The sequence below is a fragment of the Macrotis lagotis genome, chromosome X (assembly GCF_037893015.1).
Source record: "Macrotis lagotis isolate mMagLag1 chromosome X, bilby.v1.9.chrom.fasta, whole genome shotgun sequence".
NCBI classification, from domain to species: Eukaryota; Metazoa; Chordata; class Mammalia; order Peramelemorphia; family Peramelidae; genus Macrotis; species Macrotis lagotis.
In genome coordinates, this window is record NC_133666.1 from 636,265,440 (window position 1) to 636,764,785 (window position 499,346).

At 40.3% G+C, this 499,346-nt stretch overlaps 11 protein-coding genes, 2 long non-coding RNA genes and 1 pseudogene across 38 annotated transcripts; 8 read left to right on the forward strand and 6 right to left on the reverse strand.

Annotated features, from left to right (window-relative positions):
- The first annotated feature begins 34,444 nt into the window (after positions 1–34,444).
- Positions 34,445–163,832, forward strand: PIP5K1C (phosphatidylinositol-4-phosphate 5-kinase type 1 gamma). Of its 14 annotated transcripts, none has more exons than XM_074204135.1 (19): positions 34,449–34,658; positions 99,570–99,601; positions 113,512–113,601; positions 115,457–115,587; positions 117,470–117,587; positions 124,283–124,435; positions 128,469–128,768; positions 129,420–129,625; positions 136,258–136,341; positions 137,083–137,131; positions 145,204–145,288; positions 147,867–148,028; positions 152,760–152,898; positions 153,133–153,165; positions 155,768–155,872; positions 157,616–157,748; positions 160,042–160,119; positions 161,804–161,865; positions 162,522–163,393. In XM_074204135.1, exons 1-18 carry the CDS (start codon positions 34,553–34,555, stop codon positions 161,855–161,857), a joined length of 2,058 nt encoding a protein of 685 aa, XP_074060236.1. In that variant the 5' UTR covers positions 34,449–34,552; the 3' UTR covers positions 161,858–161,865; positions 162,522–163,393. The 14 variants fall into 14 exon arrangements, 13 of the variants coding, with proteins under 13 accessions (XP_074060234.1, XP_074060228.1, XP_074060236.1 ...); XM_074204128.1 differs by adding exons at positions 100,182–100,762; positions 111,250–111,335 and having other exon boundaries at positions 34,625–34,658; positions 160,042–163,393; XM_074204130.1 differs by lacking the exon at positions 34,449–34,658 and adding exons at positions 34,962–35,112; positions 100,182–100,762; positions 111,250–111,335 and having other exon boundaries at positions 160,042–163,393.
- On the reverse strand, positions 156,827–176,300 carry LOC141500724 (uncharacterized). Its single transcript, XR_012472015.1, has 2 exons — positions 175,952–176,300; positions 156,827–159,510 (listed from the first exon to the last, which is right to left on the reverse strand). It is a non-coding gene; the product is annotated as an uncharacterized LOC141500724 (long non-coding RNA).
- Positions 176,301–177,722: 1,422 nt separating this feature from the next.
- Positions 177,723–198,923, forward strand: CACTIN (cactin, spliceosome C complex subunit). Its single transcript, XM_074204140.1, has 10 exons — positions 177,723–178,012; positions 185,592–186,081; positions 188,031–188,126; positions 188,283–188,428; positions 189,526–189,688; positions 190,523–190,637; positions 192,294–192,486; positions 193,841–193,963; positions 194,530–194,813; positions 195,746–198,923. Exons 1-10 carry the CDS (start codon positions 177,780–177,782, stop codon positions 196,234–196,236), a joined length of 2,334 nt encoding a protein of 777 aa, XP_074060241.1. The 5' UTR covers positions 177,723–177,779; the 3' UTR covers positions 196,237–198,923.
- On the forward strand, positions 197,778–206,376 carry LOC141499504 (junctional adhesion molecule A pseudogene; annotated as a pseudogene).
- A 3,962-nt stretch (positions 206,377–210,338) lies between these two features.
- LOC141500730 (uncharacterized) lies at positions 210,339–237,022 on the reverse strand. The gene is made up of 3 exons (XR_012472018.1): positions 236,796–237,022; positions 232,108–232,390; positions 210,339–230,976 (listed from the first exon to the last, which is right to left on the reverse strand). It is a non-coding gene; the product is annotated as an uncharacterized LOC141500730 (long non-coding RNA).
- On the forward strand, positions 236,604–282,853 carry TBXA2R (thromboxane A2 receptor). 2 transcript variants are annotated; one of them, XM_074204144.1, is made up of 3 exons: positions 236,604–236,686; positions 264,411–265,341; positions 271,876–282,853. In XM_074204144.1, exons 2-3 carry the CDS (start codon positions 264,505–264,507, stop codon positions 272,143–272,145), a joined length of 1,107 nt encoding a protein of 368 aa, XP_074060245.1. In that variant the 5' UTR covers positions 236,604–236,686; positions 264,411–264,504; the 3' UTR covers positions 272,146–282,853. The 2 variants fall into 2 exon arrangements, with proteins under 2 accessions (XP_074060245.1, XP_074060246.1); XM_074204145.1 differs by lacking the exon at positions 236,604–236,686 and adding an exon at positions 261,126–261,207.
- On the reverse strand, positions 272,638–283,615 carry GIPC3 (GIPC PDZ domain containing family member 3). Of its 3 annotated transcripts, XM_074204143.1 has the most exons (6): positions 283,364–283,615; positions 280,074–280,259; positions 278,213–278,393; positions 276,802–276,914; positions 276,536–276,617; positions 275,890–276,136 (listed from the first exon to the last, which is right to left on the reverse strand). In XM_074204143.1, the coding sequence occupies exons 1-6, from the start codon at positions 283,613–283,615 to the stop codon at positions 275,985–275,987; spliced, it is 966 nt and encodes a 321-aa protein (XP_074060244.1). In that variant the 3' UTR covers positions 275,890–275,984. The 3 variants fall into 3 exon arrangements, with proteins under 3 accessions (XP_074060242.1, XP_074060243.1, XP_074060244.1); XM_074204141.1 differs by having other exon boundaries at positions 272,638–276,136; positions 276,523–276,617; positions 280,074–283,452; XM_074204142.1 differs by lacking the exons at positions 278,213–278,393; positions 280,074–280,259; positions 283,364–283,615 and having other exon boundaries at positions 272,638–276,136; positions 276,523–276,617; positions 276,802–277,165.
- An 861-nt stretch (positions 283,616–284,476) lies between these two features.
- HMG20B (high mobility group 20B) lies at positions 284,477–291,046 on the reverse strand. 3 transcript variants are annotated; one of them, XM_074204147.1, is made up of 10 exons: positions 290,901–290,989; positions 290,413–290,489; positions 289,432–289,564; positions 289,123–289,326; positions 288,649–288,769; positions 288,463–288,509; positions 288,125–288,197; positions 286,001–286,216; positions 285,705–285,837; positions 284,477–285,355 (listed from the first exon to the last, which is right to left on the reverse strand). In XM_074204147.1, exons 2-10 carry the CDS (start codon positions 290,448–290,450, stop codon positions 285,343–285,345), a joined length of 978 nt encoding a protein of 325 aa, XP_074060248.1. In that variant the 5' UTR covers positions 290,451–290,489; positions 290,901–290,989; the 3' UTR covers positions 284,477–285,342. The 3 variants fall into 3 exon arrangements, with proteins under 3 accessions (XP_074060248.1, XP_074060247.1, XP_074060249.1); XM_074204146.1 differs by having other exon boundaries at positions 289,432–289,576; XM_074204148.1 differs by lacking the exon at positions 289,432–289,564 and having other exon boundaries at positions 290,901–291,046.
- A 50,357-nt stretch (positions 291,047–341,403) lies between these two features.
- On the forward strand, positions 341,404–352,976 carry MFSD12 (major facilitator superfamily domain containing 12). 2 transcript variants are annotated; one of them, XM_074204149.1, is made up of 10 exons: positions 341,406–341,975; positions 347,561–347,771; positions 348,940–349,078; positions 349,650–349,835; positions 350,079–350,171; positions 350,505–350,597; positions 351,165–351,335; positions 351,439–351,533; positions 351,733–351,863; positions 352,668–352,976. In XM_074204149.1, exons 1-10 carry the CDS (start codon positions 341,711–341,713, stop codon positions 352,745–352,747), a joined length of 1,464 nt encoding a protein of 487 aa, XP_074060250.1. In that variant the 5' UTR covers positions 341,406–341,710; the 3' UTR covers positions 352,748–352,976. The 2 variants fall into 2 exon arrangements, with proteins under 2 accessions (XP_074060251.1, XP_074060250.1); XM_074204150.1 differs by lacking the exon at positions 351,733–351,863 and having other exon boundaries at positions 341,404–341,975; positions 352,668–352,756.
- A 1,789-nt stretch (positions 352,977–354,765) lies between these two features.
- TEKTIP1 (tektin bundle interacting protein 1) lies at positions 354,766–358,215 on the reverse strand. 2 transcript variants are annotated; one of them, XM_074204151.1, is made up of 4 exons: positions 358,074–358,215; positions 355,612–355,805; positions 355,237–355,362; positions 354,766–354,958 (listed from the first exon to the last, which is right to left on the reverse strand). In XM_074204151.1, exons 1-4 carry the CDS (start codon positions 358,148–358,150, stop codon positions 354,783–354,785), a joined length of 573 nt encoding a protein of 190 aa, XP_074060252.1. In that variant the 5' UTR covers positions 358,151–358,215; the 3' UTR covers positions 354,766–354,782. The 2 variants fall into 2 exon arrangements, with proteins under 2 accessions (XP_074060252.1, XP_074060253.1); XM_074204152.1 differs by having other exon boundaries at positions 358,112–358,172.
- Positions 358,216–373,030: 14,815 nt separating this feature from the next.
- Positions 373,031–465,619, reverse strand: FZR1 (fizzy and cell division cycle 20 related 1). Of its 5 annotated transcripts, XM_074204157.1 has the most exons (15): positions 446,756–446,871; positions 446,582–446,660; positions 409,739–409,882; positions 404,076–404,201; positions 403,611–403,674; positions 403,137–403,264; positions 397,865–397,947; positions 392,778–392,961; positions 391,209–391,274; positions 389,762–389,864; positions 386,476–386,660; positions 384,087–384,320; positions 383,127–383,231; positions 380,102–380,194; positions 373,031–376,669 (listed from the first exon to the last, which is right to left on the reverse strand). In XM_074204157.1, exons 3-15 carry the CDS (start codon positions 409,805–409,807, stop codon positions 376,628–376,630), a joined length of 1,482 nt encoding a protein of 493 aa, XP_074060258.1. In that variant the 5' UTR covers positions 409,808–409,882; positions 446,582–446,660; positions 446,756–446,871; the 3' UTR covers positions 373,031–376,627. The 5 variants fall into 5 exon arrangements, with proteins under 5 accessions (XP_074060258.1, XP_074060259.1, XP_074060256.1 ...); XM_074204158.1 differs by lacking the exons at positions 446,582–446,660; positions 446,756–446,871 and adding an exon at positions 465,519–465,619; XM_074204155.1 differs by lacking the exons at positions 446,582–446,660; positions 446,756–446,871 and adding an exon at positions 448,110–448,296.
- A 6,576-nt stretch (positions 465,620–472,195) lies between these two features.
- DOHH (deoxyhypusine hydroxylase) lies at positions 472,196–481,534 on the forward strand. Of its 2 annotated transcripts, none has more exons than XM_074204160.1 (5): positions 472,196–472,283; positions 477,039–477,371; positions 477,804–477,880; positions 479,465–479,702; positions 480,357–481,534. In XM_074204160.1, exons 2-5 carry the CDS (start codon positions 477,098–477,100, stop codon positions 480,692–480,694), a joined length of 927 nt encoding a protein of 308 aa, XP_074060261.1. In that variant the 5' UTR covers positions 472,196–472,283; positions 477,039–477,097; the 3' UTR covers positions 480,695–481,534. The 2 variants fall into 2 exon arrangements, with proteins under 2 accessions (XP_074060261.1, XP_074060262.1); XM_074204161.1 differs by having other exon boundaries at positions 472,236–472,311.
- Positions 481,535–481,658: 124 nt separating this feature from the next.
- SMIM44 (small integral membrane protein 44) lies at positions 481,659–486,655 on the forward strand. The gene is made up of 2 exons (XM_074204162.1): positions 481,659–482,562; positions 483,508–486,655. Exons 1-2 carry the CDS (start codon positions 482,346–482,348, stop codon positions 483,765–483,767), a joined length of 477 nt encoding a protein of 158 aa, XP_074060263.1. The 5' UTR covers positions 481,659–482,345; the 3' UTR covers positions 483,768–486,655.
- Positions 486,656–486,786: 131 nt separating this feature from the next.
- SMIM24 (small integral membrane protein 24) lies at positions 486,787–489,933 on the forward strand. Its single transcript, XM_074204163.1, has 4 exons — positions 486,787–486,953; positions 487,185–487,296; positions 487,620–487,688; positions 489,140–489,933. Exons 1-4 carry the CDS (start codon positions 486,887–486,889, stop codon positions 489,243–489,245), a joined length of 354 nt encoding a protein of 117 aa, XP_074060264.1. The 5' UTR covers positions 486,787–486,886; the 3' UTR covers positions 489,246–489,933.
- Positions 489,934–499,346: the final 9,413 nt, after the last annotated feature.

A 499,346-nucleotide genomic window follows, 5' to 3' on the forward strand; every position in this document is an offset into this window, starting at 1 on the left:
AGCTAGGTGGTACAGTGGATAGAGCACCAGTCCTGGAGTCAGGAGGACCTGAGTTCAAATGTGACCTCAGACACTTAATAATTACCTAGCTGTGTGGCCTTGGGCAAGTCACTTAATCCCACTGCCTTGAAAAAAACAAACAAAAAAAAGAATATAGACAATTCTCTCTTTATGTAAGTGGACAGTTTCACAGACCTCTATTTAAAGTGATTTTTTGCATGATGTTAATAAGCCCTAACCCTGTCTTTCATTTAGCCCTTATAACAAAGACACAAAATATCTTAATGCAAATCATAAAATATACTAAAACTTTTGCTGTTATTCAGACACGCCTGACTTTTCATGACCAATATTGAGTTTTCTTGGCAAAGATATTGGAATGGTGTGCCATTTCCTTCTCAGCTCATTTTACAGATGAGAAAACTGAGACAAACAAGTAAGGATGATGAGTTTTCCTGACTCCAGGTCCAATTCTTTATACAGCTACCCATCTAAAATGCAGGAATTTTAAGTACTGTTTCATGATAATAAATAAAATTATAAAATGAAAGATAAAGTTAATGACAAAGTATGCACAGTACTGTATGATAAAATTAACATAGGTATCTAATATGTTGCTCCTTCCCCACCCACTGCTCCTAGCTTTTATCACTTGCTGCACAACTTTATGAAGTTATAGAGAGATATTTGGACAGTGGCTCTCTTTTTTTTCCTCAGATATCTGATGATAGCAAGAAATAATATCCTCAACTAATCTTGGTTTTTTAAAAAAATCTTGAAGCATTTGTATCCGTATTTTCAATACAAGAAAAAATTCACTCAAATGAAGAAATACTTCTGTTGTTTTTTTTGTGAAATTTTTTGGTTCAACCTCTGGTTCTGAAGCTTCCCTTTCTTCTGTAATCTTTGCAGCCAGCAGTTCATTCAGAGATTCAATTAATAATTCTTTGTCCAGTGACAGAATCAACTCCTCCAAGTCATGCTCACCTCTCAAGGTCCAATTCTTGTGCTAATTTTACATTCTTGTTACTCCTTTCATTTCTGTAAAATCCACACAACAGAACAAATTATGAGCACATTTTTTTTCTCATCTTACATGTTTCTGTTACATCTTCCTATGCCTTAGTAATATTCCAGATCACATAGTAAATATTATAGGACTTCCAGAAATCTCTCAACATCAACTATCATCTGCATCCAAAACTGCAACTTTATCTGGGCAAATGTAATGCCTAAATAATACACCTTGAAATTCACGATCACTCCTTGATCCATAGATTGTAATAATCAGGTAGCCTTAAGGGAAAAGTAAACCACTTTTACATTTTCATTAAAATCATCCAGAAGTAGAGGGTGACCTGGGGCACCAAAACAAGTAGAATTTTGAAAGGGATTCCATTATCATTACAAAACTTTTCAACAATATATAATCCACTGTTCAATGGATTATGATAAGGGTTAGCTATGCCTGAGTGTTCCCAAAATAATTCACAGATTGTTGCCTTGCTGATTCCTTTCAATGTACTGGGATTTTCTTAATGATCAGGTTTGAATTTCTAAGTAACACATGCATTCCCTCTAAGAACAAGAATAACTCTATTTTTTGAAACTCTATGCCCTAGCATACTTTTTTTTTCTTTGTGGAGATGTAGGTGGTATTCTTTGACAAAATAGGCTACTTTTATTTACATTAAAGATTTGTTCTGACAAGTAGGGACCTTCATCTATTATTTTTTGCAGAATTCTGGGAACTTCTTTGCTGCTTGAATAACTGCACTCACAGCCTTTCCTCGCTTAAACTTTATGAAATCTTGTACAATTTTTATATCAAATTGGAATGCTAATTTCTTTCAGAATGCTTTATGTAAAGTAGAATTTGAATAATGCAAATTTACACAAAGCTCAAATTGTATGATAAATTCAGGTTCAAAGCTAAGCTGCTTGTCTTTTCTTTTTTTGAGTACTGTCCTCTGTGAGTGAGTCAACAACCATATTTTCCTTTCCTTTTCCTTTTTTTTTTGGCAACCCTATCACTAACCTGTCACCTGTCCCCAAATGAAAAAAAAAGAAAAACAAAATTCTTGCAATACAATGCAAAACAAATTTTCACATTAGCTATGCCTGAAAATACATGTTTGATCTTGCACCTCCTTCAGGAGACTGGTAAAATGCTTTATAATTGATGCTGTGAAATCTGCTTTGCCACTGTATCCTAAGTACCTGGTGTCCTTTCCATCTAACTTTTACTTAAACCTTCTAAATGTGAATATCAGAGATCTGTCTGGACATTCCTGGATCTCCTAACAAGAAAGCTCATAGAAGTGGATTTGCCTAAACAAACGCAGATGTCCTAGGATGGAGGTACTCTTCTTTCCCTACCACTTTTCACTGGCTGCTAACTGGAACAGAGTGCATCTTTAAAACTGATGAGCCTGCTCCAGTCTCTTTCTCCTCATGCTTTCTTCTATGCCCATCCATCTTTAGATCTCAGTCCAACTGCCACAGTATGAAATAAACCAGTGAGAAGGAAAAGATTTCTTTCCCCTACTTATCTGCTTTTACCCCACCTTAAGGAGGTCTTTCTTCTGTGTTGCTTGACCTTCTCTGTATCTAGATGTTCCTTTCATTCATTAATATACCATACTTTGTTCAGACAATCCCCCAAAATGTCATTTATTCATACACCATAATTCTCAAGCTATCCAAGTTCTTTGCTATAACAAAAAGTGTCGAGTCCGGAGGAGGGAACCTAGGCTGACATCAATATGATGCATAAGCTGGTTCGTTTATTGATCACATACTTTTATACTCTACATTTACGTAACCAATTACATAAGCATTTTAGCAAGCATTTTTTTCACATGCATACCTTGTGCATGTCTTAGGTGATTGTTTTGAGAACCAAACAGTGTTCTGCTAAACAGAGAGAAGATTGTTTTGAGAACCAAACAGTGATTTGATAAACAAAGTGAAGAAGGTAATTATCTCAGAATGCGCTATCTATCTGAGCCTGGGAATATACCTCCTTAGCTCAGACATGCAGCTACTCCCTTATCTAAGCTCTGAAGTACATCTTGCTGGTTAAAGCACATAACTATTTCTGTGTTAACCCTTCATAGCTCTTAGCCTGGAACACATATGACACAACAAAAAAGAGCTTTTATAATATTTTTGGACCTATGGGTCTATTTACTCTTTCTTTACTCTTTATGGTATGAACCAAGTAACTTTATCACTAGGTCAAAGGATATTTATAGCTTAGTGAAATTATTGTAATAGTTCCAGATTATTTTCTAAAATGGGTGTTCCAGTTTGTGGTTCCAGGAACATTACATTAATTTGCCTGTTTTCTTGTATGCTCTACAACAATTTTCATTATTTGTTTTTGTCATCTTTGCCAATACAATTAATCAAATAGAAAATTTAGGTGGTTTTCATTTGCTTTACTCTAATTATTAATGATTTGAAGTAATTTTCATGTGACTGTTGATAACTTGAATTTCTTCCTTTGAGAGTTTTTGTTCATATGCTTTGACCATTTATCAAGTGGAGACTGGTTCTTTTTCTTAATTATTTGTATCAGTTCCTTATATACCTTGAATATAAGACTTTATCAGAGAAACTTTCTGCTCCAATTATCTTATTCCTTCCTAATTTGAAGTATATTGAATATATTCTTTAAAAATTTATTTTATATAATCAAAATCATTCATTTTTCTTCAATTATCCTATCTCTTATCTGGCTATGAATTCTTCCATTAATAAAATTTTTGAAACCAATAAAATTGATAAACCTCTGGTCAATCTGATTTAAAAAAAAGAAAGAAGAAAACCAAATTGCTAGTATCATAAATGAAAAAGGTAAACTCACCACCAATGAGAAGTAAATTAAAGTAATAATTCAGAATTATTTTGCCCAACTCTATGCCAATAAATTTGACAATCTAAGTGAAATGGGTGAATATTTACAAAAATATAAGTGGTCCAGGTTAAATGAAGAGGAAATTAAAAACTTAAACAACCCTATCTCAGAAAAAGAAATTCAACAAGCCCTCACTGAACTCCCTAAGAAAAAATCTCCAGGGTCTGATGGACTCACAAGTGAATTCTACCAAACATTTAAGGAAGAATTGGTTCCAATTCTATATATAAACTCTTTGGAAAAATAAGGGAAGACAGAACTCTGCCTCACTCTTTCTATGACACCAACATGGTGCTGATACCTAAATCAAGAAGAGTTAAAAAAGAGAAAGAAAATTATAGACTTATCTCCCTGATGAATATAGATGCAAAAATCTTAAATAAAATCTTAGCAAAACAATTACAAGTTATCACTGAGATAATACATTATGACTAAGTAGGATTTATCTCATGAATACAGGTTGGTTCAATATTAGGAAAACCATTAGTATAATTAATTATATTAACAACAAACCTATCAGAAATTATATGATTATATTGATAGATGCTGAAAAAGTTTTTAACAAAATACAGCACCCATTCCTACTAAAAACATTAGAAAGTATAAGAATAAATAGATTATTCCTTAGAATAATAAGAAGTATCTATCTGAAACCATCAACAAGCATTATATTCATTGGGGAGAGATTAAAGGCATTCCCAATAAGATCAGGGGTGAAAGAAGGATGCACATTATCACCACTACTATTCAATATCCTATTAGAAATGTTAGCTTCAGAAATAAGAGAAGATAAATTGAAGGAATTAGAATTGGGAAGGAAGAGACAATACTCACTCTTTGCAGATGACATGATGGTATATCTAGTGAATCCCAAGAAATCATCCAAAAAACTACTGGAAACAATTAGCAATTTTAGCAAAGTTGCAGAATATAAAATATATAAATCCTCATGAGTCCTCAGCTTTTCTATATATGAATAGCAAAGTACAGGAGGAAGAGCTAGAACCATTCAAAGTAATATCAGACAATATAAAATGCCTGGGAGTCTATTTGCCAAGACAGACTCAGAAACTTTTTGAAAACAATTGCAAAACACTTCTCACACAAATAAAATCAGATTTAAATAACTAGGCAAACATCAACTGCTCATGGATAGGTCAAGTTAATATAATAAAACTTACAATTCTACCGAAACTAAAACTACTCATTTAATGCCCTACCAATCAAAATCCAAAAAATTATTTTAATGAGTTAGAAAAAGTTCTAAGAAAAAGTTCTAAGTAAATTCATACGGAGAAATAAAAAGTCAAGAATTTCCAGGGATTCAATGAAAAAAAGTGCAAAAAAAGATGGCTTAACCCTACCTGATCTAAAATTATATTATAAAGCATCAGTCATCAGAACCGTTTGGTATTGGCTAAGAAATAGAGTGGTGGATCAGTGGAATAGACTAGATGCAATAGCAGGAAATGATTATAGTAATCTGCTGTTTGATAAATCCAAAGAGTCCAACTGTTGGGATAAAAACTTTCTCTTTGATAAAAACTGCTGGGAAAATTAGAAGTTAGTATGGAAGAAACTTAGATTAGACCAACACCTCACACCCTATACCAAGATAAGATCAAAATGGATACAGAATTTAGACATAAAAAAAATATTATAAGCAAACTAGAAGATCAAGGACTAGTTTACCTGTCAGATCTATGGAAAGGGAAGCAGTTTATGACTAAGGAAGAGATGGAGAACATCACTAAAAACAAACTAGATGATTTTGATTGCATTGAATTAAAAAGCTTTTGCACAGACAAAACCACTGTAACCAAGATCAAAAGAAATGTAGTAAACTGGGAAACAATCTTTTTTTTTTTAGTTTTTTGCAAAGCAAATGGGGTTAAGTGGCTTGCCCAAGGCTACACTGTTGGGAGCCAGGGTCTCTAAGCTGTTTGACACAGTAGCAAGAAGACTCAAGGCAGTCACACTGCCTGATGGAACAACATTTCCTTCTTCAATATATATAGGGATTCCATGTATACCCATATTTATAGGTCTATTATTGATTGCAAAACTTACTCATCCTAATAGTGGAATGACTATAAAGGAAGGATTTCAGAGAAATTCCTTGAATAAAACAGATTGTGAACTCTGTCCAAATTCAACAGGACTGCCTCTCCCTGAGACATACAAAAGGCTTCAACATTATGAAATCTTTGGAAGATACAGCACTGGGAGTTCCAGGGAGATGTCAGAATATATACAAGGAAACCAGATACAAGATAGGTCAGATAGAATTCCAGGGAAATTAGCAGTTTTGCCCCCCCTTATCATACACAGGAATATATGATGAAGATGGTGAAAGAATAGTTAGTATAGGTAACCAATATGTGAACTCTAACAGCCTTAGTTTATTGGGAAAGAATAAAAAGTCATAGAAACCGTAGCATCTACCAACAAGGGCTGAAAGGAAAATTGGTTATTGAAGGAGTCAACGGATGGGTGGACAAACATAACTACCCTCACCATAGGTTATCAAGGGAGCATATCGAAAAACATTACATATGCGGTACAAAAACATAAAAGCATTCCATTAAACCAATTATATCAAAGATTATTATAAGGAAAGTTCTGTTTAATTAATAACTTTACTATGTAGCAACAAACTAGGCAACAGGCAGGTTGAGGTCATCACAGTCTGAACAGGGACAAGAAAATTAACTAGATGATTGATAATCACACTTGTAACCACTACATGATCAAACTTGTAACCATATGAACTATATAATTAGTGATGAAAGTTGTGTACTTTTGTAACCAAGGAAATGATTTTAGTTTGCTTGTTTCATATGATTTTGAGACTATAAAAATAAATCTAAGCAGCGGACAGTCAGTCAACCTGCTCCTGCCTCTACCCACTTGTTGACTCAACTCATTTCGCGGACTCTATCCCTCCTGTCAGGTTCCAAGGACCCCGTGGAGGCAGGACCCCCGCAAACTGGTGGATCAGTGGAATAGACTAGGTACAATAGCAGGAAATGATTATAGTAATCTGCTGTTTGATAAATCCAAAGAGTCCAACTACTGGGATAAAAACTTTCTCTTCAATAAAAACTGCTGGGAAAATTGGAAGTTAGTATGGAAGAAACTTAGATTAGACCAACACCTCACACCCTATACCAAGATAAGATCAAAATGGATACAGAATTTAGACATAAAAAAAATATTATAAGCAAACTAGAAGATCAAGGACTAGTTTACCTGTCAGATCTATGGAAAGGGAAGCAGTTTATGACTAAGGAAGAGATGGAGAACATCACTAAAAACAAACTAGATGATTTTGACTACATTGAATTAAAAAGCTTTTGCACAGACAAAACCACTGTAACTAAGATCAAAAGAAATATAGTAAATTGGGAAACAATCCTTTTTTTTAGGTTTTTGCAAGGAAAATGTAGTTAAGTGGCTTGCCCAAGGCCACACAGCTAGATAATTATTAAGTGTCTGAGACCGGATTTGAACCCAGGTACTCCTGACTCCAAGGTCGGTGCTTTATCCACTACACCACCTAGCCACCCAGTAAACAATCTTTATAACTAATGTTTCTAACAAATGACTTATTTCTAAAATATATAGAGAACTGAGTCAAATTAAAAAAAAAAAAGCTGTTTCCCCAGTTGACAAATGATCAAAGGATATGCAAAGGCAATTTACAGATGAGATCAAAGCAATCTATAGTCATATGAAAAATTGCTCTAAATCATTACTTATTAGAGAAATACAAATTAAAGCTTCTTTGAGGTACTACCTCACACCTCTCAGACTGGCCAATATGACTAGAAAGGACAATGATCATTGTTGGAAGGGTTGTGGGAAATCTGGGCCACTAATAATACATTGTTGGTGGAGCTGTGAACTCATCCAATCTTTCTGGAGAACAATCTGAAATTATGCCCAAAGGGCAATAAAAATGTGCATACCCTTTGATTCAGAAATACCACTACTAGGTCTATACCCTGAAGAGATGAGGAAAAAGGGTAAAAACATCACTTGTACAAAAATATTTATAGCAGCCCTGTTTGTGGTGGCAAAGAATTGGAAATCAAGTAAATGGCCTTCAATTGGGGAATGACTTAGCAAACTGTAATATATGTATGTCATGGAACACTATTGTTCTATTAGAAACCAGGAGGGACGGGATTTCAGGGAAGCCTGGAGGGATTTGCATGAACTGATGCTGAGTGAGATGAGCAGAACCAGAAAAACACTGCACACCCTAACAGCAACATGGGGGCAATGGTCAAACTTGATGGACTCACTCATTCCATCACTGCAACAATCAGGGACAATTTAAGGCTGTCTGTATCCAGAGAAAGAACTGTGGAGTTTGAACAAAGACCAAGGACTATTACCTTTAATTTAGAAAAAAAACTGATATCTTATTGTCTGATCTTGCTATCTCTTATACTTTATGTTTCTTCCTTAAGGATTTGATTTCTCTCTCATCACATTCAATTTGGATCAATGTAAAGACAATATAAAGACAGGCAAATTGCCTTCAGTGGGGGATGGGGAAGTAAGATTAGGGGAAAAATTGCAAAACTTAAAATAAATAAAATTTAAAAATAAAGGTCAAGATTGAATAAGAAAAAATAATAATAGTTGTGAAAGATTTTTCCTTCCTTGCTTCTGTAATTTGTTTATAATACAGTTTTATATACATAAATATTTACATGTATATTTATATATATATACATATATATATATATATATATATATATATGTATGTATGTATACCCATGTTAAGGAAAGTTCTATTTTTCCTAGAGGTAGCTAGGTGGCACAATGGATAGAGTGCCAGGACTGGAGTGACAAAGATTCATCTTTCTGAGTTCAAATCTGGCTTCAGATATTTATGAGTTGCGTGATCCTTGGTAAGTCACTTAACCCTGCTTGCCTCATCTGTAAGATGAACTGGAGAAGCAAATGGCAAGCTACTCCAGTATCCTTGCCAAGAAAACACTAGATGGGATCACAAAGTCTTACCTGTTCAAAAAAATGACTGAATAATAAACATTTATTCCTAAATATTAGTTGTATTATTTTTAATAAATGGTTCTTAATGGGAAGCTAGGTGGTGCAGTGGATAGAACTCTGGCTGTGTATCACATCCCACATCTTGAGTTCATCACTTTTGGCAAGAGGTGAGTAACAAGCTTCATCACCACTTGCTGTCTGAAATCACAGCCATTGCATTCATCAGAGAGCTCAAGTCTTTCAAAATTGTTTTTGTTTTGTCAACCAGATTGGAACTAGTTTCTAACCAGTGGGTGGCCAGAGTCAAACAAAGCAGGTGAGAGACAGGAGGATCAGGGATCAAACAGAAGTTTGATTTCAAATTGAGGAAAATGTTTGCAAGCAGAGGCCCACTTACCTTAAAAGGAGAGTTTGTCCTTGTAGCAAGAGTAGGGCTTTTATTCCTGAAAAGCACAAAACAGTGGGACCACAACATAGTCATTCTAGGTCTTGAGTAAACAATTTACATAGTTGGTATTTCTTGGGACAATACAGGCATTCTTGAGTCCTGTTAGAACAGTCTCTAAGTTATTAAAATTGTTGAGCTTTGTAATTGTCTCAATTCATTAGGGTCATTAAACTTTGAGATCATTCAGCTGAATTCAGAACCAAAGCTAGTGTGGATAGGAAGAGGAGTGAAGCACCTGGTTTAGTTCACTTAGTCTGTCAGGAGATTTAATTGATCACTTTCTGCTGAAGCATGTTGGCTGCAGTACCAGCTCCTCTGGGATCCCATGGGAAATAGGGATCAAAGCAAAATAAAAATTATATGATTTTGCCAGAAGGTGAGATCATCCAGAAGGTAAGCACAAAGATTGTTGTTATGCCAGCCTCAGGACACAGCTTGCTCTCTGGGCCTTAGCTCTAGAAAATGGTATCTCCTAATATCTTGACATTTTCCCCTTTTGGCCAAAGGGAGAAAATGAAGGGTAGCCTGATGGTAAATAAAAGGAGAGGCAGATATAAGCCAGGATTCCATGAAAGGCCAGTTGAGCCAGGATAACATATTGCCCAAAGAGTTAGTTCCTTGAGAAGATCTATAGAGGAAACATTTCCCAGGTATCATTGCTAGTCTTTGCTTGCATGTAAGCAGAAGGGGGGCGGGGGCAAGAATATACACTTGAATCAGGGCCTTACTGGTTGGGCACATAACAAAAGGGAAAAGGAAAAAATACAAAAACAGTATATTTAGTCCTTCTCCAGAATCCTGACACAGCTATCTCTTCTTTTTTCTTTTCCTTTTTTTTTTTAGGTTTTTTGCAAGGCAACGGGGGTTAAGTGGCTTGCCCAAGGCTACACAGCTAGGTAATTATTAAGTGTCTAAGGCCAGATTTGAACTCAGGTACTCCTGACTCCAGGGCTGATGCTCTATCAACTGTGCCACCTAGCTGTCCCCTGGCACAGCTATATCAAATGGGTGTGAACTTCTTCTGGCTCTGAACTACACAAACCTTGAGGTCTCTGAGGGCTATACTATCCATTCAGGAGCAAGGGCTTATTTCAGATGATCCAGGTATCACACCCACAAATTTGATAACAGTAGAAATAAATAGACAGATCTGGTAAGGGCCTTTAGAGAAAACTCCTTGGATCAATCTTTGAATCTGAGTTTCTGGTCAGCATAACATAGGTTCTTATTTTTAAATCTCCAAATAATGCATAGAGGTAGTCCAGTTTCCCAGTCTCACAAGGCTAAATTCAAACAATGAAATAAAGTCAGGTACAAATCTAACTGCTTAGAGGGCTCACAATGGACTAGTTTTGAGAAGGGTAATCAAGGTAACTAAGACAACTTTAACACAAACCATACAAAAAAGTACAAGTATCACCAATGTTAATTTACATCAAGTCTTTTTTGTATCCTTGTAACTCATTCTCAATATTCATCAAACCAGCACATTTTGAGTCCCAGAGTCTCACATAGTTATGTGGTCCTTAGATATCTTTTCTTGGACAATATATTTATTCTCAACTCTAAAAAAGGATTCTGCTTCTCTGGTTTCAAATCTAAAGGTTCCCAGATAATTCTGCTAGTTAATATCATTTAAATTTAGTTCTCCAATCTTGACATTGCAGAGAATTGGTGGAGCCACCCAGAAGAAGACTCCGGGCAGCTGCACCCTGAACACTCATCCCAAGAAAGATAAGGGAGTGGAGGGAGATGACTGAGGTCTGTCCTCTGTCCCTGGGACAGGACTCTATAGATTTAACCATATTCAGACCCTGGCACAGTCTAGGCCCCCATAAAGCAGGCCCCCCCATAGCCCTAGGGCAGAAGGGTACACTAGTGGTAATTCAACAGACCAGGAGAATAGTCAGAGCCTCATATACTGAGGTCCTTGTAGGAGTGTTCCAATAACACTCAAAAGCTCAGGTACCACTCCAAAACCAGGCACAGGCTGGGGAAATGAGTAAACAGAAAAAAAAGGAACCTGAACACAGACAGTTACTTTGGCCCCATGGAGAATCAAAATACTCAATCTGAAGATGAGAAAGTTCAAGCTTCTGCAGCTAAAGACTCCAAGAAATATAGATGATGGGCTCAGGCTATGACAGAGCTCAAAAAAGATTTTGAAAATCATGTAAGGGCGATAGAATAAAGTTTGAGAAATGAATTTAGAGAGATGCAGGGAAAACATGAAAACCAAATCAACACCTTAATCATGGAGATCCAAATAATGCTGAAGAAAATAACATGTTAAAAACCAGCTTAGTTCAAATGGATAAAACAGTTCAAAAAGTTATTGAAGAGAAGAATGCTTTAAAAAGCAGAATTAACCAGATGGAAAAGGAGATAAGAAAGCTCTCTGAGGAAAATAAATCCTTTAGATTTAGAATGGAACTAAAGGAAGCTAATAATTTTGTGAGAACTGAAGACACAATAATACAACACCAAAAGAATGAAAAACTAGAAGAAAGTGAAATATCTCATTGAAAAAACAACAGCTCTGGAAAAAACAGATCTAGAAAAGATCATTTAAAAATTATTGGGCTACCTGAAAGTCATGATCAGGAAAAGAGCCTTGACCTCATTTTTAAAGAATTTCTACAGGAAAATTGCCCTGATATCCTAGAAGCAGAGGGTAAAATAGAAACTGAGAGAATCCACCAATCTCCCCTGGAAAGAGATTTAAAAAACCCAGGAATATTATAGCCAAGTTCCACAACTCCCAAGTCAAAAAGAAAATATTACAAGCAGCCAGAAGGACACAATTCAAATATTGTGGAGCTACAGTCAGTATGACCCAAGACTTAGCAGCATCAACTTTAAGGGTTCTTAGGGCTTGGAATATAATTTTCCGGAAGGCAAAAGAGCTTGGAATGCAACCAAGAATCAACTACTCAGCAAAACTGAACATCCTCTTTGAGGGGGAAAGATGGATTTTCAATGAAACAGGAGAATTTCAAGTGTTCCTGTTGAAACAACCAGAGCTGAACAGAAAGTACAGGACTCAGCATAGAGAGGGTGGACGAGAAGGGTAAATTATGAGGGATTTTATGATGATGAACTGTGTGTATTCTTGCATGGAAAGATGATATTGATAATATTCATATAAACCTTCTCATTTAATAGAATAAGTAGAAAGAGCCTTTATAGACGAGGCATAGGAGAGAGACAAATGTGAAGATATGATATATGGTAAAAATGGAGTCAGTGGGTGAAAGGGAAATGTACTGGGAGTAAGAGAAAGGAGAGGTAGAATAGGCTAAGATATTTCATATAAAAGATATTGCATATAACTTTTGCAATGGTATGGAAGGGGGAGGAAGGTGAAAGGGAATGAGGGGTCCTTCATTCTCATTGGAAATGTCTTCGAGAGGAAACAGCATACACACTCAATAGTGTATAGACATCCAGAAGAAAAAGGAGAGAAGGGGGGCAGGGGGAGGGGAGAGGGGATGTGGGTAATAGAGGAGAGGATAGTCAGATATTATTTTTTGCAAGGTAGTGGGATTAGGTGGTCTGTCCAGGACCATGGGGCCAGGTGGTTGCTGGTCTCTGGGGATGTGAGCTTAGGGCCTCTTGGCCCCAGGGCCGGTGCTCTGTCCACTCTGACACTCAGCTGCCCCACAAGGACATTTTTGAAGAGGGACAGAGTGAAAGAAGAGAGAAAATATAATAGATGGTAGTGGGGAGGAATGGATGGAGGGAATTACAATCAGCAACTGTGGAAAAATATGGAAGTAACTTCTATGGTGAACTTATGATAAAAAATGTGATCCTCCTGAGGCAAAGCTGATAGTATCAGAACACAGCTGAAACATATTTTTTTCTCTTTCTTTTACTTTATTTCTCATGAGGTTTTTTATTTTTGCAGGGGAGGGGTATTATGTTTACTCTTAAACAATAATATTTTAGTAATGTGTAAATAAATTAAAGAAAATTTTTAAAAAATAAATGTCAACAACAAAAAAGAAATTGCAGAAAATTTCAGTTTATAAATCATTTACTGTTTCTATCCCAATCTAAATCCTGTACCCAGTAAAAGAATTTTAAAAATTTATGAACTGCTTTTTTGTTTTTTTAGACAGCACCAGATAGAGTTGATAATCACTGCAAGACCAGAAATGTTAGACAAAACTTTTTAATCTGGATGCTATGGCCTCTCAGATTTCACAATGCAAGAGAATTTAAAAATACAATAATAACAACAAACAATAAACTTCAGATGAAATCTATTGCAATTCCAAATTATCACATATAAAAATGATTGATCTTATTACCTTTGACATTTTTAAAGCTACTTTAGAGTTATCAGGTATGAACAATTACATTCAATTAAATAATAATAATAAAGTGTTTTGTATCTGCCAGTCACTGTATTAAGCACTTTACAACCGTTATATCATTTTGCTCTTCACAACAAACCTGGAAGTGAATTCCATTATTATTATTTTTCTCTTTCTTTGGGGAAAATTGAGATAACTTGCCTGAGATTAAATAGCTAAAATGTTCTACAACCAGAACAAAGAAGAAACTGGCTGCCACTCCCCCAACCTCATACCATCACACAAGGTACTGCCAGTGGCACCAGGATCTTCCCAGATAGCAATTGAGCTGGACTTGCCTATAAGGAGACACTGACTGGGCTTGGGCGGGCGAGGAGAGAAGGGTGGGGAGGAGTAGGGGACACTGGTTGCAGAATCCTGGGGACTAGGTGGCTGGTGGCAAGATTTTCCCATTGGCAGCAATTCTTTGCACCAGGCCAAAGTGGATGCTGGCTGTGGGACTTGGCTCCTCCACAAAGGTTTTTGGGACCAGGTGCTTCTGGGGCTAAGATCATTTGCAGCTGCTAAGGCTAATGAGTGATGCCCCCAGAGTTGCCTAGAAAGGTAGGCTGTAACATTCCTCAGAACATAGGGTTGTTGGGACCACTTCCAGTTTGGGGCTCTGTTGTAGCTGCTGCCCCACCCCCTCCATCAGGTGAAGCAAAACAAAATTCAAGTTTCCCTACATTTTTAACTGAGATGAGAGGGATTATCAGAGGGACATGAGATGTTTTATTAATAATCCCCACAAGTGAGATACACTTATGATTCTGAGGTGAATGGGGAAGGTAGAAGTGTTTAAAACTGAGAGTGTAGCGCCAGTGTCAATAAAGGTGGACATCTCTTGCCCCTGTATGAGCATTGAGACATCCCCAGCATGGGGATTATAGGTATGGTCTCACTATTCTCCTTCTTGTGCTTCTCTTCTTTTGGCCATCCCTCCCCAGAGTTGTGTCATGCTGAATGATTGGGGTTGTGGGAAGGGTTCCTCAATGCTTTCTAGGGTGATTTCACATTATCAGCATTTACCCTAATCTTCACTGAACTCTTGTCTTTCAATGGCCATGTATTTTTTTACAGTAAAAACAGACTCCTAGTTTAAAGGGATCATGTTTTCTTTTCCTAAAGATGCAAAAGGGATTCAGGAAAAGGTGGATTGTTGTAAGGAAAATTTTGTTTTTCACATCACTAATTTCTTACTAATTTCATCTTCCTCTGCTAGAGTGACTACTAGCATGATGTGGTCTCTAGGGGACCACATTGCCCATCAGAAAAAGTCAGTTTAATTTGTTTAGCAATGGACTAAATTGTATAAAAACTGAAATGTCAAGAAAGAGTTAACAAAAGGTTGTTATAAAGTACCAACCATTCACCTATTTTTTGCTCCTTCTTCACATTTCTCTTTCTTCACTACTTCCAAAGTAACTGCCTTCCTTCTTTGTCCTAGAACAATGAGGTTATTAATTGACATTCACTTTAAAAAATTTTAGAATTCAACTCTTATTTTTCTGTAAAACAAATTCTACTTACTAAGTACTTTAGAAGGGAGTGAGTTTCTGAAATTATTCCCAAACACTCAGGAGTTATCCCCTGCAATCTTAAAAATGATAAATCTTCAAACTCCTAAATCTGTGAAGATGTTTTTAACAGTTCTACACCTTTGATTCCCTGTCTTTATTTCTGTAATTCCACCATAGTCAAAGTTGAACTGAGAACTAGGGCAAAGTGACTTATAGGGGTTTTTTTCATCTTTTATTATAATTTAATCTACCACAGAAAGCCTAAAGTGGGGTTTACTCCTGCTTACAGGGACAATTGTCACAAGAATGAAAGTTCATTAATCTTTCCTAGTGTTCTAAACTCTCTAGCTATAGTCTTTTGAGGTTTTTCTTAATTGATGAATTTTAAATCTTTCAAGGTATAGAATCCAGCTCACAACCTAGACATAACATCAGACAGAAACATTTTACAAAGACAGAAATAGAGACAAAATGACACGACAGACACAAATGATTCGGCTGAGGCACTCGGGTTACCAAGACATGCATTTAAGCACACAGTTGAAATTTTACACATGGAGAGGTCCTAATTTTAGAGGAGTATGCAGAGAGGTCATTTAACAGAGGTATGTGCATTTTAAGAAAGGATATCCTTACCAGATCTGAGATAAATGGGGTCAAGGAAGGGTCCCTAGAGTTTTTCTCACAAAGAACACTGAGCTCAACTAAGAAAGAGCTCAAAGGATTGGAGCAGGGACTAGATCAAAATACTCACCAGACAAGATGGTAGGGAGGGAGTATTGGACTCTGGAGAAATAAATCTCTGGTGGTGCTAGTCTATTCCCACTGGTACCAGAGAGTTCAATAACCCAGTTCTATGCCAGTCCCACTGCTGACATCAATTTAAATGTCAACCAAACCAGAACCTGTCTCTCATCTGTGGGTGACCAGAGTTGAACAAAGCAATTTAGAGACAGAAGAGTGAGGAATCAAACAGGAGTTATATTTTGAAGTGAGGAAAATGCTTGCAAGCAGAAGTCCACCTTCGTGAGAAGGAACGTTTGTGGCTTGCGGCAAGGATAGGGCTTTTATTCTTTTTTTAAATTTATTTTTATTAAAGATATTATTTGAGTTTTACAATTTTCCCCCCAATCTTACTTCCCTCCTCCCACCCCCCATCCCCCATGGAAAGAAATCTGTCAGTCTTTATGTTGTTTCCATGTTGTACCTTAATCCAAAATGGGTGTGATGAGAGATAAATCGTATCCTTAAAGAAGAGACCAGAAGTCTAAGAGGTAACAGGATCAGACAATAAGATATCTGTTTTTTTCTAAATTAAAGGGAATAGTCCTTGAGCTTTGTTCAAACTTCACAGCTCCTTATCTGGATACAGATGGCACTCTCCTTTGCAGACAGCCCAAAATTGCTCCCAATTGTTGCACTGATGGAATGAGTGAGTCCTTCAAGGTTGATCATCACTCCCATGTTGCTGCTAGGGTATACAGTGTTTTTCTGGTTCTGCTCATCTCACTCAGCATCAGTTCATGCAAATCCCTCCAGGCTTCCCTGAAATCTCATCCCTCCTGGTTTCTAATAGAACAATAGTGTTCCATGACATATATATATATATACCACAGTTTGATAAGCCATTCCCCAACTGAAGGACATTTACTTGATTTCCAATTCTTTGCCACCACAAACAGGGCTGCTATAAATATTTTTGTACAAGTAATGTTTTTACCCTTTTTCATCATCTCTTCAGGGTATAGACCCAGTAGTGGTATTGCTGGGTCAAAGAGTATGCACATTTTTGTTGCCCTTTGGGCTTAGTTCCAAATAGCTCTCCAGAAGGGTTGGATGTAGGGCTTTTATTCTTGATAATCACAAAAAGGTGGAACAACAACATAGTCACTTTTTTTCATATTTTTTTTATTTTTACAAGGAAATGGGGTTAAGTGACTTGCCCAAGGTCACACAGGTAGGTAATTATTAAGTATCTGATACTGGATTTGAACTCAGGTCCTCCCATCTCCAGGGTTGGTGTTCTATTCATCTTGCCACCCAACATAGTTATTCTTAAGTCTTGAAGAAACAGTTTCCACAATTGGCATCTCTTATTACAAGCATTCCTAGGTCCTGTGGGAACTGTTTTTAAAATACCATCCACATCCAGAGAAAGAATTATGGAATCTGAATGCAGACCAAAGCATACTATTTTCAATTTTTAAAAATATGTTTTTTCCTTTTTTATTTTTTCCCTTTGCTATGATACTTCTACATGACTAATATGGATATACATTTAACATAGTTGTATATATATAACCTATATCATATTACTGGCTGACAAGAGGAGGAAGTAGGAAGAAAAATGTGAAGCTCAAAATCTTACAAAACTGAATGTTGAAAAATATATTTATATGTAATTGGAAAAAAATTAAAAATCACTTAAAAAAGGGAAAGAAAAAAGAATTGCTGAACCTTGTGATTGTCTCAAGTCATTAGGGTTTTTGAGTTTTGTGATTGTTCAATGGGGTACAGAACCAGAATTATCATGATGGAAACAGGAGTGAAGTACCTGGTTCAGTTCATTTAGCCTTCCAGGAGATCTAAATGATCTCTTTCTGCTGTAGCATAACAGCTACAGTACCAGTTCCCTTGGAATCCCCTAAGAAATATGGATCAAAGCAATACAAAAATTATATTTTGCCAGTAAGATCATCTGGAGGGTGAGTGCAAAGGATTGTGGTTTTTGCCAAACTCAAAATACATATTGCTTGCTGGGTCTCAGTTCTAGGAAACAGAGTGTCTCCTAATATCTTAACAATCTTAACATTATTCCTATTGTATAAATGGTTCTGCTTGCTTTATTCTGAATCAGTTTTTACAGGTATTCTCAGGTTTCTCTGAAATTGCTTCATTGCTTTTCATAGTGTAATAATATTCCATTATATAAATATATTATAACTTGTTTAATATCCTCCAATAGATGGGCATTTCCAAAATTGCTAGTTCTTTAGTCTACAGAAAAGTTGCTATTGTGTAAATACATGTATGCACATATACATATGCATGTTTGTACCTAAGGGTTCTTTAACTTTTTATTTGATCTCTTTGGAGGATAGGCCTAGTAGAGGTATAGCTGGGTTATAGGGTATGTACACTTTAATGCTTTAGGGGTCATTGTTCCAAATGGCTTTCCAGAATGATTGGATCAATGCACAGTTCCATCAATTGTGTACTAGTATACTTTTCTTGCTGTAGGTCCTCCAAAAACTCTCATTTTCCCTTTTTGTCATTTTTACTAATCTGATAGGTGTGAGATAGAACATCAGAGTTGTTTAAATGTACATTTCTTCAATTTTTAATGACAGGCATGTTTTCATATGTTTGTTGGTAACTTGAAATTCTTCCTTTGAAAAATGCCTTCAAAAAAAGCCACAAGCCACAAACTTTCCTTCTCACGAAGGCGGACTTCTGCTTGAATTTTCCTCACTTCGAAATATAACTTCTGTTTAATTCCTCACTCTCCTGTCTCTAGATTGTTTTGTTCAGCTCTGGTCACCCACAGATTAGAGGCAGGTTCTGGTTTGATTGACACTTAAATTGATGTCAGCAGTGGGACTGGCATAGAACTAGGTCGTTGAATTCTCTGGTACCAGTGGGAATGGATTAGCACCACCAGAGATTTATTTCTCTAGAAATAAATAATAAAAGATTCAAAACAATGTAATGTCCATAAATTGGGGAATGGCTAATTGAATTATGACACATAATCATATATGATCATTACTGCACTGTAAGAAATGGTGAATATGAGTAATTTAAAGAAATTTAAACTTCTGTTAGAGTTAGCAGAAGCAAGAAAAAATGTGCATGTACCATAGTTCCCCATGTATTATATGTACCCTTTTTGAAAAATTTGGGGTCTAAAAACTGGGAGTGTCTTATACAGTGTTTATAGATTTTTTTACTTGCATTTACAGCTTTTTTGTGCTTGTCTTTGCATTCATTGTTTCTCATTTATTAACTGTATATTAGGTTACATTTTACTACATTCTGTTCAGAAATGACTCAAAAAAGATTTTCATATAGTGCTGAATTCAAGTGAAAGGTGATCCAATTTGCAAAAGTGAATGTAAATCATGCTGCTGAACATGAGGTTGGTCCTCCTCCAACTGAGAAAACTATCCCAGTCTGGCTACAGGAAGAAGAAACCCTATGAGGGGTGAGCAAAATGTCCTGTTTAGAGAGGGAATTGAAGCTATGGATTGAAGAGCAAAGTGCAATTGGAATTCATATGTCCACAAAGATGGTTTAGCATGAGGCAAGAAGAACTGATGAAAAAGAAGTTACTGATTTCAAAGGACACAATTGGTACTTCAGGTTCATGAAATGGAATAGATCAAGCATATTTCCATGTACTAGGCTTGTCCAGGGAATGCTTGAGGTCAACCAGGCACACAGGCAGGGAAGTAGTCAGAGCCTCTCCTAAGACAGTGATACATCATCAAACACAAATGAGGGCAAGCTATGGATGAGAGTTTTGAGAATGATGAGGAGTTATATGAATTTTTTGATGAATAAAACAAGTTCAATAAGTTGATATAATACATTTTTCCTCAAATTTTGGGCCCCCAAATTAAGGTGCATCATGGTATGTAACACACACACACACACACACACACGAAAAACCAGTGGTGGGATTCTGCCATTTTGCAAGAGTTCATCAGAACCAATACCTAATTTTATGTTGAGTTCAGTGAACTGATTATTAAAATGGCTTGTAATCAGAGTTCTAAGGTGGGCACCTAGGCAACCACTCAATGTGGAAATCACAAATTTATATTCCTTATACTTTTATATTTACCTGCACAACAACATTTTCTAAGCACCCATATTTATTTATTCATTTCTTAAAACTCATACTTGATGAAATACATTTTAATTCCTTCATTTTTGTTACTTCAGTAAACAAAGATATAAAAAGTTCCAAACAACAGGGGGGTGACAAGCTTCTCATGTTTCCTCTGTGTTTTGCCCCCAAATCCCCCGCCTTCCCAAGATATTGTTCCTTGAAAGATAAATAAATAAATAAAATAAAAAATAAAAATAATAAATAAAATAAATAAAAAAACCAATAAGAAGATGGGACACAATTGAACTAATAGGAATATAGATTTCAAGGGCTATCTTATCAAGGGTTAACCTTTTCAAGGGTTATCACCCATGTCAAAAGTCATGGAAGAAGAAGAAAAAAAGAGGATAGAGTTGGTTTTGCATACATTCCATCACTGGCTGCTGTGGTCACATGCCTGCTTTCACTACATAAGGATACCTTTGCTTACTGTGGATAATATAACAATCTAGTTTAATATACTCCTATTGTTCTTATTTGAATATCAAATGCATGAAATATTAAACTACTTTTCAGTATACTTAAAACAGTAATTAGGGCAGGGAATTAGTTAATTTGAATCCTACCACTGCACACAAAATAAATCCAAAGAAGGAAAAAAATAGCACTTAGGTAGTGCTATGGAGTTGGACCTAGAATCAAGAAAAACTGAGTTCAAATTCTGTCTCAGGCCCTTACTGTGTGACCCTCAGCAAGTCATTTAATGTTCTCATCTACAAAATGGAGATAATAAATGCAATTATCTCCCAGAGTTGTTATGAGATTATACATTTAAAGGATTTTGCAAACCTAAAAGTCTTACACAAATGTCAGCTTTTAAGAAAATTATATTTTAATGACTAAACTTGTCCCCAAAGATTTAATAAAATGTGCCTCCCGCCCTTCACTGAGGAGGTGGAGGGACTATGATTATTGAATATCATATATGCAGTCAGTTGTCATGTTGGTTAGTTTTGTTCAAGTACTTTTTTGTTCTATTTAATTTTTAATCTTTTTTACAAAGATGACCCACTGGATGGGTTGGGAAGGAGTAATGTATTCAAAATTAAAGAGATAGAAAACAAAAATTAATCAAATGAAAGTTATATCAAAAAAGTAAAAATAACTTGGTCAAATATTTGACTATTTTATGCATATATATAAATTAGAATGGATATATATAAGCTCTATATATTTGAATCAGTTCATCATATATCTTGGATATGAGATCTTTTGTTTGTTTGGGAAGAAGTCTGAGTTGTAATGGGACAGTGTTCCTCAGACCAGAGGAGCCCAGGGATGGTGTCCGCAGCTCTCCTGCACCAGAACTCTCCCCCCAGCCCTGTCCGCAAGCTCCCGGGGGACAGCCCCAACACCAGTGCCTCTGCTCCCTAGTTGACTCAAGCCACTGCCGTCTAGCCCCACCACTGATCCAGCAGGTCCAGCTCTCAGGCCCTCAAACTCCCCGTTCCAATTCAGCTGTTAATCTTGTTGATCCAGGGCTGATCCTCCCTCTGAGCCCAGACTCACCAGCCCAAATTTGGCCAAAGCTAATCCTGAGGTAGATGTTCTTTCTCCTGGCTTTTCTTTCTGGGTTTTGTGGGTTGGATTTCTTTTAAGAGGTTTGTTTCATGTGATAGAGACTTTAGCACAGTGCCTGTCTTCTCTCCGCCATCTTGGCTGCCGGATATGAGATCTTTTGTCAGTGAAATATTCTGAAAAGATTTTTTCCAGTTTATATCCATCCTAATTTTAATCCTAATTTGGTTTGAGAAGAGTTAAAATTTAATCAAAAATTTCCATTTTATTTTATGTGATCTCCATCCTTTGGTCATGAATATTTCGCATATCCACAGATCAGAAAGTAATTTCTTTCTTGCTCTTTTTTTGTTCACTTTTGCTCACTTTTCTCACTTGCTTTTTTTGCTCATATTTTATGTCTAAACCATGAATTCATGAAGTCTATCTTGGCATAAGGTATGAGATGGTGTATACTAATTTCTACCATAATATTCCAAGATCTCTTTACAATAGCAACTATTAAGTCTTATATAATCCTGGCTCTCTGGTACCTGAAACTATTTTTGGCTGCTTGCAGTATTTTTCTTTGACTTAAAAGCTCTGAATTTGGGTTATGACATTCCCAGGCAGTTTTATTTGAAGGTTTCTTTAAAGAGATAACCAGTGAATTTCCCCCCACCCCATTTTTACCTTACCTTCTCATTATAATAGATCAAGGCATCTGGAATTCATAGCTGAGGAGTTATTCTTTCTGTATGAGAGTGGACCCTGCCATTGTTCTTCCATTTTAAAGCCCTGAGGTCACTTGTTTCAGTTCTCTTAGAAATACAAAGTCATAATATACCTTTAGCAGTTTTCCCTCCCATAGAAAGAGTTTATCAGTTCTCAGAACCTTGGCTAGAATGGATTCCCTCTAGAGTCTAGCATCTATAAGATTACTTGCCTCAGAAGTTAATTGTTTAGGAAGACAAAACAGTTTTAGCTCTAAGTTCTAGCTTGAGTATCCTAAGATTTGAAACTATTGCTTTAACCTCTATATCCTGTTTACTGATTTGAGATTAGAAATTCCTTGTGTCTCACTGTTTAATTCCCTATGGTAAATTTCACCCAGTCGGCATTAGTTTAGAGAAGTCAACCTTTTTTGTGTGTCATAGGCAATCTATGCAATCCAATGAAGTCTATAGATCTTTTTTTTTCAAAATAATATTTAAAGGCATAAATACATGTTTACAAAGGAAGCAATTAAATTTAAATACAATTAATCAATATATTTTTAAAGTTCACAGAACCTATGTTAAATACTCTTGTTTAGAATTAGCTTTTCAAACAAAAGTCAAGGACTCTCTGGGTTTAGTTTAACCATCAAACCTAACCCCAATTTCTCAACTGCAAGATTCTTTTTTGGTCTCCCATAAAAATGAGAGAAAAATAACAGAAAACCAAACCTGCGAGCAAATTCATTGTCTGTTTTTTTCTTACTATATATGTAGTTCTCTTTACTCAAACTTTGCATAAGTTAGATATTGTGGATTATTTCCCTTACTCTACTTTTTTGCCTGGAATTGAAGTCAAGGTTCAAATCCTACCTCTGACACTTACTAGATACATCAACCAATCATCTAATCTTTCTAAATTAAACATAGAATAAGCTATGGAATTAATATGGGAATAAAATGGGAATAATAATACCAGTGATAGCTATCTCACAGGGTGTGAAGACAAAAATGAGATAATGCATGTAAAGCAATTTTTGAAGATTAAAGCATCATAGAAATTTCTATTATTTACCCTACCTCTCAAGATTGTTGTGGGAATCAAATAAGGTAACACATAAAGTACTTTACAAATCTTAAAATTGATATATAAATGCTATCATCATAATTATTATTACTGGACAAATGTTATAGTGAAGTTATACCCAGCAACTCCTTTTGCTCCTTGAGTTGGTCTCAACTTTGTTTCTTCTGAAACTGTGAATTTCTAAGATTCCCATAGCAAGGAAAATTATCTCCAATTTACAAATTAGGAAACTGAGGATCATAATATTTGTGACTCACCCAGGGTCACAGAGAGAGAGAGAGAATGAAACAATTGTTACTGAAATTTGCAGCTCTTACCTTTTACTCCAGTGCTCTTTGAGTCATTACATCCCTTGAACCCTCCAGTTAATTAATCAAAGCAACTATGAAACTGCTATTACTTCCAAGAACTGAGGGTAAAAAGACAAAAATGAAACCACCTCTACCCTCAAGTTCACAGTTTGCTGGGAGATACAAGTACAAGTAAATAGAAAATTAGGGGTGGCTAGGTGGTGTAGTGGATAAAGCACCGCCCTTGGAGTCAGGAGTACCTGGGTTCAAATCTGGTCTCAGACACTTAATAATTACCTAGCTGTGTGGCCTTGGGCAAGCCACTTAACCCCATTTGCCTTGCAAAACAAACTTAAAAAAAAACAAGTAAATAGAAGACTAGTAGATGGAGTTGAGGGTGTAGCACTAGCAGGTGAAGGGATCCGGAAAAAGCTTCCAGTAGAAAACCTTAAACTGAGTTTGGAAGGAAACAAGATTCTAAAAGGCAGAAGAGGGAAGTATGGGACAAGCATCTCCAAAGAATGGAGGGAAGGTTAAGTGCTCTGTGTGTGTGAAGAAGAGCAAGAACAGTCTGGTCAGACAACAGAGTACAAGGAAAGGAATAAAGTCTAATAAGGATGGAAAGACAAGTTTGGGCCAGGTTTTTAAGGGTTTTATAAAAGCAAGCCAGTTAGAAAACATTTACCAGTCCCTGTGCTAAGTGCTGGGGATGCAAAGCAAGATAAAATACAATCTTTGTCCCTGAGGGCTCACAATTTAATGGGGGAGACCATATATAACTATGTACAAACAAGTTGTATACAGGATAAATTGTAAATAATCAACTGAGGAAAGGCACTAAATTGAAGAGAGAATGAGAAAGGCTTCCTATAAATCGAATTTTAGCCCAGACTTGAAGTCCGAGGAGTCAGGGAGTAGAGATGAGGAGAGAGTGCATTCCTTGAATAGTAAACATTGGAGAAAATAAGGAACCACTAGAATTTGTTGAGAAGGGGAATCACAGGATCAGATTGAAGCTTTAGAAGAATCACAGTGTGAAGGACTTGTTAGGGACTGTTGTGTATGGGAGCATTGTAAATTATCTTCACCTGGTGTCCTTGAGCAACAGAGTCTTGTTTTACTAAGAGAGTGGGAGTGGATTAGAGATTAGAGACTGGGAGGTATTTAAGCACTAGCATTTGGTTCAATAAACAGAGACCTTGGAGAACTTGTCATCCCTGTCATCCCTATCTCCCTTGTCTCCCACCCCTCCAACCCTCACTTGGGGAAAAAATTGAGGGAGTCCAGAAAGGGATTCAACAAGGACTAACTGGTGTGAGAAGAGAAACTAAGTAGATAAACCAAGTAGGACATTATTACAAGTCAAATGAAGGACATGAAAAATTTGAATAAGAGTGGTTATTATGTGGGCAGAGGTATATCATTATGGTAAAATTGGAAATAAGAGGCAGAGCCAAGATGGCGGCACGAAGGCAGCATTTCCCGAGAACTCTGACCCCCAAACCCCCAAAAAACAAAGAATGGCTCTAGTCAAAATTTAGAGGGGCAGAACCCACAGAAAGACTGAGTCCAAGACAACTTAGAAGTTCTGAGGGAAAGATGTGTTTCACCAGGACTGGGGGGTTGAGAAAAAAGCCCAGCACAGTCCAGAGATCATCGGCAACAGCTTGAAGGGGCAGTGAGAGAACTCTGCAGCACCTGGGTGGGTGTGGAGCAAGGATCACGGCCTCAGAATCTGCAGCAAGAATCGAGAATCAAGAGAAAGCAACCTGCACTTCCAGAGACTGTAAGGGAAGTCTGCAGAGATTTCTCTGCTCTCCCTGGGGTAGGACTCTGCTGTTTTCTTACACTCACATATTGCCTTTTGGACTTCTATACTAAGATAGCTGGATCCCTCCTCATAGCCCCAGGGCAGAGGGCAGTGCTGTGGCCAACTACATATCAAAGCACAGGCTAGAGCATAAGACCTTGGAAGAATAAAGGTCCCAATGAGGTGTCCCAAAAGCCCCCCCAAAGCCTTGAAAGTGCTGTAAATAAGTCTTGGGCTGAGGAAATGAGTAAACAACAGAAAAAGAAGGATCTGACCATAGAGAATTTCTTTACTCCCATGGAAGATCAAAACACATACTCAGATGATGACAAAATTGAAGCTTCCATATCCAAGACCTCCAAGAGAAGTAGAAAATGGGCTCAGACTATGGATGAGCTCAAAAAGACTTTGAAAAGCAATTAAGGGAGATGGAAGAAAAATTGGGAGGAAAAATTAGAGCAATGCAGAAAAATCATGAAAACCAATTCAAAAGCTTGATGATATACAAAAAAATACTGAAGAAAATAATATGTTAAAAACCAGTTTAGGCCTAATGGAAAAAGCAAAACAAAAGGCAAATGAGGAGAAGAATGCCTTAAAAAAGCAGAATTGGCCAGCTGGAAAAGGACATAAAAAAGCTCTCTGAAGAAAATAACTCCTTCAAATGCAAAATGGAACTAAAGGAAGCTGATGACTTTTTAAGAAATCAGGAAAAAATAAAACTCTTCCAAAAAAGCCAAAAACTAGAAGAAAATGTGAAATATCTCATTGGAAAAAACAACCAACCTTGAAAACAGATCCAGAAGAAATAATTTAAAAATTATTGGACTACCTGAAAGCCACAACCAGGAGAAGAGCCTAGACTTCATTTTTCAAGAAATAATACAGCAAAATTGCCCTGAGATCCTAGAAGCTGAGGGTAAAATGGAAATTGAGAGAATTCACCAGTCACCCCCTGAAAGGGATTGCAAAAGAAAAACTTCCAGGAATATTATAGCCGAATTCCAAAATGTCCAAATCAAAGAGAAAATTCTAAAAGCTGCCAGAAACAGACAATTCAACTACTGAGTCTCCATAGTCAGGATTGCACAGGATCTGGCAGCATCTACATTAAGGGCTTGTAGGGATTGGAATATGATATTCCAGAAGGCAAAAGATCTTGGTTTACAACCAAGAATCAACTACCCAGCAAAACTGAACATCCTCTTTCAGGGGAAAAGATGGATTTTCAATGAAACAGGGGACTTTCAAACTTTCCTATCCAGATGACTGGAGCTGAACAAAAAGTTTGATCTCCAAGTACAGGACTCTGGTGAACCATAGAGGGAGTGGAAGAGAGGGACTAACTATGAGGAACTTGATGATGCTGAACTGTTTGTATTCCTGCATGGGAAGAAGATATTGATAACTCATATGAACTTTCTCATTTATAAGAGCTGTTAGGAGCATATATAGACAGGACATAGGAAGGAGCAGAATATGATGGTATGATGTGGTAAAGGGATGGAGTCAATGGGTGATGGGGGAAAGTACTGGGATGAAGGAAAAGGAGTTGATGAAGAAGAAGCTGAGAGATTTCACATAAGAATCAACAAAAAGCTTTTTTTCAATGGAGTGGAGATGGGGGAAGGCAAGGGGGAATGAGCGAGCCTTCATTCTCATTGGAAATGGCTCAGGGAGGAAATGGCATACACACTTAACAGGGTGAGGAAATTTGTCTTGCCCTGGAGAAGGATAGGAGGAAAGGGATGGGATGAGGGGGAATGGGGGGAGGGAAGGGGGGGAATAGGTGATAGAAGAGAGGGAAGATCGAGGGAGAGGGTACTTAGATGCAACACACTTTTGGACAGAGCCAGAATGAAAGGAGAGAGAGAACAGAATAAATGAGAGTAGGGAGAAATAGAGTGGAGGTACAGCTAGTAATAGCAACTGAGGGAAAAATATTGAAGCAACTTCTCTGGTGGACTTATGATAAAGAAAGCAACTCACCCCAGAGACAGAACCATTGAAACCTGAACACAGACTGAAGTACATTTTTTTTTCTCTCTGTCTATTCTTGAGGTTTCCCATCTTCTGGGGGGGGGGTCATGTTTATTCTTAGATTTACTCTTATAACATTCAATTTACATCAGTGTGTGGCATGGAAACAATGTAGACACTGTCAGACAGCCTTCTGTGGGAGGGGAAGAGAGGAGAGGGGGAAAAATTGTAGAATTCAGAGCCTTGCCAAAAATGATGGGTACATATTACTATTGTATATAATTGGAAAACAAATAAATGTTAAAATAAAAATTTTAAAAAATCAAGCAAAAAAAGGAATGGGAAATAAGATTTAGCAACTGATTGAAAAGTTAATCTCCAAGTTACAGTCGACCTAACAGAGACAAATCAATAACACTGGGTTTCTCTTAGTATATGTCTATTATAATGTAGATGTGTATGTTTACCAAAATTATATATCTAAGTACCCTCAACAAAAATAAGGAAGTTTATTATAGTGTGTGGGAGGTGTGTTAAAGTTTCCTAACTTTTGAAATACCCCAAGAATTGTAAAGGATCTCCAATGTATCATCTCTAAAGCTCTCTGCTAAGTAGCCAAGCAGTGAACTTGGATCCAGGTCTCCCCAGCACCTTATGAGGTCATTCAGACAACTCTGTTAGATAATTCCTATATGTTGGAATGTCTTGTTTTATCCATTTCAAGTCTAGTTCTTTTTACATGATATCCTCAGCTATTTGAAGACAAGGAGGCAGACTTAGTTTCATGAATCTGTCCTTAAGTCTTGTCTTTGCTTCATATTTTACTTGTATGATTATATGGGAGAGTCTGGTCTCTCTCTATTTCATGTCTCTCCTGACACCAGTCATTTCTCAGTTCCTCTAGAAAGTCTCAAAGTTATAGGTATCAGTGGAGTAGTCTAACATGCCAAGAGTTTCCTACAAAGCTAAAATCAATACTATTCTCTCTTCTCAAAAAAACATGTTTCCATTGTTTTCTCTTCACGCTCCCTCATATATACACACACACACACCATGTACCTGCATGCATGTACACACATGCAATGCTCATACATAGACACATAGAACATGTATATTTCCTGGGTCCAGGCCAGTTATATCTTCCCTCAGAATTCAAGGGGATAATCAAAAGGATTTGGCTGTCTTTTCTGTGATCAGCAACTCCCTACTCATCACCTTTGTTCCCCCATTGTCAGGTTCCATTAAACCATGTAAAACTGGGCAGTTTTTATAAAGTGATAACATTGTCACCAACCCAATACCTGAGGGACAGAGGCATACTTTGCCCTATATCATCCCACTCTCTAGTGGGTTCAATGTAGTTTCAAGATTGAGACAAATTTAAGTCAATAAGCATTTACTTAGCAACTATCATGTGCAAGGAAAGGAAAAAGACAATCCTTGGTCTCAATGGAGCGGAGGTGGGGAAGGCAAGGGGGGAATGAGTGAGCCTTCATTCGCATTGGAAATGGCTCAGGGAGGAAATGACATACACACTTAATAGGGTGAGGAAATCTATCTTGCCCTGGAGAAGGATGGGAGGAGAGGGATGGGATGAGGGGGAAGGGGGGAGGGAAGCTTGAGGGATACATGATACAGGATAAATTGGGGGTAATCAATAGAGTGGAAGTATCTATATCTAGATACTATTTAGGGGGTTCTGGAGAGAATTCTTGCAGGAGGTGGAATTTTAGATGCCTCGAAACAAGCCAGGAAAGCTGGGAGGTAGAGATGAGGAAGGAGAGAGAATCAGGCATGGGGACATCCAGTAAAAAGGCTGTCAGGAGATGGAGTGTCTTGCTTAAGGAACAGCAAGGAAAACAGTGTTCCTGAATTGTAGAGTATGTGTAGAGTAAGGTTTAAGACTGGAAAGGAAGATAATGGTGAGCCAAGTTGTGAAGGGCTTTGAATATCAGAGGATTTTATATTTGATTCTGGTATTGATGAGTCATTGGATTTGTTGAATGGGAGTAGAGGGAATAAGATCAGATTTGCCTTAAAGATCAATTTAATCTGAGCCACATTTATAATAAGTCATTCCCCAACTGATAAATCAAACTATCTAAACATTCAGTTTTTATTAGAAATCAAAGTTACCAAGTCACATGAAAAAAATGTTCTAAGTCACTATTGACTAGAGAAATGAAATTTAAAACAACTCTGAAGTACCACCTCACAACTATGAGATTGCTTTAACATAAAAGAAAATGATAAATACTGGAGGGATATGGGAAATATATATGCATAATGTGTTATTGATAGAGTTGTGAAGTGACCTAATCATTCTAGAGAACAATTCAGAACTATGCACAAAGATCTATAAAGCTGTGTTTACCCCTTAACTCGGCAATATCACCATTAAGTCTGTATCCCAAAGAGAACAAAGTAAAGAGGGAATGATCTGTATGCAAAAATATTTATAGTAATTCTTTTTGTGGTAGCAAATAATTGGAAATTAAAGGGATACCCATCAGCTGGGAAATGCCTGAACAAGTTGTGGTAAATGATGGTGATATATCACAAGCTATATCCCAAGGAGATCATAAAAAAGGAACAAGACCTACCTGAACAAAAATATTTATACCAACTTTTGCAGTGACAAAGAACTGGGAATTTTGAGAATTCCCATCAAGAGGAGGATAGCTAAACAAATTGTGGTATGAATGTAATAGAGTACTATTATTCTATAAAAATTGATGAGCAGGTGGATTTCAAAAAAACCTGCTAAGATTAATATAAACTGTCACTGAGTGAAGTGAGCAGAACCAGGAGAACATTGTATACAGTAAGAGAACCAATGGGTGATGATTAACTATGATACTTAGCTATTCTTAGCAATACAGCAATCAAAGACAATTCTAAAAGACTTGTGATAGAAAATGCTATAAAGAACTATAGAGTCTAAATGCACATAGAAGCATACTATTTTTCACTTTTAAAAAAATTTTTTCTTTCTCCTAGTTTTTCCCTTTTGTTCTGATCCTTCTTTCACAGCATAAATATGGAGATATGTTTGACATCATTGCACATGTATAATATATTAGAGCGCTTGTTATCTTGGGGAGAGGAAAGGAAGAACAATTTGGACATCAAAATCTTATAAAAATTAATGCTGAAAATTATCTTTACATTTAATTGGATTTTTTTTAAATGGCAAGCATGAAGCTATCAAAAAAATCTGGGAAAACTTATACGAGTTGATACAAAGTGAAATGAGTAGAACCCAATGAGCATTGTACACAGGAATGGCAATATTGTAGAAATGTAAAAGATTTGGCTACTTTGATCTCTCCTACAATCCAAGACAATTCCAAAAGATTCATGAAAAATTATGGCCACCTCCAGAAAGGAGATCTGATTAACTCTTGAGTGCAGATTGAAAAACACTTTTTTGGTTTTATTTTTCTAATTATGTTAAGAGAATTTTCAACATTCATTTGTAAAGTTTTCTCTCCCTCCCCAGAATAGCAAGTAATCTAATATGGGTTACACATATATAATTGTGTTACATATGTTTCCATATTAGTCATGCTATTTCACTGTTTCTTGTTTTCTATTTTTTTTTTTTGGCAACACAACTAATTTGATTTTGCATGATTTCACATACATAATTGATATCATTGCTTGTTTTCTCAATAGGAGAAGAAAAAAGAGAGAATTTGAAATTTTGGAACTTTGAATGTTAAAAATAAAGGTGACCAATTTGGCAGTGAAGGATGAACTGGAGAGCAGAGAGAGACTTAAAGCAAGGAGACCAACCAAAAGGTTATGGTATGAGTTCCTGTACAATGGTAATGGCAGTATCAGAGAGTGGAGGGTAGAGTGTAAGAGATGCTACAGTGCATTCCAATACTATTCCCTTAGGTCACTCCTTGCTCCCTAGACATGTACATATTGTAAAACCTGACCTGGGCGCGGCTAGGTGGCATAGTGGATAAAGCACCAGCCCTGGAGTCAGGAGTACCTGGGTTCAAATCTGGTCTCAGACACTTAATATTTACCTAGCTGTGTGGCCTTGGGCAAGCCACTTAACCCCATTTGCCTTGCAAAAACCTTAAAAAAAAACTGACCTAGACTCAAGCCTTCTGAATTCTGGTGGCTTCCTCTCCAGATTTCCCAAAAGCCTGAGAGATGACTGTCACCTCAAAGAACCTCCCATTTACCAAGTAGCTAGTAAACCAAACCTAGTTCTAGGACTAAGCTTGAGGTCCCTATGGGGTACATCTCCCTAGCATTGTTCCACATGGATAACTGAGCAAACTGCTGATGTCTGTGAATATGCACCCTAATTACATATAGAAACACACTCAAAAGTTCTTGGCTAGAAGCATCCTCAATGATTATGCAGTCAAAACTCATTTCATAGTGCCCAACACCATAGAACTAGCAAGTAGCTGGATGAGAATTTTAGCCCATCCGTTAACTATGCCTGGATTGTTCAACATTTTTATACAGGACTTGGATAAAGGGTCTAAAGGCTCAAATTTGCAGGTGACACAAAAATGAGATAACACACTGGATAATTTTTTGGGGGGAAGCCTAAGTTGAAAAATGTTAAATAGTGTTTCTTTTTACTTCACTTTTGAGGTAAATTATTTTATTCAGAATATGGTCTCAAAAATCTAGATTGCTCTTTTAAGAAAATACCTAGCACTTAGAATTTTTATTACTTTATTTCAATTTAAGGAACTTCTTTCCTTTCCTTTCTTCCTTCTCTCCTTCCACTTATATATTATTCAAAATCTAGTTCAAATGATTTTTTGCTTTTCCCCAACCTTTGTCCCTGATTCTTTTTTCTTAGTGTTAGTATGCCTTTTATGTTACTCATAAATTAAACTGTGATTAGTTCTAGATTTTATCTTAATTTTTTTCCCCTTTACTCCCCTTCCTTTAAAAAATTCAGTTTCATTTATTTATAGTTTTACCTATTACTATAGCTGTATACATATGTTTTAAATATGGATGTGCATCTATATACATATATGTTTAGTGTAGAGATGAGGTTAATTTCTTAACCTTATCTCCACAAAGGTAGAGCTGGACTGGATGAAGGATTCAATTTTAGAATAGAGTCACTGACTGGACTAGTTTGTCTATTTTTAGGGTCAAGGCAGTGATGAGATTCAGCCAGTTCATTGGTTAGGCAGATTTGATACCTAATTTTTTGTTTAGTGAACCTAAGGATCTTCCCATATCCCCTCCAGTATTTATCATTTTTCTTTTCTGTTATGTTAAGCAATCTCATAGTTGTGAAGTGGTACTTCAGTTATTTTAAATTTCATTTCTTTAGTCAATAGATTTAGAACACTGTTTTTTTCATGTGACTTGATAACTTTGATTTCTAATAAAAACTGAATGTTTAGATTGTTTGGTTTGGTTTAATTTGAATCCTACCACTAAGCCAAGGCAAAGGGTCAGAGTTTTGGGGAAAGAAATAGGGTTTGGAAATGATTTATAATTTAGTATAGAAATTTAGGTAAACGTTAATAAAAGGGATTATTATTAATATTAGGGGGAATGATGGGGTGGCTAGGTGGCATGGTGGACAGAGCACTGGCCCTGGAGTCAGGAGGACCTGAGTTCAAATCCGACCTCAGACACTTAATAGTTACATAGCTGTGTGGCCTTGGGCAAGCCACTTAACATTACCTTGTTAAAAAAAAAAAAAAAGAAAAAACATTAGGGAGTGATCATCTTAATATCCCAAAAGTGTTTTAGGAATGATTTGAGAAATATTTTAAGAATACAATCAATTCAATTGAAGAGAATTTCTTAAATGTCAATGTAAAGTCATATGCTTGCATTTTCAAAAATAATCTTCCCAGGGAGGCTTAGACAGAAATAAATATGGAAAAAAAAAAAGATGGGGAGGAGGGGGTACAGTTAATTGAGAGCTCCTTATGCGAGTCAAATGACAGCCAAAAAAAAAAAACCAATCTGACTTTAGATTGCCACAAAAAAGGTCAACCATTCAAGACTAGGAAGTGACAATCCTCCTGGCTTAGACCAAGGTCAGGCCATATCAGGTGTATTGGGTATGTCTAGACCTGGTCATATCTTTCTTTTTAGAAAGGACATCAGTGATCTGGAGGGCATTTAGAGAAAAGCAAATAGGAAAGTGACCTTGAAGTCCTGAAGCCTAGAAGAAAGGACCAAGGATGGCCCTGAAGAGCCAGCTGTCACATGGATGAGACTTTGGACTTGCTCTCTCTGGCCAATAAAGACAGAGCTAGGAGCCTGGGTGGACTTCAGAAAGCGAAGGGTCAAGGAGAACTTCCTAACACCAGATGAAGGGAATAAAGTGGTCCTGGAGCCGGATCCACACTCCAATCCAAGGTCTGCGACCTTGGGCAAGTCCCAGAAGCCCTGCCTCAGTTTCCTCTTCTGTAAAATGGAAACCACACCTATCTCCCAAGGGTCTTGGGTGGATTCAGCGTGAGATGTTTGTAGAAAACCCTTTAAGCTCTAAAGCACCATTAAACCACCGCACCCAGACTTCGGGGCCGCCCTGGACACATGCGGGCTGTCATGGGGCCTCTGGCATCACTGGGCTGAGGGCCGCTCCTGCCAACTCTGGAGTTTCTTTCCAGCCTACTGGACGGCCGGCGCCCCTGTGCCTGCGCTCCCCCCCGGCTCGCCCCAGGGGGCGCTCTCCCGCCCTCGACGTGGAGACGTCAGCCCGCCCCGCCCCGCTCCCAATCTCTCCCCCGGTTGGCCGGCAGCGAGGGCGCGTGACCAAGGCCGGCGCGGCCCCGCCCCCTCCCCGCTGCCTCTCTCCCTCCTCCCCTCCGCACCCCTCCCTCCCCCTCCCTCCTCTCCCTCCCGGCGCTTGTTGTTCCGCGGCGGCGGCGGCGGCGGCGGCGGCGAGGGCCGATCCCTTCCCTCCGCCCGGGAGCCGGCAGGGCCTGGCGGGGTTCCCCCCGCGCCGGCCCCCGCCTCGCCTCGGGCCCGTCGGCGGCGATGGAGCTGGAGGTGCGGGACGAGGCGGAGAGAGCCGAGGCGGGGGCCGTCCCTCCGGAGGCGGCGTGGGCCGTGGAGAGCGGGGCGGCGGCGCCCTCGGCGACAGGTAACGGCCCGCGGCTGCTCCCCGCCCCCTCCCCGGCCCGCGGGGCCCGCCCGCCGCCCCCTCGCGCCCCCTGCCCGCCGCTCCGCTGGAGCCGCCCTGGGGTCGGGGGGGGGCAGGGCCGAGAAGAGCCGGGGCCTCGGGCCTCGGGCCCCCGCCCGCGGGGCGGCGTGATGGAGCATCGCCCCGTGACTGCCCCTCCCCGGGGCCTCCCGGGCCATCCAGGGCCCAGGCAGATGGAGGCACGGCGGGCGGGCGGGCGGGCGGGCGGCTCGGGCTCCGGATCCTGCCCGCCGGGCGGCCAGATCACTGCCTCGGAACCGGCGTTCTGCTCCGTAAAACGGCGTTAAACAATACTTGCACTGCCCATCCCAGACCAGGCTGTGAGCAGCCCTCGGGGCCTCAGTTTCCCCGTCTGCAAAATGAGGGTGCTGGAGGAGGAGCGCTGAGCGGGCAGGTGGGGGACTTCTCTCCTGGTACTGCTTAAACTCCAGTCACTGCCCCCCACGTACCCCCTCATCTCCTCAGGCTCATCCTGGAGAGACTAGATCTTTCCTACCATGGTAGTGGGTGGTGGGTAAGCGGCATCCTGCCTTCTTCCCCCAGGGAAGGGCTTCTGAGCAGGACTCCCGCTTGATTCTTGATGAAAGGGCTCAGAACTGAAGCTTTAGAGTGGGAAAATTCTAGATATTCAGTGTGCTCCCAAAGCAACCTTTCCAGACTCTCAAAATAGGGACAGAACATCTTCTTTTCTCCGATAGTAATTTTACCAGTAGGGTGGGAATGTTAGGAAAATGCAGAGAGGGCTCAAAAGATGTAGGTATTCTCATTTCTTCCACAGTGTTTGCCCCCATTGAAACGTTTATTTACTTGGGAAATGAAGGAAATGTATGTGTTCCTCACTTCATCGTGAAGTGGAAGGAATACTGGAATTGAACTTGAGAGATGTGGATTTGAATCCAGGTTCCACTTTCTTGCTGAGCTTTACTTATTTGTGCTGTCTGTAACATAGAGTTGAGGCTTACCCAAAGGCGGTTTGCTTCATAAATCTCCCGGTGATAACGGAAATGTAAATTGTTATTGTCAATCTATTTAAGAAATAAGAGGCAGGCGAGAGGAGCCCCATGTGACTTTCCTTTCTCGCAGGTTTCATTGAGCAGTGTGAACACGAATGGGATTGCAAAGAACTAAGCAAGGCCCCTTCTTGTCCATCCTTCATCTTCCACCTGTATGTAATTCCCTCTGGCTAATCTTCACAAAGCCAAAAAAAGCAGGAGACTTGCCAGGACACGAGAAACGGGTTGTTAAAAAAACATTTTATTTTAGAAGTTCATTGGGCCCTCAGATTGAAAGACCGATAAGATTAAGTACAAGCCCTGACTGTTGGGAAGCGTGAAATTAGATAGGCCTGGACCCAAAGGTTACAAGAACTTGGTAAAATTGAGCTGAATGGACTGAGTCACTCACAGTTCAGGAGCCTTTTACTGTTTCCTGGATCTGACCTGGGAATAAGCCTTCCTTTAGAGATTCTGTCATGGTACCAGTGTGATTGGAGGATCATTCAAACTGGTGGATTTGGGGAGGGAGGGGGAATGATGTTTGGAGTTGTTGGTGGATTTAAAGGCTTTCATGATGAAAATTCCTAGGACCAAGGAGTTGATTGTGGTTTCTAGGATTACTTAAGGATTAGCACTGTGGTCAGTGGAGTTCTTTCTTCTTCCCTCTCACCCCTCCCAGTCCTCCCCCTCCCCACACACTTTTAATGGGCAGACTGATGACTTCAAAATTTTTTTTACACCTTAGAAAAAAGTCACTAGCTGGGATAGATCACTGACATCCCCCCTAACTTTTGCAAAATCTTTTGTCCAAAGAACCAGAGTCAGAAGGGGAATAGAAAATTATCCAGTTGACACCTCTCTCCATTTTTGGAGGCGAACAAACCCAGGCCCAAGTAAGGGGGAAGTGATTTATTTGCATAAGGTCACAGCAAATTTAGTAGCACTTATGACACTAGAATTCAGATCTCCTAAGTCACCAGACTTTCCATTTCACCAGAATGCCTTTTTAAAGATTATTTCATACATTCAAAAATTTCTTTCCTAAGCTCCCTGCTGGGACAGTGTGGTATGGTAGAAAGAACATTCAATTTATTGTCAGGAAAGCAGGGTATAAATCTCTTAGCCTTTGTGACCTTGGTCACATTTAAGTTTTCTAAGCTTTAATTTCCTCATTTATAAAATAGGTATAATAGTACTTAAATATATGACCTAACCTGGACTTTTTAAGTTTACCTTGTAAACTGTAATGTTACCTATATTGTAACTATAACTCAGAAGGCTTAAATTTGGGGAGAATGACATCTTTTGAAATTCCCTGAAGGACTGGTTTTCTTGTCCTCAGTTTCATTAGGATTAGAGGGTATCTAGGTCAAATACAAGCTCTCCAGCTCTCTTGTTTGGGAGGAGCCCAATCTGAGCTTTAGACCACCAGCAACTGTTTCTCAGTCACCTGCCTAACTAACTCATGCCAGGTCCTGACAGAGTCTGCTCAGTCCAAAGCGACTGATCCCTACTGGTCTTCCCCCTCCCTCCCATCTCCCCCACAGAAAACCAAGGAAAAATATGAAACAAAACCAGGAACTGGTCATGTGAACAAGCCTCCTGGAGCCTGTAGTCCCAATCCTTCAATGATTGGCAAACTCTCTGACCCCTGACCACTTGTCTTGGACTTCAGACTACCTTTGTATCTGCTCATACCTTGTAATGTTTTTCCTTCTTGTCTACTCTTGATCTCCTCTACGTCTCCTCTGTACATTAGTGCCCTCATTTGTAAAGTGGATAAATAAATGATCTCTAAGCCCTTTGTAGCCCTGATACTTAGTGATTCTATAAAATCTGTGCCTGCTTTGTTTTCAGAATGTCTACCCTATTAGTGACTTCTAGTCTTTACCCTATTATGCTATTACTTGGCTGAATTGAACTGCTTTATACCTTGCCCTTATTTGACCTATATCAGATCTAGTACTGACAGTTCCTCTTGGATCAATTTGTTGGAAAAAATGACTGCTTCCCCCCCCCCCCCCCAATCTTGTGCAGTTAGTTTCTAATCATTTTCTGAGTCAGGGACTCATTGAATAGGAAAGGTTTATACATGTGTTTACCAGCCTTTTTGTCAAAGTTAATACTAGGAAAATAATGGAGTTTCAGAGTAGAATGTTTGAATCATAGACTGTCAGAGCAGGAAGGATTGGTCCTTAGAAGTCATCTAGTCAAACTTCTTCATTTTACTAATATGGAACCTTAAACTCAAAGAAGGGTCACTTTTTCTTGCTCTCAAGATTATATAGTAACTTAATGGGAGAGTCAAAACTAAACTTAAGTTTCCTCTATATTAAACTGTTTGATTTCTTGCTTATATATTAACTAAGCTTTGGTTTTATTTTTAATAGCTTTTGGTAAGAAGTCTATAAAAATTTTCTATACTGTGTTCTGATTTGTGAGACTTTTCCCCCCATTTAACTTAAATTTAGGAATTACTGATCCTTTTTTAAGTAGCCTTTTTGAGGACAAATGGAAGAAGTTGACTTTGGTCTTGGGACTGCAGAATGGAAGCATGGGGACTGCTCAAACTGATCTTCCACTTGGGAAGCTTTGTTTAGGCTCTATCTGGAACAAGTCCTTACTACTTCAGTTCACTGTCATTATTATCCACCCTTCAAATCTCAGATATAGAACTATCTGTTTAGATGTGTTTCCCCAGATTCTGCCAAGCTAGAAGTCCATTCTTCAGCTGATCTTATATTACTCCATACACAGTATCATTAGATATAATGAAGTGGTGATTTGGACAGAGCCCTGGGCCTGGAGTGAGGAAGACCTATGTTCATATATGCTCTCAAACACTTAATGACTTTGGACAAATAACTTCTCTGCCTGCCTCATTTTCTCAGCTCTAAAATCGCAGTAATAATGAAACAAACCTGCCTCATTTGTAAGGGCTAAAGGAGGTAATATTTGCAAAGCACTTGGCAGACTGATTAATAAATACTTCTTCCCATCTTTTAATCAGTACTCATAACTGACACTAAATTTGACATTTTCAAGGGGTTTTGCACAATTTAAGTGTTTGCACCTCCGAATAATTCTTTAAGGTTTGTATCACAAGGATGGCATATTGGATAGAGTGCTGGCCTTGAAGTCAGGAAAACCTAGGGAATAGTCCCGCTTCTGACATGTAGCAAATCAAAGACCATTTTTGTACCCAAATTTCCTCATCTGGAGAACAAAATAATAATAGCACCTACCTCACAAAATGGTTTTGAGGATTAAATGAGATCAGTTATGCAAAATATTTGGCAAAATTTAAAAGTACTATCAAAATGTCAGCTATTATCAATCTCCTTTTATGGAAGAGGATGAGGATGAGGAAACTGAGGCTAATTAGAGATTAAATGACTTGCCCAGAGTTACACTGCTAGTGTCAGAGATGAGTTTAAATCCAGGTTTTTGTCTTTGTGTCCCCTTTGTCCAGGACAATATCTTGCACCTGGTTGGTACTTAAATATTTGTTGAATTTTGATATTTTATTTTGTACCACTTCTCTATGTGTTTTAGCCGTCTACTAAATTATAGGCAGGCACTGTACATAGTGACCACATCTTTAGTCCATCTTTGTTGACCACGAATAGATTTGTGCATGTGAACTGTTCTAGACCCCATGTAGGTCCAAGTAGAAACAATTTTATTATGCCGGTTTTTATATCTATACTTCTCTACATGGTGATGATAATCAAGGATTGACTTGTATTTAGCAATGGATTTTAAGTTTATTTTTATAGCTATAAGAAAATCTAGCAGTTATTTAAATTTAGCCTCTTCATTACAGAGGGGAAAATGAAGACCAAGGGAGACAGAGTGACTTGTCCAAGATCATCAAGTTCTGATAGGTAGCAGGGTAAAATCCTTCATTCTTTCCACAGCATTGTAGGCATACACTTACAGCATATGTTTATCTACAGATAATTGTAATATAGTGCAGAATATCATAGAAGTAAGTGCAGGGGCATCTAGGTGGCATAGTGGATAGAGCACTGGCCCTGGAGTCAGGAGGACACTTAATAATTGCCTAGCTGTGTGAGCTTGGGCAACTCACTTAATCCCATTGCCTTAAATAAATAAATAAGAAATAAATAAAATTTAAAAAGAATTAAGTGCAAAACAAGGTTTTGGGAAACGACAACTCACCTTCAGAAATCAGGAAAAAGCTTCATGGAGGGGATAACACCTGAATTTAGTTTAATTCAAATATTTATTAAATACTTAAGAGCAAGGTCAGTAGTGTTATGGATAAGAGAGGCCTCTTTAGAAGCAGGAAGACCTGGGTTCAAGTTCTACCTTGACATCTATAAGATATATGATTCTGGGCTGGTCATTTAATCTCTCCCTATCCCAGGCAGCTCAGTAAAATGAAAAACAAGTGCCTTTCCACATGTCAGAGAAAGTTACCTCATCATCTGAAGTTCCCTACTCTAATGAAATTAAATCCTTTCTCTCCCACCCTGCAGTGCACTGTGGTAGGTTCTGCAGATACAAACAGAAGAGCAAACATAAAGTAAATATACAGTTATCCCTTCCACATCAGAGGGGGTTAGTACAATCTGGAAAATAAACATAAAATTTTTTTTGGTTCCTTTGTACCAAAGAAGAAGTCTGATTTTTTTCTTTTTCTTTTATGACTGTTTACAATTCCTTATTAAACAAGGTTATACATATATATATATATATATATATATATATATATATATATATATATATATATTTTATGCATTTCTAAGTTTCTAAACCTTTTCAATGTCATCTGCTGGCCTTTTGTGTGTCTTTTTCTGTGGCTTCTGCAAAACTCGCCAAAATTTCCCACTTAATTTCATATATAAGCCAACTCAACTTATTGAAACTGTGATGGGGAAAGTTGCAAAGGGATAACTGAGAAGTCATTTCAGGGGAGTTAGAATGATTACAAAGGAGAACCATAAAAGGGTGCTTGTAGGAATCACTGAGTTATTCCTTGACAAAAACCAGGGGATAGAGAAATAGAGAGGAGGGAGGAGGAGGGAGGGAATTTCAGTCATGGGAAATCCCTTAGGAAAAGGCTTCAAGATAGAAGAGAAATATCTGAGATGGGGAATGTTGGGAGCACACCAGCTCAGCTGTGGAGAAGGAGATTTTGACTGGAAGATAAAATATGTGAAGGGGAAGTATCAAAGCTTGCAAGGAGAGGTTGAAGCCTGATTGGGGAAGCCTTTGAATGTCAGTCAGTCCATCAGTAAGAATTTAGTGCCAAAGTAAGTTTACATTTTATCCACTTTGCAATGGTGAACCATTCTAAGTTTTTAAGAAGTGACATGATCAGAGACTGTCAGGAGAATTACCTAGGTGGCCTTTGCAAGAGTGACTTTGGGCATATGAGAGTAAGAAGATGGGGAGACAAGTTAGGATGCTAGTAAAATAGCCCAGGCAAAAGGCAGAGGACCCAATGTCAGAACACACGCACACACACACATATGTACATATATGTATGTAAGAAATGAACACAAGTAGGAAACCAATTATAATTGCATGTTTGTTTGAGAATCTAGCATTGAATGTTTTTTTGGTATTTTTAAAGTAAATGGATCTGGTGCAAATTTTTTTGTGTAAACTCACAACTAAAAATAACTCAAAGATGGAGAAGCAGTTAGAGAATGTGAACCAAAACTATTAGTAGCCACAGGAAAAATTGCTCCAACTTATTTAGAAGAAAAAGGAACTCTAAGTCTTGACCTCACATCCAGCAAAATTCACAAGAAATGAAAACAATCATTGTTTAGGGACGGGGAGAAGGTTGTGGAAAGATAGAAAGGCTTTCCCCACTGTTGTTCTTTTTTTTTTAAGGTTTTTGCAAGGCAATGGGGTTAAGTGGCTTGCCCAAGGCCACACAGCTAGGTAATTGTGTTTGAGGTCAGATTTGAACTCAGGTACTCCTGACTCCAGGGCCGGTGCTCTATCCACTGCACTGTTGTTGTTCTGCAAATTGATCCAGTCATTTTGAAACAAGTTCAGAAGTATGCTTATAAAATAACTAAAATGTCCATAGTCTTGGACCCAGAGATCTCATAATAATGTGGTTAGTTGCCACATTGGTCATAAATTCATAAAGTACTTCTTGTAACAGTAAAGAAGGGGGGGGCAGGAGAGGAGGTAAAAGTGTGCTGACTGAAGAATGGCTAAATAAATTGTGATACATTAATATTCTACTGTAATAAACAAAATGTGAAGAATACTGAGAAGCATGAAAGATATTCTATGAACTGATACAGAATGAAGTAAGCAGACCAGGAAAGCAGTATACACAATGACTACAACAAACCAGTGGAGAGAAAACTCCAAAGCTGAGCATTGTGCAATTATAATAACCAAGCTTATCCCTGAAGAAGAAGGGAGAAAATACTCTCCTCTCCCTTCTTTGCAAGCTTGGGGTATCAAGCCTGTACCATATGTTGCACATACTATCACAATGAGTCATATATTGGTTAGTTTTGCAGAAGTACTTCCCCATCCCCCCAGTCTCTGTTTCTTGGCCCTCTCCATTGGAGAGAAAGGAGGGATATAGTTGTATTAGAGAGTCATATAAAAACAAACGATAACATGACTTTTTTTAAGGATTCAGGATCTGAATTGGTATGACTGTATAGATAGATAGATAGATAAACATAGATAAACATAGATATATCTAATTGATAACTCTGTGATAGGTCTTGGAAAAAATGGCTTTCCTGAGGTTGTTCAAGTTAGTGTTTGCACAGCCCATGGCCCTTTCTGCTATATGATTAAATCTTAGAAAATGTGGGCTGCTCTTGATTGTGGTGGTTACCTTAATCAGCAATACCTCATGACTAGCTCTTTAAGTACTTTTGATCCAAAAATCTTAGAGCTGGATAATAATGATGATGACTGTAGGTTTGCACAGTAAACCATTTGACCCTCACAATAGTCCTGTGAAGTAGTTCATATCAGACTTTCTGCTGTTCAGAAAACTGACTCAGAAAAATATTAAGTGACTAGTCCACTGTCATATAGATATGTAGTAATTCAACCAAGTCTTGAATCCTGATCTAGTAATTCCAAACAGTATTTTTCCCCTGCACTTTTTCTGGGTTTAGTGTTCCAGATGATAAAGGAAACACTTGTTTTTTCCACATCTCACTCATAAGTAGGGAGTTTGGGTTCATTCATTAATCTCCTATATACAAAGATCATTGTGTTAGGCACTGGAGGAACTGGAAAGTTTAAATAAGATATGGTCCCTACTCATATGAACCTAACAGTCTAACAGGGGAGTCAGAGTTAGACACAAATAACTTTAATATATGATATTGTATGATAAGTTCACTAGAGAATTGTGAAACAAGTATTACAAGGTCCAGAGGGAGCTCTTATGTCAGAGTCTTGTCATTTGATGCCATAAGAAAGAAGTTTTTGGGTTTTTTTTTTTTTTTACAGTTTAAAAATCCTAGACCAGGGTTCTTGTCCCAGCCATGCCAAAAACTTATGTGACTGTGGCCCAATCATTTTATACTTCCATCTCTGTTTCTCCCAGAGACAGTGTGATGTTATGGAATGAGTACAGTATGGTGAGTTAATAGACCTGGGTCCATGTCCTGGAGTTAATAGACCTGGCTCCTTCTATCCATCTCATTTTCTTGCACCTTCTTCCCTTCCACAGACTCTGGTCAGTGATAATGACTCTAGTCACTGCGATTCAGTGTCACTGGTTCCTTCCATAAGGCATTTCATCTCCCAACTCTGAGGTTTTCATTAATGGTCTTCTGTGCCTAGAACTCTCTCCTTCCTTCTACCCACCTTGTTGACTTCCCTCCCTTCCTTCAAGTCCTCCCTTCCTCAGGAAGCCTACCTTATCTTAGGGCCTTCCCTTTTGAGACTACCCATTTCTTATCCTCAGAGGGCTGTTTAGTTGGCAGATCCCCAGGTGCCAGTCAGTGCAGCAGATGAAGACCAGTCAAGCCATGAATAAGCCTTTTCCCCAGGTATTTGCCTGGAGAACATGGCTAGGTCATCACACTGTATCATCCTACTTTCTTTTAGCCACAGTGGTGTTATCCTGAGTTGGTCAGTCATTTTAATAACAATTTGATAGCACTTTAAGGAAGTGTTTCTTAATTTACAAAAAAACTTTATGAAAAGATGCAACTTGTTTTCCCTCAGGTCTATCAGAACACATTATCTGACTCTTTTCTCTACACTTCTCAAATTCTATCTTGTGCCACCTTTATTTCTGTCTGTCTATGTCTTACCTTCCCATTAGATTTTAAACTACTTGAGGAGCTGTTTCTTTGGGTTCCTAGGCTTGAATGCAGGGTCATCCAGTTACTAAGTACTTTTTTTTTTTTTTGCCAAGGGGGTTGGGGAGTTCTGTACAACTGAAATTGTGATTTCTGTGATACAGAAAACCCCACCACCAATGCAGATTGTTAATTGATTCCCTGAAACTTATAGTCTTTGTTGCCTGGGGCACTAAGAAATGTTTGCCCAAAGTCTAACAGCTTATACCTGTCATAAAAAGAACTTGAATCCAAATTTTCTTGACTTGGAGGCTGACTCTGTCCACCACTTCTAAGCATATGCTTCAGAAAAGTTAGAGAGGTAAAGTTTTGTTTTACCAGAGCCACTCAGCCAGTAAGTAATAGATTTAGGGCTCAACCCCAAGCTTTTTGACTCTAAATCTAGAGTACATTCTTTCTCCCTTCTATAAATCTAGTGTTCTTTGCATTTTACTCTACTGCCTCTACCTGATAGGCGCTTATTAATGTTTGACATTATACATACTGTACTTGACATAGGAAATAGAAAGATGAGTAAGATATGATCTCTACTCTTCAGGAATGCATAGTATAGGAAATAAGACATGTGCACAGAGAAATAAGCTCTACAAATAATCGTTTGTGTTTTAAGGATAGTACATAACATAACAAAATTATGTTAGAGATAACTTCCTTTTGGTAGGATCAGAGAAGGCTTCTTAAAAGAGGCATCATTTGACTTGGTTTTGATGAAGATATAGAATGTCTGCAGGAGAAAATCATTCTAGCTTTAGAGCAAAGCATTAGAGATGTTCTGGGGAGCAACAATTAGTCTTATTTGGCTTGAGCATATATAACTTTGAGAAAGGCTGAGAGAATAGACTGAAAGATAGGGAGGTATAAGGCCCTTGAATGCCAGGATAAGAAGTTGATATTTTATTTGCTAAGGAAGGAGCTGGCTTTTGAGCAAGGGAATGATGTATATGAAAATAAAATCTGTGCATACTTGTCTCTTCCTGAAGTTTAGAAGAAATGTGTCTATGTTGAACAAATATAATTTCCTGGAACACAGCCATTATGGTTAAAAGTACACTATTATTCTTCTCTCCCCCACCAGTATTTTAATAATATAAAATCAGTATCTCTGCTTAAGGCAGAGAATCTAGACCCTTGACTTGAAAGGGGGGCTAACAGACCCTGATTACAATGAACTTCTCACCACTGTGATTGCTATGATGATGAGTGAGAACAATGAGGTTTCTGGGAACACTCCAGGGCTACAGTTTCTGGGATCTCCTCCATTTTAGAAAAAAATGTATCTTCATGGCCAATCAAACCAGAACAGCACAACCATCGACCTTCTCTAGAAGAGCAGTGTAAAATAATAGAAAAGCCAAGAAGGGAGATTCACTTACTCATCTGGAAAAAGAAATCCTGGTTCAGATAGGGGTATTTGCTCAAGTTGTTAGGAGCTTCCAAATGGCTGCCAGGGCTGGCTCACCCACCTCTACCCTGTAGAGGATTGTTCCTGATGCCTATTGATGCTGCCACTGCAGGCCTCTTTACAGGTGTGTGTGTCTGGCGGGGCGGGGCAGGGGGGGGGGGAGATAGCAGAAAAAAATCATTATGGTCTGAAGAAGGGCAGCTTAGGAGGAGAAACAGTAGGAAAAGGGGAGGGTGGTTTTCCTTTTTCTGCTAGACATTTCAGTCAAGATAAATGATGGCTGCAGTCTTTGCAGGGGCAAAATAGTTTGAGAGACATCAGCACCAGTGAAGGACACACAGAATCTCACTGGAGTTGTGTGAATTACAGAACAGTTTCACTTTGTCTGTAGAAGATTCATATGGTCTTCCTTAACTCGGTGCATATAGAAATGACCATTCAACAAACACTGAAGAATCTACTATGTGCTGGGCATCGGTGTTACAAAACCCATTCTTTCCCTCAGGAAGCATAGTTGGTGAAACTTATTGATGAGGCCAGGACCTCAGATAAAGCCCCACTAGGAATGAGTTAACTTTTTCCTTTTTTTGGTGTTTTTTTTAGGTGTTTGCAAGGCAAATGGGGTTAAGTGACTTGCCCAAGGCCACACAGCTAGGTAATTATTAAGTGTCTGAGGCCGGATTTGAACCCAGGTACTCCTGACTCCAAGGCCAATGCTCTATCCACTGCGCCACCTAGCCGCCCCTAATGAGTTAACTTTTGACAGCGTTCTGGTAAGCATTTTCAGGCTAGCCTTTTACCATTTTATATGTGTATAGTATATACGTATATGTACGTACACACACACACACACACACACACACACACACACAGAGAGAGAGAGAGAGAGAGAGAGAGAGAATGAGAGTCCTCATTTGTGGGAAAGATCTAGGTCTCTTTAGGAGTCTAGTTCCATGTGCTTCTAGTTCCTTCAAGGAACTCATGATCTGATTTCATTTTTCTTTCCAAGAGTTTGTGCCTAATACAGTACTGAGTGTGGACATTGTGGATATAGCATACATTTTTGCATTGAATTGATACAGCAAACCGGATGTAACTCTCCACCAAATTAAAATTATGATGTCTCTTCTCCAAAGAAAGAGTGGAAAATATGTATCTGCCTCCATAAAATGAGAGGCGGTGGGGCGGCTAGGTGGCACAGTGGATAGAGCACTGGCTCTGGAGTCAGGAGTACCTGGGTTCAAATCCGGCCTCAGACACTTAATAATTACCTAGCTGTGTGGCCTTGGGCAAGCCACTTAACCCCATTTGCCTTGCAAGAAAAAAAAATCTTAAAAAAAAAGGTGGAATGGACTCTGCCTTAGAAGGGTAATGAGTTTACTGTCCCTGGGTGACTGCTTCTCAGGGATACTGTATAAATATCTTTTGTATAAAAGATATTCCTTCACCAGTCTGGATTGAAGTAGAAGACTTATGATTCTGTTCCCCTAGTCCTGACCAATGGAGCTCATAGTCAACAATAATTGTTACCTCCTTGGCCTGTGCCCATCTCCCAAGGAATGACCAGAAAGGTCAGTTGAAGATGCTGATGAAAACACAACTGAACAAATGCAAAGCAATTAAATGATGCTTGCCATTTCAGAATCTAGTTTTAAGACTTCTGAAATTAAAAATACATCTGGGAAGAAAATTGGGCCAAGAAACTTAGCACATTGGTCTTAAAACAGCTTGTGATCTTCAGAGAGGGACTTGTAGTGCTGAATGTTCCTGCAGCTACTATAAGAGCCTCTAGCTCAGTGTGTCTGGAAGACTTTTAGTTCAAGAGTTGCATTGTCATCATACAAATGCTAGCTGGATGGATTTGATTTGAAATGGGTTCCAAGGTCAAGAGTGATAGATGTTCTTGCCCACAAGTGACTCAACAGTCTGGGCAGAGGAAACAAAATATACATACCATTTGTTAAGCACCTGCATTAAGCTAGGAATTGAAAACAATGTAAGAACAGAGGTAAGATATATAGTTAAAATATTTTAGTATTGAAAGAGGTCATCAATACAGCCCCTTCACCTGATAAATAGTTGAAAACCTAGGTTCAAGTATGACCTCTGAAACTTGATAGCTCAGTCATAAAAAATAACTCATATTTGCATGGTGCCATGTGGCTTATAAAAACTACTTCCTTACAGCAACCCAGTAAGGAAGATAGTTCCAAGTCTGATCCAATTTTATTAATGAAGGAAACTGTAGCTTAGAGAGAAAATGACAAAACCAGGGCTCCAACTCTACCCTCTCCAAGTTCAGTATCTTTTTCATTACATCATACGGTTTCCTTGTCTCTAAATCTTGATTTCCTTATCTGTCAAATACAGTTAACTTATATTTTCCACCTCACAAGAATTTTGTGAAGTAAATATATATAAAGTATAAAGGCCACAGAAATAATAATGATAGTGAACATTTATGTATCACTATGTACCAGGCACTATGCTGATAAATACTTTGGTATTTCACTTAATCCTCACAAAAAACCTAGGAGGAAGGTACTATTGTTATTCTTACTTTTCAGTTGAGGCAGATAGAGGTTAAGTGATTTGACCAGGGTTACAAGAAAAATACTCTAACTCACTATTGATTAGAGGAAAAAACAAGTCTTATCCACTGAGTCAACTAGACTCCCAAATATGAAGCAGTAGTGATTTATCATCATCACTTCCATTATCATCCCTTATCCACTTGAAGAATTCCAGTGACAGGGAACTAAGCACTTACTAAGGTTATCTGTGCCACTGCTGGACAAGTTGTCTGGGATACAACAACAAGTGAACATGTCATGGATATACCTATAGATATAAATAATAGGGCTGATACCCTAATGTGCATGAGTATGAGAAAATAGTAGTTCAAAGGAGGTAGACACCTTTTTTGATATTTTAAGCCTTCCATTTTCTGTTTCCTCTTCTCCTGTTTTGATCTAAGTTCATCTTATCTCTTTATTTGGATTAAATGTTAATTGATGACTTATTTACATCAGTTATTTCTGGAAATAATACTCACCCTCCCTCAGAATGCATGCATGCATGCATAAGGAATTGAGGAAAGTATGTTTTTTCATTTTGGGGGGCTCATATTACAATTTTACAAAACTTGCCTTCATTGACATACCCTTTTTCTTTACATTTTTGGAGTCTTCTATATTTTCCTGGTTCTATTTCACTGTGCATCAGTTCATACAAGGATACAAGCCTTCCTGTTTTCCTCTGAAGTTTCTTAAATTTACTATGGTATAATCATCCTTTACATCTAACATAATTTGTGCAGCATTCCCTGATCTATGGGTACTTACTGATTTCTGATTTTTGCTATCACAAACAATTTTTCTGTGAATATTTTGATTTATGCATTTGGGATCTTTTCTTTGATTTCTTTAGGCTCCAAATTGCTATCTCTATGTTAAAGACTATTCAGCGATTTTCCTTTTGTTGTACTCACTTTCCAGAATGGTTGAACCAATTCATATCTCCCTCAAGAATGATAAGGTATCTTCTCTTTCTATGATCCCTCCAACATGAAATTAATTCCATTTCTGACCTTTTACCATCTCATACTCCCCTTTTCACACATCTTCAGTGGCTCCCATTGTCTATATTTCGTGGTAAGGAGAGTTTTCTGTGAGCTGGGGTACTAAGGGAAGACTTTCTAGAAAGAATATAAAACTAGGGCACAGGAATTTTGGGATATTTATAGGTGAAGAGGATAAAGGCAAACAGGGAAACATAATGAGAAAAGACTCAGAGCCAGGAAAATTGAGACCTAGAGTGATTATCCAAGAGTAGTCTGTATTCTGGATAGTCCACTTCCACCTTCCACTATTGCTACCACTCACTTTTAACCACCTCCCTCCTCATATATTCCTTCCCATTCTCCATGTTCTTCTTATTCTTCCCACCTGCCCATTCATTGACTGAGGTCTATTAGGCACCAGGAATATTGAGAAATAGAAATCCTACACACAAAGGATTTAATCTAGTGGGGATATAAAACATAGACCTAAAATATTGTAGGAAGTAGTATGGACTGATTATCCAGTGAGTATTTTAGGAAATGAATGGCTTAATAGTTAAGGGATTGCTGAGTTAAGTAATTACTATAGATTAATGGTGAAAATACAGGACTAGGTTGTCACAAGCCTGCAAGCTGTCCTTTACAAATAGCACTGCTATGATGCTCTCAGCAGTTTTCACTATTAAAGGAAGCATTTCCAGAAATGGTGGTTAAGGATGGGTGGGGGAGGAGGGGATATTTGGTTAAGAATATTCTTCCTGATCACAATGTCTCATGCTCCTTCAAATCTTTGTGAAAAGGTCCTAATCCCATCATCAGGCATGGATTCCTGCCGTTAGGCAGGTGTGGTTTCCCAATTTATGTAGGCCTGCTCATCAGGATTTGAGTCAGCATGTGGGCAGATGAGCAGAGGGAAGAGCCAGAAAATTCACAATGTTCCTTTTACACATTATTACTTTGATTCAGCTTGGATGAGTTTGTGGGAATACCCCATTTGCTATCAAAGTTCATTTTTTGTTTTTTGAAATGTCCCAAGTCTCAGAGTTTCATTGATACCTAGAATTTAAGTTTTAAGGAACCCCAGAGGTCATCTAGCCCAACCTCTACCAGAATCCTAAACTCTCTTTGAAACATTATTAACATGTGATTATACAACCTTTGCCTTGAATGCCTCTATCAATGGGAAGATTATTCCTTCTGGAGACAGAACATTCTAGGGTTTCATAAGCAGTAGTTAGAAAGTTCTTATTCTATTGGGAGTGTCTTTTGGCTGCCTCAATTTCCATGGCAGTGCTCTATCCTGCATCTACTTATAAACAAGTGAGACTTAATCTCTCCACCTCAGTTGCTTTTCCTGGATCATCATTCATTTTCTATGTCACTCACTTGTCTGATTTTGAGTGATTTGTCTCTCTAGACCTCAATTCTTTTGCTCTTTAAGAGAAGATTCAGTGTCTTCTGAGGTTTCTTCTAGTTATATATTCGTTGTCATAATGATCTTTCCATAAGCATTAGAAATTTCAATTTAATCCAGTAAAATATACTAAGACCTTGCCATGTGGTAATACTATGGAATTTGGGAGGTTTGCAAGGAAGAAAAATTATATGTTTATTATAGATTATTATAGACTAATAGGAGATATGACATGTATATAAGTAAGCATGATACAAGGTATAATTGGATAAAGAGATTTAAACAGGATTTATAAGAAAGTTTAAGGAGAATAAATCACTTTCACTTGGGGGGATGTCAAAGAATTCTTTGAAATTATTGATTCCTGAATAAGCTTTTGGAAAAAGAGAAATTTCACAGGGTAGCAGACAAATTAGGCTGAGCTAAATAACAGAGGGCTACAATATTGGGAAAGAGCTAGTAAGTACTCTAGTTTAGCTAAAAATAGAGAGTGCCTGAAGGGGAATCAGATTAAGCTGAAAGGATAAGTTGGGACCAAATCAGAGAACATTGAATGCCAGCTTAAGGAATTTGCATTTTTGTCTATAAAAGATGCAACCAGGAATTAAGCCTGGCCAATTTAACAAGGTTAAATAGTAAGCATTTGTTTGGTACTTTGCTTAGTTCTTCCTTTGGAAGATATAAACATATCCATGATTTATGGCATTTCTTTGATAGGTCATAGAAAATGTGAAGTCCATGCATCTCAGTAGCCCCTCTTTCCAGTTCTACCATCAAATAATGACAACTGTAGAGAAGCAATAGAGGATCCTTTTAACCTCTTGTTCTCAGGAGAGGAACAAAGTAATGGTGGCAGCTGGACAGAGAAGGTAGGAAGTTTCCAGAAAGAGAACCAGGTGAACCTGGGAAGAAATAGTTGGGTAAATTAAAAAAAAAATTTTAAAAATTCTGAAGTTCTCAGAGAAAACTATGAGTGGAAGCATGTTTTTATAAAATCTCACCTTCTTGTTTGAACTTAGTCAATGTAATAATCTCAGAAATTTGTGGTTCTGGGCCATAGGCTACAATATTCTAAAGGTACTCAGGAACCTCTGATTTTGAGCAGGGATATGGCCTGGTCAGATCAATGCATCAAGAAAATTAATTTGGAGAGGTTCAAGATAGAGAAGAATCTATTTAACATTACAGTGTCCCAGTTGCTAACATTTGTGCAACTCAAAATGGGAATTTTTTTTTTTTACAAACAATCAATGCCATTAGAATTAGAAAGATAAAATAAAATGGGAAAGATTTCTCCTATAAAGACCTAATATCCAAGATATATAGGAGTTGATGCAAATATGTAAGAAGAGTTTCCCCACTACTACCATCACTATCCCAATAGATAAATGGTCAAAGGATCTGAGCAAGCAGATCATTAAAAATGCAAGCTGTTAGGGGGCAGCTAGGTGGTGCAGTGGATAGAGCACCAGTCCTGGAGTCAGGAGCACCTGAGTTCAAATGCCCCCTCAGACACTTAGTAATTACCTAGCTGTGTGACCTTGGGCAAGTCACTTAACCCTATTGCCTTGCCAAAAAAAAATACATTCCCCCAAACTCAATTTTGAACACATGATCAAAATCAGTAAAGAGAAATGCAAATAAAAAGAACTCTGAGGTCTATATTATACCCATCAGATTAGCAAAAATGTCTAAAGAGGAAAATCACAAATCCTAGAAGGAAACTGCATGCATGTGGTGGAGAGCCTATATAAATTGATCTAATCCTTTAGAAAATAAGGTAAAATGATGCCTAATAGAAATCACTAAATGCAGCATGTCCTTTGACCAAGTGATCTCACTTTTGAACCAAGTATGTCATCCAAAGAGAACAAAGTCAGAGGGAAAAGAATGATCAGGACATAAATATTATGAAATATAAAGATTGGAAGCAAAGTAGGTACCCATCAATGGGAGTGATAACTGAACCAAATTATGATATATGAATGTAATGGAAGACTATATACTAAGTGATAAAAGGGAAAGATTCAGATAAACCTGGCATAAGACTTGTCTGAACTGATGCAAAGTGAAATGGTGGCTTACAACACTGAAAAGAAAGATTATTTTAAAGATTTAACTTGGGGGTGACTAGGTGGTACAGTGGATAGAGCACCAGCCCTGGAGTTCAGTACCTGAGTTCAAATTCGACCTCACACACTTCATAATTACCTAGCTGTGTGACCTTGGGCAAGTCACTTAACCCCATTTGCCTTGCAAAAGCCTTTAAAAAAAAAGACTTAAGTGGGATCAACGTAGTTGCTAAACCACACTCTAGAACTGAGGTGTCAAACTCATGACCAACACAATTCCCATGTATAGCCTTAACCAGTTTAAAATGTAATCAGAAGGGGCAACTAGGTGGTCCAGTGGATAGAGCACTGGCCCTGGAGTCAGGAGTACCTGAGTTCAAATCCGGCCTCAGGCATTTAATAATTACCTAGCTGTGTGGCCTTGGGCAAGCCACTTAACCCCATTGCCTTGCAAAAACCTAAAAAATTTAATTAGAAAACATTTAACAAAATTTTAAAAAATATAATACAAGGTAATGTTAATTTGTGGTTTTCTTTTTTTCTTTTTTAACATTTAAATTTTTATTTATTCTTATTTTATACAAATAATTTTTTATACATTACTAAAATATTCTTGTTTAAGAGTAAACATAATACCCCCTCCCCCCAAAAAATATAAACCCACATGAGCAATAAAGGGGAGAGAAAAAATTTAAAATTAAAATTAATAATAATAATAATAATAGTAGGCATGACCAGGTGGCGCAGTAGATGAAGCACCAGCCCTGGAGCCAGGAGCACCCAAGCCCAAATCCGGCCCCAGACACCCAACGGTCACCCAGCTGTGTGACCTTGTGCAAGCCACCCCAACCCCATTGCCCTGCAAAAACCAAAAAAAAAAGACCCAAAATAAAATAAAATAATAATAATAATAGGGGTGGCCAGGTGACAGACAGAGCACTGGCCCTTTAGCCAGGAGCACCTGGGTCCAAATCCGGCCTCAGACATCCAACGATCACCCAGCTATGCGGCCCCAGGCAGGCCATCCAGCCCCATTTGCCCTGCAACCCCCCCAAAAAAATAATAATAATAAATGTGCTGTAGTCTGTGTTCCAACACCACCAGCTCTGTCACAGGTGAATCACATTCTTTATGATAATTCCATTACAAAAGTTACTTCTATATTTTTCGATCATTGCCATTGCTGATCGCAACTCCCTCCATTCGTACTTCTCTACTACCATGTACTATATTTTCTCTCTCCTCTCACTCTGTCTCTGCTGTAGGGTAGCTAAGTGGTGCAGCAGACACATCCCTGGCCCTGGGACCAAGAGGCCCTGAGCCCACATACCACCCCTTAACACCCAGCATCCAGCCAGCCCTATGATCCCGAAAAGGCCATCCAATCCAAGCCCTTTGCAAGAAGTGAAAAAGAAAATGTGTTATATCTGACCACTCTACCCCCATGGTCCATCACACACATCCTTCCCTTCCCCCATCCCCCTTCTCTCCTTCTTACTCCAGATGTCTATACCCCATTGAGTATATATGCTGTTTCCTCTCCTAGCCACCTCTGATGAGAGCAAAGATTCCCACATCCTAGAAAAGGACGTTCAGTTTTGCTGGGTAGTTCATTCTCGGTTGCATTCTAAGCTTTTTGCCTTCCAGAATATTATATTCCAAGCCCTACAAGCTTTTAATGTAGTTGCTGCTAAGTCCTGTGTGATCCTGACTGTAGTTCCATGATATTTGAATTGTGTCTTTCTGTCTGCTTGTAATATTTTCTCTTTGACTTGGGAGTTCTGGAACTTGACTATAATATTCCTGGGGGTTGGTTTTTTTTGGATCTCTTTCTTGGGGAGATCGGTGGATTCTCTCCATTTCTATTTTGCCCTCTGCTTCTAGGATATCAGGGCAATTTTCCTGTAGTAATTCTTTGAAAATGATGTCAAGGCTCTTTTCCTGGTCATGACTTTCAGGTATCCCAATAATTTTTAAATTATCTTTTCTAAATCTATTTTCCATATCAGTTGTTTTTTCAATGAGATATTTCCCATTTTCTTCTAATTTTTCATTCTTTTGGTTTTGAAGTATTGTGTCCTGATTTCTCGTAAAATCAGCAACCTCCCTCAGTTCTGTTCTTTGTCTGAAGGATTTGTTTTCCTCAGATAGCTTTCTTATCTCATTTTCCATCTGGCCAATTTTGCTTTTTAAAGCATTCTTCTCCTCAACAACTTTTTGAACTGTTTCATCCATTTGACCTATGCTGGTTTTTAACATGTTATTTTCTCCAACATTTTTTTTTTGGATCTTCTTGACTAAGCTGCTGACCTCTTTTTCATGTTTTTCCTGCATCTCTCTCATTTCTTTTCCCAATTTGTCTTCCATCTCCCTCACTTGATTTTCAAAAGTCTTTTTTGAGCTCTGTCATAGCCTGAGCCCAATTTCTGTTTTTCTTAGCATCTTTATATACAGGAGCTTGTACTTCCTCATCTTCAGATTGAATGTTTTGATCCTTCTTGGGATCACAGACAAAGTATTTCTCAATGGTGTTCCTCCTTTTTCTCTGCTTACTCATTTCTCTAGCCTGTGCCTGGTTTTGCAGTGCTTCCTGAGCTTTTGAGTATTAGTGGGACACCCCCACGAGGCTCTCCGTATGTGAGGCTCTGTCTTCCCTCCTGGTCTGTGAATGACCACAAGCACACCCCTCTGCCACAGCTGAGGTGGGGGGGCCCTGCTGTTCTATAGGGGGCCTAGATTGCAATCAGGATCTGAATGTGTTCAGAGCCCCAGAGTCCTGTTCCAGGGACAGAGGACAGAGCTCGGCAATCTCGCTACACTCCCCTACCTAGGCTCAGCACTCATGCCCTGGGGACTCCTGCTTACCGGCTCTGCCCGCTTCCAGTTCCTGGATCTGGGCTGCTGCAACCATGTTGCTCGCTGTGTGCCCTGAGGGCTGGGCTTCATGTGCTCACTCTGGCAGAGGTCCCCTGCTGTTCCCTCAAGTTGTGCCTGGTGCTCCCCGGGGTGTACATCAGGAAACTGCCCTCACTGCTTTGAGCTGCGGCTCCCAGTACCCTGGGGCTGCCTCCAGGAGACTGAAGTTCCTTCGCTCTGACGGGCGGCCCCTCCAACCCCACGGAGCAGAGCCTTTCCGCTCTTTTCCAGGTTACCTTGGGTTGGAGAACTGCCTCACTGGGTCCCTCTGGATTCTGTCTCTCGAAAATGTAGGTAGAGTCCTTAGTAATACTTTAAAAAACAAACTACTATATGTAATAATAGTAATAATAATAAACAGTTCTTTTTCTTATGAGAAAATGTTCATATTTGTTGATATTTGTCAATTTGTAATAATAAAAGGAAATGAAAAAATTTTTTATGATTTTGTGACAACATAGAATCATGGAATTCAAACAGGAAAGGTACTTTAAAGATCATAAGTATACTTGTATTATTTTAAAAATAAATACAACTTGATTTGGGGAAGGAGGCAATAGCTCCAGGGATCATTAGGAAAGGCCTCATAAGGAGAAAGTGGTATTTAATTTGAGTTTTGAAGGGACCTAGGGGTTCTAAAAGGTAGTATCCAGACTTGAGAAAACAGCTTGAACAAAGTAGGTGGAAGCTGGGTTCTGGAGAACCTTGAATGAAAAGCAAATACATGTATATTTTAATCCTAGAGGCAATGGAAAGCCACTGAAAGTTTTTGAACAGGTGAGTGACATGGAAGATTATTTTGGCACCTCTGTGGAAGATGGGAAGATAGAAGGGAGGGGCTAGTTTAAATGGGAAAGTAATGTGTTCCATTTTTTAACATATTGAGTTTGCTGTGCTATGACTGTAGAAAGATATCCCAAAGTATCTGATCATATGTGACTGGAGTTTAAGAAAGATTGAAGTTGGGTACCTAGAATTAGGAATCATCTGTGTACAACTGGTATTTGAGCTGATCTCCTCCCATTGATGGATTCACCAAATTAGAAATGGAGAATAATAGCCTTGGAGAGGGTATAGCAGCAGCAATAACAATTTGGTGCCCATATCTAATTCATAGTTCATGCTCTTGGGCAGTTTGTATTCTAGTAGACTAGAAGCCTGGCTCACTGAGGTGATAAGTGGTAGAACCAGAATTTCAGGGCAAATCTTCTGCCTTCAAATTCTAGTGTTTCTTCTATTGTCCTACCTTTTATGTTCCAAGGATGAACTTGCAATCCAATTTCCCTTCTGGGTACTCATAGGAACCCAAAAGCAAGGAGAGTTTGGTTCCAGTATCACTTGTTTCCCTTTAAAAAACAAACCAAAACCAATATTAAAAGTTATTTTCAATAACTAAAATAGGCAGTTTAATTTGGTTTGGTTCAAATTACCTGAGATTCCCAGTACTGAGAGCCAAGGAGGCCATGAATACAAAGAAGCAAAAAATGAAGAGATAGTTCTGACATATCCTACATGTTGACAACTTCCCAAGTGCTCCATGTCAAAATTAAAAATAAATCCCCTTCTGCCCACTCAATGTCTTAGTTATAACAAGCTTCTAAACTGTGTGGAAGACTGGAATAAGCATTTCAGTATAACCAGGGCACCAAGTCCAAAACTTTGCCTCTTCCACTTGCTAGTGTTCTGTCCTTAGTGCAAGTCACTTTCTCTCTCAGTGCCTCAGGGTTCTCATCTGTAAACCAGTAATGATAATTCTGTTACTTCTATCACAGGAATGCTGAAAGTTCTTTTTAAACCTTAGAGAACTACATAAATGTGAACTCTTATATCCACGGGGCTCTGATTCTATAATCATGTTCTTCATCTTTGAAATGGAATTGATTTAAGTGATCTTTACTGTCCCTTCTAGCTTTAAATCAAAAGATCCTTTGCCTTACGAACAAGGTATGAATAAAAGCATAGCTGTCCCTGCCCTAACACCCATAATACTTTGCTGAACCCTTGAACACCATATACAAAAAGCACTACTATTTATTTTTATCAAGTTGAACTGCATATGGGTTAGAAAGCATAATGCTTTTCTGCCTTTTAGAGGCCAGAGTTATGAGAATCACTGATTTAAGTAATTCATTGATGCTGCCTTTTGGGAGCTATTTCAGGTTGCTAAGTTAGAATTCCTGGTAAACAGTATTAGAGTTTATTTTTTAAAGAATTTTAATTCTTACAAGTTGATGTAGAAATATTTGGGGGAATGAATGTTCCTGAAAAGAACTTTTCAAAGGAGAAAGCCCCTGATTTTCTGGAAACCCCTATTCTGGAAACTGGCACATCTCATTTCATTGTTTTTCTTAAGCTATTCAAATTGAATATTGGAGTTGAAGGGCACATCAGAATATAGAAGATTATCAGAGTGAGCAGAAACTCTAAAAAAGTCATTTAGTTGAATCTTCTATTTTTATATGGCCAGAAGAAAAAGTTCTCTTTCAAGTAATAATCTCCATGTCTAAAGCCTCCAAGGTTTCCCCACTAAAAGCTTTCCTTAAAGACAGATGATATTTGAAAGATAGTTTTCAACTAATAGCATAGATTAATTAAAAGACAGTCTCTGTAAAAGATTACTTTGGTCTTGTATGCTTAGTGCTCATTTTGCTAATCACTTCTAAGTGTGAATTACTGACATTAACATACCACTTGAAAGGCTATGAAGGACTTTGCAATACATCACCTTGGATCCTCACAGCTCTATAAGAGAAGAACTGGACAGAATTCTCTGGAGTCAAAATGACTTGTAATTGGATACTAACTCACTTCTGAGCTCTGGGACAGTAGGTGAAGCATTTCATCTCCTCTTGAGGGTTAGTTCAGAGATGAAATAATATCTGAATACTAAGCTTAACATACAATAGTTAATCATTTTATTAGTAGTGGTATGTTCATTTTACAGATCAAGAAGTTCAACTTCTGTGCCCATGGTCTCACATCTAGTTTTTGTCAACTTGGTGGTACAGTGGACAGATCACTGGGCCTGGAGTGGGAGTACCCAAGTTCATCAAAAGATGCTCTTTTAATGTGTGCATTGCTTTCTCTTCTCTTTGTCCTCTGACTTTGAGATCTTATCTGCTTCTCTAGGTTCCAGGCATACACAGATGACAGCTCCCAGAGGATTTCTTCCTTCTAAATATCCTGGATACATTGTAAATTAAGCATGTCCAAAGGAGGATTCATCATCCTTTCCCCTAAATCTGCCCCTCCTCCAAGCTGCCCTATTTCTGGAGAAGGCACAGCCATTCTCCCATCACTCCTGTTTGAAATCGCCTTAAATCCTTCTCCTTCCTCATCCTCTATTTCCAGGTAATTGCTGAGTGGGCCTACCTTCACAATATAGTCACTTAATTCCTACCTCTTCACACACACAACTATGGCCAAAGTTCACTTCTTGCACTGGACTCCCCTCATTGAGATTTATTTTCCTATGGTTTTGTCTAATCCATCTTCCTTCCACAAAAAATGCCAGTAACATGTTTTTAAGTTCTGATCCAGATTAAAACTCTTTAGTGGCTCTCTCTTCAAGGACAGCATACCAAGTCTTTACCTTTCAGTTAAGGCATTTTAATAGTTGTAGGCATACTTTTCGGATTTATTTCATGCTACTCCCCTTTATAAACTCTACCAGCCAGACTGAGCCCCTGCCATTTAATACTCTCATTACCGTCTCCAGACCTAAATTATACTACGCTTGTCTTCAACACCTCTCAGAATCTTTGTCCTCCATCTAAATTCAACTTGATTGACAGCTTTTTGTAAAGTTGTTAGTGTTTTCTCCCTCTTCAGTTTTCCTCATACTATGATGCATTGGCAGGTGAATCAAAAAGCATTAGAGTTCATTTTTACATCTTGTAGAAAAGCTGAAGTAATAACAGGGCAGAGTTAGATCCCAAGCATCATTTCTTCCCTGTTTTTTCCTCCAGACCTATATCTAGACTCAAGCTTATATAGTTCCACTTCAAAGTTCCTCTCCTCTTTTCAAACTGAGTATTCCCAGGAGCTGCAATTCATGACTTGAATTAATAGAATTGAATTTGAATACCCAAAGCCCTATATGTTATTAGGCTGCACTTTCTCCAAACCTGGTTTAATCCATGACTCCCCATATTCCTCCCCCAATGTCCTCTTCACACTTGCAAGGAGTACTTCCACCTCTACAGACTTCTGTTCATTTCCAACCTTCATTTGAGGAAGCATTCTCAGTAGCCACTCATTCTGAAGCTTCATTCAGCATATGACTGTATCTGGACATTACCCTGAGGCACATATATTCTGAACTCCCTCCTCTGTGTTTCCTTCCCTGCCCCCTTCAGCTTGTTTTTATATATTTCCTCCCATTAAATGTAAGCTCCTTGAGGACAGAGATTGTATTTGTATGCCCATTTGTTTACCACAATGTCTGGCACATAATAAGCTCTTAATCTGTCTATCTGATTTCAAGTCCTAGTGTTATGAAGCTTAGGTTTCTTTCATTTTTTTTCCTCTAGGAATAGACCCCCAAAGAGCAACAGACTGGACAGCAAGATAATGAACTTTCATCTATTTCCAGAGTAATATAAGACCCTTGAATATTATCGGTCATGCTGTTGAAGCAAAATGGGGAAGTTAGGATAGGGTTTGGGTTTCAGTATCACTTCCTGGTTGTTATAGCTTTTATATTCAATCCTCTTTGTAGTTAATATTTTTTATTGGTTCTCTGAGGCAGTCTTTCTCTCATTGAACTCGTAGTTATGTAACTCATACCCAAAGCTAAAGCATCTTTAGAAGGTGAGCATTGTAATTTCATTTAACCTGAGATTTTATCAAGATTATGAATAGCCTTGTAAATTAAACCAACTCATTTAACTATTAGAAAACATATGTTCTATGAAATATCAGGAGTATCCCCTAGCGAATCATTACTCTTCTAAGACAGGAAAGAAAGAGTTAGGGATGGGTATTGAAGGGAGGACAGTATGTCTACAAGTGTTGTGTGGGTATTTCTCCTTCAATACAGATTGTACAGCATTTATACCTTTTCAGTCAGTCAGACAGATGTTGTCCTGAGTGTTAGGAATACAAAGAAAAGCAAAAGAAAGTCCTTGGGTTTAAGAAGCTCACAATCCAATATGTACAGACAAGCTCTATACATTTAAATAGGAAGTAATTAACAGAGAGAAAACACTAGAATTAAAAGGGATTGGAGAAAGGTTCATGTAGAAGGATTTGAAGGAAGCAAAGGATAGAGCTGAGAAGGGAGAGCATTCCAGGCATGGGAGACAGTAAGAAAAAATGCCAAGAGCCAAGTGATGGAGTGTCTTGTTCATAGAAACATGAAGGCCAGGGTCACTGGATCCAAAAGTACATGTTAAGGAGTAAATTTTAAGAAGACCAGAAAGGATAAGGGGGAGGGAGTCTGGTTATTGAAAGGCTTTGAATGACAGAGTATGTTTAATCACAGAGGTAATAGTAAGCCACCAGCATTTATTGAGGAGAAGAGTGGTTGAACCTGCACTTAGGAAAATCACTTTGGTAGCTAAGCAGAGGATGGATTGAAAGAGAAATTGATGTGAGACAGGTAGACCCTCCACCCCAACAGGCTATGGCAGTAATCTAGGTGTGAGATGATAAAGGCTTGCACTCGAGTGGTGGCAGGGTCAGAGGAAAGAAGGGAGTGTATTAGAGATATGTTGCAAAGGTGATATCAATAGGCCTGGGTAGCATATTGCATATGGAGAGTGAGCATAACAACTTGGTTGGGAGAGGAGGGAGTGTGTGTGTGGTGGTGCCCTCAGCAGTAATTGGGAAGTTGACAGGGGGGAGATTTAAAAAGGGAAAGATAATGAGTTCTGTTTTGAACCTGTTGAGTTTAAAATGTCTAGTTAAAGATGCCTGAAAGACAGACAGAGATACTAGGTTGGAGGTTAGCAGAGAGGTGAGGGTTGGTTAAGTAGATTTGTGTGTCTTCAGCATAAGAATTGTTTTGAATGGGAAAAAAAGTCATCACCTGGTAGCTAACCTACTGTTTTAATGAGTCTGTTAGTCTGATCCTTGCACAACAGACACCAAGTCTTTAAAGCTTTCCCTACTTTCTCAGCTTGACCTGTTGGGACAGGCACTCCACTAAAATAACATTTCAGAATTGAAGAGTCAAATATTAACCCCAAAGAAGAAATGAAGAAATGTATCAGCCTTCTTTTCATTGAGGAGGTTCTGGCAGAGGACTGTGGATGTACAATGTTGTATAGATAATTACTGGGTCAGTTGGTTTTACTTAACTCTTTTTTTCTTTGTTTCATGAGAACCTTGAGTTAAGGGGGAAGCATTTTATCTGGAAGTTACTGAGATGTTTTTTGAAAATGTTTCAGTCACTTCCACATTTTGAGAAGATATCAGAAGAGAAAGCTAATGGTGAATCCAAATTGTTAAAATGAAGTTTCCTAATGATCATGTGCTGAAGTGTAGAGTGGACTAGCACAATAAACATGCTCCCAATATTTTTCCTCTCAGATTTGGACATCAGTTAGTGACCTCACCCTCCATGAGTTGGGGAGAGCAAGTTCTTGATTTCCATCCACAGTGAGGAATGTAGGATAGTTATGAGAAAGTGAAGTTGACTAAGGGATTCATACTAAATCTGTACTTTTGAAAAGTAAGGTTGTTAATAGGAGGGTAGGGCAAGACAGTAAGATGACATTTCCTCATAGAATCATAAAATGTTGAATCTGGAAGAGAGCTTTAAGATTGCTGTTCTAAAGAATTTGATTATCCAGGAACTTTCCCTGTGTATATCAGTATTCTATTGTGTTTTGTTTTTCCCTACATTGATTTTTATTTTATTGATTAAGGTTTAAGATAACAACCGACTGGTCATCAGTGGGGCTATATCCTTGAGAACAACTTCTGGAAACACTCTTATCCTCTCTGGAATACCTGGGGCAGAGGACATGGGATCCTAATAATCAGTGGTCAGGACCCTAATGCCCTTGAATTTCCAAGTTTCTCTCGTGTATGGAAGATGCTAAAATGCATCTCACTTAGACATAAGCTTAGGACAGCATATTATGCACTCTGGACATAGCTGAGATTTGACTGAATGGCCATAGTTCATTAATTGTAAAAAAAAAAAAAAAAGTAGATAAGTATGTATGAACCCTTGCCTTCTTACAGTTACTTTGAAAGATAACTTGTAGAAAAGGGGAACTGACTTCCCACTCATGGGAAGTCCTTCCATGCAGGCAAATAGAAGGGGAAATTATAGAGATCAGTGGTAAGGTGAATCAAAAAGTAACTAGATAATTGTACTTTTCTAGTTCTCTTATGCCTTGGGATTTTGCATATTTGCCTCTCTTTGCTAAATATATATACATATATATATATATTATACATATATATACATACATACACACACACACACACACACACACACACACACACACACACACATGTATATCACTTCTACCCCCAAGAGAGAAGCCAGGGGCCTTAAAATCCAGTAAGGTCTTAACAAGAACTTAACACAGAATAAAACAAGAAGCATGTTTCTTATTATTTTTCCATCTTAAATCTCACATCTTGCAATTTGGACTATCTCTGAATGATATGATTTCTTAGTCTCCAAAGAATAATAGTATGACTCCACAAGTTCCATCAGAGCATCAGGTAGTAGTACCAAGGACAGCAGTTTTTGAACAGATACAAATGATAGTGGTCTGTTGTCTCTGGGATGCAACAAGATCTCTAAAGAACTGTCAGATCTAATAGCCATTACTCATGGGTGATGATTCATATGGGGGATAAATGATACTACCAAAATGAACCAAAAAGTATTACTAAGGATTTTAAAAAAGTGATCAAAAATCTAAAAACATTGGGGTCACAAGTGGTATTTTTTAGCAAGGCAGATGGGGTTAAGTGGCTTGCCCAAGGCCACACAGCTAAGTAATTATTAAGTGTCTGAGACCGGATTTGAACCCAGGTACTCCTGACTCCAAGGCCAGTGCTTTATCCACTATGCCACCTAGCCGCCCCCCCACTACACCACCTAGCCGCCCCCTACAAGTGGTATTGTCTCTATTAACTACTGTTTAAAGGTAATTTGTAAAATAAAAGACATGGGAAGGGAGGAACTGGCTAACAAGATGATTGTCTAAAAAATGGGATTTGAATTTTTTTGAACAAAGAATTAAAATATAGGAATGATGGACCTTTGATAAAGTACTGAATGAATCTGATAAAGACTGGTAAAAATGTATTTGCTTGGTGCTTTATCACTCTAATCCAGAAAAACTTAAAATGAAAGTGGAGGAGGAGGGAGAAAATTAACTGCCACAATCCAATTCTCAGTCCCCATCCTCCTTGATTTCTCTGACATTTTTAATAGCAAACCCTCCTGTATGTTGTCTTCTCCCTTCTTTCTGTGAAACTACTCTCTCCTAGTTTTCTCATCTCTGACTGCTTGTCAGACTCCTTTGCACAGTCATCATTCATCTACTGCCCTCTTAGTGTGGATATTACCCAGAACTCTGCCTTTTCTTTCTTTCTCTGCACGTTTCTCTTTGAGATCTCATAAATAGTGTCATTTTTTACATAGAAAACAAGTTTAATACCACAGAGATGTAAAAGCAAGAGAGCAAAAGGAGACTTTTTTTAAAAAAGTAATTCATAGGAGATAGTATCCAAGAATAGAACCAGTAACAAAGCCCATGGTTTTAAAGATCCATGTTTACAAAGAGAAGTTATGTTGTAGATATACCACCTGGATGAAAGGACAATTTAGGTGGGAAGTCTCTGGGAGAAGCCATAAATCTCAGATAGCAGTATGCTGTTGTAATGATAGGGTTTCAAACTATATAGATGTGTGATGGAATGTGCTCTTTCTTTTTTCTATGTCTTTCTGTGTATGTGTAATCTACTGAAGATATAAATAGAACTTTATACATAAATCTGGTATTCATCTGCACAGACATGATCATTGAAACCTGTGAGCTAATATGGTCACAGAGTCCATGGGGAAGATTTCAGAGGGTCTGTAAATCTATAGGAAAAAAGATATGTCTTTATTTTCTTTAACCTATTCTGAAAGGGAATCCTCAGGTTTCACCAGACCACTGAAAGTGTCCATAATAATTAAAATACAAAGAACTGGTATAGATAGAAAAGAGAGAGAGCCTAAGACTGAACTTAAATAAGATAATATTTATAAATTGCTTCACATGTTTTAAAGTGACATTTAAATGTCACATGTTATCATTTTGTGAAATCAGAAGACAGATAATTTCCAACTAAGAAATGGAAGTTGGGGGCGGCTAGGTGACGTAGTGGATAAAGCACCGGCCCTGGAGTAAGGAGTACCTGGGTTCAAATCCAGTCTCAGACACTTAATAATTACCTAGCTGTGTGGCCTTGGGCAACCCACTTCACCCCATTTGCCTTGCAAAAAAACCTAAAAAAAATGGAAGTTGTAGGATCATATGAACCTTGTCATAAGACTTTTAATAGATGCTAAGGACAAACAAAAGGTTTTTGTTCTTTAAGCTATGTTAGGGGCTAGGACCACATGCATTGATGATATTACTTGTATTTTGTTTCTCTTATTTAAAAAAATGATCATTATATTGGGGAAAATAGAACAAAAATGTTTAGTAATGACTAGAAACTCAAGTAAATCTGGAGAGATGATTCAGCAACCTTTATCTAATCTACTATCAATGACTTTTCTCACCAGGCCTGAAGAACCTATATCCTATGGTTTGAAAAGACTTATGATTGAAAATTTTTAGAAACAAAGAGAAGTGCCTGTTGGGACTAAAGAAATGCAAATGCAAACCCCATTTTTTTAATAAAGGAAGGAAATAGAATCCATAAAAATTGTAAACTAGTGATCTATTCCAAGTAAAATTCTTGAACATTATTTAGGGTATGCTTTGTTAAAACTTAAAAGAGCAATAGCCATTAAAATCCAGCATGGTTTCATCAAACACAGGTCCTCAAACTTACCCAATTTCCTTTTTGACAGGGTTACTAGATTGATAAATCAAGAGGCAAATATTGTAGACAAAACTCAGACAAAAATCTCATGCTGTACTTTTGAATAAGATGGAGGGATGTGATCTTGATGATGATAACAATCTGTTTCAGAACTGGTTGAATGAACAGACCCAAATAAGTCATTAGTGGAATTCCACAGGGATCTTTTGGATGACCTGTGATCAGCACTTTAAATTGATAACTGAATTGAATCATTTCAATCAAAACTTAAAAGACATGCTTTTCAAATTTGAAGATGATGAGATTTGAAAAGATAGTTCGTACCATTGAGAAATAGACGTAAGATCCAGAAAACGGTCGGCAGGCTAGAATGAGAGGCCTAATTAAATATGATGAAATTTGATATGTATTAATGTAAAGTTCTTTACTTGGGTTCAAAAAATCAATTTCAAAGCCAAAAGGGCTATAAAATTGTTCATATCCTTTGATTTAGTGATATCAAAGAGATCACAGAAAAGAGAAAAGGACCCACACATACCAAAAATTTTTATAGCAGTTCTTTTTGTGGTGTCAAAGAATTATGAATTGAGGGAATGTCCATCAATTGCAGAAGGACCGAACAAACTGTGGAATATGAATGTAATAGAAACTGTTGTGCTATAAGAAATAATGAGCAGATGGATTTCAGAAAAAACGTGACTTACATGATCTGATGCTAAATGAAGTGAGCAGAACCAGGGGAACATTGTACCCTATATTGGTAGCATTGTGCAATGGACTTATGATGGACTTAGCTCTTCTCAGCAATACAATGATCTAAGACAATTCTAAAAGATTCTTGATGGAAAATGCTATCCACATCCAGAGAAAGAACTATGGAATCCAAATGCAAATCAAAGCATACTCTTTCCACATTTTGGGAGTTTTTTTTCTTTCTCATGATTTTTCCCTTTTGTTCTTTCACAACATGACTAATGTGGAAATATGATTGTATTTTATATATCAGATTGCTAGCTTGGAGGGGGGGGAGGAGGAAGAAAAATTTGGAACTCAAAATCTTATAAAAGTGAATTAACTAGGAGCTGAGGGAGGGGAGTAAAGAGAAACTGCGAGCCTGGTCCTCTGCCCCTGGAACAGGACTCTGGGGCTCTGACCACATTCAGATCCTGATCGCAGTCTAGGCCCCCCCATAGAACAGCAGGGCCCCCCCACCTCAGCCCCGTGGCAAAGGGAGGTGCTTATGGTCATTCACAGACCAGGAGGGAGGACAGAGCATCACACGCTGAGATCCTTGTGGGAGTGTTCCAAAAGCTCAGGAAGCACCCCCAAACCAGGCCCAGGCTGGGAAAATGAGCAAGCAGAGAAACAAAAGGAAGACTATTGAGAAATATTTTGCAAATGAGCCCAAGAAGGATCAAAATACTCAGTCTGAAGATGAGGAAGCACAAGCTCCTGCATCTAAAGACTCCAGGAAAAACAGAAATTGGGCTCAGGCTATGACATAGCTCAAAAAAGACTTTGAAAATCAAATGAGGGAGTTGGAAGAAAAACTGGGAAAAGAAAGGAGAGAGATGCAGGAAAAACATGAAAATGAAGTCAGCAGCTTAGTCAAGGAAATCCAAAAAAATGCTAAAGAAAATAGCATGCTAAAAACAAGCTTAGGTCAAATGGATAAAACAGTTCAAAAAGTTATTGAGGAGAAGAATGCTTTAAAAAGCAAAATTGGCCAAATGGAAAAAGAGATAAGAAAACTCTCAGAGGAGAACAAATCCTTCAGACAAAGAATAGAATTCAGGGAGATTGGTGAATTTACCAGAAATCAGGAATCAATACTTCAAAACAAAAAAAAAAAGAAAAATTAGACGAAAATGTGAAATATCTCATTGAAAAAACAACTGATATGGAAAACAGACTTAGGAAAGATAATTTAAAAATTATTGGAATACCTGAAAGTCATGATCAGGAAAAGAGCCTTGACATCATTTTCAAAGAATTACTACAGGAAAATTGCCCTGATATTCTAGAAGCAGAGGGCAAAATAGAAATGGAGAGAATCCACCCATCCCCCAGAGAAAGAGATCCCAAAAAACCAACCCCTAGGAATATTATAGCCAAGTTCCAGAACTCCCAAGTCAAAGAGAAAATATTACAAGCAGCCAGAAGGACACAGTTCAGATATTGTGGAGCTGCAGTCAGGATCACACAGGACTTAGCAGCAACTACATTGGAAGCTCGTAGGGCTTGGAATATAATATACCGGATGGCAAAAGAGCTTAGAATGCAGCCGAGAATCAACTACCCAGCAAGGCTGAATGTCCTCTTCCAGGGAAAAAGATGGACTTTCAATGAACCAGGGGAATTTCAAATGTTCCTTTTGGAATGGCCAGAGCTGAATAGAAGGTTTGATCTTCAGATACAGGACTCAGGTGAAGCATGGAGATTGGAGGAGAGGGGGGAAATATGAGGGACTTAATGAGGATGAACTGCATGTATTCCTGCATAGAAAAATGACACTGATAATACTCATGTGAACCTTCTCAGTTAATAGAGCAGGTAGAGAGAGCTTTTATAGTTGAAGCACAGGAGAAAGCTGAATTCGAAGATAAAATATGGTGTAAAAATGGAGTCAATAGAAAAAAAGGGAAATGGAATGGGAGAAAGAAAAAGGAGAGGGGGAATAGTCCAAGATATTTCACATAAGATTTTTTTATTACAATGAGCTATTGCAATGATATGGAAAGGGGGAGGCAAGGGGGTATGAGGGAAACTTTGCTCTCATCAGAGGTGGCTAGGAGAGGAAACAGCATATATACTCAATGGGGTATAGACATCTGGAGTAAGAAGGAGGGGGGATCAGGGGGAAGGGGTGGGGATGTTAATGAAGGAGGAGAGGATGGACCATGGGGGGAGAGTGCTCAGATATAACACATTTTCTTGCAAGGGGCTGGGATTGGAAGGCCTGCCCAGGACCATAGGGCCAGGTAGATTCTGGGCCTAAGGGGTGGTATGGGAGCTCAGGGCTTCTTGGCCCCAGGACCAGGGATCTGTATGCTGATCCAGTCAACGACCCTACAGCAGAGTCAGAGTGAAAGGAGAGAGAAAATGCAGTACATGGTAGTGGAGAAATAAGAAAGGAGGGAGTTGCGATCAGCAATGGCACCGGTGGAAAAATATGGAAGTAACTTTTGTGATGGACTTATCATAAAGAATGAGATCCACCCATGACAGAGTTGTTGGTGTTGGAACAAAGACTCAAGCACATTTTTTGTTATTATTATTTGGGGGAGGTGCAGGGCAAGTGGGGCTGGATGGCCTGCTTGGGGCCACATAGCAGGGTGATCTTTGGGTGTCTGGGGCCGGATTTGGACCCAGGTGCTCCTGGCTCAAGGGCCAATGCTCTGTCTGCCACCCAGCCACCCCTACTATTATTACTATTTTATTCTATTTTGGGTCTTTTTTTCTTTTCTTTTTTGGGGGGGGGTTTGCAGGGCAGCGTGGATCGGGTGGCTTGCATGTCACACAGTTGGGTGATTGTTGGGTTTAGGAGGCTGGATATGGGCTCGGGTGCTCATGGCTCCAGGGCTGTTGCTTTGTCCATTGCGCCACCTGGCCATACCTACAATTATTACTATTATTTTTTTATTTTAATTTTTTTCTCTCCCCTTTACTTTTTTCGCCCAAGCAAGTCTATCTATATTTTATTAATGTAAAAAAATTGTACAAAATGAGAATAAAAAAAATAAATTTAAAAAGAAAAAAGTGAATTAACTATATTTATATTTATTTTTATATTCTATATTTATTTGCATATATTTAAACTTATTAAAGTGAAGTAAATTATAATTGCATATATTGGGAAAAATGACTTAAATCAGGGGAAGAATAAAAAATAAAAATAAAATTCACAACTATAGGATAGAGAAAATATGACTAGATAATTTCTGTGGTAAAAGATCTGGAGTTTCATGGTTTGCAGATTCAATAAGAGTTAGCAATGTGATTTGTCAGCCAAAAAAAAACTAATATTTCCTAGCCTACATTAAGAGAGGCAAGGCATCCAGAATGAGGAAGATAAGCACATACCAGTATCCTCTATCCTAAGCCAACCACATCAGGACCTTGAACATCACCTCTTAGGAAAGACCAATAAGATAGAGCATGTCCAAAAGAAGATAAAAAGGCTAGAGAACAGAGGATCTTATATAAAAAGAAAATAGACTTGGAGCTGGAAGAGACCTTAGGAGTGATAAGAGTCTAGTTTCCTCATTTTACAAATGGGGATACTGAAACCCACAGACTTTCAGCGAGTTGCCCAAGTTTTCATGTCTGAGGCAAGTTATAAGCCTAGTTACAATCAGTGCTCTGTCCACCAGTGTTATGCTGCCTCTCATCATGCATGCAAACATCAGTTGAAGGAACTGGAGAAGAGAATTCTTTTTTTTTTTTTTTTTTTTTTTTTTTTAGGTTTTGGCAGGGCAAACAGGGTTAAGTGGCTTGCCCAAGGCCACACAGCTAAGGTAATTATTAAGTGTCTCAGACTGGATTTGAACCCAGGTACTCCTGACTCCAGGGCCAGTGCTTTATCCACTGCGCCACCCAGCTGCCCTAAGAAGAGAATTTTTAAGAGTTTTATGATAGCTGCCTTCAGATATTTGAAGGACTGTCATGTAAGAAGGAGTTTGGCCCCAGAGACAGGACTAAGTGTTTTCATACTATAAAGAGAATGGCAAGGGACTCTCTTAGCAGAGTCCAACTGGTGATGAAAATCCACATCTGTTTTATAGGCAAGAAGGGCCCACTGAGTTTTATATTTTCTGAAAGTGTTGATAATTATCATTGTTTTTACCCTGTTATGAATGAGTTAGTGCTTGTCTTTATTTGAGCATATCAAATTCTGACCTTCCTGAATCTGCTGCTGGCAGATCAGCCAGGCTTTTAAAATGATTGATGCCTTTCTAGAGCTGTCCAGACACCCAGAATTGGTCAGCTTTTTAAGGGTGGGGCTAGGAAGATGGTGGAGTGTGTAAAAACTCAGTTCTGGATTCACTCTCCCATCTCATTCTTAGACTAACAGGTAAAATCCCAAAAGCTTCTCCCCTAAAAGTTCAGGAGTAAATTTGAAGGTTGAGGAGGGATTTCCAGTACTGTTGTTCACAGTCTCCTATAGTTTTCTCTTCCACTGGCCCACACCATTGATTATCAGTTGATATCAATTAGCTAACTGGATTAATTGGTTTTTTAAAATGAAATAGTTGGTACAAATATGCCTCCCAGAACTGAGGGCAAACTCTCCTTTTCACAGATCTAGGAGAAAATGTCCACAATGCTATTAGTCACTGCTATTCAGGGAATAATACTCTTTAATATCTCAGCTGGGAAAGCCCCAAATCTTCCTAGAGGAATTTGATGGCAGATGGAGGCCGAGACTTTCTTTCTTCCCTGCCCTTCCCCCCCCCCCAAATAGTTCCCCTCTCAGGGACTTAACAAGTGATCTCACCAATAGAATCTTGGATTTCAAAGTAGCATACTGTTTTCACTTACATCATGGATTGATTCAGTAGAGGTAGGCCTCATGCCTCTGATCAATTAGAAATTTCTGTATTCTGTGGGGGTGGGGTCTCTTTCCTTCTGTATTCATCTACATGCACACTGGTATGTTTTGCCTGCCTATGGCTTCTGACAGCTCGTATTGGCATGCCCTTTAAGGTTTCCAAAGTACTTTCCTTTTCCTCAAGAAAGTTTTTGAATTAAATAGAACATGTATTGTCTCCATTTTACATGGAGGTTTTGAGGTTTTTTTAACCTACCTCCTAACCAGACTTTATCTCTTCCACAGCACACAATAACAATCTCCTTCCTGACCTCTATCTTGCCCCACCCGTTGTTGGTGGTGAGAAAGCACCTATGAATGTAGATCTCCTCTGTACCACATACCTCTACTTTCCAAGCTCTTTTTTGCAAAACCTAGCCACTTCTGACTTGCTTGTGGTTTTGTTTAGTATTCTGTTTTTATTGTTTAGTTATACATGATTCTTCATGACCCTGTGAACCATAGAATACAAACACCGTCCATGGGGTTTTCTTGGAAAAGACATTGGAGTGATTTGCCATTTTCTTGTCCAGTAGATTAAGACAAACAGAAGTGACTTGCCCAGGATCACACAGGTAGTGAGTATCAGAGTTTGGAATTTAACTCAAGTCTTCCTGACTCTAAGCTCAATGTTCTATCCCCTGAGCAGTCCAGCTGCCTTCACTTTGTTGTTTAGTATTGATGTTAGCTTAAATGTGTAGAATCCGTGTCCTGAAAGAAAGCTGCATTTTGAGTCTGAAGACTGAGGTTTGAATCCTGACCTTTATATGTCTTAGGCATTATTTTAATTGGACAGATGATGGAACTGTGACATTTTTACTTTGCTTATCTTACTGATTTCTATGAGAAACGTAGATTGTAAACTTGAAAGACTGATCATTCTATTGTATGGGGGACTGAGTATCCCTCCTTGTTGAAGAAGATGATGGTGGTGATTGTGATGTTTTGTACCTGTTTCTCATAAGAACTCGGAGCACTTATCTCATATCATCACTTTGCAATGTATCTGAAGTGATTGAGATTAGGGGGTGGGAGGACTTATTGAGGTGATTATTTCCATTTTACATGAGGCCTGAGGGGTCTAGAGTTTGAGTGAATTGCTTGTGGCAAAGTTGACCTGCCCTTAAGCTGAACAGGGAAAAGAGGCCAGCTTTATCTTGGCATTGTGGTCAGGAACAGCATGGCAAAATCCAAAGAGCATTGACCTCTGAGTCTTCAGACCTGGAAGAGGTTTTAGAGCTCTTCTAAATAGTCCACAGGCATCAGAGAACCAGAGATTTGGAGCCAGAAGAGGTCTTGGGGGTCATCTGCTGAAATAACCTCATTTCACAGATGAGCAAAGGCCTTAAGCATCTGAAAGATTTGCCCAAGGTCACACAGATAGTAGAATAGAATAAGGATTTGAAACCAAGTCCTCCTACTCCAAACATAATCATTTTCTAATTTTTGTGTCCACATTCTGACTCTGTCATTTATTAGCTATGTGTGCAAGTGACTTTGCATCCTTTAAACCTTGGTTTTCTCATCTATAAATTAAGAATAATGTCTGTTTTATCTCTCAAAGTTGATGTGAGGATTAGCCCTTAGTATGCTAAAACTAGCATTATAAGCCATTACTCAGGGCTATGCCTACAGTGCCTACACATAGTAGCTGCTTAATAAATATTAAATGGGCTTTTATCTGGTTTAATAATAATTCACATATCTTTAACAAGCATAAGCAAAGAGCTGGGGGGAAAAAACTTTGAGACCACCCCATAGTCCAGTTAATACAAAGAGGAAAGTTTTGCATCTGCTGTGTGTGTAGTCAGAGGTATCCCATTCAATCTTACCTCTGGTGCTTGGGCAAATCACTTTAGCTGCCCTTGATTTCACCTGCCCTACACAAAATCAGGGAATTGGACAGGATAGTCTCTATGACCCTATAGAAGAGCACATGGAGACCTAGAAAAGAAAAATGAATTACTCAGTCACATACTAGAACACTTTGTTTGGCAATGCTTTTCTCATAAACTCATTTTACAAGTGAAGAAAATGGTCAGCTAGTAAGCAACAGAGTTGTTATTATCTATTTTCAATTGGTCCATCTCAGCAACAAGACAATCCTACTCCCATGTACCTGATGCTCTATACCACTCACCACAACAGCTGATCCAAACATTTTCTTCTTTCCTAGAGCTTTTCATGACAGTCTTTCCCCTTCTCATCTGAGGATCTTACCATGTATTTAACCAAAAAAAAAAAATTGAGGCCTTGAGTTCCTTCTTCTCTCATTCTCTTTCCATATTTCCCTGACATCATTCCCCACTATTTCCTTCCCTATCTTTCCCTATCTATTGATTCCTTCTCTGCTGCCTGAAAATATATTTAAGGTTCCCAGTCCTTGTAAAAGACCTTCCCTATATCTTAAACTCATGACTAAATTTGACTGTTCTGTTCTCCCTTCTCATTCTGTACTTTAATAATTGGTGATCTCATCAACTCCTATAGGTTCAGTTATCATTTTTATGCAAATGACCCCCAGATATATATATATATATATGTATGCATATACACATGCATATATGACTGTGTATATATCTATATATATACACATATATGTGTCTATCTACACACACACACACACACACACACACACACACACACACACGGCTATTGACTGTCCACAGTCACTTCAAACTTACCATGTCCAAAACAATTATCCTTTCCCAAAAAATTCTTCCCTGTTCTGAATTGCCCTATTACTGTACAAGACACCACTATTCTTCCATTTACTCAGGTTTGCAATTTTGGCACTACCCGTTTATTCCTCATTCTCACCCCACATAACCAATTCTTTACCAAATTTTATCATTTTTGTCTCCTAACAACTCTGGTGTATGTCCCCTTCTCTGTATCTACCCCAATCCCCACCCTCTTTCACTAAGCCCTCATCATTTTTCATCTGGACTACTTCCATTAGCTTCCTGATTGGTTTCCTCTTTAAATCTCTTCCCCTCCAGTCTATCTGCCTGTCACACAATGACTAAAGTAATTTATTTTCCTAAAGTATGGGTCTGATCAAGTTATGCCTGCCCCAAATAAACTGAGTGACTAATTTTTAATTATCTTTAGGAGCAACTCCTTTTTTGACACTTAAAGGTCTCCTTCCAATCTGTCCAGTTTTCTTACACATTCCTCTTCTCCATTAATCTATATAGTTCATCCATACTGGCCTATTTGACTTTATTAACCCTCTCTTTGTCTGTGTTCTGGCTGTCCCCTATTCCAAGGCTTCCCCTTGCCTCTTGGAATCTCAGATTTGTTTGAAGATTCCTCTCAACTTTCTGGAGTAGATAATCCTTGATTCTTTACTCCTATGCCTTCCAATTGGCTAGTGTCTTCTCCTCTAAGGGTTTTACTAATCTTACATATACATATACATACACATACATATACCCAAGGATAATGATTCCTTTATAAAAATGTAAGGTCCTTGAAGATAGGGATTTAAAAAGCAAACACCAAAAAAAAAAAATTTCATTTGTATTCCTGTCACCTTGCATAATATCTGGCACAGTCAGTGCTTAATGAATTTAAAGCAGATTGATTGCTTTATAGAAATGTCTATTATTAGGAGTTTATAAGATGACAATTTTTTCTTTTGGATTCTAAAATGAATAGATGACAAAGCATTTCTTTAGTGTTTATTACGTTCAAAGCTCTGTGTTAGATTCTAAAGGCTATAATCTGGTATAGTCCATAACCCACTAGGCTCCACTATGACCCAGTACCCTAACCCTAGTTTTGTCACCAATTAGCTTTTTTTTTTTTTTTTTTTTTTTTTTGCTATCTCAGAATCTTTAGAGGTGGAAGGAATCTCTAACTCTTATTTCACAAATGAAATCTTGAAGGCCAGCTTGCAGAGCTAGGTATAGAATCCAGATCTCATTGAGTGTGGCTGCTTGTAAGCAAGTGCTTTTAAACTTTCCATCTTTCAAGCCAGAAATCACAGTTTGTTTACATTTCTTCTTACTTCCCATCACCTAACCCAGGCAACCCTAGCCCTGGGCACCCAGCTATTAAGTTCACACTTGGCATGGCTGTCAGTTGGCAGCTGGGCCCCTGAGTCACTGAGATTGAACTAGACTTAGTCAGCTCAGTAGGAGCAGTGAGTGAGTTGGCTTTCTAGCCTGGGATCTGTTCTCCCTGGCCCCATTTCCAAATCCCTCAGCAGCTTTGTCCCTGGGAGGAAAATCCTCCCTCTCTTCTCTCTATTCCCCACTCTCCCTCCCTTCACGCTGAGCCTCCTGACAAGTGCATGGTTCTGACAATAGAGGATAGGGTGGATGCAGGCTTCCATAAAATGTAACCTAGACCAGGAGGCAACTTTGAAGAGATTTTGCTACGTAGAGAGGTTGCCTCACCAGTTTCCCTTGCCCCATTCACCCAGAGCCTAGACTTTCTAGGGAAGCACTTTGTATTATGAGAATCCATCAACACAGTTGGACTGTTATTTCTCATCACTAGGAATAATGGTTTAATCAGTTCATTTCATAATCCCACCATACTTTCATGCCTTCACTTGCCTGGGTCTTTATAATAGCTATGCTTTAGAGAACCTCATGCCCCCCACCTCCTTTCCCTGAAGATCTTCTCTCTGTGTCTCCTAGATGCCAATGAACTTTTCAGGTTGTTCATTTACTATCCTTATCATATGTAGCTCTGTTTAGGCAGCTACTAGGTCTAGTACTCCAGTTCAGACTCAGCCTGATCCTGGACAACTCTCTTCACCTCTGCCTCAATTTCCTCAACTGTAAATGAAGATAATAACAGCACATATCTCACAGGGATGTTGTGAGTAAGCAAATGAAATGTAAGCATTCTCAGCACAATGCCTGGCACATAGTAGCACTATTTAAATAACTATTCCTTTCCCTTTAATATTTATAGAACATTTGACTACCAGCTGCTTTGTGAAGCAGAGAATCTCAGTAGTGTCTCCTTTTTACAAGTAGGTAAACTGAGGCTTAGTTACCCATGCACTAAGTACTGGAATTTGGACATGTACCCAGGATCCCTGACCCCAGGTTCCACACAGTCTTTTGGAGTTTGCTTTTTCAAGTTGAGAAGCTGGCATGGGAAGTACAGCATACAGTCAGGGAGTTCACCTGGGTGACTTCTATGATCAGAATACCCTCCTCCTTCCTCTCAATTTCTACATATTTTTCAAGTCTGAACCTTCCATCCCAACCCTCTGCCCAGGGCTCCGAAATCCCTGATCTTGACTCTGTTAAGTAAACTAACAGACTACATAAACAGCAGAACCTGCAGTTCTGGGTCATCACTTTATTCTGTCACTGTGTCTCAGGTTTGGTGTCTATGGTCTGTAAGGTCTGTGGCATCTTGTCCTTGCCATCGTAAGTTCACATCAGTTCACCATGCCTCTCTAAAGTGCCCCCCTCCCCCACTCAGAAACCATTAGAGAAGAGCATCTTTGAGTATTGGGTGGCATTATACTGATGAGATCTAAGGAGCTCCAGAGAGAGCTAGTGCTCAGAACTGCAGGAACCAGAAGGAGAAGGGAAGTCTTTGTCAGCTGGACCTTGGAGGTCCTCAGAAAAGGAGGGAAGGGGAAAGGCGGCCAGTTCTCAGAGAGAGTGTATTTTTCATTATCTGAACTTTGACAGATGCACAGAGGAGGGCAGAAAATGAATGAGCTTGAAGCTGTCACTTTTCTGAGATATCATGTCTTCTCTTTAATGGCAGAAAGGAGTTGTTTGTGCTCAGGGTATTAGTCACCTGGGCCTGCCTCCTGGCAGCACCACCTACCTAAATATAAACTTGATATATGAGGTGCTGTTTGGCCAGATACTGTGAGCTTTTGATTGACTGACTGCCTTGACTTTTTTTCCCTTATGTCTCTGCCAGCAGAAGGAAAACTAAAACCTAGCTTTTGCTGGAAGCTTCTATTTCACAAGATCCTCTTGCTGGCTATTTTTAAAACTTAATTTCCTAGAAGTTGCATGGCTCATTCAGGAATATAATTAATTGGTCCTACTTTAGAAAGATGCATCCGAATAAGCTAATGACTCAGCTAAAAAGTATCAGAATTGGGACTTGAATTCAAGTTTCCTGACTCCCAAACCAGTGCTTTCCTTCCCCCCCCCAAAAAATGATCTGTCTTTGCTTTCTTAAACATTGCTATCATTTCCCAATACCCCTTTTCCATAAATAACAAAGAAATATAGTTTAGTAGCACTTTATCATTTCTGACATGGGCCTCATTCCATGCCAAATTCTACCAGTTTTCTACATCAAGGATGGAAATAAATTTTATCAGTTGTCTAAAGTCAGGATCAGGGGCAGCTAGGTAGCGTAGTGGGGGGCGGCTAGGTGGTGTAGTGGATAAAGCACTGGCCCTGGAGTCAGGAGTACGTACCTAGGTTCAAATCATACAAATCCGGTCTCATATGCTTAATAATTACCTAGTTGTGTGGCCTTGGGCAAGCCACTTAACCCCGTTTGCCTTACAAAAAAACCTAAAAAAAAAAACCTAAAGTCAGGATTGGTCAATGGATCATAGATTTATGGCTAAAAGGGACCTTTGAGGTCTTCTAAGACCAAATCCTTTGTGTTATAAATGAAAAAAGTAATGTCCAAAAAGTTTGTGACTTGCCCAAAATTCAGCATGTAATAAATGACAAAGCTTGACATATTAACTAATTAGGATTAGGAGTAGAAGTATTTTAGCCTGAAGAAGTATATGATAATCAGTGTCTTCAAATATATGTATGAATAACTGTCAGAGGAATAGGCTTATAGATTTTATTCTACTCAATCCCAAAAGTCTAAAGAACCAGGAGCAATGGGTGGAAATGCCTGAGATTATAAATTTAGCTCTGGAAAGAATTGTAAAGGTCCTCAAATCCAACCTCCCACCTCTCCCTTGTGCAGATGAGTATACTGAGGCAAATAACTTCGTATCTGAAATAGGATTTGAACCCAGGTCCTACTCACTCTCACTCCTGTGCCCTCTCCACTACAGTATGCTTTCTGGAGACAGATTTTGGCCCAGTCTAAGAACTTCTTAATAATCAATGCTGCAATGGAATGGATTGAATATGGGGATGATAATAACACTTGATAAAGTTTGCAGAGTGCTTATCTACATGTTCTGTCCAACAAGCTTGTGAGATTGGAACTTAAAGTATTATTGTTCCCTTATTACAAATAAGAAAACTGACAATGCAGCAAAAGAAAACACAGACCCAAAAAAATCCTAAGGAAAAAAAGTAATTTCAGTCTGCAATCAGTATATCAGATCTTTATCTAGAGGTGGATAATATTTTTCATTATAACTCTTCAGAATATTCTTGGGACAGTGTTACTCCCTGGAACCCTGAGATTCTGTTTATCTACATGTCTGCTCAATTCATGTCAACAGACATGAGTCAAGGCATTGTGTTAGATGGGAGGGATACAAAAATTAGAAAGTCCTGCCCTCAAGTATCTTCTAATACAATGGGGGGGGGGTGTAAAGGATGATACAAAATGGGGGAATATAAAGCAATAGATAAAAGCCAAGTAGACTGAGGTTCAAGTTTCACCCCTGTCATGTATTAACTATGATCTGGGCCAAGTCACTTAATCTCTTAGTACCCCAGGCAACTCTAGAGATTTACATAGGAAGAGGGATTTCCTTTCCGTAGTTCTCTTCACCAATATATCTCAGACTGAACTAAAAGATACAAAGTGGAGTGCAATAGGGACAATGGAGAATTGGGCAAAATTCCATGAGAAATATGATCAGTTTCACCCAGGAGCACATTATAGAATCTTCATGAAGGAGATTATGTCTGAGTTGTGCCTTGAAGAAAAGTACTACAGGTAGAGAGGGCAGGAACTTATTCCCACTGAGGAGAAAGACAAGGAGCAAAGGAACAGGGAAGGCAGAACTAGAAGAGGGGAGAAAGAGTAAAACAAATTTCAATGAAACATAGATTATATCCCAAACAGAGAAATGTGCAATAATACTAGAAAGAAAGGAATTTTGGCTTTGTGCATTAGTACCTCCAAATATAGCTGGAACTCGTGAAGATACATAGAAAAATGTAGTGGGTAAAGCACTGAAATTGGAAAGAAAGACTTGGGTTCAAGTCTTGGTTCTGTCACTGGCTGGAGAGTGTAGTGCATGGTGCACTGGAGATAGAGTTAGGAAACTTGATTTAACATCTCATCTCAGTCAGGAAAATGCATAAAAGTAACACTTGTACAAAAATATTCATAGCAGCCCTGTTTGAATGGCTGAACAAACTGTTGTGTGTGTGTGTGTGTGTGTGTGTGCGTGCGTGTGTGTGTGTGTATATACATATATTATATATATGTATGTTATCGAACATTATTGTTCTATTAGAAACCAGGAGGAATGGGAAATTCAGAGAATCCTGGAAGGATTTGCATGAACTGATGCTGAGTGAGATGAGCAGAACCAGAAGAACATTGTGCACCCTCCAGCAACATGGGGGTGATAAGCAACCTTGATGGACTTGCTAGTTTCATCAGGGACAATTTTGGGGTATCTATCCAAAGAAAGAATTGTGGAGTTTAAACAAAGACCAAAGACTATTACCTTTAATTTTTATAAAAAGTATCTTATTATGTAATTTTGCTATCTCTTATGTTTTATTTTCCCTTAAGGATATGATTTCAATCTCAACAAATTCAATTTTTTATAAGATATAGCATGGAAACAATGTAAAGACTATCAGACTGCCTTCTGTGGGGGGTGCGGGGAGGGAAGCAAGATTGGGAAAATTGTAAAATTCAAAAAAACAGAATCTTATCTCAGGCACTCTTAATTTCTGGGAGCATATCACTGAGCAAATCTGGGAGAGTCACTTAACTTTCTCTCATCCTCAATGTCCTCATCTGTAAAGTCTTAGAAACTGTCCCATGGTACTGAGAAGGGGGTGGGGAGAAATGAGAAGGGTAAGGGAGGATTATTTTCCATCCTTGATCCCTTCCCAACTTTCTTCTTTTCAGATTCCCTTCTATCCTAGCCATGATTTAACGCGAAGCATGAACAGATTGTCATAAAATCTCAGTCTGTAAAACTTCTAAAGATTACCTAGTTCAGCCTCTTCCTTTTACATAAAAAAAAAAAAACAGAGCCAGAACTTAGATAAATGTACAGTTAACAAGCAGATCTGTGGACTATATCTTCATCCCCACTCTAGCATTTTCCACTTTCTTATTCCTTAGAACTGTCACACAGGATTATTATGTGATGTTTTAACTTCTCCAAGCCTGTTTTCCCCATGAACATGAAACTAAAAACACTTAATTCCTGTGTTAATCTTGAGATGAGAAGAATTAATGACAGTATCTGTGACATGCATTGAGTTCCCAGAAAGAAGGAGCCAGATAAATACAAGGTGGTGTTCCTAATTATAATCATCTCTGTTTTCAAAGCCTTCATGGTTCATTATGCTTTGTTAATTGTGCTTCTCTAAAGCTGGTACAGCATCTTTTCCATCATGAGAGTCATTGTGTTGTAGTAGAAAGAACTGAATTTGGAGTCAGATGACCTTGGTTTGCATCCCAGCTCCAGAATATGTGAACTGCTTAGTCTTAAGTAAATCTCTTTTCTCTGAGCCTCAGGTCCTAATCCATAATTTGGGAATGATATTTATGCTAACCACATAATAGAATTATTGTATGAAAAGAAACTTTTAAATTTCAAAACTTACAGAGATGTAGTTTTTCACTTTTTTCTTCAGTTGCGAAAAAACACCACCATCAAGAAGGAAGTAGTCAGTGAGTTTCTATTCTAAGAACTGTTACCTTGAGCAGGAGTTCTTAACCTGATATCCTCAAATAATGTCCCCCTCCTAAGGAATCCATGAATGGATTTCAAGGGGTCCATGAAATTGGATGGAGAAAAAATACATTTTTTTTTTACTAACATTGAACTGAAATGCTCTATTTCTTTCTGTTATGAATTTTTTAAAAAATAGTCTGAGAGGGATCAGAGGTCCAATGACACAGAAAAAGTTAAATAAGCACCTGGCCTAGAGGCCCCTCTGTTTGAAAAGCCATGGACTTTGAATTAGGAAACCTGGATTTGAATCCTAGCTCAATTACCAGCTCATTGTGTGACCTTGTGCAAGCTAATTTTCTTCCCTAAGCCCTTTACCTCTCTTTACCGAACCCTATAAAAATTATAAGATTTGTCTAAATGATATTTAAAAACATTTCTATCCAGACAGTATTTTAGATCCCTTCTAAATTAAATTCTATGATTATTCTCTTATCAAATTTATTTGTATTGATTTTTTTCAGCTGCCATAGCTTGTTAAAGAAGCTATAGTCCTCCAGAAAAAAGTTCATGTAATACATCTGAAAAGATTTGTGTCAAAAATGAGATTTTAGGCAGCTAGGTGGTACAGTAGATAGTGTATCAGCTCTGGGGTCAGGAAGACCTGAATTCAAATCCAATTTCAGGTACTTTATGCTTACTGTGTAAGTCACTTAACCCTATTGCCTTGCAAAAACAAACAAAAATAGCCTTCAAATCTATCCTTGGAAACTTCTTACACTGAAAGTGCCACATGGTATGTGGGCACTTATTATTAGGTTAACATCTATTACTAGCATTGTTTTGCAGTTTAACCCATCAAAGTTGTTTAAACATGGAGCACATGCCTCAGGAGACAGTGAGCTGTCTTCAAGTAGAAGTTACTGACACTGTTTCCTCCTTTAGGTGAGAATAAAGCAAGATAGAAACAAAAGAGAACTAGGCAAATTCTCCAAGAAATTTTTAAAAGTAGAAAGCATGTAGAGTCAGATTATGGAATTCCTTGAGAAGGAGATGACATTTGAGTAAAAGTAGAATACACGAGGATTGAGGGAACACCTATTTCAAGGATGGGAGATGGCAAGAACAAAGATACAGAGAGAACAGCCCTTATATTGGTGGCTGGACAGAGCTAAAGTTGACAATACCGCTATGAAAATTTTTGCCTTTGTGGGATTCTCCACAGTAAACAAGAGAAGTTCACTTAACTTACTGGAACTCAGCCATGAATAAAGGAAATGTCCTAGTCACAGGCCTAGAGAAGGTGGCCCATTTAAATGCATTCTCACTTAGTCATTCCGTATGGTCTACAAAAAAATCAATTTATTTTTAAGATGAATTTCAGCACATCATATGGAAACTGGCATATAGAGTTATGATAATAAATGTTTGAATATTTGTACTTTTATGTCCTAGTCCAGATGGCCTCTGACCACATTTTGGTGTTCAGTCAGCAGTTTCCTTCATCTGCATTTTTTTTTAGGGTTTTGCAAGGCAAACGAGGTTAAGTGGCTTGCCCAAGGCCACACAGCTAGGTAATTTTTAAGTGTCTGAGGTCAGATTTGAACTCAGGTACTCCTGACTCCAGGGCTGGTGCTTTATCCTTTGCGCCCCATCTGCATTATTTTTTAAAGGAAATTTCTTTTGATTTACAAAGTGCCTTTTTCACTTCCCTAAGCTAGATGATTTAGGTATTTTTAATCCATGTTTTACAAATAAGAATCAAAGTCACATGGTTAATTAATGGTATCCTGTATACTCATCTCAGATCTTTGAACCCCTAATTCAAGGGTCTTTATACCCTACCATATGGCCCCTCCATCAGAATCTCTCCTCACCAACCTTCTTCTTACATTTGTACGTGCAGCTCTCTTCCTCTCCCCACCTTACACTCTCCAAAAAACCAGAAATGTTTGGCAAAAATAGGAACCAAAAGTCTCTGATAGGGAGCCAGAGGGAAATGATATATGTCAAGGGAAGGAAATACATTGTGTGTGTGTGTGTGTGTGTGTGTGTGTGTGTGTTAAAAACAGAAAACTGAAGTAGCAATCTCTAATTATGTGACTGCCTAAAGAATGAATTCTGGTTCCATAAGAATATAGAAGGAAGATAATGGGGAAATTTGGGATTTGAGTCCTGTGTCTACACACATGACCTTGAGCAAGTAACTTAACTTTGTTTTAGCCATCTTCTCCTCTAGGAAGTAGGAATAATAATACTTGTATTCCTTTTCTCCCAGGCTTGTTGTAAGGGTCACATAAAGTAACAGCATTGTAGAATAAAGAGATATAAAGCCAGGAGAACCCTTTGAAGTCATGTAGTTTCAGCTCTTCAATTTCTATTTTAAATGATTCATTTAAAGTCTCACAGGTAGTAAATGGTAGAGATGGTATTCCAACCCAGGTCCTTTGACTCAAAACCTAGCACTCTTTTCATTCCACACTACCTCTTCCTGTTTATACTTTGTACCCATGAAGCACCAAACAATGTAGGCCATAATTACTATTGATAACAAAGAATTCAGTGTGCATGGACATATAATCCTATGAATTGAAATTTATATAGATACAGAATCCATATGAGTATCTAAAAATATGCATTTGTACTTTCAGGTGCATCTGATTTACATCTTCCAGAGATGGTAGCTTTTTTGATGGAGTACCCTTAGTCCCCCCCACCTGTCTTGGTTTCCTACTCCCCTCCCCACCCAGGTCCACTCCCATTAAGGGTGCTAGAGTTGCAGGTTCTAACCTAGAGTTGTGGCATATGTTGGACCATGGTCAGCCATGAGCAGAGCCCTCAGAAGTTGGTTATTGGGAATTCCCCACTGATAGAAGAGTGCCTTGCAAAAGCCTAAAAAAAAAAATCAGAGCTGATTAGTAGATAAACTAGGTAGAAGAAAATAAACATAGCAGCCCAGGACATCAACTGGTGAGTAAGAATTACTTAAATTCCTGGGAAAACTGAAAAAAAAAACCTTTCATGATAAGTGATAGTTGGATAAAACTGACTATTTTGTTAAGTCTCTTTAGTTCAGACTTCCTTCCTCCTCTCTCTCCCTTTCCTTCCCTTCCCACCCTAAGTGAAAATATTGAATTGTTCTCTTTTTAAAAAGCCAAAGAAAATATTTTGTTAAGTTCTAGCCTAGTCCAAATGGTCACTGGCCATTCTCTAATACTCAGTTGAGAAGGCTCCTCTCTCTCCTTCATGCCTTGTGTTCACAAATAATTCCACATCAGTTAATAGAAGCATAGAATCTTAGAGCCGGAAGATACTTAGCAGACATTTAGTCGGAAATCTTGACTGCATAGTAACACCCTCTACTCTACTGCTCAAAAGTATTCAACTTCTGCTTGAACATCTCCAGTGAAGGGCAACTGAATTTCCTTTTGAGGTAGCCCACTGTTCTTTTGGACAATCGTAGTTGTCTTTTTTTAATTTGTTACGTCAGTTTGAATTCTGCCTTCTCAGGACTTCCTCTCTTTGCTGTCCTCAGGGGCCAAGCAAAACAAGTCCAGTTCCTTATCCACATGTTAACTCCCTTAACACTTCATGAAAGCTCTCATATTCTCATTTTTTTTAACTTTAAGCTAAATATTATTCAATTTCTTCCTGTATGTAATGTTTTTGAATCTTCTCCCAGTTTTTATGGTCTTGTAAGGGTCACAACAACACTAACTCTTAGGATCCCATAACAAAACCCTTGCAAGTTTTAGCAAGGCTAGAACTATCATTGATTACTCTTCAGCCCAGGGCATAAGCTTACCCTTCAGATGGTTTGAAGCCTAGACCACAGACCGGTTATATGTATCCTCAGGAATACATATAGCATCACACGGAACACAAGCACAGACATACTGGGTAAGCTACCCAGCTAATCAGTCTCATCTGGGCAAAGCAGCTTTATTTTAGGGGGGCTCAATTGCTTCTTTTGCTCTTTCCAGTTAGCTCAGACTACTTTGTTTCAGAAACACCCATAAGCCTGGGCTAGCTGATTTCATTCTCTAACCTGTCAGTGATAACAGAATCACAAATTCAGAAACAACTCTTATCCTTGACAGTTCCTTATCCTTATTCTTTTGGGTATGTCTGTGTCAGTGTTTGTAAGACCCTGTTTGTATCAGTTCACATTCTTAGTTTTCTGATTATATAAATTGGTCACAGGCATCCTCAGTGAGGGAGAGAAAATAATGCCTTTTCAGGGCTATTGGCAACAGCTATTGTCCTTAGGCATCACAAGTCAATTATATTGCCTTCCTAATTACATTAGCAGATTTCTCCTTTATATATTCCAGTTTATCAATGGCCTTCCTAAAATGTGGTATACAGAATTGAACAAGCTACTCCAGATGAATGATCAGAGTAGAGCAAAGTAGACTATCACCTCTCTCCCTGTAGACATCCTACTATGTGTCTGTTAATACAATCTAAAATTGGATTTGCTTTTTGGCTGCCAAGTTGCACTTTTAACTTTTGTATCTGCAGGCCACTAAAATCCCCTAGATCTTTTTCACATTCCTTATTTTCTAGCCTATTTGTCACCATCTTATACTTGTATAGCTGATTTTTATGGACCCAAGAGTAAGACTTGAGATTTAAACTTAATTTTATTGTGTTATCTTATCATGTATGGCCCATTATTCTAAGGATGTCAAAAACTTAGAATTTATCTTACTTAATTTATGAATCCCCCCAAAAAAGAAAACTTGTGCAGTGAAGAAAAAACCACTAGGCTTGGAGCACCTAGATTTAAATTAAGCTATTTCCTGTGGGCACTAAAGAGTCATTAGATGGGTTTGGGACATGGATGTTATCTTTTTTTTTAATTGATATTTTATTTTTCTAATTTCATGTTATGAAAGTTTTTCAACATTCATCCACATGCATTTGCATATTTTTAAGTTACATAATTTCTTTCTACCCTCCCTTCCTATCCCCTTCCCCTCAGCAGCCAAAGGTCTGGTGAATATTGTATATACATTTGTGTTTAAAATGTTTATAGATGAGTCATTTTCTAAATGAGGAAAAGAAAGAAAATGATGAGATAGGAAAGAAAAAGCATAAGAAAAAATTTTTTCAAGTGAATGCTGGGGGTGGCTAGGTGGCATAGTGGATAAAGCACGGCCCTGGAGTCAGGAGTACCTGGGTTCAAATCTGGTCTCAGACACTTAATAATTACCTAGCTGTGTGGCCTTGGCAAGCCACTTAACCCCATTGCCTTGCAAAAAACTAAAAAAAAAGTGAATGCCGTGTTCATTCAGATTCTGTAAGGGTTTGGGGGTTTTGTTTTGTTTTTCTTCCTCTGGATGTGGATAAATTTTTAAAAAGTGAATGCTGTGTTCATTCACATTCTGTAGGGTTTTTTGGTTTGGATTTTCTTCCTCTGGATGTAGATAGCATTGTCTCCTAGGATTGTCCCAGCTCTCTGAACTGCTGGGAGGAGCTGCATCCATCAAGGTTAATCAGCTCACAATGTTGCTGTTAATGTGTATAGTGTTCTTTTGATTCTGCTCCCTTTGCTCAATATCAGTTCCTGTAATTCCCCCCATGCTTTTCTAGAGTTTGACCATTCATGGTTTCTTATAAAACAATTATTTTCCATAACATTCATATACCATAACTTGTTCAGCAATGCCCCAATTAATGAGTATTCCTTCAATTTCTAATTCTTTGCCACTGCAAAAGAGCTGCTATGAATATTTTGGAACATGTGGAACTTTTCCCATTTTTTATTATTTCTTCTGGATATAGGTCTAGTATTGGTATTGTTGGTTTAAAGGGTATGATCAGTTTTATTGCTCTTTGGGCATAGTTCCAGATTGTTCTCCAGAATGGTTGGATCAGTTCACAACTCCACCAACAATACATTAATGTCCCAATCCTCCAACAACCTCTACTACATTGATTGTTTTCCCTTTTTGTCATCTTAGCCAATCTGATAAGTATGAGCTGGAGCCTCATAGGTATTTTAATTTGCATTTCTCTAATCAATAATGATTTGGAGTATTTTTTCATATGACGATGATTTTAATTTCTTCATTTGAAAACTATTCATATCCTTTGACCATTTATCAATTGGGGAATGACTTCTAACCTTATAAATTTGATGCATTTCTCTATATATTTTAGGAATTACACCTTTATCAGAACCCATGGGGATTATCTTGAAAACTATTCGGGTGAAGGAAAACTACCCTGACTAGCCAGATATGTGAAGCATTATCTTCTAATGATCTGTGTCTCTGGTCTTACTAGAGTTTGAGAACCTGAACTGAGATTTTCCTAACCCTTCCCAAATTTGTCCTTCTGTTCCTGACTTGGCTTTTTCTAACAGAATAGCACTTCCTTTCCACTCCCTGTTTCACCACAAATCCTTAACGATGTTCCCACTGTCAGAATTATAATTCATCCCTGATTCCTAATCACTTCTTTGCTTGACCATTTGACATTTAGTGTAGCTAGGACTTCTGAAGAAGGTAGGAGTTGAGTTTTTAAAGGAATCCAGTATTTAGTTAGTTAGTATTCAGTTAGTATTCAGGTGAGGAGGGAGAGCATTCTAGACTTGGGAGTCATGTTCCAGTCTTCATCTGACTGGTTTTTATGATAATCCCTTTGTCCCCAAACCCACCTAACTTATCTATAGGGTTCTAACTAGATTTGTGAATTTTAGAACATTTAATGACTGGCTCAAGACTGGGAACAACATAACAGTGACTGAGTCATATTATGAATTGGCTCACCTAAGTGTTAAGATAAAGGGGGGAAATTTGAAGCCTCATCTTATGAAGAGGGTCGCAACTAAATACCTAGTTTTTCAGAATGGTTTATTGGATTAGCTGATATTTGGAGTCTCTCCTCCTGTCCCTGCTGCTTTAAATGTTTGAGACTTTACTTTTTTCTTCTTGAATACTCTGTTGTCTAATAAAAACCAAGGAGGTTGAGAATTCTGAAATTAGTTTTAGTGTTTTCTACAGATCTTGTTGCCACAAAATGCTTCCCTTCTTCTTTACTCCTCCATTCCACCCCTCCTGAGATTTCAGTTTAACAGGATTATGATTAATAGTTTGAAGTATCTGAAAAATCATCTGGTTTAGACTTCTCATTTTACAGATGAAGCAACTGAGGTGGGAGGGATGAGATGACACACCTGACAGCCACATACAGTAGATGGTAAGAGCAGCCCTTAACTATGCATCTATCACTCTTTCTCTCCAGTCAGTGCTGACTCCAGTCATTTGAATCTTTGGCTAAAAGAAGATCATTCAAATTTTTAAAATTTCACATATTGGGGCATCTAGCACAAGATAAAAAGCAGACATGGGGCCCTGTACAGGAGACATGTCCAGGTAGCAGCATAGCAACAAAGAGATGCAAGAAACAAGTAGGCAAATGTGGTCATAGAAACTGAGTAACAGATTTGAATTTTTTAAAATTCACATATTATTTATTTGATCTTATCAATACAATGAAGGTATTTTTATAACATGATATATAGCATCAGTCCTTCTTTTCTTGTTAATCTGAGTAAATTTCAGCTATAGAATACTCCCCAAATGCTTTCATGAATTATCTACATGGGAAAAAAATCTGTGTTCACAATGGTGAACAGTGAATTAGGTTTGAAATCTTATTGGAAGGGCATGAAACTAAGTTGTTTCTAGGATAAGATATGTGGTTTTCAGGCAAAATGTTAAAGAAGAGTTGGATAAAGCAATTGATCTGCACAAAAAGGTGTATGCTGTTGCAAATCTGGTTCAACTGGCCAGAAAAAGCCAAGGAAGACAAAGCAAACTAAAAACCCAGGTGAGCACTAGATTTTAAGGATAGCTACAATATCTAGTCCCATTTCTTCCTGGGGTCCCAATTTTCTTACAGGATGTAAACTCAAGGTTACCAGTTCCTTGTCTTGTGCATACCTGGTGCCATTTTATGTTATAATGCTCTTAAAAAGACATCCTTGGGGCAGCTAGGTGGTGCAGTGGATAAGGCACCGGCCCTGGAGTCAGGAGTACCTGGGTTCAAATCTGGTCTCTCACACACTTAATAATTACCTAGCTGTATGGCCTTGGGCAAGCTGTTTAAGCCCATTGCCTTACCCAAAAAAAAAGACATCCTTTCCTCTCCCTACCACTATATATTTCTCATATATCTGGTGGAATAAAGAGGCCTAATAACAGAATCTTATAATGATTCCTTTTATCTTATGTGTATTACCTAATTATTCTCTAATATAGGTTTTCCAGGGATTGTTTTGAATTTCTAGATTATTTAAGACTCCTAATTTCTCTGAAATGGCAACATAGGAGTTTGGGAAACAGAGTACAAAAAGCTTCTAATTCTCCCAGTCTAATTTACTTCAGATTACTTCCTCTTCTGATTATTGATTCCTATCCTTTAAAATGACAGGATTGGAGCAAATAATCTCTAAAATCCCTTCTCGCTCTGAAATTGTCTGATCATATATACATATCTATCTATATACACATATAAATATATGTTAGTACAATATTTCTGGAATGAACAACAGGATATAATAAAAGACCAGACTTGGAATCAGGAGAACTGTATTTGATTTCTGGCATTACCATTCATATATTAATATCCTGAGGCCTGGTTTTCCTTATCCATAAAATTGATATGTTACTTACAGTTCACAGCATTATTATAAGGGAAAGGTCTTTGTAAAATTTAAAAGTTATAAGAATAGAAGTGATTTTAATTTGTATCATAGGCTGGCCCTATATAAGGATATGGATAAACTTTTTTTTTTTTTGTCAAGGCAGTGGGGTTAAGTGATTTGCCCAAGATCTCACACAGCCAAGTAAGTATTAAGTGTTTGAAACCGAATTTGAACTCAATTCCTCAGTTACTCCAGGACTGGTACTCTATTCACTGTAACACCTAGCTGCCCCCATGGGTAAACTTTTAAAGGTTCTTTTTGTCTGTATTTCCATCCTAGAGACAATTTGGGATATTACTCACCATGTTATCACTAATTCTCCCCAGCACATGGCTCACAAGGTTCAAAGAATGAACACTTTTATTTAGTAGTCAAATAAACGAAGGATTTGCAACTAAACTTATAGAAAATAATGACTCATCTTTGAATAATATTTCACCGGAGATGTTTGTAGCCTTAATTACATTCATGGCCTAGGTAGGGATTCTTAGCGCACAGCAGTTCTTCTGTGGCCTTGTGTAGGCTTTCTACCTCATAGCAGTTCCTCCTTGGCCCTTGACTAGCACATTGCTGTTCCCACAGCTTTCCATAATTCCCAGTAGATGGTGTCAGTTATTCTGTTTCCTGGGGAACTGGCTCTGTCTTGTGCCTTGTGGGGATGAGCATTTAGAGCATTTGTCATTGCAGACTGTGTTGGCTGAAGGTACAGCTTAGTAGTCCTCCTTTGTACTATGGTTTAAATTTCTGAATTCAGAGGTCTTCCATGTTTCAGGAAGATGCTATTCATCTCTCCCAAGTTGTTCACCATCCCCAATACTAGTTTGGATCAGGGTGCATTTCATTCTAATATTCTTTCTCTCCTAGTGTACTTCTTGCCCACAGTAATGCTTCCCACAACTGTAAGAAGCCTACTAGGGTCCTTGTCTCCCTCCTGTTCCTTATGTTCTAACTAGCTCTAAGACTATCTATCAAAGTAAAATTAAGGCCTGCCATTAACACCATGTTAGGACATTGATTATGTCTTCTTGTCAGGGTGTGAATGAGTTCCTTTCCTCAGTTAAAGATGATTGATTTGCTCATGACTATTGTAGAGTTGTAACCCTAGGACTTAAGCATTAAAATGGTAGTCTCAGCTCCATTACAATACTGCACTAATCACAGAAACCAATTTGAGAGAAGCTATTTTCAGAAAGAAGACTTGAATCACTGGGGAGGGGGGAAGATACAAATCTCCTTAGTCTTCCTCTGGGAACTCCAGACCCCCAGAGATGAATGTATTGAAGAAGTAGTGGCCGATGTTCTTGGACCCAGTCACAGTAGGCATGGAGAGATAATGCCTTTCAGCCTAAAGGCAGCAATGTAATGACAAGATTTATTCTACTCAGACAATTTGAAAGACGGAAGGTGAGTTTCTAACCAGCAAAGTTCCTGAACCAAGTCTCATAAAAATGAGGGTAAACATGTGATCCCAGAACTGAAGGAGCAACAAGGGACAAGGGATAAGGTCTTACCCTTCCTTCCTACTGCAAGTTATGCTGACTGTGTAGATCTAATGGGAAAGGATTGACTCTAGCAATGTCAAGTGCATCTCCCTTCAAATTTGGAGAAATAGGGAGGTATTGCTCCCTAGAGGGAAAAATGATTATTTTGGATTGCATGTGTGAGTGGGGGGGGGTAACCTTTTTCTTTTTTTTTTTTAGGTAAAGGATACTATATTTAATATATATGATATATATATATGATATATATATATATATATATATTATGCCAAGTTTTTGTATGGGAATTGATAAGGAGCTATTACCTTTTCTAGAGAGACCAACAGATAAATTCTAAGGTTCCTCCCAAAAGAAGTAACTGAGTGAGAACATGAACCAGACAGTGATTTATGTGGAAATCCTCCCCAACACAGAAAGAATTCAGTCTGTCAGCTCAGATTTGGGGATTCTGGTTCACAAGTTACATTGAATTTGTCTGAGGCACCTTCCCTTGATACTCAGAATATTGAGATTATATTGTAACAAGTCAAATCATTTCCCTCCTCTCCTTTGTCCAAAACATGTTTTTTAATATATCTTTGGAATAAATAGGAAATCATAATTCTATTTATAATAATTCCATTTGCAGAGTGTATTAGGACCTGGCATCAGGAAGATCATGGTTTAAATTTTGCCTCATACACTAGTTGTGTTGACATCAGGCAAGTCACTTTGCCTCTCTCTGTTGAAGTTGCCACATTTTAAAAATGGGGGTGAGGGGGTGGAGCCAAGATGGCAACAAGAGTGGATCGTGGCTTAGGCGCTCTCTCATAAATCTTTGAAACTAAGGACTTTAAATTTTCGAGACACAGAACCCACAGAGGGACCCAATGAGGCAGTTCTCCTACTCAAGGTAACCTGGAAAAGAGCAGAAAGGCTCTGCTCCCTGGGGTTGGAGGGGTGGCCCACCAGAGGGTTGGCCCGCCAGAGCAAAAGAACTTCAGCCCCCTGGAGGCAGCCCCAGGGCGCTGGGAGCCGCAGCTCACAGTAGCAGGGGAGTTTCCTGAGCTAATGCCCTGGGGAGCACCGGGAACAAATTGGGGGAACAGCGGAGGGGACCTCTGCCAGAGCCAGCATATGAAGCCCAGCCCTCAGGGCACACAGCCAGCAGCCCAGATCCAGGAACAGAAGCAGGTGGAGCCAGTAAGCAGGAGCCCCCAGGGCATGAGCCCATTGAACCTAGGGAGGGGAGTGAAGAGAGAGACTGCTGAGCTCTGCCCCTGGAACAGGACTCTGGGGCTTTGACCACATTCAGACCCTGATCACAGTCTAGGCCCCACAGTAGAACAGCAGGGCCCCCCCCCCCACCTCAGTCCCGTGGCAGAGGTGGGGCGCATATGGTCATTCACACACCAGGAGGGAGGACAGAGCCTCACACACTGAGACACTTGTGGGAGTGTCCCAAAAGCTCAGGAAGCACCCCCAAAACAGGCTTAGGCTGGGAAAGTGAGCAAGCATAGAAAAAAGAGGAACACCATTGAGAAATACATTATCTGTGATCCCAAGAAGGATCAATATACTCAGTCTGAAGATGAGGAAGCATGATGAGGAAGCATAAGTTCCTGCATCTAAAGACTCCAAGAAAAACAGAAATTGGGCTCAGGCTATGACAGAGCTCAAAAAAGACTTTGAAAATCAAATGAGGGAGTTGGAAGAAAAACTGGGAAAAGAAAGGAGAGAGATGCAGGAAAAACATGAAAATGAAGTCAGCAGCTTAGTCAAGGAAATCCAAAAAAACGCTGAAGAAAATAGCATGCTAAAAACCAGCTTAAGTCAAATGGATAAAACAGTTCACAAAGTTATTGAGGAGAAGAATGCTTTAAAAACCAAAATGGGCCAGATGGAAAAAAGAGATAAGAAAACTCTCTGAGGAAAACAAATCCTTCAGACAAAGAATAGAACTCAGGGAGATTGATGAATTTACAGGAAATCAGGACTCATTACTTCAAAACCAAAAAAATGCAAAATTAGAAGAAAACGTGAAACATCTCATTGAAAAAAACAACTGATATGGAAAACAGATTTAGGAAAGATAATTTAAAATTTTTTGGAATACCTGAGAGTCATGATCAGGAAAAGAGCCTTGACATCATTTTCAAAGAATTACTACAGGAAAATTGCCCAGATATCCTAGAAGCAGGGGGCAAAATAGAAATGAAGAGAATCCATTGATCCTCCCAAGAAAGAGATCCCAAAAAACCAACCCCTAGGAATATTATAGCCAAGTTCCAGAACTCCCAAGTCAAAGAGAAGATATTATAAGCAGCCAGAAGGACACAATTCAAATATCGTGGAGCTGCAGTCAGGATCACACAGGACTTAGCAGCAACTACATTGGAAGCTCGTAGGGCTTGGAATACAATATACCGGAAGGCAAGAGAGCTTAGAATGCAGCCAAGAATGAACTACCCAGCAAGGCTGAATGTCCTCTTCCAGGGAAAAAGATGGACTTTCAATGAACCAGGGGAATTTCAAATGTTCCTTTTGGAATGGCCAGAGCTGAACAGAAGGTTTGATCTTCAAATACAGGACTCAGGTGAAGCATAGAGATTGGAGGAGGAGAAAATATGAGGAACTTAATGATGATGAACTATATGTATTCCTGCATATAAAAATGACACTGATCATACTCATATGAACCTTCTCAGTTAATAGAGCAGGTAGAAGGAGCTTTTATAGTTGAAGCACAGGAGAAAGATGAATTTGAAGATAAAATATGGTGTAAAAATAGAGTCAATAGAAAAAAGGGAAATGTAATGGGAGAAAGAAAAAGGAGAGGGGGAATAGGCCAAGATATTTCATATTTTTCTTTATTACAATGAGCTATTGCAATGATATGGAAGGGGGGAAGGCAAGGGGGAATGAGGGTATCTTTGCTTTCATCAGAGGTGGCTAGGAGAGGAAACAGCATATATACTCAATGGGGTATAGGCATCTGGAGTAAGAAGGAGGGGAGGGACAGGGGGAAGTGGGGGGTGTTAGTGATGGAGGAGAGGATGGACCATGGGGGGAGAGTGGTCAGATATAACACATTTTCTTTTTTACTTCTTGCAAGGGGCTGGGATTGGAAGGCCTGTCCTAGACCACAGGGCCAGGTGGATGCTGGGCCTAAAGGGTGGTAGGGGGGGCTCGGGACCTCTTGGCCCCAGGACCAGGGATCTGTCTGCTGCGCTACTCAACTACCCTACAGCAGAGTCAGAGTGAAAGGAAAGAAAATATACTACATTGTAGTGGAGAAATACGAGGAGGGAGTTGCGATCAGCAATGGCAACCGTGGAAAAATATGGAAGTAACTTTTGTTATGGACTTATCATAAAGAATGCGATCCATCCGTGACAGAGTTGTTGGTGTTGGAACACAGACTGAAGCACAGTTTTTATTATTATTTTTTTTAGGGGGGTGCATGGCAAATGGGGCTGGGTGGCCTGCCTGGGGCCGCATAGCAGGGTGGTCATTGGGTGTCTGAGGCCGGATTTGGACCCGGGTGCTCCTGGCTCAAGGGCCAGTGCTCTGTCCACCACCCCAATATTTATTTATTTATTCTCATTTTGTACAAATAATTTTTTATACATTAATAAAATATTCTTGTTTAAGAGTAAACAAAATATCCCCTCCCCAAAAAAAATATAGACTCACTTGAGCGATAAAGGGGAGAGAAAAAAAATTAAAATTAAAAAAATGGGGGTGATACATTAACAACAACATTGTGAGATGATCAACATTAATGCAGCTCCTCTCAGCAGTTCAGAGAGCAGGACAACCCTGAGAGCCCTGTTATGGACAGTGCCATCCACATCCAAAGCATGGGAAAAAACCCCCACAGAATCTGAATATAAACTCTTGTTTTTAAAAGGTCTCTCATGTTTTACCTTCTTATCTCAAGGTTTTCTTTCTTTTCCCTTAGTTCCAATTCCTCTTATTTAAAATGATTAATATGTAAATATGTTAAACACAAATGTATATGTACAACTTTTACTAGACTGTTACCATCAAGAGCAAGTGGGAGGGAGGGGAGGGTAGTAGAAAAATGTGTAACTTAGGAGTTTACAAATGGGTGAATGTTGAGAAACTCAAAAAAATAATTTAAATAATAAAAAATAGCACCTTGATGAACTGTGAGTTCTCCCTGAGGGCTCAGATTATTTTGCTTATACTTATATCCCTAGTGCTTACTTGCCATGACTAGAATATAGGAAGCCCTTAATAGATGTTTTTTCATTCCTTCGTTCACCTCACAGGATGGTATTAAGAATCTAATGAGATAATTTGCATAAAATATTTTTCAACTCTTAGAGTCTTATGTTAATGGTGGTTGTGGTGGTGGCGGTAGTAATATCACATACTATATAGATATGTTAAAATTTTGTAAGATAGATTTTATATCTTACATAGTTGCTGTACCTGGTATCTGGGTTTGTTTTTGTTTTTGTTTTTGTTTTTGTTTTTGTTTTTTTTGCTTATTCTCTAGGGTTTATTGAATTAGCCATTATGTTATTTGAGAAGAAAGGCACTTGCTACTAGAAAAGGCTAGCTACAGAAGGTGAATTTGAGCTGTCTTAAAAAATCTGGAGAAAACAAGAGACTGAGGTAAAAGAATGAGAGAATTCCTAGAATTGGGGAGCAGGCCAGGAAAAATCATGGAGACTGAAGTAGAGTGTACTGGGCAAGAAATAGCAGATAGATCAGGAAGGACAGATGAAAGAGCCCACTGTGTGTGTGTTGTTCAAGACAATTCAACAAATATTTATTAAGAGCTTCTTAAGTACATGGCACTGTGCTAGATGCTGAAGATACCAAAACAAAATAAAAAACAGTCCCTCCTCTCAAGGAGGTTACATTCTCCTAAAGGCATATAGCATTTATCCAGAAAGGTATAAGATCATTTGAGAAGGAAGCAAGAAAGTGTCAGCTGAGTTGAACCCTGAAGCAAGAATGCTAATAGCTGGAGGAGGTGAGGAGGAATTAGTCCAAAATCGGAATGGGATGCCTCAAGAGATGGTTGATTCCCTGCTTATTAAGTGAACATTTTTGGATATGTTATACAGAAGATAATTTTCTTCAGATATAAATTGGACAAGAAGGCCTCTTAGGTCCCATCCAACTCTGAATTCTATAATAATCTCATCCACCTTCTACAAGATTCTAAGTTCCATGAAAGTAAGGAATTTGACTTAACCTAAACTTTTCTCCCATACTGTTCTGTACAAAGATGCTTAAATATATTGAAATAGATGATCTTCTACATAGGTCATTTGATTAAAGCTAATCTTACAATTCAAATAATGAAAACCTGCATTTTCTGCTCTTTGTAGGTACACACTACAAATAGCTCAGGCATGAGACAGAAACTAACACAGCCCCTCTGGGCAACTACTTTAGCTGCTGCCTTCCTGCCCCCACATCTTTTCTGCACTACCATGGTTCTGGTGTGTTCTCTGGTGCTGATTTAGCCAGGATTATGTGTCTTGTCCCTGAGATTTTTTTAAGGTTTTTTTTGCAAGACAAATGGGGGTTAAGTGGCTTGCCCAAGGACACACAGCTGGATAATTATTAAGTGTCTGAGGTCGGGTTTGAACTCAGGTACTCCTGACTCCAGGGCCAGTGCTCTAGTCACTTAATCACCTAGCTGCCCCAGCCCGAGATTTTTTGTTAGACTAAGCTGACTAACCCCAAAATAGCTATTTTCACAATCTCCCTAGCTTTAGTCTCCAAAAAGGTCTCTGTGATTAGAGATAGGTAACTGAACCCAAGGTTGGGGGTGAAGGGGACCTCCTGGGGAAACTGATGCCCAAGTTATGATCTGAGGCAACAAAAAGTTGTTTTCCTGTATCAAACTCTAGTATACGGTGAGAGAAGCAGCAGTCCAAATCTAAGAAAGTGAGCATGGGCAGTCACAGAGAGCACCCTGTTAAGTAGCGATTGTGAAACAGTGTCATCTCATTTAACTTCTCTTTTATGTGGGCAATGCCCTTTTCATGTACCTTCTTCTTTCACTCTTTCATGCATCAACATTACTTTGGTCCTAGGTATCTAGCTTATGAGAAGACTGGAATTCTGTGTAAGATAGTAAATTCCCTGTCTCTGGGAAATTAGAATGGTGGAGGTGTTGTAAAAGGTGATAAATACAGTCAGTCAACAAGCATTTGTTAATCATTTTCTCTGTGATAAGTGCTTAGGATAAAAAAAGGCAAAAATATGAACCCTACCCTTGAGGAATTATCATTCTTCTAATAGAGAAGAGAGCATGCAAATAACTATATGTAAAAGAAATGTACTATGTAAATGGAAGGTAATTTTTAAAGAGAACACTAACAAGGGGACAAGGGAAGGGAGTACCTGGGAAGACCTTTTGGCAAATGGTGGGATTTTAGCTACCTCCTGAAAGAAGCAATGGAAGCAAGGTAGTGAGGAAGTAGAGCATTCTTGGTATGAGGAGCATCCAGGGTCAAAGACAGGTGATGGGGGAGTAAATGTAAGCAGCCTGGAAAGATAGAAGAGGTCAGATTTTGAAGGGCTGTTAAGTCATTTTATATTAGATCTTAGCTATAAGAGAGAGATACTGCAATTTGTTGAGTGGAGGAGGAGGTGATATGGTCAGATCTGGGCCTTAGGAAGAGCACTTTGGCCCTGAGTGGAGGATGGATAGATTGGGGAGAGACACAGGAACAGAGGTACATCAGAGCTGGTGAAAGTAGACATGATCAAACTTGGCAATTGTCAGAAATCAGTAAGTAAACTACAATCTGTTTTTCTGTACTGGTAACCTGAGAATGATCTTTCTAGTTTTAAATAAAGTTTTCTTGTACTTAAAAACATTAGAAAAATCAATCTCTAGCTCCAGGGAAGATAGAGAACCAAGTATAGTTTGTCAACCCCTAGTTTAGATTATGTGGAATGAGCAAGAGAGTGAGTTAAGAATGGTACCAAAGTTGTAAGCCTGGGTGACCAGGAAGATAGTGGTGTCCTTGAATGTAATAGAGAAATTTGGAAGAGGAAAGAGTTTTGGGGAAAAGATAATGAATTCTGTTTTGAACTTGTTGCATTTTAGAGTCTACAAAATATCCAATCAGGATATCTTAAAGAAACTTGATAATTGAAGATCTGAACTCAGGAGAGGGATTAGATAGATACAGAAATAGTTATAGATATATAGCTATGTAAATCATCAGCATAGAGATGAGAAATGAATCTATGGGAACTGATGTTCTGGATAAGATAGTATAAGCATAATAATATAATGAGAGAAGAGGGTCCAAGATAGAGCTTTGGAGGAGTGATCACACATGTAGGAGGAGAATGAGGAGAGAACAGTATCATAAAAACCTAAAAAAGAAGAGGTTGAGCAAAAGCATCAAAGGTTGTTGAGAAGTCAAGAAGGATGAGGATTGAGAGAAGACCATTAAATTTAAATTAAATTAAAAGATCAAACTTTGGAGATAGCAGTTTTAATTAAGTTAATAAACTTGGAAGCCATGTCGCAGGGAATTCAAAATCCATTGAGAGAAGTGGAGGTAGCAAATGTAAATGACTTGCTCAAGAATTTAACCAGGGCAGGGAAGAGCTACCAGATATGGTTGAATTTTGTTTTTGTTTTTAAGATATAGCTTTGAACATGTTTGTAAGCAGGTAAAGCATGTTTGTAAGAAAAGAGGCAAATAGATAGGGAGAGATTGAAGATTAGAGAAAGAGGACTAAAAAGGGGAACAACCTAGATAAATATGAGTTGGTCTTTGAAGTCTTTTCCAACTCTGATATTCTGATAGGTACTACCCATAATAATAATCATATATTAGTTAAGTTTATTGACAAGTGTTAGTACTATTATCCAAGACTTTTTGCCACTTTCACTAGTAACTATTAAATAACATCTTTAAAGTAACATCTTTATAAATTAAAGCTTGCTTTGTACCTGTTCACCAGGGAAATGTGGGTTATTTTAGTGATGAATAAAATAGGTAGATAAATTAATAGAGCAAATTTTTTTTCCAAAAGTAATTTTTTATTCCTCAGTTTTTTCTCATGTCCATAAATCTTCCCAGTAAGGTACAGCCTCAAGATACAGAAAGGAGTAAATTATCATTTTACTACAAATCACACATAAGCTGTGGACAAACAATGTTCTACATAACTCTGAAAAGCATGAGTTCTGGGAAAGGAGGCTGGGAGTCCTTGGTACTTCTACCCTCCAGTACCATTTCTGACTTGCTCTGTGACCTTAAAAAAGTCATTCAAGTCTCTCTGAAACAGGTAGAAACCTTGGTATCTGTCAGTGTTTCAAAGAAACAGATGATAATGAATGAAACAAAGGCATTTTGAGCTTTATTAGGAAGTGTGGAAATAGTAGTACCCTACAGATAGATAGAAAGTAATTTCAAGAATGGTCTTGGATGCCTTATACATCTTTCTTTATAACTCCTAAGTGGGTAGAGGGAAGAGTCACTACAGGGAAATGTAGTTCAAGTCTGATTTGCTTTTTTTTTTTCTCCTTCAGGTCTGACACAGAAGAAGTCAACTGTAAGTGAGGTGAGTTACACCCCAGATTATACTCCAAAGTTGGGAAGACTTAGAGCAAGGTGGACCTGGCATTAGGCTACAAGTCAAAAAAGACCAGATTGGACCCCACTTCTATCATGACAATCTGATTCTGTGTTCTGGGTTTCAGCCACATTTTGGATGTCATCATCCAATGCCTTTCCCACCTTATCAAGCTATTGTGAACAAGCTCCATATTGCTTCTCAGGAGACTTGTGTTCTTGTCCTGCTTCTAACATTGACTTACTCTCTGCCTTCAAGGAAATCATTTCCCCTCTCTGTACCTTTCTTCCTTTATAAAGTGGGAATAATGACCCCTCTTTTCAATTTTAGAGAAATAACTTCAACTCTATAAATCTCAGTTTCATCTTTTGTAAAATGAAGTTGAGTTAGATGGTCTTTAAGGTTCTTGCAGTTCTAAATCCTGTGGTCCTTTTTGCTCACTTAGAGATGTTACTTAAATGAGCAGTGATCTTGTCAGTTTGGGTACTCTGCTAGTACAGATCAAAACCCTTTTATGCATTCTCATCCCTTATAATCCTTGTCTATTTCTTTCCATAAACCAACACAGGATCCTCCCAATGATATTATCAGGATAAAATTAGGTGATGCATGTGACCATGCTTGGAAATACTGAAAATACAAGGAGGTCACAGAAGCAATGGAAAGTCAGGAAGGACAGAATTGAACCAAAAAGTCACCACACACCACACCAGCTTCCTCGAGGCCCCAAGGAGGATAATTCTGGATCAGAAGTATGAGTCTATACATGAGAAGCAATACAGTTTAAATAAGTCAAGAGGCAGGGGAAGGTCCAATGTAAATTTCAGATGCCAGGAAAATGAAGAGGCCCAAAGCTGGGCCATGATTGAAAATTCAGCTGGACAACTCTCTTCCATATCTGCCTTTACCAGGAGTTCTTAACCTTTGGCAGCCTACGTATCCTTTCCCAGAAAAAAATGTTTGGATGCCTGCATTCATAATCAAAGGAAATGCTAAATTCTAATTAATAAAAATGTAGGTGTAATTTTTTTCCCATCCAAGTTCACAGATCCCTTGAAATCTACCCACAGTCCCACTGGGGATCTGTGAACCCCATCTGAGGACTCCTGCTCTAGAAGGACTTTGAAAATCATGGTTCTCCTATCTCAGGTGAGAATGGAGGTATCACCCTAAAGCTTTTAGGTATGTGGGTATAATAAACCCTCCATTAACTTCGGGGAGATAAGGCTATATCTATCATTTTTTACTCCAGCATGATCCTACTTACCCAAAAATGTATTTGAGAAGGATTCATTCAGGGCCGTGTTGTTTAATATGGCTAAAGAAGAAATTGGTAAAACTCTGAATGAATTCAGAGGTTCAGATTTGACCCTAGTTCCTTTGTCTTATTCAACTAAGTCTTATTCAACTTTTTCTCAGACAGGAGCAAAGGAGGAGAAACAAAGGAGTATGATTTAGCAGGAGTTTAAGTTATAGAAGTAAGGAATGAGAGAGATAGCAAATGATCTCCATTTTCTCTGTAAAAGCAAGTGAACGGGGGCGGCTAGGTGGTGCAGTAGGTAGAGCACTGGCCTTGGAGTCAAGAGTACCTGAGTTCAAGTCCAGCCTCAGAAATTTAATAATTACCTTGCCTTGGGCAAGCCACTTAACCCCATTTGCCTTGCAAAAACTAAAAAAAAAAAAAAATAGGCAAGTGAAGGGGAAATTAGGTGGCACAATGGATAGAGCACCAGCCATGGAATCAGGAGGACCTGAGTCACTTAATCCCATCATTGCCTTGCCCCCCCCAAAAAAATTTAAAAACAAAAAAGTGGGTGAAGTACTCTCTTAAGAAGGGATAATATTAAAAAGTTTGAGTAGTTTGAAATAGTTTTTTTTTGAGAAATGTGAGTTAGAGAAAAATCAAAGGATTTTCAAGAAGTAAGAGTCCAGCTGAGATTGATAACAAATTTACAGTGGACCAAATTGTTTTGGTTGTGTGACCACTTTCTAACTATATTGAGCTACTAGCTAAATATGCCACTAACTTATCTGGACATATTCCCAGAAAAGTGGCAATCCCATGATAAAATTCATTATCACTGATGACCACAGACATTGGAGGGTTATTGAAGATTCTAAGAATCCTTGGATTTACCCAAGTGGGTCCTTAGCTTGGATAAAAGACCCAACATACTAGTTAATGTAATTCCCAAATAGATCTCCCAGAATTCTTGAGCAACTATATAAATTATCCTGAATAATTTTTTTTGCCTCCCTTGCTGAACTATCTCACATTGCCTTTGCTGATGCATGAAAAATATAGATGCTCAGCTGAAGACTTCTCCCCTCTACTGAGCCTGGACAAGGAGAGTCTTCCTGCCTGAACAGTAGACAGAGCCCCATTCCCATTGCTACCATATCAATTCTGCAAAATCTAGCAATGCACTTATCTAGCTATAATTTTTTTTGAAGCTAGTAGGTACAAAGAACATAATCCAACTTCCTGAACAGAACTTAGACTTAAACAGGCAGTTTAAAATGTACAAGATAGAGAACTTAAACCAGCTCAAAAGAAGTATTCACCTTACTTGATGGAAGTTTAATTTGGAATGTTTTGAAGTTCTTCCAGATTTTTGTGGACCATCTGGACTATGACAGGACTTTGATCTCCCTCCATATTCTCACAGTTCTTTCTCTTACATAATGTAGTATGTTTTGGCTGCTCACAGTTTCTCTGCAAAGGGTAAACCTTTTTCATTTGCTTGGGAATGGAAGAAAAGTTGCCTATTTGAGATAGAAGAGCTTCCACTGCCACATTTGAGATAACTGTTTCCAGTTTGAGGGCCAAGGCAAACAAACTGTCTTTTCAGCTACTTGGAGTTAGTTTCCCCAAAAACCTTTTGAGTAAATCAGTGAGGGGCCTAATCAATACTGAAAAAGGTGATTGGGATAAAGAATTATTCATGGGTGACCAACCTCCCCTCCCTGTCTCCTCTACCTTCCCCCAGCTTCTTTTTGGTTATTTGCTACAGTCTCTCCTATTTATTTACTGCTTCTGCTCCAGCTCAGATCTCTTCTCCTCTTCCTCCTAAATAGTCTTTCTGCTTCATCTTGTGCCTCCTGCCCATCCTCCACACAACTTCCAAAGTGATATTCCTAAAACACAGCTCCAGCCATGGAGCATATGCTCTTCTTATACTCCAGTGGTTTCCTGTTGTCTGTAGTATCATTGGACCAGAAATTCAGAGGTTAAAGGTCATTGAGTTCAATCAATTCCTTCATTTTATAGCTGAACAACCTGAGTCTGAAAGAGGTTGAAATGACTTATCCAAAGTCACACAACTGGTAAGTGTTCAAGGCAGGACTCAATCTCAGGTCTTCCTGACTCCCAAGTCCAGTCATCTGTAGACTGCACCAGTCCACCTCTCTAATATGAACCCTCCTATTTGACATTTAAAGCCCATTATAAACTTTAGTCCAGTTTACCAGGCACAGGACTCCCCTTCCTGTGGAAGTCTTCAGTCCAGCCAAGCTGATCTTCTTTCTTCACAAAAGACATTCTATCCTGTCTCCTTGCCTTTGTACAGACTCTCTCCAATGGAAAATGTGTTCCCTTATCGCATCTACTCTTAAAATCCATAATTTTCTTCAAAGCTCAACTCAACTCCTGTTTCTCCCACCTGCCACTGCTAGTCACTTCCTCCTTAGAATTACCTTGTACTTTTATGATTAAGGATCACAGATCTAGAACTAAAAGAAATTTCAAGAGACCATCTTGCCCAACTCCCATTTTTCAGATGAGGAAACTTAAGACCCACAGAGATTATGACTAGTCCAGGTTTATGCAAGTAATTAAAGAGACGCTGGTAGATAGGCACACACACATATCCATATACATAGAAAGCATATATTTTGTTATTCTTATGTGCGGACATGTTGTTCCCCCTGAATGAATCTAAGTTTCTTGAGGACAAGGTCTGTTTTATGTTTAATTTCATATTCCTAGCACCTGGTGCAGTGTTTGTCTTGTAGTAAGCACTTAATAAATGCTTTTTAACTAATGAATGTCCTCTTTTTAAAATTTTTTTTATTTAAGGCAATGGAGTTAAGTGACTTGCCCAAGGTCACACAGCTAGGCAATTACTAAGTGTCTGAGGTCAAATTTGAACTCAGGTCCTCCTGACTCTGGAGCTGGTGCTATATTCACCACGCCACCTAGCTACCCCTGAATGTCCTCTTTATAGCACTCTCCACTTTTAATATATCCATGTTCCTTTGCCTATCACAGAATTTAAGTAATTTCTGCCTAAATCTGTTTCTCCCCAGCTTTAATGAATTAAACTTTAGTAAAATAAATTTTCATGTAAGGTGACATACTGGGAAGACAGCCAAAATATCATCATCAACATAGGTAATATTTAAACATACATTTGTACATTAACATTATATATAACTCTTTAAAGTTTGGAAAGTACTTTAACATATCACATTTATTATGTATTATTAATGTGATTTCATAGATCCAGTCATGTGTAATAAGTTGTTGGTTACTAGAAATATAATGTTCCAAGGACAAGAATTGAAGCCAAGAGGGAAGATCTAGATCAGAAGTATGAGTCCTTTCCAAAGATTCAGCCAAATTCAGGAAATACACAAATGCAGTGCGGTAGAATGGAAATAATCAGGGACTTGGAGAAAGAAAATCTAAAATTCAAATTCTTCCATTTACTGGGTGACCTTGAGCAATTCATTATTATAGATTTGGATAGAAATTTCAGATAATAGAAGAATGATTAGGTCTAAATTTAAAAATAAATCTGAGAAAAATTTGTCACACTTGACATTTTGTGAACTCCCATATGTTTTTATACTTAGATTTGCCTTTCCTTCCTGCTTCCTTTAAGAGAACTCTAGTTAGACAGTACTCATCCAATATTGCACTTAGGGGAAGTGACTAGTTCTAACCAACAATTGCCCAGGAAAGCCCAAATAAATGGATAAGATTCAGTACTGTCTCAAAAAAGAAATTTTCCCTTCCCTGGTTACCCTGACTTAGGAAGTGATGATCATCACTGACATCAGGAGTTGCAGGCAATATTACCATTTCCTATTTCCTGAGTGAGGAATGACATTTTCTGAGGAAAAAAGACTTAAAACCATGAGGTCCTGGAACTGTATCCCTCTCCCTATCCTTCTCATTGTGAAGACTATCTCTGAAAATTTCAGCATACCCCATGTCCTCACCTTCAACTCCTGCCTTGGCTTCTCTGTCTTGTGGCAGTGACCCCTGGCTCTGGATCATAGAAGAAAGAAGTTGGGCATTGATTTTTCCTCCTCCTTCCACTATCAAGTGAGAGGAAATAAATCAGAAAATATCCCTTCCCTCAATCGTACCAGGCAACACCTAGCCTGACATTTTAACCTTCCACCCATATTATGGGATGATTTCATGAACTCTTTAAAATACTTAGTAAATTTTTATATATTGATAAATATATCCTTTAGATATATCTGTAATTTTAACTCTGGGGAATACTGCTTCAGAATTCAAATTCCCTGCCTTCTCATTCTGCATTCTTCACTATGTATGTCCTCCTACAAATCCTTCAGGTTGATCTACCCGGTGTTTTGGGGTCTTCCTCTTAGTAGTGTATGAGTAGCAAGGGAGCATAAAGACTTTTTTCTTTCATTAAGCCTCACTCTCTGCATAACCAACCCACTTTTTCTGGGTTGACATATTTCTGAAAATGTTTACTCTGCTTCTTCCAGGCTCTCCTTCATTGTTAATGTCAAAGCCTGCTTCTGCTATCCTTAGCTTTTCCATTGCCCTTGGCTCATCTGTAGCCTTTACTTTTTGTCTGCTGTGGTGGACCATAAATTATATGATTGTAGCTTCACTGGAAGAATTTTGATGTTTGTATAAGGGCCTCTGTTTCAGAGGGAAGCTTGGGGTCGTTAAAAGCAGCTTGTTCTTCCTGCTGTTCAGGTCTGGGAATAACTCCATTGTCTATATATAGTATCTATCCTGTGTCCTGATGGACCATATCAGTAGGTTGTCTGTATCTCAGCTGAGTTTGGACTATATATTTTTTCTCATCCTCCTACTTTTTCCTGTTAGGCTAACTTCTAAAGTGATTTTGAATCTTAATAGGAAATTGTGTAGTGTTCCTGAATTTAATACAATCATTATAGGTTCATTTGCAAGCAGGAGAATCTAAAAGACATCACTATCTACAGGTAATTCTTCTATTTTGACTCTGTACTAGAAGTCTTCAGTGAAAGGGATGAATATTGTTAATCATAAATATATCTCTTCTGTTCTTTGTTATTTATAATCGCAGAGTGTTATCAAACACAGCTATATTACATCTTTCAAGGAATACTCTATTATTCTGTCATGGAATAACTGATTATATAAGTACTTAAAAAAAAATTCAAGTCACTAGGCAAAAATCTTGACCTCTGGGTTTCTGCCTCTTTGGGCTTTAATTTCATCTATCAAATGAGGTTAAAGTATTTACTAAGATATCCTCAAGTTCCAATATTATGTTTATAGCTCCTTTCCTATTCTGACTTTCTATAAGTTTATAATATGCATATAAAACCAAGGAGAGACCTTCATTCTTTCAAAATATCTTTGAGACATCTTGATTAAGGGTAGAGACAGCATATGAGATTGGTCCCTGCTTTTTAAGAATTTACAGATCATTTCAGGGTAAAGCATAAAAAGGGTCAGACCGAAATGATCAGGAATGGGGGCTTGAATTAGATTTGGAAAATAGGTTGTTCTTTCCAAACAGTAATGAAAGATGAACTTTCAAGTGATAGGAATTTTATGATTAGAGATAAAACTATCCCTAACTCCCCTGTGTCCAGATATTAAAACCATCTTCCTTCTCTACTTAATCCTATACCCAGAAGTGAGAGTCATCTTTTGAAGTGGCATTTTATTTTCTCATTTTCCTGCTCAGAGGCTTGACCTGGAGGCTAATCTCATTCCTTACCAGCAACCCATCTCCTTAACTTCAAGTCTGAATCTAGATACTCTGTGTTACCCAAAGCATCTACCAGTTTTCAGAATTCAACTGTTTCTAACCTCCTTATATCACCAAAGGAGCCAACCCCAGACAGGCCTAACTGCCTTCTTTACCTAACAAGAAACATTTGCTGAGCACTCACAAGACATTGTGCCCAGCCTATTGGGGTGGGCTGGGGGAAGGTGAAGGAGGAATACAAAAGTGGCTCCTAACACATTTTTATAGTACTTTACACTTTAAAAAACACTTTTTCACAGTAGCCCAGTGAGGGTGTAAGATAGTTGAAAAATTGCTGGACTTGAATCTGGGAGACACAGGATGTCTACTTGAATCCTTGACTCTCTCATTTGCTACCTATATAACTGAACATGTTATTTAACTTTTTTGAGCCACTTTCTTCATCTACCAAAATGAAAGGGTTGGAACAAATCCCTTCAGGTCCTTTCCCTCCTTAGAGCTATGAGCATGTAATCAGGTAGCATAAGTTTTGCTATCTTCATTTTACACATTAAAAAGGCTCAGAGAGGTTGCAACTCTCCAAGAGACATCCAACTAGCAAGTATTAGAGTAAATGCCCAAACTTGTTTGAAAAGGGATCAAAATTCACACAGATGCTCAGACACCCTCCCTTCCTCCCTCCCTCCCTCCCTCCCTCCCTCTTGACATCTCTACAACCTGCAGACAGCCCCACATCCTGAAAAAAGCTTCACTTGATCCTTCCATCCTCACTATTATCCTATATTTTTTCTGCCTTGAAAGGTCACCTACAGTAACTGCCTCTGTCTTCTCTTTTCTTACCCTTAATCCCTTATTAATTTATTTCTGACCTTATCATTCCGCCAAAACTGCTCTTTCAAAGTTACTAGTGATCCCTTTAGTTGCCAAATACAATGGCCTTTTCTCAATCTTCATTCTTCTCGACAGCAGCATTTGATACTGCTAATCACTCTCTTCCTTGACACTGTCTTCTTCCCAGGTTTTCATGACAGTGGTCTTGTCCTACCTATTAGTCTGCTCCTCTGTCTCTTTTGCAAGATCCTCACCTAGATCGTGTCCTCTAACTGTAGGTTTTCTCCTGGGCTCTCTTCTTTTCCTATACTATGTTACTTGGTGTTCTCATCAGCTCAATTACCATCTCTATGGTAATGATTCTCAAGTCTACTGTTCCTGTCTCAAACTCTCTGCTGACCTCTAGTCTCTCATCTCCAGCTGCCTTTCAGACATCTCAAACTGGATTTCCAAATCGACATCTTAAGCATAATATGTCCAAAACAGAACTCATTATCTTTTCCCCAACCTCCCCACACCCCTCTCCATCTACCCCGTCACCATAGAAGGCAACACCACCCTCTCCATCCCTCAGCTCACAACCTAGAAGTCATCCTAGATTCCTCACTATCTCTATCCCCCTCTATCCAATTTTTTGCCAAGGCCTATTAATTTCCCTTTGCAGTATGCCTAGAATATGTCCCCTTCTCTCATACCCAGGAACCATTAAAGGCTGTTGAAGTAGAGGAGTGATGTCATCCAGAGGTATGTTTTCAGAATTTAAATACAGTAGCTAGATTAGAGGAGGAAAGGTTTGCTGCAGCCTCTAAATCTTGATATGTCATTTTCCTAAACTAGAGTCTCATCCTTCTTCCTCACTCCCACATAGTGTAGCATGTAAATTCTAATCAAGTTCATCTCATCCCTGAAGTGTTCCCAAAATGTTCTCACTGCTAATGGTTCAGTGGATAGACCCTGTACCCAATCTGCCATGATACACTTATTAACTAGATGATGCAGAACAAGTCATTGTCTCAAATTTCCTTACCTAAATGGGGAGAAAAATAGCACCTCCCTCCCAAAATGATCGTGAGACTCAAACAAGAAAACAGTTATAAAAGCATTCATTACAGTGCTTGGCTCATCATGGACAGTCAGTGACTGTCCTTCCTTCCTCCTTTCCTTCCTATTTTTCTTTCTTCTGCCTTTCTTCCCTTCCTCTGTCTCATCAAATCATCATTTAATACTGTAATAAATTACTAGCAGTAGAAATGAAGCTCTGTTATAAATAAGAAAGTGCCATATTTCAGACCCAGGGGCCTGAGTTTGAATCATGGTTCCACAATTACCTGATAGAATCTCAAAATTGGAAAGGGCTTTTAGAGGCCATCTAGTCCAATCTGTACCTGATCAAGAATTTCCTGGACAGTAAGTCTGACAAATGTGTATTCAGTCCTTGCTGGACTTCTCATGGAGGTAACTGCCACCTTTGGAGGGAGTCGGGTCCTCTTGAATAGTGTCAATTTTTTAAACTGTTTCCTGGCATCCTTTTGGGGGCCAGGCAGAATAAATCTAATCCCTCTTCCAAATGTCAGTCTTTTCAGATACTTTAGGGCAGCTCTCTTTTCTCTCCAAATCTGCTTCTCTCTGGAGAAAATATCCCTACTTCCTTCAGACACCCGTAGTTAATTATGGTATGATCCTGAGGCCTTTCAAACCCTATTCACTCTCCTTTGGGTATATTCCAGCTTATCAGTATCTTTCCTAAATGTGATATCTAGACCTGAACACAGAACCACATATGTGGTCTGCCCAGAGCAGAGAGTAGAGCAGAACCGTAACTTCTCTAGTCCTGTGCTTTACCTTAATGCTGCCTAGGATCAGATTTTTTTTCACTGCAGTGTCATAGTACTAACTGCTATGTCAGTATTAACATACTGAATTTGCAGTCCGCTAAAATCTCTAACTTTATCTATCTAGCCATACTTCTTCCATTTTATACTACTATAAAGTTAAATATTTTTATCTTATGAAAGAACTCTTCTAACTCAAATTATCAAAATAACTTTATAGTTACCTTTCCTCAAGTCCATCTTAATGGTTTTATTCAATAGCCTATAATATTAGTCTGTTGAGATTTTCTTGGATCTAACATGTTAACTATCCTTCCTAGCTTTATATCATGTGTAAATTTGATGAGTACCACTGATGACTATAACCAAAGAACTGACCAAAAATTTAAAGAATCTAGTCCCAAACACAGATCCCTAGATTATACCAATAGAAAACTCTTTTCAGTTTTACCCAAAATCATTAATGACTTCTCTTCAACTTTCAACCAGTTCCTTTATAGGATTAATGGATAATTATTCTGTACTTGTATTCTTTTGGCCAGGATTAGAAATGGATCAAGAGGTATAGAGGCAGTGTGGCATGTTGGAATCAGGAGACCTGAATTTGAATCCCAACTCCAGTTCTTACTTGTGTAACTGATAAAATATGTATTAGAAAATGACAATACTTGTTGCATATAGACTCCTTAAAATAACCACATGGCTACCAGGTTAAGAACTATCTGATCTCTCCATAATTCTAGTGATCAAATAAGATGAAATTTAATTAGAGGTAAATATAAACCACATCTGTGATTTTTTTTTTAAATCAGTGTTAATGCAGAATATAGGAGGTATAGCTAGACATCAGTTCATGTGGAAGACTAGGGAATTTTAGTGGCCACTGTATGGTGCAATAGATAGAGCTCTAGGGCTGGAGTGCAGAAAACCGAGTTCAAATCCAGTCTCAGCCATTTATTTACAAGTTGTGTTACCCTAGGTAAATCAGACCCTCAGTTTCTTTAACTACAGAAATGAGGTGAATTGCACCTACCTCCCAGGTTTTTGTGAAGATCAAATGAGACAATATTTGTAAAGGCCTGGCACATAGTGCCATATAAATGCTTATTTTGCTATCATTATTATTATTATTAGTAGTAGTAGTAGTAGTATTTTAGACTTTAAACTTCATATGAATCAACAATGTGACATGTCAGTCAGAAAACAAAATTCTTAACCTACATTAAAGAGAAGTAGAGTATCAAGTGTAAAAGGAATACAAGTCTCACTGCTTCTCTGCCTTACATACTTCTTGTGAAAAGACATTGATAGGGGTGGCTAGGTGCCACAGTGGATAGAGCACCTGCCCTGGAGTCAGGAGTACCTGAGTTCAAATCCAATCTCAGACATTTAATAATTACCTAGCTGTGTGGCCTTGAGCAAGCCACTTCATCCCATTTGCCTTGCAAAAGCCTTAAAAAAAAAGACATTGATAAACTAAATGACATCCTATGAAAGGCCACCGTGAGAGTGAGTAGACTCACAACCAGGACATAAAAGGATAAGTTAAAGGAACCACAAAATATTTTATTGTGGAAAAAGAAGGCTTAGCCATGCTTATGTATTTGAAAGGCTGTCACTCAGAAGAGGGATTAGACTTGTTTTGTTAAGCCTTAAAGGACAGAACTGGGAGCAGTGGGGGAAGTTGCCAAGATACAGATGTTATCTTGATATAAGAAAAACCTTGCCAGCAGTTAGGATTGCCCAATAGTTGAATGAACTACCTCAAGAAATTGAAATTCAAAAAAACATGAGATTTCCCCATCATTTAGAGGTTTGTAAGGCAGAAGCTGACTGATTGCTTAGTAGAGATGTTCTAAAGAAGGATTCATGATTGTGGGTAGACATGGATTCAGTGACTTCCAATGCTAAGATTCTGTGATTGAGTCTAATTATTATATAGAGTGATCCATAAATGTGTGAAAGACTTAATAATTGTGTTTGTTCTCCCTAGCAGACTAGCCTTAGAGTCAGAAATCAGGGTTTAAGCCCATCACTAGCTGTGTGATGCTGAGCAAGTCAGTTAACTTCTCAGTGCTCTGGGTAAGTTGCAGAGGTGTTTACCTGCCTCATTAAAAGGGGGGGGTCTCTATGCCTGTGTTTTAAATCTAACCCCTGACTGTGCTGTCTGTGTGACCCTAGACAAGTTACTTAACTTCTCAAAGATTCAGGCCACTCCCTAAGACAGTAAGTTAAAGAGTAAAGTTGTCATTGTGCTATGGTAGAGAAAATGTCCTCACAGAGAGTTTCTCATGCCAAAAAAGGGGTGCAGGAAGGAACACTGAAGGGATAAATAGGTAGTCATATTGTAGATAGAGTACCAGCCTTATGAGTCAGAAAGATCTGTGTTCCAGTTCTGCTATCTGCCATGTGTCCATGGGCAAGTCACTTAGCCTCTCAGTGCCCTAATCAGTTTTTAAACCCAGTCACTGATAAAATCAAATATCAAAACTCTTGTGTATATAGATATACAATGATAAGAAGTCACATTCAGACTTTATAGAAACCAGTTTTGAGAGGTTGGGCAAGGAGATACATTAGAAAAAATGTGGTATATATTGACCTACCATGATTCTCAACAAGTTTCACCATAGTGGTAGACAAATCAATTAGATTAGGCTAGGATTCGAGACCTCCAGCACACAGATTGCTATGTTTCTCTTTGGCAGTGCTGCCAGAGGCTAACAAGGAATAATTACAACACCATTTGGAATTGAGCCAACCCTTCCCCCACAACAGAGTTTTCTGATGCCTCTTCTGACAATTGGTTCAGTTAAACACATATTCTGTGTGACATAATTATCCCCCCAGAACTCTCATCTTTTCACTCTTTTCTATTTCTGTCAAAGGCTCTACTATTCTTCCATTCCTTCAAGTTTATAACCTGGACTCCTCACTTATTCCATATAGTCATTCAGAGGCTCTCTGATGCTTTCTCTCTGCTTACATTGCTACCTCGGTTCCATTACCTCTTTCCTAGACTATTGCAGTGGTCTCCTCATTGGTCTCCCTACCTCCAGGCTTTCAACTCCAGTGGGTCCTCCACACTGTTGTGAAAGGCATTCCTTTAGTACAGGTCTGGCCTAGTCATTTCTCTACCCAACACACTGTGGTACCTCATTTCCCAAGTCAGACAGAAACTTCTCTGACATGTAATGCTAAGCTCTTCATCACCTGGCTCATTGTACATGATTCCCTGTCCAGTACTCTGTGACCTAGTCCCCCTTACTGACTTGCTTATTCATGGCCAATGTGTTCCTCTTGGGTAACGCTCCATCTCCCTTCATCACCCCTTTGCCTTCACTGCCCTGGGTTTGGAATTCTTTCCCTTCTTACCTGCACCTCAGCACCACCTTCTCCAGGAAGTCTTTCCTGATTTTAAACTACAGAGTTTAACTCCTTTGTATCGATTTGTTTTTGTTCTCTTTATATTTATTCTGCATTTATTTCTGTATGTATCTGTCATCTCCTTGGTAGAATGGTGACTCCTTCAGAGTAAAGCTTGTATAATTTAATTTTATACACAGTTCCCAGCATAATGTCTAACACATAATATGTGCTTAATAAATGATTGCTAATTGATTGATGGTGTGTATGTACATACATACACACATACACACACACATTCTATGATGTATTCCTTTACTAAACTTAATGTTCCATTTTCATCTTAACTTTATCTCCTAGCACTTAACCTATTGCTTGGCACACAGTAGGCATTTGATAATTATTTCTTTGAATTCAATTCTAGGACATTTCCAATCTGCAATCTACTCCGGAGGAGTTGGCAGCCTTTTCTGCTAAGAATGTTGCATGATCCTATTTTCAGGGGCATGTGGGCTGGTCATCTATCATCATACCATCTCCATACTGCTTTCGAGAGTATCTGCCTCCCATGATCTCCTCCCAAATTTAGACAGAGCAACACTTTACTCCCACCCACCCCCTACCAAGAAGAATCAGGAGGGCCTGCCCCTCTTTTGAGATTTGGCACAAAACCCTGCTTTTCCTGCTTATGAGAATTGGTGTTTCCTCATCCTTTGAGTCAGTAGTACTCTATCATCAAAATTTTAATTTCCAGCAAATCAAAAAATAAAAAATAGGCATCTGAACATGTTCTTTGGAGAAGTTCAAATCAGTCACTGCCTTCACTGCCTTGTGCCAAGATAATTTTTCAATGACTTTTAACATGTTCCTCTTCCTTCTTCTCCTTTTCCAGTCCCCAATGTTATCTGCACAATCCAGTGGACATGGGAAGAAGCTAGGTCATCGGGGAGTTGATGCTTCTGGAGAAACCACCTACAAAAAGGTTCTACAGCAGATTTGTATTCATTGACTTGGTGGGAATTGGGTATGAAGTTTGTCCAGATGAGAAATTGAAAAAAAAATGAATGATAAAGAGACAGATCAAATTATCAAAAAAGGAGATAATCATTCCTCTCCTCTGCTCTGATCAGATGCCTTTCTAAGGATTAGGTCCAGTTCTGGGAAGCACATTTTAGGAAAGGGGTAAACAGTCTGAATCATGATCAGAGGAAAGCAATCAGAAGGGTGAGAGGGATAGTAGGCCATGTGAAAATCAGTTTCAGGATCCAGGAAGATTAGTTTGAGAATAGAACACTTCAGAGGGCATATAGTAGAAGTGAAATACTTTGTGTAGAAGAGGGATTAGAAAACACTGGAAAAAAAGGCAGACTTTGACTCGAAATGAGGAAAAACTCCCCAATAATTAGAACTTTTCAAAAGTGGAATGGACTGCTTCATGAACTAATGTTTTCTGTTTCTGAGAATCCTCAAGCAAATGTAGATGACTAGTTGTTGGGAATGCTATATGGATGGTTCCTGCTTGCTTAGGGATAAGGGTTAGACCAAAGAACTTCCAAGGTTCCTTCTGACTTTAAGATAATAAAATTCTATGGGAAAAAATGCTGAGGATTGATGATGCACAGGCTCAGAGTAATCAATATAGTCTCTAGAAATAAACTTCCTTAGTTCTATCAAAGAGAGACACTGGATGTAACCAAGATCATGAAAACTCAGTAATACAAATATGTTTCTCAGGAAGACACTATGGCAATAAAGAAGGGACTTGAAGTCAGAAGACTCAGTTTCAAATTCCACCTTCACTATTAAACACTCTGTAATACCAAATCCTTTTCCCTCTCAGAGTCTCCCTGTCCTTCTTTTTTGTAAAATAAAGAAAATACTTAAACTGTCTAGCTCCTGAGTTGTGAGGAGAGTTTTTAAATAAATTGTAAAGGGCTACAGAAGGAAGAATTGAGTAAAATCATAGAGTCCTTTTTAATTCTGAACCTTAAATAAAAGGGATTGCTGATACAGACAAACCAGGAATTCAACATTTAGTCCTTGAGTTCAGGCAGAACTATGATAGGATTTCAGATTTCTAAGTGTCTTTCAAATATGTCTTTGAGTTTCATTTTAGTATAAGATGATTAATTACCTAAAATCTATCTGGTCTCCTAAGTGTATCAGTTTAAGCTTTTGGAGGGGGAACGATAAGGGAAAGGTGATCAGCTTTATCCACTCTTGGATTCTAGCGGCATTGATTGTGAAATCTTTATTATCATATAATGATAATTAAGGACTTGCTAATGATTTTAAGTGGTCTCAGGGCTCTGCAAGCTTATTATCTAACTACTAGACACTAAAAGGAAGAACCAAAGGATAAAGAACCTTGACCTGGCAATCAGGAGACATGGGGTGTGTACCCAGGCCTTAATTTTACTTAAACAAATCAAGTTTTCCTCTCTAGATGCCTTAGTTATCCTTTCTATAATTGTCTCATAAAGATATTAAGGAAAAAGTGAAATGCATAATATAATACTCAGAAATGGAAAATTTTTGAAGTGCCTTACACTGTTGGAGGTAGTGGCAGGGGGGTGGGGTGGAGAATCAAAGCTATATTGATTAAAATCCGCAAATTATTTTAAAATGTCTCCAGGTATAAATACAAATATAGACTATAGAAACCAAGGTAGTTTGAGTTAGCATCGAAATTGGACTCATACTAATTTGTAGTTGGCAGAGTTGAGTTCACTTTATCTCCCCAAGTTCTCCTATGAAACAAGAGAATTAGGGTTGACCAACTCAGGATTGTGAGATTGTAAGAAATAAGAGGTAATGACTGTTGTGCTTTCCCACAGACCACCTCTTCTACTCTTCGGGGAGCCATCCAGTTAGGAATTGGCTACACTGTAGGTAACCTGAGCTCCAAACCAGAGAGAGATGTCCTCATGCAAGATTTTTATGTGGTGGAGAGCATCTTTTTCCCCAGGTATAGCTCTGGGACATATATGTTTGTCGGGCTGAAAGGGGAGAGGAAGTCAAGAGATCCCCTAAGCTGCATTGCTTAGTAGATAGACACAATGATTAAAACATAAAAAACATCCCCCGCATTCAGTCTCACAGATCAGGGATGATCTGCAGGTTTATACTTCTCATCTTAAAGGAAGGACAGTTTTGAGACCGAGCCTCTGAGATCCTTTTAAGCTTTGTGGCCATAGAGGCTCTTGTTTACTTATCTCAAGCAATAATGAGATATCCAGTATGCTTCAACCCCCTCATGCCTTCTTGGATCACCTTCTAGGAAAAGACTTAGACCAGACCTAAGTGCTGTATGTGCATGGATGCTTTGCCAAAAACATCAGAGAATAATAAAGAAGCTACCCATCCCAGCCCTCAGTGGCTCATTCCTACTTCAAAGACCTAGAATAGTAGCTTTCTCTGAAAACCTAGTTTTCAATGGCTCCTTATTGCCTATAACATAGCATACAAAATCCTCAGACTGGTGTTTACAGCCCTGCACATTTTGGCTCACATATACCTTCCCTGACTTATTGTTTATATTATCTTTCTTTCCCATGAGAAGCAGTATCTATGGTGGATGAAGAGCTAGTCTCAAAGCCAGTGAGACCTGGATTCAAGTCCCACCTCTGAAACCTATCTGCTGTGTGACCCTGGGCAAGTCACTTAACCTCTCACTACTTTAGGCAACTCCCTTAAGCTGCAGAAAAGGGGTTTTACCTACATTGGCAGAGGCTATTTTCTCAACCAGGAGCTACCTATAAACAATGATATAATAGGTCCAGTCTCTCTCTTTCTCCCTTGTCACACACTCCATTTGAAATAGACTTGCATTGTTGGCTGTTCCTTGGGTATGATATTCAACTTTTTCTTAAGTTTTTGCATAAGGGTGCTTCATTTCTGCAATGCATTCCTTCTCCCTTCTGCTTTGTAACAATCCTGGTGGACTTCAGAGCCTATCTTCCATGTCATCTCCTACATCAGTCCTTTCCTGTCTTCCTTCACTGTTCAACTCTGATCCCCTGCCCTCTTGGAATTACTTCTTTTATTTACTGTTTATTTTCTTACATAAGACATTATATCACAAGACCTAAGCTAATATTCTAGCTTTACCATTTGTTGCTTCTGTGACCATTGGCCACTTACTTAACCTCTTACTTTCCATTTGTATAAAATGAGGATATTGAACTAGATGATTTCTGGGGTCCCTTCCAGCTCTAAATCTATTACTTCTCAGGAGAATAAATTTTTTGAGAACAGGAACTATTTGGTTTTTGTCTGTATATCCCTAGTGTCTGTCATGTAATAGGCAGCAAATAAATGCTTTTGTTGGACTGGATTGGAAGGCCTAGAATACTTTTACTTTCATAATTATTCAAATTAAGACCATTCTGACATTAAAATGAGACCTCTTCCCCACTGCTTCATAAAATACAGACCCTACAGACAACATTATTCCTTTATTCCTGGCATCATTCATTTCTCTAGCTTTGTATGTTGGGCAAGTTATTTCTCCTTTTTAGACCTCAGTTTCTCCATTTGCAAACAGGAAAGATGGATCTGATCTGAGGTTCATCTGAGCCATAAACATTCAATGTTCTAATACATTTTTTCACTTTTAAGAGATTATCTAGTTATGAAATTCCATAATCTTTAGATCATTCCCATTTCAAATATTCTAGGATATGATTCCCATTTTTGTAATGATTGTATGATTTTCTTAAATTATCATACATATTTTGAGTGGCTTTTTCCTTGAAACTGAGAGAATATCAGAATTTGAATAAGAGTAAAAAGTAGATAACCTTAATGCCATTTCACACACATTTCTATCTTGCATCCTTTCCAAACAGCGAAGGAAGTAACCTCACTCCTGCCCATCACTACGCTGACTTCAGATTCAAAACCTATGCACCTGTGGCTTTTCGGTATTTCCGAGAGCTCTTTGGTATTCGTCCTGACGACTATTTGGTAGGTAATGCATACTTGGGATTTTTCTTTTGTTTTTGCATGACACTGTTATGGTTTGACTCCATCTTGGTTATTTCTGAGCTGGTTGTTTTTTCCCTAACTGGTTTATCCCAGTTTATTGGTGGTAAAGTACTTAGAATATGGTCTAGCAGATCATTTTTAATGCATGGTAACCAGGTGCCAAACAGATCTGAGGAAAATTGTAAAGTTAGATACTTCATTAATCATCTGATGTCATATCCTATAGGATATAGCTTGGACTAGCCAAAAATTCAGTTGGAAAAAAATCCATTTATTCCATTCTTATGCCTCTACTTGATAGATCACCAATATTTACTGTATACTTGGACAAGTCTTTTCATAAAAATCAAAGAATCTCAGAGTTGGAAGGGACCTAAGAGTTAATTTACTCCCACTCCTGCCACAAGAATGAGTCTCATCTTATTTCAAAAGTTGGGGATCTGTTACTCCATTTTTGGTGGAAAGTTTCTGCTTATTGTTTCTAATTCTATCTATAAACACACAAATCTGATCTTTTCCATTTAGCAACCAAATATCTTAAGTCAGCAAAATTTTTTCTCCCTACCCCTGCAATTGTTCACTTCTTTGGACCTCAGTTTCCTCAACTGTAAAATAAAGGAAATTAATGAATTAAATTATTCCAAGGATCTCATCACCTCACATGTGAATTAGTGCAGTAGTTTGGGTCTGCCTTTCTCAAATATCTCCCCACTCCAATCCATCCTCCAGCCATTAAAGTGATTTTCCTAAAGTGAAGGTCCAATCATGTCATAGCTTCCACCCCCCACACCCCCACTGGATATGGATAAACTCCAGTGCATTCCTGTTGCCTCTAGGAGCAAATGCAAAATGTTTTGTGTACTATTCAAAGCCCTACATAATCTAGCCCCTTCCTACCTCTAAAGTCTTCTTACACATTCCTCCCTGACATATTCTCTTTGATCTCATGACACTGGCCTAATGGCATTTTCACAAGGTCTGTTCCTTGTGCCCTGGCATTTTCTCTGTCTCCATGCCTGGAATCCTCTTCCTCCTCCACTCTCATTTACTGACTCTGTAAGTACCAATAAAACACCATTTTCTACGGAAAACCTTCCCCAAGCCTCTTAATTCCAGGGTCTTACTGTGTTAATTATTTACTATGTATGCTGTATTTAGCTTGTTTAGTTTTATATATTTGTTTGCATATTGTCTCCTTCATTAGAATGTAAGCTCCTTGAGAGCAGGAGCCACCTTTGCCTTGTTTTATGTTCCCAGCACTTAGCACAGGTTCAGCATATAGTTCACTCTCAATAAATTTCGATTGAGGAGTGGCTAGGTGGCGCAGTGGATAAAGCACCGGCACTGGAGTCAGGAGTACCTGGGTTCACATCCGATCTCAGACACTTAATAATTACCTAGCTGTGTGGCCTTGGGCAAGCCACTTAACCCCATTTGCCTTGCAAAAATAAAAATAAAAAAATAAATTTTGATTGATTCTTAACCTTTTCTGTGATATGGATCCCTTTGGCAATATAAATGGCAAAACTTGTGAACCCTTTCTCAGAATAATTTTCCTAAGTAATTGAAGGAAATACTAAATTCAATTAGAGGTTAGTGAAAATGAAGGTGAATTAAATATGAAATGATTCTTTCCCAACCAAATTCATAATTTTCCTGAAATCTATCCATGGACCTTCAGTTAAGAACCCTTGATTTAGATTATTTTCAGCTTTTGTGACCTTAGGTTTTTTGTTTTTGTTTTTGTTTTTGTTTTGGAGGGGGGGGTTGCAAGGCAGTGGGGTTTAAGTGGCTTGCCCAAGGCCACACAACTAGGTAATTATTAAGTATCTGAGGCCAGATTTGAACTCAGGTACTCCTGACTCCAGGGCCGGTGTTCTATCCACTGCATCACCTAGCCACCTTTGTGACCTTAGATTTTGAGGGCTTTTCAAGCTGTTGTGCCTGAGACTCTTATCACCTCTCACCTTTCCTATTAATTCCCCTTTTTTTTTTCTTCCTGATATTCCTCTACTCCCTTTTACTGGTCCCTACTCAATTATCTGCCCTAACCATTCTTTTTTTTTTTTAAGGTTTTTGCAAGGCAGATGGGTTTAAGTGGCTTGCCCAAGGCCACACAGCTAGGTAGTTATTAAGTGTCTGAGGCCGGATTTGAACTCAGGTACTCCTGACTCCAGAGCCAATGCTCTATCCACTGTGCCACCTAGCTGCCCCCTATGCCCCACCCATTCTTGACAGAAATATTAAAGTTGATCTGTTGCATTTGAATTGAACAACTGTTCCTGGTCAGCCTGTAATGAAGACTTCACCATATCACTTTGAAAAGGTTTCCAATTCATTCCTCCTTATGTCTCCATAGCTTTCATTCCCTCTTTCCCCTTACCAATTTTTAATAAATTTATTGTTCCAACTACATGCAAATACAGTTTTTGGTTTTTTGTAAGATTTTGAATTACACATTTTTCTACCTTCCTCTCTTTCCTCTCTCCTCCCTTTGACAGCTCCTTTTGTCAATTTTTTAATCAATACAATATGAAGGATGAGATAAGAATATAGCAGTAATCATGTTAAAGAAAAGAAGGCTGATGGGTGGCTGGGTGGTATGGTGGATAAAGCACCGGCCCTAGAGTCAGGAGTACCTGGGTTCAAATCTGGTCTCAGACACTTATAATTACTTAGCCATGTGGCCTTGGGCAAGCCACTTAACCCCATTTGCCTTGCAAAAACCAAAAAAAAAAAAAAAAAGGCTGACATGTGGGTGGGTGGATAATAAGGATAAATATATTTTACAGACACACACACACACACACACACAGAGTGGGGAGTGTGAATGTGCAGATGGCTTGACCAGTAGCTTGATCCTGGAATGGGGGGCCACCTTCCCCACTAAGTGTCCTTATAGGTTCTTTCAAGTTAACTTATAATTCCAGTTTCTTTGCAGAGAGGTTGGGAATTATGCTATCAAACACTCATTATTACAGGATTTGGTTTATTCACATTTTTCTTTGGTGGGGAGGGGATAGATAGAGGAAAGAATATTCAGAAATTATTGAGATATTCAAACAACATATATCAAGAAATCTTTTTTTTAAAAGTACATAGTACCTCAGCTTAGGAAAAGTTGGGACACATCACAGCAACTGTTGAAAGATGGCAGTGCACTAAGAGCTTCTTGGAAGATAGATGCCTCAGAAGAATGGCACAAACTCCTCCTCTAATGCTGTGCGGTAAGAAGGAAAGAACTCTTAAAATTGAAAGGCTCCTTGAGCCATGGAGTCAGGATCATCAGTGGTAAGCAGAAGACTGCTATCTAACCTGCTTCTGCTTCTTCACTTTTCAGCAGATCCCTGTAGTATACCACTAGCCAAGTTCTGGGATCTTCTACCCCATTCATCCAATGGGATATGAAGAATCCTGTTTAGGCTCAGAGAAAGTATTTGGCACAAGAAGGAAAGATAAGAGCTGCCTGCCTTACCATAGAAGAAGGGGAAAACTTGTTACCCCAAAAATGCTGTTTCATATAACAAATGTGGGTGTGCATAAAAACCAGACTTGATCAGGACTAAGACTCTAAAGAACAAAGCCAAGTCTCACATAATAGCTGAGTTAGAGAAGAAGAGAGTATGTGTCCCATCTGTGTTGTATGAAAGACTAGTTGCCATTTTGATGATAGTGGTTACAAATTTGGGGGGAAGACATACGCCTTCCTGCCTCAGAAAGGTCACCACTCTGATTCGCAACCCTTCTCTTGTCAGCTTCTGCCCGCCCCAGCATACATCTCTTTAATGATGCATGAGATAATTAAGTACATAAAACCCTAGCTTGTTAATCCATGTAGTACTGTGAGTTGTTTTCAGTGCAAACCAAGACATATTTAATGAATTGTGTGAATTGAGTCCTTGGCATTTATTCTTTTCTTTCCCTTTAAGTAATTTTCCAAATTTAGTTCCTAATCCTCTGGCCATCCTGGTCTCTTGTCAGTTTGGTGACATATGGATGAATTGTTCATTCCTAATCTTCCTCTCCATCCATATCATTTTATTTATACATTGAACTAAGAGAGTTTGCTGCATATGTATTTCTTTGGACCAGGGAATCTAAGAAAAATTTTGGACTAAAGCCTAAGACATATCCAGAGGTAGTCCAACTCTTGGGGCCCAAGAAGGTACAAGAAGGCTGCTGTCTTTTGGGTAGCATTGTTGCCTTAGAGCCAATTAAACTTAGCATAACTTCTAATGTGAACTTAGGAGATTTTGTGACTGGAGATATGGAAGAAATTGGGAGTCTCGGGAATAACCCTACCTCTTTCCTCCCTCCAGGATGCTAACAGCTAAGCTTATTTCCTATAAGGATTTCTAAAGGAAAGGATTAAAAAGGTCTTTCAGGCATCTCTACTAAGAATATTATCCTGGTAGCCTTTTTTTTGATAGTAATTAGAGATGACTCTCTTTAAATGAGTTGGATTAGATCCCCTTCAGACTCTAATGTTTGGTATTCAAGGGTTCTTAAAGTTCTGACATTCTATGATTCTGTTAGCTGGAAAGATTGGCTGTTAGAGTCCATGGATTCAGGGTATTCCAAAAGTGTAAAGCTTAAAAAAGGAGCAAGCCAGGTTTCTCTAACCCATTTAGGAAAGGCTCTGCCCAAATATAGACAAATTTCAGAGGACCTTTGCTACCCCTAATGCTGTTGGCACTGCCTTCTAAAGAAAGGAAAAAGAAACTTTTGTCCAAAGGGAAAAAGAACTTTACTTCTTTTTCCTAAGTAGTTCTATTGCTATTCATACTTTTTTTATGCTCATCAAAAATATAGAGAACATTACACAATTGTTTCCTTTCCATTACTTTCCCACATTTGTTATGAATTATTCATTCATTTATTCTTTTATCAGTTATTTTAAGGCACCTACCCTACACAAAGAGCAAGTCAGAGCAAGAAGATAGACAATAGTTATAGTACACTCTAGCAAGAAGGATAAGGCAGATTCTTCTGTACTACTGTATAGTAAATATACATTTGGCATACAATAACTTTGTTGCAATATAGTCTTTAAGAGAATTGGAACCAGGGCCCAGAAAACCTGAGTTCAAATGCAGTTCTAACCCTGATAGTGATGTAAGCATGGACAAGTTATCTAGCCACTGTGATCTCAAGATGGAGATAATGAGAGGCCCTAGATTACAATGTCATTACAAGAATCAAATCAGTCAAGAAGTACATATCAAGGGGCAGCTTGGTGACAAAGTGGATAGAACACTGGCCCAGCAGTCAGGAGGATCCAAGTTCAAATCCAGCCTCAGAAATACACTTAATCCTTACTTAGCCTTATGACCTTTGGCAAGTCACTTAACCCCATTGCCTTGTAAAAAAATCCAAAAAAAAAGTATATTTCAAGGACCCACTACGTGCTAAGTTGGAGGGATACAAATACACAAAGATGTATATATAGATCTTGTAACGAGAGCAAGTAATAACCAATCAACAACAAAAAGAGGACATGAAGAAAGAATATGAGGAAACCCCCAGCATGTTGGGTAAAATTTCAGTTTCATCTTTATGGGAAGATATAACAAAAATAGTGACAATTAGATGGCATTGTCAGAGTGCCAGGAAGACTCATCTTTCTGAATTAAAATCAGATTCAGATGCTTATGTGACCTTGGAGAAGTCACTTCACCCTGTTTGCTTCAATTTCCTCATCTATAAAATGAGCTGGAGAAGAAAATGGGCAAACCAGTCCAATATCTTTACCAAGACGGGGCAACTAGGTGGCACAGTGAATAGAGCACTGGCCTTGGAGTCAGGAGTACCTGGGTTCAAATCCTACCTCAGATACTTGATAATTACCTAGCCGTGTGGCCTTGGGCAAGCCACTTAACCCCATTGCCTTGAAAAATCTAAAAAAAAAAAAAAAACCCAATGTCTTTACCAAGAAAACCCCAAATGGGATCACAGAGTCAGACATGACTGAAATTAATAACAAAAAATGGCAAAAATGACACTGAATGAATGGGTTATGGTCATTGTACCTATATCCATGAGATGACAGAGTCATTGAAGAATTGACATTTATGCAAATTTTATTTAAAAAATAATATTATTGGCATACTTTTTTTCAAAATCCATGTTTTCATCAGTATAGATACCCTCCATCTAATTATATCGTGACTGCCTCACAACTATTTTGTGAACAGTTCACTGAATTTCTGTTCCCAAAAATTAATATGTGTTAATGAACCTGCCCAAACTTGAACTTGTACTTGATCAATAGGCTCTTAGATGAAGTCTACAGGACCTCAGGATCAACTGGATGCTGTGGTAAGGCATGAGAGTGGGACTTTAGTGAAAGACTGGACCTTAAATGATCTCTGGGGGCTCTTCTAATTCTGATAACTTTGGATTTTATGAGGTATATATGTATGTATAATAGTACACTAATGATTGATTAATTAATAACTGTTAATAACCATAGTATTCACTCGTTATTTTAGAACCTTAAAAACCCAAGTAAAAGATTTGCCTTTTAGAACATTTGCAGTGTTTTTTACAGGACCACTCTAAACATGGTTTCAGATGGAGTGTACCCACTTTTCTCATTTTCATTCCTGTCATCTAACAAGGGATTCCTTCCAGTTCTGCCACCTGTGACTTTTCCATTTCTCTTTGCTTTCTAGTATTCCTTGTGCAATGAACCACTGATTGAACTTTCCAACCCAGGTGCAAGTGGCTCCCTCTTCTATGTCACTAGTGATGATGAGTTCATCATTAAGACTGTGATGCACAAAGAAGCAGAGTTCCTGCAGAAGCTGCTTCCTGGTTATTACATGGTATGCTTCCCCCCCCCCCTTTTTTTTCATCAACAGCAATAATAACAGTAAATGATTACTGAATGCTTAATGTTTGAGTTTGAAGAATACTGGGGATCAAGAGAGAAGCCAGAAAACTTTCCATAGCCATGAAAAAATGTTCTAAATACACATTAAAAAAAATTCTGAGTTATTCACTGTGTTCCTATCAGATTGCCAAAGTTGGAGGAAAAAAGGAAAATGAGAAAGGAGAAAGGAGCTGTGGGAAAAGTTATATTACTGTTGGTAGAGCTGTGAATACTGTTCCAGTCACTCTAAAAAGAAATTTAGAACTATACCCTCCCAAAAGCTCTTAAACTGTGCATATCCTTTGACCCAGCAGTACTGCTACTTTTCTATATCCTAAACATATAAAAGAAAAAGGGGAAAGACTCACATGTACAATAATACTGACAGCAGCTCTTTTTTTGTGGTGGAAGACAATTGGAAACTAAAAGGAAGAAGGAGTGCCCATCTAATAGGGAATAGCTGAACAAGTTATAGTATCTTTTTGTGGTGGAAATACTATTGTGCTATAGAAAGTATAAAGGGGATGGACTCAGAGAAACCTGGGAAGAATTGTATGAACTGATGTACAAGGAAGTGAGCAGAAGCAGAACAATTTATATAATAACACCAATATTATAAAGACAAACAACTTTGAAAGACTTAGACATTATGGTCAACATAATGACCCCACAATTCTAGAAGACTCAAGATGAAACATGCTACCCACCTCTTTCTAGCTAGAGGTAAGAGTTCATTTAAATGGGGAACACAGGGGAAGAGGGAGGGAGGAAAGCAAATGGAGTCAATGCAAGAATTTATTTTTGTTTGATTATACATGTTTGAAACAGGTTTAGTTCTTCTTGCTTTATCAATGAAAAGAGGAGAAGAGATGTGAGGGAGAAAATTTGGACCTAAAAGTAAAACTTAAAATATGTTTTAAAATAAAAAGGAGAGAAAAACTGGAAACACAGTGTTAAGAGTTAGGATTTCTGAGCTCTGAACTAGGCTCTACTGCAAAATCACTGTCCCTTTCCATCCCAGTTACTTTATCTGTAAAAGATAGAGGAGGAGAAACTACAGATGGTTTCCAGTAGCACTTCTCCACTAACATTCTCTGATCCTATCCTCCAACTAGAGGAAAAAACATTTCCCTTTGTCCCAGCTTTCTCTGTAATAGAATGACATCAGCTAGAGGAACTTTCAACTAAGTTAAAAGCCCCATTCAAAAACCTATGCTTTCTTAGGCATCCTATCACTGAGATGAGCTGACGCATAAATTAGAGGCTTCTTGGTCGATAGGAATGTTCAAGCAGAGAATGAATGACCCCCTTCAGGGATGCTACTGAAGGGCATTCCTGTACTATTTGGGAGGATTGACTAGATGATCTCTATCTATAAAAATTATAATACAGCAAGACTTCCTACCCAAAATAAGGGCACTATATTGGACAGTGGAGTAAAATAGGCAAGGTGACAATCACAGTCATTATTACAGAGAGAGCTTGGAGGCTTCTGGGGTCTGTAGCGGTATAGTCAGTTCTAGAATTATCCCCTTAGTACCAAATGTGTGTTTGCTAAGTCTGATTTTTGCATGTAAATAAGCACATTCCAATTCTTGGTAAGACCAAACCAACCTTGTAGATAAAGAATTAAGAGGCTACAAATGTGCAAAAATGCTCACTAGCCTACTTTCTTTGTTCTGAGGAAATGTGTGAAGAAATTGACTTGTCACTTGATAAGTCATAGTTTCTATTTTTGTTTAAAATTCTTTCTCTCAGATCTATTTCTGACTTGACTATTAATTTGCATGATGAACTTAATTGGAAAAGTAACTTAAGAATCATTAGGGTTGGAAGAAACCTAGGTTTGGAGTGCATCCAGTCCAACCACTGCCTACTTAGATTCCCCTCTACTGCATGTTCTGATATATGGTTTTTCAGCCTTCTTGTAAGATGCTCAAATCTCATGACGTTTCCCAGATCACCAATTCCATCATCAGACATGTTTTATTGATAGAAAATGTGGCCTCTTATCGAAACAAAATTCTGTGTTCTTTCACTCCTGTTATAGTAAGAAACAAGCAGAAATTTATTCTTCCCAGCTAGCTCTTCAAATATTTGAAAACTATAATTTCTTAGGTTTTCTCTTCCCCATTTTAAGCATTCCTGTTTCCTTCTTCATAATGATTTCTAATCCTCTCTCCATCCTGGTAGTGCTTCTCTAAAGCCACACCATCTTGTCCATGTGCTTCTTAAAGTGTGATATCCAGAAATGAACCCCATTCTCATCTACTTGAATAAGGAGACCCTTTGCCACTCTTCACAGAGACCTATATCCTTAATGGAAACCAAAACATAGTCCTCTTTTGTCTGTAGGTGTATGCATGGACTTATACTGGTTGCTATATGATAATTATTTCATTGAGCATCATATGCTCAGGTGTCAAATGACAGTCACCAGAGCAAGGAAGTTTACAGTAAACAAAGGCTTCCAGCAGTGACTGCTGTTCTGTAAGGATCAGAAAATTCATCTGTAAAGAGAGAACTACGGCAGCTTTCCTAAAAGAAGAACAGTGATCATGAAATTGGGCCTGCTTTTCCCTCTGCTTCTTTGGAATTGACATATTCGTTTGCTCCCAGATCCATTCTAGGAAGTTTTTTGGTTTCCTGAAATCTAATTTAATAAACAGACTTTTGTCCTCCTGCCCAGTGGGAGAGTCACCTTAGGAAAATGCCAGATAGATAACTTGATTCTTTTCCATGAAAGATAAACTCTTAACTTGTTTTTTGATTTGCCCAGAAATGTCAATTGAAGTCTTTGATTTTTGCGAGCATTGGAGTAGGAGAAGAAAAGCTGGTAATCATTATCTTCGAAACAACTGTGTAACTTGGGCAAGTCACTTAATTCCTCTAAACCTCAGTTGACTAAGGAGATAACACAAACACAATTTTTGAGAGATTTAAATAAAATTTAAAAGATATTTGCAAACCTTAAAATACTACATAAACTTAATTTGTTACTACTATCATAACAACCTCAATTAGAGAACTTCACACTAAAATCTCATGTATTACTACTAGTAGTAACTCTCATTTCTATCAGTCTTTTAAGGTTTCACAACAATCCTCTGTTGTGGATAAGTGTAATAGAAGAATGATCTCATTTTATAGATAAGAACCCAAGAAAAGAAGTTTGGTCATTTGCTTAAGGTCCATCACTAGGAAGTCTCCACTAGGAGTCCATTCCAAGTGTCCTGACTCCAAGTCTCAAGTTCTTTCTGCTACTTCAGGCTGCTTCAAATTTAAAAAATTTTTAATCATCTTTTCTGGAGAGTTCAGCAATGGCATAACAGATTGTCTTGAAGTGTTGTGAGCTGCTCATTGCTTGAGATATTCAAGTGGAGGCTGATTGACCACCTGTTAGAGATGCGATCAAAGAGTTTCTTCTTTCTCATGGAAAAATAGGCCAGATCAGACTCAAATGGAAATGGGGGGACGGCACCAAACCATCCAAAAACTCAAGTGTAGACCAGTAATGTAGGTCTTCTTTGAGGATTAAGTTTCTAATGTCCCTCTCAACTCCCATATTCTCTAGAACAAGATCAGCAGACCAAAATTACAGAGCATAGGCTTCTTGGAACAGATGTATTGGAGTTAGAAGAATGGATGTTTGTCTGCATTTAAAATCACATGACCAAAGAGGACATAGACAATCTATTCTCTGGTGGACCCCAGTTTGGTGTAGGCAATAATAACAGTAGTTAGTATTTATAGAGTGCTTTAACTAGTTTACAGAATAATTTCTATAAGCTATCTCATTTAATCCTCACTAAGACCCTGTGAGGATTTTAAAGACAAGGCAATTGAAACTGAAGAAATTTAACAGACTTGCCCAGGATCACACATCCAGTAAGTGACTGAGAGTAGTTTTGAACTCAGGTCTTCATGATTCTAAGCTCAGTTTTTTTTCCATTTCCTTTTTAACAATATGATTTTCTTCCTCCCAGAATTTAAACCAGAATCCTCGGACCCTGCTGCCTAAGTTTTATGGGCTATACTGTGTTCAGTCTGGAGGGAAGAACATCCGGGTGGTGGTAATGAACAACATCCTTCCCCGCTTAGTAAAGATGCACCTCAAGTTTGACTTAAAGGGCTCTACATACAAGCGACGGGCAAGCAAGAAAGAAAAGGAGAAGTCCATCCCCACCTATAAGGACCTGGACTTTATGCAGGACATGCCTGAGGGCCTGATGCTGGATGCTGACACTTTCAATGCCCTGGTGAAAACTCTGCAGAGAGACTGTTTGGTAAGGGTAAGGGCCCCTAAGAGGGTAAGTTTCTGTGAGTGAGAGCAAGCTACCCTGGTCCTGGGGTGGGAGGATGGCACTAGCTCTGTTCCAGGGAAGGGTAATATCATGGCAGGAAAGAGAAGGCATTATCCCATGAGCCCTTATTCCATGAAAGAAGGGAGCATAGACTGTGGGCAGAAAAATGAGACTGCATAGGCTCTGACTTCAGAAGAATGAATTGTATGAATCTAGTGCCAAGAATTCCAGAATATCAGGGCTTCTCAGATGTCTTCCCAAGCTACAGGTTCATAGATGTGCTAGATATTTTTAAAAATCCAAATTTAGACCTGGGGATTTCCTTGTAGAGGAGGACTGGATCATCTCTTGTAAAAATACTTTACAATATTCCTAACACATCTTAGAAATAATCTTGCAAAAAGAGATGCAGTATATCATCTGAGATTGCAGGATGGAGTTCAGTTTTGCTTAGTAATTAGTGTTTACTACAAAAGTAAGATTTTTGTGATAACTAAGAATTCACAGGTTTTTAATGACAAGAGGTCAAGAAAGCTTAGTCAGAGTCTGACTAGGTTTGACCCAATTCTGGGGGTTGGGAGGGGTTGGGTGTGTTTCTATTTTTTTTCTTTTATCTTCCATGCTGGCATGTAGGTATTGGAGAGTTTTAAGATCATGGATTACAGCCTATTGCTGGGGGTACATAACATTGACCAGCAGGAACGGGAAAGACAAACAGAGGGAGCCCAGAGCACATCAGATGAGAAGCGTCCAGTTGGCCAGAAGGCCCTCTACTCTACAGCTATGGAATCTATCCAGGGTGGGGCTGCCCGGGGAGAATCTATAGACACTGATGACACGTAAGTGATGAGTTTGATCAAAGTTCACTGATCAACCTTGAAGAAGGCTCTCATAGGACAGTTACTGGGTCACCTTTCTCTTCAGGGAACATTTTCTTGCTATCCTTTATCTGCCACTGCCTCCTACTCATTTCCACCCCAGGTTTGATAACATCATACTGGGGTGAGAGGAAAACGCAGATGCCTTATCATGCCCATGCTGTTCTTTACCTTCCAAAAGCAGTAAAAGAGTGGCCTCAGAAGACCTGCTCTCCATTTAGCAGTCCAGTATTTTAGTCCAAATTAGAACCATAGTCATATCCCTTCATTAAATAAGTTATTGATCTCTCATTGTGTAGTCTCCATATGGTTCTAAGGAAGATTTAGAGAACAAGAATAAGATCTGTTTCCTAGATGCATTCACTCAGCATCAGTTCAGCAAACATTCTTAAACACTTACTATGGACACAACATTGTGCTGAGCTCTTGGGGAAATAGAGTATTTGGATAAAACAGTTTCTGCCCTTGTGGACTTTAGTCTAGCTTCAGGAATTAAACACAAATAATTATACAATTTTACATGACAAGTAAGTTAGAAAACTGTGCAACAAATTGCTATGAAGTCTAAACGAAATATCTTCACAGAAGAGAAGGATCAGAGAAGGTCTCACAAAGGATGTGATAGTTGATATTTGAATTAGGATTTTAATATATGCATAGAAATTCAACAGCAGAGAAGGAGGAAAATATTTCAGGCATAAGGAGTTATATGAGTGCAAAGGCACAGAAATAGTAAAATCAGAATATTTGGAAGACAGAGTAGTCCAGTTTGACTGAAGTATAGAGATGTATAGTAAAACCTGCTAATTTCAGTTCTTTGATGGCTTCATAATTTCATTAATTCTTGAGTAGTCCCATTCTCTCAACTTGCACTCTTGGGTGGAGACTCCAGAGGAACTTCTACTCCCACACATGCTTATGGTTAACTCTTCAAATCTTTCCCTGAACACTATGGGACACAAGCACCTACCAGCATTCTTCCCATTAATAGTCATCCAGTAGACTCAGGACTTAGCAAAGTCATTTACTCAGAAGAGCAAGAATAGTAGTTACATAACATTTCCTTTCCATAATGTTGGGGCACACTCAGAAAGAGAAGACTTAACCTTAAAGTTGTTGAGAAGTAGACATGTCAGGTGCACAAAAACAGCTCATAGAACTGAAATTCCTGATAATTCTTTCTTTTTTAGAGCCTTCACAAAGCTCCCCTGGGGTTCAGCATCTCTACTCAATAGGTTGCTCATCTGGGTTCCCAGTGTCTGCTCCTTTCCACAATCTAACTCTTCTCTGCTAGCATGGGATGCAGGCCTTGAAACTGTCACTTTGTATTGATCTAGGATATATTTCTCTGCTCTCCACTAGTGTTATTTTGCCTCTTACTAGTTCTCTTCCCTTCAGAATTATGTAGACAATAAAATTCCTTCCTTTCCTCCTGCTCAAGTTTTCTCCAACTTGGAGTCTCTCTCTCAAATCCTGACTCTTTAAGTTCATCCAGAACATAGCTATTTAAAACTTCCGAGTCATGGCCAATTTATTTATTTAGCCAATCACATCATTCCTTTTTTTTAACAGTTAATTTAACACCTCATTAACACCTTGTGGCTACATTCTAGAGACATTCTGTGATTTCATCAACTGAATTGGGAGGGTGGGAATCATATTCCCTCTTCTTATATATATTTTCTCATCTCATGTGATTCTTGTCCATATATGGAAATGCATCCTCCATATAGAACCTACCAAATGCACTGGAGGTCTTTTTCTCTGTCCTTAATATCTCATGGATACCAGTGTAATATTTGTGGAATTGTTTCTGAGAACTTTAGAGAGACTCATCACCAAGCTGACTGCAAGATAATAAATTTTTCACTCACAGCAATTCCCAGAAACTCATCTAAGTTACAGAAATATCATAAGTTACAAAAGAATCCCCATCTGTATCAATACTAAGATTAGCCAAACCAATGGCATTTTTGGCCCTTGAGTCATAGCTTTGTAATCAATAAATTATAAACATTGTAGTATCCTATGGTTTCTACACTTCTTCATTGATTATGACTGTGAAGATGTGACTGGCTATAGAAAATATCAGCCTCTTGTTCTCTAATTCTTTTCATCAAGGACACCCTTTTTCAACTAGGTGGTCTAGTGGATATAGTGCTTGATGTGGAGACAGGAAAGCCTAATTTTAGATCTTGCCTCAGACATTTACTAACTGTGTGACCTGGGCAAATTTCTTGGTCACTCTATGCCTAAAGTAGGTTATCTGTCAAAATGGGGTAACAATAGTTCCTACCTCCTAAGGTTGCTGAGAGGATCAAATGAGAGAATATTTGTAAAGTGTTTTGCAAACTTTAACAGACTGTATAAATGCTAGCAGTTATTATTATATACAGAGGCCCTTCTCAGAAGATTCTATAGCAATAAGGGTGTAGGTTAGGACTAAACTAAATTTTATTTGATCAATTTTTTGTGGGATGAAATAATATCAGTCATGAACTTGTTGATTCTTTTGGAATGTTTCTACTTTTAGATATCCTGAAAATCAGCCTCTGGAACCCTTAAGTTGTATAGCTTCCAACACAGGTTTCTTCTTTGTATTAGTCAGATATAACCATTTTTACTCACTTCAGTTTCATTGATGCTATCTCTACAACCTCATATTAGCACATTGGATACTGAGGTATTAATGTTCAAATGTGATGTCACAGAGTTATCGGTGATAATCTCAGAATCATAGAATTTTACAGTTAGAAGGGACCTTACCATATAACTTACCATGTAACTAGTTTAGCCCTTACCCAAAAAATAACCCCTATTCTAACATAACCATTGAGTAGTCATCTAGCCTCTGCTTGAAGACTTTCAATGACGGGTAACTGGCTGTCTTCTTTGGCAGTCCAGTCCACTTTTAAATAGCTTTAATTTAATAATATGTATCACTGTCTGAACATCCTATGTTGCATGTTTTTTATTTTACTTCAGTCTACAGTGTTCTTAAGTTAATACAGTTTAGCTGAGTCTCAAATTTAATTTTTTGTAGGCCTATTTTCTCCTTCACTGTTTGTATCAATTTTTAAGCAGTTTATAATAGATATTCTCTTTGACTGCCATGACCCTCCTTCTAAAGGGGATCCCAGCTCCTCTGATCACTAATCTTAAAAATAGCATATTTGAGTCATTTTCTTTATTTTTATCCAGCTCCCATGTTTTCAGAGTACCAGTCAGCTAAATGAATTGGCCTGTTTTAATTACAAACTATGTCTTCCCATCTTTTGCTGAATTGATGTTCACTTTGACCTCTGCTCTAACCAGTTAAAGATTTGTCTACATAGTCTAACTTAGATTACTTCCATGGCAGTGAGCGGTTCTTTCCTCTCAGAAGTCAATTTTATTTTATGTGCATTCCACATGTCTAAAACCTTCCAGTTCCATTCACCATTTATTAAATATCTACTATATGCAAGATCTTCAAAGACAAAACTTAAAATTGTCCTTGCCTCATGGATCTGATATTACACTGCTTAAAGAACATCTTTTGTGTTACACAGGAATCATGTTTCCAAAGAATCCCAAAACCATTGACCTCTTTGAATTCTTAATTCTTACCTATTGTTCCAATATATCCTCTCTTTGCATTGAAATCTCCAGATATTAAGGTTAAAGCTGACTTGAATCTTGTCATATTTTTCATACAAAGTCTCTACTATTTCATCCTTTGCAACAAATGTTGTCCTTTATGCTATAATTATCTTTATAGAGGTCATAAGTTCATCATGTTCACCATATGAATGACTGGCCAAGATGACCAAATGTCCTTCAGTTAAATAAGAAAACCACTCTAGTCCTTTATGAAGTATTGTGAAGAAAATCTTGTGTGTCCTCTTTCTTTGTCTTCTGGTGTCATTGACAAGAATGTCTTCTGATAGTGCAGCAACTTGCTAGGCAAGGATCTCACAAATAGAGTACCAACATGCACAATACCAGTGATTTGGTCAGAAATCTAAAAATTGATTCTTAGCACCCTTTGCCCTTTTTCTGCCACCGTCACTGGGAAATCAGAAGAGGACTACTTGGGCCTGAGTTATTGGTGTTTGTATCTTATTTCCTGAATTGCTAATGGTCATTTGTCTATGGTGATATGTTAGTCTGTTGCCAAGACCATCTTTGAAACCCTTTTAACTTAACCAGTCAGAGCTTGTGCTCCAGTGACATAACTTTTAAGAATTTTTGTCTACTTCTCTATCACATGAGGTGTCCGATTAGAGCTTCTTATATGAAAGGAGGATAGTGGCAATTTGTGAAGGACTTTGAATTCCAGGCAAAGGAATTTAAATTTCTCAGTGGCAAATTAGGAACCACTTAGTTTCTGATCAGACTGTAACATGACCAGATCTATATATGAGAAAGATTATTCCGGCAGCATGATTGAGGGAATGAAGAAAGGAAGATGTTAGGAAGTTATTGCAACAGGCTCATAATAAGGACTTGTACTAGGGTAGTAATAATAGGACTAGAGATTCTGCTAAGCTGAAATTGACAGGATTGTCTAACAGACTGGATATTAGGACAGAGTCTTAACCCTAAGGTTATCTATCCTCAGGGAGTTTACAGTCTAGTAAGAGGTAGGGGACATATACTCATGAAATTTAATAATAAATATGAGAGTTAAATGTTCACAAGGGCAAAATAAAATTAATTATCAGATGAATAATACAGACAGTTATGAGTTTTTGAGGTAGGCTTAGTGGTGTGATTCCCAAACAATCAGTTGCTTTTTCATTTCCTTTATAGTGCTATGACCTCACATAGCTATATGATTTTGCAATAGAAGTTGAGAAGAGAAAAATCAATATGGGCTAGGATGGTTAAGGAAAGTTTCATATAGGTCATGGGACTTGAATTGAGCTTTGAAGGATTTGGATTGTCAGAAAAGAGAAAAGACATTACAGACAGGAGGAGTGGTGTTAACAAAAACATAGAAATGAGAATAGCTTATTAGAGTAACAAGGAGACTAGTTTGGCTAGAGTGGAAATTCTTACAGAGAAAAGTGAGAGATAAGACTGGAAAATCAAACTGATATCAGATTGTAGAGGAGCTTTGAATGCCAGACTAAGAAACTTGGACTTTATCCTGCTTGATTCTTGAGTAGTAGAAGTGCATGTAAATTAAGATTCCTTCTTTATAGTGGCAGAAAGTAAAAGTCTATTCTCTAAGCCAGCTGGCATTGGAGCCAGACTTTCCATAATACATCTAAAAAGTATCAAGGAACATCAGTCTACTTCCCTACTGTATTGACTATTGTTAGAAACCTAGATCTATTCAATAGAACATTAAAATCACACTAGGACCAGAAGTTGCTGTGTGGGAGGAGATCCCCCAGGGGCAACATATCTGGTCTTTAGACTGTTTTGGCATTTATAGGATTTGGCCCAGGTGCAGACCTCCAGCAAGAGAATAGCAGAGTCGCAGGTGAGGACTACAGTGCATGGGGTCACTTGTGTGCAAGGTGAGCTTAACTGGCCCTGGACTCCTGAACAGTATTGAATCACTGATTCTGGACACCAACTAACATTGCAGTGTGCTGTGTTTATTACTGGCAAAGGGTGTGATAGTATCTTAGATGGCGGCAGCCAGCTTAACCAGGATCTGGCACATTTGGGGAGCTGGAAAATTTGATAATGGTCATATTCTTTGGAGAAATAAATATTATACAGCTCTTCCTAGCATCTTGAATTATAGTTGTTAATTGGGTAATAATTCTAATAGTAGAGGAAGGGCCTTAAGTAGGACCTTCATTTTCTAGAATGAACTTAGTCAAGCTTTTCACTGATCAGAATGTTGCAATGTAATTATAAAAATAAAACTGATCCTGGAAAGCATGTAGAACTCAAATTCATTGTTTCATAGCATTTGTGTGTCTGTGAGAGACAGAGAGAGACACACACACACATATACAGTCAATGAATAGGTCACTGTTACTCTCTGAGACTCAGTTACCTTACTTAGAACCTGAGGATGTTGGTTGGACTCAATGATTTCTAAGGTCACTTCCTACTCTCAGGAATCTGTGACTTTAGGTTTTATGTTGAGCCTCTCCAAGAACCAATTTCCTCATCTGTCAAACAAGGGCAGTTTTTGCTCATACCATCTGAAAGGACTGTTGTGGTGATCAAACAGGATATTAGATCTCAGTTGCAGAGTCTGCCATTCTCACTTTGGAAATGTTGGCAGATAGAACAATGTGGGAAGAGCCATTTATGGTAGATCGTGAGGAATCAGGAATACAACAGATTAATTTTCTGAGGCTTGGACCAAAACACCTTAGATAAATTTATCCCTTGTCCTCTACTTTCCTGCTGATAGGATCCTTGCTTTCCCAGGTGGCTCTGCTAGGAAGAATGAAGTAGTTTTTAGATCTGATTTCATTTATCAGCTTCTAAACCTGCTGTCCTCTTTGGCCTTACCTCTCATCAAGGAGTTTGCTTTCCTTAAATGCAGCTGTCTGATTTGTAGTTATTCTTAGAACTCTAGAGTCACCTGTTTCCTGCACTAGCTGCAGTGGCCACTGATAATCTACCTCTTTCTCCAGGATGGGTGGGATCCCAGCAGTGAATGGTCGTGGGGAACGTCTACTGCTTCATATAGGAATAATTGACATCCTTCAATCTTACAGGTAGGTGTTGGGGCTCAGTTTTCTTTGAATTATGATATCAGGGACCAAGTCAAACCCAAATGGATGGGTTTGTTAGAAGGAAATTAGAATTTAAATCAGATCCGTGCTTAACCTTTATTTTTAAAAACAGTTTCTTTTTAGTTATTAGCATTTTTAAAAAACAGATTAATTTTCTAAATTCAGAATCCTTCTACATAGTATAATGATCTTTCTTCTGGATCTCTAAAGCAAGAGTAGTCAGCCTTTCAAAAGAAGCAGATCAAGAGAGGTGAGGAAGGCAACCTTATTTGTTGTTGAGATGAAACAAATGGGACAGTAACAACCATGCACCAGATCTCACAAGAAAGTCAGGAATGAATAGGTGAAGAAGAATGGTAGGTACCATGCCACCTCTTTGAATGACCAACTAATAGCAGCCCAAGAAATGGGTTGATGTTAATAATGGGTCTTAGGTGTCATTCATGTGTCTAAAAGTCAGCCTTCAATTCCAAACTCCTCTCTAAAATAAAACCAACTTCCATCCTTGACAAAGGAAAAAGAAACATTCTATGTGCACAGCTGCCTGTTTATTTAATGATTTTTTTTTACTTTCTTCCCCAAGAAAAGATTAAATTTGGCCTGAGCTAGGGAAGTTATGTAAACAATTAGAAATAGAGATATTTTGTTTCTAGAAGATAACTAGTATAAGGGTCTAGCTACACCTAGTGTATTTCTCTGATATCATTGACAATTTTTCTTTAGATTCATCAAGAAGCTGGAGCACACATGGAAGGCTCTTGTCCATGATGGGGTGAGTTTACAGGAAACTCATCTTGGTAATACAGGTGACAGTATGCCCTGGACCTCTGGGTTTAGGATCTCTGCTCCATCTCAATTTACTCTTCAACCTGTGGACCAAAACATATTGTTTTCACTTTTTAAAATTTTTTTTCTGGTGTTTCTTTCTCATGTTATTTCCCTTTAGTTCTGATTCTTCTTTCAAAACAGAACTAATTTGGAAATATGTTAAACATGATTATAAATGTATAGCCTAGGGGCGGCTAGGTGGCGCAGTGGATAGAGCACCAGCCCTGGAGTCAGGAGTCCCTGGGTTCAAATCCGGTGTCAGACACTTAATAATTACCTAGTTGTGTGGCTTTGGGCAAGCCACCTAACCCCATTGCCTAGCAAAAACCTAAAAAGATAAAAAATTAAATGTATGGCCTATATAATTACTGTTGTCAAAGGGAGGGGGGAGGGAAGGGAGTTAGAAAAATGTAGAACTCAAAACTTTATAAAAAAGATGAATGTTGAAAACTATCTTCACATGTAATTGGAAAAATGAAGTAACATTAAAATTTTTTGCTTTTCAGCCTAGAAAAATTAGAACAATCTCTCAATACAAGTGGATCTTAGCTTCTCCATACCTTTTGTTTCCTCTCCTTAATTTGTGATAACTCCCACTTGTTCATGCTGCCTTGTCTGACAAAGTTCCATCCTTCAAACCTGCTTTTCCTATGCAAGGACACCGTGGTTAGGACTTTCCCCCCATCAAACTTATTCTCACCTATCTATGTTTCAAAAAACTAGATAAAGAAGCCAAGAAAGCTTTATTTTAAGAGAGAAATTCATCCAGTAGAGCATTACAGAGTAGGGGGATGAGGATAATGGGAGGTCTAGAAATCATATCATATAACATTTGATTGGAAAAGGGGACAGACTTTCACTATATTGTTCCATGGAGCAGAAATAGAACCAGTAAGGGAGAAGTTATAGGAAAATAGATGTTGGCTCAGTAGAAGAAAGAATTTCCTAACAATTATAACTGCCCAGCAGTTGAATAGACTGTGTTATGTGTTATGAGGTAACAAACAACAAACCCTATGACTAGAGAATTCAGGAAAAGTCTGGATGACCACCTCTCTGGAATTTTGTTGAGGGAATTCCTGCATGGAATAGGAGGTTGAACTGGATGCCATCTATATTCTCATCTAACTTTTAAACTCTAAGATTCTTTCTTTATATCATAAGATAATCATAAGATAATTACAACATTATGAGTTAATGGGTTATCCCTTTCATTGGTATTTATATTTTCACAGATTATTAGAACTGGAAGGGACCTTTGAGATGATAAAGTCACAGAATCTCAGAGTTGGAAGGGCCATCTGAGGTCATCTTGTCAAATCTATACTTGAGCAAGAATCCTCTCTACAACATCCCCAATAAAGTGATCAACTGTCTGTCACATGAAGACCTCTAGTAAGGGAACACTATACCTCCTGAGGCATTCCATTCTACTTTTGGACAACAGTGTTATTTATAGGATCATAGATGATAGGAATTCTTCTTTCACAGAAAACTTCAATCAACCCAAGTTGTATTGCCCATCCATTGTTTCGAATTCTGATAACATTTTTTTAAGCGACCATCCTTCAAATGCTTTAAAACAACTTCACTGCCCCCCCTTTTTTTAAGACAAAAATCAATTCCATTAACTGATTTTCCATGGCATAGTCTCAGCATTTCTCATAATCCTCGTTGCCCTCTTTTCAGACACTTCAACTTATCAATTTCCTTCTTCAAATAGGGTTCCCAGAACTGCACAAAATTCTCTTAAATGTTGTCTGAGCAGGGCAGAGTAGAATGGCACAAAAGTAGTCATTTCTGTTGTGGACACTAGGTTTCCCTTAATACAATCTCAGAATGACCTGGAATTTTTCATTAATGTGTCTCAATGTTAATTTATATTGAGATTACAGCGCACTAACATTTTTATGAACTATACTATCTAATAATATTTCTCCCATTTTGCACTTTTAAAGTTGATTTATATAAATTCAAGCATAGGATGGTAGCTATATAATGTCTAATCTCCTTATTTTATATATCAGAAACCAAATCTGAGAGAGGAGAATGGTACAATGACTAAGTAGCAGAGGTGTTGCTAGGATACTGGTTTCTTGAGTTCTAATCTAGTGCTCTTGAATAATGAATTTAATAGACCATTCATTCAGCACTTAATATGTGCAAGGTCCTTTGTTGATTGCTGGGAATACATATGAAAGCTAGACAGTACCTCCCCTCAAGCTGTTTACATTTTTCTGGTGGAAGACAACACATAAAGGGGAGCTATAAAAGGGATGCAGAGTTTAATAAAACTGAAGTGCAGATGGCATGGTTTGAAGATGGCTAATTAAGGGAAAACTTGATTCCAGGTAAAAAGTTCAAAGTTCACTTGCAGAGCCTTGGGTGGAGCAAAGATCTGAAGCCAAGACTGTGAACACAATGGCTGCAGTGCAGGTGCCATGGTTTGGAAAAAAGCAGGGAAAGGACTTCCCTTAATCTTGGACCAAAGGAGTGAATTTCCTCCTAGTTACAAGATTTCAGACATTAGCAGTAGTCTAATACAGTATTTTTCAGTACCTAAAATCCCTATGTGGGTAGCTCATATTTGAGGCATCCATCTCTGTCCTTTGTGACCTGTACTGTTTACAGGAATATAGAAATAAGAAATACAGGTTCCTTACTCAAAGAAGATTAATTCACCAGGACAGAATGCACATGTTCAAATATGTCATTTACCTGTTCAGAAATTTTCATTAGTTCCCTTTTACCTCTAAAACAAAATACAATCTTCTTACCCTAAAGTTTGAGGTTCTCCATGGTTTATCACTTATTTTCCAAGAACTCTTTGTTCTAGCCAGACTAGACTAGTAGCTATTCCTTAAACTTAGCCTTCCATCTTCCAACTCTGTGTAGTTCCACTAACCACACTGAGATCTAGAATGCGCCTGCTCATTCCCTTTCAGAATCTTTGCCTTCCTTCAAGGTTCAGTCCTCCACTGACCCCTTCTCCTCTTCAAATTTAAGTTGCATTTTTAATTTGTATAAAATATGAGTTCCTCAAAAGAAGAAACTGGTTCTGTCCCTATAGCCTAGCATGAGATCTTACAGCAGATGCTCAGGAATTGTTCAGTTGAATGGAGCATTAAAGGAGAACTAGCAACTTTGAGATGGTGAAAAGCCTGCTAGTTTTGAAGTAAATCAAAGGCTCTGAGTTCTATAATCCTGGCTGTGTTTCTAGATAATGTTGTGGCCTTGGGCAAGAGAGTTCATCTATTGCCTCATTGGTAAAAATGAGAGACTTGATCTAGATGATTTCTAAGGTCCCTTCCCATTCCAAATCTCAAAGTCTTGGCTCTAATCCTCACTAACTGTAATTGCATTCATTTACTTAACCTTTTTTGAGACTGTTTCCTCATCAGAAAATAGAGATAATAAGTGCTGCTACAGAGCCAGGTGGAGACAAACATTGACTGGAGTTTGATCACATGACTCTAAATTTCAGACTATTAAATCTTTGTGATCTGTTGGTTCACAGATGCTAGTTACTTAAGAAAAAACAGGGTCAGGAAACCCTCACTGAAGCCATGTGAGCCACCCAAGGGCTCTGTACTTGACTCTGTAAACTTGTTCTGTAACCTCATCTAAACTTTTCTCAATCTTATTTTTCTCCTCAGAATATTTTAGTCTTTAGGCCCCATCATCTACCACATAGGAATATTTTGTGATTCAAATGATGTAACATACAAGAAACTTTAATTGATGGGCAAATATTTCAGCAAATTCAGGCAGCTATATCTTAGACTGACCAAATAACCTCTGAAGAACCTTTGATAGGCCGCACAGCTGGGTGATTGTTGGGTGTCTGAGGCTGGATTTGGACCCAGGTGCTCCTGGCTCCAGGGCCAGTGCTCTGTCCGCTGCGCCACCTGGCCATACCTACAATTATTATTTTTTTTTATTTTAATTTTTTCTCTCCCCTTTACTTTATCACTTATGCAGGTCTATATTTTCTTAGGGGGAGGGGGTATTATGTTTACTCTTAAACAAGAATATTTTAGTAATGTATAAAAAATTATTTGTACAAAATAAGAATAAATAAGGAAATTTAAAAAAAAGACTTAAGGATCACATAAAAAAAAGAACCTTTGATAGAGTATCAGTTAAGAATCCCCTCCCTAGCTCTGTGGATACTTAACCTCTTCCTGAGCATCTATACTTTCAAGGAGCTCACTACCTTCAGAGGCAGTAATACTATTGTCAAACAAAAAAAAAGTAATAATACGGATTTTGAAAACTACTCATGGAATCAGAACTGTGTTCACTTCTTAGCTCAGCATCATAGAATCTAAGTTGGAATGGATTTCTGAGACTGTAGAGTCCAATCCATACCTGAATAAGAACCTCCTTGTATATTCTGATACATTGTCATCAAGCTTTGCTTGAAGACTGTAGGGAAATCTTTTACCTCCTGTGGTATCCCATTGCATTTGTGACTACCTCCAATTGTTAGAAGTTTTCCCTTCAGTTAGCCTAAAATTAGCTCTTTGGAACTTCCAGCCATTGTTTCTAGTTCTGCTTCTTGAAACAAATAGAAGAAACCTAATCCTTCTTCCACAAAAGCTTAAAGACATAGGTCCTGCAATTTTTTTTTGTAACAAATCCAGTTTGTTCAATCCTTACTAACATAACATTAATCCTAGACATTCCTTTTGTATGATCTTTGAATTATCATTGTTCTTTTAAAAATGAGGGAGCCTGGAGTGGCTAGGTGGCACAGGCCCTGGAGTTAGGAGTACCTGAGTTCAAATCTGGGCTCAGACACTTAATAATTACCTAGCTGTGTAGCCTTTGGGCAAGCCACTTAACCCCATTTGCCTTGCAAAAACCTAAAAAAAAAATGAGGGAGCCACAAGTGAATCCAGTAATAATCTAGATGTCTGACTGGGGCAGACTATGGTAGAATTGCCACATTTCTATTCCTGAGCTTATTTCTTTCAATGAAACCAAAAAGTGAATCAGCTTTCTTGTCAGCTACATCACACTGTTGATTCAGACTGAAGATTTTTAGTCTTTTTCAGATGAACTGCTTTCTAATCATACCTCCTCCAGTTTAGACTTGTGAAGTTGATTTTTAGAATACAAGTTTAAGACTAAATGTGATCCCCATAAAATTTTCTCTTGATTCATTCCCAGTACTCTAACCTATCAAGATCTTTTTGAATCCTTACTGTTAATCCAGGGTGTTCTCTATCCTCCCACCCTTAGCTTTGTGATAGGTCCAGATTTGATAAATATTTTACATTCTTTCTCCACATCATTATTACAAAAAATATTGTTTCCCCTATGCCAAACCTGAAACCTCCATTGAAGATCACTATTATATGTAGACATTAATGACTATCAGGTATATCCATTCAATTAGTCCCAGATCTACCCACTATCAACAGCACTTTCTCTGCCCACCAGTCTAACAACCCCATAAGAAAAGAAAGTTGGTCTAGCATGACCTTCCCTTGATGAAACTAGGATGATTCTTTATGATAACTGCATCTTTTCCAGGATTTTTGCTCACCAGTACTAAGGTTAATAGCTTTTCTAGAAATCGGAGTCCAGCTCACTGAGCTATAGTTTGTAGACCTTATTCTCTTTCCCTTTTCTTTTAATTAAAGCAAGTACTTGCCTGTCTCCAGTCCATGAAATCTGTGATCTGTCAGAAATTTCTGGTAATGTCTCAGCATTCATATCTACTAGTTCTTATAATTCATCTGTTTCAGTTGACTTGAATTCATAATGGGCAGCTAGCCATATGTTTTCTGCCTCCTTATAATTGGTATCAGTTTGCTTTTAGCCAATCTTTTTCTTCTTCTAACCCAAAGATCATTCTCCTTGGCTAAGAAGATAGAAGCAAATTAAAAGTTTAGTGGCTCTTTCTTAATTATATCTATCATCCATTATTCTTTCTACCCCAAGTAGTAGTAGTCCTATTCTTTCCTTGATCCTTCCTCCAGTTTCCTTAATAGCCTTCACTCATTCTTAGTTCTAGCAATCCTAACACTGTTCTCATAAGATTGAGCCATACTTGATTATTTTTCACTTATTCTCTCATCCTTGTTTCTATCATATGTATTTTTTATCGTTCTTCATTAATTGCATAATTCTGAGTTAATTGGGTAATTCTTTATATCTTTTTCTTTGTTCACTTTAGAGATCTTGTTATAATTATTCTTCTGTGTCTCTGATGACTTCTCCTATAAAATTTTAGTCCAAACCTTTGAAATCTGCTCTTCCCAAATATAGCATTCATGTTAGGTTATTTACAGTTTTGCGCCCTTCTATCAAGAATTATAAGCTAAGTAGTTACTTTCTTCCCAAGATTCTTATAATTTCTGTTCCATCATCCAGTTCTTATTGGTAAGAATAAGATCTAGCTAAGAAATTAACTTCTTGGGGTGGCTAGGTGGCACAGTGGATAGAGCAACCAGCCCTGGAGTCAGGAGTACCTGAGTTCAAATCTGGCCTCAGACACTTAATAATTACCTAGTTGTGTGGCCTTGGGCAAGCCACTTAATCAAATTGCCTTGCCGAAAGAAAGGAAGGGAGGGAGGGAGGGAGGGAGGGAGGGAGAGAGAGAGAGAGAGAGAGAGAGAGAGAGAGAGAGAGAGAGAGAGAGAGAGAAATTACCTTCTTGGTCCTTTTGCCTTTTGAAGAATGAAATTATCAAAAAAAATTGTCATTGATTCATGATGAAAAATAATGCCCACCTCTAGAAAGAGAACTGAAGAACATTTAAATGCAGATTGGATCTTTTTTCCCCACTTTGTTGGGGGGGGGGTTGTAACATGGCTAATAGAGAAATATGTTTTGGATGATCTCACATAGATATATTTCCTTTTTTTTCAATGGAGCAGTCTGGAGGAAGATAATTTGGAATTAAAAGTTTCAAAATTAACATAAAAAGCTATCATTAACTATCTGTGTGATCTTGAACAAGTTGTTTTTCTTTTCTAGGAATTTCTTTTCTCTAAAATTAAATTAAACTTAAAATTAAAAAATTGAAAAGTTGAACTGAATTCCCATCTACCCCTGAAAAATCTTTTGATCACATTTCCATATAAACTCCCCAGAAGAAAGAGCAAAGACATAGAAGTCAACATGTAGCAAACATTACTGGAAGAAGTGGCTTTGAGATATAAAACAGAATTTGGAGATAAATTAGAATATGATATCATCCCTCAACATTGGTTACTATGTATCCTAAGTCCTCCCCCCTCCATTTCTCCCCCCCCCAAAATAAAACTGCAGGAAAAAGCATTTATATAGTCAGACTAATCATGAACACTAAAAGGTAGGTTTCCTCTGAGTTACTGAAATCATCACCATCATTGTCTTAAGGTAAAAACTGGAACAATTTCCAAGGAAAATTATTATTACTATTGAATTAGAGAGGGATTAGTTGGGGTGGCAAAATTTCACAGTACCAGGCTCCTCTTCCTGACTTCAAATCCACCCTTAGACACTTAAAACAGCAAGTCACTTAACCCTCTTTTGCCTCAGTTCCCTCATCTGTCAAATGAGTGAAGAAGGAATGACAAACCACTCCAGAATCTTTGTCAAAAAAGAAAACCTGATTAGGTCATAAGGACTAAAACAAGAGAACAGCAAAAGAAAGAGTTATGGCACGGATGGGCTCCAATGAGCTAGTCATTTGAAATAGAGATCAGATCAAAGGATCATAGAATTTAGAGCTGGAAGTTACTATAAGGATTCTCTAATCTACAACTCCATTGTTAGCACTCATTTTAGAAATAAAAACAAAACTCAAAGACTTATCTTGGGTCACACGGGCAATAAATAATAAAGTAGATATTTAAACCTAAATCTATAGAAGCAAGAGCTTATTCTACTCTGTTACAATGTAAAATATGGTTTCAACAATCTTATTTTTTTCTTTCTCCCCATCCCATTTACCCCACCTCCATTTTCCTTTCCTGTCATTTTTAATGTGAACTATTCTCTACTTATTTCCATTTCTAGGACACTGTCTCTGTGCACCGTCCTAGCTTCTATGCTGAGAGATTTTTCAAGTTTATGAGCAACACAGTCTTTCGGAAGAACTCCTGTGAGTATGTCTCAGCATGTGGGCAAAAATGTCTGACCTGGATCCTTGCCACAGGTGCTAGGAGTTTTGGTAAAACAAAAAAAGAAAGAAATTTGAAAGTAGGGAGTCTATGTCAGAGGAAAAGGAAAACTATTTTTCCCCATAAGAATATGTCCCCAGGAAATGGGGATGAAAAAATAACAGGCATGAAGTTTGAAACTTAATAAGAGTCCCTATAGATAAACAGAAGACAATTTTAAAAGGTACATTGCGTAAAAGAAAATTATGACCCTATTCTTTGCTAAAACTAGTCCCTCTATTTGTGGACTCCTCCCATCTCCTCCTAGAATTTGCTTCTTTTACCATCCTTTTTTTGATCTGCTCATACACCAGCTCTTTCCCTGTTGATTACAAACATTGTCAAGTCTCCTCCATCGTTAACTAACACTAGCTACTGCCATCCCCTCAAGTTACCATTTTAAAGCCATTTTCCCATCAGAGCCAAGTACTTCGAGAAATTCACCTCCACTCATTACCTCCACTCCTCTTCTGACCTCACCCCTCAGCTCTGCTATCTTTAAGATTATCAGTGACCTCTCAGTTGAACAATCCAATGACTTTTTGATCCCCATCCTTGTTGACCTCTCAATTTTCTGGGATACCGTAGTCTTTTTGGCTTTTTGGTTTTGGCTACTTTATCCTGATTTTATTCCTGCTTGCCGAACTATTCCTTCTAAGCCTAATTGTATTTTTTGTTTTGCTTCCTAACCACAGGTAGTCCCCAAAAGCCTTGTCCTGAACCTTCTATTCTCTATATTCTTGTTCATTTGGCAATCTCATTAACTCTCATGAATCAGTGCCCATCTCGATGCAGATGACTCCCAAATCTATTAACTCAGACCTATTCTTTCTCACATCATGAAATCATCAACTGATTTCTGAACATTTCTACCTGAATATCCCCTAGGCATATCAAAATCTATATATCTTAAACTGTCCCCAAACCTTCCCTTCCTCCAAGTCTCCAATTTCTGTTGAGGGCACAACCAGGAACCCATATTTTCCAACTCATCCTCATCATTCCCCCTTTTTTCTCCCTCCCCACCTTTCCTTATTTAATCGGTTGTGTAGTCTTATCAGTTATATCTCCACTACACTTCTTCCATCCATTTCCTCTCTGTTTGCCTCTGTCCCTCAATTGTAAAATGGGGATAACAACAGCACCCTTCTGGCAGGCTTGTGGGGAGAATTGAGACAGTATTTGTACAAAGTGCCTGGCATAAAGGAGGTGCTCTTCTTCTTCCTCCCTATATGGGAGGTCTCCTAGTTCAGATCTCCCTTACCTCTTGACTAGACTATTCCAAGAGTTTTCCTAATTAGTTTCCTGTTTCCAATTTCTCCCTTCTCATCAGTTTTCCATACAGCTACCAAAGTCATCTTTCTAAAATAAAACAGGCCATCTTATAAAGTACTACTGTCCTTATAAAGTAAAGAAGTCTTCAGGCAAAAGCTATGTGACAATGTATGTGTATGTTGTACACAGGATTCATATTTCAGCTATGGGTTGGTTTAGATGACCTTTAATATCTCTTCCAGCTCTGAGAGTTGTGTCTATATGTATCTTTATATCTTATATGCAAACATATAGCATCATACAAAGAAAAAAACAGCTCAAAAAAAAGATAATATTAGTCTCTAGGTGCTAATTACCAAATGAATGCAGCAGATAAGGATTGCAAGAGTTTAGAGGAAAAGGAAATAGGAACAGATTAAGAATATAGGGGTTGTGAGGCACACACACACCTTTATAATTATAAGGGGGATCCCTACAATATATGAAAATATTAATTTATAAAAGATCACCTAATACAAGATGTTTTTATATATATTTATATCTCACAATTGAATTGATTTTAAAATGTGTGAAGGTTTTTTGTTTTATTAAAAGAAATCTGTAAATGTAAAAATGGAACTCGAGAGTCTCTCTAACTTGGAGGCCCTAGGGCAGTCTCCCCTTCTGCTTCTGGAGCATTAAAATACAAGTGAGTTGGTCAAAGGAGGCTTCATGGAGAAGATTGGGTTGTGACCTGGACATTGGTGGATAGGGAAGAATTAAATTATAATGATTCGTACTTATATATGAATTAAGATTTATGCATTTTAATTTGCAATTTACTTAATTCAAAATGCTTCCCTTCTTCATAGCCTTGTAAAGCAGGTAATGAAAGTATTATTAATAACATTTTACAGAATAGGAAATTGAGATTCAAAGAGATAAAATTGCTTTGTTGAGGCCACTCAGTCAGAACTTGAATTGAAACCAGTCTTAATTTCAAGAGCAGCACCTTGTTGCTTTTTCTCAGGTAAGGGAATATGACACCTGAGGATCTCAGATTAGGTAAATGATACTGAAATTGATAAACACAGTGGAGAATATTAAAGAAAAAAACTTGAAGATTGCATAGATCACATTAAGGGAGAAGAATTAGAGATGAGATAGAAAAGGTGATTTTATTTTTGTTTTTAAAAAGAAGGATTTTTTATTAGACTTAGTATCCTGACTTTTCTTCCTGCTGTGTCTCATCTTTCTCCAATCAAGCTCTGAAATCGTCACCTTCAAAAAAAGGTAGAACTACTTTGCTGGCAACCAAGCCTTCTGGACCAACAGCTGCCTTCTCTGCCAGCCAGCTTCCTAGTGACAGGGAGGAAACGCAGTATGACCTACGTGGAGCCCGGAGTTATCCCACGCTGGAAGATGAAGGTATTATCTTCGTTCCCTGGCATAGAGGGGACCGTGTCTTCCAGAACCCTCCCCTGGACCTTTCCAATTGGATCAAGTCAAACTAGGAGAGATTCAGCACTGTGCACAACCTTGCCCAGATCTGGCCAAAGAATCACAGAATCTAACAGCTGGTAGGGTCTCCAGCAGCTTAGTCCAACCTGTATGTGAAAATAATCCCCACCAGGACATAACTGTCAAGTGGTCATCTGACCTCAGCTTGAACAGCTTCAGGGAAGGGGAACTTAACTATCTTTGAGGGCAGCCCAGTCTACTTTGAGACAGCTCCAAAAGTCCCTAGAGAACACTTAGTTCCCCTGTTACTTATTTTGCTTTTATTAAACACTGACCATGTGCATGTTGTTGTGTGGTGAAAACACCAAGGTGAAATAAGGCAGCCCTTGCCAGCATTCAGGGAGCTCCCGGGCTAGTTGAGGAAAGGGGAGAATTTGCATAAATAAGTATATAATAAAAAAGCATAAAGGGAGGGTCTGTGGACAACACAAACAACTTGCATTTCTGAAAGAAAGGGTCTCTATGTACTTTTCCTCACAACAACTCTGCAAGATAAGTAATATTTTTTGAAAGCACTTTTTGAACATAGTGTATTCTGGGGACAGCTAGGTGGCATAGTGGATAGAGCACTGGCCCTGGATTCAGGAGGACCTGTGTTCAAATTTGAACTCAGACACATAATAATTGCCTAGCTGTGTGACCTTGGGCAAGTCACTTAACCCCATTACCTTAAATAAATAAAATTTTTAAAAAAAGAAAATAGTGTATTCTTTCCATTTTACAGTGGTAAGTGGGCTTGGTGGGGTTTTAAGATGCTTGTCCAAGTTCACACAGCTAAAGGAGTGAAAGACAGGTATCTCTTAACTCCCAAGTCCAGTCCTACTGTATTAGGCTAAGGAGAGAGCTCTTTCATTTGGCGGGCTCCCAGGAAGCATTTATAAAGATGGGAGCACCTGAATTGGGCCTTCAAAGAAGGGAGAAATTTCAATAAGTAGAGATGGAGAGGCATCATTCTAATTCATTCCAGGCATTCCTGAGCAAACAAAAAGAGATGGAAGAGAGCTGAATGAGAATGGAAGACCACACATAGTATACATAAAGACAGAGCATTGTGAGAAAGCCAGACAGAATTTACAAGCCAATATGGAAGACCTTCAGTGCCAGGATGAGAAGCCTATTTTCTTACAGGATGCTTTAATTCTACATAGAGTATAAATTTTAGAATAGAGGAGTGAAATAATAACAGCAATTTTGGGAAGGTTAGTCAAGTAGTAATGTAAATGATGGATTATAGGAAAGAGATTAGAAGGAAGGGAACCACTTAGGAAGTTATTCCATTATTACAGGTAAGAGATGATTAGGCATAATAAAAGAAAAAAGTGCCAGATGCAGGGGAGGGCAATAAACATAGAGGAAGTAGAATTGAACAGACTTTAGTAGGTGATTGGTTGTGTTGGGTGAGAAAGAAAGAGAAGCCAGAAGTTTCTCAAAGCTGTCAACTTTATGTTATCGAAAGAATGATAATGCCATCGAAAGAAGTAGAGAAGTTGGAGGAGAAAGCAAATTTAGGAGGAAAGATTAAGCTCAGTTTTGGTCCTGTTAAGTAGGAAGTGTCCCACAGACTGACTAAAATGTTAGATTCTTTCTCAAAGATGAGATTGGGGACTAGAAATACAAATTTAGGAGTCGTCTGCTTTAAAATTATAATTGCAGATAGGATGAGATGACCAGTAGAGAGAAGAGAAAGAAAAAGTCCAGAAGCACAGATAGGAGAAACTTCCCCAATTACTGGGCAAGAGGAAATTACTGGCCTATTGAAAAGAGTTCTGGAATTGAGACCAGAAGACCTGGATTCAAAAACTTAGATTTGGCACTTAACTACTTGCAGGCCATTGAGCAAAGTACTTCACTTCTTTGGACGTCAATCAGATTCCTCACTTCTTGAGGGGGTTGGACTATAATCTATAATTAGATGATCTCTCAGGTGCCCTCTAACATGTAATCTTAGGATAGCAAAAGAAATGGAAACTGAGTCAGGTCACAAAAGAAGAAGCTTCAAATGCTAAAGTAAAGTCAAAGAATAAGGACTATATTTGGTGATAAGTTCATTAAACACCATGGGAAAAATAAATTCAGTGTTAGAGTGGAGTCAAGACTGCCAGATTGCAAAAGAATGAGGAGTGGTTAGTGGTAAAGAAATGGCCACAAGTATAGACAGATCTTTTTAGAAGCCTAACATTAGATGAAGAAGAAAAGATGGAGTCACAAAATTTTTTAATGGTTTTTGATGAAATAGTAGCTATTTTATTACAAATAGTGATGAGTAAACCTCGATCAGGTTTGTCCCAGTTAAGACATCCCAGTTATCTTCCTGAAATTAAGACTTCCTTCAGGATATTTCCATCAGTCACCTTGAATCCAGCTTTCCTTTGGTTCATGGAAATGTTGCCTTGACTCTTTGAATAGTCTGTAGATAAATGTGAAAATTTGTCTTGCTTGAAACTGAATTTCTCTAGGACAATAGTTTGGTTTTTCTTGGTTCTTTAAAAGTAAGAGGGGGAAGTGAGAGGAAAAGAAAATTGATTTTAATTGAAAAAATAAAATTTAATTTAAAATAAAGCTTTTTAAGGGAGATTTCTTTTTTTACTAAACTAGAGACCTAGGCAGGTTTTCAGGCTGACCAAAAGGATCCAGTAGAGGAGAAAGGACTGAGGATACTTGAGGGAGCTGATAATTAAAAGAACAAAATTCTGTGGGAGAGCTTGAATCAGTGGCACCAGGGAAGGGAGGCCTCCTTTCAGACTAGAAAGGAAAGAATTTCTGGGAATATATATCACGGAAACTAACCTAGGATAGCCTCTGTGTTCTTGGGAAAGCAGATTGAAAGGAAGAGAAGAGGGTGAATTGAAGACATTGAAAAAGGGTTTGGAGTCCAGTCTTTGTGGAGAATATGATACAGAGTCAATGAGAGATATTTTCAAATTACCATGCTACAGTAGGAGCCCAATTAAGGTTAGGATAAATATGCAGTGATCTAATCACCAAAATAGAAAATCTGAAGGAAGATCATATTTGGGGAGAAATCTTGTAGCCATTTCAACAAATATTTATGAAGCACTTATTGGATACAAGTTGCACTGTGTTTTTTCAAGAAATATAATGAAGGTTATAAAGTATCACCTTTTACACATGAGATCTTTCCTGATTTTATCAGCTGATAGAGCCTCTCCCCCCCCCCCAAAAAAAGTTAGCTCATATTTATATATGCACATATTGCCTTCTCCAGTAGAATGTGAGCTTGAGGGTAGGGACTACTTCACTTTTTGCTTTTGGATCCATAGTGTCAGACACTATGGATAGGTGCTCAGAAGATGTTTCTTTAATTGAAATGAGGGGGGGGGAAAGCAGCTAGATGGTACAGAAAATTGGGGAGAAATCTTTTTGACATTTGACATTTTGACAAACAGGATATAGTTATGTGAGAGAGAGAGAGAGAGAGAGAGAGAGAGAGAGAGAGAGAGAGAGAGAGATAGTGTTTGTAGATGCATGAGAATGGAATTTAAGATAGATCATATAAGGTACTGGAAGATGCAAGAAATGAAATTGATCTTAGCAGGGAATAAGGGCTCCTCTTCATGAAAGAGCAGTTAAAAGATTAAAAAAACAGGAGCATATCAGGAAAAATGAGATACCTTTCTTTAGTTCTTTATGCTTCAGTTTTCTTATCTGGAAAATTGGCTTAATGATACTAGTAACTTCTACCTCATAGAGTTGTAAATTTCCACCATTTTATTTCTCTTCTATCATTCTGATAAGCATCATTAGATCTTGTCACAAAATTTTAACTATAAATTTGTGGTACATAATCTCAGTGGAGTGCTCATGGCAGTATAGTAACCTTTCTCTATTGACTTCCTATCTCGTTGCCTGTAGCAATTTTATCAACAGTACTCTCTCCTTGAAGCCTCAGCTCTTTCTTCTCCTTGTAGTAGAAGATTTAGTTGCCTATTGCTAACAAAGAATAAAACACCTACCATACTCTCAACACTGAAGCTATCTAACAGCTGACATTTCTATAATGCTTTATGACTAAAAAGTGTTTTATGGACATTTTCTCATTTCTTCTCACAACTCTGTGAGGTAGAAGTTTAAAAAAGAAGTAACTTTTTTATCTTTTCTCTGAAAAAAGGAGTCTAAGAAATCAATAGTGCAAAAAAATAGTTTAGGAAACGAAAGGGGCAGAGACTGAGGGAAGGGATCGGGGAAGGTCTCTTAGAAGAGATTGGAATTGAAAGATAGAGAACAGTGAAGGGATAGATGAATTACATAGGGAGAATAATATGAACAAAGTCAAGAAATCTGAGATCTAGCCAGAAGGCATGAGTAAAGTAGCCAGAAGACACTAGAGTGGTGAGTACATGTAGAGGGGCAGTGAGAGATGAGATTAACTAATGGAAGCTATACTGTGAAAAGCCTTGAATGGCAGGCTGAAATAATTGACCTTCTTTCTCCTCTAGGCAATCAAGGGAGTGTGGGGATATAGGAGTATTGACGGGGGTGAAGAGGGAGAGTTGTTAAAAATTTTGGAAATGCATTCTTGACAACTTGAGAGGAGAAGATAAAGAAACTTTAGTGAACCTACTTTATTGGATAGTAATTTCTTTTTTTTCTTCTTCTGGTTGGCTATGATCCCTGCAGGCAGACCTGATCTACTGCCCTGTACTCCCCCATCATTTGAAGAAGCAACCACAGCATCCATAGCTACAACCTTGTCATCTACATCCCTCTCCATCCCTGAACGATCTCCTTCTGAGACCTCTGAGCATCCCCGATACAGGTAAGGGCACCTTACTTAACTAACCCATGAGATGACTGGTGGCTCTAACAGCTTCCGCCAAGGACAGAACATGAAGAATCTATCCTACTTCCCCATGTGGTCAAACCCAATGCACACAAATCACATAGTGAACCCTGTTCTGTGAGAAAACAAGCAATTATACACTGGTGGCTAGGGCGGGAAACCAGGAAACTTGTGGACAAGATGAATGGATTTGTGGATCTGTCTTCACAGGCGCCGCACACACTCCTCTGGACATGATACCCGGTAAGATCCCTGGTCACCCTTGTAACAAATTCCCTAAATGTTGAAGCTCAGATGTTGACTTCTCCATAAGAGTTGGGAATGATAGTTCTTAGCAGTCCTGATCAGTTTGTCTGCCTGTCTGTCAATTTGTTTACCTGACAATCACCTGTCATGTGACCTTTTTGGAGTGGGAGGTTGGGGGAGGCACCTCGGAGGCCAGTATTGACATTCCCAAACTAATTTATACCTCTATAGGAATATCCTCTGCAACAGTTCTAGCAAGTTTCCTCCAGCCTTTGTTTAAAGACCTCCTCTGTGACACAGTCATTACACTTGCGAATAGCTCTTGCTGTTAAAAAAAAAAAAAAAAAAAAACTTTCCTGTCATCAAGCCCAGATCCCTAGGGCACTCCAGTGGAGGAGACCTTCCAAGTTGATATCAAACCATTGATTGCTCTTTAGATCCAGTCATTCAATAAATTCTAAATCCTTTTATCTAGCTCATATCTCTATATTTTCTATAAAAATTTCTATAAAAATTTAACAAGACAAGAGACATGTAGCATTCTTTGCTGAAATCTAGGTAAACCAAACCAATCTCAGTAACAGAGTGTCAAAAAAAGAAATTTCATTGGTCAGGCATGACCTATTTCTTGATGAAACTCCTTTTGATCCCTGTTTCATTTTCTACTTGTTCAGGAACTATTCTTTCAATAATGCAACTCTAGAATTTTCTGAAGAATCAAAATCTAGTTCATTGATCTAAAATTTGAGAAATCATCATCTTCCCTTTTTTGAAAGTTGAAATATTTGCCTCTCTTCCATTCTACACTATTTCTCAAAGATCTCAGGCAGGAGCTCAGAAATCTGTCTCATCTTCTAGTTCTTTCAGTGCCTAAGCATGGTTATCTGTGTCTGTCTTGAACTCTGCCAGATCAGATAGATGTTGTTTTATTATCTCCTTACTCATCTTGGGTATTAAATCCCCATGAGCCCTATTCAATCCATTATTTCCAGATCAAGATCATTCTTTGCATAAAAAAAAATCTCTTCTATATCCACCCATCACTAACCATCAGTCACTCCAGGGAGCAGGCTCATCTCTTCCTTAATCACTATCATGTCTGGAGGAGAGATTAAAAAACAAAAAAATCTAAACCTTTTGCTATCCTTAGCTTTCCTTTCCAGCATCAGCTCATCCTGAGTTTTGGCATTACTGATATATTCCTAACCAACTTTTCCATGCTTTTATGTTCAACTGCTCTTATTGCCCTGTTGTCCTTGTCTCTCACTATGTGTCTGTCTGTCTGTCTGTCTCTGTCTCTCTCTGTCTCTCTCTCTCTCTCTCTCTCTCTCTTGTTTTTTTAAGGAAGGAGAGGAAATTGGAGTTGAGTGACTTGCCCAGGATCACACAAAAAGTGCCTGAGGTTCTATGTAAACTCACTTCCTCCTGACTCCAAGGCCAATGTTATTTTAACATTTAAATTGGTGGGCAGCTAGGTGGCACAGTGGATACAACACTGGCCCTGGAGTCAGGAGTACCTGACTTCAAATCTGGCCTCAGACACTTAAGGATTACCTAGCTGTGTGGCCTTGGGCAAGTCACTTAACCCCATTGCCTTAAATAAATAAAATAAATGTACAAAAAAATTATGTTGGTTATTGAATTGTCTATGTGGCCATATTACACTTTTCAGTTAAATCTCCTTACAGGTTATTTAGCAAATGTAACTATGCCAAGTGTTTTCCCACCTCTTTATTCTGTAGTTTAAGTTCTAAGGATTCTTTTGGTTCTGCCATTTCAATTGCTTGGGTTCTGGTAGAAAGTCCACCATGATGTAAACCATACAGATGAACTACATTCTAACTTCTCTTAGGAGACATGTATCATTTTGTCATTCATTCATTTTTCTTAACTGTTTCAGTCCATTTTTATTCACTAACTATACCACCTAGTTGGGATAATAAATCGATAAAGCATAGCAGGATTTTCTACATCATCCTAACTTTCTTTGTTCAAATTTCAGAAGTTTTCTCCCATTTAGAGATTTACCCACCTTATCCCTGCAATTTATGATTTTGTCATAAAGTCATATCCTTCAGTCTCTTTCCTTCAAGACCAAAAAACTCAAAATCTCTCAGGTTCTTCTCATATAGTCTCCTGCATCAATCTTTTTATTTTTCTAATTCCTATCTGATCTTTTGGACATACAGTGACTTGGGTCCTAAGAATCTCTTTTCAGGAACTAACTAAATCTTTAGTATGGTCTATTATTAACTTCAGTCAAGGGCTCTAGTGATTATAGTTCAGCTAACTGTTTTTCTAGGACAGCTTGCCTTCTGAGAGAACCTCTGTGACCCATTCAGGCAGGTGTACTTTCACCAAATCAAGGCAAATTCCTCCATTTGCAGGGAAGAAAGGTTTCTCACTTCTCATAAGGAGTAATCCGTAGGTCCAGATACCATCCAAAAAGACTGAAGTTTTGGAACCCTGAAAGAAAAGGGGAGTGGCTCATAGAGATGGTATCCCTGGAGGAAAGAGGATAAGTCCCCTTCACTGGGTTTTGTTATGGATACCCACATGGGAGAAAACCTGAAAATTTCGTCTCTCACTGGCCTTCCAGATCCCATGATGAGGTCCACGTGGAAGAGGATCTGCAGCAGATTACCGTTGAAGTTGAGCCCCAATGTACTGTTGATGTCATGGCTCCCAAAGAAGAGGCTAAAGGGTAAATATTGGTCTATACAAGGAACTGGCCAAAAGCCAATGACTCTGCAGTGGTAAGACAGTAGTAGGAAACTTTTATTCCCACTGCTTGAAAACTGAATGGTCTTATTCACTAGCAGTTACTCCGGATACTAGGGACCTTCCTAATCCTATTATCCTTTATGACTACATCCCAGATAGGATTCTCCCTCAAGTGAGAGAGTGAGAGAGGCATGGGATTCAACAGGATTCAGCATCCAGAGTAGAGTTCTTTTTAAAGAAAGAACTTAGAGTTCCCCACTTCAGTATTGTTAGCTTTTTGACTAACAACTGAAAGGTTACATTGAAGAAGGTAATAGATTAATTGTCAGTAGGGTCTTACTTTTCATTTCCCCTTTCTTGGCATAGATACTAGAGTGATTTGTTATTTCCTTCTCTGACTTATTTTCCAGATGATGATACTTAGGCAAACAGGGTTAACAGAGTCAAGTGACTTGCCCCCAGAGTCACACCACCAGGAAGTTTCTGAGGCCAAATTTATCCTCTGGTCTTCCTGACTCAAGGCCTGTGCCACCTAGTTGCCCAAACTCTGTTCACACTTAAAAGCATTATATTAGGAGAAAGGCTGCATAGATTGAAAAGCGCTACTATTTTCATATCTGTAAACATATTCATCCCACCTCTGTGTTGTGAGAAAAGTAAGCACTATATAAATGTATTACTATTCATTGGCTATCTTAAGTATTTCTCAAAGTGTGGTCTGTAGACCCCTGGGGGTCTCTGAGACTCAGGGAATCGAAAGGGCAAAACTATTCTCATATTTACATCATGACATTATTTGCCTGTTACCTATCTGTATGAGGCCAGACTTTCTTCATGTACTTCAGTCACAACAGTTTTCTTACTAGGTTTTTTGTCTGTTTGTTTTAAGTGAGTTAATAGTTTTTAAAATGTCCATTTTAATTTTTAATGAGTATAAAGCAGTCCTAGGACTAAAAAGTTTGAGAACCTCTACTTTAACCTAATACCCTCTGTTGTCCATTTCTAGATGCTTTTTTTTTTTAATCTTAAAATTTGGGGTTAGCAAAATTTTGTGCCATTTACTGCATGATAAAAAAGGTAAAACAAATTTGATCCCTAGTTCAACAACTATTAATAAGAATTCAGATACATCTTACACATTCCATTCCTCACACATTCCCATTTGTCTCTCACAATAAACCTTTGAAAATGTGTTAGGCTTATTATTCCCATTTTACAGATGAGAATAATGGGGCTCAAAGGAGTAGGGATATATTCAGAGTCACACAGTTTAGTAAGTGACAATACTTGGACTTGAAACCTAAATTTTTCTGTCCCTCCTTCTCTGCTCCCCTGAATCTCCTGAGCCCCTCGTGTATCCTTGGTATGACATTAGGCACTGCCTTACCAAAGAATTCCAAATCCCCTACCTTCCTTCAGGGAGTTACTGGCTAGTTGAAGGGATGAGGCTTAATACTTATAGAAATAATTAGATTCTAAGTGAGTGATCTGCTAAGCCCCAGTGGGGCTTCAGAGAGCTTGGATGAGATGTTGTTACAAGAGGTGGGACTATCAAAAAGGATGGGGAAGTATAGAGATGGGGAACAATAGGAGTAAAGTTTGAAAATGCAAGGAGATAGCCTCCTGTGCTCTTTTTCAAACCAGAATTCCTGAGTCAGATCAATCTCCCCCTTTCCTGTCCATGCCCTAATCTACCAGTCATATTTCCCACCCTTGTATACAGAGAAGAGGCTTCTTCTGCCTGCATTATGGTCACACCCCCAGCTACCGTGGAAGTGGAAACCACCAGCCAGGCCTCAGAGCCAGCCAGCCAGGCCTCAGATGAAGATGAGGCCCCTGTCACAGACATCTATTTTGTAAGTCTCCAATGTGTCTCCCTCCAGGGGCCAGGCTTGTTTACTCCTCTGCCCCCATCCCATAGTCAGGAAAGGTGGTTTTAGAAGGCAGTTTTAAATCCCCTGGATATCTGTCCCCTCCCATAATAAACATCATCAATTGTTTAAAGTCCCACAGCAAAGGGGAACCACCTAAGAGTACTCTCCAAGGCTAAAAGCCTAGCTGTTTCCCCACCACGTATTGATTATCGAATAATAGTTCTGAAAACATATGCATAAGACCAGAGCCTGGTGCTGGTATTAAAAGTTCAAATGCAACATGGTACCTTGTCAGTGAAAAAGGGCCTAATTGCCCCAGACAGTAAAAGTATTGTCCAGATTGATTCTCACTGATGGATGGTACATTGGGGCATGGTTGGGTACTCTGGCCAAAGCTGAGCCAGATTCATGTTGTCATATCATTCTGAAAAGGATGGGTGCAGCATTGAATGACCATGCTCATTTTTCTTGAGTAAATGAGTGACAAGCCAGGTTGGCAAATATGAAGCACTGAGTACTCTGAGCCATCCAACTCCAATGTTTTGAGGACCTATATACATTTCTATGAGTCTGAAGATATAAAACAGTTGTGAGACTGCTAACTGACCTTGGAAAAAAAGTGAATACACTTAAATATAGTTGGGTAAAATTGGGTAAAAAAATGAAGGGGCTGGTGTGGGGGAGGAGAAAAGGAGGGAGGTTCAGGAAGAAATGGGTGGGACTCTGGGGGTGGAGTAATATGCTTCAACTAAAAGATCTTGAACTATCAGTCATATTATGCTGCTGAAATTCAGCCACAGTTCATTACCTTCAGGATGTCTTAGGCTGTGGCATGGTGAACTGATTCTCAGCAAGGCCCTTGACCAATTCTGTTCCCTTTCCTGCAGGCAGATGCATTAGAGGATACGGAGGAAGCCTAGTTCTGAGACCAAGGGAGTAGGTGAGGTGGTCTCTGGGTGGCAGGAGAGGACTGGGGTACCCCAGGGCTAGGTTCCTTTGGGCAATTCCTCACAACTACTGAACACCTTACTGAGAATTTGGGGGTTGGGGTGTCCAAGGGAATGGGACTGCTCTTGGGAATCCAGCCCTGGGCTTGAACAGGATTTTTTTATAAAAGGGAGGCTATCTGTCCAAAGCTGCCCCCTGTCATCCCGGCCCGTCTGGAGTTTTCCATATTCATCTCTGCATTCCTCCGTGGGCCCAGCATACTGGGCCTATGCCTCCATGGCCAAGATCAGAGTCTCACCACCAGGAGAGCCCATGGTCTCCATGAGCCAGAGGCCTCCCCACATCCTGCTTGTCCTTCTAGGCCCACCTCTTCCTCTCGTCCACGTGTGGCTCGTCTGTTGCTGAGGAATGCTTACCTACTGGAGAGGAAAACAGCTTAGTCTCTGAAGCTTCGCTTTTGTGTAGTTTTTTCCAAGCATGCCCTTTTATTACCTCCTGCTGCTTCTTCCTAATGCTCCCCCCCCCCCCCCGTGTTCTTTCTTTCTCTGGGAGCTGAGGAGGGGCAGGGGCAGCTGACCACACTTTTTAAGTTGCCTGGGTCTTCTTTCCTGGCTAGAATGGGCCTTGGTAGCTCCCATTTGACTTTCTCTGAAGGGCTGCTCCTCCACTTCCACCCTGAGAAGCAAAGAATGAAGCTCTTAACTCTGTATTCATTCCACTCTGCTAGGCTCTCATTTTCATCCTCGTGATTCTTTTTTCCTCTTGAGCAATGGTCTTATGTTTGGTGTAAAGCATCCTGTGTTTGAGAGAGAGAGAGAGAGAGAGAGAGAGTGTGTGTGTTTACAGCCGGATTGGGGTAGCAGGGGTGACTTGGGGGGATAGGAAATTCCTAGCAGAGTGATAAAAACATTTGGAATTTCTTTAGCATTTTCTCAAAATAACCTTTAAAAGGTAGGTAGGTAGGTAGGTAGGTAGGTAGGTAGATAGGTAGGAAGGAAAAGGTACTTGTTTGCCAAGAAGCTAGTTAACAGAAAGCCCCACAGAGAAGGCAGAAAATGGAGCCTCCACAGGATTTTTGCTTTGAAATCAAATCAATGTATCCAAGGATGTGCAGGGCACAGGTATTCTCTTCCAGCTAGGTGGGGAAAAGGCTGAGCTCATGGCTCTACTGTTTCCATTATCAGTTCTGTCAACCAGCTAATCCCTTGGCACCTCCACCCTCCTAGCCTTTCAGTTGCTTTTCACCTCCTTGAGTAATTAATTTATTTTCACTCCATCCTTTCTCCTCTGTTTCCTTCCTCCCCTCCTTTGCCCTGCCGCCATCCAGTTCAAGGATGGGAGGTACTGGATTTACTCTCCCCACCATCGCCGACTCCGGGCCATCGTGCTGTCCCCCTCCAGGACTGTAAGTGAACCCAGCCTTAGCTTGGACACACCAGATCAAGCTGACCCTAACTCAGCCAGTTTCCATTTTAACCATTTGGTATTCTTGCTGCCTATTGATACCAATGTCCCCTATTCTCCAAGAAGTTCTAAATGGACTGAAAATGGACTAGAAAATAGTACCTTGCCTGTTTTGAAAGGCAGAATACATACGATTAAAAGATTAATTTTATCATTCCTGAATTTTAAAATGAGCCTTCCATCCCCCAGAAATGACTAAAAAATTAACCTTTTTAGTAATTTTTTTCCTCAAAAGTACTTCACATCTTTCCCCATAACACTTGTAAAATAAATGGGAGCAGGTCTCAGTAGCCTTATTTTTTTCACATAAAGAAACTGAAGCCTAGGCTCCTCCAGGATACACAAGTCCATGATGGAACCTGGACCAGTCAGAACATATATTTCAAGAGCAATTATTTTTTCACTTAGATCTTAATTCTCCTCTGTAGATGAACCATTTAAATGAGGATAATTTACAACAGGATTCAAGAAGAGGAACTGCTTATAGTTATGTCTTTTTCATCAAGTTAGGAACTATTTACTGATATTTTTTGTCTGCAAGGCCCTCTGAAAGAGTCAGACCTGCTCCCGTCCCCCATATTCTTTACAGTCTAGGGGAAGAGAAAATAAGTATAAGTGAAAACTGAAATAGCAGTAACCAAAAACACCCAATAAATATGCACATGAGATTATTTGCCAAGTAGATGGAAAAGATGGAGAGATTGGTGTGAGTTAAAGCTGGTCAGAGAAGTTGTCCTGGAGGAGGTCCGTGTGGGTTGGTTCTTGAAGGATGAGCAGGATTTAGATAGGTTCCCAGACTGTCAGAGCTGGGAAAGCAACATTAGAGATCACCTAGTCCAATCCCCTCATTTTACAGGTGAGGAAACTGAGGCCCCGCAAGTTTCAATGACATGTCCAAAGTCACACAGTAAGTGGCAGAACCAGAGCTCATAGCCAGATTTTCTAAATTAAGTCTCTTTTTATGATAGTGTATACAGTAGTGGTGGGCATAAGAAGAAGCAGGAGCAAAAAATACAGAGCTGGGAAGGCAGCAATCAATATCTACAGCCAGATTGGGGTAGCTGAGGTGACTTGAGGGTATAGGAAATTCCTAGCAGAATAATAAAAACACTTGGAATTTCTTTAGCATTTTCTCAAAATAACCTTTAAAAGGTAGGTAGGAAGGAAAAACTTCAGTTTGGCTGAAGCTAAACTGTGAAAGAAGAGAAGAAATTTTCATTTGATCCTGATTATAATGAAATGAGTTTGTGACTTCAGATCTTCTCCTTCCCCAACTAACTTATTAAAGAAATGAAGAATGGAGAGCTGGAAGAGAAAATTTGTATAAGTCCTTCAATATCTGACAGGATATTTTGCACCCTATTCTGGCTCTCAAATGAAGTACATGATGTAATGCAAGACTCCTAGATCTAGAGGAGGTTGTGTAGGTTTTTAAAAAGTATTATCAACAATCCAGCCCATGATGTTGGGAGAAATACAAGGACCTGAACCACTTTCAAAATAATAGTAGTCACCATTTACATAGAACATAAAAGTTTCCAAAGAACTTTAATATTTATTATCTCATTTGAAGTACCACAACCCTGTGTGGTATGTACCTCAGTTAATATTGTCCCCATTTACAGATGAGGAAACAGGCTCAGAGAGATCAGCTGGCTTATTCATGCTGCAACAACTAATGTTGAAGGTAGGATGCAAACCCAGGTGTCTTGTTCAGTACCTGCCCTTTCCATTACATTGAAGCTGAAACCCCTGCACCAAGAGGCAAAACACTGCTGCTCTTGGCTGACTACCTCTAGGCAGGAACAGACTCGGCTCTCATAGAACTTTTCTTCTCTAAGCCTGCTCCCAAGCTAGTGGGGGCAACTACCTCTCCCATCATATCCCTCTCACCATATGTAAGGAAACTAATCATTGCTGAGCTAAAGGCTAGGGCATACCTGGAGAACCAGGGGAAGAAGAGGAGTTGGAATTTACATGGGGTAGAGAAGTCACCTGAAACTTGAACTTTTTCCTCATTCCATCTGGGTATGGCTCAGAAGAGCAAAGAGGGACTCCCACAACCCCACTGGAAGCCCAGCTTCCCTGTTTTCAAAGCAGGATTGGTGGGAAGGCTGAGATCAACAGATTGGCAGGGATTCCTTGGGAACTATGTTTAAACTGTGTTATTAGCTGTCCTGAAAGGTCTCTGGCACTCAGCATTACTCACCAGACCCAAAACAGCCAAAGTCCATTCCGTTTTATCTCCTGCTAGATTCCCTAAGTGTTTAAGCCAACACCAGAACACTAGCTTTCCTTTTGCCTTCAACCTTCAATTAACAGGACCTCCCTCCCATTCCCCAGGAAAGCAGTTGAAGTAGAATCAATAGCTTGTTGGACCTGACATACCTCTTAATTAAATACAAGTTATTACCTCCTGATTAAGAAGTAGAAGAGAAATCCCTGGTCTGTAGCCTGGTCTCACTACAGGTACAGTTGGGCACTCTGAGGAGGGCTCTTTAAAATTAAAAACAATTTCTCTTTGTTACCTTCCTTTTTGTCTCTAGTCTCTCTGTCCACCTGCTGTCCCATGCATTGAGTTAACTAACTGCTTCCTTTTGCATACTCCCCAAATTAACCAAATCTACCCTGCAAATCTGTGCCTCCCCCACCTCTGCTCTAGACAATTTCCACTCTCTTCCCCATCCCCATTCCTCCCACTCCCTGTTAGCCTGGCATTATCAGTGGATTCACTTGATATCCCAGTGCATCTATTTCCACAGCATTAAAGGTACTGAGTCATTTAAATAGACAGTAACTTCTCCAGCAGGCAGCACTGCCCTTCCTTGGCCCATTCTGTTCAAGGCTAAGCTTCCTCTAGAACTGTTCCAGGGCTAGGGACTCAGGTATGTATCAGCGCCGTCCCTTGGAAAGGGGTCATACCTATTAACATGGTGAGAAAGATCCCAAGAATGCAAACTCTTCAGAGAAAGCTGTTCTTTGCCTTCCGGTATACTTGTTCTTACTCTCGCATTTCCTACTCTTTTATTTTCTCCTTTTTTTTCCCTTTTCTCCTTTTTTTCTCTCTCCCTTGCTCCCTCTGCTCTGCTGCTGCTCCTCTTGCATCTCCCCCACCGTCTCTGACAGCCCACTGATGAGAGGAGCTGGGTTTACTCCCCACTCCACTATAACACGAAAGTCCACTCAGTCTCTGATGATGAAAGCGATACAGTAAGTGTACCATAAAAGTACCCTGGTGGGTTAGCAGGGAATTTGGGGCTGTCTGGCCTGCATCTTGGATCTTGGCCTCTTGCAGCCACTGACCATGTTCTCTTTGTGGGTGGAGACCTTTGGCCATCTCCCTGGTCAGCTGACCCCAAGAGTTTTCCTGGCTCTAAACAGCAACTGCTGGGCACTTTGAAGCTGGGATTAGACCAATATGATCCCCACATTCCTTCGGGAGAGGGAGGCCATGAAACTGTAGATTTGTTCTATCCATAACCCCTCCCAATGGGTTAGGAATATGTGGATAGGAGCCTTTGTTTCCCTCTTCACACTTTTTCCCTTTTTACTCTTTGCAGTAATTTCTATGCAGATGTGAAGCCTGAAGCCAAGCCTAGTCCCCTCTCCAGGTTGCCGTGTTACCCTTGTGTTGATCTCCTGCCCATTGGGGCTGGCCATGAGGGAGTTTGCCGACTCGCTACAGCACAGGACCTCCTCCGCCAACATGCATCCCACTGAAACCCTGCCTGAGCCTTCTGTCCTTGTCCTTTCTTCCCACTGACCAACTCAATCGTGACCATCCTGGGACCAATGGCAACTGACTGAAAAACTCAATTCCCTAGCCCAGAATGCCCAGAAGAAAAGAAATCAGTGGGGTGAAATCGAAATGAAGGCAGTTTTCCCCCTGGGCACTCCTGTAAACTACCTATGAGTGTGTGATACTGTGAACCTTTTTAATTTTTAAATCATGTATTTATTTTGGGTCTTGAATCTTTACACACAGACACAGCAGCACAAACGTGCTTTTTTTAAATCTGATTAATTGCACTTTCAGTTCCTCTCTGTACTACATGTTTATCATGAGATCACATGAAACCTCACTGGAGTTCTTGAGAGGGCAATTCACCTTGGCTTGGTGGGTGGGTGGGTATCGGTATTTGTTTGGTCAGGGGAAAAACAGGGTCCCCCGCTGTGGCACCTCTATCTGAAATCTGTGCTCCAAGCCTCTGGACTACCTGAGTTGTCAGTGACCTGTAAAGTGAGTTGGGTCATTGACATAGGAAAGAGGAAAGGAATTGTTACTGTTTTTTCCTCATCTCTACAGTATCACCCCCCCCCCCATCTTCCTCAACATTGTGAGAATGCTCTCTGTGTCAAGACATTGCTGTCCTTATCTTAGTATGGATTGCTTAGCCCCTGCTGGAGCACAGTGAGTCGCCCTCTGCATGGCATGGGCCTTCTAACAGGCATCCTGAAAAAGGAATTCCCCCCCCCCAATATCTCTGATGTGCCCCAGAGCAGGTATGCAAATTACTGCTGTCCCATCTCTGGGAGTCAAGTCTGGATGTCACACCACCCACCCCATCCCCAATTCCACATGGAGAGAAGAGACACATCCTCTCTGATCATGTGAGCAAAACAATCAGGTGACTACCCATCAGCAATCAGCCACCAACTTCATTTACATCCTTTGGACAGATTGTCACTTTTTGAAGGCCCTGCTGGCTCCTGCTCTTAGCTAGAAGTAGCATGGGGAAGAAGGAGAGGCTTTGGCATCATGTTCTCCTCCAGAATGACAGTGTGGCCCCCTGCTTTTTAGAAGTAGGAGCCTGACACGAGCTGGATGCCTTGATCTGAAGGTAAGGACTCACTCAGCTTTGGTGGAAGCTCTTGGTAGCCATGGGGTGTGGCAAGATTAAGAGCTCTGCCTTTGGATTTGGAAATGGATTCATGCCCCCTTTCTCTTCCTGCAGATTTGGTTCCACTGGCCAGAAGGGAAACATTTTGACATCACCTACTGGCTCAAAGATCATTATTTTTGAAAGTGCTGCTCTTGAAATATTGATGTGTTCTACCTGGTGCTCCTGAGGTGTGACATTCCCTAGGGGACTGACCAAGGGCTCAGAGAGTCCTCATGTCTCCCTCACCTCTTTATGGCCCAAAGTGGCTACTCCTCTGAGAGGTATGGAGCCTATTCCTTTTACTCAGAGCTAAGAATTATGAACATCTTAATATAAATATGACAAATTATTTGGATTCCAGAAGAGACAAAGGCAGTGTTGGGAAATTTTTCCATTAGATATTCAAGCAGTGGCTTCACCAAAATTAAAGCCATTCTAGAAGGGAAAGGGGTGGGCAATAGCAAGGAAATCAGGCCATTGTGCCTTAGAAACTTGATAGGGCAGTTTGTAACTAAAAAAAGGCCTAACTGTTGAAATGGCTGCATGAATCAGCATCAAGCCAGGCTTTAATCCACTTTGATATTCAGAACTTCCAGAGACAGTTTTTCACCCTTAAAACCATGCCAAAAACCCTTCCTACTCTGCCACATTTCCACCCAATTCTGCCATTTTTCCACCCAATTGCATATGTCTCTGGCAGGTAAATCAGTTGACTTAATTTATTAAGGACAGAACTCAAAAGCTTTATCCAGCTTGTATGCAAGATTTCATGACATCCCACACCTACTAGACCTGGCAGGGAGGGAAGCAACTGGTCCCTCACTGGTCTAGATTAGCCCTGCTTTGAGATTCTTTATCTACAGAAACAACTTAAACTAGGTCTTAATGAGTGATTTTGTTATTTTTGATGGTGGGGTTAAATACACAAAAAAACCAATTACTGTATAGATTAAAAGAAAGAGAGCATTCTTTGGGAAAGGGGGAGTAAAGGAAGAGTGAGCACTGCCAGCCACATAAAAGAAAATCTACTAGTGCAGCAACATCAATTAGAATGCGTTTTTTTTAATCCTACATTAGAGTTATGTTAGAAGCCTGACATTCCATACCAGTCTTTCCAAGTTGAAAAGAAGCTGATTTGATAAATCCCCCTTGCCGAGTCCCAACTCCCCTCTAGCTATTGAATAGCATAGTGTATAAGTACTTATAAGCTTTTTAATCCTCCATTAGCTTTCTGTCACCTGTGCTGCACTATTTGATTGAACTAATCATCAACATCTTGGAGAAATTAACCTAAAAAACAAGGTTTGGGGAGTGAACATTGTCAGGCTGGAGATAGAGGGTCCCTTCAGAAGGGAGAGGCTAGAATTACCCTTTTCTGGATCTCTTTTGAAGAGGCTTTTCCAAGTCAAGTGTTGTGGCTTGTAAACACTGTAAGACTTCTCCTTCCATTGTTTGTCTTCTGCCACTTTGCAGAATCTGAAGAGTGTAGTTTCCTTTCCTCCAGACCTATTACTCTTTCCACAATGCCCCCAATACCCAATGTATCCTTTAAATCTGGTCTCATCACTATTACCATATACACCCTAATAAACAAGAGGACTCAAAATCCTGTCCGAGCCCCTTTTGGAGGTTGATTTAAATATAAATCCCCATTCCCCTTCCACCCATCTCCAACTTTCTCATTATCCCAAAAAACTATGATCTTAGCTCATGTTCAGGGAAGCCCCATTGATCATGTCATAGCAGTTAGGCCTTGACATGAGCTACAGGGTGAGGAAAGGTGCTTTGAAGTCAGGGTCTCCTAGTATACATTCATCAAATTATCATGGAAGGGCAAGGAATTGGAACTAAGAATTTTTCATTGAAAGAATAATGGGAAAAATTCAGTTTAAGCCTTTGAAAATTTCTCCTGAATGAGGGGGGTGGACAGCCTTGTATCTCTAGGTTTCAAGGCAGCTGAAAGTCCTGCTCTTGAGTTACCTCTGCTAACCCTCTATACTGTTTGCACAGTTAACCTCTGTCACAAGAAAAACCAACTGACCTCATTTTGTAACTGGAAGCTTACTTTGAGTTCTATTGAGTTGAGTACTGCATTTACATAAGCTTATTTTCCATCTCCCCCTCCACCAAAGGAGACCTTGGTGATATGTGGTGGGGTGGAGAAGGTAGCTGATTTGCATTTACTACTCTAATCTACATTCAGGAAGGAAAAGATACCCATTCCCCTTTCTGAAAAAAAAAAGATTCAGTGGGCCTGGGCCCACTTAGAGGTAGTTGGGCATCTTATACTTAAAATGGTGCATACTGGGTTAAAACCCCCTGAGGCTCTGAGGAGTGATGCACCTGGACCAGCATAGATATGAATGTTGCACCCCAGTTTAACATATCCTACAAGGGTCTTTTGTACAAATTGAAAAGGATACTGTATCTGTGAGGGATTGAACAGAAATGCTTAATGATTACATTATGGAATCCCACTAAGGGCCTTAATCACCATGATACAGCGCCCCATCCAGAACACACAAGTAGGTGTCGCCACCTGGGCCACACCCCCTATCGATGATGGTCCACATTTGAGGCCAGTGAACCACTAAAGCAGTATTCCCCAAAGAGCAGCCCCAAGTGGAGCCTCTAAACATCTCAGGAGTTGAATCTAAACCACCCCCCAAGTTTTCCCCATAAAAATGGAGTCATCCACATGGAGGTGGTAAATCCTGATTGTGTCCAATCCCAATTCAGAATGGCCCTAGTTTTCCCTAGTGTCTCTCCTCTGATTTGTTGTGTATTGCCTTCACTCTGCACCCTTCTCCCAAAGGGAAGAAAAGGAGTTCTTGTGGCAAGGGAGGAGCAAGAATGATGGACTAAGGGCTCCATAGGACTCAGAACATCCAGTTTGCCCAAGCTTCACTTTAGATACCCTGGGTCCTGTCCTGTCCTTCAGAAAAGCAAAATCTTTAACTCAGGCCTACCAGGTTTCTGATTCTGGAAGTGTCCAGTTGACGCAAGAATAAAAATATCTGAAGTCCATGTCATTTCTTGAGTCTTACTCTGAGTATCATGTTAACAAATGTAAGTAGGAATGTAGTTTATTATATATGGGGGGAGGGGATGGGGATAGAAAAAATCCAAACTTCTGTTTAGTCATGTTTTTATTTTTGCTTTAAGACATGAAGGCCCCTTTTTTGAAGCCCCCTTTCCCCAGAGAGCTGTAAATTGATGCTAATTGTTCTTTTCTCAGTTGGCAGCATTAATTTAAGTCTTCATTGAGGAGAGGGAGAAAAGGCAAGACCTATTTATAATGTCCAGCGGATGAATTGCCTTACCCCAATAAGGATGACTCCTGAACCCCTGATTGTTATCCCTTGAGTGTAAAACTCTGTATATACTCTCCTGAATGACATGTATCCCTCTCCTCACCTGTTTTGTCTCTAGTGGCTGCTAAGAAAGTGGATGGTATATGAATTCTTGTACTGTATCAAAGGCATTTCTCTGATATCATTTAGGCTGCAATCCTTCTCCTGAACCTAGACAACCCATCTTTAGCTAATGCAATCCACCTGGTCACTGATGGAGCCTCTTCCACTCTACTGTTTGTCACTGCAGACTTGCAGCTTGTGTCCTGCTCCCCCCCCCCCCCTTACTCCTGTTTGTTCTCTCTACAGTAGCTCCTTGTTGGCCTTCTGGTGGCAAAATTGCATTGATGTCTGACTGATCCAGTCTCACAGCGTAACTGATTTAAACAAAAAAACCTTGTGTGTCTTAATCCTCCAAGAGGGTTCTCATGTACTCAGTCCCCCTTTTGTCTGGTATTTGACAATCGAGGCGTGGCCTCCTCTTTCACGCTGTCTCTCCAACCCAGAACAGTGAATTCTTATGTAGACCCTTGCCACCACTGCTGACACAAAATAACACTTGTATGCAATCCCTTGTCCTGACCTTTCCCCACCTCTTTTTACTTTGAAAAGGTGATCTCTAATAAATAAGGTGACAAAGCACTGGCCTCTGTCTCATGTATGTGTCTTAAATTTCTGGCACAAGCTTTCCTAATCTGCAGGTATGAGTGGAGGCATCACATCTCGTTTTATTTTTTTGAACCTATTTGAAAGTACATTCAGAGAGAATATGATACCTGGAATGAAAGAGTTTAGAGCCTAGAATGGGCAAAGTGAAAGAGACCTTCGATGCAGACATATCGAACTGAGGAAAGCCTTACTTGGAGATGATTTTACCAAAGGAGAGATAGCAGGGAGGATAGGGGGGGGGACATCTCAAGAAGCTTGTGAGAGATGAGATTATGAAGAAACCGGTACTGACTATATCCATGCCCAAGACATACCTCTGCCATGCACTAGCCCTGTGATGTTGACAATGCACATAACCTCTTGGGGACTCTGTTTCTTCCTCTTTAAAATGGGAGTAATAAGATGCTCTGTCATGAAAGAATATACAAAAAGCTCTTTGTGTTTTCAATTCCAACTTCATTTGACTCTCACACCATTCCTTCGCCCCCTCCAAGATTTATAAAGTGGTTATGCTCACTTGACAGATGCAGGGAGAAAGGGAATAAGTGCTGCTAGAGTACCCAATACTGCTAGAAGCTTTATAAGTATCTCATTGCTCTTATCCCCACTCTACAGTTGGGATCACTGAGGCAGTGATAGGCAGGTTAGATTTGAATTCAGATCTGAATGACTCCAGGCCCAACTTTCTCCATTGCACAGCCCTGAACCCTAGACTTCCAGCACGGGACCCTTAACCACTTGAAGTAGGGAATATAAAGATGAGTGAGGTCCCTGATCGGGGGGCTTCTAGTCTAGAGAGCTAACTAGCCAGCCACAATCCAAGGCAACATCAGTGAGTGCTGTCTGGAATGGGGCAGGAGGAAAGAAGTGCCCTGATGGCCTGGATTGACTTCACTGGGAATTGTTGGGTTTACAAGGCCTTCAGCAGGGGCAGCTAGGTGGCACAGTTGATAGAGCACCGGCCCTGGGGTCAGGAGGACCCAAGTTCAAACCTGGCCTCAGACAATAATTACCTAGCTGTGTGGCCTTGGGCAAGTCACTGAACCCCATTGCCTTACAAAAACTTAAAAAAACGGGCATCAGCAGAGGCAAGAATGCATCTAGTATATTTAAAATTTGAGAATGAAGTCCTACCACTAAGGTAGCTTGTAGGAAAACTGGAAAGTGAAGCTAAGAAAGGGATGGAGGGTGGGGGAGAAGAACAGGATTCTAATGTGAGACCAAAAGAAGTGAGAGCCCCTGGTTTGAGAGAGACTGAAAGGGAAGGAATTAGGGACAAGGATAGGTCAGGAGATAGTTGTTACTAGCAATGTTTCAATTCAGCAAAAGCCTGTTCTCTAATGTACCTACTATATACAGCTCCTAGGAAAGTATGCTAGAAAAGACAGTTCAGGAAAGATCTCTTCCCCTCTTTGTGGAGTCCAAAAGGGGGGGTGAAAGTCAGTCCCCCGACAGTGATTACCTTATTTGAAACCCTTTCAGAGATTGTATTTTAAAAGCACCTAATTAACATGCTCATGTATCCTCCGCCTTTAACACCAGTTTTGTTTTCCATCTGGGTCCTATACCCACTACCATTCTTGAGGAGCTCAATGACCTTGTAGCCTACATTGAAGTCTCAAGTTTATCTATCCCTTTGGTACTTCCTTTCTAGGACACAGTGAACTCAAGGTTCTTGAGACAGTGAAAACAGGATTAAAACTGACAAAAGCTGGTAGTTTGGGGAGGGGGGAGTATAAGGGTCTCCCCAAATCATAAGTAGAGGCAGCAGAGTCCTGGCAACAGCACCTAACTAACAAAGCTATCAGGGACCATATCTGTTTATCCATCACATTACCTCTCTGGGCCTCAGTTTTCTCATCTATAAAAGTGGTTTGGACTAAATGGCCTCTAAGGTCACTTCCAGATCCAAATTTATGCTCTTAAAAATATAGAATATTGCATGCTCTGTTCACTGTGGCCATTGATTTCATAATTTTTCATGTTATTTGTCACTAGGTTTGGGATTAGAAGGATGTGACTAATGATATTTATGAACAGTATACAGCAATAAAGTTCTGACAAATTTAATAGTTAAATAAAACCACAGATGGCAGCTTTGACCTTCAGTGACCTTTCCCTGTAAAGCCTTCTCTAGCCTGGCCCCGAACTGCTCTGAGATGAAGGCTTTCCCCACCAGGGGGCAGGTATTCTGGTGTCTCCCCTATCACATCCCCAAATGAATATGCCACATCAGAAGGCACTGGTAGTGTGGCTTGTTCTGGGGGTCAAAACTGCTCACTACACTAAGGAGCCAAAGACTCAAGAGAGCTAGAAAAGGTGAGAGTCCTTAAAGATCATCAAGTTTACAGAAGACATATACTGATGTAACTAGTTGATTTGGAATTCCCTTTTTTCCTGTCTTGTTCCCCCCACCCCAATCCCCCATTTGCTTGTAAGGACAGTTATGCCCCAGAAAGGTTCCTTCAGTTACATAAAATTCTGTTTGTGAAATGACATCATTGCCCCATTCATAATTCTTGTCTTGTTAGGGTTCTTCCAATTGGTAGACTGAACTTTCAGAGCTCTTGATTTTGAGAAGTGGAAGGATCTCAATTTTGGATATTGTCATGTTTTCACTGTTTTATTTTATTTTGGTTTTTTGTTATTTTTTTGTCTTTATGTTTGTTTTTTAAAATAAAGCTGTATAAAGCTTGTGGCTTAAACAGAATAAATTTCTAAATTTAAAAAAAAATTTTAAAGTTTACAGAAGACAGAATAAAATAAAAGATGCTTCTGATTGGGGATATGGAGGAGGAAAAATCTTTTGGGAGATATATAGGAAATTGATCCAAACATAATCACATATTTATTAAGGAAATGGAAATGGTTGGTTCTTGTCCTCTGTTATCGAAGACCAAAATGACATCACTAAGTAAAATGGAAATGGAAATAGGAAACAAAACAATCCCTACATGTAAGATGTTTACATGTTAATGAAGGAGAAAAGAATATATTAAATATATCTTTTTATTTATTTTTTAGAATTTAGAATAGGCAAATGGGGTTAAGTGGTTTGCCCAAGGCCACACAGCTAGGTAATTAATAAGTGTCTGAGCTCAGATTTGAACTCAGGTACTCCTGACTCCAGGGCCGGTGCTCTATCCACTGCACCACCTAGCTGCCCCTATTAAATATATTTTTAATCATTTTTCAGTCCTATGTGATTCTTTGTGATGCCATTTGGGGTTTTCTTGGCACAGCACACTATTACTTCACCTTGCTGCCTAATTTACAGCATTAATATAAACTGAATAATTATTAATATATACAAAGTAGTTATATTGTGTGAGAGGGCATTAATAAGCAGTTGGGTTCAGAAAAGGCTTCATGCAGAAGATATTGCTTGAGCTATATCTTAAGAGAGGGACTCTTGAGTCAGAACTCAAGACGATGAAGATCTGCATTTGGGGCAAGGGATAAAGGCAGAGAGTGGGGAAATAATGTCATTTGGGAGGAACAGAGAGAAAGCCAGTTTAGCTGAACTGCAGAATAAGGGGGTGGGGGATGAGTAATGTTTAGAAATATGTAAGAATAAAAGCATTCCCCAATGTATACAGATGATCTCCAAAGCATATGGCAGGCAGTTTTGAAAGGAAGAAATATGAAATAATAATATGAAAAAATGGTCCAAAACAAATAACATTCCTAATGTCATTAGGAATTCCTAATAAAAGGAATAAAAATTCCTAATAAAATAATGTTACTAAAATTCCTAATGAAATATAAAGTAACTCTGGGGTTTTACTGCATATATATGCACATAATACATATATGTGTGTATAGAAAGAGCTATATAGATCTATATACATATATAATACACATATATATCATATTGGCAAAGATAACAAAAGATGTTGAAATAATTGGACTTTTGTTTTAAATCTATGAATCAATGACTATGAACGCTGCATACTCTGGTGGTTGTATCTTTATATTTTGGTTAACTGTTTCAAAGAAGATTCACTGAGGTTGGGTCAAGTAATAAGAATGATAAACAATAGTGGAAGTGCTATGGGGAAAAGGCATATTACTACACTGTTGGCAGAGCTGTAAACTGATTCAACAATTCAGAAAAACAATTTGGAATTATATTACAAAATCTGGAATTATGTTAGGAAAATCACTAACAACAAATATGAAGAATTCAAGGACTTGTTCAAAATATATAACAATAATGTTAATAATAATAATAATAGTTTGTCCCTCATTTTTGAGAAGACATCGAAAGACCTCAGGGAGGTGGTGCCATGACAAGCACATGAATTGGATTAGTGAGTGGGGTGGCTGAACTAAGTCACCAGCCTCGCTTTCCCCTCCAGAGCCATCTGGGTCTAGTGGCCAAATATGGATCAGGATGACTAGAGATGGCCCTGGATGTGAGGCAGTCAGGGTTAAATGACTTGCCCAAAATCACACAGCTAGCAAGTATCAAGTATCTGAGGTCACATTTGAACTCAGGTCCTCCTGACTTCAGGGCAGATGCGTCAAAAAGATAAAACAATCAAAAAATAAAAAATTTGTAAACTATTAATACATAAAAGGATGTTTTAAATCGTAAGAGAATTGGTCTAACCATTATGAAAACCAATCTTGAATAATAATAATAATAATAATAGCTAGTCTAATGCAACATTTTAAGATTTGCAAAATATTTTTATCCTCACTATACTGCTGAAGAGTAGGTGCTATTATCTCCATTTGTAGAAAAAGAATGACTCACATGTCCATAACCTTTGACCCAGAGATTTCACTACTGGGCATATAACTCAAAGAGAAAGATTTGATATACAAAGTTTTTGAAACATCAAAGAGAGAAAACAAAGTAAATGACCAAGGAATGGCTAAAGAAATTGTGATACATAAATGTAATATAATGAATATGATGACTACAAAGAAGCATGAAAAGACATGATTTAACACAGAGTGAAGCAGGCAGAACCAAGAAAACAGTAAAACCTGAGTGCAAAATCCAACAATCAAAAGGCCTCCAAATTACGACCAAGTTTGATTCTGAAGGGGATATGAGATGATTGTGTTTGATCATTTGCAGAGGTGAGGAGTTATGAGTGTATATCACTATCTACAACATCAAATTTCTTCAATATTGGTTACTTTCACCTTAATATTTTTTCCTTTCCTTTTTATTTTTTTATTACAAAAGACAGTCTCTAGGAAGAAATTGGGGAATGGATGGTTACAGTGAAAAATGTGAGTCATGTAAAAACAGCTTGTTTTAGGGGCAGCTAGGTGGCGTAGTGGATAAAGCACCAGCCCTGGAGTCAGGACTACCTGGGTTCAAATCTGGTCTTGTGGCCTTGGGCAAGCCACTTAACCCTGTTTGCCTTGCAAAAAACTAAAAAAAAGGAAAAAAGCTTGTTTTTTAAAAGGAATTCTGGAGAACTTGGGAAAATGGTTGTAGAGCAAAGTAAAAAGAATAATGAAGAAAATAATTTACACAATGGCTGCCATAACATTGGAGAAAACATCAGAACTCTCATCAATGCAACCATTAATAACTGACAGCCAAGATTTCCTCTTCCTCCAAGGAGGAGTGGACTAAGTGCAATCATACATTTTCAGATATAGCCAAAGTGTGGATTTATGAAAGGCAGGTCCTAAACCCAAGTCTTTGCTTTCTTAATTTAATTCAACAAGATTTATTAAGCACTTACTATATTCATGCACTGGGTGAGGCCCCAAGGATACAAAGACAAAAAAGAAAAAAAAATTCCTGCCCTTGAGCAGGGGTACAATATTTACACTATGTTATTTGTTCTGTCCTCTCTGACTCTTCCTGACTAGGGCGATCAGGAAGGCTTCACGTTGGAAATGAAACCTGAGTTAAGCCTCAAAAGATACTAAGTCAGTCAACAGATATCTATCAAGTGTCTATTGTGGGCTCTATCAAGTGCCAGAGATAAAAAGAAAGGCAAAATATAATCCCTACCCTCATGGAACTCAGTCTAATGAGGAAGACAACATACCAAAAAACTATGGACAAACAAGACATAAAAAGGATATGGGGGTGGGGCTTAGGGGGTTGACTCTCTAGCTAAATACCCCTCCACACACACTAGTGAAGTTCTCAACTTAGAGAAATATTAATAAATGTGCTTATTAACCTAAAAAAGATATAGCTGAACAAATTGTGGTATATGTACATTGTGGAACATTATTCTATTAGAAATCAGGAGGGATGGGATTTCAGAGAAGCCTGGAAAGACTTGCATGAACTGATGCTGAGCAAAATGAGCAAAACTAGAAGGACATTGTATACCCTAACAGGGGGTGATGATCAATCTTAATGGATTTGCTCATTTCATCAGCACGATAATCAGGGACAATTGTAGGGGATCTTCGACGGAGAATACCAAAACTGTGGAGTTTAAACAAAGACCAAAGACTAATACCTTCAATTTTTAAAAAAGTTGTCTTATGTCCCACATAATTTTGCTATCTCTAATATTTCAGTTTTGCCTCAAGGATATGATTTTTCTCTCAACACATTCAATTTTGAACAATGTATAGCATGGAAACACAAAATGATATAAACAGGATAAAATACAAATAATCAAGAGGGAAGGCACTAGTTCCAAAATCAGAAAAGGCTTCTGGTAGAAAGTTAAGAATCCCTAAAAAGTTAAGGATTCTAAGAGTCTGAGTTTAGAAGAGAGTGGGCATCAACCTTGAGGGAACAGACTATGTAAAGCTGAGAGATGCAATACTAAGCTTAGAAAAGTTTCATGGGAATAAATGCATGAAGGGGAGTTGCCGGGTTTTTATTTACAACGCCGGCTTCTTAATGCTAGTCCGTCCTCTTACTCACCAGTCCAACGCGTGGTGAGTCTTCGGGGTACCTCCGGCCCCCACTCTTTGATGGGGGAAGAACCAGACAGAGCGCCTGAGGTGGGTAATGAGTCTTTATTCTTCTGTGATCACATTCCCGCTCCTCCCCACCTCTCAGCAGACACTTTTATCCCTCCTGTCCTCCCTCCCATGAACTCTTAAACAATGAGGGGCCGAGTTCTGTAACATTCCTTTATAAGGGGATTATTTTATCCCTTCTGTCCTCCCTCCCATGAACTCTTAAACAATGAGGGGCCGAGTTCTGTAACATTCCTTTATAAGGGGATTATGTTTCCCCCGCTAAGTGACCACCAAGCCTCTTCCCCCCGCCCCCAACAGGGAGTAATGTGAAATTGATCTAGAAAGTAAGTTGAAATTGGAGAGGATTTAAGTACAAAGTAAAGATGTTTACATTTTATCCTAAAAGGAATAGAGAAATGGATAGTATAGGGATTTAAGAACTAAAGATGTTTATATTTTATCCTAGAAGGATTAGAGAAATGACTAGTAGTGGGATATAGGTGCTAAAGATATTTGTAATTTATCCTGGAAGGAACTGAGAAATGGATGGTACAGGGATTTAAGTACCACATTTCCCTATGTATAAGACATACCTTAATGTTGGGGCCTGAAATTTGGGGGGAAAAAATGTATTACATGTTATTGAAGTCAAATTTTATTCATCATGAAATTCAAGGACCTTGCGCTCATAGCTTTCAGGAATCTTTTGGGCAAATCTGGTGTGTGTACTCAGGCTCGGTCCATTCTGGTTCATGAACCTAAAACACTAATTGTGTCCTTCTTTGAAATCAGTTACTTCTTTTTCATCAGCAATTTTTGCCTCATGCTGAACTATCTTTGTAAACATAGCAATTCCAATGGCCCTTTGCTCTTCAATCCAACTCTAAATCAGGCCATTTTGCTGACTTGCTTCTCATGGCCTTCTTCTGCTGCGGCCTTTTCAGTAGTTTTTTCTTCCGATAGCCAGACTCGGATTGTTTTCTCAGTTGGAGGAATGATTATCAAATTGGCGTTGAGCAGCATGATCTCCAGTCACTTCTGCAAACTGGATCACTTTCCACTTGAATTCAGCACTGTAGGAAAATCTTTTCTGAGCCATTTCTGAACAGAACATGGCAAAAACGTAACCTAATGTACCGCTAACAAAAGCGAAACGATGAACGCAAAGACAACAAGCAGGAAAAAGCTGGAAATGAGAGTAAAAAAGTCTATAATCATTGAATAGAATGTTCCCAGTCTTTAGTCCCCAACTTTTTGGGAAAGGGGTATGTCTTATGGGGAAGAACCAAAGCGGCCACCGCGCTATTTTTTTTTTTGGTCTTTATATGCCCGGCCCTCAGAAGCGGGGAGGAACAGTTTCTACAGGAGAAAATAAGTTTTGTTTCAGAAGTCCGAGAAACGGCCTGGCCATGGACGTGGGCTTGCGCGGTTGTCATTCAAGGGAACTCTCCGGGGCCTCCGGCGTAAAGGGCTGTCCGAGATATTGCCTGAGGAAAGTCAACCGCGCAGAGAAGGCGACTCGGTCACGCCGGCCCTTAACTAGGGAAAAACGGAGACCAGTGAGAGGTGTGGAAAAGAAGAAGGGTGTTTCTCCTTTTTTGAAGGCACGTTTGCGTTGGTTGGGTTTTGTTGTTTTTTTTTTAGTTTATTTGTGTGTTTGGTTTTTTTTTGAACGGGCTCCTCCTGGGGCAGTCGCAGTCTGCGCCGGGCACAGAAGAAGGCCCCCGCCCATCCGGGGCTTCCTGCTCGGGGCGCGCGGCGGGTAATGGTTGCATGCGGGTTGGCTGATGGGTCGGAGCGGGTCGGGTTCGCTGTCGCGTTCGTGCTCGCGCTCGCGCTCCCCGGCCTCCCGAAGCCGGAGGCGGCGGCGGAGTAGAAGCGGAAGCCGGACCCGGAGTCGGAGCCTCAGTCGCGATGGACGACGGCGACGCGGAGACAGCGAGAGGCGGAAGGGGCGGCGGCGGCGGAGCCGGAGCCGGGGCCGAAGGAGCCGGGAGCCGAGCCGGGAGCGGAGAGTGGAGTGAGGAGACCGGCCGGGCCGGGGCGGGGTGGGGGCGCGGCGGGGGCGGCGGAGGCAGCAGGAACGGGGTTCCAGTCCGGCCTCGGACCCAGCCCCGAAGCCCGGACGGGGGTGGGGGTGGGGGTGGGGGTGCTTCTGCTGGGAAACCACCGCAGAGGCAGCCTGGAACTCTTTGTTCGATAGAAAGTCTCAGGTTGCTTCTTTACACTTTTTTTTTCCTTAAACATTTTATTTATTTTTCCAATTACATGCAATCTTTTTTTTTCAAGTTTTTGAGTTTTAAATTTTTCTCCGTTCCCTGGCAGAAAGCAATCTAAGTTATATATGTATGTCATATGCAATATAGACATATATAACTATGCTAAACGTAGATCCACATCAGTTATGTTGTGAAAGAAGACTCACATCCAAACAGAAAAAAGACGGAATAGCGAGTCCAACTTCTTTATACTTTCACTCATTGCTTCTGCCCCTCCCCCACGAGTCATGCAAGTCTGATCAGTCTTCCTCGTGACAGCCTTGCAACCATCTGGACATTATTAGTCCTCCTTCCCCATCCTCACCAAATGGATGTCCCTTCTAGATGTGACTAGAACCTCAAAGAACCCAGAATGAACAAGTATTTTTGGAAGCTACGTGGTACACTGGCTCAGAATCAGAGGGCAGAAAGGTAGAAAATGTGGACAGTGACATTGGAATTCATGGGCTCTTTGAGTCTCAGTTTCCTCATCTATACAGTTAGACTAGATAGGCTTCTAGCTATGAGCCTGTGACTTCCAGATCTCTATATCCAGCCCAGCTCTCTACCCTGTATTTCATTCTCACCTTATTACTTGTCTGCTCAACACTCACCTGGATAGTCCCTAGGTTAGGACTATGAATATCTGTTGCTCCAAACCCACAACTTTTCCTAACGAACCTGTTCCTGTTTCTTGGAGTGCTTGGCTCCATCATCCTCATTTTCACCCTAGTTCACAACCTTGTAGTTTTCTCGACTGTTCCCCCCTCCCTAGTTCAAGGCATTGTCTCAACCTGGATATTCTGATGTCTGATTTTGAGCATTACACAGGCCAGGGAGATAAGGGAACCTGAGTCACAACTGAGTATGGTCCAGGCTCTCTTCTGACATGATATCTTATTCTGATTTGGAAGAAAATGGAAATTTTCATTTAGTAGAGACAGAATAGCAGAATGGATAGAGAGCCAGTCTTGAAGCTAGGAATGCCTGTGTTTAAGTCTGAACTCTTAACAAATACTGGATATATGACCCTGAATAAGTGACTTAAATTTTTCAGAGCCCTAGGCAGTTTTCTAAGACTTCAGAGAAAAGGTACTGACTGACCTGTTTTGGTAGAGGGAAAGAATAACTTCACTTGGAAGTTTCCTGTATTATGAATCCTCAATCTGGTAAATATTTGGAGGAGAATAATCTCTTTGAACCTACTCAAGTACACACAGCAGTGGGATCACTGAAGTAAAAGTCAAGAAACTTGACTTCTTTTGCTAACTTTGGCACTAACATACTTTGTGATAGGCAAGTGACTTCCTGGTTCCTGGATGTTGGAAAGGACTGCTCAGCATCCCAGATAAGCTATCATTCAGTCTTTCTTTGAAGGTCTGTAGGAGAGTACAACATTTTCCCTAACATCAGGTCAACATTTGTCTCCTAGTGATCTCTGCCTGTTTTTCCCTAGTTCTTCCTTCTGGAGCTGTATAGAACAAACCTAATCTCCTTTAAATATGTCAGGTTTTTCAAGTTTTGGAAGATTCACTGTGGCGACACTCCCAAGTCTCCTTTACTTCAAGCCAAACATTCCCACTTCCTACAGCTGATTCTCATGTGTCATGATTTAGGACCCTTCATCATTCTAGTTGCCCTTCTACCTTTCTTGGTTCTATAGTCACCAGTATTCTTCTTAAGCTTTGGTGCCCATGGCTGAATCCAGTACTACAGACTAGCACCTCCCTAATCCTAGGTACTCTGCTTCTCAGGGTAACCCACATCACACTGATGACATACTGAATTTTCAGTCTACCAAGAACCTCAGATAAACAATTACCTAGTATGCCTCTTCCATCTTGTACTTGTAAAGGGCAGCTAGTAGGCTCTGTGGATAGAGCACTGTCTTAATCAGAAGGACTGTTTGAATCTAGCTTCAGACATCATTGCCTTGCAAAAGGAAACAAACAAACAAAAAAGAAATCAAGAGCAACCTGACTGTAGAAAATCATGTAAACATTTGCATGAACTGATGCTGAGTGAAGTGAGCAGAACCAGAAGAATATTATATACACTAATAGCAACATTATGAAATAATCAATTGTGATGGACACAGCTCCTCTCAGCAATTCAGTGATCAGCTGAATCAAGGACAACCCCATTAAGGAAAATGTCATCCACATCCAGAGGAAAAAAGCTATGGATAATGAATGCAGAGAAAATCATTCCATGTTCACTTTTAAAAACGTGTTTTTTTTCTTTCTTAGTTCTTCTTTCAGAACTTGACTAATATAGAAATATGTTAAACTAAATTTTACATGTACAACTTATATCAGACTGTTTGATGCCATGGGGAAAGGGACAGGAAGGGAGGGTGGTGGAACTCAAAAGCTTGCAAAAAGGATGAATGTTGAAAATCATCTTTGCATATAATTGGAAAATAAATGAATAAATTAGAAAAAAAAGAATAAATGTAAATTTACATTTCAGCTTAAAAAAATATCTTTCCAAGTAATAATGGTTGTCCTTTGTTCTTGAAGAAAACCATGACATCAGGGAGGTGATGATAAGACTTGGATTTGAGTGAAGTGGGGCTGTGCTAAGTCACCAGCCTTACTTTCTCCTCCAGTGGCCAGATATAGATCAAATGGTCCTGGATGTGAGGAGTCAGGGTTAAATGACTTGCCCAAGGTCACACAGCTAGGTAATAAGTGTCTGGGGTTGGATTTGAACTCAGGTCATCCTGACTCCAGGGCTAGTACTCTATCCACTGCACTGTCTAGCTGCCCTGCTCTTGATTTCTTACAAAACAATAGTACTCCATAACCTTCATTGATCATAGTTTGTTTAGCTATTCTCTAATTGATTGACATCTCAATTTCCAATTCTTTGCTATTACAAAAAGAGCTCCTATAAATGTTTTTTTATTTATGGTTCTTTTACCCTTTTTTATGATCTCTTTGGGATATAGACCTTGTAGAGGTTTTGCTGGATCAAAGAGTGTGCATGATTTTAATGCCCTTTTTGCAGAGTTCCAAATTACTGTACAGAATGGTTAGATCAGTTCACAATTCCACCAACAGTGAAGTAGTGTCCCAGTTGTCCCACATCTTTTCCAACATTGATCATTTTTCTTTTTTGTTATTTTAGCCAATCTTTTTAGTTGTGAGATGGTACCTCAGAGTTGCTTTAATTTGCATTTCTCTAATCAATAACGCTTTAGAGTATATTTTCATATGACTATAGATAATTTTGATTTCTACATCTGAAAACTGCCTGTTCATATTCTTTGGCCATTTATCAGTTGGGGAATGACTTGCAGTCTTATAAATTTGCCTCAGTTCTTTATATATTTTGGAAATAAATCCTTTATCATAAATACTTCCTTTAAAAATCATTTCCCAGGGAAAAGATGGATTTTCACCGAAACAGGGAAATTTCAAATGTTCCTGTTGAAACCACCAGAGCTGAACAGAAAGTTTGATCTTTAAGTATAGGATTCAGATGAAGCATAGAGAGGAGGGTGGGTGAGAAGGGAAATATGAGGGATTTAATGATGATGAACTTTGTGTGTTCCTGCATGGGAAGGTGAAACTGATAATACTCATATGAACCTTCTCATTTGTTAGAGCAGTTAAAAGGAGCATATGTAGACAAAGCACAGGAGAGAGCTGAAGGTATAATGTATTGTAAAAATGGAGTCAATAAAGGGACGGCTAGGTGGCGTAGTGGATAAAGCACCAGCCCTGGAGTCAGGAGTACCTGGGTTCAGATCTGGTCTCAGACACTTAATAATTACCTAGCTGTGTGGCCTTGGGCAAGCCACTTAACCCCATTTGCCTTGCAAAAACCTAAAAAAAAAAATGGAGTTAATGGGTGAAAGGGAAATGTACTGGAAGTAAGAGAAAGGAGAGGTGGAATAGGCTAAGATATTTCCTGTGAAAGAGCCAAGAAATAGTTTTTGCAGTAGTATAGAAGGGGGGAAGGTGAGGGGGAATGAGGGAGTCTTCATTCTCATCAGAAATGGCTCAGAGAGGAAGCAGCATACATACTCAATAGGGTATAGAAATCTAGAAGAAAAAAAGGATAGAAAGGGGTCAGGGGGAGGGGGATTTAAGTGATAGAGGAGAGGGTAGCTCATGGGAGAGGATAGTCAGATATAACACTTTTGTTTTAAACCTTGTGAGATGGTGGGATTGGGTAGCCTATCCAGGACCTGGGGCTGGGTGGTTGCTGGGTTTCTGGGGTGAGATGTAGGCTTGGGGGCCTCCTGGACCCAGGGCCAATACTCTGTCCACTGTTCCACTCAGCTACCCCACAGCACATTTTTGAAGAGGGACAGAGTGAAAGGAGAGAGAAAATATAATAAATGGTAGTGGGGAGGAATGGATGGAGGGAATTACAATCAGCAACAGCAACTGTAGAAAAATATGGAAGTAACTTCTCTGATAGATTTATAAAGAATGTGAGCCACCCCAAAGACAGAGCTGCTGATGGTATCAAAACACAGACTGAATCACATTTTTTTTCCTCTTTCATTTTATTTCTCATGAGGTTTTATATTTTTTTGTGAGAGGGGATTGTTTACTCTTACAACAAGAATATTTTAGTAATGTGTAAATAAATAAAGACAATAAATGTAAAAAATATCATTTCCCATCTTTCTGCAGTCTACATTTATTCTTACTAAATTTCAACTTAATAGATTCAACCTAATATCCTATACTGCCAGAATCTCTTTGGATTCTGACTTGTCATCCAACATGTTAACCTCCCCTCCTGATTTTGTCATTTTCAGGTTTGATAAGTATATCACCTTTAACTTTATCCAAGTCATTGATAAACTACACAGCATAGGGCTCAGGTCCCTGAGTATTTCAGTTTGAGATCTCCCAAGTACACTTGCCAAAAAAGGCTTTTATGGAGAACTCCTAGGGCAAGTGCTCATGGGGAATAGGGGGAGAGGAGGTGTCAAAAAAGCGATATAAGGACACTCTGAAGGTCTCTTTTAAGAACTTTGTAATTGATTGTGCAGAGTGGGAGACACTGGCAGAGGTTTTGTGCCCTATGAGCAAGGCGGAATTGAAACTATTCAAAAGAAACATGAGATTTGAAAGTTTAGAGAACCCACCCCAGGTGTTCACATGATCTATTTGTGCCTAAGCTGTAACAGAGCATTCCAAGCTTGAATTGATCTGATCAGCCACAGTTGGACACATTGCAGCTTGCCTATAACATAATGATGTTATTTTGGTCTTCTTAAATAATGAAGGAAAAGTACCAACCAACCAAGTTGACGGCACATTGTTAATGACTACTCTTTGGATCTGATTTTGCCTCTGATTTTAAAATCCACCTAATTATACTTCCATCTAGCCCATTTCTCTTCATTTTGACCACAAGTGTAGCACGAGATATTTTGCCTAATGTTTTTCTAAAATCCATGCAGACCAGCATTCCCCTGATCTATCAGTTCAGTCAAGAATTCGCCAACTTTAATAGTAATTCTAGAATTTTGACAAGAATCAGAAGTAAGCTCACTGGCCAGTAATATGCAGAATATACTCTTCCCTTTCTTTTTTTTACAAGGCAAATGGGGTTAAGTGGCTTGCCCAAGGCCACACAGCTAGGTAATTATTAAGTGTTTGAGACTGGATTTGAACCTAGGTACTCCTGACTCTAAGACCAGTGCTTTAGACACTGCGCCAACCTAGCCCCCCCATTCTCTTCCCTTTTGTGAAATTAGAAATGCCTCTGCTCTTCTTCATTTCTTAAGTACATTTTCTGCTCTCTATGATCTACCCCTCAGTAATCTAGCAGAAATGTCTACCAGTCTTTCAGTGTATTCCATGATACAGTTTTTATCTAGGCCCATTTAGTAAAGAGTAGGAGGTAGGTACTCTTATTCTCTCTGTTGCCTTGAGTTTATTAGCCATTTTAGTCTTCCTGAGTGGAGAAAAGGAAAATAAATGAGTCTGTCATTGATTAGACTCCTTTGATTATCCTCTTTTCCTCAATATCACTTTTAAAATACTCTTAATTATTGTGATTTCTTTGATCATTTGCATCTGTCAATTCACAGTACCTCCTTTGAATCCTTCCTGTGACACAAAAAATTAAAAATAACCAATAAGAAACCTTGTCTGGCAATGTATATGATGTTTTGTCCTTGTAGTGTTCCATCTATCTACTGCGAGAGTGACCATAAAGGATTGGCCCTCTGTCTCACATGCAGCATCAGAGGCACAATTTGAGCCCATCTCCTTGGACTCCAAAACCTCTTGCCTCTGTTACCCCCATTGCCCCTACTTTCTTTAAGGATGAAGTTCTTAAGAAAAATCAAAAAAATTGTTTACCACCCTACTTTGGGCAGAGAACTTTTACAGACAACCAGGTAATTGAAGCTGTCTGCCTTGTGATCTTTTTAACCAAACATTTATTTCCTTTCTGTCCAAGTGGTCTATAATCTATACCAAGGCTGTCCAACCTTACTTTTAAAAGTTTTTATTGAAACAACAGACAATATATTTTGATTTGCTTTAGTGAGAGCTCTGTGGTAGCTCAGCTTCATTTACTAAAGCATTTAGTAAACCTACAGGTGGGCCACAGAAAATCACCCTGCAGGCCACATTTTGGACAACTTTGAGCTAAACAATGACAGTATCTCTTTGGGTTTTTTTTTAAGGTTTTTGCAAGGCAATGGGGTTAAGTGCCTTGCCCAAGGCCACATGGCTAGGTAATTATTAAGTGTCTGAGACCGGATTTGAACACAGGTACTCCTGACTCCAGGGCCAGTGCTCTATCCACTGTGCCACCTAGCCACTCCTCTCTTCAGTTTTTAACTGTAGATCTATACCCAGTTATACTTTGTCATGCTTCCTCTTGTTCCCATATTTCTTATAAGAGTTTATCTTTTTAATGTCCGGTGTTGCTCTGCCCTTACTTTCACTAATCCTTTTCTTTTTAATTAAGAGATACGTATTAAAAACTCTATTCTAGGCATGATTCTCATTCCCCTAAATCTCTGTCATATTTCATAGTTCAAATATGACTCCTTGTAATAGTAATAATAATAATAAATTCATTGTTTATTTTTGCATTCTTTTTTTTTTTAAGTTGAGTTCCAAATTCTCTCCCTCCTTCACCACCTTTCCTATCCACTGAGAAGGCAAGAAATATAGGATTTGACTAGATAATGGTTAATTATCCTTATAATTTTCTCTGACATTCTTTGATCTGTGAACAATGTGGGAAGTTTCTCCCTGGCCTACCAGCTTTATGTCATACAACCTCAACTTGAATAGATAGTAAAACCCTTAGTATAGTTCATAGTGAAAGATACTTTTATTTATTCCACAGATCAGATTCTGAGGAAGAGCGACATAGGAGGAAATCAAAGAAAAATCAGTCCTCTGAAAGGGACCGTAGAAGCCCAAGGAAGTCACGACCCCGATCCCGGGAGCCTTCCCAGTCAGATTGTGGGAGTGAACCAAGGAGGGATCACAAGAGCAGACATAGGAGGAGACATCATGATTACAGATCATCTCCCTCCTCGGTGTCTTCTTTGTCACCATCACCACTCCGCTCACAGAGCCCTCAAGAGGCCCTGGAAAAGAAATTGAGCCTCCAGGAACGACGGCAGCTAAAGGAAGAGAAAAAACAGCAAGAAGAGTTGATGAAGGCCTTTGAGACACCTGAGGAGAAACGGGCTCGGAGACTGGCAAAGAAGGAGGCCAAAGAACGGAAGAAGAGGGAAAAGATGGGCTGGGGTGAAGAGTACATGGGCTACACCAATACTGACAATCCCTTTGGAGACAATAATCTGCTAGGAACTTTCATATGGAACAAGGTGAGAGGGATAGGATGTGTAACAGTGCTACTGGGTAAGGGTAGCAAATCAGACCATCTTCATAGTGAGCAGAAACCCAGAGATCATCACATTGAATAACCTATTTGATCAAGTAAGGTAATTGTGGCTCAGAATGGGCAACCAATCAATAAGCATTTATTAAACATTTTCTCTGGGCACACAAATACAAAAATTAAATAATTCTTGCCTTCCAGAAATTGACATTTTATGAGAAATATCTTCCAAGGCTACATTTACAGTCATTGATGGTAGACAATAGCCTGACTCCCAGTCCATGATTCTTTGTGCTTTATTTTAATGGTTCATTTCTGGTCTTTTAACTCCTCCATGTGTCTTTAACCATTTTGTCAGTTGCTTCACTCTTTATATTCTTCCTTCAAAAATCTTTTTTTTGGGTGGGGGGGGCAAGGCAAGGGGATTAAGTGACTTGCCCAGGGTCACACAGCCAGGCAATTAGGCAGAATTTGAACTCGGGTCCTCCTGATTCCAGGGCCAGTTCTCTATCCATTTCACCAACTAGCTGCCCCCTTCCTTCAAAATCTTTTGCATCCTCCCCCACAGGATTCCATAGACAGGGGGAACTTCTAATCATCTAAACTAACTCCACCAACAAGTAGAAATTCATCCTGTACTTAACAATTACAAACGATTTACTCACTACCTCTCTAGGCAATCTAATCTGGTTTTTTTTTATTTTAAAATTTTATTTATTTAAGGCAGTGGCTTTAAGTGACTTACCCATAGTCACTCAGCTAGGCAATTATTAAGTGTCTGAGGCCAGATTTGAACTCAGGTTCTCCTGATTCCAGGGCTGGTTCTCTATGCACTATACCTCCTAGCTGACCAACCTAATCTGTTTTTAAATAGTTCTGATTGTTTATCAGGCTGAAACTTCCCTGTAATATCCAACTAGCCCTTATCCTATCCAGCAAAATAATCCTAATAATCTCCACAAAAGATCTTAAGATTCTTCAGTGAAGGGAGGCTATGTGGCGCAGTGGATAAAGCACTTGCCCTGGAGTCAGGGGTACCTGGGTTCAAGTCGAGTCTCAGACACTTAATAATTACCTAGCTGCATGGCCTTGGGCAAGCCACTTAACCCCGTTTGCCTTGCAAAAACCTAAAAAAAAAAAAGATTCTTCAGTGAATGAACATTTATTAAGTATTTATAAGCACTGGGGATGAAAATATTAAAAGAAAAACACCCCTCCACCCCTCCCTGCTTTCAAGGAGCATCTCTTAGGAGAAAGCAGCTCATGGAAGCTTTGATAGTAGGCATCAGGGGACAGTGAGCTGATGCACAGGACACACCTTTTCACTACTGATTTGGTTACTATGCCCAGAGCATAGAGAGGGTAAGAAGAACAACCAGGGCAGTTCCCATGTAGGGATCAGGAAGTGCTAAGTTTTTTGGTTTAGAAAGGTTTCGTGAAAGCATCTTCTTTTAGAAAATCAGTATAATATAGCATAAAGGTTCTCATCCTTGTGCTCTCAGACCCCCAAGGAGTCCATGTACAGATTGTAGAGGGTCCATGAACTTGGAAGGGAAAAGTGGTACTTCATTATATCTTTATTTCCATATACTTGGAAGAAGCTCTGGTGTAATAAAAGGAACATCAGGATTCTTAAAACCCGCTTGGGCACATTATCATGAGACCTTAAAGTTTCCTGCAAATAAACAAACAAACAAAAATTTTTAAGTTTTCTCTTTTATAAAATCTAGCTTTAGTTGATCTACAAAGGTTACTTCCAACTCCAGGTTCTAGGATCCTACAATCAGCAGAATGTAATAAAAAACTAAGAGGACATGAAAATCTCTCACTCCAAATTGCTCTTTTCTCTCCTGGTGAATTTGCATAAGGCAGTGATGAGGGTCCTTTGCAGATACTGAACTGGAATTCAGCTGGTCATGTGTTTGCCTTTTCCAGGCACTAGAGAAGAAGGGGATCAGCCACCTGGAAGAGAAGGAGCTGAAGGAGAGAAACAAGAGAATCCAAGAAGACAATCGACTCGAACTGCAGAAGGTAGGAGTTCAGCCAAGCCCTACTGCCAAGGCCAGGCCCAGTGTCTTGGCCCTCAGGGACCCCCCCCCCCCTTTCTGAATTTCCTTACTAATAGCTTATTTTCTCCCCTCAGCTCTGCCACCCCACCCTAATGATGGTTCCCTCTCCATTTTGCAGGTGAAGCAGCTGCGTTTGGAACGAGAGAGGGAGAAAGCCATGCGAGAACAAGAGCTAGAGATGTTGCAGAGAGAGAAGGAGGCAGAGCACTTCAAAACATGGGAGGAACAGGAAGACAACTTCCACCTTCAACAAGCCAAACTTCGGTGTGTGCTTAGGAGCCCAGGAGGGAAGGAAAATGTCTGAAGCATTGTGTCAATGGGTGGGACCTGGGCTGGGCTATGGCTTTGAGTACTAAGCTCCATTATTCCTGGAGTTACCATATCAGAAATAAAGTATATTGAGTAATTGAGAGAAAGAGAGGAATTTTGTCCTTAGCAAAATGGGAAGTACTCCAAAACCAGCTCAAATATACTAGTAATGAAAACAGGGTCACCACAGGCTAATCAAAGATACAAGCCTAAGAGGGATTAAGCAAAGCACTTTGAAGCCCCATCTTGGTATGTGAGCTCATTGTCCAAGATTACAGAATTGAGGGACGTTTTCTCACCCATTTGGGAGAATTCGAAGGCAGCTGAATTTGTGGGCTTTTCTCTTCCCTACTTTTCCCCCTTACTGTCTTTACATTGAGGGAAAGTATTTTCTTTTTGTGTGTGTGTGTGCTTTTCTTTTTTTTTTTTGCAAGGCAAATGGGGTAAAGTGGCTTGCCCAAGGCCACACGGCTAGGTAATTATTAAGTGTCTGAGACGGATTTGAATCCAGGTACTCCTGACTCCAGGGCCAGTGCTTTAGCCACTGGGCCACCTAGCTTCCCCAGGAAAAGTATTTAAGTTTCTGGAGGCAAGAAAGGAAGAGCAGATAGCCTAATACTTAGCCACCTCCATGAACTTTGGCCCCAAGCATTGACCAGCTTGTGTATCCTCTTACCACAGCTTACCAATAGTCAGTGAGTCCTAGGATGATTATGTCAGTGACACATACCAAGTTTAACAGGCCATACAAACAGCTCAACATTGTTTTAGTGCTTGAAGGTTAACAAGTTCTTGGCTCACAGTACCTCTCTGAGATAGCTGGTACATTTTGTAGATATGGGAGCTGTTGTCCAGTAAGGTTGAGTGACTTACCTCTGACCATCTGACTAGAAAAGATTGACACTGGGTTCTGTTGATGGACCTCTTTATCCCACAGGTTCTCTTACCATGTACATACATATGCTCTGAAGACTCGGACCATAGCCAGACACCATACTCAGATCTCCTAGGCTGTAACCACTGAAAAGCTAACTCACTCCTTTGCTTTTTAGTTCTAAAATCCGCATAAGGGATGGACGAGCCAAGCCTATTGATCTCTTAGCCAAATACATCAGTGCAGAGGATGATGACCTAGCTGTGGAGATGCATGAGCCCTACACCTTCCTCAATGGTCTCACAGTGTCAGACATGGAAGACCTTCTGGAAGACATACAGGTATTCACTATCACTGCCCGGCTGAGCTCCTCTCAAAGCAGATTTCCTCACTTGCCCAGGGACCCATCTTTGCCAAAAACAAAGCATCCAGCTGGGGAAAAGTCCCTCGTTCACCCAATTTGTGACTTTATCCTCTCTGCCAGTCTCTCTGCCCCCATTCATATACTGTATTCTCCTGGCTCTACCCTTTTACTCACATTATTCCCTAGATTGAGAATGCCTTACCCTCCCTCTCTTCCTCTGGTTTCTGCCTTACTTTTACCCTTCAGATACTGCCTTCCCAGATAGATCTCCCCATTCAGAAGGGGTCTTTTCTTCCATCTCTTATTCATTGTTGCTTTATAGTGACCACTTAATACATATTTGGGTCGTAATAGGGTATATGCTGGAATATAAGCTCTAGCAAAACCGTGACAAAGACAATACTAATTTTTTAGCTTCTGCCTGCAGCCTAGCATTAAACTATGTACGTGTATTGAGCCATTAATAAATGGCTGATTATTTATAGATAAACAGACGGATGGACAGATGACTTTGGCAAGATAGTTAATGTCTCTAGGCCTGTTTCCTCTCAATAAACTGAGCAGATCAAACTAAATCATCTCTGAGATTGGTGCCTATTCTCACTCCTGTAAACCTAGAAAGCTGTGGCTCTTGTGGACTTTACAAAACTTCCTTATCCTTTAAAGGCCAACTGAATATCCACCTTTTCCAGGAAAGGTTTTCCTCTTTGACTTGCTTTCCTTTCATTCTTCCAAGATTAGACAGTAAGCCCCTTCCTAGGTGATGCTTGGCAGTTCCTCGGAGTCTGCATCTTTGTTCTTGTAATTGTAGGTTTACATGGAATTGGAACAAGGCAAGAATGTAGATTTTTGGAGAGATATGACCATCATTACAGAGGATGAGATCTCCAAACTCCGAAAGCTTGAGGCTTCTGGAAAGGGGCCAGGTAACTATTGGGTCCACAGACTTAAAGGCACTGATCAATCATTCAGGGAGGCAGTAGGAGAGAAGGAGTTTCCCCAGGATTGCTTTTTGTTTTAAGCAAGGGTGTAGAAAAAAGCTTGGGATAGGAAGGCAGGCAACCCAGGTCTCCATCCCAGTCCTACAGGATTTATGATGCAATTCAGGGAAAGTCCCTTCTCCTATGTAAGCTGGGATTACCTACACACACACACACACATGCACGCATGCACGCACGCAGGTGCGCAATAGGAAAACAAAGGCATTGCACTGGATTATCTTATCTTGAAGGTTCTTTCTAGCTCGCTATTTTTAAGCTGAAGAGTAGCATTGAAATGGCATTGACCCATATTGTTGCGATTTCTCCTTATGGCCACTGGGGGGAGCTGCTAGGACAGGTTTTATTCTGAATTCACTTCATTGATACAGTCATGCAGTAAACATTTATTAAGTGTCTACTATGGACCATTGTGCTAAGTGCTTAGGATGCCTTTGAGAAGCTTACAATCTAACTAACAGATTTATGAGAACCGGAAGCATTCTTAAAGATCTAGTTCAACCCTGTCTTTTTACAGATGAGGACACTGAGTCCCAGAGAGGTCAAGTGACTTAATCAAGATGTAATTAACAGAAGAGCTTGAACTAAAACTTGAGTCTCTTACTTTCAAGTTCAGTGAGCAATGAATTGAGAGACTGGGAACCTGTGTTCTCATTCTGCCTCTGCCACATATTACCTATGTCACTTGGGTAAGTTTCTTAACCCTGCTGGGCCTGTTTCCTCATCTGTAAAAAAAGAGAAGGTTGGACTAGTTGCTATCTAAAGTCCCACATATTGTCCGCTAGAGCACATATCCAGATGTAGCTTGACTATCTACTGAGTAAAAACAAAAATGGTTCCAGTTCCAGGTGACTGATACAGATGATACTAAAAACAATCCCTGCCCTTAAAGCACTTACATCCTATCAGGGGAACAACTTTTTCACAAATAAATAAAATCAAAACATGCAGTCAACAAGCCAGTCAACAAATGCTTATTAAGAACCTACTATATAGAGAGCCAGGCATTTTATTAAGTGATACAAAGAAAAGTAAAAGATGGTCTTAGCTCTCAAGAAGCTCACAAATGATTCCCAGGAAGTCATTTGAATAGAAATAGTAGTTTAACTGAGTGGAACTCTTGAGATCATCAAAAATCATAGCCTAGAGAGAAGAAAGAGGTCCCAAGACAGCCAAGAAGACTTAAAAGGAGTGGCCTTCTCATCACAAGAACCCAGAAAAGAATCTTCTTTAGCAAAGGATGGTTGGCAGAGTCATGCTGAAGTGAGGCTAAGAATGGAGAGGCTTAAGTAAAGGCCATTGTGTGTGGTTACTTAGAGATGGGCATTCTTTGTACCCCAATCAGATGATAGGAATTGTGAACAACAAATTTTATGAAAAAAGAATGATCAAAGATAAAAATGGAGAGCTTTTCATGTTTGTGGGCCTGAGGAGACTGGCACTGGTGGAGTATGGGTGGTTACCTATTAGGGGAGCGAGGGAAGTATTGAATACAAGGAGAGAAGAATCCCAGGGTACTACTAGCAAAGTCTGAAGTCTGCAAAGCTCCAACTTACAGATAGGCTTCTCCTCCTTTCTCCACAGGTGAGCGCCGAGAAGGGGTAAATGCTTCTGTTAGTTCTGATGTACAATCAGTATTCAGAGGAAAGACCTACAGTCAGCTTCAGGTGATCTTCCAGGGCATTGAGGGCAAGATCCGGGCAGGGGGCCCCAACCTGGATATTGGCTACTGGGAGAGTCTGCTGCAGCAACTGAAAGGACACATGGCCAGAGCCAGGTGAGGGACTGGGGGTAGAAGGAGTTGGGGACAAGGAGGAGGCAGAAGCAGGCAAGCCTCTGAGCACAATTTGGCAAATTCTTCTGAGATTTGGGGGCAAAATACTGAAAAACCTCTTCTGATCCTGCTTTCCCCTACATTAGTCAACAGAGATAGTATCTCTTAGCTCCTTTCAAGATAAATCAAAATGCATAAAATTGCTTTGAATCCTTTGAAAAGCATTCTGGAACTTCAGGGGTGGGATTAACCCAAACTACTGGTCAGTAGGATCATAGAGCTCAGAGGAACCTTAGAGGTGATCTGCTCTAACAAAGCTGAGACTTAAGAGAGAAGTGACCCGCCCAGGACTACATAGGTAGAACCAGAAGTCAGACCTGAGAAAAATAGCTCCTGTGCTACTTCACTGTCCTCAGACCCATCACCTTTGGTACCACTGTAACAAGTTTCTGTCCCTTATCTCACACTCTCCCCACAAATGTTCCAACAAGATTGGGCTCTAGGTAGAGCCTCTACTGCCCCATTCCTGCTCCCATCCACACCTGAGCATCCTCTTCTCTTTGTTCATTGATCTCCTGCCTGTCCTTCCAATCCTAGCTCCCAGCATCTCCTCAGTGGCCATCTAGCACTGGAAAAGTGCTCCAGGATGAAGCAACCTGGCCTCCCTTGTTTGGGTTCTGATTGCAAGGATTAGTTTCCTTACATTGTGCTGAAATGTCTAATTTCTGTCCATTGTTTCTAATTCTGGCTTCTCCAGACAAACTGAATAAATCTAATTCCTCTTCCAGGGATGACCTTTAAATACTTGAAGAGGTCAGTTGTGTCCTTCTGCCCCTGCCTGCCCCTTTCTCATCACGTGACATGAATAATTATGAGATTGGCCATCTTCCCAGGACATGTACCCAGGATACAATGAAGGTGCCCCCCAAGATTGTCTGACCTCCAAGAACACTTTTCTCTGTATCTCTCTCATGCACTGAAATAGAATATGTGATAGATACTACAGATGTCTACATTTGGGTCTCATCCCTCACTAGGCACTATGCTCATTGAAATGATGTCTTCCCCCAGTATCCAACACAGCCTTTTTTGCGCACTAGATGCTGAATTAGAATTTGAATTTACATTATTCTACATGCTAGGAGCCTTAGTAAGTTCCCATTCCATGCTGAGCTAATTATGTTGCCATTGAACTTCTTGACCCACTAATTCGGGTTTTCTTTTTACCTGTGCATGATCCCTGGACAGCTTTCAGTCACACCTGAGAAGATAAAGTTCCTCAGGACAGAATTTGAACAGAAGAAAAGTCTATTATAGTGCATGCAGAGGAATCACCCTCTGGCCTCCTATTTTTCAGGCTCCGTGAGCGTCACCAGGATGTACTCCGGCAGAAATTGTACAAGCTGAAACAGGAGCAAGGTGTTGAGAGCGAACCCCTATTCCCCATCATCAAGAAAGAGTCATCATCTCCTAGCGAAAGGTATGTGTTCCCTGAGACACCAGGGTTTTTCTTCTGTAGGAAGAGGTGGAATATATAAAGGCTTTATTATTTCTTTTCCCTGTTTATCCAACAAGTCACCCATGACTTGGGCTGTAGGGAAGGGGACACAAGATACTCAGAATATTCACTCTGAGTTGTTTGAATGCCTTTTTTTTTCTGTCCCATGCCTGTTTGTTATCTAGGAGGAGAGACTCTGAGACTTAATCTCAGGTCCCCTGAGTTTTTCCCACAGGATTTGATTTGTTCCCCTGAGAAGGGAACCAATCTAAGAAGAGAACTAGACACAAAAGAGGTCAGAGAAATTCCTAACTGATGGACCAGGGGGTCACTCAGGAAAGGTGAGGTAGTTTGGAGCTTTTAAATGGGCCAACACGGAGAGTCACCACAGTCTCTCCCAAACTCCTCTGTGTCTTCTTCCACCAGAATCTAAGACCTGGATGAGGGTTACTGTGCTGCAGTCACCAAGAAGTTTCTGTATGAAGTTCCATGCAGGTCACAGGGGGTTAACTTTAGACGCTCACTTACCTCACCCCTTCTACCTCTAGGTCAGAGCCTGAAGAACGAGGTCAGACGCAACAGGGTCCTTCTACCTCTGGTACCTTAAAGGAGCCAGAAGCTCAAGGAGAGGCCAGAGCTGAGGGCGAGGGTGAGGGGGAAGCAGTACTGACGGAGGAAGACTTGATCCAGCAGAGCCTAGATGACTATGATGCTGGCAAGTACAGCCCCAGGTTGCTCACCACTCATGAACTGCCCTTTGATGCTCATGTGGTGGAATCAGAAGAAGACCTTCAACGCCTGTTGCTTTCTCGCCAACAGCTGCAGGTCACAGGTATGTGAAGCATGCACTGACACAGCCACCTTCTTATATCCTTCTCGTGCCCCATTTTTCCAAAAGAAGAAATGGCCAAACCAATGAGTGGAAGAATTTAGAACCCAAACATTTCCCATGCCAAGCCTCCTTCCCCTGCAAAATGCCTATCCCCACAGTTGCCCACTGGGTTGGTGAATGCTAAATCCAGTGGGAATTTCTAGCAGCATGTCCCAGGTTTTTCATTCCATGACACCTCTGTGAATCTGGTGGGATCCTCTCCTTCACTCTTAAGTCTCCCTCTCTCCTGTCATCTTTGTATTCTACTTACTCTCAGTTGTGTTAGGCAGTATCTTACCAAGCATTACTCTGGGGTTTTGTGGGGAGCTAGGTGTCACAGTGGACAGAAATAGGACCCGGGCCTGGAGTCAGGAAGACTCATCTTCCTGAATTCAAATCTGTCTCAAACATTTACTATCTTGAGTGATCCTGGGCAAGTCACCTAACTCTGTTCGCCTTAGATCCTCATCTGAAAAATGAAATGGAAAAGGAAAAGGCAAATCTAGTAACTGCCACGAAAAATGGGGTTGTGGAGATAGATATGACTGATGACTCAATAGCTGGGGTTCTGTGCCACCTGGCAGTATCATAGTAAGATTGGAGCACTGCGGCATTAGCATGGTCGTTCCCTGGACTGTGGCACTAGTCAGGATCCTTCTAACCACACAGTGGGTCGGTAATAAATTAGAATTTTATGAAAAATTTAGCAGAGATTTAGAGATTTATTTTAGTCAGAGATGCACATACTACCAACAGAAAGGGGTGTAAATGGTGAGAGTGTCCTGTTAATTAGGTAAGAAAGATCAAGCCAAGCTTTTCCTTTCCCAATTTTAAAGCATGCTTACAGACTTTGAGCAAGCCCCATAATTCTTTACCTTCCCTGTTTGCCATAGGAGATGCCAGTGAGAGTGCAGAAGACATCTTCTTTCACCGGGCCAAGGAGGGCATGGGAGCAGATGAGGCACAGTTCAGTGTGGAAATGCCCCTTACAGGCAAGGCGTATCTGTGGGCAGACAAATACCGACCCCGCAAGCCTCGCTTCTTCAACCATGTCCACACAGGCTTCGAGTGGAACAAGTACAACCAGACCCACTATGACTTTGATAACCCTCCACCAAAGATTGTGCAAGGTTACAAGTTTAATATCTTTTACCCAGACCTGATAGACAAGAGTTCAACACCTAAATACTTCCTGGAGGCATGCCAGGACAATAAGGACTTTGCTATCCTACGCTTCCATGCCGGCCCTCCATATGAGGACATTGCCTTCAAGATTGTGAACCGGGAATGGGAGTATTCACATCGCCATGGCTTCCGCTGTCAGTTTGCCAATGGCATCTTCCAGCTTTGGTTCCACTTTAAGCGCTACCGCTATCGGCGGTAGGGGTGCGCCTGTGCCCAAACTGTAGTCTCTGAATGAGGCCAAGGAGACAGACATGTTCTTTGTTGCCCCTGCATTACAGTTCTCATCTCTTTGTTCCTAGGGTGGGACACGAAGGTCTGTGTTCTTTGCCTTGTGCCTCTTTTTTTGAAATACTTCTTTGTACTTAAGTCTGATGTCAGCGTTCCTTCAGGACTACTTTCAACTAAATAAAAGCAATTTTGGAGTAAAAGGTCCATAGGATACCTACTGCCAGCATCTTATTGTCAGAATTTCGGTCTGCCACTAGGTGGCAGCTTAAACTCCTAGATGGCTACATCTGCTCCATCAACAATTTTACTGAAGCCTTTTTTTTTTTTTATTGCTAGTCTGTACTACTGGGGAAACAGGGAAAGGGGGAAACCACGCAAAATGGGGGAAGCATGAAATGGGAGAGCAGGAAGAACTTTTAAGAAAGAATTCAGTATTAGAAGTCTCAGCCCACAAATACCAGTGCTGTAAAGGACTTTGGAGAGGGGTGAAGCTGGGGAGACAAATCCCCAAGGAGTCCATGAATAGATTCTGGGAGTCTGTGAACTCAGATGGAATAGAAGGAAATATTGCATCCTTATTTTCACTGGCCTCTTACCTGAAATTTAGTGTATCTGACAATTATCAAAAACACTGTTCTAAGAGGGGTCCACAGGCCTCCCCAGACTGCCAAAGGAGTTTGACACAAAAAGGTTAAGAACCCCTACCTAGATGTTTAGTCCAATCGCCATATTTTTTACAAATGGGGAAATTGAGGCTCAAATCAAATTAATGTTAGATCAGGGGCTAAAACCAGGACTCCCAGTTCCCAGGTCTTTGTTCTTCCTACTATGTCATGCTTTGTCTTTTTTTGTAGCATTCGTGATCTAGTTAAACAGCAAACATTTTGTCATTTTTATAGGATACATTGAGTTCTCTAGGTGGACAGAAAAGGAGAAATTCAGAGTTGGAATAGTCAAGGAAGGCTTTGAATTGGACCTTGAAAGATGAGTAGAATAGAATAAGGAAATGTTATTTGGAGCCATTCTTACAGGATTCTGTTTGTACTGAAAGCACTTCAGGATGCTTTGTGGTGCAATACTTGATGAGGAAGATAACAAAATATGGTGGAAAGGATACTGGAGACCCAGGAGTCTTAGAATCTAGCCCTGCTTCTATCTTTCATTTGCTGTGAGACTTTGGGCAAGTTACTTTCTGTCTCTGGGCTTCATCTTCATCTGAGTGATCTCTAAAATTCCTTCCTATCAATAAACATTTATTAAGCCCAGATACTGTGCCTCAGTACTGAGGATACAAAAAGAAGTAAGACAACCCCTTCCCTCAAGGAGCTGACATTCTAAAGTTGACAACAAGGAAACAAATAATACAAAGCAAGTTATAGACAGAATATATAGGAATTGATTTAAAAAGGAAAGGCACTGAAATTGAGTTAGAAAGTAGGATTTTAATTGGAACTTAAAGGAAGCCAAAGAGGTCAGTAGTCAGGAAGCAGAGAGAATGCCAGAAGTCGAGAGATGGAGCCTCTTGACCAACCAGGAAGCCATTGTCACTGGATAGAAGATGATGTGGTAGGAAGCAGGGTAGAAGGAAACTGGAAAGGTAGGCAGGACTGGTTATGAAAGGTTTTGAATGTCAAAATAGTGTATAACTGACAAAAGTTCCGGACATTTTCCAATTAGTATTGGTCATAGTTCTGGGCAGTTAGTACCACTTCTCAGGGAAATAAACGCCTTCAGTTTATTCTGTATTGTAGTGGAAGCTTTTATTTCTCCCATGCTTTTTTTATTTTTTTAGGTTTTTGCAAGGCAAATGGGATTGAGTGTCTTGCCCAAGGCCACACAGCTAGGTAATTATTAAGTGTCTGAGCTCGGATTTGAACTCAGGTCCTCCTGACTCCAGGGCCAGTGCTCTATCCACTGGGCAACCTAGTCACTGCTTTCCCATGCTTTTTTAAGGATGTATCAGGATTTCTAGAGTGACACTCTGCCCACCTTATCTATATTGTTCATCATCATTATTATATTTGTTTATTTTTAGACCGAGTGTCCCTATTTATCCCAACTAGAAGGGTAGCAACCACTCATAGACCCAACCTTACAGGAGACCTGACCACCAAGTTCCATTTCTGCTCCAAGCCCAGGCCTCCCTGGGGTCCCTGACCAACTTAGCTTGTACAGCTCAGAAGGACCAAATCCTGTCTTCCCAGAAGCAGGAATTAGAGGCATATGTCATCACACCCAGCAATTGCTCATTTTATGGACTTCAACTTTTACTGGAGACCTCATTTTTTTTTAGTTTTTTTTTTGCAAGGCAAATGGGGTTAAATGACTTGCCCAAGGCCACACAGCTAAGTAATTATTAAGTGTCTGAGACTGGATTTGAACTCAGGTACTCTTGACTTCAGGGCCGGTGCTCTATCCACTGCGCCACCTTGCTGCCCCTGGAGACCTCATTCTTGAAACTAGGCCCAAGGGGGACCCTCAGTAAGTTGAATAAGTGAATATCAGCTGACCCTCAATCATCGGCCGAGTTGACCAGGGACGACTGCTCTGATTCTCTAGGGGAGGTAGGGTCTAGGTCAATCTAAGTCTGGTTTCCCAAGAGAGGCATCTCCAAGGAAAATCAGTCAGTGCTTAGCTTTCAACTTTGTTATCCCATTCTACTGTTTATCATTAGAAAGTTCTTGAAAAGCACTTTTTGATATTTTGATATTTTAGCTATAGAATCTGTAATTTTATCCATCTGTTAGCAAGTGGCTAGGTGTGGTTTTCAAAGTTGCTAAGGCCAAACCAGTAATAGGTCTCTCTTATATTTAACTAACTACGAATTCATCTCTAGTTAGCACTCCACTAACAATCTGATAATTCAGAGTTGTTACTAAGAAGCATTAGAGGAAGACTTACTTAGAGGAGAAAATGTTTCCTACTTAAATATTTAAGCCTATTTTTTCTTTTTTCTGTTATCTCTGGCCTAAGAGAACTCAGAGTCAAGTTGAGTCTAGGTTAACTTGTGAATGAGACTAAAAATTATATGTATGTACATGGCCTTGCATAGAAGTGATCCATGAGTTAGCCCTCCAGGAAATCAGTTAAATTTGGCATAGTTCTAAGTTACGCACGTCTCTCAGTCAGAAGTCTATTATAAAGAGAAAATGATAAAAAAAAAAAAAAAAATACAACTTAGCCAGTAAAATGAAGGCAGCTATTCACAAAAGCCAGGCAGCAGAAGTCAAGAGGAACAAGAAAGCAACTATTTTTAACCCCTCCCCAAAATGGTTAACCACTCCCCCCATTATTCCTGAAGCCCTCACCTCAAATTTGTGAATTCCTCTGACAACCTCCATTTTGAAGTAAGCATCCGAGCTCGCCATGCTCACTCCCTCACTGTCTCTTGGCTCTGCATCTCTCTGGGGATGACCACACTGATCTGACCTTGTATTTTCTCCTTCCCTGTTTTTCAGCTCTCTTCATTGTTTTGTCTTCCCCTGTTGGAATGTAAGCAAATTGAGGACAGGGCCTGTCATTTTGCTTGTATTTATATTCCCATGGTTTTAGCTCAGTGCTGTGGGTGCTTATTAAATCCAGTTTGTGAATGCCTATTTAAGTGGTCAATCCAATAGTTCTGCATACAGAACCTAGTATTGGGCCCTGCCATTTTGGAGAAAGGGCTTTAGTTTGCATAAAGCTCTTTACAAATGCTTGCTGACTAACCAAGCCTAAAGGATAGGTATAGTTAAGTGGAGAGAATGGCAAGAGACAAGATAATCATAGGCTAGATTCCTGGGAGTAGGGTGAAGCCAAGGCAATCTGAGAAAGAGTTGAAGATTGCTTCCCTTATGTGTTATTGGCCTTTTATGGCAATGTACCCTTCCCAACTAGGTGGTGCAAGTGACAAGAACCCTAGCCTTGAAGTCAGGAAGATGAATTCAAATGTGACCTCAGACACTTGCCACTTTACCTATGTGACCTTGGGCAAGTCACTTAACCCTGATTGCCTCACATCCAGGGCCATCTCCAGTCATCCAGATTTCTATCTGACCACTGGATCCAGATGACTCTGGAGGAGAAAGTGAGGCTGGTGACAACACAGCAGCCCCTCACCCAAATCTAATTCACATGCTTGTCATGGCATCTCCTCCCTGATGTCATGGTCTTTTTCAAAAACAAAGAACAAACATCAACATCATCACTTTTCCCAGAAATATATTTCTATACTACTTTGTCATTTATGAAATACTTTTCTCACATAACCCCTGAGATTAGATAATCAAGAACCCTGAAACCCAATATTATAGAGGATACAGAATCTAATCTTTCAATGAGATTTTTAAAGAATCTACAATGTGCTCAGCACCATATTAAGCACTGGAATCCAAAACCAAACATCAGACAGTCCCAGTCCTCTCACGGAACTGGCATTCTATCAGAGAAAATATAAACATAAACGTACAAACACAGAAGAAATATGAGGTAATGTAGTGAGGACTGAGGATGGTCCTAACCACAGGGGAATGAGGAAAAGGTTTAATAAAGAATGTAGCCCTCAAGCTGAGTTTGAAAAGAACTGAGTTTCTAAGAGGAAGAGATAAGTAAAAGGACCTTTCCAGCTACAGGGACTACCAGCACATAAAGGAGATGAAGAACCATGTGTGAGATACTGTAGAGTACATGAAGGGGAGCAAAGTGAAACAAGATTAGAAATATAGGGACTGATCAGAGGGGGGTTGTGAGGAGAGGAGTAGATCAATTCTTCCATTTTGGTCAGGATCAAGTCCAAAACAGCAATCAATACCATTTACTACTTCCTTTATCTTTTAAAGGATTAAATTGTCATTAAAGAAAATCTCAAATTGATCAATTATTCTGCTTTGGGCAAAATTTTTTAAAAAGCAGAAAAAGAATGTATCTGGATAAATCCCCCCTTAACTGCTATAGTATGCTTGTATATCAGATTGTGATCTCTTTTCCAAATTCCTCATCTAATAATAACAATAATAATCAACATTTATATAGGGTTTACTACCTACTAAGTACTTTATAAGTATTATCTCATTGATCCATACAACAACCCTGGTTGGTAGTTACTATTAATTAAGGAAATTACAGCAAACAGGATGTGTCCAGGGTCACAGTTAGTAAATGTCTTAGGCTGAAAGGTATCTTAGAGGTCAACTGTGGAAGAATCCTAAATACTTGCAATAAAGGGGAAGTCATTACTTCCCATTCCACTTTGCAATGGTTCTAATCTATGGTCCTGGCCCATGGTAGATACTTAAAGGAACTAGTTTGACCAACTGGCAAGTTGTGACCATTAAATCTTGCTTCTTCACAACTTCTGCCCATTGTTCCTATTTCTCTCCCTTTGGGGCCAAGCAAAACAACGCTGACCCTTTTTCCCTCTTGATAATACTTTGAAGTACTAGAAACTAGAAAATATCTCCAGGCTAAGTATCCCTGGTTCCCTCAACTGAATGATTTTGGCATAGCCTATACTCCCACTATCATGGCTACTCTCTTCTGGATGTTCGCCATCATGTCATCTTTCCTGATGCTTTTCCTTCATTCTCTTTTTTTTTAAGGTTTTTGCAAGGCAAATGGGGTTAAGTGGCTTGCCCAAGGACACACAGCTAGGTAATTATTAAGTGTCTGAGACCAGATTTGAACCCAGGTACTCCTGACTCCAAGGCCAGTGCTTTGTCCACTACGTCACCTAGCTGCCCCTTTTCCTTCATTCTCCAAGAAGACCATGACATCGGAGGGAAGTGATGCCATGAGGAGCATGTGAATTGAATTTAAGTGAGGGGGTGCTGTGCTAAGTCACCAGCCGCACTTTCTCCTCCAGAGTCATCTGAGTCCAGTGACCAGCTATAAATCAGAATGAGTGGAGATGGCTCTGGACATAGGGCAATCAGGATTAAGTGATTTGCCCAAGATTACACAGTGTCTGAGGTCAGATTTGAACTCAGGTTCTTCTGACTTCGGGAACAGTGCTCTATCCACTATGCCCTGGACTGAATACAGTAAGATGCAATCTGCTAATGACAGAAAAGAAGAAAATTATTATCTTACACTTTCTAGGTACTAGGCATTTTTTGATGCAACATAGGATGTGGGGCTGTCACATCACACAATTAACCTAGATTGAACTGGAAGTTCACTAAAAACTTCCATGTTTTTATCTCAGAAACCATTGTCTCTCCATTCCTCACCCAACTTTATTTGTGAACTTAACATCTTTCTCTATTCCATCTTCTCCATTCATCATTCTAGGCAGTTGAGATCTATTTGGTTGTAGACTCTACAATCCAACTTGTTAACTATCCTCCAAAAATCATGATTAATTAAACAAATTTGTTGATGAGAAAGAGAAATAACAGGGGCAAAGAAATCCCTAGTAGACTTCACTCCTCCCCCTTCTATTGACTCATTAAAAACTACTCTGGCTATAGTCATCCAACCAGTTCCAAATCCTCCTAACATATTATCACCTATTTCTTACCATCTTATTAATTAATAGTCCATGAAAGACTTTTGCCAAAGATTTGCTGAAACTAAGTACACCATGTCTTTGCATTCCACTGATCTAGCACTCTACCTTTTCAAGAAAAAAAAATGAAGTTAGTCTGGCATTACCTGTTTTTGATAAAATCACATTGGTTTTTAGTGATCGTTGTCTTTTTTTCCTATGATAATCACAAGGTAAGTTGTTAGAAATAAACTCCAAACCCTTTTTCCAAAGTGGGGTAACCTGACTCCTAATAATTAGATAGCCTGGGAGATAGAAAAATTATTTATTTTGCATTTCCTGCAGGAAACTGGTACTCCCCCAGTGAGGAATACACCAAATAGCAACAATGTCCAGTCTTGTATATGGTTTGGAAAGTCTTTTCCTCTCCCTTCAGAGCCAGGATAGGTCATAGTCATTAGGGGTAAAATCTAATCAATATGCCCACCCCTTAATATGTTCCCCCTCCCTCATCATAAGAGACATGCTATGTTAATGAACCTCAATCATCAGAGGGTGTATAAGTTAATATGCATGAAGTTTATTAAGCATATGTGCTTGAGACATAAGAGACCCCCAGTTGACCCCCATCCAGTTTGAGCTGCTTTAGGTATAGGCACCTTCAAGTCGGGCTTAAAGAATTCTACCATGATTGGCCGGGGTCATTTTTGTTTTACCTTTCTTTTTATCCTGTTCCCACGTTACTGCATGTTTGCTTGTGCCATTTGGCCTAATCAATCACCCAGAGACCCCTACCTTTGTGATATACTGTTCTGACTGTTACCTGTGCCTGTGGAAATCTAACATTCAGCAATTTCTTACAAATTCCCCCAATTTTAATAAGAATTTGGTTTCCACACTTTACTAGTGATTTCTTCCTCAAATCACTTTAGCATTAATTCATAATCCTCATCACTGGTAATACCATTGGCTCTTTCTATCAAAATCTTTATCTCTTGGTTGGTGATGTTCTCTACTACTGCCTATAATCTTTTGAGTCTGTTGAGGATATTAATGGAAATTCGATAATCTCAACTCTCCTTCCTGGCAATAGGCAGGCAATAAACATGAGGTTTATCTACAAAGAGGGGGCGTAAGAATGGGTGACACACTTACAGACCCAAGGGAAAAGCTACAGATATTAAAAAGGGGCCGTCCCCTTTGATTAAATAACCCATACACATAGAAGCAAGATAATTTCTGGTCCAATTTTTCTTTCTTCTGGAGACATTTGATGTCCTTCTTTATCTTCAGAATCTGCTCCCAAAAAGTCTTCTCCAGTTCAAGTGACTTATAGAGTTCTTCTTTTCTGGTTAAAAATAATTCTTAACATAACATTTTAATCAAATCAAAATTCATATTTCCATCACTGGAAAATAAAATTCTGGCGCTTCTTAGATCATGATAATTTACATTTTGACTTACTCACTAACATGTTGATATATACAGAAAATTTAGTTACAAATAAGAATTGACATTTTTGCTTTTGACATTATCTTACTTCTTTTGATCATCCATTTGGAAGATGCTACTGCACTCTACCAAAATTAACTTCCAAAATTGTTTCACTACAAAAGTGAATTCACTGAAAATTGGTAGATTAACTTGAGCTTGTAACATTTACATTTGATAATCATTTCAGAACAAAAAGTGATCAGTAAGTGATTTACAAATAAAACTGTCTTAACATTTACTGTTATTAAAATCATGACTTAAACATCCTTAACTAAAAATGAATTTTTCTTCTCAAAATATTTCTAAATATGCCATGAGTTAATCTTCTGATATGCTCTGTTGACTCACTTTCCTTTCCTTAAAACAACTCAAAAGTTTCTTATTGTTTTACTTACATGTCCCTTTAGCATTAATAGGAATTGTCATAGGAATAAATTGCTGACAATAGATTTCAAGACTATATAAAAGCCTCCCTGGCTATTAGAATACAGATCACTGTAGGCCAAATGACCTAAAATTTCTACATCTGATTTTAACATTAATCACCTGAATTGATTATGGTAGTTTACTATAAAGATCTGAGACATAAAAGGAAAAATTTATTCATATATATATATATATGTATATATATATGTATATATATATATATACATATATATATATATATATATATATAATTTTAAATTCAGTTTCCAAGCACAGATCATGTGGGTAGTCAAATGCCTTGAGCCAGATTTTAAATCTGCTAGATGAGATATTTGGGGAAACTGAGTCAGAAAGAGTTCAACATCAGATAACACTGAAAAGCCACCTTTTCAACTCTTATCCCAATGAGCCTGTCGCATGTAGGATTCAAACCCCCATTGGGTTTTCTAGTTTCAAAAGAACATTGGTCCAACAGCATTTCCTTTGCTGATCATAGCTAGTGTCAGTCGCAGAATAGAAAGTCAATTCAATAGTCCCATAAAATCTTAAATAGCAAACACTAATCAGAACTTCAAGTAAATTCAGTTCACAAGAATTAAATGCAAATTATAATCTCACATCAGAAATAAGAGATTATTACAGAAAAATATCGTATTTCATCCATGTTACACAGGCGATTTTACTTCAAAGCAAACAATAGATTTGAGATATATAACCACAATAATCCCAATTTATATAGAGAACTGGAAATTTTTTTTATAAAAACAACTCTTTACAGTAAATCTGTTTAATTATTAACCATGCTTAAAATAGATATAAATACAAATCACTGTCAGAATTCTTTCAAACCATTAGAACATCTTAGGGGACTTTAAATTTTCAACATATGCTATTAATTTCAAATATAATAAAATAATAGTAGGAACAACCATATTTATTAACTATAACCTTTTCATTATTATATTATATTATACATAAGCCCACAGATCTATAGCAAGTTCAATACCGTGTTTAGGAATTTCAGGGGCACAGAAGTTGGGGAAGGGGTTCCTCATAGGTTCTGGGCAGCTTGGCCTGAGCCAGTGATCAGAAGATCAGATCGGATCAGAATTGGAATCTGGATTGGGATGGCAGAGTGGGTTGGGCAGAGGCACCTTCTACTTTTTTTTTTTAACAGCGGCGACCCTATGTTGCCCAGTATTAAGCTATGTCTCAGTTTCTACACCTATAGGAGAAGTTAGAGTAAGCGCAAATGAACCTGCCACACTGCCATATCACTATAGTGGCTTCTCTGTGCCCCAAGTGGAGTGGAAGTTTTTTCAAGGAAGCACAACCAGACTGGTTTGCTACAACAAGATTACTGTTTCCTACAAAGGCCAGGTATGCTTCTCTCTGGCTGTGACCCGACTTATCTCTATTCTGTGACCCAAAAGGATACGGGGACATATATACATATGGTCACTGAAAGTGGTGGAGAAGAGTATGGAGAGGTCAGAATGAAGCACATTGTGTTAGTGCCACCTTCAAAGCCCAAAGGCAACATTCCATCTTCAGCTACCATTGGGCAGTGAGTTGCACTGACTTGCTCTAAAGAGGATGGTTCTCCACCAACTGAGTACAAATAGTTCAGGGATAGGATTCTGCTGCCTCCAGACTCCCAAGAAGACTCATATCTTCAGCAATTCTTCCTATGCCTGCAACTCTAAGACAGGAGGACTGATATTTTAACTTCCATCAACTTTTTTTTAAGGTTTTTTTAATTTGGGATTTGTAAAGTAATAAATCTCTTAATCATTCAATCTTACAGCAAAAAATAAATCTTTAAAACTCTTTACATGCAATAAATCCCAAATACCAAACAACTTCTAAATACTACCTTCCTTGAGCTCAAGGGTGCTTACAAAAGGAAGGATCTGTTAGTTTAAAATAGGAAGAGCATATCTAACTAAATTATTCTTATAACAAATGACAAAGTTTATCAAGGCCTAAAGATTTACCTAAATACAATTTTTCTTTGGCACTAGGAATTTCCACCTTAATTTATATAAGCATAATCTTATATGAAACAAATTAACCAATTAAATTACATACCACTCCCCATCCTCTGCAAGAATATTGCCAAAATTTAACAACATTGATACTCTTACAACAGGGCTAGACTTTCTATTTTATTCTCATTGTAAAACCCTCAAAGTGACCTCCTTCTAAGAACCCAATGCAGAAATGAGGAAATTAAAGAACTAAAAATTAATTGACCTTATCTCAAGAACCTGAAAAATGGGATAAGGGTAGGGGTGTATTGCCTTAAGGAATGTAAGCCACATGATCAGAGCAGAGGGGACAACTTAAATATTTTCTCCTGTCCAATTTTCCTCTACTATATTCCCCAATAACTTACATTGACAAATTCACAATTTTTCATATAGACTAACAACTTTAAATCAAATTACTTTCAAAAACTGATTTTAAAAAGTGACATCACATGATTAACCCATTCATTAGCAATTAAGTTAATTAAAATTACCAAAATCAGTTGGCTTACATTTTTCTAAATGTTCATCCAAACTTATAAGAATAGTCTCAATTTAATTAAAAGGTCAATAGCAAGATTGTATAAATGATACTAGATTTCAATTTAGCATTTTTTTAAACCCAGGAGATTTTCCTTTCAAAAAGTTTCAAGTCTCTCAGTCCCCTATTTTTACTAACAAGCTTCTAACATACATACAGTGGCTTATACTGCTATAGACATGCACAAGTGGGTCTCTGGCCACCCTGACTGAGAAAACTGGACTTTTAAATTTCTCTGAAATTAAGCCAATTAAGATTGATCTGAAAAAACCCAATAAGGGTCCTAACTTTAGCAACAGATAGCATTGATTTATGATCAACACCACAAGTTTAAATCCCCAAATCCTCAAATTTATTTGAGAATCTATTCTTTATTATTAATCTGAACTGTTATATTTACCATTTTTTAATATTATATCATAGTCAAAATTATACATTTTATAAATTTGAAACCTTCTCAAGTTCACATTTTCAGATGACACTGAGGATCAGCTCATATAGTCATCCAAATGAAGAGATGATAAAAAGATCAATTGCTTTTATGTCAAATACCTCACAGCCACATGACCCCAAAACATGGGTCTTTGTTTTCTCCTTACAGGAAAATAACCTTTTAAAAAAACAAGAAAAATAACTTAAATCATCTTTCTTTGTGTAATATATAAATTTCCTAATGCTAAATCTCAAATATTTACCCTGATAGGGTAAACTATAATTTGGTATTGGAGCTTATACCTGAGAGAGGCCTTGAGATATAGAAATACAAAACTGGAAAAATTTCTAAGATATAAACTTATGAAAATTGCTTCCTACTCATCTGTGTCTGCATGGATGTAGATGTCTTTCCTTATCTAAGTTCCTGCCTCTTTCCCAGACTAGTCCCTAAAAGAGATTTGCCTTCTCCCCTTTGATCTCAACTACAAACTTCCAGAGGGTCAGCTTGTTCCCCCAAACCTTTCCTCTGGAAAAACAACAGACTAAAGATTCTAACATCAAAACAATTGTTATTTCAACTCATCCTGTTCTCCCCAGGACAGGGAGAACCTATGCTGAACCTATGCTGACTGTCTCATCTAAATACTATCAAATAAAGAAGTCCTTAACTCCTGATACATATATTCCTCTCTTCTTTACAAGAACAGTTTTTTAAATTATTCCTAGTTACCAAACTATTTGCAATTTTTCATTAGTATTATTATTAACTGATTGATCACAGACTGACCAAAAAAAACCCCACTTCATTCCACAGTATCCTGTTGAAGTTAAATCATTACATTTTTTTTTTAATACTCTAGCATGGGAGGCAGCTAGGTGGCACAGTGGATAGAACACCATCTCTGAAGTAGGGAGGATCTGAGTTCAAATACAATCTCAGACACTTAATAATTGCCTAGTTGTGTGACCTTGGGCAAGTCACCTAATCCCATTATCTTGCCAAAAAAAACTAAAATAAAATATTCTAGCATGGGTTAGACCCTAAAATCTTAAAATCAGATGATAATCTGCAACTAATTATCAATTCACATCCGTCTCTCAAAAGCCCAAAGGAGTAAAAGGAGGATTCACATTTCAGACCACTGGCTCTAGTTAAGATTGAGTCACAGTCACACCTAGATTCACAATCAGAGCCTGGGTTCAACATTCAATATTTCTGGGGTTCATTATTTCCCTGATAATTATTACTAGAGATTTACTTTTACCTCAAAAATTAACACATCTCAGTACAATTTAACTCAGTTCACTTCTGGATTTCATCATCCCAGAGAGAATACATAACAACTTTTTCTCTCATGTAATTTTTCAGACTTACTCATACCTTCCTCACATGCCCCAAACCATCCCCTTTCTCCCTAAATTCTGCCTTTCTTATAGTTCAGAGAAAACCCCCAACTTTCACACTTTCCATTCCTTCTTTTTTTTTTTTTTTTGTAAGGCAATGGGGTTAAGTGGCTTGCCCAAGGCCACCCAGCTAGGTAATTATTAAGTGTCTGAGATCCAATTTGAACTCAGGTACTCGTGACTCCAGGGCCGGTGCTCTATCCACTGCGCCACCTAGCCGCCCCTTCCATTCCTTCTTCTAACCCTTTCCAAGCTCTGCTCCATTCCCTTAAAATCCTTTTTACAAATTTCCTCTCTATTTTTAATGTACCACTTCACCCTATTTCAGAGTTGATTATTTTTCTGATTTTAGTGCCCAGTGTTCTCTGACCAGATCCAACGACTTATTACAAATTTGCTTTTACAGTTATAGAAACCTATTACCAGTACATGACTTCATTTGTCACAGCACCACATCTTTCTCTTAATTGTCACAATTAAAATATCCCCTTAAAAGATAAAAACATCAGCTAGTGAATATGGTTTTAACCTCTTAAACTATTTACAACCCAGCAACCGTACATTTTCAAATTACTTCATGAGTTCCGGTAGCAAGAATTCCACTCTTCACTGCCCACTTTTCCAGTCAAAACGCATTTTAACTTTGAGAAACGGTCCTCACCAATCCCCCCCCCCGCCCCTCCTCCCGTCCCTCCCCCAGCACAGCAGAATAGGGAGGGGCAGGGGCAGGGGAATATTATATATTATATCATAATCAAAATTATACATTTTATAAATCTGAAACCTTCTCAAGTTCACACTTTCAGATGACACTGAAAAATAGTCCCCTATTTTTACTAACAAGCTTCTAACAGACATACAGTGGCTTATACTGCTATAGACATGCCTGCCCGGGGGGAGGGGAGGGGAGGGGAGGGGGAGGGGAGGGGAGGGGAGGGGAGGGGAGGGGAGGGGAGGGGAGGGGAGGGGAGGGGAGGGGGGAGACTTCCCTCCACACCCAGCCTCCTCTAGGCTCAGAGAGAACTACAGCTTTTCTTTCTCTTCTCTCCCCAAGGGGCGGGCAGTCTCCCTCCAGTCTGTCCCCAAGCTCCCAGAGTTTAAAACTTTAAAAAACACACAATTTTGGGGGGTTTCATTTTAAAATTGTTTTAAAACAATTTTATTATTTATTAGTATATAAAAAATTTAATTGTTTTAAAAAATATTTTTAAAAGAAAAGAAGGGAGAATTAATTCTCCAGCCCCGTCCCCCCCCCCCCCCCCCGCTGGAAAATTAGGAAACCAAAAAAAAAATTGGCCAATCAGAGCACAGACAGCTGGAAACAGCTAATCCAGACACCGAGACAGGACAAAGACCTACAATTTAAGTCCTGGAGCCAATCCTCCCCCGTGCTCCGTGCACAGGACCCCGAATCTGGGTTCCGGGGTACCTTCCCTGGGGAGGCTCTTTGGGGGAATGCTTGGGAGGCAACCCCCCCTCGCTTTAGGTCTCTTAGGATGTTTAGTAGACTGCACCTGCAACAACCCGTTCGAGCTGGGCTCCCCGGGATGGGGACTTGGACCTGACACTCTAGTCCCCAAGCTTCCTGCCTTGGAGGACCTCGCACCATGGGTTTTCATCGTTCAATCACTCTATCTGGCCAACACCGAGATCTCCGGAACCTTAGAGATCCTCTGGGGGCCCGTCAAAAAGAAAACAGGGGCTGCTTGAATTCCTCCTGTTTCTGGTGGGGGCAGGATATTGTGAATCCCGAGGAGCCCGCGAATTGTTAGAAATGAACCCCCAAATTCCCTTCTCAAAGTGGGGTGATCTGGCTCCTGAAAATGAAAGGCTGGAGAGACAGAAGAATTACTTATTTATCTTATATTTCCTGCAGGAAATGTGAAGAGTACAATGACTAGCAGCATGTGCAGTCTTATATATGGTTTGGAAAGCCTTTTCCCCTCCCTTCAAAGCCAAGATAGGTCCTAGTCATCAGGGGTACATCCGTCCTATATATCACCCCTTAATATATTCTGCCTCCCTCAATCATAAGGCACCAGTTATGTTAATGAGCCTCATTCATCACAGAGGGTAAGTTAATGTGCATGAAGCTTATTAAGCATGTGTGCTTGTGACAGGTCAGAGACACCCCCCCCCCTTGACTCCCATCCCAGTTTGAGCTGGTTTAGGCACAGGTGCCTTCTAGTCATGCTTAAAGAAGTCTGCCTGTTCCATTATTGGTCAGGGTCATTTTTGTTTTACCTTTCCTTTCCCCTTACTTCCACATTCCTGCATGGATGCTTGTGCCATCTGACCCAGGTGTAATTGTGATGTTCTGTTCTAAGTTACCTGTGGCTCTCACCAAATGAAATATCCTGTGGAAACCTGACACTCAGCAATTTCTCATACAATGAATGCAAATAGCAATTGTTTTGGGTTTTTGTCTTTTTTTTTCTGGCTAGAAACTCTGAGGGTTTTCCCTTCATATTCTTTTTGGGAAGGCAAACTAGGCCACCTTACATAAACCTAGCCTTTAATCACTGAGTGAAGCATTGCCTCAGATAAACTGAGACTGGGAAAGACCTTGGCTTAAAAAGGTCAAGACCTCCCAAATCATCTTGTCAATAAACTTCCATGGAAGGTGTAGGAAAGAGTGAGCCTGGTGACTTTGAATAGTCCTGACTCACTTAAATCCAATTCACTTCCAAGTCTTAGATCCAATTAAATTCCAAGCCAAGACATCACCTTTCTGGTGTTATTGGCCCTCCTCAAGAAGTAAAAATAAGGGGCAGTTAGGTGCTGCAAGTGGATAGAACCAGCCCTGGAGTCAGGAGAATCTGAGTTCAAATTTGACCTCAAATACTTAGCTATGTGACTTTGGGCAAGTCACTTAACCCCATTGGCTTGCAAAAGCTCCGCCCCCCCAAAAAAGATGGAAGAACAATACTTACCATCTCATAATGTGTTCTAATATTTTGCTAGGATCAAGGCAAGCTTACTTGTCACGTTTTCAAAATGCATTTTAAAGAGGAGGAAATCATTTGTCTTTTTCTTTTTTTTCAGTTAATATTATATTTCCCCACCCACCCATTACATGTAAAGGTAGTTTTCAACATTCATTTTTGTAAGATTTTGAGTTCCAAATTTTGCTCCCTGTCTCTCTTCCTTCCCACCTTCCCCAAGATAAGTATTCTGATATAGGTTAAACATGTACACTAATATTTTCCCCCAATTACATGCAAAGATACTTTTCAGCATTCACCTTTTGCAAGCTTTTGAGTTCCACATTTTTCTACCACTCTCCCTTTCTTTCCCCCTCCCCATGTCAGCAAGTATTCTGATATAGGTTGTACAATTGTGTTTAACGTGTTTATGTTTAACATATTTCCATATTAGTCATGTTGTGAAAGAAGAATTAGAGCTACAAGGGAAAAAACATAAAAGAAGCTTTAAAAAATGAACATACTATGCTTTTCTCTGCATACAGACTCCATAGTTTTTTCCTCTGGCTATGGATGGCATTTTCCATAAAGGTTTCTGGGAATTGTCTTTATGTTCATCATGGTTGGTTTCCTCAGGATGTTGTTGTTAATGTGTACCATTTTCTGGTTCTGCTCACTTCACTCAGCATCAATTCATGTAAGTCTTTCCAGGCTTTTCTGAAGTCCACCCATTCATCCTTTCTTACAGATCAATAGAACTCCATCACATTCATATTCCATAGCTTGTCTAGTCATTCCCCATTTGATGGTCATTCCCTCAGTTTCCAATTCCTTGTACCACAAAAAGAGATGCTATAAATACTTTTGTACACATGAGTCTTTTTACTCCTTTCTTATCATCTCCTTAGGATACAGACCTAGTAGTGGTATTTCCAGATCAAAGAGTATGAACAGTTTTATAACCCTTTGAGCATAGTTTCAAATTATTCTCTAGAATGGTGATCCGTTCACAATTCCACCAACAATTAATGTGCCAGTTTTCCCATATCCCCTCCAACATTTATCATTTTCCTTTTCTGTCATTTAACCAACCTGATAAGTATGAAGTATACTTTAGATGTATTTCAATTTGCATTTCTCTAATCAATAATGATTTAGAGCATTTTATATGACCATAGATAGCCTTAATTTCTTCACCTCAAAACTGCCCATTTATATCCTTTAACCATTTATCATTTGGGGAATAACCTGTATTTGTATAAATTTTACTCACTTCTCTATATATTTTAGAAATGAGTACTTTATCAGAAACACTAGCTGTAAACATTGTTTCCCAGCTTTCTGTTTTCCTTTTAATCTTGGTTGCATCGGTTTTGTTTGTGCAAAAACCATTTTAGACTTCTCTTTTAGGTCCTGGAGTCCCTCTTACATTCCTGAAGATCTCTCAGAGGTCAGCTACAGCAGTTCAGCAATCATACCTTCTACTTTCAGTATATGAAGAAGTAATTTGTCTGGAACTCTATTTCCTTACATTGAGCTTCCACTCCCTACTGCTAAGTTTTATTCTATCATTCTCCTTGGGAAAGAAACAGTAAAAACTTAGGGTTGAGTAGTTCAAACTTCTACTACCATAATATCATACATCTAAGTGGTCATATTTCTTCTTTGATGCCTCAAACTAACTTTGTTTTAGTCCTTAGAATTCATCACTACCTTCCATATTCCTGACTTTATTCTTAAAGGAACATGTTAGTATTCTTCTGCTGTAATTTGTCTTTCCTTCTTACATTATTGTTGTATTATTGCTGTTGTTGGTGTGGTTGTTATTCAGTCACATCCAACTCTGTGTGATGCTATTTGGCATTTTCTTCACATCCAACTCTGTGTGATACTATTTGGCATTTTCTTGGCAAAGACACCAGAGTGGTTTGCCATTTCCTTCTAAACAGGATTAAGTGACTTGCCTAGGGTCACACAACTAGTTAGTGTTTGAACTCAGGAGCATAATTCTTCCTGATTTCAAGCCTAGAACTCTACCCTAGCTGCCTTCTCTCTTACAGACAAGTCCTTTTTAATATCTGAGTTGGTTGATGGGTTTCGTGTGAATTGCTGTTAGTCTTTTTAGCCAACTTCTTCTTTTCCTCATCGGAATAATTTTAACTTGCATCTTCAGAATTTCATTCTCAAGAGCTTCTTATGCCCCTTGAGTTGACTGCAAGAATGACCTCCTTTTGCTTTCTCTGAACCTCTTGAAATCTGTTCTCACAAAATCTAAAATGTCTAAGACGTTAGCTCAGTTTTTTCCTTTAAAAATAATTATTTCAGGGGCAGCTAGGTGGCGTAGTGAATAAAGCACCGGCCTTGGAGTCAGGAGTACCTGGGTTCAAATCCGGCCTCAGACACTTAATAATTACCTAGCTGTGTGGCCTTGGGCAAGCCACTTAACCCCATTTGCCTTGCAAAAACTAAAAAAAAATAATTATTTCAAAAAAAATAATTATTTCACAAAGGGGTCATATGCCTCTCTATCAAGGCCCTTGTCATTTTTACTTATCAGTTCTTCTGTTTGGGTTAGTATCAGGTCCAGAATAGCAATACTACTTGTCATATTTTCCACCTTTAAAAGATTAAATTGTCATTATAGAAAACCATAAATTTATCAGCTATTCTGCTTTTGGAAAGAAAAAAAAGGGACAGCAGAAGATATGTGGATTGTTTAAGTTCCCTGTGGCTCCTATAGTAGGTTTGCACTTCAAATTTGTGATCTCTTTTCCAAATTCCCCATATAATAATAATAATAATAATTAATAATAGCTAACAATTACATAGTGTCTATTACATGCTTGCTAAGCTCTTTATAATTATTATCTCATTTATGCCCATAACAATCCCAGGAGGCAAGTACTATTATTATTTCCTTTTTTACAGATAAGAAACCTAAGACCTAGGGTCACACAGCTGATAAGTATCTGTAATTGGATTTGAACTCAGGTATTCTTGACCCCAATTCCAGTGCTCTATACCCTATGGCTCCCCTTGGTCATTCTTCTGTCTAGCTGGTGTCTAATATGCAACACTGGGGATAGGGACTGAGCCTGTGATTTCACTGGTATAAGGGGATTCCCAGGTGAGCTACCAAGGAAGGTCAGCACCTTTTCTGCAATGCATGGCCTTAGAGAGTTGGAAAGAGCATTGAGATGTTAAGGTCATACCTCAAGACTTGAACCCCACTCTCTGACTCCAGAACCTACAGTCCATCTGTGATATCATTCTGCCTCCCCTTCTGTTGGACTATAAAGACTACAAGGATGGGATCAGAGGAGAACAAATGTGCCATCCATGGAGAGTTGGGAAGCCTTCAATACCACAAGAGTAAACAGGCAACAGCAGAAAAACGATATGACTCTTGGAGCACCAGAAAATACTTAGCTCATCTAGTGATGTAGGGGAGGGTCTCTTAGAATTGGGTTAATATTCCATCTCTCTGGAAATCCCCAGCCGTGGATTCCTAGTCATCCCAGATCCTAGCTTGATTGTCCGTGGAGTCAACTTTGAGTCAGGTGAGACTGTTATTGTCGTTCTTATTACCATTGTGTTGTTATATTACAAATGAAGTTAACACTATTAATGATAACAATAGCCTTTGTAGAGTGTTTTAAGGTTTGCAAAACACTTTATAAATATTATATCATTTTATCCTCACATCAAACCTGGGAGGATGAGGAAACTGTAGCAAATAGGGTCAAATGACTTGCCCAGGGTCACACAGGGAGAAAGTTTGCAAACTCAAGTTATTCTGATTCCAACTTTATCGCTCTAATCATCGTACCACCTGAGCATTAATTACACAGAATACAGATTGAATGTCCTGGACACTGTGGAGTTCAGTCTTTATATTTCTCTTGGATTCTGACAACTTGTTGTTCAGTCATTTATTTGGTTCTGACTCTTCATGACTCTTTGGACTAGAATGCATCAATGCTTGTCCATGGCATTTTCTTGGCAAAGATACTGAAGTAGCTTGTTATTTCGTTCTCCATTGGATTAAGGAAAGCAGAGGTTAAGTGACTTGTCCAGGGTCACACACCTAGTAAGCATCTACAGCTGGATTTGAACTCAGACCTTCCTGACTCCAGGTCCAGTGCTCAATCCACTGAGACACTTAACTACCTCTTGACAATAGTTAAGTCCTTTCCAAAACTGTACTTGACACTTTGATAAACACAATTCTCTTTCACTTGTAGAAAATCATTATTAAGTCAATTAGATTAACCCACCATATAAACTAGCTGAAGGCATCCCTAGTTGTAGGCTTTGTCCTTCAATGGGGATGAGAGAAAAAAATACCTGGCTAGAATTCCCTCATTGATCAAATGGAACACTGGAACAGTACCAGCAGCCCCTCTGCAACTAGTGAACATATTGAAAAGTCAATAAAATTGTTTTCTCCCCATCTCCTTTTGGAATTTGAAGCCCCTTCTATTAAATTCTCAGGTCTCTTATGAACCCAGTCAATACAGCTGGGTAACTTCCTCTAGTGATGTTCAGAATATAGCTATAAGCTCAGAAAGTTGTCTCTGAGATAAAATAGCTCTAGAATGATCAATATGGTGCAGTGGGAAACTCACTGGTCTAAGTCAAGAGAAGGGAGGAACTTGGACAAATCTCTTTCACTCTCCAGGCTTCTTCCATCAAATTAAATGGTTAGGTTAGATAGTCTGGTCTCTTCCATTAGAATGTCACTTCTTTGAGAACAGAGATGCCTTGCTTTTCTAATTTTATCTCCAGTGTTTAGCACAATACCTCACACATAGGATCGAATAAAACTATCCATTCCTCCATTACTTTGTTCATTCTTCCATCTCCAAGATTCTGGTTCCATTGATGTTATAAGCAACCCAGAGACATAGTAGAATCTGGGATGACTACCTAGGAATAATATTCCATTGAGGATTGCCAGAATATTAGCCCAGGCCCTGGGAAGTTGGTAAGACTGTAGAGCCTGCTTCTGATGATTATATTGGGCGGGTCTCAGAAAGACCTTGGAGCATGTATAGATGTTCTGTAACTGGTTGCACTCAGTGGTTAGAAGTCTTTGAATTGGCTATGCAGGAGAAATTAGGGGTGCCTTCCAAAAGACACCAATGACCAGAGCCCAGGTCATTCTATTGGGCCATTCACTCCTGTTTTGACTCCTTGGCTAATAGTTTCCAGAGACAGATGTCATAATGGCAGAGGCTTTAGACCTTCTGTCCTACTGAGGCAGATATGGGGTCCTTGTTCTTTTCTGGTTTACATGGAGATTTAACTGGAGGCTCTGACCTTGTGAATTTTGAAAAGTTAAGAGAGTATGCTTCTGGGAGTTCATGCCAGCCTCAGCAGTTATCTCAGTATGGAAGTGTTGAGGACCAAGGAAGGAGTGACCTTCAAGACTCAGCTGAGCAATTAGTTGGGTATTCATCTCAGTCATGCCACATTTGGATGTAGAACCAATTCCAGGGCATCAATGTTACATAGCAACTGTGCTAAGATTGAGTGTATTCCCCCCAGAGTTGTTATTACTATGAGTTTGAAGTAAAATTTCTTCATAAAAAGCTAATCAACGAGAAGTGCTTAAATGGAACTGGGATGTTAGTTATTGATACTATTTAACAATGGGAGGATCCTAACCAATGGCTTTCAATGGCTTCTGTTGCCTGTAGAATGAAATGTAATTTTATCCTGATTTCCAAAGTTCTTTTCATCTTTCCAGTTTTCTCTCCCATGACCTTCCTTTATATATTACTAGATATTTCACTAAAATTAGAATTCAATATCTGAGCACTAGAACAGGTTTTCCTCCTTTCCTCATAGTTAAACACTCTTCATTTCTGCCTTTTATATTTCTTCACTTCCTCAAAACTCAGCTTTGGTGCCTTCCAGGAATAAGGAGGTGATTGAGCCTCTCCCTGTACCCTTCTCTGGCCAGATCATATACAGCTGAAGTTCGGGCCAACACAGATTAAGAACATTGATACGCTGGAGCATTTCTAGAAAAAGATGACTAGCTTGAGGTAGGGCTTGAGTTCTTATTGAGTCATTTCAGTCATATATAACTCTAAGTGACCCTATTTGAGGTTTTCTTGGCAGAGATAGTGTAGTCTTTTGCCATTTCCTTCTCCAGCTCATTTGACAGGTGAGGAAACTAAGGCAAATAGGGTTAAGTGAGGATCGCACAACTAGGAAGTATCTGATTTCTAGAATTGTACTTAGGTCCTCCTAAATCCAAGGCTGGGGCACTATCCACTGTATCACCATCTTGCAATGGTTAGACTGGAGAAGAAAAACTTGGGGAAGAAGAGAGAAGTGTTTAAGAACTGCTGATATCATGCAATAACAAATAGAAATCTCTCCATTGTGTTAATGGTCACTGAGTGGCACCAACTTCCTGGAGGGGGAAGATTCACATGCTTTGTAGAGGTCTTAATATAACTGATATGGCACAAAGGTCCTGAGTTGGGAGGGGACATCCCTCTTGGCTTAATATCCAGCTCCATCCTGCAAGGCATATTACTTGACAGACAAACCAGAAGGAGCTTTTTCAGATCCCACCTTCTGATAGTGGAATTATATAAGAATTCCTCTCGAAAATTCTATTTTGGGGTTAAGTCTTCTAGCCGGCCCCATGCACATCTGCATAATCAGCAAGTTTAGAAAAATCTTAATATTTGTGTATGTTAATCTAATTCTATTTAGTCTTTCATGAGACTAAACTCTTGAGGCTAATGTTTGTCCCTTATTAGGACAAACACTGGAGATTAACTTCATGTTATTTTAATTCTTTACTAGATGGCCACATTTATGGAGGTTGTCAGTATTTAAAGGGCTATCATATGGAAGAGGGATCCAAGTTATTTATTGACCACAAAAGAGAGAAATAGGCATGATTCGAGGAAAATCTTTCTAACAATTAGCATTGTTCCAGAATAGAATGGATTGAGTCAAGAAAGGGTGAACTCACCCTCACTGGAAGTCTCAATGAGATAACCATGGGTGGAGTATGTTATGATGGAGATTCCTTTTGAAAATGGTTTGAACTCTAAGGCCTGTGAGTTCTCTTCTAATTTAAAGTTCCATAATTAGATTCCCTTCAAATGAATGGTCATTTTTTTAAAAAATATTTTTTTTCCAATTACACATAGCTTTCAACATTCATTTTTGGTAAGATTTTAAGTTCCATATTTTTCTACCCATCTCCCTTCTCTCTCCTCTCCCCTACAACAGGGAGTAATCTAACATAAGTCATACATATACAATCATGTTTAACATATTTCCATACTAGTCATACTGTGAAAAAAGATCAGAGCAAAAAGGAAAAAAATGAGAAAGAAAAAAGCATAAAACAATTTTTTAAATGAAAATAGTATACCTTAATCTACATTCAGATTCCACAGCTCTTTCTCTGGATGTGGACGACATTTTGGTTGACCACTTTTTACATAGGTTAGACTAGCAAAAGACCTTCATGAACCAAAGATGGTAGAAGTGGTTTGTAGACCTCTGAGTGGCAGGAAGGAAAAGGAGCTTACCTGGAGAAGACCAAGGTCAAGTGGTGGCCACTTTGGCTGCTATAGAAGTCCTGGCTGGCCCTTGAGGGAGAGCAATTACCTTTGGGAGTTGAAGTCTGAGTTAGGCAAAAGGTCTTTGTATATGTACATACATGTATTATTTTATTCTACATGTGTATACTTTTTGCAGATGGTAAAGCTGAAGTCAACAGAAATGGGGAGTGTCCAGTAGGCGTGTGTGTGTGTGTGTGTGTGTGTGTGTGTGTTTGGGAGAGGAGGTTGAGCTGTAGATGAGGAAAAGAGGAAATTGTTGGTGGATTCTGATGTGGGAATTGAGTAGTGGTAACAGTAAAGCCAGGATTTTTCTAATGAGCCTTTTCCTGTTCTTAGTAAGAACCCTGTGTCCTTCCAGCAGGAGGCCAGACCCTTCTCCCCAGGAGGCTGCCTGTTTTTCCTTGTTATGGACATTCTGTTGGCTTGGGAAAAGAACAACAGATGACAGCCCCATCCTGCTCTCCCACCTCAGCTCCATGGAGAGGCTGACTGTTGTGGGTGCTGTCCCAATCCAAAGGTGTAAAAGGTAAGACTCTGTTCCCCTTGGAGAGGGCAAAACTTGGCTTGCTGGAAGCCTAATGCTTCCAGCCCTTCCTAATCCATGCCGTTAGCCATGAGGATACCCCAGGGAGTCTTCCTGTTCAGCTACCTCTTCCCCATCTGTGGCTTCACTACCACTAATAATAGCTCAATTTCCTTTCACAACCCCCAAGATACAGGAAGAATAAAAAACCACAGCTGTATGGACATCCTGAATTCTGTTCTAATTTCAGATAATGTGACCTTTAGAAAAGTCTAAAAACAATGTGACTACATGATCCACAAGGTACCATATCCACCTTTTAATCCCCTGTATCACTATTATCTTTAAGAAATTGGAATTTTTTCCAAGGCCTCTTCCTGAAGCAAAGAAATGAAGATGATAAGGAATGATCTAACAGAAAGAGACAGAACATTCTAAGACACATGCATGTCCTCAAATCCTTCCCTCTTTTACATATCAATATCTTTGGTGATGGCAGATGGCCAGGAGTCTCAGGACCCCACATTCTATGAAAAATTGAAAGTGATGGCTACCTAAAGGGTAGAAGTGTGTTGTGGAGAGACTGAAATCCATTAAAACTAAGAAGGCCCAGGGCATCTATAGGGCTGGACACCTGATGACAGAGTTATAGGAATACAGGGATGAGTTATAAAAGATGGGCAAAAAGGGATGTATTTTAGGGAATACCCATATCACAATCATAGCTCCATTGGAGCTCCTCAATTTTTTTAAAAAAATTTTCCAATTACATGTAAAGATAGTTTTCAACATTCATTTTTTTTAAATTTTGAGTTCTACATTTTTCTCCCTCCCTCCCTTCCTTCTTTCCCCCTCCCCTTGACAGTGAGTAATCTGTTATAGATTATACATATACAATCATGTTAAAAATATTTCTGTATTAGTCATAGTGTGAAAAAAGAATCAGAACAAAAGCAGAAAAAACTATGAGGAGAAAAAATATAAAACTGATTTTTAAAAAATGAAAATAGCATACTATGGTCAGCATTCATATCCATAGTTCTTTCTCTGGATGTGGATAGTATTTTCCATCACAAAGCATTTTAGAATTGTCTTTGATCATTATGCCAATACAAAAGGCTTAATCTATCATAGTGGATCATCACACAGTGTTAGCAAGTGGAAAAACTGAGATCAACTAAAGTGACAATCATGAAGTTATGCAGCATGTACCTTAGAGAAATGGGTCTTGAGGCATAGCATCCTCACTTCAAGTCTAACTCCCTACCCATGTGTCTCCAGAAGGGACACATAACAGCAGAAATGGAGGCAGTCTTCCAGTAAATTGGGAAGGAGAGAGAAGAAATCAAGGAAGAAGAACCGAAAAGAAACCATAGTTTTTTCCCCCTTTGTCCCTTGGTGTTGATGCTCACACCGGTGCTGCCCTGGAAAGGTCAGAGTGTCCCTAATCTTGGGATTTGGTTTCAGATGGTAGCCACATGAATAAATCATCACAGAACCACAGATTCTTGAATCTGAAGGAAAGCCCTCCACAGTCCAACCCTTAGGAAAAAAGCTTCCAACAAGCAGAAAAGCCCATGTCCAATGACCTAAGTATCCTCTGATGTTGCCTCCTGACCCACTGGGATCTCATGGAGCAAAAACAGAATTAACATTTAGAGTTCAGGAACAGATAGGTGGTACAGTGGATAGAGCACTTACCCTGAAGTCAGGAGGACCCAAGTTCAAATGTAACCTCAAACATTAATAATTACCTAGTTGTGTGACCTTAGGCAAGTCACTTCACCCCATTGCCTTGCAAAAAAAACCCAAAACAAACAAACAAAACATGAAGAATTCACTGAAAAATCAATAAATATTTGCTATCCACTTCTGTGCAAGGAACAGAGTTCCTCAGTGAATTTAGAAAGAAAAATACAAAGAGGATAGCTAGGTGGCACAGTGGATAGAGCACCGGCCCTGGAGTCAGTGGTACCTGAGTTCAAATCCGACCTCAGACATTTAATAATTACCTATCTGTGTGGCCTTGGGCAAGCCACTCAACCTCATTGCCTTGCAAAATCCTAAAGAAAAGAAAAAAAAAGAAAGAAAAGCACAAAACAGCCTCAAGCATCAAGAAGCTTCCACTCTTCTGGTATATACAACTTGCAAACAGGTAAGTAATTATAAGATCATTTGAGTTGAGCAATGGTATTAACAATGAGGAGAAAGAGGAAAGATTTCCCACAATAAACAGCGTAAGATCTGAGTCTTGAAGAAAACCAATGATTCTAAGAACAAGGTGACCCAGTGGATAAAAGACAGGACCCAGAGTCAGGGAGATTTGTATTCAAATCCAGCCTCAGACTCTTACTAGTGGTGTGAGTCTCAGTAAATCACTTAACCCAGTTTGCCTCAGTTTCCTCATCTGTAAAATTAGCTAGAGAAGGAAATGGCCAATTACTCCAGTAGCTTTGCTAAGAAAACCCCAAATGAGGGTCAAAGAGAGTCAGATGCTACTGAAATGACTGAACAAGGATTTTGCAAGGTAAAAAAGATTCAGGAAAAGTTCTCAAAGCATTAAACAACAATTATGCAAAAGGAGAAGGAATGTTGAGTTCAGGGATCAGTATTAGGAGAACACATAATGCTTGAAAGACAGCAATATGAAATGTCTGAAAAGTGGGTTAAAGTTATCTTTGTGGCCAGAGTGCTGGCATTGAAGGTTTTGAAGCAGAGGAAAATGGTGTCAGAGGAAAACTTTGACAGCTGGGTCCCATTGGTACTCCTTGGAACTGAGGATCCAGGAACCTCAGCATCCTACAAGCTAGCTGCAGCCTTGACCTTCCCAGCTCACTCATACCCTCTGCCCCGGGGCCCTTTTAATTTGATCATAGAGCAAAGAACTCCAAATCTCCATGTAAGGAAGTGCTCCAGTCAGCCATCTCTTCATTTCCCCTCTGGTTGAACTTTTCTGGATTTTTCCTACCTTCACTCTTCCTCTTCTCCTCAACTCTCCTCCCTTTTTCAACTTACCTTTATGTGTGGTCTTCCTCTGTTAGAGTGAAAGCTCCTTGAAGACAAGGATTGGCTCTCTTTTTCTTATTTTTTATCTCCAGCACTTAGCACGGTGGTTGGTGCTTAATAAATACATTTATTTATTAAACAGCTAAGTGGCACAATGGGCATGAAATGAGAAAGACTCATCTTCCTGAGTTTAAATCTGGCCTCAGTCACTTGCTAGTTGTGTGACCCTAAGCAAGTCACTTAACGCTGTTATCCTAAGTTTTCTCTTGAGCCATATGAGCTGGAGAAGGAAATGGTAAAATCACCCCAGAATCTTTGCCAAGAATAATCCAAATGGGGTCATGGAGATTTAGACATGACTTAAACGAACAAAAACAAATGTTTATTGACTGACTCACTGGAAGATGGATTGGAAAGTGGAGAGACTGAAAGCAGAAAACCTATTAATAATGGTTTAAATAGTCCAAAAAAGAGGTGACAAAAGTCTAAACTGGAGTGGCAGCCATGTGAACAGAGAGAAAAGGTCAACTGTAAGAAAACTGTGGGGGTAGAATTATCAGGGCTTGGCAACTGATTGGAGATGGAGATGAAGTCTTGGTTTTAAATCTGGATTTCTGTAAAGAGGATAATGTCTTCAGTAGAATTAGGGAACTTTGGAGCAGAAGTGGGTTTAAATGGGAAGAAAACTGAATTCTATTTTGGACATACTGAACGTAGTTCAAGTGAGATGCTAATGGGAGTAACCTATTGATGATATGGGACTGGCATTCAAAAGAGAAATGAAATTTGGAGCTACATTTGTGTATATTTTTGTGCATGAATGCATATATTTGAATGTATGTATAAAAGTGTATATTATATGTGTATGTGAATACATGCACATGTATTATTGGATTCAAGTAACATATTGACATCCTTCCCAAATTTTCCATGGTTCTGCTCCAGCTCCCCCCACCCTCTCAACTGAGAAACTTGCTGCATTGAAGTCATTCTTGGAATTCATCCTCTTTCCCACATATCACAACGGTCAGAGGCCTTCTACCACTATTTCTTTCTTCACTCCTCTCTCACAAGAAGAAATGTTATTTCTTCTTGCCAATGGAAAAATGGAATGCCGAAGTGATACCCTTCCACCAGAGATTGCCCCCTTAATTATACCAGCTTGAACTAATGTTCAATTATTCCTTGTCTACTGGCTGCTTCTGTTTTCCTTGAAACATTTCAATCTCCCCCAGGCTCAAAAGAAATGCTTACTTGGTCAATCCATCCTCACTAATTTTCATTTCTTTTCTCTCCCCCCTTTGGTGACTTAACTACTTGAGAAGAATTTCTAAAATAGGTGTGTACTCTTCCTTTCTTCTAACTCTCTTCTTAACTCAAGAGAAACTTTTGTGGAGGAGTGTCTTAGACCTGGAGTTAGAAAGACCTGAGTTCAAATGTGACCTCTGAAACTTACTGCTGTGTAACCACAGATACATCACCAAATGTGTGGCTGCCTCAGTTTCCTCCACTATAACATGAGAATAATAAAGTACCTACCTCACAAATCAATTATTCATCTTCATATTCTCAGGCTCTCCTCCTACCTCTTTGACTACCTCTCAATTTCTTTTGCTAGATCTTCCTTTAAGTCACAAGTTAATCATAGGTATCACCCAGCATTGTTCAAGACCCTCTTTTCTTTTCCATTTGAATTTTTTTTCACTTAGAGATCTCATCAGTTCCTATTGTTTAAATGATCATTTCTATACTAATGAATCTTAGGTCTACTTATCCAGCCCTAACTTCTCTTCCATCTTCAATTGTCTATTAGACATTTTTTTTTAGCCATAGCACATCTTCACAAAGGCTTTTCTTTTTTGTTTTTGGGGGGAGTTTTTGCAAGATAATGGGGTTAAGTGACTTGCCCAAAGTCACACAGCTAGGTAATTATTAAGTGTCTGAGACCAGATTTGAACTCAAGTCCTTTTGACTCAAGGGCCAGTGCTCTATCCACTGCACCACCTTGCTGCCCCTAGACGTCTTGAACTGTTTATGTGTCCCATGGGCTTCTTAACCTCAACATTCCGATGATGAACTGTGAATGACTTAACTATTCTCAATGATTCTCAAAACAATGATCCAAGACAATTCCAAGGGCTTGGCAATAAACATGACGAAATAAACAATAAACAATAAATAAACGAAACAATAAATAAACAAAATAAACAATAAACATGATGAAAAATGCTATCCATCTCTAGAAAAAGAACTACTGGAGTCTAAATACAGATATAAGTATACTATTTTTCCACTTCCTGTAATTTTTTTTCAATTTTTTCTTTGAATCTGTGTCCTTTTTCACAACATGGCTAATATGATTGAACATGTATTACCTATATCAGATTGCTCAGGAAGAGACAGAATGGGGGAGGGAGGGAGAAAATTTCAAACTAAAAAAAAATTTCTAAATGAATGTTACAAATTGTAACCAAAGAAAAAAATAAAATATCATTAAAAAAACTCAAGATACCCAAGTGAACTCTTTTTTCCTCTCAAACTTTCCCTTCTTCCTAATTTCTCTATAACTATCAAAGGTACCATCAGGCTTATAACCTAAGTGTCATTCTTAACTCTTCACCCCCCATTCCAATCAGTTACAAAGTCCTACCATTTATACCTTTGTACCATCTATCTTCTACATACAACTCCCTTCCTCTGACAATGCTCCCCACCCCAATACAGGTTCTTATCACCTAATAGCCTGCTGGTTGATATTCCTGCTACAAATCTCTTCCCAAGTCAATCCATCCTCCATTCAACTGTCAAAGAAACCTTAAATAGAGGTCTGACCAAGTCTCCCCCACCCACCCATTCATTCAATTCCAGAGGTTTCCTATTTCCTATGCTCCTGTAGAAGCAAATAGACAATCATCTTTTTGGCATTCAGAGCCCTTTACGTCCTGACCCCCTTCCCACTTTGCATTATTCCAGCTTCCTCCCTCATACACATCCCCCCCTACACATACATATACTCTGCATTTCAGTGACAATGGAGTCCTTGGTTTTCCACATACAAGATATCTGTCACCCATCTCCAGACATCTTCACTGATTGTTCTCCCTGTCTGGAATTCTTTCTTTCCACCTCTCCACCTTCTGACTTTCCTCTTGTCTCCCTAACATCCCACTTTCCCAGTCCTCCTCTATCTTAGTGCCTTCCTTCTGACACTATACCCGATTTATCCTCTATTTATCTTGTTTGTACATAGCTGTCTTCCTCATCAGAATGGGGGATACTCAAGAAGGAAGAACCATCTTTTACCTTTCTTTGAATCCCTAATTGGGGCTACACAATGTCAGATAGTAGATGCTTAATAAATATCAACAAACTATCTGACAAGTTAAATGAAATCCCAAAATAAAAGCATACCATATAAGGATCTTTTGAAAAACTGGGAATGTTTAGTCTGGAAGGAGAAGGCTAAAGGGTCACATGATCATTGTCTTTAAATATCTGAAGGACTGTCATGGAAAAGAGGCATTTGAATTTGTCTGATTGGCTCCAAATGGAAGAACTCAGGACAATGGATAGAAGTTGCAGAAAGGAAGGTTTTTGGTTCAACATAGCAAAAAACTTCCTAACAATTAAAGCTGTCCAAAAGTAGAATGTGTTGCTTGGCTAAGTAACGAAATATTCAAGAAGGGACCAGATAATGAGTTCCTCACGTCCAAAAGCATCTCAGGAGAGGCTCAACCTGTAAAAGGATACTAAAGGTGGGCTTTCTATTCAGGAAATGAAGTGGACTGGATGCCCTCTTCCAGTCCCTTGCAAACATTCTGCTTTCAACGAGGTCCTCTTAGTCTGGTTGGGGGTGACTGACCTCAAGAGTAAGAATCCACTTTAATGTAGTTCTTGAAATTTTTTCAAAGTGTCTTCTCTACCAACCCATAAGATAGGAAATACATACTTTCTCAACTCTATTTTACAGCGAATCTAGACCTTAAATTAAATAACTTACCTAGGATCATCAAGTTAGTTGGTATTTGTGGTGGTATAGGAATTACTGGGTGTCATTTCTCCTAGACCAGAATTCTAACCAATACAAGACAGGGTGGGGTCAGAGAGGAAGATAATTCAATAGGTTTGAGCAGAAGAAAGCGGTCAGGGCAGGGTTCATTGGGAATGTGGGGTGTGAGCCAAACTGTAGGATAGAGAAGATTGAAAAGTAAGTATAGAGGAAAATAGCAGCAGCCAAGGTCAGGAGGGGGCAATGAGGCCAGAGTGTGAGTAATCAGGACTGGGATTATAAATCTTTTCTCTAATTCACAAATTGTTTGTTCTTGAAGAAGACCATGACAGCATGGAGGTGATACCATGATAGGCAACTGAATTGGATTTGAGTGAAGGGGCGTGTGCTAAGTCACCAGCCTCACTTTCTCCTCCAGAGTCATCTGTGTCCAGTGGTCAGATATGAATCAGAGCAACTGGAAATGGCCTGAATATGAGGCAATCAGGGTTAAGTAACTTGCCCAAGGTCACACAGCTAATGAGAGTCAAGTGTCTAAGGCTGGATTTGAACTCAAGTCCTCCTAACTCCAGGGCAGGTGTCTACCCATTGTACCACATAGCTCCCTAATTCACAAGTAGTGCAAGGATGAATGTGTGATTCTTTCTCTCTCCTCCCTGCCCTTCTCACCCAGGTGTTTGTGGAAACTGCCCTAGATTATTCGTAAAACCATACCTGGCTGCCCAGGAGGGAACTTAAAGACAATTAGTAGGAGAAGAGACTGGGCCCCTGGAACCCCTAAATTTAGCAATAAATACTAATAGAGAAAAGCTACTGAAACTGATGAGAGAGAAATCAAGAAAATGTAATAAGCCACCAATAAACCATTAAAAATACAACGACCTACCTGTAAGGTACTAGGGGCAGTGTTCCCTCTAGCCCCATGAGGAACCTTTTTTACCTGAGGCCTGGAGAATGCAAAAGTGTGTATGTATAAAAGTTATTTCAGAAAACAGAGGCTCTCTGGTGTTAATGATGTGTTCCAAGATTAAAAACTCACTTGGCTTTCCCAGACACTCTTGAAGCTCTCAAATCCCAAGGGCACAACCACTTGAGCCAGGCTCAGATCAGAGAGCAATGCTTCCTTAAGTGATAGACCACCCGGATCTCCTGGGAGGAAGGCTGCTCACTTTCTCCTGAAATCTTAGTTCAACTGCTCAGGTTTTTTTTTAGCCTTGTGAACCAATGAGCTTATACAGGGAGCTTGTGGCAAATCTCTGACTTGAATCTGGGATTTGGACTACAACCCAACAGAGATGGGGCAAATGGAGAAATGAGACAACTTGTTCAAGGTCCCAGAGCAAATCAAGACCAGAACCCAAAACTACTAACTCCTAACTCAGGTTATTTTGGATAGAATCAAGGGGCAGGACCATTGGTAGCATTCAAGGTGTATGTGTCCTACCATCATCACTAGTTGCCGGGGCAGAGGTCAGTAGGGACGGTTGAGATACCCAAATATCTCTACCCAGGTAGAGGGAAGCCAATACTAGCCATAGCCTTATGGGAAGTTGACTTTTCAGTGAACTTCCCAAGCTGTTTAAAAACACAGAATGACAGAAGACCAAAGTCCATCTTAGAGAGTATCTAGTCCAAATCCCTTATTTCACAGAGTAAGGAAATCGAAAAGGAGAAAGTTCCAAACATGGCTCTTTCCACTATACCACATTTTACCTCCTCCCCACCCAGGATAATAATTATAATAGAATATAGCTAGCATCCATAAGTCACTTTAAGGTCTGCAAAATTTTTTATATATGTTTTGTTTTGTTATTACATAGGTACTAAGTTATAAAATAGAATGTTGGGCCTATCTCATAGATTGTGAACATCAACTGAGATTATATTTGTAAATGATGATTGGAGTATAATTGTGATTGGAGTATAATCTGTACTCCATAAATATTTATTCCCTTCTCCCTTTTTGACATGGGCTATCTCATCTAGGCCTTATAATTGTATGGCGGTATTATCATTTGTTATTGATATTGTTATTATATTATTATTATTATTGTTGTTGTTATTTCCATTTTATAACAGAAAGAAATGAGGCAGACAGGGTCCCAAAATGAGGAAATGTTTGAAGCAGAATTTGAACTTGGGTCTTTCTGACTCCAAGCCAAGCTCTATCTATTATGTCACTTAGCTGCCAAACAGATTTTGGGAATCCCCAAAAAGTTACAGGTGACTGAAGCAAGAAATGGAAAGAGAGGCTCCCTGATAGAATAAAGAAAGACCCAGAGCGCCTAGGTAGTGCAGCAGAGTACCAGCCCCAGAGTCAGGAGTACCTGGGTTCAAATCCAGTCTCAGACACTTAATAATTAATTACCTAGCTGTGCGGCCTTGGGCAAGCCACTTAACCCCATTTGCCTTGCAAAAAAAAAATAAAAGAAATACCCAAGAGCACATAGTGGGGTTGGGAGACTGGGGAGTGGGGTTGAGCTCCCAGGCTTCCATGACTTGCTAAAATGTAGTTGGATTAATTTGAAAGAACAAACTTCAAGGAGGAAATGAAGGAGGAGGAGGCAGGAATATCATGATTCCTAATAATCCTAAACCATAATCATGATTTCTAATAGTCCTAAACCTCTCATTCATCCAACCTAGATTTCTATCTCCACCCCTGACAACCTCACCCTCTGATTCATCCCAAAGCAACAGAATCTATCATTTCTCTGGAGGAAGGCTAGGGCCAAAGTTTCTGGAATGAGCCCAGTGGAAGCAGGAGGGAGTCAGAGCCAGAGGAGCCAGAAAGGTTTAAATGGGTCTTGCTCAGGTGGAACCTAGACTTTCCCAACAACCAATCATCTAGGTTGACTAGGATTTGGATTTTCTGTCTCCCTCAATGATGGGAACCAGGCACAATTATGGGGTTTTTTTCCAACCAGCTCATAAATGAAGGCCAAGATATTACTCAGCCATGCCACACAACAAGTCGGTGGCATACACAACTGTGTCTGGAACCTGAGCCAGGGTTCCATCTCCCACATCATTTTATTTTCCCTGCCTTTTCTTTATCCCTCCCCTTGGTTCCTGAAATGGGATGACATCTCTGATCTCTTTCCCCTCTGGTATCTGTGTGTTCACAAATAGTTGGCAGCTTTCCCTCCTCCATACACCCTTCCACCCCCACCCCAACTCTCCTGCCAATAGACCTGTTAGGTTGATCCTTCCTTACTGCCTGCTCCCACACAATATACCCCTCATCCCCCTTAGAGAGAAGTTTTGTGGATTGGAGGGACAGTGAGGAGAGAAGAGGGGGCGACCATGGTCTGGGGAAATTTAACTTCATTTACAAAACTCTGAATAGGTGGAAGACTGAGTCACAAACCAAGGCTGAGCCTCTGACTCTGACCTTTGACTTAGTGACAATCAAGAACCCAGAATGAGCCAGGAAGACTGGATTAGAGAATATAAATGACTCAATGAAGTAAACTTGCACTGTTAGGAGACAGCTCAGATCATGGTCTTCCAGGGATAGATCAGGAATGCCGTCTTCCTCTACCAAGCTTGAATGAGTCTTCAGACTGCCCCCTACCACAAGATGACTTTGGAAGGAGGGGGCTGCTGTCTTCAAGGAGCTGAAGGAAGGGCTGCCCTTCTCTCTTGTTCGGATGAGCCTCAGAGGTTAAAACTAGGAGAAGTAGAAGGTATTCCCCTGGAAACTGATTTCTTCGAAATGAAGAGAATGGCTTCTCCATGAAAGCATCCCATCACTAAAATGGCAGCCTTGGGAGGTGATGAGTTCACCATCTCTGGGGAGTTTCAAATGGAAGGCAAGGTGATAGATCAACAGGAGAGCTGGTTGGAGAGGATCTATAGCATAAAAAGATTTTGACTCTAGAAAGTTGAGCTCAAATCTAACTCTTCTTTTTAGTCAAGTCTTATTTCCCTACTCTAGACCTCAGTTTCCTCATCTGTAAAATGAGTGGGTAGGGAGACTCTCTAAGTTATCTTCTGGCTCCAACACAGACTCTGTGATAGGCAGAACATACTCACCCACCTCCTGAATTTGAATCAATTCAGAATTCCTAGCTTCTTAAGATTTTGGAGTTCTTGAGGTAGAAGGATGAACTGATGGACCATTCAATCAATCAATAAGCATTTATAAAATGCCTACTACGTACCAGGGGAAAGAAAAGCAAAAAGCCCCATAAACTCCTGGCCTCCATATTCTAATCTAGTTCCCAAGCCCCAACTCCCTAGAATAAGTGGGGTGTGGGGAAGGAGACATGGCAAAAACTCCAGGCTAACTCTCTATGAGCCAAACCCTTTGGGGAAACAGCCAGATCTTTTTTATTCATTTCCCACCAAAGAGAGCAGCCCACCCACCCTCAAAGAAGCCAGGACCACAGATAATGCCTTATTAACAGTAGTAGGGTTCCAGGGATCAGGATTTTCCCAGGAGGAAATTTTCCCTTTTGACAGGAGGCAGTGACATCAGTCAAAGACTTGTTTTGCAGCCTCAAACTGCCTCCTAAGCCTTCCAGTCAGTGGGCTCCCTCTCCCCCCTTCTGCAAGAAACCTCAGCCAAGTCTGGCCTGTCAGAGCCACCCAGATCATCAATAATGTCAGGGGCCTCAAGGGATGGGAGCCAGGAAGTTTTTCTGCTCTGTGAGCCAGCCTCCTCCAAGCTCCCAGCACTGCTTCTGAAGCTCCTGCTGAAAAGTAGAAAATCAGGGGTTCCTCAATTCAGGGCTAAATGTTTAACAACTAGCTCTCAAAAAATCTCATTTTTTTTTTACTTTTAACTTTAATCTGAAATATTAATGTTTTCTCCATCACCTTCTTAAATCTATTCAATCAGCAAAATAATAAATCAAGTACTAATTTTGTAATGTTTGCTGATTTCCACAGTGTGACTGTTCCCACTGAAAATTTAGCAATCTGCTCTCAGAGCCACTACCAGCTGGTTGCTGCCCACCCCTACCTCTTCTAAAAAATTACCTTAATCTTGGCCTCATCTCTTCCCCTCTTCAGGCTTCCATTTTCAGGAGCTGGTCTTTGGGTATTGGAGAAAGTCCCAGAGCAAAATGACTAGCAAGGGGAGGCCCTTTGAAGATTGTTGAGGAAACTGTCCTGAGGGAGTGGAGTTTACCTTGGAGTCAGTGTAATTCAGGGGAATACTCCAGAGACTGAGAGTCAGAGGATGCAGATTGGAGTCCTGGCTGGGCCACAATCTTGTTCACGGTGTAAGACACTTAACCTCTCTGGGACTCAGTTTGCTCATCTGCAAAATGGAGAGGAAGGGATGAGAGAAGAATGGTATTAGGTGACTTCTAAGGACCCTTCTAGCTCTAAACCTATAAACTGAAAGTATGGATAGAAATGTTTTTGCTAATCAAAAAAAAATAGCAAGTTTTTTTTTTAAAAAAAAAGAAATATTTTTGTTTTTCTCTAAGGAAAAAATGTCCAGGGCAGCTAGGTGGCATAGTAGATAGAGCACCAGCCTTGGAGTCAGGGGAAACTGAGTTCAAATCTGGCTTTAGCCACTTCATAATTACCTAGTTGTATGATCTTGGGCAAGTCACTTAACCCCATTGCCTTGCCACCCCCCTCCCCCCAAAAAGAAAAATCTTCCAAGAAATCTAGGTTGTCTCAAAGTGGTTAGGCAGCTAGGGTAGGTAGTGATTCCCTTAGCACTGATGAGCTTTACATAGAAGCTAGACAATGAACTTGAAATACTTTGGCTAAATAATGACAAAACAGGACTCACTGGGAAAGACCCTGTTTTGGGAAAAGATTGAAGGGACAGCAGAGGATGAGATGCATAGAGAGTGTCTTAGAAATAACAAACTTGAACTTGGACAAACTTCAAGAGATTGTAGAGGATAGAAGGGCCTGGAGTACCAAAATAGTTTGAGTGAGAAATGAGAGTGCCCTGAACTGGGGTGATGGATTGCTATGAAGTGGAAAGAAGGGGACACTTACAAGAGATGTGATGGTGTTAGAATCAACATAACTGGTCAGCTAATTTCATCGTGGAAGGGGGAGAGGGGAGAGTCAATAATGAAGCCAAGGTTGTAAACTTGAGGGACTGGAAGGACAATGATGCCCTGAGCACAAATGGAAATGTTTGAAAACAGAGTAGGTTTGGAGAAAGGAAAGGAAAAGTCTGTTTTTGACATGTTGAGTTTGGGATACTTATGGGATAGCTAATTGGAGGTGCCTGACAGAGGACTAGAGTTCAGGAGAAAGACTGGAACTGGATATATACAACTGGAAGCCATCTACATAAAGATAATAGTACCTCTAGGAAGGAAGGTCAGAAATAATCACAGAGAAGCAGGATTGCTTCAAAAGTTATATGTTGATTTAATAAAGATTTTAAGAGAAAAGTGAGTTGTACATAATGGATTCATGATTTCATGTACAATCCTTGTTCTGTTTTACTAGATGTGTAGAAATGCTCATTTTACATGATGTTTGTTAAATTTGGAAGAATTAAACAATTAAATAGATTTGGAATTGATGAGATTTCTCAGAGTACAGTTGTAGAAGAAAGAAAGCAAAAGAATTTAGGGAGATGCCCACAGTAAGGGAGATGCAACACAGAATCCTAGGAAGTAATGGTGAAAGAGTTCAAAAGAGTGAATAACACGTAAGGAGTAGCCAGGAGAAGAGGATGATCCATAATGTCCAAAGCAGGGAAGAGGTCAGGAAGGATACTTACTGAGAAAAAATTGTCATCTAATTTAGAAAAGACATCATAACCTCATAAATTAAGAACGAGAATGGAAGTCATTGAGTTTAGAGATGGGGGAACAGGGAAGGAATTAGTAAATGGAAAAAAGACAGAATACTAGAAATAAAAGGGAGGGCAAGCTAGTAGAGGAGACAGGAGGAGATGAGAACAAGGACCTGGACAAGAAGGACCACTGGGGCATTGCTTTTCTATGCAACCATCTGCCTCTCCTAACCTGACCTGAAACTTGGGCTAGTCATCACCCCAGGCTGCACTCCTCAAGCGTGGGCCTCCCCAAAGAGCTTCCTGTTGTTGAGGTTTTATCTCCCGGATGCACCAGGCACCCCCATGTACCAGGTTCCTGCCTGGATCCAAGCCCAATCCTATACCCTTAGTGAGTAGACCCAAGAAGAAGAGATGGGCATATGCAATTGGGGCTGCAAGGGAGGGGTGAGGCCAAGAGAGGGTTCCCCTCCCATCAACCTGATTCTCCCTGGGAAACTTCCTATGTGTCCCTCAAGCTGAACTAGAATGTTAACCCTAGGGAGCCGGAGTGGGTGGCTGGAGCTGAGGAAGGAACCCTGGGAACCTTGTTCTCCCAGAGGGACCCAGGATGCAAACAGGTCTCTGAAGGGACTGAGAAATTCCCCTTTCTCCTATGGGAGTTGAAGAGTCCAGGTCCCAGATGAAGCTTGGATAGGCATAGCAAAGAAAGCTACTCTAGTCCACCCTACTCCTGTCCCAAACCTGAGTCAAGGAATAATAATGTTCTGTCCTTCCTTGTTGAAGAAGACCATGGCATCAGGGAGGTGATGCCGTGGCAAGCATGTGAACTGGGTGTGAATGAAGGGCTACTATGCTAAGTTCCAGCCTCACTTTCTCCTCTGAAGCCACCTGGGTCCAGTGGCCAGACATGAAAATCAGGACAACTGGAGATGGCCCTGGAGGTGAGGCAGTCAGGGCTAAGTGACCTGCCTAAGATCACACAGCTGGTAAGAGGCAAGTCAAGAGTCAAGTTGAACCCCCGCTCTCCGGAATTCAGGCTTTATCCACTGGGCCACTTAGCTGCCGGGGTCAAGGGACAGCTGGTTGGTGAAAGGCTAATCCTGGGGTGCCATCTCTGACCTTTGGTGGCTTGCATGCATGGTCAAGGTGACGTAAAGCCATCCTAGACTGAGCTATTTCTCTATTCTCTTTTCCCTTCTTGACCATTTCTGATAACCCTATTGCCTTCCTTAGAGAAGGCTGCTTCCAGAAGATTCCAGGAGATGGAATCTTTTATCTTCCCTCTTGCCCAGTCCTGGCTGCCCCAGTGTCCCCTCTTCTACATGCCCCACCTCATTCTAGTCAGTGCCCTTCTGCTCAAGAAGGGGGAGAGGGAGAAGGAGGGGCAATAATTTTACCTTCTTCAGAGGACATTCTACCTGCATTTCATTAGCCAGGGTCCCACATTCCTGGGTTCTCTATCTGGTTCTCACCTGAGGAGTTCTAAGGAATGGGTGGGAACAAGAGAGAAGGATAAATTACTTTCCTACTCAGGAGTCTGAAAGGTCTCTCGATCTAAGGATCCCCCCTGTTGGACTGAAACAGATACATAAACCTGAAGAGAAGATGGACCCTCAGGGAAATTGAGGCAAGCACAAAGGAGCAGGATTATGTAGACCCTTGTATACTGTAGAAGTTTAACAAGTGTTTATCGAGAGAGAGAGAGAGAGAGAGAGAGAGAGAGAGAGACCAAAGCAAAGACACAGATATAAAACCAGTGAAAGACAGAGACTAAGAGAAATTAAGAGATAAAGATAGAGGAACAGAAGCAAAAAACCAATACCCCTTCCCCTCTCAGCACAATTAGACAGGAAGGGGCTATTTATAACTCTCCCTACCCCTACCAACCGCTGGGAAGACGGAAACGACCCCTATTAACCTATGGGAGTACCCCTCCCTGCCAAGGCCAGGGGGTCTGTGATGGGGACTCTCCCCACCCAGACCCCATGAATACCACCCCACATCAAACACCAGTGTCCTCTTATTTCTATATGACCCAGCTGCCTAGCTTCTTAGGACAGCTCCCTACTAGCACCCCAAGCCCAAAGGAAGCACAACAAAGGTGAGGGGTAGGGGAAGTTGGTTAACTACGGATGCTTTTAAGGAAACTTCCTCCAAGTCACTCCTGCAGCCCCCTCTCATGAACTCCTGTGAGCAGCCCCCAACATCTTAGGCACAGCCCTGACCCCTCTTTTCCCCTTCCTTCCCTCCTCCTGTTGGCCCTATCAGTAGTAAACTCAGCCTGACTCCAGGAATGAGAGAACTATTTTTAAGCTTGTCCTGGCTCCATAGACCATCTCGGGCAATGGAATCTTTTTTTTCTGGGTTCCTGGGCCCTATTCCATCTGTCTGTTTAGTTAGCAGCCCCTCCCCTGGAATTTCCACCTCAGTTTCTCTGGGCCCCGGAGTATTTCATTTACAGGAAGAGATAACAAGGAACTAATTAGGCGTGAGAGCTTTTAACCCCATCTTCCTCTCCTCTCTCCCCACCCCCTGAACTGTGTCAGGTCCCCCCCACCCCAAAAACTGGCCATCTGCTTTTCCTGACTGACCCCTGACCCTGTCCAGAGAAAGGCTCCTGCGCCTGAAGGGGTTAACCCCCACAGCCCTCCTCCCCTTCTCCTCCCAGCTCCCTCTCTGTCTGTCTCTGTGTCTGTCTCTTCAACACTTTCAGTCATATCCGCCTTCGGGGGCACAGCTCCCCCAGCTCACACATCTCCAGACTGTGAAGATCTTTCTGATTTTCCCAGGCTCTCTCAGTCTGCCCTGGCCAGGCTCTCCAGATCCCCGCTCCAGGTGAGTGAGTTTCAGGTCCCAGGTTGAAGCTGATTTTCTCTCTCGGGATTTGCTGCCCCACCCCGACAACCCCCTCCCCTATTTGCCATTCTCTTCCCCATCCACCCACCTTTGGCTCCCCACTAGCACCACTATCATCGAAGGCAGTAGGATCTCCTGGCTGGACCGGTGTGGGCTAGAAGCTGCTCCCACCAGGACCCACCTCTAGGTCCAAGACGCCTGGCCCCTAGTCTAGCCTTTTATGGAAGAGATAGGAGAGGAAATTAAATCTATTGCCTGGGAAATGGGGGGTAAGGGAGAAGATGAGGTGGTCAATGACCCATGGAGGCTGCCCCGGGGATAGGCCTGGGCAGGGCTGATTCGAAACCTCTTGGGGAAATACAGAAACACCAGCTGCTCTGGCTTATTACATAGGCTGATTGGAATCATATGTAGGTTGGGTGTGACTGTGAACAATTGTATGAGGCAGAATTATGCTTGTGTACAATTTGTGGGACTGCAAGGGAATGGTCCATGTGAGATGGATGGCGGAGCATGATACCCAGTATCTATAATTGTAAAATTGTGTGACCATGTAGGATTGTGTGATGCGGTGGCTGTATCTGTGGGACAGTTTGTGGTTGTGTATCACTGAATGCCATTGTGTCCTGTGTCACTTGTCTACTGCCTGTGGCTAAATGTGGGACCCTTTTGTGGTTCACCCATCCATCACTTGCCATGCCTTCTTGAGTGTATGTTCTGAGATGGAGGGTAGGTGAGCATCTGGATATGTATACATGGGTCTTAGGACAAACAGTCGTATCAGTGAGATGAGCCCAGGGAACAAACTTTTAGATGGTCTACATGGTTCAGCTATCATTTTGTGTTTTATATCACATTTCCTCCATACAATGAAAATCCATTGGGGAAATAATTGAGTAGACATGTATGCCTACACATATACACAGGTGTATAGCTGTGTCCAATATGGATAGGCATCCAGGTGGATGCTCCATAACCAGGGTGCCTAGACATTGACTACCTGCTTCACAAACAGTATGAGTACCAAGGAAGTTAATGAGGTATAAGGTGGGGCTGTCGGCAGGGACAGGAAATAGGATTCCCCTCATCAGTCAGTGAACCCCAAAGGACCAACAGCTCCAGGTTCTCACAGAGCTGGAGCTGCTAGGGATCTCTGAGGTCAACTGGCCCCATGTTCTTATTTTACAGAAAAGGTAACTGAGGCTCACAGGTTAAGGGATTTTCCCACAGCCACAGAAGTAGTAAGTGAAAAGAGGCAGGCACTAAGGAATAAATAATAATAATAATAAAAACATCATGTGGCATTTATATATCATTTTAAGGTTTACCATTCGCTGTATGTATTGTCTAATTTGGATAGTCAATCAGAATTTATTAGCCCTTCTAATTGGATTCTGGTCCTTTTGGTGGACCCTGAGTGAAAGACAGAGATGAGACTCAGAAGACCTGTTTCATTGTAACTGGGGAGAAAAAAATTCATACTTAGAAAGTTTAGAACAACAAAGGATTAAAGCTGAGCAGGGTCTTAAAAACATAAAATGTCAGAGCTGATGGAGCATTAGAACAAGCAATGACAGAGACAAGAGCAACCTTAATAAATGACAAGTTTGGAAGGGACCTTAGAACATATAAAGTCAGAGATAGGAAGAACCATAAAACCCAGAATGTAATAGCTGAACAAGGTTTTAGAAGAAAATCTAGTTTAATCCTTTCAATCAAAAGTGAAAGTGAGGTTCAGAGAAAGGAAGTGACCTGCCAGAGATCACACCCGAAAGTTGAACTTGAGATTGACCTATGCCAATCCAGAAGTAACTGGGAAGTCCTTAAATTCTAATTGTAAGGTAAGGCCCACAAGTGCTCAGAGGAAGAAGAGAGGAGGGAAAGACAAGTTGAAGTCATAAGGAAAGGCTTCTGAGACAGAAGAGGTTTCAACTACTCAATGAAGGATAATTATGGTTTAGCTAGGAGGAAGAATGTTCCAGACAGGGGAAAGATGGAAGGAAGCCCTTTTTGTCTGTTGAAAATCTATAATGGTGGAAGGTGAACAGGTGGGAGTGGATGGTAAGTTTAGAGGACAGGGATCAGAGTGCATTACCAGTAAAGTAGGCTGTAGGTTTTTTCCTTTTTTAAAAAAATTTTTTAAAAGATTTTATTTATTTTGAATTTTACAATTTTTCCCCTAATCTTACTTTCCTCCCCCCCACCCCCCACAGAAGGTAATTTGCCAGTCTTTGCATTGTTTCCATGGTGATCCAAATTGATCCAAATTGAATGTGATGAAAGAGAAATCATATCCTTAAGGAAGAAACATAAAGTATAAGAGATAGAAAGATCAGACAATAAGATATCAGGTATTTTTCCAAATTAAAGGTAATAGTCCTTGGTCTTTGTTAAAACTCCACAGTTCTGGGGCAGCTTAGGTGGCACAGTGGATAGAGCACCAGCCCTGGAGTCAGGAGTACCTGGGTTCAAATCCGGTCTCAGACACTTAATAATTACCTAGCTGTGTGGCCTTGGGCAAGCCACTTAACCCCATTTGCCTTGCAAAAAAAAAACAAACAACTCCACAATTCTTTCTCTGGATACAGATGGTATTCTCTGTTGCAGACAGCCCCAAATTGTCCCTGATTGTTGCACTGATGGAATGAGCAAGTCCATCAAGGAATAGGCTATAGTTTCCATATGGGGGGAAATTTCCCAACCTCATAAATAGTAAAAACCTCAAAAAAAGACTCTCTTCCTCCATCTGCCCCTACCTAGCTAGAGTCTAAGGAAAAAAATGTTATTGGTAGTATTGCAGAGCTCTAAGGCCTTTTTTAGCTCCAAAGTTATAGGATTGTCCTTCTCTTCTGGTTCTTGGCATTTGGATTCCCTTGTCAGATGGTGACTCCTTGTTCCAACTCCTTCCCCGGAGAATAGTGCCTCTGTGAGTCTATGGTTCTGGAATCACAGAATCTCAGAGCTAGTTAGAGAACTTAGAGGACTATTGGTCCAAACCCCTACCTGAGAGAATCCTCTCCACAGCCTCCTGTCCCCATCTGTAGTTCCGCTTAAACAAACAATTCAATTAATTTAAAATTCATTTCAAATATTCCTTGGTAAAAACCCAAGGCAATTAAAAGAAACCAAGAAAATAAAAGCCATTAGTAGGACCTTTAAATGCAGCTGTAGACAAGGTCAACTCCACTTCTGCTAGTGGTTTACAACCTCAGCACGAAGTAATTATCTGATACTACACCACAGACACACAGCATGGGTTCTTAACCATTTCCAGTGACCTGGACCCTTAGGCAATCAATCTGGTGAAGCCTAACAGCTCCTCAAATATTTTTAGAGTATGAGGTACATAGGAAACCAGGTATATTGAATTGCAGTTGTCAAATATTTTTCAATTCTCAGACCTCAAGTTAAGAACCTCTGTAAGTTGATGGGAAATTCATTACCACATGTAACAGTCCCATTGCACCTTGAGACACAATTAACTGGTAGGAAGTTCTTTCATATATGGAATAGAACTCTACCTCGATTGGACCTAATTGTTCCCCCAAGGGCCAGGAAGAGCAAAAAGGTATGTCATGGAAAATATCTTTTAAAAGATATCTGAATAGTGCAATCGTGTGACTGCTAAATATCCCCCAAGGATCTTGGACGTACTTTCTAGTTCCCTTCCCCATTCTAGTCATTGTCCTCTGGAAACTTCTAGTTAGTCAAGGGCCCTCCTACAATGGGGTCCTGGAAACTGGACCCCGTGCTCCAGATAGGATCTGACAAGGGTAAAGGAAAAGGGAACTTCTCCCTCCTTTGTTCTGTTGCCTCAGATACAGTCTAAAGTGGAAGCTAAATGTTCGTTAAGCACAGACAAACACATTCTCAGCAGCTGGCTACTTAAGTCGCTTTGTAAAAGATCAAATCCAAAAATGGTCTTCAGTCCCTTGTGGTCTCCTTGTATTTCTTGATGATGGTGGCAAAGTCGAGGAAAAGGGAGCAGAAGTTGAAAAAACTCTTATTTTTAGTTGACCTGCTAATTGTTGGCACAGAAGATGTGATATCTATAGCCAACAAGTTGATCTGCTCTGGGAGCATCTAAACTCAGTAGTTATAAATGAAAATAGAGGATTTAAAGACATTGTAGTAAAAAATAATAGCTGAAATGTATATATCATTGCAAGGTTTGCAGAGGGCCTTACACACATTACTTCATTTGGTCTAAAAAACAATCTGGTAAGGTAGGTACTGTTATCCCCACTTTGCCCAGGGTCATACAACCATTGTGTCTGAAGTAGGAGGTAAACCTAAGTCTTGCTGATGCCAAGTTTGGCCTACTCTACTATGTAGTAAATTGGAAAGGTGGTTCTCAGACTCTCTTCAGAAAAGGCAAGTAAAGAGCTCAACAAAGTTGATTTCAACACGGGCCTTAGGAAAATGAGAAATAGCCTTTCATGAAATATTGGCAATGCTTCTGATGAAAAGGGTCTACCTTATAATCCATTCACCAACATCTGTTGTAAAAGATTAAAAGAAAAAAGAAAAATCCACAAGAAATTAGACAAGATCTTCCAAAGTAAGTCACCACATATTTGGATATGCCGTAACTCCAATTTAAAGGTGGGCACAGAAATGGAAAAGAAAAAATATATGGGAAAAGATGATCAGGTTGAGAAAGTGTTGGCTAAAGGCTTGTAGTTTAGTCAGAGTTCATATATTTATAGCATAAGTATTTTCTTCAGGAAAAGATTCAAAAGATATAGGTCATGGTGAGAATCAACTAACAACATAAAAAGTAAAAGTTATTTAATCTTAAAAGACAGGAAAGTTCTACTAGAGTAATTTCTGCTCAGTTGTCTATACACAGTCAGATTATTATCTGGCTAAAAACAAAAGCCAAAGTTCACTACAAATTAGGAGAAATAGTGCTTGAAATTCCAACAGTTCCAAGCCACCATATTTAAACAAGCTAAAAAATAGGAAATGGATAAAAGTAAAGACATTACCAACTCAGTAGAGAAGTTTAATCAATGTTAAGCAATTGCTACAATGAAGAGATCAAATGAGCCCAGAAACTTCTCCATTCAAAAAACAGCTGATAGCTTAAAATCCTGGACACCAAGGACAACACCCGATTATAATAAAAACTTTCACCAAACATTGTGGAAGATAATGGAAAATTAGAAAGTTTCAATTTACACAGTAGCTTGCAAAAATTGTGACATATGACTCTAAGAGAAAGTGGAAATGGCATTTAAGAAATGAAAACAGAAAAAAGCTGCACTTGACTGAATAAACACAGAAGAAATCCCCACTAAAGACAATACAAATTTAAACATACAGGAATTATACAAAGACCATATAAAATTAGCATTTCCATACATGAAGTAGATCAGAAGAAAAAGATTGTACAAGAATCTGCAAATCACTAAAATGTACAACTTGTTTTTCCTTTCAAGGAAAGAATAAATTCAACTGTAGCAATGTATTCCTACTTCTGTTTCCTTTTAGCCTCTCTTTTCTCCTTTATACATTTTTAAAAATGCTTCATTGATTCTCTTCCCCCCTTTCTTTCCTTCCTTCTTTTTTTCTTTTTTTTCCCCTCCACACCTCCACATCTAACACTAATCTTCCTATTCTTCCCACACTGCTCAAAAAACTGGGGGACTCTTTTAAAGTTATATACACTCAAAACAAATCCCTACCGTGGTCTTGTTAGAAGATGTATGACTCCTTTTGCACCTTGAGTCAACACCTCTCTGTCAGGAAATGGGTAATGAGCTTAATATTCAATCCTCTAGAATAATGTTTGATCATTTATCAGAGTTCTTGGGTTCTTTAGAATTTGTCTTTAGAATATGGCTGTTATTGAGTAAATTGTTCTCCAGGTTCTGCTCACTTTTACTCTGCCATGGTTCATTCAAATCCTCCCAGATTTCTTAGAAACTGTACCTTTAGTAAGCTTCCATTACATTCATTTGGCCAGTCATTCTCCAGTTGAAGGGACCGTCCTAGTCTCCATTTCTTTGAAATAATAAAAAGAATTCTATAAATATTTTTGTAGAGATGTTTTTTTTTTATTTTTTGGTCTTTGGAGTTAAATGAAGTAACAATATAGGGTCAAAGGGTACATACAATTTAGTAGCTTTTTAATTATCCATAGTCCAGATGGTTTGCCTGTTTTCCTACAGCCCTTTCAACAATAGTCAGAGTTCCTTTAATTTTCATTTCTCAATTTATTAATAATTTGGACATTTTTTCATGTGACTGTTGATAAATTTTATTTCTTCCTTTGAGATACTCTTATATCTTTCAACCATTTATTTATTTGTAAATAGTTATCTTTATATGTTGTTTGTTCATTTGTTCTTGAAGAGGACCAATGACATCATGAGGGTAATGTCTTGACTTTAATGTGCCTTGGATTTAAATGAGGCAGTACTGTACAAAGTTATCAGCCTCACCTCTCCATCGACTCCCTACATATTTTGGATATGAGGCCTTTATCAGTGAAATTTGCTGCAAAGATTTTCCCCCAGGTTTACTGTTTCCTTTCTAATTTTAAGACTATTTATTTTGTTTGTGAAAAAATTTTTTTCAATTACATGTCATAAAAACTGTTTTTTTTTTATCTCCTGTGGTTCTCTCTCTTATTTGGGCATGAATTCTTTCCTTAACTACAGGTATGAAAGACAGTCCTTTCCTTGTTTCTCTAATTAGTTTTATGATAGGACCTTTTATATCTAGGTCATGTATCTATTAAGAGTTTATCTTAGTATATTGTGTTTATCTCAGTATCTTATATGAGATATTAGGTTATAACTAATTTCTGGTAGACAGCTTTCCAGTTTCCAAGGAACTTTGTCAAATAACAAGTTCTTATCCCAGTAGTTGGAGTCTTTAAGTTTATCAACACAATGATAATATATTAATTGTTCATTTATTTCCATATGTCTTATACCTATTCTGTTTCACGATCGACCTCATTTTGTTTTAATCGGTATTAAATAGTTTTGATGATTACTGCTTGAGTAGTATTGTTTGAGATCTGACGCCCTTCCTTATTACTTTTTCATTGTTCGCCTTGAGACTATTTGTCTTTTGTCCATTATCATTTCTTCTAGCACTCTAAAGTAATTCCTTAGTAATTTGATTGGTATAGCACTCAATAAGTAAATTAACTGTTTATTCTATTGACAGGATAAATACATGAATAATTACTCAACTCTAGTTTGGCCTATCTTTAATCCTGCAAAAGTACATAGAGTTAATTTCTACACGTGTCTTTATAGGTTGACTTCCAGATATTTTGCACATTCTGTAGTTATCTAAATGGAATTTATCTTTTCCTACTTAATTTTGTTGGTAATAAGTTGGTTGAGGAATTGGCTTATTTTATAATTTACAACTTTACTAAGGATATTGTTTCAACTGATTTTTAGTTGACTGTGGTTTCCTAGATAAACCATCATATCTGCAAAAAAAACTTTCTTTTTTGTGTATGTTTATTCATACACTTTATTTTTCTTGCCTTATTGCTATAGCAAGTATTTCTAAAACTCTGTAATAATAATAGTGATAAACAGACATCTACATTTTATTTTTGATGGTACTGGAAAGACCTTTAGCCTTTCTCTGTTTTATGTTTTAGAAAGATATTATTATATTATATATTATATTATATATATTATATTAGAAAGATATTATTAAGAAAGATGCATTTATTCCTATGATTTAGTGAGTTCTTTTTTTAAAAAAAGAAACAGATTTTGAATTTTGTCAAAAATTTGGTTCAGTATCTATTGAACTAATCATGATTTTGTTAGTATTATTAATATCTATTTCAATTCTAGTTTACCTATTGTTGAATTAACTCTGAATTTCTATCACAAATCTACCTTAGCTCTGTTGTGTTGATGTCTAAATATATTGTTGTCTCCTTTTCACTAAAATTTTATTGACTATTCATGTGTCAATAGTCACTAGCATATTGACCTATAGTTATATTTTTAATTAAAATTTATTTTTTCAGTCAATTTTCTTTTCTTTCTTCCATTTTACCCTTCTTCCAATTGAGAAAGAAAGAAAAACAAAATCTGTTATTAAAAAGATATCATTAAGCAATTGACATTATCCATATCAAAAAAAAAAGTCTGGTTATATACTCTATATCCTTCACTTCTCTATCAGGAGGTGAGCAGCATTTTCATCATGAATCCTATGAAATTGTAGTTGATCAATATGCTAATTATAGCTATTAAGACCTTTCAAGGTTGAAAAGTCTTTATGATATTATCATTATTATATTAATTGTTCTCATGGTTTCATTTACTTCATTCTGCATCAGTTCTTACAAGTCTTCCCAGGATTCCCTAAACTTATCCTCTTCGTTATTTCTTACAGCACAATAATATTCAATCACATTTATATATCATAACTTTTAACTTATCTATTTGATAGACACTCCCTCAGTTTCTAATTCTATTTTATCATAAAAAGTTGCTCTAAATATTTTGATACATCCTTGGAGTTTCTTTTGCTCACAACTCATCCTTCTCTTAATCTACTTTCACTGTTATTTCTGCTTCTCCCTTTCCAGCTTTCCCTCACATTTCCCTGTTTAGTGAAATGTATTTCTGTATTGAACTGTGTTTATTAATTTATTTCCTCCTTTGACTAGTTCAGCTGAAAATGAAATTCAAGTGTCACCCACTCCCACACCCTTCCTTTTTGTTTGTATAGACTTCTACCTATGAGCCCCAATTAAGTGAGATTATTTTTCCTAATCTTCTCCCTTCCTCTCCTCCTGACCCAGTTTATTCCTCTTACCCCTTTTCCATTATTTTTTAAGAGGTTCAAGACAATATAACCACTATCAGACCCTTTGTCTAATTAGACTCCCTCTATGACTCCCAATGAGGACAGAGTTAAGAGGGGACTTATATATCAACTCCTCATATTATAATGAAAAGAAGTGATCCTTGTTTAATCTCTTGTAGATGTTCACTCATGTTTACCTTTTTATGTTTCTCTTGACTCCTATGTTTGCACTTCAAATTTTCTCTGTAACTCTTGTATTCTCATCAGGAATATTAGGAGTCCTCTGCTTCATTATAAGTATACTTCCCCCTTGTAGAATCATATTAGTTTTGCTGGTATTCCAAAAGACAAAGGATATAGACTTGCAACCAAGAATATCATATTCAAAGTTCTCTACTCCATTAGAGTGGTGCCTTCTAAAGCTTGTATAATCTTGACTATGGAAACTTGGAATTTGAATTTTTTCTTTTTGACTGCTTACAATTCTTTTTCTTCAACTTGGAAACTGGATTTTAACCATAATATACAAGCATTTTCATCTTGAGTTTTTTTTTTCAGGAGGTGACCGATGAATTATTTGTATTTTCTACTTTGCTCCCATGTTCTAAGAGATAAGTAGCTTTTTTATGATTTCTTGAAATGTACTTATCTAGTCATTTTTCCAGCATTGCTTTCAGGTAGTACATATAAATTATTTCTATTTTTCAAGTCAGTAGCTTTTACTCTATGAAATGACATATTTTTTCTATTTAAAAAAGTATTTCCTGTTCAACCGTTGACTGAATGGAGGAGCTTATAGACATTTCTCTTTTATTTTCTTTACTGTCATTTACTGTCACTTGAGATACATTTTTAGAGCTTTACTTGGTTGTTTATGTGGGTTTGGGGCTCCTCTAGGCCATAATACACTGCCAGATTAGCCAGCAGCCACTGGAATTGAAGATCAAGATAATAAAAAATAAATTTAAGGTCATAAATAATGTTAGCCAAATGTACATGTACAACTTTTACCATACTCTTCACTGCTGAAAGGAGGAAGTGGGAAGGGAAGGTGGTACAAAAATATGTAACATAGGGGCGGCTAGGGGCGCAGTGGATAGAGCACCGGGCTTGGAGTCAGGAGTACCTGGGTTCAAATCCGACTTCAGACACTTAATAATTACCTAGCTGTGTGGCCTTGGGCAAGCCACTTAACCCCATTTGCCTTGCAAAAACCTAAAAAAATGTGTAACATAAAAACACAAGTGGATGCAACTTGGGTATTTATAACAGGTAACTGGAAAAAATAAAATATCAATCACAAAAAATAGTGTTACTACCCAAAATGACAGGTTTTAGACATTAGTCACTTCAATGGAAGCTTATTACAATTTTCCTTTTTAGTTCAAATGAAAATGTTAAGAAATAAATTTTGCTATAGTTTAAAGTCCTTTCCCTACTTTTCCTTCTAAGTAAATGGGTAAGAGGTTAAGAATCAAGTCTAAGGTAGAAGGAGGAATACTTAAGTCTATCTAAAGATCATTGCCTTTTCACCTCCTGAAATGTTTGGGCTAAAACCCTCTTGAGGGCAATGTCTTATCCATATAGAAAGGATCAATATATTAAAGAATAAATCTTTTTATCCTTAAGAGGAGTGGTCAAGGAGGGAATTAAGTAGTACTAAAGATTAAATGACTTTTTTTAAATTCACTGTTGTTCTGACAATGTTAATCCCAAATTTTAAAATACTATTGCCTTTTCCTTGTTCAATATTTCTATGTGTTACCTCAAATTTTCTTGGAGGAAAGAAATATCCAAGAGTATGATAGGGACTATGTCTGTTTAAACATTTCTAGGTCAAAATAAGAAATGTGTAACCTGGGTTCAAATTCGGTCTCAGACACTTAATAATTACCTAGCTGTGTGGCCTTGGGCAAGCCACTTAACCCCATTTGTCTTGGGAAAAAACCTAAAAAACAAAACAAAACAAAATAAGAAATGTGTGAATAGAGAATAATATTAGATTAATAAAAATTTGTTCCTGACAAACTTGTGCCTAAAGTACAGAATTAACATTTTTCTTAGGTGATTCCAACCTACTTTTTCATCTATAAAATCTTTATGAGTGGTCTAGGTACAAAGAAGGGTATTCTTGATGAAAAGAAAGGAGCCAGATTGGCTATCAGGTATAATTTTCTATAACAGATATCTTTTCCATGACATGATTAACTAAGAGATATTCAAAAGCGAGGAGGGGAGGGAAGCTTTTGACTCCACTGAACAAAATAAAACTAAAAGTTCTACCATAAACACAGGCTCATCTATGCCAATGTTCAGATCATATAAGATTTCCTGATATCCAAAATATTTGTTTTGTACCATCAACAAATTTGACAAGTATACCATCTGTACATTCATATAATTTATTGATAAAAGTGGTCATTGGAATAGGACCAAGGATTTCTGGAACACTCAGCTAGAAACCTCTATCCAGGTTGACAACTCATCCCTACTTGCTGGGTCCAGATATTCAATGAATAATGACTCTCTCCTAATTGTACTATTACCCAACCCACATTTCTCAACTTGTTCACAGGGATATCATGAAACTTGTCAAATGTCTCACTGAAGCTGAAATATCTAATTTATTCCTTTTAAATGAAATATTTTCATATGTTACCACATTCAAGGCATGGATAACTGAATGTCACCATGATATGCTTGCATTTACCTCCTTGGGTTAAAATCCCCAATTCACCTTAGAACCCATATTCCTTCCATTTATATATAAATATCTGTAGTCATGATGGACATTGTCATCTGTAAACTAGATCTCTGTTCTGTTTTTAATCTTACCTGATGCTTTCTCCAGTACCTTGCTCCAAAGATATATGTAAATAGTTCCATCCCTTTCTCTTTCCTCTATTTTCATTTTAATTCCCTTTGAATCAAATCAGCAATAATCAAGTCTACATTACATGTATCTCTGACCTCGCATTACTGTATCTTAAATTCAAATTTTAGCCTTATATACACCTTCTCCTTCAATAGCTATTCATTTTTCATATCTTTTTTTTCAGCAGCCAAAAAAATACTATCTATGACCCTAGGGTCTTTAATTTCTTGACCAGACTGTGGGTAATAATTTTGAGATCCCTTTTGGTGATATCTTATATCCCCACGTGAATTGCCATACGTAGATAAAGTTGTTTAGACTTGATAGTTCTCAAAAAATGTTCTATCTTATCCATAATACAACATCCAAGAAGATATCTTATTCCCCAATTATTCAAATCTGGTCCATATATAGCTGCCTTTTTATAGCATGGTCTCACCAACCTTCAAGAACTATTCCTGGGGGAAGCTAGATGCACAGTGAATAAGGCACCAACGCTGGAGTCAGGCGGACCTGAGTTCAAATCCAGCCTCAGACACTTAATAATTGCCTAGCTGAGTGACCTTGGGCAAGTCACTTAGCCCCATTGCCTTGCAAAAAAAATCTTTAAAAAGGAACCATTCCTTCATTATAATAGCTAGCATTCATGTTGTGCTTTAGGGCTTGCAATGTACTTTTTATGTGTTATCTCATTTTCTCCTCTGTGTAAGATAGATGAGAACATTGAGGCACAGAGAGATTAAGAGTGATTTTCTGAGGATTACTCATCTATTAAGAATCAGAAACAGGATCCCAGTCCTCTCCAACTCTTGCTCCTAATTAAAGAGATTAAAAAGAACTTTAAAAAAAATTCAGGCTTTCTTTTTCTACCCAGATCTTCTTTCACTGAACTTTAATTAGCTAGAGCTAGAATCTTAACTCAAACAGTAGTTGCCTTCAACTGTTATCAGGAGGATTGCTAAAGAATGTTACAGTCAGGCTTTATCAAACTCCGCCTTCTCTTTCCTCTCTTTTCCTCTCTTATCCCATTCCAGATACTGTAGACGTGCATCTTACTTCTTCCCTGTCTTCCGTGGCACAAGGGTTCTAATTAGGAGTTCATAATTCCAAGATTCTATATTTCCAGAATTCTTGGAATTCTAACGTAGGAGTCTAACTTGGAATCCAGTCCCAAAGAAAAAAATAAAGGTAGGTTCTAGGTCACCAACAGACACAGAGCTGGGACAAGCTCTTTTGCAACATTAGACAACATCAGATTCTTTAGGTAGAGGCTTTTGCAGGTTCCTTAGGAGGCAAATTTCCTAAACCCAGACACCATCAAACAGAATACCATTCCCCCACCTACCTGACCCCAGGTCCCCACTGTCTCCTCTCCTCCCTCCTAAAACATTCTCTGAAGACTGGAATCCCTTATTAGTTGTCTCTCCCCATCCTCTATTTATCTCAGCTCTTTCTTGTCTTCTTGTTCACTTTTCTTTCTCTGCCTCCACAGGATGCTGTTTCTCCCTTCTACCTGTCCTCATCTATATGACCTTCCTTTTGTTTCTTTCTTCTACAGCCATCTCCTTTGTCTTTCTCTAGTTTTAGTTTCTTGTTTCTTCCTCCATCCCCTAGTCTTTTCCTGCCTCCTCAAATCCCCTTTTGTCTTTTTCCTTTAGCATTTTGGCTCAGCCTTCTAGAATGAGAGAACATTTGGCACTTCTCCTCTCTTGACCCCCAAACCCAACTAAATCCTTCAACTAAAGCCAACTAAATACTTCACCAGAACTGTTATTAGAATAGGGTGACCAGGGTTTTGTCTCAAAAAGGTCAAAATTCAGGGGGCATTGAAATTGACTATAAATTCCTTAAGGGACCTTTATTCATTTTTAATCTTATGTAGAATAGATATTTGTTGTTGATTGTCCTTCATTCTCAAAGATCAAAGACTAAGTGAGGGAGATATTTTGACATGAGTTTGAATTATGCAGTCATCAATCTTGTTCATCTCCAAAGTCATCAGAGTCAGTGGTAAGACATAAGTCAAGAAGACCGGCATGCATCCCAGAAGATGTTTATAAATTCTTGTGGACTGATTGATTTCTTCCACTAAAAATAGCTGAGCCTAATTTAACAAGAATAGATAGTTAAAATCAGAGGCTAATAGATAGTAGATTTTCTCCTCATTCACCTGGGTAGTTGCATCCCAGCTGAACTTCCTGTACTTACCTTCATCCCTTGGTGATCCCTGCCTTGGCCCTGGGGTGTCTCTATGTCTCTATTCCAAAATTTCTAGTTATAGATCAGCCTTTGAAAAGACCATCTCTTTCTCTGTCTCTTTCTCTCTCTCTCTCTCTGTCTGTCTCCTCTATCTACTCTCTCTCTCTTTCTCTCTCTCTCTCTCTCTCTCTCTCTCTCTCTCTCTCTCTCTCTCATTTATCCATCCCCTTTTCCTTTCCATTCCTATGACCTCACCCTAGCATACTAGTGTCCTGTTCCAGGTCCCCTGACCCTGGACACAAAATTCTTCTGGCGCTAACTACTGAAAAGCTGGCAGATGAACCGTATTGTTCCTTGGAATAAGTCCTAGTTGTGTTCTCACTTGGGAGGTTGGTAAGACTTCCCACTCCATCAACATTTCCTACTTTCTGCCTTACAATCATAGAATGATACCTTGGAGGATCCTTAGTGAACAAATGCAACCCCTTCATTGTAAAGATGGGGAAACAAGTCTAGTGACTTGACCAAGGTGATAAGGTTCAGACCAGACTCAAATTTCCTGGCTTCTTTGGCTGTTTTTGATACTCTAAGTGGAGAAGTTTGGTTAGGAAGAGATCACATGGAGACAGGGAATTTAAAGAGAAACAGAGACAGAGAGAAGTTGAACAACAGGGACCCTGGGACCCAGAACTGATTCAACTCTGCCCCAAGTCCTGGCTATTCTACCCACTGGGGTAGTTAGGGGGCCACAGGTGATAGAGTGTTAGATCTAGAATCAGGAAGACCTGACTTCAAATCTAACCTCAGATACTCCCTAGCTTGTGACCCTCAGAAATTCACTTAGCCTCTATTTACCTTAGTTTCTTCAATTGTAAAATAGAGATAATAAAAGCCCCTACATCCTAGGGTTGCTTTGAGGATCAAATAATATATTTGTAAAATATTTATAGTGCCTAGAATAAGTCGGTAATTAATAAATGCTTGTCTTCTTCCCCTCTGATCCCTGTTTAAGGAAGATTAAGGGTGGGGAGGTCTCTGGGGACCAAGAAGATAGTATTCCTTTTCCCCTCAGCCTGGAACAAATAAACAAGAATCAGGGAAATAATGATGCCAAAGAATCAGAAAGATCCAAAGGTCTTAAGATTTTTCAGAAATAAATATTTTATTACTAACTCATTTTTACATCATTTAAATCTCACCCTGTGTCTCTACTTCTCTCTCCCCAAGAGAGACATTCCCAGGTAGTATTTTTTAAAGAAAAACACTTATCAAAACTGATCAATATATCAAAACACCTGAAAGTATATGCAGCGGATTGATGAACCTCTCACCTCTGCAAAGGAATGAGGGTACCTTCTCTTATCTCTTTTTAGGGGTTCTGGCTTTTTATTATTATTATTATTTTAAGGCAATAGGGTTAAGAGTGACTTGTCCAGGATCACACAGCTAGGCAAGTGATTATTAAGTGTCTGAGGTCGGATTTGAACTCAGGTCCTCCTGACTCCAGGGCCAGTGCTCTATCCACTACGCCACCGAGCCGCCCCTCTGGCTTTTTCTTTGCAATTCTACAACACCCACTTTTGATTGTTCTTGTGATGGTGGTTGTTTACATTTATATTGTTGTCTTTACTTTCTTGGCTATTCTTACTCCACACTGTCTCTGTTCACCTAAGTCTTTCCATGCTTCTCTATATTCTTCATATTCATCATTTCTAGGAGGACAGTAATATAATATTAAGGGCAACTAGGGGGCCAATGGGTCTGGAGTCAGGAAGACTCATCTTCAATCTGACCTCAGAGACTCACTAGTTGTAAGACCCTGGGCAAGTTACTTCATCCTGATTACTGCCATTTCTTCATCATAACCTGGAAAAGGAAATGGCAAAGCACTCCAGTATCTTTGCCAAGAAAACCTCAAATGGCATCATGAACAGTCAGATACTTCATGAACCTATTTGGGATTTTCTTGACATTTGAAATACTAAACAACAACATAAAGTACATTGCATTCATGTTTCACTTTCTTTTTTTTTATTTCTCAGTCGATGAGCATTTATCTACCTTCCAAGTTCTAGTTCTTTGCTATCTCAAAAAATACGTGTGTAGATTTTGAGGGGTTTTTTTTATCAGTAATCAGTAATCAGTTAATCCTAGAACAGAGGGATAAAAGAGAGTGATAACTAGGATAGAGATGGGACTAGACCCATTTGTTCTCTGAGTACCCCAAGTGTTTCCCAAGATCCTGGGTAGGAGACTCAATGGGAAGGAAACGACCCAAGCTATTCCATACAATGCCCACTTTGGACATCGGTTCAGGAAACCCTGTGAGGGAGGAGAAGGAAGGTCAAAGAAATAAAGTTTTGCTTTCCATAACCCCAATACTACCCATCACCCTAGATGATTAAGGGCAGAGAGACAGAAACTTGAAACCACTTGCAGAGAACTTAAAACCACTAGCTATGGATGCCCACACACAGCCAGCACTAGTTCTCAGCCCAGTTGAACCAGGTCACAGACCAGAGTTTGTGCTATTTGAATATGTATGTGTCTATATATCAGTGTTTGTCTGTCTTATGTGTATGTGTTTCTATATTTACCAACAACAGTGTCTGTTTGTTAGCCTGCCCATCTTTTGTACAAATGTGTGTATTTACCAAATAAAGATAGCTTACCATCTTTATCACAAAACTGACTATTATGGGGCTATTCTGGGGAGGGGAGGGGAGAAGAGAAAAGAGAAGACTTGGTCCTGAGACTTGCCCTCTCAAAAGACCAAAGTCTCAGAGAGGTAGAAAGGAGCAGATGCAAACCTCACTTTCAATAACATCATCATCTATGGGAGACCCAAAAGCAGTAGACTTGAATCTGCCTCTTGAAGGCAGTCACAACCTAAGGGAGACAGAGAAGCAACAAAATTACAGAATCTTCTAGTTGAGAAGGACCAGGTGCTATTTATCTCAATCCATACTGGAGGGCACCATAGTGGACAGAGCATGGAGTTATGAAGACCTGTTCAAATCCAACTTAGTAGTTGTGTGACCCTGAGCAAATCACCTAATATCTGTTTGCCTTGGTTTCCTCATCTATAAAATGGGAATGGTGATAATGATAGTAATGATAATGATGATGATGATGATGATAATAATAATAGTAGTACCTGCGTACCAGAATTGTAGGATCAAATGAAATATTTGTAAAGCGCTTAGCACAGTGACATATATAAGCACCATGTAGATGCTGATAAGTAACATAATTATCATTATCATTATTATTGCTATTATTATTATTCCCAAAGAACTCCCCATTCTGGGAGATTCTGAGCTTTTAGTTGAAGACCTCCAAGGAAGGAAAATTCACTGTCACTACAGGCATCCCATTCTACTTTGGCACAGCTCTAATGAAAGTTAATTAGGGCTAATTAGAAGATTCTTCCTGATATCCAACATAAATCGGTCTCTCTTGCAACTTCTACCCACAGCTCCTGGTTTTGCCCAAGGGACCAAGCAGAAACAAGACTAATCCCTTCCCACAAGACAGCCCTTTCAGGTTACCTCAAGATCCTCATCAGGCTCCCCCCAGCATTCTATACTCAGGAAAAGTGAAAACAGCCCCTGCCTTTCAGAAGCAGGATGGGTGGGTCAAAACCATTGGGCATCCTATAATGGAAACAGCACAGAAATAATGAGTATTTATGTAATTTATGACAAAGTGGATCCAAGGCAACCTTCAAGGGGATGCAGCAGCAACTGGGGAAACTGGGAAAGATCACCTGCAGAAGGTGGGAAGTGTAGGAGTCTAAGGAAGAAGAATATTTCAGGCAATGGAGACAGCCAGGACAATATGACAGGATTAGAAGGGATCATTGTTAGGGCAGCTAGGTGGCGTGGTGGCTAGAGCCTCGGCCCTGGAGTCAGGAGGACCTGAGTTCAAATGCGACCTCAGACACTAAAGAATTGCCTGGCTGTGTGACCTTGGACAAGTCACTTTAACCCCATTGCCTTCCAAAACAAAAAAACAAAAAAAAAAAGGGGATCAGTGTTAAAACTTTGGGAAGATACGAAGGGACTTGGATGGTGAAGAGCTTTAAAAACCACACAGAGAGGGCTTTACATTTGACTCTGGAGGCAGTAGCAGCCACTAGAGTCTATTGACCACCTTCTCCTCCTGGATAGTCTTTTGAGACTTTCATGACCTCATTGGATTTTATCCTTCATGGTAGACTACTCCTTTGCAGTTCCCTTTGCTGGATCTTTATCTTTTTCATGCTCATTAGCTGGAAATGACTCCCAAGTCTCTGTCCTTAGGCCTTTTCCCTTTTCCCTGGCAGTTAGATTGTGCAATGACCTCGAATGAAGAAGATCTAAATTCAAATTCTAAGACACTGATTAGCTGTGAGACCCTGAATGCCATTTTACTTCCATCTATCTCTATTTTCTCAGCTGTAAAATGGAGCTATAATAGTGCTTACTTCGAAGGGTTGTTGAGAGGATAAAATAATATTTATAAAGAGCACTATAAACTTTTAAGCATGATATGATTGATACATATTATTATTATTATTAATCTTTTCTTCTGGATTTTTAATCTGAAGTCTTTGAATTTTTTAATATTTTTATAACTATTTCAATATAATTGGAGTGGAGAGATATGATCAGATCTTCACTTTAGAAAATTCTTTCTACTTCCAGTATAGAGAATGTATTGAAGAGGTGTTAGATAGAAAGAGACTAATTAGAAGGGTGTCCCAAAAGTCCAGGTAAGAGGTAAAGGTCTAAACCAGGGTTGTGGAGCCAACTTGAGATAAAATTTGAAAGTGAGTTAAGTGGAAAGCCATTGTTAAACATTTACTGGTACACCCCAACTATGATGGTATGGGTTATAAGAAAGAAAAGAAAGGGGAAATATATGAGAATATATGAGAGATGTTGTTGAGATAGAAATGAGAAGACTTATTGGCTATGTAGGTTAAATGAGAAGTAATGAGCATGATGTCAAAGTTGGGAACCTGAGTGATTGGGAAAATCATAGGATCTTAGGATATAGAATTGGGGTTGGAAGAGACCTCAGGATAGCCATGTAACAGAAAGTGAGAAAGAGGAATAGGGTGGGGGTGGGGGGAAGAAGGGGAGAAAATAATGAGATCTATTTTTGGACCTGTTAGGTCTGACCTCCCATTCAAAATGTCCAATAGGCAGTTTGTGGTGTGGAATTAGAGCTCAGACAAAAGAGGAATGCTGGATACATAGGTCTGGAAGTCAGCTTTAGAGAAATGAAAATGGAACCAGGAAAGTTTTCAAAGTCACAAATGAGAGAAGGGAGAGCCAGTGTTGCCACCCTTTTATGTGTCATGAACCCCATTGATAATTTCACCCTTCTCTGAATAATGTTTTGCATGCATAAAATAAGATACAAAGGATACAAAGGAAATCAACCATTTGGGAACACAGTTATCAATTTTTTTTTAAATACAGGAATTCTAAGTTAAGAAACCTTAGTATAGAAAGAGAAAGGAAGAGGGTTCAAGACGGAACCACAGTTAGTGGGCATGACAGAGATAAAGTTCCAGCCATGGAAACTGAGAAGGTGTAGTCAGACATGTAGGAGAAATCCAAGAGAGATCAGGGTCATGAAAACCCAGAGAGGAAAGAGTATACAGGAAGAGAAGATGGTCAATAGTGTCATTTGTTGCAGTGAAGTCTGAGGACAGAGAAAAGGCCATTAGATTTTAAGAGATCTGGGGTAAAAGAAGTTTTAATTGAACAATGAGGTTTGACTCAATTTTCAAAAAAGTTTAGAAGACAATGGGAGGAGAGGAAGTGGAAGTAGGTTTTTCAAGGAGTTTCACTGTGAAGAAAAGGAGAGATACACGATGATAGCCAGCCAGACAACATTTATTTAGAGTTTACCATGTCCCTGGTACAGTTGGGGATTCAAAGAAAGACCAAACAAAAATTAGTTCCTGCCCTCAAGGAGCTCACATTCTATTATAGCATATAACACACATATTATAGATGCATACAAGAGATATTGAGAAGTTGGAAAGTAATCTCAATAGGAAAATAGCTAGTTTCTGGGGGTATGGAAAGGAAAGAGACTGAGGTAGACATCATATAAGTAGAAGAAGGTGGAATAAATAGTAAGGATTATAGAATCTAGTAAGGGACTTTGGTTTTGGTTTTAAGAATGGGAGAGACTGGCCTGTCTGTAGATATCCAGGAAGGCGCCAGTAGACAGGAAGGGATGGGAGATTAGAGAGGAGAGGGATAATAACAGAAGCAATCTAGTGGAAAAGATGACAGATGATGGGATCAAGGGTCCATGTAATGCTGTGGCCTTGGCAAGGAGAAGGGTTGCTGTTATTCAGTCAAGTTTCTTTGTGACCTTGGTGAGGTTTTGTTGGCAAAGATATTGTAATAATTTGACATTTCCTTCTCCTCTGGATTAAAGCAGAGGTTAAGTGACTTGCCCAGGGTCAAACACCTAGTGAGTATCTGAGGCTGGATTTTTATTCAGGGCTCCCTGATTGTTTTCCAAAGAACCACCTCACTGCTTTCAAGGAGAGGGTTGTTTTCCAAAAGAGATGGGAGTAAAAGAGGAGATAGTGGGGGGGGGGGGGTAAGATGAGGGGAGAGAAGCAGAGTAGGGAGATGTCTAGACAGTATAATTTGAAGAAAGTGGAAAAAGAGGAAGTTTCCTATTGAATAATCTCAATTTTTTTCTTTCAAGTATAAAGAGAGGTCTCAGAGAAAGATTGGGAGGGTTAAAAATAGAAGAGGTCTGAAATAACTTCAACTAAGGAAGAAATAAAAGAATAATGCCTGTTAAGATCAAATTTGTGGTGGCCCCAGATCCCATCATTTCATGGCTTCTAGTTCTGTGCAGTTGCTTCCCTAGTTTCTGCAAATAGATTTGATATAACATAAGCTTGAGGTTCTACACCACTTTGTATTCTTTCCTCTGTAAATTCTCCAACTTCTCTATGATCTTAAACCAAGAACTAAACACAAATGGAAGGGTCACAGAGTTTTGGAAACAGAGAATGGGTCAACTTTGAGGGCAAGGGGGTTTGGGAAAAGATTACGTATGTATAGAAGAGACTCTCATCTTGTATCAGGAAAGAATTGGTCTCAGAACCCACATCCTCAGGAAAAGTGTATGGTGAAGAGTTCTTATCTTTACATAGGGTTTCTAAAGCCAGACTTGTGATAGCCACAGCAGCCATCACCAACAACACCCACAAACCCCTACATAAACACACACAATCCTTCTTGCCCAAGGTGGGTCAGGTTTCAAGAACCTGAGAAAAAGAGACCAAGGTAAAGTTTGTTTGCCACTAAATTTGGAAACAGAAAAAAGTGAGATCTTCTCTTAAAGCTATTCTCCTCATGGGTCAAATGAGGATAGGGTCCTATGGCACATATATCCATAATCTAAGCCACTGTGGAAGTTTTGAGTTTTGAGCTTCAGTGGACTACACCAAGGATATCCACACTAAGGTCTGGATTAATATGGTGACATTCTTAGGATGCCTAAAAAGGGACAAATAACTCATGTTGAAAACTTAACAGGTAAAAATTCCCATGATAATCGATAGTGAGATGGGATCTGTGAGTAGCTCCTGAACTTCCAACCTGGGTGGCATAAGGGGACCCATCCTTTTTGAAATATGGTAATTTTTTGCCAATTTTCCAATGGTAATTTGATTTTGGCAATGCTGAAATCAAAAGATCATTGTAAAGGGGCAGCTAGGTGACATAGAGCACCAGCCCTGGAATCAGGAGGACCTAAGTTCAAATCCAGCCTCAGACACTTAATAATTGCCTAGCTGTGTGACCTTGGGCAAGTCACTGTTAACCCCATTGCCTTAAATTAATAAAAAAAAATTTAAATCATTACAGGGAAAATACTTTGTAAGTTCTGCATAATTATGAAATTGGAAATAAAGGGGGACAGCCAGATGTTGCAGTAGATAGAGTACTAGCTCTGGAGTCAAGAGAACCTGAGTTCAAATCTAGCCTCAGACCAAATAATTATTAGCTCTGTGACCTTGGGCAAGTCATTTAACCTCATTTTCCCAACAAAAAAATTTTAAAAAAGAAAATGGAAATATTTTTATTTATAGCAAGGACAGAGAGATCCTAACCTTAGGTGTGAGTCTTACCCCTTGGGGTCTGTTCCTCCTTTGTCCTTGTATAGCCATTCTTCAATGTTCCCCCATCCTTTGCTGTTTTCTCTCAAGGTAGGGGGATATTGTATGGCCATGAGTGTCCTGTGTGTATATGCATGTGTGTATGTGCATGTGTGTGTTACAAAAATATTGACTGGGATTCAACCCTTATTGGGAAGAAGTTGGCTTCATCCCTTTGAGGACACATATTGCTGTTCCCTCCTCTCTCTCTCTCTCTCTCTCTCTCTCTCTCTCTCTCTCTCTCTCTCTCTCTCTCTCTCTCTCTTCTCTATATGAAAAGCAAAGATTCTTGGTGGGAACCTTTTCCTGACCCAGCCCATAGTGCTTGGTTCTGGGAAATGGTGGGAACAGCCATGGCCCTAGAAACCAGTATCACCTCTTCCTAGACCTGGCCAGATAGACATATCCTGACCCTGACCTTGACCCTGGCCTCAATATCCTGGTCTGACCTGACTTAGCCTTCAGTCTCTGGCTCTACATTTGGTCCAGGCAGGTCACAATAAATGTCCTGAGGCTGTGGTGGAACTGATAAAAGAGAAGCTCAGGAAGAGCTTCTGAACAAAGTTGTTGAAGGATGGGGTGGGAGGATGGAAGAATCACAGAATCATGAAATCCCAGAATTCTAAGGGACCTCTGAGGTTATTGTGTCCAACATATGTCTGAACAAGACCTCCCTCTATAACATTCCTAACAAGTGGTCATTTAGTCTTTCCCTGAAAACTCCCAGTATTGGGGAGTGTCACTTTCCAGGATGGCCAGTTCTCCTCTGTGTGGTGATGTGTGTGATGGCCTTGATTTTTAAAGTTTTTCCTGATATCAAGCCTTTATCTCCCTCTCAGCAACTTCCTCCCATTGTTTCTGTTTCCGCTCTCCAGATGCTGAACAAACAAGTCTAATCTGTCTTTTACCTGACAGCAATCAAATATTTGAAAAAACTATAAATGCTTCCCTCCCCCATCCCCAACACCCTTTCAATGCTTCTTTTTCTCCAGGCTGAACATCCCCAGTGACTTCTCCATATCCACCTACGGCTTTATCTCAGTGTCCTTGTCTTAGATACTCTCCTCCAAACCTTCCCTAGTTTATCTATAGCCTTCCTAAATGTGGTTTCCAAAACTGAACACATACTCCAAAGGTGGTCTGGTCAGAGTTGAGTATATTCAGCCCCTTACTTCCCTCCTCCTAGACACTGGACCTCTCTCTCAATGGAGCTTAATGTCTGTTCCCTTGTTTTGGCTTCCAAAACACACAATTGATTCATATGGAGCTTTCAATTCATTGCAACCCCTAGATCTTTTTCAAGTGAACTGCTATGAAGTCACAACAACTCATCTCGTACTTATGGGGGGGGGGTTAGCCCAAGTTTAAAAGTTCCCCTTCATAAATAATTAAATTTATCGTACTAAATGCAGAGTAGTTTTAGATTTTGATTTTGATTTTGATCCTTTCAACCAACATTTTGATAAGTACACCTTCCATGTCTTTATCCAAACCATTGATAAAAATGTTAATTATGGGGTCAAGAAGAGAGATCTCCAAGGAGAATTCTAAAAGACTAGTGACAGAAGATGCCATCCATATCCAGAGAAAAAACTGCAGGATCTAAATGCAGACTAGTGCATACCGTATTTACTTTTTAAAAACTTGTTTTATGTTTCTTTTTTCTCTCTCATGTTTTCCCCTTTAACTCTGATTTTTCTTTTACAACATAACAAATATGGAAATATGTTACAAATCTGTTACAACATGACAAATATGGAAATGATTGCACATATACAACCTATATAAGATTACTTGCTGTTGTGGGGTAGAGGAAAAGAAGGAAGGGAGGTAGAAAAATATGGAGCTCAAAACTTTACAAAAAGAAAAATGTTGAAAACTATCTTTGCACATAATTGGAAAAAAATAAAATAAAATAACATTTAAAAAAAAAAAAAGGAAGAGAGGTCCCCTAAGACTGGAGACTTCCTTCTAAGTTGACATTGAATCTCAATGACTTCTCCTTGGCTCCAGCCATTTAGTCAGTTCTGAAGTCAGCTAACTAACCAACTAAACCGCATCACCCTAATCTGTCCATAAGAACAACATGAAAAACTTTTGTAAGCTCTGCTAAAATCTAGGCTAAGTTATATGAGTAAAATTACTGCGACCTTCCAGTCAAATGACCCCATTAAAAAAAAAGGGAAGAAATTAGTTGCTCAGGTGAAGCCATGCCAGCTCTTTGCAATCAGCACTTCCTTTTCAAGAGGTTCACTAACCTTCCCTATAATACTGTCTGTGACTTTGCCAGAAATGAAAGCCATGGTCCCTGGCCCCTCATTTTCTGACCCCCCCCTTCTATCTTTTACTGTAGAGAAACTGGAGGCTTATTAGAAAGACCACCGGGCTGGGTCTCATTGCCTATTCTACTAGATAAAAGCTGTGTTCCCTTAGGTAAGTCATTTCTACTTTGTGAGTCTCAGTTTCCTCATTTGTAAAAGGATGCATTTTAACTGAATGATTTCTAATGACCCTTCAAGGTCTGTCACCTCCAGAATCAAATAGGAAATCTCCTGTTTAGCTTTCAAAAGTCTTTCAAAACCTGACCCCTTCCTACCTTTATAGTCCTTTCATATATATTTAAAACATACCCTGCCATACACTGACACTATCCTCCTTGCTGCTCCTCAAATAAAACACTCCATCTCCCAATTCTGACCTTTTCCCCTGACTGTCCACCCTCTCATCCCTCTCCTGAAGTACACATATGCTCTCTCTCTCTCTCTCTCTCTCTCTCTCTCTCTCTCTCTCTCTCACACACACACACACACACACACACACACACACACACACACACACACACCCCCTATCTTCCTCCTAACTTCCTTGCTCTCCTTCATGTCTCAGCTACTAATTCCTACCTTCTACAGGAAGCCTCTCTGGTATTCCTTATTTTGAGAGCCTTCCTTTGAGTTAGTTCTCCTAATTTGCACTCTAGACATCTTGTATGTCCCTAGTTGTTTGCATATTGTCTCCCCCTTCAGACTGTGAGCTCCTTGAGGGAAGGGACTGGACTTTGCCCTTCTCTGTATCCACAGATGACTGAATGACATTCTACAATTCTTCATGCAGGGGATGGGCAGAGGGAGCCCATGAAAAGAGAAAGTGGGAGCAGAGCATGAGGAGGTCAGGTTGAGGATCTGAAATGTGTACAGTGGGGACCCACAGAATACACCTAAGCGAGGGAGGGTCCTTATCAGAGCTTTGGGAAGATGACTGTGGCCCTTTACAGTTGGGGGGGGGGGGGATAAGGAAGCAAAGCTAGAGAAGAAGTCCGGGCATAAAGAAATAAGTCTAAGCCTCAGATGGGGCTCAATAAAATCCAAGGGAAGATGGATATGAGACATCTTGATGAGGGAAAAAGGCACATCTGGGGTTGGAGGCTTCTGAGGGCATCAATTCAATGTCCTTTCCTCATTCTTAATCTGTATTTGGAGTCCCAAGGAGGCAAGGAAGTCTACTGGGGAGATGGGGAGGGGACATGGGGTTGAGAAACAGACACTGTTGTCTTAGGACCTGAGAAGGACAGTGAACCCCCGGTTAGTGGCAGAAACAAGAAGGCCTTGCTGTTTTCAGTTCACATCTGGAGATTGTATCAGTGTCTTAGGAGAGATGTGGCCGGGCTAGAAAGTGACTCTGCTGCCTTACAAACAAGGGGGTGGAGGATGGTTGGGGAAGGGGGGGAGACCTTGGGAACAAGGGAGGAGCTCTCCAAGGCTTTGGCCAGGGGCCCAGGGAGCAGGGAAAATTGAGAAACTTGGTCCCAGGAGTTGATTCCCCACTGGATAATTTATTAGAGAAGATAAGAGGCAGACGACTGCCAGCTGAGGAGTGACCCAGCCAGGGACCCAATTACAATGATGGGGAGAGGACCTGAGTTGGAGGGAAAGATCAGAAGGTTCCAGCATCAAGGGCCAAGCTCCCCTGGCCTCCCATAGCATAATCACCCTGCCCCCCACTCAATAATCCTCCATGGCTCCCTGCCCCCAACCCCTCCTCCCTGTGGGCCCCACCCCTGGCCCACACCTAATAGTAGGGGTTCATCTCTGTGGGACAACCCCAGTGGCCGGCAGGAGGGGCTGCACCAACTTCTGCCACCCCCACAGTCCAGGACCCAATGTTCCAGGGGACCCCGGAACAGCTCAATGGGCGGAGAAGGGGACAGGCCTGAGCTCAGGGAATCAATGAGAAGGGAAAGGGGCCGAGGCAAGGAGCCGAGGGGCGGGGAGCCATATCATGGAAAGAGAACTGGATTCGGACTCGGGGAGCTGGAGCCACTGGCTCACTCTTGAGGCTGGACAGTCACCTTTCCCCTTCCAAAAAGTATGCACTTCCTAGGATCGGGTTAGAAAAACAAGTGGCAGCTCCCAGACCAGCTCAAGAGGTCAGTGATGCAGTGGATGGGCTGGACCTGCAGTTGGGGAGCCCGGAATACAGTTCAGCCTCAGATATTTAGTATCCAACCTCTGCCTCAGCTTCCTCAACTATAAAATGGGAAAAACCGTAATATCTCCCTCAAAGGGCTTCTATGATTATCAAACAAGGAAATATTTGTAAGGTGATCTGTCTAGCCTGGCACACGGTAGATGACTAATGAATGTTTATTTCCCTTCCCCAGGATCAGAAGTTAGTAGTAGTAGTAGTAGTAGTAGTAGTAGTAGTAGTAGTAGTAGTAGTAGTAGTAGTATAGAAGTTTGTAGGGCTTGGAAGAGAATCCTGAGGTTCTGGTCCCCAGAATGCCTTTGCCAAAAAAATACCCCATCCCACCCCTCACCTTCCTGAGGGTTTCTGAAACCTTCATTTGCAGGTGACTTTTTAAAAATTTTTTTACAAGGTGATGGGTTAAAGTAACTTGCTTAAGGTCACACAGCTAGACCACATTTGAACTCAGGTCCTCCTGACTCCAGGGTTGGTGTTCTATTCACTGTGTCACCTGGTTGCCCCTATTGCCAGGTGACTTTTAACAGATCCTGTACCCCATCTTAGGGTTTTCCCTCTATAAAATGATTGCCTGGTCTCTAAGGCTTTCTTGGCTCCAGGCTCCCCCATTGGACATTTTAAAAGCCTTAAATGTGGCTACTCCCTTCCATGTTCTCTATACCACCTCTCTGGTCCCCTTGCTGATCTCTTCATTGGGCTCTCCATCTCCCACCTCCACACTTTTGTCTGGGCTGAGCTCCCTCTCCTCACCTCTGCTCCCCAGCCTTCCCTGGTTTAAAGACTCAGCTCAAATCCCACCTTCCACTAGAAACTTTTCCCAACTCCCCACCCCACTCTCCTTTCCTGCCCCCAGTGCCTTCCTTCGGATATTACTTTCGGTTGTTTTTTATCTCTTGTTTGTACCTTGGTTATTCACATACTCTCTTCCCTCTCAGAATGGGAGCTCCCTGAGAGCAGGTCCCATATTTCTGCCTTCCTTTGAGTTTCTCTCACTCTGCATTGTACCCACTTAGAGGTAAATCAGTGCTTGTTGATTGACAGCCATCCTCGAGTCCAGGCCCCATCCCTGCTCTGACATTCCCTGTTTCAGTTCCCTTCTGGCTGGCTCTAGATTCTACAATGCCAGTATAATTGATATTTCTGTCTCTACCTCCCAGGGGTGCCCTTGAAGTGGACACCGGCGTGGCAAGCCAACGCCATCCTACAGCCCTGACTTTGCCAGGGAATGGGGTTGTGAGTCCCACTTTCATCATGTGCCTGCCAGGGGAGGTGACCTCATGCCTGATGACAGACTTACAAAACCACAGCAACTCTGCCCCACCAGGCCCCTGTTTCCGGCCGATGAACATCAGCGAGGAGGAGCGGCGACTCATCGCTTCACCCTGGTTTGCTGCCACTTTCTGCCTTGTGGGCCTTGCTTCTAACCTGGTGGCCTTGGCGGTGTTGGCTGGTGCTCGACGGGTGAGCAGCTACCGTGCCCGCTCCTCCTTCCTTACTTTCCTCTGTGGCTTGGTGCTCACTGACTTCCTGGGGCTGTTTGTAACTGGCTCTGTGGTGGTCTCTCAACATGTCACCCTCTTTGACTGGGCTGGCACTGACCCTGGTTGCCACCTGTGTAGATTCATGGGGGTAGCCATGGTTTTCTTCGGCCTGAGCCCACTCCTGCTGGGCACTGCCATGGCGGTCGAGCGCTTCGTGGGCATCAACCAGCCTTTCTCGCGCCCTGCGGCTGCATCCCAACACCGGGCCTGGGCCACCGTGGGACTAGTGTGGGCGGCCGCCTTTGGCCTGGGTGTCCTGCCCGTCATTGGCCTGGGTCGATACACCGTCCAGTACCCGGGCTCCTGGTGCTTCTTGACTCTGGGGTCCCAAGTGGGTGATGTGACCTTTGGCCTCCTCTTTTCACTGCTGGGTGCCTTCTCTGTGGTTCTCTCCTTCATTTTCAACACCATCAGCGTGATCACCCTTTGCCGGGTCTACCACGACCAGGAGGCAGCCAGCCAACGACCGCGAGACAGTGAGGTAGAGATGATGGCCCAGCTGCTGGGCATCATGGTAGTTGCAACAGTCTGCTGGATGCCTTTGTTGGTGAGTGGCCTCTGCCAGGGTCTACCCTCTCTACCCTGCTCCCAGTGTCCCCCCCCGCCAGGAGATACTGAAAGAAGGGGAAGTTAGGACTAGTCCTGACCAAACAAATCCCTAATAAGAGACCCCTGATACAGGGAATGCCAGGCTTGGATCCAAAGAGCTGGGTTCAACTCCACCTGCTTACAAGCACTGTTGTCGATCAGTCCTTTCAGTCGAATCCAACTCCTCATGTCCCTCTTTGGGCTTTTCTTGGCAGATCTCATTTCCTCCTCCAGATCATTTTACAGATGAGGAAACTGAGGCAAACAGTGTGAAGTGACTCACCCAGGGTCACATAGCTAGCAGGTGTCTGAGGCTGGATTCGAACCCTAGCCTCTCTCAGCCTTGAGCAACAGGTTGGACTGTGCAGGTAGGGTGAGGTGAGAGTGGAGGATGGAGAGCTGGCTATTATGCCAGTGCATTCATTGTAAGACAGGGAGTCTTACTGACTCTGGGAAGGGGAGGGAAAAGGAGAAATCTCAGAGGCAGAAGGGACTGGACCTTAAATTATAGAATTCCTCAGCTAGAAGGGATGCTAAGACATGGAAAGTCAAAGCTGGGAGACTCATCTAGAACCCAGGATGTCAGAGTTGGGAGGGTCCTTAGAACCCAAAACATCAGAACTGGAAGGGTCCTTAGAATATAGAATGTCAGAGCTGGAAGGGTCCTTAGAACACAGGATGTCAGAGCTGGGAGGGTCCTTAAAGCCCAGAATGTCAGAATTTATATGGGGTAGGGGTGGCTTAGAATCCAGAGCCATAAGGGCCCTAGGGACACAGGATGTCAGAGCAGGAAGGCTCATTAGAACACAAGAGTGTTGAAGCTAGAGACAGAAGGGGGGAGTCCCTAGGACACAGAAAGTCAGAGTAGGGACAGCCAAGTGACCAAATAGTCAGTGCATTCAGTCAAATAAACACTTCAACTCTCTCCTGCCAAGCTGGAAGCCTAAGGAGGGAAGGTCACAGGTGAGTAAATGGCTGAGCCAGGACTTTTGGGGTGGGGGGAGGGAGCTGACTCCCATCTAGAGAACTTTCTAGTGCACTAAGCTCTAGTTGCCAGGAAATTTCCTTCTCAGCTTGCCAGAAATTGAATCCCAATTTTCAAATTAATAGGTGAAGGAACTCAGCTATTCCCCCCAACCTTCAATCTCATTTACTATAAATTGAATAAACTGCCCTCAAGCAAGCTGGTTTGTTTAGCTGACTTGAGGTGGGAGGTTGGGGAGGGGGGGAACAGATGAAGGTTGCATTGTTGTCTAGTAAGTTTTCCCATATTGAGACCTGATTGCCAGCATCAGTGTTACAGGTCATAAGTAATTCATCAACCCCTTCCATCTCAGAACTGTGTTTAAAAGGGAGAAGTTTATTTGTGGATAAGGAGAAGGGTACCTTCCATGCCTTCTGCCTCAATTTCCCCAGCTGTAAGATGAGAGGACTCAATTGGACAATCCCTAGGTCCTTTCTAGTTCAATTCAATAAACATTGATTGATACCTATTCATGTGAACCAGGAGGTTAGGGCTGGGAGGAGCAGCAGAAGCATCACTTGGTACCTACCCTGGAAGGGCATTGAGTCAAAGAGTCTAGGAGGGTGTTACAAATACACAAAGAACCAATGGAAAAGGGGAGTGTGAGAGAGCCCAGGAGAGCCAAGCCTAGCACTATGGGAAATTTGAGGCCGGAGAGATCATTTGCACTTGGCAGGCAGGGGAATGGAGGGGGTGCAGAGGAGGTGGGAGGAGGTGACTGGGATGATTTCAGGATGGGATCTCTAAAGTGGACCTTAAAGATGGTAGAAGATAGAGAAGGAATGAGTAGGGTACAAGGGAAGTTTCCATCATTTAGGAAGAACAGGGAATAATAAACAGGATAGGAAAAAACAGCAGGAGCTATATAGAATATGGAGAGAAGCGTAAGATGAGGCTGAAAAGTAAGTTAGAAATATAAGTATATAACCTATATCAAATTGCTTACCATCTTAGGGGAAATAAGAGGAGGCAGAAAATTTGAAACTCAAAAAAAATTGTGAATGAATGTAAAAAAAATTATCTTTACATGTAAATGGGAAAATTAAATACATGTTAAAAATAAAGAAAATAAAAATAAAAATAAAATTTTAAACTGAAATCAAATTTTAAAAAGAAACAAAAGAAATTAGGTGAGATCCTTGGTTGTAAAGACTAGGAGCCACTATAGGAGGAAGGGTTGAGGTTAGGGTTAGAAGGAAAAGAAAAGGGGAATAAAGAAAAAGAAAGAGAAAAAGGGAGGATTAGAAGCAGGAGGAAGAGGGTTAAAAATCTAACTGCAGGAATAGCTAGGTGGCACAGTAGACAGAGCACCAGCCCTGGAGTCAGGAGGACCTGAATTCAAATCTAACCTCAGTCACTTAATAATTGCCTAGCTGTGTGACCTTAGGCAAGTCACTTAACCCCACATTGCCTTAAATAAATATATTTTTTTTAAATCTAACTACAAACCTAATCAAATCTAACTAACCCTTTAAAGGCCAGGGTCCTAAGTTTAAATTGTATTCAGGAAGGAATAGAAAGTCATTGAATCTTTTTTGGAAAGAAGAGTGATATCACCATAAAAATGTAAAGAAAGATCATTTTGACATTAGTGAAGAGGAAGCCAGAAGATCAATGAGAAGGATCTTACAGGAGTTTAGGCAAGATGAGATGAGGGGTTGAACTGGGGCAATTTAAGAGAGAGCTGAGAGGAAGAACCCTATGTAAGAGATATCACCATAGTAGAAAAGATGGATAGCAAGAGGAAAGAACTAGTCAAAGGTAACGTGCAAGTTATGCCAAGGAGGGGCAAGTAAATGGCACAGAGGACACGATTCTAGAGTCAGGAGGATCTGAGTTCAAATCTGATCTTAGACACTTATTTGCTATGTGAGCCTAGGGAAGTCACTTAACCTTGATTGCCTCAAAAGAAAAAGTTGTGACCCAAATTGGTGTTATATAACAGATATTGAGAAGTTAGGTAGAAAGGGGAAATGATCAGATTCATTTTAGATATATTGTTTGAGATGCTAGCAGGATCCCCAGGTGGGGACATCAAACGGGAGTTAAAAATATGGAAATGGGGGCAGCTAGGTGGCACAGAGCACCAGCTCTGGAGTCAGGAGTACATGAGTTCAAATCCGACCTCAGACACTTAATAATTACCTGCTGTGTGGCCTTGGGCAAGTCACTTAATCCCATTGCCTTTCAAAAATTAAAATATATATATATATATATATATATGGAAATGGAGTTCAGGGAAGACATTGGAAATGCTATATATTTGGCATTCATCTGCATAGAAAATATGGAAGTAGAGTTCACCAGAAGAGACTGTGGAGAGAGATAAGAGAACCTAGTATATCAGAATGCCAGAGCTGTAACTAGGGAGGGATAGCTGGGGGCTTTGCTCCAGCTAGGATATCAAATTTAGAGGGTGCTGAAAGCCCTCGCAATCCTTTAGCATTATAAAAAGAACAGACCTTAACACGCTTCATCCCCCTTGGCAACCACCCCAGATGAGCTCCTCTCTGCCCAACTCAACCCTGATGTCTTTATCTTTCTCCCTCCTCCACCCTACAACCATAATGGTCACTGTCCTTGCTTCTCTTGTTGAACTTGAAGTGTATGGGTCTGAAGGCAAGAGGCATTGTGGAATGAAAAGAATGAATCACTGGGTCACCAACTCCCAAGGTTGAGATGAGGAGGTCTGAGGCTTCATGGTGAAGTACTGAACTTGGACCCAAAGAGACCTGGATTCAAATCCTACCTCACCCCCTTACTATGTGTCCATTGACAAGTCACTCTGAGCCTTAGTTTGCCTATCTGCTAAATGAGGAGGCTCCATTTCTAAAGTCTATGATCATATTATCTCTCCTTCACTCATTTACTTGACTCTTGCCCATACGCTACTACTATCTTTAGCTTTCTGATAATATGGATGATATTCCAATATCCTCTTCACACTTACAGTGGATGGGCTCTAGTGCCAGTCATTGGGTGGTAAAGTATATCTGTTGATGTGCTAAGGTATCAAGTCTGACTCTTCATGGGCTTGGCATTGACTCAAGTCTAGGTGAACAGATGTTCTCCCCCAGTGACAATAATGATCTTTATATACACAAGCACTCCCACGGAAAAAAAGAAAAATCATAAAGTCATTTGGTCTGACCTCTGCTATGGGCAGGAAAGGGACATCCACTCTGCCTGGATCTGTGTACATGAGCACTATCTTGCATCTCCCCCATCCTTTAAAAATTCCATTTGAAGACATCTCTCATCCCACTTACCCCCAAACCAGGATTGGGTTGACCCAAGCACAAGAATCATTAGGTACCATTAGGGATAAGAGGAAAATAAGGAACCAGTAAAGAAGAGAGATGACCCATGAGAGAAGGGTGTTATGGGAGCCAAGGAGCATGAGGTTATCAAGGACAATCCAATGTTCCATGCTGTAAAGAGGTCAAGGGGAATGGGGACAGAAAACAGACTTCCAAATATAAGGTAAAGGAGACTGTGGGAAAGTAGAGGAGAAGGCTCAGAGAAGTGGGGAAGCAAACCTCTTTCTAAGAGGTGTAGGGTTCTTCCATCTGGAATGTTCTATATTGGTAGGCCCCTCCCAGCTCTACCATTAGATGTCTGAAGGGCCATTCAAGCTCAGATGTTTGGAGTTCTTGACTTTTCCATAGCTCAGGTCAAGCCTGGGTAAATGGGAGACAAGTCCTGGGGAGAAGGTCAGCCATGAGGCTAGGCCCTTGAGTGGAATATTAAACACTAGCTACCCCTCCCCTGCCTGCTTTTGTCAACAAGATCCAAAGGGAGGGCATCCCAGGGGGATGGGGGGAAATGCATTTCCCAGCTATGAGCTGTAGTCAAGAAACATGATGCTTCCCCTGGGGTTCAGCTGGTGCCTGGGGTCCAGACTCACTGCCTGCTGTGCCAACGTCTGGCACTGAAAACTACAGGGACATCTAAAGAAGAGAACGAGCTGGGTATCATGTCCTCTTCCTGACCCCAAAGAACCCCTTTCAACCCTCCCCTAAAATTTGTGCCCTTGATTTGGCTCTAATTCTACATAATTGCCTCATTTCTCTCAAAAACATAGATAGATAGATAGATAGATAGATAGATAGATAGATAGATAGATAGATAGATGATAGATGATAGATAGAGATAGAGATAGAGAGATAGATTAGATATAGATAATGTTCCATGAACATGCTTTATACATGATCAGGTGACAATATTTGGGAGGGGTTGGGTGAGGATGTTCCTCCCCAACACTTCCTTCATGGAGATATCCTAGAACATGTCCTACACACACACACACACACACACACACACACACACACGTATATGCATGTGTATGATGTCAGTTATCATCACCCTCAGAGTTCTAGGATAACTCCACAAAGGAGGTGTTGGGTAGGAAATTGAAGGGACTCATGATGCTCCTTACTCTCTGAGATCTATTAATGATAATCCTCAAACCTTAGATTACAGAAAGTGAGAGCTGGGAGGGACCCTAGAACACAGAACACAGACTAGAAGAGAACTTAGAATATGGGACACCAAATGTCAGAACTAGGATGGGTCCTGGAATATAGAGCATAGAATGTTAGAACTGAGAGTGACCTGAGAACATAAAACACAGAATATCGGAACTGAAAGATCCCCTAGAACATAGAGCACAGATAGAACACAGCCTAGAACATAGGACACAGAATGCCAGAGCTGGGGGGTGGGGAACAAAAAAAATCATATCGTCTAATGCCTCATTTTGCAGAGAGGAGGAGTGATTCACAAAGAATCAGAATTTCAGTGCAGGAAGAAACCTTGGAGGTCATCCAGCCCAGCCCACACTTGAAAGGAATCCCTTTTCCAACATATATGAACAGTGGGAGGTTTTTTCATGAAGAACTCCAACAAAATGGGATCCTGCTCCTGTCTGAAGCGGCCCTTCCGCCCGTGTTAGTTTTCCTTGGCAGCCAACCTGAATCTGCCTCTTCGCAGCTACCTAGGAGCATTGATCTAGAGTGGAAGAGTACCTTCAAGGTCACCCATTTTATAGATGGGGAAACTAAGGCCCAAAGAAGATAAATGACTTGCCCATGATCACACAGATAGTAATTTCAGCCAGGCCAGATTTGAACCCATGTCCTGCCTTCAAAACTGGTGCTCTTTATGCAGTGTTTCTGGTTCTTCCTCAATATTCCCAAGGTCCTAAAGAAGGTGTTTGAGATCTCTGAGGACCTTGGTGGAGTTAACATCTCTTTGTTCAAGAAGGAACCCCAAAACATCTCTCCATTACACAAAAACTCAAAGGAAGAGAATAGTGGGACTCAGAATGTGATGAGGCAGAGTTGCATGGCTGGGAGGTTGAGTCCCTGGACCCTCACCCCTGTGTAGACCTCCAGTCATTCAGAGGTAGAGAGATCACCCTGCCAGCAGGCTGGCCCCATCCAATGCATTCTCCCCCCTCTTTTGCAGGTCTTCATTGCCCAGACAGTCCTTCAGAGGCCACCTGTGATGCTCAACGATGATCAACTGCCTCCGTCCACAGAGCACCTGCTCCTCATCTACCTGCGTGTGGCCACTTGGAACCAGATCCTTGACCCCTGGGTTTACATCCTGTTCCGCAGGGCCGTGCTCAAGAGAATCTATCCACGGTTGACCATCCGGCGCTCCATCCCCTCTCTGAATGCAACTATCCCCCACTCTCTACAGCCCAAGTACACCCAGGAGCCACGGCTCCAGTAGTCCCCACTCGAGAACCTGGGGATCTGAGGCTCATCATCACCCCTGACAGCAGGAACATTGGGATGTCCAAGGGCCAAGTCTGGGAAGGGGCTGGTACTGAGGACCCAGATTTCAGACTTTGCAAAGTTATGCAGATACTGCATTGTGGACTTGTGAACAGGGGTGTCAGGGTAGGGGGCTTAGGAGGAGCCCTGAAGAAGTAACTGGGTTCACCACCCCAAGCCCCTGGTGACCTTGTCCTCTCTACTTCACTCCTGCCCCCTCCAAATAAACTCAATTGTCCACCCTCCTAGTTCTCCATCAGTCTGATCTGATTGATAAAGTTTATGGCTATTAAGGGGAAATGGAGGCAAGGAAGATGGCTGGCATGGAAGAGGAGGCTCTGGGCACTATCAAGGTTCTTGCTTTGAAGGGAAAGAAAAAAGAGGCAGATTCTGACACCCCTCGTGGGTTCTTGTGGTCTTCCTACCCCCATTTTATAGATGAGACAGATCCAAGTGAGGGGGAGAGACTCTCCATGTCACAGAAACACGCAATGTCAAAGTTGGAAAGGGACCTTGGACTATAAAAAATAGAGAATCCAGGAGCTGGAAGGGTTCATAGAAACCAACACCTTCATTTTACAGATGGGAAAACTGAGTCTCAGAAAGACAAAATGACTTGCTTAATGTCATCCAGTAAATTGCAGGCAGATAGAACCAGGACCCCAAATTGGAATTTTTAGGGACCCTAGGAAGAACCCACCCAAACACCCTTCTCTACCCCCAACCCCTCTCCAGTCTTCTTCCTTTAACCAGTAAGGACATATCCAGACATAGCAATTCCTTTTAATCTCCACATGACTCAAGGTACAGGCAGAAGGAACTGACTGAGCCCTGGGGAGGGGGGGGGACTAGATGTCCCCTCTTCCCATTTCTGGATACTCTTAAGGATCTCTGAGCCAAAGACTCAGCAGAGGCCAGAGCTAGAGGAAACAGAACCCTCTGTTTCCATCTGCCTCCCCGGGCTCCACTTGATTCCTCTGTCCTCTTCCCAGCTCCCTGAAACCCAGGCACTCTGCGTAAAAGGAACAGAACCACCTTGGGAAGGGGTCTGAGACAACCCTCCCTGATCAGGAAGGGGCCCATGAAGAATAAAAGTGGATCCCCTGATCCCAGAGTGGGGTTTTGGGGGCCCTGGAGGATAAGGGTGAGAACCTCGGGTTAGGGGGATGGGTACCAAGGGATTGTGTGGGGAGCTGGGTCGAGGTCTGGGACCTAGGCTGGAGGGGCCCTGTCTGGAGACCAGCTGTTGAGGGCTGGGGTCTTGAACCAATTTCATAGGGCTGACTTGTTTTGGATTCTGGGGTCCAGAACTCTGAGCCTGTTTGGAATGTGGCATCTGAAGGTCAATGTTCACAGCTAATATGTGGGAACCAGAACCCTGAGCTTGCTTTGGGGAGTCAGATGACTCTGCTGATTTCTGGGAATCTGGGGTATCAACTAGCTTTTGAGGGCCTGTGAACTGAACCTGTTTTGTAGGATAAGAAATTTGGGCTAGCTTTTTGGGGTTAGAAAATTGAGCCTCTTTTAGGGGACCAGGGGGCTGAGCTAGCTTCTGGTGTACAGAAATCTGAGCCTGTTTGGGGGTATCTGAGAGTTGAGTCAACTTCTGATCCTGTTTTAGGTCAGAAAACTGGGGTGACTTCTGAGGGCCAGAGCAATGAGTATATTTTAGGAAATCAAAGGGCTGGGAGTCATAGAATGGAGCCTGTTTTGGGGGACCAGAGGGCTGAGCTGACTTCTGGAGAGCAGAAAACTGAATTTGTTTGGGGGGATCAGAAAGCTGAGCCAATTCCTGGAAGGCAGAATGCTGGTCTGGTTTTGGTTCAAAAGACTGGGCTGACTTTTGAGGGACAGAGCACTGAGCATGTTTTGAGGGGTCAGAGAGTAGGGCTACCATCTGAGAGTCAGAGAATTGAGTCTGTTTTAGGGGGCCAGGGGGCTGAGTCAATTTCTGGGTGCCAGCAAATTGAACCTGTTTTGGGGGACCAGAGGGCTGAGTCAGCTTCTGAGAGTCAGAGAATTGAACCTGTTTTAGGGGGCCAGAGGGCTGAGTTAACTTCTGGGAGTCAGAGAATTGATTCTGTTTTGGGGGACCAGGGGGCTGGGTCAACTTCTTGGAGTCAGAGAATTGAACCTGTTTTGGGGGACCAGAGAGTTGAGCCAACTTCTGGGAGTCAGAGAATTGAACCTGTATTGGGGGGTCAGAGGGCTGAGCCAACTTCTGGGAGTCAGAGAATTGAACCTGTTTTGGGGATTCAGAAGGCTGAGCCAACTTCTTGGGAGCAGAGTTCTGGGTCTGTTTTGGAAGGTCAGAAGCCTGAATTGACTTCTGAGGATCATAGAATTGAATTTGTTTTGGGGGGTCAGAAGGCTGAGCAGACGTCTGGGAACTAGAGAACTGAGTCTGTTTTGGGGAATCTAAAGGTTGAGCCAATGTCTGGGAAGCAGAGGGCTGGGATTGTTTTACAGGGTCAGAAATCTGGGCTGGCTTCTGGTGAACAGATAACTGGGCCTGTTTTGAGGAATCAATGGGTTGAGCCAACTTTGGAGGGGCAGAGGGCTGGGTCTGCTTTGGGGGATCAGATGGCTGTGTTAATTTCTGGGGGCAAGAGAACTGAACCTGCTTAGGGAGATCAGAAGACTGGGATGGCTTCACTAAACCAGAAAATTGTACCTGTTCTGAGAGATCAGAGGGCTGGGCCACTTTGGGGGAGTCAGAAAACTGAGCTTGTTTTGAGGGGTCAGAAGGCTGAGCCAACTTCTGGGAAACAGAATGTTGGGTCTGTTTTGGAGTGTCAGAAGACTGAGCTGACTTCTGGAAGTCAGAGAATTGAATCTGTTTGGGGGGTTCAGAAGACTGATCTGGTTTTAGCAAGCTAGAGAACTGAATCTGTTTTGGGGGGTCATAGACCTGGTCTAACCTCAGAGGGCCAGATAATTGAACTTGTTTTGAAGAGTTAATTGTCTGGGCCATCTTTGACAGGGCAGAGGACTGTGTCTGTTTGGGGGGTTCAGCTGACTGTGCTAATTTATGGGGGTCTAAGGTTTTATCCAGTTTCTGAGGGTTAGAGCACTGAGCCTGTTTTAGGGAGTCAGAGGTATGAGCTGGCTTCTGGAGGCTAGAGAACTGAGTTACTTTGGGGGAGTCAGACTTATCTGGCTTTTGAGGACCTGAATAGTGAGCCTTTGGGGAAGATTCAGAAGATTGGACTAGATTATGAGAACCAGAGCCCTGAGCCTGTTTGGGGGTATAAGAAGGCAGGCTCTGTTTTGAGGACCCTGAGGGCAGGACTGGATCCTGGGGTGCAGAGGATGGAGACTGTTTTGGGGGATCAGAAGACTGGTCTGACTTTTGGGGACCAGACCCCTGAGCCTGTTCGGGGGGCTCAGAAGGCTGTACCATCCTCTGGGAACAGGTTACCCAAGCTAACTTTGGGGAGCCAGAGCCCTGAGCAAGTTTTTGGGCACCAGGACAATGAACTTGTCTGGAGGGTTCAGAGGAGTGGGATGGCTTCTGAGAGCCAGGAATCTGGGCTGTCCTCTGTGATACGGAGGGTTTTGTGGGCTTTTGGTAGCCAGAGTACTGAGCTTGTTTGGGAGTGTCAGAAACCTGGCCTAGCTTCTGATGGCTGCACGGAGGCTGAGCGGACTCCTGGGGACCAGCTTTCAGAGCCTGGGTTGATGTCTGGGGCTGGGGGACTAAGCTGGGTGTCTTGGGCCGGGGCCTAACAGGCAGGGGCCGGACCAGGGTTTCTGGGTCCTCCTGGGTTCCAGGGTTCTGGGCCAGAGACCTGCCTAGCCGCAGGCTTCCTTGGCCTCGCCTATCGCTGCCCACACTTCCACCACAAATTCGTCGGGGAAGGCAAACTCTCCCAAGACGGAGTCCAAGCCGCGAGCAAACTCCTGAGCGCTCCGAGTTTCTTTGGATGTCTCCACCAGAGTTGAGGCTGAGGCAGAGGTAGGGTGAGGTGAACCAGGTGCCACAGATCCCATCTCCCATCCTTCTTATCTCCTGATTCTCATTTTTTCCTGCCCCATTCTGGGTCCTTTGCCTCCCATCCATCTCATCCTTCATCTCCATCTGATTCCATTCTCCCATCCTAGATCCGTCCATCACCTTCCCCGGCTCCAGACTTCAACTGATCTCTTCCTTCTTCCCCACTTCCCAACTTCCTGGGACCCTCCCATTCTACCTCCTTCAATATCTCTCTATCCCACTCCCTGCCTCCCCACTTCCCTTCCCATTTCCTTCTGTCCTTCAGCTCCAATGACCTTCCTCCCACCCTTTGTCTCCCACAGCCCCTGTCCCTTCCCAGGGTCCCCACAGGCTTACCCTGGCCCCTTACCCAGGTCTGGGTCCCGGATGCCCATGTAACTCTCCAACAGGTCATCCACCCTTCGGGCAGCCTCCTCCTCAAACTCACTGGGCTGGGGCAGGAGGGAGGGGGTGGGGTCAAAGATTTGGCCCCTGGGTTAGGCAAGGTGGGGAGCAACATAATCCTTGGATCCAACTATACCCTTCCCTCCCAGCTCAGCATCCACCTCCTCTTGGGCCCATTGGGAGACCTCCAGAAACGGGCTCCTCCTTCTTTCCCTCCCCCCCTCCACTCACCACCTCTTCCACTGTGGCAGAACCCCGGGCCCGGAGACGAAGAGTCTCCCTCCCACTGGTCACCTTCCCCTCCCCAGGGCACTTGCTGTTCCGGGTCCTCTGGCCAATCATATCTAGAAGACATGATGTAGAAAAGAGAATCAGGAGAGAAAGACTCTAAAACCCCTTCCTTGTAATCACTGAAGAAGCCTGTAGTTGATTTTCTCTAGAACCCCCCCCCATTTTAGTTGCAGATCGTGTCCATCATAGGCAGTTCTAGTCTCTCCCAGGGACAGCAGGCAGCCTTCTTCCTCATAAATATCTCTAGGATTCATAGTGATTCCAGAAATGCTACTCTACAAAGCAGGGGCTTCCAAGGACTACTCTAGAAAGTCCTTTTTTCCAGAACACTAATCCTACCTAAACTTTCTTCCACAGCATTATTTCCTGTCCCATCCCCCAATTCAGCTATTCTAGAACCTGCTGGGGAACTACTTTCATGAATGCAAATGTATGTCATCATAGAAAAAGAGCAGCTGAGAGAACCAGGAAACTTTTGTCCCAATCTAGGCATTCCATTTGCTAGCCATGGGGCAACAATGGGCAGATTACTTAGCCTCTCTGAGTCTCAAGTTCCTCATCTGCAAAATAGGGATATTACCATTTGTGCTGTTTTCTTCAGCTCATCAATGAGGCAAGTACTTTGTAAACTTTAACTACTTCAAGGATTTGTGTGGATGATCCCCCACCTTCATGACTTCATGACTTCAAGTCCCTCATGGCTGGAGATATGGTTATGGCTGAACAAAAGTTCTTGCCTCCTGGTCAATCTTCCAGAGAGACATATGTGTCCATCCTTCCCTAAGCTAGTCCTGGGACATACAGCCACCCCCTCAACCCATTCTTGGTAGAACCCAATTATCTCTCCAGCTTGAGCTCCATTGACAGTCTTTGAGAGCCCACCACCCCTTTCAGAGGTAAATCCTAGAGACTGCTATTCCATTCAGGTCCTCCTTGATGAAGAGGGGACCTGAGCTCTTGAAGACTATGGGGTACAAATTCTAACAAGTCTTGCCAAGATGAAGAGGTGCCTGGATTGTACCAAAAATGGCTCAGGAATAGATGATATATGTAACAATGAGCCAGTGCTAAGAGCTTCATCACCACACAACTGACCACCATATAATGAAGCCACAATCTACTGAAGCATGAAAGGGTCAAGATCTACCCACATAGGAAAGAGCAACACTGAATAGATATGGGATCTCTGAAGAGTTGAAATGTTAATGGGGCTTATCTTGCCATTCCTCCCCAAATCTTTCCCTCTGCTGCCCTTAGAGTAGGTCTAGAACTTGCTTCCCTTTCTGGTTCTCTCTGGATTGTTTCAGAAGCCCTTCTAACAGGAGTTTCCTCTTCCCACTAGCTGCCTCACCGAAGGCCCTTTTGGGTTGCACCAGCCTCAGGGTGAAGGGTTGGGCCTTGGGGAGCTCCCGGAGCATCTTGGCCACCTCATAGTGTCGACAGCCCACAATGGTCTGGTCATTGATGGCCTCTATGCTGTCGCCCACACAAACAGCTTCAATTCGGTTAATGATGCTTCCTTCCTTGATCCTCTGTGGGGAGGAGGAGGACAGTGGTGAAAGAGTATCAGGAAGAGTTCCCCATCACCCCTTCCCACTCACCTCCTAGCATCTAGCCTCATCATCTCACCCAAGGAATTTCTGAGCATTTTTAGCAATGGAACAATTCCCACATCTATCCATTCTCTCCCAATCCCTGGTTCAGTGATGTCTAAACACTCGTAGAAACCAAGCACATTTCCCTGGAGATGAAAGCTCTCTAAGCACTCAGACAACAAGCTCATCTCCCTTGAAGATAACATATTTTTCAGTATGCCTCGTGGCCAAGTTTATCTCCCTAGAGAAGAGCACTCATGAATCAAGAACATCACCCTAGGAATAAGAAATCTCTAAGCATTCTTGGGTTTTGAGACATATCTATCTCTTTAGGGGTGAGGAATCTAGGGGATCTCTAAAGATTTCTAGAGACTAAAGGTGAAGTCTCTTTATGCTTTCACTTAACAAACATATCTTTCCCTATGGGAGGGATTTCAAAGAACTTGGCTAGATCTCCCTCAGAATGACTAAGGGATTGATCCCTGAGGATGAAGGTTCAGAGTTTCCTACTGGTTTTGCCTCTTTTCCAGATTTCAATGCATGGGGTCCAAGTTCCAAGTATCATCTTCTCCCTATTCTCCCCCTTTCAAGACTCTAATTCCATTCCCTCTCAAGGGTCTCAAAGAGCTAGAGAAAAGACCTGTAGAAGAGCCTCAAGCTCCTCCATCCCCAAGAGGATGTAAAAACCTTGAGATCAGGGACAGTATCATTTTTGTCTCTGAGTCTATTTATTGATTGAGGCTAGAGAGAAATTAAAAAACAGCAGATTATGATAGGAGCAAATGACAACAAATAAGAAAAAGAAAAAAGAAAGAACTGGGGCCTGTGAACAGATTTTCTTCCCTGGATGGAAAATAGCTCTTTTATTTTTAACTTCTAACTGAAATTTAGCAGTTCCTTTAATTACTTAAAAGTATTATTCTGAGAATGGGGTCATCAAGTGGTTTGCTGAAGGACAGATGGTTGCACAACACACTTTTAAGTTTAATTTGCGTCATTAACATTTTCTTCATCCCTTTCTTAAATCTGACACAGTAAGAACTTAAGCACTGATTTATAGTGTTTGTGGATCTCTGAGATGTCAGGACTACTCACACCAAAAACTAAACAATCAGCTCAGTAAGCTGGTTAGATATGGCTTCAACAAACTCCTGCCATAGGCTTCATTAGATTGCCAAAGAGGTCCAGAAAAAAAAAGAAAAGGTTGAGGACTTTTGATTTAGAGGAAACATCCAAAAATAGTACAGGAGTTATTATAACACTATGCAAACAGATCCAGGCTTTTTTGTTGGGGTAGGGAGCAGTTTTGGAGGCCAAAGAAATCATTTCATCCCTGTTCTCAGAATCAGTATTTCACTGTTCTGACCATATGGTATGTGGGGTAAAACTGGGAAAGGGTGAGAAGTCCTGAACCTAGAATATCAAAACTGATATTCATAGAATATCAGATAAACTGAAAGGACCTTAGGAATCATTCAGTCCAACCTCTTCATTTTATAGAGAAGCTCTTTTTACCAATGGGTCCAGAAAGGGAAAGGCATTTTCCTGAGCTGATCCAAGAACCCACTTCCCCTGACTTCCAGCCCACTGCTCTATCTATCCTTCAGTCCCCAATACCTTGATAAAGGCATAGCCTGCCCCATTGTCTGTGATGGTGAGCCCCAAGGCATCCTCTGTCTTCGTGACCTCCACCTCCTTGGTCTCACCACGAACATGGGCAAAGATAAAGTCCTCCAGTCCAATCTGGCCCCCCAGAAGCTTCTGCATGTCCACCTTGTGGCTGTTGAGAGTGCAAAACAGAATCTGCCTCCCCACCAAGGAAACGGGGAGAGAGGAAGCCACATGGTTATTGGGAGAATCCCAATCAGAATCCCATAGAAAACTAGACAAGTGCTTTATATCCTTTGGGCTTCAGTATGTTGACTTAGATGCCTCCTCTTTCAGAACAGAGAAGGACCTTAGAACAAAGAATGATAGAACAGGGAAAGACCTTAGAGAAAATCCTTAGAACATATGAAACATATCAAGTCCCTTCCTTGTTCTATCATCCTACATTCTAAGGTGCCATTCTGTAATGACACTCTCTGTGCTAAGCTCTTCTTCTGGCATTCTATGTTCTAAGGCTCCTCCCTGCCCTGGCATCCTATAAACTCCTCTGCCTCTAGCATTCTTTGCCCTAAAGTCCTTTCTTCATATACTGGGTTCTCATGTCCCTTCCAGCTCTGACAATCCATGCCCTGACTTCTTTCCAGTTGACATCCCACGTTTTGTTCTCCAAGGTCCCCCCAGCTCTAGTGTTCTAGGATTTCAGGAGTCTAAGTGATCTGCTCACTGAGAAATTCAGAGCAGGCGTTATCTTTTTCATTTAACAAATGGAAAAAGTAATGCCCAGACAAAAGAAGCAACTTGCCAATGGTGACACGGAAAGCCAGTTGCAGAGTCAACACTAGCATCCATGTCTCCATTCACCACCTGGTTATAGTTCATAATGTTCTGGGTCCCCCAAGGAATTTTAATATTAAGGAACGTCCCTCTTTTCCCCACGATGGTCTTTGCTATCCCTTAGAGCAGCGGTTCTATGGTCCACCCGCCATATTGGTGTGACTTTACTAAGGCAACCATCAGCAGAGACTCAAAATTCAATATATCTAGGAGCTTTTTTGGAACAAATTAATTAAATGTTTGACCAATATAGCCTTTGAATTATGTTATAAATATCCAAAAAGCCCTTAGTAGAAAAATATTCCCCACTTGCCTTTAGAGGGTTCAATACTTCAGTACCTCCTCTCTTTCCAAATGCTATCTCTACACATTATGCTTCTGACCATTTAGGGTCACCAAGATGAGGACTTGGGTTAGCTAAGAGCTAGAATTGATAGGTTCCTGGATCTGGAGCAAATCTAGTCTCAGAAACTTATTAGTTATAGTGCCCTATAACTTAACCTCACTTCCTTTATTATAAAATGGAAATAATAACACCTACCTCCCAAGGTATCTCAAATGAGATAATATTTGCATGCCTGGCAATAGGAGGTGATTAATAAATTAATAAATCTTCCCTCCCTCTCTCCCATTGGGGGAGTTTTCTTTGATTCACATTTCCCCTACATTATTTCTGGATCAGCACCATCTATTTGCATCAGATCATAGGATGATCGATTTAGTTCATTTGCACCCAACTTACTCATTTTACAGGTGAGGAAACTGAGGCTGGGAGAAGTCAAGAGAATTGCCCAAGATCGAAAAGTCTATAGTAACAGAACAGGAAAAAGAAGCTAGATCTTCTCATATTCTCTTGACTAAATCCTAGAAAACATACTTGTGACCTGTAGTGTTTGGAGACGGAGAGACAAGAGAAAGAGGTAGCAGATGCCTAGCTAAGGTTCCAGTGGCAGTAGTAAAAAGAGGACAAATTAGGGACTAGGGGAGATCTGAAAAGCTTTGCACATAGTAGGCACATCCTGAATCTTTGTCAAATTGCTCTAGACTGAGTCTCTAACCTTACAGAGTCAAGCAGGTGCATTTGAAAATCAAAAGTTTTATGAGTTTGATCTGATGCTGGACAGGGATCAAGGAAAGTTTACAGCAAATAAAGTCCTGGGGCCAAATACAGTCTTCAGATTGACTGAGGGAGGGGCAAGTGGAAAGCACAGAGAGTCCAGGGACCCAACCTTCATTGCTTCATCCCAACCCTCAACTCCAGAGGCACCTCTCCTCTTTCTCAAAGCCTCAAGTTCTGAGAGGGTCCCACTGGCTCTCCCACCCACCCTCCAGCTCTTTCTTTTCTAGATCTCCCTTGAGATCACCTGCATCCCAAGATCTGATGATTTAATATCCTCATCTCCTATCTCAAAGTGGAAATCTCACCCCCCCCATACTTTGCCACCCTGTTGGGAGGTGCCCTGTCTCTCCCGTCTAGGCAAAAACAAATAGCTTATAGCTGACATTAATTGCCCTCCTGTAAGAACAAGAATTGTTAAAGCTTGATTCTGCTAAGTGAATGGAGCATTGGACCTGGAGAGAGAAAGATATGAATTAAAATCCTGTCTCAAGTACTTACTGTGAGATCCTGGACAAGTCATTTAACCTCTTTTAGCCTGCTTTCTCATCTGTAAAATGGGAATAAGGAATGCCTGAATTCAAATATGGCCTCAGACACTTACTAGCTGTGTGATCTGGGCAAATCACTTAACCTTAGTTGCCTCATCTGTAAAATCACCAGGAGAAGGAAATGGCAAAGCACTCTAGCATCTCTACCAGGAAAATCCCAAAAGGAGTCATACAAAATTGGACATGACTGAATAACAACAACCACTTCCCAGGGTTGTCATAGAGATCAGCCAACATTTATTAAGCCCCTACTGTTTGCCAGACACTGAGCTAATCAATAGGAAACAAATGAGATAATTTTACAAACATTATAAGTACCATATGAAAAGGTCTTCTATTGCTATTGTTAGAGTTAGCACTAAGGTTGTCAAAATACCTGATCCCTTTTGAGCTTAACAATAACTCTGGGAGGGGGGGTACCACTGGGATCACAGCATCAGAGATTTAGAACTGGAAGGGAACAAAAGGGGAAAGGGACTCATCCAACAGATAAAGAAGCAGAACTCAATGGCCCAAGCATCTATGTGAGGCCACACAGAGTACAAATATGATGGATGAAATTACCTCTGCTCATACATGGTTTTCCTTACTATTCCCATTTAACAGATGAGAAAACTGTGTCTAGAGAAATGACTTGCTTCCAATTAGTGGGGAGGGGGTTAGGAGTCCTAAGGTTCCAAAGGCCCTTACTTCTTACCCTATGCCACACATTCCAGAAATGAGCTCTGGGATCTCCCCAGATCTGGGACCCACCACCCTCGCCAGGGATCCAAGGTCTGGATGCAGGATCAGCTCACCTCAGTGGGGGAGATGCCAAAGGCTTCGGCAATCTTAGCATACAGCTCCCGGACGTTGGTGAAGCCCTCAATCTTGCCCGTGGGACTTCCATGAGCCAGCTGGGTGTGGAAAACCAGTCGAGGCCGGATGCGAGGGGCAGGAGGGGCAGGGGCACTGGGGACCGGGGCTGCCTGCTCAGCAGGTGAGGGAGGGGGTGGCCGGGGGGCAGAGGGCTGGGCCCCCTGTGTCTCCTGGGCCCCTCCACTCTCCATGGGCTTGGCCAGCCACACAGGGGGCCCCAAGCAACTGTCCAACGGCGCCGGCCGGATCCAGCCTGCTTCCTTCCCCCCCTTCCCCCCGTGGCCCCCGCCTCCTCCTGCTGACAGCCGAGCTCTGGCCTGTAATACAAGCCCAGGGGACAGCGGTGGACACGGGGAACTTGATCCTGGTCCCAGGTAACTGACACCTAGGGAGGGAGGAGTCAGAGAAGGCCCAGGTGGTGGTGGTGGGGGCAGTTGTCCCTGAACCTGACTGCTCAGTACAGCTGCTCCCTCTCCTGGGGCCTTGACAGTTGGCACCCAAGGGAGAAGGAAGATCAGATGGATCCTCTCCCCTCTCCATGGAATCACTGTCAATTTAGAGCTCATCTGGAGCAGCTGCCTGTTACAGAGGAAGCCAAGGTCCCATGTCAGGACAAGGGTCCTGAAACAAGGCAGGGGTTCTGCCTCCCCACCAAAGACACGTTCCCAAACTCCCTCACTCTAGGCAATTCAGGCAAGAGAGCCCTTGGACCTGAAGTTGGGCTTGGCTCTGTCCACCCCCCTTGAGTGACCTGGGCCTGTTTTGTCTTTGTTAAGACACGACCCGCCTCCCTCCCGGGGGGTCATAAGGCTTAGAGATAGCCCAGCATGCAGGGGCAGGTAAGGCAGGAAGCGCTGCCAGGACCTGTCTGCCAGGGGCTGGGCAAACCTCATCCAAGGACATGTCAGTAAGGGTGGGGCGCAGGACACAGCCTAGAAAGAGCAGCCAGATATAGGACTGGAGGCACGATGACCAGCTATTGGTCCAGGCGAGTTCTTCCCTTTTGTCATCCCCTGCACCCCCACCAGACAAGACACTCATAAACAAACACATTTGAGCTGAGTTGATTTTTATTTTAAAGTTGAGTATTATGGCCACAGCTGCTGCTTCCAAGAAGGCTTGTGGGCTGAAGAGAGAAGCTGCCAGGCTCCCCACTCATGGAGAGACAGGGAAGGAATAGAGGGGAGGCCCAGCCTGGAAAGGGGGCAGGGAACACAGACAGGCAGGAGGGGGAAGTCCGAGGAAGGGGCCATGGGAAGCCACTAAAGTCTTCTGGAAACCCCAGGCTCAGGAGAAGCTCTGCCCCTTGCCTCCCCCAGTTCCCATTCTGGGAGGAAGGGGCTATCAGAATCAGTATAAGAGAGAGAAAGTGCAGGAGGGGGAGTCCAGAGATGGTACAGCTCCCACATGGTAAGGGGTGGTGTGGTGCTGGGTGGTACCTGTGTGTATCACAGACCTTACTAGTGTCCAGGTGCTCTAAGAGGGCTTATGGGTACCACCCATAACTGGACTGTGGGACTGACACATAGCACATGTTCGCTTGGTCCTGCTCCATGCAGGGAAAAGGAAAAAAGTTTAAAAGAGCTTAGAGATATCCCTGGAGATTGGTGGGGTGGGATATGAGCCCTGGAGGAGAGAGGAGGAGGCAGGAGGATCCAGAGGCTGGAGCTACCCCAGCCCCAGGAAGGCACAGACAGGACTCCCCAAAACCCATCAAGCACCTCCCCATCCCCTCTGCCCTGGGTCCTGACTCAGCTCCGGGACTGGGTAGGTCCTGGAGGGGGGACAGGGAGGCCCAAGGCTAAGCCCTGCCCACTGAGCCTGGAAAAATGGGAGCAAGGGGCGAGACTGGATTGTTGGGATTGATTCTTCCCCAGGATGGCTCTGGATCCACAGGGGCTCTTCTTCTGACCACTACTCATAAGTGTTCACTAAAGATGGACAGGAAGAAAAGGGCCCATCAGTAGGAAGGGAGAGGAGGAGCCCCACCCCCCCAGTCCTGCCAAGCCTCCACCCCATGATCTCACTGAGCCCCACCCATCAGGTTAGGCTTCTCAGAAGAGATTTGGGCCTTGGGAGAGAAGGAGCATCCCTTGGGTAGTTTCCTTAGTAGTTGGATAAGGCAGGTTCCAAGCATATTCCCTCTCTAGGTGGACCCCACCCAGCTAATCTGATCTGGATGCCCTCTCCCCATCACCCCAACAGACCCTGCCCAGGGGAATGGCCCCACTAAGATCCCCTACTGGGGGGTCAGTTGGTCCTACTCAGTTGGTCCCCTACCTGGCTATCCGAGACAGGATCTCCTTGATGCGCACGATGAGTTTCTCATGCTGCAGGGGGTCCCTCTCAATGGCCCCATGCAGCTTGGCCATATAGAAGTCCAGGGTGCTAAGTGTGGGGGTTTCCCCTGTGCCTGGTAAAGGGAAAAGGGAGAATGCCAGGGTCCTGGAGAAGATGTGTTCCCCACTCCCCACCCCTGGCTCCCCCATGGGTTCTTGGCAAGATTCTCCTCAAGAAAGGATTCTGGTTCTGGGACATGCCAGAAGGTCCAGCCCCCCAAAACCAGAGAGGCTCACCAGGCACAGGCAAGGAAGCAAAGCTGGCCGTGAGCGCCTGGCGGACAGCTCGAAGCTGCTGCTGCAGGGCCAGGGTCCGGCGCTCCTCCCTGGCCACTTCCTGTTCCAGCCGCTCCCGGGCATTGCTCATGCTCTGCGTGTGACGCTGCAGGACCGCGTTCTGCTCTTCAAAGGCCACATTCATCTTCCTCAGACGCCGGAGCTCTGCTTCCCTAGCTGGACCATGGGAAACCCTCTCAGAGTCTATAGGTCCCTGGCTAAAAGCCATCTCTTGGCCCAGCTAAGGATCCTCCAAGGTCCAGCTCCGGGTCTGCCTCCAGAGGGAAGCCACCCTCAACTCTCCTTGGACCCTGGGAATCTACCCTTCAGTCATCCAAGGCTGGAGCAACTTGGGACCTTTGAGTCCATGACCCTCAATTTACACGTGGAGCAAGATGTCAAAGAACTGACATGAACCCAGCAATGCAAGGTGGTGAAGCACCCACAGCTGTTCTTGCACCTCATCTTCAAACTCATCCAAGCCCAAGGGCATCCTGAACCCAACCAAAATGTAACTGGGAATGTTCAAGCAAAAATAGCTTATGGCCAAGACGATCCATTTCTATTTGAGTTTGACAGCACTACTGATAACCAGTGAGGTGATGAGACCTTAAGTGGCAGGCCAACAACCTGGCTGGTAAAGGTCGGAGGCCGGGTTTAAACCCCGGTCTCTCCTGAATCCTGGGCCAGCCCTCTTTCGGCACTGCTACAGAGAGGGACCACAGGCAACGTGACCATGGCTTTTTGGAAAAAGAGATAATCAAAGACTGCCCCGTGACTGATTTCATGAGTCCCAGGGACTCATGGACCCCCAGACTGCCTAGCCTCAGACAGTCAACAAGTATTTATACAGTAAAGAAGGGAAAAACAAACATGGCCCTGTCCTCAAGGAGCTTACAGTCTACTGGGGCACTAGCTCCTTCCCTTCCTATCCTGGAGTGAGCCCCTAATAAATGCTCTCTCCCTTATGCCCATTCATTCCAGGCTGTCTGAGTCCATAGCTAAGTCCCTCTTCCTCCCACCATGGCAAAGGCACCCCCTCCCTCTGAAAACCCATAGCTTACTTCAAGATTCAGCTCACCTCCTTCAAAAAACCTTTCCTGCTCCCCTCAGTTGTGAGGGCTTCCTCCCCCAATCAACGTATTCACCTATCTGTGAACTTGCTGATCCCCAGTAGGATGTAAGCTCCTTGAGGGCAGGGCTATTTGTATTCATTTTCCAGGGCTTGCCATTAGGTATTAAATAAATGTCTTTTGACTGACAAAGCCAAAACTTGAACCCAGGTCTTCTGACTGGAAGTCTGGTCCAGCCTCCTTTATAACCCAGCATGCAAAGCACTTCCCTCCTCACTCCCCTAAGGGAGGTAATTACAATAATTAATATTGCTGTCTTAGAGATGGGGAAACAGGTTCTGAGGAGTTAATGTGAGTGTCCTGGGACACAGATGATGGGATCAAGAGCTGGTCGATGCCCCAGGCCCAGGGAGTTTAAATGATTATTGGGCCAGGAAATGGTAATGGCAGGTGTGGGATTGGAACCCAGGCCTTCTCCACATCAACCAAGGACTGTCTCCTGTCCTGCACTGACCCTCACAACAAAGATTCTCCCCCCATCCCTCTGAGGTGCAATCAAATATTATCATTCTCATTTAGCAGATGGGAAAGCAGACTCAGCTCAGTAGTGACTGGTCCCACAGAGTATCAGTGACAAATCCAGGTCGCAGCCCAGGTCCTCTGACCTCAGGCTCCCGTCTCCTCTCTCGATTGGAGCGTGGGGTTGGGAAAACCGGATAATCACCGAGAGGCAGAGAATGAACCTTTGCCTGACCCCTTAGGCTCTTTCATTCTTGATTCTGGACAGTTACCTCCTGCCATCGGTGCCATCCCCATGCCCAGTCAGCTCTGAAACTTCAAGCCAGAGTCCTGGGATGGAACAGGGTCAAAGGGGGCAGTTCTGGCCAGGGTGGACACTCCAGGCCTGGCCCCTCCATTCTCTTCCTCCCAACAACATGTGCCTTTTGTCTGTCACCTTTCTTGTACCTCAAAGAGGCCAGGAGGAAGAGGGAGCCCATTGAGCATGCCTCACCTTTGTTCTGGTCCAAGAATTCCTCTGTAAAGATGGGGACATCAAAGGTGGAGAAGCCGTCAAAGTCCCTGCCCTGGAGGGTGACAGAGGAAGGCAGCATGACTAGGATGGCAGAGAAGAGCCCCAAGAGGCCCCTCCTGAGCTTTCTGACAGCACAGGGTTAGCACAGCTCAGCAGTGCCCTCTCCTGGTGCCCACATGGCAGGCCCTCCTCCCTCTCCTCCTCCCTTCAGTGAAGGAAGTTTGCAGCTCTCTTTCCAAATCTCCTCTGGCCCCAGAGCACCACTCCCCCCCTCCCAGTAAGGACAGCCCCCTCCCCAAGGATTCCCAGGACCCTACCTTGTGTCCATTCAGGAAGGTGTTCATGGCTGAAGCACCTGGATCCTCTATAAGGGGAAAGGAGAAGCAGGTGAGGGCCCTGGAGGGTGGGAAAAGGGATAAGGCCTATCCCAGGACCCCCTTGGGACCCCTGCCCCTAACACATGCCACACATCCTCATATCTGCACACACACACACGTCCCTACCTTTCTTGGCTTTCTTCTCTTGGAGTTTCTCCGCACACATCTTGTACGCCTCCGACTGCTGGTATTCACGGAGCTCCTTCATGTACTGCTGTTTCTCCCTCTCGGCCTCATCCAGGTAGCGCTAGGGACAGAGATGGGACCAAATGGGAAGGCTGCCCCTTAGAAGACCCCTGGCTGAGATTCACTAAGAGAGGAAGAGGAGGAGGAGGAGGAGGAGGAGGGGGTACTTAATGCAGAAGGAAATCTGGCTCTAGAATAAAAGGCCTGGGTGGGAGTCCTGCCTTGGCCTCCTGGGGCCTCGGTTTCCTCATCTATAAAATGAAGAGATTGTAGGAAGCAATCTGTTTTCTCCAGCACTAGATTTAGGATCCCAAGGCCTGAACAGAGAATGGCTAGAGAAACCTAGGGCCATGCCAGCAGGTCCAGAGGTTTCTGGGAAATGCTGATTCTAGGGAGGGGTCTCCGGGGTCCCACCTGCTTGTCTGTGGGTTGTAGCTTGCTCCACTCAGCCCCCAGCATCTTAGTGATCTCGGGGAAGGGCAGGTCTGGGTGCAAGGTGCGGATCTGCTCCCGCCGCTCGTTCAGGAAGCGGACATAACCAGTGACGGGGGCCTTTGGTCCATTGGGAAGAATCTTCTTCCTCTTTTTGCCCTTGGGCCAGCCTCGCTTCTTCACAGGCTAAGGAACACAGGCAGAGGAAAAAGGCGGGAGAGTGACCTCTGGGGAGAAGGCCAAAGGCAGGGAAAGCTCAGGGCCTGTCTCCTAGGAAGCCGAGGTACCCACCTCCTCTTCCGAGGGTCCTTTCTCCATACCACTGGCCCGAGGGACCTCCACTTTCTCCTGCTTCACGGGGGCCAGCCCTGCCAGGCTCCCCAGCTGCTGCGGCTGCTGTCCCGGGACCTTCCCGTTGCCTGGCCTGGAAACCAAGCTGTCTGTCCATCCATCAGGGCTCCAACAGAGCCTCCCCGCACCCACCATCCAGCCCCACCCCACCTTCACTTAGACAAAAAAATGAGGAGAGTGGGGAGAGAAGTCGAGGGCCAAGCCCAGCCAGGGCAGGGAGCAGCTGAGAACCCAGACTGTGAACCGGGCACTAAGACCTGGTGGACCAAGAGTGGCCAGGAAACCCTCCCACTCCAGGGGAGACAAGGGGGATGGCAGATGGATGGCAGATAATGGGGAGGGTCTCTGCTGGTGGTCTTGACAGAGGCCCTCACAGAGCAGAGCCTTCTGATCCTGGGGGAACATCCCACAAATCCGGCCACTTTAGGGGTATCACTCCACAAAGCCACCCATTTGAGGGGTGTCACTCCACAAAGTCACTCATTTGGGGGGTATCACTCCACAAAACCACTCATTTGGGGGTGTCACTCCACAAAGCCAGCCACTTTGGGGGGGTCACTCCACAAATCCAGCCACTTTGGAGTGTCACTCCATAAAGCCACCCATTTGGGGTGTCATTCCACAAGGTCACTCATTTTAGGGTGTCACTCCACAAAGCCACTCATTTGGGGGTGTCATTCCACAAAGCCACCCATTTGGGGTGTCACTCCACAAAGCCACTCATTTGGGGGGTCACTCCACAAAGCCACCCATTTGAGGGGTGTCATTCCACAAAGCCACCCATTTGGGGGTGTCACTCCACAAAGCCGGCCACTTTGGGGCGTCACTCCACAAAGCCACCCATTTGGGATGTCACTCCACAAAGCCGGCCACTTTGGGGGGTCACTGCACAAAGCCTCCCACTCGCGGGGTGCCACTCACAGGAAGCCCGGGGCTAGCTGCTTGGGGCTCTGGGCCATGGCCGGCAGCCCTCTCCGGCCGGGGGACCCTCGGCGGACCTGGAAGACAAGAAGGCCGGCGGGTGGGGCGGGGAGGGGGCGCCTCGGGGGCGGGGCCCGCAGTGACCAGTAAAAGCGCCTGGAGAGCCACAGGAGCGTCTGGGGGCGGGGCTTGGGGCGGGGCGACGAAGCTCCCCGCGGTGGGGGAGGGGAGGGGCCGGATCCCCCGGGGCGCGGGGGGCACGCCGCTGCTCCTGGGGGCCCCCGGGATCCCCTCCGAGCCCAGGGCGGCGGGGGGAGGGGAGGGCCCCGGCGGCTCCCTTTGTTGGGGGGATCGCCTCCTCCCCACCCAGCGAGGGGACCCCGCCCGCCTCCCTGGCCCCCCAGCTCCCCAGCCCCAATCGCTTCACCCCCGAGCGCCCCCGGGGCCACGATCGCCCCCCGAGCCCCGGGGCCCGCGGCAGAGCTCACCTCCTGAGCAAACTTTCTTGGATCTTGGGGTTCGGACTCTCAACCGCCCTTGGCCCCGCCCCCGGCCCCGCCTCTCCCGGGTCCGGCTCCGGGGCCCCGCCCCCAGCTCGCGCTCCCGGGCTAATGAGCGGGGCCTCGGGCGCGGGGATTGGCCGCGGCCTCGGCGCGGGGCCGGCCCGCGTCCATGGCAGCCGGGAAGCGGCCGCGGGATTGGCCGCCGCAGGGCGGGGGCGGGAGGGGGCGGGGCGGCGTCAGGAAGAGCGCGTCAAGTTCGGCTGCGCCGGAGCAGGTTGGCACCAATCAGAGGAGAGCGCTCCCGGGGGCGGGACTTCGGGAAGGCCCGGAGGCCGCCCCGCAGCCGCGGGCCGCTCCCGTCCAGTCCTCGGGAGGCCGCGTAACGGGGCCTGGAGCGCCCGGGGGCGCGAGCGGGGGCCGCCCCGGGAGCCCCGGCATGCCGGCGCTCGGAGTCTCTTGTTCTAATGACCCGGCGCTCCAGTCCTGCCCAGCCCGGGAGGCCAAGGCCGGAACCCGGGCTGGGGGCTGGGCCTGGAGCCCCGCATCTGCCTTTCGGGAGGCAGCCGCAGGCTCACCCGCCCCGCTTGAATGAGGCTTCCGACCCTTCCTAAGGCCCCTGCACGGGGGCGGCTGGGCGCGACGGAGCGCCAGCCCTGGGCTCAGGAGGACCTGAGTGCCAGTGCCACCTCAGACACTTAATAATTTGGATTTTTTTTTTTACTATTTTAAAAGATTTTATTTATTTTGAGTCTTACAATTTCCCCCCCACCCCCCACAGCAGGCAGTTTGTCAGTCTTTACTTGTTTGCATGGTATGCATTGATCTAAATTGAATGTGATGAGAGAGAAATCATATCCTTAAGGAAAAACATAAAGTATAAGAGATAACAAGATCAGACAATGACATAGCAATTTTTTCCTAAATTAAAGTTAATAGACCTTGGTCAGACACTTAATTACCTAGCAGTGGGGCGGCTAGGTGGCCAGTGGATGGAGCACCGGCCCTGGAGTCAGGAGTACCTGAGTTCAAATCCAGCCTCAGACACTTAATGATCACCTAGCTGTGTGGCCTTGGGCAAGCCACTTAACCCTGTTTGCCTTGCAAAAAGAAAAAGTCCCTTTCACCCGTAGACACTATCTTGCCCTCAAGGAATTCTGGGGGTGACAACAGGACCAGAGATCTATAAATGCAGTGTATATATATACAAAATAGAAGCACAGGGGTTTGAAAGAGCAAGAACTACTGGGGAAATAGAGCTTTGAAGAGAACCAGAGGTTCCAAGAGGCGCGCAAGCAAAATCAATAGTTGATAAACATTCATTAAGCAAGCTCCTGCTATGTGCTGAACCCAGATACAAAGACAGTCCCTGCTCTCAAGAAGCTTACAAACCAAAGAAAGACAATACACAAAAGGAAGCTTGAGAGGGAGGGAGGGAGAGGGAAATAGCAAAGACGGAGACTTCTAAAGAAATCCAACCTGGGGAATGGGGAAAAGTGGGGACGACTATGGTGAGTTCCCAGAAGACCATGGCCCTGTTGTTCACTCAGAGGGTCCAATCAAAGGGACAGAGAGTACCAATGAGATTGAGTATTCAGCAGATTCAGTCTTACAGGAGAGTGAGATCTCCCATTTTGAACATGAGTTGAAGGGGACATATTATAGAAATGTCCAGGAGGAATCAACAAAATTTGGTTATTCATTGGATAGAGGAAGAGGGTGAATGAGTGATAGCAGAGTGTTGCTGGGATGATGGGGAGAAATGGTGACACATTAACACATTAAGGAAATTAGAAAGAGAGGTAGGTTTAGGGTGACAGATTGTGAATCCTGTTTTGGATATGTTGAATCTGAGATGCCTATGGGTCACTCCAAAACGTTGGAAATTCAAACCGAATAGAAGTCAGGGAGAGGGAGATGAGAGCTAGATATATAGATTTGAGGGTCACCCTTGTATAGATAGGTAAACCCATAGGGGATAATGAGATGATTTTGAGAGTATAGAAAATGAAGAGGAGAGGATCTAAAACAGATCCCAACCTTAGGGAGTACCTGCTTGGCAGAGAGCTGATGAACTTGCAAAGAGGACTGAGAAAGATCAAACTGGTGGAGAAACATGAGACAGCAATGTTATGAAAACCCAGAGAAAAGAGGAATTTTTAAACTTTGCAAAAAGGTCAAGGATAGGATCTAAGCAAAAGTCATAGGATTTTGTAATACATAACTCATTGGGGCTGCTAGGTGGCGCAGTGGATAAAGCACAGGCCCTGGAGTCAGGAGTACCTGGGTTCAAATGCGGTCTCAGACACTTAATAATTACCTAGCTGTGTGGCCTTGGGCAAGCCACTTAACCCTGTTTGCCTTACAAAAACCTAAAAAAAAAAAGAATACATAACTCATTGATGGTCTTGCAAAGAGCAGTGTAATAGAAGGATAAATAAGAGATAGGAAAAGTGGAGTCTAGAAGTGCAAGCAGTATTTTTTCAGTTTAAATCGCAAAAAGGATGGGAAAGATGGCAGATCTGGAAAGCAAGCCTTAGCCACGGCCTCCTGGATCCCAGGAATTCTTGCCATATCATCTCTGTTGTGATTTCTTGAAACTAAATGAAGGAGCTGAGGAGAGGGATGATATGGAACCTCATTGGAATGCTATCTGCAACAGTCAATCCTTTCCCATTAACTGTGTGACTTAATCACCCATCTTCAGTGACAGTGAGGGCAGGGGCTGTTTTTTTTTGTCTCGTTTTGCCTCTCCAGCTCATAGCATACTGGCTGGCACATAGTCGACACTTTTAAAATATTTTTTGATTGAAATGAGAATTGATTGAACTAATGCTAAGGTACAAAAAATGTTTTCCTCCTCCCCAGGAGGTGCCAGTTGGAACATCCACACCCTTCATCAGATGTTGGGATAAGAGAGAGTCCCTATTTCTCAGTTTGCTGAGAGGGTCCCCCAATCAAAACTCCTAAACCTGAAATGAAATGATTCAAGATTAAATTTAGTTTTGCCATTTTTTACTCATTGGCCCTCTGAAACCCAACAAAGCAATCTAATCTTTCTATTTCTCAGTTCCTCAAATACTAACAGTCAGCTGTTGTAAGTCTCCCAAGTTTCCTTCAGAGTAAACTTCCCTAGTTCCTTTTATAGACTTATATGATATGACCATCATCCTTGTCACACTCCTCTGGTATCTCTCTAGTTTCGCTTTAAAATAGTGAATCTAATTGAACACCAAATTCCATATTTGGTCTTGTTATAAATGGTTCGTGAATACTTAGTCCAGAGTGATTAAAATAGTTTTATTAAGGTATCTTAATAAAAAATAGCACACCTCTCTCAAGATGGGGTGGGGGGGAATCCCAGGAATGGAAAGTCTTTCATGCAGTTTGAAAGGCTTTGTTCCTGCCTCTTCATGCCAATCATAGGCTGGGGTCACAATCCAATTGATATATTGGTCCCCATATATTTTCCTCCCCCTGGTCATTATACTAATGAGCAAGAATAGCTACTTCCAAGAGAGTGTGCAAAGGAGAAAGTCAAGACCCTAGGTTAATTTAAAATAGATGGGGCACACCACACCTAATCTCAGTTTTTGATCAGATTGAGGCTAAATCTTTTGACTTTAACTCAGTATCTACCCATAGGCAGACCCTAGTCCTTGTAATGTAAACTAACAATCCTTCACATTCTTAAGGAACCCAAACACACATATTCCTCACAGTGTGATCAAGGAATATGAATTCCTGAGTGCCACCTGTGATCAAATTAGTTTTTAACAAATGCTTTAACTCACTCTTGATGAGCTTGTAGTACACTAAGGCTCCCAAAGCTTTTATTTTTGGTTTTTTTTGTAATTTTTTTATATTAAATTTAAATGCAAAATGAGAAAAGAAAAGAATTGCCATGTACACAGTAGACCATAAGAGAGGATTCAATATAAATAAATTTCCATTTCAAGAAAACTTATATAATAAAAATACTTCTCATTGTTTTTCAAGCTGTTTAGCTTTTCTTTGCTCTCTTATGGTTTTCTTTTGTTCACTACTGTGCACTTTTTTTTTACTTTAATTCTTTTCCTCTCCTTCCCTCCACCATCCTAAAGAAGATTTCAATTCAGTGTGGATATAGATATCGATATCGATATTCACATATGTGTATACATATGCATTAATATATATAGATTTCTATAAACATTAATATATATTCATACACATATATGTAAAATGATATGCATATATACACATATATATTCATACACATATATATGTAAAACTTTACTACGCTCATTTTCTATCTGTTTCTCTGAAAATGGACATCTTCCTTATATTAATCCAAGTCTTTCCATGTTTTTCTAAACCCTCTTCTCCTGGGGGGCAGCTAGGTGGTGCAGTGCATAGAACACTGACCCTGGAGAATCTGAGTTCAAATACAGCCTCAGACACTTAATAATTACCTAGCTGTGTGACCTTGGGCAAGCCACTTAACCCCATTGCCTTGCAAAACAACAACCAAAAAAACCCTCTTCTCCTACTCCACAATAATATTCTAAGGAATTCCTATCTGAGAGACTGTCTTTGAAAGTCCCCCCCCATACACACACACACACACACACACACACACACACACACAAACACAGTTTTCTGTATTACTTCTATTCTTGGCTACATAGGTTTTTATTTATACAAGAAAATTTTAATCTGAAATAATTAAAATTGGGGCAGCTAGGTGGCGCAGTGGATAAAGCACTGGCCCTGGAGTCAGGAGTACCTGGGTTCAAATCCGGTATCAGATTCTTAATAATTACCTAGCTGTGTGGCCTTGGGCAAGCCACTTAACCCCATTTGCCTTGCAAAAACCTAAAAAAAAAATAATTAAAATTATCCTTTTTATACTTCAATAATTCTCTTGCCTTTATAGTATAGTTTAAGGTCTGATACTGCTAAATCTATTTCCTTTATATCTTTTCCCCTTGGTTTCTTTAAAGTTCCTGACTTTTTGTGCTTCCAAATGAATTTTATTATTTTTATAATTTTGTAAAATAATTTTTGTAACTTAATTGAATGACATTTAATAAATAGATTAGTTATGTAAAGTTGCATTTTTAAAATTATATTAGCTTTACCTACTACCCAGAAAAATAAATATTACTTCAATTATTTATAACTGAATTTATTTGTATGTTTATTTATATGTTTATGTTCTTATAGTTCCTGTATCTGCTCAGATATTTTATACCATCTAGTTATTTTAAATGGTCTAAAACAATATTAAATAATATTGCTGACATATAATGTAGTTTATTTTTTCCTTATGTATAGTTTATTGATTCTCATTTTCTACTTTTTATTTAGCATTTTATTTGTCCCTGGTTACATGTAAAAACAAATTTTAATATTCATTTTTAAAACTTCTAGTTCCAAATTCTCTCTCTCTTCTTTCCCCCTCATTCCCCCCTCATTGAGAAACCAAGCAATTTTATATAGGTATAAGGTAGCACATCAGAAATATTTTAATTTACATTTCTCTAATCAATAGTGACAAGTTTTTTTAATAAGATTATAGATAATATTGACAACCTCATCTAAAAATTGATCATATCTTTTGATCATTTATCAGTTGAGAAATCACTCTTATTTTTTGTACATTTGGCTCAGTTCTCTATGTTTGAGAAATTAGACCTTTAGCAAAGAAACTTGTTTCAATTTTTTTCCAGTTATATTGCTAACTGTATTTCCCACCATCTTATTCCCCCCACTCCTATTTATTCAATTCTCTGTCTTCTTTCACCCTATGTAAACAGTAGTTGATCATAAATCAGTCAGTTCTAAGAAACAGGTTAGTACTATTCAGAAGAGACTGGCAATGACTTCTGTTGCCCTCGGCTGATCCTATGAGAGTCCCCAGTGATAGGATTCAAATAAATTAACAGTAAGTTCTTTGCCCTAATGATTGTTTTAAGTATACAAAAAGATATACCAAAAGGTGGTTTAATATTTCATGTATTTAATACTCAAATAAGAATAATAAAGAAGATACACAAAACCAGGTTATGTTATATTACTCTCAGTAAGCAAATGTATCCTTATGGAGCAAAGCAGCCACAGCAGCCACTGTGGGAATGCATGCAGAACCAAAATCCATTCTACCTATCCTCCTTTTTTCTTCCATGGCTTCTGAAATGAGCCATAAGACAATCCTTTAAATCTATATTTCTACTGGTTCATTGTGTCCCAACTTCATATTGATTTCACCATTTAGGGAACACCACCACACTCATAATATCTGGGGAAAATTTTGGGTGTAACACAAAGTAGAAATGAATGACAGCTTGTCACTCCCTGGTTGTTTGTACTTTTTTCTTTACATTATATGTTTGTTTACTGAAATAACAAAAACAAGGAAATTTAAACAATATTTCATCAAAGATATAATGATTTAGGAAATGAATAAATATTACAAGCATAGTTCAATTTGTTTTCATCTATGGATGGAATGACCATAGAAAATGCTATTGCTCAAAAGACCATTAAAAAGAATAATGTAAATTTGTGATTTCCACATTGGAAATTGGGCAGATGCCCACTTTAGAGAGAACCCTGATTACAAGTGCCATTTTCACAACCAGTTCACCAAATTCAGCATAAAATTAGGTATCAGTTCTGCCAAACCCATACAAACTAATTGAATCCACCACTGGGAGTCCCCAAATCCAGACATGTCCTTCGATTATGAAGGACCCCTTAATTTTATTTTTTAAGATATTTTCCCTTTATATTCAACTTTCACCTGTGCCATGTCTGTATATACTCCTTCTAACTGCTTAATAAATGAGAAGGTTCATGAGTTATCAGTATAATTTTCTACTGCAGGAATATAAGCAGTTCAACATCATTAAGGCCTTTATGATTTCCCTTTCCTATTTACCTTTTTATGCCTTACTTGAATCTCATATTGACCTTCATGTGAGATCTTTTCATCAGGAAAGATGAAAGTTCCCTATTTCACTGAATGTCCATCTTTTCCCCTAAAAGAGTAGACTCGGTTTTGCAGGGTAGTTGATTCATGATTGTAACCCAAATTTCTTTGTCTTCCAGAATATCATATATAATATTCTTTAATGTAGAAACTGCTAAATCTTGGGTTATCCTGACTGTGACTCCAAGATGATTGAATTATTTTTTCTGACTGCTTACAATATTTTCTCCTTGACCTGGGATCTCTGAAATTTGTCTATAATATTCCTGACAGTTTTCATTTTGGGGATCTTTTTCAGAAGGTCATGGGTAGATTCTTTCAATTTCTACTTTACCCTTTGCTTCTAGACTATCAGGGAAATAATCTTTGAGAATTTCTTGGGAGATGAATTTTTAGGTTCTTTTTTTGATCATGGCTTTCAAGTAGTCCAATATAATTATATTATCTCTTCTGTATCTATTTTCCAAGTCAGTTGCTTTTCCAATGATATATTTCACATTGTCTTTCAGTTTTTCATTGTTTGGGGCTTGTTTTATCGTTTCTTGACCTCTCATTAAGTCATTAGCTTCCATTTGCTCAATTCTAGATTTTAAGGAATTATTTTCTTCAATAAGCTTTATATCTCCTTTTCCATTCGACCAATTCTACTTTTTTCAGAGTTTTTCCCCTTCAGTGAATTTTTGTGCTTCTTTTTAATTTGGCAAATTCTGCTTTTTAAGACATTTTTTTCTTCATTGGCTTTTTTGTACCTCTTTTTCCATTTGACCTAGTCTGGTTTTAAGATGTATTTCATCAGTATTTTTTTGTTGACTTGTTTTTCATGATTTTGTTGCATCACTCTCATTTCTCTTCTTAATTTTTCCTCTACCTCTCTTACTTGATTTTCAAAATCCTTTTTGAGCTCTTCCATGGATTGAGACCAATTCATATTTTTCTCGGAGACTTTGGATGTAGGAGCTTTGATTTTGTTATCTTTTTTGGAATGTTTTGATCCTCCTTATCACCACAATAATTTTCTATGGTCAGATTTTTTTTCCTGCTGCTTTGTCACTTCCTCAGTCTATGACTTGATTTTAACTCTGTTAAGGTAGGACTCAGCTTCCAGGGTGGAGGGCTCAATAATCCAAGCTTCTAGGATTTTTTGCAGCTGTTTTCAGGGACACTTCTAGGGATCTGCAAATTTTCAGTTCTTCCAAAGTGGTGTGATCTACTCTTCTGGTCTGTGCACTGGCCTGTGAATGACCACAAGTACCTAGTTCTGCTCTGGAATTGTGAGGAGAGTCCTCCTGCAGCCACAAGCTCTGTTGTGTTATTGTTTCTCCTCTTCCTTGGACTGTGTCCCAAATCTGAGTATGGGGAAAAACAATAGAGTCCCACCTCAGTGATAGCAAAGAGACCCCTGTAATCTCCTTCTAAGCCCTTGCCATCTGGGGTCAAGAGTTTTGGAAACAGATGATACAATAGCTCTAAGACCTTTTGGAGCCAAGTCTGCACTGCTTGAGACCTGCACTGGACTGTGTTCCATCTTCACCCTGGTGTGACAGGTTATCTGCTGACCTTCCAAGTTGTCTCTGGCCTGAGAGGTCTGGAAACCACCACTGCTGCCACTGATTCAATCTCCCAGCTGCCTCGTCCTAGATTGCTAAAACCAGTTTGGGTTGTCATGGTCTTCACTGCTCCGGTCTCCTCTCTCACCCTGATGCAAAAGATTTTTCCTGCCAATCTTTTAAGTTGTCTTGACCTGGAAAATTGTCTTATTCTGTCTTTCTATGGGCTATTCCACTCTAGAGTTTGTTTAGAGTTATTATTTAGAGGTATTTGGAGTGGTTTAGGGGAGAACTCCACAAAGTCCCTGCCTTTACTCCACCTTCTTGGCTGGACCCTGAAATCACAACTTCTGTATTTTTCTATTTTTCAACTTTGGATTAAATCTATTTTAAGTTTATCCTTTTCAAATGAGACAATTTTTTAGTTGTTGAGTTACTTTTCATTTATTCACAACTCTTCATGATGCCATTTGGGGTTTTCTTAAAAAAAAAGACACAAGAATGATTTGCCATTTCCTTCTCTAGTTCCTTTTACTAATAAAGAAACTAATAAAGAAGCAGGGTTAGAGTGACCTGCCCAGGGTTACACAGCTATAACTATCTGATGTCAGACAAGCTCAGAAAGATAAGTTTTCATGATTCCAAGCCCAGCACTTGATCCACTGCACCACCAAGCTGTCAGTTTTTTTAGACCCAAGTGGAAAATTTTATATTTATCTCAAATCAACTTATTAGATTCAGCCTGTCATAATCTCTGGCAATATTGAGGGTCTTCCAAAATCTGAGCTATCCCTTCCAGTTTTAGTTCATTTACAGATTTAACAAGTCATTTATTTGAAAAAAAAAGTTAAACAGTACAAGACAAGGCAGAGATCCCTGGAGTGGGCCATTAGTCTTCTCAGCTGACTTTTCTTCTTTGGGTTAGAAGTCCTGACAGATTCCAAAGCCACCTAATTATATTATTGCCTAGTGCTATCATTAAAATCTAGACATATTTTATCTGCAGTATTCCCCTGATCTACGAGTCTAACAATGCTGTCAAAAAAGGAAATGAGATTAGAATGGCAAGGATCTATTTTTGATGAAATCACAGGGGTCCTTTGTGATCACAACTTGTTTTTCCTAAATGTTCCAAATCATCCTTTTGAGAATATATTTTTGAATGTTGCCAGGAATCAAAGTCAAGGTCACTGACCTATAGTTTGCAGACTCCACTCTTTTCCCTTCTTTGAAAAGCAGGGCATTTATTCTCCTCTCCTATGGCATCTCTCCATTTCTCTTGGTACCTGTTATAGCTCATCTGGGTCTGCTGATTTCATCAAGATTAATTAAGCTTTTCCTTTACCTTAATAATATAAAATACAGATCAAATGCTAACTCCTGCAGGGGTTCTTTCTTGATTCCTCCTATCCCCCCACCCCTTGTTACCTCTCTCCCACTTCCCCTGAAATGACTTCTGATTCACTCCACACATATTTTGTGTATATCTATGTATATACACGTTCTCTTTACATATATTTTTATGTACAATTGTTTCTCCCATAAGAATATAAGCCTCTTGAGGCAAGACAATTTCATTTTTGTCTTTATAATCCCATCACCTATCATAGTAGGGATTCTTTGTTTGTCTGACTTTTGGGGTTTTTTTTTTTCTTGTTTTGTGTTTTGCAAAGCAGTGGGGTTAAGGGACTTGCCCAAGGTCGTGCAGCTAAGTAATTATTAAGTATCTGAGGCCAAATTCCAACTCAGGTACTCCTGACCCCAGGGCAAGTGCTCTATCCACTTCACCACCTAGCAGTTCCCATAGTAGGAATTTAATAAATGCTGATTGAATTTATTCAAATCTCTTTACTTGTCTTGTCTATTGCTTTAGGGCCTATTCTTGCTGTTCAGTTGTTTGGTCCTGTATGACTCTACAAGATCCCAATGACTTTGTTCATGGGTTTTTTTTTTTAGCAAAGATCCAGGAATGTGTTGAATGCAGCTGATTATGAACTGACCTGACTTGTAGAGCTACAATTGCCTGAGGACAATCAAAATCAATTTAAAAAAACAAGGAGCCCCTGTTATGACCAGATGTTACCACTCCCTAGATTCCCCCAGTTTTCTCTATGGATTTTCTGTGGGTATGCAAAACAACTTACATAACAACTTCCCAAGGTTGTTGCTCTCATGAGACTCTCTCCCTGTTGAAATATATTTAATACTGGCCCTCTCTGATTCTCTTGCATAATTCAATTCTATGGTACTATGAGGTGGCCCCAAATTACAATTTCCTTATCTCCATTAAAGATCCTAGAAGTTGTTTTTGTTTTTGTTTTTGTTTTTGCTACTTTGATAGTACTCTCCACCTTAGGTTGAGATGTCTGATGTCAGAAGTGGGATTTGAAGACTTTCCAAACTCATATATCTAGTACCCTCTTATATTTCAGCACAGATTCAACTCATTAGTTTAGCTTAAATAAGTCAGTCTCTCAAATTTCTTGAATTCTCTTTTCTATTGAATTCCTGATCCACAAGCAATTTTGGTTCCACTTGGATAAGTCTCTCTGAAAATGGGACAGCAGCTGAATTTGTAATCGTGGACCCAAATGTCACCATTCCTACAGGTTCCTCTTAAAGAATGACTTTGTACAAAATGAGAATAAATATTAAATTAAAAAAATAGTGAATTGGCTTTAAAAAAAAATGACTGCCAAGCACATAATTTGTATTTTTTTCTCTCTCTGTGGAGTCTCATTTGTGTTAAGTTTCCTATATGTCTTTTTGTCTGTCTATGTCTGTGTTCATAAGTAAAAAGTAGACTGGATTTTTTTACTGGAATCCAGCAGCAAAAAATGGCACTAAGATAATTTGAGATAAGCATTTGATGGCTTTTTCCTCCAGATGTTCCCTTTCCCCTCCCCAAACAATTAATTTGAATAGATCCCTTCTCTTTAATAATGTTACTTACTGAGTTATACAATCTCCCTGTCAGGAAAAGCAGAATTGTCAGAAAAGTCATTTTTACAGAGAGGCAGGGAGACAGCGACTTCAGTTGGATTTTTTTTAATCTACTTTTTAAGTATTTGTTTCTAACTAAATAAAACTTTAATTGGGAATTGATTTTGAATGTTAGAAATTGTAAATCCAGGTTTAATTGAACCCCATATTTAAGGCTTGTAGATTGTTGGGAGCCAGGGGTCTCTAAGCTGTTTGACACAGTCACGGCAAGAAGACTCAGGGCAGTCACACTGCCTGATGGAACAACATTTCCTTCTTCAAAATATATAGGGATTCCTATATAGGTATATAGGTATACAAATATATCAAATATAACAAATATATCAAAATATATAGGTATACCCATATTTATAGGTCTATTATTGATTGCAAAATGTACTTATCCTAATAGTGCAATGACTATAAAGGAAGGATTTCAGAGAAATTCCTTGAATAAAACAGATTGTGAACTCTGTCCAAATTCAACAGGACTGCCTCTCCCTGAGACATACAAAAGGCTTCAGCATGATGAAATCTTTGGAAGATACAGCACTGGGAGTTCCAGGGAGATGTCAGAATATATACAGGGAAACCAGATACAAGATAGGTCAGATAGAATTCCAGGGAAATTAACAGTTTTGCCCCCCTTATCATATACAGGAATATATGATAAAGATGGTGAGAGAATAGTTAGTATAGGTAACCAATATGTGAACTCTAACAGCCTTAGTTTATTTGGCAAAGAATAAAAAGTCATAGAAACCGTAGCATCTACCAACAAGGGCTGAAAGGAAAATTAGTTATTGAAGGAGTCAACGGACAGGTGGACAAGCATAGCTACCCTCACTATAGGTTGTTAGGGGAGCATATCAAAAACATTACATATGCGGTACAAAAACACAGAAGCATTCCATTAAACAAATTATATCAAAGATTATTCTAAGGAAAGTTCTGTTTAATCAATAACTTTACTATGCAGCAACAAACTAGGCAACAGGCAGGTTGAGGTCATCACGGTCTGAGCAGGGACAAGAAAATTAATTACATGATTGTTAATCACACTTGTAACCACTACATGATCAAACTTGTAACCATATGAACTATGTGATTAATGATGAAAATTGTATACTTTCGTAACCAAGGAAACGATTTTAGTTTGCTTGTTTCATATGATTCTAAGACTATAAAACTAAATCTAAGCAGCTGACAGTCAGTCAACCTGCTCCTGCCTTTACCCACTTGTTGATTCAACTCATTTCGCTGACTCTATCCCTCCTGTCAGGTTCTAAGGACCCCGCAGAGGCTGGACCCCCACAGTAGATTATGTTCAATTTGAAACTGGGGAATGATTGGATTTCTCAGTTGCCAGAGTTTTAAGTGTTAACTTGTAGAAAAGAGAAAAGTTTTTGTGAATCAGGGATCAATCAAAAGAAGAATAGGATTTAATTAGAAAATCTAATTGGGGGCGGCTTAATAACTACCTAGCCGTGTGGCCTTGGGCAAGCCACTTAACCCCATTTGCCTTGCAAAAACCTAAAAAAAAAAATCTAATTCGATACTTGTGAGTTTACAAATTAAAATAAAATAGAAATCAATTTAGAAATAAGTTTTGAATCAGTATGTGTTTGAACTTTAAAATTCTGCTGAAATTTATGAGATTCCTACCCATTTTATAAAAATTATATATTTACATTTTTGAGAATTATAATTGCTAAGAACCTCTTAATAGGTTTTTGGAGCCACCATCTTTTAAGGGAAAACAAAATTGAGAGAGAGGTTAAAGAAGAAAGGTTATTCATGTTGAGAAAAGTTTGAGGAAGTATTCTGTTTTCATAGAAAAAAGGATATAGGAAACTTTGGTGGTTATTCTACGTGATGTGCAGTTTGGAATTCCTGGTCTCTGAAACTGGAGGATGGGAACAGGAAGTTGCTATTTATCCTTATCTGGCTAAAGGGATAGGCAAACCAAACTGGGGATTAAGAATTGATTTAGCTCTTTGAGGAAATAGAGAATTTATAGGAAACTCGGAATTGTCAACATAAGACCTTAAAAATGAGTTTGTGATAATAATGGGCTCTCTTTTTGAAATGCTAATAGTAGATGGACCTTAGATAAATTGAGATTTAAATGTTACCATAAACTGTGAAAGATGGATCTAACCAAAATGAGGAGAGGTTCTGGTTAAGTTTGATTTGTTGGATATAAATATGTGTTAACTTTCCCAGAGTTTGAGCTAATTAAGGATAAAAGTTACCAGAGGTTATGGCCTTAAGAAAGAGTAAACCAGAATTGGGTTACCAAGCACATTTAATGATATTTCTCTAAATTAAGAATTAAGCTAGTGTAGACCCCTCACCAATAGGCAGATCTCCTGACTTAAATAGTTTCATTTTATTAAGTCTCCTCTTCAAATACTTAATTGACTTTATTACCAGGAAGTACCCTGGTATCTTGAGGAAACCTCACCTATTCCTCCCCTCCTCAATAGGGGAATTTACAGTTACCTGTTACAGAAATATAAGTTTAAATCTTAGTTACCTTTGATAAAACCCAGATTTGATTTGGTCAAAATATGTCCTAAATCTAAATCAGAATTTGGTATTAAGGTTAACAGTCATGGTAGATTAGAGCCACTTAAATTTCTAACCTTAGATTAGTTAAAAACTGTAGACCTTATGAAGTACTTAAAATAATTGGATCTTATAAAGAATAATGCTGAAGAACTGAAATTATTACTTGAGTATTCTGTGTGATCCAATTTGAGAACATAGATCCAGATTTAATTGAATGTACTCTGGTTTTATTTTAATTGAAATATATCTCTCTTAATAAGATGCTTTTGATAAGTAGGAATTTATTGTACTATCATTAAGACAGTGTTAAAAATACATATATCTGGAAGTTGGTCAATTGTGTGACCTTAAAATAAGTTATCTTAGTTTATCAACCTGTAGAGTGGATAAAGACAATACTTCACACAGATTTGATAATTCTTTGCATTAGGACTTTTGGAAAAAAGATAACTTCTTTTTTGAACAATATTCTTTTGGGCTATAGTTGAGAACGAGCAATAACAAAAAGAAAAGATTCTGAAGCTTTGATCTCTTAGTCCTGCCATCTATTAGGATGGTTTCCAAGAAAATCTTGTTTATAGAGTACTTAACTAAGAAAACCTTGTTTATAGAGTACTTAACATTAATCAGACTTTGTTCATGAGTGGAGTATTCCCAATAAAACCTTCTTAGGAGTAATATTCCTAGTGAAGTCCTCTCAGGGTTAAGAAATATTAAAGAAAGAATAAATTATTATTCTTAAATTATTTCTAAAAGAAAGCCCCTTGCACTCCAAAAAGGAGGCTCACTCTCCAAACTTATGATAAAGCTATTTTTACTGAGAGAACAGTAGACTATTCCCATGGAAAAACCCTGCATTCCAAAGAAGCTCATAAACCTCCTCTTGTTTGATGATTAAGTACTGAATGGGAATAAGAGAGTTATAATCCTGAAGGTTATTCTCACCATCTGGATGGTGAGGTAATATTTTATGAAAACCTTTCATTCTTTATTGTTGGGGTATATTTTCACAAGAAGGTAACTCTGAAGACTAACCAATGAGTCAACTGAGAGGGATGATAGGGAGGAGAAGGGGAATCGAGCTAGTTCATATAATCTTGCTTGATTTACCTTGGATGCAGCTCCTTGATCTTGTGAGACTTGGAGTGTGCTCTTCTCTCAAGCAAAGCCAAAATAAACTTTTTTCTCAGAGGAGTCTCTATATTTTTTAAGTGGATTTTTATACTACATATTCATGTTATGTAAATGTTCCCTATTTTCACTGCTCCATTCATTGTATCTATTCTTTTTGAAAAGAAGACTCTCAAAGATTTAAGCTGGGACATGCATGCCCTGCCAGGATCAGGTTAAATGCCATAGAATTTTGTGTGGTCCAAAAATCAGCCTTCCACCTATAACAAGAATTGTCCTTCATTCTTAAACAAGACCAAAATATCATTATGGAATCATGTGGTTGATACAAGTTTGAAAAGCTATATTACATGTTGGGTGCTATAAATGACTCATGAATGCTTAGTCCAGAGTGATTAAAATGTTTTTTATTAAGACATCCTAATAAAATGGCACACCTCTCTCAAGATGGGAGAGGGGGCTAGGAATCCCAGAAATGTTAGGTTTTTTTATGCAGTTTGAAAGGTTGATCTTGTTCCTTCTTGCCAATCATTGTCTGTTCGATACTCAGCAGAGCCTTAAACAACAGCACATTTGCCTTGAGCCATGTTAAGCCTGGAAATTTCAAAGCAAGATCAACCAGAAAGGTAGGCTTAGAAGAAAAATAAATTGAGAACACACAGTGAGGAAACTGCATTACCTCATAAATCCCATGCCTCTGAACATGATATTTTTGAAAGTAATCTATCCTCAAACATTCCGAGACCTAAAGAGCCGAAGGACCGGTGTCTTAACAAAGAGGGTTCAGGTATTAGGATTATAAAAAAAGCAGATGGGACAAATCAAGGCCTTAATTGCTGGCGTGACCTTAATAATTCAATTGAATGTTGGAGTGAAACTTTGGTCCCCTGCCCGGCTCATTATACTAATAAGTAAGAACAGCTACCTCCTTGAGCATGGGCAAAGGAGAAGTTCTAACACCCTAGGTTAATTTAGAACCAGGTGGGGCAGACCTGGCCTAATCTCAGTTTTTGATCAGATTGAGACAATCTTTTCTCTTAACTCAGTACCTGCCCTTAGGCAACAATATAGGCAGACCCCAGTCTTTGTAATGTAGACTAACAATTCTCCCTTCATATTCTGGTGGAATCCATACAAACTCTTGGAGTAGACAGTGAGTCTCTAAAATTTGTGTATCTCATATTTCTTTTTAGTCACTACAATTCTGCTTCACTCATAGAGCTCATGAGGGCATGCCATGTTGGGCAGTCCTGTGCCAGGATCTCCCATGTCCCACAATCAATTCCAAAGTTCTTAAGAGAGGTTTTGAGAGTGTCCTTTATAATTTCTTTTGACCTTCTTGTGATCACTTGCCCTGTGTGAGTCCTCTATAAAAGTCTTTTTGGCAAGCATACATTTGACATTCTAACAATATGGCCAACCCATTAGGGTTTACACTCTCTACAATAGAGTCTGAATGCTTGGCAGTTTAATTTCAGAAAGGACAGTGTCCTGAACCTTATCTTGCTTTTTAAGTCTTCCAGTACCTTATGTTCAGATTCCTCCTAAGACAATTCAAATAGAAGTGATTCAGTTTCCTGGCATGGAAGACCAAGATTATCCAGATATCACAGACTTGAGGTCAGCACAACAGCTCTGAAGACCTTCAGTTTGGTAGCGGCCTAATATTTCTCTACCACATTTCCTTCAAAGCCTCCAAAACACTGAGCCAGCTCTAGCAATGTGTGTGTCAACCTGATCATCTATGTGGACATCCCTGGAAAGTATACAACCAAGGTTAGTGAACTTATCCACAGCATTCAAAATTCCTCCATTTGTTGTAACCAATGATTTCACCTATAGATGGTGTAGTGCTGGCTAGTGGAGAACCTCTGTTTTCTTGATTTTGGTTGTTAGGTCAAAATTAATACAAGTAACAGAATTGATCTATACTTTGTTATATCTCAAAGGCAGCATTAAGGGCAAAATCATCTGTAAACAAAAAAAAAAATCATGCACCAACTCTCCCTCCACTTTAGTCTTGACTTGTAGCCTTTTCAAATTAAATAATTTACCATTTTTGTCTTCATTGAAGACTTCTGACATTGTTGAAAACATGCTAAAAAGCATCAGAGCAAGCACATAGCCTTGTTTAATTCCACTGGATACTGGAAAAGCATGAAAGTATTGTTCATTACTGCCCAGAACTATACTGCCTGGAAAATGGCAATCAACACAAATGAATTTCTCCAGTCAGCCAATTTTGACATAATTTTCCACAAGCCCTCATGATTGATAGTATCAAAGGCCTTGGTCTTTGATCAATGAATGCTGTGCATAGATCTTTGTTCTGCCCTTGGCATCTTTCCTAGAGTTGACAGGTAGCAAACACCATATGAATCATTCCTTGGCTCTTTCTGCAGCCATACTGACTTTCAGGTAGATTACCATCTTCCAGGTAAAGTATCAGCCTATGAAGGAGGGTTCTAGTAAGAATCTTGCCATCAGTGACTAAGAGAAAGACCCCTCCTCCATTAATTGTCACAGGGGCAATCTGTTCCCTTTACCTTTATAGAAATGGACAATAGAAGCATCCTTGAACTCCTAGGGGATAATCTCCTCTTGCCAAATGATTAGGAAAATTTTAGTCAGCTTTTGTATGAGAAATGGACCCCCTGCTTTATAAATCTTAACTGGAATAGACTTATCACTGGGATCTTTGTCACAGGAGAGGAGCCTAATGGATTTCAAAATTCTTTTAAATTTGAAAGCTAGGCTAGAGAGTGATTGAAGTTAACCTGAGGAGTACAAGTTATGGCTTCAGCATTGATTGATGTTAAGAACATTATGGAAGTGTTCAACCTATCTCTCCAGGGTCATGTCCTTAACACTAATCAATATGACTCCATCAGCTCTAAGTAATTGAGATGCACCATATGTCTTTGGCCCACAAATAGCTTTAGAGAATCATAAAAATACTTTGGATTATTACCTCCAGTGTAAAACTGAATTTCATCTGCCTTCTTACTGAGCCAAGAATCCTGCATTTCTCTAGAGCTTCACTTTCCTTTTGATGGACTTAAATGCTGTCTTCTTAGAGATGAATAAACTATCCTGCTGGTAAACCCTGTGATGTTATTTTTTGTTTGTCAGTTTCTGAATTTCCTCATCATTTTTGTCAAATAGATCTTGATGTTTGTGAGTGTTCTGGCCCAGGTGAATAAATACAGCTGCACACCAAAACTCTGAAAGCTTTTCTGCTCCACTGCTATCAGCTTTCCCTTTGAGCTACCAACAAACTGTTTTGGCTTGGAGAAGCACTCTAATCAGTTGACATAAGTCTTCAGATAGTCATCTTGTCCTGGGGTCATTGCTTTTCTTAAATATGAATATTTAGCTTGGAGAAGTCTATGATTACACATCATCTTCATCACTCTTACATTCTGTCCATCTCTTCTTCTTACAATGATATTGTCAATTAAATGTCAATATTTGCTAAGGGTACATCCACAAAATTTTATTGCATTTAGGTAAGTGGAAGATGGTATTGGTGATTAGAAGGTCATGAGATGTACAAGTCTTCAGTAGTAAATGACTATTGCTGTTGCTGTTCCTGATTCTATTCTTGCAAAGGACTTTCTACCCATCTGGTAGACTGTACCTACTTTTGCATCAGTCACCCAAAATTAGGGTCTTCAGGTCTTCATAAAATTCCAGGTCTTCATAAAGATTCATCATGGTGGGGCAGAGGCAATGATGATGATGACTTGGGACTTTCCTGAGAGTGGTAATCACATTGTTTTGTCTCTCATTCACTCCTTTTTGAAGCTTGTTGACTAGATTAGTTTTGATTGCAAAATCTAACCCAGCTTCATGGCATTCCCTTTCACTGTAGCCACTCCAAAAAAAATATTTATCCAAGTCCAACTTCAGGAAGTTGGCTTTCATTTGCCAGCCTTGTTTCATTCAAAGCTGCTATTTGGATGTGCTGAGTTCTCTCATAATAAAGAGCTGTTTGTCTTTTAAAGAGCTGTTTGTCATTTAGGTCTACAGGATTTTGTACTTTCCATAAGAATGCACACATTCCATGCAGTGATGGTGAATAGAATTGTCTTTGTAAAAGATTTTAGTGTTATGTTGAGATCACAATTGTGTCATCCACACCTGCTTCAGTAAGCAGGCCAAGGTTGGGTGAAGAAGACAATTTTTAGGATACCTTTTCTAACCTTTTCTTCACACCAGAAAGGAAGCAGTGTGGTCCTTTAAAAAGTCTGCTCATGAGGTGGCTAGGTGGTACAGTGGATAGAGCACCGGCCCTGGAGTCAGGAGTACCTGAGTTCAAATTGGACCTCAGTCACTCAATAATTACCTAGCTGTGTGGCCTTGGGCAGGCCACTTAACCCCATTTGCCTTGCAAAAAAAAAAAACCTAAAAAAAATAAAATTTAAAAAGTCTGCTCAAACAAAAGGTCAAGAATATCAGGGGAACTGATAGGAAAAAATGTAAAGAAAGATGGCCTAGCTTTACCAGATCTAAAACTATACTATAAAGTGGCAGTCATCAAAATGACCTCGTACTTTCTAAGAAATAGAGTAATGAGCCAATGGATTAGGATAGGTTCAAAAGAAACAGTAGTAAATGATTATAGTAATCTACTATTTGACAAACCCAAGGCCATTAGCCTCTGGGATAAGAACTCAGTATTTAACAAAATTGTTGGGAAAATTGAAAATAGTATGGCAAAAACTAGGCATAGATCTACATCTCACACCCTATACCAAAACAAGGTAAAAATGGGTACAGGATTTAGACATAAAGATGGAGTCAATGGGTAATAAAGGAAAGTAGTGGGAGGAAGGGAAAGGAGATGAAGAAGCAGCTAAGAAATTTCACATAAGAGGCAAGAAAAAGCTTTTTCAATGGAGTGGAACGAAGGCAAGGGGGAATAAGCGAGCCCTCATTCTCATCAGAAATGGCTCAGAGGGGTGGCTAGGTGGCTCAGCAGATAGAGCACTGGCCCTGGTGTCAGGAGTACCTGAGTTCAAATTGGACCTCAGACACTTAATAATTACCTAGCTGTGTAGCCTTGGGCAAGCCACTTAACGCCATTTGCCTTGCAAAAAACTAAAAAAAAAATGGCTCAGAGAAGAAATAACATATACACTTAATAGGGTATAGAAATTTATCTTACCCTTGAGAAAAATGAGAAGAAAGGGATGGGATAAGGGGAAATGGGGGAAGGGAAGGGGGGATTGGTGATAGAAGAGGGAAGATCATGGGAGAGCGTACTAAGATACAACTCACTTCTGAACAGGGACAGGATGAAAGGAGAGGAAAATACAGCTAGTGATAGCAACTGTGGGAAAAATATTGAAGCAACTTCTGTGGTGGCTATGATGGGGAAGGCAACAAATCCTGGAGACAGCCATTGGAATCAGCCTGAAGTACCTTTTTTCTCTCTCTCACTATTCTTGAGGTTTTGCATCTTTTTTGGGAGGGGGGGGATTTATAATTACTCTCACAACAAGATTATTGTAATAATATAAAATAAATAAACAAAAAAAAAATTCCACTCACCATATGTGCATGAAATGTGTTCACCTTCATAGACATCACAAGATCTAATAGACCTGAAAGACAAACAGCTCTTTTTGCAAGAGAATTCAGCAAGTATCACATCCAAATAGCTCTGAAGGAAACAAGGCTAACAAATGAAGTTGGATCTGAATACATAATTTTTTGAAGTGTTTGCAGCGAAGGGGAGTGCCATGAAGTTGGGGGAGTTTTTACAATCAAAACTAATCTATTCAACAAGCTTGAATGTTTACCAAAAGGAGTGAATGACAGGCTCAGGAAATAGCACACCACCATCATCAGTGTCTAAGCTCCCACCATGATGAATCTTGGTCAAAGAAAAAATTTATGAAGACGTGGAGACCCTCATCATCAATGCAGCAAAAAAGGACAGATTTATAATTCTTCTAGAGTAGGCTCAAACTACCAGGGAGATCTTGGGAAGAATAGAGTTGGAAGCAGCAACAGCTATAGTCATCTGCTGCTGAAGATTTGTGTATCTTTATGAAGTCATCACAAATACTTTCTTCCATTTACATAAATGCAATAAAATTTCCTGAATGCACCCTCACAGCAAACATTGGCATCTAATAGACTATGTAATTGTAAAGATAAGAGACAGATAGGATGTGAAAGTGTTAAAGGCAAATATGTGATGAGATCACAAGATCACAGATTCACCCTCCCCAAGTTAAATATTCCTATACCATTCAATCAAAGAAGTGGCCCCAAAGCACAATGGCTACCAAAAGAATTAATTTCAAGAGATTAGAGGACTTTTCTGAATGGGAACAGTTTGTTGCTAACCTGGAGAGAAGGTTGAGCTAACACACAGCTGACAAACAGTGAAATAGAAAAAGAGTGGGTATAGCACTACATTTGCTTATCTGGGTCAGAATACTTACAAACATCAAGATTGGCTTCATGAAAATGCTGGGGAAATGCAGAAGTTGCTAAATGAAAAACAGGAACTTCACAGGGTTTATCAGCAGGATAGTTCATCCATTTCTAAGAAGGTAGCATTTAATTCCATCAAAAATAACATACAAGTGAAGCTTAGAGAGATTCTTGGCTCAGTAGGAAGGCAGATGAAATTCAGTTTTATGTAGATAGCAACAAACTAAAGTACTTTTATGATTCCCTAAAGGCTATTTATGTATCAAAGACATATGGTACATCTCAACTACTCAGTGCTGATGAATCCTCATTGATTAATGATAGGGACATGTTCCTGGAGAGATGGACTGATCATTTCCATAGTGTTCTTAACAGACCATCATTAGCCAATGCAAAAGTCATTGACCATTTTCCTCAAAATGCAGTCAATCTGTCCCTAACGCCATTAGGCTCTTTTCTTGTGGCAAAGAGTCTGGTCTGATTCTATTCCAGCTGAGATTTACAAGGCGGGGGTCCATTGCTCATCCAAAAGCTGACTGAAATTTTCTAGGTTATATGGCAGGAGAAGGTTATCTTCCAAGAATCCAAGGATGTTACCATTGTCCATCTCTATAAAGGAAAAAGAAATAGATTGTGCTGTGACAATCACAGGGTTATTTCTCTCTTAGTCACCACTGGCAAGATTCTTGTCAGAGTCCTTAATAGATGGATCCTTCAACTGGAAGATGATTATCTACTTGAGAGCCAGTGTGGCTTCAGAAAGGGTTGAGGAATAGACAATAGTGTGTTTGCTGCACAACATCTCCAGAAAAAAATGCCAAGAGCAGAAGAGAGGTCTGTATATAATGTTTGTAGGTCTTATTCAGGCCTTTGATGCTGTCAAATTATGTAAAAATTTGGTTACTCACCCAAAGAAGCTCATCAGTATTGTACATCAATTTCATGACAGTATGTTTGGCTAGGTTCTGGATAGTGAAGAATGCTTTTGTGATTTCCCAGTCATCAATAGAGTGAAACAAGGATATGTCCTTGCTCCCATGCTTTTTAGCAAAATATTGCCTTTTTTTAATTATAAAGATTTTATTTATTTTGAATTTTACAATTTTCCCCCTAATCTTACTTCCTCCCCCCACCCCCCACAGAAAGCAATTTGCCAGTCTTTACATTGTTTCCATGTTGTACATTGATCCAAATTGAGTGTGATGAGAGAGAGAAATCATATCATTAAGGAAGAAACAAAGTATAAGAGATAGCAAGATCAAACAATAAGATATCAGTTTTTTTCCTAAATTAAAGGTAATAGCCCTTGATCTTTGTTCAAACTCCACAGTTCTTTGTCTGGATACAGATGGTATTCTACATTGCAGACAGCCCTAAATTGTACCTGATTGTTGCACTGATGGAATAAGCGTAGCATGATATTTTCAACCATGTTATCAAGCACCTTCACTGAGGATGAATACAACATCAAGGTCAGCTACCACCCTGATGACAAATTCTTCAACTTGAAAAGGCTACAAGCTAAGACAAAGTGGAGGGAGTATTGGTGTGCGGGCTTCTGTTTGCAGATGACTGTGCATCCTTGCAACCTCTGAAGCTGAGAAGTTTCAGAGTATGGATTGATTTTCTGCTGTTTGTGCTAATTTTGGTCTAATTACACCAAAAAAAAAAAAACCACAGGTGCTCCATCAGCCAGCACCACATGATCCATATGTGAAACCTTTGGTTACAGAAAAATGAAGAAGTTTTGAAGACTGTGTACTTTTCCAGTGTAATTTTCAAACAGGTGCACATGGCTAATGAGGTGGACATTTGCATTGTCAGAGCTGGTTCAGTGTTTGGGAGTCTCCAAAAGAAAATGTGGGAGAGAAGAGGAATCAGACTGAAGGTCTATAGAGACATTCATTGCTGTATGCCTGTGAAACCTGAACAGTCTACCAGTGCCATATCAGGAAACTGAACCTCTTCCATTTAAATTGCCTTAAGAAAATTCTGATGATCACTTGGCAAGAGATGATCCTTTCTCAAACTAAACTACCAAGCACTCCAATATTACTAGAGAGCACAATTATGATGGTCTGGTCATGTTGTTAGAATGCCAAATGTAGGCCTATCAAAAAGATGATTTTATAGAGAACTCAAACAGGGCAAGTGCTCACAGCAGGGTCAGAAAAAGCAATATAAGAACAGGTCTTTCTTAAGACCTTTGGAATTGAATGTGCAGCATGGGAGAACCTGGCACAGAACTGCCCAACCCATGACATATCTTCATTAGGGAGGATAATGTGCTCTATGAGTAAGACAGAATTAAAGAAGCTCAAAGGAGACATGAAATACATAAATTTAGAGAAGTCAACCAAGGTGTTCATATGGATTATTTGTGCCCAGTCTGTGGTAGAGCATTCCAACCTCTGCAGACAATATAATATAAGGTTTTATAATATTTAAGCCTCAGATTCAAGAGTAGAACTAGTGTCCTATCCAGAATGGGTGAGTCTAAGCTTGCAATTAAGAAAGTAAGTTGGACTTAAATTGATTTAGCTGTATTAAAGTCATGCCTTAACTCAGAAATAGAATTGGTGTGTGTTTTCAGACTATAAGAGAGATGAATAATAAGGAAAAGAAGGTTTGAATACCCTGAAATCTTTAGAGAGGCAAACCCTCTTCCCTCATGGATTTACATTCATGAATTGTATCTGAGAGGAGCTGAGCCAATGGTCTGGGAATTAGGGTCCTAACATTCCCCTCAATCTGGAAAAATTCATGTAAAATTTTTTGGCCCTTCCTTCATAGCATAAAAGAAGTCTGAATTATTATGCCATTAAAAGATAAAATATGTTGATATTATATAATACTATACATATATTTTATGCATTTCTGAGTTTCTAAGTTTTTTCTGTGTCATCTTCAACTTTTGCAAAACTCCCCTCAAATTCTCATTTAATTTCTCACATTGATCCAAGATATATCAAAATTGGGATGGGAAAAGTCTCATGTGGAAGGAATAACAGTATAGTTCACAGTCCTAGTTGGTTTAATCTTTGTTAATTTCTTGATTTTTTATATGATAAATAAAAACATAAAAGTTTTGGCTCAGATAAACTAAGCTAAACAATTTCTAGGGAGAATCAAAATCTGGGAATCTAGGGAAAATAGACCTTGTAAAGGATATCATCCTACTGGGCTTAGAAACTGGAGAGGTTTCATGGAGACTAAATAGAGAAATGATTAAGCCTGGAACCCTGAGGGTTCAAGTCTGTCTTCTAAGTCTTACCTTGGTATAATGATTGTGTGACCCTAGGTAAATCACTTAGGCTTTTAGTACAAATAGTAAAAAAATTTGGGAAGAAAAAAATCTGAAAACTGGAGGTTTTCTTAATAATCCCAGGGAACTTTTGTCTTGCTTAGCCCTGATGCTATATTTGACAGTTTTTCTCAATAGTTCTATTAAATAGATTCTTTAAAGTCACATATCTAAATTTCTGAGACCGAAATTTGGATATGGAACAAATCTGTATCTATGTGAAAAAGGTTTTGATCTCCTATCCTTTAATATACTGGAAAGTCTATCATATGCTTTACTCTTTTTATGTGGACACTTTTGTTCTTTTCTTTATGGTGAAATGAATTATGAATAATCTCATTGACTTTTACCAATGTGCAGTCCATGGATAAAAAGGGAAAATGCACAGTTATAGTGAAGCCTGGAATAGCCTATGACTTGATGCATTCTAGTCTGTTTGGATGTTGGGAATTTGAGACATCACATTCATGTGTATTTGCACCATTTGGCTTATGTAGCAATGACATACAGACAAAGCTTTTAAAAAATATTTTATTTCTTTATTTTTCCAATTATATGCAATGGTAGTTTCCAACAGTCATTTTTCTGCAGGGTTTTAAGTTTCACATAATTCTCTTTCCCTCCCTCCCCTCCCACTAACAGAAAACAATTGAATATAGGCTATACAAGTACAACCCTGCTAAATATAGATCCATATTAATCATGTTGTAGAAGAAGAATGAAATCAAAATGGGAAAAACATTAGAGAGGAAAAAAACATAATACATAAGACAACTTTTAAAAATTGAAGATGGTAAGTTTTAGTCTGAATTTAAACTTCATTGTTCTTTCTCTGGATATGGATGGTATTTTCTATTACAATCTTTTAGAATTGTCTTTGATTATTATACTGCTGAAATAAGCATCATAGTTGATCATCACACAATGTTACTGAGTATGTGCAATATTCTGGTTCTGCTCACTTCATTTAGCGTCAGTTCTTGCAAGTCTTTCCAGGTTTTTCTGAAGTCCCATCCCTCATGATTTCTTATAGAACAATAGTGTTCCATCATATTCATATACCATAATTTGTTCAGTCATTCCCCAATTTCCCTCAATTTACAATTCTCGGATGTTACTTTTAAAATAAGTCCATCACTCCACACCTAAGAGAATGAAAATGATGAAGTATCAAGTACCAATATTAATAGTCATCTATTTTTGCTATAAGTTCTTGTCAGGAATGATGGCAGAGCCATTAGAATTGAGAGAATTCTCATGACCCAAATTCTGTGGAGTTGTTCACTGGATAGAGTCAAACACTCCCAGAAAGACTGTATTTGCTGAAAACATGCAATTATTCGCCAGAGTCAAACTCTACATTGGGAGGACCTTAACCAGTCACCTATACAAAAAAATAAGGGATTGAAAATGGGAATAGAGGGAAAGAATGAGGTTTATTAGATGTATGTAGAAATCTCTAACCAACAAGGGATGGTAAATTAATTTCACTTGCAGTTCAACATGCAAGGCTAATAAGTATTCTAGACATTTTTTCTTGTCCATTGTTGTTCATTGTATATAAATAGATTTCTTTTTTTTTGTTTCTGTGAGGCAGTGGAGTTAAGTGTTCTAGCCAAGGTCACACACCTAATAAGCATCAAGTGTCTGAGGCTGGATTTGAACTCAGGTTCTCCTGACTCCAGAGCCAGCACTCTATCCACTGCACCACCTAACTGGCCCCTTATATGTAAATAGATTTCTAACAATAATCTGAAACTTTGCTGTTTCAGCTGTTTTCAAAGCGGGGTGGGGGGCAAGAATAATGAGTCTGCTTAGAATTGGAAACATTTTTTTAAAGCAAATTTTGGATTTTATTGAACTGACTCAAGAATAACAAAATCAGTAAATAATATCTGGCCAATAATTACTCCTTGTAACTGAAGTATTGCATATGCTAATAACAGTGTTTATTGTTCAGTCATTTTTCAGTTATGTCACATGCTTCTTGACCTCGTTTGGGGTTTTCTTGGCAGAAATACTAGAAATACTAGAAATGGTTTTCCATTTCCTTTTCATTACATTTCCTCCAGTTCATTTCATAGATGAGGAAACTGAGACATACATGATTAAGTGACTTGTCCAGGTCACACAGTTAATAAGTGTTTGCGGAAAGATTTGAACTCTGGTCTTCTTGACTTCAGACCCAGCACTCTAATTGCCAAAAATTTTGATTTTGTGTGTGTATGTGTGTTTTATTAGGAGCCGTGCCAAAATTGTACCAGGAAAGGCAGGGACTGGCCTAAAACTCCTCCAAAGAACATCAAATAATGCCTCAAAAACAAATTCTAGAATAACAACACCCACAAAAGGATAGGGTGAAACAATTTTCCAGCCCAAGAAAATTTAGAAGATTGTCAGGAAAGGTCTGTTGCACCTGGGTGAGAGTGGACCTCAGTCCAACACAGGTTTTACCCCAGAAATTTGGACTTGGAGACAACTGAATCAGAGGCAGCAGTGGCAATTTCCAGACTCCCCGATCACATACAAATGGCTAGAAGGAGATTATAAGGGTACCTGTTCAGGCACCAGGGCAGAACTCTTGTGGTACCCATACTTGGATCTAGTTCAAAGTTTTGGGTTTCTTTCCTCTCTGAAAGATGCTTCTAAGTTCCTCTAAGTCCTATCCTAATACTGAAATACTTGTAATTAGCCCTAGTAGTACATATACCTGCTCAAGAAATTTCTGATGTGTTACAATTCATTTCAAATGGAAATAGAAATTTCTAATAAAACTTTTAATAAAAAAAGATGCTGCTAAAAGCATATTTTACATTTAATAAACCAAGATGGCTAAGGATGCTGGATGCCCCAATGCCAAATGATTTAAAGGTCAACTCCTTCTAGTTGTTCTAAGGCTCTGTCAATGTTTAATGTCTTTAATCCTATATTCTGAACAAAATTGGTTTCTCAGTCTCCAACTAATAATTATAAATCTGAATGTTATCTCTGTGAATAAAAATATCAATCTGCCACATCAAGGCCTGTCTCCTAAATTTAAAGGTTAATTAGGTCTGTGTCGGTACTACCTTGGTCAACTTTGTAATAACACCAATAAATTCCTTCACCTGAGTCAACAAATCATAAGTAAGAGAGACATCTTAGATAAGGAGAAGGCAATCCTATGGGCATTTGTAAACATCCCCTCTCCAGCCTAAGTGAGATTCTTATCAACAGGAATTTGAAGCAAATATTATAACTTATGAGAGGATCATAATATAGAACTATGGAATCTATATGAAATCTTATTGGTTGCCTTCAGTTTTATGATTCTTTGTCCTTTCTGTATAAAATGCTCTAAAAATTTTGTATCAGGGTTGATCCTAGAGATCCTAGAGAATAAAATTAACTTTTGTTATTTCATTTTTAGTCTATTGCCAAAGGGATTGAGATGGAGAGTTTACCTTTTCAAATAATTTTTAGCAAATATTCATTAAGCACAATTCAGAATCTTTCTGCACTTTCATGTTGAGCATAAAAGTTTTGTCAAAATGTATTTAAATTTAAAACTTAGATTCATTCAAAGCTCCTTAATCATGTTTTCCCAGTCTTTAATAGTGTTGGAGTCTATTGCAATTTAACATAATGCAATAATAAAACATTTTAATCAGTATCAAAACTTTAATTATGCCAGGGATGATATATGCCCATTGTAGCTGACAGCAAGAGTCAGTAAATTTTTCAGTGAGTGCTTTATAATAGTTGAAAAAGTAATTTCTTCACTGAGAGATTACAATAATTGAAAATCAAGTACATGTAAGATATTGTGTTAAGACTGTGGTTCAGATTTAAATTATCAGCTCTCTTTTCATATAGTTGAGCAAAACCCTAAAGAGTTCCACAAATTAATCTCCCAGATATCACCTGGACATTTAGAGAGACTGAGTCAGAGCTAATCCCTTTGTCCTTCTGAACCTTAGGGCAACCCCTTTTCCTTTCTGAGGTTGTCACTGGGTTCCAGCTAGCCCTCCTTTCACCTCTATAATGACTCTCTCACCACCAAGATTTCTCTTCTGTCTTACTGCTGGGGGGGGACTCACTCAAGTAGGAGACCTTAATCATCTTGTTTCTCAATCATTTTCTTGTGACTCAACCCCAGGCCAGTCTACTTTACAACTGGAATCTGAAAACTGGATCTATTGGAAAAGACAACTGCATAGATACCCTGCAGCCCAGGTAGAAAGGAACCTGTCAAGTCCTCCTGACCAATCTATTGATAACTAGATACAGTTCTCATCTAAAGAGGGGTCCTAACTGCAGAATGGACAGTCCAGTTCACTATAAGCTCCATCTGACCCAGAAAAAGAAAACCAGATGACTACAGTAGGAGATCTCAAAAAACAGCTCCATGAAAAGTCTGAGCTCTAAATTGGTCTGATTAAATGGAAAGTAGAAGTGAGTTACCCTTCCCTTTCCCTTCTTTCCCTTGTGCTGTTGTTTTTTGTAAGGCTTGCATGCCAAAGGGAACTGCCCCCAACAGATCCTATCAATGTACAGGTCAATCCCTTGTCCTCTTCCTCTCATATTATTCCCATCATGGTGAGCCTCAACACCTTCCCCCTTGATGGATCTTTTTTTAGCCTTGGGAATGTCTATCCTTATTTTTAAGGGATTACTGGCTCTCCTTGATGTACCTGGCTCCTTTCTGGGGGGCAGAGAATTAAGAAATTGACTGTATGTCCCTTCTCATATTGGGATCCATGTTACTGGTACTGTCATGGTAAAGTAGCTCATAGAATTGCTCAATGCCTCCCTTGGTCATAGGCAGAATTAGTCCTGACTAAGAAGGGGGAATGTTGAATACATCTGACTATGAACTGACCTTGCCAGATCCCAGGATTTGCAAATTGCCAGAGGACAATCAAAAAGAGTTTAAAAAAAAAAGAAAGGAGCACCTGTCACCCAAGTCTCCCCCAGCTTTCTTTATGCATTTTCTGTTACTGTATAAAAGAACTTACATAATGACTTCCCAGACTGTGCCTTCCATAAGACTCTGGGTTGAAATGCATTTAACCCTGACCCTCTTTGGTCCTCTTGGGCATTTGAGTACTTTGGGTGCTGTGTGGTAGCCCTGAATTGCAATTTCCTTACTTCCACTAAAGATCCTAGTTTTTCTAAGAGCATTTCCAATAATAATAGGGGTGAAACAAGGATGCCCATTATCACCATTACTATTTGATATGGTATTAGAAATGTTAGCTTTAGTAATAAGAAAAGAAAAAGAAAGTGAAAGAATTAGAGTTGTCAATGAGGAAGCAAAACTTTCACCTCTTGCAGATGATATTATGGTATACTTAGAGAACCCTAGGAAATCATCTAAAAAACAATTAACAACCTCAGCAAAGTAGCAGGATATAAAATGAATCCACATAAAATCAACAGCATTTCTATATATGAACAACAAACCCCATAGGTAAGAGATAGAAAGAAAAATTCCATTTAAAGTAATGACAGAAAACATAAAATACTTGGGAATGAACCTCCCAAGATAAACCCAGAAACCATCCAGAATTTCAAAACACTTTTCACACAAATAAAGTCTGATCTTACAATTGGAAAATTTTGAATTGCTCATGGTTAGATCAAGCTAATCTAATAAAAATGACAATTCTACTCAAATTAAATTATATTCAGTAATTACCAAATAACACAGAACTAGGAAAATAGTAAAAAAAATTTCATCTGGAGAAACAAAAGGTCAAGAATATCAAGGGAACTGATGAAAAAAATGTAAAGGAAGATGGTCTATCAATACCAGATCTAAAACTATACTATAAAGTGGTACTCATCAAAACTGCCTGATATTGGTTAAGAAATAGAATAGTGAACCAATGGATTAGGATAGATACAAAAGAAACAGTAGTAAATGATTATAGTAATCCACTATTTGACAAATCCAAAGACATTAGCTTCTGGGATAAGAACTCACTATTTGACAAAAACTGCTGGGAAAATGGAAAATAATAAGGAAAAACCAGATATAGAGCTATATATCACACCCAATACAAAACAAGGTCAACAGTGGTACAGGATTAGGCCTAAAGAGCAATTCCATAGACCAATTAACAGAACAAGAAATACTCTGTCATCTATAGAAAGGGAAGAAATTTATGACCAAACAAGAAATAGAGTATATTATAAATTGAAAAATGGATTAATTAAATTAATTTAAAAGATTTCGCACTAATAAAACCAATGCTGCCTAGATTAGAAGGATCACAAATCTGGGAAAAAATTTTCATAGCTAGGGGTTCTGATAAAAGTCTCATTTCTAAAATATATAGAGAATTGAATCAAATTTATAAAGTTACAGGTCATTTCCCAACTGATAAATGGTCACAGAATATGGATAGTTTTCAAATGAAGAAATTGTAGCTAAATATAATCATAAGAAAAAATGCTCCAAATCATCATAATTAATGAAATGCAAATTAAAACAACTATGCAGTGCCACCTCACACTTATCAGATTGGCTAAAATGACAAAAAGGGGAAAAGATCAATGTTCATTGTGGGAGGACTGGAACATTAATGGTTGAGTGGTGATCTAATCCAACCATTCTGAAGAGCAATATGGAACTATACTCAAAGAGCAATAAAACTGATCATATGCTTTGACCCAGTAATACCAATACTAGGTCTATATCCAAAAGCAATCAACAACTGGGAAAAGTCCTACATGTTTCAAAATATTCATAGTAGACCCTGGAAATTGAGGGGATATCCATCAATTGAGGAATGGTTGAACAAGTTATGGTATATGAATGTTATAGAGTACTGTTGTTCTATAAGAAATGAAGAATGGGGGGGGCAGAGCCAAGATGGGGACAAGAGCGGATCATGTCTTAGACGCTCTCATAAATCTTTGAAACTAAGGACTTTAACTAAATTTTTGAGAGACAGAACCCACAGAGGGACCCAATGAGGCAGTTTTCCTACTCAAGGTAACCTGGAAAAGAGCAGAAAGGCTCTGCTCCCTGGGGTTGGAGGGGTGGCCCACCAGAGGGGTGGCCCACCAGAGTGAAAGAACTTCAGCCTCGCAGAGGCAGCCCCAGGGCACTGGGAGCCTCAGCTCACAGCAGCAGGGGAGTCTCCTGAGCTACACCCCAGGGAACACCAGGCACAACTTGGAAGATCAGCTGGGGGACCCCTGCCAGAGAAAGCATGTGAAGCCCAGCCCTCAGGGCACACAGCGAGCAGCTTGGCCACTGAGCCCAGATCAGGAACAGAAGCAGGCAGAGCTGGTAAGCAGGAGCCCCCAGGGCATGAGCCCATTGAACCTAGGGAGGGGAGTGAAAAGAGAGAGATTGCAGAGCTCCATCCTCTGCCCCTGAAACAAGACTCTGGGGCTCTGACCACATTCAGATCCTGATAGCAGTCTAGCCCCCCCCCCAATAGAACAGCAGCCCCCCCCCCCCCCATCAGCCCCATGGCAGAGGGGGGTGCATATGGTCATTCACAGACCAGGAGGGAAGACAGAGCCTCACACACTGAGACCCTTGTGAGAGTGTCCCAAAAGCTCAGGAAGCACCCCAAAACAGGCTTAGGCTGGGAAAATGAGAAATAAGAGGAACACCATTGAGAAATACATTATCTATGATCCCATGAAGGATCAATATACTTAGTCTGAAGATGAGGAAGCACAAGCTCCTGCATCTAAAGACTCCAAGAAAAACAGAAATTGGGCTAAGGCTATGACAGAGCTCAAAAAAGACTTTGAAAATCAAATGAAGGAGTTAGAAGAAAAACTGGGAAAAGAAATGAGAGAGATGCAGGAAAAACATGAAAATGAAGTCAGAAGCCTAGTCCAGGAAATCCAAAAAAATGCTGAAGAAAATAGCATGCTAAAACCAGCTTAGGTCAAATGGATAAAACAGTTCAAAAAGTTATTGAGAAGAATGCTTTAAAAAGCAAAATTGGCCAGATGGAAAAAGAGATAAGAAAACTTTCTGAGGAAAACAAATCCTTCAGACAAAGAATAGAACTCAGGGAGACTGATGAATTTATGAGAAATCAGGACTCATTACTTCAATAAAAAAAAAAAGAAAAATTAGAAGAAAATGTGAAACATCTCATTGAAAAAAACAACTGATATGGAAAACAGATTTAGGAAAGATAATTTAAAAATTATTGGAATACCTGAGAGTCATGATAAGGAAAAGAGCCTTGACATCAGTTTCAAAGAATTACTACAGGAAAAGTGCCCTGATATCCTAGAAGCAGAGGGCAAAATAGAAATGAAGAGAATCCACTGATCCTCCCGAGAAAGAGATCCCAAAAAACCAACCCCTAGGAATATTATAGCCAAGTTCCAGAACTCCCAAGTCAAAGAGAAGATATTACAAGCAGCCACAAGGACACAATTCAAATACTGTGGAGCTGCAGTCAGGATCACACAGGACTTAGCAGCAACTACATTAAAAGCTCATAGGGCTTGAAATATAATATACTGGAAGGCAAAAGAGCTTAGAATGCAACTGAGAATAAACTACCCAGCAAAAATGAATGTCCGCTTCCAGGGAAAAAGATAGAATTTCAATGAACCAGGGGAATTTCAAATGTTCCTGTTGGAATGGCCAGAGCTGAACAGAAGGTTTGATCTTCAAATAGAGGACTCAGGTGAAGCATAGAGATTGGAGGAGAAGGGGAAAATACAAGGGACTTAATGATGATGAACTACATGTATTCCTGCATAGAAAAATGACACTGATCGTACTCATATGAACCTTCTCAGTTAATAGAGCAGGTAGAAGGAGCTTTTATAGTTGAAGCACAGGAGAAAGCTGAATTTGAAGATAAAATATGGTGTAAAAATGGAGTCAATAGAAAAAAGGGAAATGTAATGGGAGAAAGAAAAAGGAGAGGGGGGAATAGGCCAAGATATTTCATAAAATAAGATTTTTCTTTATTACAGTGAGCTATTGCAATGATATGGAAGGGGGGAAGGCAAAGGGGAATGAAGGAATCTTTGCTGAGGAAACAACATATATACTCAATGGGGTATAGGCATCTGGAGTAAGAAGGAGGGGGGGAACAGGGGAAAGGGGGGAATGTGAGTGATGGAGGAGAGGATGGACCATGGGGGGAAAGTGGTCAGATATAACACATTTTCTTTTTTACTTCTTGCAAGGGGCAGGGATTGGATGGCCTGTCTGGGACCATAGGGCCAGGTAGATGCTGGGCCTAAGGGGTGGTATGGGGGCTCGGGGCCTCTTGGCCCCAGGACCAGGGATCTGTCTGCTGTGCCACTCAGCTACTCTACAGCAGAGTCAGAGTGAAAGAAGAGAGAGAAAATATAGTACATGGTAGTGGAGAAATATGAAAGGAGGGAGTTGCAATCAGCAATGGCAACGGTGGAAACATATGGAAGTAACTTTTGCGATGGACTTATCATAAAGAATGTGATCCAGCCACAATAGAGTTGTTGGTGTTAGAACAAAGACTGAAGCACATTTTTTATTATTATTATTTGGGGCGGGGTGCAGGGCAAATGGGGCTGGGTGGCCTTCTTGGGGCCACATAGCAGGGTGATCGTTGGGTGTCTCAGGCTGGATTTGGGCCCAGGTGCTCCTGGCTCAAGGGCCAATGCTCTGTCTGCCACCCAGCCACCCCTACTATTATTACTGTTTCATTTTATTTGGGGTCTTTTTTTTCTTTTTTTGGTTTTTGCAGGGCAGTGGGGTTGGGGTGGCTTGCATGTCAAATGGCTGGGTGATTGTTGGGTGTACAGGGCTGGTGCTCAGGTACTCCTGGCTCCAGGGCTGGTGCTCCATTCACTGCACCACCTGGCCATACCTACAATTATTACTATTATTCTTTTAATTTTAACTTTTTTCTCTCCCCTTTATTTTATCGCTCAAGCGAGTCTATATTTTTTGGGGGAGGGGTTATTTTGTTTACTCTTAAACAGGAATATTTTATTAATGTATAAAAAACATTATTTGTACAAAATAAGAATAAATAAATATTAAATATTGAAAAAAGAAAAAGAAAAAAAGAAATGAAGAATGATCAGATTCTAGAGAAGCATGGAAAAAATTGCAGGAACTGATACTGAGAGAAGGAGCAGAACCAAGAGATCCCTGTACATATTAAGAACAACATTGTGAGTTGATCAGCTAGGATGGATGCTGCTTCTCTCAGTAGTTCAGAGAACTAGGATACCCTGGGATACCTGTTATGGACAACACTATCCATATTCAGATGGAAAAAAATACACAGAATCTAAATGTATATTATGTTCACTTTTTGAAAAATGACTAATATGTAAACATGTTGAACACAAATATTCATGTACAACATTCACTAGATTGCTCATCACTGAAGGGAGGGTGGAAGAAAATGGTATAACTTAAATATGCAAGTGAAAAAACTTTTATAACACCTAATTTGAAAAAGAAAATAAAAATCAATAAAAAAAATCCTAGTTTTTTGGTATTATGATAGTATTCTTTCTTTCAGGTTGACAAGTGATTTGTCATTTCCTTCTCCAGCTCATTATCTAGCTGAGGAAACTGAGGCAAACAGAGTTCAGTGATTTTCCCAGAGTCACATAGCTAGTCAGATCATATTTGAACTCAGATGGATCTTCCTAACTCTAGGCCCAGCATTCTATTCCATTGCCACCTTTCGAAATTCATCACAGATTAGTTTGGTCTTTTCTCCATGGCCTACCCTGAGCAGCAATCAGTGGTCCTATAACTTATTTGAGCCTCTTCTTTCCTTGAGGATAGATGAAAGTATATGCATTCTTTCTGAATCTCCAGTATTCCTTGCTACCCTCAGTTCATTCTGAGCTTTAGCACTCCTTTTGGACACCTCAATTCTTCCTGGCTAGTTCTAAACTGGGCTGTTCTTCGGGTGGTCTTATTTCCCCCACCTTTCCTCCTTTCCAAATCTAGCTTCCCTTTATATATTGCCTTTTCCTATTCGAATATAAGCTCCTTGAGGATGAGAACTGCATTGCCTGCTTGTATTTGTTATCCTCAGTGCTTAGCACAGTAAACCGGTATAAAGCAAGTGTCTAGTAGATGTCTTTTCAATTGTTCAACATTCAGGAACTTAGAGGAGCTGCGGATACAGGGTTCTGCCTAGGGACCTGAAAAAAGAATAAGTATGTAAGAATGTGTGTTGAACCCATGGCACTGCTGCCTACCAGGGGTAAGACCCTGGGAAAAGAGCATAACAGCCTACCAGGTCAGGGCTTGGCCTGAACTATAGTAACATTGATAATGATTTTATTACAACTTCTCCAAAGCAAAGACCAAGTGACTCTATGTAGTCTGGATTCTAAACCATTTTAAAGAGAATGAACCAGCAGTTTTTCTGGTGGGAGGAGGCTTGGTAACCAGATCTAAGCAAGCATCCTCAGGCAACATTCCTTCCATTAACTCTTCTGAGGCAAGTTTAATGAAGTCCATCCGCAAGGGAAGACTGAGAAGTTGTTGTCCAAAGAGAAAAATCTAGTCCACTGGAATGCCTATGGAAAGAGTGGCTCCACCCAAGTGAAAATGAGGAGGACAGAAGGCACAGGGAAGAGAAGAAAGAAAAGACAGAGGAGAGAGAAGTTGTTTCTTCTTCTCAGCCAATCATCTTTAATCGCCTACAAGAATTAGAAATTCAAACCAAGAACGAATTTATGCACTTCTCTTTCTTCCTCCTTTTGCCCTGAAAATGAATCTTACAGCCAAGGCAACCTTGTTTCTCCTCCAGTAATCACCTGAAGGCCCCGAAGAGTTAGAGAGCATTTCTAACACAAATCAGAGATGAATTTTTTTTTTCCTTTACAAATGAAGAAGGCCATAAAGGCATCTTTGGAGGAGTACATCCACTTCAATCTGAATAAACAACTGGAAAATCAATTCATCCTTCCCAAATCTAGGGAGTTGTAAAAAATAAATCTCATATGGACACAAATGACTTAGGCATGGATTTTCTCCTTTATCCCTCTCTAGTAGTCATTAGTTTATCATATAATTGCTTAGTTAGAGAGGCCTTTGCTACCAAATGTAAAAATTGAAAGGGTAGGAGAAACTGATTGTTTCCTCATTTTTAATACTTCTATAACTTACACAAATAACCCCCATTCAAATTGCTACAATAATACAACAATGCTAATCAAAAGAACAAAATCCACAAACAAAATATATAAGGAATGTTGCAAAATTACAAAGAAAAAGTTTGGGTCCCCAAAAGGCCATATTAGAAAAAAAACTCCCTACTCCTTTTCAGGGATGGGAGGTTAATGGGTGTAAAACATTGCAATTAATGTTAGGGGGGGGGTTCCCAATATATTGACCAGTTTTCCTGTATTTTTTTCATTCTCTTCTTTTTCTTTTAAAAATTCTTTGTTAGACATTCAATTCTGATCAATGTAAAGTAAGGAAACAGTGTGTGAAGACTATCAGACTGCCTTCTGGGAGGGGGGTGGGGAGAAGAAGTGAAGTTGGGGGAAAAACTTGTAAAAATTCAAAAAAAGAATTCTTTGTTAGAAGAGGTATCTCAGAGAGAGAGAGAGAGAGACAAGGGAAGGATATAGGGAAAATTGAAGAGTATATAAAAAACCAAAATATCGATAAAAATGTATTATTAAAAAGTTACTGCAGTGCATGGCTCTCATTTAGATGCTAGCTCCCTGTTAGTTGGTTTCACTCTGACTTTTCTAATCCCAAGGCCATTTTTCTTGACAAAAAAGAAGTAAAACAAGACTTAAGCAGTTCTGTTTCTCTCTGTGGTCCAACCAGAGCAGTGAACAATGAATGGTTACTCCCTTCCTCCAACATAACTCAGAGACCTCTTTTATCTTTAGCGCTCTTGGCTAGCATCAGCTCATTCTTAGCCTAAACATTCCCCACGCTGTTCTGAAATAACTGTGGCAAGCTTCTGTCTTCATGCTCTATTAACTAACCTTGATTCTGTTGCCTGAACTTTGGAATAAAATAAAATTGAGTTGTTTAATGAATTCCCGGGTAAATCTACATTGTTCTATTTCAGCAACACCACCATTTGCTACTTTATTAGAAATGTTTCCCTTTATAACCTCAGAATTTCATTCTTCCAATTTCCCTATACCTCCTGGATTAAGAATTCTATAAAATTTTAGGCCAAAAAACTCTATCAATCCTTTCTCTGTACCCTTTGAAATTTACTTTCCAAAAATCATGACTATGTGTCCGATTATCCCTATCTTTCCTGTTTCACAAATTACCAAATGCAGTGGGCTCTTCCCTCCCTAGGTTCCTATCATTTTCACTTCCAAAACCAGTTTGCCCTTGTTACTTAAGATCAAGCAGGTCCAGAATATTCATGTCCCTGTTGCTTTCTCTGCCTTTTAAAGAACTCCAAGACATTTTCTAGTTTGTGTTTAGATTAGTATTTGGGGGGTGGCTAGGTGGCTCAGTGGACAGAGTACTAGCCCTGGAGTCAGGAGTACCTGAGTTCAAATCCAACCTCAGACACTTAATGATTACCTAGCTGTGTGGCCTTGGGCAAGCCACTTAACCCCATTGCCTTGCAGAAACCTAAAATAAATAATAATAATAATGATGATGATAATAATAATAATAATAAAATAAACAATGAATGTTAGATTAGTATTTGGCAATTTGGAAAATAAGGGACACTAGAAGATTTTAGTTTATTGAAGTCTCCCATCACTATGATATTATAACTTGGTGCTAAACTTGTGATCTTTTTTTCTCAAACTTCTTATCTATTTCCTACTTCTAAGTGGTCTGCGGTAAGTTCCAATGACAATATGATTTTTTTAAAGGATATTTTATTTTATTTATTTTAATTAATTTTTTCCAACTACATGCAAAAATAGTTTTCAACATTCCTTTTTTGGTAATATTTAGAGTTCCACATTTTTCTCCTCTTCCCTCTCTGTTGACAATAAGTAATCTGGTATAGTTATATATGTGTTGCTAAGTTAAACATTTTTAAGAATTTTTTAAAAAATTTTTATTTAAAGTTTTGAGTTTCAAATTCTATCTTCCTCTTCCCTCCCCTCCCCAGGTTATAGTTGTATAATTATGTAAAACATTTTCATACTGTCATTTTGTACAAGAAAATTCAAATAAAAGGAAACCCATGAAAGAAAGTGAAAAATAACATGCTTTAGTCTGTATTCAGACAATATCAGTTCTTTTTCTGGAGTCAGATAGTATGCTTCAGTCTCTTGGGATTTTTTTTTTGATGATATTACATTGCTGAGAATAGTCAAATTATTCACAATTTTTCATGGAACAATATTGCTGTTACTGTGTACAATGCTTTCTTGGTTCTGTTCACTTTACTATGCATCAGTTCATGTAAGTCTTTTGAGGTCTATCTGAAATCATCGGGCTTGTCATTTCTTATAGCAAAACAGTATTCCATTACAATGGAATCTAATTGATAGACATCCCTTTGATTTCCAGTTCTTAGCCACTATAAAAAGAACTGCTATAAACATTTATGTTTAAATAGGTCATTTTCCTTATTTTGGATTTCTTTGGAACAAAGATCTAACAGTGGTATTGCTGTATCAAAGAGTATGCACAGTTTTATAGCCCTTTGGGCAAAGTTCCAAATTCTTCTCTAGAATGGCTGGATCACTTCATAGCTCCACCAACAGTGCATTAGTTTTCCAGTTTTTCCAGATTCCCTCCAACATTCAACATTTTCATTTTTGTCATATTAGTCCATCTGATAGATGTGAAATGATACCTCAGAATTGTTTCAATTTGTATTTCTCGAATCAATAGTAATTTATAGAATTTTTCTATGACTATAAATAGCTTTGATTTCTTTGTCTGAAAACTGCCTTTCATATCCTTTGACTATTTATTATTTGGAGGATGACATGTATTTTTATAAATTTGTCTCAGTTTTCCATATATTTGAGAAATGAGACCTTTATCAGTTTTTTCTTATAATTTTTGTTGCATTGCTTTTCTTTGTGCAAAAAATTTTTAATTTTATTTAATCAAAATGATCAATTTTACATTTTATTATGTTCTTTGTAACTTCTTGGATCTTAAATTCTTCCCTTAGCCATAAATCTGACAGATAAACTAATTCATACTTTTTAAATTTGCTTATGGTATTATGTGCAAATAATGTACCCATTTTGACCTTATCTTGGTATATGGTGTGAGATGTTGATCTATACCATACTATTTTTCAGTTTTCCCTTACAGATTTTGTCAAAAAATGTTTTTGTTCCAAAAACTTGGATCTTTGGATTTATCACTACCAAATTTATCTGGTCATTTACTATAAAGTAATTTGTACCTAACTTATTCCACTGATCCACCACTCTATTTTTTAGCCAGTACTAGATTATTTTGATAATTTCTACTTTATAATACAGTTTGAGATCTGATATGATTAGATCACCTTCTTTTGTATTTTTTCATTAATTTCCTTGATATTTTTGAGCTTTTATTCTTCCAGATGAATTTTGTTACTATTATTTCTAGCTCTATAATTTTTTTAGGTTTTTTTTATTTTTATTTTTTGCAAGGCAATGGGTTTAAGTGGCTTGCCCAAGGCCACACAGCTGGGTAATTATTAAGTGTCTGAGGTTGGATTTGAACTCAGGTACTCCTGACTCCAGGACTGGTGCTCTATCCACTGCGCCACCTAGCCGTCCCTATAAAGAAATTTTTTGATACTTTGATATGCCACTGAAAAAATACATTAATATAGGTAGAATTTTCATTTTTATTATATTAGTTCAGCCTACCCATGAGCAGCTGATATTTTTTCCAATTGTCTAAATCTGATTTTATTTGCGTGAAAAGTATATTTATTGTTGTGAGCATATATTTCTTGGGTTTATCTTGGCAGGTAGACTTCTAAGTATTTTATATTATCCCAATGATTTCAAATGAAATTTCTCTTTCTATCTCTTGCTGTTGGACTTTATTGGTGATATATAGAAATGTTGATGATTTATATGACTTTATTTTGTATCCTGCAACTTTGCTAAAGTTGATAATAATTTCAAGTAGTATTTTGGTTGATTTTCTAAGCATAACATCATATCAAATAGTGATGGTTTTGTTTCCTCATTGCCTATTCCAGTTCATTTAATTCCTTTTTCTTCTCTTATTGCTATTCTTACCTTTTCAAGTACAATAGGAAATAAGAGAGATGATAATGGGCATCCTTGCTAGCCACCAGCAGTTTGGTGTGCTCCTTAGTATGATGAGAGCCAGGTTGAAGAGAGAGACACAAACAATGTCATGAATAACTCTCTTAACTTTATTGTTGAACATTCATTCTCTTACAACAAACCTTATCTCAGACATGACAAGTCAGATGAAATCCAGAAAGCCAGAGACAAATATTTTATTATGCTACTTGTACTTTGAAGTCTTTCAGAATTCCTTATCAGAATTTTCCCACTACATTCCAAGTTCAGCAGATGTATAGGTCAAGGTTCATTGGTGAGACAACCATCCTGTTTATTGAGCAGGAATACATACATGCTTGACTTCTGGTAATCTTTGTTCCAGGGACACTTGCATTCCAACTTCACAGAAGCTGGCCCTCTACACTTGCTTCACCCCAATTGCATTAAGAAAGCTTCTAACTTATTCCATTATAGATAATACTTGCTGATGGTTTAAGGTAAATATTACTTATCATTTTAAGGCAAGATTTTATTTTATTTTTTGATTTTGCAAGGCAGTGAGGTAGGGGGTTAAGTGACTTGCCTAAGGTCACATAGCTAGGTAATTATTAAGTGTCTGAGGCTGAATTTGAAGTCAGGCTCCTGATTCCAGGGCCTGTGCTCTATCCATTGCACCACCTAGCTGCCCCCTTATCTATCATTTTAAGTAAGCTCCAATTATTCATATACTCTCTAGTGTTTTTAATAGGAATGGGTCTATATTTATTTAAGGTTTTTTTTCCTGCATCTATTGAGATAATCACATAATTTCTGTTGGTTTTGTTATAGATATGGTGAATTATACTGATATTTTTCTAATATTGAACAAGTCTAGCATTCCTAGTATAAATCTCACCTGATCAAACTGTATAATACTTGTGATATACAGTTGTAATAATGGGCAGCTAGGTGGCATAGTGGATAAAGCTCTGGCCCTGAAGTCAAGAGGATTTGAGTTCAAATTCAGTCTCAAACACTTGACATTTACTAATTGTATGACCTTGGGCAAGTCACTTACTTAACCCTGATTGTCTCATATCCAAGGCCCTATCTAGTCATTCTGCTTCATATCTGACCACTGGACCTAGATGGGCTTGACTGCACAGTACTTACTCCACTCAAATCCAATTCACTTTCATGTCATGGTACCACCTCCCTAATATCAAAGTCTTCTTCAAGAATGGACAAACAGCAACAATTGCAATCTCTTTACTAGTTATTTAAAATTTTGCATCAATATTCATTAGGGAACTTGAGCTATAATTTTCTTTCTGTGTTTTGGCTTTTCCTGCTTTAGGTATCAGCACCATATTTGTGTCATAAAAGGAATTTGGTAGGACTCTTTCACCTATTTTTTCAAATACTTTATACAGTATTGAAATATATTGTTCTTTAAATGTTTGGTAGAATTTGCTTGTGAATCCATCTGGTCCTGGGGATTTTTCCTTAGGAAATTTGCTGATAGCTTGCTCAATTTCTTTTTCTAAGATTGGGTTATTTAAATATTTTATTTCTTCTCCTGTTAATCTGGGTAATTTATATTTTTATAGATAATACCCAACACAATAAATTGTCAAATTTTTTGACATATTGGGCAAAATAGTCCCTATTGTCTTAATTTTCTCTTTTTTATCCCTTTCATTTTTGATACTAGTAATTAAGTTTTCTTCTTTCCTTTTTTAAAATTAACAAATGTTTATCTATTTTATTAGATTTTTCCGCATAAGAACAGTTTCTAGTTCCTTTGATTCTCAGTATTTCCAATTTGGTGTTCAATTGGAGATTTTTCAATCTGTTCTTTTTTTCTAGTTTTATTACTTGTATCCCCAATTCATTGATCTGCTTTTTCCCTTATTTTATTGATGAAAGCAATTAGAGATATAAATTTTCCTCTGAGGCTTTGACTATGTCACATAAATTTTGATATGTTATCTCATTATTGTCATTTTCTTTAACAAAATTATCTTTTGTTTCTATAATTTATTTCTTGACCCACTTGTTTTTTAGGATTAGGTTATTTAATTTCTAATTAATTTTTGATTTTTCCATTGTCCATTATTGAATATAATTTTAATTGTATTATAATCTGAGAAAGATGCATTTACTATTTCCATTTTTCTGAATTTGTGAGATTTTTATGTCCCAATATATATGGTCAATGTGTAGGTGACATGTATTGCTAAGAAAAAGATATATTCTTTTCTATTCTCATTCAATTTTCTCCAGATATCTATCATACCTAATTTTTCCAGAAGTTTATTCACTTCCTTAACTTTTTTTTTTGCTTATTTTTGGGGTTAGATTCATCTAATTCTGAGAAGGGAAAGTTGAGATCCTTTATCTACTTCCTCCTGTAATTCATTGAACTACTTCAAAAATTCAGATATTCATATTTGGTGCATATGTCTTTCTTTTCTTATCTCTCTCTTTTTTTTTTGTTTTGTTTTTTTGCAAGGCAATGGGGTTAAGTGACTTACCCAAGGTCACACAGCTAAGTAATTATTAAGTATCTGAGGTCATATTTGAATGCAGGTCCTCTTGACTCTAGGGCCAGTACTCTATCCATTGAGCCATCTAGCTTTCCCTTCTTTAATCTCTTTTAATTAGATCTATTTTTGCTTTTACTTTATCTGAGATCATGATTGCTACTCCTGCTTTCTTTGCATAATAGATTCTGCTCCAGCTCCTTACCTTTACCCCATGTGCATCCCTCTGTTTCAAATGTATTTCTTGTAAACAACATATTATAGAATTCTGATTTTTCATTCATTTTGTTATCCACTTCTGTTTTATGGGTGAGCTCATATCATTCACATTTATAATTATGAGAACTAACTGTGTATTTCCTTCCATACTATTTTCCCCTTGTTTATCCCTCTCTCTTACTTCCCACCCATTCCCTCATCACAAATGTTTTACTTCTGATCACCATCTTATCTTCTCTAGTCAACTCTCCCTTTTATCATTCCCCCTCACCTTTTCTATTATCTGTTAAGCTTTGCCTGCCCCCCTCTTCCTCCTATTTGCCTCTCCATTATAAGAACTCTTTCATGTTTCTTTTATGTGGAATAATGTACTCCATTCAATTTCCTTCTTCCCTTTTCTTCCAGTGCATTTTTCTTTCTCACCCTTTTATTTTGTTTTGGGGTTAGCATCTCATCAAAGACATATTGCCATATCACCTGCCTGCATATACATCTTCTATTTGTTCTTACAGTGAAAAGGTTCTTAAGAGTTACAAATATTATCTTGTCACATAGAAATATTAATGTTACCAAATTTCTTATATTTTCTCTTTTTTTCTTTTTTACTTATATTCCCCTTGTCTTGTATTTGCTAGTCAGATTTTTTTATTCAGTTCAGGTCTTTTAATTAATTTTAATTAATTAATAAATAAAGAACTTGAAAGTCCTCTATTTCATTAAATATTTATTTCCTCCCTGAAAGATTATATTCAGTTTTTGGGGTAGGCAATTCTTGGTTGTGATCATAATTCCTTTATCTTTCAGTATATCATATTCTAAACTTTGCAGTTATTTAATACGGAAGCTGACATATCCTGTGTAATCCCTACTGTAGCTCCATTATATGTGAATTATTTCTTTCTGGCCACTTGGAATACTTCTTGATCTGTGAGCTCTGAAATTTTGGGGAGTTCTCATTTTGGGATTTCTTTCAGGTGGTGATTGGTGGTTTCTTTCAATTTCTATTTTGCCCTCTGATTTGGGGCAGTTTTCTTTGATAATTTCTTTAAAAAAATGTTGTCCAAGCTTCTTATTCTTTTTTTTTGACCAGGTAATCCAATAATATATTATCTCTTCTAGATCTATTTTCTAGGTATAACTATTTTTCCTTTGAGAAATTTCACATTTTCTTCTTTTTTGTTATTGTTTTATCATAGTCTCATAGATGTCTCATGGTGTCATTAGCTTCCATCTACCACTTCTAATTTTTTTTAAGAAACTAATTTTTTAAGGAACTATTGACTTCCATTTGACCAATTCTATTTTTGAAATTCTTTTTTTTTTTTTTTAGTTTTTTGCAAGGCAAATGGGGTTAAGTGGCTTGCCCAAGGCCACACAGCTAGGTAATTATTAAGTGTTTGAGGCTGGATTTGAACTCAGGTCCTCCTGACTCTAAGGCCTGTGCTCTAATCCACTGTTCCACCTAGCTGCCCTGACCAATTCTATTTTTTAAGGCATTATTTTCCTCAATAAATTATTCCCTATACAATTGACCCTTTTTCACTATTCTCTTACATTATTTTTATTACTTTTCCTATTTTTTCTTCCATTTATCTACTTTGTTTTTAAAAATTCTTTTAAGCATTTCCAGGAATTCTTTCTGAGCCTGAAACCAAATTACATTTTTTCTTTGAGGATTCGCAAGTAGCTATTTTGTTACTAATGTTCTCTTCTAAGTTCAAGTTTTGATCCTCCCTGTTACCCTAGTAACTTTCTATAATCAAGTTCTTTTTTGCTTTTTGCCTTTGCTCATTCTTTTCTTCTTTTTGGGGGACTTGGTATTTTTATATGAAAGCTGAGTCCTGGTCCTACACTGTCCCAAGTTTTTTGTGTTGGAGCTCAGGATCTGGTGGTAGGAGAATGATCCTTGCTTGTATTCTGGCTCCTCCAGAAGGGTCCAGGATGGGAGCAGAACCAGGCCAATGGAAGGTCAGAGAAATTCCTAGAAGGTGAGATTCTCACTCAATTGGGCTAGGTCCAACCTGGCCTAGAAAGAGGCATGCCTCTCATTCTCCACTAGTTCTGGGGGCTGCCAAGGACAGAGGCCTGGTTTGACCGGTTGGGGATAGATCCAGAGGCCAATTCGGACATCAATTTAAGGTTAAACTTTAGCTGAAGTCTTTTGATTGCCTAATTCCCTCCCCAGTTGGCATTAAATTACTTCATTGTGCTAATCCAGCTACAAAGCCTCCTTAATTTACCCCACTCTCCTATGAAATCCTTGCCCTTAATTATACTAGTCTTTCCAGCCAGGTCTATTTCTGAATCTTATCTCTTTTCTTCATCAAAATTAAACAGTCTTCCCTCCACTAGATAATAATTATAATAATAATAATAGCTAATATTTATATTGCCTCTACTTATGAGCCAAGTCATTTTACAATTAGCATCTCATTTGATCTTCACAGAAAACTTGGGAGGTAGGTACTATTATTATTCTCATTTTATAGAATAGGAAACAGAGGCAAACAGAGCTTCTATGATTTGCCCAAGGTCACACAATTAGGAAGTGAGGTCACTGTACTACTGAGCAACTGGAAATCTTCCTGCTCAGCTCATCTGACCCAGTCTGTCTCAATGACCCTGCATAGGTTGGCTTGGGGACAGCTTTTGTTCTCCAGATGTTTTTCAATCTCAAACTAGCATCTCTCAAGGACAATTTTTTCTCTACTATCTCCCACAGAGTTCTCTCCATGGCCAATGGCAGATCATAGAAGTCATCAATTCCAACCCTCTGACTTTATAGAGGAAGAAAGGAACTCCTGGAAAAGTGGAGAGATTTGCTCAGAGCAGCTACTAAGTGTCTAAAGCAGGATTTGAACAAAGGTATTCCTGATGCCAGGTCAGGTACTCCATCGACAACTTTCACCAATTCTGTTCCCAGTCTGAACTCTTCTGGAGAACTAGGATGCCAGGGCCAGTCTTCCAAGGACACCTAATCTGAGACACACAGAGATGGATGAAAGATCTGCCTGCAAGATATTCTTAGACATAGACTGGGACACACATAGAGACATACTCGTATACTGTCACAAAGAAACATACATGGTCTTGGAGGATTGTGTTCTAAGTCCCTCTTCTGGCTTGAATGTTCTCAGTTCTATTCTCCTTCAGGTCCAGAGATTGAGGTGGATGACAAAAATGATAAATTAACATTTATAGAGTTCTTAAGGTTTACAAAATGTCTCCCATGCATAATTGCAATTGTTCCTCTTAAAGGGTTCTAACTGGAAGCAGAACCAGACCTTTGAGTGGAGAGGTAAGGATTGCGATCTGACTTTATGAAACTCTTGAGTTTTCTGCCCTCAGGAAATTGTGATAAAAGACCAGTTTTTAGCAGGGGCTTCATTATACAACAACCAGGCTCCAGCCCATTCCCTGAAGCAGATCTAAGATCTAAGGAATTTCCACCTGATTTGAGCAATCTCTAACCCCAACAGGATTTGGGTCTGAGAAGCCCAGAAGATCAAGAGAGGTTGCGGCTGAGATCTGAGGAGTCCAGGCTTGTGGGGTGGGGTGGGGGAAAGATTGGAAGGAAGAGTCTGTGGGATATTTGATCTATGGGAAGCTGCTAAGATCACATGTCAGGAAAGAACCCCAATACCCAGACAGCATAACGCAGAAAGGGAAAATGAGGTGAGCCAATAGGGAGGGATATTTAGAATATCAGACTTCTTGAATGTCTCCAGTTTCTTCCTTCCTCTGGACTCACATCAGATGGTTCATGTGTATACATCAGAATATCTGATTTCTACTTCTAGTACTTTCCCCCACTGACTTGGGGGAGACCACTTACCATTTTTTATACCTCAGTTTTCTCATTGTAAAATGATCTCTTCCATCTCCTATATTTTATGTTCTAAGATACATTCCAACTCTGACATTGTGTTGTCTAAGTTCTGTTTCCTTCTAGTTTTGACTATATTTTAAAATCCAATCAAGGTCCAGTTTCACCCCCTCAGTTCCTAGGTACCTAAACTTCTATCCCTTTCTACTTTTCCAAAGGTGTCTCTGGATCAGTCACTTATCTCCGCCATACCATCTAAGAGGGAAGAAGGAACAGGAATGTTTCCCATACATAGAATTAAACAGAGGTATTAGTTTTAGTGCCCCCAACCCATCAATTGCTCCTTCAATTGATTCATTATTTATTTTTTTAAGGTTTTTGCAAGGCAAATGGAGTTAAAGTGGCTTGCCCAAGGCCACACAGCTAGGTCATTATTAAGTGTCTGAGGCTGGATTTGAGCTCAGGTACTCCTGACTCCAGGGCCGGTGCTTTATCCACTGTGACACCTAGCTGCCCCAATTGGTTCATTCTTAATGCGTTAGAGCTGAGTCATGGTCCTGATTCTACTACTCACTGAGTGATCTTTGGCAAACTCCTATGGTTTTCCATTGTATTAAGAGAGGGATCATGCCCAGGACTAGGGCAGCAGGAAGAAGACTGGATATGAAGGCAAAGGTTCCAGATTTGGATTCCAGCCCTGACAGTCATGCCTTTGTTACCATTTGATTTTTCTGGACTTCATTTTTCTAGCCTATAAAATGAGAAGGCTCTAAGACTAAGTGACTTCTAAGGGCTTTTTCAGCTTAGAATCTATGATTTTAACATTATTAGGGCATGGGAAGTCTTCTGTGTTCAATTCCTGGTATTACATTTTAGAAAGGACTTTCAAAAGTTGGACACCACCAAGCTAATGAAAGGCTATATAATACATATGAAGATCAACTGAGAAACTGGGGAATGCTAAATCTGGAGAAGACTTTAGGAGGGTCTTAATAGCTGGCAAATATTCCAAGATCAATAGCACTAAGAACAATAGCTACAAATTGAAGAGAGGCAGATTCTAGATTGAAGCAGAGGAGGCAAAGGCTCCTTTTGTATTTCAGACATTGTGTGAATCAAGTTCTCTCATTTTTTATTCTGAAAACATCTTAGAAAGATGGTGGTATTCTTCCTATTTTACAGATAAGGAAACTGAAACAGATGGAGGTGCAGTGACTTGCTCGGGATCAGAACTCAGCTGGTGTTGCTAAGGATGCCAGGTTTGTCCTGTTTCAGGAGGCAGTTCATGCTTGCAAATAGAGGCTGGGCAAGTTGGGAATGCTGCAAAAATGGCATCTTCTTCAGGGACTGGTTGGACTGGATGATCTGAGACGACTTCTACCTCTGAGAGATTCTACTTTTGACTCCTGACCCTCAAGCTTTTGGTAGGTGTAGAGTCTTGGCGGTGGGAAGGGGAGATCCTATTCAGTTTGCACAGCAGAGTTTTAAAAATACAATCTCTAAATCCTAAAACTGGATCCATTCTCTATGTGTCCTGTTTGGGTATTGGGCTTTGGATTATTGTGAAATTTTCCTGTGCTTTGGGTTTTTAAATGAAGGAAGTCACAGTGACATGAATGGATTGAGAGAGCAAGGAGACTTTGAGAAGCTTCTTTCAGTCTCACTATATGGGATCAAAGGGATCGTTTAATATATCCACACATGAGCCTGTTTATCTGTAAATAAAATGCTACATCACCATGTGTCAGACAAGGACAAAATTGTTACACATGGCCTTAGAACAAGGCAGTTGCCATTCATGGCAAAGCTCTTTCATGTTCCCCCGTGACTTACTTGTACGGAATTGTATTCAATAAAAAATAAGTTAAAAACCCCGTCCCTGCTAGGGGCGTTGCGGTAGGTACCTGCCGCTAACAGCACCTGGGGAGCTGCAGGTCGCTCCTTTATTTCCAGGATCCTCGTGATTTTCCCCATCAGAGATACTCTCCCCTCTCGCGTGCCCAGGCTGGCCCGGGCTGGGGCCTCTGGCCCCCTTCCATGCCACTGCTCCCCCATTCGCAGGGGGGGAGAGGCTCAAGGGAAGGGGATCCACAGTGGGGGCGCCCCCCCCGCGTTGCCAGTGCCAGGTGCCAGGGCGCAAGGATAGCGGGTGGGTTTCCTGCGTGGGGTGGGCCCATGGGGCAGCGTCTGGTGCCCACGCGGCTGTGGAGCGCGCGCCCCTGTTTCTGCGTCTCGGCGCCTTTCCAGGTGCCAGGCCCGGGGAGGGGGCGGGGGAGGGCCCGAGGCCGCCCGGGTCCTGGGGCCGCCTCCGTGGGGGGCCCTGGGGGAGCCTCCCGGGAGGGGGAGGGGAGGGGGAGGGGAGGGGGAGGGAGAATGGGGAGGGGAGGGGGAGGGGGGAGGGGGGAGGGAGAATGGGGAGGGGGAGGGGAGGGGGAGGGAGAATGGGGAGGGGGAGGGGAGGGGGGAGGGGAGAGGGAGCGGCGGGCCCCGCTGTAGCCCGGGGCGCTAGTAAATGAGGGGAACCTCCTGCCAATAAAGCGGGCGGGCGCGAGCCTGGGCGTGGCCGCGCCGGGGCGGGGGGCGGGGCCCATCGCCGCGGGACCCCCCAGGCGGCCGGGGCCCGGGGGCGGGGCTCCCCTCCGGCCCCGCCCCCTGAGGGCCCGTGCGGCCGGCCGGCCCCCCCGGCTCCGCCCCCTATTGGCCGAGGCGCCCGCCAATCGCCGGGAATCCCCCCGCCCCGAGCTCCCCGAGCTCCCCGAGCTCCCCGAGCTCCCCGAGCCCCCGGCCCGCGCGGTCCCGGCTGCGCACGGCCGCGGCCCCGGTGGCGGGGTGGGCAGGAGGCCGGCGCCTCGCTCCGGGCTGCCGGGCGGAGGCCGGCTCGGCGGGCCGGGTGTCGCCCGGGAGCTCCCACGCGCGTCCGCGAAAGCAAGGGTCCCCGCCGGCCCGCCTCCGGGAAGGGGCGCCGCGCCCCGCGGGTCCCGCCCCGGGGCGGATGCCGGGAACCGCGTGAGCCGCGGGGCCCATCGTAGGCGGACGGCCTCGAAGTGACCGGTCAGTTCCGAGGGGCAGAGCCGCGGGCTGCGGGCGAGGCCGGGCCGGGGCCATGGCGGAGCCCGAGCTGCCGCTCGTGACTCGGCTCAGCTACGCCGTGGGCCACTTCCTGAACGACCTGTGCGCCTCCATGTGGTTCACCTACCTGCTGCTCTACCTGCACTCGGTGCGGGGCTACAGCTCCCGGGCCGCCGGCGCGCTGCTGCTGCTGGGCCAGCTGGCCGACGGCGTGTGCACGCCGCTGCTGGGCTACGAGGCCGACCGCTCGGGCGGCTGCGGCGGCCGCTACGGCCCGAGGAAGGCCTGGCACCTGGTCGGTAAGGGCGCCGCCCCGCGCAGACGGGCAGCGGGCCGGGAGCGGGCCGGGAGCGGGCCGGGAGCGGGCACGGGAGCGGGCCGGGAGCGGGCACGGGAGCGGGCCGGGAGCGGGCCGGGAGCGGGCACGGGAGCGGGCCGGGAGCGGGCACGGGAGCGGGCCGGGAGCGGGCACGGGAGCGGGCCGGAAGCGGGCCGGGAGCGGGCCGGGAGCGGGCGGCGCGGCCGGCTGTCTGCCCGCGGGTGTCCGTGTGTCCGTCCGCGTGTGGCTGGTCGTGCTGTGGAAGAGGTGACTGTAGGGCTCTGTGCCTGTAGGGGTGTGTGTGTGCTTGTGCCTTGGAAGAGGCGGCAGGGTGCTTGTGTGTCTGTCCCAGTGAGTCTGTGTTTACATCTGTGTGTGTCTGCTTGTGCTTCGGAAGAGGTGACCGGAGCGGTGTTTGTGTGTGCATGTGTCTTTCTGCGTCTGTATGTATCTGTTTATGCTTTGGAAACAGTGACTGTGGGACTGTTTGGCTGGGTGTGTGTGTGTGTGTTTATGCTTTGGAAGAGGTGACAGGGTGTGTGTCTGTGTAAGTCTGCATGTCTGTGTGTGTTTGTGTGTATCTGTGTCTGTAGTGTGTCTGTGTTTATGCTTCAGAAGAAGTGACGTGCGGGGCGGGGGTAGCCTGACGTCTAGGAAGAGCAGCTGTGAAACTCCCGTCCCAACCCTTCGGCTTAAAGAGGGCCTTTGGGAGCCACTGGGGCTGAATGGTGCCTCCTGCCTCCTGCATTTCTTCTAGTGGGGGAGGAGGGTCATCTCCTCAGCCTAGGTCGGCCTTGGACCGGGTGGAGGAGGAGGAGGAGGAGGAGGCATAGCTGAGCCCACTTCAGGAAGCTTGGCCAGAGGCCAGAGTGCCGGGGTGGTTGGAGCGGAAGCAAAAATTCTAGGAACCAATAGGAACCTAGGAGTGTTTTGGGGCTGCCAGCCCAACCCGCAGGAGGGGGGGAAGCCTTCTTCTGGTGGCTCTTGGCCTTGCCTTTGAATGCTGATAAGACCCAGACCCGAGCCTCCACCCATTTGAACTTTTCTCTCCCCACTCCAGACCTTAGAGGTAGCAATATTGGATGTCATTTATTTTCCAGTGGTCTCTCTCCAGTATGGGAAGTCTAGAATTCACTCACCCGTTCTAGAATCTGGGTGTCATACGGATAATTGGGCAGGTTCCTAGAAGCCAGGTGTTTTCTCCTTTGCCCTATAGACCAAAGACCAAAGGGACTTGGGGCCTACTGAGAACTGTTTTGCAAGAGGCAGAAAAGGAAGATCCCCACTGGGGCCTCCCATGGTCTCCCCCACCCAACCCCTCACTTTTACAGCTTCTATTCCTAAACCCTGCTTTTTCTTGAGTGTTGGGAAAGGCAACTTGCTGTCCAAGGGTTGGATTGGTGACCCTGAGAACAGGGGATGGGGTGTTGCTTCTTAGGTGCTGACCAGGTAAATGCTGGGATTTTGTAATACTGTAAGGAAATCTGTGCTTGTCCTGGAGACTAGAGACTGGGGTTTATAATAATTGGTCAGCTTTGAAATGCTCTCATTTTTCTAGTCTCCAGAAGGATGAAGATAATCCTTATCCTCTCTCCCTGGAAGGAGAAATGACCTTCCTTCCCCACCCAGTCAGGGAGTCAAAAGACCAAGGATCACCCTATTCCTCTTCTATCTTCCCGTAAACTTGTAGAAAAGGTCAACTCTTTTCACCAACTCCACAGCTATTAACATAAGTTCATTTCTGAAAAGTTTTAGAGTAGCAACTTCAAACATTTTTCTACTCAAAATCTTCCCATCCCTCTTCTCTCACTTGACCTTCTCCATTTCTCTTGCTGATTATTTTCCCTTTGACAGATAGGAAAATCGAGTATCAAATAGGAGGAGATGACTTGTCCAAGGTCACAGAAAATAAGCAAGTGAACCTGAATTTGAAGCCCTATGTTTGGTTTTGGGGGCTATATTTTAAAAGGAAATCAATAAGCTGGAGAGTCTTAAGGATGATGCAGAAAGGCCTTGAATTAGAGTATAGAGTTAACTGGTCATATTTAGTCTAGCTGAAAGAAGATTCCAGCATAATAGGGTTTAAGAGTTTGAGGGGCTGTGAGTAGAAAGCAGATCAAACCTGTTCTCTTTGGCAGCAGTGGATGGAACTTGCAGACAAATTCAGGTTTGATCTAAGGAAAGCCTTCCTAATCAGTGGAGTGATTCAAAAGTGGGATGAGCTGGCCTCAGGAAGTGGTGGCATATCCCCTTCCCCAGAGCTCCTTAAGGTGGATGACCACTTTTTGTTAGCTAAGCTACAGAGGAGATGCTGATGTAGAGCCTCCTTTATGGTTCCATGCCAGAGGTGCAAATATGAACCAGCTGCCATAGACTTGAGGAGCAAGGAGGAAGAACAGTGGTAGGGGCAAAAACAGTGAGCTCAGCTTCAGTCATATTTGTGGCTTGTTTGTCACTTTGTGTTTGAAGTACTGGGCAGGGGCATTCAAGTGGAAACGTCCTTGGACAAGGCTATCACACGGCCACACTCTTCCCTCCTTGGCTCTGACTGCTTGTTGAAACTTGAAACATTCCCTCAGAAAAATAACTCCTTCCCATCAACACACACACACACACACACACACACACACACACACACACACACACACACACACTCTCCTTCTCTTATTCCTCCTCTTTCTCTTACCCTCCCTTTCCTTTCTCTCATCTCTGCTCTTCACTCTTTTTCTTCCTTCTCCCTCTTCTCTGTATCTTTCTCTTCCTTCTCTCTCCTATTTCTCTCTCTTCACCCTCTCTCCTATCTGATTGTATCTTCCTGTCTCTTATCTCCCTTTCTCTTCTGTCTCTTTCTCTCTCCCCCCTCTCCTTTCTTCTTTTCTCTCTCTCCCTCTCTCCTCTGTCTCTGTCTCCTCTGTTTCTGTCTTCCTCTCTCTGTCTCTGTCCGTCTCTCCTGCTCCTCCTGCACTCTGAAGCTGAGTTTGGGAGCTGTCGTAGTTGCTGTGTGTAGGGGACAAAGAGCAAGTCTTCTACCCCATGAAGTTTCCTTCACCAAGGACATGAATTCCCGACCTGTCCTAGGCCCCCCAGTGTCTGTCTCCTTCCCCTGCAGAGCCCTTGGAGTGGAGACAGCCCTTCCCAACACAGAGTTCAGATAATCTAAGGAGTCCCTCCTGGAGATGATGAAGCTGAGGGTCCCCTGAGAGACCCTTAAACTCAACTGTCCCTGTTCCTTGGACAAGCTGCTTCCCCTCCCCTCAACCACCCAAGGAGTCATTAACCTGGCAGGGGGAGGGAGGGGTCTAGAGAGAATGGGCAGAGCTGAGGTCCATCTGGAGCTCTGGTAGAGAAGGGATGATAGAATTTCATTTAGAGTTGGAAGAAACTTCAGAAGTTTTACAGTAACTGAGTCACAGAAGGGAAATCTTGGGCTCCCTCCACTCCTGGGAGATCCAGAAAAGCTCAAGAGAGCCAGTTTTGGTTTCACTTCCCAAATCTGGAGTCACAAGGGGCAGAGGAAGGAAAGTCATTTGGGGATGAGACAATAGATGATATCACAGAAGAGCAGGTCAAGGGCTGTACCTGTGGAAGCTGGGACAGGGATTCTCCCTTTAAGGACAGAGAGGAATCACAGAATGTTGCATTTGGAGAGACCTTCAAGACTCCTCTAGCCTAACTGTCCTTTCCTAGGCCTTGGGTGGGGAGTGGCCCATAGTCACATAGAGTCATTGAATGATCTGACTTTAGAAACCCCAGGAAACCCTAACCTGTTGATATTGGTTTGGTTAGACTTGGTGGTTGGAGGGTGAAATGGTTTGGGGTTTCCTTGTCATCTTGTTCCCCCAACTCCCACCGCACCTCTCTCTCTCTCTCCCCCTCCCTCTCTGTGTCTCTCTTCCTATCTGTCTGTCTGTCTGTCTCTTTCTCTTCTTCCTTTCTCCTCCCTCAGGACCAACTGGGTCCTATGCCAACCAAAGTGAGAGTCAGCTGTGGAAAGAATTCTGGGCTAGGAGTAAAGTCCTGGGTTCTGGTTTTGATTCTATCACTGAGTTGATGTATGACTTCAACCAAGTTATTTTGATCTGTGGATCTCATTGTCATGATCCACCTGTAAAGTAAGGGTGTTAGATTAGATGACTTCTAAGGACCTTCTCAGCTCTGACATCCCATGTTCTGAGGACCCTCCTAGCCCTGACATTCTGTATTCTAGGCTCCCTGCCAGTTCTGGTATTTCATATTCTAAGGACCCTCCAGCTCTGACCCTCTGGTTCGAAGGGCCCTCCCAGGATTGTAACATTAGGCTCTATCAAATTGGAGTGGAAGAACCTGACCTGAAGTATCAGGCAAATCACCCAGAGCCTTTATCAAGGTGCTCCTGTGCCTTCTGTCTGGGTGCCCATGTAAGGAGGGGTGGCTGAGAGGCCCAGACCAGGTTCTGGGGATCAGAAGAGGTTTTGCAGGTGAGGGAGACACCAAGCTAAGACTCAAAGCACAGATTCTGAAAGGCTGAGATGAGGTGGAAGCATGATCCCAGTACAGGTGGACTGGATGGCAGGAATGCCCAGAGGGAAGGAAGCAAGCTTTGATGAGGTGCCTTCTCTGAGCTGGACATATCTGAGTGCTTTATGAATATCTCATCTGATCTTCATAACAGCAAAGTAGTTATCAGTATTATCCCCATTTTGTAGTTGAGGGAACTGAGGTGGACAGAAGTTGTGGCTTGCCCAGGTCACTCATCCAGAGTCTTGTGACTCCCTGTGACCAGGATATTAGATCAGCCTCAGAGAATGGCTCGCTGGGCAATTTGGCCTCAGGTGAATGTGTATGAAAGTCATTTGAAGTAAGGTGGGGAAGATAAACTGAACCCAGATTGTAGAAGGCCTTTACAGGCCAGACTAAGGAATTTGTCTTTCATCTACCTGGGGATAGTAGGGAGCCACTGAAGCTCTTTGAGCGAGAGGGAGGGGCTGACAGTGGACAGATCTACCCTATAAAGGAAAGATTTGTCAGAGAGCTCAGAGGTCATCATCCAGCCTCCTTATCCTACAGATAACCTGAGGTACAGAGAGACCAGGATTCAAGCCAGATTCTAGAGCCTAGAGGCTAGAGAGATCCCTATCAGGAAGATCTGTGTGGGAAAGGTGAAGGCCTGAAGAAGCCAGCTGTGGTGTCCCTGTGAACGGGGTAGAAGAAGATGCTGGGAAAGATGGGGGCCGAATTGGCTGGTCTCAGTGACTTCCTGGTTCGGGTTTGAGGCGAAGGAGAGGAGATTTTCAAGAGAAATAGGGGAACTGGCTGAAAGGGGGTAGATTTGGGAGAGAAGGAAGAATTCTGTTCAGGACCTGTTGATGTTAAGGCACCGGTGGCTTTGTCTGGAGATGTCTAGCTTGCTTAGGAGGGACTTTGGCCCCAGAATTCAAGGGTGAAAAAAGGGAAAAATATATTGGTTTTGACCTTGTCAATTCCACCTAGTCCCATTAGTTTAAAATGGGGTGGGGGGAAGGCTAGGTCCTTCTAGCTCTAACTGTCTAATCTGAGGCCCGGTTGCCTTTTCTTTTCCCCCATTAGGCACCATTAGTGTTCTGCTCTCCTTTCCTTTCATCTTCAACCCTTGCCTGGGTTGCTCAGCCTCCACGGCCGAGTGGGCCGCCATCATCTACTACGCACCTTTCATTGTCATCTTCCAGTTTGGCTGGGCAGCCACCCAGATCTCCCATCTGTCTCTCATCCCTGAGCTGGTCACCAATGACCATGAGAAGGTAGAACTCACCGCTTTCAGGTAATTCTGGGCCCTCTGAGAGGGTTCAAAGCAGCCCCAGGTTCCTTGGGAGAGGTTCTCTGGAGCACTCTCCCCTCTCCTTCCCCCCTCCTTTGATTGCTGTTCTTTTCCTCTGCCCCATAAGTGGGTGAAAAGTGAAAGTAATAAGCCCTTCCTGGCCCTGCGGAAGGTATCTGGTTGAGTGATAGAAAAGTTCAGCGTATGCTCTTTCTGCTCTTTGGGATCTCAAGCCCCTCAGGAAAACTAGACCAGAACAAACCCAGGTTGGGGAATGTTAAAATCAAAAATATTTATGTAAAGATCCAGTGGCATCAAGAAGAAAATCAGCCTCTAGTTCTGGCTCTGGCCTGTTTCCTGAGCTTTAAAAGGAAAGTTCAGTTCGATGAAAGGCTCTTTCTTCAGTCGGTCACAAGCTTTTATAAAATGCCTACTGTGTGCTCATTGCAAAAGCAAGGTTTCTGTCCTCAGGGACCTCACACAGTCTACTATGCCATGAATCCCTTTGGCAATCAAGCACATAAAATACATGGAATAGCAAAGGAAACCAATTATGTTGAAATAAAGATAGCAGAATTTTTAAAAATTGGAAGTTGACTACTCCCAAGTTAAGAACCCTCAGGTGATTGGCTGATCTCAAGACCCTGCCTATCTGGCACTGGTGAGCAAGGTGGCTTCTTCTTCCTCTGATCCTCTGGGAGTGTAAGCCCCTGGGATGGGCTCCAGCCCACAGTCCACCTGCTGCCTTTCCCTAGATCTGCCCACTTGTGGGGTATTGCTGCAGGCCTCTGCCTGAAGTCCTTTGTGGGTAGAGGGTGAGGAGCATGGGGCTGGTGGGCGGGGCAACGGTCAGAATTACCTAACCCTGGGGATGCCGCAGGGGCTGGGGCAGGGCCCTGGGGGATGGGAGCTGCCTCCTTCTTAGCTTCCATCTTGAACTAGAGGGGGGTTATTAAGATCTGGCCATGACTGGGATTTGGGGGAACTATTCCTTGTGGTTAGGGGAAGGGAAGGGATTGTCTCAGTGCCTTAGTGTTTGGGGGCAGAAAAGAGAGAGATGAGAGGGGGCGATTTCTGAATTGAGGAGAGAGGGCCCTGCCCAGGAAGGAGTAGGTCTTTCACCCCAACCCTTGCTGATGCCTGCCTCTTTTCTTCCTCCCTCCCATTCCAGGTATGCCTTCACTGTAGTGGCCAACATTGCTGTGTATGGGGCTGCCTGGCTGCTTCTCCATTTCCAGGGGTCCCACTCTGAGGCCCCTGATTCAGGCATCAGTGACCAGCTAGGCCTACAGGATGTGCCAGTATTTAGGGTGAGCAGAAGTGCTGTAGAGCCTGGGGGAAAGAGAGCTAGGGCTAAGGGGAAGCATTGAGAAAATGGGGGTGAGGAGATAAAAGGGAGAAGAAGCAGAGGGCTGGAGGAGATTTGGGGGAAGACTGGGAAGAGAGGCAGAGAATATGAGGAAGGAGGATTAAGGAGTGGAAGGACAAAGGCTTGAAGGGGAGATGGAGGATGTAGAGCTAAATCTGGGAGCAGCCTGGCTGGAGGAATGGGGCCTGGCCCCATGCGGGGGGGGGGGGGGGTGCATCACCTGCTGAGGAATAAGGAAATTCTCAGGGATTGACAGGTTTGGAAGGTCTGTTGGCCTCCAACCTCCCATCAGCTGGAGTTAGGTAAGAAAAAGAAGTTGAGGTAAGGGACAGAGGTCTGCATAAGTGGGAGGCAGGGTGAAGGGCATTAGATCTTAAAAGGCTGGAGCCTCCCCTGTGTCCACCCTGGCCCAGGCTTCACTAGTTGAGGACTAGAAGGGGAGTAGGGCAGGGCAAGGCCAAGAGAAATGGGAGGGGCCGAGGTGACATTAACCCTCTCCTCTGCTCCCCTAGAACCTTTCCCTGATGGTTGTCTGTGTTGGTGCCATCTTCTCCCTGCTCTTCCACCTGGGCACCAGAGAACGTCCGCGACAGCGGCCTAGACCCGAGGAGCCCAGTGAGCACAGCCCCCTGCTCCCGCCCACCCCCCAGCCCATGCTGCTCTGGAAGCACTGGCTCCGGGAGCCTTCCTTTTACCAGGTAGGAGCCAGCTACAAACCAGGGAGACCTCCTAGTCACTTTCCCTGAGCCAGGGCCCTCCTTTAGCCAAGGGGCCTCTTGGAACCCGGCCCTGGCAGATCTCACTTTTAAAGCTTGCTCTGCCCTCTCTGTCTTAGCATCCCTTCTGTCTCTGCTCTGTGCTGTGGCCCTTCCCTCCCCTCCATACACACATTGTATGGCTCAAGTGTCTGTTCCTCTGACTCTTGTCTGTCCGTTCCTCAGGTGGGTCTGCTGTATATGAGCACACGGCTCATCGTAAACCTGTCCCAGACATATATAGCCATGTACCTGACCTATTCCCTCAACCTGCCCAAGGTGAGGCCCCTGAGCAGGAGATGAGACTGGCCAGAATGGGAAGGAGTTGGGGCAGAGCAGAAAGCCCGGGCTGGGAAGGAAGGGGCCCTTAGAACAGAGGAGTGGGACTGGGAAGAATCTCAGAGTCCAGTGTCCTCATTTTACAGATGAGGAAACTGAGGTCCAGCAGTGGGGGTGGGGGAGAGGAAGAAAGGAATTTTTCCAAGGTCACAGACTGACACTCAGGGTTCTCAAGGACCCTGGGGAACAGAGGTGGGGGGAGTGGGAGCTTGGAGGGTGGGACAGTGATGGGCAAACAGGACTGCCTGCCCTACCCCATTAATCCCCCCACAGAAGTTCATTGCGACCATCCCCCTAGTGATGTACGTCAGCGGCTTCTTCTCCTCTTTCCTCATGAAGCCAGTGAACAAGTGCATCGGTCGAAATGTGAGTGACACGATGGGATCTGATGGAGATACGGTTGGAGCAGGGTCATGCTTAGACCTTCCAGTGTGAGAGATGGGTCCTTCCTTAGACAGACACACTTGCCAAACCTCTATTTTAGCTCTGAAACTAGAGGCCCCCAGAGGGGAAGGGCCTCAGATGAGGAGCTCTGGGAGGTCCAAGAAGCCCAGACTGGAAGTCTGCCAGACTCTCTTTGTGGGCATCTCCAGGGAAGGGGCACCTGCTGCCCCTTGCAGCAGCCTGATCCACTTGGGGCCGGCCCTTGGGAAGGTGGTTCTGGCTTCCTGCCTCAGTCTCCCTTATTGTAATTCTACCCACTGCTCCTGGTTGTGCCTCCAGAGCTCTTCTGGCCCCACCCACTGCCTTCCTCATCAGGAAGAGGGGGCAAATATTAGGGGGAGCTACAGAAGAGAAAAGGGGGGACCTGTAGATGACAGCCCCTACCACCATGTGGTATATACATATGCAAATGTATATAATATTTAAGCCTATTTTAGTCTACTTGTTCCATGTCCTTCTCTCTTTCCCACCCTTGTTCTCCACCACCAGCTGACGTACTTTACAGGCCTCCTGGTCATCCTAGTCTTTGCCTCTTGGGTGGCACTGGACAACTCCCTAGGCACAGCTGTGTACGGTGCAGCAATCCTCCTGGGTATTGGCTGCGCCACCATCCTGGTTATGTCCCTGTCCATGACAGCTGACCTCATTGGCAGCCACACGGTAAGGGCTGGGCTGGGCTGGAAGAGCTTGAGGGAGCTACCTGTGCCCACCCAACAGTGCCAACTCCTAGGGGACCTGCTGATGGCCCTCTTCTCCCTTCCAGAACAGCGGAGCCTTTGTGTACGGGGCCATGAGCTTCACAGACAAGGTCGCCAATGGGGTGGCTGTGATGGCCATCCAGAGCCTCTACCCCTGCTCGTGAGTCTAAGGCTATCTTGCTGTCTAGGGGAGGGCATTTTTGGGGTTCAGGGAGGTGGTGTACTTGAGGGGAGAAAGGGTGCACTGTCAAGTTGTGATGTGGATGGATTTGTAATGGTGATGATCCCTTTGTCTCAGCTCTTGTCTGGGACAGGTAGTTTGGTGGGTAGGAGAAACTCACAGGCTGGCATCTCTCTAGCTCAGAATTGTGTTGCGCAGCCTGCATGGGCTTCTACCATTGGGTGATGGTGGCTGTGACCGGAGGTGTGAGTGTGGCTGCTGCCCTTTGTCTCTGTAGCATCTTTCTGTGGCCCATCCAAGTTCGATTCTGTGAGTTGCTCCTAAGCCCCCCCAGTTCTTTATCCCATCTCTTCTTCCCTGAATCAAGGGCAGGGTCATTTTGTCCCAGATAGGGTAAGGGGGTAGAGGGTAGGGAATGGAGTTAGGAGGAGGCCTTTCCCTTCTTCTGAATTAGCCACTTCCCTCCCTGCCCTTTCTCTTTCAGGAGATAGTCTTAAATCAGGAGGGAGGCAGGTTCCTGCCTAGGCTCCAGGGGAAGATGAGACTGGGTATGCCCCTCCTAAGCCCAGGGTTTCAGGTTCAAATTTTCATAGATTTGCAAATATTTTACATAGGCAAATCTGTGAAAACTCCAACCCGAAACTTTGTCTATAAGCTTCAAAATAGAGCTTTTCCCTTTACCCTTTGCATATTCTCTGCCTCCCCCCCTCCCTTGATTCTTTTCCCTAGAGGCCTCCTTGGAGGAAAATATTGATGAGATCTCATTAGTGGGTCAAAGCAAGACCTTGTTAAACTATTCTTGTAGCCCTTTTCCATGCCCCTCCATTAGGATTCTTAGGAACTAGGTTGGGTTTGGGGGGGAGAAGGTAATTCCTTTGCCAAGGGATTTTCCTCTAATTTGGCATTCTTGAGGGGTGGGCTTTGTTGGCTGGGGATTGAGGGAGAGCCCACTCCCATTCTCTCCAGTTTCCATGATCTTCAGGACCACCCAGAGGATCTTTTAGGAGCTGAGGGGCCCTCAGGGGTTAGGGATTCTGAGAGGGATGGCGGGTGGCCCTGGGTTCTGAGCTAATCCCTCTGTGCCCGCTCTTCTGTCTCTCCTCCTACTTCTAGATGACCCTGCTGTGGCTGACCCAGCTGAAGTCTCTACTATACCAAACTCGGCCGCCTCCCAGGACATTACAGTCAACTGAACACTCAGGATACCTCAGCTTCTGTGCACATGGACTCTCCTCCTCCCCCTTCCCTGGATACCGGGACTCGGATCCAAGAGTCTCCTGCAGCGGACCACCCCCAGCTGGCCTGGGGAATCCTAGTCTCTCTGGCCCATTTCTCTAACCAGGGATCTCTGGGCTAGTAGCTGTTTACAAAGTATGTTGGACTAATGAATAAAAAACCCACTGTGAGTGTGGGGACTCGACACTTGGGCCTGGTGTGCACACTTGAAGGGACAGAAGGATGACTAGGAGAGTGATGGAAATTCCAACCTCTTGGACCCCAGAATCATGTTCTCTCGTTTCACCCTTACCTCTGAGCTTTTAAGGGTTATTAGCCTCAAGATGGAGGGGATATACAACCTAGACCCTGAAGGGAAGGAGTAACAAGCTCTTTTCTTTGTGCCCCTTCCACTTCTGGAGACCCGTGCTAGGGCAGGTGATGTGGGTACCAAGAAGATCTCCATTCTCCCCCCGCCCCACAAAGACTTGGCTATATCAGAGGGAAAGGGGAGACACTTGGCTCTTCACCTTGACTCCCTCCTTTCTGGGTCTTTTTTTTTCCTATCTGCATAATGGGAATGATCCCTGCCTACTTCCCTTATGAAGACTTTGGAGAGGTGTCTTTGTATGGCCTGTGTTTGGGTTATGCTTACCATGCTGAGATTCATGTACAGCATCTGGTCTTCAGGCCCTCTTGAAAAATACCTCCAGTCTTGGGGAGAAGCCACTTCCCTGGAAGCTTTTCTCCCCTCCCTCTCCTGCTCCCCTCCCCAGCTACCCCAGTTTGTCTGCTCTCTGGTGCCAAGTAAACCCAAGTCTTATCCCTCTGTCCATGACACCCCCCCTCAGCATGAGCCCAACACCGCTGTTTCAGACGTGTATGATGTTTTCTTCACTCCCTTGCTCCAGCCATTCTTCTCTATCCACAATCCACTCCTGCTTGTCAGTTTTCCTCCTAAAACTGAACTCCAGACCAGAGGGTGTGTATAGGGGGTGTTGTCCCAGGAGTTGTCTCCCCTCACCAGATACGTGGGGTATTTTTTGTTAAGCATAACAGAAGACTTTGGGCTTGACCCACCCCTAGAACTTCTAACCCACATCTGACCCATCCTATACTTTGGCAGTTGATCATTTGAACCTGTGTCAGGCTTCATTTTTTTTTTCTCTGATGAATTTTGTTCTGTTAGACTTAACCCATTATTTGGGCCTGTTAGATGCGTGCCCACAGATACCACAATGGGTGTGTGTACTTGTGTGGCCTTCGAGTTTATAGATGTAGATCGGGACTGTTGTGTGTTTTTTTTAACCATTTTTGTGTCATATTTATATATGAAGGAAATGTAAGATTTCAGCTAGGGGAATTCAATTTAAGATATTTTTCTCTACCCAATTTGATAAGAGATCTTGATATCAATCCCTCATTAAGAAAATCAAATGTAGATGTATATACCCATAGCAAACGAGATTAGCTAAAGCACTTGGCTTCTTCATCCTCTGTGTCCATTAAATGGCCCATCTACAGGTCAAGGCAATCTCTAGCCCAGAGTTAGTGAAAAAGACACTCTAGGTGGGCCTAGACCCCATCTATCCGGACACTGAGCTTGTCGCCCGAGATGCATCCTAAGGTCTATCCTATCCCCTTCAACCCATCCTGAGCCCAGCCCCTGTATAAGCTGTGCCTCAAGTCTCACTTGAAAAATGGAGACAATACCTTCCTACCTAGCTTACAAGGTAAGGATCAAATGTGATGTGGAATGCACTTTGCAAATTTTAGAGAACCATAAAATGTTGGCAGTTATTGGAGGTGAGCATAGACTTGACCACTGGGATCCAGATGGGGCTGGGCTACCCCAGCTTTCCCCTTAGTCCTATATCCCACCAGTTGGTGGGATGGAAAGTACCCTGGTAGGACCAGGTCTAGGGAGAATGGGAGGAAGGGTGAATGGAAGGGCTGGCACAACTCTCTAAGGCCCTAGGAAAAGTGGTCATCCATCCACAGTGTAAACTTTTATTATGAGTGTTTGAGTGTGAGAATCGATGGGGACCGCTGGTTGGTGGGTGAGCAGTAGGGCTCTGTGTTCCATAGTCGGAAGTTCCGGGTGGTATAATGTGGCCGATTGGGCCCAGACAGGAAAGGGACATAATTGGAGCCTTTGCCGGTTGGAGTCCCAAAGTGATTCCAGTTACCTGGGGGGAAGATAGGAGTGAGGAGGGGCAATGAGGGGCAATGTTATTCTGTTATCTTGGGCAACTTCCCTCTTTTTTGAGAGGGGCCTTGGACACCTGGACTGAAACAAGGTTTGACCTTACCAGCTGTGGAGCTAGGGCTAAGATTGGCAATGACCCTCTCCCATCTGTGATAGCCCCTTTTCCCTCTAGCCAACTTTCCCACTTTTGGTCCTCTGAACCCAGTTGCAACCCTGTCCATCCCCATACCCTTCCACCCTTCCTTAGTTTCAACTTACCAAGGTCCTTGCACAGGAGATGCTTGTCCTGCCATAGAAAGCTCCCCCAGCGGGTGCTAGGCACCACATACTGGGCAGGTAGTATGGGATCATACCAGTAACTTTCTCGAAGACGCTGGTTATAAGCTATCAGGGAGGAAGAGGTTAACTTCTGAATGAGGCCCTTTCCTCCCCAGTCTTTTTTCCTATCTAGTCCCAGGGATGAGCCTTCCAAGGAGAAAATGATACTAGTCTCAACTCTGTTACTAACTTCATGGTGTGATCTTTAGATGAGCCTCACTCATTCTTTTGAGTCTCAGTCAAATAGGGGTGGGAGTTAGATGTCTACCCAGCCGAATTCATAATGTCCAAGTAAAATAAGGGTACTGGCCTTACCAGGGGGCAAGGTCTGCTCTCGTTGGAGATAGACTTCGCGCCATCGGGTGTAGGCAGGACGGCTGTTAGCATTGGTCAAGCCAGTGTACCACCATTGTCCTATGGCATCATGTCCCATAGGAGTGGACTTCCATCGGACACCCTGCTTGATGATGGGTACCCATCTAGGGCCCGGAAGGGTGAGGTACTCGTCGCTAAGAGGAAGGAGAGAAGAGCTGTTAAGGCTGGTTGGGAGTGTAAGAACCCTCAGCTTCCTCGGGGGACCTCAGTGGGAGGAGGCGAAGTCAATGGATTCCTCAGAATAGTTTTTTAAATGCATAAAATACAAAGGAAGTCAATTATATAGATAGTTGTTAAAAATGTTTAAGTTCATGGATTCCAGGATAAGAATACCTGCTTTTTTGGGGCGGACGTGGGAGAGAATGGGGAGAGGAGAGGGACACTGAATTTGCAGATTTTGTCCTGAAGTCAAGTTAGCTATGAAGGGATGGGAATGCTATGGAAAAAAAATCTGGGGCAGGGATCCCCATTGATTCATTAGGGGGTTAGGGTGAAGGAGACATGGGCTTTATATATTAACATAACCTCATCAGATATTTAGGTGCCAACGCTCCTATTTAGGAGGCATAGAAGACAGTCCAATCCTTGGAAATTCCAAGAAACACACTGAAAGAAAGATGAGAGAAATCTAGTTGGGGTGGCATCACAACAGCCACAACTGGCAGGACTCAGGTGCTTAAGTTCTGGACTCTACATCTTATTCCCTGAATCCTCGAACCCCACTGTCTTGCCCTGCACCCTCAATGCCCTCATCTTTGGTAAACCCTAAAGCCCTACATAATGTGAGATGGTTGCTACCTGTAAAAAGAATGATTCTTGAATTCCCTACCCCAAAGGGTAGCTATTGTAAAGATCACAGGAATTAAAAGGTAATTATAATGATGACAATCCCCAATAACGAAGATAGAGACCCTGGACCGAAGGCTATTTCTGGGCCCCAAAAGACTGGGAGAAATTTCCATTTTAAGGTTTTCTGTATCTTATAAAAGTCAACTTTTATTAACTGCCTAGGAGGTATCAGACACTGCTAAACTGTGGGAAGACAAAGGCAAAAACAATTCCTGCCCTCCAGGATCTTAAGAGTCTAAAGGAATTAGATGAGATCCAAAGTAAATAACTAAAGAGACTTGGTGTTCTGGACTCCTGGAAGATCCCAGTTAAAATTCAACCCCAGGCACTTACTAGCTGTGTGACCCTGGCCAAATCACTCAACCCTTACTTGCCTCAGTTTCCCTCTCAGGATTGTTCTGATGACCAAATGAGATATTGCTAAATTAATGAGCATGCTGTAGATGCTAAATAAACGTTTATTCCCCTTTTGTTGTTGAATCCTTTCAGTCTTGTCCAACTCTTCATGATTCCATTTGGGATTTTTTTGGCAAAAAATACTGGAGTAGTTTGCTATTTCTTTCTTCAGCTTATTTGACAAATGAGGAAACTGAGGTAAACAGGGTGAAGTGACTTGCTCAGAGTCACACTGGTTAGTGTCTGTGGCCAGATGTGAACTCAGGATGATGAGTTTTCCTGATTCAAGGTCTGGTGTTGGGTCCTCTTTGTCTTCCCCCTATGTGCAGTTATTTAGATGTTAGAATATGAACTCCCTGAGGTCCATCCAGTGGTTTTTCTCTTTTTAAAAAAAAAAAAGTTTTGAATCACTAATGCTTAGCACTGTAATTGATGGACTTAGTCATTCTTTAGACACACAATGGATTCTGAGTAGATGAAAAGTGAACTTCTTTAAGAAGGGAAAGTACTAACCATAACGAAGAAGAGGAAAACCAGGAAGGACTGTGCAGAAGGTGGCATTTGAGCTGATCCTCCACAGGAGCAGGAAAAGTCGCTAAGTGATGAGAAAAAGCTATGGGGGCAACCTGATGGCTAGTCCAGAGGCCAGAGCAAAGGTGGAGAAGCTCAAGAGGAACTGCAAGAGGGCCAATGTAGTTGGATCTGGTTTGGGGGCTTCAGTGGAGGGAAATGTATGAAGATTGGAAAGAGAGGAAGTAACCCAGTTGAGAAGAGCCCGAGGATGAGAAACTGAGGATTTGATAAATATTTGTTATGTGAAACTGGAAATGGAATGGAAATAGAAAGATTATATGGACCTCAAGGGTTCCCTTTCAATTTATCTGTTTTCCAATCCAAGAATCTTGTTCTCTGTATTCTAAAGTACATTTTTAATTCTGATAGATTATATTCTAAGGTCCCTTCCTTGCTCTGTCTTCAGTTTTTTAATGTCCCTTTTGGCATCAGCTGTTTGGGAGTGGTGGAATCAAGTAGCTCCCCATTTTCCAAACCAAACCCATTTTAACTCCACAAGACTTGTGATGTTTCCAGCCTTGGAGAGGACAGAGATGGTAGGGATGGGGCTGCGGCAGTGCCCATCTTCCATCCTAGAGACTCACCTATAGAGAGGTTGGGGGAAGACAGTTTCCATAGTCACCTGAGAGACATAATGACGATCCCACTTAAAGCCTCCCATGTCTGCCTCAGGCTAGAACTTCTCCTAGTGTCTTCTAATTATTGTCAATTGTTGCCAACAACAGAGAGAACAAGCAGCATTGGCCCTAGCAACAAATGAAGGTGAACATGGGGGGGGGCTGGGATGGATGGTCTGCCTGGCTGGCACTACTGGCAGAAGAATCTAGTCTCACATTAGGGGAATCTGTGTCTGTGTTTGTTGGGGGAAATCAGAAGAGCTCTAGTTTCAGTGTAACCCAGAGTCAGTTTCTTGGGGGACCCTCTCTGCAGAGCTGGACTGAGCCCATAGGTCTTTTATTGATTGGTAGATACAGAGTTGTGAAGGAGGTCAGGGGATCCAGGAGGCAGAGATCAGGAGGGGAAGCAGTATTCTAGGCATAAGTAACAGTCAAGGTCAAGGCAGACAGGGTGGCATAGGAATTATGTTGACCTTAGGGGCTTTGTCTTTCACTACTTTTTTTTTTTAGGTTTTTGCAAGGCAAATGGGGTTAAGTGGCTTGCCCAAGGCCACACAGCTAGGTCATTATTAAATGTCTGAGGTCGGATTTGAACCCAGGTACTCCTGACTCCAAGGCCGGTGCTCTATCCACTGCGCCACCTAGCTGCCCCTTTCACTACTTTTAAAAAGTGTTTTGTTTACTCCCAATAAACTCTTCCTCATAAGGTAGTTTATTTAAGAACACAACCACATCGAGATATGTCTGACAAAGGATGCCTCTTCCTGACACACTCCACCACCTCTCACCCAGGAGACAGGAAGAGAGAGAATCCAAATGAGCTCCACCACCCTTTCTCTGAAATTATAACTGGGCAGGATCTCAGCAGAGTTCTTTTCCTTTACCCCATTGCTTTGGCTATTTTCTGAATGAATGTCCTTCATTTCTAAAGACCTTGACAGGGAGGGGATGCCATGACAAGTACATGAATTGGATTTGAGTAAGGAGGTGTTGTGCTAAGTCAGCAGCCTCACTTTCTTGAGTCCAGTGGCCAGATATGAATCAAGACAACTAGAGATGGCATTGGATGGGAGACAATCAAGGTTAAGTGACTATTTTCTAAACATCTCAAGGCAGTGAACCCCCTGACCTTTCTGGTCCCTGAGGCTAGTTGGGCAGCTAGATACAATTCCTAAAGACTATTTCTCTTTTTTCCTGTTGCCTCAACCCTGACTAGATAGGTGGGTTGGGCATCTTTCCCCATCTATCCCCACTTCCCATCTCAGACAATTCAGTCTATAAGAGCACTCTTCCTGAATTCACTAATTAACGACAAATATTTAAGCACCTATTGCACTGTTATTTACCTGGGGAATACAAAGAACACTATGAAATCGCCACTCCCCTCATTCTATTGGGAGAATATGTACATACAACATGCACATTTATAATGTAAATTTATAATATAAATATAAGGGGGGTTTTTCCCTTTTGGAGGGGAAGGGGAAGAAGGCATTAGTAGTTCAGTAATCAAGAAAAGTTGTATATAAAAGGCAGTTCATTGGCTTAACTTTGACAGAAACTAGGGATTCTAAGAAGACAACTAATGGCGTAGTCAATAGAACTTGACCTGGAGTCAGGAAGAACCAAGTTCAAATGGGACCTCAGACACTAACTGTGTGACCCTGGGCAAGACACTTAACCCGGTTTGCCTCAGTTTTCTTATCTGTAAAATAAGCTGAATAAGGAAATGGCAAACCACTCTAGTATCTTCCTCAAGAAAACCTCAAATGGGATAATAGACTCAACTGAAAAAAACAAAACAAAACTGAACAACAAAGAGACAAAGGTAATCCCTTACAGAACACAGGAACAGATTCAGCAAATCTCCAAGTTGGAAGGAATCTCATGGGCATTGTCGCTACAAGAATCTCTACAACCTACCCCCAAAGCAGTTACTCAGTCCAACTTCAAGTGAGACAAAACCCCTTATCACCTCAAAACCAAGCCATTTCACATTTGGGTAACTATGCTAGTTAGGTTTTCCTTACATCCAAGCTAAATCTGCCAGTGCTATTTCTTCTAGTCTGTAACCAAGAATTTTTTTGAAGGCAATGGGGTTAAATGACTTGCCCAAGGTCACACATCTGGGTAATCATTAAGTGTCTGAGGTGGGATTTGCTCTCAGGCCCTCCTGACTCCAGGGCTGGTGCTCTATCCATTGTGCAACCTAGCACGTTGGACCAAGAACTCTTGGCAGGGGAGATATTGTATTTGTGAAGTTGATTTTTTGGACCAAAGTATACATGTGTTATGCATTCTATTACATTTCATTCATTGAATTCACTTGTATAAGCATTTATATACATCTATATCTTCATTTATAATGTTGATCCCATTATCCTGCTCCCTACCCCACAAAAAACAAAACCCTCATCATTAACATGTATAGTCCAGCAAAAAAATTCCTGCATACCTACTCTCTCTACATTTTAAGGCCATTATTTCTTTGGCATGGTATGTTTCATCTTGGTTTTATCATGGTAGTGATTAGAGTTTTAAAGTCTTTCAAGGGCTGGCTAGGTGGTGCAGTGGATAAAGCACCGGCTCTGGAGTCAGGAGTACCTGGGTTCAAATCCGGTCTCAGACACTTAATAATTACCTAGCTGTGTGGCCTTGGGCAAGCCACTTAACCCCATTCCCTTGCAAAAACCTAAAAAAAAAGTCTTTCAAGACTGTTTTTCTCAGTAATATTGCTATCATTGTGTAAAACCATGCTGCTAGTTCTCACTTCACTCTGCATCAATTCATATATATCATCCCAGTTTTCTTTGAAACTGTACATTTTCCTAATTTTTATGGCACAATGCCATTTCATATAGAATAATTTTGTTTAGACATTCCCTGGGAAAGGGGTAGCTAGGTGGCGCAGTGGATAGAGCACCAGCCCTGGAGTCAGGAGTACCTGAGTTCAAATCCAATCTCAGACACTTAATAATTACCTAGTTGTGTGGCCTTGGGCAAGCCACTTGACCCCATTTGCCTTGCAAAATTCTAAGAAAAATAAAAAAAAAAAATAGACATTACCTGGGAGGAAATTTTCATATTTGGGGGTCTACCATAAAAAGTTACTCTATTTTTGTTCAAATAGGTCTTTTTCCTCTTTCCTTGATCACTCTTGGAATATAAGCCTGGAAGTGGTATCACTGGATCAAAAACTATGCACAGGTCAGTAAATTTGTGGATATACTTACAAATTGCTTTCCAAAAGGGCAATTTCACAGCTCTCTGAACAGTTTACTAGTAGTCTTGTTTTCCTTTGACCCCTCCAACACTTGTAATTTTTAGCAATCTGATGGGTATGAGTTGAAATCTCAATTTTAAGTATACATTTTTCCTAATTGTTAGTGATTTGGAGATGTCTTCATGGGATGTTGAGTTTGGATTTTTTTTTAATTTAAGGCACTGGGGTTAAATGACTTGTCCAAGGCTATGAAGCTAAGCAATTATTAAATGCCTGAGGCAGAATTTGAACTCAGGTCCTCCTGACTCCAGGGCCAGTTTTCTATGCATGCACCACCTAGCTGTCCTACATTTTTTTTTTGCAAGGCATTGGGGTTAAGTGACTTGGCCAAGTCACACAGCTAGGTAATTATTAAGTGTATGAGGTCACATTTGAATTCCTGACTTCAGGGCCAGTGCTCTATTCTCTGTGACACCTAGCTGCCATGAGTTTGGAATTTTAAAAGACTTAGCAGTCTTTGATAATTTATCTACTGAGGATTATTTGGATATGGGTTAGATTCAATGCCCGAGATCCCTTCTAACTTTGGAAATTCTGTGAACGTGTTCCTGTTCTCTGGAAAGTATCACCCAACCATCTTTCTCTCTAAGATCTATTTGTTCAGTTGTGTTCGACTCTTTGGGGCCCCATTTGGGGTTTTCTTGGCACAGATACTGGAATGGTTTGTCATTTCCTTCTCCAACTCATTTTACAGATGAGAAAACTTGAGGCAAACAAGATTAAATGACTTGCCCAGGGTCACATAGCTAGAAGGTGACTGAGGCCACATTTGAACGCAGGACTTCCAGACTCCTGATCCAGTATTGAGGGTGTAAGGGATGTTCAGGGAAGACTAGCATCTCTGGTACGAGGGCTTGCCAAGCTCATTTTAGGGCTGCTCATCCACCTTTTGGTGTCTACTTTCACCCAGCTCTCACCTGTGGCACAGCAGTGGCAAATTACTCTAGCATCTTTGCCAAGAAAACCTCAAATGTATTCATGAAGAGTCAGACACTGGAATGTGTCATGGAAATGGCTGATGGGGAAATTTGTTTTGTTTGACTATACATGTTTATAATAGTTTTGCTCTTCTTTTTCATTAGGAAGAGAAGGATGGATGATAAGGAGAGAGGTAGATTTTTTCTGATTGTAAAAATTTTAATTTCACAAATAAAAATAATATAAAAAATTAAGAATGATAATTAGCATACTTACTTTATCCCTGATTATTAGAAAATCTTTTCACTTTTCTCCAATAATTATGTTTGTTCTTATATTTATAGAATTTTATTTACTATATTAATGAAAGATCCATTTATTTCCATATTTTTTAGGAATGTATGCTGGATTTGATATGTTTTTTATTATTTTTATTTATTGACATTGTTATCTTGATAGTTTCATGTTAAACCAATCCTGCCTTCCTGGTATAAACTCAAACTGGTATAGAGTCCTTCTAATACATTTTTTTTCATCAATTTTTCCAATTACATGTCATGGAAGTTCTTCAACATTCATTCACATGCATATGCATATTTATAGGTTACATAATTTCCTTCCACCCTCCCTTAGTGGCAAATGGTTTGATGAACATTGTACATATATATTTGTATTTAACATTTTTACAGATTATTTTTTTGCATGAGGAATTAGAACCAAGGGAAAAGAAAGAAAACTGAGATAGAAAGGAAAAACATAAGAGAAATTTTAAAAAAGTGACCAGTGTTCATTCAGATTCTGTAGTTTTTGTTGTTGCTGTTTTGTTTTGCTTTTCTTCCTCTAGATGGGGATAGCATTGTCCATAACAGGTCTCCCAGGGTTGTCCCCAGCTCTCTGAACTGCTGAGTGGAGCTGCATCCATGAAGGTTGATCAATTCACAATGTAGTTAATGGGTACAATCTCTTGGTTCTGCTCCCTTCACTTAGCATCAGTTCCTGTAATTCTTTCCATGCTTCTCTAGAGTCCAACCATTCATGGATTCTTATAGAACAAGAGTACTCTATAACATTCATATACCATAATTTGTTCAGCTATTCCTCAATTGATGGGCATTCCCTCAATTTCCAATTCTTTGCCAATACAAAAAAGGGTTGCTATGAATATTTTGGAACAAATGGGTCTTTTCCCATTTTTTATGATTTCTTTTGGATATAGGCCTGGTATTACTAGGTCAAAGGGTATGATCAATTTCATTGTTCTTTGGGTATAATTTTATATTGTTCTCCAGAATGGTTGGATTAGTTCACAACTCCACCAACAATGCAGCTAATATTTTCATAACTTACTTCCTATTATTTTATTAAATTTTTTGTGTCAACATTGCTTCCTAATATTTTAATACATTTTTGTATCAACATTCATTAGATATATTGGTTTGTAGTTTTCTTTGTCTCTCTTGCCAATGTAGGTATGAAGACCATATTTGTAACATTAAAGAAGTGAATAGAGGGTGCCTTCTTTTCTTATGGTAAAAAAGGTAATTTTTCTTTGAATGTTTGATAAAAAATCAATCAGGTACCAGGAATTTTTCTTTGGGAGTTCATTAATGGTTTATTCAATTTATTATTTCCAATACTGGATTATTTAAGTCATCCATTTCTTCTTTTGTTAATGTATTTTATATTTTTGAAAGTATTCATCATTTCCTTTAAGTTAATCTTTGTTGTTATTTGGATAAAATAGTCTGATAACTTCATTTTTTTCTCCAGTTGAGAGTTCTCCTTTTTAATTTTCAGTATGTACAGTTTAGTTTTCCTTTTCTTTAAAAACAAATTAACTTTTTTTAAAAGTTTTTTTGCAAGGCAGTGGGGTTAAGTGGCTTGCCCAAGGCCACACAGCTAGGTAATTATTGACTGAGGCTGGATTTGAACTCAGGTATTCCTGACTCCAGGACCGGTGCTCTATCCACTGAGCTACCTAGCTGTCCCAGAAACAAATCAACTTTTCATCTACTTTATTTTTAATTTATTTTATTTTCATTTATTTTCATCTACTTTATTTTTTCAAAAACCAGTTTCTAGTTTTTAATAATCAATTCAACTAATCTTTAACTTTCAATATTTCTACTTATTGTAAAAATTTTTGATTTGTTTAAGTTTTTTTAGTTGTATATAAACTTTTATTAAGCACCTACTAATTGCCAAGCAACTTGCTAAATCCTGGGAGGAAAAAAAAGTATCTAGGGTTATAAAATTTCCCCTAAGAAACTGCTTCATCCCAGAGGTTTTGGAATGTCATCTCATTCTTGTCACCTTCTTTTACTAAATTCCCTATTGTTTCTAAAATTTGTTTTTTTATCTACCAGTTCTTTAGAATTATATTATTTAGTCTCCAATTATTTTTAAAATTCTTTTAAAGGTATTTTATTGACTATTATTGCATTGTGATTAACAGATGCTGTGTTTAGTATGTCTTTTTTCTGTATTTTTGGAGAGGTATTTATGCTCCAATATATGTTCAGTTCTTGTAAAGGTGATATATACAGCTCCTTTCTATACCTATTCAATAAGAGCAAAAGTGCTATCATCTCTAATTTTCTAAGGTTCTATTCAGGGTCTTATTTCTTGATAATTTTTTGGTTAGATATGTCTATTTTAAAAGGAGTGCTTTAAGGCCCCCCCCACTATTACTGTTTTTACTCCTAATTCAATTAACTTTTTCTTTAAGCATTTTGATGCTATGTTATTATCTGTGGTGCTCTTAAACACATTACATTTACTAGACAAATGCAACTTTATTTCTCTCTTATCTCACTTATTGGTTTATCACATCTATATTTACTGTAACCTCATCCATTTTTTTTAGTTCTCCAGAAACATAATGGATTTTTGCTCCAGTACTTCATTTTAATTCCATGTTTAAAGTTATTTCTTGTTAAGTGACACACTGTCAGATTCTATTTTATTGTTTTGTTCTATTCTCTCCAGTTTCATAGGTAAATTCATCCAACTCATCAACAAATAAGCAAACATTTATTGATGTCCAGTTATTATGTGTCCTATTATTACTCATGTGCAAAGGACTGGTGATAAAAAAAAAAAAAACCATAAAAGTCCTAACCTCAGAAAGTTCCTGTCTAGTGGGGAAAGACAGCATACAGATATCTCTATCCAAATGCAGGATAAATAGGAGCTAATCTTAACTTGAATGGGGAACAACAAAAGATTTCTTTCAGATGTTTTTACCTGGAACCTAAAGGAATCCAACAGGAAACCAAGGTAGCACAACAGAGCAAGCATTGGACCTGGAGTCAGGAAAACTTATATTTCTGAGTTCAAATTGGACCTCAGTCACTAGCAGGGTGATCCTGGAAGAGACACATAAGTCTCTGTTCCCTCATTTGTGAGGTGAACTAATGCAACCTATGGCAAACCATTCCAGTATCCTTGCCAAGAAAACCCTAGGTGGGATCATGAAGAGTCAGACATGACTGAAAGATGACTCAACAACAAAAAGGAATCCAAGGAAGAGAGGAGATGGAGATAAGGAAAGAAACAATTCCACACATTTGGAACAAGCAGTGAAAATGTCCAGAGTCAGGAGATAGAGTTATGTTTGAGGAATATTAAGGAGATCAGTGTCACTGGATCATAGAGTGAGGAATAAAAAGACTAGGAAGGCAGTGGGGAGAGGTTATGAGTTGTGATTTGATCTTGAGCACTAAATGTGTGCTTCTCTCCATCTATCGTGTCCTTTTTTTCTTTCTGCTTTCTCTTTTCAAATAAGAAAGTGGTAGAAAAGATCTAAAAACAAATGATCTAAAAACATAAAGACTTGTTTTCTCTCTGTCAAGGCTCTTCTCATTCCCTTCCCTGTCCCTGATCCTAAGTATTTCTTGTTTCTTCCTTCCCTTTTAATTATCCTTCCTGTCCCTTTTTCAAACATCTGAGTTTGTTTCACTTATGATGATTTCCTTACCTATCCTGCTTGGGAGGGCTAATCAAGACCTTGTCAGGACTGTTCATCCACCTTTGGTATCCACCTTCATCCAACTCTCAACTATGGCTCCAAGAAGCCACATGTTACATGCACAGCAGCTGAACACCCCAGTAAAACATCTTGGTAGACCCCCAGTTGAGGGCAACCAACAGACCTTAACTCTTCAGTGAGTTAGAGGGCTGTCTATCCCAAGCATATGAAGATTTCCTCTGGTGGAATAGGTGGACAAGAACAATTTGATCCCATGGTCATGAAGTTGGCTGAAGCAGGTGCAATGGAGCATTAGAGTTTGGTCAGACATTGAAGTCATCAAGGTCATCCCCTGCATCCCAGGCCATCCCCAGTTCTGTTTTGTCTTATCACTGGACTTCAATGTTTCTGTTTTGGTTTTTTTTGGCAAGGAAGTGGGGTTAAGTGACTTGTCCAAGGTCACACAGCTAGGTAAGTATTATGTATCAGAGGTTGGATTTGAACTCAGGTCCTCTTGACTCCAGGGCCTGTGCTCTATCCGCCACCTAGCTGCCCCAACTTCAATGATTCTGGAAGAGAGACAGTGACTGATGACTTTGTACAACTGTGCCTCACTTAAATCCAATTCATACACAAGTCAAGACCTTATCCTGTGATGCCACTGGTCTTCAAAAATGAAGGATGGGGGCAGTTAGGTGGCACAGTGGATAGAGCACTGGCCCTGAAGTCAGGGGGACTTGTGTTCAAATTTGACCTCAGATACTTAATAATTGCCCAGCTGTGTGACTTTGGCAAGTTACTTAACCCTATTGCCTTAAATAATTTTTTTAAAAAAAAGATAAAACAAAAACTACTTGTATTTGTTGTCTCCTGTTTCCCTTTTGATCTAATATATTTCCAAGTCACAATCTTTATGGGGTAGTAGTATGTGGTGTAGTAATAAAAATGCTCTTTTATTTAGTTCAAATGGGATAGGGGCTTTCATGGGATAACTTCCTTCATCATATACTTTTTTTTAGTGCTTTTTTTTGCAAGGCAATGGGGTTAAGTGGCTTGCCCAAGGCTGCACAGCTAGGTAATTATTAAGTGTCTGAGACTGGATTTGAACTCAGGTACTCCTGACTCCAGGGCCAGTGCTCTATTCACTGCGCCACCTAGCCGCCCCCCATCATATATTCTTACTTTCCCTCCCTTTCCTTCTTTCTTCCCTAGTATAGTTTCTTATGTCTCTTGAATTTATGCCTTTCTCTTTAGACCATTAAAACAAACAAAACCTCTGATAGGGTCTGCTATTTTTACCTTGACCCTGAAAACTTTATTTCTTATTCTTTTACTGATATGTTGAACACTTTACACATGTTCTCTTCTAATTACAACACAAATATACTTTTCTATGCTTCTCTTGGTGTCTACAGTTTCATTTTAAAGTGTGTATTCAAGATTTTTCATTAGGAATGTTTAGAAATCCTCTATTCCATTAGCAATGCATTCCTTTTCATACTTTACCAAAAAAATTGAAGCCATTCACCTAGAGCTATGTCTTCTCTCATTACTCTCATCTCATATCACAGAAATGCCTTCTGTCACTTCAATCTCTCTCTACTTTCCCTATGGTCTAAAAACATGCCTATGATTTTCCCATCCTCAAAAAAACCCCTTCATTTGATCTTTCTCCATATTTCCACTTCCTCTCCTCCAACACCCTTAACTGCCCACAATCTGGTTTTCAACCATATCATTCCACCAAAACTGCTCTCTCTAAAGTTACCTATAATCTCCTAATTGTGAAATCCAATGACCTTTTCTCTCTCTCTCTTTTTAAGGTTTTTTGCAAGGCAAACGGGGTTAAGTGGCTTGCCCAAGGCCACACAGCTAGGCAATTATTAAGTGTCTGAGGTCACATTTGAACTCAGGTACTCCTGACTCCAGGGCCAGTGCTTTATCCACTGCGCCACCTAGCTGCCCCCAATGACCTTTTCTCAATTCTCATTCTTGATCTTGCTGAAATCTTTGACACTATCGACACCTCTTCATGTTACTCTTTTCTTTCTAGGTTTTTGGGGATACTACTCTTTCCTGACACTTCTCCTACCTATCTAATCATTCCTTTAAACTTTCTTTATGGAAACCTTATTAAGGTCATACTCACTAACTGCGGGAATACCAAAGGGCTAACCTGGGTCCTCTTCTTTCTCTATTTATTCTACTTTTTTGGTGATTTAATCTACTGTTATGGATATAATTATCATCTCAATGTTAATATTTCTTAACTCTACTTCTCCAGATCTAATCTCTCTGCTGATCTCCAGTTTTGCATTTCCAATTGCCTATCTGATAACTCAAATTGGATGTCCAGAAGACAACTTAAACTCAACATGTCAAAAATGAAACTCATTGTCTTTCTCCCCTCTTCCAAACTTTCCTATTACTGGGAAGGGTATCACCATTTCCCCTGACACCCAGTCTCCTCCTAACTTTGATATCATCCATCCTCACTACATGACATTCCCCTCCCCTATCCAAAATGTTGCTGAAGTCTATTGATTCAACAATCTCTCAATTATATCCAGTTCTTTTTGACACTCTCACAACTCTAGTGCAACCCTCATCATCTCATGGCTGAATTGTTCTAATAGTCCGCTGGTGGGTCTGCCTGCCACAAGTCTCTCCCCTCTTCAGGCCAAATTCCATTCAACCATCAAAGTGATTTTCCTACAGAATAGGTCTGACCACATCACCCTAATACTAAATTCCAATGACTCCAGGCCTACCATATAGGCAGACCCCAGTCTTTGTAATGTAGACTAACAATTCTCCATATTCTCTTGGAACCCAAACACCCCCATATTCTCACACCCTCTACTCTTTCATATTTGGTGTAATGGTCACCATGTCTTTCTGTAAAGCTTCCAGAGTTCATTCAAACATGCATCTCTAAGTTGTTCCACTACACATAAGCTTGGCTTATTGATAGTTTTGGTCATGTTTGACTTCATTAAAGGGAAGGGAAGTTCCAGAGTTCAGTCGTGGCTCAGAGGGTTGACTTTTTTTTCCAGGACTCTTCATGAAAACCCCATTTGAGACTTTCATGGTAAGGATACTGGCTTGCCATTTCCTTCTCATTTTATAGATATAAACAGGCAAATATGCTTAAGTGAATTGCCCAAGGGTAACTGAAGCAGGATTTGAACTTAGGAAGATGAATCTTCCTGACTCCAGGCCCAAGTGTTTTAACACTACTTAGCTGCTCTGAGGTAGATCCCCAGCTACTTTGCAATAGTCTTTGAGAGTTGCCTGAGGGAACAAAATGTTTAGCTATTTGCTTTTAGGTCATAAAGTCAATCAGACTTAAAAAGCTAGGCCTTCATCTCTTCAAGGCTTCAATTCTCATCAAGTTGACTTTCTCTTTGCACATAGTAGGTATTTAGGTCTTAGAGAACTGCAGGAGATGTAGGTAACCCCCAAGTGTACCAAGGCCCAAAACAGAAATTCTGGAAGGACCTATCAAGCTAGGAAGCTGTGAGTAGTTTTAAGCTGTATTGTGTATATTATCTGAGGATTTGCCTAGTGCAGAGTGAAGCTTATCACTATAAGGTTATCTTCTAGGGGAAAAGACCTAATAAGAGTAATAATTGGTAATTAATATCTGAAAATCATAAAAAATGATAACTATATTCATTCCTGTCCCTAAACATTCTCTTCCTTTGTTCCCCCTATCTAGACTACCCCTTCTTCTTTCCCTGGACCTAAGTCTCAGCTTTTCAATAGTTATTAAGTATCTAGTACATGTAAAAACTTCTGTTTAACATGGTGGACCACAGTCCTTATCCTTATAGCCACATTCTAGTAAAGAGATAATATCCATAGTTACTTAAATATAATAAAATCTGAAAAGGGATGAGGTTGACAAGTGAGTAGTTGAGTTGGGCCTAAGGACATTACTGGCTGTGATGATCAGAGAAGGCTTTTTGGAAGAGGTTGTATTTGATTTGAACTTTAAAGAATGGATAACATATCAAAGGTTATGATATGAAGGTTATGGTAATCCAGAAATGAGGAAATGCTGACAAAGGTACAGAGGCAGAGTATATAAACCATATACAGAGATCAAACAGTAAGTTTGGCTGAGGTATCAAAGGAAGAGGGAATTGCACGAAAAGACAGAAGTGGTTGTGGAAGTAATGCAGGATACAGGAAATAATGTTGGATTTAAAAGTCACCCTTTGGGAAGGAAAGACTAGTATGTAGACCGCTGTTCATGCATAATGAGCACTGTTCTTAGCCACTCCTTGGAAGGCCTCCCCCGTGGCCTGCGTATTGGAGAGTACCTCGAGCCAGGTGCTAAACCACTCCCCAAGTGCCCCTTAAGTCTAACCTACTATGGATATACATTTATGTAAGGGCTCCCAGAAGGCCTCTCCTTCTTTCCTCTTCTTTGAAGGATGGGCACTTTCTGTAAGCTAGAACCACATGCTCCCGATCTAGGCCACTGAAGAACTATTGCCTCTATTTCCTCAGGCTGGACTAGCTGGAGTCTAAGCTAGCTAGCTAGCTCTTCTGGCTGTTTTTCCTTTGTGCCTTAACTGACTAAAACTTTTTTATTCACCCTGTCCTCAAGCCACTTACAAGCAACTTGTCTCTTCAGTAAAAAAGGTTTTAATCTGCGAACCATGCAGGCTTGAGAAATAAAAATCCTCAACTATTTCGGCTCCAGGGCTAGTCATGATTCTTTACTTTCATAAGAGCTCAGTCTTTACTGGTGACACCAATTTCTCCCACAACAGGACTTTAAATCTAGCCTTTAAATTACGCTCCACGTAATCCCTCGTTCCAATGAATTTTCTACAGCCATGAAAATACAATCAAGAGGCCTAAAGAATCTCTTTGAAAGGAAAAAGTGATAGGAATTTATGAAAATGAGTGTGTACATGTGTGTGTGAAGTCTCAATACTGGAACCTATCAAAACATTTTCATCTTAAATCTTTGCTTAAATCATAAATATCTTCCTTGCCAAAATGCCACCTTCAAGACAACTTTATGGTCCTCTCTTGATCCCAAACAGACCATTAAACTTTCTTGGGATAATTGCATATTTAGTTATCTCTAAGTCATTAAACATGCATCAAGCACCTTCTGCCCCAAGGGAACTGGGCTAAATGAAGTATTTTAATCCTCTAAAGAGATGAGTTTTACTGTTAACTTTATTTTCACTTAAGTTGTACTAATTTTACCGAGTTGGTGCTTAATATTTGTTGAATTTTAAGCTCAAAAGCTTTGAATGTCTCAATTATTAGATTCCTGTAATCTTATTCTAAAAACTAAACATTTCCATTGTCAGGAGGCATTCCTCTTGTGAATCTGGAGAAGGGAAGGGATGTTCTACCTTCTTTCTTTGCTGATTAAGACTCTCCCAAGACAAATACAAGACTGTTGGAGATGACAATCTACTTTTGAATACCTGCACTACCACTTAATCTGTCTGCAAGTCATTTTCTCTGTAAATTGAAGGCATTTGACTAGATAGATGGCATTTAAATGTGAGGCAACTTGGCATCGTGGATAAGTGGCTGAGCTTGAGATCAAGCTCCTGATATCTTAGCTAGGTGACTGTAATCAGGCACTAAGTAACTAACTCTCAGACCAACCTGTATTGGGAAGAGTTCTTTTATCTGCAAAGATGTAATCACAGACCCAGGCAGATAGATACAAGTCACCTCATGAAGAGCCTTGATTCTGGAATTGGGAAGGACTGTCTCCAAATCCCACTTTAATACTGGGTCAACAATAGCAAGCAGGGAGGAGGTTCTTGAGGAAAAAGCAGTGAAGCAAAGTAAGGCCTGGGCTTTTGGGGGTACATGTACCTGAAGGAACTTCCTTCTGGTGAAGGCAGTAGAGCTGCTGAGGAAAAGGGGGCATTTATTAGTGTTTGTAGTTGGCACACATACAGGAATCTAATGTTTGCAGATTATGTGATCCTTTGGAATTTAGTTTTCACTCTATTGAAGATGCCCTGGTTAGATGTTAGACCTTCCTTTGTCCAAGATTTTCTTGGTATGGTACAGGGGAGAGGAACCCTTCATTCCATCAGACTTGGCTCTGCCCCTTGGATTAACCTGATTGACTCCTGCCTCTGCTCTTTGGCTAGTCATGCATTTCTATGGGTCTTAAATGTTCTCACCTCTGAAATGGGTGGATACTTAATGCTGCCAGTTTCACCAAGATACTGTGAGAAATCTGTTTGGTTCAAACATGCCTTCACCAGGCTCCCATCTGCTTTTCCAAGAATGCTCTTCTTCCTGACTACTGCCTCTCAAAGCCTGCTTTCCCTTACAACCCAATCTAATAGTTCTGACAATTGCCTTCCTAATCCCAATTCTTTTAATTGGCATGTGTTTTGAATATACTTGAGTACATGCTGTTTCCCTACAAAAAAAGACAAGTTTTCTGAGAGCAGAAACCATTTTCCGGGCAGTGCTTGGTCCCCCAGTACTTGTTCAATAAGTTAACAGACACAGATTTCCCGGGGAAGGAAATGTCTGAAAGGGTGAAGTGGGTAGAGCATTGCTGGGAGAACAGAGCTGGACCAGATGACCTCTGATGGTCGGTCAGAGATGCCTGAAGGGACTCAATATTGGCTAACTGCTGGGGGCCATCCAGAATTGAGCAAGGTTGGGGAGAAGTCAGCATCATGGAAGGGTCAAGGTGAAGGTCAGCTCTACATCAAGCTTTGGACAAAGAGACAGGGTTCAAGCTTAAAGTTACAACTTGTTTAATGCCAGTTACATTGCTTTACATGAAAAACTTACACTTCTCTCAATACATACTCTCCACCTTTTGATGCAACACGTGGGTCCAGCATCCCACCTCTATGGACTGGCTTCTATCAATTCTGGGGGAGGGATTCCCCATTCTTTCCCAAACCACCTCAAAACTGTACAACTCAGTAATGTCACAGATCATATGTGGAAAATAACAGTATTTCACTTTTTTGTTGTCTCATTTACAAGCTGAATTCAGCAGACACTGGACAGCCAGTTGCTTCGCACAATCAATGACACAAGATTCTAGGCAGAGATCTAGGCATGCACACAGCTCCCCCCGCCCCCCACCCCCCACATCTGAGGGCAGTTCCCTGAAATTGTTGAATCCCTTTGGCAACTGCACAGGGCAGGAGGCGTGGAACAAGGCGGGAGTTGATTTTATCATTGAAAAAAACAAAAAACAAAACAAAAACTAAAATATATATATATATGTATATACACACACACACAGACACACACACACATACACACATATATATACACACACACACACGTCTCTTCTCCCAGCAGTCTCTTTGGTGCCCCTGGGCAGTCAGGTCAACGTCCCTAAGGATTCTTGACTATGAACAACAACCAGGCTAGAACACAACTCACAGGCTTCCATGGCCTTTCTCCCCAAGCCTGTGAGGCTTAGGTGAGAGGTCAATTCTATTGGGAAGATGCTCTTTCTGCCTCTGTTAGGTGTGGGATGAAATTCGGTTTCTCAGCTATCCAGTTATTCACGTTTGATTTTAAAAATAAAAATTTTAAGAGGCATGAAAATAATGTGCACATTCATTGGCCATTAAAAAAAAAAAGCAACAACCTGGAAAATTCTGGAGACTTGGCTGGCTATTCCCCTTTCCTATCCCTCTCTTGCTTTTCTGAGGTGGAGTTTTATGAAAATCATGAGTTGATTTTAACACATGAAACAAAACCCCCCCACCACAAACACATACATATATACACACATAGAAACACATATGGGAAGGCTCAAGGAAAGTCACAGAGCAAAGGAAACATTATTTCAAAAAGCAGAGTTTTCCACTAAATCCAAATAAAATTCTCACCTGTGCTTTGAATAGTTTTTTTAGTTTAGAAGCTGCTACACAGCTTAGACTTAAGAGAAAGGTGAGCCTGGTTGGGCATTTCAACTGTTACCTAAGGCATTGAGGATTGGCTTTCAAGATAGGCAACCAAGAAAACCCTGGCTTGTTGGCAAAACTTTTTCTTCAGTATGTTTTTCCTACCAGCTTACAGCTCTACTTAATAATGTTTACGGATGCCCTGTCACAATCTTTGCAATGGCACAGCTGTTTAGTGGAGCATCTGGACCCCCAAGGGAATGGGTGGCTTTATTTCTCCCGTCTTTGTTCAGTTGGGGTTTTCAAAGTACCCTCCAATTCAAGGCAGGAGTGGGGACGGTTCTTACAAGTGACCAGCACAAAAGGCATTAAGTCTCTTCTGGAACTTCAATCAGGTGCCTTTCCCCAATCTCTCCCCACCCAGGCTCAGTGCTGTCCTACTCTAAGAAACAGGCCCTCACTGGCATAAACCTCTGAGGTAGGAACTGCTGTGACAGGCTGCTAATTTCTACATGAGTCACAGAAGTCTAGGCCATGTCATTTCAGCTTAAAAGGTAGATATGAGAGGGCATGGAGGGGGAAGGCAAAAATATTGAAAGGCTCAAATGGTAGTTTGGCTTCAACAGCTCTTATGGGCTACAACAGGCATACCTAAGTTGGCCAAAGAACTGTCAAAAGGGTTAAGGGTGGAGGAAGAGCCAGGCACAAGATTTCAAAGATCCTGCCTAAAGCTCTAAGGAACACACATTAATTTGTTAGGTCCAAATTGTCCAATTCTTTCTTAAGGAGACTGCTCTTCACTGGGGTCATTCTGCAGGAGTTGGTAATCCCAGATTGTCCTGACTGACCTCTTTACTCAGAACCCACATGATCCACATAGTAGGGTAGGGTCTACTGAAAGGAACAATCAAAGTAAGGTAAACAAGAGACAGTCAACTGACATCCAGTTATAGTGGGGAAAAGGAGCAGGGATGAAGGCCAAATGTACAGCAAGAGTGAGGATTAGCACACAGACAAGAGTAAAGGACTACAGGGAGTGGAAGCAAGGTTTTTTTTCCTTAAGCTAAAAGCCACATAAACTGCCCTTCCCAAGGTTCCCCACACTGTACCACTCAAAGCACCAAGAACCCCACTTGTCCAGAAGGAAACAAAAGAATTAAGATTTCACTCTGAAAAGTAAAAATGCTTTTCTGAAAAGCTTTGATCTAATAAATTAAAAAAAAAGCTGGTGTCCAGATTCATAAACACATGATGGCCTCTTTTTTCCATTCAAAAGAATGACAATTTGAAATAACTTGTTTTCTTTGATAGCAAATCCAACCCAATATTACCTCATCCTTAAAAAAAAAACCAAAACAAAAAACCAACCCCCCCTGCCCTTTTTGAGTCACGTGATACTATGACCTAAGTGGCAGTAGATATGGTAGACCAAACATTCCTTGGTTCTGCTAGGACTTTACACATTGGTTATTTCTCCCCAAGACACATTTCTCCCTAAGACACATGAGAGAGATGAGTTCTGAATGGGTCACATTCTCAATGATATTGTTTCCTTCAAGTCATTTTAATTGAGCTGCAATGAAATCCTTTCTTCTGCTGTTGTCCTTGGAGGCCTCGTGGTTGTTAAACCCTAACCAGTTTTAAGTGCTGGATGTCACCATTTTGCTTTAAGCTGGGTGGTTCAATCTGCCAGTATAAACTGTCCCTCCTACACAAATCACCACACTCAAGTACAGTAGAGCTGTTTGGCCTTTTGGATTTACAGTTAAAGAGTGTGTGGCATGCACTGGAGAATACACAGTATGGCATTTCACTCTCTTCCTGGTCACTCCTAGCTTTGGCACCTTCTGGGGGCTGGAAATCCCAAATCCCAGCTGTGAATCCCTTGAAAGGTTACTGTTTTCAAATTCCCATCCCATTTTACATGAGAAAGTTTGACCCCCAAAGGGTCTTGGCTTCTAGAGCAGCCCATTTAAAGAGGGGGGTGTGGGGCTGCCATGTCTTTAAGGTCACATGCAGCCTGATTTTTCCACTGACCCCAGTTCCCAATTCCCCCAGACTATAACAATGACAAAAAAAGGAAGTAATTTTGTTTGTCTCTTCTCAGAGATGATGGAGCAGAAGAGGTAACCTTGTTCTCAAGCTGAGCTGGTCCTGGCCACACCAATCTTGTCTGGTGTGTGAAATGGAGATGCTGCCCATTTTGGTTCTCTTCTGTTTGCCCTTTGTGAAGAACAGGCTCCTCTTAAAATCTGAGTGGTTCCCCCAACATTGTCCCTTTCCCAAATACTGTTCAACAGAGTTCACAATCAGGTATTTAATAAGAATCTTGAAGGTTTCTCCAGGTCCACCTACCCGCCCTACCCCTTTTATCTTCCAGCTGATAACTGGGGTTCCATGCACATGTTTAGTGGTTTTTTTTCCTGTACAACGTAGTGTGGTCCTGGTGTGCGGGCTTGAGGAGTTACCGAATTCTAGTGAAGAGATTTAGGACAGATACAGATTCCTAAAAATAAAGTGGAGAAAAGGAAGTTGAACCAGCAACAATTTTGCATTTGTTAAGCATCAGTGAAACAAATTTGGCCTTATGATAAGCAGGAACTTTCAGATGACTGGAGTAGTTCAACAATGAAAGGAGCTGCAATAAATAATAGCCCAAGGTCTTCAAGCAGAGAATAGAGGACCTCTGCAGTCCTTGCCAAAGCAGGGATTCAAGGATTTTACATATAGTGCTTACTACTTTTTGAAGTAGTTTCAAACTCACAAATACATGATTTCCTTTAGCACTTATAATCCTATGTACAGGTGTATAGAATTTTCTAATCTATATGGTCTGAAATATCCATTTCGTCTCACATCACATTCAAGAGAAAGACAAAAAAGGCATTTTTGTTCCCATTTGATAAATGAGGAAATACAGCCTCTAGAAGAGGTAAAATGATTTACAGTTACTAAAATCCAAGACCACACAGTTAGTGATACATCTGGAACTGAATTCAACAATGTTAAAAGATAGACAGAACTTTAGAGGTTATTTAGAACATTCAATTATGTCTAGGTCTCTTAATTCAATCTCTTTCCATTCCATACTCTTTAATTCCAAACAGTAACTCTGTCTTTATTTTTTACTACCACAGACAGTAAATCAGTAACTACAGAAAAAGAACCAATTTATTCAACTTCAGTCATAAGATTTTCATTAGAAATCAGAATTTTCATTTTCATTTTTAGATAGGGGACAATGTAAAAGTAGAATGCTAGAACCTCAAAGTTGGAAAGGATTTCATGAAACCATGTAATCGAACAGGTGAATGAATAATAAAGAATTGGCTAGAGCAAAGGGGATATTTGGAAGGACATGTACATTTGTTAGTCCAATCAGTCACAAGAAAAAAAATAAAACAATGAATAGAAGAGAGAAGCCAGGAGATATGAATATGAATTCCACCTCTGCTACTGCTACTTAACAGTTTTGTAATCTTGGGCAAGTAAGAAAACTCAGGATATGCCTCAGTTTCCTCTTCTATAAATCAAAGATTGGATTAGATGAATTCTAGACTCTTTTCCAGCTAACAATTTATTTCTCTGTGAATGGTAGCCACATTGACTCAAGTCTGAAGGAGAGATCAGCAACCTAAAATCAAAAGCTTAAGGGTAAACAGATCAATATTCTTAACTACCAGGATAAATCTTTTAAGATAAAGAAGGGAAATGTGTTTCCTTACTGTTTCGTTGTCTGTTCTTGGGGCACAAAGACACTCAAAGGACCTCAAGTTGAAAAAACTAGAGCACCAGGCTTGGAGTCTGGAGGACCTGAGTTCAAATGTGGCTTCAGACACTTAATAATTACCTAGCTGTGTGACCTTGGGCATATCACTTAACCCCGTTGCCTAACAAAAATAAACAAAAAGAAAACTTAAATCTGAAAACAAAGAAGATTTTAATTTATGTGAGGTGGTGAAAGGGTAGAAGAATTTTACAGAAAGAACAGGGAGAGCTTGGAAGAAGCAGTTTACCTGTCATCTAATGAATAATGTGTATCTATAGATACTATCAGGTGGAAAATCATTCAGGAAGAGCAATTGGCAAAGTAAACTGAAGAAGGTATTACTTGATAGAGAAAGTACTAAGAATTATCAAACTGGATGACTTTGGTCCACTTCTGATTCTGATGGGCAGAAATAACATTGAGAGAAACCTAAAAATATGGCTAATGATTATAAAGTCTTGGACAATAAAATGAAGACTTTTAGGTGCAAGTGATGTTTTTCATGACTGTTGTCCATTGAAGGCCAGAAATTTAGAAGAAAAACATTTGGAAGGTTAAGAGTTAGTTAAGCAAATGGTGCCTGGACATGGGCTTTGGTTTTCTGAATCATATCTTAAAATACAGTCAGGATAGAGATCTCTATTAAGTTCAAAGAAGACAAAATTCAAGTCAGGAAGCCAGCAATCAAAGTCATAGCTTAAGCTGTCTATAAACAAATTCATCAAGTATGGTAAGAAACAAGATGAAGTAGCAAATCCCATTTGAGAAGGAAAATTTTATGTGATAATTAACAGTAAGATCTGGTTGAATAGGATTCCAGGACTATGATAGGTTGTGATTTAAAAAATGAAAGACAGATAAGAAAGTATGCATGTGCATGAGTGGAATAAGCACTATTTCTACATTAAAAAGATATACTTGGGGGTGGCTAGGTGGCGCAGTGGATAGACTGGCTCTGGAGTCAGGAGTACCTGAGTTCAAATCCGGCCTCAGACACTTAATAATTACCTAGCTGTGTGGCCTTGGGCAAGCCACTTAACTCCTTTTGCCTTGTTAAAAAAAAAAAAAAAAAACCTAAAAAAAAAATGAAGGAAAAAAGATATACTTATGTGAGGAAACCAAGGAATCAGAACAGGGAAGCATGGTGGAAAACATCTGAGTGAAGGTGAAGGCAAGCAGAAACAGAAGTAACACTTTTTCAATGAAAAACACTATAGACAATCTGAACTGGAGGAAGAAATACAAATGAGGAGTTTGGGAAATGGATTACAATCTATCAAAGCCAAGATGTCATAATGACACCTGCTGAGTTCTTTTGCTGACAAAAAACGGAGAGGTGGTAGTTTCTTGATTTGCCTTGTTAATTTTATCCTTCAAAAGATGGAGGGACAAATGGGGAAATTCTATTCTAAATCTCTTTCTTACCAATAAGGAAGAAATAGTTAATTGAGGTTAGAAATAATGGGAACCTTGAGAGGCAATCATCACCCCATCTTAGAGATGGGGATGTATAATCCCAAGGACAAAAAAATGGGGAAAGTCAGCACAGGAAAGTTGTGAAGTCCAATAAGAATGAAATTCTCAAGACAGAAACAATCATGAAGAGTTTTGAACAAATGAAAACCACAGATAATTCACTATTAACTTAGATTTTGGAAGAATGTGTATAGAAGATGGAGGTAAAAGATGATGAATATAAAACCATGGCATGGTAATATAAGAATAATGTCAAGGGTGTTAAAAGGTAGAAATACTTCGAGGTTCAAGAAGATCTAAGGACAATAAATGAAGAAAAGAGAAGCAGCAAGGATGAGACAGGATTGCTCCTTAGAAAAGACTGGGTGATAAAAATGACAACAGATAGTTTCTTGATGTTTATTTTGCTTGGTGTGTTTTTTCTTTTGCCTAATAGAGGACACACACACACACACACACACAAACACACACAAACACAAACACACAAACACACAGTTGCAAGAAGATAAAGGATGAAATAGTAGAAAAAGCTCAGCAAATGAAGATGCAGAGAAAGGATAGTACTTCATGAAGAGGAGCCTAGGCAAGCTAGAAAAGCTTTACTTAGCTTGATACATCATGGTTCTTGGACATATCAGGAAGCTCATGGTACTGACAAGAACACCCAAACCATTCTATCACAATTTACTTTACCTTTGTTGAACGGGTTTTGCTAAAAACATTCCAAAATCTCAGAGTCTCATCTCCAGCACCCGTAACTATGGCCTCTCCATCAGGAGACATTGCCTGAGAGAAGAAAGGAAAACATTGTTATCAATTTATTCATATTAGTAACTCTACTTCTGACAGATGTTAGATGTGGGTAAGAATTCCACCCAAACAAATCCTTTCTTAGAGTTAGGTACCAGTTTGAATACTGAGATATTAAGGGGAAATTAATTCATAATACCCTAGTTAAAAACTTTCTCTTCCTATATCTTAATATTTAATTCCATCAGGACTTGGTATTCCCTGCATTATGAAGAGAAGTTCTATAAAAAAAATGTTGATGCAATATTCCCCACCTTAAACTTACTAAACAGAGGCAGTATGGCAGAATAGGGAAATGTTGGGAGACAAAGATCTAAGTTTAAACTCAAACTCTGACACTACTGGGATGCGTTGGAGGAAATTCCAATGGGAGTTTGTACCCCTCCTTCCCCAATAAATCAGATATTTTGTATATTTGCATAAATTTGCATATATGAAATCTATCTTAAAAAACAAGATGCCATGGCAAAGTGGATAGAAAGCTGGCACTGGAATTAATGTCCCCAGGGATTAAATCTTGCTTGCCTATGACACTGAACAAGTTACTTAACTTCTCTTTTCTCTAGGCAACTCTCAGGCTATTAGCTTCAAAAAAGGATGTTGCAGGCAGCTCCTACAAGGAATTCACTAGGAATTCCCCAACACTGAAGAAATTCCAGGTCCAGTTCCTAACCCTGCCCCTATTCAAAAAAACTTCTGAGAGGGAAATTTTTTTTCCACTATGAAAAAAGCTATTTACTCAATTTTGTGTCAAGATTTTCCTAGATCCTCTTTTATCAAAGAAATATTCTATGCTCAAAACAAGTCACAGAATCCTAAAATCTTAAGTGCTCTAAGAGGTTACCTAATCCAACATGTCTGAAACATGAAATACCTCTTCTGCAATGTTTTGTAACACAGCTGATATGAAGGATCTGCCAAATTTTTCTTTTGTCTGTGTTTTTCTACCATATCCAGTTTGGGTGTGGTGATTCAAAGGGTAAAGAAAAAGGGAGCCAGAATGGGAGGATCAAGAGAAGCAATGGGAGGCAAGAGGAAAAGAGCTGTCTGTTTTCTAAAAAGTAGTAGAGTTGAATTAGTAGTTCTGAAGCCCAGAACAATTTGCTGTAAAATGGTAATTGGAAAAGACTCTTATACAACATTCAACATATGGTCATCTCCTTTTTGTTAGGATTTCATTATTGCCCAAGGCAGTTCATTACACTGTTGGAAGAGGAGCAAGAAAGGACACCAGTTTTTATTAAATAGCCATTGTGTTAAGTGCTTTATAACTCTTATCTCACAAGGTGAATCTTACAATGATCCTGGGAGATAGATGCTATTATCATCCCCATTTTACCATTAAGTAAACTGAGGCAGACAGAGGTGAAGTGCCTGAAAACAGATCTGATATTGGATCTCCCTGACCTCAGACTTGATGCTCTACCCCCAGGCCACCTGGTTGCCTCTCACTGTGCATGTTGTTGCCTCCATCTGACTTCCCTTGTTGGTCTCAGTTCTGCCTCAGAGGGCTAAGCAAAGGAAGCTCAGTCCTCCTTCCAGCTGAGAAATCTAAAGACAAGGAATTGTCTGCTCTCTCTCATCTTTTAAATCTATCTGGCATGTGGCATCCACAATTATCTTCTGACCACATTCATTAATACCCTTGCTCAACAACCTTCACTAACACTGCCCACATCCTTGCCTTTAGGATAAAATAGAGAGTGGATAGACTGCTGAACCTGCAGTCAGAATTCTGCCTCAGAACCATCATTCTTTTTTTGCTTTGGTTTTTGCAACAATAGGGTTACGTGAATTGCCCAAGGCTAGGCAATTATTAAGTGTCTGAGCCAAATTTCAACTCAGCTCCTCCTGACTCCAGGTCAGTGCTCTATCCATTGCGCCATCTAGCTGTCCCCCAGAACTTTCTCTCTTATACTGAAGTAACAACTATCTTCCTCAGTTTCCCTATCTGTTAAATGGAGATGATAACAACAGCACCTGCCTCTTCAGGGAGGTTATGAAAATCAGAGAAATCTGTAAAATGCTTTGAAAACCGTATGTGCGGGACAGCTAGGTGGCGCAGTGGATAAAGCACCGGCCCTGGAGTCAGGAGTACCTGCGTTCAAATCCGGTCTCAGACACTTAATTACATAGCTGTGTGGCTTTGGGCAAGCAGCTTAACCCCATTTGCCTTGCAAAAACCTTAAAAAAAAAACCGTATGTGCTATGTAAATGCTATTGCTTTTATCACTACTATTAAAATTCTTTAACCTAAATAATTCAAGGCCCTTCACCCTAACTCTTCCTGACTCTTCTTTAACCTGTCCCTTTGAGTTCATCATCCTCATGAACACTTGTCAGTATTCTTTCTCTCCAATATCCTGTCTTCTGCCTCTCTTGCTCCCTTCCTCACATTTAGGTTCTGATCACCTTCCTTGGAAGCTCCTTGACCAGAGGATTCTTCATTATGGTTTTGCTTTTAACAAATCCAATGTTGAACACACAGTACGGGTGGGTAGATGGGAGCAGTAGATAGCGTACTGGTCTTGGATTCAGGACAGTTTAAATCTGGCCTCAGACACATGACTCTTTATTAGCTGTTTGACTTTGGGCAAGTCTCTAAACCCTGCCTGCCTTGTATCCAGGGCTGTCTCCAGTCTGATTCACATCTGGCCATTGGACCCAGATGACTCCAGAGAAGAAAGTGAAACTGGTGACTGAGCATAGCACCCACTCACTCAAATTCAGTTCATGTGCTTGTCAGGGCATCACCTCCCCGATGTCATAATCTTCTTCAAAAATGAAGGACAAACATGAGCACACAGTAGACACTTCCAAGTTTTTTCAACAGAACTAAATCTAGTTCAAGTCCCAAAACATTTTGTGGCCAAATGAGTCCATAATACTCTGCCATTCAGTGACTTACCAGATATAAAACTCGGTACGAATGCCCTGTCAGTTTGGCTACTTGTGTCAGAGAAGGGTATTTCCAGACAAGGATCTGGTTTTGTGAGTATCCGTGTGTGCTCACCTGAGAGAAAGGAGGAAGAGAAGAAATTTCAAAATAATGGTAATAGGGTCAAGGATGATTGCTCTCTGGGATATGACAAGCCACCCCCCCCCCCCATCCTGGACCCCTCAGTGTGGGATGTACTGTTCTGGGTGGAATCTCAAGTTCACCATCCAATTTAATACTTCAAGAAATAGTTGAATTATTCATGTGTATTACTAATTTAAAGGTAATGACCATGAATTGCATTTTTTTGCTACCTTTCATAATGCTAAGTACATAAGCCAAGGATTGACAAACCTTCTCAAATGACATATAAGATTTTAATTGATTCATTCATTGCCTTGAAAGCAAGTGGAAGAGAAAGAAGGTATGTGCTGGAAGATATGGAAGGGACAGATGCAAAGAAGTGAAGAGTTCAAGGGTAGCTAGTCCAACCTGTACTTTTGACAGGAAAACTTCTACAATATTCCCAAGAAATGGCCAGTTAGGTTCTGCCTGCACACCTTCAGTGATGGGAAACCTATAATCTCTGGGCTCCTTTTGGAAAGTTCCAACTGTTAGAGAGCTTTGCTTATATCAATCTCTTTTTACAACTTATACCCCATCATATTGAAGTGCTGCCTCAATCTGAATCATCACTTGATACCCTCCCTTGCTCCCACTTCACTAAGCTCCAGGAATCAGGGAGTGATGACATGCACCTAGAAGGCAGCCAAGTGTAACATAAGTTCTCCTCTCCTCCCCAAATGTATCCAGATCACCAACACACCAATAGGAAATATCCCATGTGAGATTCTTTTGACACACACCCTACAAGTTGACAAATCATGTGACAGTTTTTCAATAGACACTAGAGGAGTGTCTGGCTCTTACAAGTTCATTGGCGTGTTTGGACCAAGCCAGGTTGCACACTTGAGAACCAGTATCAATACACTGCAGGGGCTGTCCTGTAAGTGTGTTCCAGAATCGGATGCAGCGGTCAGCTGTTCCACCCCCTGATGCCAATAAGCCATGCTGGTGAGGAGACCAGGCGATTGCTTTCACAGCTGCCAGATGTTCGGTGTACTGTTGAACAGGACTTAAACTGGAGTGGTTCCAGACCAGAAGCTGGGAAAGAAGACAAAAAGAGATGAAATAAACACTCCATCTGGGTTTTCTGGACCATGAGGCTGTTAATTTCAAGACAGCAAAGTGAATGATTTCTGAATTCAACCATCAGACCAGTCTTTGGAGGTCATCTCTTTTACATATAGAATACCCCAGCACAAGAAATGACTCCTTAAGGTCACAAAGGAGTTATTAGTGGACTGATCTGGTCCACAAGACTGGAGAGGGAGAAGGTATCTTACAGATGATTTGTCCAACCATCTCATTTGACAGATGAGAAAACTCAAATCTACCAAGATTAGGTCACATGTTGAAGGTCCCTCATGGAGTAGGAGCAGAGGTCAGGTTCACACCCAGATCTTCTGACTCCAAATCCATTCAGACTATATTATCTTTTCACAGACTCCCAGAACCCCCCCTTCAACAAATGCCTTAGAAGGTTGTGTGTCTGATTCTGTTAGAGGTCAGATTTCACATGTAAAAAAGCTGCAGGGAAAGGGAAATACTTAGAATAACCAATAAAGACATTAGTGAGAAAAATGTTGGAAATTGAGGTAGCCAAAAATCACACTAACATCTAAAATTATCATCAATCAACAAGTATTTAGTTTAGCAATCAAAATGTATCGGGGCTAGGGATTAAAAAAAAAAAGAAATGAAGCTGGCCTTGCCCTCAAGAGAAGCTTACATTTTATTCATTAAAGCAAATGTACATATATAAATAGTATATATGAAATAAATACAAGGAAACTTGGAGAATGGCTTTAAGTACCAAAGAGTCTGACACCAGAAGAAATAGGGAGCACTAGAACTTAATGAATAGGAGAATAACTAAACACCTGTGCTTTTGGTTGCTATATAGGTGTCAAGGATGGGATGGAGAAGGGAGAAACTAGTTAAGCACAAAGACCAATTAGGAGGCTATCATAATAGTTGAGAAAAGAGGTTAAGGGCCTGAACTAATGAAAGGAGAGAGAGAAGGGGATGGATGTGTGAGATGCTTTGGAGGTAGAATTTGTAAGATTTGACACCCTCCTCACAGATAACATCTATGTAGCCCTTATTACATGTAAGGCACTTCACAGTTATTACTCCATTTGACCCTCACAACTCTTATACTATGTATTATTATTCCCTTTTACAGATGAGGAAACTGAGGCATTCATGGTTAAGTGACTTGCCTATAAGTGTCTGAAGCTGGAACTGAACTCAAATCTTCCTTACTCCAGGCCCCAGGCTTGATATATCCTCTGTACTACCTCTGTGGTGCTGCCTTATTGAGGGGAGGGAAAGGGAAAACTTGAGGATAATTCTTGTGATGTCATAACTGGATTAACTGGGAAGATGGTAATTCCCTCAAAAGGAAAAAGAACATTTGGAAAAGAGATATAGACTGGGGGGGGGGGGGAGAAAATAGTTCTGTTTTTCACATGAGAAACAAGAATTACTACTTCAGAGTATTTTAATAGTTTAAAAGTTTTATGATCCTGTTTTTAATACAACTTGACAAGATTTGTGAGGGCCAGGAGTTATAATAAAAGGAGGATGAGGATGATGAAGACTCACCTTCATCTAACACTTTAATATTGGCAAAGTTCTTTCCTTAGACCTGTTAAAAACAGGTAGACAAATATTCTCATTCCCACTTAAAAAGATGGGGAAAGGAAGGCTCACTGGGTAAAGTGGTCCCAACTGCTCATGGTCTCACAGGTATTATGTGCCAGAGATTAGATTCAAGCCATGGTTGGGTGACTCCCAGTCCCTCTGCTTTTCCCACTCTACCTCATACTCTGCTGGACCTGGTAAAGTGACAGTGGGAACAAAGAAAAAGTTCAATCTATACCATGTCGCCTTGTATTACTCTTTGAGAGCGGCAGGTCTTGACCTCATGTCTTAAATGGAGAAGAAAAAAACCTAAGCAGCTGATAAATCATATCATGGCAGAGCTGATATTATTAGTAAAAACCAGAAACTCCTACTAGTTTCCCAAGTGCTTAAGTAAGAGACTGGTGCTTTTCAACTTTGCATTCCTAGCACGGAACAAGAACTTTGTACATGGCAAATGCTTAATAATTACTGGTTAATTGAGATATAAGACTTCACCACCACCCCACCCCACCCACCCATTAGAGGAGGAGACCAAACAATTCCATACCTTATTATCATTTCCACCTGATGCAAGAAGCTGGTGATCAGTGGACCACTTGAGCCCACATACCTCCTGCCGGTGACCTTGCAGCCGCCGTTCAGTCTGCACTGGGGGTGTTCGGATATCTCTCTGGAGAATCATTCTATCTCTGCTCCCAGAAGAAAGCTGGTCTGCATTCCAGGCCAATGCACCTAAGAAAGAGAAGCAATGACCTGAGAAAGTGTACCAGGCTGCCTCCTGGAAGCCAAACAGAGGCAACTTTGTTCTATGAAGTCTTTTTCAGAGGTCAGAAACATGCAAAGCCTTCTTTGGAAAGTAAATAAGGTGAAAATCCTTGTCTGCCAGCTCTAAGACTAGAGAAAGATTATGACTCTTAGAATTCCAGGACCAGAAGGGACACTGGAGGGTCACACCAAGTTTGTGTGTTTATCTGATGACAGAATCCTCTCTATATATCCTGAAATCAATGATTTCCAATGGAGCAGGAAACAAAGTATTTATTAAATGACTGTTATGTTTAAACACTATGACAGGTAATGAGGATATAAATAGAATGAAAAACCCCTGCCCTCAAGTAACTACATATCTATAGTCAAGGGATACAGTATGTTATATAAGCATATGAAAAGCTTTATGTAGAAGGGAGAGCATGAGCTGACCAGCTGAATTCACCCTTCAAATGATGGAGAACTCACTTAAATTATATATAATCATCTGTCTGTCATGGGGATGGGAGAAGAAAGTGAGGAAATGTAGAAAAAAGTGAACTCAAAAACTTACAAAAAGATCTATGTTGAAAACTATCTTTCTATCAATTGAAAAAATAAAATAGCATTCAAAAGATTATATATGTATGTATGCATACACACATTACATAGATTTTCATGCTTCCCCTCCCCTCCCCACCCTCAACTGAGCATAAAGGCAAAATAAAATCTTTGTTGTAAACATGTAGAGTCAAGCAAAACAAATTTCCACATTTGTCCAAAATAATATGCCTCATTCTATGCTCAAGTCTTTTTCTCCTCCATCAGGAGGTGGGTAGCATGTTTCATCATGAATCTTCTGAAACTGTGGCTCATCATCATACTGATTAGAATTCCTAATTTATTCAAAATCATTTGTCTTTACCATACTGTTTGTATAAATTCTTTTCCTGGTACTGCTCACCTCATTCTGTGTCAGTTCATACAAGTCTTCCCAGGTTTTTCTGAAACCATCCCCTTTACAGCATAGTAGTATTCCATTATATTTATATACCATACCTTGTTCAGTCATTCTCTAATTTTTGAGCACCCCTTCAGATCCCCATACTTCACTATTTCAAAAAGTTTCCTCTCTCTCCATTAATTTTCATACACCCTTAAGGTGTTTTACTGGAATTAATACTCCCCTTTCACTTCAATTTTCCTGTTAAGTGAAATGTATTTTTGTACCCAACTCTGTGTGCATTCTTTCTTTCTTTGAACAGTTAGATGACAGTTAAAGATTCAAATATCAGCCGTTCTCCCTAAAACTCTTCTCCTTGTTTGTATAGATTCTATTTGTGTACCTTGGTTATGTGGAGAAAATTTTCCTAACCTTTTCTTCCCCCACTTATTGAGAGCATTCCTCTTTTCCTCCCTTTCCAATCTTCTCTTAAGACCAAGTCATAACAGAACCACTCTCAGGACTTGTCTAAATTAGATTCCTCCTATGATCTCTGATGCTGACATAAGAGACAGATCTATCAACTCCTCATATTAAGAATATAGTTTATGTGAAATTGATTAACCAATCTTTCCTTCTCATGGAGTTTTGGTGAAATAGAAAGGGAAACCCTTTGTTCCTTCTTTCAAGATATGGATACTCATGATGCTGGCTATTAACATGGTTTCCAATTTCTGAAGTGAAATCCCTGTTTAGGTATTTAGTTAATTCCTCAACCTCTCCCCTTGTAAATAAAGGGGATACCTTTTGATACCTTCTTCTTGTCCCTTATCACAGTTCATTGATTGTTTACTTTTCTGTTTGTATTAATTCCTATTTGAACTTCAAAATTTCTATAGTTATGTTCTTTGTCTTATGGAGTTATTATCTTCTATATGATCTATTCTAATTTTCAGATTTTGTACCTTTTGTACTAGCTGTTAATTTTCTTTCCATTTTTTCCCCCTCTAGGACTCTTATTTCATTGACAAAAACTTTTTTAACTTTTTTTTAATGCTTGCTTCATATCTTCTAGAAATTCTGGAATTTGTGTCCAAGCTGTGTTTGTCTTTGAGGCTTTGCTAGATAATTGACAGTCATTTTCTTCTTCTGGGGTTGAGTCTTATGTATCCCTGCCACTATTAGTAACGCTATGATGAGGCTTTTGTTTTTTGTTTTGTTTGCTCTTCCAGGAAAATTGCTAACATTGTACTTAATGCGATTAAGGCCGAGCCCTTATGAAAGGAAAGTCTAGGATAGTCCTATTGATTTCTTTGGTTACTGAGTGCTGTGCTGTTCTAAGATCTCAGGGCCAGTCTGGGAACTTACAAGCACTCAGTGCTCCCAAAATTGATTTAGGGCACAATCTGAATACTGTCTCCTGTTGGACTATGCAAGTTCCTGACTTGGGTTTGGATTTGAATAAGAGTAGAGTGTTGTTGAACTCAGGTACTGTTAGCTTGGAAGACCAGTTGGTTCAGAGTTACAAGAGTGCAGGTTCCTCTTTGACCTGTGATTTCCACTTTAGTTATTATTCTGTCTATTCAAACTGTGATGGAGGTTGGAAATGATATTCCACTTTGCTCCTGAAATCAGAGACACACTTTTATTGTTTGATTCTGTGAGATGAAGGGATTTATAACTTAGAACTGGTTAGTGGGCAAGAAAGCTGCCCCTCTTGTGGGGCCCTGGTATAGGGTCTGGTAACTCTTCTTGTCCCAGTTCATAGATTCTCCTTGATTATTAGAATGTTTCACATGCTAGTATCCTCCATTCTAGGTTTACAGTGACTGCAGAATTCTGTCCACCTTCCTTTGGTAACCCAGTCTAGAAAAACGACTCACACTTTCTTAGCTATTCAGTCTGGCGCATTTTCTAGATCTGGATATTTGAAGGAAAAATTTTTTTGTTGGTGGTGGTAGAACAGTTCCTCACTGAACTATTTCTTGTTACGCTGACATCTTGGCTCCCCTAGGAACTCACTTCCTTGAGGAGGGCAGTGAAGTGTGAAGGATGCTGTATTTGGACACGAAGGACAAGTTCAAACCTTTTGTTCATTTATAATCTGTGTAACCTTCCTGTTATCTTTGTTGTTGATTCTTACCAACTCTGGCTGTGTGACCTTCCAGCATAGACAGTTTCTTCCCTGCAGCTGCATCCCAGATCTGTACAAAGCCTTTATGTGTACCAACTGCTACCAAGTTCCCCTAAATAAGCAAAAGACACAAACAGAATGACTTTAAAGGGAAGGGAAAAGAAAGATGTAGAAAAAGGAGGGATCTCCAAAGAAACTTCATCATTACAAAGACTTTTATAAATGCATTTCCAGATTTAAAAAACAAAACAAAACTTTATGGTAACAGCTTGGCAGCAGGCTCAGAAAAGGGAGAAGATATTTTTTCATTTTTCAGCACAAAATCTGCTATTATCATGAATGTCTGGTTTTGCTTTTACTAGCTTTGATGTAAGAGAAGGATTACTTCATAAATTCTTTAGGGGGAAAAGGAAGGAGAGAAGGAGGGACTGCCTTTTAGAAGTGTATTGCCAGAACTCCTGCTGACAAGCTGAGGAGAGGAAGGGTCTCCTGCTGACTCTTAAGGGCACACAGTGTTCTGAAGGAATCAATCCCTAATTATTCACAAGTGTAGGGGACTCTAAAAATGTTCCTGTTTGCTGTCTTGGGCACACATGCGATAGATTGTTAAACTTAATACAGGATTTTATGTCATTACTAATAATGAGTCTTAGTAAAAGATACTAAACAACAAATCCAAGGGAAATGATTAAGAATAATTGTAATATACAATCACAAGTATTGTTATCAACAGGTTCACTTCGAAAGTCATCTGATGACCACATTTTAGATATTTTACAAATGAGAAAACTGAGGACCAGAAAGGATAAATGATTAGCTCAAGGTCACATAAGCTGTAAATGGCAGAACTGGGATTCAAATTCAGGTCTTCTGATTTCAAATTCAATGCTCTTTCAACATTTCCACTGACATCACAAGGTTATTATGAGGAATGTGTTTAATAAACTTTAAAGAATTTGTGGAATTTTTTTTTTTTACTATACCCACACTGCACACCTTCAGGACTTTTATCTATTAGAGACAATTCTAGTTGCTGTTAAGACAGAACAACTTAAAAATTCATGCATATGACAGATATTGAGGTTGGTTGTTGTTGTTCAGTTGTTTTTATCTATGTCCAACTTTTTGTGACCTGATTTGGGAGTTTTCTTGGCAAAGATACTGGAGTGGTTTGCAATTTCCTTCTCTAGCATATTTTAGAGTTGAGGAATTGAGGCAAACAGGATGAAGTGATTTGCCCAGGGTCACCTGCTAGTAAGTGACTAAGGCCAGATTAGAACTCAGGAAGATGAGTCTGACCTTCAGGTCACTGTGCCACCTAGTTTCTCCAATTGGGGTAAAATCAAAAATCCTTTTCAAGTTTTCAGAGCAGACAGAGTATCAGTCAAATACTGATGAAATAATTTCAGCATTAACCCATTCCATATAGAACCCATTAGAGATACAGTGTACTGACCCGTTCAGACCAGCCCACAGAAGTCACGGAATCTCCTTCCACAGACAGGTCACATAGCCTGGTTACCTGGAAAAAAGTAAATATTAACAGTTCTGAGATATACATCTACTAATGTTCCAAGGGCCAACTAAAGTCTTATCTCCTCCATGTAGCTATCTCTGGTTAGTTTTCTCTTCTCCCCAGAGGTGGGTTCTAGGTGGGGTAGTCTCCTCAGGGTTTCTTATATGGCAGGCTCACTTCTGCTTCTAAAGCTTTTCTAATTCCATTTCCCCGCCAATTGGAATGTCCTTAGTCTTTTCTCCTATCTGAATCTGATACAGCTGTCAAGATTCACCTCCAAGTCCCATTCCCCCTTCCATGAAGTTTGTCTGAATCTTCCATTCCTCATTAATCTGTTGCCTTTTATTAGAATTCCTATTATACTGTCATTATCACATAATTTAGCATTTAATAACTACTGATGTTTAAGCTTTACAAAACACTTTTCATATATTATCTCATTTTATCCTCAATCCTGAGAGGCAGGTATTAAACAAATTATTATTCTTCTCATGAAGGAAATGAAGTACAGAGAGCATGATGTGCCCTTGGTAATATAGTCACTGTTAATTAGAATTTGAATCCAGATCTACTGTGTTTCTGCTAAAACATAGCACATTTCTCAGGAGTATAAAGTGAACATAGGAGAGATTCAATAAAAGCAGAAAGGATCATAACCACTAACCAAACTTTTACTTGTCCTCATAAACACTGCAATCAGGTCTCCTGGTGATTACAGAGCAATCAGGACTACTACTGTGGCAAATGTATTGGATGCTCAGCCAGCAGACTTTACTTTGGGTGAAGGGATTAAAGTATTGAGAAAGGTATACTTGGCAAAAAAAAGCAATGGAGCCTCCAAGATTAAAAAATTTCATTATTTAAAATATTTAAATATTTAAAATAAGTGGACCTTAAGATTTAAAAGTTGGTATAGAAGAGACAGTTCTATATAATAGGTTAGGATCCTAAAAGCCCAGAATATTTGTGTCTCTTCTTACAAGTAAGCATTTAAACAGTATAATATTGAACCCAGAACAATTTGGAATGTGCTTTATAAACCTTAAAATGCTATAAAAATAAAAGCTATTGACTTGCTTATATCTTTGTCATACTAGATTTCTAGCTCAAACACTTTATGTTCTAAAGTCCCTTTTGGCATTAAAATTCTAGGTTCTAAGGTGTCTTCCATTTCAACTAAGTTATGTTTTATAGTCTCTAATAGCACTAATAACCTGAAATGTTTACTTTTTTGCTATGCTAACTTTCTCAGTTCTAATACTTTTAAGAGACCTTTTAGCAATATTTTTTACTATATGATCTAAGATCTTCCAGTTTTAACATTTGGTGTGCCAGAGTTCTACAGAGCGCAGAAAATCACATTCATTTATGTGCTTTAAAAAAAAAGATAAATGCCATTTGAGGATGTTTTGCACCCACTTAAGGTAGAATAGAACCATCCTAGCAGGTTCCCTCTTGCCCACTGCTTCCACCCTTCCATCCTTGCTCCACAAAGCCCACTATCCATACCTGGCTGGTACATGCACTCCAAAGGTAAACACAAGTGCCCAGGCCAACACTTAGGACGTTGAGGGAAGACCAGTCTACTAGATTCAGGTAGAAGTCATCTTGGAGCTCAGGGGCATCAAGCACTTTGAATGGAATTTTGGAAATTTTTCTGGTGGGCTTCCGTGGAGATCTTAATAACTTCTGGCTATTTACCAAATAAGAAAAAGATTATTTGGATAGCTAGATAAATATGTGTCTCTCTGTGTGTGTGTATTTGTCAACAACATAGATCAATTTCACATCACACATTTACCATTAGAAACAGTACCCTTTAATGGTAAATGATGAATTGTTAAGAATTGATAATGCAGGAAGACCCATTCCTTTCAGTCTTTTCATGTACACCAAGAGGCAGGTCATTAATTCAAATATTTATTCAGTGACATGATTAAATTCAGTTCATAGGATATGGGGTTGAAAAATGAAATGCTATTAAAATAATTTGTTCCAAATTAAGAGAAGACTGGTAAAAAATATAATATAGCAGAAGCAAAATAATAATAACCATGACTACAAATATACTTTTGTGTTTGGATCTTCTTCATCATTTTCTTTTTTTTTATTTTTATTTTTACAAAGGAATATTCAACTGAGGAGGGGGAAATGATTTTGTTTTTTTTTTAAAAAAAGACGTTAATTGGGGTAAAAACCTAGCCTTAACTCCCTCATCATTTTATATTTTGGGAAAAGTATGGCTCAGAGGGAAGTGACTTGCCTAATATCACACCTAAACTAAATGGCAGGGGCTAGAATTCAAACCCAGGTCTTCTGATTTTGAATTCATAGTAGTTTGCATAAAACATTGGCTCCATGATTCAATTCAATTTATTTAATTATGCATTTATTTGCAGAGCTTCATGCTGGTCATGGGATACAAAGCTGATCTTTCTTCACTGAAAAATTAAGTGAACACCTATTCTTAAAGTCTAGGTCAACAGATCACAAACTCTATCAGGTTTGAGAAGTTCCACAGATGCCAAAGATAGACTCAATAATGTTTTGCTGTCCAATTAAGCAGGGAAAGGCCTGAAGGTTGAACATAAAATAACAGCATGGCAACAATCTAGGAACTCAAGAAAAATGCAAAATGGTTCTCAAAACCTGGGGCCCCTTTCATCTCTGCTGTAATACCAGCAAAAAAGCAGAAAAAGATGGGGTGAATCCTTGAAATCCCTTTATAGACTATCTGTAAAAATCAATTAAGTCATTGCTTCACTAGAAGTGAAATCTTTTGTCCAGCAAATAAATGGACTAGCATCCAACTGAAGAAAATGAATTGTTAGTACTGATGTTCAGACATAAATGGGTTGCAGGCAGCTAACTGAATGGGTTGGAGGCTTTCCTTTGACAAACCAAGAATAACATCAAACACTACTTCTCAATCTACAAGAAAGCAATCTGCTAAGCAGGGATATCAAGACAAAAGAAAAACTGCTCTTGTTCTTAAGGAGCTTACCTTCAAGTGGGCACAACAACTCAAACTCATATAGTTGTGGTTTATGTTGTCAATATTTATTACAGAGAAAAAAGTAAAGAAATTCTAAAAAGATCTGAGATTCTCAGGGCCACTAGGTGGTGCAGTAGATAGAGCACTGGCCCTAGAGTCAGGAGTACCCAAGTTCAAATCTGACATCAGACACTTCATAATTACCTAGCTATGTGACCCTGGGCAAGTCACTTAACCCAACTGCCTTGACAAAAAAAAAAAGGTATGAGATTCTCTAAACAAGAAACTTTCTATTAGTCAGTCATTAAACATTCATTAAGTCTCTACTATGTATGTGCCAGACACTGTACTGAGTACTAGGGATATGATAAAGGCAAGAGTCCTAGTCCTCAAGGAGTTTATAGTCTAATGGGGTTGCAAACAAACCACTCAAAACAAGACATATTCACAGTCTAATGAGGGAGCAAACAAACCACCCAAAACAAGACATAGACAAGATAAATTGGAAACAGTCAAGAGAAGGAATCAGAAAAGGCTTCCAGTAGAAGATAGGTTTTAGCCAGCATTTGAAGGAAGCCAGGAGGAGCAGTTGAGAAGAGCAAAGTACAGAACAAATGCATGCCTCCAGTTAGGAAACAGAAGTGTGTTATTTGAGAAAAACACAGAAGCCATTGTCATTGTATTGCAAAGTATATAGTGGGAGAATAAGATGTAAGAAGACTAGGAATGTACGAAGGGAATGGGCTGTGAAGGGTTTTGAACACTGGATGATCTATTTGTTCTTGGAGGGACTGGGAGTCACTGGAGTTGATTGAACAGGAGAGGGAGACTGTCAGACTTTAACTTTAGGAAAATCACTGACAGTTGAGTGGAGAATGGATTGGAGTGGAAAGAAATTTGTGCACCAGAGAGCAACTAGTAGATTAGAGTCTAGGCATGAGGTGATGAGCAGCCTGTACCAGTATAATGGTGGTATCAGAAGAGAAAGAGAGCATTTATGAGAATATTATGTAAATAAAATCAATAAACCTTAGAGCAAGATATTTGTGTGTGTGTGTGTGTGTGTGTGTGTGTGTGTGTGTGTGTGTGTGTATGTGTGTGTGTGTGAGAGAGAGAGAGAGAGAGAGAGGGAGAGAGAGAGAAAAGGAGGGAGAAAGGGATGGAGGGAGAAAAGGAGGAGTCAAGAATCATACTTGACTAGGACTCAGTTATAACAGTGGACAGTGGAAGAATCAGGAGGAAGTCTTGATGGGGGTAAAGACAGTTCAGTTTTGGACATGCTGAGTTTAAGATGTAGATGGGAAAACTAGTTCAAGATGTCTAATGAGATACTGGAGGGTCAGTACAGATATTAGAAATGGGTAAGTAAGATTTGAGAATCATCAGCATAGAGATAATTCAATCCACAGGGACTGATGAAATCACCCAATGAAACAGTATGGAAGAAGAGGATAAGGCTTAGGACAATGTCTTAGGGGGATCCTCACAACATTTAAGAATTATCTGGAAGAAGATTCATTAAAGGAGACTGAGAAGGAGTGTTCAGGTAGGTAGGAGAACCAGAAAAGTGTCATGAAAACCTACAGAATTATCAGAGTATGAGCAACATTCATTGACTGCAGGTGTCAGAAAGGGTGAGGACTGAGAAAAGACCACTAGATTTAGAAATTAAAAGTTGATTAAGGGGCAGGAAGGTGGAACAGTGGTTCGAGCACTCTCCCTGGAGTCAGGAAGACCTTGAGTTTAAATTTGACCTCAGGCATTTAATTACCTAGCTGTGTGACCTTGCGCAAGTCACTTAACTCCACTGCCTTGAAAAAAAAATTAAAAGTTGATTAGTAACTTTAGAGAGCACTTTCGGTTAAATGATGTCTGAAGACAGACTGCAAGGTTAAGAGAGTGAGAACTACATGACTAATACGGAAATGTTTAACATAACTGTACATGTATGACTCATAAAAGATTGCTTGCTGTCTTGATTAGCTTTGGCAAGAAGGACTACCTCATTATATGACAAGTAAAGGAAAAGAGATGATAGAAAGCAAATGAGAGATATGAAGAGGAAGGAACTCTCTACAAATGGCTTAAATTTTTTTTCAGTTATGAGGCTAGGTTCTCAGATTAAGAAAGTGGGGAAAGGGGGAGCCATCCATGGGAGTTTTGAGACAGGATCAAAAGATTAGAAAAGCCACTGTGGAAATTAGGAAGGTGCAAAAGGATTGCCATGTGGTAGTGAGGGACCAGTTAAGTTTAAAATAAATTTGTAGCAGATGCACTCAGCATGATTCTTATCTGTGTAATTACCACAATTTGAATGTGAGCTCTGTGAGAGAAAGGATTATATTACTTTTCTATTTATAGATCCAGTGCTTGGCATTCTGCTAAATAAATATATAAATGTTTTCATGTCACAACAGTTTCATTATGACCTATTCAAATAAACTGCTGACACTGAAAAATGGACAAGGTAGTCATTATAACAAAGAAATTTTCCTCAATGACAACCATAAAGACCTAACAGCCAAGATTGACTTAAAATATAAACTCATTAGAAGACTAAAATAATTATGAACAATATTATTTCCAAAAAAGCTAGTGGGGGTGGCTAGGTGGCACAGTGAATAGAACACCGGCCCTGGAGTCAGGAGTACCTGAGTTCAAATCCGGCCTCAGACACTTTCTAATTACCTAGCTGTGTGGTCTAGGGCAAGCCACTTCACCCCAATGCCTTGCAAAAGCCAAAAAAAACCAAAAAAAAAACCAAAAAAAAAAACCCAACCCAACAACAACAAAAGCTAGTGGAGGAAAAATCATACCAGTAGAAAGGTTGAGTTGAGACCTAACTAAGCCAGATCATCTCAAAAGCATTTTTAATTAATTAATTAATTTTAATTTTTTTTTTAGGGTTTTTTTTTTTTTGCAAGGCAATGGGGTGAAGTGGCTTACCCAAGGCCACACAGCTAGGTAATTATTAAGTGTCTGAGGCCGGATTTGAACTCAGGTACTCCTGACTCCAGGGCCGGTGCTCTATCCATCCACTGCGCCACCTAGCTGTCCCAAAAGCATTTTTAATTTAAACCAGAATATGAAAAATTAGATGCAAAATGAACAGATTTTCTACTACAATGGTCTATGATCATTATCAATGGCAGTGGAAGGATCACATTTTGAATCTAACACTTGATTAACTATATGAGGCAGTACTATTTCACTTGAGAAAACAAACACAAAGAAACAGCTATTTCCTAACAACAGAACAGAAAAATCCCTGATCGAGGTGACAATTTAAAAAGTATTGAGATGGTTTTTCAAGATGTCTTCAAAGGAGGGCAAATCATAAACATGCAAGACATCACAGATGACATCATTACCCTCTCAAAAGCAATAAAAAAAGATGGAAACTAGTATCTAACATACCATCTCTCTCTCATCTCTATAAAATCTATTCATATATCAAAAGCCTGCCATTTATGGCTTTTTGTTATGTAATCCAGTCATCAGCAAACCAGTCAGTGGATTTGGCTCCTCTGCTTAGAACCCAGGCAATACTAAGGGAATGCCAATAACCTTAGATTCTTTGGGTGCAGAAATCAAACTGTACCTTTTGTTGCTGACTGGGGACAAAGAATATGGAGAGACTTCATTGCCATCATCAGGACTTGAGCGCTTGGTGCTGAGCGAATACTGAAGAAGGAAATTTGAAATTAGAAGGAAAAATATACAACAAAAATGATATAAGTCTTGTAGATCAAGATTACACACAAAGCAAAAGAGAAATGAAGCAAAAAGAATCTAACTTCATTTTATAGAAATTTTGCTAAAGGCTGACAAACCTGAACCAGTTGTTTTTCAATTGCTGTCAATATAATGTGTAACAATGTAAGCATCTTAAGATCAGAAAAAGTGTTCTTATACATGTCCCATAATGCAATATTAAATGGTGGCAATGCTGTACCAGAATTTTAGGCTAATAAAGGAGATTTTTACAGCTCTCTCCACATATGCTAACTAACCCTCTCATTTTGCAAAGCAGAACACTGACCAGCACCAAGTCATCACCTTTAAGAAAGTCAGAGAAAGAAGAAAATCTCAGAGAGGTGTGACATGACTAAGCATTATCAAGCCTTCTATCTTAAGAGGCATGCTACACTAACTGGGGTATTGACTAGACAATTCATGATCTGAGAACTAGGCTTTGCCACTAATTTGTCATGTGACCACTTGCAAATCCTGTCTGGGCCTCAGTGTCTCCAAATATAAAACTAGGTAACTGAATTGGATGATTTCAAAAAATTTCTTCCCCCTAGTTCTATATTCTATGACTGCAAGCAACTAGGTTGTAGGAAAAGCATGTCTATATGTATTGAAGAAGAGTTGGAAGTGATGCCTTATTATTGCTTAATCCCCCATGGAATTCTCTATGGAGAACAAAGGAGATGGTGAGGTCTCTCTCTTCACCTTCACTTTCCTGCTATGGGAGAAGGGAATGGGGTGGAGATATAGAAAATAAGCTGTATTCTTCTTAAGCTCAAGAATGTTTAGTGATTCCCCACTAGCTTCTAGGAAAAACTCCAAATTCTTCATCTAGGCATTAGGTGAATGAGCCTTTTCAGCCTTATCTCACATTTGACATTTTAGTCAAACTGGACTCATAGTTGTTCCTCAAACCTGACATTACAACTCCTACCTCTTTGTAGAAGTCAGCACTAGAACACACTGCCTCTTCAACTCTGCCTCTCAGAATTCTTATCTTCCTTCCAGGTCTCATGAACTTAGGTGTCACTTTTGCAAAGTCCCTTAGCTGTTGAAGCTCTGTCTCTCTCCCACTTAACCCCCAGGTCCTCTCCTTAGATTACCTTATATTTTATTTCTTTTTTCTTAGTTCATTTGGTTTTTGTTTTTTTATGTATTTATTCTTATTTTGTACAAATAATGTTTTTATACATTAATATTCTTGTTTAAGAGTAAACATAATACCCCCCCAAAAAATTATAGACCCACATGAGCGATAAAGTTAAGGGAAAAGAAAAAAATTAAAACTAAAAAAAATAGTAATAATTTTAGGTATGGCCAGGTGGTGCAGTGGACAGAGCACCAGACCTGGAGCCAGGAGCACCCAAGCCCAAATCTGGCTCCATACACCCAACAATCACCCAGCTGTGTGACCCCATGCAACCCCCCCCAAAAAGACCCCAAATAAAATAAAATAGTAATAACAATAGTAGGGGTGGCCAGGTGGCAGACAGAGCACTGGCCCTTGAGCCAGGAGCACCCAGGTCCAAATCCAGCCTCAGACACCCAACAATCACCCAGCTATGCGGCCCCAGGCAGGCCACCCAGCCCCATTTGCCCTGCAACCTCCCCCGAAAAAATAATAGTAATAAAAATGTGTTTCAGTCTGTGTTCCAACACCACCAACTCTGTTGCGGGTGGATCACATTCTTTATGATAAGTTCATCACAAAAGTTACTTCCATATTTTTCTACCATTGCTGATCCCAACTCCCTCCATTCGTACTTCTCCACTACCATGCACTATATTTTCTCTCCTTTCGCTCTGTCTCTGCTGTAGGGTAGCTGAGTGGCACAGCAGACAGATCCGAGGCCCTGAGCCCAAATACCACCCCTTAGGCCTAGCATCAACCGGGCCCTATGGTCTCAGACAGGCCATCCAATCCCAGCCCCTTGCAAGAAGTAAAAAAGAAAATGTGTCATCTGACTACTCTCCCACCATGGTCCATCCTCTCCTCCATCATTCACATCCCCCCCTTCCCCCTGTCCCCTGCACCTCCTTCTTACTCCAGATGTCTATACCCCATTGAGTATATATATATGCTGTTTCCTCTCCTAGCCACCTCTGATGAGAGTGAAGATTCCCTCATTCCCCCTTGCCTTCCCCCCCTTCCATATCATTGCAATAACTCATTGTAATAAAGCAAAATCATAATATATGAAATCTTAGCCTATTCCTACTCTCCTTTTTCTTTCTCCCATTACATTTCCCTTTTATCTACTGACTCCATTTTTACACCACATTATATCTTCAAATTCAGCTTTCTCTTGTGCTTCATCTATAAAAGCTCCTTCTACCTGCTCTATTAAATGAGAAGGTTCATATGAGTATTATCAGTATCATTTTTCTATACAGGAATACATACAGTTCATCCTCATTAAGTCCCTCATATTTTCCCCATCTCCTCCACTCTCTATGTTTCACCTAAGTCCTGTATTTGAAGATCAAACCTTCTGTTCAGCTCTGGCCATTCCAACAGGAACATTTGAAATTCCCCTGGTACAACTGAAAGTCCATCTTTTTCCCTGCAAGAGGATGTTCAGTTTTGCTGGGTAGTTGATTCTTGGTTGCATTCTAAGCTCTTTTGCCTTCTGCTATATTATATTCCAAGCCCTACAAGCCTTTAATGTAGTTGCTTCTAAGTCCTGTGTGATCCTGACTGCAGCTCCACAATATTTGAATTGTGTCCTTCTGGCTGCTTGTAATATTTTCTCTTTTGAGTTGGGAGTTCTGGAACTTGGCTATATTCCTAGGGGTTGGTTTTTTGGGATCTCTTTCTTGGGGGGATCAGTGGATTCTCTCCATTTCTGTTTTGTCCTCTGCTTCTAGGATATCAGGGCAATTTTCCTGTAGTAATTCTTTGAAAATGATGTCAAGGCTCTTTCCCTGATCATGACTTTCAGGTATTCCAATAATTTTAAAATTATCTTTCCTAAATCTGTTTTCCACATCAGTTGTTTTTTCAATGAGATGTTTCACATTTTCTTCTAATTTTTCATTCTTTTGGTTTTGAAGTATTGTGTCCTGATTTCTCGTAAAATCAGCAATCTCCCTCAGTTCTATTCTTTGTCTGAAGGATTTGTTTTCCTCAGAGAGCTTTCTTACCTCATTTTCCATCTGGTCAATTCCACTTTTTAAAGCATTCTTCTCCTCAATAACTTTTTGAACTGTTTTATCCATTTGATTTTTGCTGGTTTCTTCAGCATCTTTTTGGATCTCCTTGACTAAGCTGTTGACTTCATTTTCATGTTTTTCCTGCATCTCTCTCATGTTTTTTCCCAATTTTTCTTCTATCTCCCTCACTTGATTTTCGAAGTCTTTTTTTGAGCTCTGTCATAGCCTGAACCCAATTTCTGTTTTTCTTGGAGTCTTTAGATACAGGAGCTTGTGCTTCCTCATCTTTAGATCGAGTGTTCTGATCCTTCTTGGGATCACAATCAAAGTATTTCTCAATGGTGTTCCTCTTTTTTTCTCTGCTTACTCATTTCTCCAGCCCGTGCCTGGTTTTAGGGGTGCTTTCTGAGCTTTTGAGTATTAGTGGGACACCCCCCCCCCACAAGGATCTCAGTGTGTGAGGCTCTATCTTCCCTCCTGGTCTGTGAATGATAGTAAGTGCATCCCTCTGCCATGGGGCTGAGGTGAGGGGGGCCCTGCTGTTCTATGGGAAGGCCTAGACTGCAATCAGGATCTGAATGTGGTCAGAACCTCAGAGTCCTGTTCCAGGGAGAGTTTGGCAGTCTTTCTCCACTCCCCTCCCAAGGCTCAGCACTCATGCCCTGGGGGCTCCTGCTTACCAGCTTCTGCTTCCTCTTCCTGGATTTAGGCTGCCAGGACCACGCGTGCCCTGAGGGCTGGGCTTCACTTGCTAGCTCTGGCAGAGGTCCCCCCAAGTTGTGCCTGGTGCTCCCTGGGGTGTAGGTCAGGAAACTCTTCCACTGCTGTGAGCCATGGCTCTCAGCGCCCTGGGACTGCCTCTGGGAGGCTGAAGTTCCTTTGCTCTGGTGGGCCACCCCTCCAACCCTGTGGAGCCAAGCCTTTCTGCTCTTTTCCAGGTTACCTTGGGTTGGAGAACTGACTCACTGGGTCCCTCTGTGGATTTTGTCTCTCAAAAATATAGTTAGAGTCCTTAGCTTATAAGTTTTAAGAGAGAGCACCTAAGAGACAATCCTCTCTTGTTGCCATCTTGGCTCTGCCCCCCTACATTTTCTTTCAATATGCAACTAGTGTTATCACTCTAGAGAATAAGTGAGCAGAAACTATTTTGAACTGAAAAAGATAACATTAACCTCATGTCCTAGGGCTTTCATCTATAAGGAAGTATGTGGTTTACCAACAACTCCATTCAACTTTGAGAAAACCCAGACAAATTCCCATTGGGAGTTAATCCACGCTCTCCCAGTCTGTGCTTCATAGCCTATTTAACCATCCAACCAGGATGACAGAGCCTAACTAGCAGGGGACATCTTGATTTTTGCCATGCTGCCACGGAAATTTCCACATTCTTTTCTTTCTTTTTTGTCAGCACTATCCCCCTACTTGTTCTAGGAATAATCAAATCAGTATTTATCATTTTTAGAGGAAAAAAGAAGACATTCTACTGTACTTTGGTTCTACTCAAAATCCCTAAGACTTCTTAAATCAAACCTGATCATTACTTACCTTCATGGTTTTTAGTTTCCTCCATTAAAGTACAATCTTCTATAGGACAAAATCTATCACACAATTATATGTATTTATCTCCCCAACACCTAGCATTGTGCCTGGAACACAGTGGGTAATTAATAATTGGTCATCCATTTAGAAATTCCACAATGTCTAAGTCTAGATTTTCCCTTCCTTTTAAAACTCATAGGCAGGGGCGGCTAGGTGGTGCAGTGGATAGAGCACTGGCCCTGGAGTCAGGAGTACCTGAGTTCATATCCGGCCTCAAACACATAATAATTACCTAGCTGTGTGGCCTTGGGCAAGCCACTTAACCCCATAGCCTTGCAAAAACTAAAAATAATCAAAACAATAAAAACCTCCTAGGCAAGGCCATGAGGCAAGATGGCAGACAAGTCACTGTTGTTGCCTGAACTCACTGTGAAGAGGCTCTTTTTTTCTGGTGTGGAGGGTTGTAGCCTGCGGTCCTCTGTCTGAGGATCCTGGACTTTCTCAATCCCAGCTCCTAGTAGTTCATTCTTTAACAAGGCAGAGTAAGCGAGGCCATCTGTATAGACAAAGGATAATGTAAGTGGCTCTAGTAAAAGATGATAAGGAGGGGCAGCTAGGTGGCACAGTGGATAGAGCACCCACCCTGGAGTCAGGAGGACCCGAGTTCAAATCTGAACTCAAACAGTTAATAATTACCTAGTTGTGTGACCTTGGGCAAGTTACTTAACCCCACTGCCTTAACCCCCCCCCCCCAAAAAAAGATAAGGAAAGAAAACCTCCCACCCAGGGTGAATGACAAAGCTCAGAGTTTCAAGCTGTTTTCACTGGTGGCATATCTACTACAGATGTTTCTTGGTACACGATAGGAATCAAAGAGTGAAGGTGAGAATTAAGTTTCCAACCTTTGCCATTATCTGAAGTGGCATCTTTTGCTTTCCGATTCTGACTAGGTGATTTCTCATTTTCCTGAGGAAAAGATAATGGTATGAATTTGTCTTTTTTTCTCCATTTGATCTATCATTGAGACTTTTGACTATTATTTCAACATAAAAGATACCCCCCCCAGTTGATGTATAATTATTCAAAACATTCACTGCTAAAACAGCAACAAGGGGTAAACTATAAAATACTTTTTTTTTTCAGTTCAACAATTTTTTTTTTTGCTAGTCTAGGCCTTGCTGTATTCTAGGTTAAACAGTTTACATTATAGCAAAGCAAGGCAATATAGAGAAGTAAATGCAATTAAAACTCAATCTTCTTTTGTCCTGGTTCAGTAGTGGCTTACTATAGTCCCCAGGCATACAGTAATCAAGAATACTATAGTTATACCTTCTACTTGACTTTCCCAAAGCTCTTGTACCACTCACATTTATTCTGTGGAAATTAATGCTCCAGTTGGCTCCAGCTCTAGAAGGTATAAAGCGGTCTCCATGTTTGCTGGGAGAAGACATGGGAGAATTGGAAGGTGTCAAAGTTCGTCTCATCTCAGCAACCTAGAATTATAAAATCTGAGTCAATGGGTAGAAAAATTACTATTAAAAAGTATACTATTTCTAGTTTACAAGAATTTCCTTCACAATCACTCTGGGAAGTACTTGGCTGTGTAAGCATTATCATCCCCATTAACCATTGAAACAATGAAGTTCAGGGGCAGCTAGGTGGCGTCGTAGTGAATAAAGCACTGGTCTTGGAGTCAGGAGTACCTGGGTTCAAATCCGGTCTCAGACACTTAATATACCTAGCTGTGTGGCCTTGGGCAAGCTACTTAACCCCATTTGCCTTGCAAAAAACCTTAAAAAAAAAAGAAACAATGAAGTTCAGAAAGGGTGAGAGAGTGTTGAGGTGACAGTCAACATGCCTAGGAAGTACAAGATATATTTATATGAAGAACTTTGGGTTGTTCCATGTTCAGAGATCTAGCTTTTGAAACTTTGCTCATACTATTCCCTATGTCTGGAATGTTGCCCTACCCAAGTGTCTGAAGAGTTTTTACAGAATCAGTGGATTATCAGGGGCCTTGGAAGTTATCTGTTCTAACTTCCTTATTTTGTAGGTGAAGAAACATGCATAGAGAAACCAAGTTGCTCAAAGACATAGAGGTAATGAATAGAGCCAGGATTTAATCCCTTATCATCCTCTGATTTAAGTTAATTCAATATAAATTCATTAAACAGCTATACTTTTCCTCAACTTTCAAGGCCCAGTTCTGTTGCTATTTTCTGTGTGAAGTCATTTCTCCTTTGATCCGCAATAAACTCATCCACAGCATATACTTGGTACAAATGATATGTTATCTTGTGCTATAGTTTTCTGTAAATATTTATCCTCTCCTACATCAGCATTAATAGGGCAAGAATCAATCTCACAAGTACTTTGTACAGTTATTCAAAATATCTGTGGGGGAACTAAATAAACAATCTGTAAACCACTTCTGAGAGATTAAGAATTATAATTTTGGGGGTATCTGCAATGGAGAATACCATCTGTATCCAGAAAAAAGAATTGTAGAATTTGAACAAAGACCTTAGACTATTACCTTTGAGTGGGATATTCCATCTTAAGAATTAATATTCTTAGTGAAGTCCTTTCAGGGTTAAAAATCATTAAAACAGACTATTACCCTTAGACTGTTCTTAGAAGAGGGAGAGAGCTCCCCAAGGGGGCGGCTAGGGGGCGCAGTAGATAAAGCACCGGCCCTGGAATCAGGAGTACCTGGGTTCAGATCCGGTCTCAGACACTTAATAATTACCTAGTTGTGTGGCCTTGGGCAAGCCACTTACCCCATTGTCTTGCAAAAAAGTTAAAAAAAAAAAAAGAGGGAGAGAGACCTTGCATTCCCAGTCAGGCACCCTTCCCATTCTGCTAGGGAGTGAAACAGTGGACTGTTTCCAGAAAGACCTTGCATTGATTCTGTTAGGGAGGGAAATAGTGGAACACTTCCAGAGAAGAGTCCTTGCAGTCTTAGTTAGCCACCTATTTGATAATGGACTGTGAGAACAGTAGCCTGCTTTCTCTTCTTTGATAAGTGATAAACTAAGAAGACCTTGCATACTCAGACATTAATTCATTTAACAGAAGGTCATTAGAAATCGTGTTCTGATACCCTCACTATCTGAATGGTGAGGTAATGTTTTATGAAAATCTTTTATTCTTCTCTTTGTTGCTGGGTAGATTTTTCGCATAAAGATTTTTAACTCTGAAAACCTTAACCAATCAGGTTGGAAGAGAGGGAATCATGCTAGGGAGGGGGGAATTGCGCTAGGCCATATAATGTTACTTGACTATCACCTCGGAGCAGTTCCTTGATCTTCACTACCTTTGTGAGACTTGGAGTATGCCCTTTTCTCGAGAAAAGCCAAAATAAACTTTCCTTTTTTTTTTGCTCAGAGGAGTCTCTATATTTTTTTAAAGTGAATTCTTATCCCACACACCTTTAATTTAGAAAAAAAACCTACCTGTTAACTTACTATGTAATTCTGCTATCTCTTATATTTTTCCTTCCTTAAGGATCTTTCTCAACACATTCAACTTATATCAATGTATACCACAGAAACATTGTAAAGACTAACAGACTGCCTTCTTGGAGGGGGGGGGGGAGAATAGGGGAAAAACTGTAAAACTCAAAATAAATAAAATTTTCCAGAAAAAAAAACATAATTTGAATATTTGAGAACCATCAAGCCTTACCCCCCCCCACCCTCTGCCTTCAAGTGACAACTGAGGAGCTTTCTTGCCACCAAATGTGGACAATATTACTTTGTAAATTGGTCTCTAACCACAATTACATGGCTAACTTTTTTTCTTTTTATTTAAGGGTTAATGGGGTTAAGTGACTTTCCCAATGTCACACAACTAGGCAATTTGAGAATTTGAACTCAGGTCCTCCTGACTCTAGGGTTGTTGCTCTATACAGTATGCCACCTCGCTGCCCCCTACATGGCTAACTTTTAACCTGATGGTCAGAGTACATGGTTGTTGTAGGTTGACTAAACTTAATTTAAGCAATGTCATTTAACTGTACTAACTGCTTTTGCAAATGAAGCAACTTTTGAAATCCAAATATGTTTGTGGCACTATTTAGGCTGTTGAGAGAAAAGCATTTTTTTTTCTTGTTACATGTAATAGTTGAGGAAGCTTGTGAAGATGCTGTTTGGAGCAAAAATAAATACATTACCTAAAACCACAAAGAGACGCTCTTTCATAGCATAGATTTTACATAACAAGTCAGTGCTGGAACAAGACTCTCCAGTAAGAGAAAATGACTTTTTAAAAATACCAAAAATTTAAAATTTTAAAAATACCCAAAATACCTCTCCTTATACAATGCCTGGTAACAAAATTATATTTCACACCCCCCCCCCCATCATCATTAGAATACAAACATTTCATCCTTATGAAGTTTTTTTCAAACTGCTCACTTGTATTCACTTTTTTTTAATATTTCTCACCTCTTGGTGTTTATATTTCAAAGTTTCTTTTCCAGTGTAGGGAATGCTTAAAATTCTCTTTTTTCATTGAGTTCATCCCTCCTACCTCTACCCCTATTCCCAGATTATACTTAAGTTTGACTGCATAAATGACCCTTGGCTGTTAGAAGAAATACAACTTTTGCCTTAAAATGTTTTGTGGGTCATTTTGTTTTATAGGAGATATCTGACCTTTCTTTTTAATTTTTTCCCAATCTTATGACTTCCTTTTTATATTTCTTCTTGTCTCATTGACTAATTAGCTTTTGTTTGGTCCTTCTAATTTTCAAGGATTCTGGTTTTGATATCTCATACTAAGCAGTAAATGTTCTTTTTAAATCTCAACTTCATTCTCATGTCTTCTGCTATTCTTTCCTCTACCATTCATTACATTTATAATATTTTAAATTTTGAAAAATTCTTGTACATTCTTCTAAGAATCCTAATTTATCTTGTGGACAAGTTGTGTTTTTCTTTGACACTTTGCTTTAAAGTATTTTGGAGTTGGTTCTCCTGTTTGTGCTTTAGATAACCCTAATATAACTGCTCTCATCTTTCTTCTCATTTGTTCTTCCAGTGATCTGCTCTGGGTAACCTAAGTGCTGCCTCAGTGGGCTGAGCCTGCAATCTCAAACACTTTGGGAGATCCCAGCGTCCAATTTCTGAGAGCTCTGGACACTGATTCCTTGTTCCATACCAAGGAGGATCGCTTGGAACTAGAACAAAGTCTGTGATCAGTTCTGGGTATCAAGTCCATTCTCCTAGACCTTTGAAAGACTCCATGTTGCTGACCTAAGCTTGAACTATACACTATACTTGTGATCAGTTCCTGGCAACTCTGCATTGCTCTCCTAGCTACTAGCAGCTGTTTAGGCATCGAACCTGTGATCCTTATCCAGTTGCTTCATAGTTTCTACTGTGGTCAATTGCTTGAGCATTCAATTTGTTATCTTGAGTTGGAAAGATGACCATTGTAGTGTGTCCTTCAAATTCCTAATAACTAACTGGTCTGCTGTTCTTAAGAGCAGCTGTGGTGACCTTCATAGTGTGTGATTATTCCCATATTTTTTTCATCTCTGCCAATTTACAAGGTATGAGATGAAATCAGTTCTAATTTTCTGTAGATGCAGTGAAGTAGAGTGCTGGGCCTGGAGTCTGGAAGGTTCCCATTCAAATCTGTCCTGAGACAGCTAGCCAGGTGACTCTAGTCCAAGTCCCTTGTCCTCTGTTTGCCTCAGCTTCTTCAACTGTCAAAAAGGGGTAATAGCAGCATCTACCTCAGAATGTGTTTTGGAAATCAGTGAGCTCTCTGTAGAGTGCCCAGTACAGTGATTGGCACAGGGGAGATGCTTAGTAAAAAGTTTCTTTTCTCCCTACTCCTCTTCTTCTTCCATCTTGACTTGGGCTCTCATTTTCCAAATCTGTCTTTTCCTGCGCTCAGTTCTTTTATAAAATCATTTTAAACTCCCTCCCTTTAGGGCCAGACTCTTCACTTAGGGGTTTGTTTTGTATTCTGTTGGGTTCTGCTGCCTTTCTCTACAGACTGAATTGGATTCTCCAGAGATTTTAGGGGTGACCCAGGCTGGGAACCTGAAAGTTTTTAATGATTCCCAAGATATCTGATCTAGGCAAAATGTTATCATTGTCCTTCTAGTTTGAACTTTTCAAGCTCCTAAATCCCATTTTGGGTCTGGGCAAACAACTGTGAGTTGCCTCAGGTTAAGTTCCAGTATATTGTTGTTGGCCTCAGGAACTAACACAAGCTGAAAGTTTCTCTAAGTTTGGAGCAAGAATTGCAGGAATCTTTCTTGATCTGAGGTCTCTTTTTTTGATCATGGCTTTCTGGTAGTACAAGAGTCTTAAACTCTCTCAATTAGTTTTCCAGGTAAATTTATTTTACATGAAATACCTTACTTTTTTCTATTTTTTTCCCAATCTTTTGACTTTGTTTTAATCTTTCTTGTTGACTCAATGGATTATTTATTTTTTTGGGGGGGTTCATTCTAATTTTCAGGGATTCTGATTTCATACTTCAATGCTGAGAAGTAACTTTTCTCTTTTTAAACCTCTCCACTTTCACTTTTCATGTTTTTTTCTATTCTTGCCTCTACCATTCATTTCATTTAAAGTATTATAAGCTTCAAAAAATTCTTGCATCATTTCCTCTCACTAAAAAGTCTTCAAAATAAGAGCAAGTGACTGTCAAGGATGCTATAGGACATGATTTATGCTTGAGGTAGAAGCAAGTAGAGATAATCTGTTCAGTTACTTGACCTGTGGGGTCTCTTCTATATTTAGGGTTGTAGGCAATCTTGAAAAAGTGACATATCTTACGCTGCTTGTGTATACCTCACTCCCACTCACTGGACCCAGATGGCTTTAGAGGAGAAAGTGAGGCAAAGTTAGTGGTTTCTAGTTTCTTTAGTTCAGGACCAGATCAATGTACAGATATTTGGTAAAGTCGGTTCAGGGTACAAAACTGGCAAAAGAAAAAGTGATGGGTTGGCAGTAGGAAACCATTCACTAAACTAGAGATGGCATAGTAAAATGAATGGACCACTTACACAAGGCATTGTGTTTTCATTCTGGATGTTGATCTGTCGAAGGAGACGTCTTTCATAATCTTGATCCATGGTGAAAAGGTGGGAGCTGTGGCAGCCTTCAGACTCAGGGCCTTTGATTCATGAGGTCCAATTACTAAAGTCAGTCTGCAGCAATAAGGAAGGAAAGAAAAATATCAAGCAATGGTATATTAACTTCGCCAACTAGTACATTCAAGAAGTTGAGGACAGAGAATCTTCCCATAAGATATTCAGATAATAAAAAATGCTTTTTGATTGATTTACAGATCAATGTCATTCCTACCCTATAGCCTAGTAAAGTAGAAAGAAGATTCAACTACATTATATGTTATCAGGGAGAAAATGAGATTTAAAACAATCAATAGCATTGATTAAAGACATATTATGTGCGAGGCCCTGCTCTATGCGCTAGGGTAAGGATGTGGGGACAATGGACAGAGCACTGGCCTTGGAGTCAGAAGTTCGAATCCAGCCTCAGACACTTATCACTTACCCAGGGCCATCTCCAGTAGTTTTGATTCATATCTGACCACTGGACCCAGATGGCTCTGGAGGAGAAAATGAAGCTGGTAACCTAGCACAGCACCCCTTCCTTCAAATCTAATTCATGTTCTTGTCATGGCCTCATCTCCCTGATGTTATGATATTCTTTGAGAATGAAGAACAAAGCATTATGTGCCAGGGATATAAAGACAAAAAAATGAAACAATCCCTGCTTTCAAGGAACTTATAATCAATTGTGAGAGATACAGATATACACCCTAATATAAGGTAGATGGAAAGAGCACTAAGCATTTGTGGGGGGGGGGGGAGTCATGTAGAAGGCAGTGCTTGATCTGGGTCTTAAGACAATGGTGAAAAGAGAATGCCTTCCTGGTATAGGGGATAGCCAGTGCAAAGATAACAATGGGAGATAGAATGCCATGTGTAAGGTACAAAGAGAAAGACAGTTTTGTTAGACCACCATAGGGTGAGGGTAACAATGGTGCAAAGATAGGGTTGGAAACAGTCTATGAAAGGGCTTTAAAAGACAAACAGAGGAGTTTATATTTCATAGATCTAAAAACACTATATCTATTAATGAGCTATTTTTTATGATGCTACTGTCGTCAAGGATTCAACAATAGCTGCTTTGTACTGTGGGAGCACATTTATACACTTTTGGTTGAGATTAGTAAATTGAGCTTTCTTCATTATGCTAAGACCTGGATGACTATTTTAGTTTTTATGTTTTTGTTTTTGCAAGGCAATGGGGTTAAGTGACTTGCCCAAGGCCACACAGCCAGGTAATTATTAAGTGTGTGAGACTGGATTTGAACTCAGGTCTCCTGACTCCAGGGCCAGTGTTCTATTCAATGTACCACCTAGCTGCCCCCATTTTACTTTTTAAATCACCATACCACTTGGCATAGAAGTATCCATATTTGTGCTAGGGTGTTCCATTTACTACAGTACAACATCCCTAGTTTTACTCAACAATTGCTGTGTGAGAGAGATACTATACTACATTCTGGGATACAAAGACAAAATGAAAATAGTCTTTATCTTTGAGGACATATAGTCTATGATAGAACTATATCATGTAAACTGATTTGTATGTAGTAATTTTAAGAGGGAGTTAAGTACTAACAACTAAGGGGAGTAAAAAAAAAACATCCCATAGAGAAAGGCACATGAGTCAAGCTTTAAAAAAATGCAGATTGGGGGCAGCTAGGTAGCGTAGTGGATAAAGCACCAGCCCTGGAGTCAGGAGTACCTGGGTTCAAATCCAGTCTCACACACTTAATAATTACCTGGCTGTGTGGCCTTGGGCAAGCCACTTAACCCCGTTTGCCTTGCAAAAAAAACCCTAAAAAAAAAATTATATATATAAATGCAGATTCTTGGCATAAACAGCAGTTTGTGCAAACTCATCCCCTGGCCCAAGCAGAGATGAGGTGCTGAGTTTGAGCATGGCAAAATTGTAAAAGGACAGTATAGGTAGAATGCAGAATGCAATATCAGGAAAAATAAGCAGTAAGTCTGGAAAGGAAGACCAAAGTCAGATTGTGAAGAGCTTTAAAAGTAAAGCTGAAAAGAGCTTAAGAAGGGCAAGGTGGAATATATTCTGCAACTCAATTCCTAGTTAATTCTTCAAAGTTCAACATAGAAGCCAGTCACTTCATTGAGAAGTTTTCCTAAATAAGCCTATTTAGAAAAAAATCTCATCTTCCTTTGATCTAGGTATCAGTTTCTTAAACTGTAAAATAAAGGAAGTTGGACAAGATCATTTCTAAAGTCCCTTCTCCTCTAAATCCCAAGACCCTATCCATTATATTATGGTCCTAACACTCTTTTCCTATCTTCCCTACTAGACTATGAACTACAAAATTTGAATATGGAATAGAAGTCCTACTTATCAGTTGTTGCCTTTCTTAATCAAACAAACCAAGAGTGGTGCCTAGCACTATATAGTACAGTACAATTCTATTATTTGTCACTCAGAACTATTTATATTAGTATGTGCACACACACATACATACACACATATGCTGCCTGTCCCCCCAACCAGTTCTGGAAATCTGCCCATCAATTTCAACTAATAAATAAAATTTGAGCTTTTTGCCAATCTAGATTGGTTAAGGATATTTTGGGGGGTTTTTTTTGAAACATCCATTTTTTTGATCTTTTACACCAACCACACCTGCACATTCCAACTATTTTTTTCACTTTATCAGAGAGAGTAAAAAAGCTTGAAGAAAATCATAGCTCTCAAATGTCTTCCTTTTACAGAGGGCTTCTTCCCAAAATAAATATAAGCTTACTGCTCATCTTTTAAATATTTCAGTGTATCTAGGAAAAAAGCAGTGGAGATAAACATTCTGAAAATTATTGCATTTGCTAAGAGTACACCTTCTCCCAATCAATTTAGGTACTTTTTTGATGCTTATAAATTGCTACTTTTTCCTCAGTGACCTGACAGGGAGCATAAGAGTTTATGGGGAAGAAGGATAAAGGTAAGAAAAGTTGCCTGAAAAGGCAGAGTAGTTTAGAGGGGGTAGACAAAGCCAGACTGGTGTTTTCTGAGTCAGAAGTGGGACAGAGATGGGATTTAGAATTCAGAGAACAGATAGAATAGCTATGGTTTGGGAGACAGATGACTTGGGCTTGAAGGGAGCAGAGGAAAATCAGCTCAGGTTAGGGGCAGAGGAAGGCAAGGTGCAGGTTACTGGTTAAATGTCATTATAGCAAATTCTGGAAAACTACAATTGCTTCTGTAATATACAAACTGGGTTATAGAGAGTATTACTTAAACTAATTAGATAGGAGATCTAAAACTATACTGTAAAGTGGCAGTCATCAAAACTTGGCACTAGTTAAGAAATAGAATAGTGGATCAGTGGATGAGGATAGGTTCAAAAGAAACAATAGTAAATGACTAGAGCAATCTACTGTTTGAAAAACCCAAAGAGACATTAGTTTCTGGAATAAGAACTCACTGACAAAAATTGTTGGGGAAACTGCAAAATAGTATGGTAAAAACTAGGTACAGACCCATATCTCACACCCTATACTCAAAGTAAGGTCAAAATTGGGTACAGGATTTAGACATAAAAGGCATTAATACAGACCAATTAATAGATCAAGAAATACTCTGTTAGATCTATGGAAAGGGGAGAAATTTATGACCAAACAAGAAATAGAGTACATTATAAATTGCAAAATGAATGATTTAAAAGTTTTGTACTAATAAAACCAATGCTGCCAAGATTAGAAAGAAAACAGAAAACTGGGAACCATTTTTCACAGCTAAGAATTCTGATAAAGGTCTCATTTCTAAAATATATAAAAGACTGCATCAAATTTGTAAGATTACAAGTCATATCATATCCCAAATGATAAGTGGTCAAAGGATATGATAGACAGTTTTCAAATGAAGAAATTAAAGCTATATATAATCATATGAAAAAAATGTTCTAAATCATTTCTGATTAGAGAAATGCAAATTAAAACAACTTTGAGGTTCTACCTCACAACTATCAGATTGACTAAAAGATGACAAAAAGGGAAAAGATCAATGTTGGAGAGGTTGTGGGAGGATTGGGACATTAATGCATTGTTTAGTGGAGTTGTGAATTGATCCAATCATACTGGAGGGCAATATGGAACTATGCCCAAAGAGCAATAAAACTGATCGTGCCCTTTGCTCTAGCAATACCAATATTAGGCCTATATCCAGAAGAATTCATTAAAAACAGGAAGTTCCACATGTTCCTGAATATTCATAGCAGCTCTTTTTGTAGTAGCAAAGAATTGGAAATTGAGGGGATGCCCATAAATTGGGGAATGGCTGAACAAGTTATGGTATATAAATGTTATGAATAACTATTGTTTTATAAGAAACCATGAATGATTGGACTCTAGAGAAACATGGAAAGAATTACAGGGAACCAATGTGAAGGAAGGGAGCAGAGCCAAGAGAACACTGTACACATTAACAACATTATGAGTTGGCAGCCCCTCTCAGAAGTTCAGAGAATTAGGACAACCCTAGGAGACCTGTTATGGATAATGCTGCTATCCACAGCCAGAGGAAGAAAAACAAAACAAAAAACACTACAGAATCTGAATGAACACTACATTCACTTTTTTAAAAATTTCCCTTATGTTTTTCTTTTCTATCTCACAGTTTTCTTTCTTTTGCCTAATCCTAATTCCTCAAACTGAAAACGACTAATAGTTAAACATGTTAAAAACAAATGTGTATGTACAATATTCACCAGACTGTTCACCACTGGGGGGTGAGGTGGGAAGGGAGGGTGGAAGGAAATTTTGTGCCTTAAAAATATGCATATGCATGTGGATGAATGTTGAAAAACTTTCATAACATGTAATTGCAAAAATAAAGTAAAATATCAATTGGAAAAACAAACTAAAAAAAACTAAATAGGTAGGACCATCAGCTATGGCTCAGACAGTCTTTTATCATACTAAGATCCAGAATAATGGCATTGGATTCATAAATGTGACTTTGAGAGTCATGTCATTTGGCTGTTTAGCCAAGAAAAGGAAAGTGACTGCACCTCCAGCTCACATTCTTCATTCACAAAATGGAGAGAATTGTATCCTATCCCTAAAGAGTTGTGTGGAAGGCATTCAAGTTAAATACACAAATAGGACCTGCTATAACATAATGTAGAAAGAATAAACAATCTGGAGTCTGAAGGTTTGAATTCAAACTCAGATTCCTTATTATCAGTATTCCTTGAACAAGTCAAGTCCCCTTTCTCAGCCTTGATTTCTTTACCTTCCAAATATGAGTCTTATGTTGCCAAGAGGCAAAGAGAATTTTATATTTCTGACCCACTTCACTGAACCTTGCTTTATGTACATGGAAAACACTTGTCTTCACTTTCTGAAGTGTGAAACTTCACCTAAGGAAAGAGAATTCTTTTGTTGCGATAACCCTCAAACTACTAATAGAAAACAAGGATGTCAAACCAAAGAAGATAAAAATTAGTTCTTCTGAGACACCTCTCACATTCCTGCCTGGTCTTCAACTTTTTGAAATTCATTTTTTAACTTTTGCTGAGCAATGGGGTTAAGTGACTTGCCCAAGATCACAAGGCTAAGTAAGTATTAGGTGTCTGAGATCAAATTTAAACTCAGTTCCTCCCAACTCCAGGGCCAGTGACCATCCACTGCACTATTTAGCTGCCTTCAACTCTTTATTACTAAATTTTTTTTATTTTTAAGGCAATGGGGTTAAGTGACTTACCCAAGGTCACATAGCTAGGTAATTAAAGTGTCTGAGGCTGCATTTGAATTCAGGTACTCCTGACTCCAAGGTTGATACTCTATATACATTGTGCCACCTAGCTGTCCCTGCCTTCAACTCTTTAACAACTGACTTCAAAAACAGCAATGTAACTAAACAAATGAAAACCAATAACCCACAAAAAACACAAATATATTTTCATCTCCTTTATGGCTAGTGATGATAGTAGTGCCCAAGGGTAGAAAACTTTGGATTTAAAGTCAGAAAAACTGAAATTTCCAGTTAAATCTATTATAACCTCAACTAACTCAAAGAGCCTCAGTTCTCTCACTAATAACATGTAGAGAATATATTAGGCACTACTGACACTAGAGTGAGGATCAAGTATAACAATTAAGGCATATAAAAACTTCAAAACCTATTGCCAGACATACTGCAGTCCTTTCTGTATACTGGACCTCCTCACATCTCCCTATCCAACAACAAGGAGAAGCACACTTGCATTTCTCAAAAAGAAAAAAGATAGTGTATTTAAAGCACATCTTGAGGCAGTTTTGTGTAAGTGAAAAAATCCTAAGCTGAGACTCAGGTAATCTGACTTCTCTTTACTATCATACTACAGAAAAGCTACATAACCTTAGTTAAGTCATTTTAATTCCCAAAGGCTTAAAAATTCCATCTCTAATAAAAGAAAGTTGTATTGCATTAACCTCCAAGGATCCTTCCAATTTAATAATCCTGCTTATAAGCCAAAGAATGAACTAGAAGACCTCTATCTCGAAGGTACTTACATGAAGTACTAAATTAAAGAGAACTATCAGAATTTAGAACTTAACAGAAAAGGTTAGGGAGGGGCTCTGTAATCTATATTCCGGACTTTCCATTAAAGATGCTCTGATAGAACACACTCAGTATATTAAGTGTTTGGATTTATCCCTCTGTGTTAGTAAGGCAGAAACTATTTGACTTGAAATCAGGAGATCAGGGTTGCAGTTCTGTCTTTGCCACTTATTTGCTATGTAATTGTGGGCAAATCATTTCACTGGACCTCAGTTTTCTATACAACAAGGATAATACTCCTTTCACAAAGATTTTGTGAAGGAAAACATCCTAAATTTTAAAATATTATAGAATTGTGAGCTATCAAAAGTAGTAGTCTTCAATCTTATACAGAAAACAAAAAGAGAACTTAGACCTTTAGAGAGCATCTAGTTCAATCTCTTCATTTTGCAAGGTTCAGAATGATTAAATAACTTGCCTGAGGTAAAAACAATTAGCTTGTGGCAGAACTGGGACCTGACCAGGTCTTTCAATACAGAATTCTTTCCATTGTATCACATTGCCTCACAGGATCAAGTCCAGATCCCCTAGGTATGATTTTCAAAACCTTCCATAGGGCAGTGCATAGCTCTTTTCCTAACCTTATCTTTCAGTATTATCTAACACTCAGTGTTTATATAATTGATTCACCAGATGTTATGCTCATTCTTAACTTCTTGCCTTTATGATTTTCTATTAATTTGGCTTACAGAATTAAATTTCTACCCATCTGACCAGGGCACCAAGTCTATGTTTACATAAAATCTGGCTATGAAATTCCATACTTTTTCTTGGTACTGGAAAACCTACTTCCCTTCTGTAAGAAACCTCTCTCAGGTCTCCATCTTTGTGCCTTCCCTCCAAGACTACTCCCATTTTATTTTAGTTAAATCATGTTTGTACATAATTGTTTCATGTTGTCTCATTGGACTGAGCTGCAGGGGGCTATTTTTTTTTTGCCTTTCTTTATACACCCCCCCCACCACCACCACTTGGCACAAAGTAAGTCCTTAAATACTGAGTGACTTATTTGAAAGAATTATTTTATTGATTTATTTGGTTTTTGCAAGGCAAATGGGGTTAAGTGGCTTGCCCAAGGCCACAAAGCTAGGTAATTATTAAGTGTCTGAAACCGGATTTGAACCCAGGTACTTCTGACTCCAAGGACTGTACTTTATCCACTACCCCACCTAGCCGCCCCTCAGAATTATTAGAAACTAAATAAATGTTTTTGACTCAGACAAGATTATCTTCTACTCTAAGGACTAACGCAAATATCATATATCACTTTAAAGTCAATTCAAATAAGCCTATATTATATATGATAACTGGGGTCTAATACTTATACCATCAGGTCTTTTCACTGTCCCCTAAGGTCTTCCAGGCTTTAGGATCTACCTTGTCTCTACATTCTACAGTTCTCTGGCTTGCCAATTAACCAACTTATATAACTAAAAAAACAAACAAACAAACAAACCCCAAAACACCATTAAGATGTTGCTATTTCACCCCCACTCCTTAGCACCCCCAGCACCAATGACTGTACCCTTAGAATTTCTGGGTCTTTTCATTTGCCCTGCAACTGAACTATTGTGTTGTCTCCCCTATTCACATGTGAGCTCCTCCTTTAGAGCAGAAATTGGCTTGCCTTTTCCATTTGTATCCCTAGTACATAGGATGTAAATGCTTTTTTTCATTTCTATTCATAAGAGAAGGTACAAAGATGAAAAGACATGGTTCCTACTCTCATGGAGTTCACAATTTGGTATGGAAATACAAACAAATGGCAAACCAAGGAAGGAAGGACATTCTAGGCAAAGGGAGTGAGTGAAATATTCCCTCTTAAAGGTTAATATTCCTAGTGAAGTCCTTTCAGGGTTAAAAATCATTAAAACAAAGACAGACTATTACTCTTAGACTATTCTTGTATTCCAAGCCAGGCACCCTCCCAATTCTGTTGGGGGGGGGGGGGAACAGTGGATTATTTCCAGAGGGAGAACAGTAGACTGCCTCCTCTTGCTTGATGATAAGTACTAAACTAAGAAGATAGTAAATTTTCTTTTTTTTAGGGTTTTTTTTTTTTGCAAGGCAAATGGGGTTAAGTGGTTTGCCCAAGGCCACACAGCTAGATAGTAGATTTTCTTAAAAGACTTTGTATAATCAGACATTAATTCATTTAGATAGACAACAAAAGGTCATTAGAAATCTTCTTCTGATATCCTCACCATCTGGATGGTAAGGTAATATTCTATGAAAACATTTTATTCTTCTCTTTGTTACCTGGGAGATTTTTCAGGTAAAGATTATAACTCTGAAAATCCTAATCAATCAGGTTGGAAGAGAGGGGGCTAGGGAGAGGGGAATCACACTAGGCCATATAATCTTGCTTGACTGTCACCTCAGGGCAGTTCCTTGATCTTCACTACCTTTGTGAGACTTGGAGTGTGCCCTTTTCTTGAGAAAAGCCAAAAAAAACTTTACTTTTTACTCATTAGAGTCTCTATATTTTTTTTAAGTGGATTTTTATCTCACACAGGAGCAAAGGGGTAAGGACCAAAAAAAAGCACAAAAAACAATTGAGTTTGGCCAGGATGTATTGTGAAGAGAAACAGATTCAATTACTGAACATTTGTCAAGTCACTAGTACCGGCAAAATCGTGAGGAAACAAAGACAAAGATGAAAGCAGTCCTGCCCTTAAGGAGCTTTCATTCCACTGAAGGAAAAACACAGTAAAAAAGATAAGCAAATAAAAAATATGAAGGAAAAGCATTGTAGGAGATGGCATTTGGGCTAAGCCTTGAATGGAGTTAAGGATTCTAAGAGGAGGAGGTGAGAAAGAAGAGAATTTCAGGCTTATGGGACAGTCTGTGCAAAGGGATGTAGAAGATGGAATGTCACGTGGGAGAACAGCAAGAAATCCAGTTTGTCTAAAATACAGATGAAATGAATTTAGAGAAGTTGTAGGCCGATTGTGAAGGGCTTTAGGGGCCAAGCAGAGAAGTGCATTTGAACATTAAGGCCTTAGGAAGTCACTAATGAAACCAAATTTTAAGGTTTTTTTTAAATTTTTTTTTTTTTTGCAAGGCAATGGGGTTAAGTGGCTTGCCTAAGACCACACAGCTAGGTAATTATTAAGTGTCTGAGGTCGGATTTGAACTCAGGTACTCCTGACTCCAAAGCCAGTACTCTATCCACTGCGCCACCTAGCTGCCCCTGAAACCAAATTCTAGAGAGCTGGAATATCAAGCACAAGAAAGGCAATGTGGTTAAATGGCTTGCCCTGTTTTTCTTTTTTTAAGGCAGTATGATATACTGGGGGAAAAATGCTAGATCTGGTGTCATGGGACCTGTATACTGGGACCAAATTACTTAAGTTTTCTAGGGTTATTTCCACATCCATAAAATGAACAGGTTAGATTTCATGAGTGTGAAGTTTGTAGTTTAAGTATTACTATCTTCACTTGACAGATGAGTGAAAACTGAGGACCTATCAGGAGAGAAAGCTCATAGGTTGTGCAATCAATAAAAGTTTCATCTTCCCAAATCAAGCTATGTTCCATTGATTTTTTTTGTTTGTTTTGTCTTTGTTAAGGCAACATATTACAGTGGAAAAAACACTAGATATGATGTTATCAAACCTGAGTTTGAGTAAATTTAACAGTTGGGATTAATGTTTTCCTCTACAATATAACTGCTTCCTGAGAGAGGTGAGGGTACAATGCAACAATAATTAAGATGTGGTCTCTGCCTTCATGGAACTTACAATCTAGGAGACAGAAGGAAGGGGAAGATGGTGGTGATGATCTCATAATACATACACAAATAAATCGTACCAGCTGATAATTATAGTGTAAAACAAGGAGACCATGAGAAAAGTACAAAATATTCCAAGTTCAGAAGGAAAAGTTTTTCTTTTAGCTAGAATGTTAGGGAAGGCAACTGAGGTAGAGCTGGAGAGTTAAATCTTGAAGTAAGATCTTTAAGTAATCTAGGTAAAATATTTTAAAATGGAAGTGCAGAAAGAAAGGAAGGGAGATAGCATGCTAAGTAAGCATAAAGGAATATGTAAACCAAAGGCACAGAAATAATAAAAAGCAGTTTGCTTTAACTGGGGCACAGTAAGAACACAGGTAGGAAGTAATGAGAGAAAAGTCTGAAAAGGTAGTAGTAACCAGTTGTCAAATTATTGGGGATTCTACATGACAGACCAAGTAGTTTAGATTTTATTCAATCGATGACAGGGTTATCACTTGCACAAGTCATCATTTAGCCATGAGCTGAACAATGACAGGGATCCTTATCACATACAAGGATAATGCCCAGACACACCACACACTGTTTCCTGTTCAAGGTCTGAACTGCCTGACCCCAGACTCTATCCACTCTTTCTCTTCACCTCTGCCTCTTAAAATCCCTCATTTCCTTCAAAGATAAGCTTAATCCCCCATCTTCTACATGAAGCCAATTCGATCCCCTTTGCTACCAGTTTTTTCCTATAAAAACAAACAAGTATTGTATCTCATTCCTCCCTTGACAGAAATGTTAAGCTCCTTGGGAGGTTCAGTGGACAGAGCACTGATCTTGGAGTCAAGAGGACCAGAATTAAAATCCAGCATCAGACACTTTACACTAACTAGTATATGACCCTGGTGTCAAGGCACAAACATCCTGATTACCTCACATCTAGGACCATCACCAGTCATCCTGATTCATAATGTTTCTTCATTCTCAAAGATGACCATGATCAGCGAGATGATGCCATGACAAGCACATGAATTGAATTGAAGTTAGGGGGTGTTATGCTAAGTCACCAGTCTCACTTTCTCCTCCAGAGGCATCTGGGTCCAGTGGCCAGATGTGAAGCAGTGTTAGGTGACTTGCCCAAGGCCACACAGCTAGGTAGTTATTAAGTGTCTGAGGCCAGATTTGAGCTCAGGTACTCCTGACTCCAGGGCCAGCGCTCTATCCACTGCGCCACCTAGCCACTCCTCTCAATAGTCTTTTAACCCAGTTAAAGATCTATATAAAATGGGCTTCTTTATGCAGTTAAACATTTACATGTCTCCTATGTACTACCAAACTCTGAGAATACAAAGATAGAAGTTGAACACAGTCCTGCCTTCAAAGGAGCTTGATGAAGATGGTTGTCCTTTGTTCTCATAGAAGACCATGACATCAAGATTTGAATTGGATTTGAGTGAGGGGTCCAGTGGCCAATCAGGGTAGCTCGGTGGCACAGTGGATAGAGCACTGGCCATGGAGTCAGGAGGACCTGAGTTCAAATTTGGCCTCAGACACAGCTTAAAAAAAAAAAGAATAGTGCCAATATGAAGTCAGAAGACCTTGGTTTTTAACCCTGGTTCTACTACTTATTAGTCATGTGACCTTGGGAAAAAATCACTTAACCTGGTAAGGTTTATCTTTGACATCTGCAAAGTGAAGGTGTTGAAATACATCAGCAGTTCTAATGGAGTAAGCCCAGGATTTCAGGGGGGTCCTCAATGTAAAAAAAAATTTATACTAAGAAATTTTAATTTCAAATATGGTAAATACAAATAAAATCCACATAGACATTTTTTGAGGTCCACAATAATTTAAGAATAAAGGGGTCCTGAGGTCAAAAAGTTTGAGAAATGCTAGCCTACAAAATCTCCCTTCCAGCTCCAAATTGTGCTGAAATCTGCCTCTTTTAACTCCCACTCATCAGACCTAATCAGACTCTATGCACAGAACTAGCACCTCTCTAGAATGCAATTGAAAACCATACACTCAATCTTTGTAAAACAGTCCAGGAAAGGAAATAGAACAGAGTTCTCTAGGGCTAAATTTACACTTGTTGATCAATGAAAAAGTTGAACACAGCTAGTAGTTCAGTTCCTTTAGTTCAGGATAAAGTCCCTTTGGCAAAGGGCAAGAAAGCCAAGGGGATTCATAAATACTGTACTGATATGGTAATGATTATCATTTAATATATCAAGTTCAAGGAAGCTGCTGAGGAAAAAAAAACATTTAGTTGCTATAGAAGCATTCTGGGCTATAACTGGAAATAATTCTTGACCTTGAAAAAGAGGTAGAAACATTTGGAGACAGGTTTCTAGTCTCAGTATACTTTTGTATTCAATTAACCATGTCTATGCCTGTATTTGCCATTGATGGAAGAGGAATAACTTGGAGGAAAGGGGGAATGGTCTTCAAGATCCACTGCTGGATCACAGCCCACCATTTGGGGACCTCTGAGTAGAGCAAAAGGCAGCTCTTTTTCCTGAATGAATGCATTTACTTATTAGGATCTTAGGGGTAAAGATAGAGTGAGGAGGGACTACATTCCACATACAGGAAGCAGCTGGTGCAAAGACATAGGAGAAAGGAGATGGAATACCATATGTAAGAAAGTATAGAAAGAAAGCCAATTTGGCTGGACCTTAAAGTGCACGAAGGGGGAAAAACATGCAATAACTCTGGAAATGTAGAGAAGAATCTATTTTACTCTAGAGGCAATATAGGGAGCCAGTGAAGGTTTTTGAGAAAAGGGGTGACATTACCAGAATATCATTTTAAGAATATTAATTTGGAGGCAGAAAATCCAATTAAGGAAGAAGTACCAAATGGCCAGATAATCCAATTAAGGAAAGGAGGACCTAATGATCAAAACCAGAGTAGTGACTATGGGAATAAAGAGAAAAGGAAGAAGTGCTAAACAGCACAAATTACTAAGACTTGTTTGCAGATGGACAGTGAAGAACTAAGAATGACTTAAGATTTTGAACCTGGTGTTGGTCAACAGAAACAGGGAAGCTAGAAAGAGAAGTGAGGGTTTGGAGAGAGAGATGTTTCTTTGGACATGTTGATTTAGAGCTATCCTAAAGTAGGAAGTTACTTGCATGGAGAAGAAAAATGAGTCATTTGGAGATGAGTGTGCAGAGGTACAGAAAACAGGGCCAAGCAATAATGTACCATGCTCACTGAACTAAAGTGCTCATAGAAGTAAAATGCTCTACTTGTATACCTGGTAATCTTCAACAAACTCTTTACCCTCAAGATGTTGAACAAATGAATAAACTATTAATAAAAGCAGTTAAGTTTGGTTGTAGCACTCCAGATTCCTCTTATATACAAAACTCTTAAATTGGTGGCATTCCCTGTCCAGATTCTGCTCTTCCAATCTGAAAGAATACAAGTGACAGCCCCAATCTCCTTTCCTTGCGCAAAGAAACCTCTAAACTTGTTTTGGATTCTAGGATATTGATAAAGTTACACCCAAACCTACCAATTACTCCATTTCTCTTCCCAAGAAACAACCTCTCTTCTACTATTTTCTTTATATCTATCTCTGGATTTCTTTGTATAATCTATCAATTATATCTCATTTATGGATACTTAAAAGTTCAGATCTTTGATTAATTTGAATCATATAAATTCTTAGTACAAGAAGGGGATCTTCTAATATAACACACTTATTTCATACAAAAGGGAAGGTCCAGATAGAATAAGGGAGATCAATGACAGAACTGAGCTAAACCAAATTTTGTCTACCAGGATGTTTTCACTGCACTATGCTGCCTTTGTCTTGAGAAGGGACCTTGTTCTAAAAGTCCTGGATTATTATGGAAATAATAGAGGACTGAGCTGGAAGGGACCTAAAGAGATTAGTTTCTTTGACTGTAAAATGAGGAACCTGGAAATATGTAATACTTTTACAATACCTTGCAGCTCAAAATCTATTAGCCTAATCTAGTATGCTCTTATATTAAGGAGAAAATAAAGGTCCAGAGAAAGAAACTTTCCTGAGGTCAATTAGTCACAGAGATAGAATGTGAACTTAATTCCTTGATCTAGTTCTTTATTTCTACTACCGTGTACCTGGTTTTCAAGGACTTCACATGCTTACATCCTGTGATGTTGCAATCCCATTGTATAAAAAATTTTGTACTAAGACAAGCAAAGTATTTTAACCATTTACTGTTGCAAGAGACATGACCAGAAAGCTGTGAAATAAACACCTTCACGTTGAAAATAGCATGGTGTATGTGGGGAAAATAACCAGATTGGAGGTCATAGCCACTAGATTGATCCTCACTTCTGAGGATTTCAATTTCCTCATTTGTCAAATGAGTAAATTGGATCAGATGTTCTTTTTTTTTTTTTTTTAGGTTTTTGCAAGGCAAATGGGGTTAAGTGGCTTGCCCAAGGCCACACAGCTAGGTCATTATTAAGTGTCTGAGACCGGATTTGCACCCAGGTACTCCTGACTCCAGGGCCAGTGCTTTATCCACTGTGCCACCTAGCCTCCCCATCAGATGTTCTTAACTAATTCATTAGCTGGTGGACACTGTTTAGGAATACTTTCTAAAATCATAAGTGACATAGGATTATAAAGTAAACCAACTATATTGAAATATAATTATCAAAATATTTTTTTTAAAAACAAATTCATGAACCTTAGGTTAAGAACCCCTGGAGATATTTCTAACATCACTTCTGACCCTAAATCCAATGATTCTAATATTTTCCAATTTACTAATATTGTTCTTAAACAATGTGTAAGACTATCATTAGAATTCTCCTGTCCTTTAAAACTCTAGTCAAGTAGGGTTTAACAGGATTTAAGGGCCATAAGTCAAGTATCCATAGATGTCAAAAGTTTGTCAGGTACATTATCACTCAAGAGATTAAAAATCCAACTTGGTAGGTAGGCATTAAGAATTATTCTTGTTAATTTTGAATCTCAGAGATTACACCAGATCTTTTTTATTTACACCATTTGAATAACTCTTTGTTTGGCTCCAAAGTTAAAAACTACTCCCTTGCTGAGACTGTGTGTGCCAGATGCAGATCCTAGGCTAGTTTATCTATAGTCTTTTTAAAAACATAATTGGCAGAAAATATATCTCATCATTGAAGCCACAATGAAGTTTTACAAAGATAAGTATTCTTGATGGTCTCCAGTACAATTACATTACTATATTAACAACATATGTGTACTTAACCTATTTCAATTGAGACAAAACATCTGCAGGCTTAATAGCCATGAACAAAAGTCAAGGAAAAATGGATGGTAAATATTTTTCTTTAACTAGTAATAATGACCGAATAAATCTGCAGGAATCCCAAATCCCAGAATGTACTCAAGATGTACAGCCTATTTCTATCTTCCTATATGTTTCATAATAATTTTATAACATATTTAAGAAGCAAATAACTAATTTTCCAAAAGTAATCTAGAAAGTTTCTCCTAAAATTGAAAACTGTAGATAACTTTGTACATGTTGAATTTATTTATAATTTTGAAAGTTTCCATAATTAGAGAATTTCGAAATAATGCCCATTCTCTTAGACCATCAGTTAACTTTTCTCTTTACGGTTCTTGGACTTTCTTCATCTCATAATTTGTAGAAAGGTCTGTATGTACTTTGTAGAATTTGAGAACCAAAGAACCAGAGGATACAACAAAATAGTTACAATGAGCTATAATGGTTTTTTTGTTGTTTTTCTTTTTTAGGTTTTTGTAAGGCAAATAGGGTTAAGTGGCTTCCCCAAGGCCACACAGCTAGGTAATTCTTAAGTATCTGAGGGCAGATTTGAACTCAGGGCTGGTGCTCTATCCACTATGAGCCACCTAGTCGCCCCAAGCTATAATGTTTAAAAAGGAAGATTACACATAATTTTGCTATTTCTAATATTTTATTTTATTTTATTTTCTCCTCAAATATATGATTTCTCTTTCAATACATTCAATTTCAATCCATGTATAGCATGGAAACAATGTAAAGATTATTAGACTGCCTTCTGTGTGTATGTGAAATTGTAAAATTCAAAACCTTACAAAAAAATGATAGGTAGAAACTACTATTGTATATAATTGGACAATAAATATTTCTTTTTAGATTTTTTCGAGGCAGTGGGGTTAAATGGCTTGCCCAAGGCCACACAGCTAGGCAATTATTAAGTATCTGAGGCTATATTTGAACTCAGGTCCTCCTGACTCCAAGGCTGGTGCTCTATCCACTGTGCCACCTAGCCACCCCAATATTTTTAAAAATAAAATAAAATTTAAAAAAAAAGGGAGATAGGCAATAGAAAAATCACTGTAATTAAAAGTAAGAAAATCTTGGTTTGAATCTTAGTTTGCCTATTTACAAGTTAAATGACTTAAGTTTCTAAGCTTCAGTTTCCTCACCTATAAAATGGAAATTATATGCAACCTTGTCATAAGATTGCTATAAGAATCAAATAAAGACAATGGAATAAGAGTACTTTTAAACTGAGATGCAAAGAGATTAAATAAATTATTAAACTCAGAGATCCAATTATTTTCCAATCAAATACCTTATTTCCTCACCCCACATACTATGAGCTGAAGTCAAAATTCAAACACTGGACGACTTCTATCTCAAAATCTTTGGATTCACTCCACTGTAGTACTTCTACTAATTTTTCCACATCCAAAGGGGAAAACCCCACCAATCCTACCTCACCCCCCAAATCTAAATGTACTATGTTCACTTTTTAAAAACTTCTCTTGCATTTTTCTTCCTATTCCATGGTTTTCTTTCTTTTCCCTTAGTTCTAATTCCTCATACACAAAATGACTAATATGTAAATATGTTAAACACAAAAGTACATGTACAATATTTACCAGACTCTTTGTTGCCAAGGGGAGTTGGGGGTGGGGGAGAAAAGGGAAAGTGGTAGAAAAATGTATAACTTATAAATATGTAAGTGGACGAATGTTGGAAAACTTCCTTAATTTTTAATTGGAACAATATCAATTTTTAAAAAATTGATTCTCTACCTTCTTCCTTTCCCCACTCAAGACTTCACAGTCTAACTTTTCCAGCTCTAGAAGGAAAGTCAGATGTTAGAAGTCAAGGGTTCCATGGAAAGTTTGAAGGAAAGAATCTGACCATAAATGGGATACCTGCTAATGATGCTGTTTGTAGTTTCAGTCATGTGTGATTCTTCATCACTCTATTTGGGGTTTTCTTGGCAAAGATATTGGAGTGGTTTATCATTTCTTTCTCCAGGGTTAGGTAGGACTTGCCCAGATTCACACAGCTATTAAGTGTCTGAGGATGATTTCATGAACTTTTTTTTATTATTATTTAAGGCAATGGGGTTGCCCAAGGTCACACAACTAGGAATTGTTAAATGTCTGAGGCTGGATTTAAACACTCAGGTGCTCCTGATTCCAGGGGCAGTGCTCTATCTACTGCACCACATAGCTTCCCCGACTCCGGGCCCAGTACTCTTTTCACTGGGTGACCAGTTGATAATCAACTAGCTAAATTTAGCAATATCAGTCCTGTCTGCTGACAGGTGAGGCTGGAGGCATTACTTCATATCTCTTGGGCCTCAAATGTGGTATCTGGAAAGTAATGGATTTTTCCCATCACTAGAGATCAAAATGGAATCTGGATAAGTTTGCCAAGGAATCTTCTTCCTGTTCAGGCATGGGATGTACACAACTACTTCTAAGGTTCTCAGAATTTATATTCTGAATAACTTATAAGACCTCTCTGAATGATTCCTTTTCAGGGAAAGGACAAGAGGGAATTAAAAAACAAGTCACTGCCCAATAATAAATGGTAAAAGGATATATGAACAGTTTTTAAATGAAAAAATGCAAACTTTCAAAAACCATATAAAAATCTTTTAGACAGATTCTGGGATTTCACTTATCAGATTAGCAAAGATGAAAAAAGATGAAAAAGGCAATTGTTAGAAGAGATATGGAAGGCAAAAATATCAATGTACTATTGGTGGAGTTGAGAATAGATATAGCCACTCTTAAAAATCTTAAGCAATTCTACTCAAAAAGTCACTGAACTCTACATAACCTTTGACTTAGTAATACCATTACTAGATATATACCCTCCCCAAAGGGGTCAAAAACAGAAGGGAAAGACTTAGATTTATAAAAAATATTTATAGAACATGTTTTTGTTGTAATTAAGAAGTTGAAACAATGTGGGTACCTATTAACTAGGAAATGACTGAATAAACTATGGTCTCTGATCATAATGAAATGTTACTGTATCACTAAGAAATGATGAATATAGAAAATTGGAAAGGTCTGTATGTACTTATATTAACTGAATTTCTTGAAAACAAGACAACAATTTACAGAATGGCCACTACAGGGTAAAGAAAATGACTCTCTAAGCTTCAGGGCTCAGATAAAAACCATAACCAATTATGACTTCAAGACTTAAAAGACTTTTTTTTTAAAGATAGTCAAAGCTGAAAGTTTTATTGGAATATAAAAAATTACATAGGCCCAAACAAGAAAGGACATCAGAACAAAGACTATCTGAAGAACAACTGCCCTTAAGAGGCCATCTATTGGAGAACATCACTAAAAACAAACTAGATGATTTTGATTAAATTAAATTAAAAAGTTTTTGCACAGACAAAACTACTGTAACAAAGATAAAAAGAAATGTAGTAAACTGGGAAACAATCTTTACAACTAATGTTTCTGACAAAGGACTCATTTCTAAAATATACAGAGAACTGAGTCATATTTTTAAAAAAAAGCCACTCCCCAGTTGACAAATGGTCAAAGGATATGCAAAGGCAATTTACAGATGAGGAGATCAAAGCAATCCATAGTCATATGAAAAACTGCTCTAAATCATTACTTATTGTGAGAAATGCAAATTAAAGCTTCTCTGAGGTACCACCTCACACCTATCAGACTGGCCAATATGACCAGAAAGGATAATGATCATCGTTGGAAGGGTTGTGGGAAATCTGGGACACTATTACATTATTGGTGGAGCTGTGAACTCATCCAACCTTTCTGGAGAGAAATTTGAAACTATGCCCAAAGGGCAACAAAAATGTGCATACCCTTTGATCCTGGGTCTATATCCTGAAGAGATGATGAAAAAGGGTAAAAACATCACTTGTACAAAAATAGTCATAGCAGCCCTGTTTGTGGTGGCAAAGAACTGAAAATCAAGTAAATGTCCTTCAATTGGGGAATGGCTTAGCAAACTGTGGTATATGTATGTCATGGAACCCTATTGTTCAATTAGAAACCAGGAGGGATGGGAATTCAGGGAAGCCTGGAGGGATTTTCATGAACTGATGCTGAGTGAGATGAGCAGAATCAGGAAAAACACTGTGCACTCTAACAGCAACATAGGGGTGATGTTCAACCTTGAAGGACTCGCTCATTCCATCAGTCCAACAATCAAGGATAATTTGGGGCTGTCTGCGATGGAGAATACCATCTGTATCCAGAGAAATAACTGTGGAGAGTTTGAACAAAGACCAAGGACTATTAACTTTAATTAAAAAAACAAACTGATATCTTATTGTCTGATCTTGTTATGTCTTATACTTTGTTTCTTCATTAAGGATATGATTTCTCTCTCATCACATTCAATTTGGATCAATGTATACCATGAAAACAATGTAAAGATTGGCAAATTGCCTTCAGGGAGGGGGGTAAGATTAGGGGAAAAAAACTGTAAAACTCAAAATAAATAAAATCTTTCAGAGATTAAAAAAATTAGATAAAAAAAGAGACTTTCTATTCTATTATTCTTATTTAAGAGATGATTGAAGGGGTGGGCAAGAAATAAAAATAAAAAGTGGTGATAATGGGCATCCTTGCTTCTAGTAACTACTATATACTAGGTTTTAGATACACATTTTAAGACTTCATTTGTATACTTTCTAGTGTTTTTTTTGTTTTTTTGTTTTTTAGGTTTTTGCAAGGCAAATGGGGTTAAGTGGCTTGCCCAAGGCCACACAGCTAGGTAATTATTAAGTGTCTGAGATCGGATTTGAACCCAGGTACTCCTGACTCCAGGGCCAGTGCTTTATCCACTGCACCACCTAGCCACCCCTTTCTAGTGTTTTTAATAGGAATTGGTGTTTTATTTTGTCAAAAGTATTTTCTACAACTATTGATATAATTATGATTTTTGCTGCTTGTTATTGGGTCAATCAGTCATCTGATAATTTTCTTAATATTAAGGCAAACTGAATTCCTAATATAAATCCCACCTGGCTATAGTATATGATCTTTGTGAAATACTGCTTATAGTTTCTTGTATTTTAAACTTTTTACATCAATATTACATAAAATGATCTTTTCTTTCTGTTTTTGCTCTCCTTGGTTTAGGTATCAAAATGTATGTCATAGAAGGAAATTGGTAAAACTCTCTACACATTTTTTTCCACAAATAGTTTATTATTGGGATTAATTTTTCTTTAAATGTTTTGTGAAATTCACTTGGAAATTCACCTGTCCTAAGAATTTTTACTTAAAAGAGCTCATTAACAGCTTGTTCAATTTCTTTTTCCTCAGAGAAGATTATTTAAGTATTCTATTTCCTCTTTTATTAATATAGACAATATTTTTTATAAATATTCATCACTTTTTCCTGGCACATAATTGGGCAAAAGTTTCCAGTGACTGCTTTAATATTCAGGGGGGAATGCATCATCCTTTTCATCTTTTCTCATAAAACCAGCTTCAAGTTTTATTTGTTCAATGGGATTTTTTTATTTTCAATTTTATTAATCTTTCCTTCGAGTTTCACAATTTCCACTGTGGCACTTAATTACAGATTTAATTTCATGCCCAATTCATTGATTTGCTTCCTCTTTTTTATTGATGTCTGCATTTAGAGATATAAATTTTTCCCCCAATTGGGGGGAATGCTTTGGCTGCCTCTCAGAAATTCTAGATTATTGTCTCATTGTTGTCATTCTCTTTAATAAAATAATCTTTTTTCTATGATTTGTTCTTTGATCCACTCATTCTTTAAGATTAGAATATTTTCTTTCCAATTAGTTTTAACTCTATCCTTTAGTGGCCCCTTTATTAAATATAATTTTATTTGTATTACTCTCTGAAAAGGGTGCATTTAATATTTCTTCTTTTCATGCTTTTACTAAAGCATGATCAATTTCTTTTGAAGATGCCAATATTATAACTGAGAAAATGATATATATTTCTTTCTATTTCTATTCAGTATTCTCCAAAGGTCTAAGATATCTAACTTTTCTATGATTTTATTCATTTTAACTTCTTATTTTAACATTTATCTAGCTCTGAGAGGGAGAGTTGAGGTCCCCTATTAGTATAGTTTTATTGTCTATTTCTCCTGTGATTCATTTAAATTTTTCCTCTAAGAATCTAGATGTTATGCTACTTGGTGGAAGTATATTTTGTGTTGAAACTTCTTTACTGTCCATGGTACCTCTTAGAAGATGTAATTTCCCTGTTTAGATATTGGTTAATTTTTGCTTTTGTTTTATGAGATCATGATTGCTACCCTTGACTTTATTTCAGTTCAAGTATAAAAGATTCTGTTCTAGTCACTTATTTTAATTGTGTTATCTCTCTTTTTAAAGTGTTTTTCCTGTAAACAGCATATTGTTGGATTAGATTTTCTAATCCATTGTGCTATCTGCTTCCATTTTACAGATGAGTTCATCCCATTCATATTTAGAGGTAAGATTACAAACTATATAATTCTTTCTATCCTATATTCCTGTTTATCCTTCTCTTTTTTTATCCCATCTTTCATCCAAAGTCTTGCTTCTGACTACTTCATTTATCTGCCTTCCCTTTTTATCATTCATTTTTTTTCTTTCTCTTGTCCTCTTCTTACTTCCCTGTTGGAAGGATAAATTTCCATTACTAATTGATTAGGTCGATATATTTTCCTGCTTTAAACCAAATGAGATGTGAAGTTCAAGTATTATCTTCCTTCCCTCTTCTGCCAAGGCATTTGTCCTCAAATAATAATGATAAAAAAAGTTTAATCCAATGAGTTTGTTATGATTTCTCTCATGTCTCCTTTATATGCTTCTCTTGAGTTTGATATTTGAAGTCAAATTTTTTAATTTAGTTTTTCATCAAGAATACTTGAAAATACTCTTATTTTATTAACAATCCATTTTTTCTCACAAAGGATTATAATTAATTTTTGCTGGGTGGGTTATTTGTTGTAATCCCAGTTCTTTTGCCTTCCAAAATATCATATTCCAATCCCTCCATCCTTTTAATGTGGTTGCTGCCAAATCTTGTATGATCCTGACTATGGCTCTGCAGTATTTGAATGGTTTCTTTCCTGCTGCTTGAAATACTGCCTCTTTGACCTGGGAGTTCTGGAATCTGGTTTAATATTGCTGGGAGTGTTTATTTTGGGGGAGTGTTCATTTTGGTGGTAATTGGTTGATTCTTTCCATTTCTATTTTATTTTTTACCCTAAAACCAAAACCAACTAAGATATTGGGATAGTTTTTCTTGATAATTTTTTGAAAAATGATATCTAGGTTCTTTCTTTGATCATGGCTTTCAGGACATCTAATAATTTTATTTTATTTTATTTTATTTTTGCAAGGCAATAAGGGTTAAGTGACTTGCCCAAGAGCACATAGCTAATTAAGCATTGCCTGAGACTGGATTTGAATTCAGGTCCTCTTGATTCCAGGGCTGGTGCTCTACACTGTATCACCTAGCTATCCCTGAAATCTAGTAATTTAAAAAAATCTCTCCTTAAAGTATTCTCAGGTCAGTTTTCCAATGAAATAGTTCAAATAGTATATTTGTTTCAGTCTTTTATTGCTTTTTTGATGTCTCATGTAATTTTACTCTTTAAGGAATTATTTGTCTTCAGTGACTCTTTTTCCATTTTTGGTCAATTTTTTTAAAGGTATTTATTTTCTTCAGTATTTTTTCTGCTTTTTATCAAGCTGTTGTCTTTTCAACGTTCTTCCTTTGATTTCATTTCTTTACCTTTAATTTTCCTCTCATCATTTTAATTTTGAAAATTAATTTTTAGCTCTTCCAGGAATTGTTGGATTTGTGTACAAGTCGCATTTGACTTTCTAATCTTCTTGAGTTTGTTTCTTGATTTTCTTTGTCACTATAGTAGTTTTTAATGGTCAAATTCTGTCTTTTTTTGGTCCATTTTTCTACCCTATTTCTTGATTTGGAATTTTATGTTAATGTTAGATTCTGTTTCGGGTGATGTGGGGGGGGGGGAAGCAAGGTAAGCTATTCAAGGTTCAGGATTTTTACACACTGCTGTTTTCAGAGCTCATTCTGATATTTGCAGTGCTACCAAGATGATATGATCTGGGGAGAGGTATGGCCACTTTTCTATTGGTCTGTGCTCTGTTCAGCAGGAAAGGATCCTGGGATAGCAATCAATGCTGTTCTTCAGGCCCCCTCCTTCCTTAGGACTGGAGTCCATTCCTTCTTTGTAGAGGGGCAATAGAATAAAGATTCACACAATCAATGTGTTTTACTTAACTATACTTACAAAAGCAGCCTTTTATTAATAGAAGAAGAGTTAGTGGGTAATGAAAAAAAATTTTTAAAAGGGAAGAGAGAATCAGTAACACATTAAAGTATACAGAACAAACAAAAATGTCTCAAAGAGACATTTTGAGCCCAAAAGAATGGTATTCTCATCTACAGATTAAATGTCTCAAGCTTTCAACCAACAAACATGGCATGCTCTCTCATTTTCTGATTTCAACTATATAATGTGACTTCATAACTGTAGGGTCAAAAATGAAATGTAAAATTCCATCATCACCAAATTACTGACTTTGTCATGACAGTTTGCCAATGTTTTTTAATCTACCATCTCTTTTAATTTAATTACTTTAATAGTCACTAAGTATCTATTAAGTCCTTACTATGTGGTAGGCACTGTACTAAGTGCTGGGGAAACAAGGGCAAAAAACAGCCCCTTGTCTCAAGGACACATGACAATGGAGGAGACAATGTACAAATAACTACTTACAAAAAAGATAGGTAAAATCTAAGTTGGAGAAAACTTAAGTTTTCATCAGCATTAAGAAAGATCAGGAAAAACTTACTTGTAGAAGGTGGGATTTTAGCAGTGACTTTTCACCAGGTGATGAGGAAAATCTAGGAATTGATGATAGCAAGCAAAAAGAAAAAAGTATCTTATTTTGAAGAAGTCAGTATCACTGAAATGTAGATAGAATATTTGGGAAGGAACTGGCTAGGCAAAAATGTATTGAGTTAGGAGATTAAAATCCTGTTTGAAGAACTGTAAGGAAGTCAGTATCATGAATTGCAGTATATTTGGGGAGTAACTGGCAAGGTATAGGGAAAAGGATAAGTCATAAATGGCTTTGAATGGTGAACATTTTATATTTGATCTCGGAGTTTACTATTTAGGAAGTGACATGGTCAAATTTGAATATAGGAAGACTACTTTGACAGCTGAATGGAGAAAGAACCTGGGACAAGAAGACAAGAAAATAGTCTAGGCATGAAATGATGAAGCAGGATGATGGAAGAGGCAGAGGAGAGAAGGGGACATATACCACAGTTGCTGCAAAGGTAGAATCAAGAGGATATGGCAATAGAATAGATGGGAAGGGAGAGAGGAGTTGAGAATAATACCTAGGTTGAGCTTGGGTGAGTGGAAGGATAGGAGTGCCTTCTACAGTCAAAGCAAAGTTAGGAGGGGAGGAGGGGAGGAAGGGGAAGACAATGAGTTTTATTTTGAATATGTTAAGGTTAATATGTCTATATTGGACATTCAATTAGAGATGTAGGACTGGAGGTCAGAAAATAGGTTAGCGATGGATAAGAATCAGCATAGAGATGATAACTGAATTCATGGAAGGAGGAGATCACCAAACTTAAAAGAGTATAAAGGGAAAAGAGGGCTCAGGAAAGAGCCTTATGGGACAGCTATGGTTAATGAGCATAATATGAACTAAAATCCATGAGAGGCAGGAGGAAAATCAGGAGAGAGGTGTGTTATGGAAGCCTATAAGGAAGTGAATATCATTGAGAAGAGGGTGATAGACAGTGTCAAAGGCTGAAAAAGTTGAGATGGATGAAAACTGAAAAAGATCATTAAGGGCGGCTAGGTGGCGTAGTGGATAAAGCACAGGCCCTGGAGTCAGGAGTACCTGGGTTCAAATCTGATCTCAGACACTTAATAATTACCTAGCTGTATGGCCTTGGGCAAGCCACTTAACCCCATTTGCCTTGCAAAAAAAAAAAAAGATCATTAGAGCTAGCAATTAAGAGGTTAGATTAATGTTAACTTCAGAGAACAATTTCAGTTGAATGCTGAGTGAGGTCAATAAACCAAAATTCAGAGAGTTTTGAAGAAAGAGGAAAGTTAGGAGGCAACCATTGGGTAGACTATGTTCTCAAGGATTTTAGGAAAGAGCTTTATGGGATGATTACTAAGCAGGGAGGATTTTTTTTTAAGGCTGGGGGAGATCTGGATATGCTGTATGAAGTAGGGTATCAGCCAGTGGACAGGAAGAAATTGGAAGATAAGTGAGAAAGGAGGAATGGTAGAGGGAACAATCTGTTGGAGAAGATGGCATGGAATGGGATCACTTATGCATATATAGGCTTTGTCTAGATGAAAAAAAGCCATATTCATGTGAAATGAGTGAAATAGATAGTTGCAGATGGTATCTGAATGATTAAAAGATCAGAAAGGGAGAAAAATTAAGTCTCTGAAAGGGGCCTCAATTTTTTCAGTCAAATATGAAGGTTCTTAGTTTAGAAGGCAAAGGGAATCATGGAAGTCTCTAAGGATGGATGAAAAGGTCTGGAAAGACAACTACAATAAGTGGAATAGTATAGTCAATTAGTGAGGTATAAGAGGATTGCCTTGCAGCTCTAAGGGCCCAGTAGAGATTATGTAATATAACATTAGCTATGGGACAAGCAGATCTTTTGGGTGTTCTAGAAATAGAATTAATGGATGAACCCTTTGGGGGAAGAAACTTATCCTATTCTACTGACACTAAAAGAGGATAATTAAGGGCAGTTACAGAGAAACAGATTTAGATTTGATATAAGAAAAATTCCTCACAATTAGAGCTGCCCTATACCACTACTGGGTCTATACCCTGAAGAGATGATGAAAAAGGGTAAAAACATTACTTGTACAAAAATATTTATAGCAGCCCTGTTTGTGGTGGCAAAGAATTGGAAATCAAGTAAATGTCCTTCAATTAGGGAATGGCTTAGCAAACTGTGGCATATGTATGTCATGGAACATTACTGTTGTATTAGAAACCAGGAGGGACAAGATTTCAGGGAAGCCTGGAGGGATTTGCATGAACTGATGCTGAGTGAGATGACCAGAACCAGAAAAACACTGTACACCCTAACAGCAACATGGGAGTGATATTCAACCTTGAAGGACTTGCTCATTCCAACAGTGCAACAATCAGGAACAATTTGGGGCTGTCTGCAAAGGAGAGTGCCATCTGTATCCAGATAAGGAGCTGTGGAGTTTGAACAAAGTGCAAGGACTATTCCCTTTAATTTAGAAAAAACCAGATATCTTATTGTCTGATCTAGTTACCTCTTAGACTTCTCTTCTCTTCTTTAAGGATATGATTTTTCTCTCATCACACCCAATTTGGATCAAGGTACAACATGGAAACAAAGTAAAGACTGACAGAGTGCTTTCGGGGGTGGGGGTAGGGGAGGGAAGCAAGATTAGGGAGAAAATTGTAAAACTCAAATAATATCTTTAATAAAAAAAAAGAAGTATAGTTAAACAAACAAACAAAAAAAACAATAAGAGCTGCCCTAAGTACCTAGCACTCAGAAAGCAATGGGTTCCTTGCCTCATTACATGTCCTCAAGGAGGAAAAGACCATCTATGTTTGCATAAAAGGATTACTAGTCAAGTACAGGTTAGTCTAAATGATAACAATGATAATGGTGGTAATAATTAACATTTAGGTTATAATATGCTAGACACTGCTAAGCACTTTCCAAATATTATCCTCATTTGATCCCCCAAACAACTCTGCAAGACTTGTGCTATTAATCCCATTTTACATGTAAGGAAACTGAGGCAACAGAGGTTAAGTGACTTGCAAGGTCACACAGTCTTTAAGTGTCCAAGGACAGATTTGAACTAGTCTTCCTGACTACAGGTCCAGCACCACATTATTCAGATGACTCTAATGATATCATCTGTAGTCCCTTATAACTCTTAAATCTCTGACATCTTGGGCGCAAAGAAGTATATTTCTGCTATAAGAGTGCTTATGCTAAGAAAATCAGAATAAATGACCAGAATAAATGGTGCCAGAATAGGTTACTATCAACTGATTTGGGCCAATTTGTAAAAATTTCCACTAAAATGTTGGAAATAAAACCATCTAAAGACTTAAAGACTACTGATGGAGACACTTCCTTGCTTTTGGAATCTTGAAGCTTTTAAAGAGTGATATCTATTTAGGCAAATAGATAACGTTCAAAGTAATGCCAACAATTTTCTTATATCCTTCTTTATAATTAACAAGATTTTACAAAAAGATTTTTACAAGAAAGTAATATACAGTGACACTGTATTAGCCACTGTAGTATACTGGGAAAAGACATTAGGAGAGTTGGGTTTTTGTTCAACACTAAAATTTATTGGGTGGCCCTAGGCAAGTTGCTTTTTTGTAGGCCTATTTCTTTTCTTGTAAAATGGTGTCAAACTAGATGAACTTTTAAAGTTTCTTGTATATTTTAAAATTCTATGATTTTATAAAACATATCCTTGCTCTCAAAAATTTAGAGAACAAGAAACCAGAAATCAGGAAAATAGGAAACAGACAATTAGAAAGTAATTAATTTGTAATGTTAGTTACCGTGTACCAAATGGAAAATATAAATGTTAAGTGCTAAGGGTATATTAAGAATCATGTCCATGCACAGACAAAACCACTGTAATCAAGATCAAAAGATATGTAGTAAAGTGGAAAACAATCTTTACAACTAATATTTCTGACAAAAGGACTCATATTTGAACCAGTCATATTTAAAAAAAAAAAGTAATTCCCCAATTAACAAATGGTCAAAGGATATGAAAAGGCAATTTACAGATGAGGATCAAAGTAATCTATAGTCATATGAAAAATTGCTCTAAATCATTACTTATTAGGGAAATGCAAATTAAAGCTTCTCTGAGGTACCACCTCACACCTCTCAGACTGGCCAATATGACCAGAAAGGATAATGATCATTGTTGGAAGGGTTGGGGGAAATCTGGGACACTATTACACTGTTGGTGGAGCTGTGAACTCATCCAACCTTTCTGGAGAGAAATTTGGAACTATGCTCAAAGGGCAACAAAAATGTGCATACCCTTTGATCCAGCAATACCACTACTGGGTCTATACCCTGAAGAGATGATGAAAAAGGGTAAAAACATCACTTGTACAAAAATAGTCATAGCAGCCCTGTTTGTGGTGGCAAAGAACTGAAAATCAAGTAAATGTCCTTCAATTGGGGAATGGCTTAGCAAACTGTGGTATATGTATGTCATGGAACCCTATTGTTCAATTAGAAACCAGGAGGGATGGGAATTCAGGGAAGCCTGGAGGGATTTTCATGAGCTGATGCTGAGTGAGATGAGCAGAATCAGGAAAACATTGTACACCCTAACAGCAACATGGGGTTGATGATCAACCTTGATGGACTTACTCATTCCATCAGTGTAATAAACAGGGACAATTTGGAGCTGTTTGCAATGGAGAATACCATTTGTATCCAGATAAAGAACCATGGAGTTTGAACCAAGTCCAAGAACTATTTCCTTTAATTTAGAAAAAAAAAATGATATCTTATTGTCTGATCTTGCTATCTCTTATACTTTATGTTTCTTCGTTGAGGATATGATTTCTCTCTCATCACACTCAATTTGGATCAGTGTACAACATGGAAACAATGTAAAGACTGACACATTGCTTTCTGTGGGGGGTAGGGGAGGGAAGTAAGCTTGGGGGGAAAATTGAAACTCAAATAAATAAAATCTTTAATGGAAAAAAAAAGAATCATGTCTAATATACATGCCCAGATTGTGAAAAAGTCAGAAGTTATTATTATTGTTAATATTAATGATAGCTATATCAGTTTTGATTTGTTTTACCTTAAACACTGGTTTTCAACCTGAAGCCAAAATATGGCTAATATTAATGATAGCTATACCATAGCTTTGATTTGTTTTACCTTAAACACTGGTTTTCAACTTGAAGTCAAAATTCAAATTAGGGATCTGCTTCAGAAAGAACTACTGGAGCCAATGCTAAGATCCTGAAGAGAGGTAGATATGGAGCCAATATAAACTAGAACTTAACAATCAGAGTTCTAAGTATGGAATTGGCTTCCAGAAAATTCCATCATTAGAGGCATTCAAGCAGAGGCTGGAGGACTTGCCAAGATAAGAGACTTAGAAGTTGGAAGGAGTCTCATTAGACATCTAATCCAGCCTCCTCATTTTACAGTTGGGAGAGGGAGATATTTGCTTCAGGTGATATTTGAACCAGTTGACTTCTGAGGTCTAATTCAGCTTCCAGTTTATGATTCTAAATAGGGTTAGGAAGATGTTAAGAAAAAGACATTCTTCAACTACCCAGTTAAAAATAAAAAGGATAGTAGAAAAAAATTGTGACCTGAAAGTTTGATTACTCACACATTCAGGAATAAACAGACTGGAAGACCTGAAAAAGTCTTGTTACCACTTATAGACCTCAGTTTCGCCATCTGTAAATTAGGTTTTAGACTAGAGGTCTCTAAAAGTCCCTTTTAGCTCTCTGACATCCTATAATTTTGGGGAAATGATGCCATGGAAATACTAGGCAGAGAACAAATAGCTAAATTCTGTGCCCTTTTACAACAAACTGTTAAACCTTATCCGCTCAGCTATGCCTTGTGAAATACAAACTATGTTATACCATTCCTGGGAAATAGTTATGTTATAGAAACATTGTCATATCATCCCTAATTGCCTCTCTGTACCAGACCTTGAACTGATAACAACTTTCTGGGTGTTCTACCAACTAGATAATAATAGCCCCTGAGAAAAATCCTACAAGGACAGGGAGGTAGAAGCTACTAAAGAGTCCAATAAAGCACATTCCAATTAAGAATCATTAGTACTTTGTTTCCCAGAAGGGAGCCTTTGTTATCCCTGAACATTCTGACATAATCCTTGATGCCTGTGCTAACCCCTATCCCTTCCTTGTATCCCCTACAGTAGTCCTTTTTTCCCCCCTTGCTAGTTTAATTGCCTATTCTCTAGACTAGAGATAAAAGCCTGCAATGCAATCACCTTGCACCTGTATTAAAATGTATCTGCCCCTTATAACTGAATCATGAGTCTTTATGAAATTCTTTCACTATTTGAACTTTAGTTCACCGTGTTAACACCAAACTGCATCAATTTTATTCAAATTTGGTGGGTTTTTTTTTTTTTGGAGGGGGGAAGAGGATACAGGTATGTGATTTTATTGGTGTGAGGTACTCCTAAGAATGAAAAATCTTTGCACCAAAAAAAGTTAGGCAATTTCTCTAACTCAAAAGTCTAAGAGGACTTCTTGGAGTTCTCAGAGGTGAATTGAATTTCTTTCTTTTTTTTTTTTTTAAAGGTTTTTGCAAGGCAAATGGGGGTTAAGTGGCTTGCCCAAGGCCACACAGCTAGGTAATTATTAAGTGTCTGAGGTCGAATTTGAACTCAGGTACTCCTGACTCCAGAGGCAGTGCTCTATCCACTGTGAGCCACCTAGCCTGAATTGAATTTCTCATGCCAGACAATTAGTATATGTCAGAGGCAGGATATCTGAACTAGATCTTCCTGAATCCAAGGCCTACCCTTTATCTACTATTTTATTTTTAACCTTTCTTATCTATGCTACAAATTTAGACCTGGATCTGCCACTGAAATACAACTGTATATTCCAGATGAGAAAAGAAAATGGTACTTCCTCAAAGAAAAGAAAACCAATCGATAGGGAAATGGGTAAATTGTGGTACATGAAGTTAATTAAATACCAATATAGTGTAAAGGCATAACTATTATGATTAACATAGAAAAATAGAAAAATTCTGTGAACTGCTGCAAAGTTCTTAGTGAACAAAGTGATACCAATAAAAATAGTTGTTTAATCATTTTTGAGAAAACAATACGACTAATATTTTAAATGGAAAAATTAAAATCGAATGCTCTGCACTTAGTAAGCACTGCATAAATGCTGGTTAACTGACAGATTGTCCACATTTGGGCCCCCCAAAGAGGTGAGAATGTATGGCCCAACTCTTTTCTCTAGAGAAGTGAGGTACCATGGGTGTGGAATTGTGCTTTAAAATCAATCTGGTTTGGCTGAACTGTTTCTCTCTCTCTCTTCTTTTTTAAATTCTTGTTATAAAGGATGACAGTGTAATAGGGAGAAAGCTATAGATGTATTAGGAAATGAAGATGTTGTAAAAATAAAAGATATCCATTTTTTAAAAACTGTATTCCCTGTTTGTCTACAGAGCAGAATTTTCTGATTTAAAATATGTATTTATTCAAAGTCATATAAAAAAGTATTCTTTATTATCTACCTTTTCACCACTACCTCCAATCCTAGCCCCTAAAGCAGCAGCCTTTGATAAGTGACTAAATTAAAAAAAAAATTGTCCCCATTTTTCAAGTTGGACTGAATTCAATTCTACTTTATTAAGTATCTATGTGGAAGGAACTGTACTCAGTGCTGGAAAGAAAGCTAAATGACAGTCTCTGACCTCAAGGATTTTATAATCTAGTTTACAGGTTTTTCTATTGTGGGTATAATGACAAATTATTTTTTGAACCTTTATTCCAGTGCACTTCTTATTAAACAATGATTTTATTGGTATCATTTTGTACAACCAAGTATCAATTTGGTAATTAGTCCTCTGGAGTTATTATTATAACCCTTGACCATTTCTTTTCAGAAAGTGACAAAGTCATTATGCTCAGAGACTACACCATAAGCCACCCACAACTTATAGGTATTGCTAATTATTTTCATTTGAGAAAATATATAGCCATGGCAAAATGTTCCTTTTAAGGATGACTTCCCCTGAGCACCAGCTCTGCAAAAGGATTATCAAATTTATCACAGTATCAATTAGCAATATTCACTTCCCTGAAGTCTTTAAGAAACATATGGCATTCAATATGACCAGAAAGGACAATGATCAATGTTGGAAGGGATTTGGGAAATCTGAGACAGTAATGCATTACTGGTGGAGCTGTGAACTGATCCAAACTTCCTGGAGAGCAATTTGGAATTATGCCCTAGGGGCAATAAAAATGGGCACACCCTTTGATTCAACAATACCACTACTGGATCTGAATCCTGAAGAGATCATGAAAAAAAACATCACTTGTACAAAAACATTCACAGCAATTCTGTTTGTAGTGGCAAAGAACTGGAAGCCGAGGGATGTCCATCAATTGGGGAATGGTTGAACAAATTGTGGGTATATATATATGCTATGGATACTATTGTTCTATTAGAAACCAGAAGGGATGAGATTTCAGAGAAGCTTAGAAAGACTTGCATGAATTGATGCTGGGTGAGATGAGCAAAACCAGAAGAACATTGTGCACTCTTAACAGTCACATGGGGGTGATGATCAACCTTAATAGACTTGCTCATTCCATTAGTACAATAATCAGGGACAATTTTAAGGGATCTGCTATGGAGAATACCATCTGTTATCCCAGAGAAAGAACTGTGGAGTTTAAACAAAAAACAAAGACCAATTTTTTTAAAAAGTTGTCTTATGTACTACATAATTTTGCTATCTCTAATATTTTATTTCTTCCTCAAGGATATGTTTCTTCTCTCAATACATTCAATTTTGATCAATGAGATTGCCTTCTGTGAAGGGGGAGGGAAGGGAGGGTGTAGGAAAAATTGTAAAATTCAAAACCTTACAAAAAAAATGATAGGTAGAAACTACTATTGTATATAATTGGAAAACAAATATTTATATAATAAAACAAGAAAAAGAAACGTGGCATTTCTAGAAATGATTATGATGTATTTCTCTAAAATGATCAATTTTAGATCAAGTTACAATTCATTCTACCTGCATCGAGAAAATTACTAAATTTCCTAACATCTGGTTCAGATGTTTATTGGCCTATTCAGATTCTAACATAATAGCAAAACATGTGCCAGAAACTATGTTAAACACCTTATAATCATCTTATTTGATCCTTAAAACAACCCTGGGAGGTAGGTACAATCCTCCTTTTACAGATGAGGAAACTGAGGTTAACAAAGTTATATGACTGGACCAGGTTCCACAGTAGTAGGTGTCTGAGGTGGAATTTTTTTTGTTTTTGCAAGGCAAATGGGGTTAAGTGGCTTGCCCAAGGCCACACAGCTAGGTAATTATTAAGTGTCTGAGGTTGGATTTGAACCCAGGTACTCCTGACTCCAGGGCCGGTGCTTTATCCACTGCTCCACCTAGGCGCCCCCATGAGGTGGAATTTGAATCTAAGTCTTCCTGACTCCAGGCCAGGCAATCTCTCCACTCTACCAACTAGCTGCCTACTTAAATTTAAGAACTGATTTTTAAAAGTCTGAAAAAAAAATTCTGATAGGTACCTTCTGCTGGGAGAAAGTAACTGGTTCAATTCAGAAATAAATTTTAAATTTTAGTAAGTTTTTTTTTCTTGCCACCACAAATCACCCAATCACCTAGGCTTTCAGACAGTCATCTTTCAGACAGCTAGCTAATGCAGTGGAGAGAACACTGGAGCCTGGAGTCAAGACAACCCAAGTTCAAATCTATCCTCAAATAATTACTAGATGTGTCACCCTGGGAAAGTCACTTCACCTGCCTGCCTCAATTTCCTCAAATGTAAAATGGGATTAATAATAGTACCCATTTTATAAAGAAGACAACTCCCTGGAAAAGACCCTGATGTTGAGAAAGACAAGGTAAAAGGAGGACAGCAGAGGATGAGATTGTGTATGTCATGGGAGCAACAATCGTGAGCTTGCACTAACTTCAGGAGACAGAAGAAGAATAGAAGGTCCATCAAGTAATGAAGAATCAGACACAACTGATCAGCTTAAGGACTCTTCAATGTCTATAAAAATTTTTCTAGTCTGCACTGAAGGAGGATACAGCATAAAAAAATAGTAAAGTTCCCTTTCTAGTACAGGTTGTGCCACTAACTAAATGTGTTATTTTGGGCAGGTCATTTTCCTTTCTCTGGGTCTCGGCTCTCTCCTTAATAATGAAGGAATTATATAACTTCTAAAACTCTCCCTACTCTAAAACTATTATGAATTTAAATGATAGCAATGGAGAAGTCAATTCTTCATAATTGCAGAGAATTTCATATTTCTTCATTTTTACATATAAATTTTTAATGGTCAAGATAAAAATGTACTGTGTTGTTCATGTTAGAGAACTAATCTCCTTAGTGGCCAAATGTATTTAAAAACAATAAGTATATATTGAGCATTTCTTGGGAAGTAGTCCGGTATAGTGGAAAAGAGCAGTGACTATTTGTATTCATAGGGCCTGGGCTCAAATTTCATCTCTGAATCTTCAGCACTTCATTTGTGGCCTTGGGTTAAAGTCACAGGTTCTTTGGATTCAATAAATAAGGAGACTGAACTAAATGACCTTTGAGGTCCTTTTCAACTTTGGGTCTATGATCTTACTGTGAAAAGAAACTGGGAAGAAAAAAAGACAAGTCTCATATCATCAAGGGAAAAAGGATATGCATATGCATTAGCAGAATAGAAAATAAAAGTCATAAAAATCAGGGCTAGAAGGGATATCCTATATAGACAGCTTGTAGACCAACTCATTTTCACAAGGTTTTACAGTGATTGAGTGGCAGAGCTAGAACTAAACCTAGGATTTTTATCACTATTTCTAAGTTCTTTTGATTATAGCAAATTGATTCTCAAATGGAAAAGCAAGAACAAAATGTTTGTTATTAAAGTTCACATTAGGAGAGAGATCACACATCTGATTGCAGAGGATCAAGGAAGATTTCATTGAGGAGGTGACCTCTGAGCAGGCCCTTGAAGAAGAGTGGGGCTTCAACAAGAGATAACTAAAGGTAAATGGGATGTATTCCAGGTATGAGAACAAAGTGAAAACAAAGGATAGCAGTCCAGGTGAATGTGGAAAAGAGGCAGGAAATGATCAAGGAAAAAAGTTCAAAAAGGTTGGTGAGAGAATACATAAAGAAATAAAGTGGGTTTATTTTGGGATGTTTTTTTTTCAGTTTCATTTGCACCATTTTCTGACCAGATTCAGGAACAATTTATAACAAAACTCAAATTAAATAGGTCAAGGTACTTGATAATGGAGGGATACTTTGTGCAAAGCTGAATCCAGTCCTGCCATTTATTACTTCTATGACCTTGAACATTTACGTCTACTCCTCTCTCTCTGAGCCTCAGTTTCTTCATTAAATTGGGGTGGTGAGGGGGGAACAAGACATCTCTCTATATGGTCATTCCCAGGTCTAATGATCTATGAATTTATAGAATTTTTAACTTTAAGTACTATGGATAGAATACTGTATAAACCAATCTTATAGAATTTTAATTATAATCTATATGTGTAAATATGAATTCAAAGGTTTCTACAACCAAATTATCATCTATGTTCAGAACCAGATTATTACAGAATTTTCTGGTATATGTAGTGACTGATTAGTTGAAAGTATAAATGTGAAAAAATAAATTTTAAAAGAAAAATCAATACCTCTTCCATTTTTCTGCTTCTTCCAACTTCATATTTTTTTGCTTCCTAACAATCTCCTCTTCCCTTCCCCATTTTAGTACAAATAACTATCTCAAGATGTCAAACATTAAAGACTTTTCAATATATAATTAAGGAAGATCATGTAGCTAAACCTAACTCCATGGAAAAACAATTAAGCTGTTTAAAAGACAGAAAAATAAGATTAAAACTTTCTCCTTAAAATCTTCTAACAGGCTGAGTAAGATGAGCAGAACCAGAAAAATTTTGTACACCCTAACAGCAAACGTGGGGGTGATGATCAACCCTGATGGACTCAATCATTCCAACAGTGCCACAATCAGGGACAATTTGGGGCTGTCTGCAATGGAGAATACCATCTGTATCCAGAGAAACAACTGTAGAGTTTGAACAAAGACCAAATTACCTTTAATTTAGAAAATAAAAATGATATCTTATTGTCTGGTCTTGCTATGTCTTATACTTTGTTTCTTCCTTAAGGATATGATTTCTCTCTCATCACATTCAATTTGAATCAATGTACAACATGGAAACAATGCAAAGATTGGCAAATTGCCTTCTGGGGGGGGGGGAGTAAGATTAGGGGGAAATTGTAAAACTCAAAATAAATAAAATCTTTAAGTACAAAAAAAAATCTTCTATCAGGACTTTATATTATATAAACTTTAAGAGTCCCACCTTCAATCATTCAGGTGTGCCGTTTACCTGCTCAGACCCTTTGCCTCTATCTTCTAATTTCTCAAAGACTTTTGAAGTTCTTGGGGTAAAGAAATGAAAACTTATAGCAAAATATTCAGGGCATCTTGTAGCCTATAATTAATCCATGATTTTCACACGCTATATTTTCCTCACCCTCGTAACATCCATGGCTGAATCTTAAATTCCAAACAATGTACAACTGTCTCTCCACAGGTGGTTTCTCCATCCTCGAAGGAGATTTTCACATTTCAAGGTCCCTCCTACAGCTGGAAATATTTTGGGGCACAGTCCATTATTTGGTCAAGTCAGTTGCATACAATGGATGAATGGTTCAACCAATCCCGAGGAATAGATATGGTGAGGAGATAATGATCACCAAGGGATAGAAGGGATGGTCTGAGGCTAACACCTGTGTTTAGTAAAATAAACTAGTTGCTGCTCTAGTCATCAAGTCAACAGAGACATTTTATCCTAATAAATGTCCAGAGAAGGGGCTGTGGAGGCTAGCACCTGTGTTCAGTAGAATGAACCAGTTACTACTCTAACCAACAAGTCAGTAAAAAGGCATTTTATCCTAATAAATAATCCAAAGAAGGGACTGTGGTGGTAATGGCTCTTGGACCCTTGCTTGCCCTTTGTATATCCTGAAATTCTTTTGGCACAGAAGGAACCCTTAATACTTCAAGTCTCAGGTGAGATGAGAACACCAAGTTTAAATAGAACAAAATCAAAAAGATTTGGTGGGAAAAGGAGATGAGTCTCAAGAAAAGGGACTCAAAAAAAATCAAGAACAGAGTAGTGACTCTGATAAGAAAGAGTTTAGGAGAGTGTCAAAGGGATGGGGAAGAAAGCAAGCAAAGGTGAGCTCTGAGGGGCAGGATGGGTTTAGGGGTACAGATCAAATTTAGAAGCAGCAGAGGTAGGTTGAAGAGGGCAAGAGGCAGGTTTGTTTCATGGGGGCTCGTGTCAGATGAGGGACAAGTGGCGGGGCGCTGGTTGGAGAAGCCAAAGTGGGTTAGGGGCTGCGGGTTCATTTAGGAGATGTCAAAGGCAGGACTACATTTTGGAGCAGCAGCTTAGGCTGTGAAAGAAGCAGGTCTGGGTTTGGGAAATAAGAGCCACCGTCTCCCAGGGGTCTGACGGGCCCAGGGAGAGTAAGGTGAGCTCACCTCGGATGGAGAGGTGGTGATGGGCGCATCGGGCTGCAGGAGCAGAAGCGAGTCGGGACGGGCACAGCCGAGGATGTGGGGCGACGGGGCCCGGGGGATCCAGGCCTCCAGCCGGGCTGGGGGCCCCGAGGAAAAGGGCAAACCCCCGCGAGGCTACGAGACACGGGGGGCAGCGGCCGCACGGGGGTCCAACGGGGCGGGGGAAAGGGCCCGGGGGTCGGGGGGATGGCCGGGAGGGTCAGCCGGGGACACGGGGGGCGCGGGCGAGGGCTGGGGGTGGGGTGCGGGCTGGCGCCGCTGACAGCACGGGGGCTTTGGGCGTCCCCGGCCCGTCTCACCTGGCTCCGCCGGCCGCTCCCTCTCGTTCGTCCGTCGGGCCTCCCCGGGGAGGGCAGGGCAGCGGTGCCGCCGGCCGCGCTGCACAGCCGGGCCCGGCCGCTGTCAGGCTCCCGGCCTCAGCGCTCCCTCAATATGGCGGCGGCCACTCCTCCGCGGCCTCCCCTCCGCCGCCGCCGCCGCCGCCGGCCCCTTCCCTCCCGCCCTCCCGCCCTCCAGCCCGGCCCCGGTCCGGCCCCCCCGCGCTCCCGCGCAGGCGCGCTCCCGAGCCCGGCCGCGCCGCGCCGAGGGCCCCTTCCTCCGGCCCGAGCGCTCGCGCTGGTCTCCGGGGCCGCGCCGCTCTCCCGCGGGCCGCGCGCCTGGCCACGCCTCCTCCTCCTCCCCGCCCAATCGCTCCCTAAACAGCCCCCCCGCCCGGGCCCTCCTGGCGGAGCGGGGTGCGCCGGCGCGCGAAGGGCATCTCGGGAGGGAATGACGTCCCCGACGATTCGAATCAATACAGGAAGCGGCGGGCCACGCGTTGCTAAGGGCAACGAGGGGGGAGCCCAGGCCGGGTCTGCGAGGGGAGCCTCGGCCTCCGCGCAGGGCCGCGCCCCATCGCATGATTCTGAGGGACGTAGCGCTGTCAGAGGGGAAGCGGCCCGGATTCTGGGCCTGAAGGCCTGGGCCCCCACCCCGGTCCTGCCCTTGGCACCGGGGAGGGGGCTCCAGTGGCTCCCGGCGGCCTGGACTATTCGTTGTCTCAGATCGCTCCCTCCTCCAGCTCGTCCTCCCCCCATCTGCCAAACATTTTTTCCAGAAAAAAATAAGCTCTACATAGAAAACTTCCAGTATGCCTGGTTTCCTCCGTAGTCTCTTTTTTTCTTTCTCCGTTGTCTCTTTTAGGCATTTCAAAACACTCTGAGGAAGAGGCCTACAGAGTTCTCCGGGCCGCCCCCCGCCTTGCCCAGGAGTCCCTGTCTGGGTCTCATGCGAGGGCTCAAACCCGGGGCCACTCCAGAAGCATCCCTGCAGCATCACCTTATCTAGGTGCTAGTTGTTTTGTTCATTATTTCCAAATTACTCTTTACTTTGGTTCCAGCGCAAGGAGGACTTGCTGGGCCCTGGCCTCCAGCTCTAGCATCCCTCTCACTGCCCGGCCACCACTCATTCTTGAGCGGGTCATCATCCCAGGGATGACCCGCCCGGTTGGGCGTCCCAAAAGTCTCTGTGCAGATCTAAGTTATGGGGAACATTGTATCCCGGAGGCCTAGGGCTAGTGCTGGTCTTGGTTCAAAAATAGCATTTCTGCCATTTCTTAAATAGGTCGCCAGTCACCTGCCTCTCTAAGGCTGCTTACAGTGATGTCCGATTCTTCATTCGAACATTTGGGATTTTCTTGGCAAGGATACCAGTTTGCCATTTCCTTCTCTCCAAGTCATTTTTACAAATAAGAAAACTGAGGCAAACTGGGTTAAGTGACTTGCCCAGGGTCACACAGCTAGGAAGTATGCGAGATCAAATTTGAACTTGGATCATTTTGACTTAAGATCTGGCAAACTAAACACCTCATTCCATCCAACTGCCCCCCTCATTAAAAAACAAACGGGATAATGTAATTTATATCCTACACAGATCAAAAGTAGAAACATTTTAGGGGGCTAGGCAAGATCTTCCAGATCATCCAGCTCCTATATTTTAGATATAGATAAGGAAACCCAAGTCCAGAGAGACTAAGGCACTTACCCAAAGTCACTTAACAAGCAACAGTCAAGATTTGAATTCAGGGGCTCTTTTTGTACTTCCACAGCACACAAGTGGGGCACACATCCATACACATCACATTCCCCCCTCCCCCCAGCAATACTAAAGATTTGCCCTTCCAGGATTATCCTGAACCAATTACACAAAAACAAATGCTGGGAGCAATTTTTCTCATCAATCAGCAAATACATATTGAGGCCTCTTGTAATGTCTACAAAAGAACTCATCTTTTTCAAATCCTCCCTTTCTGCCTTCTCTGTCCGTGGTCAAATTTTGCCACATCTACCTATTGGTAGACACATCTCTTACTTTTTTTTGTCTTTTATGCCACAACCTTAGTTCAGGTGAACTCACACTCTCTCACCTAGAGAATCCCAACAGCCTCATAAAAGGTTTATTGTCTCAAATCTCTCCCTCCTCCAATTCATCCTCCACATCTGCCAAAATGATTTTTCTAAACTACAAGTCTGACTACGTCACACTCCAGGGGATCTCCATTACCTCTAGGATGAAATAGAAACTCTTCTGTTTGGATTTTGAAGTATTTCACAACTTTGAGCTAACTGTAATCCCTTCAATCCAAGTCTGGGGCTGTTTCTGAAGGAAAGTCTTGTAATGGGGGATGCTGTGAGCAGAGGCAGTTGTGACTCCTAATTATTTGAGAGACCCCTGACCAGGAAGCTTGATGGAGGAAAGAGAAGGGGAGAAGAATTTGAGAGAAACAGGTCAAAAGAGGAAATGAGTAACCTTTTAAATAGAGAATGGGAGCTCTCCTGGGAGTCATAACCTTGATTTCCAGTACCCACCACTGTAGATACTTCTAAGAACAGTCTTCCCCAAAGAGATCTCCTTGGTAGAACTAAGATTTTTTTCTTGACCTAAATGGAAAAGCTGATTTACTGTCTTTGGCCTTTTCTTTATCCTCATTCTGCTTGATTTCTCAGCAGCCTTTGGCACTGTTGATCACTCTCTTCTATTCTCTCTAGATTTCCAGGTTTACCATACTCTCCCATGGATCTTCTCCTACCTAACTATGCTGCTTCTCTTCTGCCTCTATACTTCTTCCTTTGGTGATCTCAATGGTTCCCAATTGATTTAATTTCCATCTCTATGCTAGTGTTTCTCAAATTTACCTTTCTGGTCCAAAACTCTCTGCTGCCTCTCCAATCTCCCATTTCCCATCTTAAATTCAACATGTTCAAAACTGAACTCATCTTTTCCCCTACACCCTGCTCCAGTCAAAAATTTCCCTATTATTCTAGAGAGCACTATCTCCTAGTTACCCAAGCTTATGATTTGGGGTGTCATTGAAGATTTCCCACATATTTCTTACCATCCACTATCCAAACTGTTGCCAAAGCCATTAAATTTTACCTGTGAAATATTTCAAACATGCCTCTTCTGTCCTCTTCCTCCTCCTCTCACCCTTCTGAGTGGGCCCTCATCACCTCACTACAGGACTGTACAATAGTTGCTGATGGGTCTGCCTGACTCAAATCTTTCTTCTCTCCAATCCTATCCTCCAAACTGTCAAGGTGATTTTCCTAAAACACAGGTCTGATCATATCATATTCCCCCAGATTCAACAAACTTCAGTGAATCCCTATCATCTCCTGGAGCAAACCCTTAATAATCTATGCCTTCCATACTTTTCCAAACTTCTTATACCTTCTTCTCCACCATGTACTCTTTAAATTAGGGGCAGATAAGTGTGAAAATCATGAAGTCCAGAGTTGGAATCCAGCCTATCAGTTACTATGTGACCCGGGGCAAGTCATGTAACCCTGTTTGCTTCTGGGGACCCACTGGAGAACAAAATGGCCAACCACTCCAGTATCTCTACTAAGAAAACCCTAAGGACATCCATAGAATTGGACACAATTGAAAAATACTCTTTTTTTTTTTTTGCTTCCTGTTTCTCAGTTCCACATACCTGGAATGCTCTCCTCCCTCCTCCTCCTCTGCCTCTGGTCCAAGTCCAACTGAAATCCTATCTTTTACAGAAAATCTTTGCCAGCCCCTCTTAATTCTAATACCTTCACCCTTCATCCTATTTCTAGCTTGTTAGTATGTTTTGTTTGCTGGATTGTGAAGTCTGAGGACAGACATGGACATGGACTTCCCTCAGCACAGAGTCTGAAACTTTACAGGTGCTTTTGTTGTTAGGGAACCATTTCAGTCACATCCGACTCATGATCCCATTTGGGATCTTCTTGGCAAAGATACTGGGTGATTTGTCATTTCTTTTTATATATGTGGAAACTGAGGCAAATAAGATGAAGCCATTTGACCAGGATTACTCCAGTTAGTGTCTGAGGCCAGATTTGAAGTCAGAAGAGGAATCTTCCTGACTCCCAGGCCTAGAAATCTAGTCACTGTGCCATCTCACTGCTCTGCACACAGCAAGGGCTTAACACATGCTTACTGACCGACTGATTCTGGTATACTTGTTTACCCTAATATGTATGATTTTCCTAGGTTTTGTTTACTGCAGATATGGAGGGAGTAGGAAGTTAAGTTGGTGAAAGCTGTTACCCTCCCTTTCCCACTGGAAGTGACCAAGGAAAATCATTTTTATTTTTTACCCTTAAAGAGTTTAACACTCCTTGACCAACAATATTTGAAGTATGGTAGATAGTTCTAATTTTCAGCTAATAACCACCTGGGGGAAAATGAATAAAGGAATGAGGCCTTCCTCTTGCCACCCCCCCCACCCCCCACCCACAAAGACAAATGTCTCTGACTCCCTTAGAGATATTATGGGCCAGATCTCAGAGCAGATATACCTAGACAAGTCACACCAGGTGCATTCATTGGTATATACCACAGGCCTTCCTCTTGCCCTACACAAAGACAGAAACCTCCTTGGGTCAGATCTCAAAGTAGAGAGATGTCAAATGGGTGATAGCTGCAATATATTCAGAGGTGCACACACTACCTTTCCTCTCCATTACCCAGCCAGATTAGCAGCCTGGCAGCTCTTCACACAGGCTACTACCTCTCCCAACTCTGTGACTTGGCACAGTCATGGAGTGTGCTCCCTCCTTATCTCCACCTCATAGAAAACATAGTTTCAGGATTGGCTAGGCAGTGCAGTGGATAGTGCACCAGCCCTGGAGTCAGATAAGCTAGGGTTTGAACAATGAAAGAATTTCACAAAGATTCACATGAAGACTCAGAGTTATAAGAGACAGCTAAGTTTGAATGTGCAGGTAACAAGATTATTGCTTGTACTCCTAGAGGATAGGCAACTAGCAAAGGAAAAAGCCAGGGCTTATATAGAGGTAAAGGGAATGGCCTAGGTGCTAGAAAAGGGTAAGGGTCAGTGCAGGCTTTGTGGAAAGGATTATGTCAGGATGTTCAGGAATAACAAAGATTCATTTCTGGGGAACAACCAGCTAATAGTTATCAGTATATACTTTGTTGGCCTCCAGCCTCTCCCTATCCTTGTAGGATTTTTCTCAGTGGCTATTGTACAGGACACCCAGATAGCTGTTATCAATTCAAGGTCTGGTACAGAGAGGCAGTTAGAGATGATACTACAGTGTTTCTTTAACATATCATTTCCCAGGAACAATATAATAAAGTTTGCCCTATAATCTACTTTTCACAAGGCATAATAGCTGGGAGAATAAGATTTAATAGTTTGTTGTAAAAAGACACAGCATTTAACTATTTGCTTTCTGGCTAGTATCTCCACAGCATCTGGAGGACCTGAGTTCGAATCTAGGCTCAGATACTTGGCACTTACTAGCCGAATGGCCCTAGACAACTCACTTAACCTTGATTGCCTCACAAAACAAATCAAAAAACCAATATTTCATTTCAAAACTTGGCTCAAGTGCCACCTCTTAAATCTGGTCCTGCCTTCATCCCCCAAACTTGCTGCTAGTGCCCTCCCCTCACCCTCCCAAAGTTACTTTTAGTCTCTGCCCTCAGGAAGCTCACATTCTAATTGGGGAGACAAACTACTATGTATGTAAGATATATTTAAGAGAGTAAATTAGAATTAGTCTTCGAGGGAAAGAACTAGAAGGAGAGATTGGTGACGGCCTCCTGGAAAAAGTTGGGTTTTTATTTATTTTTTATGGACAAAAATGTATGTCTCTCCTCTAAGAGAATGTAAGACCCTTGAAAGCAAAGCAATAAAGTCCATTTCTGGTGCCAAGAAAGAAAAAAAAATCAGAGTGGAAAGATGGAGAGTCATAGCATCACAGGGTTAAAGGCAGAAGGGTCCTCAGAAGCTATCTAGATAAGATGAAGAAATTTTAAGTGACTTGTCCCAGATTCCATAGCTGGTAAATGGCAGTCAGGATCTGAAGTCGTTCTACTGTCTTGTCATTATGCCATACTACCTCTGAAGACCTGGGTTTGAATCTTGTTTCTACCAATCATCCTAATAAAATAATTTATTCAAGCAAGTCTGGTAATGAAGGTTACTCCATGGGACCTTGAGCAAGTCACCTTTGCTCTTTGGTCTTCAGCTTTCCATTTACTCCAACATATTTATAGCAATACTTTTTGTTACAGCAGAAAATTGGAAAACAAAGTAGATGCCCATCAATTGGGGAATGGCTAAATAAAGTGTGGTATATGAATGTAATGGAATAAAATTATTCTGTCAGAAATGATGTGTACAAAGAAACCTGGAAAGATACATACATACATACATACATATGTATATAGGAATTGATACAGAATGAAGTAAGCAAAGCCAAGGAAACAATTTACAAAGTAATTACAATAAATAATTTGAATAGAAAGAACATATAAAAAATCAAAAGTAAAATAATAAAGATCAAGTGGAAATTAAACCAAGAGATATAAGAACACCCCTGCCCTTATCTTCTCCTTTCCTTGGAGGAGAGAAATCCACAGGTGTCGTACATTGTACATGTCTTCAGTCTTTTTCAATATATCAATTAGCTATGCTGATTTCTCCCCCCCCCCCAAAAAAAATACTATTTGTCATGTGGGATGGCTCTCTGGGAAGGGGGGAAGAGAGATATATGAGATACTATTATAGTGATGTAAGTAACAGAAAATATCAAAAAACTTTTTAAAATTTGCTAATGATTTTGATATAATTGGTTTACAAGCCTATGTATTTTATTTTATGTAATTAAAACAATAACTCCTCTAGCCTACCAAAGGAGTCTGCCACACACCAAAAATGTTTAAGAAGTCTTGCACTATATATGGTCTCTAAGATTCTTTTCAGTTCTAAATCCTGTAAAAGGGACCGAGTTAATGACACTGGGTAACTTCTAGAGTACAGATAGGCACTCACTTTCAAACCTGTGTTCCTCTAGTCTAGGGGAAAGTTTTGTTTTGTTGTTTTGTTGTTGTTGTTGTTGTTGTTTTTGCAGGGCAGTGGGATTAAGTGACTTGCCCAAGGTCACAAAGCTAAGTAATTATTAAGTATCTGAGACTGAATTTGAACTCAGGTCCTCCTGATTCCAGGGCAGGTGCTCTATCCACAGTGCCACCTAGCTGCCCCCAGACCAGGGCAAAGTCATAAGGAATTCTCAGCAAAAAATAAAAAAAGTGGATTCCTAAGCTAATTTCTGGAATGCTGTAATAGAGTGGCTAAATGTGACCTTCATTGTCCAAGAAAGAAAACTGTTCCTTCTCTGTATTGTAGCAGATAATTTTATAACATGCTATCCAAGAGAAGGGAATACTGAAGCTTTAATTTTCTTTGCCTGTTTTCATGAGGATATGGATATGGAAATTTCAAATGCAAATGGAAATGCAAAATTCTGTTCTATAAAAATATTATTAGACTTAGATTGCCATGTCATCCTTTAAATGAGCATTATAATAAAGCAAGAGAAAAAGGAAAAAAAGATATGCTCAGGCAAATTTCCTTTTGGCCACTCATTTGCATAGATAATTTCCTTAATGGGAAAGAAGATAAAGATCAGCAAAATGAAGGGGTAGGGTTGGAAGACTGCAAAGTATCTCAAAGCTTTGGTAGGGATAATGATCTGACAATCTTCTGGCATTAATCTATAGCACTGGCATTAATCTAGAGCAAATGGGGAGGTCACCAGAGCTTCTAAGGCTAGAGATGATCAAAGGAATGTTTAAAAAATGAGTACCTTGCATGTTCTATTAGTCACCAAAGTGGTTGGCTGGGACACAGACTTCAGAATGTTCATTATTTCAATTCAACAAATGTTTATTAATTTCTTCCTATGTACAAAGCACTGTATTTCCCCCTGGGGATACAAAAACAAAATAAAAATCAGCCCCTGTCCTCAAGAAACTTATATTTTACCTAGGGTAAGGTTTGGGGTGGGGAGAGGAGTTGTATCATCATTTCTACATATAGGCTTCTTGAAGAAAGGGCTTATGTTTGAGTCTTTGCATTTCTAGCCTAGCATGGTACCTGATGAATAAATCCAATAGAATCTGAGCTAAGATAACATGCTAATGACTATGGACATACCCAAAGGGTTCCTGAGCAATTGGCACCCAAGCTGAAACCTGAAGAGACTTAATTTAATTTTATTTATGTATGGCAATGGGGTTAAGCAACTTGCCCAAGGTCACACAGGTAATTATTAAGTGTCTGAGGTCAAATTTGAACTCAGGTCCTCCTGACTCCAGGGCTTGTTACTCTACCCACTAGCTGCCCCCCTAAAAACTTAGTATTCTAAATGGCAAAAGTAAAACAAGTACATGAGAGAGAGCCTATTTTGGCATTGCTAAGGCCCTTGGATGTCACCTCATCCACACTTTTAGCATTTTTTTTTGTTCGGTCATTTTAAGTCAGGTTTGGCTCTATGTGACCCTGCTGGAGTTTGGGGGGGGTTTTTTGGGGGGGGGGATGTTGGAGTGGCTTATCATTTCTCCTCCAGCTCATTTTACAGATGGAGAAACTTTGAGGAAACCAAGGCAAACATGGTTAAGTCACAGAGCTGACATGTATCTAAGGCTGGATTTGAACTCAGGTCTTCCTGATACCAGGCCCAGTGCTCTATTTCTTGAGTCACTTAGCTGACCACTTTGAGTTTTATTGTTGGGAAAACTGAGGCCAACAGCAGAAATAATTCCTAACTACAAGTCAGGGGTTAGAGTGTCCACTCCCCCTCTCAATAAGACTAGTTAAATTAATAATTTCCTTTCTACTCTATCTTTCTGTCTCAGGTCTGCTGGCTCAGCCCATAGCTTCCCTTCTGTAAACACCAGGGCGATATATCTTGGGCCATTCCTCCACGCAGCAGCCTCTAAACACATATCTGCTTCCTCCACACACTGCCTATCTCAAAAAGCAAGGGCCTCTTTTTAGTGGGCAAAGATTGAAGGGAGGTCGACCTGCTTACTCCATCCCAAACTCTTGCACAAGTCTGTAGAGAATGAATCATGTGCAGGTCATAGAGTCAAACAGACCCAGACTTGCAGATTGTGACACATAGGAGAGAAGGGTAAAATACTGGATGTTAGAGTCAGAATTCAAAAAGATCTCGTTGACTAAGAGATTCCGTGAACTCGAAGGAGGTGTGGATGACTACAAAGACTCACACTCGGGTGAAAGAAGGGCACCATCAGAGCCAACCACAAATGGGATGGAGTTCATCTTAGGAAGTTTGTGGATTCTTCATATAGCATCTTTAAGAAAAGATTGAGTGATTGTTTTAGGGGTGTGGTATACTCATTTGGGGACAGGCTAGACAAGGCGGTCATTGAGGTCACAATTCTGTGATTCTGCCTGCTGATCAGATGCTCCCAGTTAATGTTCAAATGCAAAAACATTCTCCCTGCTCAAATTTTCCCAAGTTTTCTTTTGCCTTCATCACATCCTAATTGAGGTATTTCAATACTCAAAGGGCTTTATAATCTCACTGATTTGTGAGTTCTCTCCAATAATGCATCCTAATCCTCCCACTCCTACGCCTCTTGTAAAACTTTCCTCTACATCCTTCCAAAAGTTTGCCATGGGATCCACGCAATGCACTGGAGAGCTCCCTCACTTTCTCTGGACATCGAAGGGGACCCTCTGGAATCCATCTACTTGTCATGTGATTAGACGATCATCCTCTATCAAACAGTTCCTTTTTATTTCTACCCTTCAAAGCAGAAATTATACATGGCAACCTGTTCTTACCCATTCCTTCTGTGAAATTTAATTCCTAAGAGACAGGTATAGTTTTCTAGATCTCATTGCCAAACAACAATATTTGCATTTAAAAAAAGATTGATAGGTCTTACAGTAAGTGTGGAGTAAATAAAACTACTTTACAATTTTCAAAAAATAATCCAACCCATAGTGCTCCTTTTCAACTGCATATGCAGGTTTACTGTCCATCTGTGTTGCCTATCCCAGATATACTGTTAAGAGTATCCATTCTGATCTATGCTAAAATATGGGCAAAAGATATTCTCCAACTGATTGGAGAGATACAGAGTCCAGAGACGGACTGTCTTGTTGATGGAACTCAACCAAAGAGTACATGGAGAAGACTAAGATGTAAGAAGTCTAGAAATGCAGGAGAAGAGCAGGTTTAACTCTGAATGTCAAATATAGGATTATATTTTTGGTCCTGAAGATATTAAGAAGTCACACTGAAGTTTATAAACTAGGAGATTAAACATGGTTAAACATGTGCTTTGAGAGTTGTATAGTGGACAGACTGAAGCAGAGACTGACATGGTAGAGAGACCAACCAACAGGCCATGCAATAGTCCTGGGATGAGGCAAGGAATACTTGCACCATGGTGGCAGAGGAGAGAAGGGCACATATTTGAGAGGTGTTATAAAAATGTTAACAGGTCTTGGCAACAGATAGGACATAGGAAATGAGTGAGAGAAATTGAGATTGACACCAGTGTATAAAACTGTTAAATGCACCCTGAAACTGGGCTTCTTTTGATCCCTGTAGCCCACTAGTCAAAACCTCTTCTAATATGACACATAATTACACATGGATTACTCTTTGGGTCTGGCTGTTCAGTCAGTTCTGAATCTGCCCACTTGTATTAATCATATAGCTCGCCATTATCACAATGGGAGATAGACAAATCTAAGTTAACTATACAAAGCAATCCCCTGTTCCACGAAAAAGGTAGCCCTGAAAAGACAGGAGGTAAGGTTAGTCTGGAATAACCTGTCTTGAAGCCTCACTAGCTCCTTGTGACTTTTGCTTCCTTTTATAGAAGTTAACTAACCATTCTGTACCAATCTTTTCTAGAATGTCAAGGGCCCAGGGGCCTGATAAACAAGTTCAACAAGTTGGGTCCACACTTCAGCTATAGGGTGGGAGGAAAGAACATCACCCCTGAGAATAGAATGTGCTACTTGTTCAAGCTGGAAATAATGTATTCTTTTTATCTGACCTAAAAGCCTATATCTCCTTTCCTCCCCCAACTAGCTCCTGTCAAGGGGCAAAGGGAGGAGGACATCAAGGGAGCAACCAAGGTTTTTCTCCCATCATACCAAAATACCAGATACTTTTATCACTGAGTCACTAGCACATGGAGTTGCTCCAGAATAGTACCCAAGTACTGAAATGGTTGGCTGGAAGAAGGGCCCCTGAGCATGTTCCATGGGGGGCCCCTTACTTCCATGGGATAGGCCTCACAGTTATATCTATACACATACATACATTTTATACATATATGGAACCAAGAAGGTAGCTGGAACCACATATATTATATATATGATCTCCCTTTTTTATATGTGTTCATTAACTTTCATTTTGAACTCCTGACATTATTTTTATAGAATTATTCCACCTATTCCTCCTCCATTGTCTTCCCTTTCTTTCAGTTTCTGTAAGAGTTTTTTTAAGATTGAAGAGGGTTAGAAGTGTATCTAAGTCAGTCTCTCTTCATCAGATTTTTTTTTCTCCTTTTGTCTGGGCAACTTCACCCAAGGTTGAGTCACCTAAGGAAACTAAGAAAGGGAGCAGATTCTGGGACCTTTCAACTATGAAGGCTCTGCCTGGGTTCATACTCATCTCTTATGATGAAAGATGATCAAAACTTTCCAAGGACAGGTTCACAGCTGGGAGCCTTGTTTAGCAAGTTAAACTGGGTGACTGTGCTTCCCCTCTCCATTTCAACACCAAGAGCCTTTTGGGAGTGTCTCTTCTTTCCTCATTTTTTATGAACTATTGTAGTGAATGGAGACCTCTCCTCATCCAGCATCAGAATAGGTAGGAAGAAGACAGAAATGATGCCTAATCATATCAGGGGTACTAGAAGAGCTTCTCTCTTTTACTTTAACATATATTGTATGTCTAAGTTCACTGGCTACTGAGGGAAGAGACATAGAGAACCAACTATTTCAAGGCACAAGAGTGGAGTCAAGATAACTGTACCAATTAATATGTTTCAAAATATTTTCTTCCATTAGATTAGAAATGGGAAAGTAGCAGCAACGTAGACTTGGGTTAATGTTTTTTGGGGGGTGTCCAAAAGTCATCGTGCAAAGTAGCTGGACCAGTCATTAAGAGGAATAGCTGACCTGTGAGTGCCCACTAGTGGCCGGAGCGGAGAAGTGCAGCCTGCTTTAAAATGGAATCTTGGTTCTTCAAATAGTTTGTTTACTTGGTAGACAGACCTCTGTGTCTGACGCTATGACCCACTTTGACGTGGTCTTGGTAAAAATACTGGAGTGGTTTTGCCATTTCCATTTCCAGATCATTTTCTGGAGGGGGAGACTGAGGCAAACAGGGGTTTAAGTGAATAGGTCACATAGCTATTAAGAATCTGAGGTCAGATTTGAACTCAGAGGATGAGTCTTCCTGACTCCAGACCTGGCACATTATCCATTCTTTGCACTTCATTAATACTTGGGTTATTTTAACCTATGTGACAATAGTGTCTCAGTATTTTTAAAGGAGACAATATGTTAATCTTAAACAAAAATGCCACATTATTTCAGATGGGCTAAACCGTGGTGAGGGTAGCAGACAGGCTTCCAATCTGTTGGTAAATTAGGGGGTTGTCTGCTTCACCCAGAATGGGAGGATGAAAACAATTTGTTCCAATAGCCATGAAGGTGACTGAAGCAGGCGCTGTGGATCATTTAGAGTATGTGAGACATGGAAGTCACCAAGGTTACCCATTGCATCCTGAGCCACTCCAGCTTCCCTGACTTGTCTTGTCACAGGACTTGGAAGAGAGCATGAGGCTGACAACCTTGTGCAACTCGGCCGCACTTAAATCCAACACATACGAAGGCCAAGATAACAGTCTCTGATGTCAGTGAACCTCTTCAAAAGGAAGGGTCAGAGTTGCTTTTCTTGGTTCTAGGTTCCTACATGGAAACTTGGAGGGGTCTACTGCTGGCTGTGTGGAATCATCAGTCATTCCCTCACTTTTTTCTCCTTTCTGGCCACCAATCCAGCCAAGTTACAAGTTTCTTCCCTAGAGTCCAATGGAGGGAAAGAGTGGCTAGCCCAAACCCCTGAGTCTGCACTCTAGGAAGCCAGATGGCATCTAAAAGCCACAGCCCGGGCGTGGGTTGGGCTGCCTTTCCTGACCTTGGATGAATTAAGACTTATTCTGAGATTGATGGGTCCAGGTAGGGAGAAGATTTTGTAAATTCCCACAGGGTCAGAGCTAGAGAGCAAGGGAGCTGTTGCTTCTGGGGAGGATCATCACTAATAAAAGGGCTGTGCTAACAGTAGCTGTGTGCTAGGGGGTGTTTGGGCAGTGTTTACCTAGTAAAATGCCCACTAGCAGCCCTGAAAACTGATTGCGTTCAGAGTTGGTTTAAATAAGTGGTACAGGTGAAAGAGCCCTGAGCCTGGAGTCAGGAGTCCCGAGTTCAAATGTGACCTCAGACACCTGCTAGCTGTGCAGCCTTGAGTAAGTCACTTAATCCATCTGCCTCACTTCAATTAATTTCAGTTGTAAAATGGGAAAAATTGGTTGTTGTGAGGATCAATAGGATATTTCTAAAATGCTTAGGATGGTGGTGGGTAACTAATGCTTATTTCCTTTCTTCATTAGCTATGTTATTCAAAGCTGATCATCCTACAGTATGCTATGTACAAATTCTTCCAGGTTTGATCATTTCATTTATTATCAGTTCATGTAAGTCTTTCCAGGCTTTTCTGAAACCATCTTGTCATTTCTCCTAAGACCTTCATTCACAATCACATACAACAACTTGATGGGCATCCCCTCGGTTTCCAATTTTTTGTCATTACAAAAAAAGCTGGGAAGGGGATTTTTTTTTAAAAGCTAAAGAATACAGGATGGCTAGGTGGCGCAGTGGACAGAGCACTACCCTGGAGTCCTGAGTTCAAATCCGGCCTCAGATACTTAATAATTACCTAGCTGTGTGGCCTTGGGCAAGCCATTTAACCCCATTGCCTAGCAAAAAAAAAGATAAAGAATATGAGAGAAGGGAGCATGGCCCCTCTCATTACAGGCAGGCTCCATTAGGGCAGAATTTTGACTTGGCATAAAATAGTATATTCCCAGCCCCAGGCCTGGTGGTACCCCAGCAGTGCTTCATCACTTAGGGTTAGGGTCTCAGACCTCTTAGTTCTCAACGTTCAGCATTTTTTCTTTTTGCCCTGTCTTCAGGATGTACCCTTCAGTCTCCTGACACAGGTCAGAGCTCTTTGTTTTCAAATTAAAATCTTTTTTACAAGGTTACTAATTTAATTGAAGAATGACTCAAAGGTTCTCTTTGGAGAATTAAGTTAAAAAAGTTAAGGGAAGTTTGCAAAATTGAATCTTGTGCCCCAAGGCAACAAGAAAGATAATTTCATAAGCTATTTAGTTATTGTCTTGCAATACTCATGATAAAAGCAAAAAAGATTGCCCTCATAAAAATAACTTTTTATGGGACATCTGGTGAAGAGAACAAAGATGTAAAAAAATTCTAAGACAAACTTGGTAAGATGCTCTAAACCTGATCAACATTGCCACTGGGTGACTTAAGTGCAAACATGGACATTGAAAAGAATGGTGAAAAATATATCAAAAAGCAATGCTTTAGGATTAAGAAATGAAAAAAAGACCAAAAACTCAGGAAGATAGAAGAAAAGCATTTGAAACTATGAGCACCAAAATGTAATTGTATCTTTTTTCTAAAATTTTATTTATTTAAGGCAATGGGGTTGAGTGACTTGCCCAAGGTCACACAGATAGGAAATTATTAAGCATCTGAGGCTGGATTTGAACTCAGGTCTTCCTGACTCCAGGGCCACCTAGCTACCCCTATCTGATTATATCTTAAAGGGACAAGAAATCACCATTTAAGAACTAGTTTCCAATTGGGTGTATGCATGTAGTGAGATGATCAATTATTTAGAACAAAAGTCAAATTACATACCAAATTAAAAGAGAAAAGGCACTTTGTATAATTATTCAAATTATGACCCATTCAAACAAATAATTGACAGTGGAAAAATCAGAGATTATTATACTTTTTCCTATTTAAGTTTCAACAAAAGTAACTGAATGAGCCTTAAATTCAATGAACAGGGAAGGTATGCTGGGGAGATTAAAAAAAAAACAAAATTAGTTCCTGCCCTCAAGGAATTTATATTCTACTGTAACTGATATAAAGCAATCACCACAAAGTCAGAAGACCAGACACCAGACACCAGACCTTAGGCTGTGTGTATTTTCTTTGCCAGGGGAAGAACCATGGAAGTCAAATACACCAGTTTAAAATATGACAGAAGATGGTGCAAGATGATGTACTCTTAAGTATCATGTCATAAAAACAGAGAGAGGGCAAAAACAAATCTGTGTAATACTTGTTTGGCATGAGACTTGACTAAGCCAGATCATGCCAAGAGCATTTCTAGGTGAACCAGGAAGGAAAACAAATAGATGAAAAAGATCGAACAGATTTATCAATGTTTCTGGGAACATTTATTGTCAGTAGTGACAACAAAACTACTGCATCTGTACTCTCACCTCAGAGACCAACATGTTTTTATGGAATATGCAGTTTGGGGCACAAGTGATGAACAGTGAAAGAATTTCATAACGACTCATGACTTAAGAGTGATAAAGAAAAGCTATGGTTTATTTCTCAGGTGCAAGATTATTGCCCGTGAGCTTTCTTCCTAACAGAAAGGGAGAAAAGTTAAGGTTTATATAATAAGGGTACAGGGGGTGCTAGGAATAGGGCAGGGGTCAGCACAGGTCTAGTGAAAAGGATTATGTCAGGGTATTCAGGGTAACAAAAGTTCATTGTGGGAAACAAAGAATTAACAGTTTGTTATCATATTGGGCTCCTGCCTCTGTTTCTCTGTCCCTCTGAGGCCCTCCCAATAGCTGTGGTTGAGACACAGGACACACAGATGGCTGTTATCAATTCAAGGACTGGTATAAGGGAGGACTTTTCTCAGGACTGTTTCCTCAGAGAGAGTAGCAAGGAATATCATAAAAACATTTTCTCAGAATAACAAAGTCAGTATAGCTCATGAGGTAGTCTAATATAGTAAAGCACAGAAGTTAACTTTTCTAGCATTTCCACATCAACATGAGGAAACAAATGGTCATCAAGAAGAAAAGGTGGGAGGAGCAGCTGAGGCAGGCCAAAACACACAAACAAAAGAATCACAGTTGGAATTAACATAATTTTCAAAGCATTGAGGGGTCAATTTTCAAAATATCTGAAAGAGGGGAAGGAAAAAGCTAACAATCAGAAAAATAAGATCATAGAATTAAAGCAAAAAAGTTATCACTTCAGTAGCTTTTGATCATGCTATCTTCTCTTTAAATAAAATATATGTGTGAATATCATTGAATAAAACTTAGAAGTCAACAGGGAACTTTTGCAAATGATTTTCTATTGCAGATCACATCTTTGAAATGTGTAACAAAAAATCTTGCCGTTTATTATTGTTGATAATTAAAAACAAAAACAACTTTTTATTCATTTAGGCAAAAAAGCATATTTTAAGGCTGTCTTCTCATAAGGTATGTCTTCTATCAATGTTAAGATAATACAAGATTCCTAACGTAGATACAACCATAGGGCTAATTTTGTTCAAATATTCTCAAGGTCAATCAAAGTACAAATTAGGGAGATATATGTTTAGCAATATTCTGGGCCACTACCTGGGGAGGATGTTCTCCTCAAAGTTCAAAGAGAAGAATATGGCATTTAAGTGGGTGGACCAGTTTCAGATGCCTCTCTGCTGATAGCCTTAAATCCCAGACACTACTCAACAGGGTTCCTTAGCCTAAGCACAACAGGGCTCCTTAGCCTGAGCACAACAGGGCTCCATTGGGAGTCCCTGAATAGATTCCAGGGAGTCTGTGAGCCTGAAGCGGGGTAATTACATATATATTTTCATCAACTTCTAAGAATAGGGTATATAAGCTTCCCCTGACTACCAAAGGAGTCCAAAGGAGGAAAAAAAAAAGAGCTAAGAAATAGATCGACGCCTGCTTCTCAAATTATCAGCCAAAGCTCAAACAGCCCAAGTTAGACTTGCACTCAGTTCTTATTGAATCCCAGCCCAGGGCTCTGTCTACACTTTACCACTTAGTACATTTGTTCATCAATTTTTTTTCTTACAGTATTTCTAGGCTAAATTTTAGGTAGAAATGAATGAAAATAGATAGAAAATAGACCCAATGTAATGATATCTTCTTCAACCCAGATTATATTCCCACTCATCACCTTCAACCCCCCCTCCCCAAAAGAAATGTAGGGAAATTGGGTTTTTACTCACCAAAACATTGGCCCCAAGCTTGGCCGGCGATAGTCCCAAAGTGGTCTGGGGAGATGAAATCTTCCAAGGGGTCCAGGGCAGTCACTAAATTTAGGTTTTAATTCCCTGAAGGGGCTGACATTGGCTCAGGAGCAGGCAGGTTGGAGTAAGGTTCCAGGGAGTGAGGTTCCAGGGAGAAAGGTATCAGATTTTAAGACTAGCTCTTTAGGGTGGAGACAAACCTCACAATTGGCCACTGAGGAGAGGTGGGAGGGGGCTTGCTTTTCTAAGCTCCAGTTGGCCGCCACAACCCCCCCTGGGGTGATGCCCCTTCTGACCACCCCAGGGCTGCTCCACTTCTTGCCATGACCACCCATAAATGTTCGAATTCTATCTTCATGAACTCTGAAATTCCTTTATATTATCATAATCAGCACCCCCCCTTTGCCTAGTAACCCCCACTCCTGTGTATCCTCAACATGACCTCTAAGGCCTCGACCCCAGTTGTTTCCCAGCTCATCATTCTGGCTGTAGCTACACTTTCCTACCTTTCCCATCTCGACCCCTGACTGAACCAGTTCGACCCCACGCTGTCCTCTTCTCTAGAGTGAGTGGCTACTGATTTACCTTGCTTCTCAGCCTCCTATTGCCCCCAGCTCCCAACCACAGAACACACCTGGATAAAATCACAAAATCATATTGCCCTGGTCCACTATTACATAATCTCAACTGGGTCCTTTCTGTAGCCAGTGATTAATTCTTTTATGCCTTCCCTGATTCTCTAATCCATTGAACATAGCCACCCTCTGATGATGATGATGATGATGATGATGATGATGTCTGTCCTTCATTCTCAAAGATGATGACATCAAGGAAGTGATGTCATGACAAGCAAGTGACTTGGGTTTGAGTGAAGGAGATGATTTGCTAAGTCACCAGCCTCGCTTTCTCCTCCAGAACCATCTGGGTCCAGTGGCTAGATCTGAATCAGGAAAACTGGAGATAGCACTGGATGTGAGGCAATCAGGGTTAAGTGACTAGCCCAAGGTCACACAGTTAGTGTCAAAGGTCTGAGACTAGAATTGAACTCAGGTCTTCCAGATTCCAGAGCTGGTTTTCTATCCACTGCACCATTTCAGCTACCCACACAGCAGCTTCTGGAAACCTTTTTATTAGGTCTCAATCCAGATATAACTCCCCCTTCCCCATCCATTCAGCTGAGAATCTTGTCTCATTATTTTACAGAAAGAAGTGATGCCATTAACCTTTTCTCTCCATCACTCTATCACATCACTCCAGAAGCTTCCACTTTCCTCTATCATCCCGTGAAACAGTGGCTCTTATTGCCAAGTCTAACCCTTTTCATGGACAAATAATTCCATTCCATTCCATCTTTTGGAGCAAAATGTTGCCCTCTATTACCTCCACTCTCTCTGTCTACTGGCTGCTTCCCTATTTCTTGTAAACATGCCCATGTCTCATCCTGTCTCAAAAAAAACCCTTCATTTGATCCTTCTTATTAACTGTCATATCTTCTACTCTTTTTGGTAAATTTTTTTTAAGGAAGTACCTATTAGTTTCTCACTCTGTCTTCTCTCAATTAAAAAAAATATTTTATTTCTTTTTCCAACTACATGCAAAGACCGTTTTCAACAATCATTTTTTGGGGGGTAAGATTTTAAGTTTCACATTCGCCTCCCTCCCCCCACCTCTCTGACAGAAAGCAACCTAATATAGATTTATAGCTCTCATTCACCTTTTAACTCCTTACAATTGGACTTTTGACCTCATCATTTCACAGAAATTGCTCTTTCTAGTTACCAATGATTTCATAATTGCCAGATCCAATGACCTTTTTTCAAGCCCCCCTTCTCCTTAACCTCTCTGTAGCCTTTGTAACTGTTGACCTTCCTGATACTCTGATCTCTAGGTTTTAGGATACTGATCTTTTTTGATTCTCTTCCTACCTTTCTGATTGTTTCTTCTCTGTCTCCTATGCTGAATCCTCATCCAGGTCACTCTAACTGTAAGTGTTCCCACAGGTTCTTTTCTCACTACATTTAGCAATGGATTTAATCTCACATGGATTTAATTACCATCCTGATACTGATGATACTCTAATATCTATCCAGTCCTAACCTCTCTTCTGCTAACCAAAGTTTCACATCTCCAACCACCTTTCATATATCTCCAAATAGACACTTTAAATTTAATATATCCCAAACCGAACTCATTTTCCCCCATTTCAAATCCTTTCCTATTCCAAATTTCCCTAATATTGTCAAAGGTAACAACATCCTTCCAGTCTCTTAACCTGGATGTCATCCTGGATTCCTCACTATCTTTCATCCACACACATATCAATCAATCTATTACCAAAGCTATAGATTTCATCTTTGCATCCTCACTCCAAAAGGCCCCTCTCTCAGCTACTGACATCCTGGGATGGGCTCTCTTCACCTCCTCCCTGGTCTGCTGCAAATAGCTTTTTTTTTTAGGTTTTTGCAAGGTAAATGGGGTTAAGTGACTTGCCCAAGGCCACACAGCTAGGTAATTATTAAGTGTCTGAGGCTGGATTTGAACTCAGGTACTCCTGACTCCAGGGCCAGTGCTCTATCCACTGCGCCACGTAGCTGCCCCTGAAATAACTTTTTGGTGGTTCTGCCTACTTTCCCTACTCATGTCCCTCTTCCATTATGCTGCCAAAGTGGTTTTATTTAGGAAAAATCCTTAGTCTGATCATGTTACGCCCCTATTCAATATACTGCAATGACTTCCTATCACCTCCAGGATCAAAGAGTTCTTCACAATGTAGATCCACCCTACTGCCTCTCCGGTATTCTTGTAACTAAATTTCTACCATGTATATTCTTTGTTACAGTGAAATTGGCCTCCTGGGGGAGCAGTCAGGTGGCACAGGGCCTGGAGACAGGAGGATTTGAGTTCAAATTCGACTTGATAGTACCAGATGTGTGACCTTGGACAAATCACTTAACCCATTATCTTAAGAAAGAAAGGAAGGAAGGAAAAAAAGAAAGAAATTGATTTCCTAGAACAAAACATTCCATGTCTCAGTTATAGGCATTTTTTTCCCAGTTGTCTTCCATGTCTGGAATGTTTTTCTTTATCTCCACCTCCTGGCTCCTCTGGCTTCCTATAAATTGAAACTAAAATCCTGTCTTCTATAGGAAGCCTTTCCTAATCTCTCTTAATTCTAGTTATTCACTCTTAATTATTTCCTATTTATCCTGTAAATAGCTTGTTTGCACACATTTCTTCCCTTTAGTTTTTAGTTTTTTGCAAGGAAATGGGGTTAAGTGGCTTGCCCAAGGCCACACAGCTAGGTAATTATTAAGTGTCTGAGGTCAGATTTGAACTCAGGTACTCCTGACTCCAAGGCCAGTGCTTTATCCACTGTGCCACCTAGCCGCCCCATCCTCTCTTTTCTTAATTCCCTGCATCTGACCTTTGCATTCAACTGAAGCTACTCTTTGCAATTACCAGTGTGTTATTTTCCAAATTTAATAACCATTTTTTCTTGGCCTCTCTGTGGCCTTTGATACCATCATCACCCTCTTCTCCTTGAAATTTTTGTTTAGGTTTTTGTGACATTGCTCCTATCTGACCACACTCTCTTCTTTGTCATGACCTTCATCCCAGTCAGGCTTGTTAACTATGATGGTTCCTCAGTGCTTTATCCTAAATCCTTTTTATTTTTTTCCTTAATATGATTTCACCAGGTAGCCCCATTAGCTCCCAATTATCATTTCTATGCAAATAATTCTCTGATCTATTTATCCAGCCTGAATCTCTCCCATTAATTTCCAATCCATATCTCCAACTGCCTATAATCCCACTCTGATGGATATCCAATGGACTATAGGTCCCATGGATTCCTGAAACTCAACATATTCAAAATCCAACACTCCCTGCTTCTGAACTTCACTATTATTCTCAAGGACACTACCATCCTCCTAGTCATCCAGACTCTCAACCCTTATATCCAACTTGTCACACTTCATTATCTCTATCTTGGTAACATCTCTTGCAAAAGAAACCTTCCGTCCTCTGATGCCATCTCCAACTTGGTACAGACACTTGAAATACTTCAGTAATCTGCTACTTGGTCTCCCTACTTCTAATTTTTATTTTCCATTCAGTTAATTGATTTTCCTAAAGTACAAGACACCCCCTATTCAATGGCCTCTAGTATCTCTCTCTCTCTCTTTTTTTTTTTGCAAGACAATGGGGTTAAGTGGTTTGCCCAAGGCCACACAGCTAGGTAATTAAGTGTCTGAGGTCAGGTTTGAACTCAGGTCCTCCTGACTCCAGGGCTCTGTCCACTTCGCCACCTAGCTGCCCCTCTAGTATCTCTTTAATATCTCCATGAATAAATAAAATCCTCTGTTTGGCTTTTAAAGCTCTTCATAACCTAATCCCCCCCCCCCACCTTCAGTTTTCTGACATCTTTCTCAACTCTCCACGACACACTGGTTTTCTTGCTTTTCCTAGCACAGGCCACTCCATATCCCAACTGGACATTTTCACAATTCACCTAGATTTATCTCCCTTTGCATCCTGGCTTCCCTTTACTGTCAGTGCCTTCCCTCTGATGATTATCTCAAATTTATCCTGAATAGATATATCTAGTTCTATACATAGTTGTTTATCTCCCTAACTTGAGCACAGACACTATTTTTGCCCTTCTTTGTATGTTTAGCACTTGGTAATTTGTTTAAACTTTTGAGAACGTAGACTATGTCTTATGTCTTTCATATTGAGACAATATTTTGGATATAGCGTGTGCTTGACTTTTTTTCTTTTTCTTTTTTTTTAGGTTTTTGCAAGGCAATAGGGTTAAGTGGCATGCCTAAGGCCACACAGCTAGGTAATTATTAAGTTTCTGAGGTCGATTTGAACTCAGGTACTCCTGACTCCAGGGCCAGTACTCTCTCTACTGTGCCACCTAGCTGCCCTGAGCTTGACTCTTGAATGAATTTGTCATCTTTTCTATTTGTCCAGGAATTGGGGCAGCTAGATAAATAGTGCAGTGGATAGGCCTGGAATCTGGAAGACTCATCTTTCTGAGTTTAACTCTAACCTTATACACTTACTAGCTGGGTGGCCCCAGGCAAGTCACTTAACTCTGTTTGTCTCGGTTTCCTCATCTAGAAAATGAAATGGTGAAAGAAAATGCAATCCAGTATCTCTGTCCCTAAAAAATCCCAAACAGGGTCACCCAGAATCAGACACAACTGAACAAAGACAAACAAATGAGGATCTTAAAAAAAAATTCTACCCTATAGGAACTTTCTGTTCTTAGGAGAGAGGTAAGCATATTTTGGAGAAGGAGAAAGGAAAGTGATTTTGTTCACAAAAAAAGGGGCTTTATACTCAATAGAAATTCTTTGTCTAAGAATGTCTTCAGACAGAACAAGTATAGTGACCCTACAGGTTGGCTTTCAGTGTTTAAAAATCACAAATACATATAAATTGTATCTTTCATGCCTTCTTTTGTTGACTTAGGTCCCCAGAACCTATGTTTAATTGTTTTGTCCTTCTTTATCCAGGGATTAAGAATGATTTCTACTTTGCCAAGTCTCACTTCAGTTGCCTTCCTTGAGATAACTCCCAATTTAACCCGTATCTATCTTGTTTACACATATGTATTTGCATGTGGCTTCCCCCATCAGATTTTGGGTTCCTTGGGGTCAGAGACTGGTTTTTTTTGTTTTTTGTTTTTTGCCTTTCTTTGTATCCCCAGCAGAGTGCCTTGAACTTAGCCAGCATCTAATAAATGCTTGTTGACTCATGGAGTCGGTTCTCTTAAGCAGTGACTTTTATTTGGGTGAGGGATTTAGGTCATTTTAAATAAATTTTTTTTTTTTGATCCTCCAAACAACCCTTGTAAAAGCAGTTCAAGAATAACCATCGAGCCCTCTTTAAATGGATAGGGGACACTCAAATTTGTCCAAATTCACAATAAAGGGGTGGCAGGCTCACCCCGATTTCATGCCCTCTCCCCCTGTGTCCCCCTCCTACTGAACTCCAGGATGGGCGGCGCGGCTGCTGCCCACAGGGCGCGGGGATGGATGGGGGGGGGGCAGGACCAGCTCTTGGCCCCTGGGATGCTCCGGGAGCACCAACCTCCCAGGGGCGTGGCCGAGCTGCGCCCGCGGAGGGAGTTGCCTCACGCAGTAAAAATTACACCTCTGAGCCAAATACACATCCGAGGGGGAATTAACTCGCCCTTAAATAAGGCCGTAAAGTCTTCAAAGCCCTTTGAAAAAGAGTCCACCAGCGCCCCAGCATCTCCACCCAGCCGGCCGGGGCCCGCCCCGAGCCCCACCTACAGGGCCTCAGCCGCGCAAGCCCTACCCAGAATCCTCCGGTCTCTCCACGAGGAGCTCCGCGGGTGGCAGAGCGCATGCGTGCTACGGCGCGTGCGCGCTCTAGCGCTCGTTTATTGTACCGGATTTGAATCGGCACCTGCCACTTCAGGCGGAAGGGGAGCCCTTCCACCAGAGGGTCAAAGAATTCGCCTCTCTTTACCTTCTCCTTGTGAAAAGAACCACATAGAGGACATCAAAGATCACTTAAAACACGAGATAGAAGTTTCCAGGCTCATCTGCTTTAGTGTTTCCAGAGTTTTTTCTTCCTTGGTGAATGGGGAATCTGCGTGTCCCCCTCTTCCGCTCCTATTGGTACGTTCTGAGGTAGTCACGTGCTAAGGAAGATGGGTGTTCTCTGAGAGTGCCGGCCGGACGCTGCTGCCTCCGCCGCCGGGTGAGCTCCGCGGGGCAGGCTTGGGCAGGTGCATCCCCTCCTCTGGGTGTCTGGGGTGGGGAGAGGGGAAGGTGGGATCGGGATGTGTGTCTTGGTGAGAACCGGGGCCTGAGTCGGAGCTGGTCGCTCTCAGCCCCAGCAGGGAGGGGAGGGGAGTCCCCGCCTTGAACCCATGTGATTGTTGTGCCCCCCCTTTCTGCCTCCCGTTAGAAAGCCGCGTTTTCCCCTCTTTCCCATAGCTTCGCCCCCTTTGATGGATAAAGTATTTGACTAGTGCTCCCTGATGATTGACAGCTCTTTCCTCGGATCCCACCCGCGCTGAGGGCGGAGGGCAGACCCTCTCTGGGGGTTCCATCATCAAGGGATTCAGCTGCGATTCAGCCCTGGGGAAAGGGAGAAGGGGGGCCATATTTTGGGATATCCTTCCTCTTCCAGCCCCTTTTTGTTGGATAAGAGGGGTCCTTTTCTTCCCAAATGACATCATCCTGGAGTGAGGCTGGGAAGGCAGAGACTCGAGGGAATCCAGGAGATGATGGGGCTGAAGGATGAGGGGGTTCCGTGGGTGGGGGTCACAGGTGTAAATGTGGGGGAGTTGGGGGGGGAGAGAATGTGAAGACTAGAACCAGGAAAGACCACGTTTCCGGATCATCCAGCAGTCGTGCCAGGCAGGCTGAGGATAGACAGCCTTGTGATCATATTCAAATAGAAATGATATGTGGACTTAGAAAATCGACATTATCGGTGTTGCATTTTGCCTTTGTCTCTTTTGTGAAACATTTTCCAAGAACATTTTAATCTGGTTCAGACAAGAGTATAGTATCAAGGCAAATGGGGTTAAGTGATTTGCCCAAGGCCACACAGCTAGGTAATTATTAAGTGTCTAAGGTTGGATTTGAACTCAGATACTCCCGACTCCAGGACCAGTGCTCTACCCACTGCTGCCCCTCACACACAAATCTTAAATCCTGTTTGTCCTATAGCCAGAAGCAGTGATACCATTTATTTGTTCCCCAAGATTGCCATCAAAGCAAAGCCTTCTTCTATTGTTATCTGCTGAGTGTTTGTTGCCTCTTGGGACAAATTTATTTCTTTTGCACTTCACTGACATCATTGATACACTACCACCAACACACATTGCAGCCTCCTTTATTTTTCAGCAAAGTCCCCTAAACCCCAGACTGTTTGACAGTGATCACCCAAGTAGTAGGGAAAGTTAAAAGTTTTGACTCGAATTGGGTCTTCTTGACTCCCAACCCGATAAAGTACCCTTCTGTGTACCATGTTGCTTCTTTACTAAAGAAATGATGGGTTCTCAAAGTTTCAGAGAGGAACACAGGCAGGGAGGGCCTTTACAAGTTTAAATGCAAATGGACAAGCTGGCTGGGTACAATCAGCTGTTGTGGTTAAATTCTGGGAGAGTTTATAACAAAAGGTTTAAGCATCACCTGGTGAAATTTTTCTTTTTAGCCAATGCAACTCTAAGCCATCTTCCAAGGCATGGAAAAGTTAGGAAGTCATGGATCATTTCTATGTAATGAATCAGAGTCAATTGGGGGATTAGACAAGTAGAAAGGGAGCATGTTCTTATTGTAAGAGCCTTCCCTTGACTGAGGGTCAGAAGACATGGTCTCTGACACACCATATGGCTTTAGAGAAGCCACTTGTCTTTTCTGAACCTCAGTTTCCTCTTCTATAAAATGGGAAATAAGAGCTCATACTTAAGGGATTGAAAGCTATTTATTAAAAATGCTAGTTAGTCAATAAGTGTTTATTAGTTACTTTTTGTATGCCAGGATTCTGCTGGGGATACTAAAAAAGCAAAAAACAAAACAAAAACAAAAATCCCAACTCACACCCTAACAGGAGTCAACATGCAAACAAGAATAGACTACACAAACACACACACACACTCACATACACACTTACATGATAAATTATTAATAATCTCAGAAGGAAGACACTAAGGAGGACTGAGAAAGCCTTCTTGGAGAAGGTGAGGGAGGTAGCCAGTGTTATTGCATAGAAATAGGGAGTGGCGTGTCCAGTGCTAAGATCTACAAACTGGTGAGTATAGTTGGTTTGTAGAGTAGAGGAAAGTGCAAAAACAAAACAACAAAACACCCAGAAACAGAGGAAGGGACCAGGTTGAATGTCTTTAACTGAAGGTAATGGGAAAGCCCTGAGGTTTATGGAATGGGGAGGGAGTAAAAAGAAAAATTGGGTAAATTGATGAGTGGAAGGTGGATTGGAGAGAATTTAGAGGGCTATTGCATTTGTTCAAGTTAGAAATGATTACTACCTAAGAATGGAGAGGAGATTATGTAGGAAAAATTTGGAGGTAGATTCTTTGAGCATGGGTAAGTGAGGAGTTGAGGTTGGGACTGGTAAATGGGAAGATGGCAGTACCCTTGCCAGTATCAGAAGGGGGATGATAAGGTTTGGGAGCAAGGATAACTGATTTAGACATACTTAGGGCAAATCCCCTAAAACAGTTAATGCTAAGTAGAGACACTAGGATTAGGGAATCCTCAATAGATTTGACAAAACTGATAGGAGCTGATGAGGTCAACAAGTCACGATGATGTGGAGCTCTCAAATAGAAGCAGTACATTAGACCACATGCTGACTTGTTATCCATTTATTTTGTTAAATATTCCCTAGTTACATTTTAATCTGATTGTTTGAAATCTCATCATCAGGCTTTGGATACTCAGCACTTTTCCAGTACCCTCAGCCTTCTCTTCATCTTGGAGAGCTGGAAGGTGGAACACTAAACTCCCTCAGCTTTCCCAGGCTGACCCTATACTCTCCAGTTAATTCTTCACTTTCCAATTTTTCCAGTTTTTCTGTTTTGGTCTTGTTCAACTCTTCTTTGAGGTTTTCTCTTAGTGGAGATCATGGAACATTTTGCCATATCCTTTTCCAACTCATTTTACAGATGGTAACTGAGGCAAACAGGATTGTGACTTGGTTCAGGATTACTCAACTAGTAAATGTCTTTGAGGCCAGATTTAAAGTCAGGAAGACAAATCTTCCTCACTCCAGATCTGATACTCCATCCATTGTGCCACTAGCTACTTTTATTGATTAATCATCAATTAAAGTAGCTATATGACTCATATATGACCTCTTATGATAAAATATTTTAATACCATAAATACTTGGGATTTGCTGTTCATGCTCTCTCCAGTAGTGCAGATTGAATTCCGTCTGAACTTCCTCATTCTTTCTAGTGTTTGCCCATGGTCTACCAGTGGTCTTCCTGAGGAGGTCCTTCCTATAAGCTAGTTACCCTCTTCTAAACCTTTTAATATTACGTGGATACTCAGAGAAGCACATGTTTTATCTGCCCATCACTGATACCTTGCTTTGGACCAGCTGACTTCCTTTTGCTGTGGATACATATCTCTAATGAGAAACTTTTTACCATTCTACACCCCCAAATGAGGCCTACACCTCCAAAATGAGAGGGGAAAGAGGGAGGAATTTGGAACTCAAAACTTACCAACTAATATAAATTGTTTTGGGTTTTTTTTTTGGCAAGGCAAATGGGGTTAAGTTGGCTTGCCCAAGGCCACACAGCTAGGTAATTCTTAAGTGTCTGAGACCGGATTTGAACACAGGTACTCCTGACTCCAAGGCTGGTGCTTTATCCACTACGCCACCTAGCCGCCCCTAAATTGTTTTTTCATGTAAAAAGTAAAATATTAACAACGAAATATTTAAGAAAGACTGGAATGAGAAAAATGCTGATTGGGTTTTTCAACCCAGGCTTGAAGGAAAAGTATGGTTTACAGTTGAACCTGTATAGTAAGTCTTTATGTCCTCTTGAGCACATGCTGTGTGAACAGTCCTATGATGAATGTTGGGAAGAATCAGTGAATGGATGAAAGAACCCTTGCTCTCCAAGGGAGCTCCTGGTCTAGAGGGGGAAGTCAGTTCTGTGGGTGCAGGGCTGTCTTTTAGTATATCTACTGAGAGCATGAGAAACCTAAAAGAGCCAGATCATGTCCAAGGATGAACAGAAAGCTGTCAGAGAGGCCTCAAGCACAGGACTGTCCTGACTATACCATAGCTACTCTATCTCAGACACATCCTCCTTTACAAGGGTTTTCCTGATCCCCAGCTACTTGTTTATTTCCTAACTTGACAACAACAATAACAGTTCAGATTTATATAGCACTTAGGTGGCAGACACTGTTCTCAGTGTTTATAATTAGGTCATTTGGTTATCACAACAACCCTGGTGAGTAGTTGCTCTTATTATTATCCCTATTTTACAGAAGATGAAACTGAGGTAAACAGATTATATGACTGGCCCTGGTTCACACAGCTAGTAAGTATCTGAGGTCAGATTTGAACCTAGGTCTTCTAGACTCCAGACCTGACACCATCTATTGCACCACCTAAGCTGCCTCTTTGTATGTATTATATTTCTGTTCCTTCCCCTCAATGGATGGCAGAACTAGGAGCAGTAAGCAGAAGTAAGAGAGAGGCAGATTTAGGTTTTATTCAAGGAAAAACTAAGCAGTGCAAAGGGACAGTGAGCTGATTTGGGAGATTTGGGTTACCTGATTATGGTGGACATCCAAATGGTCATTTATCAAGGATGTTTTAGTAAGATTTGTTCAAGATTTGGAGGGGCCCAGCTGCCCTGTGAGGTCAAATAGAACAAAATGAGCTCCTGACTTTCTGGCATCCTGTGCGAAAGGTCCTCCTCCATGTGACTTTATCCTATGCTTTTTTCCCTTCTAGGTCCCAAGCTTTCAAGTCATCTTGACTGGTTTGGCAGAAGCCTTTGGACTTGAAGCACTATGGTAACAGAGAAGGAAGTAGAGGCCATCGGGCAGATCCTTGTGGATCCCAAGCAGCCTCTGCAGGCCCGTTTCCGGGCTCTGTTCACCCTTCGGGGTCTGGGTGGCCCTAGGGCCATTTCCTGGATCAGCCAGGCCTTTGGGGATGAGTCTGCCCTTCTGAAGCATGAGCTGGCCTACTGCCTGGGCCAAATGCAGGACACAAGGGCCATCCCTGTGTTAGTGGAGGTACTGAAGGATATGAGCCAGGAGCCAATGGTCCGGCATGAGGCTGGTGAGTGAGATGATGCTTCCCCCCCCCCCCCAACTGAGAGCTTGAATGGGAGAGAAAGCTGGAAAGGGAGAGTGGCATCAAATTGTGGATCATCTTTAGATGCCAGGCAAACAGACACTAGGAGAAAATGAAGGATTTCAGCTAGAAGGAAAGAATGTGCAAAAGTTGGAAGACAGGCATGAACTTGGACTGCCAAACCTCGTTTCTAGTCCTGGTTCTTCCATTAACTTCCTGTGGGACTTTGGGTAGATCTTTGTTCCTTTCTTTTTCTTTCCTCCTTTCCTCATTTTTCCCTTTTGCAAGCTGAAGTGACTGGCCTGGATGATTATTAAGGTCCTTCCTAGACTTGACTTTCTGTGCTCTAGGGTCCAATATTCAGTGTGTAAAGACCTTTCCCAACTTTGACAGTCTCTGACTGTTTTTCTCTTTCAGGAGAGGCTCTGGGAGCCATTGGCAACCCAGAAGTGTTGGAACTCCTGAAGGAATACTCCAAGGATCCTGTTGTCGAGGTAACATAATGCCCTTTTCTTTTCCCCTAGTGGCTCCCAGGTCTCATGTTATTTAGTGAGTTCAGGTGGGGAAGATTTCATGGGATGATAGAATTTAGAGCTGGGGCAAAAAGAAGGGGGGGAGGGGTGATGCAATAGAAACTTAAACTAGGAAGCTTGAATGTTATTAGACTGTAGAGGGCTTGAAATGCTGGCCAGAGGCATTGGAGATCCATTACCCCCCTTCATTGTACTTTCTTCTTTAAAATGCTCATTTAAGCTTTTTTAATCTTCACTTGAGACAAGGAAATACTGTTAAGTAAAATAAACCAAGACATTGGCCACATCTGTTACTGGATGCCCCACTGTCCTAACCAAAGGAGGGAGCTGTGTTTCATCATCAGTCCTCTGGAGTCAAGATTGCTTGTGGAATCAATCTGAGCTCCATTAGCTTATGTGGTCATTATTTGTATTTTCTTCTTAGTTACATCAAGCAAGTCTTACCAGGTGTCTCAGATTTGCCTTTTCTCACAGAGCAATAAATTTTCAGTTACAACAGATTGTTCATCTAGCCCTAGCCAACAGGTCTTCACTTTTCACATTTGGAGTTCTTGCTTCCATAAAAAGTGCTGCTGCCTATATTGCCACCCCCTCATTTTACAGATGTTTTGACAATGCCTTCAACAACCCACCCCTCCCCAACCCCCAGCATTCAGGTTCCCACTCTTGGATAGAGGACAATATAACATCATAATTTAAAAGTAGTGAGTCACTTAAAAAGTCATTTATTTTAGTCTTTCCTCTCCTTCCCCCCCATTTTGAAAGTGAGGAAACCAGAGCCCTTAGAGAAAGGCAGTGACCTGCTTGGTACCATAAGAGCAGAGCATCCCAGAGCCGGGACAGGATCTCAGACCTTGTTACTAGCTCCTAAGCTTTGACTCTTCTTCTTCCTGCCTGACTCTTCCTCCCTCTGATGCACAGGACCCATCAAGAATTTCCAAGAACATCCCATCTGCTCTACCAGTTCTATGCTTTGGCATCCATCCCTTAACTCAGCTTCAGGTGTATCTGCTGCTCTCATCAGCTTTCCCATCTCTAATTCTCAACCTTATAATGTAGATATTTCTAAAATGCTTTTAAGATTTGTAAAGCTTTACTTGCAATAACCCTGTGAAGCAGGCATTTCCAGGATTATCATCATCATTCTAGTTCAGAGTGGTCAAATAACTAAACTTCAGACCAGCACCTTCACTCTGGCTTCAGACTCCAGATCCAGTACTGCTTCCTTTCTTGTTAGTCCAGATTAGAAGTTAGGCTTTGTTGCCACAGCAGAATCCCTGACTATGAGACTGGGTGGGGGATTGTTGTTCTTTCTTGAAGGGGGACCAATGACAACAGGAAGGTGATGCCATGACTTGCAAGCGAATTGGATTAAATGAAGTTGAGTTATAAAAAGTCACCAGCCTCACTTTCTCCTCCGGAGCCTTCTGGGCCCCATGGCCAGACATGGATCAGAATGACTGGAGATGACTCCAGTTTGGGGTTGAGGGCTAAGAAGGAAGTAGAAGTCCTGATGGCTTCTCAGTATCTCTTCATTGTCCCCAGGTGGCAGAGACATGCCAGTTGGCCGTGCGACGACTAGAGTGGCTACAGCAGAATGGTGGGGAGCCCACAGGTAGCCCCTACTTGTCTGTGGACCCAGCCCCACCAGCTGAGGAGAAGGATGTGGGACGTCTTCGGGCCATGCTGCTGGATGAGTCTTGCCCACTCTTTGACCGTTACCGGGCAATGTTTGCTCTGCGAAATGCTGGGGGCAAAGAGGCTGCGCTGGCCCTTGCAGATGGTGAGGAGTGACCCCAGAGTGAGATGGGGGGGTTCTAATGTACATATTACTTAGTCCACAGGTGACAAAAGCTGGGAAGTGATTTGACTTATCCCCGACTTTCTATATGACCTTGGGCCTTGATTATTCAATATGTAAAATGAAGAATTATCATTTTTCTTTGTCTCCTAGGGATATTCAGGGGATAAAATGAGATAGTAGGAGGGAAAAATTTGTTTGGAGAAAGACAGTCTCATTTGACTCTTATTAAGTCTCCCTCCTCTCAGTTGATGACTCCTACTTCTTAAACCTCCTTTGGGTGCACTGACTGCTCCTTTCACACAGTGAAATCTTGTCCTCCCCTTTCTGACTCCCTAACTAGGTTTGCTTCCTCTGTCTTCCTCCTCCTTCAGCCATCCTCCATCAAGGTGACTTCCTCTGTAACTATTAGCATTTTCTCTCTTAGACTATTCCCTAGGTGACTCCTTTATCTCTCCCTTGCTCCTCCATCTAATTTTGATTACCCCTAGATTGACACCCCTGCTCAATATGACCTCTCCCCTGATACTGCTCCCCAGCTGGCTCCTATCCTATATATTCATCTTTCCTCCTACCCCCTCCCAGGATGATTTTCACTCGACCTGATCAGCTTTCTCTCCTGGTTCTTGCCCTCAGGTCTGTGTTGTGGCAGTGCTCTGTTCCGCCATGAAGTGGGCTATGTGTTGGGTCAACTGCAACATGAGGCTTGCATACCTCAGCTTACAGCTGCCCTGGCCAGTCGAGCCGAGAACCCCATGGTACGACATGAGTGTGCTGAGGCCTTGGGTTCTATTGCTCACCCTGACTGCCTGGCAGCTCTTCGGGCCCATGCGGCTGATGCAGAGCGTGTGGTGCGTGAGAGCTGTGAAGTGGCCCTGGATATGTATGCCTATGAGAATGGGCCTGAGTTTCAGTATGCCAATGGCCTCAGCCAGCTTTGCCAGTCCTCTCCTATGCCAGGTGGATGCTCCTGACTTTGTAAACCTGCTGCTGCTGTGCTCTGGTAGCTTCCAGCTGTGACCTTCTTTCCTGCTCCTGGGCCTGCTTTGTCTTCTCACAGGAATGACTTCCCACTGGAATCAGCTGAAATGACCTGGGTGTGTTGGAAGAGGTTAGGAATAATTGGGATCTTCTGGGAAGGGAGCATTGATCTCCTGGGAGATGTCAGAATCTTTTAGGAGCAGGGCCAGTTCTTTGGGGAGCATATGTAAATCTGTTAACATGAGATCAAGATATTCATCTCTATTGGGATTTGGGTCTTTTGGGAGCAGTTGTATCTTTTGGGGGACAGAAGAGAACCATTGGAATGGGATCAAGGTCCTAGAAAGTATTGAGATCTGATAGGGCCTTTTGGGAGCAGATTGGGATCTTTGGGGTTCTCTGTTGGGAGAATCTGATGACAATAAGGAATCTAGGTTTACTGGGAAATATTGGGATTGTTTGTCAGTAAACTAGGTTTATTGGGGTCCCTTTGGAGAAGATCTGGAACAGACTTTTAGATTGATTGGGGAAAAGGTTTAGTGCTCTTCTACATTTGGGACCTTCTGAAGGAAACTCCAAGTTGCTGCTGTTCACCTGCCCATGTGTTCCAGACCATTTGGGCAACTTGGAGAAGAAAACCTACCTACCCACATGGATTCTCTTTCCTATCATATTACCTGACTAAGGAAACCCACTGGGATGGGAGTGAAGGCCCCTGTGGGAGAAATGGAAGAGGGTAAATTCTCTCAGAGAAAGAAGAGCTGATCTGGACACGTCCCAGGGCCCAGAGACCATCTGAACCAAATATTAAATTATTTATCTGAGAAAATCATGTGAATTGTCTGTGTGGGATGGGGTGCTTAGCAGGGAAATGCTAGAGACACATTCATTGCTTCTGGTCCCAACCCCTCTCCCTCCCACCCCACTCATTACTATGTGAGCTTGAGCATGGCCTTCAAAATCCCCTGACTTTTTGTTCCTTGAGTGATTGATGATCAAAATTAGGTCTTTTATTGGAAAGAACCCTAAACTAAAAATCAGCAGTGCCAGCTTTATTATTAGCTCTCTATGAGCAAATTTCTTCTCATTGATGGTCTCAGTGTCCTCATTGTAAAAGGAAGTAGTTTAATTAGATGACTTCTAAGGTCTCTAATAGCTCTAATAATTTATTGGGAGGAGTCTGGGTTCTTGAGGTTCCCTTACCTGTCTTTTCATTGTGCTTCCCTGCCCCATATTTGGAGTCCCAAGACCAAGATTTTGTAGGAAAATCAAATGAAGGCTTGCCTGGGATGCAATAGGTTCCCCCATCCAAACTCCATTATGTTTTAGGAAGAGGAAGAAGGGATAATGGCAATTTCTTCAATGAGATCCTAGATATGTGGTATGCTGGGAGGAGTCCAGGAGATGTGGTCTCCACCCCTTCTCTGCCACTCTGAATATCTGATCCCATGGCCTCTGGGTCTCCCATCCTCTTCCTGTCCCATCCTCCCAGTAATCTCCACAATCCTCTTAGTTCCTAAGACCCTTAATGCTTCCGCTGCCTGCCCTTGGGGGTTATTCCAGCACTTGGGCATCATGTCCCACATCCTGGCAGGCAGGCAGGCAGTGGCCTCCCCTGTGAGACCACCTTGCTGAAGGGCCGGGATGGTGGTGGGCTGGGGCCCTCGGCATCTTCTGGAAGAGGAGTCAGAGGACCAGACAAAGGAGCCACCTCTCTTTGAAGACTACCGACCTCCTGCCCTAGATACTGTTCGCCTGCCTAAGTATGTGCTGTACCTGCTACTTGCTGCCCTTGTCGTCATAGCTGTAGCCTATGCCATCGTTGGGCACCTCATCAAAGACCTCATGCATGACCTGGCTGGTGAGTCTTCCAGAGAGCCCTCCAGAAAGCAAGGCAGAAACTTGCTTAAGATACCCCCAGAGCTGGGCTCAGATGAGGGGAATAGAACTAGTGAATGCCTCCTCTGGAACCCTGGGTGGGGTGGGAGGGCAGAAGGGGGAAGGCTCTACCCTTAGACATCATCCTCCTCAGCAGAGGGCTCATTGGGAAAAGTAAGGGAGGCCACTTGTGGCAGATAACTTATAGTGTGGTGATTGTCAGTTGTGTCAGGTGCAATAATCCTTTTTTTAATTTCCCAAAAACAACCCATATTTTAAGATCTGTACATATATGACAAATACAACATCCACTAACATTTGAACAATAAGAATACATGTTTTCAAGCTTTGTTATACAATCTGTAGAAAGTATGTTTTAGAGAAATGAAGATTTGCTTTTGAGTCCAGAACCCCCGCGTTTAAATCTTGGTTCCTCAGCTTAGTTGTGTGACACCAAGAATTTAGTTAGGGATAGTGTGATATGTTTCTCTTAGCCTAGGTTTCCTTAGTTGTAAGACAATCATAATTCTTTCACTCTACCTCACTGAGTTGCTATGAGGGTCTATCTAAATATATTTAAATAGATGGTAAATAGGGAAGAAGAAACTGAGGAGATGGATCTGAAAGGCTTTCTTCTCTGCTCTCCATTCTTCGGAGACTCATGAAGGGGAACTGCAGCAAGAATTGTGATTTTTCCTTAAATCCTTTCTTAGAGGGAGAACCTCAGCCAGGTGTCAGAAGACCTAGGCTTGGGTCCTGGGTCTTGGTCTGAACATGGGCACAATGCCTATTTTCTCTTGATTTCTGCATCTGGAAAAATGGAGGTATTTCTCCTTACCCCTTGCCCATCTCCCAGACTCTTGGTGAATGTAGGAGGAGAAACTAAAGGAGGGAAGGAGGTTGTCCTATCTGTATTCTTTGTGTGCAGATTGGGCCTTTGGGCCGAAGCCAGATCAGCCAGAGTCCCCAAGAGAGTTGCCCAACAGTTTGGAAGGTGAAGACCTGGAGGAACTGGATCTGGAGTTGACCCTGACCTGGCGTGATGAAGAACTGACCGTCTCACCAGAAGATGCTCTAGCTGGTGATAGGGAAGTCCAGGAGCCCCCCTGTTGGCCTCCCCACCTTGCTCCTAGACGCCCTTCCATCATCACCTTCCAAGAGCCAGCATCCCAGCAAAGGCTAGAGTAGAGAGAGCCAAGAACGGACGGGTCTCCCTAATTCCTGGGCTCAGCAGAAACATAAGGCTGCCAGAAAGGCTCTGAATCAGTTTAGCACTGAACAGAAGGAGGAGAAAAGGAGGAAATCTCACTGGAACTGGATTGTCATGAGACTTCCCTTTATAGTTCTCCCAAGTAATATCCAGACTGAGTTTGTAGAAATTGAATTCTGTTCTACCACTGGCCAGACAAAATTCATGAAATCTCAGCTGGAAGGGACCTCAGAGATGATATAGTCCACACAACTGAGCCAGGGAAATCCCTCATGCAGTGTTCCTAGTCCACACTGGGTTAGGATTTGAATTCAAGATCCCCTAACTCACACCAGAGGATCTTCAACTAAAAGTCTCTGATACTTCATCCTACCCATGATCAAATGCATAGTTTCCAACCTATCAGGCTACTGAAAGCAGAAGCTTTGTTGCTTAGATCACTACTTGGAGAAAGACTGGAGAGGTGGTGGGGAGTGAAGGAGCCAGAGAAACTGGTCTCTGCATCTTGAACTAGTTAGGGGGTCCTGAATTCAAATCCTGACTGATGTTTACTACCTGTGTCTCCTTGGGCAAGTTCATGCCTCAGTTTCTTATGCAAAATGGAGTTGGACTTAGTGATTTCTCAGGGTTCCATTTAGCTCTAATCTTTCAAACCTGTCATCTTCCAGGACTCCTGCTGGACTCTTCTAGCAATCAGTTCAGTACTGTGTGTCTTATTTTGGAATTGTGATGTTTATTTTCCTTGCCAGGTCAAGAGCTCTGTGGGAATGGTATCTCCTCTTGCTTCTTCTATAAAATAGCCAAATTAGGGCTGAACCCGGAGCACAGCTTGGTCAAGATTCACTAAACTAATGGATTAAGGCAGTCGAGCCACCTGACTGCTAGCCTCTTTGCCCCTGACTCATTTTGTAATCTTCAGGAAATCCCTTGTCCTTTCCAGTCCTCGATTTTCCTTTTCTATCAGATGAGAATAATAATTCCTGTGCTGCCAGCCTTGTGAAAGTGTATTGATTGACCTTTGGATCCGAAGACCAAACCTTGAATTATGACTGAAATGAAACAAAAGACAACCTGAGTATCAGTTTCTATCAATGCCTGAACTATACCTCAGCTGATGGTTGTGGGGAAAAAAACAAATGCATTGTAAAATAGAAACGTGACTTCTTAGATAAGCTAATGAATGTGAAGTACTTGGGGCAGTATAAGACAGTCCAGAATACGGACTTGTCCTTGTCTGTTTCTCCTCATCCTCCAGGGAACACCTGCACTAGTCCCCTGGCTTCCCATATTCTGCCTACCCCCATGCCTCAGCGGTTCTCTACTTTGGGAGGAGGGAGGGATAGAAGAAAGGTAAGGGAAAGAGAGAAGTTGATTACCTACACCTTGCTCTTCAGATCACGTGCCAGAGCTGTGGCTTCTCTCATGGAAGCTGGGGTGGAGTCCACCTTCACCCAGGGAAGGGCCAGGGCTAATGGGCTAATGGATGACTCAGAGGATCATCAGATTTTGAACTGAGAAAGGCTTCCTAGATCACCTGGTCCAATTTCCTCTTCCAGAAAGTGAAAATGAGATTGGGAGAGATTAAGTGATTTGCCTTGTGCCTTATAGATAATAATTAATAGAACTTGAATTCAAATCTAAATTTGCTCTCCCACTGATTTGTTCTATGACCTTGGGTAAGTCAATTCTCCTCTTCCTGATCTTGCATTTTTAGGTCCTCTTAATAACCTATGACTCCAAATCCAGTACTGATTTCAGGCTAAACCTGGCTATACCTACACCCCCCCTCCACTGGAGAGCATCGTGTGGGGGCTGTTCCTTCAGGAGATGTCCTTTACAGGATTTAGATTGAATTACTTGCTGTTCCAATGAAGTCTGCTTCTCTCAGTGGGCCTATGTTCTTTCTTGGAGTAGGGGCACATTTACCTCATTTCCCCATTTTCTAGACACCAGCTGTATGATCCTGGACAAGTCACTTAACCCTGTCTGCTTCAGTTCCTTGTCTGTCAAGTGAGCCAGAGAAGGAAATGGCAAACCACAGTAGGGAGTTGAGGGGGGTTGTTCCTTCTGTGGAGGCATGGTCTCTCTACACGTGGATGCTGATGTCCTAATTTTTGAAAAGGATCCATTTCCCCTGCTTTTTGGCATATTTATGTAATCTTCCCATATAGTTGTAGAGGGGAGACCGAGGTTTCACACTCCTGGCTAAGAAAATGACTGTGAAGGGCCCTGTTCATTGAACTTACTTAGGATGGCCAAGCTTCCCCACAACTCATCAAAGGAATGCCCTAAGCTAATGAAATGTTTACGCACAGAAGGTCCCTAAATCTAAAGATGGGGAAGGAAAATATTTTCTTTTTTTTGAGTACTGGGACCCTTTCAGTACCAGAGAGAGACTATAATGACATTCTGGGCAGAGATCCTGAAGCTTTCTTGACCTTGATTGCTTCCAAGTCCCTGGCAGAGGCTAGGATCCCTTTTTGCACTCTGGTGAAGCCATTCATGCCTTCTGCAAGGACCTCAGCTACTTGTACTTAACATTGAGTAGAGATAATGATTTCTTACTTCCTGAGAATGGGGTTTAGTTAATTGTTACCTAAGTCCAGAGTCTCCTTCTACTCTTCCCCCCATTTCCCCAGTTCCCCTCCTATTAACTCTTTGTGAGTGGGTAGAAAATGGTACACAAGAACTGGAGCTCCCTGGCATAGTCTGGCAAAGCCCCTCTCATGTATGGAAGATTGGCAGGATAATAGAAAGTGGTCAGCTGAGAACGAAGAGGCTCTTTCTTTGGTTACCCTGGAGCCCAGTCACCTAGAACCTCAAAACCAACGGAGGGTTAAAAAGGAAAGAAAGGTGCAGTCCCTTGAACAGCTGGTAGGTGTGAAGGAGGAATGGGTCCTTCCAGAGTTCAATAAATAATCACTCTCCTATCAACACTCCTCCCTCTCCCAACCTCTGCCCTTTCCACCTTAGTTTATCTGGGGTGGGGTTATTTCAGTGAGCCATCACTCCAGCTCCCTTCTGCAACAGTCAGTGCAGACAGAGACCAGATTCAAGGATCTTGGACAAACTGACCCAGTCACAGTTAACTTGGCCCATGGAGCTCCAGGAGACCATCTTTGTGCTGTCCACACTGTTGCTGTCATCAGCAGATGCCCAGGAAGGTGGGTGGTCAGAGATGGGGGAGGGACAAGGGTGCTGCTATCCCGGATTATGGGGCTTTGAGAAATAACCCAGACCCTTACCTTGGTTTGGGGACTCAATATTCCTAGGATAGGAGAAATAGGCCTTTTGGAAGAGGGAGAAGGAAAGGGGGAATTCTTGCAGAGTCTGATTTGGAAGCCCTCGTCCTCTTCCTGAAGCTCATCAAGTCTCTCTTACTTTGTCACCGGCAGTGATTGGGAGAAGGCTGCAGCCCTGGCTGCAAGGACTGACAGCTGTTGTGGTCTTCCTCTTTATTGTCTTCGTCCTCATGCTGGCCAACCGGTTTTGGTGTTCCAAGAAGAGGTGGGAAACTTTGCACTCTGGACAGGGGCCTACCTCCCAGCTCCCTCTCTTTTTCCCATGGCCACCCCCTTTGTGAACTGGTCAAAGAGTCAGGCGCCTCATATTAAAGTCCCACAAACTCCCTGGGTATGACATTGAACAAACGATTTCCTCATCTGGTAACTCACTGTATTAATCTGTGAAATGAGGGAATTGATAGATCTCCGAGTTCCTAAATTTGTGGAATACAAGGAACTGAGCTTCAGCCCGTGGTGTATGTGAGGAGTGGGGAGGAGATTGAATGGGAGGGAAATAGGGTCTTTTCTATTCCCTTTTCTTCCCAGAAATGATGAAGAGGAGGAATTTGGAGAGAGCCAAACAACTCCGGACAGCAACGAAAACATTCAAATGAGGTAAATTGTACTTTTTTATCTTCTTGTGGCACCCAAGGATACATGTATGTCTTGTTTTTTTCTTCTGCGAAGCAATAAAGTATGGTCTAGAGAACCCCAGACTCAGAGATTGGAGATCTGGGTTCGAGTCCTGGATCTGAGGCTAATATGTGATTCTCAACCTCTGTTTCTTTACCTGTAAAATAGGAATACTAAAAAAAAATTTTTAAATTAAAAATATAGGGATGATAACAGATTTGAACAAATGACCTTTTAGGGTGATTGTGAAGAAAGAACTTTGATCCCCTTGAAGCTGCAGAGGTTGGGAGCTGTGACTGTTAGCTTATGCTCTTGTACATATGTGTCTTTGCTGTTATGCGTATGTTCAAATGCAAATTCCCAAGTTTGTACTTGTATGTCCATATGTGTCCATCTACATGCATTGTATGAAGGCTCAGTTTTGCATGGTTGGAATCATCTATGTGAGGGAGTATTAGTACTCAGAGGGCAGGTCTTGCAGTTGAGAAGACCCGGGTTCAGGTCCAGCCTCTAACCTCTGTTAACTTCCTCCCAGACAAGTCATTTACCTAGGAGTCACAGTAAATAGAGCCCTGGGCCTGAAGTCAGGAAAACCTGAGTTCAAATGTGACTTGATGCTTGTTAGCTGTATGACCCTAGGCAAGTCATTTAACTTCTGTCTGCCTCAGTTTTCTCATTTGTGTGAAGATTAAATAATTGTAAAATATTTAACATAGTGTCTGGCACATGGTAAACATTATGTAAATATCTATGCTTATTTTTATATTATTATCATCATCATCATCATCATTCCCTCAGAGCCTAAAACAACTCAGATTTTTAAGTTATAAAGAAGTTGCCAATGGCCTCTGAAGAAAAGTAGAGGCAAGTTTTCACATCAAGAGATCCTCCCACTAATGAAATTACATGTCCACACCACCCTAGTCCAGCATACACATGGGTAAGTCCATGTGTTTATGAGTTGTGTATGCCCCCCTACCAATGTCCTTTATTGCACTTTTTAATGGTTTGGACAAGGAGGTGGAGGCAGAGAAGAGAGAAGGGAACCTGAGAAAAAGTTTTGAGATGGGAATAAGCCAAGCTTGTGGAGAAAAGAGGGACCAAGAGAGGGAGGAACCCAATCTAGCTGGGGTGGAGAGGTCCTGTGCGGGGAGCAAGAATGACAAGTTTGGGGTCCATGGAGGCCTCCAAAGCCAGGCTAAAAAAGTTTTGACCTTTTTCCTGTGGGTTATGAGAACCATGTAGCTTCTGGATGAGGGGAGTAGCTGTTCCTTTTTTCCTCTTCTCTGCTTTGTTCAGACCCTTTATCTTTCCTTCCTCGAGGACAAGGGTATCTTCACTTGGGCAGTAACTGGCCCGGGCAAGAGGTTCCTGGTTCCCATCTCACTCCTTTCAAATAGTCTGGCATTGAGATCTGGTCATCCTTTCTCTAGGAAAAGAATTGCACCACCAAAGGAGGAGAAAGGCCACATCAATGAAGCCTTGGAATCGGATGAAAGGGATGCTGCCAGCAAAGATACGAAATCCACTTCCTTTTGAGGGAAGTCCTCCCACCATGGAACCTTTGGGGTAGATGCCCTGATTTCTTCATGTTTGTCTCCTAAATAGCACCTCCTGCCTCCAGGGCCCAAGGAATGATTTATCTGTAATAAAAGAATCCTAGGTCCTATTCCTCCTCTTCCTTCTCAGTGAGAAACATGGAAGAATCAGGGCTATGATTCTACCCCCCCCCCCCTGCAGATTAGTTTACAAATAAAGGATTATTTATAGAAAATCTAACTCCTTTGCTGCCTGGTGCTTCATGTCCCTTCTCTAAATGGTGATTAGGATCACAAGATTATAAATATAGAAGGGGCCTTAGAGGTCATCTGGCTGCACCCTTTATTTTCCAGATGGGGAAATGAAATCCATAGAGATTAAAGAAAAGAGACTCAGAAAACCTGGGTTTTAGTACTACTAAGGCAGTTAGGTCGGACAGTGGATAGAAATGCTGAACCTGGAGTCAGGAAAACCTGAGTTCAAATTCAACCTTAGACACTTTGTGATCTTAGGCAAGTCACCCTCTGCCTGCCTCACTTTCCTCATCTGTAAAATGAGAGGATTGATGGGAGAAGAATAGGACCCACCTCCTATGGTTATTATGAAGACCAAGTAAGATGATAATTGTAAAGTACTTTAGCACAGTACCCTATGGAATGTACAATAAATATATAAATATTTACTATCATTACTGCTGACTCTGTTCATTTGCAAGTTACTTTTCTCTGGGTTTCAGTTTCCTCACTTAGAAAAACGAATAGATGCTATCTTAGGTCACTTCTTTTGCCCCCAGTCCTTCTCACTAATCACCTAAGTTGCCTATATCCTAATTTAATTTTGCCCTAAACTGGTTTCTTCATTGTAGCTCCCTCTCCATTTGCTTCATGGTCTGGTGGCTAGTCCTAGGAGACAAGACTCAGACATGGGAAACAACTGAAAAAAACTCACTCATGGTCCTTTTTGTGGGGAAAGGAATAAATGAAAAGTCTGAATTATAGGATTTTTTTCCCCCTGAGTAAATGCAGATTTATTGATTTCAAAACCCTAAGAAAACATTGCCTGTTGGGTGTTGCCAAGTAGGTCTGCTCTAATGAATGACAAATGCTCATCCTGATAAGTCAAATCCCCTTTCTGTGACTCAGTTTCCTCACTTTGTATGAGAATGCAGTGCAAGTATGAGGATATAAGAAATTCCAGGAAGAAATGAGAATGCCTTCTTCATATATAAAAGGAGTGTCACTATCCAGTTTTTCTATGTCAGAGAAGCATTGGTGAAATATCCACAAGTGAATGTTTGGTGCTTCCTTCTCTGCTCTCTACCACCACTACCTATATCTATTTACACTTTTATTACAGTTTAATGTACTTGAACTTTGAATTGGTTGGGCAGGACAGTGGTATCATGCCCAGATAGAAACAAATCTCTGCAGGCCACATATTGACTTAGAAAACCACAAGTTAACATTATCTAAGTTGTATTTTTATTTATTTTGTTAAAACACTTAACTGCATTTTAATCTGATTCTGGCCATGCTTGGGAATTTATCAGTGCTGTGACAAGAGCAGGTGAGTTTGACACTATAGCTTATATCACCTATTTTCTTCTGGATTCCAAGTATCTATTTCCAAGCATAATTTGGAAAAAAAATAAACAAAAAACCCTGTTGTTGTGTTATGGAAAGAACCCTGGAGACCTAAGGATTCTGATTGATTTAACAATAGATTATTTTTTTCTAGTTTGCCTCTTTTTTCTCAGCTGATAATTTTTTTTTTAAGGTTTTTGCAAGGCAAACAGGGTTAAGTGGCTTGCCCAAGGCCACACACACACACAGCTAGGCAATTATTAAGTGTCTGAGACCAGATTTGAACCCAGGTACTCCTGACTCCAGGGCCGGTGCTTTATTCACTATGCCACCTAGCCGCCCCCAGCTGATAATTCTTAATCTTTAAATAAAAAATTAACCCCTTAGAAAATGAGAAGTGAAAGAAAGGAAGGAAGGAAGAGAAGAGAGAGAAAGGAAGTAAAAGAGAAATTAGGAGATCTGGGTAACAATTCCTACCTTTGCCATTAACTTGTTGAATGACCTTGGGACATGTCCCTTCCCTCTCTGAGGCTCAGTTTCTCCAATTCTAAATTGAGTTAGATTTTATTCTCTAAAGAACCACACAATTCGGAATTCTAGGAGTTCTAGAGCTATTGAGCTTTTTCCCTATCACTATATACAAAGTTGCTGGGTTTTCTTTTATGGCCAGTATCATTTTTTTCTTCTTGGTCTTTGTCAGTCAACCGGCATTTACTATTTATCAAGTGTGCTAATTGCTGAATACAAAAAAAAAAGACAAAAATATCTCCATCCTCAGGGAGCTCATAGTCTAATGCGGAAGATAACATGTAAATTACTAGGGAGATAGAAATATATTCAGTGTCAAAAGGGAGGTAATCTCAGATGAAAATAGAGGACTACTGGGAAAGGCTTTTTGCAGAAGGTAGTATTTCAGCTATTGAATATGCATTCAGGAAAATCTGGGTTTAAATCCAGCCTTAAACACTTACGGCTATGTGTCCCTGGGCAAGTCATTTAAGCTTTGCCAATCTGTTTCCTCATTGATAAAATGATGATAATAATTAAAAAAAATGTTGTTGGGAGGATAAAATGAGATATTTGTGAAGTACTATATAAACCAAAAAGTCCTATATAAATGCTAGCTATTATAATTATTAAGGTATGGGGCAGCTAGGTGGCGCAGTGGATAAAGCACTTGCCCTGGAGTCAGGAGTACCTGGGTTCAAATCGGGTCTCAGACACTTAATAATTACCTAGCTGTGTGGCCTTGGGCAAGCCACTTAACTCCATTTGCCTTGCAAAAACCTAAAAAAAATAATTATTATTAAGGTAGTAGCATACATGGAGAAGTAGGAAAGGGTCAAGTCATGAAAAGCTTTAAAAACCAAATAGAATTTTATATTTAATCCTGGGGGGTAATAGGGAGCCACTAGAGTTTGTTGAGTAAGAAGGTAAGTGGTCAGACCTGTTCTTTAGGAAAATCATCTTGGCAGCTGAGGTTGAGGAGTTGGGGGAGACTTGAAGGAGGGGCTCAACCAAAAGGCTATTGCAATGGTCCAGGGGTGGAGTGCTAGAGGTGGGGTAGTGTTGCAGAGAAGAAGGTATGGAAATCATAAACACAAATTGTTTGGCAAAACAGGCCTTGAATACTTTGAGCTCTTCCTGTTGAATGGGGGTGAGGGGCATCATTATCACCTTCAGTTTGGAAACTCCATAGGGAAAGGGGTCATGTCTTCCCATCACTCTGGAAATTCTCATATTTATTCTTATTTCCCATTCTCCTGGGAATTTCTCACTTTCTCATATCAGCCCACCCCAAAACAGAGATAAGGAACCATATCTCTACTCATTTATCCTTTACCCTTCAATTAATAATTGATATCCTGGTGGGGAAGATGAAGGCAAGTATACCTACAAAGTTTATGGTTCATTAGCCTGATGGTTAGAGCCAGTCTGTAATGAGGGTGATCCTTTGGAATGGATTGAATTCTGACCCTGGTCCCGGACTGAGCCCCTATCAGTACATTTTGAACTCTGCCTTCACCCTTAGACAAGAGCCCTGGTATAAAGAGGATCCCCTGACTTTAGTAAAGAGGTCCAGTACCTTGCCTGTCAGGGTCCTGTTATGGGGACACTATACAGGAGTGGGGAGTGGGGATGGGGAGAGATCCTATTGTGGGCACTAGATATTCATGGACTGGGGGCTAATTATGACCAGGGCAGGAGACTCCAGTGTGGGGAGAAGCTGGTGACTACAAAATGATCTGTCCTTGTCACTGGAGTCCTTGGTATGGCCACCAGAGGGGACCAGAGGCTCATAGCAGAAACTTAACGCTGGTCCAGATGGAGTTGGGGAAAGAAAGCTCTTTGATTGAAGCAGAGTAGGAGTTAGGGGTCTTGTTCTTAGGCTAGAAGTGTGTAGATCTTAAGCTATAAAGGATATAGGTGATCCAGCCTAATCTCCTCATTGTACAGGTGAGGAAATAGCAGTCTGATGATAGATGTATGAGACACCTATTTAAATAGTTAAGTGGAAAGGCTGGGATTAGGACCAAGGTTCTCAAGATCAAAGCCAGATTCTCTTTGCTTGTCAGTTGAGTGTGGGGACACAAGCCCTAGGGTTCAGACCCCTGTGAAAGAGAGTCCTTCTGCTAGTTCCCAAATCTTTCTCCCAGCCCTTTCTCCAGGCTTGAATTGAATTGTGTTTTGAGGACAAACAGCTTGATATATCAGAAAGAGCCCTGCCCCGAGGGTAGGAAGACTGTCACTGACTTCCCTTCTCTAGCCACAGTTTCCTAAGGGCATTGGACTGTATCTCTTAGGCTATAGTTACCTAGAACTGGTCCTCAGAAGGTGGTGTATTTTCCATCCCAGCATAGGCATGAGGGATATACCCTACTCAACAGGAGCAGGCAGTTCCTAGGGTCCATCCTTGTGGGCAGCCATATCCATGATCCCTTTGTTTTCTCACCAAATTTCTAACTCCTTTCGTCCTGTCAGATACAAGAGTAAATCCTGGGGTTTTCATGGTTGAGTCGATAGATGGTCCCATCTGAGAAAGGAGGCCTGTCCATACCAGCCACTTGCAAAATTAGAAAGTAGGTAAAGTATCATTAACTCACTTCTGTACCTTGGGGCAAATTCTTTCTCTTTGAGCCTGTTTTGCCTTCTATGAATAGAGGAGATTGGACTGAATGGTATCTAAGGGCCTTTTAAATTCTACTGCAAGAGGCAGCATGGTGGAAGAGGGAGGATTATGAATTTGAAGTAAAAAAATTCCTGGGATCTTTTGCTACCTAAGGGCAAGTCATACATTTGAGTTCCCTTGGGCTCTTGATTCTTCAACTGTAAAATGAAGAGGTTGGTCTCAATGGTTTTTAAGAGTTCTTTTTTTACTGTGAAGACAGATGCCAGCATGATCTAGGAAGAACTCTGGATTTGGAGCCTTCAAATCCTGGCCCTAAAACTTAATACTTTGGTGATATGGGGTATGACACAAACTCTTTGGGAATCAGTTTACTCATCTTTAAAATGGAGACTTGGATGAGATGACCTCTTAAATCTCTTTCATCTTGTTATTTATTATCCCTTATTGGTCTAGAATTTGTAACACTCCAGAGACTTCACCATAACAGAATCATAGAATCTCAGAGTTAAAAGGGATCTCAAAGGCAGTTTAATTTAACCAATATGTGAGTCTCTTCAATATACCTGACAAGTGATCTCCAGACCTGTTAGGGGTCAGGTTGGGGTAATCTGAGATGGATCCAGAAAAAGTGAGATAGGTTTAGGAAAACTGACAGGTAGCTATGGGGATACTAGGCTGGGGAAAGCAGAAACAGACTGGGACACCAGGATAGGATGAGAAAGTAGAGGCTTGTTTTTCGGGAACAGAGGGAAGCAGGAGACAGGGATAAAATGAAGGAACCTTTAGGGCATGATTGAGGGGCCTAGAATAGGCTCATAGAATCACAATTTTAGTTCTAGGAGAAATTTTAGAGGCCATCTAGTCTGATTTTATTTTATAGATGGGGAAACTGAGGCTTATAAAGATTAAGTGACTTATCCAAAGCTACTTCCCTTGGAATCCAATCTTCTGACTCTAGTATGCCTTGATGAGGGGAGCAAGGATCAGATTAGGAAACAGGTTTGAATCAATCTGTTCCAGGCACAGATATGCTAAGTAAGCAAAGGTTTATTGTGGGGGAGGCAGGGATGAAATGAAGTAGAAGTGGGTTGAGGGGATCAAGCATAGGATGAGGCATAATAAGTTTCTTTGGGAGGACAGAGATGGAATGAATGAGCAGTGGGAAGTTTGTGGGAGCTAGGATAAAATGATAGTAGAGGACTATTTTGAGGGGCAGGGATAAGATAGGGGGTATGGAGCCAGATTTGAGGAGCTAGGAATGGCTATGGTCTTATGGCTATGGTCTCTCTCAAGGTAAGAGTTGGTTTCTGCCAAGGGGAAGGTCCTGGCTCTCCTCCTCTTTTCCCGGCCACCATCTCAAAACCAGAGGAGTGACACCTCTGGCCATACCATAACTGTAACTATAGCCTTCTCTCCTTGACCTGAGTTGACCATTTCCCAATGGGCAATTTTGGGTCCTGGTATGGACTGGGCAATAGAGTGTATATCCTATCCACACTTTGGGAATCATGGTTCAGTATATATCTTTCTGACTGGCCAGTCAAGAGCATTTCCTTTCATGCACAGGGAAATATGGTGCTCAAAGAATCTAGTGAAGAGTTATGTATGACACAGGGCTGCTAAGACACTTAGACCAGACCCCATGGAAGCCTCCCACACATCTCCAATCTGACTCAAGTCTTGCTCTGTGTTACACTCTCTGTTTCTCCTGAGACATCTGGAAGAGCTCCTTGAAGAGGAGAGAGGAAGGGTTATTGGGAATAGGATGCATCTTATTTGAACTCTGTAAGCACAAGGCTGTGTTCAGTGAGGAGCTCTGAAAAAAACGGACCCTAGGAACTTAGGGCAAATAAAGTTGGTATTGGTGGTGCAGGTAAGACAATCTGCTTTTAGTTGAGTGCAGTTGTACCAGGCAACCTTTGTGTGGGGTAGAGGGTATGGGGAGGGTGGAATAACAGGAGGTAGAGGCTGCCGTGGAGTGGGAGATGAGTAAAACCTTAGTAGGGTCAAGCAACCCAGAACCAGTGGTCTGGAAGATCTCTTCAAGAAGGAAGTACATGTCCTGGATGTTGGTGTCTTTCAAAAGCTAAGGTCTTCCACTGTATCCAGGGTCATCTCCAGTCATCCTGATCCATATTTGGCCACTGGACCCTGATGATTTCAGAGAAGAAAGTGAGGCTGGTGATTTTACCTAGCCCTTTCCTTCACTTGTTTGGCATGGTATCACCTCCCTGATGTCATGGTCTTCTTCAAGAAAAAGCCCTGGGGCAAAACTTTGATCACATAATTACAGCTCCAACAATGGGAAGCTTGACTTGCCATATCTGGACACAGATAAACAGTCTTGAGCACAGATGAACATACATACACACACACACACACACACACACATGCATGCTCAGCTCATAGAGATCGCTACACTCATATAGGAAAACAAATAGTTCCATATATGGGAGGCCAGCCAGACTCGTTGGCCTTCATGACCAACTCCAAAACTGAGTTTCAAGCTTTATTTCACATTGCACTGCCTTCTAGTCCTCTATGTACTAGCCACACTGGGGGACTAGATATTTTCTGGCCTTCACATAAGATGTTTACTGCCCTTGTCAGCTCTGTATGTCCACATGGAATGTTTGAACAAGCAACAAGCAGGTGGTTTGATGGCAGACAATGATATAGTTATCTCTGGAATCTTGCCCATGCCTCTATAAGGAAGACTATGATTCCTACATTGAGGAGAATAGGAAGGACCATGAAACCAGCCTCTCTATTTTCCAGTATCTGAGAGAGGGATACTAGACTAGCTTGATATCTCTATGTATCCCCTCCTCGCCCCCCCCAACATGGCTGGTTTAGGGAAACAACTGTTTCAGAACCAAAACTTGGTTGCCTTGGCAAGAAGCTTCCACCCAAAGTTCACAGAGACCATCATAAAAAGGCAAGAAAACTCACTTATCCAAGCAAATAGCAAAAGGAACTTGGAGAATCTATAAAGATTAGAACACACCAGACAATACATAAGACTGAACTAGCTCTTTAGATGGGAATCAAATGATATTGTTCAACCAAGAACTCTGGTCACACTCTAAGGGGAGATGGGATGCTCAATGGAAACCATGGTTTCCAACTTGCCTCCTAAGAGGCAATGGGTATCCAATCTCCCCTTAGATTGTGTCAAGATCAGGCTACAGGTAAGTAAGACTATCTTTCTTTCTCTGGGAGTCAGCCCTGGTATATGTGTCTCCTGAAGGAAAAATGAAGAATGTTTCTTCAAATTAATTCTCCAGATTACTTAGGCACACAGTGTTGTGTAGCATCCTTTCTACCAAAGAGGAGAATCTCTTGAACAATGTTCTATCCTTGGCTAGAAACCCAGGGTTACCCCTTTCCTGCTATCTTAGGCCATCCCATATACCTGAAATGCTTTTTTTCCCCCCTCATCTCTGTTCTTCAGAGACCTCTTCCTCCTAGGAACAACTTGCATCCTTCCCCCAGCTTGGTATTCTCTTCCTCCTCAAATGTCACTAGTGCACTTGATCTGGTTCTCTCTCCTTTGGCCCCATCACAGTGTATATGCCTCAAAACCCTGCTTCTTCCTCAGTAAAATGTAAATTTCTTAAGTCAGTCAGCCAATAATCATTTATTGAACTCCTACTATCTACTAAAGTGCTGAGGATACAGAGAAAAGTCCCTGTCCTCTAATAGGGGAGATAAACTTGTAAAAACAAGCTATACCCATGATAAATAGGAAAGAATTCATAGAAGGAAGGCACTAGAATGAGGAGGAGTAGGAATGACTTCCTGTAGAAAGTGAGAGATTCATTGGGACTTGGAAGAAGTTAGAAAAGCTTGGAGGCAGAGATGAGGATGAGAGAGATCATTCTAATCATGGGGACAGTCAGAGAAAGTGTTTGCAACAGGAAGGAGGTCAGTGTCACTGGATCAAAGATTATGGTAGGAGAGTGGGATATAAGGGGTAGTAAGATAGAAGAGTGGAAGGGTTAGGTCATGAAGGACTTTGAATGGTATCAGAGGATGTAGCTTTTGATGCTGGAAGCCTGTAGGAAGCCACTGGAGGGGTGGGGGTTGGGGGGGAGAGACAAGGTACTTTATTGTATTTTAGGAAAAATCATTTTAGGGCTGAGAGGATGATAGATTAGACTGGGAGAGATTTTAGGAAGGCTAAACCACTAGCTGACTATTTCAATAGCCAGTTGGGGGTAGGGTGGGGGTGGGTGAGGTGATGAGGGCCTGCAAGGTCAGGAGAGAAAAGGACTTATTGGAGATAGGTGGCAAAGATACAAATGTAGACATCTTTTATTTTCATCTTTTTTCCTAACACCTTGAATATACAATTATCACTTCCATTTCACAGAGCTTAAGAGTATGGTGCCCCTGTGATGTGGAAAATCTGTGTAAAATATTTTGGCCCTCCCTTCAAACCAGAGAAGAAATCTAAATTATTATGGTATTTAAAGATAAAATATATTGATATTATATAATACTATCTGTATATTTGGTAGATTTCTAAATTTCTAAATTTTTTCAGTGTCATATTCTTGTCTTTGTGTGTCATCTGTGACTTCCACAAAGCTCTTTCAAACATTATGTTGAATTTCTAATGCCAATCTGTGATATAGTGGGGATGGGGAAAGTTGAGATGTGGGAGGGGATAATTGTAATTGGTGCTTTTAAACCATATAGACAGATACCCAGAGACAGACACTAGCTGCCCCCCACACACACACTTAGCCTCAGGATAAGAATGACATACATATGAAAGGGAAAGCCACACAAAGCCACAGAGTGATTCATAGGCCCATAAAGATCACATATACCTGTTATACCCCACTCTCCCACCATAGCAAACAAAGAGTGGTCTTTATATTTTAAAATTCAGTAAAACTTAGCTCTTAGCTTTACAGGCTATACAAAAACATGCAGTGGATCAAATGGGCTATAGTTTGCTGTTCCTTGAGGTAGCACATTAAATTTTAAACCAAAGTTTAAATCTGTCTTCAGATGCTTACTACCTGTGTGTCCTTGGGCAAATCACTTAACCTCTCTGTGCTATAACTCTGTCACCTGTAAACTGAGAATAGTAAAGGTACCTACCTACCTTCTAGGGTTGTTGAGATCAAATGAGATTATATATATATACACATACCTTAAAATGCCATATAAATTCTAGCTATTAACATGATCATTGACAATACATTAAGACATAGACAGACAACACACACACACACACACTCGCATGACCACGGCCAGTTGTGTTTTCATGTTTTCTGAGGATGGTTTCTGATCCAGGTTCTATCTCTGGGACCCAGTGCAGAGAAGAGATTGCCCCCAATTCAATAGAATTCAACCAATAGACCCTTTCCCAGC

What these genes read in the sequence shown, in the direction of transcription:
- CACTIN (XM_074204140.1), top strand. Translation starts at nt 177,780, where the DNA reads ATGGGTCGGAGCGGGTCGGGTTCGCTGTCGCGTTCGTGCTCGCGCTCG. An exon ending in GGACACATGGCCAGAGCCAG is followed by an intron (nt 192,487 to 193,840) that starts GTGAGGGACTGG and finishes CCTATTTTTCAG; the next exon opens with GCTCCGTGAGCGTCACCAGG. An exon ending in CCAACAGCTGCAGGTCACAG is followed by an intron (nt 194,814 to 195,745) that starts GTATGTGAAGCA and finishes TGTTTGCCATAG; the next exon opens with GAGATGCCAGTGAGAGTGCA.
- PIP5K1C (XM_074204127.1), top strand. Translation starts at nt 34,553, where the DNA reads ATGGAGCTGGAGGTGCGGGACGAGGCGGAGAGAGCCGAGGCGGGGGCC. An exon ending in GGCGGCGCCCTCGGCGACAG is followed by an intron (nt 34,659 to 99,569) that starts GTAACGGCCCGC and finishes TTTCTCCTTCAG; the next exon opens with GTCTGACACAGAAGAAGTCA. An exon ending in CCCAAAGAAGAGGCTAAAGG is followed by an intron (nt 155,873 to 157,615) that starts GTAAATATTGGT and finishes CCTTGTATACAG; the next exon opens with AGAAGAGGCTTCTTCTGCCT.
- MFSD12 (XM_074204149.1), top strand. Translation starts at nt 341,711, where the DNA reads ATGGCGGAGCCCGAGCTGCCGCTCGTGACTCGGCTCAGCTACGCCGTG. An exon ending in CAGAGCCTCTACCCCTGCTC is followed by an intron (nt 351,534 to 351,732) that starts GTGAGTCTAAGG and finishes GCATCTCTCTAG; the next exon opens with CTCAGAATTGTGTTGCGCAG. An exon ending in GCCCATCCAAGTTCGATTCT is followed by an intron (nt 351,864 to 352,667) that starts GTGAGTTGCTCC and finishes TCCTACTTCTAG; the next exon opens with ATGACCCTGCTGTGGCTGAC.
- SMIM44 (XM_074204162.1), top strand. Translation starts at nt 482,346, where the DNA reads ATGGTGGTGGGCTGGGGCCCTCGGCATCTTCTGGAAGAGGAGTCAGAG. An exon ending in CCTCATGCATGACCTGGCTG is followed by an intron (nt 482,563 to 483,507) that starts GTGAGTCTTCCA and finishes CTTTGTGTGCAG; the next exon opens with ATTGGGCCTTTGGGCCGAAG.
- HMG20B (XM_074204146.1), bottom strand. Translation starts at nt 290,450, where the DNA reads ATGGCCCAGAGCCCCAAGCAGCTAGCCCCGGGCTTCCT. An exon ending in CCTTCCTGAATGGACACAAG is followed by an intron (nt 288,198 to 288,462) that starts GTAGGGTCCTGG and finishes GTCACCCTCCAG; the next exon opens with GGCAGGGACTTTGACGGCTT. An exon ending in TGCTTCCTTGCCTGTGCCTG is followed by an intron (nt 285,838 to 286,000) that starts GTGAGCCTCTCT and finishes TCCCTTTACCAG; the next exon opens with GCACAGGGGAAACCCCCACA.
- TBXA2R (XM_074204144.1), top strand. Translation starts at nt 264,505, where the DNA reads ATGTGCCTGCCAGGGGAGGTGACCTCATGCCTGATGACAGACTTACAA. An exon ending in TCTGCTGGATGCCTTTGTTG is followed by an intron (nt 265,342 to 271,875) that starts GTGAGTGGCCTC and finishes CCTCTTTTGCAG; the next exon opens with GTCTTCATTGCCCAGACAGT.
- FZR1 (XM_074204158.1), bottom strand. Translation starts at nt 409,807, where the DNA reads ATGGATCAAGATTATGAAAGACGTCTCCTTCGACAGATCAACATCCAG. An exon ending in GGAGTGCATGTACCAGCCAG is followed by an intron (nt 391,275 to 392,777) that starts GTATGGATAGTG and finishes ACTTTTTTCCAG; the next exon opens with GTAACCAGGCTATGTGACCT. An exon ending in GCAAAACCCGTTCAACAAAG is followed by an intron (nt 376,670 to 380,101) that starts GTAAAGTAAATT and finishes CTTTATTTTTAG; the next exon opens with GAATCTGTATCTGTCCTAAA.
- TEKTIP1 (XM_074204151.1), bottom strand. Translation starts at nt 358,150, where the DNA reads ATGGGAGGCTTTAAGTGGGATCGTCATTATGTCTCTCAGGTGACTATG. An exon ending in TTCCCCCAACCTCTCTATAG is followed by an intron (nt 355,806 to 358,073) that starts GTGAGTCTCTAG and finishes CCTTCCTCTTAG; the next exon opens with CGACGAGTACCTCACCCTTC. An exon ending in AGAGCAGACCTTGCCCCCTG is followed by an intron (nt 355,363 to 355,611) that starts GTAAGGCCAGTA and finishes CCTCCCTGATAG; the next exon opens with CTTATAACCAGCGTCTTCGA.
- GIPC3 (XM_074204141.1), bottom strand. Translation starts at nt 280,223, where the DNA reads ATGCAGAAGCTTCTGGGGGGCCAGATTGGACTGGAGGACTTTATCTTT. An exon ending in CAGGCTATGCCTTTATCAAG is followed by an intron (nt 278,394 to 280,073) that starts GTATTGGGGACT and finishes TCCTCCCCACAG; the next exon opens with AGGATCAAGGAAGGAAGCAT. An exon ending in GACCTGGGTAAGGGGCCAGG is followed by an intron (nt 276,137 to 276,522) that starts GTAAGCCTGTGG and finishes CCTCTGCCTCAG; the next exon opens with CCTCAACTCTGGTGGAGACA.
- DOHH (XM_074204160.1), top strand. Translation starts at nt 477,098, where the DNA reads ATGGTAACAGAGAAGGAAGTAGAGGCCATCGGGCAGATCCTTGTGGAT. An exon ending in AATGGTCCGGCATGAGGCTG is followed by an intron (nt 477,372 to 477,803) that starts GTGAGTGAGATG and finishes TTTCTCTTTCAG; the next exon opens with GAGAGGCTCTGGGAGCCATT. An exon ending in CCAAGGATCCTGTTGTCGAG is followed by an intron (nt 477,881 to 479,464) that starts GTAACATAATGC and finishes CATTGTCCCCAG; the next exon opens with GTGGCAGAGACATGCCAGTT.
- SMIM24 (XM_074204163.1), top strand. Translation starts at nt 486,887, where the DNA reads ATGGAGCTCCAGGAGACCATCTTTGTGCTGTCCACACTGTTGCTGTCA. An exon ending in ATCAGCAGATGCCCAGGAAG is followed by an intron (nt 486,954 to 487,184) that starts GTGGGTGGTCAG and finishes TGTCACCGGCAG; the next exon opens with TGATTGGGAGAAGGCTGCAG. An exon ending in AACGAAAACATTCAAATGAG is followed by an intron (nt 487,689 to 489,139) that starts GTAAATTGTACT and finishes TCCTTTCTCTAG; the next exon opens with GAAAAGAATTGCACCACCAA.